We start from the raw sequence: 421,683 nt of genomic DNA on the forward strand, positions 1-421,683 counted from the left end.
ACTTACGAGATACCCTGCGGCCAAACGATTGGATGATTCGGCTAGATTTACAAGACGCATATCTCACCATTCCGATTCACCCTTCTCATACCAAGTTTTTTCAATTCCAATGGTTAGGCGTAACCTATCATTTCTGTTCTTTTCCTTTCGGCCTGTCTTCAGCACCATGGTGCTTTACAAAGGTCATGAAGCCAGTGGTGTCTTACCTGTGATCCCTCGGGATCAGGCTCATAATTTACTTAGACGACATCTTGATCATGAACACAGACAAACAGCTTCTTCTGTCTGATCTGAACACCACTCAGTCCCTACTTCTAGATCTTGGCTTCCTTCTCAATCACAAAAAGTCTATGCTCTTTCCTTCTCAATGCATAGAGTTCTTAGGCTTTCTCGTGGACTCTTCCACGGCATCTCTCCTTCTTCCACAGTCAAAAGTCTCGACCATCAAGTTAGAAATTTCTCACGTCCTTCGGTCCTATCTTATATCTCTCAGATCTCTCGCAAGAATAGTTGGCCTCCTCTCTGCTTCCATTCAAGCCATCTTTCCAGGTCCCCTCCATTATCGTGCCCTTCAACGTCTAAAAATCAGACTTCTTCGTCAAGGGTTAGCCTACGCAGACCTTATCGCTCTGGATCTCAAGTCTCGCATCGAACTTCAGTGGTGGCTCGACCATTTAGATGCTTGGAACGGGCGAACAATCTTCGCTTCAGCCCCAGATCTTGTGTTAGAATCAGATGCAAGCCTGTTGGGTTGGGGCGCCTGTTGTGGACCAATATTGACTGGTGGTACATGGTCTCGCGAGGAGTCGAGATTGCACATCTTTTGTTTAGAGATGCTTGCAGGCTCCTTTGCAATCCAAAGCCTCACAAAGAACAAAGTTTGATGTTCCATTCTTCTTCGTGTGGACAATGTTTCTGCGGTTCGTTATATCAACCATCTAGGGGGCACCAAATCCAAGCCACTAGCAGAGTTGGCAAAGAGCCTTTGGGAGTATTGTCTGTCAAACAAACTATCGCTGACAGCATAGTATCTTCCGGGAGACCTCAATTCTGTAGCAGATTGGCACTCTCGCTATCTTCGAGACTCCAGCGACTGGAAGCTTTTTCCATCCGTCTTCCGATCTCTTTCTCAAAAATGGGGCCATTTTCATGTCGATCTTTTTGCTTCTCGCCTCAACGCCCAATTGCCTCTTTTCTTCAGTTGGCGTTCGGATCCTTCGGCCCTAGCTACGGATGCTTTCCTTCAGGATTGGTCCCTTCACCTCAACTATGCCTTTCCTTCTTTCCTCATGGTCACCAGAGTGCTTTCCCAAGTACGACGCCAGTTGATCTCCTTGGTCATGGTGGTTCCATTCTGGCAATCTCAAATTTGGTTTCCCTCCTTTCTGGAGATGGTGGTGGACTTCCAGGTTCTCCTCCCTGCCAGCAAAGACTTGCTTCTGAACCCCTTAGGACATCCTCACAGTCTCATCCTGGACAATTCTCTGGTTCTGTCAGCATGGAAAGTCTCCAGTCAGTCCTCCCGACCTCCTTCTTTCGCAAGAGGCTTCTCTCTTTATCAGCAACGCCTGGGCCCCTGGGACCTCCAGAGCGTACAAGTCTGCTTGGTCTCTCTGGGCAAGCTGGTGTCTGGAAAGGAATATCGTTCTCTTTTCAGCCCCTCTAAATTTTGTGGTCAATTTCCTGGCTTCTGAAGCCAGCGCAGGTAAGTCCTACAGAACGGTTAATTTGTATAGATCCTCCATTTCCCTTAATCATACCCCGGTTGACGGCACGCCGGTTGGCGTTCACCCTTTGATCTGCCGCCTTCTGCACGGAGTGCGGTTTTCCAAACCTCCGTTGACTAAGTATTCAAATTTATGGGATGTTAATGTTGTTCTTAAGTTGTTTTCTGATTGGCCAGACAATTCTGCTCTTTCTCTAAAGATGTTGTCTGCTAAGTTTACCATGTTACTGTGTCTCGTTTCAATCAAACGTGTTTCAGATGTTAAAGCTCTAGACATTTCTTCTCGTCAGTTTTCTCCTACAGGTGTTTTGTTTTAGATTACTAGACGGACAAAAACTAATTTGAACTCTGTTTTTTATCCTTATTTCCCTTCCCATCCCAAATTATGTGTAGGTCAATGCCTCCAAGTGTATGAGCAAAGAACGTTTGATCTCAGAACGTCCTCTCATTCCCAACTTCTCATTTCTTTCCGTAAGCCCCATCTTCCTGTTTCCTCTGCTACCTTGGCCAGGTGGGTGCGTTGGGTCATGTCCCTTGCGGGCATCGACGTCTCAGTTTTCGGAGCCTATTCCACCAAGGGAGCCATGCCCTCCAAAGCTTATTGGGCGGGCTCTCGTTTGGAGGACATTCTGAGATCTACTGATTGGTCTAATGATAATGTTTTCCGAATGTTTTATTGCAAACCTGTTGTTACGGCTGCTTCTTTGGTGGTTGATATGCTTTGAACAAGCATAATAGGAGCCTCCGGTCTTGCCATAAAATGTAGATTTTCCTAATAGATTATGACGGAAAGTCTTAATTTTATTAAAGACACGGAGGCGAGTATTATCCCACCTCTACAAATTCTAACAAGTGTTTTTTTCCTCCCCTACAGCGACTCCAGCGTTGCCTCCGGCATCTTCATGATAGGAGTTGTCTTCGTCAGCATGACACTTCGTCTTCTGGGGATGTTCCCTCTTCCAGCTCTACTTCTAGCACCATGATTCCAGAGATTCGATCAACTTGGTTGGACTTTTGTCAACATGTTTTTTCCTAGACTTTGGCGTTTTCTATTATTTTTTGCATTGTTCCTCTGTTTAAAGACTCTTTTTGAACTGCTCGCAAGCGAAAAGAGGACTGTTCGCAGTCAGTTGTGACGTTATTTCCTTGGCTTCGTTACCATTGGTTGTATGTTTTGTGATATTGTTCGTTCCCATTGGCCAGCAGTTTGCTTGTCCCTCTGGGAAATGTAGTTTTTTGCACTTATCTTGCTGCTGTTGTACTAAATGCAAGAAAGAAAAGCATAATACTCGCCTCCATGTCTTTAATAAAATTAAGACTTTCTGTCATAATCTATTAGGAAAATCTACATTGCCTCTGCTTCAATAAACGTATTATCTCGAAAATGTAATTTTAAATACCCACTTTCTACTTTTAAAATGTTCGTATGTATGATTTTACTCTTGGGAAAGGTGGCAACCTGTAAAGTGCATATCCTTATGTGAAATAATGAATAATCCAAGGTAGACACGAAGAAAGTTGATCTTGAAGGTTTATTCAAGTAAAAATGAACACACCACTGGAGTGCATCCTTCCTCTCTGAAGTATGAACGGCAACTGTCTACTGATACCGTTCATAGTTCAGAAAGGATGTTCAACTCACGGGGATGCATCTTCGAGAGATGCTCATTTCAAATAACATCAGACAGCATGCGCGTGTAACATGAACCACGCGCATGCAAGTTACAAACAACACGAGCTCATTTATAAAATGTGAGGACGTAACAAAGCATAGAGAAACATATATGGAGTATATTACATCACCCTTCTCCTTTCACAAAGAAAACAAAATTGAATTTAATGAAAATCAAAATCCTTGTATCTTGAAGAAAATGTACAGTTGCGAATAGGTCTTGATGAATCATGTTCAGAAGAACTATTAATAACAACATTTTGAGGTTCAACAGGAAACGATGATCTTGAAGTACAATCTCCTGAAACATCATTGCTGAATAACATTGATGAATCTGATGAGGTAGAGCCAAAGTATGAACAATGTAAATCATCATGAAGAACATTTTTTTTTTTTTTTAAAGATTTCATTTGCTCGGTGTGGATTTAATTTAATTAACATTCTCTTACTCCACCAACCTTTCTGACCAAGAAACACCGAACCTTTAGATAATTTTAAAATTTGTACAGGAAGAGATAGTTTCGAAAGACCCTTCTTGACTTTCTTAGGAGACTTAATCATAACCCAGTCTCCAATTATAAAATCATTAGCATAGTTACACGCTCTGGTATCAAAGTTTTTCTTTTGTATAGCTTGTTGAAGTGCAACTTTTTAAAGCATGTTTTGTTTGTCTTTGCAAGCCAAACATGAATTATCATTCTTCTTCAATGTTCTAATCCATGATGGACAAAGAGTTCCATATGGATCTCTCTTCTTGAGCAATGTAAATGGTGATACACCAGTTGAAGAGTGAGGAGTTGTGAGGTATGACCAAATCTTTTTTTTTAAAACATGTCCACAGGTACACTAGTAGCTAAAGCTGATTGTATTCCCTCTTTTATAAATCTATTCATTCTTTCAACCAAGCCATTGGCCGAAGGGGAATACAATGCCACCTTAAAATGTTTAATAGCATCAGATTTCAAGAAATTCTCCATTACATTTGAAGTAAAGTGGGAACCATTGTCTGTGACTAATTCTCTCGGAAATCCTTCAGAAGGAAACATTCTAGAAAGAAAATTAACCATAGATGACGTGCAAGGAGCAGAACAAAATTCAACCTCCACCCATTTTGAATAATAATCTATTAATACTAATATGTATTTTCTGTCATGAGAAAGCACTTCAAATGGGCCTGCAAAATCCAAGGCTAATTTCGTCCATGCATCTTCTGGAACTGGAACATTATGCAAAGGTGTTTTTACCGTTTTCCAGTGTTTATCAGATACTAGACAAGTTGCACAGGAATGTATCCACTTGGCAACATCTGAATCTAAACCAGGCCACCAAAAATTTTCTTTCAACCTCCTTGAGGTGGCACCTATACCCAGATGCCCTTCATGTGCTAGTTTATAAATGTTATTTCGCAAAGAAGCTGGAGGAACTGCAAGATCACCACACATGACCAATCCTTCAACTAGAGCAAGTTCTTGATTAATTTGTGCAAAAGACTTTAAAGGAGAGGGAAGGGAACGTTCTTTAGGCCAACCTGAAACAATCATGTTTTTTACTGCCAAAAGAATAGAATCTTCCTCAGACGCTTTCACCCAATCATCTTGTGTGACATGAGGCAAGTCATTGACAAAATCGTCAATGGAAGCTACCACACATTCTACATCATCAAATCTTGAACATGAAGTGTTATCTTTTAATGATAACCTAGAGAGGCAATCCACTCTTGAATTCCGACCCCCAGGTATGTGTTTTATAACAAAGTTGTATTCGTGTAAGCGTGACAATAAATAAACAAGCCTCGAGGAAGCTTTTCCTGTACCATTTCCATTTAGCAGATGTATTAATGGCTTGTGATCAGAAAAGATTTCGAATTGGGTACCCCAAATGAAAGTTTTAAATTTTTCCACAGCCCATGTACAAGCAAGAGCTTCTCTCTCAATTGTACTGTAGTTTGACTCTGCAGTAGAGAGAGATCTAGACGAAAAAGCCACTGTATTTTCCTTGCCGTTGACCCATTGACAGAGAACTGCCCCTAATCCATTTTGACTGGCATCAACAGATAAAGTGCACTTTTCACCAGGTGAGAATGGAGAGAGAGCAGGAGTTTGAATGATGAGTTTTTTAATTAATTCAAAAGCTTGTTGTGCTTCAATTCCCTATGTAAAACATGCGTTTTTTTAAAACAAAATACGTAGGGGTTGTACCACCTGAGCATAATTTGATATGAACTTCGAGTAGTATTCCGTCATGCCAAAAAATGATCTTAACAGATCTTTATGTTTGGGTACACCAACTTCATCAATAGCTCTAGTGAGGGAAAACTTAGGCTTGATTCCTGAAGCAGAAATAGTGTGCCCTAAGTAGTCAATGGATTCAGCCATGAATTTACACTTATCTGTACCTAAAGTAACCCCATATTCTTTGAATTTATTAAGAACTCTCCTGAGAGTAGACAAATGCTCAAACCTGTTTTTGAAAAGATTAAAACATCATCCTGATAAGCTTGGACAGAGTCAATGCCCTTTAACATGTGATCCATAAATCTTTGAAATACGCTTCCGCGGATGCTAGACCAAAAGGAAGTCTAAGATATTTAAATGCACCAAAAGGTGTTACAAATGTAGTCAGGTCAGTGGATGATTTAGATAATGGTATTTGATGATAAGCTGACCTTAAATCCAGAATGGTGAAACAGGTTGCACCTGTTGGATAACAAAACCTGAATTTTTGGTAAAGGATGACAATCCACTATAATACTCTTATTAAGTGTGCGTAAGTCAGCACATAGACGAATAGAATTGTCCTTTTTTCTTACTATTACAATTGGACTAACCCATTCTGATGATTCTGCAGATTGAATAATACCTTCTTTGACCAGCTTATCTAGCAGTATTTTAAGGTCATTTCTAACACTTAAAGGGACTGGTCTCGCTTTATGAGAAATTGGGATAGCATTTTCTTTTAGTTTGATGACATGCTCTACTTTCTTAACTTTACCAATGTTTGCTGTAAAAACTTCAGGATATTCTGTAAACATGCTTTCAGCAATATTCATACAAGCAAGCTAATTATTATGATTATTACTATTAATAGAAGAAATTGTAATTTCATAATTAATTTGAATAGGATTTTTAGAGCCAGGAACTAGTTTCAACCCCATCCTAGCTAAATCCTGCCATCCAATAATATTCTTGCCGTTAGGAGCTACATAAATTTTCGTTAACATTTTGTGATCTAAACAGGCAATAAATTCCATGAAATACCCATGCATGTCGATTATGTGACCACCATATGCTTTTGGAATAATGTCCAAAGCTAATAAGGGTTTCTTAAATGACCAACGCTCTTCAAAGAGAGTGTCTGAAACAATAGTAACTGGTGCTCCAGAGTCAGCCATCATATCAACCTTAACATTTCCAACAGTGACTTCACATAATGGTTCCTTAAATTTCTGAGTGGAAGAAATAAGATCTACAGAATCAATGGAAAGCATGAGTCTTTCAAGACTATCATCAAGTGACTGAATAGATTCCACATTAGCATTTATAGAAGTATCATCGGTGTCTAAACTACTAACTCTGACCATTTTCTTGCTTCTACAAACCGTATAAAAATGACCCATTTTCCAACATTTGGTACATTTCTTACCTAGTGCCATACAAATAGGGCTATCACCTAAATGTGATTTTGAAGCACACCGAAAACAAAAAGAGTTAGTTTTGGCCTGTTTTTGGAAAATAGGTTTTACAAATTTTGGCCTGAAAGAAATATTGTTAATGTGAGAATCATTTTGAATCATGTTAACAGGTGAAACATTGTCATTACTCAAACATTTTTACGTTATAAGAGATCTCTCAATTCCTTTTGCAATGTCAATAACCTCAACTAGGAAAGGATCTCTGCAGCTGAGAAGACGTTCCTGAATTTTTTTGTGAATACAGCTGTAAACAAACTGATCCCTTATGTAAGAGTCTAGTTCAGCCCCAAAGTTACAATTCGCCGCTATGTTTCATAAAACTGATATATAATCTTCAATAGATTCATCTGAATTCTGTTTTCTTTTCATAAAGTTAAATCTCTCAAGCATCACACTTGGTTGTTCTAAAACCTTTTTGTTTAATCTGTTGATAGCATCAGTGTAAACGTTACATCCATCTCCTTCACCTGGTGGTGGGATGGTGACAGGTAAATTGTAAAAAGTTTCTCGCCCAGCACTGCCCAAAAAACTGTAAAGAATTGCAAGTTTGCGTTTGGGTGAATATTCCTCAGCATCTATTGCCACAAGGTAATTCTCAAAGGATTTAAACCAGAGTTTCCAAGGCTCTTTTGGCTTTCCTGGTCTTGGAAGAAACTGATCTAGCTGACATATTTGCTGAGAGGCCATTTCAAATGTATATAAATTGAGCTTTTCACAATGCTGTTTTACTTAAAGATGCAATAAAGCACCATTTTTGCTTTTGTGTTTGTTCATTTAAAGAAATAAGATTGTAGGCATGTTGAGCGAATACAAATTTATTGCTGTTGCTGTTGCGCGATGAATAACACACGCGCACGCTGGACCAATAGCGCTGTGCGTTTGAAATCTGTGAAAATTTGATTACGCGCTTGGGACCAATGAGAGTGCGCGTTTGTGTAAGGAGGAGAAGTTGCCTTATGAGCCAATCCAACAGGTCCTCTTATAGTGTAAAGAAGTTTAGAGCTCACCGAATAAGAGACGCGTTAGTTCATTGGCTGTTCCTTCGCTAATCCGGAAACTCCTCTTTTATTAATCACGGCTTGTAAGGAAGTTTCCTTAGCAAGATGGGAGTGAAGATTAATCCTTTGGATGCCGGTAGGAAGCACAAATCGTTGTGGTGTTGGCTTTTTCGTTTAAAAATTACTCGTCGCCAAATGGAAAGTGCATATCCTTATGTAAAATAATGAATAATCCAAGGTAGACACGAAGAAAGTTGATCTTTAAGGTTTATTCAAGTAAAAATGAACACACCACTGGAGTGCGTCCTTCCTCTCTGAAGTATGAACGGCAACTGTCTACTGATACCGTTCATAGTTCAGAAAGGATGTTCAACGCACGGGGATGCATCTTCGAGAGATGCTCATTTCAAATAACATCAGACAGCGTGCACGTGTAACATGAACCACGCGCATGCAAGTTACAAACAACACAAGCTCATTTATAGAATGTGGACGTAACAAAGTGTAGAGAAACATATATGGAGTATATTACATCACCCTAGTCATAATGTATTAACCATCCACAACCTTTCTCTTCTAGCTTACCTTAGGATAGGTTTTTAAAAACCATATACACACAGAAGCTTTTATTAACTAATAGGAGCATTTATTTTATTGGCAAATAAAAGATTCTACTCTCATCGCGAGGGGCAAATCAATGAAAGCCATGCCTGATAAGAAAAAGTTAGTGTCGTTTCGATGTTGATAGTACTTTATCGTTATTATTAACGTGGTTGGAATAATATTATCGGGCGTGCTACTACATCGTAGTTAAGATTTGAAAGACTACTCAAAAATGGCCGCCCTTTCGCTAACTCGCGGTACCTGTCGCTTTGACGAAGGCATTTATATTACGCTTCAATATCGCTTTTTCAGAACACTCGTTACTCCAGTTCTAAAATGCTTGTTATACGTTACGTGCATCTAAAACCTTTGGTAATACACAAACTTCATAAGTATGAAACTAAGCCCGATCTACGATGGCCGCTGCGCTCTGTACAGGCTTTCTACGACAGTTGTTACGTTTGTCCTTCCTCTGTGTTTATGGTACTGGAGCGGAAAGATGGCGGCTCCCGGCAAACAGTGAGTTAGGGGCCTGGGATGTGGGTAAATTGTGTCTGATAAGACCCTGGTAGTGACTTCCCATAGCAATTGGTCAGAGGTCGTGATGGAGAGAGGAAAGGGGAAGGATTTGGGGTTATAATTTGCCTGTCTCTTTTGGAAGGAGGTTATTATTTATCACCAGGCATGGCATTTTACCATCCCTCCTCAAGACGTCAGCCCGGAATCCCTCAAGACTGGGCGTATTTTGAACGAGGGCATTTGTACACGGTGTTACATTGTCTTCTGGGGTGCGTAAAGCATGAAGAGAGTAGTGACGTTTTTAATACCATTTGCATGGCATTAATTCCTTGGGGCTCCTTGGCCCGGTTATTAATAAATATCCTCTATAGCTGGACCAATGTTCCTGTCATGTAATATCGTTTGTTTACATATCGAATCGACGCTCTCGGCCTCGACGTTATAATTGCATGACAATATAGCTGCCTCGTTTTTAGTTTGCTTTTGTGGAATGTTTCAGTGCTTGCAATTTTCTTATGTCTTACGTTTCAACGCCTTGCGTGTGACACTTTGCGTGACTCTTTGTCGCTAGTGGAACAGGTCACTTATGTTCATAAATAAGCACTTAATTCCAGAAAGGGGCTACCTTTGATCAGTGAAACTGTTCAGAAATGGCTTTAACCAGTTACCACAATCCCGGCTTATCTAGACGAACTCACCTGATCATAAATAATGGATATACAATTAACATTTTAGTAGCAATTTCGTTTATTAAAGTGGTATGTTAAGCCTGAACGAATTTTAAGTTGCCATTCTGCCTCCTGCGTAACAAATACACAATCTTTCATTAGGCACTAATAACGTTTCACTGACTGCCTGTTCACGGCAGAGTTGGGCTGACCTAGGAAACTGATAGAAATTGTACTAGCCTGGGATACTGAAAGACTAGTATAGCTTGGGGCATGCCAGGAATCTACCAGAGACAACAGTACACTCGAGGTACCAGGCATGGACAGCATGAGGTTACTGACATCCGTCTGGAACAGGTGAGATTGACACCCCCCAGAGACATCAAGGAAGCGACGGGCCAGAGACAGCAACAAATGCCCGACTTCCACCAAACATAGCAAGGGCACCCTGACACCTGTAACATCCACCAGAAATCGCAGAAACCCCCTCCAAAGAGCTACGTACAAGTGTTACCCCTTAGAAACATCAGAAGACCCCAACATCTGACAATCACAACAGGGAGGACCTGACGACAACTAGAGACCTCCGAGATATCCTAACATGAATAGCCCATCAGTGAGAGTCATGAAGTAGTGGTGCCAGTAAGAATTTGCTGGATACAGGGCCAAGCTAGTCTAAATGGTCTTAAGGACCCCTGTGATGATGAACTGAATCACAGTTGCACTACTGCAGCCAGTGGCAGCGCACCGACAGGACCAGCATGCTTTCACCTGGCTGGGAGCCATGCCCTCTCCCCAAGCCTTCTCAAAATCATACTCCTTCCCAGTCAAATGGCTTCTTGTATACTCATGAGCCGGCTCCTTGAACAGCAATAGAAGGGCACGCATGAGTTACTTTTGTGAAGCAGGCCGGTGACCCTGACAGAGCTTGCTGGTGACACTGACTAAGTTCAACTGAACTGCTTTTCTGAAGCAAGCTGGTCTCATTGTCAGATCCGGATGATGCTGTGATGAAGTTGGATGCAGAGTTTTCATACAAGAGTCTGGAGCCAATAGGTAGAAGGTAAGTTATTTAATACATGTTAGGCCCTTAGGTCACCGCAACAGCAATTAGGTCCTGTCGAGGCTCCATGCTCCCTCCCAAAGGTGACTCTCTCTCCTAGCTTCCCTTCCAAACCATACACCAACATTGTATTACAACAAAACAAAGAACAGTCATTCCCTTGCTTACAAAGTACAGGGACAGTCATTCAATCTTCAACTTGTGTAGCTTACACATTCACCGAACAACAACCTGTTAAACTTTTCCATACCTGTATAGACACGTAAAGATAACAAATGGCAATCACAAAAACTCTGCAACGGTCAAGACATGAGGCTCTCCTCACCTAATGTATAAGAAACAAGACGACAACTAGGTTGGGACTATCATTCCACAAAGGTCCAAGATGTGCATGCCTTATGACCGCCTTTGATGTATGGCCTAACTACCATAAGTCTGCACACTCACGACACCATGCAACATTTATGCGCCCAGAACATGTACTCACGGACACTCAGTCATGTGACGGGGCACAGAACACACAGACTTCCTTCGACAAATAGTTTCCCCGTCATCCTAAGTCTACACATTCAAACAGTGGCGGCTGCTATCTTAGTAAATTGGTGAAGCGGGGGGAGGGGATGTAAAACAAAAATAAAAGTACCTGAATCCTGATTTCCTTCGCCTCGCTACTGCTTCTGCTCCAGCGTGACGGCTCCCAGAGTGCCCTGCGCAAATCCAGACACTACTCTGATGCTGGTATTATCCAGCATGAGAGAAGCGTAGGGATTGGGTGGAGCAGGCTGGTTCTATGCTCCAGCAGGGACTGGGAGCCTGAGCCCTGCGGATATCTCCAAGCAATAACTTGTATGGGCTTGTAACATGTAGGTTTGGCCAGCCGTGGACGGCCTGCCAAACCTACATTTGAGAGGTAGAGAGAGAGAGAGAGGTAGGTAGAGAGAGAGGGGTAGAGAGAAGTATAGAGGTAGAGAGGTAGAGGTAGAGAGAGGTAGAGCGGTAGAGAGAGAGTGGTAGAGATAGAGAGGTAGAGAGAGAAAGAGAGGTAGAGAGAGAGAAAGGTAGAGAGAGAGAAAGGTAGAGAGAGAGAGGTAGAGAGAGGGAAAGGTAGAGAGGGAGAGGTAGAGGGAGAGGTGTAGAGAGGTAGAGCGAGGTGTAGAGGTAGAGCGAGAGGCAGAGAGGTAGGCCCAAAAAGTGAATCGATTCCTAAAGGTCTCCTATGTAGCGCATGTGCGCTGCGTAGGCGAGACCTAAAAATGGGGCAGTAGCTCCTTCTCTTTTTTGGCCGACAGGGAGTGCAATGCCCTTCCAGTCCAGTTCTGTGATTCTAGTGACATTGTAACCTTTAAGAGACTTCTTAAGACCTGGCTTTTTGGTTTCGCCTTCACAGAAATAGCATTGCTTCTTTCCTGGAGTAATCTGGCCCTGTCAAGGTACAGAAGGCAAGATCCTCATGTGGAAGACACATATAATGGTAGTGGAAATGTTTGCAGCTCTGCAACCAGTGAAACCTGCCCAAAGGATATCTGGCACCTGCTCAGAGCATGGGTTGAGATATGGGGGAGTCTCAGAAGTGAACACGTTGCTATGTCAAGAACAACATATATGAAGGGATTCCGCCAATATAAGTGATATAAACAACCCACTAATTGAAGCGTTGTGACTGTGGCAGCCGAACTAGAAATACCCAAAAAAGTAAACCAGGTATGTCCTCATTGTCTAACAAGACTCTTCTGGAGTCAAACAAATGACATCGTAAATAAACTGTCTTTTATAAACTCTAGGCAGCAGTCGAGAAACTTAGAGTGTAAGTGCTGATTAGCCAAGGACTTGTAATGAGGAAGTTTTGTTGATATGCAACAAACTATACAAAGGTACCAATGCCAAGGCTATTTGTTATTATACATTGTTTGATTAAATAATACAAAATAATATACAAAATTGAGTCAGCTATTCTATGTTGATTGCAGACAACTAAATGACGGACTAGATTGATTTGGTATAAAGTATATCCCTAACTTACTACATTTGCTTTACTCTACCTCCAGTAGTAAAATCTAGGTAGAACTCGGCCTTACAGCTTTATCTGAATCCGCAGATAAATGCTTTTTGGCGTATTTAGTTTCTTGTGCCAAAGCAGAACTGAAATTGCTGAAAGCAAATGTTTAGCAAGAAATTAGAAATAACAGATATAATTAACTTCTAAAATTGATATTGCCAAAATATGTATTTGTCTCGTATATATTAATGTTGTGTAAAATTTCAAAGAATAGTGATCACTCATTAAAAGTACTTGAGGCTGATCTTTTGCAACAGACGTATTAACTCCTGAAGAATCTTTCTTCCCATTAGGAAGAGAATGGCGATTTTCTAATTAACATTCAAAGAGAATCTTGATTTCATTAAAGACAATGGAGGCTAACATTATGCAATAACCTTTATTGCTGCCTCAACATGCAGCCCTTTAAAGAACATCAAACACATCACAAAGCATTAGAATGTTCAAACAGTATATATATCCAAGGCACGCACTCTATCCATAAACCACCTACGGTCTCCAACACCCAACTGTCGTATGAAGAACCTCAATCTTCCCCCAGCTCTTAAATGGGAAGAACCAACTGTGGCATTTGTTCTCGCCTTGACATCCTGTACTTTAAGACCTTGATTTTCCTCTACAAAACCTTGAACATCTCCATCTTTGAGGGTTGAAACTTTAGTTGGAGCGGTATTTTTTACTTAAATTCCCATTGTTTCTTGGATCTTGGGAGTAATATTGGGTATCCTAGGGGATCCATGGCTGATAGCCCTTCTGAAAACCATTTTGCCAAATGTACGTTTCATGTTGCTCTGGGCCTTGCTAAAGGTGGTGAAAGTGGAGTCATATTTCACCAGGGATTTAACAAAATTCTCCCCAAAGAGAAGCCCATTAGGATCCCCCATGTCCTCTCTGTTGGCCAAGTCTGCCAATTTGGTGTTCATTCTCATTAGTACTGCTTTTCTTTCCATAATCAGGCCTGCATTTGCATTCCTAACATGCAAATAGCGTGCTGGGCCCATCCTTTCGAGGTCCATGTTGGCTCTTGTATTCTTGCTTCTGGCCTCCTCAGGCATATCAATTATGCGAGACCAGGGTCTCGGCATGTCAAGGACCTTATCCTGACATTGCTTCATGCATTTTTCTATACCTTTCCTGGGATACTTTCCCAACTTGAATAAAAAGGTAATAAGTTTTGGGTCTAGATTGGGTGTAGTACATGTCTTATCTCCAGTGGATGGGCACTCAGTCCTCAACAAATAGCGGGTATCCTTATCAAAAGATTTCCTGAACCATAATTTAAAAAAGTTTGCCACATGATCCATGGGCCACCTATCCACACTTCGCCGGTGTTTAATCATATTAGGGTTGAACATATCACTCCCAAAGGGGTCCTTTACACCGTTAAAAGTTGTTGCCTGATCCAAGTCATCATCCAGGCTTTCAAAGAGTTCTGAGCTCTCCTGAGTATCAGAACCATACTGGTTCCACTCTAAATCTTCAGACTCAACAGCTTCCTCCTCTACTGAGGAACTTTGCTCATCTCGTAATACTTTTGTACCATCAAGGTTACTCGTTCTCATCATGACGCTGCGGGCAACTGTTTCTAGTGCCCCAATTAAGGCAGCCCTTTCCTCTAGTGCCGATGAGAGCACCATCTTCTATTGTAGCGCCTAGGCTACCACCATTATAAGTATTAGTCTCAGCTTTCTCTACATGTTTCCTCTTCTGGCAAACGTTTCCCCTTTTCTGGGTATTGGAGGTAGAAGTGCTGTCCTCCTTGGACAAGGACAAATAATTTTCCTCCCAAGGAGTGTCCCTCTTCCTTTTAACAAGAGTGGCCTCCACGCCTCTTTAAAAGAGTACCCCGACTCCTCTTCGAAGAATTTTTTAATAGAGTCCCCAACAAGTTTAGCTGCTGGGTAAATGTGGGGGCTGGTCACATCCATTGTACTCTTTAATTGATAGAGTATTATAATATTTGGAGAAACAGAAGCACAAATATATAAGTCCATCAATCAGGGAATTGTAAAGCTCTGCAAATCACCCAGGAGGGTCTCAAGGCGCTGGAGTTGCTAGCTGCTTCATGGTTATCTGGTCACCAGTACTGCTAGGTCTTGAGTCCTGTTCTAAATTGCCAGAGCGATGTGGCAGTCCCGAGGTGCAAGGGAAGGTCTTTGCAAGCTTTGGCCGCCAAATGTGAGACGTAGCGTTCTCCGTTGTTGCTTCGGGGGATTCGTAGGAGGGGGGTGTTCTGCTAGAAAGAACGAGGCGGATCGTAGGTGTCTATTCGGTTGGTGGAAGGCCATGTGTTTGTTGATGTATGCTGGTCCTTCGTTGTGCTGGGCTTTTTATGCTTAGGTCAGTATCTTGACCTGGCATCTCTTCTGGATGTGGAGGTGGGGTGGATGTGGAGGATGAGTCTTTCAGCTGAGTTTTGTATTGTCTGTAGTCTCTTCAGGAGGCGTGCAGTGATTCCTACGAAGAGTGTGTTCCAGTAGTCCAGCCTGCTGGTGACGAGGGCCTGCGGACAGTCCTTCTGGTGTTGACTGGGAGCCACCTGTAGATCTTGTTTCTTCATGGATAGTTTGCATTCCAAGATGAGGTTGTGGTCTGTTGGGGCAGGGGAATAGGCGAGTTCAGCAGGCCACCAAGCATCATTACATCGCGCGGTGTTGTTCCCAAAGATGAGGACTTTGGTCTTGTCCGAGTTGAGCTTGAGACAGTTGTCCTTCATCCAGTCTGCGCTATTCATCATACTACTGTGGAAGTTGGCTCTGGTGGTGGAGGGGTCTTCTGACAGCGAGAGAATGAGCAAAGTATCGTTGGCGTAGGAGATGATGTTGAGTCTGTGCGATCTGACAGTGTTGGCCAAGGGGGTCATGAACTTGTTGAAGAGGGTGGGGCCGAGGGATGATTCTTGGGGGACACCGAAGATGATCTTCTTGGACGAACAGTGGGGGATGGATTCTCTGGGTAATTTAAATATATGAAACACTATATAAGCCTAAACATATAGAAATGGGATTAACCCTAGTTATCTCTTCCTCTTCTTCTTAAAAGGTTCAATTCTACAGCAATTGGGGCCAGCAGGGGGTACCCAAGCATTGCTGTATGCTCGTTGATTGGGAAAGTGCTGTTAATCCCTTTGGAATTGCAAGACAAGAAGAAAAAATTCTGGAATCTTTTGTTGCTATGGTAACGTGCTTCCCTTTCACGTGCGGTACCAAGCAACTTGCCTAAAAAAAATGGAGGACACTTACTAGCCCTATGTCTGTTGCCATGACTAAACTCATAAAATAAGCGTGATCGTGGAGCCGACTCTCACGCAACCACGCTTTCCCCCCAAACGACCAAGGAGCTCCCCTCTTGGGCAGCCTGCTCTCGCGGTCACACCCAGGCACTCCTCTCGACAAGAGGAAGGCAGTGATCTTCTGCTGCTGCGCTGATACCACGCTCACCATAGAAGGGAGAGGCAATGGATCCAGCGCTGACAAGCGTCTGCACCATGAAAGTGGTCTTGCTCAGTGGTACTTCCTGACATGGGGGGCCCCACGGCATCAATAAACAAGCCGCTTACCACATCAATGAGCCCCAGTTTCTGTCCTGGGATTAAACGTAACACACAACATCGTATTATTAAACCTGAATACCTACTGGTTACCACCACAGGGCCAAACCATAAATTGGAAAGGATAATGCCACATCAAATATAACAAGGCACCATAACCATACAGTAAACACATTTACCAAAACAGTTATGATAAGTATAGTTGAAATATAATCATGCATGGACTTATCTGTATAGGAGCAGCTAATAAAAGAGGATGCTGACTCTGTGCCTTGGATATATATATACTGTTTGAATATACTAATGCTTTGTGATGTATTTGATATTCTTTAAATGGCTGCATGTTGGGACAGCAATAAAGATTATTGTATAATGGCAACCTCTAGTCTTTTAATGAAATCCAGTTTTAGTCTGTGTGCCAGACTCATGAAGTATTTTATTGAGCTAGTCCTAAAATACTTCATGGGATGTTTTTGAAACACATCTTAGAGGGTAACCTCAGACCCACAGGCCAGCTGAAGTTTGCAGTGACAAGGTTTAAGTGAGCAAACCGAGACAGTTGCTACTTACAGATGCTGGCTGCTTCTTTATGGAACTCAGTTCCTGTCACTATTAGAGTGTAACCTGAAATGTTTAAATTCAGATAACTTTTTAAGACTTGCCTCCTTACTTAATCTTGTATATACCTGCTTCCAAAATGGTTTGAATTCAGGTCTTTGCAGCCTCATTATACACATTACATATATACATTTGGCAATTAAAGAACTGCAGAATTGTACTAAACTGAAATCAGTTAAAAATTGAAATTAGCTTCAGTTTCAGCATGATACTCAGTGTAGCATAGTGACATTTTAGTTTGATTGAAATAACATTTAAGTTGTACTATTTATTATCTGATTACGATTGCAGTTTGAAGGAGCAAGTGCCTTAGTATGATGCGTTTTCAGTTGAATTATTGGTAAGATGCCAGCATCTTTCTAGCTTTTTACAGGTAGCTTTCTCTAGCTTTAGTTCAGTTGGATACAAGAGTGCTTGGGCTCTAGGTCTCAAACTGGTGCAAAGTTTAATAGGAGCTGTCTTTTCAAAAGCTGAATTCAAGGCTTTGTCATAGTCTACCAGCACTTGGTCTACATTTGAATCAGCTAACGGAACAGTGAGCCACCAAGGCTAGAGTCATTTTCCTTCCATTTGCTGTCTCTTTTTGCTTAGGGATCTGAAAACGTATCAATGAATGATCTCTCCAGAGTAGAGGTTGAAGCAGTTGACGGGTTAACAAGGTGATGTTGGTGAAATTTAGGTCCAATGTGTGACCAGCTACATGAGTAGCACCGTTAACTTGTTGAGACGGGCCAAGCGTGGCAAGATCATCAATTAGCATTCAAATTATGTGATCCTGGGCAAGTAATTTTATGCACTGAGACGCCATTTTAATTTTTTTTGCATAAGAAAGCACCTTCAAATATGCGAGTTCAGCATGTCTGATGTACAGAAAACTCTTGTTTGATTTAATAGACTAAACTATTGCTCCATATATAATACAAATCTAGCCACATACAGGATACACATGACACTGACTTGCCTCAGTTCATTAAGCGCATTGTCATCAGTGTGGGAGCAGGAATGTTTCTCAACTCATGTTTAAAAACTGTCACTTTTAATAGATACATAACTAAAGCATAAATTAGCAGCACGTTGTCATTTGCAATCAGCATGTTTTACATTTAAATGCCCACAGAATTTCCCACTGATATGTGATTTTAAAACTATATAGTGTACAATGTCTGCAAATCGAGTTTCTGCAAATATTTGTCATTTGTACATCACCAAGTGACTAAAGTGTTCTATTTGGTTTTCTCCTATGTAAATCTTTGTTTGCATCACACTTCTGAATTACAAAAAAACCTTGAAATTTTACGCCTTTTGTTTTACAATTATAGTCAGATAACTCACTTGACAATAAGCAATAACTGTAAGAGAGAGAAAAGTAAATTTTCCAGGAACAGATAAGCAACAATTTGTAAAAAGACAAAATTACATTTGACCTCTGTCCTTGAACAAACAGCAAATGTGTCAGGACAAAAACAAGATTTAAAGGCTTCTTTATTGCTCATTCACTTTCTGAATGAACAGAACACCTGTTCTTTCCAGCTTAAGTTAACTCGCCAGCACACGAGTAAATGCTAAAAATAGCTCGACCTGATAAAATATCACTCTCAATTGCGAGTAGCGAGTTGATATTTCGAGGCCCGCCTCTTCTTATTATTTGTCTCTTCCCTGGATCATGGACACACTAGTTGAGTCCTTCCAATGCTTGCTTTTCAAGCACTATATTTTAGGTCGAGCCTGGAGTCCTCACACATGCGTAGCTCTGTGAGACTTGCTTCTACTGGAGTATGGAATAGAAGCCCCGCCCATTCTCTGCCCATATTTGTCATTTGCTTGTGTCCTTCGTAAATGCTGGCTTCTGATTCGTAAATAGGCTTGTTCGTACCTCCTTTTCTTCATTTGTAACCTTCCATGGCGACTAGCCTTTTACTTCAGTTGTTACATGGTACATGTTAGTTAGTCTTGTAAGCACGATTTTCTTTATTGAGTTTCTCTTACTGCCGGCACGACGTGCTTTGCTTACATTCAGCATGCGATGCGCACTTTCTCTTTTCAAGCAGCCGGGACAATGGCGACCACTTCTTTCTAATGCCATAGGTCTCACATTTAAATACGAGACCTATTGCATTGCAAATATTTTTAAATAAGCATCAACACTTCGTTACCAAAGTGCACGAAGAAAGAGGATGAAATATCGAACCTAAAGTGCCTATGTGTTAGTATTGCAAAAATTCATGTAAGCAGCAGCGAGATGGGTCTTAGATTATTGACGTGGGAGAAGTAAACCTGTCACTGTGGTATTGCCAGGAGGATCTGTGTAAAGAGTAAGCAATCCTACAGCGGTGATACCCAGGTATCACAACCGGTTACTTGTTCAATTCTTTTACATTTACTGTGTCATTGTACTGAATTTAGTAAAAAATTGAGTGGCTCATCAAAAATCAAATGGACTGTATGCCCCAGTAGCAACTGCTACTTTTATAAATGGAGCACACTTTCCCTCTTCTATCCCTCCGCTATCCTTCTCAATCAGAATAACTGATTAATATCCACCACTCAAATTACTTTCATATTTCACTACACTAATTCATCACTAATCCTTATGGGTTCCGGAGTATCATGCTACTCGCCAAAAAAGTGCTTCAACACCCCATTAGGGGTAACAAGCGCTATATAAATGCAAACCTTTTTTCCCTCTTCTATCCCTTCGCTATCCTTCTCAATCCAAATAACTGACTAGTACCCACCACTCAAATTAGTTTCATATTTCACTATACTAATTCACCACTAATCCTTTATGGGTTCCGGAGTAGCGAGCTGCTCGCCGAAAAAAGCGCTTTAACACCCCATTAGGCATAACAAGCGCTATATAAATGCAAACCTTTTTTCCCTCTTCTATCCCTCCGCTATCCTTCTCAATCCAAATAACTGATTAATATCCACCACTCAAATGACTTTCATATTTCACTATACTAATTCACCACTAATCCTTATGGATTCCGGGGTAGCGAGCTACTCGCTGAAAAAAGCGCTTCAACATCCCATCGGGGTAACAAGCGCTATATATATATATATATATATATATGCAAACCTTTGTCCCTCTTCTATCCCTCTGCTACCCTTCTCAATCCAAATAACTGACTAACATATCCACCACTCAAATTACTTTCATATTTCACTATACTAATTCAACACTAATCCTTTTTATGGGTTCCGGAGTAGCGTGCTACTTGCCAAAAAAGCACTTCAACACCCCACCTGGGGGTAACCAGCGCTATATAAATGTACATCTTTTTTCCCTCTTCTATCCCTCCGCTATCCTTCTCAATCCAAATAACTGATTAATATCCACCACTCAAATTACTTTCATATTTCACTATACTAATTCACCACTAATCCTCCATGGGTTCCGGGGTAGCGTGCTACTCGCCATAAAAGTGCTTCAACACCCATCAGGGTTAACAAGCGCTATATAAATGCAAACCTTTTTCCCTCTTGTATACCTCTGGTATCCTTTTGAAACCAAATAACTGACTAACCTATCCACCACTCAAATTACTTTCATATTTCACTATACTAATTCAACACTAATCCTTTATGGGTTCTGAAGCAGCATACTACTCGCCGGAAAAGCGCTTCAACGCCTCGTCAGGGGTAGTAAGCACTGTATAAATGCAATTACAATACACTACAATAATGCATTTGTAATAATGATTTGTATTGAATATATGGTCGTAGGTTTGAACAATCGTAAAAAAACCTACGGGTTGAATGTGCCTGCTGCAACGCATCGCATGAAACCCGAAGGTCACTAGCTTAGGTTCTTTGTAACATTGCTCAGTGGGCTAGCATGTTTGTTGCAGACACTCATTTGTATATTACATGTTCTGATTTCCAAACCTGGTAAAATATTTCAGAGAAGCTTGACACCCACATCACAGAGTTCTAAACAGCCTCTAGTCTAGTGCATGCATTAGACTGCGTACACGCTTGTTAATAAAAATGGGCGCCCATGAGTTGGGGAGCAGTAACACGTGTTATTAACTTACAAAACCAATTGTTTGAATTGTGTGCAGTTTAAATGGTCATTATTAGTTTAACTGCAAACATAAAGCTCGAGAAAGTAAACCCCTCTCCTGGGGCATCGCTTCGCCAACCTAAACCCCATGCGGAGTGTGTCTGTGTTTTTGCTGATAATCTACAGAGCCTGATAGCCAGGTGAAAATAACCACGTGTCCTCCAATCTCATTTTCTTTTTTTTTTATTTCAAAATACTTTATTGATTTTCAAGAGGAAAGGCAGAAAAAACTGTAACAGGGTTAACATAAGATATCTAAGGCAAAATTATCACATATACAATCATAAAGTGAGGTTATTACGCCTATATGGGTATCAAGAGACTAACCCCAGTGATCAATAATAAAAGAAGGAAAGACAGGCAGAAAGGAAGGAAAAGGGAAAGAAAGAGAAGAGAATAGAAGGAAAGGGAGAGCGAAGGCTAGTCGAGCGATAACATTTATTTCCAAAATTCTATATATAGGTTGGCACAAGAGCAGTCCGATATTGATAGGCCTAACATATAACAGCCTAGTACAGGTAACAATAATTAAATACAAATATTCAAGTGATATGTCAGTAAAGGCACAGGATATGATTTAAGGGCATACAGTAGTGTTCATGGAGGTTCGTGAGAGTCTAGTTAAGTGTCCAAAGAGTTCCTCATCAACCTGGATGAAGGTTTCCACGGAGAGTTTTGTAATGCAATGTTATCTGCCCCTCTGAGGTGGGTGATCCAGTTTATCCAGCCTTTATAAGATGTCTTACTCGTGTCCTTCGAGTTGGCAAGAACCATTTTCATCGCAGATGTTAGTAAAAGGTCAAGTAGAGCTTTATCAGTCAGTTCTTAAATTCGTGCTCAAGAAGGCCATGGGTAGGGAGGAGAATTATTTGACCAAAGTACAATTAAACAAACCAGTTAAAAAGGCAAACATTTTTATTCCAAAACGACTTTACTAGTGAACACTGAAAAACAAGATGGGCTAAATCCCCCGTTTCTCGGTTACAATTCCAACATATTGCGTCCTTACGGAGACCTAATGAGAATAATCGGGCAGGAGTACAAAATGCTTTGTGTAGTAGCCAGTATTTGGTTTGGGAGAGGACCGGGGAGATCTTATTACGTGAGACAGAGCTCCATAGTGTGGGCCATATCTGGTCATTTGGTGGAACCGAAGATTGTTGTCCCCAAAAGGCTATAGTCTTATCATTAAGTTTAGAGTTCTTCGGACGGCTGAGTTTATAAATCTGGGAGACCTGGTGGCCCAGTTTGTTAATGTTTGTCACAAACAATAAAATTGATGGTTGGACGGTGGATAATTTGGTTTTTGAAAGGGCCGTTCTGATTTTCTAGAAGTTGTAGAATTTAATGTCAGCTAGGCTATATCTCGATTTGAGGTCTGAGAATGTAACTGGGAATGAGGCGTTTTCTAGTTGATAAGAGAAAAGGATACCTTTTTTACTCCATGTGTCAAGGGATAGGCTTTTGCCTTTATACAATATTTTGCTATTGGACCAGAGTGATTCCATTTTAGAGTCTTTAATACTATTCTCCAGATTCTTATCAACCCTAAGGAGTGCAATTTTTGTAATTCTAAAAATGGACTTGGAAATATGTGGGTAAAGCCTATTCGTTGTAAGGAGTACAAGAGGGCTTAGGTTATTGAGGATAGCCCTCTCCACCTATAGCCAGACCGGTGTGTAGCCGGTAGGTGGTGAGATCCAATATGAACCTTGTTTTGCATGGAAAGCCAACTGGTATATTCTGAAATTCGCTAGATTTACCCCGCCTAGAGTTTTATCCAGTCTTAATTTTTTTATACTGATCCGTGCTTTCTTCCCGCGCCAGTGGAATTTAGTGATAAGGATATTTAGTGTGTGATGGAAGTCATCTGTAGGGAGCATACTGATGAGATAATTAAACATTGGGGTGATCATCATTTTAATAGTTTCGATTCTGCCCCACCACGTGATGAATTTTAGTGACCAACCTGCCTGATTCCAACATGGCGGCCATAATGACCTCTCCATTCTCATTTTCAACACATCAACCCCGCTAAGATACAAGTAGAACAGAGAGAATTGCAGATTGTCCTTTAAATAAATGTTTTCTGGCGCCACGACCTGGGTATCTACACACTGCACCAAGACACAGTCAGGATGATTTGCGTGCAGTGTGGTTTAAGATTAAGGGTAACTGCCCCATCCCAAACCCAGATGACCCACACTCTATGCCAGCCAGGTCTGGGCCACCATTCAATAAAGAGAAGTGCAGCTCCTTTTCCTCTCAGCAGCTAACTAATAGTTTGAGCCTCTTAAAGCCTACTTAGTTGAAAAGGGTTCACGTTTTCTTTCCTAAGATGAATGAAGCTCTAGTTATTACCATTAACAGCAATCTCATTTTGTTAAATACAAATCACGTTGTATACAATTTTTGTACCAAACTGTATACACAATTTGTCTTTATATTCAAATTTTTAAAAAGTCTTTAAACATGATTGCCATGAGGTTGTAGACCTAGTTTTACATATTTATGAATGAATTATCACTAGCATTCCGTGAAAACACTATGCTTTATACTGAATGTATCCTATATGTGCGAGCAGTCCAGGAGTCCAAACACTGAGGGCCTTTCTTAAAAAGTAGTGTTAGAAACACATTGTTGGTATGCTCATAACAACGCTGGAATATTCAGAACCATTGCTTTATCAGAACCATGGTACACACCAACACCCTTCTTAGATCAGAATCCTGGAAGCATCAAGTCCCAGGTGTAGTCATAATTCATGTTTATTCAATGCCCATTCGTGTTCAGAGCCCTGACATGTTCAGAGCCAAGTGCCCTTTCATAGCTAGAGGTCTCGCAAGTCAGAGACTAGCATGTTCAGATCCTTAAAATCAAGGGTCTTCTGTTCTACACCCAAATCGCCCTAAAGTCCAGGTACGTTTTATGCAACTGGAAAAATGCTCCGGAATCGCATCATTTTATTTGGTTCTGGGGATGCTCCGCACACAGGTGTAAATTGCACATACCTAGGCTCTCATTACGAGTTCCCTGTTAACTCCTCTTGGGGATACCAAGAATGGCATTAGCTATTCCGGTGGGTATGTCTCCTTGAGTTAACATGAATTATGAGTTAGCACTCCCGGAACGGGGAATAGCACATGGACCCAGGATTACCAAATCCGATTCTGCATGTTTTTCCCTCTTCCAGAGGAAAAAACATCCCAAATCTTCACACACCTGCATGGGGCAATTGGCAATTGTTGTTGGGGCTTTTTTCTGGGCCTGCATGGGAAGTGTGTAAGGATGATGGATGACTGAGTTTCTATTACTTCAGCTGGGGCTTCTTCTGCTCACCTATGCTGAAGTGTGAGGGTAGACGTGGGCCCGAGAACAGCAGCCGCCCGCAGCCCATGCACCTCCCCACAAGTCTCCAGATCTTGTGTTGCGGCCCGGAATGATCAGAGCCAGAGTTTAGCACCCATTACAGCTTAGCATTTAACAACGAAAATAATGAGGGGAAAAACTTTGGACCGATTATATCTCTAATGCTAACACTCGAACCCTCTTGAAACCATGCCCTCCTGGACTGTATGTTCTAGGAGCCAGTCTACCAACCTCTCCCAATCATAACCAAAGAGCCAGTCATGACCGACCTAGTCCTTCATTGCTAGAGCTCTGGTGAAAAAAGACTAGGTTGCTCATGATTGGTTATAGTAATGTTGCTTCAAACTTCCCTTCCCTCTCACTGCTGATCCCTCTCATCCTCTTCTATCTCTCCTTGTCTTTCCCTATTATGTAATCTCGCCTATAGTCGCTCTTTCCTGTTTCTTATTTCCAGTCCTTTTGATTATCCTCCTGGCTAGGTATTTCTGTGATGCTTTCTGGACTTCATGCCTTACATGCTGCCTTTACTACTGGTAGTCACTATGGTTAAGATGTACATAGTATTTGTGATGTTGCAAATGGCAATCTGCAAAAATACTTTTTAAAATGTACATACACCAAATTGCGATTCAGTAACTTGTTACCGTATCACAATTTGGGATTTGAGACCAAATACTGATTTGGAAGGGGCATATTTGTGGTGTCCCCTTCAAATTCCGAATTGCAGTGGTATGTATTAATGTTTTGGAACCAAAATGTGGTTGCTAAAAAATATTTTACCAACACCTCAAAGGAGGTGTTCCCCCATTTCGCAAACTCCTTTGCTAAAAATGTTTAAAAAATATTTTTTTGCCTTTGAAAAATAAAAATGTCACTTTTCATTTTTTTGTTTAAACACAGCCATTAAAGTGATACCACTGTATGGGGCGTTTTTTACAAATTAGCATTTCTAATGCAGTTAGTGTTGCATTTCTGAAACTCATGTAAATGAGAGACATATTGCATTGCAAATGGTTGTTTGTTTTAGGTTAAGCACCCCATGATAGTGCATGTATTTTCCAGCTGTCTCTCTCTTGCACTTCTCTCACCTGGCCAAACTCAGTGTTACTCTCTGTTGCCCGTGGGCTCATCCACACACCCTTCATGTTGTACTCACCCTTGTGTACTTATTCCTCCTCATCCCTATTGTTCCTATATGCATCCCCTCACTTGCTCCATATTGCTCTCTCTCATCCATTGCTTCTCATTCCACCCTCCATGTTTCTTAAATTCCCCTGTCCTATGTGTTGCGTCCTGCCACGCGCACCCTCCGCGATGGAGTGTTAGTATCATTTTGTAGGTGTGGCTGCCATGTCATAGCGCCCTTTTTTTGTTTATTTTCTCTAACCATGTTATTCTACATCGGGTTGCTGTACAACATGGCTTAAATATATTTGCAAAGTCTGCATATCCTAAAGGCGCGACCTATTGTTTTTGCGAATGCTTGTTAAGTAAACTGTTTACATTCAATACATGATCATTCTACACTTGGACCCTATGGTACTTATGGAGAGTGTTTCTGTTTCTGGTAGATAATATCTTCTGCCTGCAATGTATGTGTTCTCCATTCTCGCCAATAACTTCTTGATAACCATGTCACTGCCATTATTAGGAGAGGTAGAATTCTGTAAATACCTGTTACAGCAGGTAGTTAAATTGTTACATGAAGTGTCATTCGTAATCAGTGCTGAGTGATGTATTGGTTCTTAAACACTATGCTAGAGACAGGTGATTAATTCATTAAATATGGTGTTTCCCACACTTTTTCTTAAGAGCCTGCAATCAAGCCAGGGTTGCCAAATATCATGACGGCATAGTCTTAATTCAAAACATTCTTTCAACCCACGGGGCATCGCTGAGTCCTTTGCAAACCACTTCAAGATAGTTTATGGTATACCGCATGATTCTCAGGCTTCATGGGCGGCGGAGCTCCTTGCCAATATCGGGGTGATGCGCCTCTCGGAGCAAGACAGGGAAGCGTTGGATGTTGACTTGTCGGTTGATAAAATTCATAAGGCAATTTAAGACATTTGCACGGGTAAAGCGATGGGCCCGAGCGGGCTCCCGATCGAGCTACTCAAGCCTATGGCTTTCAAACTAGCACCTCATTTACTGAATCTATACAACGAAAGTTACGAAAACGCCCTCCTCCCGAATGACATTCAAGAGGCCACCATTGTGGTCATCCATAAAACCAGTAAGCCGGTGGATGAGTGCGCCTCGTATAGGCCTATCTCTCTGATTACGGTAGAGGCTAAAATCTTAGCCAAACTATTGGCGACTCGTCTGCTCCCCTATCTCACTGACTTGATTCATCCAGATCAGTCGGGATTTATGCCTGGCCGGAACACGGCATGAAACCTGCGTCGTGTGCATTGAGCACTGGGCCGTGTGGGCACTCTGGAAGAAGAAGCGATTCTACTGGCGCTTGACGACAAAATGGCGTTTGATACCATAGTGTGGGAATACCTGTTTGCAGTACTCACCCGCATCGGGATTGGCCCCAAATTTATGGGGTGGATCAAACTGTTGTACACGCAACACATGGCCCATGTTTCAGTGAACAATCATCGCTCTACTCCTTTCCCCCTGTGTCGAGGCACAAGGCAAGGCTGCCCGTTATCGCCGCTCCTTTTCGCCCTGGTTCTGGAGCCGCTAGCGGTTTGGATAAGGGGAGACCCGGAAATTAGGGGCTTAAGATGGACGAATGAGCATGAGGACCGCATATCACTGTATGCAGATGATATTTTGCTATATCTTGCCTCACCGAAGCGCTCATTGTACCGTGTACTACACATTTTCCATATTTTTGGGGCACATTCTGGGTACCAAATAAACTGGTCTAAATCCCAAATGTATCCCCTTTGGGAAGAGCCTCCGCGGAGTCCTCGTGGATACGATAGCCCGGTGGCTTCCCAGGGCTTTAGGGCTTTAGGTATTTAGGGATTTTTATCACTACCAATGTCGCACTATTTTTTTAACATAACTTGCTAAAGCCGTTACAGAGGTTTCGATCGGATGTCACACATTGGAAAATGCTCCCCCTTACCTTGTTAGGACGTGCATCCTTATTCAAAATGTTTTCAACAACAGTGGTCCCCAGAAAGTGAAATGGAAACCAAAGGAATGAATATAGACTCAATCGTAGCTATATTTAGTGGACTTGTCCAGCCGGACAGAGGTCTGATATTTACTTGTAGGTTTAGGATATAATCATACAAAACAATACATAAAATGGGACGCAATCACACCCGGACGAATCCTGCTATTCAGCAACTTCCCTGCAACATACTTGCGACTGAGCCGTTAGAGTACGCAAATGCGACTCCCCCCGTATCCGAGCTGAAATTCATCATATCTGGAGCCGCCATTATATCAGCCCTTGTCTCCTCGCCCAAGTTCCCCCATTCTGGAATTGCGGCTAATGTCGCTCTATTTAACAGGCATGTTATTTAAGTCCTGATGATGATCCGCTCGTCCTTCAAACTGATCGAAACGCCGTCGGCACCCTATTACACCTTATATGTAAAAAATCTTTCGTTCATTCTGCTGTAAAGCTGTTTTGTAGTGATTTGTTCTTGGAACACTGCATATCCTCCTTGTGTAACAAACCGGAAAAGCTTTGCCTAAGCCCCCTGTTGTTCGTTTTTTCCCTTGTTTATGTACTCGACTGGCTAAGTAGGACACAGGATTGTGTCCCTTTTTATGTATTGTTTTGTATGATTATATCCTAAACCTACAAGTAAATATCAGACCTCTGTCCGACTGGACAAGTCCACTAAATATAGCTACGATTGAGTCTATATTCATTCCTTTGGTTTCCATTTCACTTTCTGGGGACCACTGTTGTTGAAAACAATTGTCTCCCAAGGTCCCTGGTCGACTTCTCTTCGGTTCCCTTGTTGTTGCAGAATATATCCTTATTCAAAATGCTCGCTCTGCCGCGCTTTCTTTACACGTTGGAAAACACTCACATTCCGGTGCCCGACTCTTATTTTTTGCAGATTGATGCTGCAGTGCGAGACTTATTGTGCGACAACACACCGCCTCGCATAGCCATGGCCAAGCTTACTATGGGATGGTATGATGGGGGTATAGGACTGCCAGATGTGCGCCTCTACTACCAGGCTTCCCAACTGACGGCCATCAATCAGTGGGTGATCGGGCGACATGATGAACCCAGCTTTCGCACTGATCATTGGCTATTAGGGAAAGGGGGTTACAATAGAGCATTGTACACGAACCACAGGAAATTGTGCTTGACCGGCCCTACGGCGCGGACAGTGGAAGTGTGGCATGGAGCACAGAGGCGGATGGGCTGGCAAGGGCGCCTCACGAAGGCTACCCCTCTATGGGAACCGGACATTCTGGGACGGCTTAGTACCTGTGCGGGATTTGCTAAGTGGGATATGATTGGGATCTCGACAGTGGGCAATCTGTGGGTCAAGGGCAAGAACGCATCGTTTTCAGATCTCCAATCTAAATATCAGCTAGCGCCGTCTGAGAACTTTCGCTACCTCCAGATCAGTCATGCTATTGACTCCGCCCTCCCTAGGGATACCCCCCCGCCGGAATCCTCTTCCCCTGGAGGACAGGCTCTTACTGGTCCTATGATCCGCAAAGCCATCTCTCTCACGTATAGGAAATTGATTAATAATCGAGTTGATCCAATGTTGAAGTTGAGGACGTCATGGGAGGGTGATTTGGGAGAACTAGCTGACGAGGACTGGCAAGCGGCGCTGTCCTCACCCCAAGACGTAGCCATCCCGATGCGGCTTCGCCTGGTGCAGCTTAAAATTCTTCACCGAGTATATTTTGACGCCACACTGCTGCACCGACTGGGTAGGCGACCCGATGCTCTGTACCACCGACACTGTAACCAGACGGGAACATTCCTGCATATCCTATGGGGCTGCCCACACAGTCAGTATTGGACTGACGTCACCAGACAACTGACGAGGACTTTTGACAAGTCTATCCTCCCGACTCCCACACTGTGCCTCCTCAATATCTGGGAGGCAACGGACCTCACGCAATCTGAACAATCATGGGCCACGATGGGGTGGAGTAAAGCGAAACGAAACATTGCTCAGAAGTGGGGCATAGATACCACACCATCGTTGAGAGATTGGGCGAAAGATATGGACCATGCCATGATTGCCGAAAAAACAGTGTATAAAGGAAGGGGATGTCCACGTAAATGGGATCAAAAGTGGGGGCACTGGAATAAGTATAGGGGGAAAATATGTGTCTCTCCGACAGTGGAACTGAGGGGGGGGAAGACTCTTAATGCTTGAGGAGGGTGCTGACGAGACGAGGACGCATACTGTGGGCAATCAAGAATAGGTAGACACTGGTGAAGCTTCCTGACCAGTGTAAATGTAAGTGACCTACCTGTGGATTGTTCTGTAATCGTTTGAATGTGCTGCCCTGGGCTCCTACCGGATTAAGAATGGGAAAGATAACGCTGTAATATTTTTTTTCTTTCGTATTTGAACATCTTTCCCTAAGCTGTTGATGTGATGTCTTTATTGCTTCTTTTGTTTCTAATAAAAACTGTTTTAAAAAAAAAAAAATCCTTTCTTCCAGCACATTACACTTCTGTCTAGGTATCTCACTGTTGCAGGTTCATTCCTACTCTCTTTTCACTATATTTCCATCTTTCTTTTTCGTCGCTGTCTTCTCTTTTCTGCCTTTCCCTTCTCTCCAAGTTCAAAGTCTGAAGGCAGAAAATAAGTCCCGGCCCCCAAAAAGGAGAGCTTAGATACACCACCACAATCACCACCACAAATTTGCTGCTGCAAATGACTCTTTAGTCAGAACCATGTTTATTCAAAAAATTAAGAAAAGTACACCAGCATATCACAGTCAAATAATCAAGACATCATAAAACATGACAGTCCGCAGTAGGGTCTCTCAAAGTGATATCACTTTGAAGAAATGTTTATGCCCATATTACACTTAAGAGCTTCATGAAACACAAGTTATTAGCACAGTAAAACATAAACCAATGCCATCCATGCTTCACAGTAAGACTGTTAAACAACCCAGTATCTATGCCCTTTAAGCCAATATGTGGGCTAGTTAATCAGACTGGATGTGCTGGAAAGACACTCGACAAGAAGGTAAGTGAAAAGCAAGAACTTCTTTATTTCCAGTTGGAGCTGTTGTAGTCTCCTCAGCTCCTTACTAACCACCTTCCTTGTACTCTGTGCCCCCATAACCTAGTAATATTCCAGCCTCACCTTCCAGCAACCCATAAACATTCCATACATACATAAAACCAAGTCCCGTTGCCACACATCTTCTTTCCTGTAACAAAACAAAATAAACCATTAATACAGACACACAACTAATGCAGCAACTTGAAGAACACAAAAAAAATGCAGACCATTCAGCCTCGCCATAGTACAAAACAATCACATTTTTTGGCTTGCATCTCTTGCCAGTTTTGATGCCTCCGATTTGTTGTAGGTGTAAAGGTTCTGAGATTTCCACCTCTCTCAGCGTCACCTCAGCTTGACCTATTCGAAACAGGAAACTCGACCTCAAAAACACATTGCTGTCTTCTCTATCATCTTCATCACAGCTCATTAGCTCCAAATGTGTATTTGAATATAGACACTGTACCTACGTTCCAAACCTTGCCACCTTCCATTATTACAGTTACTACCATAGGAGATGACCATATGGATGTCCATCTCCGACTGTCCATCGGTATTTTTGCTCTAACCAACTTGCCAACAGAAATTTCTCCATACAAAACCTACTTTTAGTCAACCTCATTTGCTCCTCTAATGTGAACTTAGTATTGACCCTGTTGCTACACATACTATTGGGAACTGATTCATGATGAAGTCCACAATGCTCCTTTAACCATTAAGTTTAGAACAAGGAGCACACCACCTTAAAAGTTGATGAGGTGTTGAACCAGTAGCAGGTTGTATCATTTTACGATCTGACAAGAGCATAGATTGGAGTTCCTTCTTCCATCTCAATCCTTTGGTTAACTGTACAGTATCCTTACACACTTTGGTAAATCTTTCCACCTGTCCATTCGCTTCAGGATAGAAAACTGAGATTTTGTGTTTTTTTAAATAAATACCCATATATTTGAGATACTCGGGCGACTGCTAACAAACTTAGGTTCATTTTCTGAGCTTATACTTTTAGGTAACCTTTCTCTTGAAAATACATGATCCAATAACTCCACTATTATCTAAGAGGTTACCTTTTCGACCATCCTTACTTCAGGCCATTTGTAAAAATAGTCAAGACTATGCCCGAGGCTACTCTCTGCATCATTACAGCAAACAGCCCTCTAATATTTATATCAGGCCTCTCCAACGAGTGGCTTGTGAGTAGCTCTCCTGTGTGCCAGTAAGGCTACTAAATTTGAAGTTTTGCTTGGCTGAATTAATGTGTATACACCAAAACTGAAAAAAGTGTAGAGACAAAAAATGTTATGTATTTTCAGAACTCATAAGGTAGCGTTTGGAGAATAATTTTGAATATCCAAAATATAGTTAAAACGGATAGTTGAGTGATAAATAATGTTGCATTGGGTAACACTTATTATTAGTAGTATTACCTTTGTGCTAGGAGCGTTTCAGCATTAGCAGCAATATAGTACCCATGTAAAGGTGTTCCAAACAGACGGATCCCTTTTTATGTTGCTGCTAGAAACCTTGCCTGTTGCACAGAGGTGTTCATCGCTAGTAATCTTGCTTAGGGTGGCTACTAATGTCTTCCTGCTTAATGTCGGCACTAATACAGCATTGATAATATTAGCAGTCCAGGACAATTTTCATTGATCATAAAAAGCTCTTATTACAGAAGAGGTTGGCGACCTCTGATCTATACCCGCAAAAACAACAGTTGATGGACGGAATGCAGAACAATGTCATAATTCATCCCAGTACAGAGATCTGGGCCTAAATCCATCGTTTTTTTGCTCACCATGCCGTTCAAGTTTGGACCAAGCCATATGCAAACCAGTCTTGACCCTGTGCCTCACGGGAACAGTCCAGCCCGAACTGCCAAGCCAGGTCCTCCCTGGACTGGAAACAAGCATCCTAGGACCGGTTTCAGGGTTTCACCCCTCTTCAGCCAGGATAGCTTGATTCCAGTGGCATGGAGAGCACGGGACCCACGTCTGGGCATACCCTTCCCACTCGGGGTGACAATTGCAAAAACAACAGTTGATGGACAGAATGCAGAACAATATCATACATTCACCCCAGTACAGAGATCTGGGCCTAAATCCATCGTTTTTTTGATCACCATGCCGTTCCAGTTTGAACCCAGCCATATGCAAACCAGTCTTGACCCTGTGCGTCATGGGAACAGTCTAACTCGAACTGCCAAGCCAGGTCCTCCCTGGACTGGAAACAAGCATCCTAGGACCGGTTTCGGGTTTCACCCCCCTTCAATCAGGATAGCTTAATTCCAGTGGCATGGAGAGCACGGGACCCACGTCTGGGCATACCCTTGCCACACAGGGTGACAATTGCAAAAACAACAGTTGATGGACAGAATGCAGAAAAATGTCATACATTCACCCCAGTACAGTATGAACCTGAAACCGGTCCCAGGATGCTTGTTTCCGGTCCAGGGAAGACATGGCTTGGCAATTCGGGCTGGACTGTTCCCATGAGGCACAGGGTCAGACTGATTTGCATATGGCCATGTCTGAACTGGGGTGGGGTAGTGAGCTAAAGAATGATGATGGATTAAACCCAGATCAGTTAACTGGGGGTGAGTGTTTGATTTGCTCAAGCACTCTGCCCATCATCCCCTTTGGTATCGCTTTGTTCGGCCTTAGTTGGCAGGGTATTTCCAGACGTGGGCCCCTTGCTCACTTTGCCACTGGATTCAAGATAGCCTGGCTGATGAGGGTTATGAACCGAAACCGGTCCCAGGATGCTTGTTTCCGGTCCAGGGAAGACCTGGCTTGGCAGTTCGGGCTGGACTGTTCCCATGAGGCACAGGGTCAGACTGATTTGCATATGGCCATGTCTGAACTGGGGTGGTGGAGTGAGCTAAAGAATGATGGTGGATTAAACCCAGATCAGTTGACTGGGGGTGAGTGTTTGATTTGCTCAAGCGCTCCGTCCATCATCCCCTTTGGTATCGCTCTGATCTATACCCAGTTGCCTCAAAGTTCTTCTGGAGAATCAGCAGGTTTGGGCTCAGGACCACATTGTTTGGGAGGTTTTTTATCAATCTTCATACAAACAATGCAATTATGAACTCAACTATTGATACGATTATCCATACTTGGCCACCAGTATGTTTTTCTAGCAACATTTTATTGGTGAACATTCCCAAATGACCTTCAGTACAAAAATGAAAAATGATTCTTCTCATTCGAAAAGGTGACACAATCTTGTCACTAATAGTCACAATACCACAAGCTGAATTTAGCTCATCCTCGATCTTAAAGAAGACATTTCTCCTTTCAATTTGCGTTATTCTGACCACCCATGATCTAAATACTTAATGACTTTTTAATAGCAATATCTGACTTCTGAGTTTTAGTAATGCTATTAGCAGAGGTGAGAGCGTTCCTATTCACATCTTCTATGGTAAAAGCTACTTCCCATTCAGGCTCCACCCTATAAACTTCCATGAAGCCATATCTGGGAGATCTGGACATAAAATCGGCATGTATATTCAACGAGCCAGGAACGTATTCCACTTTAAAACTGAAGGCTTGTAGCTTGGCAGCTTTCCTGGCTCACATTGCACTAAGATTCAGGCCTCTCACTGGAGAAATAATGTTAGCTAAAGTTTTCAGATCACTTCTCAATTCGATCTTCATTCCCCAAACAAACATTCTGTAATGGTCTGCCACCAAGAAACACACAAACAATTATTTTCCGATGACCAAATAACTTTTCTCATCCTTTATCAGTGTCCTTGAAACACACACCAATACCCACTCATTGTTGCTGTCAGTCTGCATCAATACAGCACCAAGACTAACATTACTGGCATCAACACAAATTAGTCATGCCTCCCCAACCACAAATGTCTTCTAGCACTGTGCATTCAACAATTTCCCTTTTAACATAGAGAAAGACTGGTTTCTTTCATCACAGCATTCTTATTTTGTATTTTTTCTCAACAATTGTCTCAAAGGTTCCATCCACCTTATGAGCATTATTCTGCACACACTTTGAATAGAACTATGTCATCCCGAAAAAGGAAGAAACTGTTCTTTGGACACCCGTGCAGGAATTTCTTGAATATACTTAAGGTGGTCATCCTTATGTTTTATGCCCTTGGCTGATATATTGATTACGACCTAACTAATCAATACTATCACATGCAAAGTGACATTTTTAAAATTCTTAATGTTAAACCCTTCAATGAGAGTAATATTAGTACTTTCCTCAAGTTTTCATTGTGTTCATTCTGGTTCTGACCAAGAACCAAAATGTCTTCTTGGAATGCTACGGCACCCATAGTACAGTCTCTTTCATCAATACCTTTGAAAAACTGTGGATATGATGGCCAAACCAAAATACATTTTTGTGTACTGGAAAAGACCCCCTGGTGTGATAAATGCTGATAAATGCTTCTTGTCTTCATGTAGTATCACTTGGAGGCAAGCACTGGCTAAAACCAAGGTAGTGAAAACAGTTGCACTAGCCAGTGTCAAGACTAGCTCATGTATTTTGGGAAGAGGATGTTGATCAACCCAAATGGCTTCATTTCAACTGGTCATGTCCTTGCACAAACAAAGTTATCCTGATGATTTTAATGAAATAATCACTGGAGAAACCTGTGGCAGATGTCTCGTATGCTCAAGTATATCCTTGTCACAACTCTTGCACCATTTCTGTAAGTTTACTTCTGTAATTAATTGTAACACTTCTAACCCAATGTTGTACAGGTATCGATCCGTCTTTGAGAATAATTCTGTTTGAAAATGTTGTGTTCATCCAGCATATCGCTAAATACGTAAGGGAATTCCCATCTGATTTTCTGCGCTAACTCCAAATCATTAATCATCCTATTGCACTCTGAAACTGCATCCACTGATGGAATGGCCCATGGAGCCAATCTAATACATAAATCTTCTTGGTGGGGCCAACTAAAGATATGCCTTTGTCAGTTGCCCTTCGAACTCCAACCATTAAATTCCAATGAAGCCCAAAAGAATCCATCTTCTTGATTTTGTGTCTAATGGAGCCTCCGGGACTTGCGTCAATATGTTATAACTTCCTATGGCCATAAGGTTGAAAACAAATCTTGACTGATAAGAGAGTACAAGACACAAACGTCCTCCATAATGTGAACATCATTCCGCCACCCTCCTAGAGAACCTTGCCAGCATCAGACTGAAGCAACTCGTCCCCACCCACACCGAGGGGAACACCCTCTACCCAAGGAAACAACATTTGTTTCAGTCACACCATGCAATCTCTCTGGACGGGCCACCACTGCGTCCACTTCTCCTTCTCGAAATCCACCACACACAAACCTACGCCACGCCTCCAACGCAGAAACTGGAGCAAGATCACCGAAGAGCACCTCACCTCTGCCCCCAGCCACACTCCTCCCCCCACCAGGACTGACGCCAACACTGTAGCCAACGGCCTCCATCAATGGACTGCCGACTGCGCCAACACGCTCGCCGCCCTCCAGAACTCCGACAGACTCAACACGAAAGCCACCTGGTTCACCATAAACCTCCGAGAATCCAAGCGTTCGTGCTGACGACTGGAGAAAGCATGGTGAAACAGCAAAACCCTGGAAGCACGCACCGCATACAGGGCCGCCACCATGGCACACCACCAACTCATCAGATCTACAAAGAGAAACTTCACCCAGGACAGAATCCTCTCCAAATCCCACAACTCCAAGGAACTCCTCACCAGCATACAAGAATTCACTCATATTTAAGTGTATGAAATGATTTACAAACAGACTCTGTTGAACTAAGTCTGTAAACGCTATGGGTCTTTATCGTTCCTTTCTTTTCCACTTTTTATACACAAGCACTGCCTCTTGAACACATTGTCATGGTTCCTGGAGTGATAATTGTATGTAAATAGTAGATGTTTAGCATCAATATAAATTGAATTTCATGTTTTGGAATAACACTGCTTTCGTGTGATTATGTTTTTATACTTGTATGTTCTCTCCCTGTTATTTTGTATTCATTGCGTATTGATTCAGGCTAGTTGAATTGGTTTGTTCTATCCTTGCTGTCCGTTAAGACCAGTGAATGAATCGAGGCAGATCCATCTTCTAGGCTTTTTTTGTTCTTGTATATTAAAGACTGGTCTGGCCTTGATCAAATAAGTGATAATCCACTGCCACATTCCCAGCCACTCGAACCATAGAATATGAAATATTTCTGGTTATAGACCTTGCGGGTCACTTAAAGTTGGTACCCATGTTTCCATTTAGGTAGATATCTTTGCTGTGCAGGATGTTAGTATACTGTTGTGTCAAAAGTGTCCTTTTGAGAATGTGTCTGTGTTGCTCAAGTCTAAAACGGTTCTGGAAATTTAGGCATAAAGCTGGCATGGAGACCAGCTAAGCAATAAATTATGGAAGGCAAAAGGGAAATCAGCAAGGAGAAAGCATCTAGAACCGAGGGAAGAGTCAAGGTAATGTGTGGCGGCATTGAACAGCTATATGGAGAGACATAACATGCTAGAAGCATAGTGGATAAGAACGTACGTGAAAATAATGGATGAGAGCTGTTTATAACAGAATGGAGCAGGGTCTGTTCAGAGCACGTACCGTCTGGACGAAAAGGCAGCAGGACTTGCAGGGGAGAGAGATAGCTTCATGGTTTCTTTGCAGCTTATGCTAAACAACATGGTCTCCCCACTCCATTATTTTTTGGGGTGATTACTTGAGTGCTAAATGCCACTATGGTCACTTTAGAGCAGGAGTCTTCCCGGCAGGGCGTAAGAAGGTAGGAATGCAGCTTGAATGGGTGTTGTCTGGACCCTGACTGAGGGTCCAGTATTTTAGGTGATGAAGTACATGTCTTATTTATCTTCTATAAAAAAATTCTGAAAGGATTTAGCAGCAAGTCAAGCTACCAGAATGAACCACTAAAAGCAATGAGCCATGTACGTACTGTTAGCAGGCAAATATGAGCTAAATTAAGCTTCTCATACCCTAGTCCTGCATCATACCTTCTTTAGCAGGTGAGAAGGAAGCTGATACACCCTCCGTTTCTTGGGCTGTTAGGGACATCGCTAAAATAAATTGGCCCCAGTCTCTGGGGACTTTGAGTGCAAAGCTATGAACGTGAGGCATTCTGGTGGCTTTAGAAGCCTGCTGGAGACCTTCATGTGGTGGAAGCTGGAAACCTTCTTAGGCAGGAGCTTAGCAACATTATTTGCTTATGCGGGCTATATTCATTCTATCCTCTTATCATACAGTTATCCTTTGCTACTAAAAAGGGGTGGCATTGTGAGTCCTATGGTACAAAGGGTCGTTCAGTATACCCTGCATAGATCTGTTGTTTTTGCTGGTGTTTTGTCGACCCTTGCAGTTGAGTATTGTTGTGAGTGATTAGTCTGTGTACATTCGGAACAGCGTGACTGCAATGTCTCACTGTATGAATGAGTGAAGGAAGACTAAAACCCTGGCTAAAAGCTGAAATCTTGTGAAAATCCTTTGCAAATCAAGATTCACTCTTCATCTCCCTATTTTTGCATATGAATGCGACTTTAGACATGATGCACAGAAACAGGATGTAACTTAACATGCTTCTCACATGATGTGGCCTCTTGCTTTATGGTAATTTCTTTAATATTTACTAGTTGGAGTTCACACGTCTTCGTTTTTACCAGATGTCTGTTTTTGGACTGTTCCTAATATGTCTTATGATTCTGAAGAAGATATGGATACAAACAGCAAGTGCAGTCCTTCGGCACTGTACACAAAGTATCACTAATGTGTTTTTTCCTGTTAAGACCCATACTTAACATATGGAGATCATTTATCTTGTTTTTTTACACCCTTTTCCAATGTTTGGCCATTATTGTCTTTGGTTACAGCCTCTAGCTGCGTCTCATCGTATATGGTTTTCTGATGTGCTTAGTTAGCATTTGTACCCTCATTTCTTCAATTTGCACTTCGTCACACTGGATCTTATATGACATAGCCTTACCATCCCAACTCCCTGATCACTCATTCAACCTCAAGCTTATTTTCTATTTAAACTATGACGTAGCATCTGTATTGCAAATATGACTATTTATGCATATTGATGTAGGTTACCTTCCATTCTGTCACTATTTCCATTCATGGAAACTAGTTGGGTATCTCCAGACATACATGGAGTTGAATAATTAAATCTGTGTTTTAGTCTAGGAAGCTTTGAATTCAGGTGGTGTCAACTAAGAGACACCCCTGAAGATGTTTCTGTGGCTCTGAACGTGTATTAGTTAGGATTTGCATTAAGTCTGACATTTGTTAGTTTTAGTATATATCACCCTTTTCCTAAATTTTTTTAATTGCAATAGCTTTTTGTGGTACTACAGCGTTTGTTGTCTCTTTTTGCTATCATTACGTTAGCATCATGCTAACACGTGGCGGTGCTTGAAAGCTATCAGGATTGAGTAATGCAGCATTTACAAATTGATCTGGTTTTCCCTCTATTTGGCAAATTTTGATTTCGGACATGGGTGTATGAGGAACGAGGAGAAATTGATGAAGGAAAGCGGCAGCATGCAGATATCACATTCATTGGTAAAGTCAATAAGTCTGGTCTTGGCAAGCTGGCGCGATGTAGCATATGCCATGAAAATAAAGAAGAAAGATGCCTACTGCCTAACCTTGGCGGCCATGTGCTTACAATAAAAAAATGTAAAGTAAAAAATAACCATTGAATAGTATTTGAATTGAACATTACAAGTGCTTCCAGGCAGGCAAGTGCGCTGAGAATATGTATAAAAATCATGAAGTCTTTTTTTGGCTTATGCACATCACAGAAAATTGTGATTCTTATTAACTTTATGTGGACTTTGGTGGTTTGCATTCATCGTTCACTTGGAGTGCGTGTTTGACCAGTCTGACGCACAATGATTGTTGTGAAAGTCAACACAAAGAGGGGAGAATCCTGCAGCTGCAATAGCAAGAGCCACCTCCGTCTTTTAGTTGGAAAATCCAACTCTTAGTTCATATGTCATTGCAAAGCAGTGAAAAGCTGTGGCAGAACCATATACCCTATGGATCTACTAGAGGTGTGCCCACTCGGTTGAAGACATCACTGAACCTTCATGACTGCACAACTCGCATGCCCGATGTGATGGTGGATAAATGAGTAGTATTCAGGCCCCCACAAAGATACCATGATAGATGGGGTTCAAAGTGAGTTACATAATGTAAGACCCTAGCAAGTGATAGCCTTTGAATGACATGGGCACTGAATTAGGCAAACGGTTATGGTCACTTTGCACCGCTTATAATCCAGGAAAGGTAAGGCATTCTCCTTGCCAAACGAGTGCGGAGGCACAAGTCAATAAAGCCTTTTCTTTGTAGGTTTGTAGAGTCAATTGGGACCCATCAGTAAACCTATACCATTCAGAACTATTCAGGAAAGTGCTCTGAATGTTGCCCCATGCAGCGATTATCACTCCACAATTACACACTTTTTGCTGCATCTTGATGAGCTATACCAAATTCCAACACATCTCTCTCTTTAGTTTCCCACAAGACTTGCACACCCTTCTGGTGTTGCATGACCTGATTGCAAGCCAACATCTATCCGTTCACCAGTATGACGCTTAAAATTGCTTGGTCCCATAACAAGTTCCTCTTCAGGCCCATTGGAGGTGTAATCAGTTAGTTGAAGCTCTTATTGGGTCCTATTCAAATTGGTATGTAGAGCTAACTCTGTTTGCACCTTCATCTGTTTGCATGAGAGCCAAACAACATGCCAGTGTCTTGCACCAATTCCTCTACCAGATCATCTGTCTTCAGCCACCAATGGTTTCCATTTTTTGTACTTTGGTGGCGGTGTGCCTGAATTAGCCTGTCTGACCAAAAGCAGCATATTTCTCCATCATCCAATTGGAGCACTCCTACCGTCTTCCATTTCATTGAAGTATGCAAAAAAGTGACTCAAGATTGCTGCCACAAGTAATTACAAATGCCTGAGATTAATTCAAGCATTCCAATTATCCCTTTTTAGGTCTCGGCTAGCGAAGGCTGCGCTTGCGCTGTCTCGCTCGCGAGATTTAATGACTTGGAGAAGAGGGGCTTGAACCCGCCCCTCTTCTCTCCTCTTCTCCATTGGCTGGCCTCCTAAATGCTGGTCAGCCATTGGAGAAGAGGCTTGTCTCTCCAAACAAGCCCCGTCGTTTTGCGATTCGGGGGCGTGTTTTTTGTCGCCCCCGAATCCGAAAACGCTGCTGCCTTTCTCCGAGGCATTTCTGCTTTCACCTCGGAGAAAGGCAGTGGTGTGCTTGTTTTCTTCTGGGAGTAAGCCTCTCTTTATTCAGATGCTGCCTGTGTGCCTGTTTTCTGCCTCGCCGTGTGCTGGAATCCAGAGTTCGTCCCTCGGGGTCGCGTCCACATTCTTCCCCGTGCCTGAATGGGTGATGTAACCGGCGCTCATGTATGGCGCTACTAATCTCCCCGTGCCGAGATGTGTAATGAAAAAACGGTGCTATGTGGCACGCTCCAACACCTTCCGGTCGAGTTCACGCTATATCATTGCTTTGTTCGTCGGCTAGACTGCCGACTTTTGTGCAGGAGACCGGAGTTCGTCCCTCGGGGTAGCGTCCACATCCTTCCCCGTGCCTGAATGTGTAACGTGACCGGCGCTCATGTAAAGCGCTAAAATTCTCCCCGTGCCGAAATGTGTAAGGTAAATACGGTGCTATGTAAAGCGCTCCAATACCTTCGGGGCGAGTTCACACTATATTATTATTTTGTCCGTCGGCTAGACTGCCGACTTTTGTGCTGGAAGCCAGAGTTCGTCCCTCGGGGTCGCGTCCACATCCTTCCCCGTGCTTGAATGTGTAACGTAGCCGGCACTCGTGCGGGGCGCTCCAAATCTCCCCGTGCCTGAATGTGTAATGTAAATACGGGGTTATGTAAAGCGCTCCAATAACTTCCGGGTGTGTTTGCGCCATATAAATATATCTCTGCCAGCTGGTGCTTTCGCTCTACTGCTGCCTACATCGGGAGAATAAAGGGGGTTAAGAGTGCTGGTTAAGTGTTGTGTTGAGGGTCGCGTCCACATCCTTCCCCAAATGTGTAACGTAACCGGCACTCATGTAAGGCGCTCCAAATCTCCCCGTGCCTGAATGTGTAATGTAAATACGGGGCCATGTAAAGCGCTCCTATACCTTCAGGGCGAGTTCACGCTATATCATTACTTTGCCCGTCGGCTAGACTGCCGACTTTTGTGCTGGAAGCCAGAGTTCGTCCCTCGGGGTCGCATCCACATCCTTCCCCGTGCTTGAATGTGTAACGTAGCCGGCACTCATGCGTGGCGCTCCAAATCTCCCCGTGCCTGAATGTGTAATGTAAATACGGGGTTATGTAAAGCGCTCCAATAACTTCCGGGCGAGTTCGCGCCATATAAATATATAACTCTGCCAGCTGGTGCTTTCGTTCTACTGCTGCCTACATCGGGAGAATAAAGGGGGTTAAGAGTGCTGGTTAAGTGTTGTGTTGAAGATTTGTGGTGGGGGTTATGAGCAATGCCAATAGCTCTAACTTTAACAATGCCGAGACCATTGCATTGTAAATGCTTGTTTCTTTTTACTTCAGTGTGACGCCTTAAGAGGGACGGGTATGCCCAGATGTGGGTCTCATGCACACAGTGCCACTGAAACCGAGCTATGTCCAAGTGATTATCCCTAATAAGGCTTGTGTTCCAGTTCAGGGAAGTCCTGGTCTGGCAGTTCAGGTTGGACTGTTCCCATTGGAGCATGGTCAAAACTGATCTGCATATGGCTGGGTCCAAACTAGGTGGACGACGATGGTGTCCCAAGTAATTTCCAGGGGCTGATATTAAATTAAGCATATCATCTATCACTTTTTGTATTATACCTCCATTTCATGGCACTCGGTTCCTAATGTCAATGTGTCTTTTCCATCAGAAAACCTGTACCTCCGAGCAGTTGTTGGACCAACTCCTGACAACAGTTTGAGTTTCTAATTTTATCCAGAAAGTTTCTTCTCACTCTCCCTTTTAAAAGGAAGTATTCACCAACAAATCCAACTTTGTCGTACAGTTTACATCTCCGGTATCACATCACCTTTTTTCAGCACTTTTCAATATGGGACCTCCCAGGACTTATTCCAAGGCCCTATCTTTTTCTTCACTGCACCACCAATTTTTCTCCTCATGCCGTATTCTTTCTGCACTTACCTCTCCAAATCTTTCAACTCTTTCTCTTACACCCCTGTATTTACTGGCCCAATTTCTAGCCGACTATTAGCCATCACTAGCCGTTTTAGCTGTCATAAAATATAAAATGGCTCTTTGATCTCAGCCCACTTCTACATTCTTCTCCCCCCTCCCTGAACAGTTCCCTGCTCATCTGCTCATCTTCGTCCGCAGTCTCTGTTAGAAATTTCAGTCTCCTCTTTAACGTGACTTCTTTATTTTTCCCAGCATGTTACTGTGCTTACTTAGTTCAGTTGCTTTAACTCCATAATATTTGAAATCATCTATCCTCACTTTTAGTGCCACTAGAACAGTAATTCTCACATTAACGTTTTGTCACCAGAATCATGGTTTCCCTTTAGGCAGTATTCTTCCTGCATTTTCTGTACTGACGCTTTCCAGTTTATTTTCACTCTTCTATCTGCTTAGTTTGCAAACTTATCTTTTCTTTACATTTCACTTCACCTTGCCAGCTCCCATTTTTATTCTGTTTTGTTTGCCTAAGGTCCAGATTATCAATGGTCGTTTGTGTTCCACCAGTTCTCTTTCTTTGGACCATCTGCCCGAAGATACCCTCCCCCCTCCGTTTGCATCTTTTTCATTTACAACAAGGATTTATCGTTGGCATGAGAATGTGTTCCACACATCATATATACTATTAGTCTAATGTAAAAAAAAAATCAATGCAGACTGTCTTGGGGTAAGAGATGCACCTATGGCTTCTACCAACTTCTCTTTTGGCAGATACCCTCAGCTGAAATAGTGCGGCGACCGAGTCATGTGATACTCCTTACTGTTAATTGACCCTACTCATTAATGATCATCATGTAGCTTCTGTTGGGTCTGCTTTCATGCTCCCCAAGATCGAATGACTTCCTAGATGCACAACACTCCTGTTTAGGTCTCACCTAAGCAGCGCGCATGCGCTGCATAGGAGGACCTTTAGCCGTCGCTCTGCTCATTTTCAAGCACACACTCGTGCTTGTGGCGGCATCCACCTTGCGGGGGCGCACAGCGGCGCACCACAAGTTGAGTGCAGTGCTTGAAAATGAGCCGACTGCGCGCTCCTCTCAACTTCTCTTCTTCCTTTTATCTGCGCTGAGCGACTTCCCCCACACCCTCCTTCATAGTCTCTCTACGTCCCTTTATATTGCGCCGCACCCACCATTTCCTGCCTCAGTGACCTCACTGCTTCCCTTTAGCTACATTAGAGACCCCCCCCATTCCTCTGTGTCATCACTGCTCCCCTTTAGCTTTTTAGCACCCTCTTTTTCGGCATACTACTCTCTAAAGCGGCTAACTCCCCCAAAAATCTTCTGAGCAGTACAGAGGTAAAGTTAGGGAAATGGATAAGTCACATTTCTAACCAACAACTCCGGCCTGGGTTATTTCGTTTGACAAGGCTGTACCTATAAACGAGTGTTGTAAATGAGAGGATTTCTTTCGAGATGCACCATAGGAAATCGCTCGTTCTTCCTTGTACCTTCCACGGGGCTGCAAGTGCTGCGGTTGTCTGGCTAAGATGAGCAGAACGGTCCATGTCCACCACAAATTAAGTTTCGAGCTACGGGGTACCAATGTGACATTAAATGTAAGCATACATGTTTGTACAACTGGCTTAAAGAATAGATTCAAGACTACAAAAATCATAGTTCACATGCGCCAGTAACGAAAACCCAAATCAGCAAATGTATGCAGGTTACCAAGCCTGGTCACCTGTTCTAGTTGAAGCTAGTTTCCGCCATCACCTCCGTGCTCCACTTTCCCGACCCGAACCTCGTAACCAGCGAGAGTTCTCACCTGCAGGCTTTCTTTTAGTTGCGGTATAAGCAGCCTGTACTTTTGCACAGGGTCGAAATCTTGAAGCTGCTGCGGTTGCTGACCAGGGCCCGGGGGACCAGAGAAGAGTTGCTGTTGTGCCCCCCGGGGGTGCAGGACCCCCACTGGGACCTGGTGCTACGTTCAACATCTGAGCATTCATCTGCCCCTACAGCTGCATCTGCTGAGACGCCATCTTCGACTCCTCGCCGTATCCTGTCACAACAAAGCAGCGTTCGTTTCAATTGGCCGCTCGCCCTTAATATACGTCTTCACACTGCGCTTTGATTGAACTCTGTCGGACGACTTTCAGAGGAAGAGTTGCACCTATTTGCAACAGCAATGCGAATGAGTGTGTTAATGTAATAAATCATTGTAAGTTATTATTTTAGTAAATAAGCATATCAGCTATTGAAAAATAAATTGACCTAAAACTCACAATAGCATTCAAAATTGCACTTGTCCGTAGTTATTAACAGCCTAGGTGTCAAGTCTCCGCCTCTTATGTTTGACATTTTGAGGTTTTCAGTATGGTTATGTGTGATGTTTTAGTGCGACTGAATGTGTTAATGTAATAAATCATTGTAAGTTATTATATTTGTAAATAAGCATACCAGCTATTAAAAAATAAATTGACCTAAAACTCATAATAACATTCCAAATTACACTTGTCCGTAGTTATTAACATCCTAGGTGTCAAGTTTCTGGCTGCTTATGTTGACCGGATGGAAAGGAGACATTATTGAGATACAAAAGCAAAGTACCTTGTTTCTCAATCGTCCCCCCTTTTGGGCAGTCTCACTAGTCCCACTAGGGCCGTGTTTCCGACTAATATGTCACGCCGCTTTTCGGTTATTATATAATGCACTTATGATCGATTTACTGGCTTAAACGTATAATTGACTGTGATTATCACAACAGCAGTGTACTCTCATGATTACATGATAATACACTTAAAAACCCACGAAGGGGGCTATTTTAAGCTGCTCACACCGCACTTCTCGTAGTACTAGAGAGGTGGTGGTTATACTCAAAGTCACATACCTTTGGGCTCTCAGAATCACTTTATGTTTCCAGCATGCAACGAAGCTTATTGACATATGTGTTATGCTGTATGTTGATGTCTTGTCACTGCGAATTTTTGTTTTACAAATTGATTGCGCTTGCAGAAGCACTGAAGGCGTTCTAGTGTAAGAACCGTGAGTAGACCGGTTCTAATTTGGGCCATAGGTCAGGATGCGCCTTAGCGTGCGCATACCGCCATGGTCCACGGTCCTGAGGAAAGTCTCGCCAATTGCATACAGAAGCTGAAACATGTCGACCCTTTGTTTTATAAATACGGATGTAACTGACCAATTAAATCAGTTATAACGTCCACCATGCACTACTTTTTAATCTAGTCATACTACCCTGTTATAAAAAAATGTTTAAGGAGTAGTATAGGCTATTTTAACATCAGTTACTGCACCATCACTTGCACCCAACACTCACAAAATCCTGCTCCGCTGTGATCTGGCGTCGTAGCACACCGGGGAGGCACTCGGCCTCTCTGGTGAGGGTCCTATGATGAAGCATTTCACCAAGTAGGTCGGTGAGTGAGAACCCTTATACAAAACATGAGTGATTCCATGTCTTAGCCTTCTTTAACTCAGCCATATTTTACACCAGCGCAGCGGCTCTTCAGCATGGCTAAAAGTTAGTGATGTAGAGGGGAATAGTGAGGAGTGTCGTAGGGTGGAATAGTGAAGTGTCGTAGAGTGGAGTGGCATAAAGTGGAGTCGCATACAGTGGAGTAGACTAGAGTGGAGTTGTGTAGAGTGCATTGGTGTAAAGTGTTGCAGAGTAAAGTGGCGTAGAGTGCAGCAACAGAGAATTCAGTGCTGTACAATGCAGCATTATAGATTGCAGTGGCATAGATTAGAGTACTGCATAGTAGATTGTAGTGGTGTAGAGTAGAGTGGTGCAGAGACTGTATAGTGCTGTAGAGTGCAGTGGCATACAGTGCAGTGGCGTAGATTGGAGTACTGCAGAGTGAAGTGTTGTAGAATGGAGTCATGTAGAGTAGAGAGACGTAGAGTGCTGTGGAAAAGAATGCAGTAGTGCAGAGTAGAATGGCATAGAGTGCAGTGTTGCAGAGTAGAGTGGTGTAGAGTCCTTTTGTGTAGAGTGCAGTGCCATAGAGTAGAGTGGCGTAGAGTAGAGTGGTGTGGCATAGTGGGTAACAGTTGAGTGGAGCAGTAGATTGCAGTGGCATAGTGGCTAACAGTGCAGTGGGGCAGAGTAGAGTGGACTGGTGTAGAGTGCATTGGCGTCAAGTGTTGCAGAGTATAGTGGGGTAGAGTGCAGCAGTATAAAATTCAGCAGCGTTCAATGCAGAGTTTTAGAATGCGGTGGTGTAGATTAGAGTGGTGAATAGTAGAGTGCAGTGGGGTAGGGTGTCATACAGTGTAGTGGTGTAGAAAACAGTGCATAGAGCGCAGTGGTGCAGAGTAGAAAAGCTTATAGTAGTGCAGAGTGGAGTAGCATTGAGTGCAGTGGTGTAGAGGGGTGCAGAATATAGAGTATAGTGACAGAGTGGAGTGGCTTAGAGTGCAGTGGTGCAGAGTGGAGTGCTGCACAGTGCAGAGGCGTACAGTGCAGTAGTGCAGAGTAGAGTGGTGTTGTACAGTAGTGTTGTGGAATGCAGTGGTGCATAGTAGAGTGGTGGTGTGTTCATTGTTGCACAGTAGAGTGTCAAAGAGTGTAGTGTTGCAGAGTACAGTGGCGTAGATTGTTTCCGAACAGAGTGATGCGGTGTGGAGTGGAACGGTGCTGAGTAGAGTGCAGTGGGATAGAGTAGAGTGACATAGAGTAATGGCGTAAAGAGGTGTAGAGTGCCGTAGCACAGAGCGTTGTTGGTTAGAGTGGCATACAGTGGATTGGCCTGAAATGCAGAGGCATAGAGTGGAGTGGGAAAGAGTAGAGTGCATTGGTGTAATGTATTGACATAGAATGCAGTGGCGTAGAGTGAAGTATTGCAGAGCGGCATAGAGTGGAGTGGCCTAGATTGGAGTGGTAAAGAGTGCAGTGGTGTACAGTAGAGTGATTTAGTGTGCATTGGCATAGAGTAGAGTGGTGCAGAGTAGAGAAGATCAGCGTAGAGAGAAGTGGCATAGAGCGGAGTAGTGCAGAGTGGAGTGGAGTAGAGTAGAATACAGTGGCATGATGTAAAGTGGAGTGGTGCAGAGTGGAGTTCAGTGGCGTGGGGTGGTAGAGGGGAGTGGCTTATAGGGGACTATGTGTGGTATGGTAGTACACTTCCATTACAGACAACACATCTTTAATTGAAACCACCATTACATTTGCAGATATACAGCATACAGTTTGATTGATACAAGTATACAGTGCACAAACCATAATGTGTGGAAATGTCATCACCTAGTGTAATGTATTCCCAAGGAAGCTTTCTGAATGCTCCCAAAATGTTGTTAGAAAACCAGAGAGCCATGCTGTCTGGTAATCTTCAACCTAAAAAAAAAAGTGCTATGATGTGTTCAACCATGGCCGCATCATAGCTTTTCTTTAGGGTTTGCTGTGCTTATGAAATCTATTTTTATTGAAATAAACTTATTAGGAGCTTACATCCCACACCCTCTTTTTAAAGGATTTTCATTGGTTTCTGTGTTTGACACTTTCCCTCCATTTTTATTGGCTGTAGCATATTTTCCTGCCTTTACCAATGCTCGTACCTTGTCTGTTTCTCTTATCAGTTTCCCATAACCTAAATACTGTTAACATCCACTTTGGTGGAACTATTTTTTCATGAAGTTTTGCATCTTTCTTCTTTTTCGTCTTGCAGCAGATTTATATAGTACATATTTTCTCTAGAGAGATTAAGTGAATTACCCAGAATTACAGGATTTTGTGCCTCCGAGACTCAAACCGGGATCCCTAGCTCTCGAATCAGCAGCTCTGGCCACTGCGCCACATCCTCTGTACTCCCGTTATACTTCTCAGGGAGCTCTTTCCTTTGTCCCTTTGTCCTGAACGGTGATTGATAAAAACATCTTACCACATAGGCGAAACCGATGCATTACCAGTGCTTGTCCTTGACATGTGAAAATTGTTTTTTGCTTGGTGTACGGCTGGGTTGAAGTCACGCTGTTGACCTTACTGCAGCCTCTTGGAAATAAACCATTTTAGTTCATTGAACTTTATTTTCTTCATGGCGTAAGCAACAGAACACAATGTCTGCTCAATGATGCTGCATAATGCATACCTTTTTTTGCACTTTGAAATGTTTAAATGTACACTTTTTATTCGAAAGTTACCGATTTTTTTGTATGTTTGAAATACGATTATCGTTTATCTTTTACCTAATGTTTTGATTAAGCGCTCATTGTGCTCCACTTTGTGATGAATGGAAAGTTGCCAGGTGCTGTCATATCAAGATTGCCTCCAAAGCACCCGTGTTCCCCGCGTGGAGCTCAGCCAATGGCTTTCACTCTGCCTCCCACCCTTTCCGAAAGCAATGCCAACATCCTGCAGTCATCATCTTTGCAAGATTAGAACGCACTTTAATACAGAACTGATTAATAAGTACAAGAGCTATTTACTGTTAAATTTGTCTGTACTTTGTTTCTCCCCTCCCCACTTCCTTGCATTCTTGGTCAGGTCGCATCTGCAGTTCTTCTCCTAGTTTGCAGCATAGCTGACAGGTTTCTCAGATCCATGTGTGATGATGGTCCAGTCCGTTTTTTTTCCCTTTGAATTCTTATACTCGAAGTCGTGTTTTATGATGAAGGAAACAATACTACAAAAACTCGGAATTCAAAGAAAGCATCTGGACTGGAGCAGTGCATCTCGTATGAAACCGGGAAACTCGACAGGGCTCGTGGAGATCCTGCAGCAGTTCCAACAGAGTTCTTGTACTCCTCTATGCAGTGCCTGCAATGTGCTCTTGTACTCTCAGGTTTCCTGCTTTGGGATTTTGTTGTATTGTTGCAGTGGTGCAGGGCCAGCCTTAGGGATGGCGGTGCCTGTTGCTACAATCTTCTTTGGCACCCTCCACTCCTCAGTGACCTCATCTCCACGGATTCCCTCCCTACCACCATCCAGCAGTGTCCCTCATCTCTCCATAGCCCCCCAACTCTTGTTGTTACTATGTAATCACTGTGTAACGTATGTACAATTTGTAACTTGCAACTCGCTGTTCCTTATGTAAAGCGCTCTGATACCTTCGGGTCTAGCCAGCGCTATATAAAACTCAAATAAATAAATAAAACACTTAAGTCTCATAGTGAAAAACAAAAATATCAGACTGGGAGAGTTATTTACGCACTTGTTTTGGAAATTTGAGAGCTTTGAGAATATTGCACAATGCAGATGGCTACGTTTATTCTACATATCTCGTGGAATAAAACTGTTACAATAGCTGAAGTGTTTATCGAACCTTTTCCAGGGATTATGTGTAACCTGCCGGTCACATGATTGTATAATTACAAAATAAGTAGTAGGTGACTGGACTTGTTGCAGAGCATTGTAGGTAACCCCCAGTTTGCAGCTTTGAATCCTAATATAATTTCTCTGCAGGTTAACGTCACTTATCAGGTGCCGAAACTAATTTGTTTTTTGTTTTTTTGTTGTGTGCTGTATACATAAGGTGCTTATTAGCATAAGTAGTCAACTCAAGCTTTTTTCCCCTTGCATTCTCAGCTACTGGATCTATTTTAACGTGTGTACGTCATTGCTTTATGAGTATCATCACTCCCAATTTCTTTAAATTTCGTTTAGGCGTCTTTTCTACTTCTTAGACAACTTTATTATATAAAATGCATTCACTTATCACATAATCTCTTTGTTAACTTGTGAAGTTACATGGTAGTATGCATCTTTATTTCCCATCGTTGGCTGCTGGGTCTGAAGGCAAAAGTGGGGCTGTGGTAATCTGGTTAAACTGTCTTTAGCATCGACATATGTTTCCAGACAAATCACAGTACTAACAGAAGGAATTCATTATTATGCTTGCACATAAAGCAAGGTGTCAAAATCGAGGGGTGTGGGGGAGTTCTCTTTTCTTCTCTATATTTAAATACCAGTAGGTTTACTTTGCCAAGTAATACAAATATCAGAATAAGAAAGCACGGGGACTGAAAGTGCTACTTCCAATTAACAATGAGTAGTAAATAAGTTGGATTTGTTAACCTTGGCTTCTGCACCCTCTGCTTACATACTATTTATTTTTGTTAAAAAAATCTGCATACACATTGTGCACCTCAATACTGAAGAGCACTTAAGATTTCTTGCTTCATACATGAGACTTTCATCTATTTATGTTTTTTTTAATCTTGTAATTCTACTAGTGCTAGTCCCTTTTACTCCATTATACATGCGGAGTACAAGCCTAAATATGCATTGATGAAACCTGGCGTGGTTGAGCTACTCTCACATAGACCCCAATAATATGAAGCCCTTATACAGTCACATGTATGCGGTGAGCCACAGGATGACTGTTTGTTTAACTAAAAACATATATGTGACCCAGAGCTTACAAGTGCCAACTCAGCGATTCCTTCTAAAATGAATATACTGACTCTAATTAAATTGCGTAATAGTAACACTTGTCATCTATGGCCAAATGCATGAAGGTCCTGATTTACGATTACCTAATTGCGAATCCTTGCGATTCTCAATTAGAAAATCTCAAAACAGAATGCATGAAAGCGATTTTAGCGATTCCTAGGGGATCGCAAATGACCTACCTCTAATGAGGTAGTTTGCAATTTGCGACCACATGGGAATCGCAAAAATCACAGGGATGGTGGCCTGCTGAGCTCAGCAGACCACTGTCTGTGATTGCTTTTTAATAAAGCAATTCTTTTTTTTTTTTAAATGCAGCCCTAAGGAAAACTGGATGCGTTTAAAAAAAAAAAAAAGTTTTCTTCTCATTTTTTTAGGAGCAGGCAGTGGTCCGTGGGACCACTGCCTTCTCTTAAAAAATGATTTAACTAACATTCACAAAAAGGAAGCGGTCCCTTAGGGACCCCTTCCCATTTGCGAACGGGTGACTACTTACTAGAAGTAGGTGGTAATATGCAAATGTTTTGCGACTGCATTCACGGTCACAAAATATTCATGCATAACCATCTGTATTCGCTATTTGGATGGGACGCCCTAAACAAGCCCCTTCCAAATAGCAAATCACAAACCCATTTGGCTATTCGGTAACAGGTTACCAAATAGCAAAACTGGGTTTGATGCAACAGGGGTGCATTTTTTGCGAGGAGCAAAATGTATGATGCATCTGGCCCTTAGAGTGTAAAGAAATGGTAGAAAACGTGGGGATGAGATTTGTGTACTCTGCCTATAATGTTGATAAAACACAAAGCCCAAGTGATTAAGGTCACTGGTGGCAAGGTTCTCAGCTGATACAGCTCTACAGCATGGCAAAAAGGCATTGACAAAGCCAATAGCGCTCACATGGGCGTGGCCTATCAGTTTTGCCAATGCTTGTTTTTGTTTATCTTTTGCCTGCTGAAAACATAGCTGAGGACGACTGAAGTACAAACATCATCATCTTGAATCAACATAGCCTTGTGGGTGTCAGAAACAGCATCAAGTGGCTTAGCTCCATCTGGGGACACTGCGTGCTCTCTGCGGTCGATGATTTTTTTTAGTAGTATTGTTGTAGGTTATATACGCCAAAGTTACTCTTTAAACTTAGCAATTCTGCTTGCATAGTTACATTTTTTTCCTACTTGTATATAAGAGCAATAGGTCCCATTTTAATTCCTTTGTTGGTTCCACTACATCACATTTACAAAAGCGTTATAACTCCATGTTCAGCTGTTTGCTTTGGAAAAAACGTTCATCATCAATTTTATTGACAATTGCTTTGGACCTCTTTTTAATAAAATCAGTTGATAGAATCATTTTAGTGTTCATAGTTTACCGGCAAACTTGTTCAGTGTTCTCCTGTAGCAACTGCTTCTAAAGTGCATCCCCTTTTCATTTACACCTTGCTTTTGAAATCACTTTAATAAAATGTAATGTACCCATCTCAAAACGAGATTATTTTTTTTTGTTTGCAATGTAGGTCCCAGCATCCTTGGTTATACACCACCTGGAAGTTTAGACATAGTGCTCCAGGACCTTTATAGGTATACACGGATACATGGTTAAATTGTTAAGCGATAAGACTGTCTAGCTCTTGGACTGTACTAAGGAAGGTCCGAGACTATTAGTACCCTCCTCATTCACCTAGACATTTCTAAAATGCATCCTGATGCTGTCGTGTGACAATGCAACATTTTGTTTATCTCACATCCTTATTGGGTTTCATATTCCTCACAGTGCCTATCTGCACATTAAGATAGCTCATGTGCATACTGAAAACAAATAAGTTTAACAAAATACAGCATTAAAGCTTGCTTGGAGATCATGGTTTGTTCACCTACACTTGTGTATCCAAGGTGGCCCATTTGAACATCCAGAATGGCCAAGCTTGGAGCCTTCAATAATGTCAAGGTTATCTACATTTGTAACTTTCAAAGAGCATGGCTGGCCATAGTCCAGATGAACTCTGCACAGATGTGGAGCAGCCCTAGCTTCTTCAGAAGAATCCACAACAACTGTCTTTTGAACAACTTTTCTCCTTAAGTTTGCATTAGCTACTATTTATCCCATTGTCCACAAATGCCTAGCCGAGTTGCCACTGGTCACAAATGAATGCATCAAACCGTGCGAGATGCAGCAGATGTATGCCTTGAAGTCATTGTAGTGGTGGGCACAGATACATTTAAGTACTAGTGTATTGGTAAAGTTCCCCACACAGTGCACCTGATACTTCTTGCGGTTGGATATCCATTTTCACCCTATCTTCGCCATCCCACAACCTTGTGTTGTTCTACATTTTACTCCATAATTTTGCTGCCACATTATAATGCAGGATATCATAAAAATGTTTTCAGAGTGCAGGAGCCCAGGCACAGAGTGTACTCTATGTGACGAATTGGGTTAGTGGTCTTAAAAGGGAGAAGAAAAGGGCTAGTACTGCACTGACTTTTGAGTACTTAATGTAACATTTTGTGGATCAAGGATTCCTTCTGGTGACAACCACACTTAAAACAAGGTTTCATTTTACAAACCACTTCTTCGTCTAATTTCTCAGGACGCATAAGATATATATTTTTTTTTAGTGTAAGGCATGGCTGATTGATTGTCTAATATATTCCTAACCATACCTATTTTAGTGTCGTTTTCTTTTCTCATAAAACAAAATACAGCTTTTCTTTGCTCCTCCTAAAGTTCCTGAGCATTTCCACACTATTAAAGAGGTTGCCAAACCCAAATTAGTTTTACTCAAATACCATGGAAAGAATAAAGGCTGACTTAGGTCTGGCAGAATTTCAATCAATAAGGATTTTTAAAGCACGGCTAATGACCCGATAGGATATCCAGGCATTTTCATTCTGTCATCCCAACTTTAGCATCCCCTCTTTAACGATATGCAGATCCTTCAATTAAAGCAATGGGTCAAGGGGCCCACACATATTGCAGGGCATACATTAGACTTACTATTCTGCAACATAGAATCCACTAAAGTCGAGGAGATTAAACCTGTCACCTGGACTGATCACTATCTAATCACCTTCTCATTTAACCTACAAATGACATCAACAAAGGCGCCCAAACCTTCACACGGGGCTAACAGAGCCTGTAAACTAGTCACTTCTGACTCATTTCAGCTCCACTGTGTTCTGAATGGTTTAGAGGTCTTAGGAGCCCTCCCCACCAACATGGGTGCAGTAAGTCTCGAAACAGAAATTACAAACACACTGGACCAATGTGCACCAAAACTTAAAGCAAAATCCACAAAAAGAACACTATCCGAGAAGTGGTACACACCGGAACTTAGGGCACTGAAAAGAAAGTGTAAAATAATGGAACACACCTGGAGATTGTCCAGATCGGACTCTGACAGGTCAGCATATAAAACAGAATTGAGGAGCTATAATTATGCAATTAAAAAGGCCAAAAGGACTTATTTTGCACAACGAATAAATGAGAATAGCAACTCGGCAAAGGAGTTATATAAAATAGTGCGAGAATTATGCAAACCAACCTGTATGTCCCAAACCCTGCATCCCTCAGTAGAATGCTGTGAAATGATTAGCGAATTTTTCACCGACAAAATCAGCACAATATACTCGTCATTCAGCTTCAATGCCTCAGTAGATCCCACTAAGTGGGAACACCTGGACCCTCATCCCGATGCACCCGTATGTCTGGGTAGATTCTCTCCCTTCACAGAGGAGGAGGTCGCTAAAGCAATGGGGGAAGGTAAATCAGGATCTCCTCTTGATCCCTGTCCACATTTCATCTATGCCCAGATCATACCCACATTATGCCCATATGTCATGCAGTTATTCAATCAATCTCTGGAGACTGCAGTTTTCCCAGAGATTTGGAAACAAGCCATAGTGACTCCCCTGTTGAAGAAGGCGGGTACAGATGTACATAACCCAGCCAATTATCGGCCAATATCTCAACTCCCCTATCTCTCCAAAGTACTGGAGAAGCTGGTCAATAGACAAATGTCTAACTATCTTGAGACAAATGAATTATTGGACCCCTCCCAAAGGGGCCACCAATAGTACAGAGGCAACCCTCTTGGCCGCCCTAGACAACATAAGATCGATGCTGGACCAAGGTAAGGCAGTAGCCTTGATCCTGCTAGACCTGTCGGCAGCGTTCGACACGGTCTCTTATCATCTTCTGTTGGAAAATCTTCATGAGAAAGGGATACATGCAAAAGCCCTTCAATGGTTCAGTTCTTTCCTGAATAATAGAATGCAAACTGTACATATGGGCGCTTTTTCCTGAAGTCCAAAAACTCTCAGTTGTGGTGTCCCGCAGGGAGCATCCCTTATCCCCACGCTCTTTAATGCCTATGTATCATCTCTGGCAAAAATCAGCATGAAATGGGGTTTCGGCGTTTGCTCCTACGCGGACGACACTCAACTGACAATAACCATTGAGGATAGGCACGAGGATGCCAGGGAAAAACTAAACAACTGCCTCTCTGAGATGGCAACCTGGATGTCGGAGCACTGCCTAAAACTAAATGCTGAGAAATCGGAAATCCTGCTCTTCGGTGGAGCCAATCTGATCTGGGATGCGTCATGGTGGCCCCACTCGCTGGGAGACGCCCAAGCAGTGTGCAAAAAATCTGGGTGTCCTCATTGATAACACCCTATCCATGCAGAATCATGTGGGGGCCATGTGTGGAAAAAGCTTTGCCACGCTTAAGTTATTAAAAAGGCTTTTCCCCTGGATTCCATTAGAATGCAGGAGAACAATCACACAAGCCCTACTTATTAGTAGGTTAGATTTCGGAAATGCATTTTTCGTTGGCATGGCAGGTTATCTTTTCGTTCGCCTGCAGGTGATACAAAATGCAGCGGCCAAACTAGTGTGCAACAAGGGAAGATACAGTTCAGCAACTGAATGCTTGAGACAACTTCACTGGCTGCCTATGCGTCAAAGAGCGAGATTTAAGCTCTTGTGCCATGCACACAAGGCACTAGGATTCTTCGGATTAAAATCAAATTTTATACCCCTTCCAGGTGCCTAAGGTCATGCCATCAGGCGTTAGCGGAGACAAAAAGGATCAAAAAGATTAGGGCAGGCGGTCGCACCTTTTCATACCTTGCAGCTAAGCACTGGAACAAGCTTCCACAGGACCTACGCCTCACCGAGGACTACATAGTTTTTTAGAAAGAAACTCAAAACACACTTATTCCCCAAATACTGATGATACTGATACTGAGCTGTCTGTAATCTTTGTAAAACTATGAAAGGTTGCTTTGCAGCACTTTTATCGAGTTTCTGTAGTTTTGGTTATGTACCGTGTAAAGCTGTAGAATATCTGAAAACACTTTTACAATTATCAGTAGTAAGTAAGTTTCCACTGTCACCCTCTCCTATAGTCTCGAACGTATGCCAATGCATTGATATATTTATACTCACAAGGATGATGGTGCTACTTACTGGATTCAAGGAAACCATTTTCCCCATGGATGATGTTGCTAAGGTGCTGTGGTTGTTAGTGGTTACTAGCCTTGTGTGGAACCCATCTGTGTCTTTCCGTTGCACTGTGATTCTAATGGTTTCACAATAGTATTTCACCTGAAAAGCTGCCTTTTATATCGAGGTTACTGTCTCAAATTCTGGCCTTTGGAATGAGAAACTAATATGAGCCAACTCTTCAACCGAGAAAGAAGCCACGCAATTGGTTTGCAGGCATATGTCAGGCTCGTGGTAAAATTACAAGCTGTTACATGTTGAACATTTTAATTAGAAAGTCTATTTCCGTTTTATACATTAGAGCTGTGTTTCAGTCTATATTTGTTTCACAGGTTGGTGCAGAAGATCCTGTTCTGCCTAGTCTTCCAAAGTCTACTGTGACTGCATCCTCCAGGACGGTTGATAGTGCAAGACAAACTGTTAAATAACTCATTTTGTGAGATACCTTCGCTGTTTACCAGTGTCTGCTCGGATGCAGTAGATGGTAGCATGCTTTTATTCGACACTTTTACTCCCAGGTACATGACTGTTAGATTCAAGGTCTCAAGAGGTGTAAGAGGTCATATCTTCCACAAGAAACAGACACTTTTCCTGCTTGTTCTCTGTGAAGTTCCTGACTACGTGAGAAGACTAGTCCACTACTATATCCAAAGTAGAAGCATAGAATCTTCCACTAAAAAAGTTTCTGTATCTAAATTGATAGCCTCAAGAAAAACACTATGGGTACGAAAAGCAATGCATATGGAAGGATATTTGCGCCAATGGGACTGTAGTCTGGAGTCTGGAATGCACTGCTGATCGTTTTAAGGCTAAGAAATAACATTTTATCTCACTTAGTTTTCATGTGACTGGTTCAGTATATTCATTCTACGTTTTCTAAGTTGTTGAGATTTTATTTAAAGGTTAGAAAATGTGGAGTAAGAATAAATAATATGGCAATTAAAACAAGTAGAGGGAGCCTTCTTTTCAGGCAGGCTTTAAACACGTTTTTGTTACCAGCCTTTAATGTGAAAATAAGTTTAAATGATTAAATATTTACATATTTCTCTGTAAGAGATTGATAACTGTGGTTCTCGCTCAGCTGCATATTTTCTCTTGTTCACGGAGAAGAAAGCTAAAATTGTCTGTTTCAGTTGAGAACTTTTGCCATATTTTCAAGCTCACAGCTGTGAAGTCTCTCCCTGGTAAGGCATAGAGCTGCAGGATGGAAGATACACACGTCTTCCCAACAAGGTTTTATTTATATGTGTTAAACTTGCCCTTCTCAATGTTTAGCCTTATTTAGGCTCATTCCGAAACAGAAATATCCTGGGGTAACAGGTATGACACATACCTGTGCAGGGCAAGCCATGAATATGGTTAGAATCATAGGTTTCCAAAGATTTCTCAGTCCTTCTCATGGAGATGAAGACGAGCATGAAATACCAAGAATTTGTACAGTATGCTATTAAAGACTACTGCCGTGCCCAGTGGATTTGATGCAACTGGTCTTGTATGGATAAACCTGCAGAAAACATCAGGAATGGTTGGGCATGCTTTTAACCGTGTGTATAAAGTTTGTGAGTGGGATTTGTTTTTTTCAAATGCTTACATCTGCATTGATGAGTTTTTTGGAGCTATCTATCAACCAGATTTAGACAGGCACTACAAATAAATGCTGGCTCTATCACTAGGTAACTTAGGGTTTTTCTTTTGCTAGCCTATACCTGGGGCAGACTTACTAGAGGATATTCAAATTGCATTGCCAAATCCTGATATAACGTATGTAGATGCAAGTATAATTTATAATTCTGCGTTCACTGTCCATCCCTGTGGCAAATGGAAGCACACAGACCTTCAACAACAGGGTCTGACTTTGCTCATAAACCACATAGGCAGCTAATGATGAATGAGCCACCAAGAATCCACAACCATCGAATTACTACATTGGAATTAATTTGTTTTCTGAATAATAAAGGAAGCAAGGGGGAAAGAAAGGGCAGTCTAGGGGTAGGTTAGACCTTCGTGCCCCCAGGATAACAAAAGATCCCCAAAGTTCCTCGTTGAGATTTGATTTCCTTTTTACAATCAATGAATGTCATTAGTCATGGAGCTGGTGGGAGAATGTTCCTCAGTGTCTAACCACAACCATCTGCAGCCTCAAGACATTTTTAATTTGACTTATTTGTAAGTATCTTCTCATAATGAACTGCAAAAAAAGGTGGCATGGTAGACTGATGCACAAGGACTCGTTTATGGGATCCAGGGCATAAGACACACGATGGGACCACTCGGGCTCTTCTCCCTCTGGCTAAGTCACAAGCAAACTGGGTTCTGGACAAAGGACAACAAAACAGTAGGCGGTGATGCAGGGAGGAAGAATAGTTGCCAGACAGTCACCTTTTAGCTCACTGCACTTAATGATTTGAATTCCTGGAGGCACAAGATCAGGGGACGCCAAAACAGGATCAGGGGACACTAAAACAGTAGAAGGTATTGAGAGGAGGAGTTGGCTTTCCAGGCAGTCACCATTCACCTCATCACACTTGATGATTTAGATGTGTAGAGTCAGCCCTCTTTTGGTTTCTGGTGAAGAAGAATGGACTTGAAAGTGATGTGTCTATGTCTCAGGACTCATTGGGCTGGCTGGAGCATTCCACTCTGTCAGGTCATCAGCAGGGAAGACTAGCAGAATTTTAACAGATCCTCAGGCTTATTTCCAGCCAAGAGGAAACTGCTATCACTCATATTCATGTTCTGCCAGCACCAAAGCAGGGTCCATGCAGGTCTGTTCATTGGCAGGGAGATCTTCCCTGAGCTGAAGTGAGGCTCCAGTTTATAAGCTGAGACTCTGCTGAGACAGTCGACCACACCAGTCATTCAGCACATCTTTCCTTCATCAGAGGAACTTTTTGTAATGGCTTGCCTTGCCCTCTTCCCAGAATGTACTGTAGTGGCACTGCCTACATGGACATGACCATGTATAACCTATTGGATCCTTAGCTGGCGGGATTTGATTTATTTATTGAAAAGCATACTGTTTATCCCGGTTCTAGGACACAATTATAGGAAACTCTATGTGAAGAGAGCAGATAAGATGGAGTGACGGGTCGTTGAGGCAGAATAGGGAGATTGTTTGTGCTTTGTAGGCCTTGTACACTAGAAGATCATTCTCGGGTATTGCAGGGTGTAACACAGGGATCAGTAAAAGCAAGAGAGAATGTGAGGTTAAGGACATGTTATTATTTAAAGGAAGAAACAGTTCTGTATGCAAGACTTCCAGCTAATTTGAGAGCTCATTTGATACTTTGTTACTTTACCTGCATCGATCAATAAAGCTATAAGTCAGCAGTTTTCAGTATCAAAACTATCTAGGGTGTCTTTTTTTCAGCAAGATGTTAATGATTCAGGGTTTCTATTCATCTGGATCTGATCCAGAGGTTAAGGAAAGATTGACAATCTTCAGAAAACCTTATGTGATAGGATCAACACTAGGCATGTGTCATCTGTAGACCTAGAGTGAATTTTATGAAGAGTCCTTTATATCTCTTTTATGTGTGTGGAAGTAAAAGAGGCCCAGACATTTTGTAGTTAGCCATGACTGCTGATATAAAGGCCATTGCTTATTAATAGTAAATGATCTCTTGATAATGAAATAAATGTTCAGACGTTTGGTGTTGAAGAATTGTACTAGATCTTAACAGACGGCTTGGAGTGGTAGTATTTTACTGCTAATACAAGTCGGCCATAGTAATGACTTACATGTGTAGGCAATAATCGGTGTTTTCAGGTTATTCGATTCAGAAGCTAAAATAGGACAATATGGCATGAGAGCATATTTATCATTTTTTGTTAAACTTTATAACGGATTGGGGAGCATAAGACAAATATTATATGATCCATTTCTGTTATAGTTATTTCGTGATAAGCTTCACCTTTTTAAGGGAAGCATTCAACCCTTTGTTATGTAGCCCGATTATCTTACTTCCGAAAGCTTTGATGTGTTCCTCTCCAGCACCTTCTAGGCATCAAGAGTGAAGTCCAGCAGTGCTTTATTCACAGTAGCAAAGGTTTTATTTGTATAATTGATGTTGAATCTAGAATTTAAGGAGTCTGTTGCAGTGGATAGGTGATTTTACTTTTTAGGTCTCGCTCTCGAGACCTGTTGTCGCCGAGAGGCCTCAAGGGAGACAGACTGGGGCACGCGCAGTGTTGTGGTTGTGGTGATTGCTGTCTGTGAACGCGCTTCACATGAACAGCATTTGCGCGTTGAGTGCTCCTCTCCGGAAGACCTGCTGAGTTAATTATAGGTCTGCAGCATGGGGCGCCTGTCGGCCTGCTGTGATAATGACCTTTTTCGCTTAGTTGCTTGGTCACTCTGCCCATAGACCGTGGAAATTCAACAGGTGTATTATCCTACGGATTTAGCACATCCTACAAAAATTCAAGAATTTTCCATTACCACTCAGTTCTAAATTATGTCCATAGCCTAGATGTTTGTTTGGCCAAAGGCCACGCCGAGATGCCTCTCAAGGGAGACAGACCGGGGCACGCGCAGCAATTGGGGTCGGGGTCTGTGGACGCGCTTCTGAGACGCGCTTGCGCAGACGCACACGCACACACACAGACACACGCGCTCGCACACACCCCGCCGCTGCCGACCCCCCTCACCGCATCCGCGGCTGCCTAACGCACGCGCACACACCTCGTACTGACTTGCTTCGGAAGGGAGACAGGAGATGGGCATGTGCAGGGCTGACTGGAGGTTGTGAACGCGCACGTACAGACACGTGATGTGCACATCTCCTGTCCCCCTTCCGTCCTCGCAAACCTCATGCAATTATTTTTTTTTAATGCGCACGCACGCTCCAAGCTCGGCCCGCTTTACACGTACAGCATGCCCCACTTACCGGCTCCTGTACATTGGCGCTGCAGATCTGGACGATGCAGTTAAATCCCGGGACGGGGAGCGCTGCGGGTCCAAGTGCCCGTATATGGCGGCAGTAGTGTCTTTTTCTCGCTGCTGTGAAGGCTTCCCAGGTGCTACCTCCTTCGATCCAATACAGTGATCTGACTTGCCCCGGTACTGCTCTCAAGCCCTCTCCACTGCTCCTAGTGTTAGGTCCGCTATAGTCTGGTCTCTGAACCTGCCCCAACTGTCAGCTGTGTACTCAAACACCCATACCACACATGCGCCATGCGCAGAGCAAGGCACGCCTTACGGCGGGCGCACTTGATCCTTACGTGCTACGTCACAAGGGCTTGTTGTCAATTGTGATGAGTAACAAACACCCATACCACACATGCGCCATGCGCAGAGCAAGGCACGCCTTACGGCGGGCGCACTTGATCCTTACGTGCTACGTCACAAGGGCTTGTTGTCAATTGTGATGAGTAACCTGGGAGATGGAGTGGCCTTGCACATTTACAAGGCCTGGAGCTGCTGTCAGACGGTGACATGGGCAGAGACCCTCATGCAGCCTCCCTGCCAGGGTCCCACGGTCTGTTATGAGCCGGGTCAGCAGGGAGCGTTTAACCGCAGTGAACACAAAGTAGAAAGACCGCCTCGGTTTAAGATTATACAAGCTCTGCTGTCCCTGACTGACTTCAGACCATCAAACAACAAAGGTTTACATCTAGCAGCAACGGTTGGAGTACAGTCCACTGCCCCCCCAACCCCGTCACTCTCCTCCCAACCCGGCTGGGCCTCCTCCACAGTCCTGGCATCTAACTAGCGCTCAGCCCTGCTCTAAGCGCTACATAAAAGATTTGGGGTGAAAGGAGTCGGGGGGTTGTTATATTATTCAAAGTAAAGAAAGCCTATTCTTTACATATTATCTTCTTTTGGGGAGTCGACACCTGCTGTGTAATCCCCTAATGCTCCCACCTCCCTACCCCCCACAATACACACGCACCGGCCCATCACAAAAGGGAGTGGTTTTAGCCCCCGCCAGGGTGTACAGTAGCCCTGCTTGCGTCTCCTCGCGGGGGGCTCTCACTGCTCCCCCTCTTCTTCCTGAGTGACTCATTAGGGTCCGGAATGTGACAGCTCCTTTGTGCGTCTCTGATAGCAGAGGAGTAATCGCCAAACCGGAATGTGGTTGCACACTTAGACAATAGGTAGGCTGTTCCGTAACGAAATGGCAACCACATGACAGTGGAAGGATGAAAGGCTGTAACAGCCCTGCCAACATTAGGACCCGTGCCCTGTATTGTACGAAGCTCCTAGGCGACTTATGTCATGCTAAGATAAAGGCCAGTGGGAAGGAATCTAGGACCCTGCACGTGCGAATCACCATACTACTTTTCAATACCCACGGGCATTTTATTAATACTCGAAACTCCCACGGGCCACAAAACACTCTTTCCAAATTGCCTAGGCGCTTTACAAACGGTGCTGCAGAGCTACGCTCGCATAAAAGACAGAGCACATGTTTTATGGACCTCCGAAGGATGAAAAGCAGAGTAGACCTCAGTGGGATTTGGACCTGAAACAGCGCAGATGTTGACAGCCACAGTGGTATCTCTAGAAGTGATTTCTAGGGGCTTGGGGACAGGGGAAGGAGATGCAACTGGCCACAAATATAATTGGTGGAGCCATCTATAATGGGCAATCGTGAAGGGTGTTTGTGCACGTGTGTGTGTGTGTACACACATCTGTACTCATGCACATACAAAGTTATAGTAATCGCATTCACAAAACACTGTCCGTTACAGACTCATGTATTTCCTTAGTCACTGATTTACAGTGAGAGGTACTTGGACAACATGGGAAAGAACAGATTTAAATTGTTTTTCACCATCACTGATGCTAACACACCGAGTGCCAGCTGAAGTGCACAGCCTTTCAAAGCAACATTTGCATTCTGTAGCTTGTGCTCCAGTGAAAGTTTATATGACTGTCGCCTACTCAGGCTGACGAAACGACACTGGAAGCAACTGGAGCACACACGGAGAGTGAGCCAAAATCTGCAGACAAAGATGTTCAAATCCACACTAAGATGCGACCAGCAGCAAATCCGGACGACCAAGCGCACAGCCCCCCAAGGCCGCATCAATGGCAGCACCAGCAAAAACAAGCTTTTGCAATGCAATAGGTCTCGCAGTTACCCGAGTTTAAGCTAATGGCATTATAAATGGCAATGCCTTTTATTTATGTTTTAAAAACAAAAATACAAGGCATTGCTATTTGCAATATCAATAGCTCAAACTCGCATAAATGCGAGACCTATTGCATTGCAAATGCTTGTTGCTCATGGAGGTTTCTTCGTAGGATGGCTGACTAGAAAGAAAATCAAAGAGTTATCTGTCCAAGTTAGAGTTAAGATATTGATAGTAATTACTGAAACTGTGGGTACTAGAATGAAATCTAGCAAGTGTCATTAATGTGCCCAGGGCCTTTGGGTGAATAGGTTATGGCATAGGATTCTAAAGGTAAAGGTCCATTCTAAAGAGCAAATTGTGAGTAATAATGCCTGCCTGGGTGTCAACTTAGAGATAGAAGTATTCTTAAAGAATAATTTTGGCTAAATTAACTGGTACCTACCCTTCAATGTTACTTTAGGATTTCCTCCCTTACAAGTTTGGAGGTAAAGGATATAGGAGAGGTAGAAAGGGGTGATGGGCTGCCATTGTATTTACTTTGTCTGCATCAGCTATCCTCCATCTTGTAAATACCATTAGTAGAAATATGAAGAAATTTGTGATCGGATTAGGGTAACACCAGTGATTCCAGACTATTTCCTGGGGGCACACATTACACTCCTTATTGCAAAAGCAATGCACATAATGTTCACAAACCTTTCCTCATAATCAAGAATAAGCATGACGAGGCTAAGAGTTGCCCAACGCCACCAGATTTTATTTCGAAGGCAAGACAAAGAGCTGCACCCAATAACCATATAATGCTGTCACCCACCAAGTTTGTGAATACGGGGCTGAAGAGAGTCTGTGTGGTGGAGAAAATACAGCAAACTCCATCGTGAAGAATGACTGCATCTTTGTTCATGGCAGCCTGCCTGAGCGCGATCCCTTGTTGCCAGCTGGAGCCAACTGACTTGGCATGGAACCGTCACACTCAGGAATACTCAGGAATAAATAATATAATACCTGGAAAGAAATGTTTCAACATCATGCCTTAAAGGCATTACATATCCTCTATCTTTCCTTACAAAGTATGAAACAATGTTAGCAATTTTAATAAAGATGTAACTCAAATAAAACTAAACTAATAAAGTGAAATCTTATAAAAGACATGATGCAAGAATGGGGGAGAAATAATATAGAAAGTCAGCAAAAAACACAGGGTGGCTTACAATGTCTTTGTGCACGCCTCATTCCTACACCATCACTCTCTATTGCTTCCCAAAACTTCATGATCGGTGAAATGACCTCAACCACGATGAAATCTCGCATTTCCACACTCTTTCCTCTTCCAGACAGTCTCAACTCATCATCACTACATACACTCATCCTGCTCGTCCTATTTCGACACACTACACCTTTCTGATATAGGGCTACTCTTCGATGGTTCCATTTGTCTCCATTCTCCAATGTACCTTCTTTACTCTAAAATTGCCACAAAATGTATACAATCCTGCCCTGTGGATTCATGCTTTACCTTCACTCAATCACCAACTTCAATGGTCTCATTTTCCACCTTCTGAAAGTTCTGGCATCAATCTCCTAGCTCTAGTTGTTGCAATCAAGTTGTTACCAACATTGTTCCCTTTCATTATTTCCACAAGCATAACTTTGGGCCCACTGTTCACAGTGGTGAGATGAGCCCACTCCGTATCGTTGACCAACTTTACAGCATTTCTGTTATTTTGTAACGCCAGTTAGGTCAGTGAAGCAAATGCAGCCAACTTCCGAGTGACGAATGACTGCGTGTTTATATGTAGCAGCTTGCCTGTCCAGGAGCCAACTGACTCGGCATGCAACCCTCACACTCGGGAATAAACAGTGGAATACCTGGAAAAAGAGATTCTACATCATGCCTTATAGGCATAACAATCTTCCTTCCAAAGACTAAGAGTGAATAGCACAATAGTGGCTTCCTTGTGGAACACCAGAGTAACAGTTTGAAGGGGCCCTCTGATTAACGTGCTCCGCAGATTGTTGATAAAAAAATAAAGTAAAGAGTACCTTAAGGAGAAAGGGGAAAATAGTATAAGGTGCAGCTGCGCAGGCGTGCAATTTGCGGCTTTAATACATACAGTTACTATAAGCACTCTGTGTGTCGTACATTTTTTTAATGAAACTCAGCGAAGATTTCCACTAGTTCCGAAATGCATAAAATCCAGACTTATGACATGAATAAACCGCACCCTGTATGGGGTTGTTCACTCTCCATTCTCACTGTGGAAATGCACGTACTCCTGTCCTTTGACAAAGTAAATTTACATGCATTTCCTCGTGGTGAAACTAACTGCGAGCAATACATGAAGGCATCATTTACTTCTGCAGGTAAGACCACCCAGAAGTGTTCACAAACCCGCCCTTAATTCTAAATTTGTAAATAAGGAAATTCCACGAGTCTGTCAACGTTGCCACAAATTAAAATGCACTTTGTGAACTTAAGGTTTTGCCAACCCCGATTTTCTTGTGTGTAAAATGCACAAAATGCTTTGTGGATTTGGTCCGAAGTCACTCAGCCAAAATGCTCTGATCTTAAGATTAAGAAAATGCTCTGGGCTGCTTGCCCTTTCCTCTATTAAAGCTGGTCAGCAGATATGACCGTGAGAATAGAGATGAATGACAGGGGATGGCACTAAGAGGAAGACACACTAGGAAGCTAATGAAACTGTGAGAGGGCACGAGACACCCAAGTGTCAGGACTCTCAGATTAGTATCTGAGAATGGTGTGTAAGCATGCTAGTGGAGAGATTTGTATGAGGGAATGAAAGATTTTGGCATGAGGACGCTGTGCGACTGAGACATATGTGAGGGGGCAGTCACTTGGATTAGGACATGTTGACTGACATGAAGGGTAGAGACCATGGTATCACGGCAGAAACATACTGAGGAAGAGTATGGGACACTAAGACGATACATATCTGAAATAGTTTGCTCTACAAAACATTTAGCAATGTGAAAATAAAGCATATGAACAGGGCTATCTAATGTGTTTTGTTTCGTGATATTTACCTTCAAATTAATGTATATTTTCACTGATGTTTTTTCTGAATTTGAGGTTCTTCTCATGGACTATACTGACTCTTCTGGCTTTGCTCGCACTTAAACTATAGTATACAGATGTCGTGCATAGGATGCACACATTTCTTATTAAAGTTTTGAGTTGCATTTGTCCACATATTGTTTGATCAGTAGAGAAACTCAGTGAGGTGGCACTTGCTGATGGGATGTGGATGTAGCCTTCCTTTGCTTATGCATTTCATTTAGTTTATGTTCGTAAAGTCTTGAGTTTTTAATGGGTATCATGTGGGATAACTGGTAGAAATGTTACTTACTGAAAGAATCTTTCAGTTGGTGGGTGAATTATTGCTGGTCTCTGTTTCTCTGAAGCTTGCTGTGGCGTTGATGTTGTGAGATAGGTGGTGATGGGGGTAGCTATGTTCTGGAATGTGGGAATTAAGGAGATTGGTGGTTCTGTTCTTTGGCGGTTTCTCAGCCAGCCATTTCAGTCCGTGAAGCTTGCCCTTTCTATGGTGCATCAGGAAGGGGGCAGGCTTGATGGTTCTTCCTTTGACGGTTTGGCAGCCTGGCCCTTCAGTCCAGGAAGCTTACCATGGTGCCCTGGCGTGGATGTACCCGTGTAAGCTTGCCCTGGCAGTGGCGCACCAGGAAGGGGGCAGGCTTGATGGTTCTTCCTTTGGTGGTTTTGCAGTCTGGCCCTTCAGTCCAAGAAGCTTACCATGGTGCCTTGATATGGATGTACCCGTGTAAGCTTGCCCTGGCAGTGGCGCACCAGGAAGGGGGCAGGCTTGATGGTTCTTCCATTGGTGGTTTGGCAGTCTGGCCTTTCAGTCCAGGAAGCTTACCCTGGTGTGGATGTCCCTGTGTGGGCAGTTGTTTGGCAATAACCAGTTTGATGTGGATGTACTGGGTGTGCAGTAGCGGGACACCTTTGTCCAGAGACAGCTGGGCCCTAGAGTCCTTGAAGGTTGTATTAGTGTTCCAGTTGGAGGAAGATTATAGGTAATGCAGAACCATATCTGGTTCGTTATACATGTTGGCCTCTCTGGGAGCCTCAGGGGATCCCCGAATCCTCAGAAACAAAGGTATACTTTTTTTTATTACAAGTGGTGCCCCTTTAGGACTGCCACATGTGCCTTGGGGAATTGTTGTGTGCTCACCTTACCCTCTTATGTGCCCTTTTAGAATAAAAAATCCAGGACTCTGGGACTCATCCATGAGTGCTGTAATGCCAGCCGCAACATTTTCTCTGATGTTGCTGCCAGATCCATCTTTCGATCTGCAGATCTGAAACTTCTGACGGGAGAAAAAGCTCCCTTGCTTATAGGTTTTCTATATTGTTTTCATTTTGGGATTCGAGGGGTCTACAATTTTTTTTTCTTAAATGTATCCCCTTCAATCCCATTTTAAGTCTCTATTTAAATGCAGATCTCTCAAAATCTACTAAACGGATATACACCAAACCAACTAAAGCACAATCTTTTTTATAAACATTTCTTTATTTGAATTTGAACAGTTTTACAGGCAGCTCCTGCTAGTGTCCCACACTCTGCATATACAGTGAAGAAAACATAACAGAAAGCGTTGAGTAAAGCGGCAGTGCATACAAGCACAAGTAGAACGAAAGGAAATGTCATAGGAACATATACATCAGCAACAACTGATAAAAAAATTGGGTTTTGCTTTAAGCCGATTGTCCATCCCTCCCAGGCGGCTCATGATCACTAGTCAACCAGTGCTGTCCCACCCGCTCTTTGCCACAATGTCATCAAATCTGGCAACAAACGTGTCCCCATTGATCCTGGTCCCAATATCCATCCCTCCCTCTCACCATTCATCCCCCTCACTACCTCAGGAGGTCCCACAAGTGTTCAGAGTACCGAGCTCCCCTACTGAACCATTCCTGTGTCCCATGGCTGTCATCCTACCTCCGCCTCCCAAATGAATGAGGAAGGAGACGGAAGGGCTCCGTGCTCTCGCTAGCCCAATGAGATGGTATTCCCCGACCGTGCAAAAATTAGATCCCTCCCCAGGCGCAAGAAGGGCCCCCAACCTCCTCAAACAAAAGCAAACGGTCATGTAACTTACAGACTCTCCATTCATACGTGGATAACTGAAATAATTCTGCGCACCATTCCTGTGGTGAAGGTACCAGGGGAGAACATCAGTACGGAGGATACATATCTAGGCCACCATGAGGGTTGGCGATAGTCACCTTTGTCAGTGGGAGAAGTTGTCCTTCACTTCTGTAAAATTGTGTAACAGAACCACCTACGCAGAGTCCCGGAAGGAGATGTATCAAGTGGAATGAAGGGTCTGCCACACATAATGCCAGTAAGGACCCAAAGCAGGACAGAACGATAAAACATGGAACAGGTCACACACAGCAAAAGGGCATTGCCAGCTGGCAGCCACCAGCAGTAGCCAGGCTCTATACAGTTTGTACGGTCTGCAGTACCAGTTAAGGAGAGTCGTGAGATAGGAGAATTTCAGGTGAGCCTCCCTAAGAGAACGGCCATGGTAGTCTAATACCCCCTTCCAGGCCTCATTTGTATATTCTGTGCCCAGTCGTTCCTGTTAATAGATCCGAGAGGAGGTGCCTGTTTCGTGGGAATAAACATTGTCAATGAGGATTTGGTACAGATTGGAGACGAGTCACTTCCTTGACAATCCCCACAGCCTGAGGTAGTCCAAGATTGTACAAAGAAGAAGAGAAGAAGGTAGTACGCGCACTCCCTGAAGTTTCCCAAAGTTTTCAAAGTTGTACCGTGCTCACGGGGTATCACTCTCCGAGATGGAGTGTAAATGAAAACATTGAAAAGCACCCCCAATGATTTGGGGTGTGTCCCCCAGGCACTGGCTAAGAGCCGCGTGTGCGGTTTTTGACTTATTTAGTGGAAATAGTTCATCACAAGTTGAGTTGTTTTTTAAATAAAGCTTTTATTGTTTTCTATTCGTTCATAGAAAAACAATTGGCAGTTTTAATCCATAGTTGACGATATCTCCATTGTGATTTACAATTACGTGATCATTCCCATAATCGTTCCCAATGCATTTCGGCAGAACTTGCCTTCATCAGGGGAGATCTATAAACAATTATACACATCATGAATTTACGATATTTATACTGAGCGAGGATACAATACAATGTACATGGTTGAGACGTTGGTGAAAACGAGTTGCTGAAAGAGCATCGGGTGACGATCTAACCATAAAAAAGAGAGAAGGTAATGGTGAAAACTAAGTGATTGATGGTATGTATAGTAACGGTGAAAACACATAAACGAATAAGTAAGTGCCCGTGGGTGGACGGTAGAAAATAATAAAGTGTGACTGACGTTTTATACTGCTAACGAATAACGGGTAGTGCGGTTATGGCGAAATTACGGGTTGTGCCGGTAATGGTCGTAGAGTATCAAACGACTAAAATGAAGCTGTTGGTGTTAACCTGCGGCAACGGTCGTAAAGTATCAAACGACTAAAATGAAGCTGTTAGTGTTAACCTGCGGCAACAATGTTACTAAGCATGCAGATAAATAGGTTACAGTACGCGCTGATGTCTATGTAGGTGTTCTCTTACCGAGTATACGGGATTCTGGTGCGTGGATTCAGTTTGTGAAGTGGTAGTCGGGATTGGTGCGTGAATTTCAAAAACGAAGGTGTAATCACGTGATATGGGTGATGTATTAGAGGGTGAAGACAGACTATATGATGATAGTGGGTGATGATGTAAAAAGAAAGACTAAAAACATGACGGGAGGGTTGAATGCGTGAGAATGCAAGCGTGATGAATGAAATTGAAAGGAGGCAATTAAAAGAGCAATAAAGATAGAAATGAGTTTCTAATATGAATTAATGTTCAGAAAGTATATTAAAGAGTTAGAGGATAAAATGGTAAAGAGAGAGGAGTGGAAAAAAAGGGGGAAAAGACTGGGTGAAGAAAATTAGTGAAATGAATGAAGGCAGTGACAACATTTCTGAACAGAACATGGTTTGGGTAAAACAGTGCTAGTGGGTAATCCTTCTCTAAATGATTAGTGATTTCTATTAAAGGTAGCAGGAAAATTCCGTACGATCATTCATTCCTTTTGGCTTCATAGAGTTCAATAGGTATATCCAATGGTTTTCCCATTGTAGGAGGAAGTTGTGATTATCTCTCCCTTCTTTTTTCTCGATGGTTTCCAAAATGCAAAATCTCAATTGGCTAACTGAGTGCTTTGCTTCCGTGAAATGTTGGGCAACTGATGACTTCAATTGTTTAGTTCTTATGTTGGACTTGTGTTCGTTTAATCTGACTTTGATTTTTCGTTCGGTTTGACCAACATAAACCATGCCGCAAGGGCATTTGAGCATGTATATGACATTGGAAGTGTCACACGTAGCTGTTGTTCTGATTTTGATTTTGTGTCCTTTTAGTGGATGTGTTATGTGCGTACCTTTGATGATATTGTGATAGTTATTGCAGTTTAGGCATGGGATTGTCCCTTTGAATGTTTGTTGAATGGTTGGTTGCGTTTGTTGTAGAATTTCCCCGATGTTTTTGTTCCTGGTAAAAGCAAAAATGGGTGTTTCATCAAATATGTGGTTGAAGTCTTGTTCCAGTGTAAGAAGTTGCCAATGTTTGCGAATGATTCGTTTGTATGCGGTGCTCAAAGTTGAATATTTGGACACTACAGTGATTTGGTTTTTGGAGTTTTTGATTTGAGGCTTCAGAAGTTCATTGCGAGTCTTCATGGATGATCGTTTCAGTGCTTCGTGCAATACCTGATCTGGGTATCCTCGAGATCTGAATCTGTTCATTAGGGTATCCGTTTGTGTATTAAATCTGATTGGGCTGGAGACAATTCTTTTGATCCTCAGCATTTGTGAGTATGGGAGGTGTTGTTTGAGGGGTAAAGGGTGAAAGCTGTGATAATGAAGGGTGTTGTTTCTGTCCGTGGGTTTCCGATAAAGATCTGTTTCGAAGCTGGTGGAAGATCGGGTGATATTAACATCAAAAAGGTGATAGAGTGGGTACTGGTGTTGAAAGTGAACTGTATGCGTTGGTCGATGTGATTTTGTTTCAGTTGATTTTCAAGGATATTGTTTGTACCATTCCATACTATGAAGATATCATCTATGAATCTTAAGTAGAGCTTTAGGTGATCCGCCCATGTTTTAATGCTTAGAATGTTGTCTTCTTCGAACCGATTCATAAAGATATTGGCGTACGCCGGGGCTGCACAGTTTCCCATGGAAGTGCCCGTTAGTTGTTGGAACCACTCGTTGTTGTGTTGAAAATAACTGTGTAGAAGGGTGAATTGCATCAATTCCATTAGAAAAACTTGTAGATCTTGTGGATAGTTGGATTGTAATAATGCGTGTTCTATGGCTTCCAAACCAGATGAGTGGGGGATGGATGTGTACAGGGAGTTCACGTCCACTGTACATAAGATGATGTTCTCTTCTTCGGTGATAGTTGTTTCATGTAATTTAGTTAGGAAGTGAGTTGTGTCCTTGATGAAGGATCTCATGTTGTAAACACTGGGTTGCAAGTGACGGTCAAGATATTTACCCACTGGTTCATGTAGGCTTCCTCGTGTGGTGACAATAGGTCGGCAAGGTGGTTGGGTTGGGTGTTTGTGAATTTTTGCTACCAAAAATATAGTGGGGCTTTTTGGGTTAGGTTGTATAAGGTACTTCTTAACCTTCTCATTGATGGTACCCATTTCGAAGGCTTTTTGGATCAAGGATTGTAGAATTCCCATGAATGATGTTGTGGGGTTGTATAATTCAGTCCGACTCTCAGTACGCAGCACACCACCAACAACATGCAATTCGATGAAATATCAAACCTCACGGACACTAGAGCGGATACATTCGCCTTCGGGCATGACGAAGCAGCCAGAATTTACGCTCTTATACACGAGGATTCCACAACACATTCCAGTCACAACACTAAAGAACAGAACATTCGTCAACTTCTCTACCTTTCCAAAAAGGAGTTCAATCAGCGTCTTCATGCAAGTACCATGATCAGATACCACAAAGCGCAAAGAATTCCCAGGGGTCTCAGAATACCACTAAAACCTTCGCTTTGCAAGAACCAACAAAAATTCAAAGACAAATGGTTTGCAATTCTGAACAAATGTTCGCTCGATCTAATTCTTTTGATCATCGAAGAATTGTCATTTATACTGGAAGAGCTTATGAAAGATATCAACGACATCAAAAACGAGCTACAGAACTCATTAACACCAGAGGAACTGACTAACATACTAGAGGACATTAACTCCCAACTAGCTAAACACACCGCGGAAGTGAATGAACGCAAAATTCGCAAATTTCGCAGGGATACAACGGATTACAAGATGGGAGAAGTATACTCATGGGCAGAAATATACGCCAAACGCCGACAAAATAAACCATATTCAGCCAACACCGACACTTCATCGTCGGACAGTGATCGCACTCAACAACCCAGAAAGTTTACTCCTAGGGATAGTACACCGGAAACCACGGTACCAACCGACTTACCTTCAACATCAACCACGTCCTCAACTTCCGTAACTTCCGAAGAAACGGTTCCTTCACCTGCTTCTTTTTTAGGGGTAGGTCACTCAGGCCAAGACGACCCAGGAGGAGCAACAGAAAAAATCGGAGACAAAGAAAAAGAGAAGGATCAACCTCAAACTCGGACAACCTCAACCAAGAAGGACCGACAGAAACGAGCGAACCAACAGAGAACCTAGTCATCAACATCTCTGATCACCACTTCAGTGACATCGAACTTAGGATCTTACAGAAAGGCACGTCCTTTGTACCAACGGCCTCTAGCAACACCCTTGAACTAGACATTAGTTTTTTCAAATTGATGAGAAAACTCAGACTGCGCCACTTCTTTGACAACATCCTAAAGACCACTAATGAACAGGAACAAGACCCCCTCATGGGCTTACAAGTCAAAAGCACCTTCATGGCACCCATAAGCCACAAAAGTCTTGACCTGTTTGAATCAATAGTGAAAAAAGACATAGCAAAACTCAATCCTAAGAAGACACCCAAATTACAAAATCTTACCAACAAGGAACTAGGCATCATCAAAGCGATCGCACAAAATCAAGATATTATCTGTACCAAGGCTGATAAAGGAGGAGCTCTAGTCATCCTCAACACCCATTACTACAATTCCCAGATAATGGCACATCTACAGGACGCAAACACTTACATGAAACTGGCATTCAACCCCACAACATCATTCATGGGAATTCTACAATCCTTGATCCAAAAAGCCTTCGAAATGGGTACCATCAATGAGAAGGTTAAGAAGTACCTTATACAACCTAACCCAAAAAGCCCCACTATATTTTTGGTACCAAAAATTCACAAACACCCAACCCAACCACCTTGCCGACCTATTGTCACCACACGAGGAAGCCTACATGAACCAGTGGGTAAATATCTTGACCGTCACTTGCAACCCAGTGTTTACAACATGAGATCCTTCATCAAGGACACAACTCACTTCCTAATTAAATTACATGAAACAACTATCACCGAAGAAGAGAACATCATCTTATGTACAGTGGACGTGAACTCCCTGTACACATCCATCCCCCACTCATCTGGTTTGGAAGCCATAGAACACGCATTATTACAATCCAACTATCCACAAGATCTACAAGTTTTTCTAATGGAATTGATGCAATTCACCCTTCTACACAGTTATTTTCAACACAACAACGAGTGGTTCCAACAACTAACGGGCACTTCCATGGGAAACTGTGCAGCCCCGGCGTACGCCAATATCTTTATGAATCGGTTCGAAGAAGACAACATTCTAAGCATTAAAACATGGGCGGATCACCTAAAGCTCTACTTAAGATTCATAGATGATATCTTCATAGTATGGAATGGTCCAAACAATATCCTTGAAAATCAACTGAAACAACTCAATCACATCGACCAACGCATACAGTTCACTTTCAACACCAGTACCCACTCTATCACCTTTTTGGATGTTAATATCACCCGATCTTCCACCAGCTTCGAAACAGATCTTTATCGGAAACCCACGGACAGAAACAACACCCTTCATTATCACAGCTTTCACCCTTTACCCCTCAAACAACACCTCCCATACTCACAAATGCTGAGGATCAAAAGAATTGTCTCCAGCCCAATCAGATTTAATACACAAACGGATACCCTAATGAACAGATTCAGATCTCGAGGATACCCAGATCAGGTATTGCACGAAGCACTGAAACGATCATCCATGAAGACTCGCAATGAACTTCTGAAGCCTCAAATCAAAAACCAAATCACTGTAGTGTCCAAATATTCAACTTTGAGCACCTCATACAAACGAATCATTCGCAAACATTGGCAACTTCTTACACTGGAACAAGACTTCAACCACATATTTGATGAAACACCCATTTTTGCTTTTACCAGGAACAAAAACATCGGGGAAATTCTACAACAAACGCAACCAACCATTCAACAAACATTCAAAGGGACAATCCCATGCCTAAACTGCAATAACTGTCACAATATCATCAAAGGTACGCACATAACACATCCACTGAAAGGACACAAAATCAAAATCAGAACAACAGCTACGTGTGACACTTCCAATGTCAAATACATGCTCAAATGCCCTTGCGGCATGGTTTATGTTGGTCAAACCGAACGAAAAATCAAAGTCAGATTAAACGAACACAAGTCCAACATAAGAACTAAACAATTGAAGTCATCAGTTGCCCAACATTTCACGGAAGCAAAGCACTCAGTTAGCCAATTGAGATTTTGCATTTTGGAAACCATCGAGAAAAAAGAAGGTAGAGATAATCACAACTTCCTCCTACAACGGGAAAACCATTGGATATACCTATTGAACTCTATGAAGCCAAAAGGAATGAATGATCGTACGGAATTTTCCTGCTACCTTTAATAGAAATCACTAATCATTTAGAGAAGGATTACCCACTAGCACTGTTTTACCCAAACCATGTTCTGTTCAGAAATGTTGTCACTGCCTTCATTCATTTCACTAATTTTCTTCACCCAGTCTTTTCCCCCTTTTTTTCCACTCCTCTCTCTTTACCATTTTATCCTCTAACTCTTTAATATACTTTCTCAACATTAATTCATATTAGAAACTAATTTCTATCTTTATTGCTCTTTTAATTGCCTCCTTTCAATTTCATTCATCACGCTTGCATTCTCACGCATTCAACCCTCCCGTCATGTTTTTAGTCTTTCTTTTTACATCATCACCCACTATCATCATATAGTCTGTCTTCACCCTCTAATACATCACCCATATCACGTGATTACACCTTCGTTTTTTAAATTCACGCACCAATCCCGACTACCACTTCACAAACTGAATCCACGCACCAGAATCCCGTATACTCGGTAAGAGAACACCTACGTAGACATCAGCGCGTACTGTAACCTATTTATCTGCATGCTTAGTAACATTGTTGCCGCAGGTTAACACTAACAGCTTCATTTTAGTCGTTTGATACTTTACGACCGTTGCCGCAGGTTAACACTAACAGCTTCATTTTAGTTGTTTGATACTCTACGACCATTACCGGCACAACCCGTAATTTCGCCATAACCGCACTACCCGTTATTCGTTAGCAGTATAAAACGTCAGTCACACTTTATTATTTTTTACCGTCCACCCACGGGCACTTACTTATTCGTTTGTGTTTTCACCGTTACTATACATACCATCAATCACTTAGTTTTCACCATTACCTTCTCTCTTTTTTATGGTTAGATCGTCACCCGATGCTCTTTCAGCAACTCGTTTTTCACCAACGTCTCAACCATGTACATTGTATTGTATCCTCGCTCAGTATAAATATCGTAAATTCATGATGTGTATAATTGTTTATAGATCTCCCCTGATGAAGGCAAGTTCTGCCGAAATGCATTGGGAACGATTATGGGAATGATCACGTAATTGTAAATCACAATGGAGATATCGTCAACTATGGATTAAAACTGCCAATTGTTTTTCTATGAACGAATAGAAAACAATAAAAGCTTTATTTCAAAAACAACTCAACTTGTGATGAACTATTTCCACTAAATAAGTCAAAAACCGCACACGCGGCTCTTAGCCAGTGCCTGGGGGACACACCCCAAATCATTGGGGGTGCTTTTCAATGTAGTCCAAGATTGGACATCTGGTGAGATAAACAATCCTTTGTTAAAGTTCTAACTTTATGCCGAGAGTGGTGTAAATCCATTCAGTGTTTTTTTTCTGTGTTGGAGAGCAAAACATCTGATTAAAATTCAAACGGGGAATCTTATTTTTGGGAATCCCCGCTTGATTGTTCGGGGCAAAATTTTCCAGAGAGGAGGCAAAATGGATGAACTTTTTTGGAAGGTTTAGTGCAGGTTCGTAATTAAGGAAACAAAAAATGGCTTTCCTTGGCAACTCTGACTTAATCATAACTACACTATCACTACCAGAGTGAAACAAATATATGTACTCTTGTTAGATATTTGATGTCAGTCATAGTCCCTTGATGAAAAATATTGCTGTTATTTGCAGTTATTATTCTATATTTAATTGCTACCCAATTTAACAATACTCATTTGATCGACTGTATAATGGTTAAGGTTCGTCCACTCCACATCATATGCAGATATTTACATTATGACTTTGAAAATGAACATAAAAATGAGCATATTTTGAAAAAGCTAGAATGAAGAAAACATTCCAAACGTAGGAGATCTTGTCAGAATCCTGGTAGCAAATAGCAATGAAATGCCCCCATGGATGAAAGGCTCCAGTGTTGGCCAATATTGTAATTTTTTATAGCATAAGTGAACATTCCCCCATTTTTATAATCATTGTCATCCCTTCTCAACTTGCTCATCTTCTTATCTTTAATGTACATTTGGTGATTAAGTAAAACATCCTTCAAGGTTGTATAGCTCTTTTCCTCAGCTGCTGGTAAATTCGCATTCCTGATTTCGTTCTCAAGTTCTTTTATGTCTGTTAACAGTTTCTCCCTTTTAGAGGTTGCGTCTCTAATTAGTATATATATCCATCTACCATATGATGAATTGTAAGAAGATGTTCCCATTCTTTGAGGAGTTCCGGTCCCAGATTCTGAAAGGAGGGGAAAATCACACGTAGTACCCTAAGTATTTGACTTTTGTCTGTGTATCTTTGTAATAGAGTAGCATCCCACCATCTAGACAGTTTCTGGTTCTTTAGGCATTCTAGTCCCGCAAATTTCATCTTTAAGCCTTGACTTTTGTCTCTTATCGAAGCGGCAGGTTTAGATCTGGAGCTATTTTGAAACAGTTCCTCTAATAAGCTATCTCTAGTGTCATCATAGGTTGTCATATTCAATAAAGTAATTACCCAGTGTTAATCTCAAAATGAGCAGAGGAGTGCAATAAGGCATATAAATATATACAACCACAAATGGTGGCTATGCTCACAGCAGTTACACATCCAACTGTATTGACTATGGCAACCTATGATGACAGTGGAGATACATAGACCACTGTCAGCTGCTTCTGCATGTATATATTAAGGGTGGGCATCAAACTGCGCTCCGCAGCGGAATTTCTGCAACTCTGTGCTCCAGCGGAGTGCGAAGTTCATCAGAATAAGACCACCTACCGCTGGCGGAGCATAGTTAGGCGCGCTAACCGCTCACACCTACTGATGAACATGGTGCATTTCATTCCTGTAAGAGTTGAGGGCTAAAAGACTTTGTTTCTGGCATGCGACATGGGGAAGCAGCTGTCATTAAGTTAACAAAATTGCCGTCGATCTTAGGCCACGTCCTCAGTATGATGGTTAAATACCGCAAGGACGCAATCCTTCCCCCTTGCCTGGGCTTCATGCACACGAAAACTCACTTCCGGGTTTCCACTCACTCTGTAGAACGATGGAGCAAACCATGTCTTTCCTCGAGGGAGGTGGGAGAGGTTTGCTCCCTTTGGCCATGCACTAATGTATCGCAGTGCTAACTGTAATCCCACCTCACATGAACTCTTCTTGACATCAGAGATGCCAGAATTTGACAGTAATTTAATCCGAACAGACCAGAACCCACCTGCATGCCTCATTGTTTGTTCGCCCACACCCTCCCCCCCACCCGCCCCCCCTCCACCACTCTGGACCATTTACTTCGCTGCCCGCTGGACTTGAAAATCTTCCTGCTATTTCAGTAAAGGGCAGCCAACCCTGTTTGCCGAAAACTAGAGGCCCAGTTAGTTGGTAACCTAGGCGGTGGTTCAATGCCTAGTGGTCAGTGTCGCATGGTGCTTTGGTGGACTGAGGCCAGGGACAGCTGGCGTGCTCAGGGGCTACTTGGGTCTCTTTTTCACTGGACTGAGTCGAAGCCTTAACCCGCTTAGCTCCTCCCTCAGCCCAGACAAGGAATCGAGGACTTCACTAGAATAGTAAGAGGGGGCATTAATTTGCCAGGGAGCGGGTGTAGGAGGGTGTATGGAGATGGTCTTTTGCTAGAGAGGTGCAGAAGAGGCCCTGGTACTGGAAGTTGCATTGCTATTTAGAAATCATTCATAATAGTTCTCTTCCCGCCGGCGGAACTCCATGGAATTCTGCAGAGTTTTTTGGTGACTCCGCAGAATTCGGCTGAGTGAAACTCTGTGATTTCCACCCGCCCTTAGTATATATCAAACATAGTGGAAACTACAAATGGAATAAAATAAATTCACAAAAAAGGACAAAGAACTTAATGGACTTTATGATTTGGATCACTTTTTCTATTGAATGGACTTCTTGTGTGTGCTTCGGTATTTATTATTCTGCATGGTTCAAGGATGGTGTTCCTTGAATACGAAGGACAATTTCATCAAATTGTAAAAATATGGATGACAACTGTTTTCGTTTGATTAATATTGACATTTAATTTGCTTTAGGTATTTATTGATAACATTCATATTGGAATAACTTGCATTTGATCATTTTTGTATCTTTATAGGAATAAGATTCAAAAATACAAAATCGTGAGCCAGTGAAGAAATATAATTGTATTTAAATGTTATTGTTTATAAGAGCCTGGCAAGCAGCTAAATCTGTTGGACTGAATCGGAAATGTACCTTAATATAATGCTGCTAAATGCTACGCATACGTTTACAATTGGGGAAAAATAAGAGACTTAACAAGCAGTCTAAGATGCAAGTCTTCTACTCCGTGGGCGCTGTTAAAGAGGGTAACAAATACTAAAAACATTGCTTCCTGCAGGAGGTTGTCACATTCTATGTAAAAAAATTGTCTACAGGTTTTAGCTAGGTCCAGGCGAAATGTAAAATGCATTCCATAATTTGCACAGTTACGGGAAATTTCCGTTAGGCTTCTTATGTGAAATTTTCTAAATGACACCAGGTTGATTAGCTTTGCGCTGCAATATTTTATCGCAAGCACACACATCTAACACGAACAGGCAGAACACTAGCAGCTAATTTCGCAAAAGTAAATTCCTTGACTTGCACACACCCCTAGTTTTAACATAGAAAAAAACAAATCTATTTTTTTTACCTTTGTTTTTCTCTATAATTAAGTCAGCCCTACTGTCTTTGAAGCAGAGACCTTGCGGAACAAACATAAAGCATCTGAAATAATTTTTCCAAATAACGTATCAGGTCTATTATATTTAGCATAGTATTTCCCATAAGGTAACAGACATTAACTTACAATTATGTGAAAAGTTACAGCTGACTAAGATCCTAACGAGGATTATCTCAAGTGAAATCTTTTTCCTTCAAGGTTTGTTGATGGGGTAATTAACACCAACGCCTTTGCCTACTTCAACAATCTGTGAGATTCTGTGTAACAAAATACCAGCCTTCATGATTTTATTTGTTAATAACAATCCACTCTTAGCCTATTGACTTAACAAGATGTTCACAATAAATAAGTCAAGCCTAGTGTCTTTGTTTGTTTCTACCGGTAAATCATTCTTCTGCTTCTCGATTCTTGTCGTAAGACAATAATTCGGCTCCTCATTTGATCTCACCTTGATTATGGTACCACTATCTAGATCTCCCTCAATACCTCTTCTCTATTGTCTTTAGGTTGTTCTCTTGTCTTCCGGAGCGGCTGCTTGCTTTATTCTCGTCTTCCATCTCGCCACTCTGTCTCTCTTCTTACTTACCTAATTTACACTGGCTCTGTTAGGAAAAAGTCAATCTTAATGCATTGTTTAGAAAGTGTTGTTTAATTCTGATCCTTTTTTTATCTGTGTCAAAAATGTGCTTTACCATTCGGACACTACGTTCAGCTTATGTTTAAAAAAAAAATCTATATGTTTTCTTCGATAACATCCAATAACACATTTTCAGCATCATTAACTGTTTACCAGTTTGAGTGGTTTTACATTGAGCATGCCAATCGATCCGTCAAATCATTTTCAACTCAATACGAGTCTTAACAAGACCCTCTTAATATTGCCATCACAAAATTCCGTTACCGATTTGTTCCTCTTTTTATTTTTCCTGCATCCTAGGTGGTCTATTATTTAGGGGGTTCATCAGTCTAGTCAGAATTTTTGTCCACTCAGCAAGGTCCTCCATTACACAGTTATCTGTTTCAGCGGCTTTCCAATGCTGTTTGTTTGCCACTATTCATTCTCTCCCTCACATCCTTTTGCCTTCAGGCTGCCCTCGTGGCAATGAGGCACACCCAATGAATTGCTGTTCCTCTCTTCACCCAAAAAGTTCTTAATGAAGACGTACATGTTTTCATTTCATAGTTTGTTATCTTGAAATATCCCTGGTTGGCATTGCTTTGTGGCTTTCTTGAGCATTTGCACGGTGGCACTTCTCGAACCACATCTCCCCAGAACAGCTCCATGTCATGTGCAGGAAATCTGCTTCCATCGATCCATACCTCCCACAAGCAGATGATTTATTAGGATACATTATTACTATTTGTAGTTCAAATATGCTTTGTGGGAGAAGCAGAACTGTATTTGCCTAAATTGCGCATTATGGTATATGTATTGAACACCTTCCTCCGATCGACTTCAGTCAGTGTTTCCGGCCAGTCCTTGCATATCTCTCATAGACCCTGTCTCTGCCCCCCCAGCACCAGTGCATCATAAAGTTGCTTTATTAGTCGTTTGCTTCTAGTCAAGTTGAGGATTTGTTTCATAACGTTATGCCTAGGTAGGGCCTCTGGAAATGTATTCCAGATTTTCATGGCAATATGGGCCATTCTCGCACACTCGCCATTCGTGCATAAACTGGCTGCACCCAGCCCATACGTTTTGGGCACTTGCTCACAGGCTACAAACCTACTGTACAAAAACAGATCACACCAAACAGCAGCTACCCTCTTTCCATCTTAGGAAAGTCATAACTTTGATCATGTTGAGCAATAAGGGTATAGCGTCCACAAACGAAGGATGAGTTGCTCACCACTGTACCAACCCACCACCATCTGTCGCATGAGGTAGGGGGACCCCGTGGCATACTCTGCCCCATCATATATCCCTCAGGCAGCATATATCGTCCTTACGTACCCACAAAAAGGGCCTTCTCTCAGTTACTACCATCGTCAAACCAATGTACCGAGTTCTATAATCTTGTTGCAGCATAGAATAAAATTAAATCAGGTAGTCCCAGTTACCACCTCAACCAAGGAAACTTTAGAATGGCCAGTTTAACCTGACTGTGCCTCCTCTCTCAAACCAGTGACCTTTATTGAGCTATCCAGCTTGCAAAATTTACTGCTTTGTATAGGGTACATGACGTTCTGTAAATAATGCAGACAGTGCAGCAAAATCACCATTTTCGCAAGTTAGATGTCACCCATTATGGAGAAGGTTACACATTTCCAGAACTCTACTGAATCACCCTTGCCACGTTGAGAGTGTACTGGGCCTTTGGGTCATTGGTGAGCCAAATCCCTAGGAACCTAAAACACTCCATTTCCCACTTCAGCCTTAAGTTCAGCAGGGGGGACTCCCATTCCTTCCGATCTTGCCCAGAGGAAAGAGCCTTGTTTGACTCTGAGTTGTTCTCAAGTCTGAGATTTAAAAAAATGTCTCCAACTCGGCAAGCAGCTGGAGTACCGGGCAGCCTGCATGTTTCAAATAGATCAACATGTTATCCACATATATACCCAATATGTGTTACCATCGCAATCACGCTACCCCAAGGCGGTATCCCCTCCTGCAGTCTACCAGCTAAAGGCCCCATGGCTAGGTCAAATAGCATTGAATGTAACAAGCTAATCTGCCTTGTTTCCCGGCTCCATAACACACGTGTTCAAAATCACACCCTTTTAGACTGTGTGGCAGTGGGCTCCACATACAACAGTTTGACCCAGCCAATACGATTGCTGCCTCTCTCCGTGGGACGGGGAGAACGCCCAGCTCACGCGTCTTTAGCAAGACCCCATCAGCTTATCCTGGAATAACAATGGCATTGCCTGATTGAAGTTGGCTGGGATGCCATCCCTTCCAGGCGCTTTACCCTTTCTCATCCCTTCTTGCTCTCCCAACTCTAGTAGTGTGAGTGGTGCCTTCATACTGGTCCTCTGCTAATTTCTTAGGCAGATAGCCCTTCCTTGCTCAAATGCTCATGTATCTCTGCTTAAAGTAAATAAAATCAAAGCGATAAGGTGATGTCAACTCTGGTCGCGCCATAGCACTATGTTTTTATTTACTTTGAGCCGTCTTGCACAGCAGCCGAACTGGTGTGCAACATCTTTAAAAAATCATTGACTATCAACGTAGCTCTCACATAGGCTAATCTATTGGCTTTGCCAGTGTTTGTTCTGTTCATCACTTAAGGAATGACAAGACCAGACTTACTGAGTATAAAGGTCTGTGATCAACCAAGCAGTGCTTGTTGACAGAGTGAAAGTGCATCCTGATTCTTGCAGGATGTAGGACGTTCATGTTCTCAAATGTTTGTACAGCTACCAAATCGCTTGGTATTTGATTTAGTAGAGAAGGAAGGCCACAGGCCAAGTAAGGCAGGCAGGGATGAATTCTAAATTGCTTAAAATTCAGCCTCTGTGTTAAGAAATAGGTGCCCAGAATTACAGCCTTTGTAATAAGTGACTAGACAAGAACGTATGAAAGCCTCATATGCAACTGTGTCTAACAGTTAAGTCAAAATTATCTTCTCCGGTGCTTTTTTACAGATAACAGTGTTTATTTGTTGTAGGCTTTTGTATATTCTCGACTTTCTGACTTTCCAGCGGGATTGCTTTACAGCATAGTGTATACTATAGCCTTATAGCCCGTCGTAGCGGGTTTTACCGGCTAGTAAAGGCCTGCTCCAGCGTTAAAGGCCCGAGCCGAAGGCGAGGGACTTTAACAAGGGAGCGGGACTTTAATAGCCGGTATAGCCCAGCTACGAAGGGCTATAAGGCTATTAGAACATTCTGCCACTAGAGGGCAGAATGTTCTAACAAATTAATCAAAGGCCTCTCGGAGTTCGAGGGGTTTTAAATCCCCTCGAGCACCGAGATGCCTTTGTTCACAGCAATAGCTGAGAACAGAAGCAACATTGTAATGTTGCTCTGCGGGCCTTTACCGGCCCGTAGAAGCACGGAGCACTCCATTGTCTTCAATGGAGTGCTCCACATTCCAATGTTCTAATAGTAATTAGTATTTACCTGGATCCGACCTGTGTACCTCTCTGGCATTCATCAGTTGCTGGGCTGCCTGTCCTTACGGTTTCTCAATGTCACGAGGGTCTAAACATCTCAATTTCCAGGAGTTTCAAGAAGCATAGGTAGATGCGTTTTACCCTCAGGCTTTGGTAAAGGGCATACTAGGAGTAGGAGTCCAAAGCGAATAGTCGCCTGCCTCCATGTATTATTGCATGCATAAGATCCTGGCTGGTGCGTAGTGAAGCAAAAATACCTTGAACATTTCTTCCTGTAGGCTTTGTGCTTGATAGAATATTTTTAACTTGATCCTTAAGTTTAGCAAATGCAAGTGGTGTGTTTTCACAGCTAGCCCTATACATTTTGAAGACATTCAGGCCACTGCGTTTTGTAATCTTGATGCCTGTTGAGTATTTTCGGAGTGGCTCTTTAGGTGTTGTTGTAGACCAAGAGCCCCTACTCAGGCCTTTATTCAAATATAAACGAGGGCTGGGCTAAATCATATAATTTTTTATATACATTTTTATGAACATTTCAAAAAATATACTTTTTGTAATGAAATGTACTTTGCTGGTACATCATGTTTTTTTGTTAACCGAAAGGCATCTCTCGTTAAATATTTCAAGATATATTGGTGGGAGACTGGTCGAGTATAAAAAAATCTCCCCTGATATATCACCAGACTTTTTACTGCGAGATGTGTTCTTGGGTTGCAAACAAATTTTATACAAAATCATGTCATGTAAAATTTCACGAATTCTGCTGGCATGAGTCCAATTTTGCCCAGGCGTAGTAAAAACAATGGTTGGTTTGAGTGACAGGGAAGAAGAAGAACATTGGTGCCATTCATTAATTTGGGGTGCAAATATAAGATCCCTTCCAAATATAAGTTACAAATCCTATTGTTTCGGTGATGTGTCAGAGGGTGCCTCTAGAGTCGAAAGTCAGTGGAGGAGGATGATGTAAGTGTGACTGATGCAAAGGACACGAAGAGCTTCACAAGGTAAGTGTGGGTTTATTCACGAACACAGGAACAGCATACAACTTCCCAGCTGACCGGACTCGTACCTGCCTGAGCTCGAATGCAGCCGGGTTGAAAGAATACATATAGAACATTCCTTGGTTCTAGAAGCGTAAAGGGAAAGGACACAAAGGAAGGGCTAGAACCAAGTAAAGCCCATTTGAGGATAAACATTTACAACAGAGGACTTTCCCATCTAGGGGATATTTGAGAGTGGCTGTGACAGTTTTTTGTCCAGAGACTACGTTGGGCATTCTCACCCTGCTTACAGGGTACAACAGTGTTGATAGTGACCCTAAGTAGGAATATGTACTTACAAAGAGCCATCAAAAAGCCAGGTGGCAGGGAAAGATAAATGAAGCTCACTAGGGTTTTCCTGGGGCAATTGCTGGTTTACATAGTGACAAGGGGGCAATGTTGCTGAGAAGCAAGCCGGAGGAGAAATAGTTTCCCATGTCAGATGAACGTGATTGCCCTTCTCCATTGGGGCTGCTGGAGCCCGGAGCTATGTCCAGCTCGGACCACTGCCCTATTGTCAGATCCACATTCTATTTCATTCTGGGACTGTGGCATACGTCAGGGTGTTGTCATAATCCAGTCGGCTAGTGATGAGGGCCCGTGTCATGGTGCATCTCATGTGTATGGTTAGCCACTTGAAGATCTTGAAGTAGCATGCGTAGAGTGAAGAAGTAGGCGGATGAGACAGCATTCATCTGGGATTTCATGGCGAGCCTGTTGTCAATGATAATTTCTGGGTTTTGGGCGTTATCTGAGAGGGTGGGTGCGGCTCCTTAGTCTGATGGTCACTAGGAGTCATTCCATGTATTGCGGCTGTTGTGAAGATCAGTACTTCCGTCTTGTCTGTGTTCAGCTGCAGGCTGTTGTTCTTCATCCAGTCAGCGATGCTTATCATGCATCTGTGGAAGGTGGTTCTGGTGCTGGTGGGCTCGTCAGTGAGTGAGAGGATGAATTGGATGTTGTCTGTAGAAAATTGTGTTGAGACGTTGGGATCTAAAGATGTTGGCCAGCTGGGTTATATATGTGTTGAAGAGCATGGGGCTGAAGGATGAGCCGCGGGGTACACCGCAGGTGATCTCCTTGGGTTCGGAGGTGGAAGCTGGATTCTCTTGGTTCTTCCATCTGCGCGTATCCCCTTGAATGCCGATGTGGTGGAGTCCTTTGATGAGCGTATGGTGGGATACGTTGTCGAAGGCTGCCAAGAGGTCAAGGAGGATCAGAGCTGCTGTTTTTCCTCGGTGGAGGAGGGTCCGGATGTCATGTGTGACTGCGATCAGGGTAGTTTCGGTGCTGTGATTGCTGCAGAAGCCGGATTGGGAGGCATTGAGTAGCTGGTTCTGCTCCAGGTGCCTCATGAGTTGCTTGTTGATGATCTTTTCCAAAATGGGAATGAGAGCAGGGAGATTGGCTGGTAGTTTTTCAGTTCGCAGGGATCGGCGGAGAGTTTTTATTGTAGTGTGTCTGACTTCGGCGTGTTTCTAGGCTGCGGGAAATGTTGTGGTGGTGATAGAGGTGCTGAGCCGGGTTGTGAGTTCCTGGCTGATTCTTTGGTTTCCAAAGTTGAAAACGTGGTGCAGAAATGGGTCCTTGGGAGCTCCTGAGTGGATGGATTTCATAGGGGAGGTGATGTCCTGGGTGGAGAGGAGGTTCCAAGTGGTCAGTCTGTGGTTTGTGTCAGTTACAGTGGTGGCGTATCTGTCAAAGAAGTCCGTAGGTGTTGGTTGGGACTAAAAGTTTTCGGATATGCTTGTGATCTTGTAGTGGAAGAAGTCGGAAAGGTTGTTGCATGGCTCTTGTGAGGGTTTGATGTTGTTTTCGTTGGCAGCCAGGTTGGAGAATTCCTAATGATGTTGACAAGTTCTTCGGTGGTATTGTCGCTGGTTTCTGTGCATGCGGCAAGTTCGGTTTATTGCCCTCAGCTGGTGGTGGCAGAGGTTGAGTGAGGCCTTGAAGGCTGCCCTGTTGGAGGTGTCCTTGCTGGCGTGCTATCTCCTCTCCAGCTGTTTGCTGTCTTGTATCTCTGTTTCATGGGTGTATGATGCAAATAAGGATGTCACATAACACGCTGGAGCTTTCCTTTACTTCAGGTAAGTTTATTCCAGAGGAACAGATGAAGCGTACACCACTCCAGCTGACTGAACACCAACTGCCTAGTTTAGAACACCGCTTGCCACCCGCACGTAATTAGAACCCCACAGATGTTCTACATAAAGAACCCCAGCAAAGCATAGAGAAAAGACTAGAACATGTGATAACTATTTACAACACATCTTCTTCCCTAAACATTGAACAGTTAAACTACCATACAGAGATTACACATACAATAAGCATGAGCATAAATAATAAATCAAATACATCAACATAAATAATCATTCAGATAGACAGGAGGTCTGCGGGACCTTACATCTCTAATCACAACAGATTGTTGAGCAGATGGTTGAGAATCATGACTATGAGAAACCCCCACCTGTGAGTTATCAGCCATGGTAGCATCTCCACCACCCTTCTCCCTACAATGAATTACCTCTGAAGAAACCGAAGACTCAGAAGTAGCCAACAAGTACCCACTACTGGGTAGACCATGTTCCACCAACTTACTACAGCCACTAGATGATGTTGACCTACAATAAAGTGCTACCCTGCGAAGATTCCACTTTTCACCATTATCCAGTACAACATAATGTGGAAAAACTTCCTTGACAACATATGGCCCTCTAAATTTTGTAAGACCCCTTATTACTCTCCCAGGTTTCACCTTAACTAAATCACCAACAGAGATTGTTTTAGAGATACACCCCTTCAACTCTGAAACCGTGCCTTCAACAACATAATTTTTAATCCAAGAGGGAGTAAGCTTAGTACCTGGACGTCTTCCACGCATGAGCTCAAATGGAGATTTGCCATCCTCCTTATGAACCGTGGTTCGATAGGCCCACACCATCTCTTTAACCATTTCATCAGCAAATCCACCTGAGGCACACGCCATTTGAATAATCCCTTTCACAACTCTGTTAGCCCTCTCACACACACCATTTGCCTGTGGATTATAGAGCGAAGTACGATGATGAGTCACTCCACACCCAGATAAAAATACCCGCATTTTCTGCGAGGTAAGCTGAGTTCCATTATCCGTGATCAACACTGAAGGATAACCTTCATTAAGAAATGTATTCCTAAGAAATTGTATAGTACAGTCCGTGGTTATATCCTTAACAAATTCCACAGCAAGCCATTTGGAATACACATCAACAATAACTATGGCAAAGCGTTGAGTGCACGGTAATTCATCCATAGGACCAATAAAATCCAAACATACACTATGCCATGGTAAATCCGGCGTGGTGATGTGGCTCACCTCTGAACTGGAGCCAACTCTGAGTCTCTTTTCACAATCCCTACAAGCCGAGCAATTTTCTACGCAAGACGCTACCTGAGCATCCATGCCTGGCCACCAAAAATCTGCCTTTAATCTACGCTGTGTAAGTGTTTGCCCTAGATGGCCTTCATGAGCCAATAATAACAGCTTGCATCTTAAACTGAAAGGTGGAATATACTTGTCCCCTCTCATTAAAATACTGTCGCCACAAGTCGACAATTCATCCAATACTTTGAGAAATGGCCGTACAGAAGGCTGAACACAACTTTCTCTTCTGGATCCTAATTTTACTAACTCCATCACTTTGACGAGAACTACATCATTTCTCATTGCAGTAAGCCATTCATCTTTAGTAAAACTACCCCCACTCAACGTTACTACATCATGAATGACAGCTACATCCCCATCCACATGCACATCAGAAAACTCATTCTCAGAGCCCTCTACTTTGATTGGGAGCCTTGAAAGGCAATCAGCTTGTATGTTACGCCAACCTTGAATATATACAATATCATACTGATACTCTTGTAGTTTTGAGGCCAACCTTGCCAATCTTGGTGAACCCTTCCCGGCACCTCCTGGTGACAAAACTTTTACTAAGGGTTTGTGGTCAGTTTTGAGCTGAAATTTTGTACCCCACAAGTATGTTCTAAAGTACTGTACTCCCCAAGCAGCAGCTAACGCCTCCTTCTCAATTACTGAGTAATTCAGTTCAGAAGCAGACAGCGTACGTGACGCAAAAGCAATGGTTTTCTCCCCTTCATGACATTTCTGTAACAAAACTGCCCCTAAGCCTGTAGCACTCGCATCCACCATCAATATAGACATGCGCTTGATATTAAAGGGAGTTAACACCCTGGCCTCACTCAATTCCTTTTTTATCAAATCAAAACACTCTTGGTGCTCAACATTCCAACAAAATTTTACTCCTTTTTTTAACAAAGACCTCAACACCAACGTCTTGTCTGAGAAATTCTTCACAAATCTAGCATAAAATTCAATAAGTCCCATGAATGACCTAAGTTGTTCTTTTTCAGTGGGAGGTGGAGCTAGATCAATGGCTTCTAAAAGATTCCTCTTTGGTTTAACACCTTGAGCTGAAATCTCATAGCCCAAATACTCTATGTGTTGAACCAAGAAACAACATTTCTCTTTTCGTAACGTCAAACCAGCATCATCTATTCTTTGTAATACATTTCTGAGCACTGAATTATGTTCTGAAACAGTGTCCCCAAACACCAATATGTCATCTTGAAAAAACACTGCTTTCTTTATGCCAGTAAAGATCTCTGTGACTAACCGTTGAAACACACTGGCAGCTGATATTAACCCAAACGGAAGTCTGGTGAACTGAAATGTGCCCTCAGTGGTTATAAACGCTGTTAATTCTTTAGATTCATCGTGAAGTCTAATCTGATGGTAAGCGCTCTTCAAATCTAGTTTCGAGAAGAACTTTGCCCCCTGTAGAGTAGACACTAACTCCCCTATATTAGGGAGAGGAAACGTGTCTGCTACCACATGCTTATTTAACGATCTTAAGTCCACACAGAACCTAATTTTGCCATCCGCCTTCTGCGTGATAACCACCGGAGACACCCATGCAGATGCCTCCACAGGTTCAATGACACCCCCTTGCAACATTTCTTCAATTACTTTTCTAACTTCGTCTTTGACTGATATCGGTACTCTTCTTGCTTTATGCTGTACTGGAATTGTGCCCTTCTTTATCACAATCTTGTGAACATACCCCTTTAGTTCACCCAACTGCTCTCTAAAAACGTTCTTCGCACCATCAAGTATGTCACTAACAGTGTTATCATCTATAACCATTACCTGGTTGGGTGCTCTTGGATTCACTATGATATGCAGATCATATTGATGAATCCATCCAAGAATTGGTGGACCATCTACTGCCACATATACTTTCCCTTTGATAGACCTGTTCTCAAAATGTATGTCTGCATCAAAATACCCCAACAAGTCTATTCTCTCACCCTGGTAGCCCGTTGGAGAAATATCACTTTCCTTCAATTTCGTTTCACCCCACTTGTCTTTGAATATATCCTGGGGAATAATTGTGTGTCTCGAACCAGTGTCGACCATCAAGATTACTGGGCACTCATTAACTGTAAATTCAGCTTTAGGTCTTTTTTCCCTCTTTTCATTGTCAATACTACTAACCTCATCACTCACACTCAAAATTTTATCTTTCTCACGTCTTATTTCGATAGGTTTATCCTCAATGACAGCTACATTAACGCTGCCTTTACTTCTGCACATCCTAGAGAAATGACCCAATCTTCCACACTTGAGACATTCCTTATTATTCGCAAAACAGAATTTTGCTTCTGAGCTGTGACTCATACTACCACATCTTGAGCAACATCTACTATTGGAATATTTTACTAAACTATTCTTTTTTAAAGGATTTTTCCCTTTAAACCTGACTACCCCAATAGCTTCTTCATTTTCTATCTCACACTCACTCTTAAGCTTTTCTGACACCACCGAAATCTGCTGTGAACTATATTTATCTAGTTCCTTCATACATTTCTCCGACTCTTCCACAACTTTCGCCAAATCAATAGCTAATTTCAAGGACGGATTCTTGGCCGCCCACAACCTCTCCTGTATTTTTCTATTGTTGCACTGTACTATGAGCTGATCACGTATCAACTCATCACTCATTGCCCCAAAATTACATTTCACAGAGAGTTCTCTGAGTCGTGCTACAAAGTCATCAATAGATTCCTCTGTACGTTGTTTGTGAGTGTAGAACTTGTATTTGTTCATAACAAGGTTTTCTTCCTTGCCAAACCTCACTTCTAGTCTGGTTATAGCCTCCTTGTATTCATTTGGAATAGGTTGTCCACTTGCTTGTAAAGCTTGAGGAAGATATTGAAATTCACGTTGGCCCTCTTTTCCTAAGGCGCTTAATAGTAACGCCTTTTTCCTCTTTGCAGAAAACTCTTGTCCATCTAGGGCATCTAGGTAGTTGTCAAACATGCGTATCCAGTCTTCCCAAGAAATTGACGGAGTGCCTGGTTCACTAAGGAATTGAGGAGGTAGTGTGACAGTGACCTGTTGATTCGACTGTTGCGCCATGGTGCACCTAATTCACTGGAGCGAGATAAATTCCCTCTGAACCTTAATCCCAATTAAAAAAAAAAAAATAAATGAATAGTACAACTCCTTTTTCCAACGAAAATGTTCAAACCAGATTTTCCTTCTTTTTTTATTTTTTTTTTATTTCACTGCTACTCGTTATCCTATTGATAATAGTTTCAGCAAAGAAGCGTGCGAAAACTACTCCATTGGCATTAACTCGTAAATGCCGTCATTGCAGACTACTCTCGTTGAATTTTCCTTCAATTCCGTTTCCCCAATCCAAAATGGCGCTTTCTGGCGTGTGACGTCACGCCGTCACGGCTGCGCAGCACGTCAATGTGCGAGCATACGGGAAGAGACGCTGAGCCAGGACCGTTGCTTAGCAGCACTCGAACTCAGCGCGCGCTGAGGAGCGAGCGCACTGCTGCCTAGCAACTCCTTCCACAAAAATGCCGATAAACTTGCTTAACTCACAGTTCGCTGCTCTGAGTCCTTTTATGCTCCGCCAGCCCTTTCGCCGTTTTCTGGATTAGAGACCTTGTGAAGTAGTCGTTCGCACCGCGTGAATTCTTGTGGAGGGTGTCGCTCTGGAGATCTGTTCAGTAGGAAGCTCTCTCATTCGTCCAGTCAGCTACGATCGTCGCCAAAATGATGCAAATAAGGATGTCACATAACACGCTGGAGCTTTCCTTTACTTCAGGTAAGTTTATTCCAGAGGAACAGATGAAGCGTACACCACTCCAGCTGACTGAACACCAACTGCCTAGTTTAGAACACCGCTTGCCACCCGCACGTAATTAGAACCCCACAGATGTTCTACATAAAGAACCCCAGCAAAGCATAGAGAAAAGACTAGAACATGTGATAACTATTTACAACAGTGTACCAGCATTTTATCTGGATGTTGCTCTTGATTGGTACGATGCTGGTGGTGCTATTGGTGATCCAGGGTTGAAGTTCTTCACTGCCTGTTCGAGGTTGGGGGGGCAGCAGTGGGGCTGGAGGTGTTGAGGGCGTCCATCCGGCTGATCTGAGATTGTGTTCCACCTCCGGTAGGGGGCGCTGGTCATCTTGGGGATGGCGGTGCTGGGGCTGGAGATGCAGATGCAGAAGTGGACAATGGACTGATCGGTCCATGTGAGTTCTGTGACACGGCTATATTTGACGTAGTTGCTGGAGGTGAAAATGGGGTCCACCGCGTGTCCTGCGGTGTGTGTAGTAGAGTTGTGGACGATCTGAGTCAATCCAAGGCAGGTCATACTGTTGAGGAGGTGTGCAGTGTTGTTGTCGTCGATGTGAAAATTTAGGTTGCTGAGGAAGATGTAGTCCTTTGAGTCTAAGGCTAGGGGCGCAATGAATTCTGCAATGGTGTTGCAGAAGCTGGTACGCGGGCCTAGGGGTCGGTATGCGAGGGTGCTTCTTATGGTTGTCTTGTCCGCGTGGAGCTTGAAGGTGAGATGGTCCATGGGGGGTGGTCGTGTTGTCTGTGATGGTGCACTGTATGGTCTCTTTATGGTTGATGGTGCAGACCTGGTGGGTGATTTTATATCCTTCAATGATCGCTGTGGTTTTGTCTGGGGCAGGTGTGGGAGTTGAGCCAGGCCTCGATGTCGGGTGCAAGGGTGGCGATGAAGTTCCATAATTTGTTGGAATGCTTGCACAGTGAGAGTGTGTGAAGAAAGGTGCTTGCGAGTTGCTGTTTTTGATCAGATGGTGTCTGTGGTGTGTTCGGGGGGGGGGGTCTGTTGGCTGGTGATGTGTGTGCTGTGGCAGGTGAAGTGGCAGTGAATGCAGGTAAAAGGTCTCACGGCGGAGCATGGGTCCTTGTGATGGCAGTGTTTTTGATGTGGCATTGAGGGTGTTGAGCCCGGCGATGGTGTATCTTCGGGGGCTAGAGGGGCCAGGAGTCATGGGGCTGGGCGCAATCCAGGTGTGGATGGGCACAGATGGACTTGCCTTTGGCGCGCCTACTACGAGCATCCATTGCGCGGTCGCAATGCCTCCTGCATTAAATAGGTCCTTGGGTGGGCGGGGCTTCTGTTGGCGGGAAGAACGGTGAGTGGGAAAACCCCGGTGGGAAGACCTGGGCAGCGGTGGTGTCACTGGATCAGTCTGTAACAAGCAGGATCTGGAGGCCACAGGCAAGTGGCAGGCTCGGTGTCCATGTGCCTAGTCAAATGGCTACAGTACTCCTTACCCCATCCTCGATGTGTGTGTGTTTTTTTATTCTTTATTTGTTGGACCGGACATAAATTGACTCAAAGGTTCGATTTTAAAATTGCTAGTACTGATATTGTTTCTGTTCATATTACTAATTTACTGTCTTTTATTACAAGTCTTACTTTTATGTGAAAGCAAATATATTTGTGGGGACCAGAGAAGGCAAGTTCTCAAAAATAATGAATTGGATTCCCTCTTGAGTTCTTTTCAACACCAACAAATAATAATATCATATACATAGTGCTTCATACTTAAGTTTGGAAGTTTCTTATTGTTGTGAATATAATGCCTGTTGCTAATCCAAAATCTAATCCTGTTAAATTTATCAGTCTTCAAATTACGATGGTTAACTGAATGTCTTTGAATAAAACAAAGATATCTCTCTCGTGAACCCATCTCAGTTCAGTAAAATACTGAACGATAATGAAGCAAGTTATTTATAAGTATACATTTCAGCAACTGCACATTTTTCTAAAGATGTGCGAAATTGAAACTCACTAAAGTACGCGATTAGTGTGGCGTATGATTTTGCTGTGTCTTGCATTCCTTAGGTCTCTCCTTCACAGCGCATGCTCTGTGCAGTGCAATGTATTGTGTGCAATTATGTGACCTTACAACCTGCACACACCATACCATCAGTTGTTTTCATTGTCACTTGAATTTCCAATATTATTTAATTCCCGTATTCCTCCCTTTCTTGTGTTCGCTCCGTCCGGGAGCTTGGACTATGAACAAATATAATTCCTTGTCTTTGTTTTTCCTCGTATTTTTGCAGTGCACTTTTTTTTAATTTATAAGCATTTCAGTAGTATTCCTGGACATTTAAAGGTGCACATCTCCGTATTTATGGTGCTTACACCATATCTGCAGTCTCTATTGACTCTTCAGCTACTTGTACCCAAAACTGTACTACTCTGACAGGGCTGTGGAATCTTTTTAATAATCTACTTATCCAAGGGAAAAAATGCTTCCAGGATCTACTTGTCCAGTAAAATCCACATGTCTTACCTATCTTCCATCAGCCACACGAGCTGACAAAAAAACATTTAATATATTTTCATTTAATTAAAAATGATGAAATCAATTCTTTGTAATAATGCAAAAGAAACATGTGAAAAGTGATATTACTCATAATATCTAAAAGTATAGAAACACAACAATAAATGCCCTTGCATGGCAGGCTGCTTTAAGACTCAACTGATAATAACTCAATAGTTATGATAGATGTGGGCTCTTATGTCTGCACACGTTTGTGCCTCTTGTTGTAAGTCAGAGATCAACAGCTCTTCTGTGGTTATACTCTTTAAAGTCGAATCCTTCTATCTCAAGAAGCACATATGCCTGTAGGCACCCACACAGTCACTGCAACTACACATACACACACAGGGGTATTATACTTTGTACAGCATACATTTACCACTGGCAGGCTTTCCATCTTCCAAATCAACCTCCCAATGGTAGAAGTTGTTGCACGGATCATGGGATGTCATGAGGTAGTTGCATGAGTTCAGTGAGTGTATGGCCTGACTGAATATGAATAAAGATATAGGAAAGAAAATGAAGAGGGTTCCCATCCTGTCCCAGTCTACCATGTGAGGGCTGATCATGCGGACAAATACTGGATGGGCCAAGCGGCATTGGTCTTTGGGGACAGGCCCCTGCTTGTAAAGGGTTACTTAACTGTTGGTGTTCTTAATCCTTCTGATTAGAATTTTAGCAGTGAATCTCAGTTTCTAAAGCTGTGTTGTGCAGCACACTATCTGTGCTACTACTTCTAATTAACCATGTAGACCTGTTCTCAAACAGTATGCTGCACATGTTCACAAAGTGCAGCGCTTTCGGTGGAGGAACATCTCCTCCTGGCCACTCGAGGCGTCACAGTCCTTTCCTGGTCAGTGGCTGATAATTGTTTGACAAAAAAAAGTAATTGCGAATGCTCTACTTACAGGAACATTGTGAGATAGACTGAGGTCCATCAGCCGCAGAAAAGGCAATGCCAGTTATGTTTCAGGCGGAGCTATGTTGATACAAATTGTACTGATTGCCCCAAGAAAGGCAAATTAGGTAGACATTTCTTAGGCAGCAGCCTGCCAAGAACAAAACATGTATTAAAGAAAGCCTGAAGGCCCTTTTGGTTGGGGATTCTACAAACCCAAGACAGGAAACCTGCCATCCAAAAAGCGTGAGAACAGGGGAGTGTCCTAAGGTACTTTAGACTCTTTGGCAAAGGTGCCAAATGTAGGACCAGAAAGGCCAGATTCATTCCAGTGTTTCAGGATGACCACCGGCTATACAAATTAATTCCAAAGTGATTAATTGAATGCACATTTATTTTATGTAGAAATTTTATGAAAATGTGTTATGGATTTGAGCTTCCTGGACCTGAGTTGGACACCACTGCTTATGTGGCTGTTTAAAGATCTTTATAATGTCTGCATTTGCAAGGCAGAATCGTAGAATCACAGGCAGAAAGCAGAGATCGATCCCGATAGGGCTCCATCTCCACCGTCCAGGGTCTGCGAAGAGAGAGCAAACATGGTCTGATAATTGCCTCCAGTGACATCACTGTCCCCACACCCTTAGCCTATTTCCCCAATAGAGAAAGATTTTAACTTTTCCTAGAGGGTTGGCTGGGCTCAAGACTCTCACAGATTAGAGCCCAGTCAAGGGCTTCTTGACTATCGGAGTCCTCTAACCCTCTCCGATGTTCACAGGATATCTTTTAGCATTTGCGATTGGCTGTGAGCCCCAGACTGTCACTGCTCATGCATTATTTACTGCGAGTTAATGTCTAGTTGTCCATCTGACAAAATAGACATTACATTTTCTTGCCCACCACAAAAATCAACATATCTCGGGTGTCGGTCAACATGAATCACACAACCCTGCTTTGGGCTACTCTACGTTATTCCACTGCATGCCAATCCACTCTACTCTGCGCCACTCCACTCTGTGCCACTCCACGTCACTCCACGCCACTCTGTGTCATGCTGCTCCACTCCACACAAAGACACTCTACTGCACTCTAAGCAACTATACTCGATGCGACTCCACTCTACACCACGCCATGCCACTCCATTGTACTATATGCCTCTCCACCATGCGCCACTTACCTCTACACCACTCCACTCAATGCCACTATTCTCCACTCTACGCCACTCTACACCACTCCAATCTCTGCCACACCACTAACTTTTAGCTATGCTGCTGTAGACCATGGCTAAAAGACATTGGCAAAGCCAATAGCTCTCCCAAAAGCGAGACCTATTGGCCCAACTGATGTTTATGTTATTATTTAAGAGCATGCTTCCGTTGAAAAAAGGAACAAGAGATATCGGCAGGAGACTCGTTCGAGCAGAAAATGTCTCTTGCAAGACATTTTCTATGGGAACTGTTCTTCTGTGGGTGAAAATTATACAAAATTACGTAATGCAAAAGTTTCCCAAATTTTGCCACAGCCTAAAAAAGACTCCCATTTTTCTTAAATTACAAAATATACTGTTTCAGGGTATCTGCTTGTGCTGCCTTTTTAGTTTGGCATAGAATAACAATGAATCTCTTTTCACAGATATGGGCTTATAATGCCAAAGAAGCTCCTGCAGAGGCCTGCCTTTTTGCCAAAACATTCAGCATTTGCAGATGATTCAGATGAAGAGGTGAGGTATCAAATTTGTCATTGATTTCCTTAAGGAATGGACCGTACCAATCTTTGCACACAGTCATATGTTAACACACTCAAAGATATATTCTTGTGGCTACTGAAAGGGGGTATTCTGAATGAGCTGCAAAGTTATCTGACAGTAGTTCATATTTTGATAAATTTGAGTCGGCTCTAGCTGAACTAAACAGCTCAAAGCTGATTATCTTTGCGACTCAACTATTTCAAAGCATGCTGTAACAAATGTTTTAAGCAAATAACCTTTGAATTTGTTGCCTACTTATGTGCGATCAAAGGTAGTATCTAGTCACCAATCGAAAGAGTATCAAGAATGTATTAGAAAACAGAAGTCTGAAATAATGGAGTTTATATGGATACTCAAAGAGAAATAAAGAGAGAAAAGGCAATAGCGATTACAGACTACTAACCGTCTATTTAAAGATGCTTAGTAACCAGCTATCTGTGTGTGTGAAAGACCTATTGTCAGTTCACATTGGGCTTAGAGCCTGCCCATTGCTTACCATTGGTTGGCTTTGCTGTCAGTCTCATGTGTTTGCTTTTGATTCGTTGCCTTGAGAGGGATTTACTTCCTCCTCCACTGTTTGTCCCTCCTCCGGAGCAAGGCCTTCTACAGCTTGCATTTAAAGCACTACTTTTTTGTTTTTGGTGTAGCACTCCATAAGAGTGAAGGTTTTTTCTAGCTGTCTACCTCGTGTTCATCTCTTGCCCCCCTCATGGCTCTATGTTACTTTGTCTTGCCCATGTGCTTCTCCTCCACTTACCTCCTGTGATGTGCTCGCGCGAGTCTATCCCGCCTTACTGTTCTCCCCTTCTGCTCTCCATTGCTTTCCCTCGCCCATGTACTTCTGTTCTCCCCTGCTGCTCTCTGTCCAAAGCCATGTTTAATGTTTATGATATGTGAAATAGATATACAAGCACCCACTGAACTTATATGACTGCAGCAAAACTTGCCATTATTTTATTTGCCCAAAAAGTGCTACACAATCTTTCTGCCGCAGCTGCGGATAACTGCACTTGTGTGCCACATATTTCTAAGTGCCCTATTAACTTCTTATTGTCTTAATAGAGGTGGTCATTGTGCTCACATGCTTTGGCAGAGCATGCATGATTAAGGCAGATGTACTTTTTGTAAGCTGTATGACTTGATAGACATCATTCTATTATCAGTATCAAAATTACCCGATCGTGGGAATTATTATCTGATATGGAGTTTTTTTCATTTAAATTGAACAGAAATGGGGACATATAAAGCACTAAGTAGGTATTTCGTTTGACCTATTCTCTTCTCTCCGTTCTTCCTCCTGGTTGTGGCAAAGTATGGAGAGGATGTGGCCTAATGGCTAGAGCGGTCAACATCAAAGCTGGGGAAGCGGGTTTGAGTCTTGGCAGGGACGCTCAAAATCCTGTGATACAAAGCAAATCACTTAATCTCCCTGTGCCTAACAACAAAAACAAAATTATAATTCATGTGTCCGTCTGTAACGCAACTGGTGCTCCTGAAAAGCTCTCTGATACCATGGGGTCCAGTTCGCTCTATATAAAACTACAACAACAACAAAAAGTACGAGAGAGGCTGTCCGTGATGTGAAGGAACACTGGCCCCTGCTTGTTCAGTGTAGACCTGGTGAAATGCTCTGAAGTAAAAATCACAAATCTTTAAATCATCATCTATTCATTTTCAGCGGTAGCTCAGCTTTGAATATGCTCTTACTGGAATCCACTCTGAATAGTTTCCTACCTCCTGTTTTCAAATTACAATCTGTGGATTTTTTCCATGTAAAGAATTCCTTCTAACCAGAGGTTGAAAAGAAGGGGATCCTGATATCTATCCAACTGTTATTAAGCTGGATCCGGAACGACACGACTCAAATGTGCTGTGATGCAATTTCTGCTGCTGAGCGGACACCTGGAGACCATCAGAGCAGCACCCTGCAAGAAGTTCACAATTTCAGTTCCAGCAGGACCTTCCACAAATAAATGCCTCAAATAAAGGGCCACCAATAAAGCTTTTGTTCAAATCTTTTCATGGCTCGGAGCTCGGTGGAATTTAACAAATACCTGGATGCCAGTGCCATTCAGGAAACGGGCACTCTTAACTTCACAAGTGAGTATAGATAACCTGCCCCAAGCAAGCAGATTTTGGACTTTTAGAAGCTATGCCTGTGAGATATCCACCACTTATCTTGCTGCTATTATACCGGGGAGCTTACCGAGTTGACCGAGCTCTGTGGAGTGAGCGCCTTAACCAAATGAAATATTTTAAAATGCATTGGGTTTGAAACGTGATAGTAAATCTGCCTTATCTTACTTAATCAGTTTGATCCGTTGGCAGTTGACTCGCAGACTCTGCTCCTCATGGCTCGGCCCCTTTCTGCTGCCACACCTTCACACCCAAAATATGGATGCCCTAATTACACCACAAAGAACTTAAACAAAAGAATTCTAGAACTGTTATGGTATCTAGTGTTTGCTCTTTTGCAGGATACAAACAGTAATTCTACTCTGTCCTACAATAAAAGAAAAGCGCATTTGACTGTATTTGGGACAAACAAGAGCTTCTCACAATCCGCAATTGACTCTCCCATCTTTTCTGTCAAACCTTTAAATACTAAAACAAGCCTGCGACCCACTAAGGCTCCTCACGTAGACCTTCCATTTCCCTCTATGGCTGAAACAGACCGTGGCCAAACACCTGTCCTATGAGTTATACTTGCCCAATACGGCCCTAAGATAATAATCCTTTTAAAACGTCTCGTTCCCCCTATGTTCGCTGATAAGCTAAATCTCAGGGATTTAAATAGGCCTTCTAGAACCATAAGCGTTACTCAATGCATTTTAAAAAGCCTTTATATTGTATGATAAATTTTCTTAAAGCGGAGTCTGATTTCTGCAATTGAAGATTATGTTGAATATTGCGTCCCTTTTAGAATTAGGAGTCGGGATGGAAAATTACTAAGAGCATTGAGAATTAAGTCTGCAGAATCAGTGAAGTGGTTATGAATGTTCAGTTCACAATCTGTTTGTTGTTCTCTAACCTAGTAAAATAGAAGAGGTTAAAAAGTTATTTGTCTACATGATATCCTGAAGACTGCGGGGGTTCAAGTCTGTCCAGTCTTCAGGTGGGGCAGTGCTTGAAGAATATCCTACCTCACCATCCTAATATAGCAAGTGGTGTTGAACATTAGCATAACGAGCACTGGCAAAGGAGTGACTGTTATACCTGTCATCCCATGCATACAAAATCATGCCCAGTATGAAGACATGAACCCAAGGAAACCTATATCACTCCGTAAGCGATCACAGGATTGCTGGTATTCCCAGGCACACATGTCAATATTCATCCCAAGGGGTTTATTCTGGACCTGACATGGATCAGCTCTTGCAGCTATGATCCCTATTCTGAGAGTGGGATTAATGAGACTCCGCTTTCAGGTGCACTACCTCCTGAAGCTCAGGTCCAAGAAGTGATTGTTACATATGCACCCAGTGTCATTGAAATAAGCCATGAACAGATGGGCAGGGAATTTACATGTTCTCACACCATCAGTTAGGGACCATTGGGTTCACTTCATCGCACGCTCCTATTCTCTTTCACTGTTTCCACAATCTCTCCTGCTACAGTTCCACTTCACTATATGAAAGATTCAGCCCAGATACCCCCTAGAAGGTCTTCAAGTTATCAGACAGAGATGATAGAAATAGGCCGTTCTGAAAGAGCATCGTAGAAACACAGCTATGGGGGGGCGGGGGTCAAATATCAGGCCATGGATAGCCTAGCAGGAAGGCGCAGTTAGGGGAACATTCAGTCGGAGGACTCATCCTCACTATCAGTCTCATCTTGCTGAAAATCTGCCAGAATTGTGTACCAAGCCCTCGTCTCTTCAAAGGGGCTCTTGCCGTGGTGTGCTTCACGAAGCAAAGCGATACCCTCCCATGTTGCCCAGCGTATCACGTCTGCTTGCCAACTTTCAGTCCAAACACCCTCAGCATTCTTCCACCTCATATTAATTTTATGTTTAGGGAGTACCAAGACCATGTCAGTGAAGCAGCTTGTGACTCTATATTTAGTGGCGCAAGGGTGGATACCCAGGAGACAAAATCGGGGCAAAAGGGTTAGTGCGTGGTCAGTGGCATCAGCCATTAGGCTCTACCAGTTCAGACCAATAATAGGATAAGTGGGAGCACCTCCACAGCATATTGGGGAAGTCTCTTGAGGCAATTCAGCAGCACGGGCAGTTATGCGAGCTCGGGGAAAATATACATTAAGCTTTAAAGGTGTGAGATATGCTAGGTGGAGAGCATAATACTGGATAAGCTAAACGCGAGCATTGCAGGAAATTCTGGGCGCCCTTTCCCACATATTTCTCCAATCTCTATCTGAAATGGGGGCTCCCAGGTTCTCCTCCCATTGACTCAGCAGCACCACAAGGGGGGGAACAGACATCATCCCTCAGGGCCATGTAAAGGCCCGAGACCAGGCGATGGACATAAGAGGTGTCACAGAGGAAGCTACAGCTGGGAAGAGGTTTCGGTTCTTCACCGTGTCAGCCCCAGACCTTATGTATAGCCACCGTCAAGGTACCATAGGGCAGAAATGTTACCCTGGAATATCATAGTCCGTGCATAGGTCATCAAATGGCCGCAGCCTGCCATTCGCATACAACACGCCCACTGTGTCCAGACCCATCATTTCCCATTCCAACAGGCGACCTTCTATACCCTGCAGCTGGATAAGTAATGCCCGCAGTGGCAGATTCGGGGAGTACTGCGACTGCATGCGCGCTCGAGTGAGAACACGCATCCAACATGACCAGAGGACTATTAAGTTGTGGTGACCTATATGGGTGACTCGTCTCAGGTTGAGCATCTGGGTCCAAAGCTGCTGCGAGTCAGGGGGCTCTGGTAAGTGCAAAAATCCGGGAGCATCCCGGCCCGGGAACCAGCTCGCGCATCATTGCAATTTGGATGCTAAGTAATATGGATAAAATTTAGGTGCATTCATCCCCCTGACAGCCGTCACACATTGAAATGTAGCTAAGGCCACACTTCTGAGACCTTTGTTCCAAATTAGACCAGTAAGGGTGGAGTCTAGCTCTCGGAACGTGGCTCATGGAATCACCAGAGGGAGCACTGCAAAGAAATACAAGTGGAGAGGTAATGTTGCCATCTTAGTCACTGAGATGCAGCCCGCGGCAGAAAGGCACAAGGTCTTCCAGAACTCCACACTTTGACGCACAGCAGTGACTGCCGTACCGACATTGCCCTGACGGAGGTCAGGCAGAGACCGATACACACGCACTCCTAATACTGCTCCACCGTCTGTTCCCAACGCATGCCCTTCAAATCCGCAGGTCCTTCTCCATTGTCACATCAACAATCAAGAACAATTTTTTTTTAAGCCAATTCACCTTAAGACCAGATGCCTCTCCAGATGCTGCGAGGAGGCGAGCCCTCCTGGTTCCGTGCACAGATTGTGAAGGAAGAGCACCATGTGGTCTGCGTAGAGGTAGATGAAAGGGGTTATCTTGTGGATGTGAACACCTGAAAATGGCAGGCCACTGCGTGCCCTGCACTCCAATGGCTCTACAGTGAGGGCACAAAGCCACAGTAACAGTTGGTAGCACTGTCAGGTACCCCGTCCCACCACACATTGGTTAGAGGTTGTGCCTCTGGTGCATATCCTAGCTACAGGATTCATGTATAATAAAAAGGTCCAGGCCACAAATAGAGGCCGGAGCCCCATCTGAATCATGACAGCATGGAGATAGCTCCAATCCAAGCTATATAAGGTCTTCCTTCTCTATGTCAACAAACATGCACCCTGCCCATCTTGGGAACTGTGCCCTTCCTGAAGAGAGCCAGGAGTCGCCTAATGTTAAGGGATGTACCGCGGCCAGGTATAAACCCAAACTGATCAGGGTGGATCAGTCTGCACATGTGAGGAAGCAGACGCTTGCAAGCACACCGCTAAGAATTTTATAGTCCATGTTGAGCATGGAAAAGGGTTGGTAAGCGGACACATCCATGGCAGGATTCCCTGGTTTAAAAGGGACAATAAGGGCATGGCTCAATGTAGGGGGCAGTGTTCAGATTGTGAGTACATTTTTGTATAAGTCTCCTCGGTGGGGGAATAATGTCAGAGTATGTGGCATCAAACTCGGATCTTTGTCTGGATTTCCCCTTCAGTGATGTCTTTCCTCGGTGCATCCACATCCTCCCGGGTCAGTCCACCCCCGGCAAAGTGGTAATAACCTCATCGGCACTGCAATCCTGTGGAGAGGGCCGACCTGCAAATAAATAGGAGTAAATTAGCTATATTTCCCTGAGTGTATAGGCGAGCATTGTATGGAGTGCGCAATTCCAGGGTCGGCGAACGGTGACAGGAGGGGGTAGGCCAACCAGGTCAGCAATGGGTCATGCATGTCCCCCTCGGTATGTACCCTGACCATATAAGCTTTGTGGTCAAAGCAGTGGAGAATCTCCACATGCTCAGCCACCTTCTCCTTAGTTTCCATTAGGCCCTGTTGTAGTTCTGGTTGATCTGGGAACTGGCACTGTAAATCTCTACATGTCCGTTCATAGACGACAATATCCTGCAATAGTGACTTCTAGATTCCTGCGGATTCAGACAAGCAGCAACCCCTAATGACTACCTTAAAGGCTTCCATTCTATAAGTGGGGAGGTAGACGTAACAGCGTTCTTGTCAAAATAGTTTGGAATACCCTCCTGAATCAAATCACAAAACATGGGGTCCTCTAAGCTCACCACCCTCAATTGCAAGCTATGAATACATGTAGGTGCCGCCGCCCCCAATATTTAGTGGTGGATTCAGCCCTGAGCATGTCCGGGGAGTAAAGGAAAGGTGTCTAGGCGCACATGGAGGGCATACACGGTTGACCTCAAGGAGTAGTCCTGCTCCAGCGGGTGGCAATGTTGCCATTCGCCTAGTAGGCCTCAGTGCCCCTGCCAGGCAGCAAACCTCTGGGTCAATTGGCATGCAGCGGAATGTCACAAATCAATATTAGCCACACATTATGAGTGCCTACGGAAGGAGAGGGGCCAGAACCTGGGACAATGTTTCTAGAAATAAAACGTGATCCGTGTTAGGAAAGCATACATCAATTAGGGAAATATCACTGCTATCTAAGCGGCCCATGAAAATAGAGTACCACCCTTCTGTATCGACCTGATCGCAAAACTGAGCAAACTTCTGGAACTATATCATAGTGAGGTTTTGTGCGCTGCGCCTGCCAGGAGCCTGCATGCTTTGTATTAAGTTGAAATATCTCTGAGTTAATGCATGTTTTACTGACAACAGAGCTTTAAAATACACAGCAGTAATTGCATCTTTGTGTTTCCGAGCTCTCCTGTCAGAAAAGCATGCATCAACTCTGAGATATCTTGAGTTAAGGTATGCACTCAAGATGTCAAAAAGAAGCACATAGATCCATGGTCGGCATTTTGGGGTCTCTAAAGTTTTTTGCCAGAGGTGTCTCCTCCATTGGAGCGGAGGGGCGTCACCCCACTTAAGTGTCCTCCAAAGCCCCAGAGGTTAAATATAAAATGGTAATTTATTACCATTTTATTTTTTATGATCCCGCCCTGAACCAAGTGTTGTGGCGGGGCCTGCTGAGTACCAGCAGGGAGGAGTGGTGGGCAGAGGGCTACCTGTTCCCTGTTAAAGTGTGCATGTCTCTTTGGCCAGCCATCTTGCGACAGCCATCCAGACATGCCCACTTTAAACCTCTCAACCAAGCTGTCTTGAGAGCAAGTGCAATCCTCCAGTGCGCTACGAAACATCAAGAGAGGCCGCTCCCACCAACCAGGGCGCTTCTCTCATGCTGGTTAACAGCATGTGAGCAGCTCCAGGATTGGTTATGGGAGTTTGCTGGGGCCCGCACTGCAGTCTCAGCAGAAGAGGTTGCGAGGAGGGCGTCGTGTCGTCTGGATCCAGTAAATGTCATTTTAATATTTTTTTTTATTTTATTTGCTCGCATACACTCATTTGACCGTCTGCCCAGCACCCCTCTAAGTAGATGCCAGCTGCCACTGATCTTTGCGACCACTGGCTCCAAATCAGCAGCACAAGGAAAGAGTTGGCTGAATAGTTTTTTTTTTAACGCAAAGCACAGCTTGATTTTTTTATTTGGTTTCAGAAGTGTTACAAGAGTAACCAACAGCAATTCAAAGTGAAAAAGGAAGAAAAGACAGCAAAAAAACATTAACCTAGGAAGTCAAATAAAAACATGCACATTTCACCTTTAAATCACAATGGTGGGTATAATTTCTGTAAAGTTCACTGGGAAGTATCTTCAGATGACCGGCAGAAAGTACTCACTCCATCTTTCACCATAAAGTTATGCCCAGTATAAATCAGAAAATATGTAACATCCGTAAGCCTTATTGCACAGTGTTTTGTTGGCGAGGGGAAAAAGTTCAAATGTTTAACTCCTAACCTCTTGTTTTCCTCTATCTTGACCAAGTACTCCAGAGGGCCCCCGATATTCCAGATACGAGATTTGCTGGGTTGCAGCACAACATTGCCCCCGCACCTTTATCTCACACCACCACATCTCTGATCCAGTGCGCTTGTTTGGGAGTTGGCCTGTGCATTCATAACATAGTTACTCTTTGTTTAGCTGGGAGCTATGAAATGACAGCCGATCTTTTGAATGTCTTTTCGATTTCTTGCACACAGCCCAGTATGGCCACCAGAGACATTGTTGGCATAGTTACATCTAATATCCTTGTCAAGGTTGAGCAAATGCTATTTCAATACCCCAGTACCTCTCGGCGTTTGAGGGCATGATGATTAAGTCTTAGGAAATGATGGTATGATGGTAGCGCGAAGGCATTTGAGCCTGTACTTTAGTATGGGATGGGTGTACTGCTAGCCTATGATTTCCTTGTCTTGGTCTATCATTTATGTTACACTTCTGCCGTACCCTAGGAGCATCCTAGTTAATACCTGGTTGGTAACTTAGAGTTTTATCTGCTTCAATATTTTTCTCTATACTTCATTACTACTGCTTTTATTTGTGTGTGGATTTTCGAAGTTCAGTGTTTTTACTTTCAGCGCTACCAAGAGTCATGATGTAACATCACTTCTTTTTGCTGTAAACATGGTTAAAGTTCATGTCAAGTCACCTCCTGTGAAGTCACGAGGGAGGGGAGGGGTTTAAAGAGAGTGATTTCACTTCTGCTACCCCTAGCATCTTGTTGAATCTGTGTCCATGCATTGATCCCTTCTTTGCTGCAGCAGAACAGAAAGTGACATCCTGAACCGGCCTGTGGGCCCATGTTATAGACAGGACGCACACACTCATTGTGTCCCTGGCACACTTTTACTCATACAAACCCTCGTTTATATTTTCCATGCTCTAATCTTGGGGTGTAGGGGTTGGTGGAGGGTGGATAGGTCAAGAGTCTTTTGTGTCTTCCCAAGGAGGGCATGCTATGATGGACGTATTTCGGGCCTCACTGGGGAGCCAAAAGCAGCCGTGGCAAAAAGTGTTCAAACCAGCCCTGATTCCTTCATCTCCTTGCACAATCTCTCACTTTCCATCCATCCATCCATCATCCATTCTCTCTCTCCTCCTCTCTCTCTGATCACTTTCTATCTTCCCCCTCCCTCCCTTTCTTTCTCTTCAAGCCTCCCCATGCCTGCTGCAATTATCTTTGGGGGAAATGACTGAGGCACCAGGAGCAAAAGTGGCCTCCAAAGGCTTTGGCTCATCGGGGCAATGCCTGATGGAATGAAAGGTCTGTCAGACCCTGGATGCATTTCCATTTTCCCTGCTTTCTTCCAAGATGCAGTCCAGGCTCAGCTCTAGGACTCTTGATCTGGGAGGGCTATGACAATGTCTGTGTGCGCTATGAAGGAGCTTAGAAGAGGTGCACAAAAAATCAACAAAGGGTTTTGAGAGATATGCTATTGAGACACTGGCAACATCTGTCTAATATGGACATGTCTTAGAAGTAAAAGTAACATTTCTTGGATCTAATATGTATTACTGTTGACCCTGCCCAGAGCCCATTTTACTGTCGGAGACTCTTAACTACACCATGTCTTTAAGAAAGATCTGCATCATCTCTCTTTACTCTATTGTCTGGTGGCATACTGGGGCTGACAATTCAAAATGAAATTCAATATGGAATTACTCATTTCCAACCCCACCTCAGTCAAAAACTATGATCCATACTGCAACAGACAATGGGAACAGACATGGGGGACATATAAAGACAGACAGAAGGTGCAATCTACCCTCCCCCCTTGATAAGCTAACAACTGAAAACACGCTTTGTCCCGTCATCCACCTGACATTCCAGTCCAGACGGAAGACACACATAACTGCAAACAGAGCCACAAACAGTGTCTCTGTGACACATCCTTGAGCACAGTGATGGTGTTAATTGGGTAGTGGGAAGGGGGCCGTGACCCCCTGGCTTGCTTTGTTCTTTCATTGCACCCCTTGTCTGATGTATGGTAGCTTAAAGTTAATACTTACTTGCATTTTACATTTGAGATGCAAGCAATTAATGTTCTAAAGTGGTCACACAAGTAATAACATGGGGTGAATAATTTGGCTTTGATTTATTTGTATTTCAAAAGTACAATGCATCACAGTTTATTCTGGCAGACTGGCATGAAGGGGCCCTGGACAAGGTTAATGTATGGATTATTTAAAGGCCAGCCTGAGACTGTGCCACACTGGACTGGACCTCTGGTGAAAGGACAGCCTGAGACTGTGCCACACCAGGCTGGGTCTCTGCCGAAACGAAAGCCTAAGACTGCACCGCATTGGCCTGAGAATCTGGCAAAAGGACAGCCTGACATTGCCGTGCTGCACTGCAGCGTCCCCGAATTCGGCCTCAGCTGAAAAGTCAGTGTGAGACTGCACCACACTGACTCTTGCTAATTGAACTCCCAGCTGGAAACAAGCTTTGGTTGCAGTGCAGGAAGTCCTCATTGGATTTAGAAGGTAAGGAAGCTTCTCTAGGGGTGTAGCTGTCAATAATGTATTAGTTGCATTGTCTCCAGGACCAGGGACTTTAGAGGCCCACTCTATTCAAACTCTGGCTGTCATTTACTATCCAACCAGTGGATGGGGGTCACATCTTCCTTGCTTGCACTAGGACCCATAACACCCTAACAAATAGCACATTACATTCTGTAATGTGGTCTAATATTGCCATTGAGGTTTTCTGATGGCACGATAACCCACAAGGCGAAAGGTCATGTGGTTTGTATATATCACCAGAACCCCTAAATGCCAATATAGAACCATATTACACATGGTACCCATTATTTAATTTTCAAATTAAATAGTTGTATCTATTTTGGTGTAGTTCGCTTGGAAAACCTGTTTTCATGGAAGTGCAGCTAAAAATTGGCAATGATAGGAATAAATATGTTTAGGATTTGTTCAACTTTGTTCAATAAACTTTTAATAAAACAATGGGCCATGTTGATCATCAGTAATTTAGGCGACTTCGTGGCTGCAGCGTTTACTATATAATTATGTAACTGAAACTTGTCCGCTGTTATTGCCTCAGCATTAAAAGAATTAGCCATTCTGACTGCTTCAGAGTGTTTTTGGTTATTTCTCTCTCCAATGGGATTTGCTGTAGATGTGAAGCTGGGACTTGTGCCCCCCAGGTGAAGCATCAACACTGCTGGTGGAAGAAACTGTGAGCAGCAAAAGACGTTGTGGATATATAGATATATAGGTATATTTATATTAACATAGTTTCATTTAATTTCACGAAGTACTGAGATGGTACCCTGGAGGAATTGTTTGCTCCCTCGGGCTTCAAATATGCCTCTCCCACTGCTTGAGCATGGCATCTGTTGTAGTCCCCCAGAAAGGCAGGGGCTGAGCTGTCTTTCACAAACATGCACTCTTGGTTCATTTAAGTCTTATTGGATACAGCGTACCACTACGTCACCCAGTTGAACACATTTCTTCCCCAGACCTTCTAAGTCCAGCTATTTTGCCTGCGTCTCTTTGCTTTAACCAGTAAACACAAGTTTGGAGTCAAACATACACAGTTGTTGTAGGCTTCTCCGTGGTGATTCCACCCATAAGCAGTGTGGGGGGATAAATCACCATTCACACCATCTCTGAAATAAGTCTTCCTCAGTCACCTTCACAGATGTCGGAAAGCCATGCATCATAGTGACCAATTTGTCATCTACTGTAGAAGCAATGAAGCCAGAAAATGTGCCTTTGTAACACTGTGTGGGCACGTGACATTGATCAAAACAAAATATGATTTATAGTTATGGAGGAGGCAGGTTCACCTAAGAAACTTTATGGAAAACTGATGAGTGGTGCACTTTAATGCATACTGGGCCAGCAACATGGATTAAAACATTAGGAAGGATTTAAGCAATATTTTGTATGGGACTTGTTTCTTTACTGTGCTCACTTACTAAAATGGCATGGTGCACTAAAAGAGGCGGCATTGCGAGAAAAAAAAGCCCAAAAGAGAGTTGTGTGTTTTAAAGTGCACTAAGAAATAGGCAGTATTGTATGTAATCCAGGTATCTATGAAAGGGAGCTGGAGCAGGAAAGGTACTCTCTGAAATATGTTTGACTCTGACTCAGCCCTGCCAGCCTTTCGAGACACCTTCTGTCACTTCGTTGATCACCAACCGGTACGTTTGCCAGTATTTTACCAGCGTGGCCTGAATTGTGGTTTCAAGTCCAGTAAAACAATTAGGAAAATAGAGAAAGCCTGTATTTCTTTCAACTTTATACCAATCTATAACAGCAATTATATAAACACATCACTTTGACAGTTCTTTAGAATTTTCAAAACTATTTCTAAATGCTGTTTAAATGAAATGGGGGTGCATTGCCAGGCTGAAAATGGAGGCAGAGAGAATTTTTCACAAACTTACATGCAGGCACCAACGTGAGGCCCTTCCAGAATCTCATAAAGGGAAGAAATGGCCAGTCTTTTTCTCAGAAAAACGTCGCAACCCAGTAATGCACAGAATAAACTCTAAATTCGGAAAACCCTGACTCTCGCAGTGGTTTGCAGCGCACCATCCTCATGAGCCATTGAAGAAAGTATGGAGTCTTTGCAGCAGCAAATCCCTTGCTGTAACTCTCATGCTAGTGTGATGGACAAAACCTTGAGCCCAAATGAGGGCTCTTTCACTTGTGGGTGCGCATTGGCTGGGCCAGTGGGTTTCTCTGGGGTTCGCCTGGCCCACCCTGTGTAGTGCACAGAGAAGGGTCCCTGTGAACAGCTGTGGTGGCTGTACTTCGTGAGTTAGAATGAAGGTCCCTTGCCACTGTGGCGCGCCCTCTCCACCTTGCTACCTTCTTCATCTGTGCTTCTAAACGTCACTTTCCTCATCACCCCTTGCGCTTTATCTGGCAAAGATCTTGCTGGTTTGTTTGTCCTGGTATTTGCATGTCACAGGATATTGCCTTCGGAACCGTCTGAAATTAATAAGGCCCTTCTAAAGAAGCAGTTGTCCCCGTCCCCCTGCTGCCGTCGCATGGCTCCAAGGAGGCGCAAAAAAGTAATAATCCTTCATCTCGGGGCTGCAGTTATCTGGCCACCGAAGATAACAGCAGCTCTTTTCTCTCAGGTTTTAATACAAGGTTTCTTTATTAGCTGTGGCATAATTTTCAGGTCTGGCGATAACGGGGAGTGCTCAGCGAGAGATTCATTTCCTGCCCCTCTATCTGTCGCCGATGTTTAAAGATGGGGCATTTATAACTTAAATTCTCATAAAGTCAGGGACTCTGCGCACCTTACTAGGTCGCTGTGTTTAGACAGAAGACGGATTTCAGCATTTTTCTCTTAATATCACCTTGTCACGTGACATAGTTGGCCCATGGTTCCTTTTCCACATAATCAGGTGTATTTTCGCTTCTTCTTACTTTGTATGAACTCTGAATTTTGTGTTTGCTTTCACCACTCCAATTCATGGGCTTGCCGCTCAAATCGGGCATCACTACAGTAAATAATCCGAAACATTGTTTTGCTCTTTGTTTTTCTACCGTAGGTTTCACCCCTTTTAAAATGTGTTTATGGAAAAAGCTATCGAAACTGAGGTTGAGCTGGGCTAGAAACAGGTACTGCAGATGTGACTGGTTTGCAAGCTTCAACCCCTCACATTATATGGAAGGCCGCCGCGCCCCTCCAGTGGATATTTATCCCTGCTGGAGAGGGACCAGTTTGGGAATTTAATCAAATTATCTAAACTGACCTTCATCAGAGGTCAGATGTGAAGGTGGGTTTACACCGTCGTCTGGGGTGTAGGCAGAGATCCAGCAGCTAATTTAATTCTGGTCACAGCAAAGCAGCAAGGTGTGAATTATTTTTTCTTCGTCTTCCCTGTCCGCCGATTTGAACCTAACTCAGTGCCACGTGGTGGACCCACAAAGCCTGTGTGCACGTTGATAATCTCTCACCTAACCACCTATGACTAGCAACAGGTTTCAGCCAAGTTGTGTACCTATACTGGTCTTCTTCAGGGCTTAAGCACACCCTGCCTGAATCATGCATACATTGCATGCAAAAATATGAGGTGTACAGCTCTCAGACCTGTCTGGTGTAACTCAGAAGTAGGTCTACTGTGCAGCAGCTCGGGGGCTCATTAGGTATGGAAGGCTCCAACTATCCCTTGATGAATGTGAGTCTACAGGAGAGATGCCCCCCACTCTGAACCATGATGCTTAGATGTATGCCAGAATATGGGTTCACTACTGAATTACAGCAGACTGGTATAAGAGCCGTATGCCTCGTTTTTCTGTCTCAGAAATTAGTCACATTGCCCTTGCTCTAGAGGCCGTGCAAAAACTGATTTAAAACTCATGTGCAAATTCCTAAGACCTATTTAGGGGCAAAGGCCAGAAGCATAGCGAAACCCGAGTGGAGCTTCCTAAAATTTATGGTGAGAGTGGCCCCGCCCCACCTCAAAATCTTCCTGTAATGGCCTCTCACAGAGTGTCAATGCACGCTGCTCCCTGCATTTTGTAACATTTTCATCTGGGGGGTTTTAATAGATCTACCATTTTGCTGGACACACGTTTGCCACCCACTTTACCCAGTGCGTTGCAATGGTAATTATGACTTTGCTTATGTGGGTGCTTTATCTATTCCACTTATACACATTTTCCAGGATGCTGAGCCCACTGGTGTCTTAGCCCGCTGGATACTGTTGAGGCGTGGCTTTATAGATTGATTTGGTGAGTCTATATTCCTTGAAGGAGTCAATGTTTTAATATGAACCTTTCTCACAAGTTGCATAGTTGGTGACTAGATCACGGAATCTATTTTTAATAAATAAATATAATGTCAAGGGGAACTATTTCCTTTGAAATAAAGGGTTTCTTTCTTTTAAGTAACCATCAATATGAGGGAGATATTGAATGCCAGTATACCCCACAATTTATGTATATGCTGTAACCCTTTCTCTTTCAGAACACACTTAAGGGCATCTAACCTGCAGCAATACTTTAAATGGTAGGTAGTTTTTTCACATATACCACGGTGTGTAGGTAGTTTCACATTATATTTTTGGTCCTGATGAATTGCCATAGACCCGGTAGGGCTGCCAAGGCAAGAAACATGTTGACCTATTGGAGTAGAGTGCCACTTTGTTCTGATCCATTATGTCAGACAAAACCGCCTCTCCTTTTTCTTTTAACTGGTAGGAACCAGAGTTAAATAAATTATGTTGGTTACCTAACCTGTTTTAACATTCACTCTTCATACACACCTACACTTTCTAGGCCCCTCACTCACACCTCACTAATTGGCAAGGAGGAACAAAAGATCTCCGCCAAAGAGCCCCTCATTGGGAACCCGTTGGGTATTCCAGCGCCAACCCAACGAGGAGCAGGCCCAATGATGAAGCATGACACCTAGCTGGCTGGGTGTGTGAGGGCCCTAGTTCCGGAAAAAGGGAATTCCCCTTAGGACCCACATTACTGGTTTGAGGTGACGGATATAACTGTCCTCTCTGTATGCATTCTCAAATATCTCTCTCTCTTTACTTATCAATTTAACCCTTGAGGAACAGCATACTCCTTTTTTGTGAACTGTAGCTTGGGCACTGTATGCCGGACCTCTCCAAAAGCCCTTAATCCCCCCCTTTGTTAATGATATTAAGCACGGGTTACCCCCGTGGGATTCTATCTATAGGTTACCAGAGACGCAAATAGCGTCTCCTGGCCCACATTTTAATAGAAGGTTACCAGTGACGCGAATGGCCTCTCCTGTTTTTACCTTTTTTTAACTCTTGCATCAAAACTTTTATGCATTTGATTCCGTGTACATTGCATTAACAACTTTTTTATGCACTTGATTCCGTGTACATTGCTCCTGATTGTGGATATATATGCTCACTATTTCCTACTAATTGCCATCAAGTGAAGGCCCTTTGTTTCCCTCATGATTGCATGTACTTTAGGAACACCCTCTATCAGAACGTGATACATGATGTAATGTGGGTGTAACACGACAGCATTCTCACTGACCAGTATGAGCTGGGGATCTTTTTCAGCAACTTATGGGGATTCGTTAATAGACTTTCGGCACCTTTTTGCACATTTCAATTTGGCCACTGGTTTTGATATCTATTTCTAGTACCCTTCCTTCAATTAGATAGGTTAGCGTTCTAGATTTCACTGCTCTAGACGCTAGTGACATGTGACGTCACTTCCGGGATGCCGCACTCAATGGGGGCTGTATATATTGATGTGAAAGACACCCCTTTGACATCACCCGGTTCCGACGGGGATGGGTAGGTCGTAACTACTTTGACACCGCCTTTTTGGGTAAGTAGGGTGCCCTTTACTGTAGCCCATCGTCGAGTCCTTATTCACTTGTGGCAATGCGAGGAGACCCAGTGGTGGGTCCTTCCCTTGTGCAGTGACCGACAACTTACTATGCGGTGTTTCTACCGCCAGTTGGACATCAATACTGACACTCGCTCCCGTAATTTTGGGTTCGCTCGCTCTCTTATTATAATCAGGTTGCCTACACCCCCATGTTTAGATTTGCAGGTATCATGACGGGAGATCTTCAACAGGACCTGCTACAGTATGTAATAAGTTATGAGGCACCTTACTCTCCCCGAGTGTCAATGCACGCTGCTCCCTGCATTTTGTAACATTTTCATCTGGGGGGGGTTTAATAAATCTACCATTTTGCTGGACACACGTTTGCCACCCACTTTACCAAGTGCGTTGCAATGGTAATTATGACTTTGCTTATGTGGTTGCTTTATCTATTCCACTTATACACATTTTCCAGGATGCTGAGCCCACTGGTGTCTGAGCCCGCCGGATACTGTTGAGGCGTGGCTTTATAGATTGATTTGGTGAGTCTATATTCCTTGAAGGAGTCAATGTTTTAATATGAACCTTTCTCACAAGTTGCATAGTTGGTGACTAGATCACAGAATCTATTTTTAATAAATAAATATAATGTCAAGGGGAACTATTCCCTTTGAAATAAAGGGTTTCTTTCTTTTAAGTAACCATCAATATGAGAGAGATATTGAATGCCAGTATACCCCGCAATTTATGTATATGCTGTAACCCTTTCTCTTTCAGAACACACTTAAGGGCATCTAACCTGCAGCAATACTTTAAGTGGTAGGGAGTTTTTTCACATATACCACGGTGTGTAGGTAGTTTCACATTATATTTTTGGTCCTGATGAATTACCATAGACCCGGTAGGGCTGTCAAAGCAAGTAACATGTTGACCTATTGGAGTAGAGTGCCACTTTGTTCTGATCCATTATGTCAGACAAAACCGCCTCTCCTTTTTCTTTTAATTAGGTAGGAACTAGAGTTAAATAAATTATGTTGGTTACCTAACCTGTTTTAACATTCACTCTTCACACACACCTACACTTTCTAGGCCCCTCACTCACACCTCACTAATTGGCAAGGAACAAAAGATCTCCGCCAAAGAACCCCTCATTGGGAGCCCGTTGGGTATTGCAGCGCCAACCCAACGAGGAGCAGGCCCAATGATGAAGCACGACACCTAGCTGGCTCGGTGTGTGAGGGCCCTAGTTCTGAAAAAGGGAATTCCCCTTAGGACCCACATTACTGGTTTGAGGTGATGGATATAACTGTCCTCTCGGTATGCATTATCATATATCTCGCTCTCTTTTCTTATCAATTTAACCCTTGAGGAACAGCATACTCCTTTTTTGTGAACTCTCACGGATGATGCCATAGGTAAAAACGTGAAGGAGCTTGTAAAAAGGAATTCATTGTGTAATTTTTTTCTAACGTTTGCAGTGGTAAAAAAGTAAATGTGCAGCTCCACAAAAAAACTCATACATTCCTTTCTATTATGTCCGTGGTTACCATGGAGTAAATTGACTGCAATATACCTGCATCTCTTCTTATTCCGGATTCAGCCAACAACACCAGATCCTGCCAAATTGAGCATTACACTACATGTGTCATTGAGACATAGGGTGCTACTGAGCGTGTCTTCTTGAAATGGAATTCCAGCTACTACGCAGACAACAACAGGCGTATTCCAATTTTCTGTCACCCCAACATTGATTAAGAACCCCTAACAATCATGTCACAAAGATTTTCCTCTGAAAGGGTGCGAGTTGTTCCGGACTCCTGGGTTCCCCAGTAGAAAGGCAAATGTTCTCAGTACAGAAACCTTTATGAACAAGCATTTGCAATGCAACAGGTCTCGCATCAGTTAGAGTTATTGGCATTGTAATGACAATTTTGCTTAATGTTTTTGTTTGTTGTGTAGTGTGCAGTACTGGGCTGTACAGAGCCCTCATTGCTGTGCGTGCGCTACATGAACGGATATAATAGGCTCTTGCTCTACAAGGTCTGCTGGCTGTTTGTTTAGCAAATTCATATAGCTCAAACTGAACTCAAGAGTAATAGAGACCTTTACAAGACACCCAGTTACATTAGATTACTTGACTGCAGGTTGAGCCCCCACAGGTTTCTTGGGCGAGGCCTGGCACTGGGCCAGCACCTCTCTTTGGCTCAGATCCACCTCCAAGTGATCATTCCCCAAGAGACAATCAAGGGGGAGGTCTTTACTGAATACCACTTTTCTCCATCTAAGGGACCCAGCTATGGCTAGGGGCACTATAGCTACAGGCCTAACAGTGACTCCCCCTGGGATAGTCCTTACTCTTCTTGTTTGCCCTGGGACATACTGGTGTGGGAATATCAACCTGTCATGTACCACAGTGTGACTGGCACAGGTATCTCTCAGGGCAGTGGCTGGGTTTCCATTCACCAGTAGGTGGTGGAAGTGTCTACGCCCCTCTGGGATCTCCAGCTTTCCTCTTGGGCCCATTCTCCAGTTGAAAGCTAGGAGGACTTCCTCATCTGAGGACCCTTCCTCCCAAGCTACACTGGCAACCCCTGGAGCTACACTAGTCACCCCTGGTAGCTGTACTAGGGATCTTGTTTTTAGGACAGCTAGAGTCCTTGGTGTGGTGTCCAGACTTCAGACAGTTGTGACACCATATTCTGTTGGGATCCCAATTCTTACCTTGGTACCCTGGTTTAGTTTGTGAGGTGTCTTTGGGCCCACCCTCCTGGACAGGTTTTTGGGGGGCTACCTGGGACTCCTTACTTTTATCCTTAAGCAGTTCACTCTCTTTCTTTTGGTGAGGCTTTGTGACCCCTTTCTTTTGGGCACCTCCAGTGGATGTCCTAGTTACCCTTGTTCTGACCCAGTGGTCTGCTTTCTTTCCCAATTATTGGGGAGAAAGTGGACCTAGGTCTACCAGATACTAATGCAACTTTTCATTTGTGTAATTACTTAGTATATGTTCCTTCATAAATAAATTGTAAAGTCCAGTAAAATCATGCACATTATGTCCAGCTAACCACCATCCAGTCTCTTTACTGAGCAGTCTACGAAGTCAATCCAGGACTGGGTCTGGGTTTTGTGGGCCCCCCTGAATCTAATTCTATACTCCTCCGTGGTGAGCCCAAATCCCTCAATCAGAGTCTTCTTTATGAGGTCATAGGACCCTGCCTCTGGCCCAGAGAGGGTCAGAAGCCTGTCTCTGCAGTTACCAGAGAACAGTTCCCACAGGAGTGCCCCCCAGAGAGGTTTCTTTTCTCTTCTCATTTCACAAGCCCTCTCAAAGGCTGTGAACCACTTGGTGATGTCATCCCCTTCCTCAAATTTAGGGACAATCCCTTTGGGGATTTTAGGATCAGAAGTTTTCTCCCTATCCTTAGTTTTAGTATTCCTGCCACCATTGATGGGTGCTAAACCCATCTCCTTCCTTCCTTCCTTCCTTTCTTCCTTTCTTTCTTTCTTTCTTTCTTTCTTTCTTTCTTTCTTTCTTTCTTTCTTTCTTTCTTTCTTTCTTTCTTTCTTTCTTTCTTTCTTTCTTTCTTTCTTTCTTTCTTTCTTTCTTTCTTTCTTTTCTTTCTTTCTTTCTTTCTTCTCTAGAGCCAGGAGCCTGGACTCTAGATCCAATCTTTTGGCCAGCTTTGCTAGAAAGCTGTCCTCTTCACAGGGGGTCCCCCAGTGATTTCCCTGGTACCTTGTCCACCTAAGTGGTCTCTAGGTTCTCAGAGGTTGATTCTTGGAGTCAATGGTATGGTAGCCCTTTCCTCCCTATGGATGACAGGAGGGGATCATTATCCTCATCATCCTCCTCCCTGTCCTCATCTGACTGGTCATGACCATGTTCAGATGGGTGGTCCTTAGCATACTCAGCCAAGAGCTCCTGGAGCCCTAGTTTGGTTGGATGCAGGCCCATTGGTACATTTTTAAGTTTGCATAGGGACTCTCAATTCCCTGAAAGACAAGTGTAAGTAAGGTGTGAGGTCAAGCTCCTCCACCAGGTCCTGCATGGTATTATTTTCACTAATAGCTGGGTTTCTTTGAGACATTCTAACCAGACAGTTCTAACCCATTACCCTTGACTACAGTGACTTTTATTTTTCTAAAATTCTAATGGGACTTAAGCAAGGCCCTGGCAAGACTTTTAGTATTTTGGAAAGACCAATCAGAATTCTAAAGGCAATTTTAAGAGTTCTGTCATGTGATCAGATGGTAACCAAGTAGTCCAACAAATGCAAGTTTGTATCCCTCCGCTGATCCACCAATTTAAGAAAGTGGCTCTGTGTATACTGTTCCCAAATAGGTACAGTGTGCACAGAGTCCACAGTCCCCAGAGGTTTGGCAGAGGCTAAAGTTAGATATAACCTTACTCTCTAAAGTGGTAGCTTGGTCGAGCAGTAAGGCAGTATCAGAGGACAGTGTAAAGCATTTAATGTACACACTCAGTCAGCAAATGGTCTCACACACTCAAGAACTGAACTCTAAGCCAATGGTTTGTATATAAAAATATATGCTTGTTTTATTTTAAAACCAATAATAGGTATCAAAATATACTTTCTCAGAATGAGATGCTTTAGATAAATACTTTCAATAGGCAATAGACTTTTGAATGCAATAGGTACAGTTGTTGCAATAGGCAACACAATTTCAAACACCATTATACATTGAGCTCAATGGTAATTTCTAGTTAAATGCAATAGATTACTTTTTGGATTACTTTTCTAATTCCAGGACTGAATCCTAGATTCAGTCCTGGGACATCTCCTGTAAACAGTTGAGTAAAAACGTTGTGGTTACAGTAGTGATTTTTAAGGAATATTATTGTAGTTTAAAAGTTGCCACTTAGAAACTTTTTCACATAGAATCACCAATGTTATCCTATGGGAGGAAATTCACTTAGCAGGTAAGTGGGGTTATTGTTACTTTTTCTAACTCAGTGTTCGACCGGGATCCAGCACTGGGGCATCTCCTGAAAACAGTTGAAAGAATGTGTTTTTGTTATACAGGCGATTTTTAACAAATATTTGTACGTTTGCAAAATCGACTGAAGAATTTCTGGTGAAAACCAGGCAATGTTATCCTATGGAAAGAAAATCAAGTTATAGGTAAGTACGGTTGTTATTACTTTTCAGGGTGAGAGGAGAGGAGGGGGCACCAAGATCCAGCACTGGGATCTCTCCTGATAACAGGAGAGTAAATTTGTTTTCGGAATTCGGCTGATTTTAGATGAATATTTTAAAGTTTCAAAACTCGACACTTAGAAGAATTTCCAAGTGAAACCAGTCAATGTTACCCTATGGAAGTAAAGTGAGTTATCGGCTTTTGGGTAAGTACTCGACTGGCAGAGTTAAGGTTCTGGGCATAGACTCAGGGGTCTCCCAGGGTCAGGTAAGTACAGTTGTTACACCCTCAGCGGCACAGGGGCAGCCGGGTGCAGAGTGAGTTAGGCCCAATGTTATCCTATGAGAGGCAGGGGGCCTTTGGTTGGTGGCTAGCAGGCCACGTGGCTGTGGGAGCTGGGCTCCTGGTCACTTGCTCAGGGCAAATGGGGAAGTAGATTACAGTAGAAGTTGCACTGCCAGGGGCACTCGGGCGGCTGGGTGCAGGGTGCTTTTGAGCCGTCGGGCGTTCAATGGATTGCAATGGAGAAGCACAAGAACGAACAAAGGCTGCAAGCTCTGGGAAGAAGATTCTTCAGGTGCGACCACCACTTCGAGAGGTAAGTTGGGTAGTTGGAGGATAGGTAGGCACCCAGGAGTTGGGCACAGGGGGCCACAGGCGCCGGGTGCAGGGGTGCCTTTTGGCGTCAGGAAATCTTACACTCTGGTGGTCGCGGTGGGAGGGGTCCCTGGTTCTGAGGCTGCAGGCGTCGTCAGGAGCATCGAGGTGGGTCCTTGGGTGCTGGATTTGAGGTCACAGTTGCCGGGGGGAAGTCCTCGTGGGCTTTGTCCACTCCAGCACAGGCCAGGCTTGGCGGGTGCAGAGTGTGCAGGGTTCGCGGTTCCTGGCTGATGCCAGGGGTCAGTTACTTGCAGGACGGTAGGGCTGGGGCCAAATCAGTTGGTGTCTTCCTATTGTTAGCAGCTGCACGGCAGGTCTTCTTGTTCCTTGATCTTCTTTGCTGTTTCGGAATCTGGATCTGAGAAAGGAAGGTTCAGGGTGCCCCTAAATACTACATTTAGGGGCGTGACAGGTAGGTAAAGGGCAGGGACCAATGGGTCCCCTCCCTGGGTTGGGTACACCCCCTATCCTGCCACTCTCCTGTGGGAGGGGGGCAGTAGCCTAGTCCTGATTGGTCAGGGCTTCCCATCTTCAAGATGGCGAGAGCCCGGAGATGTGCTTCAACTCGCCTCCCCACCTGAGGGGTGGGGTTGGCAGAGGCTGGCAACTCCTTGGAGTTTCCGGCCAGTCTTCCCGCTAGAGTGGGGGTCAGAACCGCTAGGGGCCAATTGCTGAGTACAGCAAGTGGACTGGAGAAGCTCACAAAAGGCGGCATGCCTTTGAAGCTTCCCCTGCCCATTCTGGGGGAGGAGACCTAGCACCTCACCCAGGATGTGCATTGTTGCATGCCCAGGAGAGCGGATTCCTGTCTACCCAGGGGTCAAGCAACATGTCTGCTGTGTGGCAGCCTAGGCAGCCCCTCAGACAAGACATGGATTGTAGGTTAGGTTCAGGGGGCAACTCTAAATTGCCCTCTGTTGTGCATCTTACAGTATATCCCACACTGGCATCAGTGTGGGTTTAGTGTGCTGAAAAGTTTGATACCAAACTTCTCAGTCTTCAGTGTAGCCACCATGATGCTGTGGAGTTTGTGTTGACGACCTCCCAGCACCATATACTCTTAATGGCAGCACTGCACTTACAGTGGCCAGGAATGGACTTGTGTACTGTAGGGGCACAGGGCTCATGCACCTGTGCCCACACCACTGGCATAGGGCACCCAGCTAGAGGGGAGACTGAGGTATGCCAGGGCAGTGTGTGTTGTGGGCATGGCACACATGGATGTGTGGGATGTCGACTCTTTGTTTTGTTCTGCACCAAGACACTCAGCCTGCAAAGGCAGTGTGTGTGTGTCAGGGTACAGGGCCTCTAAGGGTGGCACAATAAGTGCTGCTGCCCTTAGGGGCATTCTCTGGTCACAAGGCCCTGGGTACCTAGGGTACAATTTACCAGGGGCTGACATGTGACCAGAGATGCCAATTGGGTTTTGGCTGTTAGGCAGTTTTTGAGGGAAGGAACACAGGCCCTGGGCACCTGATTGGCAGGAGCCCAGGGCAGAAGGAAAAGTGCATCAGTTATCAGGCAAAAAGTGGGGGGTTACTGCAACAGAACCCCACTTCCTTACAATTACACAAGATCACATTCACACAGGAACACATTGCCTTTTAGAAGGCACGGGAGATTAACTAATTTGCCCAGAATCACACATTGGTAAGCCAACGCCATGACTCGAACATCGTTCCCCAGCTTCCTGCTTAACAGCTCTGGTCATTACATCACATCCTTTTGCTTTAAGGACATTGTCTGCTGTCGTGTTGTGTCTATGCTCCATTTTAGTACAGTTCTGTATCACGGAGGGCTACTGTGCCTCTAATGTTATATGAGGTATGCCATAGCGATGCAGTGCATCATGTGTTGGTGTATAAGGGGGGGGGATCTGGGGACACAGTAAAAGCAGCGTGTTATAGAGTCTCCAGAAGTGTGCCTCTGCCAGCTTTGCGCAAAGGTAGAACACGGCATTCCTCAGATATATCAATCAATATCTAACTTTTGGGCGCAGCACTGCCAGCGCTCTGTGTGTAGTGATACCATTCCACCCCACGGACAGTACTGGGCTGTACAGAGCCCTCATTGCTGTGCGTGCGCTACATGAACGGATATAATAGGCTCTTGCACTACAAGATCTGCTGGCTGTTTGTTTAGCTATGGAGAGCTATGGTATAGAGCAGAACGCAGCGCCACTGTTTTGCGAGATAAAGATGCAAAACATGTTTGTGAAAAATATTGCGCCGCAGATTGCAACAACGCCATGAGTGCCGTATTTTAAAACATCACACCACTGAGGTAAATCATGATTCTTACAAAAACGCACCACGAGTGCTGTATTTTAAAACATCGCACCACTGATGTAAAACATGATTCTAAAAACGTCATGAATGCCGTATTTTAAAACGTCGCACCACTGTTTACCAGAAATTCAGCTTTATGTGCAAACAGGAAAACATGTCACGCCCTGCAAAATCTCCAGTCCAGGTGGGCGAGGCAAAAGGGAGACAGGGAGCGAATAGACAAGCCTCACTTCCAGTAAAAAGCGAGCGTTTATGATGCGCGCCAAAAAAAAGCATGGGTGGAGCTTCTACCTCACTTCCAAAGAACCCCTACAACGCCAGGCGAAACCTAACAAGCCGCTGGCGATCAATCATTGAGTTGACCGTAGGCTCTTAAGGACAGAAAAGGTGCAGGAACTTTCTCTCTAAACCTTAAGTGTCCATTTTGGTATTGCTTTTACTTTCGCCTTCTGGATCACGGAGAGCAGTGAAACGTAACAAGAGCGTTTAAATCCATTAACAAATTACCGAGTGCTCTGTTAGGCGCTTCTACAGAGAAAACTTGCAACCTGCAGGTTACACACAACTCTGGGCAGCAACAACGTACACCTGGTAATTGGTAATTGGTATTGGTATTTATAGAGCGCGAACTGTCGCTCCGAAAGGAGCATCCTGGCGCTAACTAGAAGGTATGCTTGAGGTTGAGGGAAGGCGGGATTAGATGGCGGCCAGTACGTACTCGTCCGATAGGCTGAAGATCCAGGTTTTCAGTTGTTTCCTAAAGTGGATCTCCTTGGTTAGGGACCTTAGGTGCTGGGGCATGGAATTCCAAGCTCTAGAAGATAAGTGGGTGAGGGTTTTACCCCCTTTGGTTTTTAGGTTGAAGTTGGATGGTTTTAGTAGATTGTTGTTGGAGGATCTCAGGGTCCTCTGGGGATTGTAATGGGGGAAGCGCCTCTGAACTATACTGGCATTGGAAAATTGCCCTGCGGGTTACCTCCCTATCTCTACATCTCAAGTGTAAACAACCACACTATCTGACTGACGAGAAAACGTGGCCTGCAAGTAATTGAAAAAAACCTCTGGCACCTGTGCTTATCTCCTAGACCCGCTGTATTAGGATAAAACCTGTTACCTCAAAGCACACATTGATCTCAGTAAGAAGTGTTCACCTATCTGAACTATCATACTGCACTGCCTAATTATATAGTACACTGAACAAACCAATCAAAGTGGATTTATAGAACGCTACTTATCACCCGTGAGGGTATCCAGGTGCTTCGGGTGGGTCGTTAGCTCCGGGCTATCTGTTGAATAGCCAGGTTTTCAGTTTCTTCCTGAACTCCTGAGGGGTTGGGGCTGTTCAGAGGTGGAGGGGGAGGTCGTTCCAGTGTTTAGCGGCCAAGTGGCAGAAGTCGCAGCCGCCTATTCTACTTCTGAAGATGCATGGAATGTGGGCAAGCTAGAGGGACGCTCAGCGTAGTCGTGTGGTGGAAGATAGGTTGGGCCGGTGTTGTGGAGGGCTTTGTAGGTGTGAGTGAGGAGTTTGAACTAGCATCATTTGTTAACGGGGAGCCAGTGCAGTGCTTTGAGGCGAGGTGTTTGGTGGGTTCCCCTAGGGAGAATGAGGACAAGCCTTGCTGCTTCGTTCTGAATGGTTTGGAGACTGTTTAGCATTTGAGTAGTGATCCCCACATATAGGGTGTTGCTGTACTCCAGGCGGCTGGTGACAAGGGCTTGGGTGAGATGTGTTTCTAGTGTTGGTGGGGAGCCATTTGAACATTTTCTTCAGCATGAGGAGGATGTGGAAGCATGCCAAAGAGGCGTAAGTCACCTGTTTTCTCATTGTGAGCTTGCTGTCGAGTATGATGCCTAGGTTTTTAGCATGGTCTGTGGGTGTGGGGGGGGAACACCAGTACGACTGGACATCAGCTGTAACTCCAGGGGCATATGAGTACCTCGGTTTTGTTGATGTTAAGCTTGAGGCACTTGCTCTGCATTCAACTGGCGACATTGGTCATACAACTGTGGAAGTTAGTTGAAGTGCTGGAGGAGTCTAAGGAGAGGAGCAGGATGAGTTGTGTGTCATCTGCATAGGATATGATGTTCATCTTGTGCGATCTGACTAGGGCGGTTTGGGGGGTGGGCATATAGGTGTTGAAAAGAGTTTGGCTTAGGGATGATCCTCCGTGTGCTTCCAAGCTGCTGGGAAGTATGCTGAGGAGTTGAAGAGTTCACACTGACAAAATGGCTTTAATTTCTTTTCTACACAGTGTTTTGACATAATCCCTCCGCTACACAGAGAAAATATAAGAAATGTCTATAACATTTTAAACAGAATTACTTTGAGATGGGTAACAAGTGTTTAACTGCTCATTGGTACTTATCCGAAAATTGTTCCTGCGAATTTGCAGGTAACATAGATATCTGTAATAGATGGTTAAAACCCCGAGCTATGGTACCAGAACGAAGGACTTGCTTTAACATCATACTTTAAGTTTTCGAGTATTGTAGTGACAGGGAGCTGAAGTGCATTATTGGACGAGTAGAAAACTATACCATAGTGTGGTTCTCTGTGGGAGGATTTGGGATTGTAGTGAAGCTTATGTTGGAAGTGTTTTGGTCTCGAGTGTGATGAACAGAGGGGTGATGTACTTCTTTCTCTACGCTTGAGCGTACAGAAAAGCAGAGATGATTGAGGGGTGGAGCACAAGCCTGTGTTATTGTGGTGTCGAGTTGGAAGGATGTAGGTTTTGATTGTAGCCTGTGCCACTAGTGTTTTAGTGTTATTCATGATGAGCTGCAGATCCTGTATTTCGCATCCCTGCAACTGTGTTGCTGAAATGTTCTAGTTGTTGGTTAGGTATGGTGTCCTGTCATCTGACGTTCGTTCTTTACATGTATTGGGGATGAGATTTAATTACTGGTCGGTGTGAGCCTGTATCATTGGTTTGGGGAGAGCCAAGTTTTACCTCAATCCTACATTTCGAATGATATTGGATATTTCTGGCGTGAAAAGAGGGGATCCCATAATTGTGCTGCTGTTACAGGAAATAAAATGTTCCACCTGTGTGATAATTCTTGAAAGTTGGCATCATCAGCCAAGTTGCTAGTCTGTCAGAGCTCGTTAGAAGTCTAGGTTGTGGGATAACAGTGCATGATGCAAGTCAAGATAGAAATTAATTGCAAGAGCTCTGTGGGAATCATACTGGAATAGACATCTATCAATCAGGCGAATAGGATTTGTAGAGCACTGTTTATCACCCCTCAGGGTATCCAGGCGCCGAGGTGGGAGGTTTTTTTTGCTACTGAGATGGATTAGTCAAAGAGTCAGGTCTTAAGGTCCTTCTTGAACTCCTGTAGCTTGGGGGCTGTGCGGAGGTGGACTTAGCCGCCTGGTGAGAGACGATGCAGTCTCCGCTCCTGTGAATGTGGTGGGGGGGGCTAAGAAGAGGGATGAGGAGTGAAGATTGCAGGTGGGTTGGTGAAAGTTCATACTGTGGTTGAGGCAGGCTGGGCAGGCCCTTGTTGTGAAGGGCTTTGTAGGAGTGTGTGAGTAGTTTGAACTGGCATTGTTTGCTGATGGGGAGCCAGTGCAGGGCTTTGAGGTGGGAGGAGAAGTGGGTCTGCCCAGGAGGTCGAGTCTGGCTGCTGTGCACTGGATAGTCTGGAGTCTGTTTAGTAGTTGTGCGTTGATTCCCACGTGGAGGGAGTTTCCGTAGTCCAGGCGACTGGTGATGAAGGTCTGGGTGACGGTGCGTCTGATGTGGAGGGGGAGCGATTTGAAGATTTTTCTCAGCTGGCGGAGAGTTATAAAGTAAGAGGAAGAGATAGCGTTGATCTGCCTCCTCATTGAGAGTTTGCTCGAGAATTGTTCTGAGGTTTCTTGCGTCCTCTGTCGGTGTGGATGTGGGGCAAAGCTGTGTTGGCCACCAGAAGTTGTTCCACAGGGAGTTGTTGCTCCTGAAGATGAGAATTCCTGTTTTGTCTGTGTTGAGTTTGAGGCATCTCGTTTACATCCAGCTCACGTCCATCGTACTTAGTGGGGTTAGATTTGTACTGTGCAAACTTTCTGGAAATCTGGAATAGGTGTTCATGGTGTTTGTCAGGATATAGCTGCAAGGTAGGAGCTCTGGAAGTCCTACAGATATAGCAATTCAGGGTACATGTAATGGAGGGTGGACGTGCATTGTGAGAGTGCTCTAGAAGTCTTGTTGGGATTGCAACATATGGTGCAGGTCAAGGTAGAGATTAATTGCAGGAGCTCCGTGGAAGTCTTAATGGACAGCAATGCGTGGCGCAAGTGAGGGTAGATCTATTTTGTGTGAGCTTTGTGTGGATGTCTTACTGGAATAGCTCTGCATGGTGCAGGTCAAAATAGAGCTGCATTGCAATTGCTTTGTAGAAAACTCTGGTACAGCAGTGCAGATAGAGATGCACCGCTAGAGCTTCGTCAAAGTCATACTGAGATAGCTGTGTCTAGTGAATGTCAGGATAGAAGTGCATGGAACAGATGAGGGTATTGCTGCATTGTGGGAGCTCTGGAGACATTTTAGTCACTGAATGGTAGTCCAACCACAAATGAGGACAGAGAAGCATTGTGAGATCGCAATTGAAATATTTGTTCTGTGATATCAATGTATGGTGCAGTTGAGTAGAGATGCACACGGAGAGGTCCGTAGAAGTATAAATCCTTGAATAGTAACGCATGATACAAATGAGGGTAGACACGCATTGCATTGCATTCCAAACGCTCTTGGCCCTGGGGTAGCAGTGCATGGTGCAAGTGAAGGTCATATACCCTTCCACAAATAAAACTTCACAAAGGATGATATCCTGATGTTTAGAAAGAGGAACTGTATTTTTCCCCATATTGAAACACATTGGATAAATGCAATTTATCGAGTTACAATCAAGAAAGCCAGACTTTGTATGTTTCCCAGTGGCTGACATAAGTAGGCCTCCCAGTGAATATTGTACCCTTATATTGTGTTACTTGTAGTTTTGTTATCCTTACTATGTATTGTAGGACTGCAAGTATCAGATTGCAAAAGAAAAATCTGGACCGAATGAGCATCCCACGCCTGATCTGTGTGTGTGTGGTGGGGACTGGGTCTCATTGAGCGCTCCAGAAACAACATTAACAGTGTCATATTTAGTCCTTTTCACTTTCCTCTGACACTTACCAGTCTTAGGGCTGCATTGCTGGCACGAGGTCTCTATTTTGGTGTATTGGTGCTCTATATAATGGCTATGGGTACCAGGATTAGGCAGGGGCGTGGGCTTGTCTGTCTTGTAGCCAATTATTCTCCTGAAGTGAAGGTTCCAGCTGGGAAGGGCACTCCTCATCCTGCCTAACTCTTGCTGGTCGCTGAGTAAGGCTGTTGGCCTGTATCATGAGTATAAAACTTTATTGTAACATTTCACCCGGCAAGGGGCAGTTCTGACAAGCAGGTCTTCCCACTTTAATTTACCTTCTACTTAAATGTATAGATGTAGCCGCTTTGAACAAGGCCCCAGACTCTCCCTGAAAGGAAGGAACCATCAGTCAGACAACATAAATTACAGTTTCATACATCAGGCTCAGTTTCAAAACACAGGGGCCTAAAGCAGGCTTTGTGAAAAAGGAGATAAACAGCATTTCTGGTTTTGTCCACTGTTTATTGCCCACTAGTAAAGTTACTGAGGTGGCTGATGGGAGCCCCATTAGGGAAATGAGGCTGGACACCCTCCCTCCAAACCACAGGGCTGATGGGGCTTATGTAACACCCAGCTAAAACCGAATCTACATTATTTACTTTCAGAGTTTGAAACCACCAGGAGCTCTGTTTGCGCCATTTCTCCTTGGTCCCGCAACAAGCATAAAGGAATAACTATAACTAAAGACATGACAAGCCAAAGCCAATAGGTCTCGCCTATGCAAGAGCTATTGGCTTTGTCAACATGTTTTAGCCATGTTGTACATCAGCGTAGCAGCTGTTCAGCATGGCTAAACGTTAGTGGGGTAAAGGAGAGTGGTGTGGAGTGTCGTAAAGTGGAGTACCGTGGAGTTTTCTGGAGTGGCGTAGAGAGTGTAGAGTAGAGTTGAGTGGCATGGAGTGAAGTGGAGTGTTGTAGAGGGAGTAGAATGTTGTAGAATGGAAGGGTGTAGAGTGAAGTAGAGTTGAGTGTAATAGAGTGTCATAGAGTGGAGTGGTTTATAGTGTCGTGGAGTGGCGTATAGCAGTGTGTAGTGGCGTAGAGGGAGTTGCTTAGAGTGGAGTAGAGTGTTGTAGAGTGGAGTAAATTGTGGTAGATTGGAGTGGCATATAGTGGAGTAGTGTAAGAGAGTGGAATGGCATAGAATGTTGTAAAGTTGAGTCGCGTAGAGTGAAGTGGCATACTGTGTTGTGGAGTGGAGTAGTGTGTCATAGAATAGTGTGGAGTAAAGTGACACATAGGGAGCTGTGCAGAGCGTCACAGAGTGACATAGAATGTTTTAGAATGTTTTTGAGTGAAGTGGCATAGAGTAGAGTAGACTGTCAGAGTGGAGTAGAGTTTAATGGAGATTAGCCTCATAGAGTAAAGCATCATAGAGCAGCCAAGAGTGAAGTGGCATAAAGGGGAGTGGTGCAGAGTAGATTGGCTCGAGTGCAGTGGTGTAGAGTGCATTGGTTTTGAGTAAAGTGTAGAGTGCATTGGCGTAGAGTACAGTGACTTAGAGCAGAGTGGTGCAGAGTAGATTGCAGTGGCATAGAGTGCAATGGGGTAGAGAAGATTGTTTCAGAGTAGAGTGAAGTGGCGTAGAGTGGTGAAGTGCAGGGTGGAGTGCAGTGGCGTAGAGTGCAGTGGCATAGAGTGGAGTGTTGCAGTGCAGAGGTGTAGAGTGCAGTGACATAGAGCAGAGTGGTGTAGAGTGCAGTGGCACAAAGTAGAGTGCGGTGTCAGAGTAGAGTAGTGCAGAGAACAGTGGCATAGAGTACAGTGGTGCAGAGTAGATAGAGTTGTGTATAGTACAGTGACATAGAGCGCAATGGTGTAGAGTGTCATAGAGTGCAGTTGTGCAGAGTATGGTGGCGATTAGTTCAGTGGCGGAGAGTGCTGTCTTTCAGATTATAGTGTCGTAGAGTACAGTGTAGAATGGTACAGAAAAAGTACAAGGATGCAAAGTAGACTAGAGTGGCTCAGTTTGTAGTGGCAGACAGTGTGACAGAGAAGAGTATAGTGACGTAGAGTGCAGTGGTGCAGAATAGCCGGTGAAGAGAGCATTGGTTTTGAGTAAAGTGGTGTTTAGTGCACTGGTGTAGAGTGCAGCGGTTTAGAGTAGTGTGGCATAGAGGGCAATGGCAAAAAGTAGAGTAGAGTGGCGCAGTGTAGAGTGCAGTGGCGTAGAGTTCAGTGGCAGAGAGTGCAGTGTTATAGGGTAGACTGTCGTAGAGTGCAGTGGTGTATAGTAGAGTGCCATAGAGTGTAGTGGTGCAGAGTACAGAGGGGTAGGGTACAGTGGTGCAGAGTAGAATAGGGTGGCGTAGAGTGCAGTGACATAGAGTACAATGACGTGAAGTGTAGTGGTGCATAGTGTTGCAGAGTAGAGCATAGCGGCATAGGATGCAGCGGTGCAGAGTAGATTAGCGTAGAGTGCATTGGTTTTGAGTAAAGTGTCGCAGAGTGCAGTGGCAAAGAGTGTAGTGGCACATAGTGGAGTGGCGCTGTGCGCAGTGGCGTAGTGTAGATTGTTTCAGAGTATGCTGGAGTGGTGCACTGTAGACTGCAAGGTAGATTAGAGTGGCATTATCATAGAGTGGATTGGCACACAGTGGAGTGGTACAAAATAGTGCATTGGCATAGAGTGCAGTGGATTAGAATGCAGTATTATAGATTAGGCATAGAGTGGAGTGGTGTAGAATGAAGTTGTGGAGAGTGTAGCGGTGCATAGTAGAGTAGCATGGACTAGAGAGCATTGGCATATAGTAATGTGGTGTAGAGTAGAGAGGCGTAGAGTAAAATTGGGTGGAGTGGTGCAAAGTAAAGTGCAGTGTGGAGTGGAGTGGTGCAGAGTAATGTGGAGCGGCGTAGAGTGGACAATGCATGGTATGGGAGCACATTGGCTTTACAGACAATTCATCTCCAGTTGAAATTACCATTACATTTGCACAGACATACAGCTTTACTGATAAAAGTATACAGCACACAAATAATAATGCATGGAAAATATCTTCACCTACTGTATTGCTTTGTTTTGGCAGTATTCAAATATTTGTTTCTACCACTTTTCAACATTACCAAAACATTTTCTTCATTTGTACTTTTTTAATTCTGATATATTCTGAAATATCTGCTCAGATCATTTACAGACATTTTAATGTTGTTGTGTGCTAGAAAAAAAATAACATTGTACAGACTTTCTCAAGCACTCCCCCAGTAGCCAGCATGATTGTCACATACATCCTCTCACTTTGAAGTCCGAGAAAGAAAAGCAAACACCAAGCTCCCTAGAAGACAGAGCCTGACATTTGATCTCTAGCTTTGAATGCAAAGCAAATGTGACAAGATAAGAACAAGATCTAAAGGCCTGTTTACAGAAATCCATTACTGGTGAAAGAATACCGTAAATACGGGTTGGGCAAGGGATGGGATGAACTCAAGCTGGACAGCCTAAAACGAATAGAGCCAACAGATCCAAAGCAATCAAATGTGAGTTACACACCACAAAGCCAATGGTAAGCAATGGGTAAATGCATTCCCAGGGAAGCTTTCTTACTGTCCCCAAGATGTTGTTAGCAAATCAGACAGCTATGTTCTCTGGTAGGCTTTGAGCTAAAAAGAATGGCCAGATAAATAAGAGTATATCCAGGAAAGGACAGAACCGGAATGCCCAAGGGACCTAAAAAAGAGAGCTGGGTGATGATGATCAAATCAGCTGAGAGCTGCAAATGCATCAGTCTCTAGAGCATAGCTTGTGATGACAAGAATGAAGAATAAAATTAGACATCACAAGCTTGGATGTCTCTAAAGAGTGGTCAAGATCAAGAGCTGAATCGGTAATTGGTAAAAATAGAAAAAGAAAAAGCTGGCAGTATAAGTGTGTTTCAGAATTTTGGACGGAAAGAGCACCTGAAAATTAGGGTGATAGAAGTGAATCATCAAAAGAGTTTTTTCAATATGGGAATAACAGTAGCTGATGTTAAGGCAGACGGAAAAATATCATATTATATATAATCCATCCTCATCACCTTCATCATTTTCTATCACTACCAATTTGTGTCACTACCAATTTCGATCATCATCTTCCCCCATCAAAAAACAAACCCTCACTAAACTGGCCACCTGCATATTTTAATAGTTGATCAAATAATAAAACCAAAAGGAGAAACATTTAGTAGGATAGTACCAGAGACAGGGAATAGATCTGACGCTAGGGCCAGACGGTGTGAGGCATGGTGATGCGTTTCAGGTTTGTATAAAGCAAGTTCTGTACTGCCAGAGAAGTGCTGAAGAACGGGTATCAGCCCAGTGTCTCTTCCAATGGGTCCAATTAGGTGTACACCCTCTGATGCCTCAATACTGTAAACATCTGGTTTCTGGTGCATTGGTGACACACATTTTGTGGCCTGCTGTGTAGAGAAGCTTCAGTGACCATTATATGAAACTTGAATGGGTCGGGAATTCTCTTCAGCATTGCAGCTTACTCAAGGTAACTTATTGTTGTTATTAATTAGCACTTGTGCAACACACAATCTCCCAATCGGCATGGCCTTGCAGAGCCCTTCTATAGTCCATGGTTTGACCTACCTGACGTTTGTATCGCCATCCATAGCCTGATTCGGTTTCTATGGTGGGTGATCAGTAAGGCGGGTTCTGATGGATACGTCTGCCAGTGGATTCCTCACTTTGTGAATATCCCCTGCGCCAGCATTCCACGGAACTTTTTTCCCCAGCTCTCTACGCCGACGTGGACGACGTCATAATGCATCGGCTCCGCTCGCGACTCCGTATGTCGTCACCGGAGCCATAAGAGAGCCACGTCGGCGTGATGACGTCAGTTCCCTTTTTTCCGCGCCGTCGACGTGCAACGGTTTTCCAGCACTCTCCTGCTACTTTGTAGTCATGTATTGAGTTACTGTTGAAACAATTGCCATGTCTTCGACTAGAAAGTCGGGTTTCAAACCTTGTAGGGAATGTGGGGGCCACATGTTGATGACAGACCCCCATGAAGATTGTTTGTGGTGCCTTTCTTCTGACCACGACGTGGAGGATTGTTCCAGCTGCAGAAGGATGAATCCCAAGGCCTTGAAGGAGAGAGAGGCGAAGCTCTTCATGGCCAAGGCTAAGAAGGAGAAGAGAGGTAGGAAGAAGGAGAGATCGAGACCGGAGTCGTCGACTTCGCATTCTTCGAAGTCGAAGAAACACCATAAGAAAAGGAAGGATTCCTCTCGGCGCCGGTCTTCGAAGAGCAAGGCGTCGAGATCGACTTCGCCTCGACGTCGAAGTAAGGATGTGTCTCCTTCTCCATCTAAGTCTCCAGAGAGATCTCCTTCGCCGAAGCGGACTCCGGCGCGGACCCCGGCGCAGTCCCCGGCGCAGTCACCGGTTCCAGTGGAGTCCTCTGCTTCTGAGGCCGAGCAAGAACAGGAAAAAGAGCCTTCTCCAGAGCTGGATGATCCTGCGGCGCCTGTTGAGGACACTACGGCTCCGGTTCCAGGTACTCCTCAGCCGGATCCTGGATCAATCCCTTATCCGCAGTTCCCGACTCCGGGTGCGGATTCGACGCATTTTCTAAATGCTATGTATGGAATTTTCCAACGGGCTGCCTTCCCATCCGGCCCACCTACTGGTCCCGTGGGTCCTATGGCATACACCCTGGGAGTGCCGCAGCATTATGCTCAGGCCCCGTTTATGCCCTTTCTGCCAATGGCGCCTTCGTGGGAGTTTCCGGCGCCGTCTGGGCATCCATCTCGACTTCGATTGGAACGACCTTCTTCAGAGCCTTCCTCGACGCCGTTGCCGACTCCCTCGGCTCCGCGTCCGGCGCCGTCGACTCAGACTCAGGCGCCGCCGACTCCAACACCTCCGGCTCCACGTTCGGTTCCACCGACTCCGCGTACGGCGCCGCCGGCGCCGGTTCCTCGGATCCGCTCAAGGAGAGAGGCCCTGAGAGTCTTGGAAGAGGAGCGTTATAGGGAAGAGGTGGAAGAAGGTGAGGTGGATACTTCTTCTGACTTCTTTGAGGGGATTCAAGAGGCTAGCGGTCTCGATACAACTCCGGAGTGGGAGCATTCTTCCACTAGATCCTCTCCACCGCAGGAACTGGCTCCTTATCATCTTGTAATAAAGAAGGCTGCAGAGTTGCTGGACTTGCAGTTGCCTTCTGCTGAGTATAAACCTAACCTTCTGACGGAGGTGCTACATTCGCCTACCTCGACCAGTGAGCCTTTGTTGCCTTTTAATGAGGCTATTTTGGAGCCAGTTATGGATGTCTGGCGTAAGCCACTCTCTTCGCCGTCAGTCTCCAGACAGGTGGCAAGAAGATATAGGGTGGCTCCTGGGGATCCAGGTTTTCTTTCTTCCCACCCTTCCAGAAAGTCTGGTGGTACAGGCGTCATGCTCGAAGCATGCTTCAGGAGATTTTCCTCAGACTCCTGCGGATAGGGAGTCTAAGAAGGCGGATCAGGCGGCTAAAAAGACCTTTTCTTCAGGGAGCATTGCGCTTAAATCCACTAATGCCACCTGCTTGCTAGGGCACTACGTTCATGCTCTTATGGACTCAATGAAATCTTTAGCCCCTAAGTTGCCAGAAGGTAATAAGGCGTCTTTTATGGAAGTGGTCACTGACACTCAGGCTGCTGCAAGGCAGGTAATTCAGTTGGGGCTTGATACGGCTGATTCTGTGGCGAGGATAATGGGGTCATCTATAGCCACTAGGAGGCAAGCGTGGCGTCGTTCATCTGGCTTCTCTACGGATGTTCAGGCCACCTTGGTGGATTTGCCCTTTGACGGACAGAAACTTTTTGGTGAAAAGGCTGATTCCGCCTTGCAGAGATTTAAAGAGAGCAGGGTGACGGCGAAATCTTTAGGTTTTCAAGCTCCTGCTGAAGGATTTGGTCTTAGGAAGTTTAGAGGCTTTGGGAGATCTTCATTTCGCTCCTTCCGGCAGCCTCAGCAGCAGCAGCAGCAGCAGAATCCCCTCTATAGGTCCTATAGAGGAAGAAAAAGAGGACGGAGAGGTTCTGGCCGCAACCCATCTTCATCTTCTGCCTCCTCTGCTCCCAATGAAGCTTCAGGGAAGCAGTCCTAGATCCCCATCCTAGATCATATAAGACCTGTGGGGGGGTCGGGTGTCCCACTTTCTGCGAGGTTGGAAATCTGTTACAACCGACCTTTGGGTTTTAAACCTCGTGGAGACTGGGTACGCCCTCCCCTTTTGGGAGTTTCCTCCCCCTTACCCTCCTTGCCAGGGTTACTGCTCAGAAGACCATCTACTTCTTCTGCAGAAGGAGGTGCTAGCTTTGCTTCAAAAGGGTGCGAAAGAGGTGGTTCCAGAGCAGGAAAGGGGTCAGAGATGCTACTCCCGGTATTTCCTGATTACCAAGAAGGACAGAAGATTGCGTCCGATACTGGACCTCAGAGTCTTGAACTTTTACCTGAAACAGGAGAAATTCAAGATGCTGACCCTTGCGCAGGTTCTTCAAGCGTTGCAGCAAGGAGACTGGATGGTGTCGATCGACTTGCAGGACGCGTACTTAAATGTCCCAATCCTGAAGTCGCACCGGAAGTATCTCCGTTTTACGGTTGGGTCGCAACATTACCAGTTTGCGGTCCTCCCGTTTGGTCTTACTACCGCACCTCGAGTATTCACGAAGGTGATGGCGGTGGTGGCTGCTCATCTCAGGAGGTCGGGGATTCCGGTTTTCCCCTACCTGGATGACTGGCTTCTGAAGGCAGAGTCCACAGAGATAGTGGAGCATCATCTGCAGGTAACATCTCAGCTGTTATTCGACTTGGGTTTTTCGATCAATGTGCCGAAACCTCACCTGGTGCCCTCTCAACGCAACCTGTGTATAGGGGCGGTACTGGACACTACTGTGTGTCGAGCATTTCCTCCACCTCAAAGAATTCTCGACATTCAGGAGATGGTCCCTTTATTCCACAATGGAGCGGTTGTTCCAGTTCTGAAGGTCCTTCGTCTGATCGGTCTGTTCGCTTCCTGCATTCTGTTGGTCAACCATGCACGCTGGCACATGAGGGCGCTCCAGTGGTGCCTCCGCAGGCAGTGGTATCAGCACAATGGAGATCTCAGGGAGTCGATCAGGATCTCCAGAGAAGCTGCAGTGGATCTATCTTGGTGGAGCGTGGGGGGAAATCTGTCTCAAGGAAAGCCCTTCTATCTACCTCCATCGGTGGCCACTGTGATAACGGATGCATCCACCTTAGGATGGGGTACTCATCTGGGGGATCCGGAGATCAAGGGTCTTTGGTCTCCAGAGGAAAGGTTTCTTCACATCAACCTTCTGGAATTGTGGGCGATTCGTTGGGCTCTCAAGGCCTTCCTCCCTTCCCTTCGCGGTCAGTCTGTTCAAGTCCTGACGGACAACACTACCGCGATGTGGTATGTCAACAAGCAGGGAGGGGTGGGGTCGCATTGTCTCTGCAGAGAGGCCCTGCATCTATGGTCCTGGGCTCAAGACCATCAGATTTGTCTGATGGCAAATCATCTGGCCGGAGTTCTGAACGTGCGTGTAGACAGTCTCAGTCGGCAGTTCTCCGCCGACCACGAGTGGAGGCTCCATCCGGAGGTGGTTCGTCACGTCTTCCGGACGTGGGGGACACCTCGGGTGGACCTATTCGCCACCCGCGAGAACGCGCACTGCCCGTCATTTTGCAGTCTCCAGTATCCGATGCAGGGCAGCGTTGGGGGGACGCGTTTCAGTTAAGTTGGGGCGCGCACCTCCTTTACGCGTTTCCTCCCATACCCTTGATTCCTCGGGTTCTGAGGAAGAGTCGCCAAGACCGGGCCCGAGTTATATTGGTCGCCCCGGATTGGCCAAGAAGGGTGTGGTATACAGATCTTCTCCACCTCTCCTCGTGCCCTCCGCTCCGTCTCCCTCTGAGGGCAGACCTCCTCTCGCAGTCGGAGGGGCAGGTTCTACACCCCCACCTCCAGAGCTTACACCTTCATGCCTGGAGATTGAACGGGGCAACCTGAGTTCTTTCTCTCTCCCGCCTGATGTGGTGGACGTTATTTTATCGGCCAGGCGACACTCCACCAAGTCCATTTACTCATATAGGTGGTCTAAGTTTGTTAAATGGTGTGGAGAGAGATCTATTAACCCTTTGAAAGCCCACCTTTCTGATGTGCTTCAGTTTGCTCTTTCCTTGGCTCAGCAGGGCTGTGCTGTGGCCACGGTCAAGGGCTATCTATCGGCCTTATCGGCTTTTTTATGTCTTCCTGATCAACCATCCTTATTTAAATCTCCTATTGCACTAAGCTAAGGTTTATCAAAGGCCGTACAAACAAGTTTCCATCTACTCCTTTTGTAATGCCACAGTGGGACCTTAATCTTGTCTTAACTTTTCTGATGGGGTCCCCGTTTGAGCCTCTTCACAGTTGTCCTCTGAGGCTGGTCTTTCTTGTAGCCATAACCTCGGCAAGGGGGGTGAGTGAGCTTCAAGCTCTTAGTTCTAAACCCCCTTTTTAGGTCTCGCCTTGCTATCGCGTAAGAGATCGCAAAGCGAGACTATTGTAAAAGGGCATTTCAAAGTGCTCCCAAAAAGCGGATTGCATTGCTAGCACGCGCACAATCACGTGCTTGGTCCCGCCATGCACTCCGCTTTTTGGGAGCACTTCAAAGGGTTCGCTCCCCCGCCTGGAATGCGCTCCCCCGCCCCCAAGCGCGCGCGCCACGCTCCGCCGGGCTTGTTTTTCTTGTTACATTGTTTCTGCCCATGTGTTTGAAATGTAGGCTTTTCTTCCTGTATGTGTTCACCAGTCCCGATTGCCATAGTGAGAATAAACGCACAGATCGGCATTTGTCATTTTCATTCCGTTCCATGTGTAGTTTACAAAACAGCATTTTGTTGGCTTTTGCCATTGTTTTCTTTACGTTTTTCAGATTGGCATGTCTCTGGATTTTTTGTTTTCTAGGCACAGGGAGAGTTGACGCTCAGACGCGAACCCAGTTTCCCATTTCCAAAGCCTGCAGCGCTGGATGTTATGCCACGTCCTCTCTCTAAAACACTCGCATTTTCTGGTGTATTTGTCTTCATTTCCCCTGATTGAGTTACTCTCTAACCATGCGCGCACTCACAATCCCTTCCTCCCTTTTGTTTCCCGTGTACTCAATATCTTGGTGGGTCTGCTTCGGTATGATTACGAACAACACTATCCCCTTCATAGATGGGACAACAGGAAATCCCAGGTCGACGCCTTTCCCTTCACTTCCCCAAACGTGAAACCGCAGTGCGCGCTGTACTGGCGTGGCCCCCCTCCCCCCGAGGCGCCAAGACTTCTGCTCCTCACAACTTTGCATGATGGTGCTAGACCGTCCGCGCGGCTCTAATGTGCGAGCCACCAGCATCTCACTGCCATACTGTGTGAGCCTGGTCAAAGAAATAGTTATGTATGTGCCGGCCGCGTGGCTTGATCAGCATGGGCCCAGCAGGGTGCTACGCATGGAGTATCGCTTCTGTCAGATCACGTCCATCGTGCAATGGACGTCTGTCTGCTAGGGTGAGAGAATCCACATTTATTTCTTGCCATATAGGTGCACGACTGGAGAGCAAAGGAATCATTCAAACGGGTTCTGGTGCTTTGACAGGTCTGATAGGGCCTATCACTAAACAAGCATTTGCAATGCAATAGGTCTCGCATTAACGCGAGTTTGAGCTATTGACATTGCAAATAACAATGCCTTTTATTTTTGTTTTATTTTTAAAAACATAAAAAGGCATTGTTATTTACAATGTCAATAGCTCAAACTCGCGTAACTGCGAGACCTATTGCATTGCAAATGCTTGTTTAACATTACATGCTGAAAGGATGGTTCTTAGGAAAGGGCTGCTTCCTTGCCTAAAGTAGTTACTCAGTTTCATTTGGGGCAGTCTATTACTCTCCCTGTTTTTTATCCTCCCCCTCATCCTTCCAAAGAGGAGGAAAGGCTTCATCGTCTGGACCCAAAAAGAGCTGTCAGCTTTTACTTGGATAGAACGAAAGACTTTCGTTTGGACGATCAGCTCTTCGTGGGTTATGTTGGACATTCTAAAGAAAGAGCGGTGCACAAGCGCACTTTATCGAGATGGATCATCCTTGCCATCAAGATCTGCTATGCCCTGGCTGGTAAGGTTCCTCCTGAGGGTATTAGGGCTCATTCAACTAGAGCTAAATCATCTACATCTGCTTTGGCCAGGGGTGTTCCTGTGGCAGATATTTGTAAAGCCGCGATTTGGGCCTCCCTCCATACTTATGCAAAGCATTATTGCTTGGACTCTGAGATGCGGAGGGAGGGCCACTTCGCACGCTCTGTCTTGCAAGACTTTCTGGTATAGGAAGGTGGACACCCTCCTCAGGGAGTGGGGACTGCTGTGGGAATCTATTCACAAGGTGAGGAATCCACTGGCAGATGTATCCATCAGAAGAACAATTTACTTACCTTCGGTAACGCTTTTTCTGGTGGATACAGTATCTGCCTGTGGATTCCTCACTAGCCCACCCGCCTCCCCGTTGTCCACCTTTGTATACTTTAAAAGTTGTCTTGTTTGAGATGTTGTTATGCTTTCTGGTACATTGGTAGGAAATACTTGTTTTATTTAGCTTTCCTTTTGTATATGATCTATGTATATTTGATGGTATATTGTATACTGTGTATACTTTGAATCTGTCATTGGTCCACCTGTGCGCCTCGGGGGCACGGAAAAAATGGGTGGAACTGACGTCATCACGCCGACGTGGCTCTCTTATGGCTCCGGTGACGTCATATGTAGTCGCGAGCGATGCCCATGCATTATGACGTCGTCGGCGTAGAGAGCTAGTGAAAAAAGTTCCGTGGAATGCTGGCGCAGGGGATATTCACAAGGTGAGGAATCCCCAGGCAGATACTGTATCCACCAGAAAAAGCGTTACCGAAGTTAAGTAACTTGTTCTTCCCAATTCATTGATAAAGAATTATTGGTTGGTGATATGAGAGAGTTGTACTAAAGTGCTTACATATTTACTCGGTTGTCTGGCTGTACTGTCGGAGTCTAAATGTGTGTTTTAAAGTGGTGTGTGTTATGCCTTGCTGGGCAGTGTTGTTGGGAGCTCTTTGATATCCAATTATGTGGCATATCTGCTTTGAAATACGTGAGTGTGATGTTCTGTGTGTTGTGCGCAGATATAAATGCTTGTGACAATTGCGATGCTATGAGGTGTGTGTTCTCTTGTCGGCAGATTGGGATCGAGCTGTGCAGCATATGTGTGCAGTGACAGTTTTGTCATCTTATCTTGCACTCTTGAGGGGGAGTGAAGCATAGGATTAAAAAGCCTTGTTTTGCTGTATGAGGCAACAAAACGCCGTTACGACTGAAGTTTAAGGAGAGAGGAAGGCCCGTTCACTTCCCTGGAATGGAGTGTGCAGCCCCCTAGGCTGGTGTTGGTCTCTTAAATCCATTGATGTGGAGCTTATGGGCGTAGGATTACCAGCTTGGTGGACAGTATTCAGAAGTCATTAGAATGGTCACCTGACTGCCTGAGAAATAACTCCTTGTGCTCAGAGCGAAATTTGTCACAACGTTCAAACTAGCTCTTTGCATTAAGCGGCCCGCTTAACAACCCACTCGAAGCTTGCCTATGAACAATTCTTGAATTTCACTGCACGCATGCCAACATTTGCAAACAGTTAAAAGGGACATTTAGAAAATGACCAGTGTATTTGCTTTCTCCATGGACTTGCATCACAGTGGAGGAAGTTTTAAACAGGAGAATTTAAAAACATCCTGCCTAAATCGGAAACATAAGCGATTCCTGGTCCAGGAAGCGTATTTTCCTAAGAATTCAGACAACCGCTAGTTGAATAGGCCTGGGCGTGACATTCCGCTCAGCTCGCGGAGTTTGCAGAGATTTTCCCACGTTTTTTCCTAACTCACACTCACAGCGAGGAAAATCTTACTATCGATCACTTCCTGGTGAGATTTCTGCGGGCGGTTGCAGATAGTCGCTTCTGCTCGCTTTGAGAAACCTTCCATTCGCGTTGAAGCTGCTGCTCGAGTAGAATATCTACTCGAGCGGCAGAGAGAAGCAGCGCCCTCTTGCTCTGCGCATGGTGCCATTCCCTCATATTTTACAGCGCGGGACAAACACCCAGCGCTAAAAATCAACCCGAACGGCGTGACATAATGCACTCCGCCCAGGCCAACATTTGAGCACATGTTTTGAGGTTACTGTCCAAGACTATGCACTATGATTACCTACAGTGGCACATGCATTGATCAGTGGCAGCTCACACATCCCGCCTCAGTGGAAGGCAGCTATCTGAGCCCACGGTCATCACCTCGATCCTGTCTAGATTCCATTGGACTTCTTCTCAGAAGCCTGGGATATTTGTGTTCTGGGGCCTTGAGGACTTACCTTCGCATCTGGGTGGCTCCTGCGGAGTCCTGGTAGAGCCATCTTGTGTTTTTTTCATCCCTCTCGGTTCATGGCCGCACCATCCTCACATTTCTAACTCTGCATGTTTTGATACCTCTTATTGAGATGTGACCGTGTATAAGGTTTGAAGTTCCAGAAGACTATATATTTGTAAATTTGACAGCGTTTGCATTGCATCTCCTCCTCAAAAGTAAGCCTGGGCAAAATTCTTTTAATTTCCTTTGTGGAAATGAAGCTAAATACCTGAAAAATTAAATGAAATTTCGTGAAATGCCAGTCTAGTTCTGCAATGGCTGTATTGCGAAATGGTGCCGGTGTCTTATTTTGAACACGAGGACACATTTCACTCAATGGCACTGCTTGTGACGCAAACAAGACGCTCATATTCGGTTCGCGTTGTTTCCATGCTTTTCAACAGAATGACATCTGTTACACGATGTGGCGGAATCTCGGGCAGTTGGTGCTAACACACATAACCCCAAATGCTGGAAAATTACTTGGGCACAAACAAAATGTCGCCAGGCCCGCACAGCGTTGAGCTCATTTTTGCACACCTTCTGGGAAGAACAGCAGGGGTGTGCTGAACCTGGCCCTGGAGCCCATTGCCAAGCTGCAGGACATTTAATAAAAAGCCTGTTGATAAGGCAAACAATATGAAAGAACAGGAAGTGCCTCTATCGGTGCTGCTGCCACAACAGGAAATTGCCCTCGTAAACCTTCGGGGAGAATAATCAGCGCTGCTCTGGGATAAAGACTGGGCAGGTGAGCCTCCGGAGTATGTAATCTCCATTTCTGCAAAATGAAAAAGGCTTCGACTCGTTCTTCCTGCAATAACAAACGCAGGCGACTTCTTGTTTGATGCTCAATCACATTTGACAAATTGTCAATACAAGCTCTAGAAACCTTTGTCACGCCGTTAAGCCAGGGCAAGGTCGTGCCTTTGTGTGTAAAGTGTTGCGGTTCTATGTCAAAGTAGAGTAGATAAAAGTAATTGTACACAGCAAAATAATTACTATTTTAAGGAGTGGGAAATCCATAGAATCATAATTTGAGGCTAAAAAAAATCCACGGTCCTCTCCAGTGTGCCTATTTCCTATCTGCTGCTGTTACACCAGCCGCGCATGGTCTTCAATTTTGACTTGACATATCCAGTGCTGCAGCGTCCCTCTGTTTTTGTGACTTTTTAAATTGGACTATCTTAGACTTCCTCTAATGAGCTCCTTTCTCGAAGCAAGTTCCAGTGAATTTGAGTATTCAGTTTTACACTTATCAAAGATCAGAGTGAACGATTAACATTCTCAAATGTGGGTGGTGTGGGAAGCAAGATGTAACATCAACTCCTGTGGGGTCCAACTAAAATCCGGCCATATTCCATCAATGCTCCTGCTATAGGGTGATGGACCTGTTCGGTACACTGGCACTGCAAGACGAGAGGAGCCTGCATCCCTGATAGTTTGGGAGGTGTGTGCAGATACTCCCTCCAAGACGCGGAGCTCATGGAGTGGGTGAGTGCCCTCCGAGCGAGTGGCCCAGCTGTGGCTGGCAGTGGGGAGCTGGCGTGGAGTCTTGGTTGGCCTGGCTCTCCTCTTTTTCCCTCCTAGCCCTGCACAGGCGATACCTGCACGACTATGGGCCCCGCGTCTTCACATGCGGATGCAGTAAGGTGCAGGTGAGAGTGGAGTCTCTCCTGAGGAGATGGGAGGGGAGCAGACCAGGGTGAGTGGTGGCCCGTCAGCCCCCTCCCTTCCCCGGAGTCAGGGATGCTGTCTGGTGGCCCCCTTACCTGTAGCGGCTCACTCGTCCCCCACAAGATGATGACCGCCAGAACTGGAGCTCTTCCCCGGCCTCGGGTTTGAACAAAGGCAGAGGGCCTGTGACTGGGGAGAGGCTTCTGCAAGAGCCAAGAGGGGCGTGGTTTCTTGATCTTTCTCCTCCCCTTACCCTTGATAAGGTGGTGTGACCATTCCCTCGGGGTGGAAAATTGCCGGGGTAGGTGTGGCTGGTGTGGGCCTGCAGGCTGCAGTTTACGTTTGGGCCTGGACAGTGACTGGAGAGAGAGCAGGCCTGAAGTACGAGGAGCCCCACGCGACATAGGAGTCCTGAGTGCAGGTGATTGCTGGACGTTTCCAGCCCCTCTTTCTTTTCCACCCTGGAAGGGTTCCACTGCTGTCCTTTCATCTTAGTGCGGGAGGGCCCTGCATTGGGAAATGGCCAAGGACAAAGATCCTAAACCGCCCAACAGGTGAATAAGGACCGCTGCACCAAGATGGTCACTCCACTGACTGAAACTGACACTTGAAGGCCAAAATGGACAGCTGCACCAAGATGGTCACTCCACTGACTGAGACTGACACAGAAACGCCAGCTATGCTGGCCAACACTGCCCTGCTTTCAGCTATCTAGTCCTCTCGAGAGTCCCTAGAGGGAAGGATCCGTGAGGTGCGCTCGGAGGTGTCATTTCTGCGGAAGGACCTACGAAACGTGGCAGAGAGGGCGACGGAGTTTAGGATCTCCGAGCTAGAGGACATGGTTGAGGGGCTCCAGAAAGACATGGCCGGGGTCCCCTCTGCCGCGAGTGATGCTGTCTGGAGACTTGAAGGTTGCTGAAAATTGTGCACTGTGCAACAACCTGTGTTTTGCGGGATTCCAGGAGGGGATTGAGGACACAGACATGGAGGCCTTCCTGGTCAACTGGCTGAAGGCGACCCTCCCATCGGACAAGTTCTCATCCTGCTTCATCATTGATCGTGCGCACAGAGCATTAGGTAGGAAACTTCCACCAGTCCCGTCATTGCAACGTTTCTGAATTTTCAGGACTGCAATATGATCCTACGAGAGGTCCGGTTGCAGGGAGGAGGTCTGCCACAAAAACTCTAAAATCCTTGTATTCTCTGACTACACACATGAGGTCCATAAACAGCGCCACACCTTTGACTGAGTTAAAACCAAGCTACAGGAGCTACAGGTGCAGTATATGCGTTTATTCCCAGCAAAATCAAGGTCCTCTATCAAAGGAAATCCCTCTATTTCCATTCTCTGGAGGACGTCTGGACCTGGTTTGAAAAACGCCCCCAGCTGCTAGAGCGCAGAGGCGGACGGCTGGGCTTATGCTGTAGTAATCGGGAGGGAGCCTGACCGAAGGAGGGGCAGTCGGCCCGCAGACAGGGCAGCTCAGTGGCACGTGGTGCTGTTGAGAATCCTCCGAATGGACTGTGGCCCCTGAGAGGGCCGGGGGCATGTGCCAATACGGATGAAGAACACACTTGGACACAGAAAAGGACTCAGCGGGACACACGCCAGGGAGGCTTCTCTCCCCACACCTCAGGTGAGGAGGAGTCGACAGGCTCGGATGAGATGCATCCTATGGCATCAGCGATTAATATCCTGGAACTAGAGCCAAACTTACCTCCCACCAACACTGCAGAGTAAGCCCTGACATCCCAGGGAGATACTTCTGAGAAGGTACTACAAGTCGGAACAAGTGACACGGCTCAAGAGATTTTTCCACATTTCCCCAGCCCTTTACGGTTGGAACTGAGTGCGAACTTCCGTTTCCCACTTCAAGACCACTGTCCTAGAAGGGCCAATGGTCTAGATTAACGCAAGTTGTTTTTGGAGGTTATGTTTACGGGGTGGTGGGCTACAGACCTCTCATACCCCTTGCACAACTGATTACGTTCAGTAGTGTGGTTTATTGCTCGTGGGGGCAGGGGTGGGGGTAGGGGTAGAGGGTTAAGTTCTTACTAGGTGACAAGGTTAATAGATGAGGGAAACCAGTACATGTGTTTCTATACTATGTTAACAGTGGATATCTGGTCAGATATCACACCACACTGGATATATGACCTGTCCAAGACTCTTGAATGATTCAGGACACACTGTTCTGATGTGGAATTTAAATGGCCTGGGTAATAGGGTAAAACTGTGCCTGGTTGCAAAATACATACAATGACTGCAGCCAGATTTAGTCGTCCTCCAGGAGACACCCCTCAGCGGGACACACTGCTGTTTCCCGGGTAGAGGGGCATTCATCACACTGGCTCTCGTCGGCTATACGTCTGGGTCGAGGGAAGTTGCTTTCTTTATAAAGAAGAGCCCCCTGTACCAAGTAATGAAAACGCGAATAGACCCCACTGGCAGATATATTGGGGTACAGGGGCAGCGGGGACAGACAGCCATGCCCTTGCTCAGTGTATATGCACCACATAGGTTGCAAATGCAAAAGGAACAATTGGAGGACAGAATGTTGTACAACGTCAAACATTTACCCCAGTACAGAGATCTGGGCCAAAATCCATAGTTCTTTTGCGCCCCATGCCATTCCAGTTTAAACCCAGCCATATGCAATTCAGTTTTGACTCTTTTTCCCCATGGGAACAGTTCAGACTGAACTGCCAGGCCAGGTTCTCCCTGGACTGGAAAACAAGCATCCTAGGACCGGTTTCGGGATTTCATCTTTCTTCAGCCAGGCTAGCTTGACTCCAGTGGCATGGAGAGCACAGGTCCCACGTCGGGGCATACCCGTCCCACTCGGGGTGACAAATATAAAAAGAACAATTGATGGACAACATTTTGAACAATGCCATTCCAGTTTAAACCTAGCTATATGCAAATCAGTCGACCCTGTTCCCATGGGAACAGTCCAGCCCGAACTGCCAGACCATGTTTTCACTGTACTGGAAAACAAGCATCCTAGGTGGAGTGGACTGCCCATCACCCTTCTGGGGTGGGAAGCCATTTTAAACATGATTACGCTTCCTAAGTTGCTTTATGTTCTCCAGAACATGTACTACCATATTCCACAAGACGTGTTTATTAAAATAGATGGTGAGGTGAGGTCCCTACTCTTGAACAAAGGGCATCCCAGAATAGCTTTGAAGACACTGCAACTCAACCAATACAATGAAGGGATAGCCCTACCAGATATTCAGGCATTCTACTGGACGGCGCACCGGATAAACATTACCAACTGGATTTTCGCCCCTCAGGACAACTCGACATTTAGGCTGGAAAGGGAGCGTCTGCAAGTCAGTACACATCTGCACTACCTGTATGGTGGGAAAGGGGCCCACCAGCTGCTGCCAGCGACCTAGGTGACGCTAGCGGCATGTGAAAAGGCCACTACGTGCAAAAGCCGAACTCGTAAAAATACCAAAGAGATGCCCCTGTGTGTGGGAGGGTGGCTCCGTGAACTGGGGAACCTGCTGGGTTTTGGGCCGTGGGACGCTATTGGGAGCTCCAAAGTGGGGGACCTGCTGGAGAATGGAGATCTTGTGTCCCTCTCTTCCCTTCAGAGAGACTACCAATTGAACCCCACACAATCCCTCAAATATGGCCAGCTACGACACGCCTGGAAGGCAGAGCAACTGGGAGAGATGGTGATTCCAGAGTATGCTCCCCTAGAGGGACGTTGCTCATGGAGGAACTGGGCAAGGGGGCAATTTCCCTCACGTATAGGACCCTAAACAATAAGAATATAAATTGCGAGGCAACTTTGATGCACCCCAGAGAAGTGGCGATAAAATCCAAACTGAGGGCAATACAGTTTAAGAATCTACACAGGGTGTATTACGATCAACAGAAGCTGTTTGTGATGGGTAGGGTGGCTTCCCCGGTCTGTGTACGGTGCAACGGGGAAAGCAGTACCTTCAGGAACACAATTTGGAGTTGTTCGCTAATTCAAACCTACTGGGTCAAGATAACGAGGCAACTCAGTATGATCCTGGACGTCGCTGTCCCTCTTGATCCGCAATATGTACTCCTGGGTATTCCCAGCAATTTTGATGCCCCATGGGCCGAGCTTATATTCAGTAACCTGAGTTTGGTAGTGGCCAAGAGGGACGTGTCTAGGCTGTGGGGGGCACATGAGTTCCATACACTACAGGAATTGAGGCGAGGAAGGACATGTGCATGGCCGCAGAGAAAGTTTCCTACAAAAGCAGGGATTGTCCCTGTAAATTCCACAAGGTGTGGTGAGGCTGGCTAAGCTATTATGCACTGGGGGAGACAGAGAGCGAGGCTGGACTCCTATTAACAGTGGAAACCAACTGATGTCACGCACTACAGCAAAGTCGATAATAATGCTTACAAATGTGCTGTTTACTGTTAGGATGCTACACAACCTGTATACTATTGTGCTGACACTGTGGTTCATTCCATTGGAGTTTGTAGAGTTGAGGGCAACGTTGCGAAATGTATTTCTTAAAAATAAAATAAAATATATTCTGGAAAAATAACAATCTCAATGTGGTGATTTCGTTTTCAAATCTTTTCCTTCAGCCCCTTTTTCTAGAACCTATCCCACTTGATACCAGTCACCTTATTTTACTCGTCCTCGTACAACCTTACTTACAGTGGCTGCGTAGAGGAAAAGCAGGTTCATTTATCATGTTGTTGCCCTCATTCTAGTTCCTACACTTTGCAGTTGAGCCCTTCAGTGGCGGCTGGCAAATTTTGTAAGTGGTGAAGCGTAAGATGAAGTCATGAATTTGCCAGTTGAAGTGAGTTGAGCGAGTGACGACAACTGCTCTCAAAAAGTGGTTTGGGCACTATCTGTGACATGTATGCTGCCTGAAGTCACAAGTGGCTATAACATGGAGGTAAGGCTTAACGGCTGAGCTGACGATTTTGGACCTGGGAGACCAGGTTCGAGCCCCAGAGTAAGCTCAATAGCCTGCGATTCTGGGTAAATAACTTAACCTGCTCAGGCCTAAGGAAAAATCTGACTGACCTCATGTAATGTAATTTGGTGCTGAGGCAAAGCTCTCTGATTCCTTTGCTCTATAAACAAAATGCGGCAGTCACAGAAATTCAGATGCAATAAGTCAACAGAGTGGTTTATTTTGCTAGATACAGAAATATATACATGCATGCGTTCACATATTCCAGTTCCAGTGTGTATGATGGCTCACGGGTAGGTGAAGCCGGAGAAGTCTGCCATAAATGCGGAACAAGCTAAATGTTTATTTTTTGTTTGCCCGCGGAACAAAATCTGGTTTAGTTCCCTAGAGAAAAACGCAACACAAGGCATCCGGATCTGAGCATGTCCTTCAAGTATACCCCTGCCAGTCATGCTCCCTGGGGACCTACCTCCTATGACCATGCGCCCCCTTTCAAATAGAAGTGGGGCGCCCTTAGTCGCTGCATGGGCAAGAGCGAGCCAAGGCGGGGAGTTCTTCAGCTGTTTCACCATGGAGAGGTGTGGCACTTGTGACGTCATCTGGAGGCGCCTCAGTGCTGCGCGGTATAAGGCATCCCAAAGCAAGGGGGTTGGCCTCCTTTCTCTCCACCACACACCCTCCCAACATGCCTCAGCTACTGCTTGCTGTCCAAGGAGAGATAGAGATACAGACTCCTCCCACCCCGGCCCCTGCTGCCTCCGAAACATCCCGTGCACATATAGTCTGCACCAGCCAATCCAGACGCTGCTTCTGCTGTTACAGCAGTGCCTGGATTTTCTAGGGCAGACTGCCTCAACGCTCATACTGAGACCGGGGCTGCGTCTTGGAGTCACCTCCAGTCTCACTGAAGCACAGGTGGGGAGACAAGTAGGAGGCTTCTAGTGCGTAGGGATTACGATAAAAGTCCTCACACGTTAGGGGTGGCCAAAGTTTTCAACGTTAGACATTGCCTGTTTATGTAAGTTTTTCCTGCCAGTTTTAAATTTGGAGAAGTTGGCAAAGGTTTTTTGGGGGTGTTTAAAAACAAGCATTGGCATAGCCAATACGTCTCGCTTTTGGGGCCTTGTTTCTTAGAACACATAAATATACACTTATCATACAAAGAAGCACACCAGATGACAGAAGAAGAAACTACCATCAGAGAGTACAAAAGGCAGAATATCTGTAGGCCTTAAATACAAAAAGGCAAACATTCAGAAGGTCTTAAATCCAAGACCTCTACAATTACAGGAATTCTCTGTGCCTTTAACAAAATGTCTGAGATTTTCATCACTTCATTTAAGTCAGCATATTTACCATTACGCAATATTGTAAGGGTTAACAAAGAAAACATGTTAGAAAAGTAGCGAAAGACACATCTGAATTATTCTTAAATTATCGTCATGCCCCAAGGAGCCTTAACTCTAGGAGCTTGTATAGATGGCGGAGAAGATGTTAATTCCAAGAACAATTAAAAACTAGTCACTTGGCAAAAGACTGGTGAAATGGCTGCCCTCTATCCATTCCAAAAAAGTCAGGCCAAGGTCTGTGGAAAGAATATTCGAAAGCACAGATGCCCCCAAGGGTTTTGATTCCTCTGGACACTTCACAACATTCTGGAAAGAAACTAACTTGCAGAAATACAATTTTCACACATCATTGAGCAGCAAAAGGAATGTAGAAACAGGCAGGTTTATTTCCCGTTGTGATGAAGTATTATCTCATTTGCAATCCAATTTCCGGACTCTTTAAATTACATATACATATATATTTTGAAGTGAAAGTGAACTTTATGTGCAAACAATTTAAAATAATTTACATGCATATCTGATCTCTCTTGCAAGCTTACCTTTATGAATCGCTGCAGAACTCACTTTAAAATGCAGTCATAATCAACCTTAAACTACAACTTTGGCACACCATGCATCAGCCCTTCTTGGACTCTGACTGCTTCAGTAAAAGCCTATCAGAGGTTCGTAACATGTATGTCTCGATGATAGCACCATCTGGTTGGGAATCTGGATGAAGCAAATGGGCCTGCTGGAACATTTACGTGCTCAGTGGAAGATTTTGGAAACACATCATCTCAAAAGACCTGGCGTATCTCCATCTGCATTGTAAACAACTTGAACGCAAGGAAACAATATAATTTGGCTGTCAAAGTCGCAAAAAAGAATATTTCCACAATCGAATCACTATGGCAAAGCATAATCAAAAAGAAATATTTAAAATCGTAAAATCTTTCACAGATCCCAAAGCTTTACACTCCGAGATCCCTCCGTCACTTACACTCTGTAACGAAATTGCACTCTACTTTGAAAACAAGATTAAGAGCATTCAAAGGAATTTTGAGACTTAGACCTCAGGACTTCTCCGATGGAAAGGTATTAGACCATAGAATGGACAGTTCCGCCCTTCAAGCATTTCAAATTGCCTCATTAGCTCAAATGAAAGAGGCTATATTAGCCTGTAAATCAGGTTCTCCACTGGACGCATGTCCCCCAACTTTTTTACATCATATCATTGATGTCGTGAATCCGCTGATCAATAAAGCAGTGAATTCCTCCCTAGCCTTGGGCATAGTGCCTGATGAATGGAAATTTGCTATCGTGAAGCCCCTTAAGAAAAAACAGAATGTTGAACCATCTAATTTGTCTAATTATAGTCCTATATCCCTGCTACCAATTTTGGGTAAGATTACAGAGAGAATAGTCTACAAACAACTCTCCAGTTTTTCTGAGTCTACATCTATTTTTCATCCCCGCCAGTCTGGATTTCGCTCGAAACATTCGACAGAATCAGCATTACTCGAGATATCAGACACCCTAAAATTCATAACGGATAGTGGCAGGAAGGCAGACTTGATCCTTTTGGATCTGTCTGCCGCTTTTGATACCATCTCGCATGATATCCTGCTAGCCAGATTAAGATCTTGTGGCATTTCTGACCTTGCACTGGCATGGATTCCATCCTTCCTGTCAAATAGAAAGCAGGTTGTCTCTCTGGGCTCCTTTCTATCATCTGAACGTTGCGTATCTGTGGGAGTCCCACAGGGGGCTTCTCTTAGTCCTCTCCTGTTTAAAATGTATATGGCTCCACTCATCTCATTGATCTCGACCTTTGGGATCGAAATTACATCCTATGCTGACGATACCCAACTGATTCTGTCATTGGAAGAGAAATCTACGAAAGCCGAAGAAAACTTTAAGGCTTGTTTTACGGCAGTCATCAAATGGTTGAAAAACAACCATCTCTGCTGTAACACTGATAAAACAGAAATGCTTCCTATTGGAAAAAATTATTTTTTCCAACCTAAGGCCTGGTGGCCAGATGACACCACAGCCCCCCCTTCAACGGTAGAGGTTGCAAAAAATCTGGGAGTATGGTTTGACTCTTCTCTTTCATTCAAACCTCATGTTCTAAAACTAACAGGGACTTGTTTTGGCCTCATCAAAACATTGAAAAAGTTTTCAATCTAATCCCGCTTGCAGCAAGGAAAACGGTAACCGTAGCTCTTATATTATCGCGGCTAGACTACTGTAATAGTCTCCTGGCAGGGATGAATAAAGCCTCCCTGAGGAAACTTCAAGTAGTTCAGCATGCGGCGGCCAGATTGGTCCTAGGGCTTCCACGTAGAGCGTCTGCCTCTGCCGCTTTGAAGACTCTGCATTGGCTTCCGATCCACAAAAGAATTTTGTTCAAAGTATTGTTGACAACCTTCAGAGCATCTCGCTGTTTGGGTCCTGCTTATCTTTCCACAAGATTCAAACCATATATCACAACTAGGACAATCAGATCTAGCTCTGCAAATCTACTTACAGTAATTGGTTTCAAACTGTCAGCTAAAGGAGGGAAAGCAACGGTCTTGGGTGCAAAGGCGTGGAATAGCCTGCCAAAGGAACTGAGAGCGATAGAACAGGAAGAGCTGTTTAGAAGAGCCCTAAAGACTTGGATCTTTGGAATAACAGATGTCTGCTCCTTGGCCCTGATTTAGTCTACATTGTTACAGTCGTTCTTAGTTATCTGCAGCGCCAGGAGACTCCGTTAGGAGTGACAGTCGCTCTATATTAGCTGCACTTTTCATTTAATTTCATTTCATCTTCGAAAAACAACAGGAAGGTGGTAGGAATTTAAAGCTTGCGCTATAGCCTATGGCGCATGCGCAATTTGGAAACTGTATTTAAGTCGGCCCACGGTAAGATTAATTACCTGAATGGTGAAGTTTAATAAATCCTGTAAATTAAGTTTTTATTGATACCGTGCTTTTATACATTAAAGATTGCATGCTTCGAAAGTGAAATGTGGTATAAAATTTAAAAAATAATTATGACAAGTAACAGTGCTACAAAAATGAGTTCCTTTTATCTTGCGCTTTTACTGGCCATATTACTTTAACTAAAGTACATCTGGTACCCTTAAGTGCTATCTTTGGCATGATGGAACCCACGTATGTCATAATGGACAATTATTGGCATCGTTGGCATGTTGCAGTCATAATTGGTACAATGCTGTCTCTGGTAAATAAACATTGGCATATTGTGGTCAAAATTGTGGCCATCTCTGGTTTGCATAATACTGGCTATGCATAATGGAGGATATTCTTGGCATACTGTGAGTATTCAGGAGTCGATGATGCCTGTGACGTGGCTGTAGTTATTCCGGTCGCAATCCCTGGGCATACTGCTTCACACACACAAGTGTTTGTAACCACAAGGCAATTGCTATCAAGGTACGAAGTCTGAGTGCAAGCCTGCCGTGGCTGGAGTATGTCACAGTTTAGGCAAAGCAGACGGGAGTGTCAGTGCAACGCTGCAAACTGGCTCCATGTCATGTATTTTATTTATTTATTTATTTATTTATTGTCGGATTTGTATGGCGCATAGCTGCCCCAGCAACGGGGCGTCCCAGCGCGACCAAAGACAATGAGAGTGGCCGGCAGGAAAGCAGTTAGACGTGAATCGGGAAAAGCCAGGTCTTAATGGCTTTTCGAATAACAAAATGACTCTGGATCTCTCTGATCGAAACCGGAAGCAGATTCCAGAGTTGTGGCGCAAGACTACGGAACGAGCGGCCCCCAGCTCTCGCTCTCAGAACACGAGGGACATTCACTAACGCCTGGTCAGCCGATCTAAGAGACCGCCGCGACACATAGAACTATAGCAAATTGGACAGGCCCAAGGGAGGCTGTTGAGTCAGAATCCTATGCGAAACGCAAAGAGTTTTAAACTGGATTCTCTTTTCAACCAGCAGGCAATGTAGCTTGGGCAGGACATGGGAAACTGAACAGAATCTCGGCAATGCCACCAGAATACGTGCAGCAGCATTCTGGATTCTCTGCAGGCGCTTAATACAAGACTTATTGGCCCCAAGATACAGAGAATTACCATAATCCAGCCTAGACAGGATTGTTGCTTGGATAATGGTCTGAAAAAGCGGGGGAAAAAACGAGCAGAGGCTTCAAACCACGCAGCAGTCCAAAACATGTCTCTGCCACAGCTTTAGCTTGTGTATCGAAGGTAAGCCTACTGTCGATCGCTCGCGCATACGTTTGAGAGCTTCGAATCGCATGCCACCAGGCTGTAAGGCATACTATGAGAAACGTGCGGATACACTTCTCACGCTGTTTGTCGAAAGCATCTAAAGTTAAAAGTTTGCATGTGGCTGTCTCATATAGGCTTGCAGAGATTACCTAAAGTCAGGGTCACAGCATTTAAGTGATTTTGCAGCCAAAGCATTTTCCACATAATTACGAGTTTGCTACATTTACCACGTAATCTATCATTTGATGCATAATCTGCAGAGTTTGATTCCCCAAAAAATTTCAGCTCAAAAGGGCTAAAAGTTATTAAAAAAAATATGCTGAAACGCTGAAGTGCAGTGGGAGGCCTTTCCTAAAGGTTGACTGGTAGTTAAACTGGTACTAATGGGTGAAACCTTTGCTCGGACAGTGTTCAAACACGCGAGTGGTGTGCGCACAGGGAGAGCGAGAGGAAAGCCAGATAGCGCCTATGCGCTGCGAAAGTGAAAGTGATCGCGATGCACTTAATGACCCGTGAAAGACAGATGGCGGCTGCGCGCGTACATGCTCGCGTGAACGCAAGCACTAGGCCAGCCAAACCGTGGGGTAGCACTTTGAAAACCCACCTACTAAATGTCTCACAGAGCAGCGCATGCGCTGGCTCAGGCGAGACCTAAAAAAAAGGGTTTGAAAAAGCGGTAACATGTACAAACCTGAATTAAGTGACAAAAGTTGTCAAGAAAGTTGTTGCATCAAAATTCCACTGCCAAGAACTCCTTTTGCAGGAATATTCAAAAACAAGCAGAGTTGAGGGTGGTGCACAAATTTTAAACCTTAATGAAGTGCAAAAGTCGTGAAGTCCGCGAGTGGCATTTTAATTTCAGGCACCGCTATAGTTGGACAGCACACTGTTCACATTACACTGAAATCACGTAACATGTTTACTATACCTCATCACCTCCCAGGTTGAAGTTGGTCTATAACATGTTAATTGCTCTCAGTTTCCGTTAGTGACTGTGGTATTTTATTATAAGTTAACGTGTTGAACACATGTTAAAACGTTTTGTAGCAGCATGTTTGTGAGTTAGGGAAGGGGATGCCTGACATAAGGGGAGTTCAGTCAGTGCACACGTGCGAATAGGTGTAAACTTCTGAGACAAGTCGTCCTCACTCCATCCATCACCTTGTAATTTTGGAACAGAGCGTTCCTTGGAGTAATGTGCACTTCATTTTTCTCCTCTCCCGAATAAACAATGGCCAGAGACTGATAGATTACATTGAAAACCGGTGATTCACCCTGAATGGTTTATTACATAAGAAAAGCTCTGAACCGTTGTCGTACAGCTTGCAGTCGGTGATGAGTGCAGCAAATGCTCAGCCCTGTTATCGGTTCATTTATCTGGTAAAAAGCATCCTAAAGTATCAGGACATGTCATGTATGATGCTGAGGTGAGCACTGTTGACTCGATATTAACTTTTTTCGAGATTCTGTGTCCTTGTGTGGCACAACCTCAACACCACCCATAACACACCCACTAGCCATAGGCGCAGTAGAAAGATGGGTTCAAGAGTCAGGCAATTGGAATGGATGAAAAGTAGCCAGGTAGGAACTCTTATCCACCATATGTCCTTTTCTGTACAAATCTAGTGTAATGGAGTCGCCATGGGATGTTTGACACAGTGAAGTGATCAAGTAGCTCTTACAAAGGTTGAACCTAACTTGGAGTTTCGTCCCTTGTCCCAAGTTAGAATTGGTAGTGTCCATTGACCTAGTCAGATGTACACATTGTTAGAACAACGTCACAGAGAGGCCTATTCACAAAGGCATTTGGGAGTGTGTAAAATAGTACTCTTTTACATACTCAGACATGCCTTTGTGAATTAGACTCAAAACATATAAAACGGGAGCCTTTAGAATGGTATTAGTCTTTTATGAAGAAATTGACATGTTTCTTCTGCCTTTTCAGCTCTTAAGAAGGGCATAGCCAACACCTCCATTAATCATGCTATTTATTAATTTTATAGTATCTGTTAAAAAAAAAGTATGGCTCTCATAGATAGAGCCAGAAGTCCATCAGTCTGTTACAGAACATCAGTTGATTGGAAAATCGACATTGCCTGAGGGCAGGACCACAGCTCACTCATTATCCCTTGACCTCCTGTGAATCTTTCCTGAAGAAGTAGTGTGTAACAGGAACAATTTTCAGTTTCATTTTTTTAAAACTTTCTTAGAAATAGGTTACATTTCACCATCGACAATTATGACTCCACTCGCTTGCCACTGTATAATGTGATTATATCTCAACTCCCCGACACCCCGCCTTATTCAATGACTTCAACTGATCTGGTCTGATCCACCCGGATTCTGGGAGGGGAACATGGGTGACGTCTTTATGCATTCCATTTGTTCCACACCGTTCCCCATTTCTGAGGGCAACCTCTGTTTATGTAAACTGTCTTTTCAGCCACCATGCCCCAGTCCATGTCCCTCTTCCAATCGTTCAGGGTTGGTGTCATGTCAGATCCCCACTACTGCGCTATATTTCTTTTAGCAAACATCCATGCTAGGGTTACCCCGGTCTGCTATACCTTCCCCAAGCTCGTCACTTCCCATACATTAAGCAGGCACCATTTTGCCGATAGTAAGAGCTCAACCCTGTATACCTCACCCAAGCACTGTGTTATTGATTGCCAGTTGGATTGAGTTTGGGAGCAGGACCATATTGCGTGAAAGAATGTGCCCTCTAGTCCGCAGCCCCTACAATAAGAGTGTGTCAGGTCACCTCCCCATCTTTACCAACGTGGTGCATGAGTTATAGGCTCTATGGAGTATTTTGAGTTGTACTAGGCAAAATCGGGACCTAAGCTCAACTTCCTGAGGGTAAGCAAGAGCCTCTGGCCAATCCTCTTCCTTTATTATTTTTTTAAAACAGACTTTTATTGGTTTTCAGATACATCGATACAAACAGTCTCATGGGCATCAAAGCAGAGTAGTGGGACAAGCAATATGCGGTACATTTATAATCAGTAGCATCCCTGCGGTGGTCACAAGCACAAGTCTTGCCTGAGTCCCCCGGAACAAACTACTGAATCCCCACCACTCCCCTCCAGTTACTCTAACATACAGGTCCATTTGCCACCATGTCTGTAACAGTCTAAACTACTAGTTCAAACAAGATACTTCCAGTACCCACCCAACCCCCTGTACCTAGACACCCCAACAATACCCCCCCACCCCGGCCACCAACCCAAGCATGCCGCTAGTCTCTAGAAATATCCAGGGAGTCTCCCAACCCTCCAGCACCTCCCACCAGCATCCTTGCCTCGCCGACCACAATATAGGACAGACTGGGAACATCGGGGGGAGACCCTTCCAGGCCCTCACCAGCCTCGCCACGCCCCTCCCTCAGCAAAAGTCAGCCCCTTCAGGTGGCCTGTGCCCCCTCCGTCTCATCAAGAGCCCCTTCGTCATCGTCAGGAGGATGCTTAGTCAATTCCACCAGTGCCACCCACGCCCGAGCCATTTCTATTGATTTCCACCTAGCCATGGACAGCCTATAGTTCCCTTCACTCTCCGCTCATTTTACAACCTCCCGATGCCAGCGGACAGGCGCAGGTCCCTGCCTTGTCTTCCAATGGGTAGTAAGCTCTCTTTTTGCCAGGACTAACCCCAGGTCGATAAACTTGCTGGTGACTTTGGTCTTAGCCATGTGGGGAAATCCGTGCAGCAAGCAAACCCTTGGTGTTAGGGGTATCTCCCTTTCCGTCGCGTCCACCAGGGCAGACACCACTCCTCGCCAATAGCCCCCGAGGTGTGTGTAAAAACTGCGCCCCCTCCAGATTACAACGGGGACACGCGGACGACGCTCCAAAATAGTCGTTCATTTTACCAGGTGTTAAGTATGCTCGAAGTAAAACATAAAATTGGATTAGTTGAAGGCGCGCATTCCGGGAGCTTTTCCACGCCCTCTCGACTATTGCCCCCAAGGTTTTTTTTCAATGGGTTCCCCCAAGTCTGCCTCCCATTTGAGTCGGAGCGCTGTCACGGGTTGGCGTAAGTCCTGAGTAATTCGCCGATACAGGCAGGTTACCGCTTTAAAAGTCCCCGTTGCCAGCACCGCATATTGACAGGCGAGGAACGTGGCCAGTTCCTCCAGTCCTTTCCGCCAATGCTTTCTAACAGCAGCCAACAGGGCCGCATGAAATAGGGGAAATCCCCTCGCGTAAGCTCATGCCGCTCCCTAAGATCATAGAAAGGAAGGAGGTTACCATCCTCGTAGAGGTCACCTAGTGTGAGGACTCCCGCTTCCTCCCTGGACTGCAGCTTGTTCCAGTCACCCCCCCATAGGGTAGCACCTCGCACATTGTCAACGGAATCTCAGGCGCGTATGGGACTCCGATATGCGCCTTCTGGGCAATGCGCACCCAGCACTGGTGCACTACACGCAAGTCTGGGGGCACTGACTCCCCCCCCCCCCAGTGACACCCGCAACAGTACACAAGACAAAAGACGCCAACTCGGATCCGACCCCCCCCAGGCCTTCCGGATGTCTGCTGTGACCTGCTATCCATTTAGTGAACCATTGAAGTTGCGCAGCATGGTAGTAAGCCTTAAAGTCCGGCAACGCAAAGCTTCCCTCCACCTGAGGTCTCTGCATAGTAGTCAGGGCCACCCTCTGCTCCCAGACCCCTAAGAATCCTGTAATTAAAGTATCAAGCTGCGCAAAAAACGTACCCGGGATCCAAACGGGAAGCGTCCCAAAGTAATAGAGGAACCTCGGTAATGTGACCATTTTCACCAAGGCGACCCTACCCGCAACAGATAGTGTAAGAGTCCCCCAAAATTTGAAACAAGTTTTGGCGCCGCGCAACGCTCGCCCCAGGTTGCCCTACAACAGGTTGCCACTGTTGTGATAAATTCGGGTCCCTAGGTATGGCAAGCAGCTGGATTCCCACAGGACTCCTTCTGCATTTTGTAAATTCAGCCTGCCCGACCTGGTGGGGAACAACCATGATTTGGCCCAATTCACACGGAGCCCCGCCATTCTCCCCAAGATCTCCAGCAAGGCCTACGCGCCCCTAAGCGCATCTCCGGAATCTGGCAGGAATAATAGCAGGTCTTCCGCTTACAACGCTATATGCTGCATCTGCCCCTCCACTAGCAGCCCATGATAGAATCTCCCCGTCCTGGCATGAGCAGCCATGGGCTCCACTACCAGAGCAAACAGCAGTGGGGACAGCGAGCTCCCCTGCCTCGTCCCCCGAGCAACCTCGCAGGCAGCAGAGATTAAACCCCCCGTCCAAACTCCTGCAGTGGAGGCACTGTACAACAGAGTTGTCCACCGTACGAATCTCTCCCCCAGACCAAATTCCCGCAATACTTTAAAGAGATAGGGCCACTCTAGGCTATCAAAGGCCTTTTCGATATCGACCGCAAAAATGCAGGCCTCCTCTTTATTATACGTGTTGGACCCCAGGATGCGCATAAGTCTACGAACATTTATTGCAGTATTCCGGGATGGTATGAATCCGGCCTGATCTCTGTGAACCAAGGTCGGCATATGGGGCAGCAACGGACTGGCCAATATTCGACTTAAGATTTTATAATCCAGGTTAAGCATCATGAGGGGTCTGTACGAGGAGCGATCCCAGGCGGGTTTACCCGGCTTGAGAAGGTGACTATGATAGCTTCACGCGTAGAAGCAGGGAGGACGCCCTCAAGACACGCTCTATTATATAGTGCCACCAGGCAGGGAACCAGCTCATCGGCATAGGCCGCAAAAATTCCACTGGCAACCCGTCCGTTCCCGGCGTTTTGTTCCTGGCCATGTACTTTATAGCGCTGCGCACTTCACCCGCATCGATGTCCCTACCATGGGCCTCAACCTCCGCAGGGTCAATTTTAGGGAGGTCAGCACCCGGGCGAAACCCCTCATCCTCAGGGAGTCCGGGGCCCGGCCTGCTCCGGTACAGCTCAGCATAATATTGAAAAAATGTATCATTAATGCCCCGTTGGGTGTAGCACACCTCGTCTTCCTGGTCTTTCAGCTCCAAGATTGTTTCTGTACGCGCTGGGTTGGCCAGCCAAGCCAGGAGGGCACCAGACTTGTTGCGCTCGGCATGCGTCCTGTCCATGTAGGCCTTATAGTCAAAACAGCGCAGTCTCTCGAGCTGTACTGCGAGCTCCTCCCGGGCCGCAAGCAGCTCATCATGCTTATTCAACCGCTCCGGTCGCTCCTGCTCCAGGACACGCAACATGTGTTCCGCCTTTAGCACATCCTGTAGCAGCACCCTGCGCACTCCCACCACTTCCCCTATACAGCACCCCCTAATCACTGATTTAAAAGCATCCCACTCAACCAACAGAGAGGATGCTGTGTTGACATTAAGCCTGAAATATTCAGTAATAGCCGCACCTATAGTCTCACGAAACACTGGATCTTCCAAGGTATCCGGTCGGAGTCGCCGCGCAGAAATGGCGGGCCGATCCCGCGACCAATGTAAGATAACTAGTAGTGGGTTATGGTCAGACGAAGTCCTAGCTAAGTACTCACTATGCACCATCCCCCCATGGACGTCTGGAGAGCAAAGAACCGAATCCAACCGAACATGCAGTTCATGCAATGATGAAAAGTAAGAGTAATCCCTGTCCTCCGGGTGATGTGCCCTCCATGTGTCAGTCAGTCCCCATTGTTGTTGCCAAGCCCTCCTCACCGCTGCCAGTCTGTGCACCTGGGCATCAACAAGGGGAGGGTGGGAGCGGTCCAAGACAATATCAGTGATACAGTTGAAGTCACCCCCCAAGAGCACAGACCCTGTCAACAGGGGTGCCAACTTCCCTGAAAGGTGTGCGAAAAATTAGGCTTGGTCAGTATTAGGGGCATATATACTTCCTAGGACAATATCCCTACCATCTAAACGCCCCATCACCACAACATATCTATCCTCAGGGTCAATCAGCTGACCAGTGCTCTGGAACGGAACCCCGGCCCTGTTCCAATTCAGCGTTCCCCTCGCAAATGCCGAGTATGTTGTGCAGAACACCTGCCCTCGCCACCTGCGCTGCAAGGCTAAGCCCTCTTGCTTACTTAAATGTGTCTCGAGCAGTAATTCAATCTGTACCCGGCTCCTTCTAAGATAGGCATGGATCTTGTGCCGACGTATCATGGTATGCATCCCCCTAATGTTCCAGGACAAGCACTTAATACCTACGGCGGTTTCCATGATGTGGTGATACACAGTCTGTTCCCCACAACTCCCCTAGCGCCATGCTTGGCCCCAGCAACCCCGTCCCTCCTGACATCCCATAGCCCCCCAACTCCCATTCCCCAGGACAGGTTTCCTGAAACTAGTTCCCATCCAAACCGGTTTAACCATCAACCGTGCACAGAGAGGCAGTGAGGCATGTGCTGACCCTTTGTGACCCGAAGCCCCCCCTGCACACCTCCTGTATCGGTGCAAGGATCCCCATCACTGCTGTGCCAGGTGTGCCACCCCTTCCTCTCTGCAGTCCATATCCCTGCAGCGTGCAAATCTGGATATCAGTGAAGGTCCATTTCACCCAATCGTCGACTGCCAGTTCAACCCAGTAGGTCCACCATTCGTGGAGTGATTACCGGTAACTCCGTATCCGAGTTGCCATTCGCGCTTCCAGGCTGTGAGGTCTCAGATTCACCAAGCGCTTGATCAGTGGAGGTAGAACTCGGGCTGATCGCCCCCTGACTGATCTCTGCAACCGCCTTCACAGCTCTATCTCGCTCAAGCCGGTAGTCCGGTATTGAGCGCACCCTCGACGGGTTTGTGTGTTCAAGGGAGCTCTTCTCCATGTCGCTCGCAGCGGAACTCCGCCTGGACCTTGTCTGACGCTTCTCCAACCATTGTCATGCCTCCTGTGGATCGGTGAAGAAGTGCGTGTCGGCGCCGTCCACCACTCGTAAACGCGCCGGAAAAAACATGGCGTATGTTATTTGTAGTTGGCGCAGTTTCCGTTTAAGTGCAATGAAGGTGGCCCGCTGCTTCTAAACCTCCCTAGTATAATCCGGAAATATCATCAATTTGGAGTTCTCGATCTGTAGCTGTTGTTTCTTCCGGGCCTGCTGCAAAAGATGGTCCCTGTCCGATAGTGCAATAGCCTCGCCACCAGCGGCATCGGAGGCGCGCCCGGATTGGGCAGTCTAGCCGGGACTCTATGGGCTCTCTCAAGGGCAAAAACAGGAGACAGTCCCTCCGGAGCAACCTCCGTTTTGAGCCACCCCTCCAAATACCGGACAGCGTCATCTCCTTCCACTTGTTCCGGAACCCCCACTATACGGGGATTGTTCCTCCGAAAACGCCCTTCGCTGTCCTCTGCCCTCATTTCCAATACCCAAACTCTGTCTTCCACCTTTTTCAGGGAGCGTTGCAAGGTGGCAACCGCATCCGGGACCCCCTCCAATGTTTTCTCAGTCATTTTCACTCGTTCCTTCAATTTCCTGTGACCATCTTTGAGCAAAGTGCGGTCCACGCCAACGGGATAAATTTTCGTCTCAAGGGCCTCTCTGGACGAAGTGATGGCCGGCATTATGACGGCTAGCGTCGGGCCACCCTGCGCAGCTGTACCCGGGCGCTCCGTCGTGTCGTCTTCGTCATCAGTTTGTTGCCCCGCTCCTTCCACCTGGAGGGCCGTAAATCCCTTTTTCCTGGATACTCGCCCCATCACAGCAGGCCACTAAAGACTGTGTATCGAGAATTCACGACCTCCGGTGCCGTCAACTCGCCGGAATGGCCCTTCCCTGCAAGCGGGTCACCTTAGGATTGGCGGTCTCCTGGTGAGAGCACGTGCCCAGGGCAACGGTGCCCAGCTGCAAAGACAACAAAACCCCAAACCGTCAGCACCCTGTCCAGGCCCCGGAACCACTCCAACACCCAAGGAGAGCCGGAGCGCGCGTCACCACACAATATGCCGTTCAGCCTGAGCGGGTCCGAAAAGCACCTCAGGGATCTCCACACGCACTCACCCAAGTCCTTGAGATCACTAATGATCCCAGTTCGCGCTTCAGGCGCAGCAATGACCCCCACGGACCTGCATTCTCTCAATCAGCAACTGTTCCCGCAGTTAGCAGCTCCCCAACAGCACAGAGCAGTAGTCCGAACCACTATAGGAGCAGCAAAGTTCTTGGCATTACACCAGGGTCCTAGGGAGAGTTCGGGTCCCGCTTACTTCACTAGTACCAACTCGCAGTGGTCCGATGCCCTCCTGATCAGTGCCTCCCAGGGGCCGCCGGGCACCCAGCAAGGTCCAACCCCAGTCTAGCTCCGCTGGCGCCAATCTGATCCTTCTACCTGCTGTTGCACATCTGCCCCAGGGGTCACGCTGCGATCCCCAGTCCGCCGCTCCAGGACTTGTGCCCCCAAGGAATCCGAAGCGCTCCATGGGCACCAATACTCTGTCACTCCCGGGGTCTTCCCAACGACAGCAGCAACCTCTAGACTCCTCCCTCTCCACAGAGTCGTGCTCCTCCGGATCTCCCGTACCTTCTGCCGTTGAGACTCTCACCCAGCATCAATCCGCCGCTGCCAGGAGAGCAGGTCCGACTCCAGGCGCAATGCGCAGGGTGGCAGCGCAGGGAAAGCAGGCCTGTTGCGGCGATGATCGCGGCCAGTATTGCAGCCCGCTCATAGTCCTCGACTCCTCCATCTTGAGGTCAGGCCATCCCGGGTGAGCACTTCCCACCTCGCTGCCGTACTCAGCCTTTCTGCATCTTCACGGGTGGGCTCGCGCCACTTCTCCGGTTCCACACGCCTCACCTCTGGTCACCAGTCTCCGCTCGCCCAACAGGCCCTGTCACCAGCAAGGGCCTCCAGAGCCAATCACATCCGCCATTTTACTTGCGATCAGGGTGGAATACGAGCAGACTGAAACGGCTCCTGTTTCCTTGTATTACGGCTTCCCAGCGCCTCGAAAATGAACCCAGGTGGGCACCAGGTATTCCGCCAGGGGCCCCCTCAGCTTCTCAGGATTAATTGCTATGGAGAGAAGCCACGAAGGAGCTCCGAGGTCCGCCGCTCCTTACATCAGCGTCAAGCCACGCCCCCCGCCAATCCTCTTCCTTTATGTCTGGAATATCTTTCTCCCCGTTCTCCCACAGTGTGATCGCCTTTTGTGTGATTTGTTCCTCAAGGAATCTATTCTCAAGGGGCAAGGATTCTGGTAGGGTTTCTTCATTCACTAATACTGCCTGTAAGGCGTGTCGAATTTGTAGGTATTGAAATGCCGCGGTGGGGGCAAGGTTGTGTGTATTTTTCAGATCAACAAACAAGATAGTATGCCCCAGGCCGAACATATGTCTCCCAAAGTCGAGAGGCCCAATAGATCCCATTTATTGAATCCCCGCCTTTTGCCCAAGTTCCCTAGGAGGCCAGAGTCCCAGAAGGGAGTTGCCAGGGTTATCTTTCCATCCCAACTTGTTGAGTGTAGAGTGCCACAATTGAACCGTCAATGCCGTTGGATGTATATAGGGCGTACATGTAGCCCCTTGGTTGTAGGACCAGTCGGTCCATGCAATAGGCTGGTTCTTTCATGGGTTGGTGGGCCCATTGGTTAACTACTGTCAGTTGTGCTGCACGGTAATATGTCTGAATATCCGGGAGAACGATTCCCCCGTCATACCATCCCCTGGTTAATTTATTCAAGGCTATTCTAGGTGCTCCACAATCTCACATCAATGTTCTGATCTCACTTGGTATGGTTTTAAAATAGGCATCTGGCACTAAGAAAGGCGTGCTCTGTAGGATGTACAGGAAGCGTGGTAGCGCCATCATTTAAAAAAGTTTTGCTGTACCCAGCAGGGAGAGAGGGAGTGATCTCCAATGTTGCTCCCCCCTTTCAGTTGGGTCAGCAGGGGGTGGAGATTTTTCATGGTGAATAGGTCTTTGTTGGGTGTAGTGAAGATTCCTAGATATCGGAAAGCTTCTGTTACTATTTGTGCCTCACACTCCTTCGGCAAGCGCGGTGTTGGACCGTATAAAATGAAGACCACTGATTTGGCCCAATTTATCGTGTATCCGGAGTATCTTCTGAAAGTGGTGAGAACATTTAGTATTCTGGAGATGGAAGACCGGGGCGACGCTATGTAAAGTAAAATACCATCAGCGTATAGTGATATTTTTTGTCTTCCAGGTCAACTGGCCATCAGAGGACACGTATCAATGTATGCCCCTGGATCCAGACCGCCAGTGGTTCAAGAGCCGATGCAAATAGAAGGGGGGCAGGGGCATCCCTGTCTGGTTCCTCGTTGTAGCTGGAAGGCCCAGACACTCTCCCATTCACCACCACCTGTGCCAGACATGCTGTGTATAGGAGCCGGATCCATGCCAGGAACCCACACCAATATGCTCTAGTACTGCAAACAAATAACGCCATTCGATCATACCGAAGGCCATGCGGGTGCTCCAGCGGGAAAAGGGCAAATTTACATATCCTCCCTGCGTCACAGACCCGACATCACTCTTACTCATTCACGCATACATTCATTGGTGGGGCCCATAACACCAACACTCATACATCTCACTCGAATCTGCACACGGAAGGAAGGCGAAGCGCCGGACATGTGGGGGGTACCTTATTACCTATAGAAAGAAATATTTACAGTATTTACATATTATACATCTACACTCATAGAATCCTAACTTTAACATCAAGGCACTCCACCACTTGGTCGATGGACCAATTAGTTGGACTGGTTGATGGTGATTTAGAACCAGCTAAAACACATTTAAAGTCTCCGAATATTTAATCAATACCCTTTAAAGAATTACAAACTCATTCTCTGTTAATAAATGTTTAGTTTATCTAATTAAATTCACCCTCATTGACATAATCAGCATTATAATCAATCAGAATATTAATAACATTGTCATAAACAGTATGACAATTATATCTACCTAATCTCTGATTTTGACAACCATTCTCCCGCAACCTATCAGCCCTGCATAAATCAAATCCCTTCCGATGTAACCCTCCAATCGAATGCAGGCTACAACCCCAATCGGTCCGGAGAAAAATAATTTTGCTTGGCGCAGCAGAGTCCCATAGATCTCCGGGGACCCAGTACTCGTGCAAGCAAATCGTTCAACGGGGATTCGGATCACACTCCTGGAACGCAACAACCTACACCCCTCTACTAACCCCCCTTTTATAATAAAATTTGGGTAACATACTACATCTGCTGCATTGGGAATGTCTCTGATCGGCTAAGCCATCACAATTTGCAATGTCGGGCTTTATTCACAGAGTTCTTTGTTTCTCACGCGACTGAAGATGTCATTCCATGGTTTGGACAGTTCTCATGCGAAAGGGTCCGAAGTATCAATATGCAAGCTTCTAGGGACAGGTGTCCTTTGTATTCTCTGTCAGTCGCCCTAGTTGAGTTTTAGTAGTCCTCCACGTTCCTATCCTTGACGAGGAACACTGTGACCCGGTCAGAGGACGCCTGGAGATCTTCAGAGCCATCCGAGTCTGCGCAGTAGACATCGCGCTCACACGACGGTGGCCACTTCCGAACTCCATTTTGGATATTGCGGCCTAGTAGGCCCGAATACCAACTTAAGCGAAACAAATATAAAGAATAATTAATATACAGAAATGAAGATTCTAATGTTTAAACCCACACTAATCCCTTTATATATTAGTATTTTCCTAGCTTATAGCAACGTTTAAAGCAATAATACTCACCATTTCGTCCTTCCAGGAACGCAAACCATTACAAAAGCAACATAAATCATGCAAAATTCCTATCACAACACATGCTACAATTAATATGCGTACTTCAGTTAGTCAGAATTATTTGCCATGCACTTAGCATTTTAGACCCGCGTGTAATTTGTGTTAATCAGGGTGTGATATTGGTTAATGTCAACACTCCAAACAGTTATTACAGGTTAATAGTTAGAAAGTTACGTAATTAGTATTTTATCATGCAAAATAGAGAAGGTATACAAAATTTAGTTTTACCTGCTCCACCACTGCCTTGGTTGCAGGTGCTTGACTTCTGATGAGGACGCTGTGTTGGTCAGGGTAGTCTCTATTAAAGTCTCCTGGCTTTAACTCCGCTCAGCCATGGGGGTCTGCAGCATGTCTTTAATGCTGGAGGCCCTGGCTGTCGTAACGTTTGATGCAGCCATAGTATCCAAAGGATGGGTCAGGGAAGAGCACCCAGGTCACTCACCGCAGACCAGAGGCACAGTTCCACACCTCGGCAGTAATTTATCTTTGGGGTACCTCTGTAGCCGGTGTCACTTTGTGGGACGAACGCCTTTTTTTACAAAGTCAGCAGTGGATCGGAAGCCCCCCCAGGAGACTTGACTGTCAAGTAGCAGTCTTACTAGAGAATGTGGACAGCACCAAGGCCCCGGTAAATGTACCAGACAGTCGACTGAAGACAGTGCCTAATTCAATATGGCCGGCAGTTCAAAGTCATCCAGTGTGCTTGGCGGAGAGGAGCTATGCGCATACAGTCCCAGTGGTGTTCCTTGGTCCAGAAGTTGAGTGAAGGTACAGTCCCCTCCGGACTCCCTCATTGGTGGGTCTCTGGGGCCGCGTCAGTGATGGAGAGGCTGCCCAGGCAAGCAGTCCACTTGCCTGTGCTGCTGAGTGTTATCGGTGATGAGCTACAGGCCTGAGGCACCGAGCCCTCTGCCTGCCCCTCGATGCAGTCATCATAGTGAGGAATCCTGCAGGGCCCATGTGGCAGCGCTGATGCTTTGATGCAAGAGATTCTGAGGTGAGCGAGTCACCTACTGGCTCAAAGCCGGTCATTTGGCAAGGCCTCAACTCCCTCCAGGCTCCCTAACTGTCATGTCTTTTGCCAGCCCAAGAGGTGCCCGGGCCTCCTCACGGCCTCCTGGTCACCTGGACAGTCAGCTCCCCTATGCTGATGGGTGCTGGATAGTGGTGGGTAACACGCCCGAGGTGCCGAGGCCTTGCTGAGGCCCGTTTCCAAGCACCGTGTGGCCCCAGGGCGTTCAGTGCGGTCGAACACATGCCACGGCCGCATCCTTGAGGGAATATGCAGAACGCGCCGGTGTCACTGATTCTTCAAAATTAGAGGCTTTGCGGTGAATAAGCCCCACAGCTGACTCTGAACCAGGTCCCGTGTTCTGGCGCATTGTACTTTAACTGTACATTTAAGTGCAAAATGCCATAGCGGGAGCATGATCACTGGATCGCAAGCGGGACACATCTTCCCGGGGCCCTGCTCCGGCCACGCCCCTGAATCTGTTGGTTTGATTCTATTATGTAAGAACTGTCCTAAGTAATTCAAGAGTAAAACAGATGTGGACAAATCTAGAAACTATAACAAACAGGTTTCACCGGTGGGCTAACTATTCTATATGTCAGGAGACAAAACAACTGAATAGCATTGCCTAGTCTATAGTGGAGAGGAAGGCCACAGAAACCCAGCATCCAGAGCAGTTTTTTTCCAACTTTAGAACACTGAGCTCCCCTGAGCAAAGTGTTTTTCTCTCGAACCCCCACCTCAAGCTGATGTGCTTGCGGAGATTGAATTCTTGGTAGCACGGAAGAGGTGTTATGGAGAGGAAGCTTATTCAATTGTATTACACTCCGAGTATTGTATTTGGGGTAGTGGAGTGGGCCTTTCCTCTTGCCTCCCCACTTCATGCTTCTGCAACTCTCTCCCACTGCTACAGCCACACCCGCAGTCTCCCTGCCTACCTTCTGAATTTATGTAGTACCAATCCATGCTTATTCCTGCAACTCTCCTTACCTCTCTCATGCAACATTTCTAGCCCTCCCAACTCTAGCAGAATCCCCTTCCTCCAGGACATACTGATTCTCTTGCCTTCACATGGAGAATTTCACTCCCTGTGGACTCATTTTCACTCTTTATACAAGCAACAATCCCTCTTATTAGTCTGATTGGGATTGCTCACCCTAAAAAGATTGCTCTACTAAAAAACGGTGTTTATCTCTGTAAAACTCTCTATACCACCAGTCTTTGACACTCAAAAGGTTGATAGGTATGCCCCAGGTTTCCGCAGTAGTTTTTTCCAGGCTGCTGCAGTGTTCTTTCCCCCGCTCCTGCAGTGTTCTTTCCCTCGCTCCTGCAGTGTTCTATCCCCGGCTCCTGCAGTGTTCTTTCCCCCACTCCTGCAGTGTTCTTTCCCTCGCTCCTGCAGTGTTCTTTCCCCGGCTCCTGCAATGTTCTTTCCCCCACTCCTGCAGTGTTCTATCCCCGGCTCCTGCAGTGTTCTTTCCCCCACTCCTGCAGTCTTCTTTCCCCCACTCCTGCAGTCTTCTTTCCCCCAGGCTCCTCCAGTGCTCCATCATTCATGCTCCCGTAGAACCCCCTCTCCAGGCTTTTTGAGCATTCCATTGCTCTTGATTGATGCATTTCTCAATGCTTCCATGTTGTGCCCACTGGCTCCTACAGAGCCTCCTCCCGTCAGGCTCCTGCAGTTGACCATCCTGTGAAGCTTCTGCAGTAGTCCTCTGTAATCAGTACTCCTTTCCCGAAGTGTTCACTTCCCTTGGGCTCCATCCCGCTGCTTCCCTGCAAGTTCTTGCAATGCTCTCTTCCTTCAGGCCACTTCTTAACACTTGCCACAGACGTTTTCACACTACCACACCACCTCCCTGTGAAAGGACGTCCAAAACAATTCTAACCCATACAATGGCACAGATACACCTATTACCAATAATGTGTGAGTTGAGCTTGTTTTAGTCTTTCTAGAGTTTATTGTGCTTGTTTGGCTATTCACATTCGTTCTGTGATTAGGAGAGTGATATTGAGTTCCTTTGATGTGGAATCGTGCCTCCTTCAGATGATGCCATGGCTCCTACTGGTTGTGCCCCACAGTTTGAAGACCTGTCTACAGCTCCACATTCTCTGCTCTGTAGTAGACATACACGGTTATGTTTTTGTTTTGTACGTGTATCCGTCTGTGCTCTGCAGAGCAGTGATGCCGCAATGCTTGATGATAGTGCTACATACAATAAATAAAAGATGTTAACATTCACTCTTCTGACAGGTGAACAAACTGGCTTTCAATAAGATAGCACGGAATACATTAGGCAAATCCCATGGTAGCGCTGAAGGCTGGCAGCCTTTGTTAGAGGATTCCACCGATAATTGTAGCCTGTACTATTATTAACTTTCTCTGTTTGCACTCTTTTGGCTGTTGGGCTTGCTCTATATGTGCTTTTCTAATAATTAATAGTTGTTGATACCAACCTTTTCCTGCTTTTCAGCTGAACAACCAAATGCTTTCATGACGGATTAGAGAGAAGTCCCTAGGTTTAATTCAGTGTTCAAACAGAAGACGCCTACTCTTCTGTTTCAAAGGGTTTTGAAGTGACGAGCAGACATAGCCCGCCACTGCCAGTGTTATTACTGGGAACACCTGCTTGTATGCTCAGGTTGTCTATAGTAAAACATAAACAGTTGAGTGGGAAGAGGGAACTCCACCTTGTTTCAATTTGAGAATGCAATAATGCCCTTTGTTTACATATTTCCCATCAGCAATGAATGGTCAAGTGACTGTCCTCCATAAGGTGGATAGCAAAACTTATTTTAGATCCACCTGGTCAGCTGTAAATGTATATATTACTTTAAATGACCACCAAGCCACATTCTCAGTTGTGTCAGGCGTATGTGTATTCCGAAAGAAAATGTGTTTTTGTAGGTCTTTCATGAACCTATTTTGCTTGTGTATATTATAAACACGACCTAATATCTCCTTAACTGAATAGGCTAGCTGAACCACATTTACTAAGCAACCATAGAAAAGCAAAGGTGTCACTTTTTCCCACAACATTCTTAATTCCCCAACCATGATGAAAATATATATGTTCCACATTGGTAATACTAGTAACCCTTCTAATGAGCCAGGTCTAGATCTGTTGGGAAAGTGCAATATGATTGCTGATTTGTTTGCTAAATAGATAGTGACTATCTCCTCAATCTTGTTTGGTTGTTGGACATCCATCCGCTCCATTTCCTTCCCCTTGAATTCAGCTTGTTATTCCCGCTTACTCTTTAGCTAAGTCGCCCTCTCTTGTTGCTGAAGGCTTTCAGTCTATTGTCTGGAATGGTAAACCTTGGGTTATTCTCTTTCTAGAGCCATCCTAAATGACAAACTATTCTGAGCCGATTTAAAGAAGCACATGTAATTCCAGTGTTAAAAAATCCTCCTTTGAGCCTGACATCATGGCAAACTACCGTCCAAATGTCTCAGTTATCATACCCGGCTAAACAGTTAGAGCAAATAGTTTTTACAGCAGCTACCAGAGTTTGTTACAGCTAATTCTGCCTTACCCTCCTCTTGACTCACGTTTGACCCTGTTAAAACACTGAGTTAGCTGTTGTGTCGGACCTTGACAAGCTACTACATTGCATTGGTTGCAGCAGGACAGCCACACTGATTCTTTTAGACCAATCTGCAAACTTTGATGTGGTCAGCCATCACATCCTATTCAATAAAATCTCAGAACTAGGTATCAAAAATATTGGGCTTTCTTGGTTCTTTAACCATTGGTCTGATAGAATGCTTCAGGTTTCAATTTCTTCAATTCGCCAGTATTGAATCTTTTATAGATCACATGCTTGAATCTTCCCCGTCGTCATGTTGGGAGTCCCACGGTAACATAAGAAATAGCAGTATTACAACATTACCATAGTCCTTCATAGAGCAGAAAATACTCACTTAAGTAACTTTACAACCTCATTTTAGAACATCCAAACTTCAGCCAATCACAGTTGAGACCTCAGAGTTCTCTTTCCCCACAGAGCCACCATACCTCAGATTTCCTACCCCATATCGTGTGATAGGGATTCTCCCTGAGCTCTGCTTAGTTACAGTATTTTCTTTTCAACTTTTGACCTCCAGACTCGGCGTTAATTACTATCAAGGTATTTCTTGGACTTTATATTTTGGACCCTTTTGCCTTTGGAATGCCAGAGCCTAAAAAGGGCTGTTTAGACCCTGTAGGACCTGTGGAAAGTGTAGGCTATTTTCTGAAGACCCTCACAAACAGTGTTTGCATTGCCTCTACCCTGACCACAAACCCTGGAAATGCAAATATTGCCGCACTTTTTTAGCAAAAACCCTCAAAGATAGAGAGGGACGGCTGTTACGCTGGCTGCAAAAGAAAAAGGCTGCTTCAGATTCGGAGTCTGAACCTGAGGAAAAGGCTAATATTTCCTCAAAGAAAAGAAAGGATAACAGTGCGTCTTCACATCATGGGGACTCTAAGAGATCAAAATCTCAGGACAAAGCTGAACATAAGCACAGGAAATCCCAGTCAGACGCTTCAAAACCATCTTCTACTCATGCGTCTGCCTCTATGACTCTTGTCAGGACCAATCTTCTCGACCGTCGACGGCGTAGTCGTTGAAGATTTCGCTTTCCTCACGAAAACCAGAGGTTCCTGCACCCTTGACAGCTTCGTCGTCGACTACTACGACGACAATGGTTAAGACGCCGACAGCAGCAATGACGATGGGAGCTTGGACGACGGTAACAACGTAGCCGTCGACGAGGCCTTCGCCGACCAGTTCGTCGACAGTTCCGGAGACGACGTCCCTGCAGATGCAGGCCATCCACGCACCGTCGACGGTACCACAGATGACCACATTGATGGTTGCACGTTGACGAGCCCGTCGACAGGACAGTCGAATGAGGGAAGAATTAGTCTCCTTCAGCACTGGCAAATTCAAGACTATTCAGAGATTTCTCCCTTACGTCCTGCTCGCCATCTGGACTTCCAAGAGTCAGAAGATGAAGGTATGTTTGACCCTGCATACAGTATATCGCAGTTAAGGCTCAAGTGCCAAGATTATGATGAGGAGGACAATGATCTATCTTCTTATATGGCAGGAGAATTTTCATTTGAGGAAAGAGATACATCCGCCATGACATCCGCCATGTGGAGGCAGGAAGCCTTCCAGGAACGCTATCCTTTTTATGACAGATAGGAGGACCCTCATCACTCCCGGGAACCATCAATGAACATTCCAATGTCGGATCTCCGTCACATGCTTAATGAGTACTACAAGCGTTTTCCAGACGCAAAATCTCCTTAGAGGCCTTTACCGTCCCAAGAGGTAGCCACTATTCTTCCGGTCTACAAGGGAGAAGACCCTTCCTCTTCCTCTTCCTCCAGTAATCATCACGGAAGATATTCAGGATTCTCAGCCAGAAGAAGGAAAGATTCATACAGACACGGATGCCCATGATGAATGGGATGACTACATAGCCCCTATGCCACTGTCTCCTAACCCTCCTGCTGCGGATTCCCCTCCAGCAGATATCTGGGAATTCCATGACCTTTTGGAGCGGGCTTCCAAATGTTTTGACTTACCAATGCCAACAATGCAGACTGAGTGTTTGCTATATGATTTTTAACCAGGCACTCAACGTTCAGTGAGAGCAATTCCTAGAAGAGGTGTGGCGCCGCGGCCAGGGCGACTCCGGAATCTGGGGATCACAGTTCGATCCCCGGTGGCAGATTAGCCCAGCACCATATGACTCTGGGCAATAGCTTGCTTAATCTTCCTGATGGCCCCCAGCGCCTAAAGACCCTTACGGGTGATTGTTCGCGCTTTACAAATGTGGATTATTATTATTATAATTGACTTTCTGAGGCAAGAAGGGCTAAAATTGATGAAGACACCTTCTTCAGTTCCAGCGGTTATTCCGAAACTGGATAAAAAATATAAGGCTCCAGATAACTCGCCTGTGTGTCTCATTGGTCACCTGAGGCCGGACTCTGTCATTATGCAGGCAGCACAGAGAAGAGCCAAGAATCTAGCATCTCCCTGCACTGCCCCACCGGCTTTGGCGGCTACTTCCATCAGAGCTTCTAATGCTATGGCTATTTTAGGGAGATATGGCCGTCAGATGTGTAAGACATCTGTACTCTGCTGGACTATCTACCTGAAGACAAAAAGAAAGAAGCAAGAGATATTCATGTGGAAGGAGAAAGAGCATCTTCAGAACTCATTGAAATAGCTATAGGCGTTTCATCCACTGTATTTCGCCAAATTGCAGGAGCGGCGGTCCTACGTCGCAGGGATGGTTAAAAGCAACCACCTTTCGACCTGAGGTGCAAGCCAAAGTTTTAGAGATGCCCTTTGATGGGGAGTGATTGTTTGGTAAGCACTTAGCCGAGGAGTTGCAATCTATCACGGAGGGCACGGATATGGTCAAACCCTTAGGCAATCTCCAACAGCACTGCTTTCAGTCCTTTCAGGCTAGAGGTCGGGGGCAATTTTGATCCCATCCACAATGTCAGCAGCAGTACTAGCCGTATCCACAGACTACCTCGCAGCCATACAACCGGTCTCTTCAGTCCGCTCAAACTTATTCGAGACCGGCAGGACGCAAGCGGCAGCAATCTGCTGGAAAGGCTCAAGACTCAAATAGAAGGCATGTAGTGCTAGAGACACTCTTGTGGTCTGACACCCTGTGATGACCTTTGACTACCATTAATTTAATTGACTTTGGTGTGTTATTTTATCCTAGCCTGAATGTACAACGTCCTGCATATGCCTGTTTCTCTTAAAAGTTTCTTCCTTTTAATCTTGCTGTCTTTCAGTGGGAGCTGTCACGGAGTAGGACAGCCTTGCCAAGAACAGAATGTGTGAGATGTGCATTTGAAAGTAAGAGAGAGAGAAAGGAGAGAGAGGGAGAGAGGAGAGGAGAAGAGAGGAGAGAGAGAGAGAGAGAGAGAGAGAGAGAGAGCGAGAGAGAGAGAGAGGTGTGAAATGTACTTTTTGATCTCGAAGTGAAGTGTTGTGGACAGTGATGCACGCATGTGCTCGGTATTGTACATTAAGAGATGAAGTATGTGATGTAATAGGACATTGAGAGATAAAGTATGTGAATCTATAAGAAGTTGTGCACAATTGTGCTTTGTGTTGTACATTGATGAAAATTATGAAGTTCTTACTATTGGTTTTGACATGGCCTCGCGTCATCCTGAATTCTGACTCTGCCTTGCTTCAGCTTTTTCTGCGTGCACGTTCAAGGATTGTTTTTGTGAGAGATTGTTTAATGTACCCAGAAGGCTTTGTGAGCTTCGTCAAGATAAAGGCTGGAACATGCGAGATTTGGAGAAGGGGACGTGGGAACTCATTCCTGCCATGGGAATGCTTGCTTGGAAACTGGCCAGTTCTGGTAAGATTCCTCTAGCGCGGGGGGAGGTCTCTCCCGAACCTTCGAGAGAGTTTTGAGATTATATAGCTGAGGGTTGTTGACTTAGAAACCGGGAGTTTGGAATCCGAACGGGGACGGACGCGTCTACTTTGGAGCGTGGAACCCTGGTTGCTGAGGCTCTGAACCCAGGCTGTTTAATTCCCCAGTCAGGAGTGATCTAAGAGGCAGTGTTTGCACCAGGTGAAGTATTGCGTTTTGATTATTGCCAATGTGATGTTTGGCCAGTGGCTTTGATCATTTGAGGTGTTTTCTTTGTGATGTGTGAGTAAGTTGAGGTGCACATTCAAAGTAATCATTTGATGTATATATAGCTTTCTGATCTCTTGCAGGACGTCCCAGTATATTTGCTTGAGTCTTATCTCATATTATTTGCTGCTTGTTTATTCATCAGTATTATTTATGCATTTAGGTGTTTTATTATTGCTTGCATATAATATATATATATATATATATATATATATATATATATATATATATATATATATATATATATATATATATATACATATATACATATATTTGAATGTTCTGGATTTGGCATCTGGGAAAGCCTTTCTGTTAGAGAGCATTGTGTACAATAAAACCCCAAGCCTTATTCAAAAAGAGAGAGTCCTTGCATTTTGTAAAATAAAACCCTTTTCTAAAGGTGTTGTTTGTTTTGTGTTAAAGTCTTTTGCGGCGCCGGCTGTTGAGCCATCGTGTGGGAGCTGTATTATCTGATAGGCGCAAGCAAGACAGCTAGCCTGGTGCAAATCATCGAGGATGGTCAGGATGCTGTAAAGTATATCATCTAGTCTGGGCTGGACATTACCAACTGTTTGTAAAACCCCAAGCCTTGTTCTAAAAGAGAGAGTCCTTGCATTTTGTAAAATAAAACCCTTTTCTAAAGGTGCTGTGTTATGTCTCCTGCTTCGCCAAGTGTTGAGCCACCGTGTGGAAGATTCTGTATTTTCTGAGATGCGAAAGCAAGACAAGGCAATGAAGATCATTAGGCCCCTGCTGCTATAGTCCCACACCACGATCACTTCTTCTCTGCATCCTTTCAAAAATGGAACTTCAGTACTTCAGATAGATGGGTTCTAACATTTTCCAACATGGCCACACGCTAGAATACATTCAGCATCCTCCAAATGTTCCACTGCGTAAAGTTCTGCTCCATCACCTTGAAGGAAATAGATTTACTTCTCCTCAAGCAGGCCATAGGGGGAGCACCCCTCAACCAGAAAAAACGGTGGGTTTATTCCTACTTCTTTATCATCAAAAAGAAAAATGGGAAATGGAGGCAGGTCATGGACCCCGGAATGCTGAACAACTTTTTAAAGAGTCAATCTTTTAGTATGCTCCCCCTTCAGGAGATTCTTCTTCTAATGGAAAAATTTGATTTTCTAACGTCTCCGGATCTCTTCAGCGCCTATTTTCATATTCCTATTCATCCTCAACATCAACATTTCTCAGATTCATAGTGGCAGGGTTCCATTACCAATTCCGAGTGCTCCCTTTTGGTTTAAAGTCAGCACTCAGGGTGTTCATGAAGTGCATGGCACCAATAGCAGCCTTCTTAGGACGTTCAGGTCACCAGGTGTTGCCATACCTGGATGATTGGCTTATAAAGGCTCTGTCTTTTCAAGCGGCAAAAGTTTCAACGAGAGCCTGTCGAATTCTCGTTGAGTCTCTAGGTCTTCGCGTCAATCTAGAAAAATCGTCCATTATCCCGGCTAATTTGTTGGTCTTTCTGGGTGCACGTCTCAACACAGATCTGGACAAAACCTTTCCCACCCAGGAAAGAATAATGCGGATTTTGGATTCAACAAAAATTTTCTCATCAAGAAAAGGTACGCTTCTGTGAGGCAGTACAAGTCCATGCTCGGGATGATGTCCTCTTGCATTCTGCTCATTCCCAATTGCCGACTTCGCATGCGACCGCTGCAGGAACAGCTCAATGCCGAGTGGGTTCAGTCTCAAGGCTCATTCAACGACAAGGTTCGGATTTCTGCATCAATGACTGCCCCCATGGCATGGTGGATAATCAAGGACAACCTGTCTCAAGGCCTTTCTTTCATTCACTTGGCACCACAGTCGGTGATGTCCTCGGATGCGTCGATGGACGGATGGGGGGCTCAACTTCAAGAACTACAGGTTCACGGCAAGTGGTCCAAATAGGAAGCGGAGTCTCATATAAACATTCTGGAACTCAAAGCAGTGTTTCTTGAATTGAAGGCTTTTCTATCTCGGATCAAAGGTGCGTCAGTGCTCTTCAGAACATACAACACTATGATAATGTTTAATCTCCGAAAGCAAGGCGGCACAATATTTCGGGCACTTTCTCTTCTTGCACAGCAGATATGGGAATGGCTCCTAGCCAACCACATTTCCTTGCGAGTGGAGCATGTGCCAGGGATTCACAACGAGAAGGCCGACTCTCCCAGCAGGGCCTCCAAACAGTGTCATGAATGGGAGCTCAATGACCAACCCTTGAAGAAGGTGTTTCATTCCTGGGGCTACCCAACATTAGATCTGTTCGCTGCCTTCCTCAATATAAAGTGTCCTCTTTTTGCAAGCAGATATCCTCATCAAAATTCATGAGGAGACACCTTCCAGTTTCCTTGGACGGAGATGTTCGCATATGCATTTCCCCCGTTCGCCACTCATTCTTCGAATACTTCAAAAAAGGAAGCAAGAGCCTTGCCGGATCACTCATCACTCCGGGGTGGGCCAAACAGTTCTGGTTCACAGAGCTGCACCGCCTATCAGAGTGTGCATCGATTCTGTTCCCTCCAAAGGAGGATCTTCTCTACATGAACCAGGGCCAAGTGATTCATCCACAAATTCCATCTCTTCTTTTGTCAGCTTAGCTGGAAAGTAGCCTTTCTCTTGGCCATTACATCAGCCAGACGTATCAGTGACATCCAAGCTCTCACTATAAAGGAACCGTTTCTGCAGTTTTTGCCAGACAGGGTTGTCTTGCACACTAACCCTTCTTTTATACCTAAGGTGCCTTCAACTTACCACCATAATGAGCAGATTGTTTTACCAACATTCTTTGGTAATACATCCTCAGCAGCGGAAAGGGCATTGAATTCTCTGGACATCAAACAATGCTTAAAGTTTTATCTGAAAAGAACGGAGTCATTCCGTAAATCCTCTCGGCTAATGATCTCTTTCTCGGCATTCACAAAGCATACTGCCTTGATGGCTGGAAAAAGGCAGATATCGCTGTCGGACACCCTACACTCCGACGCCTCTTTGCTTAAGGTAGGAGGATTTTAGCCCGCTATGTTCTTTATAAAATGTATGTAAATTTGTATGCTTATAATTCTCTTCTTGTTTTTTTCTGATGCTACAAGTTCATGTCATGGTGGGATGGTTCGCCTCCCACCACCATTGACTTTTTGCTTATTGTGTTTTTTACTGCTTACTAGTCCGATTCAAGCATGTGAATCTATAAAAGATTCAATACTGGAGAAAAAACAAGTTACTTACCTGTACACTGTGGTTCTCCAGTATTGATAGCTTTTATAGATTCACATGCGACTCTCCCTCCTCCCCGGTTAGGCTCACCAATTACCTACCTCAGAGTTTATATACCTTTACACTTGTGCTCGAAATCTGAGGTATGGTGGTTCTGTGGGGAAGGGGAGCTCTGAGGTCTCAGCTGTGATTGGCTGAATTTTTGATGTTCTAAAAAGAGGCTGAAAAGTTACTTAAGTGAGTTTTTCTGCTTTTGGAGGTCTATGGTAATGTTGTAATACTACTATTTCTTATGTTACCGTGGGACTCCCACCATGACAACCGGGAAGATTCAAGCATGTGAATCTATCAAAGATATCAAAACTGGAGTACCACAGTGTACAGGTAAGTAACTTGTTTACTTCATTAGTCAGAACTTTGAACTGTGATGTCCCTCAGGGGTCTATGCTTTCTCTTCTTTTGTCAACTTGTCTGTGATCTATTTGACCCACTTGATTCAGTCCTGCGGTTTCGATCAGTTTTGTTTATGCTGATGACACCCAGATTGTGCTAAAGATAATCGGGAATGTAAATGCCACTGCTGGTATACGACTGTCTTACTGAAGTTGAGTTCTAACCATCTAAAACTGAATGGTGAAAAGACTGTGATCTTAAGTCCTACTAGCCCTTTCCTTTTCTCAGACTGTCCTCTCTGGCTTTCTTCACTTGATCCAAAGCCAAGCTTTGTTACTGTCGTACTTTGAAATTTGGGACCGCGTAGGAGGCAGGGCCCTACCCCTGTCTATCCCGGTATTAGCGAACCGCGAATGGTCAATGTGGTATGTACAAGTGCTTTGTATAACGTTCTAGCTATGAAAGCACTGTGTATACGATATTATACATCACTACGTGGGTTCCATCTTAGAGCGGTGGCCATCTTATGGTTGCCCTCACATAGGCTACATATCACGAGCAAATACGGGCCTTTAGAGCACATGTACCTTCCTTTGACTTCTCTGTGACCTGGGCAGCTTGGCTCCGCTGCCCCAGGTCAGTCCGGTCTCACGAGCTCCCCGTCCTATGGCCACCTGTGATTAGCATCAGGGCTTGACACACCATAAAGCCTTTTTCATCCCACACGAGCCTCCAGCTAATCTCTTTCACACCTGACCGTTCCTGCTTTATGGCTTGTTTTCCAAACAGGAGATGCCCGTGTTTATTGGGGCCTGTTGATATCTGATTTGGGATCTGAGCCTCGCTGGGTAAATAATTGTGGGCTGGCCTAACTGGAATGTGGGATGGTCATCATGACTCTGCCTCTTCGTTTGTAATGTATACCTGTAAATGACCATACCGTAAAACAAGGAATGTGTGCCTGAAGCATGATATTTTGTATTTAAGGAGAAGCTCGTTTCTGTAATTTTTAGCAGTCTCCTGAGAACATACATGCTGTTGTACTTCTAGGATACCTGTAATTGGTCTGCAGCCAATAAACTGATCTTTGACTTCACCCGGAAGACTCTGTGTTTCTGTAGGTCTGAAACAGGAAGAACCCGAAGTCATAGGGTGTGTTCCCCTGCATCGCTGGGCTTAAAATTCCCAGTATTTCAGTTGGCGCCCAACGTGGGGCGATTTCAGCGGTACCGGTCCAAGCCAGAGGTTCGTGAGGAGCTTCGTGTGGAAATTCTGGAGGAAGGCCGCCACTTCATCGACCCCTGCATGTCGACGTGGTCCAAAAGTCTTTTCTGCGAGGTTCTCCGCGTCCCGACGGCTACGAAGGACTGCTGCCCTGATTAATCGCCCTGTTTTGGACCCTTGACGATTTTGGTAGAGCGAAACAATCGAGAGAGTCTTCTGGTGACGCCATTGATCATCGATATTCAATTAAGTATAAGTGGAGCGTCTCCCAGTTTGTTTGGTATCCTTTGGGATTTTTGGTATCCTTCGGGATCATTTTGATTTGGAGTTTGCAAACGCCAAAGCCAGAGGACTCGTGTATTCACAAGACTATCGTAATCGATAATCCTTTGAAGTTTGAAACTAGACTAGTGAGCGAAGATGCCTGGTGCTAGTGTATTTGGAAGATTGTTTTGTTTGGGTTGTGGAAGGGATTTCCAGTTAGAGGATTCATGTCCGGTTCCTCCAATTGGAACTCCAACTTATGAGCTTTATGTAAAACATGGCGTGGGCCCCATTGCATATAATTAAGTATGGATCCGATACACCAGAAAGGACGGTGTTTTAAAATGGCCCCAAAATGGTAGTTTCGATACAGATATCTTAGATAATTTGGAAGTTAAACTGTTTAAAAAGGAACCCGGCCGGCGATGTTTGATTCTTTCCGCCTATGGCGAAAGGAAGCCAAACAGAAGGAAATTAAGCGAGCGAAAAGGAATAAGAGAGAAAGAGGTATGTCAGTGATGCAAGCAGCTGTGCAATTTAAAGATAATGAGGAGGAACAAATGAATGAACAGTTGCACAGACAGCGCAAACTAGGGATCGATAAATGTTACCCTGTTTTGTCACCCCTTGTGCAACCTGAAGCAAAAGAGAAAGAAAAAGATTCCCTAATGTCCCATTTGCTAAGTTCGCCACCCCCGTATGCGCAAAATGCCACAGCGCCTCCACAGCTTGTAAATGTGCAGCCCCCAGTAAATATGCCGCAAGCCTTCCCACAGCCGCTACCGCCTCTTCAGCTGGCTCCTATCCCTGCAGTGCAGCCCTCTCAAGGGTCGCCAGTTTTGTTACCTGTTGCCCCTGCGCTTCCTGCGACTTTGCCTAGCACATCAGCTGCCTCCCCTAACACTCCTTCTTACACTACCCAGGTACCTGTATCTGAATCCGTTTTTCTTCCCTCTGTCTATCCGCCTGTTTTCGCCTCAACTTCTCCTTCAGCACGACAACGACTAGCTAATGTAGTTACTAGTTTAATGTCGCCTCTCTTTGGGTCATCTAGTGCGACTCCTGGCTTACAGCGTAAACAATTGCGCAGTCAGCTGCCTGGTCCCGACGAGAAAGAGGTGTTAGATCATCTGGCGCGTAGGTGGATTGGTTTCCCTTCACTCTATGATGTGGAATCAGTTGTTAACGTTTTTCACCAATGGGATGCCCCAACACAGAGGTATGTCTTTGACAAAATGTGTGAATTCCTCTGTGAGGAATTGGAAGATAATGGTTCATACCCAAACCCCCAGGAATTGTGTCGAGTGCGATTTGATTTTGAAAAAGGTACAATTGTGGGTCCCAATGTAGATAAAGCAGTTGCGACTTTACTGTCCTTCAGAAATGGCGATTGTCAGCAATCCTTGTTCGAACAGGAATCCCCTGTGGGGAAGAAGGTAAAAGCGCGCCAATATCCGATGCGTGAAGTTCCTCCAGTGTGGAGACCTGCTGATCCAAATGCGAATCCAGCTGTCCCAGCTCATTTTCAGCGTGTTTGGGTGCATGTCCCTTGGAAACGATCTGAGGTGTTAGCGCTTAAGCAGACATTGCCTGACCCCCGTAAAAACCCTACAGGATATTATAAGGAGTTATCACAAACTGCAGAATCATGTGTAATGAATCTGGCTGACATAGATATGCTGTTTGGGAATGTGGTTCCACAGCCTTTATGGGGATCCATTCGTAATGTAGATCACGCTGCAGAATTGGGTAACACATGGGCTAATATCATTGCTGCAGATGCTGGCCAAGTTGGTGGTGCGAAACCTGACCCTTTAGTAGCAGAACTCCCTGGTAGAATTATTACATACATGAAGACTATAATGCCCGCAATGCGCGTAAATTGGGATAAACTGTCCGCATGCAAGCAGAAGAAAGATGAGACAGTGTCCGATTTCTTTACCAGGTTTGAAGAAACGTTTATCGACCACAGTGGTCAAGACATGAGCACTGAAGGTGGCCAACGGTTATTTGTGGATAAATTTGTACAGAATCTACTTCCCGAGTTGTGTAAGAAATTAAAAGATTCAGAAAGTTCTTGGGCTGTTTCCTCTTCAGCGCAAATACTGGCTACTGCACAGTATTATGAAAATAGAGACAAAGATGAGAAGGATAGAACAGATAAGAAAACGAAAGAACTGAAAACAAAGGTCCTCTTACAGCGGGCTTATCCGCCACGTAGAGGACAGAATAATTATAGGCAAACCCAAGGTATCTATCAGCAGCCCCAACAGTTTCAGAATAATCAGCAAATGAATGGGTATTATCAACCACGCATCCCTGTAGGTCCCAACCAATGTCCATATTGCAAAGAGGAAGGTCATTTTAAATATAGTTGCCCTGAATTAATGCAGCGTAACAGTAATGCGTATGGCGCAAGAGTTAGAGGTGGTCAGCAAGCTCCTAGAGGCAGAGGGCGTGGAAATGTTCCCCAGAACGCGCGTCCTCTTCCGCCTCAAAATACCATAAATAGCTTTGATCAGCAAGCCAACGCGACTGGTAATACAGCTCAGTACAACAATAATGATTATTATGCAGAAGACGACAATGTAGAAGATAATGATTACTAGGACAGCCGTAGACAGAGAGAGGGAGTTGTTTCAGTGCCAGTGGATCAGAGCGGACCTTATGTTAAAGTAACTACAGCAAATCTAACGGAGCCCTTTCTGCTGGATACTGGTGCTGCAAAGAGTTCAATCATGCATTCAAAACTCCCTGGCGCGCCTTTGTCTGGCGAAATGAATGTTTCAGTAGGTTTTTCTGGCGCCCCAGTTAGGAACCCGATTTCTAGTCCTATGTCACTTTCTGTTGGACCTTGTGAGCTAAAAGCACCCCTCATCCTAACGACAGGTTGTGGTGAAAATTTGCTAGGATTAGATTTGCTAAAAAGATTGCATGCAACACTATATTGTTCTCCCTCAGGAGTACAACTTACATTAGGTAAGAAAGTGATTTCCCCAATGTATTTGTCTAAAAATGCAATGCCACCTGAATTGTCATCCCTTCCGGATGGCCTTTGGGCTACTGGTCCCAATGATGTGGGTCTTCTGGAAATACCGCCATATGTGGTAACTTTAAAAGCCAATGTCAGATTGCCACGCATTCCCCAGTACAAGATCTCCAATGAAGGTCAGAAAGCGTTGTTAGCAATTGTCAGCGATTTGATTAAAAAGGATGTAATTGAAGAGACAAGAGGCAACGTTTGCAATAGTCCTGTTTTACCTGTCTTATAACGAACGGACCCTTCACAGCCACCTGTTTACAGATTTGTGATTGATCTTAGAGAGGTTAATAAGATTGTTGTGCCACAGTTTCCAGTCGTCCCTGATATAACTGTCTTGTTAACCATGATTCCAGCCTCCGCTGCATGGTTCTCAGTGATCGATATAAAGAATGCTTTCTTTAGCATCCCAATTGCAGAGGAGAGTAGAGACATTTTTGGCTTCAGTTTAGGAGGTCGCAGCTTCCGCTTTAAACGCGCTCCCCAGGGCTACTGTGAAAGTCCATCAATATACAGTCAGGCTTTAAAAGCGCAGCTTGATGCACTTGTTTTACCTAGTGGCGCTATCCTTATTCAGTATGTTTACGATTTACTAATCGCCGCGGATACTGAGGAGATTTGCAAGAAAGCTACACTGTCTTTGTTGCGTCATTTGTCTGCCTTTCATCACAAAGTATCCCTCTCAAAGATGCAATATTGTCGACAAGAAGTGACCTACCTAGGTCATCTCTTATCGAAGGAGGGAAGGAAACTGACCCCAGAGAGAATTCAAGCCATTGCACAATTAAGTATGCCAAGAACACAGAGTGAAGTGCGTGCTTTCTTGGGCATTACTTCATACTGTAGGCATTGGATTCCAAATTTTTCCTTGCTGGCAAAACCTTTGTTAGCATTAACATGTAAAGACACACCGAATCCTATTCCATGGTCTGAGGAGTGTCAGAAAAGTTTTTTGGAATTGCGCAATGCATTATGTTCAGCTCCTGTGTTGGGTACCCCTGACTACAGCAAGCCTTTTACATTGTATGTTCACGAAAAGAACGGGTGCGCATTATCAGTGTTAACACAGCCTTTTGGCGACAGACCGCGTCCATGTGCATATTTTTCGTCAACCTTGGACCCGGTAGCGAGGGCATTGCCAAGTTGTCTGAGAGCTACAGCCGCCGCAGCTATGTCTATACGACAGTCTGCTGGACTAGTAATGGATAATACATTGATTGTTATGGTTCCACATGCTGTGGACACATTGTTAAACAGGACCAAGACACAGCACTTAACTAGTGCGCGATTATCCGGATATGAGTTGACACTATTAGCAAATCATATACACATAAAGAGCTGCAACACATTGAATCCAGCTACATTATTACCGATTCCAGCAGACCTAGATGAGATTGAGCAACATGATTGTCTGTTAAGAACAGAAGAAGAGACGAAAGGGAGAGTAGATCTTAAAGATACTCCCCTGACTGAGTGTGATGGTACCTTATGGGTGGATGGTTCGTGTTTCAAGCTTCCGAATGGTGATACGACTGCAGCATATGCTATCACTACTTTGCACACGATTTTTGAAACTGCACGTGTGCCACAAAATTCGGCTCAAGCAGCAGAATTGATTGCCCTTACAAGAGCATGCGTGTTGTCTGAAGGAATGAAAGTGAACATATATACTGATAGCCAGTACGCCTTTGGCATGGCTCATAGTTTTGGGCGATTGTGGAAAGAACGTGGGTTCCTGACTTCGCATGGAGCTAAGATTCAAAATGGCAAGTTGGTGAATGATCTCCTTGAGTCACTGACCCTACGGTTGCAAGTTGTGATTATGAAATGCAGTGCGCACAAGAAAATCACTGATGATGTTGGTCGTGATAATGCATTTGCTGATGAAATCGCGAAAGAAACGGCAAAAGATGTGAATGTATGTTGCAGGCCCTGCCAGATAGGTTGGTGATGTTGGAATGTGTGAAAACACGATAGAGAGTGTAAAGTCCCTTCAAGCTGAAGCCACAGAGAAAGAGTTGAGCAAGTGGAGAGAAAGTACGGGTAAATTGGATGAGAATGGTTGTTGGATTGATCTGTCAGAACATAGGCGATGGTTGTTAACTGACGCATATGTGCTTCCACTGGTTACTATGGCACATGGAATGGCACATATCAGTATGAAAGGAATCTGTAAGTTGTTGGCTCCAGTATGGCAGAATGCTGGAATTCCCAAGTGTGCAGAGAATGTGGTCAAGAATTGTATGGTATGCTTGAAATACAACCCTGGTAGAGGAATCCCAACTCCAGCTGGTCATTTTGCGCCTCCATCATATCCATTTGAGGTTTTGCAGCTAGATTTTATCCACATGGAAAGGTGCAACAACTTGAAATATGTATTGGTTGTTGTTTGCGCTTTTTCAAAATGGATAGAAGCGTATCCCCTAAAAGACAACACTGCTCTATCCACAGCCAAAGCCCTTGTGAAGGAATTTTTCCCTAGGTTTGGAATGCCAAGAATGGTGTGGGGTGATAATGGGAGTGAATTTGTGGGCCAAGTGATGAAGAATGTGTGTGAGGGATTAGGGATTAAGCAGAAGTTCCACGCTGCAAATCACCCCCAATCAGCTGGATTAGTAGAGCGCTACAATGGCGCTCTAAAACTCAAGCTGGCCAAAATCCAGGCGAGCTCCGGTCTTAAATGGCCTGACGCTCTGCCTCTAGCACTCCTGTCCACCAGAATGACCGTACACTCACGAGTGGGACTTAGCCCATACGAGGTGGTTTTTGGCCGCCCGGCCAATGTATGGGGTGTGCCAAGACCGACGAAATTCAGCGAAATCGAACATCCAGTACTGCTTGATTATTTATATGAATTGACGGCTAAATTGCGTGTTTTACACCAACAGGTGCACGATACTCTCCCTCAGGCCTCTGAGGCTCCAGGACACCCTATCGACCCTGGCATATGGGTGCTCATTAAGAATTTCCAGCGAAAAAGCAACGATGAGCCCCGTTGGATTGGCCCTCACCTCGTACTTCTGTCTACAAGATCAGCCGTTCGAGTAAAGTGGAAAAAGAATTGGATCCACGGCGCCCACATCAAAAGGATCCCTTTGCCTCTGCCGTATGACCAGTGGGTCCAGGAGGGTATCGCTGACTCTGAAACAGACACTGTACCTCGTTTTGTGCCGTTCAGTGATGCACGCGTAAGAGGCACAACTTCAGCACAACAGAGTGATGATATTTTGCAAGAAGCTGTGCCACCGTCAATTCGATTGGACACCACAGAGCCTGAACTCTTGTTTCAAGATCAGACAGTACCTGGCCGTTTCCGCTATAACTTAAGACCAAGGCCAATGGATAAATGAAGATTTCCTTACCTTTTTGTTTTTGATACCATAGCTCTCCCATCTGAAGGACTTTCTTGATTTTTGTTTTTCGAACCACCATCCGGGTTCAGCCGCAGGGTCGCGGTGCCAAGACTTTGGGGTACAGGCCGAAGACGTTAGGTCAACGGTTCTGGTTGGTCTAGGGCGTTCCCTGGACCGACAGGCGTACTCCTTAGCAGAAGATACTCACCCGCCGCGAGCGGCACGATTAGAGGATGGAGTTTTTCAAGATGGAGAGACTCGCTGAGGAAATGAACTTGAAAACGAGAATGTGTAAAATAATGAAGAGCAAACGTTTTGTATTATTATGTCTGTTTGTATTATGTAGTATGGTAGTGTTTACTGTAGGATTTGTATTCTTCTCCTCTCAAGAGCCCATTGCACCCACTGTACAGCCTATACCTCCTCCTACTGTCTCCTCACACTCTTTTCACCCTCTGCCTGAACACGAACAAGCTAGACGATCAGAGTTTGTAAACAACTCGTTTATTCAGCTCCTACATCAGCACCAACTAGTTATGAATACAACCAATTGCTGGGTGTGTGGTTTAATGCCACATACCATTAATAAGGGTATTCCGTATCTAGTGCTGCCGTTTAGTTACAATGGATCGTCATGGGCATTCCAGACCATGTTTCTCTTTGCACTAGATGCCTACTCCCCGCGACAACCACGTTCCATCAGACCTAGCACAAATAATAAGGCCTTAATGAAAGGAATTGCGGATATGAGCAGAGATATCGATGCATACTCATCTATTCCCAAAGAAGAATTGAGAGCATATGTATGGTGGAACGCGACGGGGTATAGTATTAGTCTGGGTGAAAGGCAGCGGAAAATCTCATCCCCAATTTGGGTCGTACCCCACATAGGTCGGTTCTGTTTACAAGGTAATGGTCAGAATCCAAGAGCTCAACTGGGGAAAAGTGACTGTACTGAAACGTACACTTTTCCATCACAGTTTTCCCCTGCGTTTTTGGCTGCCAAGGGTACATATTTTGTCTGCAATGACCGAGCATATACATGGTTGCCCCCTGATTTCTCGGGCACATGTTATATTGCAAATCTGCTACCGCCAACATTTACTGCTGCCTCCGACTATCACAAGACCAGAGTTGTGAGAGGCGTGATTAGTAAGGAGGATACTGCAGGTCAGGAAGCGGGAGACTTCTTTTTGGGTTTCCTGCCGTTTTGGGGACCGATGGTCAATAGTAGGAACCTGAGACAACTGACTCGTGTGGTTGAATCCACTGTTAATGTTACGGCTGGTGCCCTTGGTAATTTGACAGCTGAGCTCCAAGCGGATCGCCTCATGACTTTGCAGAACCGCATGGTTCTAGACGTTATACTTGCAGACCGCGGTGGGGTATGTAAGGTTATCCAATCTAGTTGTTGCATTTTCATACCAGATAACGCTCCAACAGTCTATCAAGCCATCTCCAAACTGCATAGAATATCTGAATCCATACACGTGGATAAAGGAGATTGGTCACTGGTGGGGTGGTTCTGGGAACTGATATCTGCCTGGGGTTGGAAGATTCTGATGGTCATTGGAATGATCTTAGCCATCCTTTTCCTGTTCTGTCTGTGCATCCAGTGTGCTCCTGCGATATGTGGCCTCTGTGCTACATTATGTGTAAGGAAACCTGTATCAAGGGACGAGCTAAGTAATAGGATGATGCTACAGCAACATCTCCATGACTTCATGAATATTGACCTAGACTCGGATTGATGTGAGTATAGTTATTGCCTATGTAAGGGCAAAAGGAGGGTCTGTCGTACTTTGACATTTGGGACCGCGTAGGAGGCAGGGCCCTACCCCTGTCTATCCCGGTATTAGCGAACCGCGAATGGTCAATGCGGTATGTACAAGTGCTTTGTATAACGTTCTAGCTATGAAAGCACTGTGTATACGATATTATACATCACTACGTGGGTTCCATCTTAGAGCGGTGGCCATCTTATGGTTGCCCTCACATAGGCTACATATCACGAGCAAATACGGGCCTTTAGAGCACATGTGCCTTCCTTTGACTTCTCTGTGACCTGGGCAGCTTGGCTCCGCTGCCCCAGGTCAGTCCGGTCTCACGAGCTCCCCGTCCTATGGCCACCTGTGATTAGCATCAGGGCTTGACACACCATAAAGCCTTTTTCATCCCACACGAGCCTCCAGCTAATCTCTTTCACACCTGACCGTTTCTGCTATATGGCTTGTTTTCCAAACAGGAGATGCCCGTGTTTATTGGGGCCTGTTGATATCTGATGTGGGATCTGAGCCTCGCTGGGTAAATAATTGTGGGCTGGCCTAACTGGAATGTGGGATGGTCATCATGACTCTGCCTCTTCGTTTGTAATGTATACCTGTAAATGACCATACCGTAAAACAAGGAATGTGTGCCTGAAGCATGATATTTTGTATTTAAGGAGAAGCTCGTTTCTGTAATTTTTAGCAGTCTCCTGAGAACATACACGCTGTTGTACTTCTAGGATACCTGTAATTGGTCTGCAGCCAATAAACTGATCTTTGACTTCACCCGGAAGACTCTGTGTTTCTGTAGGTCTGAAACAGGAAGAACCCGAAGTCATAGGGTGTGTTCCCCTGCACCGCTGGGCTTAAAATTCCCAGTACTTCATTACCTTTGTAAAAAAAATCTGAGGACTAAAAATTGATCCAGCTTTGTCAATGGTAGCTCAGGTCAACTTTATGGTTAAAATTAGTTTTTTCTTCTGTGTACTTCAAACACATTTAACTATTTTCTTTTTCACTTAGGGTACAAAATGTAAATGCATTCATTTAGTTCACCCGCCTTAGATTACTAAAACTCAGTTTACCTTGCAAGAACCACAGGTGGGTGTGGAAAAAACTTCTGGGAAAAATGCTGCTACTTAACAATATTGTTATTGTTCCATACATGAGCATTCATCTGTGCATGCTTATTCATTCCTGTCTAACACCAATCATCAGACTCTGATCCTTTTTGGCTTCTTCAATATTTCCCTTTATTCAGTGGTCCCATTTTTTTCCACTGCCACCCCTCACCCCTTAATAGAAGGGAGAGTTTTTTTGTTGGCGGTTTCCCCTTGTTTGGACATTGAACAAATATTCTTCTGTGCCTGCTGTGTATTTGTACAAAATTCAAATGGTGCATGTTAGCAGGCAGTTCTCTCTAGTAGATCCTCACAAGAATGTAATCTCTATTCTGGCTAACTGACATCTGATGAGTTCAGTTGTGTGACATTACAATGCATGCCTTTACAACGCATGCCTTCACAAAGCAACCTTTACCACACAATGCCTTTAATGCTCATGTCTTTACCATGCATATACCTTTATCACGAATGCCTTTACCCCATTAGGTAAGTATATATAGGGTAAGTGAAGCCCGCATATAAATGACTTTTTTTTGATAATCAATTTTATTGACTTTATAAGAACTAACAAAAGAAAAACAATACCAGCCAATGGCACATTCGTCAGTGCAAAACAAAGACAGGAGAATACTACAGCAGCGTACAGAGTCCGACAGACAAGAAGAAAATAGCATCACATTCGCCCCAGTCCATAAGTGTTCGTCTGAGATTATCAATCCTCTACCTCCCTGACCCATTTGCCCCACATTCTACGAAACTTCTTTGGGCAGCCTCTGGCCTCATACATGGGCCGCTCCTGCGCAGCACACCAATCCACCCCCCTGCGCCAATCGGCCATGGTGGGTGCAGTCGAGTTCAGCCAGTTGTCCGCAATGGCTCTTTTGGCCACCATCATAGCCGTGTTTAGAAAGATTTTCTCAACTCTGGAACCATCCATTCCCTCAGTAATGCCCAGGAGCACATTCATTGGGCTAAGGTGAACCTCCCAACCCAGAACTTCAGTGAACTCCCCCGCTATTGACTCCCAATAGAGCGTGATTGCGGAACAAAGCCATACCATGTGATAAACATCAGCCTGGGGGTATTCGCAGCGGGGGCAGGATGCATCAGGCCGGAACACAGCACGGTGGAGACGCAGCGGCGTGAGGTAGGCAGCATGCAGATAGTATATTTGAACCAGTCGGAGCCTTGCTGAGGCTGTGACTGTTTTAGGGGCCATCACTGTGTCTCGCCAATCAGTGTCATCCAGGGACCCAAGCCAACCCTCCTATTTGCCCCTAAGGTGGGATAGGGAGTTGGGGGTGTTATTCGTGAGGGAACAATAGATGTGGGAGATCCCACCCTTCCCCAGGTTGCCGGTCATGACCTGGCCCTCCGGTGGACTATATTCGGGTAGGGAGGTGTCCTCTGAAATTTGAGACTGGAGGGCATGGCGCAACTGCAGATAGCGGTAAAACTGGGAGGTGTGGAGGGAGTATCGGGTCTGCAGGTCCTGAAAGGTGCGCATATGGTTCCCGCCCCAGACGTCCCCCAGTTGTGAAATCCCAATGCGATCCCATGCTCTAAAACCGGAGAGATTGGCGACATCCCAGAGCCATGTTCCGTACCACAGTGGGGTGTATCGGGTCAGTTTATCCGACCAGTGGGTGTGACGCAGAGAGGCCCGCCAGGCCAGAAGCACCCCACGCGTGACCTGAGACAAGGTTTGGGTGACGGTGTTCCCGTACAGCATCCCCTGAATGGTAGACAAACCCAAGTTATGCAGTTCCAAGCGGTATGCCGGATCCGACCAGCCGCCATTGAGCCAATCATGTACGGTAAGGAGCCGGGTCGCTAAATAATAAAGATATAAATTTGTCAGTCCCCGGCCACCGTCAAAGGGTGGGATCCGGCACTGGGTGAGGGCCAGCCTCGGCCTTCGACCTCCCCATAAGAACTTGGTGGCTAAGCTGTCCATCTCCCGAAACCACGACCGTGAGAAGGAGAGGGGCGTGTTTTGAAGCGTATAAAAAAATCTGGGCAGAATCATCATTTTAAAAAGAGCTATTCTGGCCATAGGATTCAATGGCAGCGTTTGCCATTTAAGGAGGTCAGCACAAACCTGTTTCACTAGTGGGTTACATTGAGGGACCAGGCAAGGTCAGGAAGAAGGGCCACCCAGATCCCCAGGTATTTGAATGACTGTCGCCAAAGGGGTATCGATGACTGTCAATCAAAGCACTCTCTCGAAAGATGGAGAGGGACCAGAACAGATATGGCCGAGTTCAATCGGAGGCCAGAGATTCGTTCAAAGAGATGCAGGGCCTGGAGGCACCGAGGTCCCGATCGAGCTGGATCTGATAAGAATATCAGAACGTCGTCGGCGTAAAGGGCAATCTTGTCCTCTTTCAAGCCAGGCCATCTCCATCCCGTGAGAAGTGGATCATTGCGAACAAGATATGCAAAGGGCTCCATCGCTAACGCGAAAAGGAGGGGCGAAAGGGGGCATCCCTGCCTCGTGCCTCTTCTGATGGGGAAGGGGCGTGAAAGAGCTCCATTAACCAGAACCTGGGCCCGTGGTGTACAGTGTAGCGTCCTGACCAGGTTACAGAAGGGGGTTCCAAAACCCGTCACTGCCTTTAGGTATCGCCAGTCTACCGAATCGAATGCTTTCTCGAAGTCCACTAGAAGAAGAGATAGATAGGCAGTCAATTGTTGTCGATTCGCGAGAGCGAGGTGGAGACGTGTCTGGTTCCCCAGGAGGGCATGAATCCGCACCGGTCTGGGTGGACCATCTTGTCCAGATATGGACGTATGCGCTTAGCCAGGACCAAGGCGAATATTTTGAGCTCCGAATTAAAGAGAGAGATGGGGCGGTATTCAGAGCAATGCTTCGAAGGAGGCTGAGACTTCGGGATCACCACGATGGTGGCCAAGTCCGTCTCGGGACGGAAAGAGCCGCGGTCAGCCGCTTCCTGATACACCTCTAGAAGGTGGGGAACCAGCGTGTCTCGATAGGACGCATAGAACTCTTGCGGGAGCCCGTCTGGCCCTGGTGTCTTACCTGCGGCCATGCATGAAATTGTGTCGTTGATCTCTTCTGGAGTGATCGGAAGGTCTAGCTCTTCCACCTCAGATTCACTGAGCCGCAGAAGGGGGAGTTGTTCACTCTGGAGGAGTTCCAGAAGCGAGAGATTGGGGGGCTGTACAGAGAACAGAGTAGAGGGTAGCGTAATATGTGGCGAAACATTGGGCCACCACCAGTGGGGTCCACTGGATCGCCCCATCTGAGTCATTCACCTCAGGAATGATACGGTTGGCCATAGGAAAGGTGGCCAAACCATGAAAGAGCTTTCCATTTTTGTCTCCCTACCCATAGACACGCGCTACAGAGGATCTCCACAGCAGCTTAGCAGCCTCCAGGAAAGTCTGCTTAATATTGTCCCTCAGAAACGCCAGTCTCCTATCCTGAGCCTCAGTTCTCTCCACAGGAGGTTGAGTTTCAAGCAGGACAGCCTGGGCCTCCAGAAGTGTTAGCCGGGAGTCCTGTTTCGCCCGCTGGAGTTTGAGTTGGCCTTTGGCAAAGCCCCGAATGGTGGCCTTACAGGCCTCCCATAGGGTGCCAGGAGAGGAAACCGATCCCTGATTAGCGGAGAAGTAATGACGATGCTCATCCCTATCTGTTTCCTGATTTCTTTATCCTGGAGGAACCCGGCATTTAGTCGCCAGATCGGGTGCGAAGACGCCGGGAGGTTGCCCATCTGCATCGCCTCTGGGGAGTGATCCGATAATCCCCTGGGAAGGATGGTAACGGCTTGACCTGCCCGGCAGTCCAAGGCTGGCAGGAAGACATAGTCCAGCCGGGCATGAGTGTTATGGGAAGCCGAAGTGTGGGTGTATATTTGAGTTGTTGAGTGCCAGAGCCTCCAGGCCCAGAGTAGTTACCCAATTCGACAGGAGGTTAGATTGAGCAGCTCGGGAGACGGATGGAGCCACAGCAGTGTCCATGTTGGGGTCCATAACTGCGTTGAAGTCTCCTCTAATCACCGTCGTACCCGGGGGCAAGGCAGCTACTAGTGTAGTGAGACGCTGAATTGCGGGGGGGGGGGGGGGGGAGTATACAGTGATTAGGTTCAGAGGTCGGTCCCCAATGTTCCCTTCCACGAGGACGAAGCAGCCCTCAGGGTCATGGGTTACATTACTCACCAAAAATGGGAGAGCACGGCGCATCAGGACAGCCACCCCTCGTGAGCCTCGGGTAAAGCCAGAGTGCCAGATTCCACCATAACCATGTCGCGCCAGGAAGGGGCAGTGATTGCCTACCAGGTGGGTCTCTTGGAGCATCAGTATGTCCACAGTGTGATGCTGGGCATATCGCAGGACTGCCGTGCCCTTGACCTTATCTAAGAGGCCATTAACATTCCAGGACATGATGTGGAGCAACGCCATCCCTGTATAGTTGTCAGACATGGGGGGGCTGAGTGGGGGGTCGGACACCCGGCTTGGGCAGTGGGTGCAGGGGAAGTGGTGTAATCATGCGGAATAGCGGGTGTAAGTTTACAGTGTCGGGCTCTGCACACTTGTTTCGCAACTGAAGAGAAGTGCTGGTACAATAAACAAAGGAAACAACCAATGGAACTCGGGACACCAGTCGCCCCCACCCAACCCCATACCCCCACCCTATACTTCGGGAACAGAAGCATCTGTCGCCTTAACAGTGGAGAACGCTTAGGAATGGGGAATTGTGGAGGACCCCTCCTCATAGTAGGATGTGCATAGCTGTGTCCATCAGGAAATTGAAGTAGTGATGAGTCGATGTGTGACTCCAGGTCGTGGAGCTGGTTGCAACCAGAAAGTAAAGGTGGGCTCCAGCGGGACCCGTGAGAAGTGTCGGGCTGCGAGAGAGATCCGTATCAGGCAGGTCCAACAGTGATGGCTGAGGTGAGGCACCCCCATTGTCCGAGCGGCCAGATGAACCAGATCGCCGCATGATTAGGGTGCCCCCGGGGAGCGAGGCATGGTCATGGGCAACGGAGGAGCGCCCCCTGCAGACCGGCACTCGGAATCAGTCACCCACGAGCGCCGCTGGAGGTGCCCACCGGGAGGTCCCTGCCCCCGCAGCCGCAACGCAACCGATCACGCAGGCGACGGGGTCAGAGGCGGCCTGTTCAGACTCACCATTGGGCCTCTCTCGTCAGCCGACACCTGGGGTCAGGGGTGTCAAAGAAGAGGGTTCTGTTGGAAAACACAACTCGCAGGCGGGCCGGGAAGAGGAGCCTGTATTGTATGTTGAGAGCGTGCAGCTTCTGCTTGACTTCTCCAAACGAGCGGCGCTGACCCTGGACCTCACGAGTATAGTCAGGGAAGATCATTATAATTTGATTTCCATATTTGAGGTGTTGCTGCTTACGGGCTTCGGCCAGAACAGAGTTGCGGTCTTTAAAATTGAGGATCCGGATTATGATCGGTTTATGAGGTGCACCCGGCGGCGGCTTAGGTGCAAGTGAACGGTGCGCCCGTTTGATCGCGAACCATGGTGAGAGGGAGCCCTCGGGCATCTATGAGCGCAACCAGCGCTCCACGAAGTCCGGCGTCCGGCCCTGTTCCGCACCCTCCGGAAATCCCACCAAGCAAAGGTTGTTGCGACGGGATATGTTTTCGGCATCCTCAGCCCGTCGGTGAAGCTCCTGAGTGTGAGACAGGAGACGAGCGACTTGGCCTTTGAGCTACTGGACCTCATCCTCCATGGTGGATATACGAGATTAGGTTTCTTTAATCCGGGCCGTGGCATTTCGAAGGCCTTGCCGGATAAGGGTCACGCCGACCTGGACTAAAGCAATCTTGCCATCCACCGAGGATTGCAAGGCATGGATAGCCTGAAGGATGGTGGACAGGTCTGCAGCGGGTGGGGCATCTTTGTCTGTGGGCCCCCCAGTCGCCCCGGAGTCTGTGTTAGTGAACCGATCTATTTTAGTCTGGGTGACGGGGCTTTTTGTTGGCTTGTCTCTAACCATGGCCGCCATCCAGCAAGGTAGGAGGTCTAGATATGGGGGGAGGGAGGAGGGCCGGGCCGCTCCACATGCCTCCACTGGCCGCTCAACGGCCACTGCTCCCTTCCAGCATGGTCATCCACACCCTCACTCGAGAATTCGGGTGTGGGGGGGTCCCAAAGGCTGAGCGGAGTCGACGTCCGGACCAGGTCTCAAAGAATGGCTCAGGTGAAGGAACGGGACGCAATTTCGAGACGTGCGTGGAGAGGGCCAGCCAGAGGGCGGGGGGCAGAAAGACCAACCAGCCTCCTCACTGACGCCTCCCGATATGGTGACCGAGACTTCCCCAAAGCGGCTCCTGCCACCCCCGGTCACCAGATCCACTACGGCCCACAAGAGACGAAGCAGCCGCCTGGGACACCACCACCGCTCGAACTAGCGGCCAAGGTACCCCCTGCACGTCACCCATGCACCAGATGCACCAGGGAGGAGAGCACGTAGTATGAAGTTGCGACCCACAGTATCAAGGGGTCCCGGCCCACCGCCCCCAGCCGGAGGGCACAAGGAACCCCGCACCCCCAGAGCCCCGGGTCGCGATGAGGGCGGGGGGCCCCCTGGCCTGGAAGGAGACGGGCATCCCGCCACCCGGATTGACGGCCGAGCCTCCACCACCCAGGGCAGGCCAACCACGGCAACAGATCAGAGTTAGTGGCCGATCCCGCTCCTCACCGCCACACCCGTTGTGCGCGGTAGTACAGCAGTTCTCCGGAGGTCCTCGTTGCCGGGAGAGGGGCCTACATCCAGCCCGATCCCTGCGGGATGCCACAGGGGGAGAAAAGGGGGCCTCACACCCTGTCGCTGTTGTACAATCGACAGCCGAAGGCACTGTGGATTCAACAGCACCCAGTTGGTGCACTGCCCGAGCCGGGAGACCAAACGCAGGGCCCGGGTCCTGTACCCAGCCAGGGCCAAAGCGAGCTCCTCGAGATCAGGGTACCAGGGTTGCGCCGGGTAGAAGCACCCCTCCGCACTGCCGCCCGATCGACGGCTGATCGCGCACCTCAGGATGCCAGTGCCGCAGAGTCTGTTACTGATGCGCTGTGAGATGTCACTGGGTGGGAAAGGGCCTCCCACTCCTCCCGCCACTGTTTTACCGACAGCCAAGGGCACCACAGATTTGCCGCCCCCAGCCGCTGCACGAGCCCAGCCCTGAGAGCCGCCACCTTCAGATCAGGGCTAAAACCGGCACCCCGCCAGGGGCCAAGGCAAGCACCGCCCAAGCAGAGCACCAGCAGGGGCCGGGACAGAAGCACCGCTCTGCGCTGCTACCCGACCGACAGCCGATTGCGCGGCCCAGGTCACCAGCACCGCAGGAGCCGCCTCTGATGTGTGGCACACAGGGCCTCCCCAGGCCGCCTCTAGCTCCGCAAGTCAATCAAGCACACACCAGCGCGAAATGGGATGGGGTTTGGCACCACAGGTCCAACCAGGATGGCGCCAGCAGCCCCTCAGAGACCTACCGCTCGCATCACAGAGCAGGCAGCTCCGGGGCCCAGGGCTCAGACAGATCAGGAGCTCACCACCGCAGTGCCACCATCTTAGTTTTTTCACGAGGCCGGGCTCCCGTTGCAAGGACTGATTGGGGTGCCCAAAGGCCTACAATGTCGCCGCCAAATAGGGCTCCAGAGCCCGGGGCAATCAGGTAATCAGGTCCCAGGTTTAACGATACCCCGATGGTGGCAGATTAGGAGCACTCCTAAAGTGCGACTGCCATCTTGATGCTCCTGGCCCCGCCCCATATCAATTATTTAAAATATTTTTATTTTTTTATTTTGGTGGGTACCACCCCAAATCCCCATCATTTAAAAAAAAGATTGTACATTTAGATATTATAAATTGTATTGCACTCCCACCTTTCTACATAGGAGAGCAGTTGCTATTTCTTCATCTTGTTATAGAAGTTTAAAGGTGAATGCGGACAATTGACTCCTGTGGTTTAGTATTGGCCACGTCTTACTGTGTTTTGGGCGCTAATTTTTTACTTTGTAAGTTTCCAGTTAGATACCTATATACCAACAGACTCTAGACTTTTCTTATTGGGGTTTTCAGGCAGATTAACAGGTGCCACAAGTGAACACACAGATGTAATGTTCTATCTGTGGTGGTGGCAAGATTGGTAATTACTCAATATTGAAATCAGGTAAAGCCCCTTTATTCCAGGAATAGTGTAATGCACTAAATAGCGTTCAGTTGAAAGAATCACTATATGCAGTCCAGGTTGGGAATAAATACAATTGTGATAAAATGTGGAGGATGTTTAGAGATCAGTTGCTAAATATTTAGAGCATAGTAGTAGTGTCAGGGTAATATGCTGAGATTTAATGTTTCTTTTTAGTTAGTGTAAATAATCTATTTTTGCACCTTGCTTAATTGAAAACTACTTGTCTATGAATGAAAAGTCAATAGCATTTTCTTATTTCTTTAACTTATTCAATATAATAAAAAAATATTAAAGAGAACAAAAGGAACAGGAGCAGATGGGACCCATAATGGGCGCTCTCTAGAGAAACTCCCTATAGAGTCCTCATATCTTATTATGTATTGAAAACGTCTGTAGACATCTGTAAATTGTATACAGAACGGTGCTGACTGGAAGGCACGGTCTTCTTGTGGAATTATTTTATGCACCCACTTCAGTCAAGGGTTCCCAGTACCACTTGATATCAGTATGCTTCTAAGCAGAAACCGTTGTCAGATGAAATGCCGTCTTTGCACTTCCTGTTCCGTACGGGTAATCATGGGAAATGTAGTTTTTACAGAAATGCAAAAAGAACAATTGATGGACAGAATGCAGAACAATGTCATACATTCACCCCAGTACAGAGATCTGGGCCTAAATCCATCGTTTGTTTTTTTGCTCTCCATGCCTTTCCAGTTTGGACCCAGCCATAAGCAGATCAGTCTTGACCCTGCGCCCAATGGGAACAGTCCAGCACGAACTTCCAGGCCAGGTCCTCCCTGGACTGGAAACAAGCATCCTAGAACTGGTTTCGGGCTTTCAGCCCTCATCAGCCAGGATAGCTTGACTCCAGTTGCATGGAGAGCACGGGACCCACGTCTGGGCATACCCGTCCCACTCGGGGTGACAAATGCGAAAAGAACAATTGATGCACAGAATGCAGAACAATGTCACACATTCACCCCAGTACAGAGATCTGGGCCTAAATCCATCGTTTTTTTGCTCACCATGCCATTCCAGTTTGGACCCAGGCATATGCAGATCAGTCTTGACCCTGCACCCAATGGGTACAGTCCAGCTCGAACTGCCAGGCCAGGTCCTCCCTGGACTGGAAACAAGCATCCTAGAACCGATTTCGGGATTTCAGCCCTCATCAACCAGGATAGCTTGACTCCAGTGGCGTGGAGAGCACGGGACCCACGTCTGGGCATACCCGTCCCACTCTGGGTGACAAATGCAAAAAAAACAATTGATGGACAGAATACAGAACAATGTCATACAGTACAGATATCTGGGCCTAAATCCATCGTTATTTTGCTCACCATGCCGTGGATGAATGATGATGGATTCAATCCAGATCTGTGACTGGGGGTAAGTGTTTGAAAAGTTTCACCACTCCGTCCATCATCTTCTTGTGTTTGCTTTGTTCGCCCTAAGTTGACAGGGTATGCCCAGACGTGGGTCCCATTCTCACTTTGCCTCTGAATTCAAGCTAGCCTGGCTAATGAGGGCTGTTAGCCCGAAACTGGTACCAGGATGCTTGTTTCCGGTCCAGGGAAGACATGGCTTGGCAGTTCGGGCTGGACTGTTCCCATGAGGCACAGGGTCAAGACTGATTTGCATATACCTGTTTCTAAACTGGGGTGGCAAAGTGAGCTAAAGAATGATGATGGTTTCAACGCAGATGTGTGACTGGGGGTGAGTGTTTGAAAAGTTTCAGCACTCCGTCCATCATCTCCTTGTGTTTGTTTTTACAGAAATGCCAATAATATATTTCAAGGGAACAACAGCGTTTGTAAAAATGGTCATTCGTATTAGGGAAGGATGCGTGTCTAATGATAAGAGATGTTTTCATTTGACATGAGACAATGAAATCCTCTGCTTAGTATATCTATAGAGGTGCAACAGGATCACATTTTCTTATTTCTGTAACTTAGTGAATATAATTAAAAATAATAAAGTGAAAAAGGGAACAGGAGCAGATGGGATCCATAAAGGGTGCCCTCTAGAGAAACTCCCTATAGAATCCTCATATCTTGGCCAGAACTGATGGTCTCAATGGCCGGAGAGTCTCTAGAGATCGCACAGCTGTGAAGCAATTGTTCCGCTGCTTAACGATTCAGTTTTGGCCTTTTGTTGTTTCACCTAGGGAATAACACAGCAGCGCCTTTGCCCTCCACCACTTCAATACAATACAGAGGAGTCTGTGTCATAATCCCAGTGGTAGCAGTTCTGCTCCCACCTTGATATGATGGAGGGGTTGTTCAGGATGGAGCCGGGCCCTGCAAAGCTTGGTTGGAGGTCAGGCTAAGCAAATAGTCTGAAAGTCGCTTGAAATTACAATGAGAGGCGCTATGGTCAGAAGGGGGCCTGTGAATGGTCCAGTCATGGGGTCAGAGGCAGTAGCTTGCTTTTGGGCAGACTGTACTGCAGTACTCGGATTTCTGGTATTAAGAAGGAGAACCTGATTGGTGAAAGCTTGATAGCAGCCCCAACTGTGAATCTCCATGGCAATCAAGAAGATGAAGGATGATTTTTTAAACACTGTACATTCTCAATTCAAACGACTGAAAATTTGTGATATTCAAGATGGCCCTTCTTGGAGTGAAAAAGGAACTGAATGAGTTTCACTTTTCAGTGTAGTTTGATTTACGTTTGAAGCTGAAGGTTGACCAAATCAGGAAGAAATAATCGTTTACAAAATAGGAGGTGGCCAATGCTTTCTTCTTTGACATGAAGGGTGACGTTTAGACTGCTGCTCTGCCTCTGAAATGTAGTGCATGCTGATGTTTTGGTTGTGGGATAAGTTGTAAGCCTTTGTGCATGGTTTTTCAGTCACTATGTTCCGGAAGGGGTTTGGTGGGAGGAGCGGTCTCTTCTTCTGTCCTTGGTCAGACATGACACAGCTGGGTGGAACTGGACTATGCAAACGAGGGCACCGAATGTGCCCTTCAAGCAGACTTAGTGGCGCCGGCAAGCGCCCCCACCCTGCCCCAATACACTAAACCGTGTCTGGGAGACAGTCACACCTTCCTCTGACAGGATACCTATTGTCCTGCCTTCCCCTGCTCGAGCCTGGCTCAGCAGCAGGAGGGCAGAATCGTGTCTCTGGTCGGCAGCAGCCATGTTGTGCTGTCCTGGTCTAGAAGACTGGTACCGGGAGGACTGAGGGCCTCCCGGTGGAGCTTTACTGTGCATGGAATGATACTTCCCACACCATTTACGGTGTGGAAGTATGATTGCAACATGTTTGATACCAAACATGACGGGGTTTGTTACGGCCAGTTTAGAGATGGTTATCGCGTAATGACGCATGGCCACTCTATGTATCGTAATGGCTGCTGCACTTACAACTGTAGTTACAGTTTGAGTGGTCTCCCATGGGTGGCATAATACTTGCTTCAGCCAATTGGTCGACCGCTGGTGTACCTATGCCCTGGGTACATTAGTACCATATACTAGGGACTTGTAAGTGTACACCAGTATCCAATCTGGGGTGTACCTAGGTACTCATCATAACCACTTTAGGGGAGAAAGCACAGAGACTGGTGTCCTGATTAGCAGGATCCCAGTCACAGACTAGTCAGAAACAGCATAGCAGCAGGCAAAACGGGGGTGTAACTATAAAAGCAGATCCTACTGTCTAAAGGAATGGAAGGGAGAGGCCCCATTTTACAATCTGCTTTATCCAACTGTAGGATGTTATTCTTAATTCACCAACCAAGAAGGAAATATATTATCCTCCATACCACAGAGTAGTTGTGTGCCACTAAGGTCAAGATAAAGCAGCTTGGAGGCTCTTTCCACAGGGTGAGGGGACTGGAAAGTGTGCTGTGCCTGATGGCCTGGTCGTTGTCTTCTTGATCCCCAACTCCAATAGGATTGGAGTGACGGTTGTGTGGGCAGTGGGTTTTGGCGTTGCCAATAAGCCAACCCTCTGGAGTAGCTGTTAAGGGGACAAAACTGTTGAAGGTACAGTCTCACAGGGGTGGAGAGGCCTAAGGAACACGCCATAGCTCATGTTTTCATTGCAGCGTTTCAACCCTGAATCAGCTTTCTTGCTAAATAGGAGTGATGCATCAAATGCCATGTACATTAAAGAGGCTTGCACATCCCTAGTGTGCCGGCGAAGCACCTTGCTTGTGCCAACTGCTCTGCCCAAACAGTTGGTAATGTCCAGCCCAGACTAGATGATATACTTTACAGCATCCTGACCATCCTCGATGATTTGCGCCTGGCTAGCTGTCTTGCTTGCGCCTATCAGATAATACAGCTCCCACACGATGGCTCAACAGCCGGCGCCGCAAAAGACTTTAACACAAAACAAACAACACCTTTAGAAAAGGGTTTTATTTTACAAAATGCAAGGACTCTCTCTTTTTGAATAAGGCTTGGGGTTTTATTTTGTACAATGCTCTCTAACAGAAAGGCTTTCCCAGATGCCAAATGCACAAGATTCAAATACACAAAGACATATATACGTTTATATGCAAGCCATAATCTAAATGCATGAATAATACTGATTAATAAACAAGCAGCAAATAATATGAGATAAGACTCAAGCAAATATACTGGACATCCTGCAAGAGATCAGACATATATATATATATATATACATATATCAGATAATTACTTTGGATGTGCACCTCAATTCACTCCCACATCACACAAAAAACACCTCAAATGATCAAAGCCACTGGCCGAACATCACAATGGCAATAACCAAAACTCAATACATAACCTGGTGCAAACACTGCAACTCAGACTGGGGAAAGTTAAACAGCTGTGATTGAGAGCTTCGGCAACCAGAGTTTTCCACTCTCTGAGGTAGACGCGTCAGTCCCCACTGAAATTTCAAACTCCCAGTTTCTGAGTCCGCAACCCTCAGCTTTGAACACACTAGACGCTACGGGAAAGACCTCCCCCCTGGCCAGAGGAATCTTACCAGAACTGGCCAGATTCCAAGCAAGCATTCCCACGGCAGGAAGGAGTTCTCACGTCCCCTTCTCCAAATCTCACATGTTCCAGCTTTTATCTTGAAGCTCATAAAGCCTTTCAGAGTACATAAAACAAAAAAACGATCCTTGAAAGTGAATAACCCAAACAACTTGCAAGCGCTGCTGTGCATGCAGAAAAGTTGAAGCAATGCAAAATCAGGAAAAGGGATGTCAAAGCCAATAGTAAGAACTTCATCATTCTCATCAATGTACAACACAATAAACAATTGTGCACAACTGCTTATAGATTCACCTACTTCATCTCACAATGTCCAACACCGAGCACATGTGCGCATCACTGCCTACAACACTACACTTAGAGACCAAAAAGTACATTCCACACCTCTCTCTCCCACTCACGCTTTCAAATGCACATCCCACACGTTCTGTTCTTGGCAAGGCTGTCCTACTCCGTGACAGCTCCCACTGAAAGACAGCAAGATTACAAGAAATAAACCTGTAAGAGAAGCAAGGCATAAGCAGAACATCGTACAGTCAGGCTAGGATAAAATAACACACTAAAGTCAGTTAAACTAATGGTAGTCAAAGGTCATCACAGGGTGTCAGACCACAAGAGTGCCTCCAGCACTACTCTAGCCCAATATTATTCCGGTAGTTCAGCAAGATTTCACCAACCATATCCCATAAGCCATAGGTACATCTCCCCAACAAATAGCTGGCATTGATTGATCGACCAGCCAAGGAAAATATCCTCTTTCCAAATGCCTCAATTTGTTTTTGCTCTGTCAGGATTTGTCATAGGGAAAGAATTGGTGTTCACCCTACTGGTGGACAGCTTAACCAGCAACCTTTCTGGTGTAGGGTGCTGTGTCACAAAAATCAGGGTCGCCTGGTGCCAGTCTGTGGCATCTGGCAAACCTGCCTGTTCACTGGTGGTCAGCAATATGGCTTAGAACAGGTGCTTATAAGAGAGTCGGTTAGGATTTCATTAAATGTGAGAAATGGTACTGTTGAAGTCTGTCCCAGCTGCAAATACTCTGATAGTACTTTACCTTTGACTTTCATAGTTGGCAGTTGTAAATCAAATACGTCAGTCGCATGTCTCATTACCATGGCAAAAAAGGCACCCTCTTGCAAGAGGAGCACACAACCCAGTGTTCAATCCACCTTGAAAATTGTCAGAATCTATTTCTAATATAAATAATTCCTCAAGGGATATTTTGTGTACAAAACTTGATTTTCATGTCTAGCACTCCGTCACTCTACCAATGTTCTGTGCTCTTCCTAACCTCTCAAAAGAGGATGAGAGATCCTATCAGCTACACCCAAAAAAAGCTTTCCGCTTTAATATCAATGTTATGTTATATTGATTTGTATAGCGCACTAATCACCCAAGAAAGTATACAGGCACATGGGTAGATGTGTGGTTTGTGATCCCCAAGGTGCTTATGTGAAGAGCCAGGTTTTCAACTTCTTGCGGAATTTAAGAAGGAAGGAGAAGTCTCTGATGTGTTGACAATCACACCAAAGATCATTGGGTGGACAATCAGCTGTTTGTGGATTTCTCTGGGGCAAAGAAGAGCAAGGCAGCGCTAGAATGGACTCTATCGTGCCAGATAGTCCTCTGGCTTAGAACCAGCCCCCAGAGAGATTGTGGTCCTATTTCAACAGGGATAAGACTGCACCACTGCCCCAACCTTTATATAGTGGATGTTGGTATATTTTTTAGAACAGGCTTTTGGTTCAAGAAATGATATGACAGGGTACGCTTTATAAACTGTTATGGAGCGATCGGACTTCATTTACTTTCAGGAACAGGAAAGTGGCTACACCATTTGACAAGAAGAACCATAGTTCTCTCTTGATCGGGAGAAGTATATTTGATTTGAAAAGGGTAGACCTAATCAGATACTTTTTAGACTCTGCAAAACACCTTGGATGTAAAGCAGAAAAGCGGTTGATTTTCTTTAAACTATCTTGCTGTAGTGCAGCTGATTTAAGACCTTTACTGAGGGCTGTTACTTTGGATTCTCACCATTGTCTCTACATTTATTTGAAAATTGAAGCTTATTTATACTTATCTGTGTATAGTAATCAGCATCACCTTTCTTTTATTTATTTATTTTTTAAAACCTGCTTTTGACACGCACGGAGAACGTGCTTGAAACAATAGTAAAGGATGTCCACGCAGGTTAGCAGCCTTTCGAATATATACTTAAGAAAACAAGAAAGATACCTTCAGTTATCTTGTGTAGAGTCATGGGGGCAGTAGTTTACCTTTAGTACGGTGTACATACGGAGGTGGCGGACATAGGGTAAGGAAATCACTGTCCTTTAACCTGGAGCAACATTTGACTACAGGGCATGCCTCTTGTCCCTCTTCCGTGGGGCAATAATAACCCTATTTTTCAGTGTAAATCCAAATAGATAGTGGCTGTCTGGGTTAATAGGTGTTGAAAATACTGCATTCTTCAAATCAATAACCGAAAATGTGATGGCAGTGAGAGGGACTATAGTGAGGTGGGTTTTTATGTCAGAAACTACCGGATATTTGAGCACCACAATCTTATTAACCTCACACAAATCAATAATGAACCTGTAAATCTTAGCATCAGTGTCCTTTTTCAAAATAGGAAGGATAGGGCTATTGCAGGTATTATAGGGAACCTCTTCCACTACACCTACTTTAATCAAATCCTGAACAATACCTGCAAGTGCCTCCTCGCCCTCTTGAGATATCTTGTATTGAGGCAAACGAGGCAATGAGGCACCTTCTCGCACTTTACTTTTTACAGGAGGAATAACCATTTGAACCACATCAGTATCTGATCTAGCCGACATGGTGCAAGGTAAGGATGCCAGAGAGGTGTTCTTATGGATAAGGCAAGATCTATCAGTGATTGAATAGTTGTCATTGAGGATAACACGTACACCTTCCGGGGAACAGCGTATGGTAGCATGAAAATATTTTAGCATATCGATACCTAAAATGTTATCTGGAGTGTTAGGGGAAAGCAAGAATGTGCATGTTGTAGCAAATTTATCTAATCCAAATTCGAGTGGCTGCGATAGTGAGCTAGGTGTAGGCGTTCCATCGGACCCTATCGATGTTATCATTGTGCCAGACAGGGGAGCCCTAGGAACCATTCTTTTATACAGGGCACTACGGGTAGCCCCTGTATCAACCAGAAACCAATCAGTAGATCCCAAGAAATTTACGTCAACATAGGGACCCATTTGATCTACTGGCAGCTCAACCGGTCCGACACCCAGTCCAAGGCAACCCTATGCTTAATCGGAATCTGTGTGCATATCAGCACAATAGTCAGTCACTTGATACTGATGTCGCTTATCAAAGGTATTATGGTAGTTAGGTCCTTGCTCAACTGCCCCAAAGCGGGGGCGAGCACTTGCACCACCCCTGCTGCCTACGTTCCATGGGCGCCCTCTCATATGTCCCCTTCCTCGCCGGTATTGCTGGCCCTGTAAAAGGGGGCACTCAGAATGCCAGTGTCCAATCTCTTTACAATAGGCACACTGATCAGGAGACAAATTTGCCCGATGGAGAGGTAGTGCTCCGGGTGTATACATTGCACGTTCACCTCCTCCATCTCTCCTATCTGGTGGACCATACGCCTGAGCCATCATGACCTTTGTTTTCAAATCCTCATCCTTTTTATCCTCCCTTCCCTTTGCTTCTAGTTCCTGTCGCTCATAATATTGTGCCATTGTCAGAAGGGAAACTGGGGAGGACGTAGTCCAAGAACTTTCACTGGCCTTAAGTCGACTAGATATTTCTGGTAACATATTAGCAACAAATTTGTCAACAAACAAATGTTTACCTGCATCATCGGTCAGGGACTGACTACTAAAATCGTGGAATGTCTCCTCGAATCTCTAAAAGAAATCAGAAACTGATTCATCCTTTTTCTGTTTACAGGATGCTAACATAGTCCTATCTATTTTCTTAGGGGGTATGAGAGTCTTTAATTTAGTTACAATAGCTTTAGGAAGATCTAATATCTCCTGTTGGGGTTTTTGAGCAGGCTTCCTATCCCTATCTATTTCTTCTATTTTTTCCCAAGTGTCACCAAATGCCGTAGCATCATCAATTTTACGTATTGTTCTCCATATATCAGGAGGTAAAATAAGCTCAAAAAACATATCTTTATCCTCTAAAGTCATAGTGCAAGAAATGATGGCTGCCTCCACCTCCTCATAGAATGCAGCAGGGTATTTTCGGGGGTAAGGCAAGGCAGTCTTGAGGGCCATAACATCTGCTCTACTACAAGGAATATAGCCCCAATTATATATGAAATATCCCTTTGCATCATCGGAAGTCTTATCATCATTTGTTCCCGCACCCTTCGGGGGAACATACAGGGGTGCCGCTTCACGCATTGGTTTCATGGCAGACTCACTACTGCTATGATCGTTCGCATCCACCGTAATATCCTTCTTCTATGTCTGAGACTCTGCTATTTCTTTGCTTTTATGCTGCTCTTTAGCTAATTCTTTTTCCTTTTCCATTTTTAATGTATCATCCCGTAGTTTAACCGCTATTCTAATTGCATCAGGTATATTTTTAACACAATAAGTCCCATCTCCCAATTGCTTCTAATCTTCATTCAAATCTTCTTGTTCTGTTTCGTTAGAAATATGCCGGCAACCATATATTACATCCCAACAGAATTTTTCTAAAAAGTATAGCTGCTTTGCGTCTCCCCAAGCCTGAACTATAGCTGTGAGGACCGTCGCTGAAGTATTCCAACGACATTCCTCTCTAGCACTGCTCTTCAATTTATCTTTATCTTCACTAGACAGAGTAGAACGGGTCTGTCGTATGGATCGCTGATCTTTATTTTTATCGTCTGATGATGAGATTTCGTCATCAGAAGCAACTCCCTCGGGGGCACTCGGATAAGGAGATTTATACAGGGTGGGGGTGGCTCTAATAAATTAGAGTAATCATAAGGCTTATTAAGTATTGGATAAACAGGACGTCCAATAGGGTACAGGCCATTTACCTGCAATCGACGTTCTCTCTCTCCCTTTTCTATCCCTTCCTGCATCTCCTTATATCTTAATTTAACACATTTCTGATACATCATTTACCAATGTTCTTTCTGTCCTATAGCTTCCGCTTTTTTCGCTCTCTCTCGCACGTCCTTATCCCACATACGCAAACTATCAAACATATCCTGCCTACTATTCCTTTTGCACAAACATTGTTCCACATACTGAACCTTCTTGGAATCAAAAGACCCATTCACTGGCCACTGTAAATCAGATTCCTTCTTTGTGTATTTGTGCCACAATGAGCCATACATTATGGGACAAATACCATATTTTATATACATTTCTCTATTCGCGGTCCCTTCTGGAGGAGCCGGCTGACTTTGTTCCAAAACACTTCTCGTACTGCCGCAGCAGCACCACTTACGAACTGTACTAATAACAGGCATGTTTTTACAAGTATATGTAAAATATTACTTATCCAAACAAGTTTCAGAAGGAGAAAAATCCCCACATTACTTGCCTTCTGCCTGTGCAAAGAGTGAATACCAAAACCAAACAATCAAGAGTGCTGCATCAGTGACCTTACAAAACAAAAGTCTTCAACTCCCACCTGCCGATCTCTGGTCGACCTAATGATCACTGCAAAATTTGTCAAAGAAGCCCCAGTCGAGACCGGCCACCACCCAGAGGGTCAAGTCAGGAAAACCGGAAAGTGTACGTCGGCTGCAAAGACAAAAGTCTTCTCATGCAGTGCGCGTCCTCAGTTACAATTTCGATCTTCCGCTGAGACCACTCCTTCAGACGGACGCGTCTCAGATAGGGCCTCAGGTTGGGCGCCAGTTGTGGAAATGTATCCTTCTGAGGGCACACTGGTGCAGGGTCACCCTCTCGTTCACGGATACGAAGACTAACAAAAGAGAGATCGGCACTGGAGTTGAAGTAAAACAAACCAAGTTTATTAGTCACTCATGAGTGGGACAGCATCCGAACAACACCCTCGAGTGTTATAGGAGGAAGTCCACATAATGAAAACCCATCGTCCTTATATACTGTTTGTTACAATGCAATCCCATGGGAAGAAAAACTTGAGGGAACCGGTTTAAGTACGGAAATAGCTATAGGCAAAACAACAGCAAAGGCTGACCAGATGGTAAGGAGAGGAGGAGGGGGAGTAAGGAATGTTTATGATGGCAATAAACAGTCTTTTGATAGTATCTGAGACCAGGTGCCCCGGCAGTTGCAGCCTCCAGCACGTACACAGATGGACCATGTTAGAGAGGTCAGCTAAAGTTGAGGACACAGGCTGGGTGAAAAAGCGAACAGCAGAGAGCAAATGAACACGACAGAAACGAAATGGACGCGACAGTCAAAATGGATGCCGCTTATGCTAACCTGAAATTGACACTTTTCCACAAGTTAGGGGTACTACATTGACCTCAACAAGTGATACGTCCATAGGGAGTACGACATAGCTATAAGAAATGTAATCCATGAGAGTTGTTATATGAGGGATCTCAGTCCTGAGGAAGGCCTCAGACCCCCTTGGGGCCATAAAGGTGACTGAATTAAAAAGGGAGCTGTCACAACACTTACAGTCCCTGATAGTTTGCTTTTAAGCAACATGCAGGAAGAAGCCCGGAATAAATTATAGAGGATGGGTTTTATGGATTTTTACCTTTGTATGAGCTCATCACTCCCACGTAAGTGCTCTCTCATAGCAATCCGCTTCCCCACAAAACAGACTGTCAGGTGGCTGAGACAACCCTATAGCGTGAAGAATTATGTGACTAGGTTGATGTGTGAGAGTTTGTCTTAATTTTTTATGAATGACCTGTGTGTATGTGAGTAAACGCCTTACTTCGAATATCCACCTTCCCCCAAGAGTCTACACAAGACGACACCTGGCAACTTTGTTGCTTCCTTCAGCTGTTGATATTGCGCCGGTAGAATGCTTGGTGATTACAATAACAGGGCCTGAGAATGACCAGCTTTTTTACAGATTCATCTGTCTACTGTTCTGGATACATAAAATACGATTGAACGCTTGGTGGGACACTGACTGAGGACTGAGCACCCAGATGTTAAACTGTGACTTTCTGTGCTATTCTTGAATTTGCAGTAAGTGCAACAGTGCTAAACTGATGCTGGTTCATTAATGCTGATTGTTTTATGGTTCATTACAGACGACTGTTGGCAGCCGCCTTCAAAAGGAAGCCCTTAAGAAGAAAGTCATGAAGCAGGTACGTGATAAACTTACCGATCGCACATGTGCCAGGGTGGCTAATAATTCATGTTATACAAAATTACCTTATTCCATTACTAACCACATATATGTTCCTGTTTCTCATGTTTTTTCGGCTGACTTTTTAGTGAAACCTTAAAGTCCTAGTCTTGTTCGGTGCAAGGAGAATGAGGAATGAGCTTCTGAACCAAATCTGTGGCAGCAGACTGCCAACTGACACGGGTTACGTTTAGGGCTGAAAGGCCCTCTGCGCACCACAAGACAGACAATGCAGCACACACTCTGTATTTCAGCGGGTTGCGATCACAAGCCCCCTGTTTTTTTTAATTTCTATATTGAGTTTTAAAAATGAACCATACTTGCCATCATATATAATGCGCCGCTGCTACTGCTTGGCGTGCTCGGATCCATATCCTCTGTCCCTCATTTGTCGCTCACTGGCAGTCGCACAGTCAGACATTTCTAGGGTGCACATTGTCCCTCGAAATATTTTCCACACTCAATACGTCCGGGGTAGGAGGGGAGGTCAACAAGGTGGAGGTATACAGAATAAAAGTCCCCTGGTGGAGCACTTCTAGCTCTTCCAGATTTTGATTGTCATTGCTCTAGTACAGTGCTATTCCTCTCCCTTAATCTGTGTTGATCTCCAGTGACCCCATTATTATTTGCCCTTTTTGTGTACCTCCCGCCATTCTAAAATGAGTAGCTCATTTCTACATATTTCCGTTGGGTCCAATTGTAGGTGTATTAAGTTCTGAGTGTGATGTTCCCTGTTGGGTTAGTGCACTCCTTTTCATCTTCAGTGTGCTAAGTCAGTTAAGGGAGACTGATGTAGTTTTTGGCTTCTATGGCTGTGATGTATGCATCAGAGCCATAGGTCCTCATTCTGTTTGTGTTTTATGCATGGTAAGTGCGACTGTTTCTGTGGGGGGCGTGGCATAGCCAGCCAAGATGGCGGACACACCTTTCTAGAGCTCCGCTCGGCAGCCCGCGCTAAATAACTGCCCATATGTTATAAATGCCTGCAAACCCCTGAAAACACGCACCGGAGCTGCCGCTGACCACAGGAGCCCCCTGCTGAACTGTGAAATGCGGACCGGAGGGAAAATCAGCCGTGAGGAGAGATCGGCTCGGCGGCTGCAGCCGTAATCAAAATGGCGGCGCCCGCTCCTAACTGTCAACTGCGGAATAGACGGAGAAGGCACGACCCGGCGATTGACACTGGGACCGCTACAACATTGTGGAAGGGCCGTACAAGTAAGCCTCTTGGAGTGCCCAAACAGCGCCTCTGACAACAGGTGAGGACCGGCCGCACAATAGGCGAGACGCCGGGAGCAGCGCGAAGAAGCGAGATCCCACTGCACCTCGGCGCCCACTCTGAAAGGCTCTCCCCCCCAGCGGATGGTGCCCTGCCCTGAGCCCTAGACTGCCAGGAAGAGGGGAGGTCTTCCCCCCTCACCTTCCACACGGCGCTAGGACTCGAGGCATGCGGAGGGGGGACTCACAGGGACAGGCAGCGTGCCTCCGACCCGGAGACATCGCGGAGCTGTCGGCGCTAATACCCCAGTGAGAGGGGGCTCCCCCGGAGGCCGTCAGAGGCCCTCACCGGCATCATTGGATCCTTTTCCCCTACCCCCAAACGATACCCGCAACGAGGGAGAGGCTAACACAGCACCCGACCTGACGAAGTCCTACCCGAAATGAGGGATGCTGCGCCTGGGCCTCTGGGCTACCCGGACAAGGTGATCTTCCACCCTGCACGGCGCTGGGACTCTAGGCGCGTGGCGGGGGGACCCGCAGGAACGAACAGCACGCCTCCAACCGGGGACAGTGTGAAATTAACAGCACCGAAGCACCAATGTGATGGGGACACCCCCGGATGCCATCGGGGGCCATCGTTGACGCACACAGGGCCAGATAGGACCAAGGAAGTTTGTGAAACACAGGGGTACATATAGCCAGGGCACGGAGGACCCCCACAGCAGACCACAGACTGTACCAGACACCCCCAAGTGCATGGAGCAGGGCCCGGTAACACAAGCAGTTGGAGGAAGGTGCCGAGTAGGGCACTCACCGAAGTGGGAATCCGCAGAATACCACATAGCAAGTCCCCATTCCAACTCAGCAGTGCGAAGACAGAGGACCGAGAAGTAACGACGGACCGCGGATAGGAGCGGGGAGTGGGTCCCACCGTCAATGTCATCAGGGCGATACCGCCATGTAATATCCTCCTACCACCCCTCTCAGACATCAGGGTCCACCAAAGACCCGGAACTATTAGTGACCTCTCCACCGCCCAGCACTGGATAACAAAGCCACGGCCAGTAATTGTCACGGCCATAGACAGTGCCGATACCAATGTGACTCCACACCACAAGAACACCACCATCCCCACATGCGAAGAGTGATACAGCGGATCTCGCTGCCAGCTCGCAGCGAACCCTGAAGATACCTCATAAACAAGGCCTGCTGAAAGACAATTGCACTAACCCAGAGCAGCATGGGTCGGCAACGGATCACCGAGGCAACTTCAACACCATCAATAGTGAGACAGCCCTCTCCAGACCCCAAAACTGTGCAACCGATAGGTGAGCTCTCCAGCACGGACTCCATGTCAACTAAACTGGATAAAGTCCAAGTCCAATTGAACATTCCCAAGTGACCATGGAGAGTAAATTCGGAGAGTTAGCTACGGACCTTAACTTACTGCGAGATGATCATAGAAAACTAGCGGATAAAGTCAAACGGGGGAGAGAACGCTCCAAACGATGGAACTGCCGATCCAAACACACCAAGGAGCCATTAAAAAACTACATACTAGAGTGAAGGCCCTGGAAAACAAAGCGGATGACCTGGAAGGGCGCTCCCATCGGAGCAACATTCACATCCTGAACCTATCGAAAGGTGCAGAGGGATCCAATCCAATTCGATATGTGGAAACATGGATTAAAACATTCAAGAGGGAACAAGATTTGACTCCGTACTTTTCAGTGGAGAGGGCGCATCGAGTCCCGACCCACAAACCACCTCTGGGATCATCACCCCGACCGTTCTTGTTGAAACTACTCCATTACCAAGACAGAGACACTGTGCTCCGAGCAGCAAGACAGGAGGGACAAACAAGTCATGTTGTTCCCGGATTACTCCCAAGCCGTCCAACGGCAAAGAGCCACGTTCTTAACAGTAAAACGACCCTACGCCAAAAGAACATACAATACGCACTATTATTTCCAGCCCGGCTCAAGATCATATATGATGGGACCACACAATTCTTTACAGATCCCACAGAAGCGAGCACCTGGGTGGTGCAACACTTAGGAGAACTTAATGGATGCAGAAACACACAGACTCAGCGGCCCTCTGGCCGGCGGCGACAGCAACACAAGCGGATCACTCTTACGCAACTGAGCCAAAGATTGGATCCTATCACCAAGAGCTCCCCCGATCTCGAACAAATCATAGCGAAATGCAGAAGAGCACTTCAAGCATCAGCAGTGACACGAATGACAGGGGAGAGTTCAGAAGGAGACAGAGGCCCGCACCTGTTCACCTCCGAAGAAGTCAGTGACGTACAAACCTCTCGGGACGGCTGGGTCACACCTCCAATGGTGACCCCTCAGACGGCGTATACATTGATATGATGTCCAGGTCAGTGACTGAGAGAGATAGAGGGGGAGGGCCCCCCCAAAAGACCACATTAATTGACCAGCAATCACTTTCATGGTGCAACGAGACCCACCGAACAGGTTTCCAGGACATTCAAAAGTGACATACAAAACCGGAACACCGTGAGTGGAGAGGGATGTAAGGACATCCCCAGCCATTTCCATTTCATCGTCATGAAGCGGGCGGCGGAGATGTCAGCAACCACCGCAGGTACACAGCCACCCCCCTTGAACAACGAACTAAAGACAGTACGCGGTGTATAGTTTGGACGTGTTGCCTCGAGCGACAGGTCCCTCCAGTTGGGAACATTTCCCGATGTTCATTTTAAATTCCCCCTTATTACAAATTTACCCAATACCCCCACAGGAGCAAACGGACAGTATGAAAACAGAGGTGCGGAAGGTGGCCACTCTGATGGGGGGGGGGGGGGGATCCGGAAGCCCACCAGAACATCACATAGAGACGATCCTGTCCTGACGTCTAACGACATGATCACTAATATCCCTAATACAGATATAAAACTAATCACGTTGAATGTCCTTGGCATGCACACTGCGAGTAAACGTTATGCTGTCTACGCATATATGAAGAGACAGCAGGCACACATAGCTCTCCTGCAGGAGACACACCTGACAACAACCGAAGTGGAACGACCGAGTAGGAAACGGCGGGGTGTTATCTGTGCCACAACATATTCAGCTTTTGCAAGGGGGCCCTGGTCTGGATCCGACCTGGGATCCCCTTCATGGAGCGGACACGTATGGTAGATAAGGAAGGGCGATATGCAATGTTAGAAGGGTTATTAGAAGGACAGCCTATACTGATAGGGAGTATATATGCCCTCAATGTAGAACAAGCCCCCTTTTGGAATCGCCTTACAGGGATGTTAACCCACCACATGCTAGTCCTGTGGATATTAGGCGGTGACTACAACTGCGCCCTGGACGTTAGCCTAGACAGATCCCACCCCCCACCAACGCAATCACCTGCACATAAACAGACGGAATCTTTTAACATATGGGTGAAACACTGGGCATTAACGGATGCATGGTGAGCGCGGAACCCGACTGTCAGGCTGTATTCCTTTTACTCCATTCCACATAACCTGCGCGTACGCCTAGATCGATTTCTCTGTTCCACCGTAATACTCCCAAAAGTACAATACACTGACTATCTGGGGAGTGTGCTGTCAGTTCACGATGTCCACATATTGACCCTTAGATGGAAACCGCCCCATACCCACCTGAAAACTACCTCACAGACCAGGTATTCAGTCACGATCACGGGGAATATATCAAAGAACACTATACGTTAAACGCGGGCGCAGCATCATCTCTAATGATCGAATGGGACACATTCAAAGTGATAGCGAGGGGTCATTGCATACAACAAATAGTAGGGGTACGCAGGATACTGGAACAACACTGCAGAAGGCGGAACAAACATTAGCGTCTCCAACGAAAAAAGCTCACGCGGGTGAGGCCACCCCAAATCAAATAGCCATCATTAAAACAACCCACGCGGAAACACTGAGAGACCATCACAAATATAATTTTAGGGTTTATGCTTCCAAAGTACAGCGGGAAGGCAATAGGTTGGGAACACTCCTAGCTTGGCTTCCCAAGCAAGACTCGACTGCAAAACCAATCACTGAGCTCGCTGATAAAGCTGGCATCCTCCGACACTCACAACTGGATATTCTGTGCATCGTCCATGATTATTATTCTGACATTTACCGAGCCCCACAGCAACGCAACCATGAAATGATTATCATATTACTGCGCCCATTGCACCTGCCCCAAGTCCCTTCCCACGGACAAAAAAGCACTGGAGGGGAAGATCAAGTCGACCAATATTTCCCAGGCGATCAGAGCATTGGCACGTAACAAAGCGCCGGGAGTGGACGGCTTCCAATTTGAATATTATGGCACTTTCGCAACCCGATTGATACCCCACATGGTGACCATGTACAATGACGCACTAGACAAAAGCGAACTTCCAGGCTCCCTTAGGGAATCGGTCATAGTTATATTCCCAAAACCACACAGGGACCCCACGCTCCCCTCCTCATACAGGCCAATTACTCTCCTAAACGCAGACTGTAAGATACTGGGCAAATTGCTGGTAGATAGATATACCCAAATCCTGACACCATTGATCCATCCAGACCAATGTGGATTTATTCCGCAACGTAACACCTTGCAGAACCTACGCAGGTTATTTCATATCCAAGATAGAACGAGACGCAGTTTCCCAGTGCAGCATGCCTGATACTAGACCTTGAAAAGGCCTTCGACACGCTGCTATGGCCATACTTATTTGCAGTCCTCCACAAAAGCAATATAGGACCTACACTGACAGCCTACACGAAGCTCCTCTATACCGGCCTCACCTCACGAGTCAGGTAAATACATCTCTCCCTCGTTCGTCGTAGAAAGGGGAACCAGACGGGGTGTCCACTATCTCCCCTTCTATTCGCCCTAGCGGTGGAACTCCTAGCAATACGCCTGCGACGAGAGGGTGAAACCTGGGGTATCCCACTTGCAGACACGGTGCATTGCGTGTCCCTATATGCAGAGGATCTTTTAATTTATGTCTGTGATGCTACCCAAGACTTAACACCTATCTGGTCGGCACCAAGGGAATTCGTGGAGGCCTCCGGCCTCAATGTTAACTGGGAAAAATCCACTCTGTATCCGCTGAGTTCTCACTTGGCCCCTTTTGAAATTCAGATCGGACCTCAGACACTTGCATGGAGCGCCGAGTCGCCCAGATATCTTGGGGTGAGATTGTATTACTCTCCGGAGGACCTGTATGAGTGGAACCACCATAGGGCGTTTAACGGGGATACGATCGGCAGTGGGGTTCTGGAAAACATTACCCCTAGCCCCCATCGGACGAGTAGCTCTAACAAAAATGATTATGGTACCCAGGCTACTCTAACACTTTGCCGATCTCCCTGTCATACCACCGCACCCATTCTTTAATGAATTAGATACCCTGCTCACGGAACTGATCGGGGGGTAGGGGGAGTCGACACAGGGTGGCATTGACTACACTATATTTACCCACGAATCAAGGGGGATTGGGAGCGCCATCTTTTGAGGCATACTTTCTAGCAGCCCAACTGCAGTGGTTGTCATACTGGACAGCGGACCGTGACATCAGGGAAACCACTACGGAGGAGGGCCGTATACCACTCCCAGCAATCCATAGAATGCTGTTACCGGACACCAGGCCCTTGCGCTGTCGACCTCTCCAGCTATCCATAGCTCGCACATGTATGATGAGAATCCATTGCATGTCCAAAGGCAGACCCCCTTACTCACCCCTACTTCCTTTAGTAGGTTTCCCCAGAGAGGAGAAATACTACACTGCTGGCGCTCTCCAGGTCTGGACCGACCTTGCGGTCACAGAGATGGAGTCCCTGTTCGAGGAGGGCCAACTTAAGACATTTGCCCAGATGGCCGACCACTATGGCCTCCCGCCAGGCCAGTTCTTAACACATAGGCAACTTATAGATAGCAGGCGTCGATACTGGGATCTTAACGAGGGAGAGCCTCCGCAGCACTCAGTGATACATACCATTTTACACATGGGAGCGGGCCGACACCTGGTCACGTGGCTTTACAGGGCCATCCGGGAACTGATACTCACCCTATTACAGTCATTGCGTCAGATGTGGGAAACGGAAATGGGAAGAGTGTTTAACGACAAAGAATGGTACACAGCTTTAGAATACTCCAAAAAGGTCTCCAGGAACGTGTGTTTCAGTAACATTCAATTCAATGTCCTTCACAGAGCATACCTCACACCGCACCGCCTCCACCGTTTTTATCCCGACACTCACTTTGCATGTCCCCGATGCCTAAGCCCAGAGGCAGTCTTTAAACACATGTTCTGGGACTGCCCTACCATTCAAGACTACTGGGAACGCGTTCAGCAGATGCTTAGGGTGACGACCAATAGTACGACTATGACCACACGGGAAGCTTACGCCCTCGGGATCTTCCGCAGGCCGAAGACCGAAAGATTGCAGAACCGCTTTTCTTCCCTCGCCATTCTTTTAGCAAAAAGGGGAATAGCCATGCATTGGCGAGCCCCTATGAGACCCCCGGTAGCAGCCTGGGTGGGCGCCATCAAAAAATGGGGTTAGGGCGGAGGAGGAGGTGCTGAGGGAAGAGGAAGTCAAGGGCATCCGTAAGCACCCCATTTCTTTAGAATGGGCACAGAGTTATTACACACATTCACACACGAAACGACCCCGGTGGAAGTACCAACAGATTCCCAATCTCAAACTCCGCCTTTGTGCCCTGCAGGGTCGGTAGCAACGGTCCCTCGACAAACCCCACCAGTCTAGATACAATGCTCCGCTAAAGTCATGCCAGGAGCTCTACTCTCATACACAGTGATCGCCAGTAATGAAGGCTCTAACCCCCCCAAACGTACCATCACGCAATACGCACCAATACATCACGCAAAGACAGCGACACTGTCCGCATTATCGATATTTTCGACACCCGGTCCGATAGCTCCCCAATGTTCCCCCTAGTTGTACCTCCATAGTTAACAGTTTGCTATTTTACGTCGGCAGTTGCTATCCCGATGATAGTTAGCTGGGAACACATTCACACAAGATTGGACACAATGACACTGGGAAAGAACCTATAAGAGAACAACATTGATACATACCCATCGGTAATGAGCCCAGCCAGAGTTTCAGAAACTTCCAATCAACGGTACAAACCAGAAGGAGTGTTCCCTTCAGAAACAGTTTTCAATGTATAGAATCCATAACGGCTGTGAGGCAGTAAAAATATGTATGTAACTACTTACAATAATTCAGCTCCCAACTGCAGTTATGTGTCAATGCATGATAACGATGTAAGATGTTGATTTGTGATAAGTAATGTAAAAATCCCAATAAACAAATTTTAAACAAAAAAAAAAAAGTGCGACTGTTTCTGTGTTAGCTCATGTCACTAGATCCCAGACCCACAAGTTTACTTCTGAGGCTGTACTTGCCTTCCAGGACAGCAATGTGGCACTTAAAATGCACCTGTGGTAAGTCTATGAATTTACACAGCATTCTGTCTGCTTTGGGTCGTGACATGAGGTTTTAGAGGCACAGCTCAGGTGTACATGGCATTGGGTGCTCCAATATTTCAGAGATAATTTCCAGCACTTTCGCCCATATATGCTGTAGTTCAAGCCATTCACATACCATATGGTAGAAGCCTGCATTGTTGTATCGACATTGGGGACAGCCAGTGGGTGTCCCTTCCGAACATCTTGCATTCACGGGTTGGTAGGAGGTAGGTCCAGTGTATATAATTCAGTTGTATGAATCAGAATCTCGAGTTACTGGAGATCTTTTTGACCATCTTTGTGATCGCTGTCCATTGTTCGGCCGTGAGCTATTTGTTCAAATCCTGCTCTCATTTAAGTTTATGGCTTGGGTTAGGTTTGTATAGTCTCGCCAACATTAAGGTATACAATACCGTTATCGCTCTCCTGCTGGTATCGTGGGTAAGGAGGCCTGCCAGGAGCGTAGAGGTGGGTGGTTCTATTTGGCCCAGCCCCCATCAGGTGCCTAGGGCATATTGAATTGCGTTGGAAGTCAGGAATACCCCCTGTGGTATGTTATATAATTCCGTCAGTTCTTGAAATGCGTGTTGCTTATCCACAATGAATAGATCTGCCACTTGAGTCACTCCAGACTCTCCCCATAGTTGCATTTCGTGGCTTCTAGCAACCATCTGCATCTCCAGAAATGACCAGAGACACAGTTGTGGTGCGTAGAGGTGAGGCTGCCCCAGTGTTTGTACATATTTGCAGCAACATAATATGGCTGCCGTCATCAAGGCGGTAGGCGATTGTACCACATCAGCCACAACAGTTGTGCAGCAGCATATATAATTCGTAGTCTAGAGCCCCCAGCCTGCTCTCCAACCAGTGGGCATTGCAAACTCTGAAGAGCCACTTGCTTCCTAACTCGTCCCCATATTAGGTCTGATAACAACCCATGGAGGGTGTGGAAGAACGCCTGTGGAAGGATCACTGGTAATTCATGTTAATATTAACATTTTTGCAAAAGCTATGTGACACAATGTGGAGAGTCAATGCCAGGGTCTTTCCCAGATTGCCCTCTATCAGGACTGAGGTAGCATGATAGATTTGTGCGCCTGGGTATTTAAAAGTATTGATACTCCATATTAATCTGGAGGGGTAACCATCGATATGTGGTCCGCAGGTATGCTGCCCAGTGGAAAGATGCAAGGCTTGGTCCAGTTAATTTTGAGGCGTGAGACAGATCCGAATGTTTCCTTTAAGTGCAGCAGGGTCACATGTGTGGGTCAGAGATATATCAGGGCATCATCCGCAAACAGCACCATGATATGCCATCTGCCAGATGTGCGGATCCTCCAGTCAACTGTTCTAGTGGCTCCATGGCCAGAGCTAAAATTAATGGGTACAGTGGGCACCCTTGATATGTGCCTCTGCCAATTACAAAGTGATTTCAAATGATCCTTCGTGCCAGTGGGCCAACGGCAAAGGGCACGGAGTTGCAGGACTTTGTCGGGTTGTGAAAATGTCCACTTCAATTAGTTGAATTTTCTGTTTCCATGTTAGAGATGTCACAGTGCATTTAACTAGTAACGTGTGCCCGGGACTTTGTTTTTCACATTGCAGGACATGTTTTCCCCCTCATGTTGTTGCAATGCAATGTCCTTGGCTCACCACCTTAAACGCTTTCCGCTCTGCTGCTCTGGTCGGTGGCATGCCTTTATTCTCTGTGGCCTATTGTGAGATGTGTATGCCTTTGACATCTCGGTAAGGTGCGTCTTGGATGGCCTTTATCCAGAGCCTCCATGTGGACATTTTTGCTCTATGCCTGCCCATGTCAATTTTTATTACCAGTGGATTGTGATCCAAGAGGGTCCTAGCTAAATACCCTATGTCCTCTATTTAAGTATATAATGATGTGGTGCAGAGAAACCGCACCAACCTTGTATTTAGCTGGTGCATTGGGGAGTAGAGCAAGTGCTCCCTCCAAGTAGGATGCATCACCTTACACACATCTTGCATCTGTGCATTACTCCCATGTCTTCCAGCAGGCTTCACCTTTTACGTGCAGGGATGTTACGCGGCCACACTCCTCCCTTGGTGCAGGCTCCTCCCAGTTGTGCAGAGAAAAGTGCATCTGAGCCTGCCTCAGCCCCACTCGGCCAATTGCAAATATTACAAAAATTGTGTATGCTGCATTTGAAAGTCCTTCTGCAAGCCCTGAAACGATTTCAGGACGGGCCCCTTCATAACATCCCCTAGGGTGGCGATCCCAATCACATCCCAATCTTGGAAGCCAGGCAAGGCCACCAACTGCGGCAGACGTCCTCTTTGCCATAACGGCGTCTCTCGAGTTAGGCGATTCCACCAGCCCATCCTCCGCAACGTCTGCCGCCAAACCTGAAACACCAGCTGTGTCACACTCGGCAGAGAACGCCGCAAGGGCGCAGAATAGAGGAGTGTATGTAGCGAGTGATCACCCATCAAACATCGCTCCAGGGTATACGCCGAATCTGACCTATCACCATACCACCATTCATTGAGAACCAACAGGTGTGAGGCCATATAGTACGAAAGAATGTCAGAAGTAGCGAGTCCCCCACAATACGTGGATTTAAAGCAAGTACGGAGAGCCACCCTGACAACCCTCCTGCCCCATAGAAACTGGTCCAAGGCCGTATTAACCTGGCAGAACCAACCAGAAGAAATAGGATATGGATGGTTTTGCAACTGGTACAGCAGACGAGGAAGAGAGACCATTTTGAAGATGGCTGAGCGACCATATACAGATAGGGCCATGTGGGACCAGACTTTAAGATCTTCACGCACCCTGTTCCACACCGGCACCAAGTTCCTTTCCCAGGCAATCGACCGCGCGTCTGAGAGGAAAACACCCAAATATTTCAACCCTCATGCACCACCTGAACCGCGGAGGCCCAGGCACCAGGGTCAGCCCCTCCACCCAAGACCCACAGGGTAGACTTTCGCTCCTTCATATAAAGGCCAGTAGTCTCCCCAAACACCTGCATGATGCGCAGCAACCGCAGGCCAGTCTTATCCAGCTGAGTAAGAAAGAACAGCACATCGTCCATATATAAGGCTAAACGATCCGACAGTCCATTGACCCGTTCAAGCCCAGCCACCTGGCCATCAATACGCACCCATGCGGCCAGAGGCTCCATTGCCAGGGCGAACAAATATGGTGACGGGGGCACCCCTGCCTGGTGCCTCAACCAATGGGAAAGACCGACGAGACAGAACCCGCCACACGCACAGACGCCGTTATGTCCGTGCAAAGTAAAGTCAGATAGGAGAGAAAACGAGGTCCTAGATTCAATCTGCGTAGGAGGGCGAATAAATACTCCCAGCTCAGTGAATCAAAAGCTTGATCCATATCTGCGAGCAATAATGCCGCACGTACCCCCAAACTCCCGGCTGCCGCGATTGCTGTATGAGCCCTACGAATATTATGGCGGGTGGCCCGCAGGGGCATAAACCCAGCTTGGTCCGGATGAACAATTAATGAGATATGGGGACGGAGGCGATTAGCAAGCGCCTTGGCCAGAACCTTGGCCTCGACGTTGAGAAGAGAGATGGGACTGTAAGATGCATGGTGTTCGGGAGGCCTGCCGAGTTTGTGGAAAACCACCACCTCAGCATGCCGCCAGTCTCTGGGCAAACGACCAAGCTCCCTGGCCTCTTCCACGACCTTGCAATAATGGGAACCAAGCTGCTGGAAGTACCGTTTAAAGAATTCATTCGGGAAACCATCGGGACCCAGCGCCTTACCAGGCCGCAGCTCCTGGAGAGCAGAATTCAGTTCATCTGCCGAGAATGTGTGGTCAAGTTCCGCGCTTACCTCGTCAGTCAGAGCTCTGGGTGGGAGATTATCCACAAATCGGCCAATAACCTCTGCCGACAAACATTCCCGGGGAGCATAGAAGTCCGCATAGTAGACCGCGAAACTTTCTGCATTGGCCGACGGATCCGAGATCGGTATTCCATTGGAACCGACAATACCCGGGAGGACCAGGGAGCCCGTCGGCCCTTGGCACAATCTATGTAAGAGTTTGCTCGACTTATCCCCCCACTGATATATCCTGCTTCGGGTTGCCAGCCATGCCTGGCGGGCTTCATCTAGCAAGAGGTACGAGTAATCCTGTTGCGCCAGCGACAACTGGCGGCAGACCAGCCGCCCCCCTTCGTCTCTACTGCGCGCATCCAGGTCCAAGATTTTAGCTTCTGCCCGAATAAGAGATTCCCTGAGGATCCTACGTGCCGCCGCGCAGAAGGAGATGTCCACCCCACGAAGTGTGGGCTTCATAGCCTCCCACAGAGACGCAGACGACGACACCGATCCCATATTGTGCGACAAATACTGGTCTATGGTGTCCCCCATGTGTTCCCTATACTCCACATTTTGGAGATTCCATGTGGAAAGGCGCCACCGGAAAGGTCCACGTGCAAGGCCAGCACGCAGGGTAATGGCCACAGGCGAGTGATCAGAAAGCCCTCGAGGGAGAATATCAGCGTCCGCCACCCTGCCAGCTTCTCCCGAGATACAAAGATATAATTAGGCTTTCCTGTTTTCAATTTCTATTTTTGGTCAATTCTGGTGGGGTTTTTTCAGTGTTTTCAATACCTTAAAAAAACAGTGGTTACACATTTAAGAGCCATTAAAAACAACAGAAACAGGTTTTTTTTGGTGTTTATGGAATGTTTCGCTTTTAATTATTGCTTGCTTTCTGCACTGATAGTAGGCCTGGGCGGTAAATTTCGTTCCGCTCACGGAATTTGCGATATTTTGACATTTTCGCTTTCTGCAGAGAGCGCGGAAATGTCAAAACTTTTGGCATCTCCCGCGAAATGGAAGTATTTTTCTTGTTCGCGCTTTAAAAATGCATTCTCGCGCACGCGGTCGCGACTTACCGGGTTGCTGCGTTCGCCGACGAGTTTTCCTATCCGTTTGCGTGCGCCACGAGATGTTGGATTGTTGGTAGCTGGTCGCGCTATCCCACGAGAATTTGCGATCGCGAACACATCATTCGACCCGGAACAGGAAATAAGCATCGCAAGCAAGATGGCCACGACCATTAGCGACCGCATGGGCAAGTTGGAGATATATTTCCCCGCGAGCACGCAAAAACACATCGCGAACGGGCGGGAAAGCAATCTCTGCATCTTCGCGAAAGTTCCGCGTGATCGCGGAGATTTTGAGCAATTTCGCACCCCTAACTGATAGTGCATGTTCATAGACAGCGTGTGTTAAGGGTATATGAGGTCCAAATACATTTTCACAAATCAAACGTATTGTAGTACATACAGTACTTCTTTAGTGAGTCTCTGGTCATATATGCTTGCTCTGTCCTTCCTATGTGAACGTTTATCTGTGAAAAGGTTCTCTCAACATTGGCACTTGAAACGGGCAATGCCAAAACAGCCAGTACACAATGACATAGCTTTCCATGGCAATACTGGTGCCCCTGAAGATGGTTATTCTATAGGACATGTTCTGCAACATATGCGTTCAATTGGGCGCATATGCCCTCAGTCATTAAAGCAGTCAAAAATGAAGCAGAACTTATTAAAGCCTAGAGAAAATGCAGAAGGGATCTAGAACTTGTGCAGAGTACCTCAGTGTGGCTTCATGAACTTCAAATGCCATGGTTGGTGAAGGGACATTTTTATACATCATTGCAAGCCATTTCCTATAGACTAAAATAAAATGTCCAGAATTGTCCCTCAACATTTCTTTGCTTACCAAGTGGCAAGAATTCTAGCTTGTTGCAGTGCCAACGTTACTAAAAGTGCCGCCCAGCCTACTGTCACCAATTACGCTGAACACTTGGTAGACAAGGGTGTTTTCAGACTCTAGTATTTTGATTATGTCCGCATGCAGTAGACTGTACTTTTTCACATCATTATCAATATGTGACCAAAGATCAACACATTCTTGCCTTTGGCATCATCACTAACCAAAAATTCTGTAAACAATCACCACATGGATAATATAGCATTCACAGCCTCTAGGACTGAGAATCACCGGCTAAATGACACAGTTAGGAAGACTCACTTCTTGATGCCACACAAAGCACAAAATGAGGAATATTTGCATTTTAGTTCCTCGGTATTATGAAACAGTGCACCAGAATGGACTACTAAGTCAATAGCATTCTTCATTAACTCTGATGATTGTAAAGATGCTTTCAGCATACCATCTAGCAAGTGACAAGGATCTTTTACAGGGAAGCACTTCAGCTCAGGTATCATACAACTTTTTCATAAAAGTAGCTGAATTACTGCAAATACAAACAATATCACTTCAATCTTTATTGAACTTTGTAGGAACTTTTTGCAGCAGCATTCCAAGTGACACTGGATTCCATGTTTACCAAACATCTGGTGTCATGTTTTCACCACTATCTCAGATGCTTGGTGACAACACTCTTTTTACATATACCCGTCACTACACCTTGCACTGAATGTTTAAAGCCTGGGATGTTTAGCAATTCACCTACAATCAATACTGACTCGCTAGAAAAGGGGGCGGATGTATCCAAGGATTTCACCCATTTTCTGTCCATGGTAAATGTGATGGTACATATTGGGAAAGATTCTTATGAAACCAGCCATTTTACCGATCAGTGAAATCAAATGTAGGCAAAATATCAAAAATGATTTTGATATTTCCTGATTCTCTACAGTTTATAAAATAACTAAATAAGACCTAAAACATGCTTCTAAACACTGCATCTTTAGACCAAACACCACAAAACTGAAAAAAGCAGGAGGAAGAAGAAACAATAATTTTGTGACATCCCTAAAGAACAAAGCTCAAGCAGAATGTTAGCCCAGTCTTTCTTGCTGCTGCCTCGCATAACAAAATTACATTCTATTGGCCCCTTCAGGAAGAAATAAAATGACTCTTTCACTCAGCTTTTTCTTTGTTTGAATGGCATTTAGTTTGTGGCTGTGAAGGTGTTTTTTCAGTGTTTATATGTTTACACTGGTGATGGCTATTTTCCTTTAGGTGGGATTTTATCAGTTATTATTGGTTTAAACATAAAACCAGATGACCTAGATATAATCAATACGAGAGAAGGAGTCGTGGACAGCCGAGAGATAGGTGAACCCCGGAGTCCCACCATGCAACCGACACCATGGGTCATCCCAATCCTGGCCCACTATGAGGGAAAGAATCTTGGTGGGATTGCGAACCATCGGGCCCCATTGGGCCTCAACCTATCAAGAGCAAGATGTAATACATCATTCCAGTCCCCGCCAACCACTGCCAGGCCCTCCGGGATATCTGTCCACACAGTCACAAGTTTCTCTACAAAACCCCAGTACAGCGGCGGTGGGGCATAGACACTACCCATTATCATGGACTCACCCCTCAACGTACTCTGAAGGAAAAGATATCTGCCCTGTGCATCACTCCACGTTCTAATGTGAATATAAGGGACTCGTCTGTGGATCAAGACTGCCACTCCCCTGGAACCCCGCACAAAGCCCACATGAAACACTTGTATATATCCGAAGCGCTGAAAACAGAGTGCTTCAGTCCCCATAAGGTGCGTCTCTTGCAGCATCAAGATGTTGGCGCCGGCGCGCTTAGCCTGCTTAAGGATAGCTCCACGCTTAATCTTATCTAGCGCCCCTCTGACATTCCAGCTCAAAATGCGCAGGGACCCTGAGGAGTCTAATGGTCTACCCGCAATGGTGACCATGCAAAAACATCAGAGACCTGAAGAGCCCTGGTGGCCCAAGACATGCAACATAGCCCGGCCCCGACCTGCAATTGAACAGTGCGATGAAAGAACAACAACAATTCCCCTGAACAACCCAACCAACCCCCTTCCCCCAACCAATACCTCAAAAACAGTTAAGTACCTGTCGCGGCAGGCAGAGCAGGCAGACCCCAACAGGAGGTACCACCCCTCACCCGCCAATGGTTCCCCAGACTACAGCCCATCGTCCCTTAGCCCCTATCCCTGTCTGGAATAACTAACAGAAATACTGGCCCTCATCGGGCTCCTCTGGCCACTTCTAACATCTCTAAGAATCGTAGATGCACAGACACAGAAATCAATCAGTCAGCTGGTGCCGCTTGATCCGAAGCAGATCCCACACGCGATGGAACATCACTGGATTTGGACCGCCTCATGGACCTGGAGTGGCGAGACCCCCTCACCCGGCCACCGGACACGTTCCGGACCACTCCGCTCGAGGATGAGTCAGATTCTCTCCCGGGCGGAGAGTGGGGGCGCAGCCGCACCGTCTCTTCCGTCCAACAGAAGACCTCCTCCGGGGAGTCAAAAAAATATGTACGAGAAAGATAGACAACCCTCAGTCGGGCCGGGTAGAGCAATGCATATGGGAGTTTGAGTTCTCGCAGGCAGGCCTTAGCTGCGAGGAATGATTGCCGCTGTTGTTGGGTATGTTTAGTATAGTCAGGGAATATCAGGATACGGGCATTATTATACAGCAAAGGTTCTTGGGCCCTGGCCTGCTTCAGGATCACATCCCGATCGTGATAATTAAGTAGTTTTGCAATCACTGGCCTCGGCCGGGCTCCCAGAGGAGGCTTCTGCATCAGGGCCCTGTGTGCACGCTCCACTACAACGCATTTAGATAAGGAGTCGGGGAGTAGCCAGCTCTCCAGCCACTGGGTGATAAACCTCTCCATGTTTCCAGACTCACACCCCTCCGGAAAACCAACAAAGCGGAGATTGTTGCGTCGCGCCCGGCCCTCTGCATCCTCCACCCTGCACACCAAACCCCGCTGAGCAGTCTCTAAAGATGCCACTCGTTGCAGGGTCGTCACCACATCCTCCACTCCCGAGATCCGTGTCTCAGTCTCAGTGATGCGTGCCACAGCATTCCGCAGGTCCTGGTGCATCCTCCACTCCCAAGATCCGTGTCTCAGTCTCAGTGATGCGTGCCACAGCATTCCGCAGGTCCTGGTGTAGCAACATAACGTCTGAACCCACCGCTCCTATTTTGGCATCCAGGGCATCCCTGGATTGGGTAATCGCCGCCAGGAGGGCGGCATTGTCTGGAACATTACCCTGGGCCCCACCCGCCGCCACCGCGGAGCCTCCAGGGCCAGCAAATTTGTCCAGCGTACTTTGCTTGGAGGACCCTTCACCGGTTTTGTCTCTCGTCATTGTGGACCGGGTATACTTTCGTAACCCCCCTTCCCAATAGGCAGGCTCTATCACCGTTCACCCCCGGAGGGCAGGGTAGCGTAAGTAGCACAGGGTTGACACTGCTGTCCGGCAGTGGTCCGCGCAGCTCGATCCAACTGCCGATGCGACCATCAATGTGCCCTCGCCGATTGAGCCAGAGCCTGGGCCACCAACGGTAGCCCCCACAGATCCACCGAGAGGCCCCCGGGACACACAGGATGCGCCCCAGGGCCACTTAAGGGACCTAGAAGGTTCAGCAGGCCGCAGTCGCTAACCCGCACCCCCACGCGGTCCGACAGCACCGCCGAGCCCCCACACAGACCTGGAGAAGACGGGGGAGGCAGGGGATCTAGGCCCACCAGGAGAAAGCAGGCCACTGTCAACGGGCCACCGCAGCATGCCCCTGGGCCCAGAGGGGGATACGACCACTCACCCCGTGTCACCCGGGTCCTCCCCGCAGCCCGATCTGGCTGCCGAACAAAGAGAAGCGATCCCCGTGAAAGCCGGGAACCGCCGGAGGCACAGAACGGATGGGCGGGAGCCCACCCGTGAACCACGATGGACGGGCCAACCCCAGCAGCCCAGTACTCCTCGGAGATACGTCCGGGGGCCACGCACCAGGCCCCATTCACCAGATGGCAAACCAGGCAAAGGCCCAGTCAGAGCAGGCCTCCGCCGACACCACTAGGCTGGGCACAGGTACCGGCGGGCCTGCCACAGGATCTGCAACGGGCCGGGAGCTCCACAGCCGGGTGGCCCAAAATGGCGGCGACAGCAGCAAACGCCTCCCCGACCGTCTACACCCTCGCCCTTGGTCCGACTAAATGCCGAGCAATGGGGGGAAGGGGGCCGCTCCGCCCCACGGGGATCACCCGCCAGCAATCAGGGTGGAGCAGGTTGACTCGCTCCGTGCCACCAGCGGTGGGGAACGCACCATCCGCAACCGCTCCGCTGCTGCAGGATCCGCCGGCTGGGCCGCACTCGAGGCCGCGGTCTCGGCGCCGCTCGCAGGCCTCATTTCCGATTTCCGCCACACCGCCGCTGCAGGATGCAGCATCGGCCCACAAACCCCGCCAACAAGCGTCGCCTCATCTCCCCACCACTGGACACAGCAGGCGGGGGTATCGTGGCCCGGAGGAGCAGGATCAGTGGAGGATGAATGAAGGGCTGGACGGAGCCTACATAGAACACGTCCGCCATGCTGGCTTGCTAAGCCACGCCCCCCGGATAATAGCCATTTGAGTGAAAAATGCAATCCCCCGAACCTGGAGGTATTACGGTCTCCGCTATGTGAAGTTGGTTGACAATGACAGTCTCGCGTGTTGGCTCCTTAGGCGCCACACACTTTTTTAATGAGCTGCAAGTAGAAAGACTGGCGAGGGTCCCCAAAAGTATAAATCTAGTCTCTGCTAATATTAGCAATAGTGCTATGTGGCAGACAAATGAGCTATGCAAATCACCCCTTCCTGGTTTTTTCTTTGCTCCTTCATTCATTCCTGATCCTTGTTTAATCAGTGGTTTTCCGGGCGGGTTGATTCCTCCTTATATGTGCCTACCCCACAGCAGCATACTAATCCCATGGCAGCATTAACTTAATGGAATGTGGCTGGGTTAAGATCCAAGATGGCCCTACCTGACTCGAACACATTTGTTGAAAAGTATGATTTTTGTTCCTTTCAGGAAACCTGATACGTAGAGCCTATGTTTATACCAGGGGATTTAAATTATTCTATCCCTGCCATTCCTAGTCCATGGGGTAGACAATTGGCGGTCTAACAATTTGGTTTAGACCTACTGTATGCTGTAACATTACAAGAATTGACATAGACAGTTCTAATCTCCTTGCTATTCGGCTGGTGACTGAGGGGTCTCCCCCTGTTATATGTAATGTTTTCTCAAGAGGGGTTAGGAGTGGACGGGCATCTAGGACCATTGTGCAACTTGAGAACCATCTAGACAAGCTTCCACACCAATCACTGATAATCTTAGTAGGAGATTTTAACGCTACTTACGAGCATTTGAATAATGAGGATGATAGTCCGTGCTCTGATGAGGATATGAAATAGGGAATTCCATGCTTAATCTTCTGCTGATAAGAAGGTGGACAGAAGCTGCCTTACAGCTAAAAGCATTATCCTTAGAATATGGGCTTAGGGCTACTAATGGACAAACCAGGTCCAATCTGTGGGGGGCAGTCACTTATAACAAACTAGCACATACAAGCCGTATTGATTATATTTTAGTGGACTTGAGACTTTGGGCCTAGGTAGACGACATAGTGGTGATGGCAAGGTTGGAAAGTGACCATAACCCCCTGTGCCTTACTTTGACTGGTTTGTCTGATTGTTCTGTGCACAAACATGTCCCTCTACACTTCTTGAAGAAAGCTGTCCCTACGAACGATATGCATAGGTTAAAATGGGCAGAGGTAACAAATAGTCCCGAGAGATCTGCAATTAGATCAGACCTGGAAGATATTCTGATAATACTGAATGATGATTCTGACAGAGTGGCAAATGTTAATACCCTTTCGGAGATTCATAACACATTTCTTAAACAGATTTATCATATTTTGTAATTCCTAAACCCTCCAGAGCTATGACTGTGTCTAGAACCTGTTCCTGGTTTAATAAAGAATGTAGGCAGATGAGAAACGCGCTGGCCGATACCATTAGGAGGGATGAATCCATAAGTATTTCTGCAGTGAGGAAAGTGTTCAAAAAAGCTCAAGTGAAGGCTAAGAGAAAATGGAATGACTTGAGATGGCAAAATTTATGAGGCTAGCCTCTCACACGAATCTACCAAGTTCTGGTCCCTGGTAACATGGGGGAGCAATGATCATGCTGCTCCTCCCTAAATGATGTTGCCCTGTCTGTTTGTGATGCACACTTCTAGAATCTATACTCCGATGGTAGAACAACCTCTACGAAGGTCAAGCCAATTTTCGAAAAAAACACTGATCTCCCATTTTGTTTGAAATTGGCGATCTCTTTAGTGCTCTGGTTTTCACTGCCAGTGGTCGAGCTGCTGGATCAGATGGCATACCTGTTGATTTATTCAGATTTGAGAGAGATATTTGGATCAAGTATGTGCATGTCCTGGCAAACGGAATCATAAGGGGTGCTCCTATCCCGGAGTCTTGAAAGGTGCAGAGGTGATTCCGTTCTATAAAAGGGGGACAGGTGCTTGGCAATCAACTGTCATCCAATCAGCCTGATAGATTGTGTGCAAAAGATTTTTTTCGTCTGGCTTTATTGAACAAAATCCAATTATGGATTAATGAAAAGGAAATGCTGTCTCCATACCAAGCAGATTTTCATGAGAAAACTAGAACGATTGACCAAGTATTTCTCTTTTTGCCCATTTACTGGAAGGTGGTAATAGTTGGGAAGGGTAGCCTATACATGGCCTTCGTCAACCTTAAGTCGGCTTTTGATCTGGTGCCCGCTACAAGTTGTGGGAGGTTCTGAGGGACATGGGAATGCTTTCTTCCATCCTAGTTTTGATCATTGCCTTGCATGAAGGATATCACGCCTTTCCCTGCATGAAAGAAATCACGCCAGAATTTTGTTGGGGCAGCCAGTGCCAACTCAGCGACCGGTTTTCCGTTGCCGAAGGTGTTAGGCAGGGATGTGTCCTGGCGCCCACCTTGTTTTCCCTCTGTTTGAATGATGTAGTTCAGTTACTCTTACAATATCCTACTGATGTACCCAAATTGGCTTCTGTAAAAGTCTATTTTGCTCTATGTGGACGACACATTATTCATTTCCGAAACCCCAAATGGGCGTAAACAATTGTTTTTAGATTCAAGGTATTTTGTGCATCGTGTGGTTTGGAAATGAATACAGACAAGACTAAGTATATGTTGTACAATCAACTTGAAACTTTCAAGGGAAACTAGCTCTAGGGAATGCAGCACTCGAGAGGGTAGACTCTTTTAATTATCTGGGGTTTAACCTATCATCCAACATGACCTAGAAAGTTCATTTAGAAAAAATGACCCTGAAGCCTAAGCAGATTACCGGTATAATTTGTTAAGAGCACTCTACGTCCTTTAGTAAGCCTATTACCCCTGCCCTTCAAATATATGAGGCAGAAGCTGTTGGATCTGATCTACTTTGTATGGTTCTGAACTATGGGGGTTTATAAACTGTACAGGCCTTACAAATTCAGCGAACAAATTCTGGTCTGGTGGCTTAGTGGACTAATGCGTCCACTCTAGAGGCCTGTGTTCGACCTTATGGTCACAGGTTAAAATCCCGGCAGGTCCACTCATCCTTTCATCCATCTGAGGTCGATAAAATGAGTACCATTGATTGGGTAACTATAAACATCTGTTATTCAGCGACTTGAGACCCTAGCTTGGTCAATATGTGCACTTTACAAATACACGTTATGTTATGTTCTGTTTAGGAGCTTGGCCCAAGTGTTCCTCTACTTCACATTTTGTTTGATATGGGCAGGAAGGCCATAGCCCTTATGACAAAATTGGGCCTCTATTATTTTGGAAGAAGATCTGGACCACACCAGAGCTCATTCACTATGCTTTCACCTTGTCAGAAGTTAAGCAGCTTGATATTTTTAATAGAATTGTTTTTTTTGTGCACCTAAAAAAACAGCTGTATTCGCTTGTCCTCAAAGATCGGTGGGAGACTCCAGCATATTATCCTGCGCCCTCAAAAGAATTGTTTAAAAAAGTTCTGTTGGAGCTGGGTGACTCATTCGATTGTTCACTCTGTAGGGGGGATCATCACTGTCTGGGGAATTATTTACTTGAAATGCACCAGTTTCTTTGAACCCTATTGTGATTTGATCTCCCTACCTCTGGAAAGGAAATTATATTTCCAGTATAGAGATGGTACGTTTCCCTTAAGATCATTCACCAGCAAATGGAATGTGAATTCCTCGGCCTCGTGCCCAGCGTTTAGCACTGTGGTAGAAACTGTCGCCCATGTCGTCTTTGGTTGTCCAGCCTATGTGTCCCCCTGTCGGTCCTGGCTAAATCCATTGTGCAGGCAATTGGGCACATGAAACTATTGTGTTGTGCTTCGAATTTTAAGATCTGCTGCCCGTCTGCCGCATGCTTGCACCGTGGCAAGATTCTTAGGGCGATTCTGGCACATAAGAAAGAAAGCGCTATCCGCATAGGAGATATGATGCGTTATGCCTTAAGGTATAATTTCTTTAAACCTTTGGTGAGCTGTTGATTTGAAAATTTTAATGCTACCCAACAAAGTTTGCAAGACTGTCTAGTATTATTTTAGCGTCATTGAATCTTTTTTTTTTTTTTTTTAAACCTTTATTCATGTAAGTCAGGGACACAGCTATTCAGCCGACAACCCGGAGGTACGGCAGCTTTAGAAGCGCAACACAAGCGAACGTCCACTTTTCACTGATAGGAGAATCAAAAGGTTTTGTTTTAAATAAACACATACCCAAACCCAAACACAAGCAAGGCGATAAGTACTTAAAGCACAAAGAGGGTTCCCATCAGGGGGAGCGAGCCCCATTTCGTCCATCAGACACAGGTCTATAGTAAGAGAAAGGAGGGGAAGGCAGAGACTCAAGGTCATTGAATCTTTTAATGCAGTATTTTATCATACATTTTTTAGTTCCTTACTCTCATAATTGGTGTAATACTATATCTTGCATTAAGACGGACCTTTTGAGGCTGGGCCAATCGGTGTGTTGCAGGTATCCATTGAGCACTGCTGTTTTCATATCGCACTGTCACTTTTTTCATTTGGTATATTGTGACTAACTAGATGATTTTATGACATATTTTCCTTGTAGTTTCTTCATACATGGATTTTTTTATCTGTGTTTTTTGATTTTTTTTAAAACTTATCTGTTGAAATGCTTGTATCATTAGTATTCTCAAACACCATGCTGGAAAGATTTTAGATTTGCACTTTATTCTGCTCTGTTTTTAGAGGACGAAATCTTGCTATTTTTGGATCTGTATCTATTTATTTTACGTTTCCACATTCCCTCGCTTTCTTATACGGTAAATTTAATGTACTGTTTTATATTTTGTGTACAAAACATTTTTGGCACTTTTTGCTGAAAGAAAGTTATTATGAACGAATGAATGACTTATGAATAACTTTTCAGTGCGTGGCCACTGGTGTGCCCTCCACCTCAACCTTCTTCATCTGTAGGCATTTTCAGCAGCCGCTCGCACGGTCTGGCTTCCTCTGTTATCCTACCTCTGCCCACCGCTATCGCTGGTGTCCCCCTCGGATTTTGCTGCGTCCCGGCTCGCTCGAGAAGCCAGGGCCCAGGTTCTCACTGTGCCTGTGTTGAAAATGTGTCAACACTTTTAAGCGGGCAGGCTAGGGACCATGTCTGCTCCAAGGATGGCGTAGGAGTTATCGAAGGCTTGTGGAGCACAGTACTATACAACTGCTCCGGTCACCATCTTGGTCACACCTTCCAAGTTCCCCCCCCTTTTATAGAAACCCTACTTCTTAAAACACACTAATCCAACATGCACCCATCACAGCAAGCCCACCTCCCCTGTGGTTCAGAAATAATTTCCCAAAGTAGGAACTCCGACCTTCTAAAACGCAGGCTCGCTCTCTGTTAAACTCGTCCCCCCACAGATACTTCAGAAATAAGTTTCTTAGTAGGAAATCTCCGCGGGATGAATCACAACTGCTGTTAACCAGTAATATGCCATGATCTCTGTCAGGGTCTGTTTGGTCTTTTTTCTCTCTCACTACCCACTATTGTAGATTTGTTTCTCATGTCTGTTTTTTTTTATGTTTCTCTCTTTTGTGCTTTTTGTGTGCTATTTGTGTCTGTCTCTCTTCTCTTTTTTGCTTGTTTCACGCCCTTCTCTTGATGCTTTCTTTTCATTCCAGGGCGGATTATAAATGGGTATTTTGTGACGACCTATAGTGTTTAAAAACAGCAGTAGCTGAAGTACTCTGCAACTGTAGGTTTCTGATAATATTGTTTACCGCTTAATATTCCAGCATTAATTAAACATCCAGCTGCAGCATGTAATGGTGAGGTTTAAATAAATGTTATTGCTCAAGTGTATCAAAAAGATTGACCTGAGCTGTAGTTGCTGTTCTGGAGCAAAGATCCCTGAAGAAGGATAGAGTAGTGCCTGCAAAGACAGGAGAATGTAGCAGGAGAACTTCCACACTTGGTGCTTTGTAATATTATTGTAGTGATGTCATGATTTTACTTCATTGTGTTTAGGTTAGGTTCTGCCCTCGTCGAGAACACCTATACTTGGGGCTGAAATTATTCTGTACTAATGAATAAACGTCTGCTCTAGTCATAGCTTGTTGATACAGCATAGCGCTAAGAAACCTCCTCATTTGGTTTTGTGTTGGTGTACAAATGTCGTATCTATGAGTTCAATATAGGGCAGAAAGGCAAAGGGAAGAAACGGTACTGATCTAACACTGAGCATCAGTCACAAGCCGAGAAAAGTCAAGCACAATCATTCGTATATCTGGACATCTGACATCCTTTGAAAAATCTGGAACTAAACACTTGAGTTTCTTATGTCGTCCGGAAACTGAAACAGTTTGCCAGCACGTACCCTTCATGAGCTTTATGTTCCTGTTGAAACATACATTAGGTTATTTTAAAATCTGGCACTCGAGGAGCAACTGCACAAGAGGTAGGACAGCTTCTCTCCTAACCAATGAATATCTCCACTAGCTGAAAGGCAGCATGGGTACTCCTGAAATACCTACACTGAGGTACTTCTCTCCTAACCAATGAACATCTACATTAGCGAAAGGGCAGCATTTGCTGTGGTCTAGAAATATATCTAATAAGGTACTTCTCACCTAATCAGTGGACACCTACACCAGCTTAAGGGTAACATCTGCTGTAGTTTAGGAATACTTGCATTGGGGAACTTCTCTTCTAGTTAATGAACATCTACACTAGCCTACAGGCATCATCTGTGCAGTCGACAAATACATGCACAGGGGTACTTCTCTCCAAGCCAGTGAACATCTACACTAGCGAAGAGCTGCGCCTGCTGTGGTTGAGAGATACCTCAACTGAGTTACTTCTTGCCTAATCAGTGAACACCTACAGTAGCTTAAGGGTACGATCTTCCGTAGTTAAGGAATACTTGCATTGAGGAACTTCTCTTCTAGTTAATGATCTTCTACACTATTTTAAGGGCAGCATGTGTGCAGTCGAGAAATATGTGCACGGAGGTACTTCTCTTCTAACCAGTGAATACCTACACTAGTTTAAGGGCAGCATTTGTTCTTTTTGAAAACCTCCAGGTAGGCAATTCTGTCCGAGCCAATAAAAATCTACATTAGAGAGGGGGCGTTGCCAACCGGAATGGACTCACGGTAGCCGAGCTCTGCTGCGCCACTCCCGAAATATCCGAATAAACTGATCCGCCCAGGCCAGATCTCCTTCCTGAGCCGCTCCCTGAATGCCGTTGCTGCTGCCCAAGGTGTGAGCAAAATCTGGGGACAATCCTGAGTGCCTTTGGGGGGCGGCTCAGGACGCCGGCTTCGTCCGACGCGACCGCGCCGGAGGAGAGTGTCGCTCCTCAGCGCAGGAGAGCTACGCAACACCGCAGCTGAGGCCTGGGCCATGATTGGTGTCGGAGGAGGCGACCGAGTGGCTCCCTCACCCTGGGAAACGTTGGACATTCAAGCGACGTCCAGCGGAGCAGTCCGGCAGGTTGGTGGACGCCGGGGAGGGGGAAACAACCTGGCACATGCTGATGCTGACACCCCCCTGCCCCCCACACTGCTGCCTTTATTCACAGCGACACAAGGCTAAAGTCCCGGACTGGACTTTCCCTGCAGCCCCAGCACCCAACTCGGCTACCATCCTGTCCACCACACTGCTTTTACAGGCAGTCTGGAGGGCCGTCAACACTACCGGCGAAGAGGCCTGCTCACGCACGGAAAAACACCGGAGTACCACATAGTCACTTTCGAGTACGCGGTGCCCCCCATGAAGCGCTGAGCGTCTGGTGAGGCCCCCGACAACCTGCTTGCTGCCGGTTGAGTGCTGTGGCCCCATAGTGAATATCCAGTGGGGCTCAGAGGCGTTTGCGGCCTTTCTAGTGGCCGAAGGGGCGGCAAAGGCGCCCACTATACATCACACAAGGGAGGATATCCATTACTATCCCAGCTGGTGAACGGTCCTGGGGCTGGGCCACGTGTGGAATTCCTTGTGTCTGTCAGAAAGGGGGATATCGGACCTGTGACCCACTGATCGGAACACAGTCGGGACCTCCGGGTACGGCGTCGTGGTGAGCAGCCAGAGCCTCTGGTCGCGCCTGAGGGGTACTCATTAGCGGCTCATCGGCGCAGGGGTTGGGGGGCCATTTGCCATAACCGACAGGCCAAGTGGAGGATCCCACTGCAGACGGCGGTGAGTAGCTGTTGCTTCCCGACCCTCCATCGTCACCACTCCGACGAAGCTAACATGGCGACGGGCCGCAGCGGGCGAACAGTAACACAAGCCAAGCTGGACAAATTTGCGTGACAGAAAAATCAGGAGGAAGGGCAGGACACAACTGTAGCCCACAGTGAGAACTCTGAGCCTACGAACAAAGATCTCCTAGCGGCGATAACCACCGTACGGACCTCTTTCGAAACCCGGATTGACACAGTCGCCGCGGAAGTGGCCTTAATGAGGAAGGACATGAGGAAAATGGCTGATTGTGTGAGCACAGTTGAGAACACAACTACAGAACTTGTGACTGATACAGCCCACCTTAAAATACAGGTAACCAAACTGCGAACTTCCCACGAGGCAATTGCCACACAACTTGACGAGTATGAAGGCAGAATGAGGCGCAATAAAGTTCGGATTCTTGTCATTCTGGAACGAGCGGAGGGGCAAGCAGCCGATCTGTTTGTTGAGGAGCTGATCCTACAGCGTCTTCAGCCACGAGACCTGTCCAAGTGTTTTTCCATTGAACGAGCTCATCGTGTACCAGGGGGTAGGCCAAAGCCGGGTGCCCTCCCCCGACCGCTTCTTGCCCAAGTATTTAATTTTCGCGACCGCGACGTGATCCTTCAAGCTGCGAGGGAGGCCCCCCCATTGACATTCGAAAACAGTTAAGTGTCCTTCTTCCCGGACTTCACCTTAAGGGTCCCGAAACAACGTCGGAGCTTCCTGGAAGTGAAACGAGCTCTCAGAGACCAGGAGATCAAATATGCCATGTTGTTCCCAGTGAAACTCTGAGTGGAATCAGATGGCAAGTGTGGTTCATTACTAGACTCGAGGACGCCTGGACTGGCTTGACGGCTGGCGTACAGTTGGTAAGAAAACACACAAAACTATACCGTTGGCTGGCAGAACCAGTGACCGGCCTCAACAAAGACGGTCCCCGCCTCTTTGTGATTCAGGTTCACAAAGCCCTACGGGATAATCACGAACACTGGACTAATAGAGGGGACTGTCTGGTATTCTTTCTGCCTCTCACATTCAGCAGGGAATAATTGTTGTACTCCTGCCATAGTTTCTTAGTGTAGTGCCTGATGGTCTTAATTGTTTCGATTTGATCCTCAGATGTTCGGCTATATCTGGTATCCAGGCTCTGTCTTTACCTCATGTAACCTGAAATTTATTGAAGTACGTTTCGCCCTTGGGGTTATTGGCCGGGGCTAGCTATTTGAACTGTAGATTGTTGCCCTAGGGAGTGGGGATTTTCATGTTCCCAAAGTTGATAAGGGTGGGCGACAGGCACTCTGCAAGTTGGGGGTGGCGGGTGGTTTCAGACCCGTTATGCAGGGTGGGGTGGTCCATTTTGGGAGGGGGGGAGGGGTTTGTTAATTATGTTTCTTTTGTTCTATGTATCGGTAGTTTGCAATGTTTGGTTCTCCTGTGTCACACCTGGTTCCACTGTTACTAGTGAATATGAAATCCACATGAGCTGTTTCTGGCCACCAACAGTACTCTATTTTGCGGTGGAGGAGGTCCCCGGGGATCCCCTAACAGACGAGTTCATCTGGCTGTCTGCTTTTTCCAATGAATCGATTTGATGGCACCTGGCTTAGTACTTAACTTATTCATGTGGAATGTTAATGGTGTTGGGGACAAGATTAAGAGGGGTATTGTGTTACAATATATTAAATGGCAGGAGCTCGACATTGTGATGCTGCAGGAGACGCACTTAGTAGGAAACTCATGTGGGGCTCTGAATAGAAAGGGTTATCGAATGGTAGTTCATTCCGGATTCACCCTGGGCTCCAGGGGGGTGGGGATCCTCCTCCGAAAAGGCTGTCCATATATAATCCATAACACCTGGACCGACGCTCAGGGCAGGTACTCAACAGTCACGGGCTCCTGGGAGGGACGTGCTCTTAATGTCGTCTCCGTATATGCTCTACCCGGGTTACAACGACTGATAATACGTGACGTAGGGACCTTGTTACTGGAGGTGCCCTTGGGAGTGTTGGTACTGGAGGTCGACTTTAATTTAACTCTGGATGGTTCTCGGGACCGTCTTCCACCCCGAGAGTACCCGACGCGAGGCTCGCAGCTCTACGAGTTCGTTAGCGCCCTGGGGGTTGTGGACATATGGAGGTGGCTTAAGCCACTACATACACACTTCACGTTTCAATCGGGGGCACACGGTAGCCAATCTCGTATAGACTACATATTTACACACGCTCAAGATATCCACGCTTTCACAAGCTCCAACTGTCTGGCACAAGGGACCTCCGACCACTCTCCCATCCTCACAACTTTTGGCATACAACGGGCCAGGCGCCCCGGTACCATTAATATACAGCCATGGGCGTTAAACATACCTCATAGCAAAGAGGCTCTATGCAAGGTTACTGACTACTACTTTGCGGAAAATGTGGGTTCCGTTGACTCGGCAGTGACACTATGGGGAGCGTTTGGAGCAGTTATAAAGGGCAGGGAACTGTCATGAATGGTGGGACATAGGGCTGAGCGCTACAGGAGGGTGGTTGAGATGGAAGAGGACATATTGGCCATGGAGGAGGCTGTTGCATGAGCCCCCCGACCTTACTACTCAGCACAGCCTAAAAATTGAGAGACAGGCTTATAGACAACTTCTTATAGAAGAAGCTATGATGCGCTCCCTGTCTTCCCATCATAGGATCTATGAGCAGGGTGAACGAACAGGCAAACTTCTGGCGTGGCTGGAACGCAAGGAGCAGGCCGCAAAATGGGTCCATGCGATAGTCAGTCCCGAAGGTGCACTTCTCACCGACCCTCAAAGAATTGTTGACACCTTTGCATCTCATTTTGAGGAGGTTTATAACACTTTGCAGACATCTCAAGCGCCGCTGCCGGATGATCTCCTTGCCACTGTCAATGTGGTTAGCCTCTCCCCACAGGAAAGGGATGCCCTGGAGGAGGAAATTACTGAGACGGAGATTCAGAAGGCCATACAAGATGTCCGCTCCGGCAAAGTGATGGGTCCAAAAGGACTTCCCGTTGAGCTTTTTAAGCCCTTGGCAGCGAAATTAGCTCCTCACTTGTTGAATCTATATATGGAATGTTTTGAGTCGGGACTCCTTCCTGCAGATATCCGTACTGCTGCTATAGTAGTCATCCATAAACCAAATAAGCCAGTAGAAGATTGTAAATCATACCGCCCTATTTCCCTCCTGACCGTCGAGGCTAAGATCCTGGCCAAACCCCTGGTCAATCAACTCCTTCCTTATATCACCCGACTGGTTCACCCAGACCAGTCCGGATTCATGCCAGGAAGAAACACGGCCCGAAATCTGCAATGGGTGAACAGGGCCCTTGGTAGACTTCGCACCATCGAGGAAGAAGCGATCCTACTATCTTTAGACGCCACCATGGTATTTGCCACCACCTAATGAGATTTTCTCTTTGCCGTGTTAGCTCGCATGGGGTTCGGGCCCAAGGTGATACGATGGATTAGGATACTATATACACAACCCACCGCACACGTCACAGTCAACAATCACCGCACAGCTACTTTCCCCCTCTGTCGGGGCACGAGACAAGGTTGCCCTTGGTCTCCACTACTCTTCGCCCTGGTATTAGAGCCACTGGCCATTTGGGTTAGGGGAGATCCAGCGATACTGGGGCTTAAATGGACATCGGACCATGAAGACCGCATCTCGCTATACGCTGATGATATTCTCCTTTATCTGGCCTATCCAGCATGCTCTCTGCAGTGGGTGCTCCACATATTTCATATATTTGTTGCGCATTCTGGGTACAGGATAAATTGGTCCAAATCTCAGATGTATGTGGTATGGGGTGAACCCCCATCTAGTCCAAGAGACTATGAGATTCCAGTGGCACCCCGGGGCTTTCGCTATCTGGGCATTTTTGTCACCCCAGATGTTGACCTCTTCTTTGAACAGAACCTGCTTGGGCCTCTTCAACATCTCAAATCTGACGCCCTACACTGGCGATCTCTCCCTTTCACTCTCCTGGGGCGTGCGTCCCTGTTTAAGATGCTTGCGCTTCCACGCTTTCTTTATGCGTTACAGAATGCTCCCAATCCTATCCCAGACTCCTACTTCTCCGAGATTGATAGCGTAGTGCGGGGACGTCTGTGGAAGGACCGTCCGCCACGAATTGCTATGAACAAACTCACCATGGGATGGTACGACGGGGGCATAGGATTACCGGACTTACGACTCTATTATAAAGCTTCCCAACTGACTGCAATCAACAGATGGGTGTTTGGCCCCATGACAATCCCAATCTCCGTGCATATCATTGGCTCATGGGGTAGGGCGGCTATAATATGGCACTATACACCAATCCCCGTAAACTTAATTTGACCGGCCCCGTGGCCCGTACGGTTGAGGTTTGGCATGGAGTCACAAGAAAGTTGGGTTGGCATAACCGTCTGACTAAGGCAACTCCACTTTGGAAACCTGATATACTGGGACGACTTAGTAAATGCCCTGGATTTGATAAATGGGACACAATCGGAATATTCACGGTTGGGGACATGTGGGTGAAAGGGAAACTGGCCTCATTTGCTGACCTCCACAGTACCAATTGGCACACTCCGAGACCTTTAGATACTTACAGATTGGTCACGCTATTTTGTCTGCCCTGACAAAAGGGATCCCTCTCCCTAACTCTTCCCCCCTAGAAGACCGGTTGTTATTGGATCCCATGGACCACAAGGCCATATCACTCACTTATAAGAAACTGGTGAATAACCGTGCAGATCCGATGCAGAAATTAAGGGTGGGAGGGGAGACAGACCTGGGAAGTATAGATGATGAAGACTGGTGAAACTCGCTGGCCTCCCCCAGGGAAGTAACCATTCCCATGCGTCTACGGCTCATCCAGCTGAAAATCCTCCACCGGGTCTACTTCGATGCTAAGCTCCTGTTTAGACTGGGTAGGTGCCCTGATCCACTCTGTCTCCGGCATTGTAATCAAATGAGTACCTTTATTTACATACTATGGGAATGCCCACAAATTCAGCACTATTGGGAAAAGATCACTCGCCAAATTGGGTGGATATGTGACAAGCCTCTAAAGCCATCTCCCCAGCTCTGCCTTCTTAATATTTGGGAGGTGACTGACCTCTCCCAGGCTGAACAGGCATGGGCCTCGATGGGCTTTATCATCGCGAAGCGCAACATCGCACAGAAATGGGGGGTGGACACGGTCCCTCTTTTAAGGGATTTGGTAAGGGACATGGATAGTGCAATGATTGCAGAGAAGGCGGTGTTCAAGGGACGAGGATGCCCCAAGAAATGGGATCATAAATGGGGAAAGTGGAATAGGTACAGAGGGGACATCTGCATCTCCCCTACTATAGAGCTGCGGCGAGAAAGGCAAACACTGATGGCCCAGTTAACAGAAGAAGTTGAGTCCTCTCCACTGCCAAGCTAGAATGGGTATGGCCGCCTGACATCCAGCATTTCATTGTACCACGATATGTTGTTTCTCAACTAGTAATGTATCTCACAGTTGGTTAGACATTGACCAGAAGCAGCGAAATGATGTAACCGTTGCTCAATTGTGTGTGGATGTAATAATGCTAGAATCCTATATGGGGGGGCACTAATATGGCTATGCAACATGCTATGTACCGATGCAATGTTGTTGAAAATAAAAAAAAAAAATCTACATTAGATTAAGGGCATTATCTACTGTTCTCGGGGAATACCTGCACTGAGGTTATTTTCTCCTAACCAATGAACATCAGCAGCTACAGTAAGCTAAAGAACACAGCTGTGTAGTCCGGGAATCTGTACACTTAGGTAGTTCTTTCCTGACCAATGAATACCTAGACTGGGGTAGGAGCCCAGTATTAAGGGCAAGACAGTTCTGAAAACTTGCACTGTGGACATGAACAATCTTTCCTAGTTTGGGAAATCCTAAACTTGTGTTGGGAAGTGTCTGTCCTAGTTAACGAACAGTTACAGTAGAGTTTTGGGGCTGCATTTTCCCAAGTAGATAAACACCTGCGCTAGAAAGCAGATGGCTTCTTTTCTATCTAATGAAAGCCTACACTAGGACTTGAGATGGATCCATCCTAGCCCAGGAATAACTGCGCAATATTTAGTGTATCTTCTTTCCTAGTTTAAGAATAACTGCACTTGGGTTGAGGGCTGGATCTTTCCAAGTGAGGAAATGTCTTCCTTCCAGGTAGTGCAACTTGTTTGTGTACAATGCATACCTTCCTTGGAGTAAGGGTTGTATGTAGCCTTCCTTGTTGAGGAACATCTACACTAAGGTAAAAACTTCTTCTGTCTTTACCTTAAAACACCTTTGCAAAATGTAGATCAATAGCTGTTTGCTCCAAAAATACATGCACTGGGGTTGGGGCGCTTTCTTTCCTAGAAAATATAAGCCAACAATATTGTTAGAACTGCTTGCCATTTAGTCAATGACTAGGACAAGGAGTGCTTTTGACACAGCCTAGGACACGTACAATGGGATTAGGTAGCTTATTATTATGGAAGCTTCTCACCAGGTCAACAAAATGTGAAGGAAGTTCAGGGTAGCCCTACACCATGTCTGCCATGCTGAAAGGCAAAGAGGTATCCAAGGCATTATGCATGCAGCAAGTTTGGTTAACTGGTCTAGTCCTAGAGTATCTGTAGCAAGTCCTGTTGGATTTTTGGCAGCACTCTAGATGACTTTCCTCAGAAACACCTGAAAGTAGATGTGCCAGCTCCTTTGAGCAGGTGGGGTCTAGGCTTGATATTTGTATTGACCTGTGCCAGTGTGTTCAGGTAACACATGTTATCCTGCATAGTTAGATGGTCTCGAATTGTAAATGCAATTGCTAAAGAAGTTATTTTACACTCTATACCATTGAACTTCCACCTCGAGAACAACGACACCAACTCCACCTCCCTGATTGACAACCTCGCCAACCTTGGACTCAGACAGCTCGTCACAACGCCCACCCACTCCGCCGGCTACACGCTTGATCCCATCTTCTCCGCAAGCCCCCACGTCACCTTCAGCCACACCACCGAACTCCTGTTGCAGGGATTCTGCTCATGCACAGAACTATGCGCAGGAAACCAGGACCTCAGTGAATTGTGGTGTGATTCATCTAAGCTGATCTTTACGGTATGGGGTCCTCCATTCAAACCTAGAGACCTTCTATTAGTCTAATAATACTAGCTTACTAGTGAAGGGAAGGTGGTTGTATTCCACTGTCATTTGTAATATGATTTCTCCCTTCATTTTCTATGGTATTGTAACAATGCTGATGGTTTTAATCTTAATCATTTGTCTGCTTATGTTAGCCAAAGTACTGCATCTTAGGACACGTAGTTTATAAAATAAACATTTTAAACTTTACCGTGTCTCTGATTACTCTTGTTGTGGACTGATATGAGAATAATAACGAACAGGTATTTCTGATTCCCACCATTCCTGAGAGTACTCTAAGTCGCTTGTTCTGGGTTGTCTATACATTGGGATCTCCGAGAAGATAGGATAACGAATGGGACACTGATGCTAGTCGGATTGGGGTTCTGGGTACGGAGGTGAGTTTCTGGTACACAATTCACTGAGGTCCTGGTTTCCTGCGCATGGTTCTGTGCATGAGCAGAATCCCTGCAACATGGCGCCCCACGTTGGACAACGGCGAAACCGCGGCCCTCATCCTCCTGGACCTATCAGCCGCCTTCAAAACTGTCTGCCACCGCACCCTAGGCATACGCCTCCACAACGCAGGGATCCAAGACAAGGCTCTGGAATGGACCACCTCCTTTCTCTCACGCAGAACCCAGAGCGTCCGCCTCCCCCCTTTCCGCTCCGAAGCCTCCGAGATCATCTGCGGCGTACCACAAGGATCATCCCTCAGCCCGACACTGTTCAAAGTCTACATGGCACCGCTCGCCCACATCGCCCAACTGTACGACCTCAATATCATCTCCTACGCCGACAACACCCAGCTGATCCTCTCCCTCACCGCCAAAACCAACCTCCACGAAGGAAGGAAAGCCGTGGCCGAGTGCATGAAGAATAGATGGAGGTCCTCATCCTCGGCTCCACCCCCTCAGCCTGGACGACTCCAGCACCGACACCCACTGACCACGCATGCAACCTGGGGTTTATCCTCGACTCAACACTCTCCATGACCAAGCAAGTCAACGCCGTCTCATCCTCCTGCTTCAACACCCTCCGCATGCTCCGCAAGATCTACAGGTGGATCCCCACCGAAACAAGAACGGTCACCCAGGCCCTCGTTAGCAGCAGGCTGGACAACGGAAATGCCCTCTACGCAGGAGCCTCTGACAAACTCCTGAAACGACTACAACGCATCCAGAACGCCTCTGCACACCTGATCCTCGACATCCCGCGCCACAGCCACACCACACCTTAGAGATCTTCACTGGCTTCCCGTCAACAAGAGGATCACCTTCAAGCTCCTCACCCACGCACACAAGGCGCTCCACAACACCAGACCGGCATACCTCAACAGACGACTCACCTTCTACACCCCAAATCGACAGCTCCGCTCCGCCGACCCCGCCCTCGCCACCCGCATCCGAAGAGCGACCACTGGCAGCAGATCGTTCTCCCACCTCGCCGCCAAGACCTGGAACACCCTTCCCATCCTCCTACAGCAGACCCAGGACCTACTAACCTTCAGGAGGCTCCTCAAGACCTAGCTATTCGAGTAGTAGAAGCTCCCCTCCCCCCCAGCGCCTTGAGACCCTCACGGGTGAGTAGTGCGCTTTACAAATGTATTGATTGATTGATTTAAAATATTTTTAAGTGTTGTCTTTTATGTTAGGTAAGGTAGCCGAAGAACTGAGAAATAAGCTTGTTTGCTTACATTCACACAATTGTTCGAGTGGGTAAGCATTAGTGAAACTCTTTTGAACTGAGAGACAGCAATGCAACCAAATCGACCACGCCTCTTCCAGTTGAAAAATAATGCCTTGTATCTTAGAGGCTTTCCTTGGCTTTTCGCTAATCCTATGTGTTGCTTTTCCCTAAAATTACTTGGTACCCACTAATCAGCAAAAAGCTCCCCTAGGTTGTGCCTTACATAGGTCACTTTTTATCTTCTCTTTTGGCAAAAAAGCTAACAAATTCATGAAGTGAACGCAATAAGAGGAGCTCTGAGCTCACCAGATTGAAGACAGGTATTGTTATTCTTTGCTCCCAGGCTATGGAAGAGCATCCCCACCTCTCCCACCTACTATCCGGAAGGAAACATTAGTTGTCCCCACACTGAAGCAACACACCTCTTATCCGCACTCTATAAACACCTTAAATCGTTCACCTGGGTCTTCACCCATTGTTCAGCTCTAGGTTGCTTCCTAGATGGGTTCTAGCTATTTAAACACCCCAGTGGTGGTACCCCTAAACCAGTTACCTTTATGACTCCCAATAAAGCAGACTATGCTTATTTGTTTGAGTGAATAAAGGCTGCAGTTTTTTGGCTGCATTCACTGATAAGTGATCTGTCATCGGTTTATGTTGTTCTACATTAGAGTGATATATTTATATTGTCCTTCACCCACTCCCAAATCCTACCCTAACCTTGAAACTTCACTGCTGGACACCTCTGTCTTTACTGGCTGACTCATCAAGCCGGTACCACCCGACAATCCATCCTGACACGCATACCAGGTGGCCGTACATATAAGGTCATACAATAGCCGTGCATAACACTTTAATGAACAATCCAAGCATACAATGTCAAATTCTTAACACAGTCATGTTTCATACACCTTCAGTTAGTCAGACATGTCATTTGGCCATCCACTGCCAGTAGCATTGCCTTAGTCAGTCTGATGCACAGGTTGCCTCTTTGCTTCTAGTGGACATGGTTTGAATGTCAAAATCTTACAGAAGTCATGTTCTACGACCTTCAGTCAATCAGGAAGGCCTGGTGGACACTTCTGTTAGCTGTGCCTCAGTCAGCCACACAGTATGACCTTTCACTTCCGGTGGCCGTGCTTTACCGATCATCATTTTACAGGCACCTTGTTTCATTCCCCTGCAGGCTGCCCACTTCCAGCAGCCTTGCCTCAGCCAGGCACTCGGGTTGGATCTCCACTGAAAGTAGCCATGCTTCACTCACTGTTACTTCCAACAGGGTTACCGTTGAATCCCTATCCATGTATGCCCTCACTGCTGAGCGTTCACTGCCACATTTCGATCCCTCCCCCCAGCATTCTTATTTTCTTTCATTGGCTGTTCATCCTGACTGGCTGTGTGGCAGGGTTCCTTGGGGCCGCCTGTCTCCCGGCTGACGATGGCCTTTTAGTTGCAGTGGTTCAGCTAGCAAGTTGTGTGTAGCAGCTGGTGCATCAAACGCGAGTCAATTCATGCTGTGATCTTTCCTAAGTACCCCCTCATTGGACCCTCTCTATCCCTGTTACTGAGGTGGATGGGCTGCATTTGAGCCCCCTTTCAGGAACCAAAGAGTGGGTTTGGGAAGGAGACAGACAGGCTTTAGAAATCCCTCATGATCCTGTTTGAGGTGTGGATGCAGTCCTTGAAACATCTGCAGATTGGGTGATGTGTTTTTTTATTAAGTGAACACTACCTTCTCACCCCACTGAAGAAACACGCCCGTTAACTGCCACTTTGTAAACAGCCACCAATCCTGCCCTTCGGTGATCCCTATGTCCGGGGCTAGTTTGCGTCCTAGCAGGGTTTTTGAAATACAGATACCTTTACATATAATACATAAATACAGTACACAATAACAGTTAGAAGTAAACACTGCTACGATTGGTAAAATCAGATTTTTTACTTCCAGTCGTTCCCTGTTACACTTGGAGGCAGCTCCTCTCCCTCAGTGTGCTGGGCCACTCCACTGCCGAGGGATCCGAGGGGTGGCCTGTGGTAGGAAAGGTTAGACAAGCTCCGCTACCAGGGATCAGCGCCGGGACAGACCACAACATGCGGAGGGAGGGGAGCAGCTCGCCTTCCTCTGTCAGCAGGGCCCGGCTGCAGGGGATAACAGGCAATGAGAAGTCTTGACATGTAGCGTAAATGTTTAATATATGCCACTCAAACGTGGACGTGCTTCGTGACGCCAGGCAGGGCCTGGGATTATCGCAGTAATCATGGACCCTTTTTAAGGCCCCAGCGTTAGCTGAGTTGGAATGGAAAAAGGTCTTGCCGTGGAGTGGAATTCAAATGTTTTCTCAGGTGTCTCCAATGTAAATGATGGAGGTCCTGCTGGTTAATCAGCAGAGCGGGCAGATAATACTGACTGTCTCTCCCTTGTCCCAGTGCTGTGTTGTATGTCGGTACAGGTGAGATGTATAGATCACTGTATCAATGCGAGTGCAGGTCCTGCGGGCATGGGACCTTCGTACTGTTGTAACACGTTCTAGTATGTTGAGTTGTCCATCTTTTCGATACACTTCAGCATAATGCATATATGCTAAACAGCAAGATGCTTACTACGTTAGAATCCTCAAAATTAGCATGAAGAGGGCTTCGGGCTTCCGTTGCGGTCTTACACCACACTAATGGCAAAATGTGTGCTCAATAGATACGTCTCACATAAATAACATCATCTTCCTGTGCCATATTTGTGGCAGTTGCTAAATATTGAAGATCTAGGAGATTTCATGACCGGTTAAACTCCTGTTGATGCATTTTGACATCTGCATAGTTTTCAGATAATCATTCCCCATTTTATACTATACTATGAATTATTAGGTCTGGCTTGATAGCGCAGCTGTCAGGAACCTTACGTGATCAATAGAACAAAGCTTCTATAAGCACTACTGGAGAGAGGCTTTGGCTCCCCCTAGAGGTTACATCTTTAACTACAGCATTTGAATGGGCAAACGAGTGCTTCCCCTGGAAAAAGTGCTGATACTGCATTCTATGCCCTGTTGCTCAGTGCATATGGCCTGAATTGGTTATAGTGACAAGCCAGTAATGTCATTTCTCAGATGCAATAAGTCTGATATGTTATTATGAAAAGTTATGACAAAGGCAGTAGGCCTGATTGATTTATTGCTTTTATTTTAATTTATTGTGAAAAGCAAATGTTAGAGAGAATGTCTTGCAAGAGCGGGTTGCTATTATGCTGTGCTAAAACATGTAGACAGGTATTTTGTTACATGGAATCTGACAGATTGCGTAGTACGGACGGGTTTTGGTGGTGGTTACCCACTCTGACCAAACCCTTTCGATTGATTTGCACTGTGGAAATCTCTGTTAGAGATTGTATTGCATTTCCAACTGTAATTGTGTACCTATAAGGGTTATGTATTATTACACTGTGTTAAAGCCTCTAATTGGGTATATTGCTACATGGAATCTCACAGGTTACCATAGTAGGCAAAGGTTTTTGCTGTTGGTTACCCTCTCTAACATACCCTGGGTTTTACTGTTGTAGTCTGTGTCAGGCCCTCTTAGGAGGTGTTGGGTATATATTTTTGTCAAATTTATCTTTTTTACATATTTATAATTTTATGACATATGGAAAAATGTATGCTGAATACAGTAGGCCTGTGTTGGTTATGATCAGAAGTCAGTGATAAAGTATATTCACTGATAAAACACGGTTAAAAACTAAGTTTTGGCCCTGGCTGAAACGTATAAACCACACAAATTCGCCAGTTAATCTTACTAGTGAACACAACACAACCCGTGCCTTGCGCAGTTCACCATATTGTTATCTCAATTGCTTGTTTTTGTTTGTTTCTGTACTGTTGAGCGTGGCGGGCAGTGTAAGGTATGGTGTGTGTTGGTAATCATAAGTTGCAATTCTTTAGTTAATTTATTTTTTCATGTATTTACTCCGAGGTTGGCCCTAATACAGCCCCGGATTCAGGGTGTGCCCTGCCTGCCCCCTTATATGGCCTTCTCAGTTTTGTCAGTGGCGACAGAAGAGAAAAGAATTTCTTGTGGTCAGCCTGTCTGAGCAATCAGATTCGTAGCTCCAACTTTGGAACCATGGCGTGGCTCTGAAAGGGAGAGGTGTTGCCTTGCGGCCAGAGCTGCTGACTTTGGAGCTGGGGAACCAGGTTGGAGAGTCTGCGTAGGCTGAAGATCCTGTGATTCTGGGAAAATCACTTACTCTCCCTGTGCCTACTAAAAATGAATTTGTCCTTGTGTAACGTAACTGGTGCTCATGTAAATCGCTCCAATACCTTCCTGTCGAGTTTGCGCTGTATAAAGCTACAAACAGGAGAAAAGACTTAATTTATTTTATGGCTTTGTGAAGTATTTGCAAATCCCAAATGGCAGAGAGCTACAAAAATATTAACCCCTATAAGCCAGCCTTGCTACGTTTTAAAAGGTTTAGAACTCATAAACTCCTGAACTAAATTACACCAAACCAAAAATGCATGCAGTCTGAGTATAGTTCTACTTCCATGCTAAGCTTGCTGTAAGTGCATTCAGAGGTTTGTCCTTTTAGGCGCAAGCAAAATTTCCTGTGGGAGCCAAAAGGAGAAAACACATCTTTTTCACCTCTCGTTAACTTTTTCCCTTACATTGGGGTGACCAGACGTCCCGCTTTTTCCCGGAGGGTCCCGGTTTTTGGAGCAGTGTCCCAGTGTCCCGACACTTTGCTTCAAATTAAAGAAATGTCCTGGTTTTTGCACAGCACCATAAATGTCCCGTTTTTTAAAAAGTGTCTCGGTGCGCCTGCTGTACTTCTGAATTCAGTGTGAGCCAGGCGCAACGAGAAGGTACAGCTGCCCAGGAGGCGTCACAATGGGGAGTGGAAAGCCAGCCAGTTGAGCAGCTCAGTGCGTTAATGCACCGACCGTGGGGATCTGCATCAAACCTGTCGGCCACCTGTTCACAGGCCAGCAGGATGGGGTTACTTCTGGGACTGGGCAAATGCGACGAGTCTCTATTGGACTCTCCATTATTGCCCTCACGGTGACCAAAAAAATCTTACTGCTGCAGCAGTGCCACGCTTCAGTGCCTTCAAAGATACCTCTTATAGTTCTTTCACAGTTTCATCATTCCAGAACTGAAGCATTTTCAATGATATGTACAACGAAGCCAAAGTTGTTGCTTATTTAGCTTATGCAGCTAACAACAATTGACAAAGCTAATAGTCCTAGGTTGTTGTATGTGTATTGTTACTCATTGTATTATTTATCTGGATACAATGGCAGAAGCAGCACATTTTTCTGGTGGGACGCTATGCTAGGCAGAGATTTTTTAAGCTTATGTGTCCTTAATTACATCGGCCACGCCCCTTTTGAGACCCTCCCCCACACTATTTTTTCATCACACTTAAAGCCCTGGGTACTTCTGTCAGTCCTACTTCTATGTCTATGAACTGTCCTGGTTTTTTGTTTTGAGAATCTGGTCACCCTACCCTACATGGATCTGCACGAAAATTGGCATGCTAGCCCTTAGATTACTATGCCAAGTTATTGCCAAATCTGTCCACAGGGTCAAAGGTTCAAAGGTTATAGACAAATCAAAAACGGCCTTTTCATTGGAAGGTGCACATGAACCATAAGCACATAGTGTAATAGGCTTGACGCATTTCTGGAAAAATATTTTGATTATGAAAACTTACAACAAAGGCATTAGGCCTGGTTCATTAACTGTGGAAACGTAGCTTAAAACCAGTAGGCATTTTATGGCTTGTTTTTATATTGCGATGAATCCAATACACAGGTATTTTCTTATGTGTAATCTCACAGACTACTATGGGAGACAAAGGGGTTGGTGTTGGTTGCACCCTGTAACAAACCCTCACAATAGATTTGCACTATGAAAATCCTTGTTGGGCCACTTGTAAGGAGGTTGTAGGTTCTATATTGTTTTGCCAACTCTAATTTTGTACACAATTGTGATTTTATGTAGGTATGCCTGGTGGTTGCCTTTTGAAAAATCTTATGTTGAATACAGCAGATCACCATTGGTTATGCTAACCAGCCAATGATAACAGCTATAAACTTAATTGGAAAAAGTTGTATCAGCTGCATTATGTATTTCTGTTTATTAAAATAAGCTATGACAAAGGCAGTACGGCTCACTTATTTAAAGGGAAAATGTGTTGGTAGTAAGCATTTAAGGGTGTACTGCAATACACAGTGTAAAAACATTTAGACAGAAATTTTGTTTTATGGAATCCAACATATTGCTATAGGCAATGGTCTTGCTGTTTGTTACCCTCCTCTGACAAGCTCTGGAGTTGCAATATTTGGAATTGAGCATCCTTATTATGCCTCTTGGGAGGAGTTGTATATTGTTTTGACAGCTGTGATATTAGATGTTTGATGCACAGCATATACCAGTGTGGTATAAAACTACTTTTTAGATGTGAGCTGGTTGCCTTAGTTGTTTGGCAGTTGTAATAACAGAAATATAAAAAAATACATGCATATACATCTATCAAACAGGAATTGTATAGTACTGCTTGTCACCCGTGAGGATATGCAGGTGCTTGGGGAGGTCAGGGGAGGGGTACTGCTGTTGAGGGACTTCAGTCAAATAACCAGGTTTTTAGGCTCTTTCTAAAATCCTGAAGGGTGGAGGCTGTTCAAAGTTGGAGGGACAGTCCGTTCCAGGACTTCGCGGCCAGATGGGAGAAGGTGCTGTCGCCACTTCAGATGGTGCATCTGGTGCTGATGGAGAGCCACTTGAAGATGTTCCTGAGCATCGTAGGGTGAGGAAGCAGGAAGACGATACAGCGGTTATCGGTTTCTTTCTAGTGAGTTTGCTGTCGAGTATGATGCCGAGGTACCTAGCATGTTCTGTGGGTGTGAATGAGGGGCCAAGTTCAGTTGGCCATCAGGAGTCGTCCCATGGAGAGGTGTAGCTCCTGAAGATGAGTATCTCTGTTTTGACGGTGTGAGCTTGAGGCACTTGTTCTGCATCCAGCTGGCAACGCAGGTCATGCACCTGTGGAAGATGGATTTTGTGTTATTGGGGTCTGAGGATAGGGAGAGGATGAGCTGAGTATCATGGGCGTAGGAGATTATGTTCGTACTGTAGGATCTGACCAGAGTTGCCAGAGGGGCCATGTATGTTTTGAACAGGGTTGGGCTCAGAGAGGACCTTTGGGGAATGCTGCAGATGATGTTCTTTGGGCCAAGGTGTAGGGTGGCACCGGATGCTTTGGGTTCTTGGAGAAGAAGGAAGCGATCCATCACAGGGTGTTCGTTCGGATCACCATCTGGAGGACTCCATGTAGGAGAGTGTAGTGGGTTACAGTATAGAAGGCTGCAGAGAGGTCGAGGAGGATTAGGGTGGTTGTCTCTCCTCTGTCTGGGTGGACCCTGATGTCATCTGAGGGCGGTATATGTTCAGTGAATTGTGTGGAACCAAGATTGGGAGGTGTCCAGGAGATTTTTGTTCTCTAGGTGGTTGGTGAGTTGGGGGTTTATTGCTTTCTACAGGACTTTTGCGGAGAAAGGGAGCAGGGACATTGGTCTGTAGTTTTTGATGTCGGCTTTAGGTTTTTTGAGGAGTGGTTTGACTTCCGCATATTTCCATCGCTCTGGAAAGTAGGCAGAGGTGATGGATGAGCTGATTATTGTCGTGCTTTTCTTGCTGATGGTACTGTTTCCCAGGTTGAACATGTGGTGGGAGCAGAGATCTCAGGTTGATCCTGAGTGGAAGGTGTTCATGATGGCGGCGGTGGTCAGCTTGGAGAGAGGTTCTCACGTAGTTATCGTGTTTCTGTTCGAGCTATTGAGGTTGGGGAGTCTGTTGAGGTCTGCTACGAAGGGTTGTGGGTCGAAATGTTCGTAGATGGTGATTTTGCTGTAGAAGAAGTTTGTGAGACAGTCGAAGAGGTCCTGAGAGGGGGTAATGGTGGTCTTGGTAGCTGTGGGTTTGAAAAATTCTTTGATGATGTAGAATAGCTCCTTGCTGTGGTTTGAGCTGGTTTTGAGGTGGATGTTCAGGGCGTTTTTCTTTGCAGTTTTCAGGAGTAGGTGATATTCGTTAAGGGCTAGTTTGAAGGTCGCTTGGTCAGTGAGTGCTTTGCTAGTGCACCAGATCCTTTCAAAATCTTTGCAGAGGTGCTTGGATGCTTTGAGCTCTGGGGTGTACCAGCTAGCGTGATTGTAGGATCTGCCTGATTTGATGGGTTTGAGGGGGGCGACCATGTTGGTGCATTAGGTGATCAATGCGTTGAAGTTTACGATGCCCACCTCGAGTTCGGGTGGCGGTTGGTGGGGGGAGGTGCGGAGGGTGTTGTTCCAGAGGTTTTTGGTTACTTTGCTCTAGCTCCTGTGGGTAGTGCTGGATTGGTTGTTGGGGGTGTGTAGATGATCGAATGGTACGACAAGGTGATTTCGGAGGTGTGGCTGTATCAGGTTCGATCACTGGTAGAGGATATGGGGTTCAGTGTATGTCCGGCAATGTGTGTAGGGTCGGTGACTAGTTGTTCGAGGTGAGAATTCCCTTGCATTTGAGAAGGTTGGTTGTGTTGCTGTTATTGAGGGCGCCCAGATGGAAGTTTAGGGCCCCAAGGGAGATGAAGTCTTTTGAGTTGATGGCCAGAGGGGTGATGAAGTCGGGGATGGCCTCACAGAGGACGAAATGGGGTCTGAAGGCAAGGGTACCTTTGATTGTTGTTTTTCTGTCAGTGCTGAATTGAAAGTTAAGGTGTTCCATGATAGGTGTAGTACTGTTGGTTGTGCTTGTGCAGTTGAGGGATTCTTTGTGGGTGATGGCTATTCCACCTCAGTGTTTGTTGATGCGGTCCCTGCGGATTATTTTATATCCATTCGGTGTGGCGGTGGCAATGTCAGGTGCTGATAACGGGTTGAGAAGGTGCTAGGCGTTGTTGGTGGGAGGGAGAGGGTTGTGGGTGGGACGGTGGTAAGGGTAAGGCAGAGGTTGGCCACAGGGAAAGAGCAGAAAAAGGAGAAATTGTTAAGAGCTTGAAAAATAAGCAAATCAGGTGGGAAAAACTATGAAACATACAGGAGAAAAAGGTTAAGAGCCTGAAAATTAAGCAAATTAGGTGGGAAAAGCAATGAGAAAACGGGGAGAACAAGATTCAGAGCCTGCAAAGAAATTAGGCTACTTTGAGCAAAAATATGGTAGGGGTTAATAACCTGCAAGGAAAGTGGGTTACGTAGAGGAAAAATACGTGGGAGGAAGAGCGGGTTTAAGCGGCGTGGTGTATGGTGGCTGGCACGAACGAGATGCCTGTGCTGCTGGCAGCAGGAAGAGCTGGCCTGGGGACCTGCTCAACCAGGTCGTGCAACAGCATCCATTAAGTAGGTTCCCTGGTGGTGGGAGTAGGGAGGTAGAGGGATTCAGGCGGGACAGAGCAGGGTTGGAATGGGATCACAATTTGCCCCTGGCACTGACGAAAAAAGTGGCCCACGTTCGCGGGGCGTGGCCCACATTCGCGGGGCGTGGCCCACATTCGCGGGTGTGCCCTTTCATGAAACACACAAGGAATGTAAGTGGGAGGATATTGTTTTTGGGAAAGACACAGGGCCAAGGTGATTGTCCTACAAGCTGAGCACTGAGCACCTGAATAACAGCGAGGCCCCTTTCTATTACAATATTATTCCTCAGCCCTTCAGCGCAGGAGCAGCCGAAAAACAGTGTGGCCCCTTTCTCTTAAAATATTATTCCCCGGCCCTCCAGTGCAGAAGCCCCTGAAAAGCAGCGAGGCTCCTTTCTCTTAAAATATTATTCCCCAGCCCTCCAGCGCAGGAGCACCTGAAAAACAGCCAGCTATTTGTAAATTACTCAGCCCTCCCCAACCCTTCACTGCCTCAGGGCAATGGCCTGGCAGGAGAGGGGGTAAAGCAAAAAAGCACAGCTGCTGGGCCATCCATGGGAGTGGGGGAGGCTAAGGTGAAGATGGTGCGAGTTCCCAACATCACCTGACCCCCACAGCAAGACCCATTCTTCCTCGCCCACTATGCCCTGAATGAGAAAGGCTGTGAGCAAGATGTTAATGCAAACACTGTTTCTGGGCTGGGTGGGCCCCAGGCGGGCCAAGGTGAAAATGGCTCAAAGGCCTGAGCAACACCTGGCCCCCAGGGAGGCTGATTCTGGCACACATTCCTTCCTCCCCAGCCCACCATCAGCATGATTGCTTGGCAGGGCATGGGGTCAAGGAGAGGCGACGGCTGATAATCGCTGAATGACTGCCCAACAAAGCTGCTTTCCTCTCCCTGTCAGTGCTCTCTGTGGACTGGGAAAAGTGGGGGAGGGGCGGAAAGGCCCTCAGAGTGCACTGAGGCCCCGGCCCTTCCGCTCGTGCCCACAGTTCCAACCCGCCCCTGGGACAGAGGCTCGGGAAAGGCAGAGGTTGGCCGCATAGAAAGACCTGGAAAAGACAAAAACTGGTAAGAGCCTGAAAAAAAAGCAAATTAAGTGGGAAAAATGAGGAAAAAACGGGGAGAAGATTAAGAGCCTGCAAAGAAAGCAGGTTATTTGGAGTAAAAATATGGTACGGGTTAGTAACCTAAAAGGAAAGTGGGTTACATGAAGGAAAAATACGGGGGAGGAAGAGCGGGTTTAAGCGTCTTGGCGTACGGTGGCTGCAGTGGTCGAAGTGGGGGGGGAACGGCAGGGCACGCCGTGCCCCTACTTCTTCAATTCCAGAGATTCCATTCCCCTACTTTTTTATTTTGAAAATGCGTCCCGGGACGCAAGAAATCACCATCGCCTATAAAGCTCGGCGTTCGAGGACGGGCGGCAGAGAAGTAACAGGACTGTCTTTTTCTTCTTACCCAGAGAAGAAAAATACAGTGTCCGCTTCTGCTCTGTAGCTTCAGCTGCCTTCCCCCCTCCACCCCAACTCTTTCCCTCTCTTTCTGTCTAGCAGTTCTTCTCTTACAGAAAACCGAGATTTCAAGATGGGGTTTTTACACTCTTTCCTCTCCTTTCTTTTATTTCCTCCCCTGTGAAATGGATCCAAAAAAAGAAAATAATTTTTGCTGGAAATGTGCAGCATCTGGAATAAAAGGTTAAAAATACAAAAAATAACTAAGTAAAGTAAGACAGACTGATAGCCAGAGGCGCTACTAGAGCCAAATTTCGGGGGGGGGGGGCAAAGAAATTTCGGGGGGGGGGGGGGGGGCTTAATCTTTAAGCAATAGGCAGAGTGGAGCTGCAGGGGCTTTTCGGAGGGGTGAAACAACAGCAAGGCCTCATTAACATGCAAATGGTCTTTAAAAGACCTGTGAAGTGCTCGGGTGTGGCTGTGTGTGTGCCAATGGGTGTTGCGCGCCTGCTGGTAGCAAACTGACCAGAATGATTTTATTCACATCCAAACACATTAGCGCCACTTTTACAGAGTTTGCCAGTGAAGCGCTATTTTTGTTTTCTTGTCTTTGTTTTCCCTGGGCTTGCAACTAGTGCCCCAATCCTGGAGGTACTGCAAAGTGTGGATTGGAAAACAAAATGCGTCCAGGGATGTGGTCTTTTTACCATACTGCTTACGTTTTGTAAGGATATAAGCAATGGGCATTGAAATGGGTCCATTCAGGGCCCTGTAGTCATGTCCTTAACTTTTCAGGCAAAAGCACTCACTGATTTCTGAATAGTGAGTGTAAACGCATTAAGGTAACCATGTTGTTCCTGCTTACAATTCACATGGTTTGCTAAATTTTGCATTCCCTATGATTGTTTACTTTTTCCAGGATGTTGTCACTTTTTTTTTGTAGGCTGCATATTGCTCTGCATCATTTAAATTGAGCCGCATCCAGGTGTTTATAGCTGGCAACAATTGGGTTGTAGTTGAAGGCAGTGTGAAGTTTTCTAATTGGGGCAGTATGGTGTTTAGTGGGGGAGAGGATGTGGCACTATGGCCAGAGCTACTGAATTTGTAACTGGGGAACCAGGTTCAGCCTTAATAACCAGTCCACCAGACAACTCTCCTGAGAGAGCATAATCTCATGCTACACCTTAGAAGGCTTTGCAGGACCTTAGAAGCCCTGGTGTCTTAGCACCAGCAGGTGGACCCTAGCAGTGGCAAGTGTGGGTTAACCTTCAAGGTTTGTCCACCACAATCCATATTGAAGTTCACCTCCAGTCTTGCAGACAGGCCTATGAAGCAGCACACCCTAGAGCGACAGTGACTCTGTCACTGAGGTCACAGGACACTTGAGAAGGGCCAGCTCTAGGGCAGTGCAACCGGTGTGATCGCACCGGGTGCTGACTTTGGGTGTAGGCATTATGTTTGCAAGTATATTAAGGTTTTAAAAGTGCTTGCTGCCTCCTTCCTGGCCTCCAGCAATTTTCGGCAACAATAAAAATGTCATGATGACTCTGGTGTTTAATGTTCTTCCTAGAGAGAGATCATTTTGTCTAGTGGAAGTTCTGATTCATGGAAAGGTAGCTCAGAGGGTTAATGTGCCTGCTGCAAAGAACATGTACCATACAGATTGTGAGAAGTTGGCCTGGTATATGCTGTCCACTAGTTATAGTGGGCACCTTGTACCAGTCCAAACAACCCTTATTGATGATAGGTTTAAAGACAACCTTTATTGAAAGCTATCCTAGTGGTAGCTATGGAGAGCAGCCTTCAGGCTAAGTCTTGAAGGAATGTAAAGCAGCTTGGTTTACCAGATTATAACCTCTTGAATTACTAAATGAAACGAGATCCACACAAGGTATATATAAAATATATGTATTTATTTATAAACACTCATTACTAATCTCTTTATGAGATTAGAGTCCAAGATACACAATAATACAGTTCTAAAACGACAGTAAATCGCACAATATACAATGGGCCCTAGGGGCGGACCAAACCATATATTAAGAAAGTGGTATAAGAACCACGATTTGACTAGACACAGTGCCTAAAGCACGTATAATCGCTGGGACCCCAAGAAACCACCCACGGGAGCACCGGAGTACTTGAGTTACCTCACCTAGGGAAACCGGGTGCATAGGTGGCAAATGGTGTCAGGGAATCGTCGTTGATTTCAATGGCGATCTACTGCAAAGTACTGCCGCCGGGAAGGAGAAAAGTGTCCGGTGTGATCCAAGCCTGGATCGAAGATCAGAACCTGGAAGCAGAGGGTACAGAGTCTGGGTCACTTGCCAGTGACCAGGGGCACGGTAGACGAAAGCCCACCGATGTTGGGTGATTCAAGTGCGAAGAGGCGAAGCTTGACTCTGCAGCCACGAGGACCAGGAGGCGTCGACGACAACCAGAAGCTGGATTTGAGCTGTCCCACAAAGGATGTCGAGTGCTGGGGTGTCGGTCCGCGTATTGAACACAATAAGCCTTGGCAACAGCAACCCACGCAGGAAGAGAAAAGATGCTTTGTTGCGGACCAGCAAGGACCTGGGCACTCCTCAAGCAATGGAGAGTCAGGACACGTCTGGAGCAATCAGATAAGCCTAATTAGAGGTAAACTTGCCTTCACAGGTACCCACCAGTCGACGGACTAGGGATCGCGAAGGGACCTCGAGAGAAAACACAAACGGCCAGCTCACGGAACACTCATGGAGTGTAGGCGGGCAATCTTCAGTGCAAATGCTGCTCGGGGTCAGGGCTATAAGTAATCCAAAGCTTAGCTGCAGGAGTTGTTGGAAAGCTGATGCTTCTGCAAAGTGACGTGGTGTCCAGGGGTTCGGTTTGCACAGTCGCCACGAGGGATACGGGCCTCAGACTTGCTGTGGGCACTGTTCAACCTCTAAGACCACGGAAACCCACCTCCTGTGTTACAAAATTCTTCGGAGTCTGGCGGGAGCTTCGGAGCCGCAAACCAGTCAGATCTGTCTTTGGTGCCTGCCTTGCAGGGGAGTAACTCCTTTACTCCAAGGGAGATTCTTTACTTATCTAGTTCAATGTAGATCGTTGAAGTTCCAGGATTCAGTATCAGAGTTTCGTCCAGGTGTAATCTAAAGTCCTGTAGCCAGGGGTTCCTTTCTTATACCCATGGAAGGGGTGGGACAAACTCTAGGGACCCACCTATGGGAGGGTCAGGCAAGAGGGGTGGCTACACCCATTTCCTTTGTCCAGTTTCGCGCCATTGCAGGGGCTGGTAGCCCCTGCAACCGGTTTGAGCTGGACTATGTACAGGGACACCAAATGTGCCCCCAGTGCTGAACTTCAAAGCACTCTTGGAGTGCACCCACCCAGCCCCAATACACTAACGCCTTTCTGGGAGGTGGTGACACCTCCCTGTGACAGGAAACCTATTGTCCAGGCCTTCCCTGCCGGAGTTTCGTCTAGCAACAGGAGGGCAGACTCGTGTCTGTGGCTGGCAGCATCCATTTTGTGATGCCTGGGCTCTGTTAGCTGGTGCCGGGTATACAGGTGCTGTCATGTCTCTCCCTCTAGAAGGGTGGGATCATACTCCCACACCAGTTACTGGTGTGGGGGTATGATTCCAAAGTGTTTGACACCAAATACAACATGTTTCCGTGCAGCCATTCCAAAGTTAGCATTTACCGTTTGGTTATAATGCACTTAAGAGTGTATGGTTTGGCAGCATCACAAACAACCCCAGAATAAAGGTTCTGAAGGCTGCTCAGGGGCTCTGCTCATGCATGGGCACCCTCTCACATAAAACCCAGCACCCTGCCTTCAGGATTGGTAAGGCCTGCCATAGGGGTGACTGATAGGTTTATATGTGCAGTGATATGGAGAGATATAGTGAACCTATATCTCAGTAAGGGGTGCATGCACCACCTTACCCAGGCTGCAGTAGCAGACCTGTGGTGTCATTTTGGAAGGCTTCCCAGGGGTGACAGAATACATGCTGCAGCCCCTGGTAGGCATATGGGGTACCTATGCCCTTGGTACATAGTATACCATATACTAGGGACTTATAAGGGTACCCCAGAATCCAATCTGGAGTGTACCTATAGTACTTGTAATCAATTTAAGGGAGAAAGCAGATAGGCTGGGGTCCTGAATAGCAGGATTCCAGGCAGATTAAGTCGAAAACCAGCAAAACACCAGGAAAAAAGTGGGGGCAACCATGTAGTCAGATTCCCCCTTCCTACACAGATCACAAAGTGCACATAATGTAAATAGGTCAGTGGGCTACTGCTTTTGTCAGAGAACTCCTTTTGTTACTTGCATTTTATAAGTTAAAATCCTAACATACAACAGTGAGCTATTAACTTTCATCTAAGAGCTGCATACAACCTGCAAGGTATAAATTAGAGTGTTATGTTTTCCCCCCCAGTCTTTGATTATCCTAATGTTGCAAAAAGTGTTCTTTTGGACAGAAATCAATTCTGATTATTAGAGAGAACCCCCAACCATGGTATTAAGTTTTAAAATTCTGAGTTTATGTTTCTCCAGACCAATCACTATTAAACTATACCGCCTAGTAGTATGGTTGTCATGTGACTCCTACACCTTGTAGTCCTTAGTCTTATGTAACATTTTCTATACAGTGATTTACACACATATTGATTGTCTCTGAGTAATGTGTGTGATGTAAAGTGCTCTGACACCCTACACTGGTATGAGTGGTGCTGTAAATCAAATTAAATGTATCTGAGAGAGAGTGTGGTTATGGAGACTTGAGGGGCACTGTTAAAGGGTGGTAGTGAGGGAATCCATGACAGAGGTGGCCATTAGAGGGTAATAACAAACATTAATGCACAGGGCACCACCAGCGCTAAGACCGGCCCTGCCCTTGAGGCCAGTCTGCCTCTCCCATAGTTAGCTCCATTGGCCTTGTTTCAGAAGTAGTAGCTGCAACTCACCAGGGATTGGCAATGCAGAATTTGGCACGCACACCAAACTAAGTTCGCAAACTTCACAGTCTCTCTGCTTCATTCACAAGCACTTTTAACATGTGCTGCTTGCTGTGGGGTCACTGGAATTAAATATGCAGCAAAGGAGGACAAAATTATGCCACAGTGTTGACTAAATTATGCATTTAAAAAAAGGCTGCGGCGTAATGCAGAATATTTTCTGATATTTTATTATTTTGACGTGTACACATGCTAACAGTCTTCGGAAAGATTTTGCCTTATTAGCACCAGTGTAACATACAAATGCAACAGTGAGAAAGATGATCAGTCAACCTTTGCAATAAGCCATCCACTCCGCAGCAAAACAAGTCACATTTTTTGTTAACTTTTGATACATTTGAGCTATAAAGAATTTATTAGTTTAAATGATCAGATCATGCAGCAGATCTTGCATTAGGAGGCAAATATGGCAGAGCCAGAGTTATATAGAAAACATTTGCAAACTAGGATATTTTGCCATTCATGTTTGAACTGCTGTTGTGGAAAAAGGGAGAAGTGCTTATGATAAACACCATGACTCTGCGAAAAATTGCTTGTGCTTCCACATTTTATCGTATTTGGGACATTCTGTGATTAGAAGCATATCCCACTTTGTGAATGTGTTTTACTGTCAATAACTCATTATAACCTTATATAATCATGTGTATCCATTGGTTGATTAAACTGGGCAGTGAAATGCCAAACAAACACTAAAAATTGGGATATTTGCGCATTCTGGCCTCACCTCTGGCTCCGCCCACTGAGCCAAACCTTGGGTTATTCCCGCCCTCTGATTCTCCGCCCACAGTTCCCCTACTTTTTTTCCCCCACTTCGACCACTGGGTGGCTGGCATGAGGGAGATCATGATGCATGTACTGTTGACAGCAGGGAGAGCTGGCTTGGGGATCTGCTCAATGGGGTCGTGCTGCAGCCTCAATTAAGTGGGTTCCCTTGATGAGGAAGGTGCGCTGGGTGAGGTCAGCGGGGGATGGAGGGAGAGGGGTTTGGTCGAGGCAGAGGTACGGGGAAGGCAGAGGTTGGCCACAGGGAAAGAGCAGGAAAAGGAGAAAACTGGGTGAAAGCCTGATTAGCAAATTAGGTGGGAAAAACGAGGAGAGAAAAGGTTAAAAGCCTGAAAACAAAAGCAAATTAGGTGGGAAAAACGAGAAGTAAAATTAGGAAAAGGGTAAGAGAATGAAAAAATAATCAAATTAAGTGGAAAAAACGAGGAGAAAAAGGATTATGAGCCTGAAAAATAAGCAAATTAGGTGGGAGAAAAATGTGAGGAGTCTGAAAAATGAGCAAATTAGGTGCGAAAAATGAGGAGAAAAACAATGGGGAAAAAGGTTAAGAGTTTGAAAAATAAGCAAATTTGGTGGGAAAAACAAGGAGAAAATGGTTAAGAGCCCGAAAAACATGCAAATCAGGTGGGGAAAACGGGGAGTGAAAGGTTAAGAGCCTGAAAAATAAGCAAATCAGGTGGGAAAGCGAGGATAAAAACGTGGAGAACAAGGTTAAGCCTGCAAAGAAAGTTGGTTACTTGGAGGAAAAATGCTATAATGGTTAATAACCTGCAAGGAAAGTGGGTTACGTAGAGGAAAAATATGGGGGAGGAAGAGCGGGTTTAAGCGGCTTGGCATACAGTGGCTGCCATGAGCGAGATGCTGGTGCTGCTGGAAGCAGGGCGTGCTGGCCTGGGGACCTGAGGCACATTGGGACAGTCCTCTTCAGCCATTGGTCTGTTTGAGTGTCATTTGCATTCTTTTTTCCGCCCACAGCACCATTTATCATTGGGAATGGGTCTGCCCATTTAATCAATTGCTGTGATTGCTCTGTGACAGAAGCATTTTGCCTGATCACATGTGCACTCCTGCCTGAAATTGAGTGGTTTTCAGTACCAGGACTTTTGTGCTAGTCACTTTAGTTCTGTTTGCTCTTTTTTTGCAAGTTCCTATTTTTCCTTTTGTTCTTTTTTTTTTTTAATGTATTAGGATTTATTTGGTCCACCTGACAACACCCTAGACAATGTTATCTTGCCTTTCGTTTACTCATTTTATCTGCAGTGCACCATAATTTGCTTGCATCTTAAATCATATTGTCCATAGTGCATTATTGTTTTACTTTTTGAAAATGGCCACCACATATTGAAGCAATATGTCAGTCATCTTGGATTGGTACAGCAATGAATCACCAATTACAAAATCATTCCAAGATGACGCTCACTGCTATGTTTAATTTTGTACTTGTTCCTAATTGAAAGCACATGTCTGTACGTTTATTTGGTAACTTTTTTTAATACTTTTATTCTTTTAATTTATGCGAATGAGTGTTGAGTTTTTACGTGTGGTTCATTTTGGACAGGTGAGTGGGTGGGAATGAATCAGTGGGTGAATGAATTGATACATGAGTGCAAAGTGATGAGTGACCGATTGCATTACGATGTTGTGTTGAGTACCTAAACTTACAGGTAATTTCGAGGCACTTTCAGCTGTATGGTCATCCAGACATATTGGCACTGTAGTTCTTGTTTTGTATTTTTAACTTCACACCTCCTTGGACGCTATGTGCGCTATACATTGCTGCTTACTAAGTTATCTTCTCATGATGAAGGCACTCTGTTGTTGCCATCAAACGCGCATCCATTCAGAAGAAGCATTCCCGTGGGGCCCAGTTTTGACACTGGGGGCCAGTGCTGCAATATCTGTCGCCTGTTAAACAAGCATTGGCATAGCCAATAGGTCTCGCCTTTGGGACCTTATAAGTGTTTAGCCATGCAACAGTTGCATAACTAAATATTTATAAGGTCCCAAAAGCGAGACCTATTGGCTATGCCAAGCGGCCGTGGGGCCGCGAAAGTGAAAGTAATCGCGGTAAACCGCGGCGCGCGCGCCCGCGCTCATGCACTGTACCTCTAGGCTGGCCTGGTAGCACTTTTTGGAGCCCTCTCAATAAATCTCGCCAGACCAGCGCACGCGCTGGGTCAGGCGAGACCTAAAAAAGCGGGAGCGGGTTCATGCTAAGACCCCCCCAAAGCCACCCCCCCCCCCCCCCAATTATAGCCCCCCCCACCTGCGCCCATGGTCGATCGGTCTATCAGCAACCTGCCAGGGCAGGTTGCTGTTTCCAGTCGGGCCCTGCTGCAAACATAAGGCGTGTGAGTTGCAAAAACGTGACCAGCAGGACAAACCCAATTGCAAACATGTATTCCCTATAGTTGACTTTCTTTTATTTTGCCTAGTCTACTTTTCTCACTTTGCACTTGTGTTTTCTTCTGTTTTTGCTTGTGGGCGCTGTTCTCAAAAGATGAGGATTACTTTATTGCAAAGTGACATTGTTTCTTTTTTATGTGTAATTTCTGAAATGATGCTTTGGTTCTCAACCTTTTGACTTCTGGGGACCCCCTTCTTAATCATTACTGGAACCCACGGACCCTCACTGAATCATTATTGCAATCTGGGTATCCCCCCACCCCCCCAATGAGTCATTACTGGAAGCCGGGGACCCCGGCCTAGGCCTAGGTATTACCAATGCTTTGAACCGGAAGACAATACACAAAAGATGCAGTAAAAAGTATTCATCAAACAAATACAAAACCAATGACGTTTTATTTAATTTGCTTGCACATATAAATGAAAAATATCTACATTTATATTTTAATAGAAAGGTTGGAGCTTTTCTAAATTCAACTGAAGCCACTCATCGTCCATTCTATATTCTGTTTGATGCATCTCTAAAACTCCCACTAATCAATTAAGGATACTAATTTAATTTTTTGCCTTCAATTTCAAACTTCTTCACATTCACAGTATTTTTACATTTTTTATTTGTACATTTAGGCTCTTTATTTATATACACTTTCTTAATCTGTTAATAGTTTTTAATTTTCTAAGTAGTCGCGGACCCTCTGAGGAAGATTCACAGACCCTCGGGGGTCCCTGGACCACAGGTTGTGAACCACTACACATAGTTGTGCAGTACACCCAATTCACCCTACTGCAATTCACCCCATTCCAATCCACACCAATCGACCTCACCTCATTCCACACCAGTCTGCCCCACTCAAACCAATCCATCCCACCCAGACCAATCCAGTCCACCCCAGAACATTCCAGTCCACTATACTCACTCCAATCCAAAACACTCACCCCAATCCAATCCACCACACTCCAATCCTCCCAACCCACCCCACTGCAATCTGCTCCACTCCCACTCCAATCTGCCCCACTGCAATCCAAGACATTCTGCCCCACTCCAATCTTCCGCACTCCAACCTGCTGCACTCCAATCCAAACAGTCTGCCCCACTCCAAAACAATCTGCCCCACTCTAATCCAAAACAATCTGCCACACTCCAATCTAAAACAGTCTGCCCCACTCCAATCTGCCCGCTCCAATCTGTCCCGCTCCAATCTTTCCCGCTCCTATCCCCCCACTCATGTCCGCCCCACTCCTATCCGTCCCACTCCCATTTACCACACTCTAATCTGCCCCACTCCAATCCAAAACAATCTACCCACTCCAAACTAAAACAATCTGCCCCACTCCTATCCAAAACAATCTGCCCCACTCCAATCCAAAACAATTTGCCCCACTCTAATCCAAAACAATTTGCCCCACTCTAGCCAAATCAATCTGCCCCACTCCAATCCGACACATTCTGCCTAACTTCAATCTGCCTCACTTCAATCTGCCCCACTTCAACTTGCCCCACTCCAATCCAAAACAATCTGCCCCCTTCTAATCCGCCCCACTCCAGTCCAAAACAGTTTACCCCACTCTACTCCACTCCAGTCCAAAACAATCTACCCCACTCCAATCCATCCAACTCCAATCTGGACAAATCCAAAACAATCTGCCCCACTCTAGTCTGCCCCACTCCAATCCAAGCCACCTCACCGCAGTCCACCTACTCCATTCCAATCCTCCCTACTCCATTCCAATTCCCCCAACTCCAGTTCACCACAATACACCCTCTCCAATCCACGCCCCACACCAATCCACCCCATTCCAATCCACCCCACCTCAATTCAGCCCAATACAATCTACCTCACTCCAATCCATCCCACTCCAGTTTAATTCACCTCACCCCCACGCCAATCCAACCCACTCCAATCTTCCCCACACCAATCTGCCCCACTCCAGTCCAAAACAATATGCCCCACTCCATACTAAAACAATCTGCCCCACTCCAATCCACCTCACCCCAATCCAGTCTACCTCACCCCAATCCAATCCACCCCTCTCCAATCCATTCCAATCCACCTCACCCCAATCCAATCTACCCCCATCTAGCCAAATCCAATCTACCCCACTCCACGGGACTCCAATCCATCTCAATCCAATCTATCCCAACCCAATCCACCTCAGTCCAACCCACCCCAATCCAGTTCACCCCACACCAATCCAATCTGAGCCCAATCTAGTCCTCCCCATTCAATCCAAACCACCTCGCTTAATCCTATCCACTCCAGTCCAACCCACCCCATTCCAGTCCAGACCATCCCACTTCAATCCACTACACTCTAATCCAACCCACCCCATTTCAGTCCACCCCACTCCAGTCTAATCCACCCCATCAAGTTCACCCCACTCCAATCCACCCCACACCACTCCAGTCCAATCACCTCACTCTACTCCAAATGCACCCCACTGTACCCCAATCCACCCCAGTTCATCCCACTCAATCCAATCTATCCATTCCACCCAACTCACTCCAATCCACCCCACTCCAAACCACCCTAATGTAATCCAATCCACCCCACACTAATATAATCTACCACACTCCAATCCACCCCAATACAATCTACTGCACCCCATTTCAATCCACCCCACTAAAATCCAATCCACCCCATCCTGTCCACCCACTCCACCTCACCCAGTCCAACCCACTATACCCCCATCCACCCCAATCCAATACTCCCCACTACCTCAGTCTACTCCGACCCATTCTACCCTCTGCCACCCCACACCACTCCACCCTGTGACACTGCACTACATGACACTGAACCCTACTCCCCTCTATTCAACTCTACTACACTCTACTCCCCCTATTTCACTCTACTCCAACAAATCCAGCCTACGACTCTTTACTCCCCCACTCCATTCTAGGGCACTCCACCCCACTAACCTTTAACCACACTGGTGTACAGCATAGCAAAACCACATTGCCAAAGCCATTAGCTCTTGTATAGGCCATACCCATTGATTTTGCCAATGCTTTTATTTTCTCCCCACAAAAAAATATTTGTTATCTTAGAGAAACTCCTTCTGCAATTTTGGAACTCTTCCCTCTCTTCCTACCACCCAGCATTTGGATTTACACCCGCCTTAACAGGGGTAAATTATCAACCATGTCTGAGGGAGAGGAGGTTAGAATGGGCCGTGAAAATATTCATAAATACCCACAAATATGGAGTCTTATTGGTGTTTACAAACTTCTCATTGCATCCCACCCTTGTACGCCCATTCCCTGCACCTGGGAGTACATTTGCCGACATATACAAGTAGGACTTTAGCACATTTTATATGAGTGCAAATGCATGCATGTGTATAGATTTATGTGTGTAGAACTGGTGGTTTGTGCTCCAAAATTCAATTTAGGTGTTTAAATGACTTTGAGAATCCCACCCTTGGGCTCATCACTGAGAATCGGGGCATATGTGCACTATCTAAAAAAGAAGTCAGAAATGTACCCTGCATGTGAGTAGATTTCTGAAATGTTTCTTTAATTGATAGTGCTTGAAAGTACTGCTCTTTCCCAACAGTATTTCTGGCTTTTTTCCGAATTCCAAATCGCTCGCGTGAAACATACGTTTGCCTTCTATAAATGATCACACTGAACTTGTGTGTATGCGTAAATACATTTCAGTAGTGGTTTAGAAACAGATACAATGTTTTCCTAATGGAGAAATGCCTTGCCTGAGATTGTGGGTATTAATAAACGCCCTATAGCTTGATCGACATGAAACATCCACTCCCCGCCCCATGAAGCAGATATACTTGCAGTCTTCTGTGATTGTAAATACATGTTTGCTCACCCAATCGTAGATTCACACTTAGGAAACTGACCATGTGTACGGCCAAGTCCAGCGTAGTTGCGCAGATGGCAGGTTCGGGCCTGAATTGCATGTAAGAAACAAAGGAAATACAGGATGTTACAGATCCAATTTTTGCTCTAGCTCCAAAACCGGAAAGCGCACAATTTCATCGCTGCTGAGAATAATGGGTCCTCCATTCTTGTAAAGAGCAAATAAATTAAATTGAAGGAAAAATATACATGTGCTCAATATGATGTCTAACAAGCATTGGCATAGCCAATAGGTCTCGCTTTTGGGACCTTATAAGTATTTTGTTCTGCAGCACAATATCCTTGGTGCAACAACATCAACTGTTGCATGGCTAAACACTTATAAGGTACAAGGTTTAGCCATGCAACAACTGATGTTGTTACACCAAGGATATTGTGCTGCAAAACTTAATACCTATAAGGTCCCAAAAGCAAGACCTATTGGCTATGCCAATGCTTGTTTTATCTGCTGTGAACTGTGTTCTGTTAAAAGGCATGCAGCCTTCAATTTACAAGCAGGGGGGAGGAGGAGGCAGCCGCCTCCAAGAAAATGAGCGAGCAGCAGCTGAGCCCGAGCTCTGCTGCAGTACAGCAAAAAAAATAATTGTGCCAACTCCTAAAGCACACTGCTACCTCCATCCCGCCGCCTGAAGTAAACACCTAGCCTCTAAATCCTCCTCGGAGTGTTTCGGGAACCCGTTCTAAAATGTCCACCAGTGGCCGTGGCCGTTGAGGTACTCGCTGCTTAAATTGGTTGCTGGTTCGGTTCGCTCTGTGATTGGCTACGATCACTTCCGCTGGCTTGGCAGACGTGGCGCAAGGTTTAAATCGGTGATTGAGGGTGCAGCGAGGTGGACATACAACAGGTGAGTTCATTTGTTGTCATTTGACACGGGGGTAACAGGGAGTCAGTGATACGTGATATCGACAGTACACTTTGGGAGAAGGGTATCGGGTGGCCATGAAATACCTTGGCGGGGTGAGGAGAGGGGAACACAAGACAGGAGGGCGAAGTATGCGTTGGCTTTGCTTTCTGTTAATATCGGGAGCTGAGTTGGCCACAAACCAGGAAACCTTCTGAAGTGAGCAACCTCTAAAAAACTGCAAATTGTGTTCTGGCTTAGTTCAACTGCTGACTGCCATCTAATAGTCTTTATTGATATTTGAGTGCCTTCTCGTTGACCAGCAGCTGGCAGTGCCAACGACTGATCCCAGCCTCTGCTCCTGCTGTGTGATGAGCACTGACACTAACTTAAGAGGACCTGGATATGCTTGCAATGATCATTTTCTTTGGTGGTTGCTGAGGTAGCAGCGTTCTGGTTTTTGATGCTTATGGTCTTATTCAGTCAGTGTATTGGTCAACAACACTGTGCTTGTTTCCACTGTTTGTGCATGTCTGCATAGGGAAAGATGCATGTTTAATGGTAACTATGGAAGGTTCACTGCATATCATAATATCCTTGCACATCGCGCGCGCCTTTTAACACTGTGTCTAATTGTAAGGATCTTCACGCGTTCCTGTGTCCGTGCCTCCCTTACACATCGTCTGCATAGCCGCATGCACGCGCATCCCTCACAACAAAAACTAGAAAGATTAAAGAATATGAAAAGGGAACAGTCGGAATTTATTTGTTGGGGGCAGTCAGGTATTTTAGGAAATATAATGCACCGATTTGTTTTTATAAAGGATATTGCACCGCAGAACTCTTTGACTTTATAAAGACGCTCAACATGCATTCTCTGTTGTAGGGATTAGTTTTCTCTAAATATCGTGGATGGAAGGTTACAAGAACCCTGGACACATTAAAAGGACAGAGCATTATTCTGCAGCGAGGAAGAGAGTGGGGAAGTGAAATGTGTTGACAGGGAGGCGGTGAGAGAGAAGGAGTGTTTAAGAGCGCGCGAGAGACAGTTGTTGCCTGCAGCCCATTGTTTGTGTCTTTACCTTTCAACAATGCTGCGTTGAATATCAATTGCTGGTGATAAGAAGCCATGTCAGGTAGAGCATTCCTGAACAGTGAGGACGCTTGCAGCATACATGATCAGGCAGCAGCGAGGAGAGCTGAGCGGCAGGCGCTGCAATGCTGGCACGGAGCTGAGCTGGGCATGAAGAAGCAGGGCCTGGATCTGAAGAGCCAGGGTCTGCGCACAACTCAGCTGGGGGTAAAAGGTCAGAGATCTGAGTCACCACGGCGTGACTGAGTCAGATATGAAGAGGCAGGCTTTGTGTTTAGCTGGGCCAGCGGTAAAGATAAGGGGTCATATTGCACCCAGGACTTGAGCGCAGTAAAGGGTGACCAGAATTTTAAAGCAAAACAAGCATTGGCTGCAGTATAGAGAGGTGGGGTGGGAGGGGGTGGGGTGGGGAGTGGAGGCAGGGAGTGGAGGCCAGCAGAGTGACGCGATCTGTGGTGGGGGGGGGTGGAATTGAAGCGCAGAGAGAGGGACGCAAGGCTTAATGAGCCTTGACAGAAACCCACATGGTGGCTGCGCGCGTGCACGCGCACATGCATGCAAGCTTGAGGCCAGGAAAAGCCTCTGGTGGCACTTTTAAAAGCCACTTACTAAATGTCTCGAAGAGGTAGCGCATGCGCTGTCTCAGGCGAGACCTAAAAATGAGCGAAATGTTGGCTTAGAGGGTGTACTGGTGCTCTCCTATTCGGAGGTTTTACTAACACCAGTGGACGGGCCCCACGCCAGAAGATAAACATCAAGATCAGGTAATAAACTTTTGCAGGAGAGGAGAGGGCTCTTGTATGGCGCTGTGTGCATGAAGTCAATATGCTTTCGAATCCTAATAGAATTGAGCTGCTGTTCCTCTCTGCAGAACAGGCTGTGTGATTAGAAGTTGCGTTTATTCCTGGTGCAAGTTGGAGCTAAACCAGCATCGCCAAATACATTAACATATACACATTAAAATACAGAGAGACAGTTTTAAAACTATACAAAAGTCCCATTCGAATTTTAGATATATTGTTGCCCAGCTCATCTTCCCAGCTGTTGGTGCAAGTTTTAGTGACTGATGCAATGACAGCAGAACAGAGAAAAAGCTTTTACATAGTGAAAGAATAAACGAAAACCACTTAAATAAAAAAAATTGTTTTATCCCCTAGTTCCTTTAAATGAAGTATAAACGGCCATATTATGCCGCATAGAGCACAACAAAGTCACAGTTCACGTTCGGATATGCATTTTTCCTTTAGAGGTATTGTTCCATCTTAATCTGTAGTCCTTCCCTATCAAGGAATCAACTGCACAAATTACTGTTCTGGCTTTTAGGTCGATCCTACTAGACAGCGCATGCAATGTCTGTTGTGAAACATATTCCTGCCTTACCAAGATGTAAAGGGGCTTGGAGCCCGGCCATGCCTTCCCATTGGTTCACTTTCCTGTCACTCTCATTTACTTGCTTCTTATTCAATAGCTTTCATTGGCCCCCTTTTGTCTGGCCCACTCCAGGAACAGTGCCAATGTAATTGTGTCCTACTACTGCTCAGTTTTAGGGACCTGCCAAGCTCTCCATGAGAGTTCGTGTGTTTTCCAGCTGTCATTCCTAGTGTGCTTCTCCTATGCCCTCCTTGCTACTGTTTCCCCCTAACACCTGTGCACTTCTCCCGTGCCTGCTCTACATTGCTCTCTCGTCCATTAGTTTCTCACCTGTTGCTTCTCCTCCCATCCTGCCCTCCATGTTGCTTCCTCCCACCCCCCTATCGTTTTGTCCCCCCACCATATTGTTCTCCCCACCCTACTGTGTTGCCCCCCCACCCCACCGTGTTGCCCCGCCCACCCCCACTGGCGCTACAGTAAAAAAAATCACTTGCATCATTTTGTAGGCACATGCATGCGTGGTGCACACACCTACAAAATGACATGACCGTTACGCCTAGCTTAGGATACTGGTAGGGCTGTTTTGATATGGTAGTTGCCCCAACTCAAACGTTAAGTGATACTTATTCTGAGATGGCAATACAAGTTCACTCACTCTACAGTCACACCCCCACACCAGTTTGCAAATATAAACACCACTAGAAAAATATTCACTGTCCCGTAAACTCACCCCTTAAATCTATTTTTGGCTTGACTAAGGCTTGTCCAGCTTATACATCAGCCACCTAGCTCTCTCTCATCCTGCTAAGCCCCAGAAACCTCTCTATTTGATATTAGGGTGCTATGCAAATACCATATCGTTGCATTCAAAGAGGGCAGAGGAAATAAATTATACAGATCTACCATAGAGCATTGATGGCAAACCTCAGAGCCTGACACAACCACTTTTTTACTAAACACCTAAATTGCTGGGACAAATTTAGGCTGGGGTTTTACAGCATTCAATGCCTATTGGTATCGGAAAGGAACAGTGCTTTGACAGAAAGGGCATTTGACTAGGTTCCTGTGCTTGTTGTTGAAATAGTTTCCTTACAACTGGTTTGCGTTATGAGTTTAGAAAACTAGGTGGAAAACTACCCGGACAACACACCATAGTTTTAATAGCAGCTGTGTCGGAGAGGGTGACCAAGGAAGGCTTCAAGTCTTGGTAGAAACCGTATGGCAAGTGTTGGCGTAAATTACCAACCAGTAATTTTTAACCAACTTACTTACATCAGTCCCAGCTAAAGAGTACTTTGCAAAGGTTATTGTATTAGTGAACTCTGTGATTGGTTTAAAAATATAAGCGATGTCAACTTGAGTGTGAAGCATTTTCTTTGGGTATACGACAGCCAGTATGTCCTGAGCAGGATCTGTAGTGGACAGTGACATTTGCTATTGGTGTCCCACGTCTTCAGTTCCTTTTGTATTCCACTTGAATAACTAAGTTATTACTTTTGTATACTTGCATGTCTAAGAGTAGGTGGGTGCCGCAATCATAGCTTATTACAGGAAATGATAGTAGGCATGGACACATTTTGTATCACAGTCAACAAAACCAAAGTCTATTCGGAGCTATTACTTTATTTATTTTCCTTTAAAAATCTATAATCGGTTGAACAAAGCAACCATGAAAGAAAAACATACAATACCATAGCACATATATAATACACAAAAGTCGTAAAAACAATTAAATGCAGCATAAAAATAAGATTAAAAACACAGAGTTCATTATGTATATCAGTCAGGTCTCGAGCGTCTAGATGCCAGAGCAGCACTTAAAAAACTCGATACAGCAGATAAAACATGAGCGTTGTGGAATATTTGTAAATATAAAAGGGCTGGGTGGACTTGAGTAAAATTCATGGATCTCAACAGTGGCAACAAAAACCTCTTTCTAGGCCAACTAAAGGAATTACATAGCATAATAAAGTTGGTAGTGTCCTGTTGAGACCTATTGTCACAACCGCAGGGCTGCCAGATTCCAGGGTGTACCCTTACCAGAGGAGTAGCCAGTAAATAGTGGATTTGATTCAAACGAAACCTGGCCAGGAGGAATTGAGTATGCCTATTAGTAGTCTGTACCAAATAACATTCCATGCCCTGAACTGTCTTTAACAGCATATGGCACCTCACTAAAGGTTTCAACATTTGAGCCCCTTCGCAATGCAACGATACCCGCTCCAGGAATAGGGTAGGGAATTCCCTGTAAGTCACATGGGTATGGAGCGTGAGGTGTCAAGAATGCATCAGCTCTCCCTAGGACCATACGTATTGACTTAATATATACAAGCCTTCGGATTCTAGATGCTCGGTCTAGAGCCAGGCGGTCAGACAGGATCAATCTGTTGAGCTTAAGTTCCTGTCTGATCCAGACTTTTATCCAGGAAAGTAAGGGACCAAGAGCAACAAGGTCGGCAAGAGACACCAAACTCTGCATGTACAGACCAAGCCGGGGTACTTTGTGGGAGCTATAACAGTCACCTTCGAAAGATATTTCCTGCTGTGTGGATAGTATTGGTATTACCATAACCCCATTCCTCACTCCCATTTCGGACCTGCAAGACACTGTGTAGATTTTGAGTAACACTTGCAGAGACCGAAAGCCCAGCCTATGCGCAAAGGAAGCCAGAGCCCCAGTTGATTTATTAAACTCCGCTCTTTTCTTCTCTAGGAGAGTACGTCGGCTGTTCTTGGCATCAAAGAGTATCCCTCAATAATTAAAGGTGGGGACTTTACCCAAAATGTGCTGACCTATCTTGAAAGTCATGGAACTAGTAGACCGCGGGCCCACCACCATAACATAAGATTTCAATACATTAACAGTCAGATCACGGCTATCCATGAAGGTGGCAAATTTATCAATAAGAGACTACAGCCCCCTGGCTGTACGAGCCATCAAGACCACCTCATCGTCGTATACCAACACCGGTAGCGGCCTTGATACCACTTTAGGCCTTCTCCAGCCTATTGACGTATAGGGTAAACAGGTACTGTGCAAGAATCCACCCCTGCCGAACCCCCCGTCTGGTGAAAAAGGATTTAGTAATGCCAGCAATATCCAAGAAGCACACCGAGGCTGAGGTGTTCACATGTAGATCTTTCAGCGCCACCACTATATTGGGTTCCACACCTAATTCTACCATCAGTTCCCACAATTTCTCTCTATTAATCACATCAAAATTGGATGTAAGGTCCATAAAGGCCAAGTGTAGGATCTCTGGTCTGGCATCGGTATACTTTTTAATAATTACATAAAGGTTCAGACATTGATCAGATGTTGACTGTCCGGTCTAAAACCATACTGAACATCTGTCAGAATGCCATTACTGTCTGACCAATCCATCAACCTGGTAAGTGTAACATTCCCTAGGACCTTTACTACTACCACAACGAGCAGCAGCGTTTAATACCTGGGTCAGAAGAGGTCCCCATAATTATTCAGGTACAGTAAGTCTGTGGGGATTCCATCAGGACCGGGGGCTTTATTTCTTGTGAGGGTGTTAACCCCTTCGGTGCTCATGACGGAACGGTTCCGTCATGAGCCACGGTTGAGCTGTGCTCATGACGGAACCGTTCCGTCATGACCACGCCCGCGCAAGATTCCGTCAGCACAGCGGCGGAATCTGCGCAGCATGGAAGGGGTTAATATCTAAAGTGACCTCCTCCAGGGTAAAAATCATGGGAGCAGACCCCTTCTCACCCACCCACTCCTCCTCCTCCTCTACTGGCTCACCAAAGTTATAAACCCCTGAGAAGTGATCCACCCACTGTTGTTCAGATATATGGGTACAAATAGCTGTACCTGACCCATCTAAAACAAGCATTGGCATAGCCAATAGGTCTAGCTTTTGGGACCTTATAAGTAGTTAGTTATGCAGCACAATATCCTTGGTGCAACAACATCAACCGTTGCATGGCAAAACACTTATAAGGTCCCAAAGGTGAGACCTATTGGCTATGCCAATGCTTGTTTAAAAAGGCCCTGGAAGCGTTAATGTTTTGGTCTGTGGTTGGCTGTCCCTCCGAATTCACTGGGTGTTCCCGTTTCTTGGCTATGATCCTAATGTGGCCACCATCTACCTCTGGACTAGGTTGCTTAGTTTGGAATCTGAAGTCTGTTGGCTGGTTCCTTGCATCTTTTTAAGCTTCTCTCTCACTTTGATCACACATGGATGGGTTTACAGCCATCAAACCCATGATGTCAGTCGCTTGTCTTTTAAGACTTCAATGCCCATTGCACAACATGCACAAGAACACTCGCGTCTTCATTCTCTACAAGAGGTCCTACTGAAGGCTTTGTCTCTTGATCTCTTGGGTGGAAGGAGCTGAGGTGGAAGTTGTCCTCACACCTTTTGATGTTTCTTGCCAAACCTTGCTTGTCAGTGATTTTAGACCAACCATGGTGAGTCGTAGTGTTTTCCACAAGGTTTGTCTCTGGTGCATAGGGCGGGAATTGCCTTCACATATAAATTTGAAAATGGTTATAGCATCGGGCTGTCTGAAAGTGCAGCAATAACAACCCTGAGCGGCCCTGGGTCACCCACTGCAACAATTGTGGGAGTCACTCCTCTCCGTGCACTGCCACGGCTTTACTCTTTCTTACAGCAAGTTCTTGTGCGTCGGAACCAGCAGCTCCCGAACTTTCAAAGTCAACGTCATCGGACATAGTAGCTTCACTTCAAAAGCTTTATTTTGAGAATATTGTCATTAAAGCAAAAGCAATACATAATTTGACTAATAGATTGATCTACAAATCAATATGAACAGTGGTAAAAGCCAAAAAAACAATTAATCATTACATCTTAGCAGATTTAAAAATAGCCAATTTCATCAACGGTATCGCCACAGTATTCATATATCATACACTATACAGTACAAGCATGATGTATAATGTAGTAAGATACCACAACTCAGGGGGGCACAAACCTCAAGAGTCAGGGGGGCACAAACCTCAAGACGCAAGGTTAACCAATTAAAAGGTAACCTATAAAATATTTCAAGTCAATACAATCAACATTTCATAAAACTCCATACGTGATATAGATAAAAGGTTAAAAAGTTATAAACAGATTTACAATGCAAGTAATAAAAGATTTACACAGTGAGGTTCAGTAGCACCATGCAAAGATCAAATGGATGCTTCGGTGGAGGGAGAACCTGGTACAAGGGTGCGAGATGATTCTCGGTAGGTGCGATTTTTTATTCTGAGACACCAAACCCACTTTAGATATTTGGCTAAGGGGATAGCAAAACGAAGCAAGGGATCAGTCCTCAGAATTCTTAAGACTTCGCTGCTTTGCCTGGTGCCCAAGTAGCAATTACACTTCGTTTTTATCAAAACAAGGAATAGATTTTTCTACGTGGAAAAACCATCAGTTTTGGGGGTGTTCCCTGTCTTTCATCTCTGGAAAGGAATCTACTCCTGCAATCGACAGGAGTAAACGTGGCCCTGTTTCCAAGGTGGAAATGGGCAGAGTAAAAATTGAATAGCCAGAAATCTACAAGATTGTGGTTACACACAAACTTTCCTGAGCGAGCACACCCTGCAAACACCCCTCCTCCCTCAGGGGATCATATTTACTCCCACATAATGTTCCACAATACTGGGGGTAATTTTACATGAATATATTTACAATTGCAAAAACACCTTTTGTGAAATGCACATGCTGATCAGTGTATCGATCAATACATTTGCATGTATAATGTGAACTTGTTTATGCAGATTGCTTTATACAAAGAACTTCAGGTGTGGTGTGTAGGTTGACTGCTGGGGGAGAGCGGGTCTGAATCAAAAGTCATACTCCAGATACACCACTTTCCTAGAACACTGCAGCAAGAAGTCAACAGCCACGCCCACACCCACCTAAAATAATTTGCAAAACCACGACCAAGTGTCACAGATGAGTACAAACAAAAGCCCTTGAAATCTGCACAAGATTGCAATCAAGCAAAAAGTACATTATTGGTCATTATCGGTTGACCATCCATAAATCAGCAACAACTGCGCTCTGTCCACAAATTGAAACAAGCAATCGCCATGCGGCCGCAAAAGTGACGCGGCCGCGAATGACAAAAACATTCAATAAACCAGCTCTGGCCACGCGGCCGCGAAAGTGAAAGTGATCGCGATTGCGACGGAGGAAAGACACATGGCGCTTCGCGCGTGCACGCTCACGTGCACGCAAGCTTTAGGCCACAGGCAGCACTTTGAAAAGCCGTATACAAAATGTCTCGGCCAGACCAGCGCATGCGCTGGATCAGGCGAGACCTAAAAAGGGGTATATTCACTACCTTTCAAAAAATGGCGGAGTCACAGTTTCACTAGCTTGTATTAACTCCTCCGAGGCTTGGGCCTGGAGAGTAGCCTTACGTTTACATACGGCCAACTGTCTACAAGCCACTACTTGGCTCCTGTCTATGGGGACCTGCTTCACAGCTGGCTTGAGTAACCGTAGGTGCCTGGAGCAATCTCTTTAAACCTTTTCGGATCTTGCCCATTCATATGAGTTTGGGGGGCACTCGATAATTTGTTTGCCTTGGTAGCAATACCTCCAAAGGCTTGCAAAATATCCCTTTCTGGGGCAGCTAAATCAAGGCAAATGGCTACCTCCTGGGACGCCTGGACCAAAAAAGATGCCTTAAAAGAAACTGAATCAACCTCAGCCTAATTAATGTATCTGCATTAGTCCCTAATGGAAAGCCTGCTGCCAGTTTCTCCCCTTGTGCGGGTGGTGTCACTGTAACCTTTCAGTTCCAGGACAATGGAGTTGTGATCGCTAAAGGGACTATGGATGATGTTAAAAATGTCGATGTACAAAATAAAGTCTATAATAGAGGCACAGCCCCTCCCCCTAAACTTGGGGGCAACACTAAGTTTGGGTACACTGACCAGGTTTTCCAGTGCAAATACAAGATTGTGAGAGGCTAAATTCAGGATCAATTCTCTGCCCTCCTTAGATTGAACAAAATGAAGTCCCTCGAGTAACAAACACCTTGGGCTGGTAGCCGCAGCCAGAAGGGGACATTCACATAAATGGCAGTTAAAATCCCCTGCTATCACAGTCATTCCTTGACCAAGCCAGGAGCATCGTGAACCACCCGCTTTGGCAGCTACAGTGGGATTGTGGCTCTTTGTGGGCCTTTTCTGTCTACAACTTGGCAGACAAAATTTCATAAATAACACTATGAAGGTATACAGCATCAACAGAAGGAAAACAAACAAGAATTTGCAATGCAATAGGTCTCACATTTGCGAGACTTAAAGTTATTAGCTTTGTCAACAGAAAACCGGGCACCATGCTGAAATATAAAGCGTGGCACCCGTGTTGTAAAGATGAAAGCGGGCGCTGTACTGAAACATAAAGCACAGCGCCCGTGCGCATAAAAGTTATGCCTGTGAAGTGGGCGCCATGGTAATAAAAATGCTGGCAAGTGGGCTGCTTGTGAGAGCTTCAGGCATTTTGTAGGAGCACAAACATAATAAAGACAGCAAAGGAAGGTGGTGGTTTGGGAGGGGAGCGCACAGGGAGATTAGGTAACAAGAGCAGGGTACCGAAGACAAAAAATAAACCAGCAACGTGGTGGTGGTGGTGAGGGGAGGGCATCACATGGGGAGATTAGGTAGCAACAGCAGGGGCACTGAAGACATGAGCTGGGCTTGTAGTGCATGGATGGGCAGTAGAAGAAAAAGAGTTCTGCATTTCCGCCAAACAACAGAAAAGCCCTGAAAGGTAGGGAAACTGTACTTGGCGGGTGCTCCTCAGCCTTAAACGCTAGTGACGTATGAGCTGCGGGAACCCGTTAGGAGGCAGGAAAGAAAATCAACGCAGGAGTTAACCAATGGCAAGCAGGAGGCAGAATTACACTCCGTATACAAATTACAGCAGGGCTTCCAGACAGCAGGCACACTGCCTAGACCTAAAAATGGGTAAATATAAAAGGGAAAGAAGGAAGGAATATTGAATAGAAGGAAGGGTAAAGGGAAGGGTGCAGGAATGAGTGGGTGGATGAATGAGGGGGAGGATGATTGTGTGCATGGATGGATGAATGGGTGAAATAATGAGTGAATGGATAGGTTAATAGGTGAAAGGATGGTCTGATGGATGAATAAATAGATAGGTGGATTGACAGGTGAAAGGACGGTAGAGTATAATTGCAAAAGCAACCTCCCACACGACCTATATTTCTTCAACATTGGCTTATAAAGTGCTCAAACATGGAGCGCCAATAATATTGATCTCCACACAACTCAAGTCTATTATTATTTCATATTTTATTGTTTTTTCTTTTTTCATTTTTATCAAAACTTAGAAGTTGACAATACAACCTTTCATTTCTTTATATCAAAATTCAAAAATTGACATTACACCATTTCTTTTCTTTTTGACATTCTAAATTACAAAAACTTTTACCGGTGAAATTCATTTAGCAAAAATTGGAATAAAAGGAAAAATGAAACAGTCCCCTACACTCACACCTCATTCATAAAACTCGCACTGATATCACTAGCATACTATACACTTGCATTCCACGCCCCAGACCAACACTGCATGCACAATTGGTAGCAAGCGGGGTGACAACATCCACCCTCGGCTGCTGTGCTGATATCTGGGGTGTCACACTTTCTGGCCGACATACGTTTCAATAGACAGTATTATTGGTCTCCATCTTCATCAGGATAATTTGCTTATGTTTATTTATAATACGGGCGAAGGATTGGGGAATCTTACTGTTTCTTGGAACGATGCTCAACATGGAAGAAATACATGCACAGGAAGAGCTTCCTAATGGTCTATGTCTCCTGATAATCTGCTTGTTCCATGGATCTCAGGCTTAAGTATATCATGGATAAGGCGCTCTATACATGTCCACTTTTCTTTATAGGAAATAGTTATTTTAGGCTCTCTTTGGGGAGTATATTGCAAGTCCTGTTTCTCTACAACGAGTCTCTAGTAGAACTGCTGTTGCTAGCTTATTGGTGTCTACATCTGTGCTATGTCCAAATTATGTATTGGGGAACCTTTGCCGGTAGTTGGATAACTTCTATTATCTCTCTGGCAATGAATCTTGTACTGAATGGCTCCAATCTTCTTCGGCGATGCAAGGGACTATGCTGTAGCGGGGCCGCTTAGATATGTATATGCCGTATCTGCAGCTCCTAATCAGCTGTGCCTGCTTTCACATAATTACTCCTGACCGCTAGAGTAAATGGATGGATGGATGAGTGGGTGAAAGGAGGAGCAAATGGATGGCAGATTCCACAAATGAGTGAAAGAATGGACAGAAGGATGATGCATGGCTGGCAGAGTGAATGGATTGATGAAATGAGAAAAGATTGAATAATGCATGAAAAATGAATGGATGTAAGAATGTAAAGGTGAATTAGTGGATATCATCGGGTGAATGGAAGGTGAAAGGATGGATGGATGGATAGATGTGCGGATGGAAGAGATGGGTGGCCTCATCTAGGGAGCAGTTGGCAAACTTACTTCGCTTGCTTTGTGCAATCAGAGAATTCATTTTAAAGTGTGGGGTACTTTAATTTTCCAGACACTCCTTTGAACCCAGCCTTCCCACCCTCTTTCCCTAGTACATCCAAAGCCGCCCTCAGTCTATGGAGACCCGAGACCCCATCTTGATTTCCCTTATCGTTGTAGAAGTTAACCAAGCTTAGGGCGGTGGCATCCACTGGACACAACTTTCACCCCTGCAGAACCCTCGAGTTCTTATCCAGGATAACAAGTTGACTACATAAATATACTAATGTCAAAAACGAGAGGGAGGGACCAGGAGCTAGTTAATGGTCCAGTGCCCGTGCACCAAACTAAACATGAAGTCAACAAAACAGGGGGGGACACTGTTCCTAGGTGAGTAGTGCAAGTAGTCGCTCCCTCACTAGAGTAAAAAGGAAAGAGGAATCCTAAATCTAGGACTCACTCAAAAGAGAGGGAAGAACAAGTCTTGCCTCTTGTAGCCCTCACACACCCCGAAGGATGTCATGCTTCATCATTGGGCAGTTGCTCCTCGTCGGGCCAGTGCTGCAATGCCCTACGGGTCCCCCGAAGGGTCACTTTATCGGAGATCTTTTGAGAGCTGCCGTTAGGTGCATGTGGGTGTGTGGGTCCTATATGGAGGGTGACAATGTGCATGCAGGGAAATACAACTGACTAAGGGTTGCCAGAAGAAATGCTATTAATGTGGTGGTACCCTTGTCAGAATAAGAAACCCGTAGGTTAGAAGTTACCCCTGTTGGCGCAATGTGCCCAGGTAACTATGAGGTCGACATGTTTTGCACCTATGTGGTCATAAAGATCCGTGGCGTTTCATCAGGACCGAATAAACTGTGTGTGATGTGTTGTACAAGTGAATAGTGATATAAGGGTAAAACACCCTCTAGATGATCAGTGCAGGCCAGAAACTAAGAACCCTTTAGTTAAGGCTACAACTAAATAGTCGAGTCCGCTCCTGATCGTGACCTAGAAAATGAAACAAATAACAAGGAAGACATACTTCAGGTAAATAGGTGAGGCTTTATATTATGCCTCAGTGAAATATGTCAAGGAAACGCGTATTGCGTTTTAGTGAAAGAGAGACAAACTGGGTATAGAAAGTACCACCAACCCCAAGAATCTGGCGTGGCGACTCGACCAGGTATGCACGACGGAGAGGCCACACAGCTACGCCAGGTAAGCGGCGAGCTTGTTGACTGCCCCACCTGGCACCTAGGAGCCACCTGCGTCGGGGGTGGTACCAGAGAAAGTGAGGAGCCCAGCAGTCAGGCCCCACAAAGCACTGGTCAAGTGACAACGCCCTGCTAAAGTTGATACTGGCACCAAACGATTCGTGAAATACGGATGGCGTGAGATCAAATTCGCCTCCATGCGCAGTCCAGGAACATTAGATGGAGAATAGAGAAACGCGCTATTGGACAAGGCATACATAGACCACTCTGCTGTATGACATGGCTGAGGTTCGTTACCTAATAGAGAAAGGAGAAGTACTCCAAAGGTTAGTGGTGTAGGGTGCCCGCACCTTACCGGGCTACAGAGAAGAAAAACAACATGGTAGGGGAACAAAATGAAAAACTGGCATGCCCAATAGTTCACATTACAGTCACTTACTTTTAAATTCCCTCGGTCATGTTGCAGATTCCTTACTCACAGTTTAGCTCGGGAGTCGGCTCATTCACACCTGGCCCGTCCTGACGCCTGCCCTAAAGTAAAGAAGACCAGGCGGGGACCACCTAGATATACTAGTGTTGGTTGAGGAGAAGGCAGTCCCTGCATCCGGTTTGCTTTGTCAGCGGGACCAGGGGGGTGACCGCTCTCCCCCGTCACTAGCTGAGAGGCTGGTAGCTGTGGCAGGGCCCACAAACATCCCTCTCCGTCTCACTTGAGATCCTCACCTCACTTCACCTCCTCTCATCCTCATCTCCACCTAAGCTATCCTACCTCCCACGGTCGCAACTAAGGGGGATTGACTTGCGCTAACATATAAGGGGTTTCCTCTGGTTAGTGATAGCCTTCTTTCCACAAGTTCAACTTTTTTTTATGACTACAGGAGACTGTCCTGGTCAGAGATCCATTTATTGTGGTTACTCACGAGGTCTCAAAATAAACAAACGCTACCTCACGGCCCCTCAGGTCTGGGCCAGTCCCACAGAGTCCACCAAGTCCAACATAGGAGGCCCCTTCCTCAGCTAAGATACTAAGCCAGAGCGTTGCTGGAGTAATTTAAAGCCTCTGAACCGATGTTCCACTGAGCCCAGTTCTGCTAAGCCGAACAGGAATGCCTAAACAAGCATTAAAAATGCAATAGGTCTCGCCTTTTATTAAGTTAAAGCCATTTGCTTTGCTATACAATACCATTAGCAAAGCAAATGGCTTTAACTTAATCAAAGCCCAGACCTATTGCATTTTCAATGCTTGTTATGCACTGGGACCACCTCCGCCCCTAACCAGGAACCTGCGCACCATTTAAAACAGCATTAAAACAAAGATTGAGGATAACACTCCATACATTCACTTCAGAAGGGAAAAGGTCACCAGGGATTTATCTAGTCCAGGAGCCTTTCCTCTCTGAAGCATGGAAAGGGATAGCCTAGTTTCCTCCAAATTAAAGTCAATAGAATCAATATCAGTATCCCAGGATTACCTATTTTTACTTGCCCGTAATGGATTATCTATCCCCAGTCCTGTTTGAGTCTCTTCGGCGTAAAGTGTACTAAAAAATGTTACCTAGGACATCGGTTGGACGTAATAATCTTCATCTATAACCTGGCTCCTACTTCCCTTAGCCACAATATGCCAGAACTGCTTGCTGTCTTTGCTTTTGGCTGCTATTCATAGATCTCTCTATTGGCATTCTTCCCATTCTCTTTTGCCTACATTTTGGACCTTGTTGGTGCCTTTAGTGGGTCAATATATTTTTGCATCATGAATTTATGGCTCCCATACAAGAGGTAAACTAGCAAATACCTCAGAAAAATGTTCCATTCATGTACAAATATATGGAAACCACCTCCCTAGAGCAGAGACAGGACCTCTACTATAAGTCAATGGGATATCCCGTGGAGATACGGATTCATAAAAATGACTTGTACAATCTAGGAAAACTGCAAACAAAAAGCGGAAACCCCCTTCTGACCATCACAGGCAACCCAAAATGCTTGCCACAAAGGTCGGAGTATAAACATACCCTCCATCAACTTTGTACACGAGAAGCTATTAAAGCATAATGTCAAATGGGGCACGTGCATGTCTGTCTCAAATAAGAATGGGGAATTCTGAGTGTGCCTAACTTTGAGCTAATTTAATGTATCACAACCCACATACGTAAGAAGATATTGGTGATTATAAATCACATGTGCAATTGTATTATTGTGTTGAGTATCAATTAATCCCTGTCAAGTTGCATCTAAAAGCGGGAATTTCGCAAGCGGGCCAGTATTTTGTACTGCGAACCGTGTTCGTCAGAATCTAACAGCCCGAGGTTGTTTAAAGAGGCGTATATAGGATGCATTTTGTTTTTGGGCCTTGTGAATGTCAAAATGTCAACACGTATACTGCTAGGTAGTAAGCTAGTAATCAGACAAACTTAAACCTACACATTGCAATCAAGTAGCCAAGCGTCTACATTAAAACCTTGTTTAAGTCGCTTCCGCAAACAGCACCGATGTTGTTAATATAGAAAACAATTGTAAAAATAAGACCCAAAAGGGAAAACAGAACCTATCCTTATCATACCGCAACTGAGTCTGGAGGGTACTGACGTCTGAATTACATCACTTAATGAGCGAACACGTTCTGCAAACGAGTGTGTCGGGTCCGAGCTCCAATAAAGGTGGGCATAAAAACACATCAAGCTAGTGAGTTGGGGGGGTGGAGGGAGGAAGAGTACTAGCGTGAACCATCAAAAGAGAACACCCCTAAAATAACGCAGATACGAAGTGATAGTGGAAATCCGGTCACAACAGCTGGCGAACTCGTGTGGTTAAGGCAGTCCCATCGCGGGCACAAGCGTGCTGCAAGATCATCAAGAAAAGAGCCGCCCAGCAACGGGGAGGTGTCATTGTGCAGTGATCGGCATACCACTCCCACTGTTGGAAACCAGATTACTTGCCTTGCAAAAAGACCACTTTTTGCAGCCTCTTGTAATTGAAGGAATGCGCTTTCACAGATCCTATAATTGGCTCGGAGAGGGGATCTCTTCGCAGGGAGAGAAGGCTCAATGGCCACGGGAAGAGGGGAAACTGTTACAGAGCGAGTTCTCCTGTAAGGGTGACCTTTACTCTCACAATCACAACACTCACCTGACACAGCTCTTAAAGGGCGCTTTGCTTGTGCCCCGTCTGTCTCATTCTGTGACCGCCACCGGGCCCCAGCGCGCTCAGCCCTCCTCCCCCACGGCTCACTCTCCGCAGCCATCAGCAGCTCGAAGCCCGCAGCAAGGCCGCGTCCCGTGACCTCACTGTTTCCGTGCAGTGGCCAGGAAGTTCGAGTGTGGGAAGGGCATTGAGCATGCGCAGTACATAAAGTTGGAAAGGCGCGTGCGCGTGGGTCTGAAGAATCTCCATTGCTACAATTACACTTTAAGTTTAGCCCAGTTACTCGCGATTTTATTATTATGTATTATATTTATTTGTTAAGTTAAGGTGCGATCGGGCCAGACCACAGTACAGAGATTTGCAGTATATATCCGTTGTGCATTACAAACATGTCAACAGGCCAGTTGTATTGGAGGGCTCCCTATTTTTTAAAGTAGGAAATACATTTATTTCAGTGTCATAGCTGCCAAAGTTTCAGATTGCTAGGTGGAACTTTTTAATAATTTCAGAGTAATTAGGATTTCAACAACTATGAGTGACACTGCCTCGTAAGCAATATCAAGCAATGAAAACGAGGGAAACAATATCAGAAATTGCACGCATTTGAGGAACGAGAAGCTAAGTTAACTGCTGCAAAGTGTAAGAAATACAAGCACGGTCCGCTTTCACTTTCGTCCGTCGTGGAAGCTTTCTTGTCTTTATGGGGCCATGTGTTTTGAAACACATGGCCCCATAAAGATAAGAAAGCTTTCACGGCAGCAGGAAGGCAGACGAGCCCGTCCAAATGGGACCGCTCAGAAAGCCGAACTAAAACGTCACCAACACCTCTTTTCCAATGGCTGGCCACCGTTTAGCATAAACGGTGACGCCGGCCAATGGAAAAGAGGGGCGGGGCTTAATGCCCTTTACAGAAAATACCCCAAATCATTAAATCTCGCCAGCGAGACTGCGCATGTGCGCATCCCACGCCAGGCGAGACCTAAAAAGAGACCATGGGGGGAGGCTCTGCTCCGCCTCTTTCTGGCGCTGACGGGTGCAGGACGGGCCTGCCCGTGGCCCAGAGTTTTCTGCGGTGCTGCTGAGTGTGCTGGCGGTAGGCCAGAGACCACCTTGCTTCCAACTCTGGCGCCCCATGCTGCGGGGCTGCTGAGTGCGCTTTGTATCACTAACAGTAGGCCCACCCCCTTGCAGGAACTCTGCAGCGGGTGCTCCTGGCTCTGGGGCTGCTGAGTTTTTGAGTCCCTGGTGGTCCTTGGTGCCAGAGATCTCCCTTGATTCCAACTCTGGCGTCCCTGCTATTACTTTAAAAGTAATGTCTGTCTTTAAAAGGTAAATAAATTATTGCAGTTAAACTAATGAAAAATACAAAAGTATCTGATATTGAAATATTGCCTACAAGCCACTTTGTATGACTTATGTCGCAATGCCCTATAATTAGAACAACATTAGTGTGTATGGGAACATGTTTCTTAGTAGTGTGAGATCCAGTGGCTCTTAGCCTGCAGCACGTCCTTGATGTTCTTCGATCCCTGGCTCCAGAATCCTCCGAGCGCAAGGTCCCACAGCCAGCTGCCTTATCCAATCCAGATGTGCTCTCATGCTGTTAACCAGCATGAGTGAAGCATCTGGATTGGCTGGAGCAGGCTGCCTCATCGCTCTGAAAGGCACCGGAGACCTGTGCTTGCTCTCCAACCAGCTGTCTTGGAGAGGTTTAATTTGCGCATGTTACGCTGGCCGTAACAAGGTAGCTGGCCAAACTGACATGCACACTTCAAACTGAAGTGGCCACTCCTCATTGCTGCCAATCAGCAACAGTGACGCACTGGGTCCGTCCTCACACTCCGTTCAACAGAGAGTAAAAAATGAAATGGTAATAAAATATTTTAATACCATTTTATTTTTCAGCTTTCTCTGCTTATATAGAGGAACCGCTGCTGGTGATATCCCAAATCTTCAGCAATTTGAGGAAACATTTGGCTTTGGTTCTTTACTATGAGCAGTGTTTCTCATTGACAAAATGTCACAGAGGGAATGCTACAAATCCATTAAGTGTGACATTTTATGTCTGCTATTTGTCCAAGCTTCTAAACGGCTGAACTCAAGCAGACAGCTCCATAACTTTGAGTTAATGCTGCTGAGAATCTGGCAAAAAATGTTGAAGAAGCCCCCCAAACCTAAATTTTTGCAGTGAACTGGGGTGCGTTACCCAAAAAGGGAGTTCTGTGTTTTGCAACGGAAATTGGATCCAGCAGTTTTTGAACAGAGAGTGCCCAACACAGTACAAGAGTTACAACCTTATCCATCAAGCTTCCATTTGAGAGGGTCTATAAGCCTTTGCCTAGGGATACACCTAAAAAGACCTGTGTTTGTGTGCTTTATAACTACTGCTGTCACTGGTCATTCTCTAGGTAGCTTCGTGAGGGGTCATTAGCGACTATCCACTATAGGCTTTGTTTGGTGCAAGGAAGAAGTGGCAGAATGTCTTCATCAAATAAAGATTACTACACATACTTTGGTCAAGAATTGTAAACATCTAAACGCAAATGCGATCAGATCCCTACATCGTTGCGCTCTGCATACGCCAGTCTTCTGATTATTAATTGATAACATATCGTATTGTTATAATATTAGAACAGTCCATTCACAAAGGGCCACTTGGGAAAATCATTTGGTTTTGGGTACATAGACATATTCTCTGAGAATATTCTCTACTGATATACCTAAGAAACACTGAGGACATCACTTCTATTTCAAGCTGAATGATGCTTTTGAATCTATGCAAAAGCACATGTTTGCATGTATTTAATGGGAATGTGGAAAGGAGTGCCTTCATGCAAGTTTACATTCAGCTCAACTCAGGACAGTGGTTACCTAAGTAAATATTGATTTAGTCCTTCTTGAGATTAACAGTTTAAATCTCAAATAGTAATCGCCACTGTCAATTCACTGTCATATAGTTTTATAAAATGGAAATATCTAAATATCCCAACAATTGAACAAAAATCAAACCTGTTTAACGAACCTTTATGACAGTTGTCCTACATTTAACATCAGGAGGCTTTACCACGTCATGGCATCAACCCCCGCAGACAACCACAACGCAGGGTGTATCACTCTGGATCTCAGGCAGGCATTCAACACCCTTAGATGGAACTATATGATACCGGTACTTGCTAAATTTGGTATACCCCCAGACTATCTGAAATGGGTTAAATTACTGTATTCAGCTCCCACTGCGAGGGCCCGCACCGGCAGCCACATCTCGCTTTAATATCCAGTTGGCAGGGGCACCCGCCAGGGCTGCCCCTTGTCTCCTTTATAATTTGTGCTAGCCCTCGAACCCCTAGCTTACGCGGACAACATAATACTCTACGCTAACGACCTGACCACTGAGGGTGGGGTCACTACAGTGGGTGCATTGTTAGACGATACTTCAGTCAATCCAGTAAAAAACTAATGCTAAAATCTTTTGATTGTTTTATCTCAACATTCCAATGTTCGTGTTTTGTGCTTAGTGCCTAGCAGCAACAAAAGAGTATGTAGAAGGGATCGATATCCCACAAAGACATCGAGCATTGAAACACTGAATCGTCAGTTCTTCCAAACTGTTTTTGCACAGAAACTGGCCAAGTCACTGGTGCAGAACAGAACTGGCGGGAATACTCCTGTTCCTATTTCTGGGAATGTATCTGTAAATTCTAGTGCCATGTCACTGGAAGTTACTCTACGAGAAGACTGAAAGTTCAAATGGCCAATCCATCCAAATTAATTGGTAGAATCACTTCTCTCCATAGAACAGTACACTACTGAATCCTGACATTGAAAATCTTGGGAGGGGGCAGGGTTACTCATCCAGGCCCAAGGGAACAGAAAGCAAGCAGGGCTGTAAGTGCTGTTTACCTTCTGTAGGTTCCCTTCCCCTAGCTCTTCAAATGGAAAAGTGTTGAGGGGCATAGGGGGAAACTATGGGCCAACCTTGTGATGTCCAGGGAGGTCGCATGGTGTATGATGTCACTTCCATTATCCATAACGTTTTAGTGAATTGATGTCCATGACTTGTAAATTGCCAAGCCCACTTTGAGAAAACGGCGCACGTCAGAAAAATTCTGATGCGAGCAGTATGGCACCAATGTATGTTTTATATTATGTGGATTTCACTTCCCTCTGAGGCACCCTTCCTGTCCTCTTCTAATAAGTCCTCTAATTGGTTACGCTCTTGAACGAGGTACCCAGCATCCTTATTTCTGTGATATCCTCTCCTGTCCATTTTATCTTTTTTAACCGATGTCTGTGTCTGCTCTGTTCGATGCTCCATTCACCACATTGGCTTGTGCTTTACAGACTAAACTGGAGATGCAGAAGGCCTTAGAGCAAGATGCCACCGTGTACGAGTACGACAGTGTCTATGATGATATGCAAAAGAAAAAAGAGGAGACCACCACTGCCCAGATGCTGGCTGGTAAAGAGAAAAAGGTATTTCACCCTCCACTTTAGAACTTTTTAGCTGCAGAAAGTGAGACATGCGTTTGGATTGCATGAGATGCGTCAGATCAGGAAGAGATCCCATAGGCATCGGTTTAAGTGAAATCCTCTACAGAAAGAGAAGTTCTATAAGTAAGGGTGGATTCTGTGATAGCCAGCGGGGACGTATGACAGAACCACGCATGCCATTTCCACGCAAGTCATTACTATGCCTATACCTTTATCACGCGTACTATTACAACAACAATAAAAAATGTCAATGTGTGTATCTTTGATTCTGATGAATTGCCACAAGATCAATAGAGAGTTATTTTGACAAGAAACATGTTGACCCTGATCTATATGATGGACTGCGGTGCGCTCACACGTCCATTTTTCAAAAATCACTTGACTGCCCATAAGTTGTGGAAACCTGCTGTCACTGATCTCTTAGGATTGATCAAAGGCAGGTGTGAATGAGAAATGAATCTTCTCTTTAAAAACAAAAGCATGAGAATGAAACACACACGTTTATGTTCACTGAAAAACAGATGGTTAAAATGAAGTTATGGTTAGCTCTATAACATTTCAACATACTGTAACATAAGCCGAGAATGAGAAATTAATTGGAAAAAAACTACAGTTGAAGTAGAGTTATGGTTGCAAATTGCTCTGATGAGGATTGCAATCGTTAGCACAGCTAGTATTGTTTTTATCTGTGAGACAATGTCTGTGCCTTTTAGCAGTGGTGGTGTCTCAGGTTCTTCTACTCTGTGCATTTGTTTGCATCTCTCAGCCCAAGTACATCCAGAGCCTGATGCAGGCTGTGGAAGTGAGAAAGAAGGAGCAAGAAAAGCGCATGGAAAAGAAGATCCAGAAGGAACGTGAGGCTGAAGGAGCAGAGTTTGAGGACAAGGAGGCCTTTGTCACTACCACCTATAAGAAAAAGCTGGAGGAGCGGGCACAGCAAGAGGACCAAGAAAAGAGGGAAGCCGCAATTGAGGGTGAGTGCAGTTGCTACACATAGAAACCCACTAAGATTTGCCACCTGAGATTATCATAAAATGAAGCACACTTAATATTGCTCCAACTTTTCAGCTCAATCCACACTTCCATATTTTCTGAAAATTTGTGGGGTAGAGGGCATGCAAGGGAAAGAGCAGTGCAGGCTATGTTACTTTACGGTTGTTTTCTGCATAGGTTAGATAAGGTCTTTGTCAATGCCAATTTATAATGCGGTCCCCTGTGGTATACGAACAGCACTGAAATGGGATGGCAATGTTTTGGCATGTCATCCACTTGCACCATTAATGTTTGTAAGCAGTCACTGCATTGCTCAAATACTGTGGTTATTTATTGGTATTGTAAAAGTAGCAACTGATGCAGGTGGTTGGGAGTGAGACTCGCTGTTGCTCCAACCAAGAAGTACTGTCAGTAGTGCAAACACCAGGAGTGTGGCATAGATAAGGACCATGCCCTGATGACGTCCGTAAGACTTGTATCCCGGTGCAGCCGTTTCTCAGCAGAATTCAGTACACAGCGGAGAACTGCTATGAACATTTCTACCCCTCTTTTTAGCTTGAATGTTTGAGCACGTTTAAAATTATGCCATTCAAGAGCACTGTATGCAATGTTAGAAGGGAAAACAAAGTTAGTGGGAGGACCTTGAATCGACACTGGGTTGTGAGGAACATAATATACGGACACCTACGTGAGGTTCACTAGGACATGAAAATGTTAGGGAACTCAGTGTAACAAAGTGGAGGTACCTGCAATAACAAATTGTCAGGTGGATATTGTACCAGAGTCTTGTCTGACATCCCCACATTTTTTTAACTTATCAATTTGTGAATATCCAATGCATCAGAACTTGATGTAAGAAATGGGAGGTCTATGTGATAAGGAATTGACACTGTGATATTGTTCTGGGACCCTGGCCTGGCACTGGGGAATATTGTGGCCATTTAATCTGTGAGAAGTACAATGATGGAGAATGATAACTCAGTATAAAATTGATTACATTGACCAAGAATGTAAAGTTTTTCTGAGGTATGTTTACCCTCTTTCATGCTTGTCCAGTATTGATGTCCATTATAGGCAAATAATTGTCTTTCTTATCGTTTTGTAGCATCTTTGGATGTGACTAAGCAGAAAGATCTAAGTGGCTTCTACAGACATCTCCTGAACCAGACAGTCGGCGAAGAACAGGCACCAGAGTGCAGCTTGCGGGATTCCAGGTGTGGTCATTCCCCTTTAATTTCTTAGTCCCTGTGAGTGTTGTCCCTTATCTATGAAATCTAAGTTTACTATTTAACAGATTTGTGTTACATAATACAGTTCATATCATGTTGCTCTGACAAGCTGCACGATTTTTCAAACTGCCCTTGAATGTTTTCCAGGAGTTTCTCTTGTGGAATGTATCATACATTGTTGCTTTTTAATAATCCTAGTTTATATATGGGTTTTAGTGTGTTAGATTTTATTCATTTTTGCTTCCCACACATAGGTCCATATTATCAAAAGTGCCCATGGGGTACAACAGGCATGAGCGCCTGCTCTTGTCACCTACATGTCACTAAAGAGCCCTTTCTAAAATTAACATGGCAGTGGTGCCCATGTAACCCTGGCACAATATCAAAGGGGCATTTCGTCATTTGAATGTGCCATATGCAAATGGGAAAACACTTAGCTCTGTGCCTTTGCCATAAAACATGCAGGCACAGAGGCAAAGGAGCTGTCAGGGACTCACTGATTGGGCACCACATTGGGTGGTGCACGATCAGGGCCCTCCTCAAGGATGTCATTTGAAAGCGAGAAATCGGGTCCTATAGACAGTGCAGACATCCCATTGTAGGAGGCTACAGTCACTCACTGAACTCGCTTGCAGAGATGATCTCTGTCTCCCTTTCCAAAGTAGGCCAGGTTGTTGCCTGCACAGTGAAAGGCTGATTATTAGCTTCAATCAGCCTGCCCATCTTTCACTAATGCACTAACATTAAGGCAGGCGCGAGTTCTAAGCTGCGCTGGGCGCAGCGCATATATTGGGATAGGGCACATTGATCTAGTGTGAGCTGCGGCGCAAACCAGGGCAGTGCACCCAATCTGTATGATGGACTGTGGTGCACTTAGATGCCTATTTTTCAGTAACTACTTAACTGCCCTTAAGGAGTGAAAAGCAGCTGTCGCTCTTCGCTTGGGTTTGATCGGAGGGAGGTGGTGAATGAGAAATTAATCTTCGCTTTAAAACAAAAACATGAGAGTGAAACACACACATTTCTGTTCACTGAAAAAGTGGAGTTATGGATGGTAATTGTTATGCTGAGGACAGCAATCGATAACTTGCATACAAAATGTCACAGATTGTTAATAAAATAATGGACAATGGTCAGATTAATTGGAATTAAGCAATTATGTGTTTGCTGCATTTACAGCATAATTGTGGGTTTGCCACATAATCTATTGGTTTTTAACAAAAAATGTTGTTTTTAGTTAAAATGGATTAAAGTAATCCTGCCAGGGTATATACCCCATAATGCCAAATAATTTGCCTTGTCTTGCTGTATAATTTACATAACCCTGCCACATAATTGGATCCTCCATTCCTGCGTAATACAAGTGGTCCTGACAATATTAAAACTCTGCGGAGCGGTTTGGGGGTGGTGGTCATTATCCATAATGATTAAACTGAGATTTCTGTTATGGATTGTTATACCACTGTGTTTTATGCAATACAAATACTCATACTACACTCTGCAGATTTGCAGAGTATAATATTCTATTTATCACTGAGTATGAGGGTGTGAATCAAGGAGGGAGAGAGTAGTGAGCATACATAGTATAAGTCCTAGCCTCATGATCCACTAGAGTAGTGAATGTCAAGCTGCTCTTCCCTACCAATGTGAGAGATGTAAAGGCCAACATCCTCTTACCCCATTTACAAGAGAGTAGTGGAAGCCATCCTTCACCCAGTCTCCCCGCCTGCTCATGAACACCTATAATCTATAGACAGACTAGATGAGCAGAAGTGTAGACATTCTAAAACAAGGGTGGGCCTAGTCTGGCGGTCTGAGACTAGTGGCTTTTCTGAATCTCCTAAACTGCGCAAAAAGCCATGTAGGGACGACTATCGTGTTACAGAGAAGGGCCCTTCTTAAGCAGTGTGCTGGCTCTTCTATTAATTATATGTGTAACCACGACAGATATTATTGGTTTGAATTGCCACCATTCACGCAAGACTGGACATTTGACATTATGATTCGACCCAACAGCTTTGTTGAATTTTGCTTGAAAATCTAACGCCTTGCAATGATAATGTTCAAAAAGGCTGCATGATGGTGCTTGGCTTATTAGCACTCTCTTTATCAAGAATGCCCTCCGTGACACACCCTGCCACCCCAAACCCCCTCCTCACTCAACAGATGGTCAGTCTGGTTGTTGCCATGGTTAACTTTAGCGATACCAAAGGGGATGATGGACGCAGCGTTTCAGCAAATCAAACACTCACCCCTAGTCAATTGATCTGGGTTTAATCCATCATCATTCTTTAGCTCACTCCACCACCCCAGTTCAGACATAGCCATATGCAAATCAGTCTGACCCTGTGCCTCATGGGAAAAGTCCTGCCCGAACTGCCAAGCCATGTCTTCCCTGGACCAGAAACAAGCATCATGGGACCGGTTTCAGGTTCATAACCCTCATCAGCCTGGCTATCTTGAATCCAGTGGCAAACTATTGCACACTGGTCAAACAAACATTATCGCCATATTTTTCTAGTTGAGTGAAAACTCTGCAGAAAATGCTGGCGCCATTCACAATAGATACATTTTAAGTACAACCTTTTGTCCCTCATTATGAGTTAGGGTATTTCTCTCGGAGTGATAATTTTGAGTGAAATACCACAAGTTGCATTTCCAAATGTGGCCTGACCTAGAATTAGTCTGCAAACCCTGGGCCCGACAATTCTAAACCCATTTGGGGTACTAACTAGGCCTGACATAGTTGCTTCAGGCTACACTGTTGCTCCACTCCACCAGACCCACATCTGGGCATAGCCTGCCAATTTAGGGCGAACAAAGCGATACCAAAGGGGATGATGGACGGAGCGTTTGAGCAAATCAAACACTCACCCCCAGTCAACTGATCTGGGTTTAATCCATCATCATTCTTTAGCTCACTCCACCACCCCAGTTCAGACACAGCCATATGCAAATCCGTCTGATCCTGTGCCTCATGGGAACAGTCCAGCCCGAACTGCCAAGCCATGTCTTCCCTGGACCGGAAACAAGCATCCTGGGACCGGTTTCAGGTTCATAACTCTCATCAGCCAGGCTATCTTGAATCCAGTGGCAAAGTGTGCAAGGGACCCATGTCTGGGCATACCCTGCCAACTTAGGGCGACCAAAGCAAAACCAAAGGGGATGATGGATGGAGCGTTTGAAGCAATGCAAACACTCACCCCCAGTCAACAGATCTGGGTTTAATCCATCATCATTCTTTAGCTCACTCCGCCACCCTAGTTCAGACATGGCCATATGCAAATGATTCTGACCCTGTGCCTCATGGAAACAGTTCAGCCCGAACTGCCAAGCCATGTCTTCCCTGGACCGGAAACAAGCATCCGGGACCGGTTTCGGGTTCATAACCCTCATCAGCCAGGCTATCTTGAATCCAGTGGCAAAGTGCACAAGGGACCCACGTCCGGGCATACCCTGCCAACTTAGGGCGACCAAAGCAAAACCAAAGGGAACGATGGATGGAGCGTTTGAAGCAATGCAAACACTCACCCCTAGTCAACAGATCTGGGTTTAATCCATCATCACTCTTTAGCTCACTCCGCCACCCCAGTTCAGACTTGGCCATATGCAAATCAGTCTGACCCTGTGCCTCATGGGAACAGTCAAGCCCGAACTGCCAAGCCATGTCTTCCCTGGACCGCAAACAAGCATCCTGGGACCGGTTTCGGGTTCATAACCCTCATCAGCCAGGCTATCTTGAATCCAGTTGCAAAGTGAGCAAGGGACCCACGTCTGGGCATAGCCTGCCAACTTAGGGCGAACAAATGCTACGGTTAACTTTAGGGACGATAATGTGAGCAATCTATGTTCATCTGATTACATGCACTTAAAAAAATTAACCATGATGCCACTTCAATGGTTTAACAATGGAAACTATGATTTGCTATACCTATTTATGGTTGCTTCATAATTGGGTTCATGGTTCATCTCCCATGTTCTGATTGACAAGATTATTGCACTCCATCACAGTATGTACATGTGTGTGTGGTATTTCTGTAGCACAAACCTAGCCAAAAGGCAGCGGAATGCCGTACAGGTCAAAGACAAGCATAAGTTGAGGATTCATAGGAGAGGTAGCGGGGTTGTGGGCAGTCAATGCATTGTGATGTCGTTTTCTTTGAAGTAGTGTCTCTTCCAATTTTCCCTACATTGGAGTAGCGCTGGGGCAGTCCTGATGGATATGGAGATATTGATTACTTTCTCCTGTTGGGGGATTTTAATTACCATGCGGAACTAGCCCTTGAATTTGATACGGAGCAGTTAATTTCTAGTACTAGCACATTGGAACTGGTGCAACTGGTGTCCGGGCCAACACACACGGCTGGACATACGCTTGGCCTGTTATTTACCAATTCCGACAAGGTTAAGGTTGAGCTCCCACAGCCATTACTATGGTCGGATCATAGCCTATTAAAATTTGTTATTCTGGACCATACTGTTAATTCCGTGTCTAGGAAGAAATCTCTTTGGCGAAGATCCTGGAGCAAAGTTACTTTACTTCTTTTTACTTCCCATTTTAGTGTGCCTTAACCTAGCCCAGGGGACACTATTGATCAAAGAGCAGGTTTTTTTTAGAAAAGTCAATAACCAAGGTGTTGGATACAATTGCTCCTTTTTCTAGAGTTAGAGTTGAAACTCGAGCAGCTCCATGGTTTAGCGCTCAGTTAAGGTCAATAAAGCTCTATTGTAGGGCGGCAGAGCGGAAATGGAGGAAAACTAAAGACTCTATTGACCGTAAAATATACAAAGATTCTCACCATGATTATATGGAAGAAATTAGACAGGCAAAAAAAAACATTTCTCCTAAATTGCATTGAGAAGGCAGCCAATTCTAACAAGGAGCTCCACCAAATCCTTAAGGAATTTTCTACTCCTGCCGCCCAGTTGCATTCCTCTATCTCCCAGGAGTGGATTGACTCTTTGTCCAAATTTTTGGAGGATAAGATCACTGATATCCACAATTCCTTTTCTCCCAAACATACTGTGGGTGTTTTGGGGCCTATTTCCCTGACTACCTTTGATCCTCCTCACATTATGGAAGAATTTATTCATTGTAGTTCCGATGAAGTGATAAAGGCTATCATGAAAATTAAATCTGGTTCTCCCACTGATCCTCTACCGGCTAGAATTTTTCCTATCCTGGCTCCTGCTCTATTGGATTGTCTCACTGACTTATTTAACAAGTCATTGTCTAGGTCTGAAGTTCCTAGAATATGGAAAGCTGCCAGAATTAGGCCTATATTAAAAAAACCTACTGCAGATCCTAAACGTCTCTCCAATTTCCGTCCAATATCGTTGCTCCCCCACTTTGGTAAGATGTTGGAGTTTCTGGTTAATAAACCGCTTGTTGACCATCTTGATAGCTATGGGCTGCTTGACCCCTCGCAGACGGGTTTCAGGGCAGCACATAGTACGGAAATAGCTCTGTTGGAAGTGACAGACAACATCAGACGTGCTCTGGATAGAGGTCAGTCTTCCATTCTCGTTCTGTTGGATCTGTCTGCAGCGTTTGACACCATCTCCCACAGCATTCTTGAACATCGACTGTGGGAGATTGGTGTCAGGGGAAAAGCTCTGCAGTGGCTAAAAAATTATCTTTCTGATCGTACTACAATTGTTCAGGTTAAATGACACCATTTCTTTAGTAGATCAGTCAAGATGGGAGTGCCCCTAGGTTCTATTTTGGGCCCTACTCTTTTTAATCTTTATGTGACCCCTTTGGCTGAAGTGATTAGATCATATGTTTTCGATGTCGTCTCATATGCTGACGACACTCAGATTCTGATCACTATTGGTCCTGATCCAACTGAAACTAGGTTCCGTTTTAAAAACTGTATGTCTCACATTGAAAATTGGATGTGTGCTAATCACTTTCAGCTAAATGGAGGAAAGACAGAGATAGTGCTCTATGGTAGGGCTCAAGAGTTTTGGTCCCATGACTGGTGGCCTTCTGACCTTGGCCCTTGTCCCACTCCAACATCAACTGTGCGCAATCTCGGTTTTCAAATGGACAATAAATTGTCCATGAAAGACCATGTAAACAAGACAGTGAGTACCTGTTTTGGTGTTATGCGCAATTTGCGTAAAGTTTTTAAATGGATTCCGACTGAGGCAAGAAGGCCCTTAGTTCAGAGACTTATTGTTAGCAGAATGGATTATGGTAATGCTTTACTTGCAGCCATAAATGATAATCTACTGTCAAGGTTTCAGGTCGTGCAGAATACTGCAGCTAGGCTGGTACTTAATCTTCCACCCAGATCTTCATCAGCTCCTACTCTGAAACTTTTGCATTGGTTGCCTGTTAGGAAGCGTATTCAATTTAAGATTCTTTGTTTGACACATAAGAACATGTACGTAAAAGGTCCGGGTTTCTGGACTGAAAAGCTTAACTGGTATCTCCCTGGCAGAACTCTGAGATCCAGTAACACAGCCCTTCTTGTATCTCCCAGAATTTGTACCGTCACCAACGGAGGTAGATCTTTCTCTTTTCTGGCCCCTTCGTTTTGGAATAAATTGCCACTCCAGTTACGGACCACAATGGATCATAATTGCTTTCGTAGGAAGCTGAAGGCATTGCTGTTTGACATCTAATTGTACAAGTTCTATCTTATCTCAGACTTATCCACCAACGCCATGAGACTTTTGTAGTGATATGTGCGCTTAATAAATTTTTCTTGATTTGATTTGATTTGATTGCTCCAGATCCCATGTGCATAGTAGGGAAAGGCATGCTGTATTGTTATGGTTTTTAAAGGTAATTGTCAAGACCCCTTGTGAAGCTTAAAATCTAGTTCTGGGGTTCAACCGGCTCATCACAGAAGATGGTTTCCACAGTGGTGCAGCATCTATAAGCTGTTTATCAAAAGGGCAGGCAGTTACATTGTGCGAATTGTTTAAACAAGTCAGCAAATCCAGATTATCACATGTGCGATAGAGCAAATTAAACTAAATTAACTTGGAAGAGGTTAGGTCGTTATAGCTGTATAGCATTTAACAGATGCCATAGGTAATGTATCATAACAACACATGAGATAGCTTTTCAAGGCAGGAAAGCTGGTTTAGTCTACCAAGAAGAAGGAAGAAGGGCACATGTCTTTGTCACCTCTGCTGTGACAGTAATTAAAATTTCCCTAGAATTTGTGTGCTCAGACTATATATTCTTTGTCCTTTCTGATTCCCCCTTAACACCCTTTCACAGATTTTAAAAACAGCTGCGCCACAATAGGACAGTGAATGTCAGTGCCTTTCTGAGGAATTCAAAAGGCTGTTCTCGGGCCACTGGCAAGTGGTTGTTTAATGATGTTTCGCTGATTTCTGTGTTTTGGCTCACCTTTATATATGCTCTTCTCTTTGTTTATAGAATCAAGGAAGAGAAGTCAGAGGGCTATTCCGATGAGCCTGGCTTAGCAAACCCGATTCCTGATGAGAAAAATGGGCTAGTCAAGGAAGACTTAGCAAACAAAGAGGAGATCTCAGATTCTGATGGTCATCTGGCAAGCAAAGATATGGAAGTGGGAGAAAAGGTGGAAGCACCAAAGGAAAGCCAAGAGTTGCTCAAAAGGAAAGAAAGTAGGAGCAGCTCACCCACCAGTGAGGAAGACTCTAAAGGTCATCGCAGTCAAAGGCACTCAAGATCATCAAGTGAGGAAAAGGATACTCCTCAAGCAGACAGACACAGCCAAAGAGAGTCAAAGAAAAGCCACAAAAAGGAAAAAGGAGAGAGTGGTTCAAGCAGCAAAAAAGAACGACAACACAAGGATCGAGATCAGGAGAGGCGAGATCGCGGAGATCAGCCAGACAAAGAACGACACAGGGATAAAGGGGAGCGGCACAGGCACAGCGACCATAGTAATAAGGGCGAGTCACGTAAGCGGGACGAAGTAGAGGGAAAGTACCGCTCCAAGGAAAGGAAGGAGAAGTCTGCAAAGGATCGTAAGCGAGACAAGGATCGGGATGACAAGCACTCAGAGAAGGAGCGGCATAGAAGCAGCAAGGACAAAAGTGAGAAAAACAAAGAACAAGAGGAGCAATCAAAGACTGAAAAAAAGGAGCAAGCTGAAAAGGAGCAAAAGAAACAAGATGAACACGAGGGGAGCCCCCTACTTTCAAGGAAGGAAAGAGAGTTATCTGGGGAAGGAGATCAAATAAAGGCTAAGGAGCCTGCCCAGGAAGAAGGGATAAAGGCTGCATCAGTTCAAGAAATGAACATGATGGAGGAAAAGATAGAAGAAAGGCAGGAAGATGACACGGTAATACCTGGAATGTGTTCTAATCCTGAAGGACTGATGGAGCTCAAACGCAAAGAGACCGAAGAGGGGGAGGCAGTGGGATCAGGGCAGGTAGAAGACGCAGAAAACAATAGGAGCAAGTTTGCAAAGCGTAGCAATGAAGAGACTGTGGTGTCTGCAAGGGATCGCTATCTCGCCAGGCAAATGGCTAGGGTTAGCACCAAGTCCTATATTGAAAAGGAAGAAGATTAGAGGAATACACTCTGGGCAAAAAAAGACTCGGTTGAAGGGTTTGTTTGCTGTAAAGTCATAGCAACTGGAATGCATTGCGTCAAGAGTGTGTGTGAAGAGTTATGGCAGTTTTCTAAAGAAGTCAAATCTACCAACCAGCCCACCGTATTATTTTCCTTCCAGTTAATAAATGGTTGCTTTCCCACTGACCCCATACCCCAGTTTGTGTTGGTTATTAGGTGTGTGGACAGCTTTGTTTTTTATGTTTTCCTACGCTGAGGTGATCCATTTTTTGAAGCCTATGCTTGTTTGTTTTTCCAAGTCTAGATGACAAATGTAAGCAGTTTATGGGTAGGGCATACCGTAAGAGATTTGGTTATCCAAGTAACTGGGGGAGTTTCAAACACTCTTGTTTACTACAAACACTTCGCATTGAGCTGAAAACATGCATTTGCGAATGTGATTTGGAAGTTGTAAAATATCCTTTAAATCCATAGTAAATAGCCTCTAAATAGGGTATAGGTGTGTGCTCCCCTCTTTAGTCAATCACTTCCTTGCATTTGGAAAATATTATTCTTAATAAAATATATGTTATAAACATGCAAACGGGAGAGCGATCCTACGAATTGAGCTCTGTCTGCCACTGTAATGGAATCAGCACCGGGTTATGTCCAAGCACCTATTCCTTCCTTTTTTTAATACTAAAGACAAGAAATGTTTTGAAACCCCAGTCTTCCATTTTACTAATACTTTCCATGCTTTAGTTTGGTGGAGATTCATACTGTCACATTCCTATTTCAAAGATGAGCACTGCAGTATCCCAATTTTTACACAGGCCCACAACAGCTTCAAATGGAGTCTGGAGAAGATTCGAACACAGTGGGTAACTATCCTTCCACTCCCTCACTTTTCCCTCTTACAAAACTGCAGAACATATTGAAGCGACCCATGGTCACCGGCGAAGAGGAATTGAGGGAAATCAAACATGCTGCAATTGGAAGCAGCTTCCATTGCACACCTGAGTGGATGAAGGATTCCTGTGTTGGAAATGAATCTGTATTGTAAAGATTACTACCTTTGCAACACTGAGCTGAACAGTTGTTTGAAAATGTTTGTGTTTTTTTCCCCGTTTGTCTTGACATGCTGAAATAAATGCCCCAAAATTGTATTTGCTTCTCTGGTGCTACTTTTGAATAAAGAACTGCTGAGGGTCTGCACAGGAACAGTAATACAAACACCATCTTGGTACTGCTAGGGATAATTTGAGGTATTATGCCGTTTTGTTTAGTTTTGAGACTGACTCGTCAAAATGATTTCCCTTGGTGTCTGTGGAAAACCTTTCATAACTATTTTTTGGAAATGACATTCTTTTTGGGCTATTTTAGCACTGAAGGGTTTTGTAGTTTTGCACTATATCTGAGCACAGATTCTTTTTTTTTGGTTCTTCCTTAGAGCATTAAACTGTTTTCTAAAGTGGCTTCTGTCTGGATAAGGCTGAAAGCAAGGTCTGAAAAACATAAAAAGTCATTGCGTGCTTCGATTTCTCATTTCAAGTGTACAATGGAGAGCTATGTTTAGTCTGAGGTGGGGTTAAATTCAATTTTCTGTCTCCCTCATTACATGATGTGTAATAAACATCCTTCTGTCAACAAGGTTACAGTTTGTAATTGTTCTCCCCTTTCTGAAACAAGCATTGGCATAGCCAATAGGTCTCTCCTTTGGGACCTTATAAGTGTTTAGCCATGCAACACATGATGTTGTTGCACCAAGGATATTGTGTGAGGAGTTTACACATGTGTGTAATTAACATGCATTTCGTCCCCCCCCCTCCTATCTCCCACTAACAGTAACAAGGAGTGGCAGATGTCAATTAAATTTCGACCAGTATCTCTCACCAGAAAATCTGGACCTGGTCAGAAGGCCACCACACGAGTCATAGTGCCCCTTTCACCACACCCCCTCCAGAATGACTCTTGAGAGCCAAACATTGCATAGAGTCTAACGGGGTACAATACTATTGCATAATAGTGATTATTATTTCTTAGCATTTATAAGCAATGCCTTAACAAAACCTGCGTAACAAGTATTTTTATATTTTAAATACCACAGGACAATGTGCATATCTGCCATGAGGTATTATGTCATATGGGACACCTTCTGTCGCGCCTTGCTTTTAACCAACAGCTGGTGCCATGTTTGGATTTTTAAGATAATACTCAGAATGATAAAAAAGAAAACTACAATTCCCAAGATAGAGCTGTTTTTGGTTAAAAAGCCTCAAGTGTCATATGTGACCCACGGCCACTTGGTAAGTGTATACAGCTTCTTGCAATTACTCGCTCCAAATTCATGTGGAAAACGAGTCCCTCCTTATATAATGCTTTCTAAAATATCAGAGATGACCTTTAGTGGGTCCGTAAACAAGCAAATCGTGTGAGGCTATTTTCTTTATTGTTTCAGAAAACATGCCAACGTATGAGGACAGCGTCCTGATCGATTCTTACCTGAGCAGAAACCTCTTCAGATATTTTCCACAGGATGTCTTATGCTGGCTATAAATTTAGCAAAAGCAGATTTGGTGACTGGTGGACTTGATAGGAGAGAAAATGTGGACTAACTATTCAACGGACACAACGATTAAGTCTCATCTTATTTTCCTTTGCCCTAAAGAATGGGGTATGAGGGTCGGAGAAAAAAGGGTCTGGAACAGAAATGAGGAGGGGGCGATGGGGACTTGGTAATGAGGGGTATCACATTACGGATATAGCTCTGTTCTCCTATTTATGGGCGCACAGTTGACAAGAAGAAAATTAAAATGGCAGAAAAGCATAATACTAGTTCTCATAGGAGAGAAAAATCATTGTCTCCAATGGGAGCTAGAAGCTATGTCTTGGTCCCGTCAGTTCGATGATGCTGCCCTCGGCAGGCCATGCCTGGCAGCTTTGCTGTTTGCTCCGCCCCAGTACTGTAGACATGCCTGGGCTGTCTAGGTTTAATAAGTAACAACCAAACCAAACGACCAGCGGCTGTCATTACTTCTGCCCTGAACCATACAACTTCACTGCGAGTATCACCGAAAGCTACCAAGGGGGTATGTTGCGCGGGTAACAGTAATCTGAAATATGTCAGATTTTAAGTGTTGGCTTGTGAGACCTGAGGTAGGCAGAAACCTTACAGCTACTTCCAGCTTGTCAAAAGGGACAGGATGACGGACAACGAAAGTATTAATCTGGTCCTATTTAGCAAACCTGGATGTCCTTAAACGTTAGTGGCACTGGAAAGAGTTGCGAGGCTCAACAATTGGGACTGTTATTGTTACAATTGACTCTGCTTAATGACTGTTTTGAAGCACACTCGTGCTTGTGGTGGCATCCGCCTTGCGGGAGCGAGCAACAGCCAATTAGCATGCGCGCCGCTGCTCGCTCCCGCAAGGTGGATGCCGCCACAAGCACGAGTGTGTGCTTCAAAATGAGCAGAGCGACGGCTAAAGGCCCTAGTACGCAGCGCATGCACGCTGCGTAGGCGAGACCTAAAAATGAGAGGATAATAGGTGTTTGTGTTAGTGTCCAATTCAAATTAGCACCCTCATTTCTTCATGGTCAGGGTAGTACCCCAAGCACAGTATGGTGCTATAGAAATACCCCCTCACATTCTGGAGAGTTAAATATACCCCTCAGTGTTCACTTCCCTGTAATCCAGTTTAGTGTGAAAACTCCTCAGTTCGAGGCATATGAGCTGCAGATTACACACTTTTGCTTAGATCGCCATCTGGTGTTGGGCCCGGATGTTTGCAGTTTGTTTTTCCTCTTGGAAAGTCTTTGGAAGTCACAAGGTCGGTGACTCCTCCCTTGGATCGTATTGCGCATGGGCTTCGGCTCCATCCTCAGATTGTTTTTTTCCGCCATCGGGCTCGGATGTAATACTTCGCGCTCCGGTTCCGAACATTTCCAGTTCGATGATCGAAGCGGAATCCTCGCTCATCGCGGTATTGTTCAGATCCAGATCTCCTCAATCACCTTCTCTTCGACACATCTTCGATTCCAGTCGTCGACGGCGGCCTTCGGGCCTATCCAAGCTCCGGTCCCGGCTGATGGAAAGAACTCCATTCAAGAAGTGCCCTCGATGTGGGTCCAAATTCCCCCACACCGATCTTCATGAGGTGTGCAACCTCTGCCTCTCCCCTGAACACGAGGCTCGAGACTGTCCCGCCTGCAAGTCTTTCAGATCGAAAAAAGACGATTCGAGATCGAAGGGCCAGACGAAACATGGCGCACTCCTCGACCTCCGTTCCAGTCGACATCTTCGGAGACGACGTCGAAGCTCAGGGACAGCAGCACACCGAAGAGGACCTAGTCAGTGCTTCCGAAGCCGACGACTCGGATGTGGAGGACATCACCCCGGCGCAGAGGGTCATGAGTACTATACCCCCTCCCACACCCGCGCCGACACCCAAAAAGGCTTCGGTCACGCCTTCGCCTCCGGGCCTAGGCAAGACCAGAGACACTGCTTCAAACACCCCACCTTCGGGCCCGGTGAAGAAGCCACATAAACCTTCCGGCGGCTCGGGCTCGAGCCAGCCTTTCAGCGGTGCCGAGAAACACACTTCGGCACCGAAAAAGAAACCGCCCTCCACCTCGACACCGAGCTCCGCACCGAAGCCCCCGGGGTCGAAACCCAGCCTTTCGGTACCGACCAAACCCCATAAGGCCCTCGGCACCGTCACTTCCGCGCCGAAGCCCACCTCGGCGCCGACCAAGAAATCGGAGGTTCCCAAAAAGCACGCCGCGGACAAGCCTAAAAAGTCATCGGCCCCGAAACCTTCGGCGCAGACGGAACAAACATTGTCACAGGATCCCTTGCAAAAGACACTTACCAAGGATCCAAAAACTGGACATTTGGTACTCTCTTCTAAAAAGAGACATTTGGACAAACCGGCTCCGCCTCCACCTCCAATGAGGAAAGACTCTGCTACCTCCCCTTTCAGAATGCCTTCCCCACCTCCTCCACCCTCTCCACCTCCACCCCCTCCCCCTTCTCCACCCCCACCTCATCGCTCCCCGACCCCGTCTCCAGACGATGATGATCAGGGGGACCCATATTACGATCCAGGGGATGTGCCACAAGACCCCACCCCTACCAGGATTCCCAGACCCATGGGACAACTATAATAATCCAGACATTCCAGACGTCCCACAAGATGACCTTTACTCGTCCAGGCCATCTCCCCCGGAAGACTCATTAGGTTTCCCCCACCTACTTCAGAGGGCGGCACATTATCACGGGGTAGAGCTACACACTGACCCGGTAGAGGAGGATTTCCTCCTCGACACCTTTGATACCGCACATAGGTCTACCTCCATACTACCTATGCTCAAGGGGGTAATAAAACATGTGCCAGAGGTTTTTAAAGACCCAGTCAGGGCTAGGGTCATTAACCCACGCATAGAGAAAAAGTACAAAGCTGCCCCCACAGATACTGCCTATATCAAAGGGCCAGCGCCACTAGATTCCCTAGTGGTTTCCACTGCACGGAAGAGGTCAAACTTCCAGGCGTCGGGCGAAGCACCACCACCTGACAAAGAGTCAAAGCTACTAGACGCGTCAGGAAAGTGCACTGCGTCACAGGCAGCCAATATATGGCGTATCGCCAACACTCAAGCGCTATTGGCCAGATACGATAGAGCGCATTATGATGAGTTAGAAACCATCATGCACCATCTCCCAGAAAAATACAAAAATAGGGCCAATGAATTAATTCAAGAGGGTAAAACTATAACTAACACCCCTATACGCTGTGCCTTAGACGCAGTAGACACAGCCTCCAGGGCCATTAACACTAGCGTCCTCTTCCGTCACCATGCTTGGCTGAGAGTTTCAGGCTTTAAACCTGAGGTACAGGCCTCCATCCTATATCATCCCTTTGACCAACAACATCTATTTGGCCCAAAGGTAGATGAGGCCCTCGAGAAAATGAAGAAGGACACGAATACAGCGAAATCTATGGGAGCCCTGCAGTCACACCCTCCTAGGCGCTCCTTTCGCCGCTCTTCCTTTTGGGGTACGGCTAGAGGCTACTCCTCAGATAGCACGTCCACTTCCTACAAATCCCCTGCTCAATCTACCTTCACAAGGGGCTATCAAAGAGGCGGCTATAGGGGCAATAACAATGAAGGCAGAGGCAAAACAAATACCGCCCGCTCTGCCACACCGCCTACCCAATGACTTCCCCCCGCTCCCTCCAGACCATCCCACTCCGGTCGGGGGCAGGCTACAAAATTTCCTTCAGGTCTGGGAGACCATCACCTCAGACAGATGGGTGACCCAAATTATTCGCTCAGGGTACTGCCTAGAATTGACATCTAACCCCCCCCCAAACATTCCACCCAGGCAACGCCCAATGTCACAAGAACATTCCACATTACTAAAACAGGAGGTAATCTCCCTCCTACAAAAACAAGCAATAGAACAAGTCCCCGCCAGTCAGCAAAATTTAGGGGTCTAGTCCCTATATTTTCTGATACCAAAAAGAGACGAGACTCTACGACCTATTCTAGATCTCTGGCCTCTAAACACATACATACATTCGGACCATTTTCACATGGTAACACTTCAGCAGGTACTTCCGCTCCTCTCCCAGAACGACTTTCTCACCATACTGGACTTGAAAGACGCATAATTTCACATTCCGGTACACCATGCTCACAGAAAGTACCTCAGATTTGTAGTGGACGGGCAACACTACCAGTTCAAGGTGCTCCCATTCGGGGTCACAACAGCACCAAGGGTATTCACCAAGTGCCTAGCGGTAGTGGCGGCACACCTCCGAAGACAGCACATTCACGTCTTCCCATATTTGGACGACTGGCTAATAAAAGCCACGTCCTACAACCAATGTGTACATCACACCGCCACTAAAATCCAACTACTTCACCAGCTAGGCTTCACGGTGAACCACCAAAAGTCCCAGCTAACACCATCCCACACAAAGCAATACCTCGGTGCCACCATAGACACCTCAAAAGCCATAGCCTACCCCAATCCTGCCAGGATTGCAAGCATTCAGGCTTTGCGTCAAAGATTCATACCTCAACACTCTCTCCCAGCAAGAGTGTTTATGCAACTCATAGGGATGATGGCCTCTTGCATTTTCATAGTGCCTCAAGCAAGACTCCAGATGCGTCCGCTCCAAGAGTGCTTAGCGCGCCAATGGAACCAGGCCCAGGGGCAACTGACAGATCTGGTGTTGGTAGACGGTCGCACCCATCGCTCTGCAGTGGTGGAACACCACAAATCTTTCCAGAGGTCGACCGTTCCTGGACCCGGTTTCACAAATAATTCTAACAACAGACGCTTCGCTCTACGGCTGGGGAGCTCATCTATTACACCTCACAGTGCAGGGCACATGGACGCCGCAACAAAAGTTACTCCATATCATCCACCTGGAGTTACTGGCAATCTTTCTAGCCCTAAAATCCTTTCAGACACAGATTTTAGGCAAGGCAGTCCTTATTCGCACAGACAACATGACGGCCATGTACTACATTCAAAAACAAGGCGGCACACACTCTCCACAGCTTTCTCAACTAGCACAGAGCATATGGAGATGGGCAATTCCACACAAAATCTTTCTCCTAGCCCAACATGTCCCAGGAGTCGAAAACACCATGGCAGATCTGCTCAGCAGACAGACGCAGCAGATCCACGAGTGGGAACTTCACCCACAGGTTCTTCACCCGTTCTTTCAGATGTGGGGGCATCCACAGATAGACCTCTTCGCCACCCACGAAAACAAAAAATGCCCAAGCTTCGCCGCCAGATACCCACACCCATTGTCCAAAGGCAATGCGATATGGATGAACTGGTCAGGCAAATTTGCGTACGCCTTTACACCTCTCCCACTAATTCCATTAGTGGTGCGAAAGCTACAACAGCACTCCCTCACACTGATCCTAGTAGCTCCAACGTGGGCCAGACAACCGTGGTACACCACGCTGCTGGAACTCTCGGTAGTACCACACCAAAAGCTACACCTCTCCTTGCGGGAGCGAGCAACAGCCAATTAGCATGCGCGCCGCTGCTCGCTCCCGCAAGGTGGATGCCGCCACAAGCACGAGTGTGTGCTTCAAAATGAGCAGAGCGACGGCTAAAGGCCCTAGTACGCAGCGCATGCACGCTGCGTAGGCGAGACCTAAAAATGAGAGGATAATAGGTGTTTGTGTTAGTGTCCAATTCAAATTAGCACCCTCATTTCTTCATGGTCAGGGTAGTACCCCAAGCACAGTATGGTGCTATAGAAATACCCCCTCACATTCTGGAGAGTTAAATATACCCCTCAGTGTTCACTTCCCTGTAATCCAGTTTAGTGTGAAAACTCCTCAGTTCGAGGCATATGAGCTGCAGATTACACACTTTTGCATAGATCGCCATCTGGTGTTGGGCCCGGATGTTTGCAGTTTGTTTTTCCTCTTGGAAAGTCTTTGGAAGTCACAAGGTCGGTGACTCCTCCCTTGGATCGTATTGCGCATGGGCTTCGGCTCCATCCTCAGATTGTTTTTTTCCGCCATCGGGCTCGGATGTAATACTTCGCGCTCCGGTTCCGAACATTTCCAGTTCGATGATCGAAGCGGAATCCTCGCTCATCGCGGTATTGTTCAGATCCAGATCTCCTCAATCACCTTCTCTTCGACACATCTTCGATTCCAGTCGTCGACGGCGGCCTTCGGGCCTATCCAAGCTCCGGTCCCGGCTGATGGAAAGAACTCCATTCAAGAAGTGCCCTCGATGTGGGTCCAAATTCCCCCACACCGATCTTCATGAGGTGTGCAACCTCTGCCTCTCCCCTGAACACGAGGCTCGAGACTGTCCCGCCTGCAAGTCTTTCAGATCGAAAAAGACGATTCGAGATCGAAGGGCCAGACGAAACATGGCGCACTCCTCGACCTCCGTTCCAGTCGACATCTTCGGAGACGACGTCGAAGCTCAGGGACAGCAGCACACCGAAGAGGACCTAGTCAGTGCTTCCGAAGCCGACGACTCGGATGTGGAGGACATCACCCCGGCGCAGAGGGTCATGAGTACTATACCCCCTCCCACACCCGCGCCGACACCCAAAAAGGCTTCGGTCACGCCTTCGCCTCCGGGCCTAGGCAAGACCAGAGACACTGCTTCAAACACCCCACCTTCGGGCCCGGTGAAGAAGCCACATAAACCTTCCGGCGGCTCGGGCTCGAGCCAGCCTTTCAGCGGTGCCGAGAAACACACTTCGGCACCGAAAAAGAAACCGCCCTCCACCTCGACACCGAGCTCCGCACCGAAGCCCCCGGGGTCGAAACCCAGCCTTTCGGTACCGACCAAACCCCATAAGGCCCTCGGCACCGTCACTTCCGCGCCGAAGCCCACCTCGGCGCCGACCAAGAAATCGGAGGTTCCTAAAAAGCACGGCGCGGACAAGCCTAAAAAGTCATCGGCCCCGAAACCTTCGGCGCAGACGGAACAAACATTATCACAGGATCCCTTGCAAAAGACACTTACCAAGGATCCAAAAACTGGACATTTGGTACTCTCTTCTAAAAAGAGACATTTGGACAAACCGGCTCCGCCTCCACCTCCAATGAGGAAAGACTCTGCTACCTCCCCTTTCAGAATGCCTTCCCCACCTCCTCCACCCTCTCCACCTCCACCCCCTCCCCCTTCTCCACCCCCACCTCATCGCTCCCCGACTCCGTCTCCAGACGATGATGATCAGGGGGACCCATATTACGATCCAGGGGATGTGCCACAAGACCCCACCCCTACCAGGATTCCCAGACCCATGGGACAACTATAATAATCCAGACATTCCAGACGTCCCACAAGATGACCTTTACCCGTCCAGGCTATCTCCCTCGGAAGACTCATTAGGTTTCCCCCACCTACTTCAAAGGGCGGCACATTATCACGGGGTAGAGCTACACACTGACCCGGTAGAGGAGGATTTCCTCCTCGACACCTTTGATACCGCACATAGGTCTACCTCCATACTACCTATGATCAAGGGGGTAATAAAACATGTGCCAGAGGTTTTTAAAGACCCAGTCAGGGCTAGGGTCATTAACCCATGCATAGAGAAAAAGTACAAAGCTGCCCCCACAGATACTGCCTATATCAAAGGGCCAGCGCCACTAGATTCCCTAGTGGTTTCCACTGCACGGAAGAGGTCACACTTCCAGGCGTCGGGCGAAGCACCACCACCTGACAAAGAGTCAAAGCTACTAGACGCGTCAGGAAAGTGCACTGCGTCACAGGCAGCCAATATATGGCGTATCGCCAACACTCAAGCGCTATTGGCCAGATACGATAGAGCGCATTATGATGAGTTAGAAACCATCATGCACCATCTCCCAGAAAAATACAAAAATAGGGCCAATGAATTAATTCAAGAGGGTAAAACTATAACTAACACCTCTATACGCTGTGCCTTAGACGCAGTAGACACAGCCTCCAGGGCCATTAACACTAGCGTCCTCTTCCGTCACCATGCTTGGCTGAGAGTTTCAGGCTTTAAACCTGAGGTACAGGCCTCCATCCTATATCATCCCTTTGACCAACAACATCTATTTGGCCCAAAGGTAGATGAGGCCCTCGAGAAAATGAAGAAGGACACGAATACAGCGAAATCTATGGGAGCCCTGCAGTCACACCCTCCTAGGCGCTCCTTTCGCCGCTCTTCCTTTCGGGGTACAGCTAGAGGCTACTCCTCAGATAGCACGTCCACTTCCTACAAATCCCCTGCTCAATCTACCTTCACAAGGGGCTATCAAAGAGGCGGCTATAGGGGCAATAACAATGAAGGCAGAGGCAAAACAAATACCGCCCGCTCTGCCACACCGCCTACCCAATGACTTCCCCCCGCTCCCTCCAGACCATCCCACTCCGGTCGGGGGCAGGCTACAAAATTTCCTTCAGGTCTGGGAGACCATCACCTCAGACAGATGGGTGACCCAAATTATTCGCTCAGGGTACTGCCTAGAATTGACATCTAACCCCCCCCCCAAACATTCCACCCAGGCAACGCCCAATGTCACAAGAACATTCCACATTACTAAAACAGGAGGTAATCTCCCTCCTACAAAAACAAGCAATAGAACAAGTCCCCGCCAGGCAGCAAAATTTAGGGGTCTAGTCCCTATATTTTCTGATACCAAAAAGAGACGAGACTCTACGACCTATTCTAGATCTCTGGCCTCTAAACACATACATACATTCGGACCATTTTCACATGGTAACACTTCAGCAGGTACTTCCGCTCCTCTCCCAGAACGACTTTCTCACCATACTGGACTTGAAAGACGCATAATTTCACATTCCGGGTCACCATGCTCACAGAAAGTACCTCAGATTTGTAGTGGACGGGCAACACTACCAGTTCAAGGTGCTCCCATTCGGGGTCACAACAGCACCAAGGGTATTCACCAAGTGCCTAGCGGTAGTGGCGGCACACCTCCGAAGACAGCACATTCACGTCTTCCCATATTTGGACGACTGGCTAATAAAAGCCACGTCCTACAACCAATGTGTACATCACACCGCCACTAAAATCCAACTACTTCACCAGCTAGGCTTCACGGTGAACCACCAAAAGTCCCAGCTAACACCATCCCACACAAAGCAATACCTCGGTGCCACCATAGACACCTCAAAAGCCATAGCCTACCCCAATCCTGCCAGGATTGCAAGCATTCAGGCTTTGCGTCAAAGATTCATACCTCAACACTCTCTCCCAGCAAGAGTGTTTATGCAACTCATAGGGATGATGGCCTCTTGCATTTTCATAGTGCCTCAAGCAAGACTCCAGATGCGTCCGCTCCAAGAGTGCTTAGCGCGCCAATGGAACCAGGCCCAGGGGCAACTGACAGATCTGGTGTTGGTAGACGGTCGCACCCATCGCTCTGCAGTGGTGGAACACCACAAATCTTTCCAGAGGTCGACCGTTCCTGGACCCGGTTTCACAAATAATTCTAACAACAGACGCTTCACTCTACGGCTGGGGAGCTCATCTATTACACCTCACAGTGCAGGGCACATGGACGCCGCAACAAAAGTTACTCCATATCATCCACCTGGAGTTACTGGCAATCTTTCTAGCCCTAAAATCCTTTCAGACACAGATTTTAGGCAAGGCAGTCCTTATTCGCACCGACAACATGACGGCCATGTACTACATTCAAAAACAAGGCGGCACACACTCTCCACAGCTTTCTCAACTAGCACAGAGCATATGGAGATGGGCAATTCCACACAAAATCTTTCTCCTAGCCCAACATGTCCCAGGAGTCGAAAACACCATGGCAGATCTGCTCAGCAGACAGACGCAGCAGATCCACGAGTGGGAACTTCACCCACAGGTTCTTCACCCGTTCTTTCAGATGTGGGGGCATCCACAGATAGACCTCTTCGCCACCCACGAAAACAAAAAATGCCCAAGCTTCGCCGCCAGATACCCACACCCATTGTCCAAAGGCAATGCGATATGGATGAACTGGTCAGGCAAATTTGCGTACGCCTTTACACCTCTCCCACTAATTCCATTAGTGGTGCGAAAGCTACAACAGCACTCCCTCACACTGATCCTAGTAGCTCCAACGTGGGCCAGACAACCGTGGTACACCACGCTGCTGGAACTCTCGGTAGTACCACACCAAAATCTACACCTCTCACCATGCCTCCTAACCCAGAACCATGGAGAGATCAGACACCCGGACCCAGCTCAGCTCAACCTTGCGATCTGGCTCCTGAGATCCTAGAATTCGGATACCTTAACCTTCGACCTGACTGTATCAACGTCATCAGAGAAGCTAGACGCCCTACCACTAGGGCCTGCTACGCTGCAAAGTGGAAAAGATTTGTTGTTTATTGCCATAAAAACACAATCAACCCTCTAGACTTATCTATACAGCACATCATATGCTACTTGCTCCATCTACAAAGGTGTAACCTAGCATATACATCCATTCGGCTACACCTCGCAGCAATTGCCGCTTACCTACAGAACAGACAGCACCTATCACATTTCAGAGTGCCTGCCATTAAAGCCTTCATGGAAGGCCTCAAACGAATAATTCCCCCCAGAGTACCACCCTCACCTGTGTGGAATTTAAATATAGTTCTCACAAGGCTAATGGGACCGCCCTTCGAACCTTTGCATAAATGCAAACTGCAATTTCTCACATGGAAAACAGCCTTTCTTGTAGCCATCACTTCCCTTAGAAGGGTCAGTGAGATACAAGCACTTACTATACAAGAACCTTTTCTCCAAATGCACCAGAACAAGGTTGTTCTCCGTACCAACCCAAAATTCCTACCCAAAGTCATTTCCCCCTTCCATCTAAACCAATCGGTAGAATTACCGTTATTTTTCTCGCAACCTCAAACTGTTGCAGAAAGGGCTCTACACATGCTAGATGTTAAACGGGCCTTACTTTACTATATCCAGAGAACACAACCTTTCAGAAAGATCAAACAACTGTTTGTCTCTTTCTCCCCACCACACAAGGGCAACCCCATCTCAAAATCAGGGATAGCTAGGTGGATTGTAAAATGCATACAGATTTGCTACCACAAAGCAAAACGAACGCTATCTGTTCCCCCTAAAGCCCACTCTACACGAAAGATAGGGGCTTCTATGGCTTTTCTAGGGAACATCTCATTAGATGATATCTGCAAAGCCGCTACATGGTCAACACCGCACACTTTCACTAAACATTACTGTGTAGATGTGCAAACCAAGCAACAAGCTAGTGTGGGCCAGGCTGTACTAAAAACACTATTTCAAACCACTGGAACAGATACTGGTGGTCGCCGCTAAGGTTGGGAACTGCTATATAGTCTATGCAAAAGTGTGTAATCTGCAGCTCATATGCCTCGAACGGAATATGCTACTTACCAGTATGCATCTGTTCTTGGCATGTAGAGCTGCAGATCTACACACGCCCACCCGCCTCCCCGGCTACCTGTATCTGTTCCAGTCTATCTTATTCAGATACAACACACATGGGTTTCTTCACTGTTATTACTACGCTCCATCTTTCCCTGTTGGCGAAAAACAATCTGAGGATGGAGCCGAAGCCCATGCGCAATACGATCCAAGGGAGGAGTCACCGACCTCGTGACTTCCAAAGACTTTTCAAGAGGAAAAACAAACTGCAAACATCCGGGCCCAACACCAGATTGCGATCTAAGCAAAAGTGTGTAGATCTGCAGCTCTACATGCCAAGAACAGATGCATACTGGTAAGTAGCATATTCCTTTTAGAATCCCTTCATGAGGAGGCTGAGCTTAGCTGCTTTCAGGTTCTTCTTCCTAGGAATGTGGTAAAATGCAGCCACTAGTCTAGGAATGAAAAGAGCAAAGAGTTGCTGCTGGATGTAGTGCTGGAGTCTGTCAACCTCCCACCGGTGTCTGATTAGATTATGTAGAATAAAAGAGCCAATAGCAGAGGGCCTGAAAAGTCAATTCTAAGGTGTCTTGTTTCACCAGCACCTGATTTGTTAATCCTTTTGATTTTGAGTTCAGTGTATCTTTCAGGGTTCCTTCTAAAAGAGGAGTCTCCTGCTCTAATCTGCTTTTAGGAGGTTCTCCTACCTTTCCTGTTCCCTTTGTAATATTGGCACAAAGTCCTACACATTGGGAGTTTCTTGAACGAGGCTTGTTTTTAGTCGTTCTCTTTCACATTTGGTTCTCATCTGAATCTAAACTTTATATATGTCGTACCGAGGGGACTAAGACCCTGCACAAGAACGAAGGGAGGGGCCAGCCTCCGGACATTGCTTCCGGTCAGGGAGGGGGATGGGGCAGTATCAGGAGACCATGGAAGAAGGAAGACGTGCCTACTAGCAAGAGACAACGACAGAGAATAAAGTAATTGAAGACCCCTACCTGTGTCCTGGTGTTCCTTGGGGGTCCAGGGCAGATGCAGGACACGAATAAATATATTTATATGTCTCAGAAGCGTGTGTCCCATAAGATCCCGGTCACGTCCACCTGGCGGGGTTGGTGCAATGCAACGGGTACGGGTCCTGTGAACAACGAAAAGGAAGCTCCACACGGACCAGTGGGGCACAAAGTTGATTTATTCCAGGCAACGCGTTTCAAACTAAACAGGTCTTCGTCATGGCCACATCTGGAAAATCGTGCCACATCCACCATAGAAATAACTTCATAAGTGTAAAACATGAAAAAATACTACTGTGAACTTGTGACAGAGTTTAGAATGCATTTGAAAGAGATGGAATAGGAGTAATTCATATCAAGTCACAGGATTGTACAAAAGAGACCAAATTTTCAGCATGTCAAATAGTGTTGATGGAACAATATATATGGCAATATTGGTGGAATTACACTATAATTGAAAAATCGCACACATACAATGGCCAAGTGGCCGATTATCAGCAGAAATACGACGACACTTAGAAAATGCAAAGTCATGTGCCAAACCAATGGCCAAACCATCACAAAATGTCATGATCACATAACATTTAGGAGACCTTTAGAAATCGATTCGGTTTTGAGGCCAAAAACGTGCACGCATTGCATTGCTTTGAATGGGAAACGCGTGCACGTTTGGCGATTCCCTTGCGGGAGCGAGCTTTGAAACATCTGTTTGTAATTAACAAATGGTTTCAAAGCTCGCTCCCGCAAGGGAAACAGGCGCAGGCCCCCCCTCCTCTCTCCCCTCCCCCTGCTGCCTCCTCCTCTCTCAGCACGAGGCGCGCGCGCTTGTTTTCCCTGGAACTAGACGCAGGGAATGTGACACCTTGGTTTGGCAAAGGACTCTAAATAAACCTACTAGCAGAAGCATTAAGTTCCAGTGGAATCTTGCCAAACCCTAGCTCCAGAATCGGAGCAGACCATCTCCGTATATATTTAGTTTGTTGTTTTCAGAAACTTGACATCACCAACCATAGCCTGTGGTAGGTGCCCCTTCCCTATTGTGATATTTGCAGAAGCACGATGTTTCCAGGTGAGGGGTTACAACTTGCCTGTCCGCAGAGCAACAGTTCGATCCATTCAGATTCAAGCCATGCACAAGGCCTAGCATTATCAACATGCAGCTTTTTCGGTGGGTGGAAAACATGGCAAGGGCATTCTCAACAACACATGGGGGGGTTAACTTCAGGCTAACTGGGTGTTTAGTGCGGTGTTACATTAATAGCTGACAAACCACTCTAATCACAAAGCTAGAGCTACCAGGATAACAAACCTTTTATAGTACATCACTATTTAATGCTCACTATTTTACAAGTGGGGTGCTCCCCAAAATAATTGAGCTGCAGCATTCTTAAACATAGTGGAGTGGGATTAAAAGCCAATGCCCGTGATATCAACTTGTAATTATCACATAACAAGGATCATTTTGGTGTCCTTAGCACAGCCACAAAGGTTGGAAGACAACATTTGGGGCCAATATTCCATCTCGTGGTGTTTTGTATTTCAGAGTTAAGAACGCCTTATAAATCCTCTTGCAGGGCAACACCACAGCCCCAAACCTCAGTTTTTGTAATTAAGGAATGAATAAAAAGAGAGCAACTCGAAGTGCAAGGCCTCTTAAATACCCCCTATAGTCCATCCTGCGAAAGTGCATACAGATGTGATGTGCGCACGCGAAGCGTCAAGAAATCCCACATTGGCAGCAATTTGTTTGGGATAGTTAGGTGGCCAGAGAATCATTCCTTTAAGTCCAATTGGTGGGAAACACTAATGGGGGTGGTGATGTTTCTAGTGTTGCCAAAAGGGTGACCGCTTCCTTTGCCTGGTTTCCAACCCCCTAAGACAGTCTGTGTTTACAGGGCAGTATCCTCGTTAGGCGCCGACGTTTACCACTAGCATTGCAGCTCTTGGATACTACTGTGATTCAACTGGAATGACAAAGTACGACCTAGAACTTCTGACTCTCCTAAAGAGAGTTTGGGCAAGCAGTAAGAGGTGGTTATAGATTTGAAACAAAACGAGTGTCTACGCAGAGCACTTGCCTATAAAAGTAAATCGATCTTTATTCATAAACAGGAAGAGCAGGGTGATCCAACTGAAATACAGATTATCAAGTTGTCCTATCACATTACAGGGTTTAAAGATAAAACCCCAAACATTATTCTAGTGCCTAAGCACTGTAACTTTGAGGCACTAGATTTAAGTAGTGATAGGGCTGAAACACGTGATGTTCTTGGTAGTTGAGTTTACCGTCCCATCTGGTGACCTCTGAGGCTAAGACAGGACATGCCAATTCCACTCTGGTTAATAATCGATCTGGGATGATATGACCTGCTTGCTCTTTGCTGTAGTTTCCTGTGCTGCTTGGTGGTTTAATGAGTGTAGTTTTGTGGTGCCGAGTGAGCAGAGGACTTAAAACATATGAAATCCCTTGGGATCGTACATTAGAGGGAAGGAGGGCAACAATTATTCAACATGTAGACTAGGATATCACGTGGCACACATATAAAACAGTTCGTGGCGCCTGGCTGCCAAGGGAGTCAATCATGTGCCAAGTCTCAGGCAGGACTCCAGATCTGCTGCTCCTGACCTCGTTTCCCAACTAAGATTATTCTCCTACATTCCATTTAAAGGAAAGTTCACTTATATGGGCAAGCGGGTGGTGGCAGAAGGAAACATAGCAAATGCAAAGAAGTTGAAAAAAAATAATCTGCAGAACAGTTACAATACAAAAACCAAAAATAAATTCAATATGAAAAAGTAAATATAATAAGCACAATCGAAGAAAATAGGTTTCCATTTAAAGACCCGACTAAAGCCATCATCGGTGCAAATAAAGCAAAAATAATTGCTTTCTGTATAAAATGCATCTATGAATAAAAATGTGTGAAGATTCCGTAATTACGAGATATAAAATAGTCCAACAAAAACATGGAGAAAGAGGCAGAAAGATCCATGAAGAGGTAAGAGATAAATCCGCTTTAAGCCACAGCCAAAGCTCAGCACATTTTAAATAACTGGTAACAAAAGGCAGCCGCCAGTTGCATTTTTATAGTCAGACCAAAAAAGTGAGAAACTAAAAAGCATTGGCATAGCCAATAGGTCTCGCCTTTGGGACCTTATAAGTGTTTAGCCATGCAACAGTTGATGTTGTTGCACCAAGTATATTGTGCTGCATAACTAAATACTTATAAGGTCCCAAAAGCGAGGCCTATTGGCTATGCCAATGCTGGTCTACTTGGCCATTGTTGGATATTTCTATACTCTATATTATGTTGTGGCGGATGAATCACCACATTGTCCATATAGAAAGATTTGTAAAAAGTAAATGAAACCGAAATGAAATAAAGCAAATGACATATGATAGAATTACATACAATCAGGCCAAGTGACCTATCTACATACTCATGATTCGACCTGAAAAAATCACAACCCTAAGTCTCAGAACATGTCCTGCAAAGCAGTGTTCACCCTCCCCAGAAGGTAGCAATAACGTGTAGAGTTGCCTAATGAAAACAAAGGAAGAAGAGCTGCTTAAAACAAAAATGCATGAGCTGTGTACGAGGGGCATTGGGTCCATGAGGAGGGCAAGAGAAACACATCTAGAGATCCAACAGGAGTCTAAGAAAGAGAGTCCTTTTGTGGTAAAGAAAGGGGGGTTTTGACAGAACTAGAGGAAAAACAGAATGAGATAACTTCAGTAAAGTACCACATCAGCCGATGTGTATATGAAGTTCCTCACTCTCATTCAAACCTCCCAGGAACTTTCTCCCGAACAGAATGATGTATTCAGACTCCTTCTGCCGCAGACGTCACTCTTTGTTGCCACCTCTGTCAGTCCTTTCGATGTTGTCAACAGCAAAGAAAACAAGAAGGTCAGCATTTGGTTGGTGCATCCTAGCCCAGTGTCTGGCAACAGGCTATGCCTGAGCAAGATTCTTGATAGCCCTGTAATGTTCTAAGATATGGTTTTTTTAATGTGCCGGTGGTGGTACCCACGTATATGAGACCGCAAGGACATGTGAGGACATAAACACAGAAATCGATGCCACAGGTGTTGAATTTGTTTATGCGTTTCAATTTGCCAGAGGCTCTGCTATTTGCTCTCATGTGGCTGCTTCTTTAGCATGCCTTGCATCTACCACACTTTAAGAATCCACTCTGTTCCTGTAACCAGCCCGCTCTCCTAGTGTGTGTGTGTCAGTGTAGCTGTGTACAAGTTATTAAGACAAAATTCCAACATTTCAAGTAACATCATGGTATGATCAAATCTAGAGATAGGCTTCTCCCTGAAGAAAAACTTGCATTCTTCAATACCTAAAGTATGATCAAATGAGGTACATAAGGCGGTCACTTCCTTGGTGACCAGAACGAAATGCGATTGCCAGAGAATATTTTGAACCTTAGTTATGAAATCAGTGCTTTCTCTGCAGTATGATGGGAGAGCTGGGACATAAGGTAATAAGAAAAAGTCTAGGTACATGGAAGTATGCTCAAGGAGACTTTCACAGGCAGACACCATAGGTCTGCCAGAAGGCTTCACCCTGTCTTTATGGATCTTAGGCAACATATGTATATATATTTTATCCTTTTCTACAAGTTTTATGTAGACTCCCCAGAAAACCACAGTTTGATCAGCCTCCCTCAGCAACCTTTTCCCATTACTGATGGAAAAGCCCTAGGCGACTTGTGATTGTTAATCTTACACAGTCTCGTAATACTCTTGTGCCTTTCATATTTAGTTCTCACCCTTCAAACCTCAGGGTCCTGAAACAAACTTCTGTTGATAAAGCCCGATTTGTTTCTCCTTGATGTCCTAGTTCTTTGTCATATGACTATTTAAATATGTTATCATCAGGCCCTGCTTCAGAAACACTCACTGAGTTTGAGGGTGAGGCTGCTAGACGCTCTGAGAAGTGATCCTTTTCTAGAAGTGTTGTAGGGAGTTGCATTGTAGGCTGATGAATCGATACGTCTTTCCCCTAACCACAGTGGTCTTTAATTGCTATAAACAAATCCTACTTTTCATTCTAGGGAATCCAGGGTTAACCATTTACTAATAGGCCTATGACAACCACCTGTGCATGCACTCGTCCCCTGTGGATTACATTCTTCATCTTCAATTCTGCCTCAGCACAATTCAAGTTCGTGTGTCTGTAAAATATTTCCTGCTAAAACCCACCAAGATGGACTTTGTCTTCATGTTTATCTGTGCTGCTTTATCCCTTTTCCCAGTTCATTTTTCAAGTGTCAATTCAAAAAGCTAATAAAACACAGTAAAACATGCTACATAGTTTCACTCAATTTAATATGCACTCAATTTATCATTTAAAAGATTTAATTGCTTAAAACATTTTAAAATAAAATCATCATAAATAGCTTCGGGATCTATTTTAGGCAAAAGGCCCAAAGTCTTAAAAGAAATGTGCCATCTTTTTTTTTCAAAGCACTTTCAGTTGCAGTAACTGACACAATAGCAGAAAATAATTCCAGGAGTGTAAGGCTGGCCCCTGCTGCATAGAGGGCCCCCCAAACCTTCAAGGGGGCCCCAACACATTAGGGGCCAACATTCAGCCCAGGGCCAATGAATATCTGTGAGATTTGCGAGAATCAAGGGCCCCTCATCACAATCTGTAGAGGGGCGCCATGTTTTGCGTTTCACCACTGACTAATCCTTAATTTGATCCATGCCTTGATTTCTTGTCTAAGGGGTATGGACTCACTCGCTGTCTCTTAGGGAAGTTAAAATTAGAGAGACGCACAGACATTTTTGACCTGTTAAGAGACCCCCACTTTGCTCGATGATATACTACTTTTCCAAATACAGGGCTTGATGTGCGCGATTGGCAGTCCCTCAGGTCTCTTTGTCAGTAAGCATCCTGACTTTATGGAGGAGGGCCCTAATCTCTGTCGGTCGGTAACCACTGCATGTCTCTTGTGCCGTTATACACACATGATGTCGGATACGGTTGCGCAAGTGCTGCCACAGTGCCCGGAGGAGGCCCGGGCCATGCTGTTGCCGAGGGTCGAGACGCAGCTAAATTCACCTTCCGGTGTGGGCTGGATACCGCTGACTCTCTGGGGAGGATGGTTTCCACTTCGGTAGCCCTGAGGCACTGCGACTGGTTGAGGACGTCTGGCTTTTCTGGGGATGTCTAATCCATACTTTTGGACATGCCCTTTGATGGCTGTCGCCTGTTTGGGGACAAGGCGGACTCAGCGCTCTAGCGCTTCTAGGGCTGCGGCCAGATCCTTGGGCCTCGTGGCAACTTCACGCCCCATACAGTCTGCCTTTTGCCTTTTTCGTGGCTAAGGAAGGGGTGCCCCACCACGTTCCACCCAAAGCCACAGGGCCACGCAAACTACCGAGCCTATGCATGGCAGTGGACGTGGGACCCAGCGACATGGGTATGGGGGCTAGCGGGCGGGCCAGTCCAACCCATATCCCACCTGCAGCAGCCTCCAAACCTTCCTAGTCCACCCTTTCAGGGCCACCAGAGGCCAGTGGGCGGCAGGATTCGCTATCATCTCCACCACTGGCAAAACATCACGTCGGACAGGTGGGGTTTGCAGATAGTCCGAAGGGGCTTCTCCCTACCTGTTGCAAAGACATCCTGTGCCCTGGGCACTCCCCAACTTTTTGCTGACTGGTACTGGTGGTAACGGACTCTGACTGACCCCGGGCTCTGCCTAACCAGGCCCAGGGCCAGTGCCATGCTGAAAACAAATAGAATGCAGTGAAAACACCTACATACACTAGGGTACACTAAGGGTTGGGGTACCCCAGTGGAATAACCTACCCCATAGGGCCCTAGTACACAATTGGGCAGGGAGATTGAAACTACCTATCATGCCCTAGTATATAATAGGGGATGGCAGTTTAGAGGCCAGCAGCCCTTTCTGCACTTACATGTGTGCACTGCTGAAGCCTGAGGTCAGTTTAAAATGTGGCTCTGGGCTACAGGACTGCTTTTAAAAAGTAAATTGTGCCCAAAATCGACTTTTGTGTTTTGGGCACTTAAAAATGGTTAACCTTCAATGTTTGGGCATATTAGTTACACCCAGGGTCTCCCCTAGGTGTCCCAGGGGTGTGGGGTCAGGTATCTATAAGGTAGACCCTTATAAAATTAGTTGTATATGCCCTGGGTAAAGTGAAATTGCACATTTCACTCCCCACATTGTGATAAAGTGCTGCCCAAAATCGGCTTTGGTGGTAGGAGCACTGTGGAGGGAGGATCTGCAATATTTTTACATATTCAGAATCCCTAAAGTCTCCCCTAAGTATTCCTGGGGTGGGGGTCCTGTAGATATATGTAGTGTACTTATAAAATATGTGTTCGAGGCATATGAGCTGCAGATCACACACTTAGCATAGATCTCCATCTGGTGTTGGGCCCGGATGTTTGCACTTGTTTTTGTCCTGGAAAGTCTTTGAAAGTCACGAGATAGGTGACTCCTCCTTTGGATCATAGTGCGCATGGCCATCGGCTCCATCTTCAGATTGTTTTTTCTGCCATCCGGCTCAGATGTGTTTCTCGCGCTCCAGTTCGGAACCATTACCGACTCCATTTCGACGCGCAATCCTTCACCCTTTCTACGGTATTGTCTCGATCGCGAACCCCACTCGTCGCGCATCTCTCCAAGTCGAAGTCTTCGATTCCGGTCGTCGACGAAGGCCTTCGGGCCTACCTGGGCCTTAGCATCTGGCTTCTGGAAAGGACGCCATTCAAGAAGTGTCCTCAATGTGGGTCGAAGTCCCCCCACACCGATCTGCATGAGGTGTGTCACCTCTGCTTGTCATCGGAGTACGAGGCCAGACACTGTCCAGCTTGTGCCTCTTTCTGCTCCAATAAGACAATTCGGGATCGGCGAGCTCGGACGGCCATGGCTCGCTGGTCGACAACTATCCCTGACGACATCTTCCAAGAGGGCGTTGATGTACCGGAGCCGGAGTGGATTAAAGAAGGCCTTGTCTGCGCTTCCGAAGCAGATGACTTTGATGTCGAAGAAATCACTCCAGCGCAGAGGGTCGTAAGTAAAGAGGTCGACCCGACCCCCTGCATACATAAAAGGCTTCAGTCACACCTTCGCCTTTGGGCCCAGGTGCACACCGACACACCGCTTCCCACGCCCCGCCCTCGGGCCCGGCAAAGAAGCCCACCAAGCCTTCAGGCGACTCTGGCACGAGTCAGCCTGCGTCCGGTGACGAAACTCAATCTTCGGCACCGAAAAAGAAACCACCCTCCTCCTCCGTGTCGACCGCTGCTTCCACCTCAAAGCCCTTGACACAGAAAACAACAAGCACTGACTCGCCGGCACCGAAAAAACACTCAGAGCCGACCAAAAATCCACTACCCAAGAGTTCGGACTCACACTCTTCTAAGCCGAAAAAATCATCGGTACCGAAAAAACATACAGGGACTTCAAAACAACACGGGTCCAAACCCAAGGACGCTCCGGTGCCGAAAAAGCCCTCGAAACCGATACACTCGGCGCCGAAAAACCAACCTTCATCAGAAGAGCTTTTTCGACCAGACCCTGCACAAAAAACTCTGGTTAAAGACCCTAAAACTGGTCAAATTAAACCAAGCTCCAGGAAAAGACCACTGGACAAGCCTACACCTGCTCCACCACCTAAGAAGAGGGACATTGCTACATCCTCTCTTAGAGTCCCTTCTCCACCTCCTCCTCCACCACCTCCTCCACCCCCTCCACCCCCTCCTCCACCTCCCCCACCACCTCATTCTCCTACCCCATCTCCTACACCAGTAGACAATGATGACACCTCTGATGACACGGGGTGCGGACGATGTGCCACTAGGGGATCCCAGCCCACCTGGTTCCCCTGACCCTTGGGATGACTATAATACACCTGATGTCCCTAATCTCCCGCAAGACGACATCTATCCCTCTAGGCCTTCCCCACCAGAGGACACCATGGGCTTTAATCAGCTCGTACACCGAGCTCCCCAGTACCACGGGGTCGCCCTACACACACCCCGTTGAGGAGGATTTCTTGTTGGACACTTTCGACAACACACAAAGGTCAACATCTACTTTACCCATGCTCAAAGGAGTTATTAAGCATGCTCCTGATGTATTCAAAGATCCGGTTAGGGCTCGAGTCATCAACCCTCGCATAGAAAATAAATACAAAGCTGCCCCCACAGACCCAGTCTACATTAAGGGCCCTGTTCCATTAGACTCCATGGTGGTATCCAATGCAAGGAAGAGAGCTAACTCTCAAACATCGGATGACGCAGCCCCACCCGATAAAAAGTCTAAACTCTTGGACGCCTCCGGTAAGAGAACAGCCTAACAAGCGGCTAACATATGGTGCATCGCCAACACTCAGGCCCTACTAGCCAGATACGATAGGGCACATTATGACGAGTTAGAGTCCCTATTACAACACCTCCCGGACAAATATAAAAATAAAGCCAACGACCTCATACAGGAGGGTAAACTAATAACCAATACCTCCATTCGTTGCGCTCTCGATGTGGCAGATACCGCCTCTAGAGCTGTAAATACCAGTGTCCTTTTGCGTAGGCACGCTTGGCTACGCATTTCAGGCTTTAAGCCTGAGGTAAAAAGTTCGATCCTGACCCAACCATTCGACCAAGCGCACCTCTTTGGCCCTGATGTAGACTCCTCCCTGGAGAAAATGAAAAAGGACACAGACACAGCCAAGTCAATGGGAGCTTTGCAATCGCAAGCTCCCAGATGTTCTTTTCGTCGCTTCTCCTACAGAGGCAATTACAGAGGCTACTCATCAGACAACCCGTCCACCTCTTACAATGCTTCCACCCAGTCAACCTTCACCAGATGTTACCAGAGAGGAGGTTACAGAGGCAACAATAACAAGGGCAGAGGCAAGACTAACAATACCCGCTCTGCCTCCACCCCTACCCAATGACTTCCCTCCGCTTCCCCCGGACCATTCCACACCTGTCGGGGGAAGACTACAACAGTTCCTTCCTGTCTGGACCAACATCACCACAGACAGGTGGGTGCGACAGATAGTTCAATCAGGTTACTGTCTCGAACTTACCTCTACCCCCCAAACATTCCACCCAAACAGCGTCCAATGTCACAAGAACATCTATCACTGCTAAAGCAGGAGGTAATCTCCCTTCTACAAAAAAATGCAATAGAACTGGTTCCCCTGCGCCAACAAAACACAAGAGTCTACTCCCTGTATTTCCTCATACCAAAGAAGGACGGCTCTCTGAGACCTATTTTAGACCTCAGACCCCTAAACCTATACGTACACTCAGACCATTTCCACATGGTCACACTTCAGCAGCTCCTTCCTCTTCTTTCACAAGGCGACTTCCTTGCTACCATAGATCTCAAGGACGCCTATTTCCATATTCCCATTCACGCAGCTCACAGGAAGTATCTCAGGTTTGTAGTGGACGGGCAGCACTATCAATTCAAAGTACTCCCGTTCGGAGTCACAACAGCACCAAGGGTATTCACCAAGTGCCTAGCGGTGGTAGCAGCCCACTTAAGAAGACAGCAAATTCACGTCTTCCCAGTCTCGACGACTGACTCATAAAAGCCAGCTCATACAACCAGTGTGTACACCACACTCACGCGACTATCCAACTACTGCACGGCCTGGGATTCACAGTAAACCACACCAAGTCTCATCTGCAAACATCCCACACACAAAAATACCTTGGTGCCACCATAGACACCTCAAGAGCGCTAGCCTATCCCACTCCAGCCAGGATAGCAAGCATGCAGGCTCTCCTCCCCAAATTTCAACCTCAACACTCCCTTTCAGCTCGAGTGTTCATGCAACTCATAGGGATGATGGCCTCTTGCATATTTATAATGCCTCACGGAAGATTCCAGATGCGTCCGCTACAAGAGTGCTTAGCACGCCAATGGAACCAGGCTCGCACTCTTCGCTCTCTGCAGTGGTGGAACACCAAAAACCTTTCCAAAGGGCGACCGTTCCTAGAGCCAGTTCCGCAAATTGTCATGACAGCGGACGCATCGCTCTCCGGATGGGGAGCTCACCTATTGCATCACACCATGCAGGGCAGATCGACACCTCAACAAAAGTTACTCCACATCAACCACCTGGAGTTACTAGCCATATTCTTAGCCTAAAAGCATTCCAAAAGCAAATATCAGGCAAAGCTGTCTTAGTCCGCACAGACAACATGACAGCCATGTACTACATACAGAAACAAGGCGGGACACACTCTCTGCAGCTCTCTCAGCTAGCACAGAGCATATGGAGATCGGCTATACCACAGAATATATTTCTCCTAGCACATGTCCCGGGAGTCCAAAACACTATAGCCGATCTGTTAAGTCATCAAACACAACAGATCCATGAGTGGGATCTTCATCCGCAAGTTCTTCAGCCATTCTTTCAAATGTGGGGGCACATATAGACCTCTTCGCCACCCACGAAAACGCCAAATGCCCAAGCTTCGCTGCCAGATATCCACACCCATTGTCCAAAGGCAATGCGATATGTATGAATTGGTCAGGCAGATTTGCGTACGCTTTTCCGCCTCTCCCACTCATTCCACTGGTGGTGTGCAAACTACAGTAACACTCGCTGACTCTCATTCTAGTCGCTCCAACTTGGACCAGACAACCGTGGTACACTATATTACTGGAACTGTTCTTAGCTCTGCTCCAAAAATTACACCTCTCACCACGCCTCTTAACCCAGAACCAAGGAGAGATCAGACACCCGGACCCAATTCAGCTCAACTTGCGATATGGCTCCTGAGGTCTTAGAGTTTGGTTACCTTAATCTTCCCCCTGACTGTATGAACGTCATTAAAGAAGCTAGACGTCCCACCACTAGAGCCTGCTATGCAGCCAAGTGGAAGCGATTTGTGATATATTGTCATAACAACACCATCAATCCCCTAGACGGGGGAACAACCTTTACAACGCAACTGTTACAACGCACTACACTTACAACGCATTTTTTACAACGCATAATCCATTACAACGCACTACACTTACAACGCATGACACTACAACGCATTTTTAAAAACTACCTTTACAACGCATTCCATTACAACGCATAATATTACACTACACTATCCAACACTTACCCTACTGTTGCACCCCCTGGAGTTAGAATAGCAATTTTTACCCCTATACTATCCAACTACCCTACTGTTGCACCCCCTGGAGTTAGAATAGTAATTTTTACCCCTATACTATCCAACACTTACCCTACTGTTGCACCCCCTGGAGTTAGAATAGTAATTTTTACCCCTATACTATCCAACACTTACCCTACTGTTGCACCCCCTGGAGTTAGAATAGCAATTTTTACCCCTATACTATCCAACACTTACCCTACTGTTGCACCCCCTGGAGTTAGAATAGTAATTTTTACCCCTATACTATCCAACACTTACCCTACTGTTGCACCCCCTGGAGTTAGAATAGCAATTTTTACCCCTATACTATCCAACACTTACCCTACTGTTGCACCCCCTGGAGTTAGAATAGCAATTTTTACCCCTATACTATCCAACACTTACCCTACTGTTGCACCCCCTGGAGTTAGAATAGCAATTTTTACCCCTATACTATCCAACACTTACCCTACTGTTGCACCCCCTGGAGTTAGAATAGTAATTTTTACCCCTATACTATCCAACACTTACCCTACTGTTGCACCCCCTGGAGTTAGAATAGCAATTGTTACCCCTATACTATCCAACACTTACCCTACTGTTGCACCCCCTGGAGTTAGAATAGTAATTTTTACCCCTACACTATCCAACACTTACCCTACTGTTGCACCCCCTGGAGTTAGAAAAGTAATTTTTACCCCTATACTATCTAATACTTACCTTAAATGCAATGTAATATTATGCGTTGTAATGGTATGCGTTGTAAAGGTAGTTTTTAAAAATGCGTTGTAGTGTCATGCGTTGTAAGTGTAGTGCGTTGTAATGGATTATGCGTTGTAAAAAATGCGTTGTAAGTGCATGCGTTGTAAAAGTGTGCGTTGTAACGTCATACATCCCCCTAGACGTGTCTATCCAACACATCATAGGGCACCTGCCACACCTCCAAAGGTGCAACTTAGCCTATACGTCTATTAGACTGCACCTTGCTGCCATAGCAGCATGCCTATAGAATAGACAACACTTATCACTTTTCAGAGTACCTGTCATCAAAGCCTTTATGTAAGGCCTTAAAAGGATAATTCCTCCCAGAGTTCCACCCTCACCTCTGTGGAATTTAAACATCGTTCTCACACGACTTTTGAACCTCTACATAAATGTGAGCTACAATTCTTAACATGGAAAGTTGCTTTCCTAGTGGCCATTACTTCTCTTAGGAGAGTTAGTGAGCTACAAGCACTAACTATCCAGGAACCTTTTTTGCAAATCCATCATAATAAGGTTGTTCTACGAACTAATCCTAAATTCCTTCCAAAAGTCATTTCTCCCTTCCACCTCAAACAGTCTGTGGAGTTGCCCGTATTTTTCTTGCAACCACAGACAGTCGCAGAAAGAGCTCTTCATACTTTAGATGTTAAAACAGCATTGCTTTATTGCATCGAAAGAACACAACCTTTTCGTAAGACAAAACAACTTTTTGTGTCTTTCTCACCACCACACAAAGGCAACCCCATATCAAAGTCTGGGATAGCTAGATGGATCGTTAAATGCATGCAAATTTGCTACCACAAAGCAAAGCGTAGTTTATCTGTCCCTCCGAAAGCCCACTCTACACGAAAGATAGGGGCTTCTATGGCATTTTTATGGAACATTCCCTTAGATGACATCTGCAAGGCAGCTACATGGTCTACACCGCACACATTCACAAAACACCATTGTGTGGATGTGTAAACAAAACAACAAGCTAGTGTGGGCCAGGCTGTTCTCAAAACACTATTTCAAACTACTGCAGCAGATACTGGTGATCGCCACTAAGGATGGGTACTGCTATACAATCTATGCTAAGTGTGTGATCTGCAGCTCATATGCCTCGAACGGCAAATGCTACTTACCAGTATGCATCTGTTCTTGGCATGTAGAGCTGCAGATCCACACACGCCCACCCTTCTCCCCGGCTACCTTTATCTGTTCCAGTACCATCTTATTTAGATACAGCATACATGGGCATCTTTCCTGTTTCTTACAAAGCTCCATCATTTCCCTGCTGGCGAAAAACAATCTGAAGATGGAGCCGATGCCCATGCGCACTATGATCCAAAGGTTGAGTCACCTATCTCGTGACTTCCAAAGACTTTTCAGGACAAAAACAAGAGCAAACATCTGGGCCCAACACCAGATGGCGATCTATGCTAAGTGTGTGGATCTGCAGCTCTACATGCCAAGAACAGATGCATACTGGTAAGTAGTATGGGCCTTTCATAAGTCCTGGTGCTGGAAAAATGGCCCAAGTCACTTCTCCCATTGCACATCCCATGCCATAGGTTAACATTGGAAAAGGTTATTAGTTAATAACTGGAGAAAGAAAAGCCATAAAACTAGGATTAAAAGACTTAGTAGAATGGTGATGATAAATCCAACAATATAGTATTGTTGAAGTTATTGTAAAATGTACAAACAAGAAGTTATAAGACTTATTTTGTCTGTAAGCCAAAATTCAACCCTGTACTGCTGTGCCCTGATTGGTCAGAGATAATAGGGTGAGCCTTGCTGCTTTGAAGGTGATAATTGACCCCTGAGGTTAGGAAGCCTCTCGGCGAGGAGAGGTTGCTGGGCATAGGAATGCCAGAGCATGGGGAGGAGTCATAACCATGGACTTCCAGTGAAGGGGAGGACCCCTGTTCACCTCCAGCCACATGCTAGGATTAAGGGAGGAATGAGCCGATGCAATGGGTAGAGACTATGGAGATTAGCCAAACTAGGGATGTGTTTAGCCATCTCTTCTCTCCCTGCTGGAAATTCTGACATATTGAATTTTGGAAGAATAGGGGTTTCTGGGTTAGGATTTTGTCACACTCTGCAGGAAGTGGTCAGACATTTGGGTAGAACCCTGCAGCTCATTGGACAGAAGTGCCCTCCTGCTTGACCTCAGAGAACACTGAACAAGTATCTGAGAGGGGTGGTGCGTCTCAGATCTGCTGCTAGAAACTCAACAGAATCAGAAGGGTCTGCGTTGAAGATTTTGATGTGCATTTCCAAAGGCCTGGACTCCGAAGATTTTACCTTTTAGCACCATTCGAAACTACAGCCCTATGGATCAAACCTGCTTCAAAAGGACTAAAGAATGGACTCCATGCAAGCTACAGGTTAACAGAGCTCACCTGGATCATCACCACAAAGAATCCCCAGCCTGGAGTACTACCAGTGGATTTGTAAGGGTTTTGTCCAAGTGGATGGTGGGAATTGAAGTCTCATACTTTCAAGGAACCTCTTAGAGATTCCAGAACCTTGGATTGTGTGTTCGATACTTTGGGATCTGCAAGAAGAACTTCAAGAAGGAGTTCTAACTGGAACCAGCATGCTGGAGGGGTCTGCACAATACTGGTGAGAGATCCTCCAGAACAATTGCTAAAGGTGAATGTGTCCCTATCAGAGGCAACGAAATGACCAAAAGGGGCACTGTTGGTTTCTAAGCACTAGAAACTGACTATTCTTTAAAAAATCATATCTCTGATTCCCTACAGTGAATTGTTTTCGTTTTGGTGTCATTTAAAAGAGAAAAATATTTCCTATTTTAGTAAATTGGTGTTGGATTTTTATTTTGTGTTGTGCCTTAATTATTTACTGAATTGGTGTTTTTAAATGCTTTACATACCTGTCTTTGAAGTTAAGCCTGCCTGCTCGCAGCCATGTTACCAAGGGTTGAGCATAGGAATAATTTTCTAAGACCTATTCTGAGCCCTTTACTGTGTTAGTGGCCTTATTGCCAGTTGCAGACCTTCATTTGCCCCTACCAATAAGCCGCATTCCAAAACACCCCTCCCTCCATGCCACCAGCACTCCATCCCATGCCGAAGGATGACTTGGCCCTTCTTCGCCAGGAAGTTGCAGCTCTCTTGGCCAAGGGAGTTATCGAACGGGTCCCTGTCCCAGAAGAAGGTTGTGGTTGCTACTACCACAACTTCCTGGTACCCAAAAAGGACAAACGCTTGCGTCCTATCTTAGACCTCAGGGTCGTCAATCGCTTCCTCCGCAAGGAGAAGTTCAAAATGTCAACCTTGGCCCAGGTCTTGTCTGCCCTTGCCCTTGACCCTGGAGACTGGATGGTAGCGTTGGACTAGCAGGACGCTTATTTTCAGATCTATGTCCTGCAGCACATCGGCGTTACCTATGGTTCACGGTAGGCCACGAGCATTTTCACTTTAACGGGCTCCCCTTTGGCCTTACCAGTGCCCTTCGGGTGTTCATGAAAGTGATGGCGGTGGTTGCAGCTCATTTGCGCAGATCAGGGGTTCCAGTCTTCCCCTATTTTGACGACTGACTGTTGAAGGCCGGCTCGCCCCAGGCCGTCGTCTCCCACCTCCAGACTACGGCCGACCTCCTGCATTTGCTGGGGTTCACAATCAACGTGCTGAAGTCGCACATGATTCCCTCTCAGAAGCTCTTTTTCATCGGAGCAGTTCTGGATACAGCATAGTTTCGGGCCTATCCTCCCAAGCAGCGAGTCCGGGATATTCAGGCTATGATACCGATGTTTCAGCCTCTATCCCGGATTTCGTGCGAATGACCCTGAGGCTGCTGGGCCTCATGGCCTCCTGCATCCTGCTGATGGATCATGCCAGATGGCATGTGCGGGCTCTGCAGTGAGACCTGAAGTTCCAATGGGCACAGCATCAGGGGAATCTTTCCGATGTCGTCCAGATCTCTGAGTCAGTTGAATTGGTGACTCACAAAACAGGATTGGGTCAACGGCAGATCCCTTTCCCTTCCCCAACCAGAGTTCACAGTGGTGACAGATGCGTCTGGGATGGGGAGGCCACATGGGAGAGGCAGAGATCAGAGGAATAACCCTAACTGTCTTTTCAGGATGAATCACAAAAAGCTTCTTTATTGTACTAAGTAGATACTAAAAGCTTTGTTTCATTTACCATTAACACTTTTACTCGGCATCAATGTTGTTAAAAGTATTATTCTCCCTACAGTTCTTTATTTGGTTTGAAAATATTCTTATGTGTATGTTTTTGAGCTACTTTTGTAAACTGCAGGATGAAACCTCTAATTTTTGCGTGGGCTGATATGTTACCCAGGAGGGAGCTGGAAGACAAATTACCCGAAGTTTATAGAGGAATCGGTGTATTACAATTTGCACATGTTTAATGGGTGGCAGTTATTTGAACTATGCATTCTTTCATTTAATGTTTTTTTCACATAACAGATCTATATGGTGGGCCTAGAGGCTCTATCATTTAGTTCTGAAAGTTTTATTTTGAAGTTTCTACCGCATCATAATTTGCAGCTTATTATTGAAGTGATATTGTAAGTTTTGATTATAGATGCAGAAGAAATTCGGAAAGATTTTTTTCTCGCATTTGTTACGGGATTCTTCAGTGCTAAGTCATTTTTTTTCAATACGTTACCTACCGTACATAAGGCACTTAGAATAAGGTAAGACTAGGCATTGAAGGACTGTTCGGTGAATTTCAAGAGAGGACTCCTTAAGAGTGCCATCAATTTGTGGGAATCTTATTCAGCATCTCACAATCTTTTTTGGAAATGATAGGAGGAAATGAATGAAGAGGTTGGGCCTTAACTCTCTAGACTTTGGTCCTCATTGCAACCTGAGCAGAATCTGGTATCAATAATATTTCCGATTCTCTTCAGAATCCATGTGTGGGCCTCGGAATTACTTGTTTTTTCCAGGTTATACAGTATCAGATTGATCAGGTGAGATACACAATGAGTGTTTCCAAACAAAGGTTAATAATCCCGTAGACTAGGTGGGGTATTACCAGCCAGTAATAATAAGCATGCGCAACTGAGTCGGCACCACCCACACCTCTGGGGGTGGCGCCCTTAGTTGCATCTCGGGCTGGAGCTATGTTTTTCTTCTTGGTGATGTCATCGAGGCGCGTGAGGCTTCCCAGACGAGGCTAAAACCACGAGCAGGACCAAGACCTTCCTCTTTGTCCCCTCAAGAAACTACCGAAGGCGAATCAGCAGCCAATTACGGCATTTCAGGACTTTAGTGGTGCGGTGAAGGATCTGCAGCGGTGTCCTTTGGATTGCAACGGCTCTACGGTATCTGGTTCGCGATCACAGGTTGGCAGGCCGGTCTTCTGGGTTCGGGCTTCTGGAGGGAGCCGCATGGCGTAGTTTATGGTTTTTAAGGTCGGTATTGGGTTGGTTATGTGAGGTGAGTACACGCAACCGCCGGCAGGCCTAACTTTGAGCTTCGTTGGCGCAACCGGGGTTTGTAAGTATCCCCGGGAAGCGCTGTGTGTAATTTGTGAGGAATGTGGCCAATTGCTTTTTTTGATAAAAATAACTTTTACTCCAATTTTTATGTGTTCAAATCCTGGTGTTCCAATGGTTGCGGTTTTTTAGCTAAAATTATAACAAGCAAAGACAGTGAGAAAAGGCAACAAAGGGGTGGGAGGCTAAGGCGCGTGCGGCCGACTTTCGTAAAGGCATCGGAAGGATCGGTCGGCGCCCGTGTTTTGGGTTATTAGCGGGCTACCTGTCCCTGGCGAGCACTCCGCGACGTACGGTGTTGTAGGAGGGATGGACACATCATAGCCTAGTGGTTAAGGGCTCTGTCTCCAATGCAAAGGTTAGTTGTTTCAATAATGGTGTCAATCACGCTCAAGGTGGGGGGGTTAACCCATTTGAACTTTATGTGCTTCTATTTAGCTAGATCCCTAAGCAATTTTAAATGGCTAGGTGTTTTATGATGTGTTGTTTTTTTTTCACAACGTAATTTTATTGTTGAAAGCTGACACATGTCTGGTGCCTGAAGGAACACCAGTAATACGTAAACATTTTCACAGATAATGATATCAACATTTTCACAGTTTCTGTAACATCTTTTATAGATTAAACATTTTGCTAAATACCTTTTTATAAACACCAACAATAGTGCCACATTATATCTGCAAAAGAAGCAAATGAGTCTTATATACGTGGGTTCTAGCCAGTCATAACAGTAGTAAATATCTGTAATGTTTGAGTCCCAGCTCAATACAGTCATGTCAATTGTTCTTCAATAGTAGAATTGGGGGAACAGGTTCTAAATATAACCCTCTGTAGTCCGCCCACCTTTTCCAGATTTTAAAGTGTGGAGATGTGATCAGGCCGGCGCGCCATAATCTGTGTCTGGTGTAGTAAGCCCAATGTAAATATTTGAATTGGATGAGTCGCAGGCGGGCCGCAATCTCCGCACAGCACGGGGACTCCAATGCCTCAACCCAATCATCTTCATCCAGGGGACCTAGGTCTTGCTGCCACTTATCTCTCATTTTGTGTAGTGTTGTAGGTTTATTATTGAAGAGTGTGTGGTAAAGTTTGGTTATTTTATGGTCTCCCTGCTCGCCCATGAAGACCTTTGCCTTGATGGGGTTAAATCAGGTATATCTGCCTGTTGTGCTAAATACGGGGAGAAGGCATGAAACAACAAATACTGAGAGAAAGCCTCTTATCTAACCTATGTTCCTTTGGATATGGCATCATGGGGCTCATTAACACAGCAAATCCCCAACAACAGTGTCACATACAAGAATTAATTAAAAATATATATATTTTATTTTCATTTTTCATATGGAATTTTTTAAAACTTTTTTTAATATATACATTCAATTTTACTGCAATTCATTGTTAATAGAGGTACGATATTTACAAGTGCTTTTCACTGATATACAGATACATAGAGAATTACCAGTGTGTAAACATTGTTACTAACATTTTAAAATCGGATAACATGTAAATAGTGCATAAGTAACCCCACAGTCAACCAACAGATCTACCCTCTCACCCATCATGCCATCACACTAATACTGTCATTCATACACAAGACAAATTCAATCTGATAGGAGATCCTTCGAAGATTGTCAGAGACTAGCCAACTTATTCTTTGTGGTACAATTGTATCCCATTAGTTTCCTCTGTAGAATGTGTCTCTGTAAGGATTTCCCATATATATGAAGCTGGTCAACGCACATTTCGGTGGAACATCAAATAAGCCACCTTCACCAGGACCAAAGGACAAAGTTATATGAATCTCATATAGAGTGGGTGGGGGTTAACTTGTTCTTATCAGGAATAACCCATTGCTTTAGGTTAGATCATATATTTTTGCTGTTAACGACACTAGGCCTCATAGCACGGAGAGGACCATGTATTAATGGTGACCTCAAGCACCGTACTAATATTTCCCAAAAGGGTGCTGATCCATGATTATATTAGCATTGTTACTTTATCGACTTGCATCAATTATTAGATTTTCTATACGGTCATTACACGTGTGTGGAGGCTGGACATGGACTATGGTGCCAGGGTTGCATTTACGGCTTGTTCCAACGGTTGAATAGACGTATGCGATTCAATAAACAGGGGCCAATATTTAAGCGGCCGAGCAAGGCAAAAAGGTAGGTCCAGCTGAGGGAGTCGTAAGCCTTGTCGATGTCCGCAAAGAGGAGCGCAGCCGGTCCCTCAAGTCGGTCAACGGCAGCAATGGCATTGTGTGCATGCCGGATATTATGCTGTGTAGCACGGCCAGGCATGAAGCCAGTCTGGTCCGGATAGACCAAGTCCTTCATAAGCGATTGGTGATTACCTTGGCCAGTAGCTTAGCCTCCACGTTAAGAAGAGATATCAGGCAATATGACGAGTAGTGTTCTGGGGGTCGACCTGGGTTTAGGAAAACGACTATTTCGGCGTGCCTCCAGTGTGACAGAAGACTGCCGTCCTCTACCGCTGCCGCGAGAGCTGCAAGGTAAGGATTCATCAACTGAGAATGATATTTCAGAAAAAACTTGCATATGAAGCCGTTGGGACCGTGTGCCTTCCAGCACGCATATCTAGCAATGCGGTGTGCAATTCCTCCTCCGACAGTGGGGCATCCAGTGTCGCATGCACATCGTCAGAGAGGGTCCACGGGGGAAGATGGTCAATGAACTTCTGAATGAGTTCTGCAGGTAAGCTCTCGCGGGGAGCATATAGGTCTGCGAAATACGTAGCAAAAGAGTCCGCAATGTGCGACGGGTCTGTAGAAATTTACCCGTTTGGGCAACGTACACTCAGGAGGGTGCGCGGACGCAACATCTGTTGACACAGGCGAAGTAACACGGCCCTGGATTTATCTCCCCACTGATAAATTTGGCTGCGAGTAACAAGCCAGTAAAGTTGAGCTTCATCCAGGAGCTCACTAGCGTATAGTTGCTGTGTACTCGATGGCTGCCTGCACGCAGCGCTCCCATCTCTTTCCTTCTAGTACGCTCAAAGTTGAGCAATTAGGCTTCAATCTGCAGTAACTTCTTGCGACGCTGACGGCGTCTTGCGGCGCAAAAAGCAATGTCTGGCCCCCTAAGTGTGGGCTTCATTGCTTCCCATAAAGTGACATGGGAATTTACTGTGCCCGTGTTATGTGAAACATAATCCGTGAGGGACGTGTGAATGTGCGACCTGTATTGTACGTCCTGCCGCAGCCATGGGGACAATCGCCACTGGAGCTGGGCACCTCTAGGATCTGAGAACAATTGCAGGGAAACTGGGGTGTGGTCCGTCAAGCCCAGGGGTAAATTTCCACAGAAAGTAACCTGTGGGCATGATCTGCGGAAAGGAAAATATAATCAATGCGAGAAAAGGACTCATGAACTCCTGAAAAGTATGTGTATTCTTGGTCTGTGGGGTGTAGTGCCCTCCAGGAGTCAACCCACCCCATCACCTGAACCAAGGGCGCAGTAGTCTAGAGTCTCGGATTGCTGTTGCCCTCTCAGTGGCATGCCATCTGTCTCTAGCTGGGCATAATGCATCATTCCAGTCTCCCCCCACAATCGTTAGCCCGTTTGGGCTTTCAGTCCAGAGCTTTGTCAAGTACGCCACCATGTTCCAAGCAAGGGGGAGAGCATAGATACTTCCCAGAACGAGGGGTTCCCCACACAATATTCCGTAGACCACCATGAATCTACCCTGGGGGTCTGACTGTGTCTTACAATAGACGAATGGGATGTTACGGTGTATGACGATTGCTACAACGCGGGATCCTCTAGCGAACCCTGCATTAAAGATTTGAGCATAACCAAACCTGGCCAGGCATGGTGTCTTGGTGCCCATTAGGTGGGTCTCTTGGAGGAATAAAGTGTCAGCTTTGTATCACTTGGCCTGCAGTAATACGGCTCTCCGCTTGATCTTGTCAATAAGGCCATTAGTGTTGCAGCTAATGAGCCGAAGTTCCTGACCTCTTGCCCCCATCGAGCCCAGCGTTATGGCTGACATTGAGCCATATGGACAAACATTGATACTTAAAAGGCTAAGGCAACCCAATGAATATGTGTGCGAAGGCGAACAGTGGCACTAGTAAAACACAAACAAACCCAAACATTTCCCATACAGCCCCCCCCCATCCCAATACCTCATAAACGCTGAGGTATCTCTTGTGGCATGATTTGACCACCGCCCCAAACGGGGGGCAACGTTAGCATGCAGCTAATGGATCCCCAATTTGAGTCCCCCGCACATAGTGAAGACCAGTGTCCGGGGAATCTATATACAACTAGAGCCTGAATGTTCATGATATCCCAATTGCAAATGGTTCATATAGTTACAGATCTTGGTGCCACATCAGTTAGGACTGGAGACCGCAGGTTCCAGCTGACTGGCCGACACTCGCCTCCGGGATTTGCTGCGAGTTTTGGATCACTTCTTGGAGCGCGATCGGCACCACTGTTTGCAATCTGCTTCGGGTGATCCACGCCTAGTGCGCCCGGATGAGGAGTCCGAGTCAATTCGGGGGGGCAGGAGTATGAGATTTGATCTTCACAGTTTCGTCCATCCAGCGAAATACCTCTCCGGGGTCTCAAAGAAATATGTACGTGACTGGTAAGCCACTCGCAGATGAGCCGGATACAACAAGGAGTATTAAGACCACGGAGACGGGCCTTGGCCTTGACAAATGACTGTTGGTGCTGTTGTTCCAGCCTAGAATAGTCTGGAAATATCATAATGCGCTTGGAGTCATAGGTAAGGGTATCTTTCGCTCTGGCTTGCTGCAAAATAGCGTCCCTGTCTTTGTAGTTGAGAAACTGCACTATTATTAGGCGAGGACGAGTGCCAGACGGCGGCTTCTGTAGTAGTGCCAGATAGGCGCGCTCTATTATGAAATACCGAGAAAGAACATCAGATGGGAGGCACTCCTTGAGCCTCTTGATAAGAAAGTCTTCCACACTGTTCCTCTCACATCCCTCTGGAAAGCCAACAAAGCGGAGATTATTTCTGCGGGCGTGCCCCTCCGCATCCTCCACTCTCGCTGCCAGGCCATTCGTAAGTGTCTCTAGTGTAGCCACGGCCCACTCTGACCGCCGAGGGCCCGATATGGTCTTGATCTTTTTCCCCCCTCCTTTTACTTCTCCTTGATATAAAGAATCTCAGATATGGCGAACACTTGTATCCCACTGCGGCTGCAAATGGTGAGTCCTCCTTGCACTTTCCTCGCCTAGGCCGCAGGCCAGCACGACCTTGTCTTCCCTGCGGCCGAATGAACTGCAGAAGATTATTGTATGGAGGGCTCGGGGCAGACCTCTCACCCCTGCGCCCCCAATGCACAGCAGCCACCTTACCCAATCAGTCGCAGCATAAGGCAATGGCTCCAATGCCACCTCTCAGCTTCTCGCGCTCCTGCAGTGCACCTGGCCAATTCAGGGTAATCTCTGTAAGGCCGATTCGACACAGCCTGTCCCAGGGGCCTATGGCATCAGACCAATCTCCTGTGCCGTAGTCTGATCTGACCGCCAAATCTCCAGCTATGCGTTCGGCCAAGACCAGGCTCCACTCAACTGTATTATGGGTGCCGAGTCTCATGACCTCTTCACCACTGCGGCCCGATTGACTGCCGAAACTGTGCATACGGGGCCGAACGCGGGACCGTAGTTTCTGTGCTCCCATTCCTCAGCAGCACCGCGCCCACAGGGCGCAACACAGATCAGCAGAATCAACTCTATTTATAGGCCGGGTCAGCCTCTACATCCTATTGGGCCAATCTGGGGGGAGTTCTGATGGAGCCAATCTGGCGAGAGCAGGCCCCTGGGCTTATGGTGCCCACACCAGTCACACTCACCGCGGTCCAAACTGACCACTGGGTCTTCAACCTCGCCGGCCCTAGCACTCATGGCTCCACACAGCCCGCCAAGGCCGGGCACCACGCGGCTGCACTCGGGCCCAGAACGACGTATGGCTTGTCTCTGTGCCTCGCACCGTGACCCGGTCTGGCTGCCGAAGTCCCAGCGCCCCCAGTCACTCACCGCTGGACCTGGTCCTCGATGGTCTCACCTGCTGCACACCATTGGAGAAGCCACCAGGATATCCGACAGCGCGCCTCGTCTTGGGCTGTCCGCTATGCAGCCGGGCCTCCGCCGTAAAATCTTGGTTATACAGCCATCTGAGCCTGCCGACAGCCACACAAGAGTATTGTTGCAGGGATTCTGCACATACATAGCGCAGGAAAACAGGACCTCAGTGTATAGGGGTGTACCAGCCTACCACATTAGTGCCCAAAATCCCAATACCGACTACCTATACTGTCTCATTTGTGCTCCTCCAAATACCACGGAGCTACAAATGATTAGACAACCCAGAACACGACTCTCTCAGGAATCGCGGTAGTAAGACGTACTCTTTCGCTCACTCACTCATACTTGTCCACAATGAGATTAGGCAGAGTCACTGTAAATTATTCAAAATGTTTATTTTAACTATCGTGCTCTACTATATAGTATACGAGCCATTACCAGTAGCAAAATACATAAACTCAGCACAGTTAGCATTGTTACAAATCCATAGAATACAAAGGGGGAAGTCATTATATAAAGACTGCGGAAAAAGGACAATTAGGCCTAACCACCCTCCCCTTGGCTAGAAGAAGTTTATTTTATATAAAGGAATATCTCTGGGCTTTGACAGCAGCCCTCATACCTGAAAGCCTGGATGTAAGGTTTACATCATAGGAACAGCGGAGCTCTTTTCCATGGAACTTCTTTTCCAAGTGTGTTAAAACAACATGCAACAACGTAATATCAAAGCACGAGTCTTTAGTACTGGAGTTGTGTGTAGCATGTTATGTCTAGGTGCTAGGGATGGACCAGAATAGAATAACAAGGGGCATTGTTTATCGACCTTGCACATCGTGTTCAGAAAAAACTCCAAGAATGGCAGAGAACGCGAAAAGCAAACAGTTCCCATGTGAAAGGCATAAGCAGAGGGTTACAAAATAAAGTCATGTAGTTACGTGCACAAAAGCAGAATCATGGCAGCAAAGCTCATGCTAACTTAGCAATGTCGACAATGTCTCCTAAGGCCCATATAACACCCTCACCCTGGTACGATCATAGGACATAGACATAGGATTAAAACAGAGTTCAGAAGTCAAGCAGAATTCAAAAGCGCTGTAAAACCAAAAAGATTGGAAAAAAATAGATATTTATAAAAAATATCGAAACAGGGGTTGATAACAGTGGTAAAGCGTGTTCTCAGTGATAGTTATAATGGAGAAGGTGGTTAATCCATCAAAGTACGTGAAGCCAAGAATGCAATTCCCTCCAAAAGATCATCCCTGTCGTTAGTAGAAAAAAAAGGGATGCCATCCAATCTAGTAAGTCGAAGGAACAAACGTGCTTCTCATAATCTAATGCCTCCAAAAGCGTAACTTGACAACTTGTGAGTCAGCAACTGAGTGAGGTAATTATATGATCAATGGCATATGACGTGCAGGCGCTTGTAGACCCGGCCCTGATAAATAAGTGCCGGTGCTATGCACCGGAAAGCACTGGCACAAATTAAGCACTGACAATAACCCCATGAATTAACCAAACAGAAGAGTTTTTTCTGCTACTAAGAAAGGCAAGGGCTCCAATTGTTCAATATGCAAAAGCGTTTATGCAGCATCTTTCATGGTCATAAATAGGGGTGGGTGGAATTTGTGTATTTGCGCTACCTAAAGCTCCGCAAAACAGTAAAAAAATCCCCGCGAGCACGCAGACGTTCCGCAAACCGTTTGCGATGCTTTTTTCCTGTTTGCGATCGTTGTTTGCATGCTCGGGGAGAAATATCTTGCAAACACGCATTTTGAAAGCGTGAACAAGCCAACAATTTTGCGAAGCCGCAGATCGTGGAATTTTTGGCAATTCCGCGTTCTCCGCGGAACGCAAAATTACCCAAATTCCGCGAGCGGAACGGAATTTACCACCCAGGCCTAGTAATAAATTTTTGTTTATCAGTGAGATTAAACAACAGAGACAAAGCAGTAGCATTTAAATAATCCCAAGGGACTTTTCCCATTTTGAGAGTCTGCAATGTCCATGCGAACTGCATAACAGATCTTAATTGATTTTGACCATGATACAACACAGATACATCACTCTGAACAATATCAATAACAGATGAAACAATATTATCCAACGTACAAATGCATGAGGAAAGTGTGTTGATGCTATTGTCAGATTTGGCGCAGACGAAGAGCAGCCTCAATCTGTGAAAGTTTCCAAATTTCATTGTAAGCGGCATAGATAAACCTCTTAGATCTAGGATTCCTAGGTCCCAAGATGAAATCAGACAGATTGATCTCATTGGACTAGAGTGAAAGGTGTTGCTTCACTGATGCCAATGTTAAATGTTCCAACCATTGTGGGCATAATTTACCCACCGAGTATGTGGTGACCGAATGTGTATAAGGATAACGAGGATCAGGTCTAGTCAGAATGAAATCCGGTGTAACATTATAAAAACGCAATTGGCATGCATTGGTATTTGTTTGCCACACCAACCACCCGGAAGAATCGATTTCAGAGACATTGAAAGTGTCATTTCGAAGCAAAGCTTGCAATGCTTCAATGGTTTAATTTGTATGTGAGTTCCAATAGGCATATTCCGCTAAGGATTGAATGGACGGGGTATTCAAATTTTTTACAGTGGCCAAGCCAAAACAAGTTGTTTGGTATACTGTGTTATTTAAAAATAAAATTTGAGCTGGGATCAGGCAGGCGCGATGTAAAGCCTCAGATCCCTGATCCTGCCAAGGCTTCGTGCCCCAAATTGATTTTAAATCAACGGTCTCCTTCCAGTGATCATAACCCTCTGAAGCCAATTTAGTTCTAAACAAGTTGCCGTAAATCAATTTAGTGTGGGTCAACATAAATTTGGATTGGGTAGACGATTGAAGTTTAAAGAAATAGGATTCCGGATTACATATGTCATAATCCTTAAATATGTGTTTGTTTTGTGTAAAAAATGATGCCCATAATGTTGATAGCAAAATAGATCCCCATAATTGACCGAATTTAAATACAAATCTTCAGCATCAAAAGCAGCATAATATTTTAAATCAGAAAATAATGCATGCACAGCTTGTACATCCCAATCATCAGATTGTATGTCCTGTATAACCACATCTACTAATGAGATGCAAAACACGTATGGTACCCTAAGGACCTCGGTCGGACTGTGGATTTCGAAGACTACTTTGTCCCAAACGATGCCATCTGTATCCGGGAATTCTGAAATGTTCACAAGTGTCTGATCACGTTTTATGATATGGGACAATGTGTGTGGGGCCAGAATTCCATCTACCAAGTTTACAGCAGAGCGTTGTGGCAATTAATGACCACGGATTAACAAAAAGAACACTGCCACAAATCCAATTGACATGAAGAGGAAAATCAGTATAAGCACCATCCAAATGTAGGTCCATGGAGGGACCAGGTAAGACTTTTTGAACCAAGAGAAAAAAATACTTAATTTAGTCGGAGTGTCTGCCAAACTGGATGTCGAAGAGGATGAGCTGGAAGAGTGGCTTGCATGATCTCCATAGTAGCCACTCGTAGTCGAGGAATCAGAGGCAGAAGTGCTGGGTCCGGCTAATGTTCTCGAGGACTGTTCGGCACTTCACTCACGGACTCATCAGCATGATAAGTATACTCGACATCCATAGTGGAAGAGAGAGGTCGGGCGGGTGAAAGATTAATTACAGTGTCCATCACTTTCCTAGTCACGTGCGGGACAAAGGAAGATGATGAAGTCAGTGGATCCAATGAAGGTGTGACACTATTCAGAATTGTTAGATATATTGAGCGAGAGCCACATGGTGTAACTTGACATTGACCACTGATATCTGTATCTGTTGTCTTTGTGACCAGGCAAAGGAGGTAAAATGACTGTATGAGTACCCTTTAGTCCAAGCACTGGAACCAGTGCACGATAAGAGGGACCAAACTCTTTTTTGTTCTCCAGCTTTTCTCGTACCAGGTCTCCAATCTTTGGCAGGCAGCCAGCCAGCAACTGGAATCAGCAGTGCTGCATCAGTGGAAGAGGGTAAATGTTCAATAGCCTAGCTGTCACGTGTCTTTTGTAGATCCTGTAACACAGTAGAATGATTATCAACGTCAAAGGTTGTGGCAGCCACCACAACATCCAGACCATCAAGGTCTGGCACAAACATTTTAATGCCAAAGAGCATTTTGTATGGGGTCCGCCCACTCAGAGATCTTCTAGGGAGATTATTAAGTGCACATTGAACCCCAAGCAAGTGGGCCAAACAGTTCCTGCCAAGACCTAAGACTCTAGCTGTCAGGATTGCTTTAAGCATGGGTCATCCGTTCCACAATTGAATTGCCCTCAGGCCTATATGGAGACAAAAACTGACTTCATCACATCCTTGTACGCCATAGAGGCGAACGCTGGACCTTGGTCAGAATGGAAGGTGCCACAGGCAAACATCCAGACAAAGACACGCAAATCCCTGAAGACATTTTGAGCGTCAGCACTGCGTTGTGACCAAAGCCAAAGGAATCTAGTGCACGAATCAACTGCAACAAAGATATATTTATATGCAGTATCAGAAGAGAGAGGACAACAGTGATCAAGATAAACACAGCCAAAAGGTTGATTCGAAATACACAGCTGAGTTTGTGGTGGACGTGAGACTGTAGACTGCTTGATTTGCTGACACATGGCACAAGAAAGTATATAATTACGGGTCTGTTTGTATAAACCACGTCACCAGTAACGTTGCTGTAAAATGGAGACTGTCGCCGACACACCGGCATGTGTAGATGCCATGCCCTCGTGTACGGCTTTGATCAAGGCAGGTCTGCGGTCCGAGCTGGGAATCATCCGATCCCCAACCGAAGGAATCAAAGCATAAGGAACCTGTTCGGGAGACATATGATAAGAGTATTTTGAAGGGAATCCCCGAAGATAAACGGTTCCCTCCCTTGTTGCAGCTACAGCTGCCAGAATATCATTATCTATTTTTGTCATGGATCTTGTAACTGCTGCTACGGAACACATGGCTACTTCAGATTTGGCCGCTTCATCAGCCAAAGAATTACCAAGAGCATGCGCTCCCACACCCTGATGGCCAAGAGTATGAATTACCTGTGTGAGGGGCAGATGTTGTTTAAGATCTGCCACTCGAACCCAAAGCATTTTATGCTTAATTGCGCTACCTTTAGAATCTTGATAGTCATTCAGAGGCCAAAAGAATAAGTTGTCATTAAAAGACTGGACACAGTAATACGAATCGGACACAATAAGAGTATTTACATCTGCGTCAGCAAACTCGAGAGCTAGAACGAGAGAACGCAGCTCCGCCAATTGAGCCGTACAGTGTCCAAGTGCCTGAGTTTGCACAATGGAAGACTTAAACGCTCCATTTACAATTGAGCCAGCAACAATTGCGCAAGCTGCTGAATAAGTGTGTTTAGAACTGACGGCTGGTTGAGCCGAGCCATCGGTGTAGATGATACATTTGTATTCACACAAAGGAAGCAAGGACAGAGGAGGATGATGAACATGTTCACATTGTAAGTACTCCTGTGTCTGAAGAGAAGTATCAAAGATGAACGTGACATCAGCTGATGTCAATGATGCAGCCCATTGTATCCAATGCGGACGTAAAGCCTTAGAGTTTGGTACACTGTCTTTAGTCACAGCTTCCAAAGCAGGAAGCGCCGTGACCATAAGAATGCATTTACCTTGTGCCAGAGAGCGTTCCTTCAGAATCGCCATCTGTACTGTTGTCAAGATTTTTTTCGGTATTTGAAAATCGCATTTTAGCCGACGTGTATAAATGTGATTTGTAAGCAATAGGTACTATGTCACCCTCATTGAACGTTAAGTATGTGAAACCCACCACCCCTGGCACGATACGTATCACCAGGTTGGTGGTGTTCTCACGCATCAACGAGAAGTTAGTTGCAAGCAAGTCAGATTGCAAAGTCTGTAGGATAGAGGAATGTTCTGGAAGCCAGCTGGCAGAAGAAAATGTCGGTTGTATCAATGAATACAGTGGTTTGATATGCTGGGCATAATCGGGAATGTAAGTCCTCCCGAAATTCAAAAATCCCAGCAAAGACTGAAGTTTCTCCAGTGTATTAGGGGGTTGCAAATGTGCACATTTCTCTAGGAAAAGGGGAGCAAGCCCCTTTCCTTCATTATTGAGCTCATTTCCCAAAAAGAGCACCGCCAAGTGGGCAAAGTGTGACTTTGCAAAATTAAATTTGTATCCATAGTTGGCAAAGGATAAAATAATTGTCGTCTCAGACTAGATGCGGCATTAGTTAATCGTCTGGAGATAAATGTCATCCACGTACGAGAATGCATCTGGATCTATGTCGTGCAACAAAGAAACGACACGTGTGGCAAATGCCCCAGGGCTATTCTTATACCCCATAGGTAAGTGTGTAAATTTTTGCTGATTTACGACGACAGTGAATGCTGTCAAGTCACGACTCTGAGGAGCGAGATTGACTGTAGAAACCATTGGAAATGTCCAAAGTAGTTTTATATTTTTGACGAACAAGACTGTTCACCAGCCCGGAGCTGTGAGTGTTCTGCACTGCAAATGTGCGACAATGACTATTCAAACTTCAATAATCCAATACAATCCGATATGAACCATCAGGCTTTGATACTGTAAAGAGAGGATTATTCATCGGTGATATACATGGTTCAATCACACCTTGATACTCCGTGCTAGAATGTCACAAACGTGAGCCTTTGCTTCACGTCGGATTGGATATTGCGGTTGTGGCTGTGGTATAGAACGTAAAGGTATTTCATGAGCCGGTGAATCAACATCCCAACTCACCTGATTACGATACACCACTGAGGCAAGGGACACTGACCACCCTGCTGCGAAAGCTTGGGCATGCTCGGCAGGGACGTAACGTGAAAAACTCAGAAGTATCACGTCCTCCCCTCTAGGAGCGGCTAACACATAGGGTGGAGGCCAGTCTCCCTCCCCCAACAAAATGTCATATGAGGAGGTCAAGTTCTCCAAGAACACCGCCTTGATTGGACGCAGTATATCACCTTCAATTTCGAAAATAACCTCATAAAGTTTATCCAGGGGGGCGCCATCCGGCTGTCAGCTGTCTCTACTGTAATGAATGTATCAGTTGCTGTCGCCTCCAGACAGGGACGCAGTGCCTCCTGCACTATGGTAACTTCCGCTGCGCTGTCAAGCAGAGTCACTCCCCATGTCCAATCCAGGTGTCGCGTTCTCACCGTCTGAGGCATATCTCGCTGTTAACGCAGCAACTTTCTTCTTCTGATATGGTGGTCGAAAACTAGGCAAATCCTCTTGTTTTCCTTTACCATCAAATTGTTTGAGGCTGATCTCACCCCTGTGGTGCAGGTTGACCCTTGCCACGATCTTGGAGTTCCCCTCCACCAACTTGAGAGCCTGATGTGTCCTGTGAAGAACGAGGAGAGCGCTGATCATGGACTTAAAATCCATAAGGAGACTTAATTTTTGCGCGGTCGCGCAAATCATAAGTACGCTCAGAAAACTCAGGTGTCAGTGAACCAGCATGTGAACCTTGCTACTGCTGTTGATGCCCCTGTTTCTTATTCTTCCAGTTCTTTTTTAGAAAAGAACGGATGCCCATCTTTATCAGTCTAGGCTTTTTGTTGTGTTTGCGTCTGCGTCTGAGTAAAAGGCTTAACTCCCAGACTATTGCGGCCTATAGTTTTATAAGCCTTCGCAATAATCTTTAGCAATTCGCGTGGCTTGTCTACATCAGGGACAGCCTCCAAGCGGTTTGCCACTTGAAAGCTTACTGCATCACCCTTGACATTGGCAAGGATCATATCCGCAACCACGTCAAATACCCCCACTAGTCTCATCCCCAACTCTACAACCGCTTCAGTGCTGTGTTCATCCTGAACACGCTTAATCACTGAGGGGAGCACGGTCATGGAGGGAGTGCCGAAACACTTCGAATATACCGTTGCAAACACCTTAACCCAGGTGTTACTATCAGCTAACTGGGTAAGTAAGTCTTTAGGCAAACTAATAGTCAATATCCTGTATTTTTCCACAGGCGATGTATTTGGAAAAACAGCCTCTAGTTATCCAAACTTTTCAGCAAGCCAATAAGGTAACTCATCCTTATTCTGTGGATGCTTGCCCATCACTGAATTAACCATAACAGGACTGATTGTTACACCACAAGATCCAGCAGGTTGCGCAACTATGCCAGGTGGAAGTTGCGCATGACGTACTGTATAACAGCCCTATGTATGCGTATCAAAGACGTTTGTAAAATGCAAAGGTCTGCTACCACAACAGTTAAATAATGTGGGTGTGGGGTATACCCAGCCGAAATGGGCCACGTGGCCCCACCTATTTATAAAGGGCCTAAGCGGACCGGCGATACTGGGTGTGGAACGGTGCCATTAAAGCAAATTTGGTGTTGCAAAGCTGTGAGCGGAACCTTAAGAGCCTTATAAGGCTGATAAGCATGAGGAAGAGCCGTGGCAGTGTATTCATGAAACAAATCATCTGTTCCATCCACTGCCAGAAAGGTGACCCAAGAATAAAACACCTCAAAGTGGTAAGCTGGATTTGCTTCCACTACAAAGATAAGCTCGATGCCTGCATCAGGCACTCCATATTGAGCTAAATATGCCTTGTGCATGGCGCGGCTATGAGGCCGAATATTAACCGCCATCACGAAAAACACAGAACAACAACCTAAAGCACGGCAGCGCAATAATGGGTCAAGAACAAAGAGAAAAAACCTTTTAGAACTTCAAGCTTGAAAGAACCTATAAAACATCAATATAGGAGGTTACACCATCACAGCTGTCTCCGGAAACAGAAGTGAGGGTATTGTGGACAAGCACAAGCACTACTCAAGCGTCTCGCAGATAAGAACCAGACCAAACGTTGGGTGCCATGTTGCAGGGATTCTGCACAGACACAGAACTATGCGCAGGAAAACAGGACCGCAGTGTATAGGGGTGTACCAACCTACCACGTTAGTGCCCAAAATCCCAATACTGACTAGCTATAGTGTCTTATTCATGCTCCTCCAAATATCACGGAGCTACAAATGATTAAACAACCCAGAACACAACACCCCGACTCTCTCAGGAATCGCGGGAGGAAGACGTACTCTTTCGCTCACTCACTCATACTTGTCCACAATGAGATTAGGCAGAGTCACTGTAAATAATTAAAAATGTTTATTTTAACTATCGTGCTCTACAATACAGTATACGAGCCACTATCAGCAGCAAAATACATAAACTCAGCACAGTTTGCATTGTTACAATTCTATAGAACACAAAGGCCGAAGTCATTATATAAAGACTGCGGAAAAAGGACAATTAGGCCTAACCACCCTCCCTTTGGCTAGAAGAAGTTTATTTTATATAAAGGAAGATCTCTGGGCTTTGACAGCAGACCCCATACCTGAAAAGCCTGGATGTAAGGTTTACATCATAGGAACAGCTGAGCTCTTCTCCATGGAACGGCTTTCTCCAAGTGTGTTAAAACAACATGCAACAACGTAATATCAAAGCACGAGTCTTTAGTACTGCAGCTGTGTGTTGCGTGGTATGTCTAGGTACTAGGGACGGACCAGAACAGAATAACAAGGGGCATTGTTTATCGACCTTGCACACCGTGTTCAGACAGAACTTCAGGAAAGGCAGAGAACGCAAAAAGCAAACACTTCCCATGTGAAAGGCATAAACAGAGGGTTACAAAATAAAGTCGTTTAGTAACGTGCGCAAAAGCAGTATCATGCAGCAAAGCTCATGCTTACTTAGCATTGTCGACAATGTCCCGTAAAGGCCAAATAACAGTATCACCGGGCACCACCAAGTCTCTGGCCGATGCAAAGGATAGGTAGGATATAGGATTAGTGACGGAATATTGTCAGGCTACAGGAGCCCTGCTAAGGCACGTCCGCCATGTTGGACTGCCAAGCCATGCCTCCATCAATGATGTGTTTTAACAATGTGTTCATTCACCTAGTTGAATTAGTTCGGTGCAACCTCTAGGCCATTTGGAATAACTATGTGTTTAATAATTCCTTTTGTAGCTTCGACGTGTATCTCGGTTTTCCCTAGTCTTATAAAATTGTAAGGCTTTCAATTCAAGCTTAAAGGCTGGCAGGGTATACATTTGAAAGGTGAATAGTTAGAGGTCGCGGGCTGCGTTAAGGGGTTACCGCAGCAAGCTATTGACATGGCAGGTTTGTCTAATAGTATGTTTCTTTCATTCCATGTAGTGCTTTCATAAGCAGACGTTCACTTCCGTCCATGGCTCCAAAGCGCTCCCAGGTTGCCAAGGACGTGCCAGCACGCAGGAGGAATTTAGGTCGCTTAACGAATTGTGGAAGGCAGCGAAGACGGGTGGCATAGAATGGGCCCTCCAGATGTTGTCACGGGGGCCAGAAGAAAGGTCTCAGCAGGCAGCCCTCCTACCAAAAGGCAGAGAAAGGTCCCGGCTCGTTACAAGGAAGCCCTCCCAGAACCTACCAAGGGTGGCTCACTGACTGGGTGGGCTCAGGCGGGGCCACCAGGTGAGGCTCAGGGTAAGGACACGGCGCGCCAGGACAGGGGGTGAGTGGGAGGCCTATCGACCAGATCAGTGGGGTTCCATCCTCAGCAGCTCAAAGTGGGAGTTTACCTCAGCCTGAGGGAGCAACAGTGGGAGGACGCGGGATGTCAATCAGCCTACTGCAACCCCTGTGACCGAGGCAGTGCCCAAGACAGCGCAGGTTGGTGTTTCAGCAGGGTCTCAGCCAAGTGGGCAGGTCGCTATGCAGTCGGTAACCCAATTTGACAGCGGGGCAGCTAACGTGTGGTTCCAATCAGCGGGGGCGGCCCATACGCCCCTGGTTGTCTCCTCCACATCGCAGGCTTTGCCTGTCGGCAGTCCCGCTATTCCTGGCCCAGCGCCACACACAGAGGCCCCCCCCTATGCCAATCCCAACTCCACAGGCTCCCCTCACAGTGAGCCAATGCTTTTTGGTTCTGCAACACCTGCGCTAGCCCCATCCGCAACCATTACTTGGCATGTGCCAGCGGAAACAAAAGACAAACTCTTCAAGGTGGAATTCATCGATGTCTTTGACCTAATCAACGCAGGAGTGGGTCAGGGAAAAAGCAAGGCGGGTAAGGAAGGGGAGCTCAAACACAAATAGGTATGGGTGGATTGGTCCATCAGGAACTGGATGACAGGTTTTTCTATCTATTTGGTTATTCTGGTTGAAAAGTTCTCCTCTGTGGCCGCGCTGCTGTTCAGCTATAGGTCTATGATCCATGCTGCAACCTCTGACTTCCCTGGTACTGCTTGGCTGCATTATGACATGAAGTTCAGACAGATGAAGGCACTTAGGCCTGTAATAGCATGGTACCAAAGAGAGATAAACATTTGGCACGCTGAATTCTGCATAGCACCGGTGGTGGCCAAGACCCCACATTCCTTTCGCATTGATAAAGGGGGGGAGAAGAAGCAGGCTGGCTGGCAGTATAACAAGAAAGAATGCAATAGGGGTTCTGCATGTAAATTTAAGCACTTATGCTCCCTATGTGGGACCCAGGGTTTCAAGAAGCTGGGAAAAGCACAAGAGCAGCACCCCCCACCCCCAAAAGGAGTTAGTTTCATTCAGCCTGACAAAGTACCCACACCCATCCGTTTGCATATGCTCGCTCATCTTCTTTGCAGGCATAGTTCACGTAAGGATGCTAGGCTGTTGTATGAAGGTTTTAATCATGGATTCCGCATTCCGTCCTGTGCCCCCCCCCCTTTGCTAGTACCCCCCCAACAAACAGTTGTCAGTTCTACGAAATCCTGAGATTGTTAGAGAAAAAATCACAAAGGAAGTACGGGCAGAGAGGGTCGCTGGTCCTTTTTGTTCAATCCCACGTCAGGACTTGGTGTATTCGCCGTTAGGCTTGGTTTCTAAGGAAGAAACCGGAATATTCCGCCTCATTCATAACCTATCTTTCCCGCCTGGATCGTCAGTCAATGACATGCTGGATCCCAATCTTTGTGCAGTTCGGTACACTACCTTTGATACTGCTTTCCACAAGCTGCAGGGGTTGGGCAAAGGGGCCATGATGGCAAATTCTGATATAGAGGCCGCCTTCCGTTTTTTACCGGTACATCCGGAGGACAGTCGTTTGCTGAGTTTTACATTCGAAGGGTGCTTCTTTGTTGATCTATGCATGCCAATGGAGTGTTCTATCGCCTGCTCTGTCCTCGAGGATTTCAGTAATTTCCTGGAGTGGGTGGTTAAAGATCTGGTGCAGACACAGGACACAGTGCACTATCTGGACCACTTTGTGTTTTTAGGCCCTCCGGGCTCACATGCTTGTGGGAAGGCCCTGCTGTGCTTCTGACAATTGGCTCAGTCCTTAGGAGTTCCCTTGGCGGAGGATAAGACTGAGGGTCCCGCCACTTGCATGGCTTTCCTAGGTATTGAGATTGATACAGTAGCCGGGCTGTGTAGGCTCCCGCAGGAGAAAGTCTCAGCATTCAGGGATTCCATTGACTCCTGTCTAACTGCCAAGAAGGTTACCTTACATCAACGACCGGTGTTAATGGGGCAGCTACATTTTGTGCTTAGGGTTATACCGAAGGGCAGGTCCTTTTCCAGGAACATTGCCAGGGCAATGGCTGGGTTGCAGGCAAAACACCACCACAGTACATTATCCTCATAGGTAAGGGAGGATCTGCAAACTGGAAGGGGTTCTTGTCTAATTTTAATGGTACCCTGCTGTGGCAGCAACCAGCACAATCCAATGCGGAGATTGAGCTCTGTACAGATTCAGCAGGCAGGGTAGGGTTCTGTGCAGTCTGTGGCACAAGTTGGTGCATAAAGCATTGGCCAATGGGGTGGGTGTCCTCAGGGCTGACTCGCAATGTGACATTCCTAGAGCTATTGCCGACCGTGGCAGCTTTGCACATTTGGGGGACACTATTAGCTAACAAAATAATTGTGTTTGGTCAGACAGCATGTCAGCCGTGTTAGTGATCAATAATCAGACTGCAAAATGCTCCCTGGTGCTTCGTTTGCAGAAGGAGCTCATCCGTTGTTGTCTTGCGCTTAATGTTTATTTTACTGCTAACCATGTGCCAGGTGTAGATAATGCGGTTGATGATGCCCTGTCACGTTCTACGTTGACAGAATTCTGAGCGTGGTGGCCTCAGGCACACAAGAAGATGACTGAATTTCCAGAAGAATTGTGGAAGCTTGGTGCCCTATTGCCCCCAACTTAATAGCAGCTTCATTGACCCCCGGGACTAAGCATATGTACGAGCATGCATGGCAGGTGTATGTGGCATCTTTAGGTCCCTCAGGGGTGGATAGCCGTTTTACACCGCAAGGAGCTTCTGCAATTTTTGGTTAAGCAGCGGTGATCTGGGAAATCATTGACAGTAGCGCGCCAACATTTATCAGCCATTGCCTTCTTCGCAGGACTGGAAGGGGTGGCTGACCCGACCAAGGATCCTAGTGAGCACCAGGCCATGAAGGGATGGGAGCGTTTAGCCCCAGTGGCTCACGACAGCAGGAGGCCTATTGATGTGGATAGGTTGTCCCGTATTTTGGGGATATTACCCCGGGTCTGCATATCACCCTATGAGGTGTGCTTGTTCAGCCTAGCCTATTCGCTCGCCTTCTTTGGGGCATTTAGAATTTCTGAACTCCTAGCGCTATCAAAAGGGGGCCCGGGGCAGGGGTCCATGTGTTGGATTTGAAGGTAACAGCGGACACCTTACAGGTCATAGTTAAGAGATCTAAGACAAAGCCGTTGGGTAAAGGAGCATGGGGGTGTCTGCATGCGGCTCCGGGGCCCGCTATTGTCTTGTGGCTCTGACGCAGGCATTCCTACGGATGAGGCCGGAGGGTAGGGGAATGAGTTGTTGCTGCATGCTGATGGCTCTCCACTGACTAGATTTCAGTTCACGTGCATCTGTCAGCAGTCCCTGACCTACTGGGAGCAGAGCCTTCGCAGTTCACTTCCCATTCCTTCCGTAATGGGGCGGCCACAACGGTGACGGCTATTGGTTTTTTAACAGAGGTGATCAAAAGGGTGGGCAGGTGGAAGTCGTTGTGCTTGGAGCGGTACGTGAGACCCCATTTGGCATAAGTGGGGAGGGTGTTCTTGGCACCACTACTGTTCCCCCCCCCCCCCCCCCGCCGCTGCATGGCTTTTTGGTCACCCCTCTCACCCTTTTTTCTCTCTTCCCCTGCAGCTGTGTGGTGTCTGCAGACGCAAGTATGTTGGTCTGATCATTCGTTTGTGCACCGAGCGGCGCATCATTTCTGCGGTTCAGAATTGGAGCGGGCACATTTGGCAGCAGGATTCAGGCATCACTGGGTGAGTATTGGTGGGCTGCAGTTAAAAGACCTCTTTGATCACTAGTGAAAGGCTATTGGTGAAGTGCCCAACCCGGACGTCCTTATAATTCATGAAGGGGCCAATGACATGATTCTCAGTGGATGGAGAGAAGTAAAGGAGGCTTTATTCTCCACGCTGTCTCAGGTACGGAATCTGTTGCTGTTTACTAGCATTCTTTGGTGTCTCAGGTACGGAATCTGTTGCTGTTTACTAGCATTCTTTGGTCTGAGGTAATACCACAACAGGAATGGCCTAGAGGTGCTCCCGTTCAGGCAGTTAATGACTCAGTTAAGAAATTGAAACATGCAGTCTCTAAGATCTTGGCTTGCTCATCAATGCGCACGATCAGGCACAAGTTGATCCAGGTATCCGATGCTGAGCTCTACCACAAAGATGGGGTGCACTTCTCCCTCAAGTGCCAGTAACTGTTCATCCAGACTATCCTAAGAGCCATTGACGAGGTAAACAGTGGCCAAACTAAGGGAGGGCGAGTGCACCATTGAGCTTCCTGCCCTGTGGCGGGCTCTTTGGCAGGAAAAGTAGCCGGAGATATGAGATGTGGACTTTTTGGTATGGAATAACTAACCCTTGGACAGGGAAAGCATTCAGTGGGGGCTCCGGGGTGGCAGCAGGGGGGACTGACCTGCTGGCGGTCCTGGACTCTCCTGCCCTATCCAAGATGCCTGTGTTAAAAGGACTTTGGGGGAGCACCTGCGATCAGGAACCCCAGTGGGGCCAATGCGTTATGCAGCACCCTGGTGTGGTAGTGGCCTCTGGGATAGAGGTTGGCAAAGTTGCTACGAATGTCTCCTGGTCAATGTGATATTACTCTGCTGTTGGATGCCCTTGGGGAGGGGTATACAGGGGCCTGCGAAAGTTGGGGCCTGCTGGCACAGCGAGCACTGGGTGTTCTACACAATGAGCATGTTTGGATGGTTAATGCAATGTTTATGTGAATGTAAAGCCAGTTTCCACCTTCCTAACCTTCTGCATATCTTGCATCCTTGCTATATCATGTAATTTTTTGAAGGTCTTATCAAGTGATTGTCATTATGCGGTATAAATGATCAATAAAATAATTACCACGTTTATGTGAAATAAAGTCTAGGCCATGGACCAACAAAAGTGGCCGTTGTTCAGTCAATTATGTGACTGGTGTGGGGAACAGGTTGTTTGGGAAGGGGCGCATCACACGTGATATGCATACTAAATAAGGGAGCTGCCAGGAAAAAGACACAGTTACACAGGAAACATTTAATCTCCTGGTGGCAGCCTCACTGCTGGTGCCTGAGACAGCAATCTAAAAAGATCCCAAACTGATATTAATAATCCTCACTGGTTTTACCCTGATTTGTGGAAAGCTTGTCTTACAAACAAAAGAATCACCACTGGCAGACATCTTGTCTGTCACAATCCAAAGCCTGTGATGGCAACCCACACCTCTGGGCAAGGTCAATTCCCAGCATGTGTTCTGAAAGTCTAATGAAAATGAAGTTCAGTCAGAGTGAACATAAAGTACTTGCCTAATAGCATAGTTGCCAACATTTGAAGAAAAATAAAACACTGGACACTTTGCAGCACAGGGATGCTGCAGAGTAAAAGTTCTTGTCTGCGTACCTGTGTGTAATAAAGAGGAACAGTTTCTGCAACAATATTACCTGGGACAGTCTCCAACTTGCCGGGACTGTCCTTGCGAAAATGGGACAGTTGTCAACTACATAATAGGCCATCAAAGAGCAGCTCAGCCTCATTGGCCAACTCAGGCAAGAAAAAAGAGGGAAAGTCTGGAGGAACATCTCAAGACATAATCAAGTAAATGCAGTTTCTTCTCTCTTTCGTACTGTAGAAGATTGCAATAAAGATGGCTTGTGAGGGAATGAATAGTAATGACGGGAAGGCAAGTAGCAGCCTAAGACATGACCCAATGCGGTGAGTGAGTGTGCAGTTCAAGTAGTACAACACGCATAAAAGAAATCTGAAGGGAGAGCAGAAGCAGGAGATGTTGAGGAACCACGAGTCTTTCAGTAAATCTACAGTTTACATGTTCACAAGCGAGATGCTACTAACAAAAGTGCTTTGTGCATTGGATGACAGAAGTACTGTGCCACACTAGAGATATTAGTGGCATGTTGAGGTGCACTAATGCTTTAAACCACAGCAGGCCCGGCATTAGCACTGGTGGCGTGGTGCGACAATCACTTTTGGCGCCCCCACGTCCCATGACCGCCTTCTCGGATTCTCTCACTACCACCTGCAAAAGTGCCCCTCATCTCTCACATCATAAGATATTGCTAAGCTCAGCGCCCCTCTTAGACCACAGCGCCCTCCTCCACAGGTCAGCGCCCAGTGCGGCCGCACCAGTCGCACTGCCCTAAAGCCGGCCCTGAACCACAGCTGTGTCCATGTACTAATCATGAACCTAACAACTGCCAATTATGAAGGGATAGCTTGGCTTGGGAGCCCCGCTGGAGTCAGACGAGCTCCGAGAAGCCATCTTTAACCTGTCAAATGGCAAAACCCCGGGCCCGGACGGGCTGCCGGCTGAGCTTTACAAGGCCGGCTCGGACATCCTTGTCCCGGAACTACTGCGAATGTACCACGCGGCAGCGGAAGATGCCGCTTTACCCCCAACGTTAAATGAAGCCATGCTGGTCTCTATTCTTAAACCTGGCAAGGATAGCACACGGGTGGGCTCTTACCGCCCATTGGCGCTGCTGAACACAGATTATAAAATCCTGGCTTCTGCATTAGCCAGGAGGCTGGCTCCTCATGTACCCGCTCTGGTGCACCGAGATCAAAATGGATTTGTTCCCACCCGCCACACTTCCTACAACATCCGCCGCCTCTTTCGGGTACAGGAATACGCCACGCAGCAGTGGCCAAGAGCGGGATGCCTGATACTGGACCTGGAGAAGGCCTTCGACTCAGTCGAGTGGCCGTATCTGAGGGCGGTCACAGAGAAGTATCAGCTGGGGGGGGGGATACAGTGCTATGATTGACCTGCTTTATGGCAGGCCGACAGTCCGAGTCCGTACGGGCCGCCTCCTCTCAGCTGCCATCCGGGTCCGCAGAGGCACTCGCCAGGGCTGCCCACTGTCGCCATTGCTATTTTCTCTGGCCATGGAACCCCTGGCCGCGACTCTCAGGACGCACGGGCTGGAATGGGGAATCCCATTGGCGGACGGTCTACATGCGGTGTCACTGTATGCGGATGACTTGCTGCTGTACGTCAGGGACATAACTGCTATCCCTGCCTCCCTCACTGACATCTTCCGCACCGTTGAGGAGGTGTCGGGCCTGAGAGTCAATTGGGCCAAGTCGGGGGCCTATCCCTTTAGCCCAGACACACCTGAATGCGATATCCGGCTGGGAGGGGACAGGCTACAATGGCATCCCACCACCTTCCGCTACTTGGGGATAAGGATCTACAGAACCCCAGCAGACGTCCTGGAGGGGAACCTCCTTCGCGCAATCGCTTCTGTCCGAGCACAAGTTGGCTTCTGGAACACCTTACCCCTTAACGTGCCTAGTCGTGTGGCACTGACCAAAATGATAGTGCTGCCTCGCCGACTTTAACGCGCTCTCACAGCCCTCCTCGACCACCCCTGACACAGCGACCCCAGCGCTGACTCAGGAAACGCCCAAAGGCGGTAGCCACGCCCACTGCGAGGCCACGCCCACCCCCAGAGACTACAAACACGCTGAATGCAAGCGGATTTGTTATTGACTTGTGTTATCCTCTGAGGCGGAAGCCGGAGGACTGTGTTTTCAACCGTTTTTAAAACTGCACCGTTTTCACTTGTGTTAGAATTTTAAAGACCTCAGAGCTCACCTGCTTGGAAGCGCCGACTTTAACGCGCTCTCACAGCCCTCCTCGACCACCCCTGACACAGCGACCCCAGCGCTGACTCAGGAAACGCCCAAAGGCGGTAGCCACGCCCACTGCGAGGCCACGCCCACCCCCAGAGACTACAAACACGCTGAATGCAAGCGGATTTGTTATTGACTTGTGTTATCCTCTGAGGCGGAAGCCGGAGGACTGTGTTTTCAACTCTTTTTCAAACTGCACCGTTTTCACTTGTGTTAGAATTTTAAAGACCTCAGAGCTCACCTGCTTGGAAGCGCCGACTTTAACGCGCTCTCACAGCCCTCCTCGACCACCCCTGACACAGCGACCCCAGCGCTGACTCAGGAAACGCCCAAAGGCGGTAGCCACGCCCACTGCGAGGCCACGCCCACCCCCAGAGACTACAAATGTGCCGGCCATACCAGCGCAGCGGACGAGCGCAGCGGGAGCGCCGTTTGCGCGCCGAAGGCGCGCCTAAGGCAAGCCCGTCTGCGCCCGTCCGCGCACGGCCGGGCCTAGGGCCACAATCCCTGCCGGAAACAGCTGCCCCTAAGGTAAGATACTCACGCCGGGAGTTACTAAGTCTCAGACCCCCCACCCCCTCTTGTGAATACACCCATGACCTAAATGGACCTTGCATCCGCTGTACCCTCTGCAAGCCAGTCCAACGCAAATTACTTATAAAACCTCATAAGCCTGCTGCCTTGATACTGGCCTCACTCAACTGCCGTTCGCTCCCTAAACATGCGACTCAGATCAACCACCTCATTGAAGACCAAAAGATCGATATCCTCTTCCTCACGGAAACATGGCTCGCCCCACATTCTGAGGCAGACATGGTGCTAGCAACCCCACCAGGCTTCCTCATTCAGTCCCTACCCCGCCCCCTGGGCCGAGGTGGCGGTGTTGCCATCATCCACCGGGACCACCGGGACCACCTTCTTTGCAAATCTGAGGACGCGCAGATCCCTGACTCTGAAAGCTTGCAATTTACAATCAAGCTAGACCCGACCAACTCTCTGACAGGAGTCCTTGTCTACCGCCCTCCCGGGCATCCAGGCCGTTTCGCTAGCGCTCTCCTGGACACTGTAGCAACCCAGGCCCACTCCATATCAAATTTCCTGATAATAGGAGATCTAAACATCCATCTTGATGACCCCACTGACCAGACAGCAGCTGACCTGATTGCTGATCTGGCAGCACTTGACATCCACCTCCTTAATTCCGGACCCACTCACACCAAGTGTCACCTGCTGGATCCAGTGTTCACTAACAATCCATCGATGCAAGTGAAGGATACCTCCCCCTTACCCTGGACAGACCATTTCCTAATCTCCTTCCTAATACCAGGTTCTCTCAGGAAACCTCAAAAACCGCCCACCTACATCAGGGACAGGACCTGGTCCAGACTTCCTACCGAAGAGTGGGCCAGCATTCTGAAAAACACCAGCCCGGCACGCGCAGACGACCCGGCTGTCGCCGACAGCAACTTCAGAGAGTGGATCACCACCTCCCTGGACTCCGTACTCCCACTAAGAACCAGGGAAGATAAAAACGGAAAACCTGGGTCCGCCCCATGGTATACCTCTGACCTCCGACTCCTCCGTAAAAACTGTAAAAGAGCCGAACGGCTTTGGAGGAAAGACTGGCAGCACTCCAGCAAGGAAGCATATCACAAATCAGTCAGACTCTACAAAGAGGCCATCAGACACGCCAAAGCCTCCCACTATGACACGCGGATCACAGAATCTTCTAATTCAGCCAGGGAATCCTTCATAATTGTAAAGGAGCTGCTCAAAGTACCCAACTCCCCGTCCTCCAGTGTCCCCTCCGTGGACCGAAGTAATGACCTAGCCACGTACTTCAACGATAAAATCGCCCGTATTCTAATTTCCCTCCCGGGTCCACCAGCCACTTGGACAATCCGACACCCGCCAGTCTAACCGAAAGTACTCCTTGTCCTCAACTTGAGACGTTCAGGCTAGTAACATGTCTTGAGGTCGAGCGAACAATGAGAAGTGGTTCACCACTGGACGCGGCTCCCATCAGATTCCTCAAAACCGTGGCCCCTGTCATCGTTCCCACGGTCACGGAGCTCATTAATAGCTCACTTACCCAGGGATCTGTCCCTGCCAGCTGGAAGAGCGCGGTGGTAAAAGCCCTCCTAAAAAAACCACAGCTCGATCCAGCAGACATGGGAAACTATCGTCCAATTTCTCTCCTTCCGGCAATTAGCAAGATAGCGGAGAAACTGATTAACGGACAATTGTCCCAGTTCTTTGAAACAAACAACATCTTACGGGAATCCCAAACTGGTTTCCGCCCGGGCCATGGCACAGATACTGCCCTCCTCGCCGTCATCGAGGAGGCAAGGCGCATACTGGATTCAGGAGGGTCAGTGGCAGTGATCCTCCTGGATCTCAGTGCAGCCTTCGACACAGTCAACCACCGTGCCCTTCTCCATCGGCTCGCGGCAGCAGGGATCACCGGGACGGCACTCAGTTGGATAGAGTCCTTCCTCACCGGACGCACGTTCCAGGTATGGGACGGCAACTACCACTCAGCCACCCTCCCCCTCACAAGCGGGGTCCCAGAGGGATCTTCCCTGAGCCCGACGCTTTTTAACGCATATATGGCTCCCCTGGAAGACGTGGTGACACCATTTGACATAACAAGCATTTACAATGCAATAGGTCTCGCATTTGCGAGAATTTGAGCCATTGGCATTGTAAATGACAATGCCTTTTATTCACATATTGGTTTTGAAAACATAATTAAAATGCATTGTTATTTACAATGTCAATGGCTTAAACTCGTGCAAATGCGAGACCTATTGCATTGCCTTTAGGACCTTATAAGTGTTCAGCTATGCAACAGTTGATGTAGTTGCACCAAGGATATTGTACTGCATAACTAAATACTTATAAGGTCCCAAAGGCGAGGCCTATTGGCTATGCCAATGCTTGTTATACTTCTTAGTGTGCTCTCACCTAACAATTTTAAGATTAAAGATTTAACTAGAGAAAGCTCGCCAACGTTTGGTTGGGATCTCAGCGCAGTTCAGACTGGCTCATTTCAGCATATGATTTTGGAATGAGCCTTGGAATGATAAAATACAACCCAGTGATTGGTCCAGATTGTGTAACCCGGCCCAGAACCAGTCCTCTCATTGGTCTGGCTCTACCCCAGCCCTGCTTGAACTGTATAGGCAGCTGCTTGTTGGGAAAGACCCACTTTCCATTTGCGCAAGCCATCTAAAGGATTTAACACAGAAATTCCTTTGCTTCACAAATGAAACAAATTGGTTTGTTAAGGCTATTGTAGGAGCATAACAAAAACAAAACACCCACTAGGCGTACACAACAAACTTTTCAATACCCTGCCATCTAGACTACTTATCTCGGGTATGCTGTAAACCAGTGTTGTAATACAAAACGATGCCCCCCTGCAGAATGTGGAGAAGGGCCGCAGAGTCTCCCGTATCTCACATATATTTTTGTCCTTTCGCTGAATGGGGTCCCCTTGAAGGCTTGAGGAGCCATCTTGCAGTGCAGGGGCCTGCGTTCCATCGTTGTCAGTCATTCCTTGCACACTCATACAGCACTATTGCCAAATTAAAGAGTGGGACCTCTAGATCGGCATCAATAACAATTTTGCGGCATAGGTGTTTTTTTGTTGCATATTTATATAGCGCGAACTCAAGCCGAAGGTATTGGAGCGCTTTACATAACACCGTATTTACGTTACACATTCAGGCGCGGGGAGGTGAAGTGATTTGCCCAGAATCACAGGATGTGGATGCGACCCAGAGGCTCGAACCCTGGTTTCCAGCACCAAAGTCAGCAGTTTAAGCCGACGGACCACATCCTTTCCCCGGTTGGTTGGCAGACTTAGGACTCATTCATGGGGCAGTAATTGTGATAAAGGCCCGTGCCTCATCGGAGGGCACAACCCGTGATCGCGCAGGTTAAATTAATCCTTAATAAATAGAATCCTGTTCAAGTCAACAGGTTCCCGGGGCTGCTGAGGAAATCTGAAGAATAGCGATTGAAAACAACTCATGCTTGGCACACAGTGACTCATTCTGGTGCATATCAAAATCCATAGAACATTAAGATAACCTCACCACTGTGCTGCCTTTCTGTAAATATGTTTACGAATCCTGACCATGTTTTCCCAAAACTAAAATAAAATAGAAAGCAAACCTAATATATATTGCATTTCTAGCAGCAGCTAAAAAAGTCAGAAACGCTGCGAAAATCCTAAGGTGCACTTGTGCAATATCTCAACAATATTACCTAGCCCACAAAACTCTGCATAAAAATTAAGTGGATATTATAATACATAAGATCATCTACAAATTACTCTGCCGTAACCTCAGCCTAAAAACAGCCAGTACCAACATTATGCACTTGAATGTACTGCATCATTTCATATTCTTCAGCATGATTGAATGTGCCCGGGCTGATTTGAATCGCTGTCCGCAGCCGGCACATTAACCCACAGTACTATACCACGAGCTCCAAAAGGGTGGTTGCAGGGAGAAATACATGAAAACAAACGGCTGCTGTTCCCTGAGGGTCACCGTAATGCAGGCTGACGGCTGATACACTCTCTGCGGCGGCAGCAACCACATCTCAAGCAAAATAGATCAATGTCTAAATTCTTTCTGACACTTCTCATCAGCTTGGTTTATGGATTTCCTGCTGATGCAGGACTCGCCTGGTTTACCCTCCCCTCCCTATGCAGTCCACTGCGCTCCCATGTCCAGCTCACAAGCAACGCCTCAAGTCCCTAAAATGACCTCCTCTGTTTCTTATTATTGGTCATCGCTTTCTTGCTCTTTTAAACTAATTTGTGCATGTAATATGTCTGTATGGCAAGCTAACATAACAGTGGGTTAATGCGTTTGCTGCAGAGAAGAACTGTACACAACCTGTGGGACGTGGGTGCAAACGCCAGAAGGGCCAACCCAGTATTTCATTTGTGTGAGGTCGATAAAATGAAACCTAACGAGAGACACATTTTCAAAGCATATTGCGCTGTAACAGAGGGGGGTTGCAGGGAGAAATAAATGAATAAAACTGCTGCTGCTCCCTGCGGGTCACCATAACGCTGGCTGACGGCTGATACACTCTCTGGTGCAGTAGTAGCAAAGTGGTCCGAGCATAAAATGCAACCTAACGAGAGACCCATTTTCGAAGGATATTGCGCCGTAAGTCAGTGCTCTGCTCTGCTAACATGAGGAGCATCGGTAAGTAAAAAGAAAATAGGCAAATGCATTGATTTGTTTTTTAAAGTGGACATGGAACTTGGAAGGGGAGGGAGAGAACGTAAGGAAAGGGGGGGGGCAAGGTTGCATTTCTTCAATTTAGTTCGCTTAAACATAACATGCGGTACCGTACTGTTATACCAGAAAGGACCTGCCCGCTCGCACCCAGGCTCCTTTCTCCTGTGTCACTTCATAACTTTACCACATACATTAGAATGCGTGACAATAAAAAAGCAAAATGATGTGGGAGCTTTTTGTTTTCTTCTGAGTGACTAATCCGAGTCGGATCGGTAAGAAAAAAAGAAAACAGGCAAAATCGTTGTTTTTTAAAGTAAACGTGGAACTTGGAAGGGGAAGTAAAGAACGGGCGGAAAGGGTGGCCAAGGGTCCATTTCTTTAATTTAATTAGCCAAAAAAGAACCCACTGCACTGTAATCTGTAATGAAATAAAGCTTATTTCATTCATTCATAATACTGACTATGATATCATTGTACCTGGCAGCGCTAGACCGGTTAGTCAATGCACCAATCTACAAACACAAAGAGTACAGCGTGCCTCGCACGGCATGCCCAACAGCTGGCGGGACTCCGAAGCAGCGGCTGCCCGGAAGAGGAGAGGGAAGCAGAGCATACAAAGTCAGCTGAGTACAGCACGGCACACCCAGCAGCTGCCCGGGAATGTAGCGGCGACAAGCCAGCACCTTTAGAAAAAAGTTGTAGCACTCAATAACATAAGCACGTCCCGTGATCACTGCTACCAGGCAGATTAAAATAAAAACGCAAAATAAAAACGGGTTCTTCCTCGCGTGTTTTGCAACGAGTGGTGGCAGAAAGTAACAAGGAAGTAGTCCCTAAATAAAAAGATATCAGCCCACCAGCGGAACAAATCTGTAGTTGGTCGGTGCTGCTTCCCGCAAAACGGAAGCAAAACGGAAGTGAGGTATCGGACCAACAGCCAATCAACGAGTGAGTTAAGAAGAGCAATGCCCCATTTACCAATGGCAAGTGACAACACATATAGAAACGCAATGGGTGGAGTTTCACCACTAATACTTATTACTTAATGCCTCGGAGAGGCAGCGCATGCGCTGCCCTTTGCGAGACCTAAAAATGGTAAGCTACGCTGATGACACTCAACTGGTCGTCTCTTTATCCCAACTAGTCGACCACCCAGAGAAACTGGCGAACTGCCTCACCCAAATACACAGCTGGATGAGTGATTCATCACTAAAATTAAATGGGTCTAAGACCGAAGTGATGCTCCTGGGAAAACAATGGGCAACCATCCCCCCAACAGTCTGGCCTGACGTATTCGGAGAAATCCCCTCCCCGAAGCGTGAAATCAAAACCCTTGGAGTATGGCTCGAACCCGAGCTCACCATGAGGACGCAAGCGGCCAAAACTGCGGGCACCTGTTTTGGGCTCATGCGCACTACCCGTAAGATTCTCCCATTACTACCACCTGCCTCTAGGAAACTCCTTATCCAGGGGCTAGTATTGTCCCGTCTAGACTACAGCAATATGGTCTACCTGGGTGCTCCAGAGGCCACCCTGACTAGACTACAGCGGACTCAGAACGCTGCGGCCCGTCTGCTCACGAACCTTCCTTCGAGAGTGTCAGCAAAACCAGCCCTCAAGGCCTTGCACTGGCTCCCTGTTCGCCAAAGGGTGGTATTCAAAGCCATGTGTACAACACACAAACTTATCAACGGATCTGGCCCTTCTATCCTCAGCAACATAGTCACCCCCTACAAAGCATCCAGATCCCTCCGTTCAAACAGTGAGCACCTGGCCAACATCCCCAAATTCAAAAGGACTCGCACCGGAGGCCGACGATTCTCGGTGCAAGCGGCTAGGAGATGGAATTCCCTCCCACGCACCCTCAGACTGGAAGCCAGCTACCTGGCCTTTGCAAAAAACTGAAAACGCACCTATTCCCGAAATAATCGTTCCTCCTCCCTCCCTCTCCTTATAGGATAAACAATCTCCTTACAGCGCGGGGATGCCCTTGGGTCACCAGGCGCTATACAAATCGCTAAATAAATAAATAAATAAATTACTTTGCGAACATGCCTCTGTATGTTCCCACCAAGCTATTCCGCGACCTAGAGGTGCTGTTGCGTAGCCTCATCTGGAACAAGGGGAGACCGCGAGTGGCGCTGGCTAAATTATACATGCCCACGGATTCGGGGGGCTTGGCGGTCCCTAATATGGAACTGTACTACCTCGCGGCACAGATGCAATGGGTGGCGGGATGGCTGAGCGGCAAGCAGCTTGAGGACACTGCCTCGCACGCGGCTGCCTGAACACGAACGCAAATAAATACGCTGTTCCACCCGATAACCCGCACGCCCTGCCCCTCACAGATCTACCTGGCGGTAGCGCGCAGATGTTTCCTGCGGTGCCTCCGTCTCACGCGCGCGACTACGCCATATGCCCCGAGTTTGCCACTCTTGGGCATGCCTGGCCCGACGGGGCCGCTCACAGAGGTCCACTTGGCTGGCTGGGAACAAGCGGGAGTGGACACACTGAGCGATCTGTATGCGGATGGCGACTTACTCACATTCGCCCACCTGGCTGAAGACACGGCTCTTCCGGCGGGGCAGTTCCTCCTGCATGCCTCCCTCTTGCACACACTCACGACTTCCTGGGGCGACATGGCGGTGGAACCTCCGACGCATGCCTTCATACAATACCTGCACGTTATGGGTAATGGTGCGCACATCATACACTGGCTAGCACAGGCACTGCAGGCGCACTCGCAACCATCCACATTAACACTGAGGGAGCGCTGGGCGACAGACAGGGGAAGAGACTGGACAGACAAAGAATGGGCACTGATACTGGCCGGCCCGACCAACATCCCACGCAACCCCCGCTTTAAAATTATACAATACTACATACTGCAGCGCGCATACCTCACGCCCGAAAAAATTAACAGATACTTCTCGCGGACGGACGCAACTTGCCAGCGGTGCTCGCTACCGGGAGCGGACCTCTTACACATGCTATGGCACTGCCCGGATATACAGACATACTGGGACGACGTACTGACACTGCTCGCGTGCGGCGCTGACGGACGACTACCGCACACTTGGGAGGCATGCATACTAGGGTTGTATAAGCGCACAAAAGATAACAAAGCGCAGGCACGCTTTTGGGACATGGGTCTTATAACGGCCAAACGCTTGCTCACTAAGCATTGGAAGGCAGCAGCCCCCCCACACATCAGACATTGGAAAGCCTCCTTCGTTAATTGGGCGCGGGCGGAGAGTGCGGTGCTTCTTCGCGAGGAAACTGCAGGGCTCCGGCAGTTCCCCATCGCCCAGCTTTGGGATAACCTCCTCGCAGCGTTTCAGGTGGCCTGCCAAGACCGAGGGATAACCTGAGTCTCTGGAGATTGCTGCTCCCTTGCTGGTGGGGCAGTGACAACCCTAAGACCGCGACGGAGTTAGCTCCCGCCCCCTTCTGCTTGCCCCTGGTGCCCCCTACTTTCACCCTACACGAGACTGCTGCCGGGAATTACTCGCTGTACAACTATAGCGTGCGCACAGTGACCGCTGCCGCCGCAGTCTGAAACAACGCGCACGATGTCCTGCTGCGGGCCCAGACGGGAAGGCATGACCACTCCACTCCACCCAGCCGCTCCCTCCCTGGCACGGAGGAGCGCCCTATACATAGAGAAAATGGGTGCGGGCACCGACGCTATGGGATCCCAGCCTTCCTGACAGCCCCCTTCCCCCCCCCTCCCCCCTTCCCCCCCGCCCTCTGGCCTGCTGCTTCCCGAGTATATCGCGTGGTCCCGCTGTGCCCCTCTCGGCAGTTGATGCCCCCTCCCGCTCCAACGCAGAATGATCTCCTCCTCCCTCCTCCCCCCTTCCCCTCGACCCCGCCTGAGTTTACGACCCTGACCTTGATTCCCCCTAACGCCGCACATGCACAGGGAACAGTTTGTTTGTTGGTTAAGTTCCCTGACCGGATCCCTACCTAACCGCAGATAACAGACGAAGGATGCGTCGTCCGGCGCCCCCGAGGCGCTACCCTACCTAGCGTGCCCCGCTTACTGACGATGAGGCAGCGATGGCGCACACTCCCTGTAAGGGATGGATACGCCCGGAAAGTGCAGAAAGATTTTACCCAGAGCGCACTGTGTTGCATACCAGGTGTGCCCCGACACTTAGCGGCTTGGGGGGCGCAGCGCTGGAGGGACGGATGCGCGCCACGTAGCACACACATAGCCTTGAACTGCGAAGCTGCGAGCTGGACTCGCCGGATATATGTGTTGCCATATATGCCACAGTGAGCTATACCAAACCGTCCTTGTCGCGCTCCAGCCTACACTATGAGCACGACGCTGGCGCTAAGCTGCCCGGAGGCCTTTGCACTTGGGGGTAACCACGGTGCCCTGTACGACTCAAGCTAAGGGCCTGGGTGGTAACCGAAATACCCGCGGTGTGGGCTGGAACACAGCGCCATCCTCTGTTTGCTGACAACGCGCATAAGGAACACCACAACAAAACACCGAAAAGCACCATAGGCCTACCTTTTAACAATGTACGCACCTAATTCCTGTAAAAATGTCAACTTGCACAACGCCGCCGGACCTCCGGGTTGCCGGCTGAATGGCTGTGTCCTACCCTCTGGAAACGTGTGCTTATTGTCTAACTGATTCGACACCTTGGATGGTGAATGTACATTGTAAGATGATGCAACTGCGAATAATAAAGGTTTTTAAAAAAAAAAAGAAATGAAGGGATAGCTTGGCAGGTTTATTTTACAATCTTCAATCGGGATGGCACTGTATGTCTCTCTGTATTACCTGTATTAAAAAGAAGCATTTGCAATGAAATAGGTCTCGCATTAGTGAAACTTTGAGCTATTGCCATTGCAAATGCTAATGTTTGCCCTTTTCCACATAAAGGTGTGGCTTAATATAGCATGGATATATCCGGCTAATTTTATTTGCATGTGCCTATAAAATGGAAATGGATGGGGTAATGTAGACATGATTTATGGAGAATAAAAGAAAAATATTTTAGCAGTCGTGTACATCTGATTAACAGACTCATATACACGTTTTTTTCTGCTACAGTGAGAAAAAAATGAGCGGTTCTTATTTCCTCGTATTTTTAGCTTCTTTCGTTTGACAAAAAAATATTCTGGTTTGGCATCTCGTGGACAGCAATGGTGTACATCGATATTTATCTGTTTGGGAGCAGATATATACCAGGCTCCTTCCGGCGTTACCAGCAGCATCACGCGCAATTAAAGAATACATTTGCAATCTGTATTCGTGTATGCCAGAATTTGCATGAACTTTAACCCAGGAAGGATTGCAGCAATTGGCAACAAAATCAGATACTTTTTGATGGTTAATTAGAATTTGTGTCTTATAACGCAGGTTGGAATGATGAACTCTGTGACTCAAAATTACGTTTGTACGTATTATATAAAAGTAGCATCAGGGAGCATCGCTTCTTTTTACAAACGCTGCCAGCTGTAATGTTGAGTTTAGCAACAAATGAATGTACTGGGAGTGTCATTAATATTTATGGGCTGAGCAGGGCCGACTCAATCGATAATATATCGATATTACTGATTTTTAATGTTTTTTTTAACAAATACATTTATTGGCACCATAACATATCACTACCCAAAACAATATAATTCCACCTCATCCTGAATGAGGGATGGGCATTGCTACACATGGTGTTATCAAATCAAAGTAAAACGTGGCTTTAACCCATTCGGATCGGATGGGATTACATGCTGACAGTTCCAGTCTTTGATGCATTGAGCGGTGTTTCAACGAACAATACTGATCTGTAACTATGTTTCTGAATTAGTTCATTCACTTAAAAAACTGTTAAAAAATGTTCCCGCTTATTGTGACTTCAGCAGCAATTACGGGAGGGAGGGAGAGGGTGTGAGCGAGGAGGCAACAGAAGGCCAGAAATGGCCAACCGAAAAAATACAATTGGTGATGTCCACTGGGAGGGAACCAAGCACACAAAGGTGAGACAGATTGACGGTATTAACCAACCAGAGTAAATGAATTTAGAAAAATGCGGGCCAACTAACCAATCAGAAGTGCTGGGCATGTTGAATGTCCATATCCTGAATACAGCATGTCTCGAAGAGACCGCGCAAGCGCTGCATAGGCGAGACCTAAAAACGCCAGTTCGACAGAAGGCAGCAAGATTCCTTAGGTGTCAGTGTAAGCCAATATTGGGCATTGCCTGACAGGAAACATAGTGTGCACGAAGACTTTTAATCAGTCAGCACTGTCAAGTCTGTAATCAACTGCACCCCTACCGTACTTGATGGTAACCCTGTACAGGATGACACTGAGGTGCTTGAAGAAGCAATGGGCCCAAATTGCCAGAGATCGACCAACAGAGTATCACACACATTCAGCCTCACGTGCCCACTGCTGGAAACACAACCTAGACATCACTGCCACCCCAAAAACCTACCAGATACCCCCCCAGCTGCCTCCTCCTGCCTGTGATAACACTGGCCAACCTACCACCACTGTATTCCAGGGGACCACTTGCTCCTCATCTTAAACGACATCTGCTTTGACCACATCTACTATCAACACAACTGTTTCTGCTCACATCTCACAACCTGCTGCAGATGTCACCATGCATGCAGAAAGGGATGGAGGGTGAGGAGGAACTGGACGTGCCCCTGACAGACACTGGAGCTGACCTTGTGACCTGTGTTTCTGATGTGCCAGAGTTGTTGCAGATGCCTGGTGCCTGCTGTACATCCAGCAGCAGATATCCAGCTGCCGAGCACAGGACAGTCCTTGTTGCAGCTGGGAATCTTTCCCAGTGAGGAAGGATATGATAAGCTCCTACGACACTCTTGCCAATCCATTACAGGTATCGCTGCAACTGGGTCGATTGGGCACTGGACATCTTGAGCACAAGCATGGTAGAGCACCAGCAGTAAGAGTCCCTTTCAGCCCTTCGACTGCAGATCGTGCAGCATTGTGACAGACCATCTGACCAAAGGTAGTGAATATTGCACTTGGCAGAGGTACCAGCAAGCTGGAAGCCTATTCAGAGTATGATGCCTACAATTCATGTGGCAGATGAAACTGTTGCCACCTTTCATGCATTTGAAACACGTGTTCGTGCTCTATTGTAGGGTAACCTTGGTCATATGTCTAACACAAATTATGATATGCTGTACAACTGCAGGTCTCACACAGAAACCTTTTCCACAATGGAATTGCTGTCCTGGTCAAGTGTCATTTGCAGGTACCTTTATCGCTTCCCTTACCACGATACCAACACCGGCCAATGACACTTGGAGGGGAAAGCACACGTTGGCAGGAAAGCTAGAGGGTTGGCCCCCTTTCAAGGCCACGTGCAGCGGAGGGGTTTGCTGTTGGCAGTGGACTGGACAGAGGGTCTGGCGTCTGTCAAGGCCCTGCTGCCAGCCCACCAGTATGCATTGCCCTTTCCCTGATGGGTGGTCACAGGGCCTGCTGCCAACCTTCCGCTGCGCACAGTTGAAGACTGTGTTCTATGGCGGGGTACTATAGGAACTATGGAACCAACAAGGGAGCTACTCCAGAATCTTTGGGCAAAAATAGTATTTGTCTGGGTCCCTAACATTTTATTGAAAAAATTAATTAGCAATAATTAATTAGCAATAGTAAGTATGAAGTGGCTCTAACAAACCACTGCGGCACACAGCCAAACACTCTGTGCTGTGGTGGGTTTCGTTACAAGTGGAGGGTTAGACATATACTCAACTTAAAATATGATCCAAAAATCATATAAAAATCACAGAAAAAAACAAAGTGATTTTATAGTAAGGTCTTGAAATGAGATAAATATACTTACAATTAAAAAATTAAAACCCACGGACATTCATTAGTTATAGTTTAGTGAACTAGCTAGAACTTGTATCCCAATCATGTGCTGCATATATTACCTCATATATTACATCCCTCATGACTTGTTAAATGACATTGTTGATTACATCACTGATGATGTCTTCCATCGAGATTGTCAGCCTGCTGCACTCTTTGTGGGCTGGGAATTATACAACAATTTAAAAATGAGACCGATCCTTTAAAAGTAATTAACAAACAATGGACATTACTTTTAATAACGTGCAGCAGAATGTATACATTTAATGTATGACATCCTCTCTTTACTTACATTCACTCGCCAAATAAACAAATAGCCGCTATAGAATTTTGTGGGTTCATATGCTTTTTAAAAGTTTTACCACGATGAAAAAAGTGTTCATTATGGTTTTTACTTAATTGGAATACCCACCAAAATAAGTCACAAGACTCACTATTTACAATCAAAAGGCTGATGTATGCATTATTCAATGGTAAGCTGCCTTCAGCAAGGTGCAGTGCACAACTCTTTGTTGTTCTGTAAATGACACAACACCCCTTGCTGAGATCAGTTGAATGGCATACAACCATGCTTAAAATATACTGTGAGTTCAAAGATGTGTGAAGAATCACCTCTACCAGGTGCATCCCTGAACAATGCAAATACTCACTTCAGGGAAGTTGTATCTAAGCATGAACACCTTACAAATCTACACTTAACATGGAATTCTTCATAGCTCTGTATAACAACTTCTTCAACGGGGCTTGTGGCCAGATGTGTACTGACAGATAATCTTTTGTGAACACAATAGTTGGCTTTTCTCACAGATCTTTGGTGACGAGCTTTGCCATTAGGGCAGACTCTATCTTCAAATGTGCCTTTGCAATCCACTCAAGGTGCATTTAGCCTTTACCTTGTTTAAGAAGCAGAGCTGCTAGCTCCCGAAGCTGCTAGGGAAACCATCTGGGTATGACCTCTGCCCTGCACAGCCACACTTGCTTCCAGCGCATACCATAAGTCAGTTACAAGAAATAACAGTGTGCTTTACCTGTACATGACTTTTGGGATTTCAATCTATTTTATTGATTTTATATAGAAAAGCTAGACACAATAACCCTCCCACGGCCATCGGCCGCTGGTGTTTCGGTGCTGGATAGTAGGCATGCATCGCGCAACATTAGAAGAGTCGAGCGTGGGCCAGTGAGACAAGAGAGAAGGTCAAGCATGAGAGGGTCTGCGCCTGGTGTCTACCACAGATGCTCGAGCGCTCTGCAGACAGCACTGTGGCTGTCAGTCGCAATATCTGTAAATACCGGGGGCAAGACAGCTCATGGAACTCATCAGACAGGTACTGTAGACAGGTTTGCCACATCTTGTCGAAGCGGGGAAGTTGTTGTGTGGCAACTGCGGTCAGCTTCTCCATCCCCAGTATATTCCATATTTTGTGTAGCCAATCCAAGGGCGTGGGCACTGTGTCTGTACCCCATCTGACAAGGAGGATCTGTTTTGCCACCCCTAGCACTAGGACGAACGCTCTGCCTCTATTGAGACTGCACCCGGTGAGTAAGGGGATTGGGGAGACCCTCCAGTATATAGCTCGGGAAGTTGGATATATCTCTTGCGAGTATAACGTTTACCGCATCTAGGACCCCCGCCCAGAAAGATTCCAGTTCAGGGCAATGCCATATCATAGGAATCAGAATCAAAACCACTTTATTTGATTAGTTAAAATCATAAAAGTGTACAATACATTTACACAGATAAAGAGGAAAAACAATCCATTCATATACATATTAAAAAAAAAAATATTTACCCCGGTGATTCCCAATATAAAAACTAATTGATCTCTTCCAAAACAGTCAATCTTGATTTCCTTGATCTAATACAGGCAACTAAAAAGCTAGCCACACAAAACATAGTTGTTGGTGATTCCATTAATTGCAAAAATAATAATGCTGGTTTTACCTGGACAAAAGCCTCCTTTCTTAAAATAGGCCGGATAAACCTTTTCCTGGCCTCTAAGTACAATGGACAAAAAAATAAGAAATGCATCACATCTTGGGCAGAAAAGTTGTCACATCTGCAGGGAACCCCCTCTTCAGAACTAAACCAACCCTGCGGAACACTTAAAACCTGATGTATTTGGTTAAAACGAAACTTTGTCAAAAGCCACCTATGATAATTGTTCGTAACCATAGACAAATATGGGTGCATGACCGTGGATAAATTAAGCAAGAGGTGAGCCCTGACTGAAATTTTACCGAGCTCTTGAGATTCTCGCTCAACCTCGCAGTGCTTAATCAAATACGTCTTGACCCACCCTAAATCAGCTTTCCTTAAACTTTCGGGGTTGGAAAAGAGTTCAGGTCGTCCTACCGTCTTTGCAATTAATTTAATGTAAGACAGCCACTGAATATTCTTCCAATTATCCAATTTAGAACATTCTTTCAAGATATTGTGATTCATTGTGAGATCCGGGTTCAACCAGGTTCTTATCCATAGCAAAAGTGGGGCTAACTTTAAAATGTCAGAGATATATCCTGTCCCCAATTCTAGATGTACTGAATAGGTCGCAGTGGATTGGGGGAGGCCAAGAAGGGCTCGGAAAAATGTATTCTCTTCTACTTGGATGGGTTCAAGATTAATATACCCCCAAATAGCGGCCCCATGCCTCGCTACTGATATAGTTTTCGCTTGGTAAATTTTCAAAATAGCCTCACAGGGTTTCCCTCCCAACCTTTTTGCGAAGCTCAAAATTGCAGCCGAGGAGCTACGCACAGCTTTCACCTTTGTAGTTACTTGGGGTAACCAGTTGCCTTTATCGTCAAAAACGATGCCCAAGTAGGTGAAAACTTTTACTCTAGAAATAGCCGCTCCATTGCAATAAAACGTTTTAAGATGGTTTTTTCCCTTCCCCAATGCCATTATGTGGGATTTGCCGTTATTAACCACCAGGTCCAGTGATGACATAAAATTACCAAAAGAATTCAATAGTCTTTGAAGACCAAGTGGAGTCCGTGCCAAAAGAACGGTATCGTCCGCATAAAGGAGCACAGGTACGGGAATACCATCAATCCTAGGGATATCAAGGGAGGCAGCTAGCAAACTATCTTCCAGGGAATTTATATACAAAGTAAATAGCAAAGGGGCAAGAATACACCCCTGGCGTACCCCTCTACCAGATTTAAAGCTAGCAGTGCATTTCCCCTCCTTAGTCATCCTAATTGAGGCCTTCAGGTCTTTGTGTAGTTCTGCCATAAAATACACGAGGGGCTTGTCCAAGCCTAACTCTATGAGTATCGACCAGAGTTTAGACCTGTTAACCAGGTCGAAAGCCGTAGACAGGTCCATGAAACCTGCATAAATCGATCCCTCAGAAGCTTTGGTGTACTTTGCGATAATTAAATATAAATTCAGGCATTGGTCCTCTGTACCCCTCCCTGATCTAAACCCATACTGTGCGTTAGAGATAACCCCTTTGTCAGTTGCCCAGTTATTTATCCTGGCCAGGATAACTTTTCCCAAAATTTTAAACGAGGAATCTAACAGGGATATAGGTCGATAGCATCTAGGACCACCCCTTTGACCCTTCTTGAACACAGGGATTATAATAGACTGGGACCATGATTTCGGTGGGGCTACTAAAGATGCAGAGTTAAAAACATTTAACAAAACTTTGGCCCAGTACTTGGGATTAGCCTTGTACATGTCCGTAGGCACCCCATCCAGACCTGGTGCCTTACGACCGGCCGAGCCCTCAATTGCTTTCTCCACCTCTTCGATGGAAAAAATGATAGGAGGGAGGGGAGAGCTAGAAATTGGGATCTTAAATACTTCCTGCTCAAGATTACTCCCATAAATATTTTCAAAGTGGGCTAACCAGTCTTCCTCCGGAATATTTAATTCCAACGCCATGTTCTGGGAACCGGATAAAAAAGGAGAATTAATAATTTCCCAGAATTTGGAACTATTTTTCAGGGTAGCGTTATCCATTAGGGCTACCCAAGCTTCTTCTTTAATTTCCCTCTTCCGTGTCATTATTACTTGAGAGTATGCTTTCCTTAACTGTGTGACCAATCCTTTGTTCCTCGGTTTTTCATTAAGGGCTTTTTTAAGTTGTGTTAAAGCTGAAGTACAGCTATGATTGAACCAACCTTGGACAGTTTTGGGTTTAACAGGGCCTCCTTTGGTGGTAAGTTCCGTAGCTACTTGAGAACAAATGGTTTCAAGGCCATAATTATATCTTTGTCATAAGAAGATGGGTCGGTACATGTATTTAATTCGAAACCAACCTTTGAGACAATTAAATTAAAAAAATCTTCAGGGATAACCTTGGACCATTGTAATCTCCTCCCTTGATCTTTAGGATTCACCGAAACCACCACAGGAGTCAAATTACGTTTATCTATAATTGGAAAAACATTGGCCAAGATCAATATCACCGGGTTGTGATCGCTAAAACAGGAGCGCTGGGCGTTATAAAAAAGTACATAATTTAAAAGCCCTGCTGATAAAAATATATAGTCAATTATGGTTTCCCTATCCCTAGCAACATAGGTGGGGACACGAGAATGCATATCCCGAAATTCAACCTCATAGAGATCGGAATTTGCCAAAAGGGACTCCATGGCACCCCCTTTAGAACTATGTTCAAAGTGTTGGGGGTTTGAAAATTCAGGGCCATCCTTATCTCTATAGTGACAATTAACATTGCATAAATGAACATTAAAATCACCCATCAAAATATAATGGCAAAAAGTGGTATGATTGTCCTTATAGGATTTTAAAAATTCGGTCAGCCAGAGGATATGCTCGTTAGGGGACTCTTCTTGCTGGGAATTATAGCAGTTGATTAACAAAAACTTAACATCATTTGCCAAACTAACTTCCAAAATAAGACAATTATAGGAAGTACTTACAACCTTCTTGACACAGCCCAAAATATTTACAGTAACGAGGAACATGAGGCCTCCCCTATCTCTTCCCGCATTAGAACTCTGGGCCGGTACAAAAAAAGAGGTATAACCATCCATCCAGAAGTCACAGTCCTTATCCCAAGTCTCTTGAAGGGCAATGATGTCATATAGTTGTAAAGTGTCTAACCAACCACGGTCACTCTTCTTTGACCGTAAACCCGCAATATTCCAACTCATACATTTTATGGTTTCACCTGAATTAGAAACAATATTAACGGAGTTTGAATGTGAGGTTCCATGGTGCATTAGGGTTTCAGCATTTACTCTGGGGACAGGATTTACCACACTAGCGCTCCCCTGAATTACAGAATCCTCCTGTCAATCACAGGCGTCTAGGCCTGAGAGTGCCTCAAATCTATTTCGGGTAATAATGTTATGGTCTTCCCTACAAAAAGTTGCCCTATTGTCCCACTGGGGTTCTGGAAACCTCTGGGGGGCCCTAGCTAGAACGGGTTTTGACACCACTCTGTTCGGGAAACTCCCATAACATTTGTAGAAATAACCCAACGAGCGCGCACACACACACTAGTGTTTTCAGTTGTCAAAGAAGCTGCACGTATCAGGACTGTATTAACATGTTGTGGGGATCTAAAATTAACTATAACACAGTCCCCACTGCAGCCTTTCTGGGACGGACCAACCCACTTAGTCCTTCTGGTGGAAATAATTTGATCAGCAAGATGTACTGGGAAGCCACATCTTCTATTGAGCCAAGCTATAGTTTTGTTTTTTAGCGACTCGTGTGTTTCCTCACCAGAATGGGCGTGCAGATTTCCTAGGACGGGCACATTAGTCAAGACGACCACATAAGGAGCACACTCGGGGGGAAGATTAGTAAAACCAGAGGAAGTTCCAAATCTAGAAATAGAGGTACCATCCTGTCCCACAGAGGGTAGCTTAACTGGAATAGTGGGAGGTGGAGGGTCAGAACAAGCAGGAACTGGAAATGCGGGTGCCTGGGAAGGTGGTAACGGAGATTTTATAACATTATCATCAATGACCCCAACACAGCCAGTATCTGACGACTTAGATTCCCCACTACGTAGCAGAAGTTTCGCTACCAGCTCACCAAGCCTCTGTACTTCCTTGTTGGTATTTTTTAATTGGAGCAGTAAGGATTGCGTATGCTTGGCTAACAGGGTCTCAAATTTAGCCTCAAGAGTAGCTATTAGTGACGCAAATTGGACTGGGTCTAGAGTGTTACCACCCAGTCTACTTGTTTCCTGTGGACCAGACCCCGAAGCAGTATTATTTTGAGCTTTGTGTAAAGCTTCTGCTCTTTTTCTGACAGGCCTCCCCCCCCTTTTATTTAAAAGTTTCCTACAAGCTCTTACTGGTCTAGGGCTAGGGAGAACCTCCTCAGTAGCATCGGAGGCCAAAACCTGAGGATCGAAACATTCCTCCGAGTTTTCAAAAAGAACCTGGCCTTCTATCGATGCAACTGGACTAACACGTACACTAATATTATCGTCAAAAGGGTTTACAACCACAGGTATACATGTGGTATCAGGCAGAACGGAGGGGCCCCCCTTCCCAAGTGAAAGCCTACGATCTTTATTAATTTTATTGACCATTTTCACTAAATAATTATCCATAGGGCCGGCCACAACTATACCCGAATCCGGATTGTTGCTCGACATAGTCGGAACACAAATCTAACAAAAATGTCAACCCCAAAAACGAGGAGGTATATACTGCCCCCAGTCAAAGTTCTCGTTGAAGTATCGTAACTATATGTCACGCAAGTCCACAAGCAACCAGTTCCTCACGACGAAAGGTTAACAGCAAACTCACGTGTCTTGGGCTCAGGAATGAAGTCACAAGAGTCGTGGCCCAGCCCTGCCACGGTCTGCCCCGGACGGCCACAGACGGTCCCGCCCTTGTCCCGGGCTTCTCCCGGCGCCCGCCCGCGCACGTCCCGCGACGCGGGGGAAGCAGCAATCTTTTATGCGCCTCCGGGCGCTTCGATGTCGTCAGGGAGCGCCGGGGCACCTGGGGGTTGAAGTTTTCCCCGCTCCGGGCAGCGCGACGAAGTGGCAGCCCACGGCCAGCGAGGGAGCACCAACAGAGCACCACCAAAGCCAGCGGCGCAACAGAGAGGGCAAGGACGGCACCCCCGTCAAGGAGCAGGAGCAGGACAGTCCGGTAGGTTTTTCTGTTTTCGCGCTTTCCCGCCCCACCAAGGAAGCAGCAATCTTTTATGCGCCTCCGGGCGCTTCGATGTCGTCAGGGAGCGCCGGGGCACCTGGGGGTTGAAGTTTTCCCCGCTCCGGGCAACGCGACGAAGTGGCAGCCCACGGCCAGCGAGGGAGCACCAACAGAGCACCACCAAAGCCAGCGGCGCAACAGGGAGGGCAAGGACGGCACCCCCGTCAAGGAGCAGGAGCAGGACAGTCCGGTAGGTTTTTCTGTTTTCGCGCATAGGAGATGTGAGTGTGCTCTGATGTCCGCAGTGACGCCAGCATTGCCTGCCTCCCACAGAGTCCCGCGTGGCGATCCTGGCTGGGGAGAGGTACCAACAGTGAGCGGTCTTCAGGAGCCTTTCTTTACTAGTCGTGTTAAGGGCAGTGTAAAATGTCGCATCACTCTCTATCTCGCCCACGTTCTCCCTCCCATCAAGCTCACGCAGGTGAGTCGAGGGGGTTCAGAGGTGTTTTCAAAAAGGCATAAAAGTCAGAGTATTTTTCTCTCTGTGGAGCGTGTGAAAATCCACTTCTCAAAGGCTGTCAGTGCCCTAGTAGCATGTGGTCAGATATTGCCATTGTGCCGTGTCAGGGAGGTTATAATATGTCTACAGTGTTGGGAAGCCCATAAGCACCTCAGTGTCTAACAGATCCCCACTCGTTTACAGTTAGCTTCCTGCCATTCTTTAAACACTGAGCCTGTGGCTGCCGGTGGAAACCTATCAGTGGTGTTTGTGGGGAGACTGGTGTGGAAAGACATGACGCAGTTGCACCCTGTCCCAAACCCCAATTGCGGACCTCACACCCAGGGTGATGTATACGCCGGCTGGTCTGTGTGGTTTAGGCAGCCAGGGTATTTTCCAGATGTGTGTGCTCAGTATTGCCTGCTCTATGAAGGTAAGGGTGCGGGACCATTCCACCATGTACCATAGTTGCCCTGCCTGGTAGCAGCGCAGATTCGGAATTGCCAGACCCCTGCCAACATTGGAAGAAAAACACGGGTTCTGACCATCTGTGCTCGTTTACCCTCCCAGATGAAGTCCCAGATAAGTGATTCTAGTCTGTCCAGTGTCCGTGGCGGGAGTGGAGGGGCAGATTTTACATAATGTATAGAAGTTCAGGGAGTAGCATTATTTTAACAGCCACTATGTGCCCCAACCGCTAAGTATGGAATCCAACGCTCTGCCCACTGGAAAGGAAACTGGGTGTGGAGCCGATCGCTCTCTGACTCAGACACAGTCAAGTCTAGGACTGAGGACTTCTCCAGCTGGATCCACTTGTTCCCCCTACTGTTGCAGCTGTTGGAGTAGCCGCAATCGCTTCTCAAGGCTGTCTGCTTCGGTAGGTATACTCAGTGTTTTCTTCTTCCGCCCAGAGGAGCATCGCGAGACGGGGCCCACAGTCGCGGGGTCTCGGGTCAGTGAACCCGAATGCGCAGCACAACGCAGATTTGCATGTCTGGTAACACTTGGGCATCTTTAAGGGTCAGTATCAGCTGGACTTCATCTCGCCACACAAACTGGAGACGGAAGGGGTGACCCCATTTATATCTAACATTTTGGGTCTGTAAGACCGTAAGAGGTTTGACGGCCCTTCAATGTTGTACTGTAATTGGGGAGAGGTCCTTGTAGAGCCACAGTTGAAGGCCCTCGAAATCGATGATTTTCAGCTCCTGTGATGCTGCCATATTAGCCTCCTTCTGCCAATAATAGTGCAGGCAGCTAAATATGTCCTGAGGTTGGCCTGGTGTGTTAGCCAGTTGCGCGGGCTGGTGTGTGTGGTCGAGGACGATCTCCTGGTCTCTCAAAGAAGGTGTCACGTGCTTAAAGAGTTGGATAAGAAAGTCCACCAGACTGCCTGAAATGGCCTACAGTGGGGCACCTTTAATTCGAATGTTGGAGCATCAAGATTTATTATCAAGATCTTCTACCTGGTAGCGTAGCTCTAAATTCTGGTCACACAATTCCTGCAGTTCCTGGTGATGACCCTCCAGCTCCTCCTCCCGGGAATCCTGGCTCTGTTGCAGCGATGTCATTCTTTGATCCATGGCTTCAACATCCTGGCAAATCCCTTTGATGTCCGAGGTAATATCCCGCTTGAGTCCCGCGTAGCTGTCGCGCCGGGACACGAATAGCCGCTACAAGAACGTCTTGGTGATAGAAGTGTCATCTCTGGTTACATCCCTGTCCCGAGCGGCATCCGCAGATGTTTCTGGCCCCACGGCATCAGGTGCGGCATCTGTTTTCTTCATGGTGGCTTTAGCATGTCTTTCACAGATGGGTCTTTCTTCATTGCACGGTGGGAAGATATGACTGCACCCACTGGGGTCATGTAGACGCCAAGATCAATTCACCACTCCATCAGTAGACCTCTTTGGTAATTGGGTAATTCACTGCAGATGTGCGCCGTGCACTCAGGCTCATAGTGCAGCCCCCAAACGACCGAGCTGTGTCAATGGGGTTCTCGAGCCCACCTCTATCCCTGGTCGCTACCTCTGGTGCCACCAATCCATGGTGCCTGGTCTCCATGCCTTACTCTGCCTCACAAAGTCACCCTGGGTACGGGCAGAACTCGCAATCCAAGGGGCCTTACCACTGGCCCGTCCCCGTAGGGGGCCACAAGGGGTCTGCTTCAGGGAGGGTTCATTCACCTGTCTTCCAGAGGTGCAGTTGTCATTGTAAGGCCGCCATATGGGGGGACGATTTGGCCTTACCGAGATGGGCTGGACCACCACTAGTGGGCCACAGAAGGCCACAAATACTAGCCCTCATCTTGTGCCGCCTCCCCATATCTGTAGAAAATCAGCAGAGAACCACTAGGCCTGGACCTTACAATTCCTACTGCCCACAATAGTCTTCCATAACCCCTCACATTCCGCTGCCTGGCCACCCGTATAGAGGCACCGGCCTATGTTCCCATTCCATGCAGTCCAGTTTATTGTCCTTCAGGTGCCCCGCAAGGGATCCACACCGACCAGGCCAGGAGTCAACTCCAGGTGGTACCCGTGCAGTTCTGCACTCTCGGGGCCAAACCTCAGAAAGCAATAGAGGGGGAGCACTGTCGTGACGTGCCAGTCCACTTCACATAGGCCGCAGAAGGCTGCCAATGTTGACCCATGTCCTGGGCCACCTGTGAAAGTCTGCAACGCACTATACGGGTCAGGTCCAGCGCACTGCATCAAAAGCCCCCGCAGCCCTATTGCGTCCCGCACCGTCACAGTACGGGGACGCTCGAATGGAGCGGCCAGCCCGCACTTCTACTGCCAAAGTTAGGCCTCGTGGGCATCTACACCGCGCTAGATGCCCTGAGGTCGGGCCCCCTTCAGGAGCAACGTATGAGGCACGCTATGAATCCAGGCCGCAATCCCAAACCCTGTTACTCACATGTAAAATGCCCAGGTGAGGAGTGGACCACCATCTGCCGCCAAGTGAAGTCCACGGGGCAGGCTGGCCGGAGACAACGTCTACTCTCCTAGTTGCTCTTGTCGGCCTGCCAGGACCTGTTTTCCCACATCTCTGGGCCACGCGGCCACGAACGCTATCCGTCCGCACTCCAAGAACACCTCTGCCAGAGCGCCACTTATGTCTAGCAGGCAAATGGTGGCCGATGCTGTTGTAGAGGGACTTCCTCTGCAGCTATTGCGGTGCAGGGCCTAAACGTCCGGCAGAGCACCGAGAGGCCACCATCTTGGACACGACCCCTGTACATGACTTTTAGACCCTCTACTAGCAATTGTCTTTTTTAGGTCTCGCCTAGCATGGCAGCGCATGAGCTGCACGCTCTGTGAAATTTATTGTTAAGGAGGACTTTCAGAAGAGAGCTTGAAGCCCCACCCCTCATTTCCATTGGCAGGCATCACTGTTTATGCTAAATGGTGGCCTGCCATTGGAAATTAGGGTTTTGGGTTCACGCCCTTTCGCCTCCGAGCCGGACTCGGTGGCCTGCTTTGCTGCTGTCGCAAAGCACTTTCTTATCTTTCTGGGGCCATGTGTTTCTAATTAGAAACACATGGCCCCATAAAGACAAGAGATCCCCATGCTCCGGCTGCAGCGCGGTCCTCTTTCACTTCCGGGACCGCGTTACAACTGTGAACTGCAGAATTTCGAATTTGAGAACCATGATTGAATTTCGGCGTGCTCAAAATCCTGTGATTCTGGGCACATTACTTCTCCCCGTGCCTCAAAACATGAATGTGATCTTGTGTAATTTAATCGGTGCTCATGCACAGTGATCCAATATCTTTGTGTGGAGTTCGCGCTATATAAAACTGCAATAAACGCTACTCCATCATGGTTTAACATTTGTTTTCATTGTGTTGTTTGGCCTGCTGGGGTTGCCTTCCGCCCTGGCTAATCTTGCTTGTAGTAGCATGTGCGGAGCTCTGGGCCTCTGTGTGAACTTTCCTGCACCAAAACTGACTCAGTGTCGCCGTTAGTTGTCCTAGTCCCCCACAGATGCAGGGGCGCAGCCGGCTAGGGCACGCTTTTACTGCCAGTGTTGTGTGTGCTGCGTGATCACGAGTGCGTCAGGAGCTGTGGTCCCTGCTGGGTTCCATCCTCCTACAGGTGAGAGCCAGGGCTTTAAGTGGGCCGGGTCCTGCAGGTGCTCTGCACTGGCAGTTCTATAAAGCAGTTGCCAAACAGGGTCTCTATCGGGCTCTCCATTTTTGCCCTTGGGTGAAAAAAAAATCTTACCTCTGCAGCAGTGTCACTCATCACTGCTTTTGAGGTAACTTCAAGGAGACTCGTTATAGTTCTTTCTGTCTCATCATTTCAGAACGGAAGCATTTTCATTCTTATATACAAGGAAGCCGTAGTAGATGCTGATTTATCTTACACAAACAACATCCATTGGCAAAGCCAATAGCCCTGGCTTGTTGTAGGTGTAATGTTACTTGCTTTATCATTATTATATATCTGTATGCACGCTTTTACTGCCAGTGTTGTGTGTGCTGCATGATCACAAGTGCGTCAGGAGCTGTGGTCCCTGCTGGGTTCCATTTTCCTACAGGTGAGAGCCAGGGCTTTAAGTGGGCCGGGTCCTGCCGGTGCTCTGCACTGGCAGTTCTATAAAGCAGTTGCCAAACCGGGTCTCTATCGGGCTCTCCATTTTTGCCCTCAGGTTGAAAAAGAAAATCTTACCACTGCAGCAGTGCCACTCGTCACTGCTTGAGACTCGTTATAGTTCTTTCAGTCTCATCATTTCAGAACTGAAGCATTTTCAATGTTATATACAAGGAAGCCGTAGTTGTTGCTGATTTATCTTACACAAATAACAACCATTGGCAAACCCAAAAGCCCTGGCTTGTTGTAGGTGTAATGTTACTTGCTTTATCAGTATTATTTATCTGTATGCAATGACATAAGCAGCAAAATACAAATTGTCGTACACGACCACCAGCAAGGCTCCGTTTAATGGCGCTGTGCGTCTTAATCTCCATGTCTGTCCAGCTGCAGGGTTGACTGTGGCGTTACAACCAGAACTGCAGAATTTGAGAACCATGATTGAATCTCTGCGTTATCAAAATCCTGTGATTCTGGGCACATCACTTCTCCCCGTGCCTCAAAACATGTATGTGATCTTGTGTAATTTAACCGGTGGTCCTGCACAGTGATCCAATATCTTTGTGCGGAGTTCGCGCTATATAAAACTGCAATACACGCTACTCCATCATGATTTTACATTTGTTTTCATCTTGTTGGTTGGTCTGCTGGGGTTGCCTTCCGTCCTGGCTAATCTTGCTTGTAGTAGCGTGCGCAGAGCTCTGGGCCTCTCTGTGAACTGACCTGCACCAAAACTGACTCCGTGTCGCCGTAGGTTGTCCTAGTTCCCCACAGATGCAGGGGCACAGCCGGCTAGGGCATGCTTTTACTGCCAGTGTTGTGTGTGCTGCATGATCACGAGTGCGTCAGGAGCTGTGGTCCCTGCTGGGTTCCATCCTCCTACAGGTGAGAGCCAGGGCTTTAAGTGGGCCGGGTCCTGCCAGTGCTCTTCACTGGCAGATCTATAAAGCAGTTGCCAAACGGGGTCTCTATCGGGCTCTCCATTTTTGCCCTCGGGGTGAAAAAAACAATCTTACCTCTGCAGCAGTGCCACTCGTTACTGCTTTTGAGGTAACTTCAAGGAGACTCGTTATAGTTATTTCAGTCTCATCATTTCAGAACGGAATCATTTTCAATGTTATATACAAGGAAGCCGTAGTTGTTGCTGATTTATCTTACACAAATAACAACCATTGGCAAACCCAAAAGCCCTGGCTTGTTGTAGGTGTAATGTTACTTACTTGCTTTATCAGTATTATATATCTGTATGCAATGACAGAAGCAGCAAAATACAAGTTGTTGTACACGACCACCAGCAAGGCTCTGTTTAATGGCGCTGTGCGTCTTAATCTCTATGTCGGTCCAGCTGCAGGGTTGACTGTGGCGTTACAACCAGAACTGCAGAATTTGGTATTTGAGAACTAGGATTGAATCTCGGCGTGCTCAAAATCCTGTGATTCTGGGCACATCACTTCTCCCCGTGCCTCAAAACATGAATGTGATCTTGTGTAATTTAACCGGTGCTCATGCACAGTAATCCAATATCTTTGTGTGGATTTCGTGCTATATAAAACTGCAATAAACGCTACTCCATCATGGTTTTACATTTGTTTTCATCTTGTTACTTAGAGGAGTCAAGTGAAATGCTGTGCATGGGTGGCCTGCTGTGCCACTTCTTTTCAATCTCCTAGTACTTGGGTCGGCTCCTCAGCCGTCTCTCCCGGCCCCAGCTGCACGGAAAACCTCTTGTGTGCCTGCGCAAGTAGCCGCCCTTCCTCAAACTTTTCAGGTTACTGCTGCTGCACTTTGACTCCAGGGAGCACTTCAGATCCTCACTGCCCCCCCGCTACCCCACTGCCGGTGTCCTTAATGGTGCACTCGTGTGTGCCCCCGACCGAGGCTAACAGAGGGCACCTTGGCCCCAACACTGCAGTGGTTCGTATTCCTCGAAAGCGTCTGCCTCGAGGTTAACTGCAAACGTGAAGCACTCTTCAAAATTTCACCACGCAGCACGCTGTTTATTTGCAGTCTGCACCCATTATTGTGTGCCACTGTGCTTGTGCAAAATAACAAAGCAGTGCTTTCTTTTAGCTACATAAATAAAAACATTCTGATTTTGAAACGCAACGGTCACTTTATTTTCAGGCGCCATTTACAGGTGCTTTTTGTTGTACATGTTTTGTGTTTAACACACTATTAATTTATTTATAGCCTGTAAGATTTATTGCTCAATGTTTCTCAATTTTGTGCTGGAATGAGGGGGAAATGACTTTATTGGCGTTAGTTCAACCCCGATGCGCAGGTCTCCCTTTTATGGCTTTTATGGCTCTCTCGCCAGTGTGCCTCTGCGCTCCGTGCACTTCACCCACATGATGGACCTGGCATGCTGTCCTAATCCTCTGTATTCTTCTGCTCTGCCACACTTTTCACACACAACATCTATTTATTTTCTCACATGAGAGCCTGCCGAGCTGGGCCTCTTTGCTTAGCTAGGTGGCTCTTTTCCAGAAATGAGCTCCCTGCTGAGATGTATGGCTGCGTCTGCTACTCCACCCTCCCACAGTGAGCCATTAGACTTCACATGTAATGTCACCAGGGCAGTGTCATAAACCCAGTACACTAGCAGATCAAGACTTTGTATTTAGATTACTGTGCACTTTGTATGTCTGAGTTCTAATCCTCTTTCAAGAAACATGTTTAGAGTTTGCATTTTTAAACATTCGAAATGCTGCTGAAGCTTTTTTCATTAAATCTGCATTTGCCACCTAAATTATGTTTAAAAAGTTATTTCTTTTCCAAGTCATGGGCAAGGGATGGTTTAAAGTGCTGCATCCAAATTGTAATATCACCTGAAACCCTTCATTTAAGTACTCTTTCTGGCAGAATCTCAAGGATCTGTGTGTATTTATTTTTTGGAAATGTTGTGGCGGTTTCTGTCTGGTAACTTGCATCCAACAACTTACTAAGGCTAAAACAGGCCCTGCAAACACATAATTTTAACAGTCCCCCTGCAGCTGTTTTTACCGTTATTCATAAAGGATAATAAAGTACATTCAATATAGCCTTTGCACATACGTGCACATTAATCATTGCCACCTAATTACACTCTACTAAATACCAGATAAATACATCCCATATAAAACCACTATGCCACATAGCAACCATCCATACAAATACACTCCACACCATGCCACATAATTCCCATCAGCATAATTTCACTCAAAATACCACACAGTTCCACGCCACGCAATTCAGCTCCACACATTTCCATTCTGCACCACATAATTCAACAACAAACAACATAATTCAAATCAACACACTTACACAACAAATGCATCCAATCCACACTTCAAAATTCAACATCATGTCACACAATTCAACAGCTCACCACATAATTAAATTTGACTACATACCACACCACAAGACAACATACCAATACACATATTTACACTCCATAACACTCAATCGCATGCTACATAATTCCAGCGAATTTAATACCACATAATTACTATCCACAGAATTCCACTACACAAATACACACACACACACTATTCCACCCCACACAATCCCACAACTAACAAGTTCAATCCAATCCATATAATTAAACTCCACACTACATACATTGACTCCATAATCAAAAGACATTGTCATTTACAACACCATTAACTCCAACTTTCACTAATGGGAGACTAATTGCATTGCAAATGCTTGTGTTATTGTACTTTGAGGCAGATCTGCTCCACTGTATCTATTGGGGCTCTACAAACAAATTTGGTGATGAAGAGTAAATTGTATTTTTAATTAAAAAGTTCTTCTCTTTAATTTCCTGTAGTTCCCATAGTCGAAAAAACAAGCATTTGCAATGCAATAGGTCTCGCATTTCACAAGTTTGAGCTATTGGCAAGTGGGCTGCTGGATGCTGTTGGCATAGGGGTGATTGATCATAAGAACTTGCAGGAGACACATGTGAACTCTCGTTCAACGTTGTGTGGTGCAGTGTGGCAGCAGCGCAGTGAGCGACAGCCAAGCCTGAAAGCACAGAGGAGTGCAGCACAGTAGCGGGGCTTGGGTCAGAACCAGGGTTCCTGGTGCTGGACACGGTGCAGGTGCAGATAGGTGCAGCTGTGCCTGCTGCGCGCATCCTTTCATCATCCGTTTTGCAGCTGCCATTAAGTAGTTTGTGGGAAAGAGGAGGAGTGCTGGGTGCGGTGGGCGGGAAACGGAAACTAGTTATGTCACTTCCTGTACGATGGATGATCGGAAATCCAGTGACGTCCCTTTTTGTGCAGATGGTTGATAGGAAATTAAGTTCTCTTTGTAGGTTTCTTCTACTGCCTAGATATAAGCCCTCATTTATTCCGCATGCTTCCAGTGCAATACAGCAGGTTAAACATTCACACTAGACATATAGCCAGCGCACCTTTGTGCATGACGGCATTTACATGCATGAGCAGATTGAAGCTTGGTACAATCAGACTACAGCATTAGTTCTGTATTGAAGAGATAAAAGTTGGATAGATTGTGGCTCTTCTCGAGAGTACATATGGAAAGATAAACTGTTTTCAAAGCCTGCGTTCTATACGTTTTATCCTGAGTAACAGATGCAGGCCATGGAACTGCTAAGCTCGGCGTTTCATTATTGCAAAATATCCAAGATAAGGATTGACTAAACCCTGGTAAATATAAAACTTTGCATCACTTTGCAATTAACACAAAGGTGTGTTATTATCATGAGTGCGTGGGACTGTACCTGTGTGCGTTCCATCAGTGCTTGGCGCTGCACTGTAATGGCACTGTTGTACAAAAAAATATCTGGGGTAAAATTCTTTCACAACAAGGCACATAATTTGACAGATTATTTTCCCCTTCTTACTACCATACTCCCTCGGTGCACTGTAGTCACCAGCAAGCCACTTTTGTCCTCATGAGAAGGAATGACGGAAGCCGTTTCACCAACTCTCTGAGGAATACGACCTGGTTTGGCAGGTACCATACATGCAGTCGGAACAACTCGCAAAATATAAAAAGCATTACAAATGCAATAGGTCTCACCTTTCATTAAGTTAAAGCCATTTTCTTTGCTATACAATACCATTAGCAAAGCAAAAGGCTTTAACTTAATCAAAGGCGAGACCTATTGCATTTTCAATACTTGTTTAAATGATGTATGGGTTTATGGAGAAATGCGAATAAGAGTGTCTTCAGTGATGTTATGTAACAGGCCGTAAGTGATGTAATATGAGGAACTTGCAGAAAACACCACCTCCATGTGACACTGTAACAAATACCGTGGGGTGGGATAACAGACCCTGTGCCAAGAGGCCTTGCTCCTCTAGAAAGGGCTGGACCACGAGGGAATTTTCCTGGTTTTGAACCACCTGACAATCTGTCTAAACCTAGGGCGGACTAACTCAGTCATCGATGCCTAGCGGATCTTGAATGTCAGCTGCATCCCGAGGTGGCGTAAAAGTCTTTCCAGTGAATGGAGAGAACCTTAGCTCGATTGGTTCGCCATCACTGAGAATGTGCAATCTCAGCACTTCTGCCTGTTGGAGTTTCCAAAGCAGTTCTCACTCAGGGGGCGCGTTCCGCCTCAAGTGAAACTTAGAACTCCTGTATGCCTTTCCAATGGTACCCCTCCTGCCCGAGTTCTCAAGAAGATCAGGACAGACATTTCCCAAGTCATCCTAGTGGCTCCGGATTGGGTACGGAGAGTATAGTACCCAGAAGTCCTGACCTTTAGAGCATTTGTCCTCTGATCAGGCTGCCCCTCTGGTATGATCTGGTGTAACAGCAGCAGGGTCAGGTTCTGCACCTGGTCTTTTGCAGTCGCCACGTTCATGCTTGGAGATTGAAAGGTGTCAGCTGAACACCTTCGACCTTCCTCCGGAGGTCATTGATGTCATCTTGGCAGCCAGGCATCCCTCTCAACAAAAATTGTATACAACTGTCATTGCAACAAGTTTGTCATTTGGTGCAGCACATGCCAGATTAATCCTCTCCATGCCAAATTGTCTGACGTTCTTTTATTTATTTTATCTCTTGCCGGCAAGATCTTGCTTTGGGCACAGGGTAATGTAATCTTTCAGCCTTTTTACGGTTGCCTAATCAACCCTCATTGTTTTAGTTCCTCTGCCACTTTCTCTTTTTGTGATTCACCAGTGGGACCTCAGTCTCATCATTACTTATCTTATGTGCACTCCACTCTAGCTGCAACACAGCTATTCCTTACGGTTCCTTACCATCAACACTGTGTTCCTCGTCATCATTACCTTGGCGCAGCATCAGTGTGAGCTTCAGGCTCTGTGTGTTAATCCTCCGTACACCACCTTCTAATCTGATAAACTGGTTCTGCAAACTACGGCATCCTTTCTATCAAAACCATCACTCTGCCGCCATTCTATGCTCCACCTCACCCCTCTGAGGAGAAGAGACCTCATCGCTTGGACCCCAAAAGAGTGGTGAGTTTCTACATTAATTGTACCAACAACCACCGGGTGGACAATCAGCTCTTTGAGAGATTCGCTGGAATGAAAAAAGGCAAGGCTAGGCAGAAGCATACCAATTGGTGTTGGTTTGTGCTCTGCATTAAGATCTGCTATGCACTGGCCAAAAAGCAGCCTCCAGAAGAACTGCGTGCTCATTCTACCAGGGCCAATGCTGCAACCACAGAGTTAGCATGTAGACTTCCTGCTCCAAACATCTGTCAGGCTGCTACGTGGGCGTCCTGCCACATGTTCATGAAGAACTGTTGTCTGGACAGCCAGATGCATCGAGAAGGGCACTTTACCACCTCTGTCCTATAGGACTTTCTGATTTGAATCCACCCACAGCCCACCGACCTTAAGTACTGCTTTGGTATCTAATCTGCAGTTGGAAGTCTCTGTCAGAAGAACAAGTTGCTTACTTTCGATAACGATTTTTTCTGGTAAAGACTCCATCTAGCCTTAGATTCCTCACCAACGCTCTCTTTCTCCCTGTTTTTTTTTTAATAAGATCCCAAGTCAAGGAATCTAAACTTGTCTATCAATTTGCTTTTGTGGACTCCAGCTCTGGAGGTGGCGACGGTCTTGGATGCAACTGATGTCGACACGCAGAAAGGGCGCCTATATAGGCCCCACTTTTCATTTCTAGGGCGAAATGACATCACTACGCCACTTTACGGCACTATGGAAAAGTTTCCAGACCCAGTCTAACACCTGGGGGATATTCATAGCATGGGGAATCTGTGACTAGATAGTCTCTACCAGAAAAATCGTTACTAAAGTTATGTAACTTACTCATTTATTTCATGATTGCATTGTCACATTTGTTTTCCTGTTAGGTTTTGATGTTGGGTAGTAATTATTTTTGTTAGACTGTGGATGCAACTTGATGTGCAGTTGCACGCCAATGTGTGTTTTTAGAGGAATGTTGATACCATAATGACATTTTAGGAATTGTGTGCTATGTGGATGTCTTGTCTTGCAGTAAAGGTAATGTGCTTTCACTAATTTTCTTTATCTGTTCAGTTGTCTTACTTTGCTGTCATGATAACATTTGTAGGATTTTTTTTTTTCTAAGAAAAGATGAGCGTGCATACAAGCTTTGTTAATATGCAACAATCAAGATTGTGTTTTTGTCAGATGCATTTACTATGCACATTTTGGCATGTATGCCTTTTACGTTCACCACCCACAAGGTAAACTTCATCTTCTCACTCCATTCCGTGACGCTAATGGCAAATGAGCTGTACTTCCAACTACATTTTGTTGTAGCCCCTGCAATGTATTTTAATACTTTGTTCGTAGGACAGCAGCGGCTTGTCCAACTATTAGCAAAAAATTCTCCTAACTAAATCTAGCCCTGTTGGCAGTAGAAATTCTTGTTGATTTGGGCTTCTTTGCTGTCAATGTGCCTAATGTGGTCAAGAGCTTGCAAAGCTATAACCCCCTCCAGGTGGCGAGTCTCCCTTCCCCGCTCCCCCCATCCTTCAAAGCCAAACTGCGCGCTGTTACCTGAAATCACCACTGACAACTTTCTTAGGTGCCTGAAAAGGTCGCAGTTTATTCAAAAACAACAATTTATGTATTTACATCACATTGTTCGTGGTTATTTACATATTGCATTATTAGACCATGTCACATGGAAGGGGAGGGACCTTTTGGGGCTTCTTATTTACGGGTCTAGACTTCAGCTTGCAACCGATTTGGAGGGTGTCTGCTGGACCTGTCCGGGCCGCAAGTGCCACCCTGCTCGCCCTGTACCCTTTCGTGGGCCCTCCCTTCTCCCAGAGGTCCCTGCCGTGTGGCATCCCTAGGACCTTTCTTGAGCCTCTACACTACTTTCTTGCAGCTGAGTCCTTTGCTTTCTTCTCCTTCTGAACCCCTGCCGTGAGGCATCCCAAGGGTCCTGCGGGAGCATTACCTCTAATCTTTTATGGCGGCATGCCGCCCTTTGGCTCCCTCAGTGCCCCTGCTGTGCTGCATCTTAAGGACACTGTCTTCTAGTGAGTTCTTCTCATTTTTTTCCTACTTTAGTTGGGTTTGCTCCACTACCCTTCCACCATGCGGCTGCGACGCCCATCTCTTAGGTGTGGGTGGGATTCGTCTTCCTTTGTCCGAAGAAGGGGGGGATGTGTGACTCCAATGGGCCGTATGCCCCCTTTTATCCCCCCCTTACTCCTTAGCTCGCCCCCTGATTGGGGGGGGGCATGTTTTTTCCGAAGGGGGCCAATCCTGGCCCCCGTTGGCCTAGCCTAACATGTTAATGTGGGTGAGGGCGGGGGAGGGCCTCCCGCCCCCAGACGTTGTTTTGCCTGGGCTTCTATTGGGTCCAGCTTTGCCTCCCCGGCCCGGGTCCTATTGAGTGGGCTCAGATTCATGGTCTGTCCAGTTGGCAGAGATGCTCTGTGGGCCCTGACTGGGCTGAGAAGGAATGAAGACTTGAGTGAGCCAATCATGTGTCTGCTTGCAAAGAGCGAGAACATTCAACCACTAAGATCGCTCAGCAGCATGATCCCCCGCTGCGGACAAATCAGTCAGCGTTGTATATTATAGGAGGAAGGGAACTCTTCTTCAACCAGGAGTGCCGCAAGGATGCAAGTAATGTGGGTGGGGCGGGCTGTTACAATGCCAGGGAGGAATGGTGGATGCTTCAGGTGCAAGCAGAGGGTGGTCTGAGTTACTGGGTACCGGAGCACGGATGGTCACGATGCAAGTTGATTGTGATGCATGATGTAACGGCGCTACAGCACTCCTTCCTCCGCTATCAAGTCCAGAGAAGTAGGTTATAAAACAGGAAGGGGGCCAAAATGACGGGAGATATGGCGGCGCACTTTGTAACATGGATGAAGCTCAGGTTTGAATACTAAAAAAGGATCTAAAAGTAATAAAATCGCATCAAGGGATATGTTTGAACATATCGAGAAATCGCATGTAAAGTGAAAGAACAAAGGGTAAAATTGCAAGATTGAATGTAAACTATTCCCCCCTGCTCTGCGGGCCCTGTCTTTGTGCAGTAACAGGATGGTACAGCAGCTTCCAACTAGAAATTAAATTGTCTTTTGGAACTTTAGCAGTCATTGTTTAGCAATAAAAATGCGCTTTTTTGTTGGGATATAAAGCAGAGCAAGCCCTGTCAATGCGCACCGCTAGCGCGTGCTCAGCGTTGTTTGTCTTCTTTTGTTTCCAAGACCCTGTAAAAATGAAAATTAGTAACGGCACTCATTTCCATGCGAATGGCGCCCCCAGGAACTCGGCACCCGGTGCGGCAGCACTGGTCGCACCGCCCTAAAGCCCGCACTGAGTGGTAACCTAGGATCGCAGGTGCGAATCTGGATTGGATTGACTCAGCCGCTCATTTTTCAGGTCAGTAAGTATCAGTGAGTTGGACAATAATAACACTTATTACCAGTGCTTTAAATGGGCCGGTACTCACCGGTACGGAGTACTGCCTCTTTGTGTACCGGAACTTTTCATTTGCCAAGGACAGTACCGGTACTCAGGGGAAAGTCAGGCAGTGCTGGCTGGTTGGCACTGGAGACTGTGCTGCGCAGAAAGTGCTCTGCTGGGCGGCTGCCGAAAAAGAGAAGGCAGAATGGAGGGAGGGGCAGTGTATGCCTCTGAATGGAGCCGCTGCTGAGCAATCCAGCAACGGCTCATTAGGCATTACTTAAGGGCTGTTTAGGGATGTGAATGCCCTGCGGCCCTCTGTGAATAAAAGTGAAGTGTCCAATCAGACCATGCCCAGTCGATCACACTGTAGGTGTGGGACTCTGAGCCTATCCCCTACCCCACAAATCTAATTACTGCGTGACACCCAAGATGAATGCACCTCTCAGCACGAGTCAGCGAGGGGAGGCGGGGAGGGGGGTATTACACGCTACCCAGCATCAGATTGGTAAGGCGGACATTGGGCGATGGGATGGTGCCTAAGGGTCTCTCTGCTTTTCTTCCCTGTCCAGGCTAGCGCCCTGAAGCTATAGTTTGCTGGGAAAGGAGGAGAGTTAGTGAATTGGCCTTGCTGTGTGCCTGTTGTTAGCACCTTCGCTCCAGTGTCTTTCAGGCCTTGGTGGGGGGGTTTATGTTTGCATAGGCTGTGAGGCATCTTTCCCAGATAGAAAAATTGAGAGGATGTAATGTTAGGGCCGGTCAGACCTGCCTAACAAGGAACTATGAAAATAGGTTTGAGTCCCAGCTTCAGCTCAACATCCTGTGATTCTGAGCAAATGACTTAATTGTCCTAGGCCTAAAACAAACATTAATGAGACTTTCTGTAATGTAACTGGTGCTCATGTAATCTCTGCCCTTGTGTGTCTGCTATGTTTGTGTGTTTGCCTGCATTTGTAAAAAAGTGAGAGAAAGAAAGAGAATCAAGACACTCTCAGGAGGTATTTTAAAGAAAATGGCACTTTGTGTGTACATGTCTGCTCGGCAACAAAGATTCATAAATAACGAAAAAAAGGGTTGGTGGGTGGGTGAGTGAGTGAGTCAGTGGGTGGATGTGTGGGCAAGGGTGGATGTATGTATGGATGGATGAATAGATGGATGGATGAGTGAAAGCATGCATGGGTGAAAGAGGGTGGATGATTAGATGAAAGGGCGGATGACGGGTGGATAAGTGGAAGATTGGATAGATGAATGAAAGGGTGGGTGATGGATGAGTGAAAAGAGGGATTGAGTGAAAGGGTGGATGGAATGAAAAGGTGGATGGAATGAGAGTGAAAGGGTTGATGGATGGATGAGTGAGTGAATGAATGGATTGATGGATGAGGGAAAAGGTGGATAAAGAGATGGATGAGTGAAAGAATGAATGGATAGGTTTGGAGATGGATGGATAGATAGGTTTGGATATGAAGGGTGGATCGACGGAATGGTGAAAAACGGAATGATTGATGAAAGACTGAATAGACAATAGAATGTAAAGGTTAAATAGTGGACATCAGCAGGTAAATGGTAGGTTGAAAGGATAATGGATAGATCGATGGAAGAGACAAGAGATTTCTTCTGAGGAGGGTCGTGATTGTTTGCTTCATTTGCTTGGTGCCATAAGATCTTTTGTTCGAAGTGGGGGTATTTTCAGTTTCTTCCTACTCGTATGCTTAAAAATATATAGTATTGTGCCAAACAGCAGTTAACAGTATGACATTAAAAAGGTGCAACTATTGCAAAAAAAAAAAAGGAAATGTTAACATATCATCGCATTTCTCTTTCATTTGTGTAATAAGTTAACTTGCTTTGTTTATATAATCACATTTCTCATGTGTTTTGGTATGTGCTGCAACTAATATAGAAGTCGTTAAGTATCATCATGTCTGGCCTTTAGCCCCGCCCCTAGCCCCGCCCCCTCACTACACCTGTAGCTCATTTTAATGAGTACCTGCACTTATTTTTTCCCATTTAAAGCACTGCTTATTACTCAATCGCCAAGAGACTGCCGTTTGTGATAGGCGCGTATACACTGTCATTAACGATAATGTTATTTTATAGTACGCTGTGCCAGGCCCACAATGGTAGCGAATACTCCCTCCCAACTCCACTAGAACGATGCAGGTGTAACTAATTCACGAATTAATGTATTCGACCTCTGCCAAGCTCTGTCTCCGTGGGCGGGGCTGAGCAGTAAACACCACTTCGATGAGACGATTCCTGGAAATGTTGCAAATGTTCACCTGATAAACAGCGGCCCTTTCTTATCTCACCCCCTGACTGAAAATGGATGAAAGGGGCTGCGCGCGCCGCCTCAGATCCCCAGCCTGATAGGGGCCAGGTAATAACGCCAGGGCCTTATCGCCGAAGCCGCCCTTTCTTCATTGCTGGTGGATTTCGCATTCGGTCAGAACAATAAAAAAAGGTTAAAAAACAGAAAGCACGAAAGAAATTTAATTTCCCGATATTTTTATTAAAATTCAGCTTTTTTCCCCAGCAGATGCATTATTAATACACAGATAGTAATCTCGTAACGGTGAATGAAAGTCACCCGCAGCCATCGCCTTCCGCCACGTGGGAGGCGAGATCAGTCGCCTGACCCTACATGGGACCCTCACCCTTGTCATTTCAAATAACGAAAAGGCCCTACACTTAAAAGCATGTTTGGGAGAATGTTCACCCTGGTCCTTTTCGCAAGGTACGAGTACGCTTGAAGGATTGTAACGTCTTCTTATATGTAGATAGGTTTATAAAAGCAGATTTCCATTCCACAACGATTTCATCTGTAACCTTGAAATGCTGTTGCCCACTATCCAGAGCCAATGCATTCAAATGTAACCTAGTCAAACTATTGGCGTTGAAAGGAGTACCCCCCTCCAATCACAGTGGCCTCGAGGCGCTGGAACTCAGCCTTTCAACGAAAGAGGCTGTAATCTGTGACCCTTCCTGCAGATACTGCCGAGTCCAACTCCTTCCAAAGGGAAATGGCAACCCACCTCGGATTTTGTGTACTGGGGTTCAAAGCCTGTGTTTGTCACGGGTATGTTGGCGTTGTAAAGTAATAAGAAGCAAGAGGAGAAGGTAGGATGATAAAGATATAGCCAAGATGTTACTGTTTGTCTAACTTTGAAGTCGTTAGATGTTTACAAGATGCTCTTGGGTCTGCCACCCAGGCAGTTTTTGTCAATGGAACCGCGAAGAGATGGCAACAGAACAGAGTCTCTGTCTGGGAACATGTGTCATTTATCTGGCGGTCTTTTGCTACGTTTGTGCTATATAAACACCACGTGCACACACACACACAAGTATGCGAGTGTCAGTAAAGTGCCTCTTAAACAAAGCATAATTACGTAGACTTAATCCAGGCAGCAATTTGGTCGTACATGGTGTGGGCGTCCCAGCTTCAACATAGTATGTGTGCACCCCTTTTTGACAGGCTGTATAATTTGTATGATATAAGTGGAAAGGCCCAGCTAACTGCTATTAAATTAGTCAAGATGCAATGACACCCAAGAGTGAAGCCATCTCACATTGTGTGGAAAAATAGTATATTTATCTAATGATTGCTTTTAACGGCCACAGTTTGAATAAGAAATTCAGGGTTCTTTCTATGATCTGAGGAGTCGCTGTCAGAAACAGTTTTCACCATTCTGACCATAGCAAAGGAAGACGTTTCATGGCCTAAATGAGTTGGCTAAAATGTTTGGTGAAATGCCAGGAGAATTTCTATCTTGCTGCTGTTGGCTTTTAGATGATTGGCCTGCATCCGTCTATCTATCCACACGACTAGACATGGCCTGAAATCGTCCTTGCTAGATCACAGATTTCCACACACTCATGCATTGTTTGTAATGATGAAGTAGAACCCTGTTGGACTCTACAGGCTGTACCTCACCTGGAGGACTCGGGGGGGCAGAGATACACTCACATCGTCACAATTACACAGAAGCAAAGTAACCTAGGCCAGGCATTCAATGGAAATCCAAGGGTAGAGGTGTCAGGTGCTACGAATCAGTTCTTACTCCAGTACCAAAAGGGAAATGGCCTTTATAACCTGGGCTAAGCCACGCATACCTTTTCCCTGCAAGCACAACCACACATATGTCTTAACCACGCATATGCCTTAACCACACACATGCCTTAACCACGCACATGTGTGGTTAAGGCAGGGCACGGTCTAGATGCTGGGATGGGCGGGCACAGGAAGAGGAAGGATCGGGAGAGTGGGGCCGGGTTTTGGGGGGGTAGGGGGTTTGAGGGTAATTTTTAAGGATTTGGGGTAGTTTTTAGGGCTGGTGGGTCGGGTTGTTTTCAAAGCTCTGGCGGGGTGGGAAGTTTTTAGGACTCAGGGTTGTGGGGTAGTTTTTAGAACTTGGGGGTGAATACGGGGGTTGGAATAGTTTTTAGGGCTCAGGTGGGGTGGTGTAGTTTTTAGGGCTTGGGGGGGATTCGGGGTACATTTTAGACCTCAGGGGAGGTCAGGGTAGTTTTTAGGGCTCGAGGGGGGGAGGTCAAGTTAGTTTTTATGGCTCGGTGGGTTTGTTTTTAGGGCTCAGTGGGGATCGGGGTAGTTTTTAGGGCTCAGGTGTAAACATTACTACACATATCCCTTTACCAGTCATGCATATACCACAAAACTGCATGGTAAAGGCATGCATATTAAAGGAATGCATTGTTCAGATGCATTCGTGGTTAGGGCAGCGTTGTCGAGGCACACGTGGTTTAGCCATGCCTGCCTCTATCATAGAACCGTGCCAAAAGCCTGTAATTTTAAATCATTTAATGCTGCCCTTCCCTGTACCTGGTCACGTCAATCTCCACGATGACTCTTATGTGTCTCTCCCAATCATTTTTTAGGTCTGACTTCACAGTACAGCTGTCTGCAGAAGGCATTGTTACTAATTCTTTAAAATATACTTGGAGTGGGGTTTGGCTCCCCTGAGAGGATTAAACTCTCAACCGAAGCTAGTGGCTATTTGGTGTATCATTCCACCTTCCAGAACGTGTCTCTATTGGAAAGAATGAGTGTAAGAAAGTGCCATCTTTTTGCATGGTTGCCCCACTTTTTGCTAAACTGCTGATGTGCTTTGACTGAGTGTGCCCTGGGTTCCTGCCAAACAGATACCCCGGGCCTATGTTCTTTCCCTAAAACGGCATTGAAAACAAAATCCAAATGGCACTCTTTGGCCACAGGTCAGTCCCTTGTAAAAGGTACCACAGGTACCAAGGGCACGGTGGCCAGGGAAGGCCGCTGAGGGCTGTAGCACTTATTGTGCCACCATTTGAGGCCCTGTACCTTTACACACACACACTGCCTTTGCAGGCTGCGTGTTGTGGTGCAGAACAAAGTGAAAAGTCGACATGGCACACATCCCTGTGTGCCATGCCTACAACCCACTGCCCTGGCATAGATCAGCCACCCCTCTAGCTGGGTGCACTATACCAGTGGTGAGGGTACCGGTTCATGAGCCCTGTACCCCTTTAGTGTCTAAGCCAAATTCTTAGACATTTTAAGTGCAGCACTGCCATTAAGAGTATATGGTGCTGGGAGTTTGTCATTACGACTCCCCAGCACCATGATGGCTTTACTGAAAACTTTGATACCAAACTTCTCAGCACATTAAACCCACACTGATGCCAGTGTGGGGTTTAACAAAAAATTCACTCAGAGGGCAGCTTAGAAATGCCCCTGGAAAACAACCAAACACTAGTGTCCAGGCTGAGTGGCTGCTCACCAGCTGCAACCACCAGACATGTTCCTGGACTCCTGGGTCGAGAGCCTGCTGCTCTCAGGGGTCTGAAACTATGCTCATCCTGGGACGAGGTGCCAAGCCTCCTCCCCCAGGATGGGCAGGGTCCACGAAGGGGAAGCTTCAAAGGCTTGCCACCTTTGTGAGCTTCCCCAGGCCTGTTGCTGCTTTCAGTAACTGGCCCCCACCGGTTCTGACCTCCACTTTGGGCAGGAGAATTGGTGGTAAAACCAAGTGAAGAAGAGAGGTGTGCCCAACTTTGCTAACCCCACCCCTCAGGTGGGGGAGGCGAGGTGAAGCACAACTCTCAGTCCTCGCCATCTTGCAGATGGGGGCCCTGGCCAAACAGAGTGAGGCATATGCCCCCCTCCCACCAGAGGATGGCATAATAGGGGGGTGTAACCCACCCCAAAGGAAGGGACCAATTGGTCCCAACCTTTACCTACCTGTAACACCCCTATATCTAGTATTTAGGGGCAACCTGAACCTTGCCTCCTCAGACAAGAATCAACTAAGAAGAAAACAAGAATAATGACCGAAGAAGCCGTGCCAAGGCTAAGAGGAGGAGGACGCCCACTGACTTGGCCCCAGCCCTACCAGCCTGTCCCCACCTCGAACTTGCGGAGGCGAAATCCCGGTGTGTCCTGCAGCCAGCAACCTCAAGAACCCCGAGGACCTATCCTGCCTTCCACAAGAAAGACGTTGTTTCACGTGAGCACCGGATTAGCTCACCCACAGACTCTGGGTCCGGCCAAATCCGCGAGTCTGCACCACTCTGCACCCGACGCCCACGGCCCGAGTTCGAGTAGCCCAACACCACAAGGAGGTCTTCCCGGTGATCCTGACCTGAGATCTGGTGATCTCTGACCTGCCTCGAATCCCCCAGCAAAGCCTGCAGCCTCTTTCTGGAGGACCCTCCGTAACCGCGACCAGAACTGGTAAGAAAACCTGACACCTAAAGACTCCACTGCACCCAAAGTCCCACGGCCTTGGGTGGCCCAACCGACTGTGTCCCAGCATCCCCAGGCATCCCTACTTACCTCTCCAACCGGTGGTCACCTCCAGAAGATCTTCGTCCCCGAGCCTGCAGTCTTTGTTGAAACCGGAGAATCCCCATTGCAAACAGGTCTCCCGACCCCAAACCAGCACCCAGCACTCTGCCCCGCTACGGGTGTATTTTGTGTGCTTGAGCCGATCCCCCTTTGCCCTGAGCCTAACACCAGGAGCTTTGCCCCCACAAACTTAAAAACCGGAGGCCCCCTATCCCTATTGGAGAACATTGGGCCTCAGCAGTCTGCACCCGGCACCCTAGAGCTGCTGAGGGTATTTTGAGGTTGCATCATTGACCCTGGGGGATCCCTGGTTCTAACCCCAGAATACCATCTCCCACACATTTGTACTTACCTGTTAACTGGTAACCTCATTTCTCTCCATAGGAATACATTGACTGTTTTCCTTGCAAAAATGTTGGTGTGAAGTTGGTTTTTATATTGAACTTTGAAAAACTTAAAAGAACTAAAAATTGCTTACTTACCTTTTTCTCTAGGAAATGTCCAAGTGTGATATCTAGGTTTATCACACCGAGTAGAAAAAGTAATCCAGAAAGTAATATGTACAGTAACCAAAAGTAATCTAACAGTAATTTCAACTGTATTAAAAGCATTTAAAAACCTGAATTGAAGGCATTTTCATTCAGCTTGCTTGTATTGTTCAACCTGCCTTGATAATTATCCTCTACACTTACCCGTGCCAGGCTTGCTTGGTCCTATGAAATAAATACAACTAAATAATATTTTTATACAAATCAAATTGGTCTGAGTTCAGTCTTTGAGTGTGTGACATCATTTGCTGATTGAGTGTGTACAACAAATGCTTAGCACTACCCTCTGATAAAGCCTTACTGCTCGCCCACACTACCACAAATAGAGAGTAAGCTGCTATCTACTTTTACCTCTGCCTATCTTTGGGGTTCCACTGGACTCTGTGCACACCATACCTCATTTTGGTATAGTATATACAGAGCCAGCTTCCTACATTGGTGGCTCAGCGGTGCGATATACAACTTTGCATTTGTTGGACTTACTTGGTTACCACCTGATCACACAACAGAACTCTTAAATTGTCTTTAGAATTCTGACTTTTGAATTTGACAAATTTCTCCAAATTACTAACATTTGTGTAAGGGCCTTGGTTAAGTCCTTTTAGAATTTTAGAAAAATTAAAGCTCCTTTAGTTAGAGGGGTTAGAACTTTTTTTGTTAGAATGTCCCTTAACCCCTTCGGTGCCCGCCCCTTTCCCCGCCCTGTGCCGGCCGTTACATTAGCGGGCGGGGTTTGTGACGAGCTGGACTCGTCATGGGCACAGCGCCACCGCGGCCCATGACGAGTCCAGCTCGTCACGGGCACCGAAGAGGTTAAGAAGAACCTAGCTGTTATTGAAGATAACCATGGCATAGAGAACCAGGTTGAGGAGCTCAACCTCACCCCTTATCTCCACTTAGAATTTAGGGAGTTAAGGTCTCTATGCAAACTTAAAAATATAATCCTGGGGTCCCATTCCTCCAAACAAAAGCTCCAGGAGCTGTTGGCAGGGTATGCTAAGGGCCACCCCTCTGAGAATGGTGAAGACCTCTCAGAGGGAGAAGAAGACACAGGGGATGAGGATACCTTCCAACCCCCTCCTCCCCACTTCATAGGGAGAGAAGGGCTCAAGTGCCCTTCAATCCAATAATACAATTCACAGTACCTAGACCCCACACAGGTGGGTCAGGTGCTTCTGAGGACATTGAGGACAGCCTTAACGAGGAGGACAACCTTTTAGTAAGGTTGACCAAGAGATTGGATCTAGAGACCAGAATCCTGGCTCCAGAGAAAGAAAGAGCAGAGATGAGCTTAGCACCCATCGATGGTGGCAGCAATTTACTAAATAAGGATAAAGAGCCATCTTATGATCCTAAAATCCTCAAAGGGATTGTCCCTAAATATGAAGAGGGTGATGATATCACAAAATGATTCACAGCCTTTGAGGGGGCCTGTGAAATGAGAAAAGTGAAGAAGTCACACTGGGGGGCACTCCTTTGGGAACTGTTCACTGGTACCTGCAGGGGCAGACTGCTGTCCCTTACAGGGGCAGATGCTGGGTCTTATGACGTCATGAAGAGTAGTCTGATTGATGGCTTTGGACTCACAACTGAGGAATATCGAATTAGATTCAGGGGGGCTCACAAAACCCCAAATCAGTCCTGGATTGACTTCGTTGACTACTCATTGTTCAATACACTTTATTCGACAAAAAGTCATAAAAGCATCATATGTACAAAACATTATACATTAAAAAACAATTACATAAATAGTTAAAAATTTATCACGACAATTAAAAATTAATTAAACTGCATACAATTTATTTGTCGAAAATTCTAAAATTCTAAAAAAAAGAAAAGAAAAGATAGTTCATTGGGGATAAGTCACCTTACTTCATTTACTTCATTACAGACTGCTCCTATAAGACTATTACCTAATTAATCGACTTCCTTTGTACGAATTAGCCAAGCCCATTTTAAAAATTTTGCTATGGATATTGATATTAAGAGGCTAGAGTCTGTACACAATATCCTCAGTGCCTCCTCATGTTTCTGAAAACCCATTATACGACATGTGGGTATTATCCATTTACTTCTAGGGGCAACATATAAAGGGCAAAAGAACAAGAAATGACTCATACTTTCTATCTTGTCCTTACATTTTGGTCATCTGTCGTCACCAAGAACTGCCCACCTTGAGGTAAAAGACCTTAAGGGTAAACAACCTACCCTAAATTGAAAGTATAACTTGCGATCCATTGGTTTTTCGATTGCGTCCCAATATGGTTCAAATACAGGGAGGGGCTTGAATTGAAGAAAGCGCCCTGCAAGGTGGATAGAAACATTAGCAGCGCATTTGTCAGAATTAATCATCTCCCAATATATTCGCTTCATTTCTATTTTAGAGGGAAAGACAGCATTTACGGGATCGCTCCATAAGTTCATCAATCCCATTTTCCCTAAAAGGACCCTTATTGAGTTCAACCAACTGATTTTATGAAAGTGGTCCTTCTCTATAAGGTCCTTAAATCCCTTGGCATAATGATGTAATTCCTCAGTTGACCAAAGTCTACGCCAATATAATATTGGACGTAACATGGCTAAATCTTGCACTGATCTCTTACCAAGTTCCCAAAACAAGGGGATTATAGGAGTACTAAGAGGAACACACGTAGCTTTCCTCAGGAACTCGTTTTCTAATATCGTCAAATGCTTGATATTTGAAAATCCCCAAATTTCTGCACCATATAGGACGGAACCCATAACTTTCATCCCATAAATCTCAAGCAATGGCCTAATCGGTTTTGTAAAGGAGGACTTGTATCTTTTAAGTAAAATGCCTGACTGTTGCTTATGCCTTAGTTCCATCATTTCTATCTGGGCATTCCAACGCATATTGTTCTGCAGGTTAACCCCAAGATACAAGAAAGCTTCAACCTGTTCAAGAGGATTACTGTTCATATATAATCTTCCCTTAAATCGTTTCACTAATTTGTGACAATTAGGTTCGGAAAAAACCATAAATTTTGTTTTTGTGCAGTTTATTTCTAGACCACGCATATCACAAAAATCAGTAAAACGTTGGAGCGCTCTTTGGAGACCACTTGGAGTCTTCGAGATTATTAATGTATCGTCCGCGAACATAAGGATCGGGACACGCTCTCCAGCGATCATGGGGGCATCAGTTGGGACCTGGGGAAAAAATATTTTGCCACTCCATTTATGAAGAGTGAGAACAGGGTCGGTGCCATAACACAGCCCTGCCTCACTCCCCTTCTGACCGGGAATACATCTGTGACCTCACCCGGCTTGCCCCATCTCACTCTGGCGTGAGTATCCTCATGTAGGCGAGCAATCAGAGTCACCAACTCCGGGGGCATACCCAATTCCTCCAGTACTTTCCAAAGCTTCCCACGTGGGACAAGATCAAACGCCGCCCTAAGGTCGACGAAAACTGCATATAATACCCCTTTATCCAAAACAACTGTACGCCATTATAGGACAATCAATCTAAAAACTTGATCTATCGTACTGGTCCTAGGTCGGAAACCTGCCTGCAATGGGCTCAGGATATCCCCTTCATCCATCCAAGCCTGTATCTTTCCCAGGACCAGTCTACCTACTATTTTCTGTAACGAATCGATCAAGCTAATTGGCCTGTAATTAGCTGCAAGGGCCTTGTCCCCTTTTTTATAAACTAGATGGTTGGTTAACTGGCATTAACGTGCATGATTTCAATGGTATTTACAATCTGTTTATGAAAGAACATATTTTAAATAATTGCACAAATGAGAAGTTACATCAGCATTTCGTAGACCTAGGTCTAATTTCTCCCCAAGAACTGGAAAAGAAGGCAGACCATTGGGTCAAGACAAGGGTGACAAAAACAGCCACTGGGGGTGACAAAAAGAAATGGGGTTACAAAACCTTCCTTGGGGAAGGGTGGTGAGAATCCCCAAGATAAAAAGCCAGAGTCTTCAAAAGGGCCCTAAAAACCTGCACAAGGGGGTGGGTCCCAACACTCTTCCCAGTCCAATAATAGGTACAGGGGAAAGAACTTTGATCCTCTAAGGGCCTGGTGTCACAACTGTAAGAAGTTGGGACACTTAACTGGAGATGCTACTTGTCCTAACAAGGCCCCTAGTCCTCCTACAGCTACTACTGGTGAAGTCAGTCTCCAGATGGGATCAGCAGTGTGCCCAGAGCAAATCAGGAGTCACACTGATGCAGTTGTAGGCACAGGGGGTGAAGTTGAGTTTGCCACTTTAGCTGTGTGGCCACCCAACTTAAATAAGTATTTTCAATAACCCTGGATCAATTGGACTAGAATAGAAGCCCTGGGGGATACAGGTGCCAGTGTCACTTTGGTGAGAGATACACTGGTTTCCCCAGAGCAATACCTGATTGGGAAAACATACCCAGTCACCAACACTGACAGTGTTACCACTGACCATGCCATTGCTATGGTGATATTAGAATGGGGGGTGTTAGACCTGTCAGCCCTTTTGGCTGTTCCCTCCTCTTTTTTTTTTTTTTCCTTTTCCTTCTCACTTTTTCTGTCCACTAACTACTTTTTGGGTGTTGATGTAGAGGCTCTGGGTGCCCTCTTCTTACTATCTGAGGGAGAGGCGCAAGGTGCTTCAATGAAGAAACAGGAAGAGAGAGGGTAGCCTCACAAAATGGTGGTTCCAACTGTCACCTCAGCACCTGGGCCATAGACTGCCATGAGAGGTTCCAGAACCTTCTGGACCACTCTGGCCAGTCAGGCCCCAGGTGATAAATAGAGGGGAGAGCAGGGCGGCCATTTTAGGACGGAGCTGAGAGATGAGATAGTCAGGAGGAAGGCACCTGAGTGGGGAGGTGGCTGCGCTAGGAAGGGAATGGACAGATCTTAGGGTCTGCGCGATTTTCCTCACCAGTGACACCACCCTCAACCTTCTGACCGGTCCCTGACTCAGCCAATGACTTTGAAGGTCATCGTTACCCTGGGGGCTCCCAGGTAGTCAGTATCCCTGAAGGAGTACCAAGGGAAGAATTGCCGTCTGGGACTCCCTTTCCCTCATCCCTGTTGGGCCTGAGATGTTGATTCAGACTGGCCTTAGCGATTTCCCATGATCTCTGACTAAAGGGAAGATATCTGTGCCCAGTGAATAAGAAGAGCTCTGTTAGCCCCTTCATCTGCATCGGAGAACTCCTGGCCCCCTTAAGTTCAGCCCCCCCCCTGTCACGAGTCTCTACCTGGAACTATCACTGCCGCCCCCCAGAGGTCGGGAGGTTGCCGGGTGTCCTCCGGAGGTGGCCCGCTGTTGCCGCGGGTTCTGTGGAGAGGCTTAATGTGGGTAACTGGTGAGCAAGCGTCACCGCTGCCAAGCTGAGGAGATTTGTATTTCGGAAGAAGGGACGAGCTTCGGCCTGGAAGCCGCCGTCCTGCTGTCACGTGAGGAGGGGGCTGACGCCGAAGCGCCGCCCCACTGCTGTCATCCACGGGTGAAGGCCGCGCCCCCGCAAGCCGCGCTGCTACGGGTGGCTGCGGGCGCGCTTTCCCTGAGGAAGCGGAGTGGTAGTAGCCTGCGCCTGGCCTAGGAGTCTGCTGCAGAATGGGACAGCAGCAGTGAGGGAGTGCTAGAGCGAGGCCCCCACCAACGAAGAAGTCCACACTACGGGGAAGCCCTTGCGGGAGGTGGTCGGTGGTTGTGCCCTGATTTCGGCCTCGGGGAGATCTCCGTTGTCAGCATGTGAAGCCCCGTCTGTCCCGGAAGGAGTGGGAACTCCACGCCAGGCTCCGCCAAACTTCCAGAGAGGAGGACACCGATGCGTAATCAGTAAGCGGGGCATAATAAGAAGGGGGGAGAGCACAGGATACTACGGACTTAAGGCCAGCTGATGTCCGGGTAAAGCCGAGTGCCAGTCACAGGGGAAGCCAGGTTTTAAGATCAAAACTCCGGCACGATGTTGTATTCACTCAAGAGACTGTAGTTTACCCATTGAGACTGTCAAAAATAGCGCTAGAAATAATAGATTACTTCCCAGTAACAGAGAAAGTCATGTAGGATGCTTATGTGTAACAGCTTGCCTTCCAGTGAAAGAGGGATTTCCTTGTATATTGCCTAGCTGTAACCACCTGATTCACAGCAGCAGAGTAACAGTTCCAAAATAGCATCTAAATGTAAAGTATTGATAATATGCGACAGTATAAGATTTTTGAAGTATAGCGCCTAGAGTAACCATCTGACCAAAGAGCATTGTGTAGACTAGATGACCATTCGAAATCCAGTACTATGTAACTGTTGTGTGGAGCATTATCTGGGGGACTTCAAACCGGTGCTCCAGGATCAAGGTGCTGGAGTGAAACATCCAATGGTGCTTAGGTATTTGCTATATTGAAGTAAAGAAAGAAATTGTGCTATTGGTGAATACTATGAAATGCTTTATTCTGAAATGTGAAGCTGATTAACCCCGTTTGAGAAGACAAGATAAAGACTTCTGGAAAACTTTAAAATTAATCGGTGTAGTGTCCTTTTTAAGTGGTGTTGCGTTAAGGTGTGAGCTGAGTGTGATGCAAGCACGATATGCCATGTTGGGATAAAAGCCTGTTGGCCTGAGCCAAGCTACCTCTAGGACGTTAGGTCCAACAAGTTGGTGTTCAGCGGTGGGATCCTGAATCTGTGCTTGCATCCACTCATTAGCAGTTTGGCGCGCGCCACACCCTACGCCTGATTGTTTTTATTGGAGTTTTTCTCCAAGTTGTCTCCCTGATTGGAGTTTTTCAAAATTGTCCTGTCCTGTGGTGTACTTCCTCTTAAAGGAAAGGTCTCCTATTGTGAAGTTATTTTCTGCAGTGTTGGGTCCCACCTGGTAGGATGGAGTTTGAGTTGGGTAGGCTGGAAGAATATACTGTGACCCAACTGAAGGAATTCTGCCAGGAGAGGGAGGTATTCTTCAAGCAGGGGGCGAAGAAAATAGAACTCCAAACTAGCTTGAGAGCCTGGCTTATGGCCCACCCTAGCGGGAAACGGGAGGAGGGACCAGGACCGGACATCACAGAAGAAATAGAATTACTTTTCCCCCCTGGGAGCGGCAACATGGATGTCGGACCTAGTGCCCCTTCAAGAGCGGGTAGTAGTGCTTCGGGGGGGGGGAGCCTGTCATCAGCTGATCTGGTTGACAGGAGGGAGGAGAGGCAGTTCAAAATGGATCTGGCTCGCTTGGAGAAAGAAAGGGAGAAGAGGAGGTTCCTCCATGAGCTCCATTTAAAGGAATTGGAACTCAAGGCCCTACAGCTTGGAACCCCCAGCAGTCCCGTTGGTGGCAGCGTATCTAGAGAGATCCCCAGGGAGCCCAGACCCTACCTGCCAAAAGATGTAGTCGCCAGCTATGGTGTCGGGGATGACATTGCTAAATCGTTGGCTGCCTATGAGGTCTCCTTACGAGCCCATGGGATCCCCGAAGCACAGTGGGGGGGGGGTGGTCTATATAGGTATATGCCTCCAGTGGGGAGGGATGCCCTGTTAGCTTTGGAGCAGCAAGACCAGACCAATTACCCCACCATGAAGGTCGCCCTAGTTAAGAAGTTTGGGTTGACCCCTGAGAAATTCAGGCAGAGGTTTCGGGGCAGTCAAAAGCTGGCCACCCAGAATTGGGTAGACTTCCTGGACTACGCCAAGAAGGCCTTGGAGGGCTGGGTACAGGGCAGTGAGGTAAAGGACTACAAGGGGTTGTATAATCTGATTTTAAAGGAGCACCTCCTCGAGAAAAGTTTTCCGGAGCTGCGTCAACACCTGGTGGACAGCAAGCTAACTAATCCCAGGAAGCTTGCAGAGGAGGCGGATATCTGGGCAAGTACCCGGGTATCCTCATAAGGGACTGGAGGGAATTTCCAAGGGGCTGGACAGGGCGCCCCCCCCGAGAAGAAAGAGGGGGGAGACAAAAAGAAGGAGTTCTCTAAAGGCCCCCAAAAGAGTTCACAAGGAAAGGGATTAGGATTCCCTCCTAAGGTTGGCCCCCACAAACCCCCTTATCCTGACCGTGGTCAGCAGCCTAGGGTTGTCCGTTGTTATGAGTGTGGTGAGATTGGGCACTATAAGGGGGATGCCAAGTGTCCCAAGAGACCACACCCTCCCATTGGAGGAAAGACCCCTGGGGTGGCGAGTGTAGTGCTCGGGGAGGAGTTGCCCCTAGACAAGGACGGTGAATGGGCAGGGCTAACCTTAGTGTCCCTAGGAGATTGTGAGATGGTTCCTAAGACCCAGGTGCCCTCAAATACTACTAAGTATAGGCAATGGGTCACCATCAATGCCCAGAGGGTGGAGGCTCTGAGGGACACAGGAGCCAGCATGACTATGGTAAGGAGTCAGCTGGTGTCCCCAGAGCAGGTGGTTCCCAATGTAGTCCACCCGGTTGTGGTGGCTGACAACCGAGAGGGTCACTATCCGGTGGCCCAGATTCCCTTTGAGTGGGGAGGGGTTGCGGGTCCTCTACGAGTTGCGATAAGCCCTGCCATGCCGGTCGACTGTCTGTTGGGAAATGACCTTGAACATTCGGCGTGGAAGGAGGTCGAGTTCAGGGTCCACATGGAGATGTTGGGGACACCTGAGTGGACGTGTGCCAACACACGGTCCGGGACTGCCCGAAGAGGGAGTTCACAGAGGTTGGAGCCTGGGACAAAGGCCCAACCAGCTGCCAAGAAGGGTAAGCGGGGTCAGGGGAAGCCTGCCCCGGCATCTGCACCTCAAAAGGTGGAGGGGGCAACTGAAGTAGTCCCAGAATCCACAGAGGGGGATGTGACTTCCCTGGAGGGCTTACCTACCCCTGCAGAATGGCAGGTGGAGGGAGGACCTACTAGGGAGGAGTTTTGTCGGGCCCAAAAGGAGTGCCCTACCCTTGAGGGTTTACGGCGGCAGGCCGAAGCCCAGGCAGCGGGTAACGATTCGGGGAAGTTCCACATATACTGGGAAGATGGTCTCCTTTATAGCGAACCCAAGGCTCCGGTGCATGGATCATCCCGGGCCTTTGTAGTTCCCCAGCGTTACTGAGCCTTCCTTTTGGGATTGGCTCACGAAATACCCTTGGCAGGACACTTGGGACAAGACAAGACCTTTGCTCGACTTGTCCCTCATTTCTACTGGCCTCAGATGAGGATTACGTCCGACACTTTTTGTAGGACGTGTGTAACCTGCCAAGCTAGTGGGAAAACAGGGGTGAAGCTGAAGGCTCCCCTGGAACCACTGCCTGTCGTTGGCACCCCCTTTGAAAGGGTGGGCATCGACATTGTTGGGCCATTGGATCCACCAATGTCTGCCGGTCACAGGTTTATCCTGGTTCTGGTGGATCATGCCACCCGGTACCCCGAGGCTATCCCTCTGAGGACCATTACTGCACCTGCGGTGGCACGGGCTTTTATGGGAATTTTCACCCGGATGGGATTCCCCAAGGAAGTTGTGTCGGACAGAGGGACCAACTTCATGTCGGCATATATGCGGGCTATGTGGAAAGAGTGTGGAGTCACTTACCGGTTCTCCACCCCTTATCACCCCCAGACCAATGGACTGGTGGAAAGGTTTAACAAAACCTTAAAGGGCATGATCCGGAGTCTGCCCGAGAGCCTGCGGAGGAAATGGGACGTCCTCCTACCTTGTTTGCTGTTTTCTTACAGGGAGGTACCACAGAAGGGAGTGGGCTTCAGCCCCTTCGAGCTGTTGTACGGACACCCTGTGCGTGGACCCCTCAGCCTGGTGAAGGATGGATGGGAAAAGATTCCCAGAAAACTTCCCCCGGATGTGGTGAGCTACATGCTGGCCTTTCGTAGCCAAATGGCTAGGTTGTGGAAGCAAGCTTCTGAAAACCTAGAAGCCAGCCAGACGGTCATGAAGGAATGGTATGACCGAAATGCTCACCCGGTGGAGCTGGAGCCTGGTCAGAAGGTGTGGGTGATGGAACCTGGAGAGCTTAGCGCCCTCCAGGATCGCTGGTCAGGCCCCTTCGAGGTGATTGAGAAGAAGGGCAAGGTCACTTATGTGGTGGATCTTAAGACCCCCAGGCAGCCCCATCGGGTGCTCCATGTCAACCGCCTCAAGCCTCACTAGGAGAGACCCGAGGTCACTTTGATGATGGTGACTGATGGGTCAGAGGAAGAGGAAAGTGAACCTCTTCCTGATCTTTTTGCGTCCCAAGAGAAGGATGGGTCGGTGGAGGGAGTGATCCTCTCACCATCCCTAACTCCCGAACAGCGGAGAGACTGCCGCCAAGTTTTGGAGCAGTTTGCTTCCTTGTTCTCACTTATCCCGGGAAGGACTCATCTGTGTACCCATGACGTGGACACAGGGGACAGCCCACCTGTGAAGTCCAAGTATTACCGGTTGTCAGATAAGGTGAAGGCTAGCATCCATGGAGAAGTCACCAAAATGCTAGAGCTGGGCGTGATTGAACCTTCAAACAGTCCCTGGTCCAGTCCGGTGGTACTGGTACCCAAAGCTGCCCCGCCGGGCACTACCCCAGAACTCCGGTTCTGTGTGGATTACAGGGGATTGAACTCTGTGACAAAGACCGATGCTCATCCTATCCCGAGGGCGGATGAGCTCATTGACCGGTTGGGAGCTGCCCAATATCTGAGTACCTTTGACCTTACATCCGGGTACTGGCAGATCTCCCTGACAGGTGGAGCAAAGGAAAGGTCAGCCTTCTCCACACCTGAGGGTCACTACCAGTTCTGTGTGATGCCCTTTGGGCTCAAGAACGCCCCTGCCACTTTCCAGCGGCTGGTGAACCAGGTCCTCTCCGGGATGGAGGCCTTTTCGGTTGCGTACCTGGATGACATCGCTGTCTTCAGCAGCAGCTGGGAGGACCATTTGTGTCACCTTCAGGCTGTCCTTCAGGCCTTGCAGCAGGCGGGTCTGACGATCAAGGCCAGTAAGTGCCAGATCGGGCAGGGGTCGGTAGTGTACCTCGGTCACTTGGTGGGACGGGGCAAGGTGCAACCCCTCCAGGCAAAGATTGAAACCATCATGGCCTGGGAACCCCCCAAGACTCAGACGGAGGTCCGAGCCTTTCTGGGCCTCACTGGCTACTACCGATGCTTCGTCAAGGGATACGGTACTATCGTGGCTCCCTTGACTGAGCTCACTTCTAAAAAGCACCCTCGACGGGTAATCTGGACCGAGGGGTGTCAACAAGCCTTTGACACCTTGCAAAAGGCAATGTGTGCGGCACCTGTCCTCAGGGCCCCTGACTTCTCCAGGGAATTCATCGTCCAAACGGATGCGTCGGAGCATGGCATCGGGGCGGTGCTGTCGCAACTCAATGAAGAGGGTCTGGACCAACCAGTGGTTTTCCTGTCTAGGAGACTACTCCCCCGGGAACAGAGGTGGAGTGCGATAGAGAGGGAGGCTTTTGCGGTGGTGTGGGCTCTGAAGAAGCTGCGGCCATACCTGTTTGGTTCGCACTTCCTGGTTCAGACCGACCACCGGCCCCTCAGGTGGCTGATGCAAATGAGGGGCGAGAATCCCAAGTTATTGAGGTGGTCCATCTCCCTACAGGGAATGGACTTTAGGGTGATACATCGCCCAGGAGTGGACCACGCCAATGCTGACGGTCTCTCCAGGTATTTCCGCCTTAGTGAAGAGAACTCCCAAGGGATTGGGTAGCTCTCCCCACTTTCAGCTGGGGGGGACGCGTGTTAGACCTGTAAGCCCTTTTGGCTGTTCCCTCCTCTTTTTATTTTTTTTTTCCTTTTCCTTCTCATTTTTTCTGTCCACTAACTACTTTTTGGGTGTTGATGTAGAGGCTCTGGGCGCCCTCTTCTTACTATCTGAGGGAGAGGCGCAAGGTGCTTCAATGAAGAAACAGGAAGAGAGAGGGTAGCCTCACAAAATGGTGGTTCCAACTGTCACCTCAGCACCTGGGCCATAGACTGCCATGAGAGGTTCCAGAACCTTCTGGACCACTCTGGCCAGTCAGGCCCCAGGTGATAAATAGAGGGCAGAGCAGGGCGGCCATTTTAGGACAGAGCTGAGAGATGAGATAGTCAGGAGTAAGGCACCTGAGTGGGGAGGTGGCTGCGCTAGGAAGGGAATGGACAGATCTTAGGGTCTGCGCGATTTTCCTCACCAGTGACACCACCCTCAACCTTCTGACCGGTCCCTGACTCAGCCAATGACTTTGAAGGTCATCGTTACCCTGGGGGCTCCCAGGTAGTCAGTATCCCTGAAGGAGGACCAAGGGAAGAATCGCCGTCTGGGACTCCCTTTCCCTCATCCCTGTTGGGCCTGAGATGTTGATTCAGACTGGCCTTTGCGATTTCCCATGATCTCTGACTAAAGGGAAGATATCTGTGCCCAGTGAATAAGAAGAGCTCTGTTAGCCCCTTCATCTGCATCGGAGAACTCCTGGCCCCCTTAAGTTCAGCCCCCCCCTGTCACGAGTCTTTACCTGGAACTATCACTGCCGCCCCCCAGAGTTCAGGAGGTTGCCGGGTGTCCTCCGGAGGTGGCCCGCTGTTGCCGCGGGTTCTGTGGAGAGGCTTAATGTGGGTAACTGGTGAGCAAGCGTCACCGCTGCCAAGCTGAGGAGATTTGTATTTCGGAAGAAGGGACGAGCTTCGGCCTGGAAGCCGCCGTCCTGCTGTCACGTGAGGAGGGGGCTGACGCCGAAGCGCCGCCCCACTGCTGTCATCCACGGGTGAAGGCCGCGCCCCCGCAAGCCGCGCTGCTACGGGTGGCTGCGGGCGCGCTTTCCCTGAGGAAGCGGAGTGGTAGTAGCCTGCGCCTGGCCTAGGAGTCTGCTGCAGAATGGGACAGCAGCAGTGAGGGAGAGCTAGAGCGAGGCCTCCACCAACGAAGAAGTCCACACTACGGGGAAGTCCTTGGGGGAGGTGATCGGTGGTTGTGCCCTGATTTCGGCCTCGGGGAGATCTCCGTTGTCAGCGTGTGAAGCCCCGTCTGTCCCGGAAGGAGTGGGAACTCCATGCCAGGCTCCGCCGAACTTCCAGAGAGGAGGACACCGATGCGTAATCAGTAAGCGGGGCATAATAAGAAGGGGGAAGAGCACAGGATACTACGGACTTAAGGCCAGCTGATGTCCGGGTAAAGCCGAGTGCCGGTCACAGGGGAAGCCAGGTTTTAAGATCAAAACTCCGGCACGATGTTGTATTCACTCAGGAGACTGTAGTTTACCCATTGAGACTGTCAAAAATAGCGCTAGAAATAATAGATTACTTCCCAGTAACAGAGAAAGTCATGTAGGATGCTTATGTGTAACAGCTTGCCTTCCAGTGAAATAGGGATTTCCTTGTATATTGCCTAGCTGTAACCACCTGATTCACAGCAGCAGAGTTCCAAAATAGCATCTAAATGTAAAGTATTGATAATATGCGACATTATAAGATTTTTGAAGTATAGCGCCTAGAGTAACCATCTGACCAAAGAGCATTGTGTAGACTAGATGACCATTCGAAATCCAGTACTATGTAACTGTTGTGTGGAGCATTATCTGGGGGACTTCAAACCGGTGCTCCAGGATCAAGGTGCTGGAGTGAAACATCCAATGGTGCTTAGGTATTTGCTATATTGAAGTAAAGAAAGAAATTGTGCTATTGGTGAATACTATGAAATGCTTTATTCTGAAATGTGAAGCTGATTAACCTTGTTTGAGAAGACAAGATAAAGATTTCTGGAAAACTTTAAAATTATTCGGTGTAGTGTCCTTTTTAAGTGGTGGTGCGTTAAGGTGTGAGCTGAGTGTGATGCAAGCACGATATGCCATGTTGGGATAAAAGCCTGTTGGCCTGAGCCAAGCTACCTCTAGGACGTTAGGTCCAACAGGGGGTTACTGGCCTGAAGCAGGTAGTGGTCCCTCCAAAGCTTCCAGCTGCATGTCTGCTTGGTAATGAACTGAAAACCTCATTATGGGCTGAGGTATAATTGGAAATCCATGCAGCAATGCTGGACATCCCTGAGATTGTGTGTGTAAAGACAAGAGCACAGAGCCGAAAGCAGGGTGAACAAGAAGTGTTGGAGCCTGAAAGAATAGCCCATCCTTCCAAGAGGAAAGGTAGGAAGACTGGGAAACCAGCTTCTATACAGCAAAAGGATCAGGACCCCTCTCCTCAGGTAGAGGACTTGGAAGCCCTAATGGGGAACTGAGCCTATGGAGCTTGACCCTTATCAGGTTGAGCTCTTAGGCCAGGGGGACCCTCTAGGGAAGAGCTGTGCCTTGGACAGCAGGACTGCCAAACTCCTGAAAGCCTGAGGCAGCAAGCTGCTACCCAGGAAAAGGGAGATGTCAGTGGTACCTACAGAGTCTATTGGGACGAGGGACTATTGTACACTGAGGCCAGAGACCCCAACCCTGAAGCCACTAGGAGAGTGGTAGAGCCTCAGAAGTACAGGGAGGTCTTACTAACTCTAGCTCATAACATCCCCCTAGCTGGACATCTTGGCCAAACCAAAACTTGGGAAAGGCTACTTAGCCACTTTTACTGACCCCAGATGTCTCAGGAGGTAAAGGAGTTTGTCAGCTCCTGTGTCACCTGTCAAGCCAGTAACAAAACAGGTGGACACCCAAAGGCCTCCTTAATTCCAATACCAGTGGCTGTGGTTCCTTTTGAAAGAGTAGGTGTGGACATAGTGGGTCCACTTTAACTCCCCACAGCATCAGGAAACATATACTAGTGGTAGTGGATCATGACACTAGGTATCCCAAGGCAATTCCCCTTAGGACTACTATAGCTCCTGTAGTAGCCAAGGCCCTCATTGGTGTCTTCACCAGGGTAGGATTTCATAAGGAGGTGGTTTCAGACAGAGAGTCAAACTTCATGTCTGCTTACCTAAAACACATGTGGAAAGAGTGCAGTATAAGTTTAATACACCTTATCAGCAGCAAACCAATGGTCTTGTTGAGAGGTTTAACAAGACATTGAAAGGCATGATTATGAGGTTCCCTGAAAAGCTCAAAAGGAGATGAGATGTCCTAGTACCATGCTTGCTTTGCGCCTACAGAGAGGTGCCTCAGAAGGGAGTAGGGTTTTCCCCCTTTGAACTTCTGTTTGGCCATCCTGTCAGGGGACCACTCTATCTTGTAAAAGAGGGTTGGGAGAAGCCTCTTAAAGAATCCAAACAAGATATTGTGGACTATGTACTAGGCCTAAGGTCCAGAATGGCAGAGTACATGGAAAATGCTACCAAAAATCTTGAGGCCAGCCAGGAGCTCCAGAAGCACTGGTATGACCAACAAGCTGCACTGGTGGAGTTCCAACTAGGGCAAAGGGTGTGGGGTTTGGAGCCAGTGACACCAAGGGCTCTCCAGGACAAATGGAGTGGCCCTTACCCCATCCTAGAAAAGAAAAATGAGGTCACCTACTTGGTTGACCTGGGCACAAACAGGACCCCCAAAAGGATGATCCATGTGAACCGCCTTAAGCTTTTCTATGACAGGGCTGACCTCACCATGCTGATGATGACTGATGAGGATCAGGAGACAGAGAGTGAACTTCTCCCTGACATCCTCTCTTACAGCCCCAAAGATGGGCAAGTGGATGGAGTTGTCTACTCAGACACCCTCTCTGCCCAACAGCAGGCTGGTTGCTAGCAAGTCTTGCAAACGTTTGCTACGCTCTTTTCCTTGACCCCTGGTCAGACAAACTGGTGTACCCATGATGTGGACACTGGGGACAGTGTATCTGTCAAGAATAAAATCTATTGACAGTCTGATCAAGTCAAGAAAAGCATCAGAGCTGAAGTCAGCACGATGCTGGAGTTACGGGTTATTGAACCCTCTGGGAGCCCCTGGGCCAGCCCAGTGATTTTAGTCCCCAAACCTCATCCTCAGGGCGGAAAGAGAGAACTGAGGTTCTGTGTTGACTATAGATGGCTCAACTCTGTCACCAAGACAGATGCTCACCCTATCCCAAGAGCATATGAGTTGATAGACAAATTTGCGTGCAGCCAAATTTCTACGTTCCTTTGACTTAACTGAAGGGTACTGGTAGATTGGCACCAGGAAAAGACCGCATTCTCCACATGTGATGGGCATTATCAGTTTAGTGTTATGCCCTTTTGTTTAAAGAATGCCCCTGCCACCTTCCAAATTTTGGTGAATCAAGTCCTTGCTGGATTGGAATCCTTTAGTGGAACTTTTTTAGATGATATTGCTGTCTTTAGTTCCACCTGGCAGGATCACCTGATCCACCTTGGGAAGGTTTTAAAAGCCCTGCGAACTCCAGGCCTTACTATCAAAGCATCCAAATGCCAGATAGGGCAGGGAACTGTGATCTACATGGGCCACCTTGTTGGTGGAGGCAAAGTGCAACCCTTACAGCCCAAGATCCAGGCCATCCTGGGCTGGGCAGCTCCAACAACCCAGACCCAAGTCAGGGCATTCCTTGGCTTGACTGGGTATTATAGGAGGTTTGTGGAGAGATATGGGTCCACTGTGACTCCCCTCACAGAACTTATGTCCAAGAAGATGCCCAAAAAGGTAAACTGGACAGTTAGCTGTCAAAAGGCTTTTGACACCCTGAAAGAGGAAATATGCTCAGCACCAATTCTCAAAGCTCCAGACTATACCAAGCAGTTTGTATTGAAGACTGATGCCTCTGAGCTAGGGATAGGAGCGGTCCTATTCCAGACCAATGATGAAGGCCAAGACCAACCTGTTGCTTTTATAAACAGAAGGCTTCTCCCCAAGGAGCAGCGTTGGAGTGCCATTGAGAGGGAGGCCTTTGCTGTGGTCTGGTCCCTGAAGTAGCTGAGACCATACTTGTTTTGTACTCACTTCCTACTTCAAACTGACCACAGACCTCTCAAATCGCTAATGCAGATGAAAGGTGAAAATCCTAAACTGTCGAGGTGGTCCATCTCCCTACAGGGAATGGACTTTGTAGTGGAACACAGACCTGGGACTGCCCATGCCAATGCAGATGGACTTTCCAGGTTCTTCCACTTAGACAATGAAGACTCTCTAGGGAAAGGATAGTCTCATCCTCTTTCGTTTGGGGGTGGGGGGTAGGGTTTGTGTATGAAAGTGCCCTCTTTTTGCATAGTTTCCCCCACTTTTTGCTAAACTCCTTATGTGCTTTGACTGAGTGTGCCCTGGGTACCTGCCAAACAGGTACCCAGGGACTATGTTCTTTCCCTAAAACTGCATTGAAAACAAAACCCAATTGGCACTCTTTGGCCATAGGTCAGTCCCTTGTAAATGGTACTACAGGTACCAAGTGCAAGCAGAGGAGGACGCCCACTGACTTGGCCCTAGCCCTACCGGCCTGTCCCCATCTCGAACCTGTGGGAGCAAAATTCCGGTGTGTCTTGCAGCCAGCAACCTCAAGAACCCCGAGGGCCTGCCCTGCCTGCCACAAGAAAGAGTTTATCTCCCATGAGCACCGGATTTGCTTACCCACAGACTCTAGCTTCGGCAAATCCCAGAGTCTGCACCTGATGCCCAAGGCCTTAGTTCCAGTGGCCCAACACCACTAGGAGATCTCCCCGGCGATCCTGACTTGAGATCTGATGATCTCTGACCTGCCTCGAATCTCCCAGCGAAGCCTGCAGCCTCTTTCTGGAGGACCCCCCAACCGCGACCGGAAAAAACCAGACGCCTAAAGACACCCCTGCACCCGAAGTCCAATGGCCTTGGGTGGCCCAACCGACGGTGTCCCAGCATCCCCAGGCATCCCAACGTACCTTTCCAACTGGTGGTCACCTCCAGAAGACCTTCGTCTTCGAGCCTGCAGTCTTTGTTGAAACCAGAGAATCCCCATTTCAAACAACAGGGCTCCCGTCGCCAAACCAGCACCCTGCACCCAGCCGTCGCTGCTGGTGTATTTTGTGTGCTGAACCGGATCCCCCTTTGTCCTGAGCCTAACACCAGGAGCTTTGCTACCACAACCTTGTGGCCTGCTCGTGAGCAGCCAACAACCGGAGGCCTCCTATCCCCCATTGGATAACATTGGGCCTCAGCACTCTGCAACTGGCCGTCCTAGTGCTGCTGAGGGTGTTTTGAGGATTCATCCTTGACCCTGGGGGAACCCTGGTTCTAACCCCAGAGTACCGACTCCTACAAACTACGATTTGCCTGTTAACCGATAACCTAATTTCTCTCCACTGGAATACATTGACTGTTTTCCTTGCAAAAATTGTAAGTGTGGAGTTGGTTTTTGTATTGAACTTTGAAAAACTGCAAAGAACTAAAAATTGCTTACTTACCTTTTTCTCTAGGAAATGTCCCAGTGTGATATCTTGGTGTATCACACTGAGTAGAAAAAGTAATCCAGGAGTAATCCAGAAAGTAATCTACAGTAAACAACAGTAATTTCAACTGTATTGAAAGCATTTACAAACTTGTATCAAAGGCATTTTCATTCAGCTTCCTTGTATTGTTCAACCTGCCTTGAAATGTATCCTCTACACTTACCTGTGCCAGGCTTGCTTGGTTCTAGGAAATAAATACAACTAAATAATATCTTTATACAAATCAAATTGGTCTGAGTTCGGTCTTTGAGTGTGTGACATCATTTGCTGATTGAGTGTGTACAACAAATGCTTAGCACTACTCTCTAATAAAACCTTACTGCTCGCCCACACTACCACAAATAGAGAGTAAGGTGCTATCTACTTTTACCTCTGCCTACCTTTGGGGTGCCACTGGACTCTGTGCACACTATACCTCATTTTGGTATAGTATATACAGAGCCAGCTTCCTCAATGAGGGACTATTGTACATCTGAAAAGTATAGTCAATCATCATGCTGTTTGTCACATTTTATTCTTTGTTGCCTATAAGTATTCTCTACACAAAGGATCTGGGCCTAAATCCATAGTTTTTTTGCTCATCATGCCATTTCAGTTTGGACACAGCCATATGCAAATCAGTCTTTACCCTGCTCCCCATGAGAACAGTCCAGCCTGAACTGCCACGCCAGGTCCTTCCTGGCCTGGAAACAAGCATCCTGGGACTGGTTTTGAGGTATCACCCCTTATCCGCCAGGCTAGCTTGACTCCAGTGGCATGGTGAGCACAGGACCCATGTCTGGGCATACCCATCCCACTCGGGATGAAAAATGCAAAAAGAACAATTGATGGATGGAATGCTGAACAATGTCACAGCATGGTCAAACAAATAATGCAGGCCTTATTGTGAAAACCGCATTTGTGCGTGCTATGCATGTAAAAAGCATTTGTAAACATCTGTTTACATGTGTTGGCAATGCTTGCTGAAATAAGTTACTAATTATTACTCCTCTGCAGCTGGGGTGCAGTTCTATACACTTACCCTTTCTCTAAAAAAGTGTGATTTGTTTTTTTCACTCACCTTGGACCTCCTGGTTCTTGCGTTGTACTGTAACAGTGTTGAAACACTAGGCAGTATAGAAAAGAACTGTATATGTTTCCATTAAAAGAAAATTGTTCACTGACCTAGCCTATCCTGCCAAATTTAAAGATTGGTCTTTAATTGGTGATCACGAGGTAGGTGCAGGGACAACCTCAGATTCACTGGGGGCCATCTTGAAGAACTCCCTGGGTTTTCTGTGCATTTATTTGATGTCTGCTCTGGCATCTGTAGGGAATTTTGTACCCAACCAGGAACTGGTTCATTTGCAGGCTCCATAGCCATTGGGATGATGATTACCTTCCTCCATTATCCCTGAAAATACAGCTTTGTGTTGGGTCAACCTGCAGAGATCTTAGGCTCCAAGCACCAGGGGTGTGGGGTATGAGTGTTTTCAACCAAAAAGCAGTGACAATAGACCTGAAAATGCCTGATCTGTAGACATGAAAGTCCATTCCAATCATTGAGGCAGGCCTGCAGACTCGGAGTAGAACTATGGGGCATATTATCAAGGACGGCGTTAAAATTATCGCCGGTTTAGCGGCAGAAAACTGCTGCTAAAGCGGCGATAAAGGGCTTTATAATATGCCCTGGAGAAATCCAATAGAAGCCCATGTTCACACCAAAACATGGACTTCTATTGGAATTCTTAAGGGCATATT

The 421,683-nt window shown here is 46.1% G+C and overlaps 1 protein-coding gene across 2 annotated transcripts; it reads left to right on the top strand.

Annotated features, from left to right (window-relative positions):
- The first annotated feature begins 9,121 nt into the window (after positions 1-9,121).
- NSRP1 (nuclear speckle splicing regulatory protein 1) lies at positions 9,122-302,667 on the top strand. Of its 2 annotated transcripts, none has more exons than XM_085649234.1 (7): positions 9,122-9,209; positions 97,977-98,064; positions 209,975-210,031; positions 290,627-290,758; positions 291,543-291,750; positions 292,875-292,983; positions 300,401-302,667. In XM_085649234.1, the coding sequence occupies exons 1-7, from the start codon at positions 9,190-9,192 to the stop codon at positions 301,518-301,520; spliced, it is 1,734 nt and encodes a 577-aa protein (XP_085505360.1). In that variant the 5' UTR covers positions 9,122-9,189; the 3' UTR covers positions 301,521-302,667. The 2 variants fall into 2 exon arrangements, with proteins under 2 accessions (XP_085505360.1, XP_085505359.1); XM_085649233.1 differs by having other exon boundaries at positions 9,199-9,478.
- Positions 302,668-421,683: the final 119,016 nt, after the last annotated feature.

The sequence above is a fragment of the Triturus cristatus genome, chromosome 3_2 (genome assembly GCF_964204655.1).
Source record: "Triturus cristatus chromosome 3_2, aTriCri1.1, whole genome shotgun sequence".
NCBI classification, from domain to species: Eukaryota; Metazoa; Chordata; class Amphibia; order Caudata; family Salamandridae; genus Triturus; species Triturus cristatus.

Excerpts from the sequence above, each read along its gene's own strand:
- NSRP1 (XM_085649233.1), top strand. The coding sequence starts at position 9,375 with ATGGCATTTTACCATCCCTCCTCAAGACGTCAGCCCGGAATCCCTCAA. Across the intron at positions 98,065-209,974 it reads CAGATGATTCAGATGAAGAG|ACGACTGTTGGCAGCCGCCT; the intron begins GTGAGGTATCAA and ends GGTTCATTACAG. Across the intron at positions 292,984-300,400 it reads TGCAGCTTGCGGGATTCCAG|AATCAAGGAAGAGAAGTCAG; the intron begins GTGTGGTCATTC and ends CTTTGTTTATAG.